This window comes from Brienomyrus brachyistius, chromosome 11, assembly GCF_023856365.1.
Source record: "Brienomyrus brachyistius isolate T26 chromosome 11, BBRACH_0.4, whole genome shotgun sequence".
NCBI lineage: Eukaryota > Metazoa > Chordata > Actinopteri > Osteoglossiformes > Mormyridae > Brienomyrus > Brienomyrus brachyistius.
Window position 1 is genome coordinate 27,985,001 of NC_064543.1, and position 576,716 is coordinate 28,561,716.

The following is a 576,716-nucleotide window of genomic DNA, read 5'->3' on the forward strand; positions in this document are numbered from 1 at the left end:
TTCATGATCTTTTAATACATCATACGGGAACATTTTGATACATCAATCAGCATATCGCTTGCAAATAAAAAAAAAGTTTAATTCCCATATTTAACATCTATCATCAGGTTACACAAACCTTTTTCACATTTTAACTGATCAGTGAAGGACATCTGAGTGAGCTGAAGCTCAATATAAATAATGAAAAGAAGGAATAAATCTTTGCTTCTAACAATCAGTGTCCTGATGCTGGATTTAAATAACAAATCAGGAATGTTAATGCCGTGGCAAGGGAAGTTCACTTATACATACCCTGTATACAAAACTAGCATCTCGCAGGGCAAGGTCAGAATGCATAGACACCACAGAGAGGCTGCTAGATATACCCTTAGAATTTTTTTATCCCTTCATGTGAGCGAGCAGCTTTGTTGCCTTCACAGTAAACTGTAGGTCACAAGGAAATGCATAAGGATCTGTGATCAGTATGACATTTGGTGGAAAAGGTTATATTTAAGGGCAGAGGAAACTGACAAATACTGAGTAGGCTTGTAGCCAGAAATTAATTTCAAGGGGAGTTCAAATCCATAATTTTACTATGTGCCTGATACTGAAATGAGAACAATACATGTTACTGTGATGTGATAACGCTGAATGTCACCTGGATCTACAATTATGACATTATGATAATGATGATGATGATGATAATGATGATAGTGATGATACTCTTGCAATACTTACAGGATCTATAAAAAGAAGAATCCAACAATGCGATATGATCAGGACTTCCCCCCGGTCTTGGACCCTATGCTAGCTGGCATAGGCTCCAGGCCCCTCACAACCAAGACAGGTGGTTAGACGAAGGATGGATGAAGGGATGGATGGAATGGATGATGGATGTGTGACTAGACATGTAGCTAAACTTTAACATTAAATTGTATGTTACCTTCAGCCAGATCCTTGGATGGCCTGCCCAGAAGTTTCCCTGCTAATCAACATCTTTAAATCATGCTGAGGCTTAATAGCCTTGGACGAGACCACCTTACGCTTCCACCAAGCAACATAGGCTGGGGCAGAGCTAGAGATGCATGGCCTCCTGGCAAAATGTCACCTTGGGCCTGTGGCTTGGCACTTGCAAATGGAAGAAATACATATATCCTGATGGTATATTTTTGGGCCTGTATAAAGTGCTGGGCATCCTTACCAGGGCATCCTTGCTGCTTCAGTAAGTGGCTCAAAGGGCTAAGTCTTCATGACACTGGCCAGAAGATTGCTGGTTTGAGCTGTGGCCTTGGTAGAACAGTTACACGTCTGTGGGCATTTGAGCAAGGCCCTTAACCCCCAGCATTGGGGGTGCTGCACTTTGACTGACCCTGTGCTGTGACCCCAAAGTTATGGAGAGCAAGATGGGGGTGAAGAGGAGCATTCCAATGTACCTGTACTGGTGCAAATGACAAAAAAACATGTTTGTTGCCTTTAAGCAAAGGGCAGTAGGCAGGGGAACAGCCAGTCCATCACAGGGCATATAAACCCTCACACCATTACACATTATGGGCAATTGAGAGATACCAATTACCCTAATATGTTTTTGGACTATTGGATGAAATGTGTGTGAGACAGTGTGACACAAGAAGAAGGCACAGACCACACACACACACACAAAATCGGAGTCCAGACTCTGGCCCCTGACAGTGGAGGGGTGAAGCCAAAATGAACCCACTAAGCCACCTTTAAAAAATATTTTTTATAAAGGGAATCAGCCTAAAATACACAGTAAGTTTTGACTTACTGTAATGGAATTACACTTAAAGACATATTATGATCAATTGGTCATAAACATAATCTGACTTTTCATTAATCATTTATATATTTCAGGCTCTTAATATGTCAGACTGACATGACAAAATGTTCGATACACAAAAAATTAATTTCCTTTTCCTTTTTTCCCCTCTCTCTCCCTCTCCTTGTCTTGAGGAAATAACTAAAAATAAATAACTGAATAGAAATAAAGCAGTCCTCCGCCGAGGGGGGGTGGTGAGGGAATATTATTTAAAAAAATAATTATAAGGTCTCAGTATATTTTCTAGAATTTAGATTCAGGATTTTGGTTAATCTGTATTTTATATTTTTTCAAAGATTCTCCTTATCTTAAATCCAGTCCTCATTTAGTGGGAAGATTTCACTGTCATAATTATTATTATTAGGTTCCAATATTTTACTAGCGGGCTGGTATTATGATGAAGAAAAAAACTTCAATCCAAGAATTTTCAGTTCTGCACAAGTAGGCCCACAGTGTCAGAATACAGATATATCCATTTGTGATGATATTTGAACATTTAGGCCAATTCCAATGCCAAATCTAGCCAATACAACGCTTGGAAGTAACTGAAAGACATTTTTGTAGTATTATTATATTTTATTAGTATTTGATACCAAGGTCTGGTGTTGTGTCCGAGATCCTAGGAGTTCCCCAGTGGGCATTCCGATCATGCCGTAAAAATATCAACCTGCGGGTGGGGGTTGGGGTGGTAAAAGTTTTAAATGGGGGGTGGAGGTGGTGGTGGTAAAAGTCATCAAACTGAATGTTGTATTATAGCACTTTTAAGAGTGGCTCACCAAGTGCATATTTCTTCTCATAAAGGGAGTTAAATTCGGACTATACTGCATCCACCGTACTTGCAGTCGATCGGTATATATTATCGATGTTATTCCCTCTGCGAGAAATAGGGGCGCTATTTCATAGGAAAAGAATAAGAGCTCTCTTAATTCCTTCGATATTAACGTGTTAATTCTGTTATCTTTTTCGTCCAAGTTTACGACTCTGTGCCTCCGTTATAATTAATTTATCCAGTTGTCTCTCGTTGTGTGTCTATTTGTGTCTATTTTATTTCTCGTATAGGCAAAAATTATCCCAGGAAGCGGTTCAGGATAGATTTGGGCGTGCTATTCAACCCTAAAGAATAAACATAAGAACGACATGCAATCAAAAATATATAAAAAGTGAATAGATGGATGAATGAATGAATGAATGAATGAATGAATTAAGTGCCTTTAGGCCTATAATGCCCACAAACTCTTAGTCTTAAAATACACAGCATAAGTTTTATATACGGCTAAAGCAGAACTATTAGACATAATTAAGTGTAATTATAATTACTTGCGTAATGTAACTGAACAAGATTCATTGAAGCGCTTATAATAAAATATCAAAATAATAGGCTGAATGGCTGACGGGCCGCGTCAGTATATTTTCCATGTTTCTTTGCATTATTATTTTTAACTACATTAAACCAATTTGTTTTCGCATTTTGCTTAGTGTGGGATGTTCTTACTGATTAAACTTCTAAATTAGTTTTCTCGGAAAAAAATATATAACCAGGTTGTACAATGACAAACTTAATTATTTGTGTAATCGAAGCTCCTCATTCCACGTTGAGCTCGTAAGGGTACCTAAAAGCCAGATTTATTTCAAGACAAAGAGATGTTTGGGAAAAGTAAATCTGAAATCAGGTATGACACAGAAACAACCAGAACCACATGTCTATGTCGCCGGCGCTCTATGAATGTATTTCTAAGCAATATAGCATGCAGCTTTCACGCTATTCAGAAGGGCTGAAAGAGCGTGCGCAAGGGACAAAGAGGAGGGGAAGGTAAGGGGCGGGTTTTGCTATATAATACTCCACACGGAGAACTGTAGCCTGTCGTCTGATCTTGGGACCGTTTCACGTAACATCTTTATTGCCGCAACATCTGGGGAAGTAATTAATTTGCAACTTCAATACCAAATACAGTAACATATACGGCGCAATCCAGGCATGGAAAACCTGCTGCGACAGCGCTACTGTTTTCTCTGTCACACCTGCTTAAGAACTGAAAAAAGGACGAAGGTAATCTTTAAAATCATATATTCTCCACAGCCCTGCATACAGTGATTGTCTACCTGTGCAGAAAAAGGGGTGGAATAGTTTTTAACAACGTTAAAATGGCAAGTGCTATTGTATTATAAATGCCATTGTCAGTTTTGTAGATTAGTGCAAGACGAATGCATTTTAGACTTTTGGGAAATAAGAACGAATTCTTTGTCATTTACTTAATCAGTTATTAGTGATAATGGTTCAGCTTCACAACAGTGCAACGTAAAACATTTTATTCAAGTCTCGGAGCGTTCTGGTTTGAATTTTGGATGAACTTCTTCGTAGGACATCTTTAAATATCACAAGGGGGCGATATCACTGCGATTAATCATACAGAAATAGGGAACTCTGTAGAGGAAAATTAAATTGGAAGGGGCAAGTGGGATTAACACAATTAACACACAATTAAAACTTTCTCAGAAAGTCCGACTTAAACACACGCAATAATCTGTATGTATTTACGTTAATAAAAGGAATGGAAGGAATTGATTTAGTGGGATTCACTTTTGGGGACCTGTCACCGGTGGTTTGTAAATATGTGCCCTTTATGCTTTGTGTCAGTTTTTGCATTTGCATCACTTAAGTACCGTTTTCCCTCCTCAGATCGGAAAGATGCACCCGTTGAAGGTACTTCAGATGATTACCATTGCATTCTCCTTGTTCGTCCAGTCGGTTTCGTCCGAGACGCTGTGCGGCGGGGAGCTGGTGGACGCGCTGCAGTTCGTGTGTGGCAGCCGGGGGTTTTATTTTAGTAAGTATTTAAAAAACTTTACGTTATTAGAAGCTCAGTTTAAACTATGTTTTACCTCTGTTTTCTACGAAAATCGGTCTGTTGTCCTACATTACGTCTGACTCTTTAGTCGTAGTAGTTTTTAGTTTTTGTTTTTTTTTTTTTTTTTTTTTTTGGGGGGGGGGGGGGGCGGGGGTCACAGCCGGATTACGACTGGTAAAGGAAAGAGGTACTCAAGAATATATTTGCTAATCACCTGCTACGTATGTTGTACGGTCGTCCAAATGTGTGTGGGAGAATTGAGGAATTGGCTACAAAATTACAGTTTAAACCGAGTTTGAAGGTATATTTGGCAAGGTAGAGTAATACTACCCAGTTGGGATTTTGTTTAAAAAATCTTATGTAAAAACTGATTAAAACAAACCTCAATGACAATAATAATGTATGCTGGTGAATAATTGTATTTATATGTGTGACTTCCATGGTAAGCAACATTATAATTGAATAACATAATAAATATGCAGTTAGAAGCAGTGGTCCATGTCATGACGTTGAGGTTATACCTACTTCAGTTCATCTGGTTTAAAATAAGAGCCTGCATTGAGCTCGGCAGCCTGCATGGCCTATTTCCTGCACTTTCACTGCACAGAATGGGCCAAAATGTGTCACATTGGGCCAATTTTTTTCTCCGCATGTTGATTTTTAAGTGTCAGATTTGCTAGTTTTGTTCCCTTCTGTTGAATTTACGTGTCATATGGGACCAGTTTTATTTCCTCGTGCTGAATGTAAGTGTCAGATGTGCCAGTTTCGTCCCCTTCTGTGACAGCGGCAGGCCGTCGTCCCACGTCTGAGACATTTAATTCTCCTGCTGAAGTATCTTCTGCTTGCTGCTTAAAGTTGGTTACATTAATGAACGCTGATAGGGCGGCAATGAGGGCTCTTCAGAGTGTTTGTCGAAGGCGTCCAGCTCTTTACCTGTCCCTCCGCCCTTCCCCCCTCCTTTATTTTTGGTTTCTCCCATCACTGTAAGAAGCCTGCGCAACTCCCCCATTAGCGTCATTATCTCTCTTATCTTTGCTGAGTTTACAATGGGCAAGGTCAAAGCACAGCCTCTGTGTTATTTACTTGCCCTCAGTCACCAGACAGTCCTGTCTTGTGGCCACCTTGCACATGGCTTTAGTCTAATCTCACAAAACCAGGTGATATTTTGCAGCCCCATTACCATAATGTATGGAGGTAAAATAAAATAGATATCCATCCATCCATCCATCCATCCATCCATCCATCCATCCATCCGTCCATCATGCAGCTGCATATTAAATGCAGGACAGTGGTGACCCTGGTGACTATCCTGCTAATCAGGGCACCAGGTTCACCATGCAAGTTCATCAGCAGATGTGCTTCTGATATCGTCCCACGAAATGACACTTCTCTCCTCAGGTAGACCGACCAGCCGGTTCAACAGCCGGCGGACGCAGAACGGCATTGTGGAGGAGTGCTGCTTTAAAAGCTGCAGCCTGCGTCTGCTGGAGCAGTACTGCGCAAAGCCGTCCAAGTCCGAGCGGGATGTGTCCGCCACTGCACTCCCTGCTGTGACAGCCCTGCCAGTGATAAACAAGGTACAGTGTGTGACGACGCCAAGTCGATCACCGTGAGAAACGGCACCCGGGACCACCCCTATCTTCACAGCCATCAGCATCACTCTCGCCTCTGTTTACGCTGAGCCCAGGCAATGCAGGAGTCACGCGGTTTAAAAAAAAAAAGATTTTTATCTAGCTGAATTACTAGTGGTAAGCAAATACTGTTTTTTTTTCCCTCAAGCTGCTGACCAAAACGGAAAATAACATGTTATGTTATGTTATGTTATGTTATGTTATGTTATGTTATGTTATGTTATGTTATGTTATGTTATGTTATGTTATGTTATGTTATGTTATGGAGGGGTCAACTGCAGGTGTCTCTAGGTGAGGAATCATGAGAATGATATAAAGTATTGATTTCTGAAGGCCTGGAGACTGATTTTAATTTATTCAATTGGAAGTAAACTACAATTTGAAATGCTCCTTTTCTGTTATTGAGTTTGTTTACAATTTTCCAAAAGAATTTTGAGCAAATGTGACATTTTCAAATCCTTATTTGCAGTCAGGAAAAAAAGTATTGTATTTAAGCATGAAATATTTTTCATTTGACACATAAAGGCCCATAACTGCGTTATTTAAACACAAAATTTGTGCAGCATTCTATGAAGTAGGACTAACATGCTCTTGGCATGGGGACGTTAAGCACTGGCAACACACCACGGACAAACTGTCCAAGTCTTCTATCGCAAAAACAATTAAACAAAGAGATCAACACAGTAATTGATCTCCACTTGAGAAACAGCACATTCAGGAGCAGTTACAAAGTGGCAGAAGGAAAATGAGCATTCATGCAACAACCCCTGGCTCCTTTTCTTCTGTGAGAGACAAAGTCTGAGCCTGCTATTTGCAGAGTTTGTTTGCCAGGAATAGTGGATTGAACTGGAATGTGTTTACTGTGTGTCGATGGAGAGATGCAGGGAGAGAGACAAGTCAGAGAACAATGGCTGGTCTCACCCATGTGCATTGAGAAGGGCTTGGGAATTCAGTCTGTGTGCTTCTTTCATATCCTCATAAGTTTGGACAAAGCATGTAGCAACACAAAGAGAGTGTTCGGAACCATGGATATACTCAGTACTCTTGCACATTGTATACAGGACAAACAAGACCATATCTGCCGTATTATCTATTAAGATAAGCTATCAGTTTAGCCAGAATGGTTATTCCACTGTACGTCATCAGAAGCACACAAGCAGTGCCACTTTAAGTTTAATGTGTTAATTTGTTTTTTTTTTTTTCTTTTCATGTGCCGCAGGATGTCCCAAGAAAATCCTTGACCGTGAAGTATTCCAAATATATAATTTGGCAGCGAAAGGCAGCCCAGAGGCTGCGAAGGGGGATCCCTTCAATCCTTCGAGCCAAATGCAGGCGGCAGGCAGGGAAAATGAAGGCCCAGGAGCAGGTGACCCTCCACAGGCCTCTTATCATCCTCCACAGCAATCTGCATTCAGTCATGCCGCCCACAGAAAACTATGTCATCAACAAATGAATTCAGGATTGTTTGTACAGACAAGAGTTCAACAAAAAAGACCAGGGGATTATAGCTTTCTATGACATCACAACTATGCCAGTCTTCTGAAGTCTTAATCCTCGCCATCTCTTACCCTCATATATACACATTCTCCTGTTTTTAGCTGTCTTTCTCTCCCACACACATATATATGCTCAAATAAAAAATAGGTAAATACGAAAAACAAAAAAAAAGTGAAGAAAAGAAGATGAAAGAGGTTTACGGCTTGGCAAGCAACAAGAGGACACATAGCAGAATGGTTTTATTGGGGAGGAAAACAAAATGTGAAAAGCAAGTATAAAAGACTTCCATTACAAGCCAGCTTTCAGAGAAAAGGGCACCTTTTTGTTCCATATTAGATTGCACCTGTTACTATAAAGAAGTATATCCACACTGTAAGGAATTATTTTATTCAATTAGATTCCTGTTCCCGCACCTTTTAATGAGAAACAAAAATGCAGAAAAGAGCCTGCGATTGCACATTGCTATGGATTTTGTTTTAAAGTAAATACAAATTGCACTTTTTTTCTTTCCTTTTTTCAAATAATGAACATGTAGCTCAAAAATGTCCTGGTGCTACCTTTGGGAAAGGACTCGAAGTTTTAAAAGTTTAAAAAAGATGCAGATTTTTTTTTCTTTGAAAAATGATTAAACTTTCTGTTTTAGGAAAAAAGTGTGACTTTGGGAAAAAAAATTGCTTGCATTTGGAAAACCTGGATTTTGTTGGATACAGAGTGGTATCCCACAATGCACCGGTGTCATGGAAGGTGGATACATTAGGGCATCTGTACTGTTTGAAGTCATGCTGTAGTGCTCACAAGGGGGAAGCGGTGTGGGGATGAGCAGAGAGCCAGAGAGGTAATGTTATACCTCTGCGAAACCAACAAAATGCCCCTTTGCTGTAAAAATGAAATATTATTTTGTTCTGACTGAACTTCAGTCAGTTGCAGAAAGTGTGACATGTTTCTGTTTTTCTTTCCATTCTTTGCTGAAAGCAAAAAGCAAAAAAAAAAGATTAAAAAAAGGTCTTATTCTTGTATCATGACATTCCACATCACAAATAGAAATGTTCATTTTTAAGATATTTTACTGTTGTGTCATCAATATTTTACATTCCTAAAAAAGGCACAGAGAAAAACATTAGTAGTAGGAACTAACATTTTGTTTTATATTGTTTATCAGTAGTATTTACATGCTTTTGCTTGACAACAAATACTTGAATGTGTGATTAGTTTCCAGGGACACCATGTCTCAATGTCTTTGAGTCTTGAGCTGTGTTTTGGAAAAATGAGTTGCCAAGCCTTTTTAACACAGACAATGATGGCACTGTATAAATACATTATTTATTTTGTGAAAATAAGTACAATATTCATATAGAATTCATTTATGATTCATTCATATATGTCAAGTATATGAAAATTGTTCTCAAATACACTTAGCACTGAAGCACATCTGACAGGCTTGTTTTTTTTTTTTTACTTTTTTTTAATCCGTGATGCATTTTGTAGATGCTTTGTACCAAAAAAAAAACTCTTTATTCTCCTTATGCCAAGTTGTATTGATATTTTTTGTCATTTGTATGTTTGATTTGCCTAGAATGCCAGTTAATGCCTAGCATGGCCATTTCACCACAATAATGATACCATAGGAAAAACAGCAGTATTCAAGAATGTCTTGAAATGTATGTCAAAATACTATGTCAGTTATTTCCAGTGCATTATTATCTTATCAACTTTATTATACATTTTTTTGTAGAATTTGTGTATTATTTGCACTTGGCCTTTTGTTGTATTGTGGGTTTATGTTCTTGGTCAGGTGACTGATTTGTAGTCACAACTGTTCCTTGAACTTGATGATATCGAGTTGGGTGAGTTAGAGAGTGTGAAAACAAGCTGGGAGAGTTAGAGCGTGTGATATAGAGCTGGGTGAGTTAGAGAGTGTGATATCAAGCTGGATGAGATAGAGAGTGTGATATCAAGCTGGGAGAGTTAGAGAGTGTGATATAGAGCTGGGTGAGTTAGAGAGTGTGATATAGAGCTGGGTGAGTTAGAGTGTATGATTACAAGCTGGGAGAGTTAGAGAGTGTGATATAGAGCTGGGTGAGTTAGAGAGTGTGATGTAGAGCTGGGTGTGTTAGAGAGTGTGATATAGAGCTGGGTGAGATAGAGAGTGTGATATCAAGCTGGGTGAGATAGAGAGTGTGATATCAAGCTGGGTGAGTTAGAGAGTGTGATATCAAGCTGGGTGAGTTAGAGAGTGTGATATAGTGCTGGATTAGATAGAGAGTGTGATATACAGCTGTTCTTTTTTGTTGTTTTGTTCTCCTGATATTTTGAATGATTGGTTCCTTCCTACAGGTCAGGTGAATACAGTGCTCTGTATATGTGCAGAACAAGAGGATGTGAAGGTCACACATCACACCAGGTCACATTAACAGTCTCAGCCATCCCTCCAAATGCAATGCCAGCAGTAGTCAATACTACTAGTGTTCCATCCACCCTCATCATACATCAGTAAAAAAGTTCCTATGTTGAACATAATTAACAAGTGTAAAAACTCAGGAAATCATGCACACATGAAAACACACATTTAGAGAGATTTATATCGAGGATGGTGTACAGACTACTTTAAAAAGGACCGCAATAGTGGAAAAACTACCTGATAAGTCTAACAGAATGTATTTTTGCTTGCTCTGTGAAATTGACTTTGACCAGTCCCACTGGCAAAGGTAAGGCAGAGGTAAAGAAGAAACATTCTTGCTACTTCCTCTCCAGCTTTGGCTGGGCAGAGGCGAAGCTCTGTCGGTGTGGATCAGTGACCTGACCCTGTCGAGCAAAGTGTATGTCCAAGGGATTCTGCTTAGTCACGGGGTGTAGGTGTTCTTTCTGAACACTTAATGGTCTTGCTATATATATATAGCAATATATATATATATACATATATATATATATATATATATATATATATATATACATATATATATATATATATATATATATATATATATATATATATATATATATATATATATATATGTTGGTTTGAGTCATGTTACAACCCAGTGCAATTATGGTTGATATTCTTTTATTTTGAGTTTCTAGACTTGTTTCCCCAATGACTTTACATTATGGTTTGCTGAATAGTGTTTGTTTCCTCCTAAGACTACAATCATATACGCTACTTGTCTTTTGAAAGACATAGTTGAAGAGAACCACTTTTTGGAAACTAAGGATGTGACTTTTATTTGCCAATGAGAATGTTTTAGGAGCTCCCATGTGTATTTCACCTCTGCACGTTAGAAAATGCACTATCCATCTACTCTGGTTTAATAAAACAATTTATCATCTGCCACCAGCTCTGGTGTCTTTTTTGGTTTTGGTCTGAATTTCCAGATATGTACCTGAGTAGGGATATCTGCTGCACCAAGGGAAGAGAGAGAGACACCCTCACTGCCCTAGATGGGTGGATGAATGGATGATGTATCATGGCCTAAGCCACCAAATTGAAGAAATAAAGAAAGGAATGCACATTTTCTTGGTCTTACAAATGAAATGAATGCATTGAAAGGAAGGTAGAACCTCTTTATATAAACATCATAATGATTAACATAGTGTAAATAGAATGAGATAATGTAGTTCATCTTCCAAATCTGTTTGTATTCCAAGATTTTCCCTGTTTTCCAACTTACTGGTGTGGAACAGCTGACACTAAAGGGTTCTCCCACAGTGCCAAACTGAAAGAAGATGACACTGCACCTGCATGAGAAGCCACAAGTCACTCAGCAGAGGCATCTTGCAATAGATCATTTATCGAAGTCAAACTGCAGACACTTTACTGCTTTATTTATACATTACACAGAAATTCAGTTGGAGTTGTCAGAAGACATATCGACAAGGGAAAAAAAATCATCATTTGCAATGAGAGTGACATGTGACAACACTGGACGCCTTCAGTTCATGCGTAAGCCAAAACTTAATATTAACACAATGCCGAAAAGAGAGCCTGCCAAACGCTATCTTACTTATTTAAGTAACTGCAGTATTTTGACTATAATCGAATTCTGAATATTAAATTACCAGTAAAAATATTAAAGCTTAGCAACAGATTTCCAAGTTACATTACATTGCTCAAATAAATATTTATAAGACTGAAATTTAATCTTTAACACTGCGTTATTAGGAGATCATTAGCTACTTCTTAACTATAAAATATTCAATAGAATACTGCCCTATATCTGCAAAATATTATTTTACATAATATGTAAAACTGCACAAAGTACTTTAAAAATGTTATCAGGATTGATGTATGACTCATAATATCAACAAGTCACATATTTGTTTAACCTGGAACAGGTTGAGTTGGTCTGAGAGAGCTGGCAAAAAGAAAAGAAAGGATTGATAGTCATTATGGAAGATAAGGTAGAATATGTAATCCCCTTGAAAGTAAAGTCATTTTAATGTGTTTACTGTTCATTGTTTAAAAATACAAAACAATTAAAACAACTGATAGCTTATTATAAAATGTAAGCTTTATTTTCTGTATAAAAAAACATATTCCTAAAGTGTGTTATTTATATTTAAAGAGCTTCCCAATACTCTGAGCCAGAGACAGAAATTCTCTCTAAGAAATAAATAGTATTAAACTGAAAAATATCAGCTATGGTCCACAAAGCAGGATGTGACATTTAAGCGTTTTTTTGGCATAAATTTCCACATATGCAAGATTCAAATGAAAGTGCAGGAGTCTGCGAAATTCCCCTTTAAATTTGTTGACTAAAAGGAAAAATTGCTACAAAAATATGACTTCGATTAATGAATGGGAGGGAGAAAACATTTTTTCTACTCTCACATTCTTTTCATCAAAGTCAAATTTTTATCACAATCAACTTTTTTTTTAAAGAGGATAGCAACATCCAGACTGGACTGCATGCTGAAGCCTGCACCAGTGTTTCAATTTTCCATCCATCCATCCATTTTCCAAACCGCTTATCCTACTGGGTCGCGGGGGGTCCGGAGCCTATCCCGGAAGCAATGGGCACGAGGCAGGGAACAACCCAGGATGGGGGGCCAGCCCATCGCAGGGCACACTCACACACCAGTCACTCACACATGCGTGTGTGTGAATGTAGCAATGTAGCAAATCCAATTAGCCTCAGCATGTCTTTGGACTGTGGGGGGAAACCGAAGTACCTGGAGGAAACCCCATGACGACATGGGGAGAACATGCAAACTCCGCACACATGTGACCCAGGACGAGACTCGAACCCGGGTCCCAGCGGTGTGAGACAACAGTGCCAATATTATATAATCTAATTTTTAAAAACATTACAAATCCTGTTGCAAAGAAATAGCATGAACCAGACAATGCAAAGAACAATCATTAGACGTAGATAAGTATATTCAGATTCTTTTGAAGACATTGCAACTGTGCCACATGGCTGTTCCAGACTGCTGTGGTCTGGGAATCAGCCAAGCTGTTGAGTCCACCTTTAGTTCCTGACTAAAGGCTGCCAATTTTATGTTAATGCTTTAGTAAGGCATGCAGGAGAGCCACTTCGGCCAGGAGCCAGCAATGGTGTCGAAACCTAGTGGTTAATGATGTGAGCCACAATTCAGCTTGCTCTCTAAAAACTGTGTTATAAATGCGTCTAAAACTGCAGTAAGCTTCAGCAGGTTATGAAGAGTGTTCCCATCCAATCATAGTGTTTTACAACTTCCAAATACAACCAATTACCAGTCATTAGAACCATTTAAGTGTTTTTGGTTACATCCCAAACAGTTTGTGCAACGGTGATCTCAACCAGTGTCCTTCCAAACTGCACTGCCAAATCATTTTAGTACACAGAAAGGAAGGAATATCTGATAGATGATAAATGTATAAGTTTATCCACTTCACATATTGCTAATGGTTATTCTATGTTTTTAGAATCATGTGAATGTGTATTTCAGCTGTGTCCTTTGTCCACTTGTATGTCACAGACATCTGTTTCCTTCCAATGGGCGATAAAAAGCAGTGATGGAATGCGGATGGTGTGGGTGACAATGGTATGTGTGAGAGGATAAAGGATATTATTCTGCGGCACATCTATCTTTCTGCTACAGCAAAGTCTTTGAGAATCAACAATAACATTTCATATCAACTTTCCAAAATTTCTAAATATTTCTGATAATTGCAAAAAAGTACAAATCTTTTGCAGTTTTGCATATATAAACAACATAATGCATATATATACGTGTGTGTGTGTGTGTGTGTGTGTGTGTTTATGGAAGCGGTGCTCATCCAACAAGATATGAGTAAGCTTTAGAAAACAGAATGAATTCTTGTGTTATTGCTCATTTGTGTATATTCTGATGTAAAATTGTATTTTTATGTGAACACATAGACAATGACTTATTGGTTAACACTGTCATGACATGCTGCCAGAGTTGGGAATCTGAATCCTACTGTCTCTACTGTGTGTGTGTGTTTGTGTGTGAGTGTGCATATGTGGGTCAGATATACATTACATTGTGGGAACCAAATGGCCCCGCAATGTGACAAAAACCTGTTATTTTGCCATAGTGGGGACCATTTCTTCTGTTCCCACAAGGGAAAATCAAATTTTATAAAAATCTGTGACTGTCATCAAAAAAACTAAAAATGTCAAAAGACTTGTATTTTGCTTGGTTACTTATGCTTAAGGTTAGGTCTGGTAGGGGTTAAGGTTATCAGTGTTGGGATTAGGGATTTGCCCTCAGAAAGGAATGGATGGCCCCAACAAACATATGAATTCAGGTCTGTGTATGTGTCTCTGTGTGTGCGGATTAGGTTTATATTACATCATGGAGGCCAAATGTCCCTCACAATGTGATAAAAACCAGACATTTTGACGTTGTGGGGACCATTTTAAGGTCCTCACAGGGATCTGTGAATGCAACCAAAAAAACTAGAAATTCCAAGTTTCATATCTTGTTTTCCAATGTTTTTCCAGTGTTTCTCTGTACAATTTTGGTGATTTCATGATTTTGTAACCAATATAGCATCAGTTTCCTGCTGTTTTGTGTGCCCGTGTGTGGGGTTGGTGCAAAGTCACTTTCTTCCTCATTCTGGTGTTTGATGTGAACATTAGTTAAAGCTCCTGACCCATATCTGCATTATTTTATGCATTGTATCACTGACATATAATTGGTTAATTAGATATTTGCTTCAACAAGCAGTTGGATAGGTGTACCTAAGAAAGTGGCCTCTGTGTCTGTGTGTGTATTTGTGTGTGTGGATTAGGGTTATATTACATTGTGGGTACCAAATGTCCCCCACAATGTGATAAAACCTGATATTTTGACGTAATTATGACCATTTTAAGGTCCTCACAAAGATATGTAAATGCACTCAAAACACTAAAAGTGCTAAATGTTTCATATTTTGTTTGTTTACTTATGGTTAAAGGTTAGGGCTGGGTAGGGGTTAAGGGCATCATGTTAGGATTTGAGTTTTCCCCACAGAAATGAATGGAGAGTCCCCACAAAGATATAATTTATATATATAACCTGTGTGTGTATGTGTGTGTGTGTGTGTGGAGTTTGCATGTTCTCATTTCCCATAATGCATGAGTGTCAAGTGTCAACTGATGGACTGGCATCCCATCCAGGGTGTCTCCCATTTTCTGCCCTACATCTCAGGGGAAGGGCCTCAGCCCTGCTTTGAATAAGATAATGGCTGAAGAATAGACTTTTTAAGTTATCCATCCATCCATCCATCCATCCATCCTTCCTTCCTTCCTTCCTGGATTGTGGGGTGAAAGTATATCATTTGCAAAATAGCATACTTACACTTACATGTAGTATGTATGTTCTAAAGTGGAAATCTTTGAGAAAGAAAAATAATCTTTATTTTTAATTTCAAATTACATATTGAGGGTGGCTCGGTGATGCAGTAGTTAGCACTGCTGAGAGTTGCCTTAACCCTCTGGGACCAGGGTTTGAGTGTCTGTCATGACTCTGCGTATGGAGTTTGCATGTTCTCTCCATGTAATTGTGGGGTTTCCTCTGGGTACTCTGGTCTTCCCCCACCATCCAAAAACATGGTAACGTTAATGGGAATTACCACATGTTTGTATATGGTGTCTATGTACCCTGTGATGGAGGGGCACCCTGCCCTGGTTTCTTCCCTGCCTTGCACCTGTAGGGTCCAGATCCCTGGCAACCCTGAATAAGACAAGTGGGTACAGAAGATGGGTAGGTAATGTATTGATTGATGTGATTGGGGGGGAGAGTGTCCAAGCCACCCTTTTCCATGAATAGCATCAGGATTGTGGGTGTTCTGCAGGAGAGGTGCCAAACTCTATCAAAAGTTTTGAATTTAACATTGTTGAGAAAACTTTATGGCTCCCATTGTCCCAGACATGTTCAACAGAAAAAGAATGACATTTCATCTGCGGGGTCTGTAGACACAATTTTTTTGCTAGCTTGATGATAGCTCTGAGAAATGGAGGACTTGATTCCAACTCTTGATTAGAAGCTCTACCCAAACATCTGCTTTCAATAAACTCAGATAATTCAAACCACAAACAGCACATTATACCAAAGCATATTTCAAATGGTACCCTGCTGACAGTAATTTCGTGTGCAGGTCTTAATAGTTGAATATTATTCTTTTGATATGTTTTTGATTGTTTTCTATTTCTTTGATATTGGGACATTCGGATTAATTATGCCTTTTAATGATTGCGACATAATATACAATTGAAAAGTGGCTTAGAGCATTTGCTTTTCCTTTTCTGTGTCAGGGTCAGCGCCTGCCTGACCCGCCCTCTGTCCTTTTCCTGCTTGGCCAGCAGTCATTGCTAGCCATTCTGCCTTTTCCCTCCTCTCTGCCTCTTGCTTTTCAAACCTAGTGTGTTTTCCTTATGCCTTAGACTGCTGTGTAGCTTAATGGGTTGAGTGTGTGATTTGGAGCCCAAGAGCCTCCTGGTCATGGGTTCTAGGGCAGCATTACCTGTTCTGTTTGTTTTCTGTTTTTTCCCTAGTGTTTGTTAGTAGTTAATATTGCTTCCCTGCTTTGAGTTAGCGTGCGTGTGCTCTGTTTTATTATGTTCTGCATCTACTTGTTTAATCCTTTTCCTGGTCTTACTGTTTGTTAAAGTTCCCTTGTCCAGTGCTCATTTATTGTAGTTCATTCCACCTGTTGCCTGTTGTCCAGCCTTGTTTGATTGGTTGTTTTTGATTAGTCACACCTGTTAGTCCTCAGTATCAGTGTATTTAAGTGCCTGCCTGTTTTCTGAGTTCTTTTCTCCATATTGCCTGTTTCCCATTGTAGGTCATTTGTGGTTCTGTTAGTTATTTTCCCCTGTTTAGTTGTGACCCCTCTGGGTCTGTTTATTTTGCATTTTACCCCAGTGTGTACCCCAGACTGTTTTCATTAATAACCCCCCTTTTGTCTCGGAGCTGCTAGTGGATCATCGCTTCATTTTGCCTGCACCATAACATTTTTGTTTTAGTTTGTTTTTCAGAATCATATCCCCTACTGGCCAGCTACTAAGGGAGACTGCGATTTATTGAAAGCAAGCTGACTCTTTCAGCCTAGCTTCACGGGCGTGTACAAAAGTGACATCAAAAATGTACAGCTCACTGGTCAAATTTACTTTTACTCTAGTCCGTATTTGGTTCCTTTTACAGCCCTGCCATCATGCTGCGTTTTGAGAAGTGCCATTCGTATAGGGGGCCATACTTTTAGTACGTACGCACATTTTACCGATTTTTTTGGACCCCCTCCCCTCCCTGTACGCACACATACGCTGTGTAATTAACCCCCCCCCGCGTACGTACGCACGCACACACGCACACATGGGCGATCGTTGGTCGACTTATGCACTGCTTTTTCGAGCTACAAACATTCCTGTTAACTTTAGGGATAACAAAAGAATGATGTCATGAGATTTACTGTAATAAAATCACTTTCAAATAAAACGAAATGCAACAAATAAGATTTCTTTAATTCTTATACATGTAGTATTTCAGTCGGCATTTGGAGGAATAAGCTATAAGGACTAGCCTATTCCTAAAAAGTCGGCATAAGCATGGCAGACACACTTGTCGAGAATTCTGAAAAAAAACTTGGTTCGCTGGACAGTTAACGTGCAATAATGGCGCTTGAAAATTACATGAAAACATCGAATATGTATGTCAGGCGAACAGTTGTTACATACATTAATAATAATGGTTAGTGCTGCATGTTTATAATTCTGCTTGTGTGTTGATTTGATGTTGATGAACTATCCGCCGGCCGGCCTGCTGATGATTGGGAGAAGAACTAAAGACGTTTTGAGTTATATGCACGTATGGAATGCAATCGAGCAGGTCAGGTATCGTGAACAAAACACTTAATTTTGAAATTTGTCAAGTTGACTCACACCCCCCCCCCCCAGCATACGCACACGTACAGAAAATTCGGTCAAATTTTTAGACTCCCCTCCCCCCTTCCGTGCATACGTACTAAAAGTATGGCCCCTAGCTTAAGAGCAAACTGTACAAAACCATGTTGCGTAACAGGAAATAATGAGAAATACACATTAGTATAGAAATGCACAGATGTTAGTTAAGTCCCAAATAGGAAAGCCTTGCTGTGCACTTCAGAGGCACAGAATCTGAAGCAGACGTAGTAAATCTGCAGTATTTTTGCTGGCAGGCTTTGAATATCTATCACCCCTAAAGTATGTTTCCTGTCATTTGTTTTTTAGCCAGCACAAAAACATGCAGCTGAACACAGGATGAAAACAATGTCCAAACCGAAGAGAGCAGGCTGGTTTCTAGGGTCTCTCTGTCTCCGTTTTATTTGGGCTACACTTTTTATGTCATGTTTTTAAGGGTTTTATTTATAAAGAGTTAACTGCCCACTTCCCCTGCATGACCGAGAAACACTCATAAAACATTCCATGTCAGTCTTTTAAAGCCCAGGATAAGTGCATTTGTTCAGTTTCTAAAATCAAAGTATGCCTGGTAAGTGGCCAGTTTTGAATTCTTGAAGTCAAATGCAACCTGTCAGGGTTAAGACTGAAACCACTGTTAAAACAGCATGTGGCCACAGTACTACGGCAGCTGTGGGAAATGACTAAGGGGGTTTAACTGATAACTTACATATTAGTAGAGACATGTGCAGGATTATTTTTTTACTTTGAGTTCTGGATAAAAGGTTTATTCAAAGCATGTGTCTCAAAAACTCCCATATGTTACAAGGTTAACACTGAGTGAATAAACAAATAAGATTAATTAAATCAAATTAGATGCTGCGAGTTGAGAAATAGATCAAGGTGGTTCCAGCAGACCTTGAGACGTAGATCCAGAAAATGAAGAATCAGCAGCCAGACAAATGTTTACCAGTCGCCTGCTCATGAGGAATGTGATCCCAGAATGTGGGGCTTCCACCAGGAAGAGCAAGTGCTCTTCATTTGCCGCATTCGTCCTTGTTGTGGCTGCTTGTGGGTTTAAACTGGGACGCCGCTCACTCGAATGCTCCGCAGTATGTTTTCATTGCTCAAGAGAGCAGAATGTTTGTGATGTTTTGCCCAGTTCATTCCCGTCTGTCTCTCCAAGGGATATGCATGAACAATGTGGGTTTCAGCACTCCTCCAGTTGAAGAAGCAGGCTGAGTGCCTCTGTTTCCTTGATAATATCGATGGTATGTCCAGTTCAGAGTGGACCGCTTGCCTTGGGTCGTGTCTGAAAATATGCAAAACGTTATAAAACCAGATGGTTTTAGTGTATTTCATGATTATTTGAGGTGTCATAATTGCCACAGAAACTTCCTATTCAACATTTTTTAGTAGAATATAAACATACTCCTTCGTTAAGCCGGAGTAATGTGCATAATCACACAAATGTCGACAGAGAATTGCCTGTAACTGACTCTGAACATGCTAACTTCTGTGTCTGCTGGAAGGTTTTCTGTGGGCCAGGAAGAGCGATACTGATTAGCAGGCAATGCCAACAGAGTTAATTGTATATAGTGCTGTTTCTCTGGCTTAGCAGATGCAGGCTCATTTAACAAGCAGAGATTCTCAGCCCCCAGGTTTATCCCTTGGTGGGTCAACTAAGACCAGATATGAAAGATGCTATCGACCATCGATGGAGTGCATTGCAAGTCACTGTTTTTGGAGACATCCTGTACATTAGCAGTAAACTGAATTTGAAATTTCAAAAATTTAAAACAAATTGGAAAGCATGACCGAAGTAGAACAGAGTGCTTGTCACGCGTGTTTGTTTACGTATGACATATTCTCAGATGTATGTTAAGCATGAACATGTTAAATGTAGTTGTGTAGCTACACAGTGTGTAGATGCAAATAGAAAATTGCAGTAACCTGAAAGGATTACATGTATGGAATAAATTTCTTTCTTGGAATCTGGTCAGTTCTGCATAATATTAAATTAGTCGCACCCCATTTAGCACAATGCAGATTTTAAAAAAATCACAATTTCATAAAATTTCACCAGCAGTAACTCCCTTAATGTCTGTAAGTCTTGTAATCCTATTAGCTTTAGAACCTGTGGCTCACTCATATGGTTGCATATAGATCTACATGGCAACCTTTAAATGAAGGTAATCCAGTTGCCACGGTCCCCCTCCCTATTCACAAAAAGACAACAGACATTTCTTTCAGCAGTTGCCCATTGCTTTTGTGCTGTCCATGGTCCTGAATAATGTTTGTATGCTGCATAGCATTCCTGCCACAAAATAATCCCTTCTGTTTTACAACTATTGGACACCCATTCTTAATTTGATACTGCAATATACATAACAGTCCATCTATATTCCACATGAGCTATACTCTCCATATCGCTGGATGGCTTCACATTCTAATGAAAAATAGAATAAGCATAAAGCCTAGACAATAACAATGAGTTTGGCCCTGAAGAAGACATAATTGTAAAACCACGCCTTCCCCATCTTATTTGGAAATTATCTTATTTCCCATTACCTCATGAGGAAGTTTGTGACTGGAAAGGAAAGAATATGGAAGCAAAGGCTATTTCCAAGGACAATTTAAAACAACAGACTATATCACCAGTGATGGAATTTGTGTTTTGCCATCGTTTTGGAGAAAGTGATATGTATGCAATATGATATATATAGGAATGGTTTGGTTTATGAAACAATAATTAGGTAAACATGCAAGAAAATCTTAGGCATTCCTCCAACAAGCTGCATTTATAGAAGCATTTATGCATTTGTAACGCTAAATGGGTATCGTGTAATTGTGTATCGTATAATGGAGTTTTTGTGAAATTCAAGCTACAAAAATCTAAGTCAATTTCTAGAGCCTAGGCACAGAAAATAAAAACTAGTTTTAGGTCTTTTGCACCTAGCAGTTGTGCAGTGAAATTGAATTCACTTTAAGTCACTTATTTTGCCAGACAGGTAGTGAAATGTGCTATACTATATCTAACCTATAATAGCAAGTCTAGCTGACTCTGCAGGTCAGGTGGCAGATATAATGGGAGGAATATGCAAATTTAAAAAGATTTGGGTACTTCATTATAGAGAACCATGCAAAAAGGAACCAGCGAAATTTACCCGCAGCAGACTTCACTGAGTAGGAGATGCAGTTTTTATAAAATAACATGACTGCCTTCTTGAAATGATCGCATTTCCAAGTTCAACGCAAATATTAAATCTAATTTTAAGAACAATTTCATTGTTCAAAATTTTATCAAAAATTAATTTTTTATCCTTCGTTGTTATAGAAGCATCAGTAAAATAACATTTTCAAATATACTGATTGTTTTCTCCCAGTTATTAGATAGGAATGCAAGACACCATTCTGTCATTTATCTGTCGCTTCCATATTTCATTCACATGTGAATTTGCCTTTGCTGTCTCAGCTAGACACCTAGCTGCACTGCTGCTCATGAACTGAATGTTACGACACTCTCTCTCTGTCTCACACAGATGGCCAGACACTTCCTCAAACGCTCCAGCTAAATGGTAACTGCTCTAACCTCATTCCCAGACCCAGGACACAGATAAGGACCAAACTGTCTGGGCAGCAGTCAATGTTCAATGTAATAACGAAGAAATCATTTAGCCATTTGTTGTAACCTTAGTTAACCTACTATGCTAATATGATAATTATCAATAATAAATATTTTTATAGTGTCCTCTGTACATCTTTCAAAAGTATAGGGGTCGTACCTCATTGTCCTGGCAAAAATTTTCCACTGTGCTTTTTCAAACCTGGTCATCTAACCATCCCCCATATCTAACTGGTGAATTCTCTACTGCCCCTTCACCACCTTAGCTACTGTTTGGTGAGCATACTGGTGCAGAATGGCTGCTGTCATATCATTCAGGTGGGGGCTATATAGTGGGGGTCATGCTTGAAGTTGGTCCCCATTGCTCCCCATTGGTTGCTCCCCAAAAATGCTGTATAAATGTAATATTCATGCATTCATTAATTAATTCATCCATTCATTCATTCAATTATTCAGTCAGTCAGTCATTCACAAGTTACAAGGAATCCATTAAATTTTGTCATCTGGTGACATGGACTTCTTTGGAAATATCTAATGGGACACATCTTTTCAAAAATATAAAATAAAAGCGTGAATACATAGTAGTATGAGAAGAGCCACTTGGATTTTTTTTTTTTGTGTTATGGTATTAAAATACAGCCATCTGCAGCTGCAGGAGTTGAAGAATGTGCATACGTGTGCCTGTGGGTGCTTGTCTCAGTGAGTGTCCCTAGCGGCCCAGCAAACTATGGGCAAGCAACCAAACCTTCATCAAGGATTTTGGTGTTTTGCTTTGTAGTATTTCCCCTAAAATGCAACATCTGGTCAAAATATGCTTTTTAATGAAGAAAGTCTTGTTCCTGATAAAAACATTTCCCGTCGAATGATGAAAAAAATATTTAGAAGCCTTCTTATTTCTGCCCAAAATAATATATTATATTTATGAGGTCTGCAGGAACATGCAGCAGTGTTATATACATCCATGCAGTTCTCATTCTTTATTTGATTCATTTTATTGGTATTATTGATTTTTATCTTTTCAGCAGCAATATCACTTTACCATTTCCCTTAAATAACAACACAGGATAGTTATATTTCATCATCATTCATGTTAATGGATGTTACCTTGCCGATACGAATACATGGAGGCTGTTAAATTATTTGTTGTCTCAAAGTAAAATGTTATAATAAAAATACTTATTACATAGTTTTTCTTGATTCCAAAAATTTTATTGAAACATAATTGTCACACCCATGCAGGCGGAACCCACCAGGTGCGCAACGTCACAAGCGATTAACAAGCAGTCAAAAGGAACTGAAAAGCCCGAACCCAGTGCGAAGTATTGAGCCAAGTGTATTTGAGCCATACTGAGCGATTCTCTGTCTTGCGTCTCCCCGCTTTCCCTTACCAGGTCTGTCTGCCCAGTGTGTGTTCCTTACCTGCTCCCTTTCCTCTCCCTAGACCCCCTCCCGAACCTGACCAGCCTTCCCTGCCAAGACCAGCACGTCCTGTTCCCTCTTCCCCTCGTGTCCCCTCGTCCTGTGCTTACCTGTAGGACGGACCCTCTGGCTACTGACCCCTGCTTACGTCTACCGACCATGATCATCGCTAATCCTTGTCTGTACCTTTGCCCTGATCTGCCCGTTACCTGCATATCTGGATCCGTGCTTTCCTTATCCGGCCAGCACCACAATAATCATATTTGAATAGTATATTCACATATGTGTGCTATTTTCACAATCCAGAATTAAATGTCCAATATCAAATAATCTGAAATTCTCTATAAATTTAGTTTGAGCAATGACCAGTTGACAAAGAATGTGTGGTCCTGTGATGCTGCATTATAGAAGTCACTGATGCCTGTTGCAGAATGACATATGACTGTGCAGCCAAAACACTGAGTTCAGGCATAGTACAGACAGATTTTGCTATGCAACCACATTTGGCCAACGTAACATAAATGAAGCCAAACTATAAACAAGCATCAATGTTTTCCATTCTGAAAAGTGAAAAGTGATGTTATTTTTCTAAAGCTCATTGAAATTGAAGACAGATGGCTTGAGGTCTGATCTTAGGGAGACGACATCGCTAAAAGGCGAAAGCCTACAAAGCCTAAAAAAACATGAGAATTGTTTATTAGATGGTTTGCGCATTTTCACCGGTTTGTCATACAGAAACATATTAAGAAGCGCATGTAGGTTCTCTTGCTTTGTTGTGAAAAAATTAAATTATGTTGAAATTTATGACTTCTTGCTTTTACAATTTACTGGAACTACTATTGGCAACTTGTCAAAAAATGACGCTAAAAAACTGTAAATTTCAGAACAGGAACTGAAATATGACTATTGTTATTTTTTTTTCAGAAATTACCACTGATATTTATTTTCTTTTGACAAGGCACAGTATCTGGTATATGCCAGCTGTAAGCATTAAACAGCACAAAGCTGATAGAGATGTGCTTGTTGTTGGGACAGGAAAATGCACTATAACAATGATCCTCGAAACAAGACATCAAAACACAACTTTAATGAATAAAATCAACATTATGATTTATCTGGATGGGTGCTGTGCACATAGTAACTGCAGCATTTGCAAAACATCCAGAAACATGGCTTCTTCATTACATATTGCTGCAAAGACTTTCATAAGATTATATATCACATCATATGACACAAAATGTAGCGACTGGGCTGAAGTTTTATTTTTGCTATGGTTTTGTCATGGTAGATACATTAATTGTAAAGCACACATTTTGATATGACTCCACAAAGACAATGACTTGTGGATGTTTTTTTCCATGAAAGAACATTTGTCATCAGACAAAAGTGAGTCACTGAACAATGCACCCATGATATACAACCACAGCCAGACCACAGACGTTTGTCCTCTGATGTGTGACTCTAGCTCTCAAGTCTAGGGAGCCTAATTAATGGAAGAAAAATAACATTTACATTGTTTTCAAATAGCAGCTGGTAGCATAATTACTAAAGACATGTTGTTTTGCAACGAAGTTTACTGCTTCAGCCCTGGGAGGGTCTGTGAAACAGTATCTTTGAGCAGAGTACTTAACGAGAATTCGTCTAGTTAAATATTCAGGTATATAAATGGATAAAAAAATGAGTTATTTGCTTCAAATAAAAACTTCAGCTGAGCAAATGCAAATGTAATTTCAGAAATAGAAACACAACCTTTTTACTATTGTTAGTTATTAGGATAAATTAGCAACATTGATACCAGATCACTTTATTAAAACCATAATTTACATTTAGACCTCAAGTATAAATGTATGAGTTTTATTTGAATCACTAGCAATAACGTTATTTTAAAAAGTAGGATACAGAAATAGATTACAAACCAGTTCAACAAGTGAAATGAAAAAGAATTAGGACTCATGTATCACTAATGAATGAAAGGGGAGAAATCAACCTCTGAAAAACACACTCATGTGTGTCATTCACATGTAAAAAATTATTTAGCAAATATCCATCCAAAGCAACCTAATTTTAAACTTTTCAAAAGAAAAAAATATAGGTGACATTTTGGCACATTGCACTTATCTCAAATGCTAAATTGCGAATTATCAATCACAGTTGTTAGTAAGAAGGTAAAGGGCAGATAATCTCTGTTAAAATAAACCAAACTGAGTACACAGATGGGAAGATGATTATTAAAGAATAAACATGGAGGGAAGTAGTTGGATCCCTTAGCATGCTTTGCACACAACGCAGGCCACCAGAAAACCACAGTGAAAGAAGGACTGCAGGTCTAGGGGAGGAAATTTCAGGGCTGTGTAATTTCAGACATTTCAGGGCTTCTAATTGAAAACACACTCTCAGTCAGAGGATTTAAGGTACCACAGGAGAGAAAAATACACCAAGAATTGATGTTCGCATTGTCAAAGAATCAAAACTAGACTTTGTGTGTCATTTGACTATACGCTTTTATTGTTTTTCATCCTAAAAACAAGTTATCGTGTAACAGAAGGGAAATCGAGTGGAGTAACATCTACAGAATAATGACTCTGATCTTTGACTCTCTTCAACAGATTCTACCCAGAGACCTTCTAGCTGCATGTTTCTGTTCATCAAAGTGTAGGTCAAATGTCATTTAAACCTTTTAGCATCTATGTCCAATACTAAAAACAATTTGTAAATTTATGAACCACAGTAAATAAAGTCAAGTCAAGTCAGTGTTCCTCCAAGACCATGGTGCTACATATAATATGACATCGACACAGGACTACATAAAGTGCGAGTGTGCAAAAACAGTACGACGTGAGACATGGTAGTAGGTAAGACAGACCAAGTGTAAAGCGCAAACCACTTATATAGCAAGATGAGCAACAGCTTAAAAATTAAAACTCAATTTTAAAACTCAATTCAAATATTTCAACTTGAAAATATTACATCACTGACATTGGTGACCTGCCAGTATGTGGGGGTCAACGGGTCTCCCTTGGGGGTTCAAGCCGGGGGGCAACCAGGCCAGTGGCATGGGGAACTGCTTTTGGGGACGGGGAGCATCAAAATGTCAAAAATTAAAGCTAGTTTTAGAAGAACTGAAATCAGTGAGACTCCTTTAAAATTATTTAAATAAAGCATTTAAACATAAAACATACATTTTGGAAAGACTGTCATAATGGCATTAGTTTTTTAATTTTATTTTTTGAAAATGCATTCATATTTAATATTTTTTTCTAACAATCTGATTAGCTGGCTCCCATTAATACATTTGCATAATGTTATTTAACAATGAACTGACACTGTTATTAAAGGCTGATGTGTTAATATTGGGGCAGTTCATGAGCCCGCTACTGACACTGAACATGAGAGGGCGGAGCTTCTCTTCACTGGATGCCAGCACTGGGGATTTCTTGTTGACTGGCACCCTGGTATTTCTCTGGCAAACGCTGCCGCATTTTCACTATGCATTCGTTTGCAATGCGTCAGGTTTTAGGACCTAGATAGCTCATCACCCCCTCCTAAATGGAGCAGCATTGTATGGGTGGGCAAATTGTCTTGGTATACGCTCAAGCTTTGGTATGAAAGAAATGGACAAAAGTTCACTAGGGGTCAGTCTGGCCTGGTTTGTTGAAAGGAGTTTCCATTTTAATGAGGATTTACCAAATTGGCCATTGACTGATAACTATAGACGTTGGCAGTGTCTTCATTGTTCTAATGTAAACCATTCGTCTCACCCTGACAAATCTCAGCACAAAAGAATTTAATGTTAACTGTACATACTTTTGAACTGTATATACCGATGAATCCCTGAACTCAGTACTCTATGATTTTGGGTCACAAAACAGTCTTTTTTTGTTTCTGCATGGAAACCACACAAAGCCTGCATAGTACATATTTTACTGAGGGTGCATTGATTTACATGGTTGCATGTTTTATTCGGCTTCCAGGGTGGATTTATTCAAACATAACCTCTGTCTCAGAGTAGATCTCAGACATCCAACCCACCTGAGCTGGACAAGAATAGAAAAAGCATTTTTAAAAATGAGCTAACGATACAGACCTATTTCTAGGCGTTTGCAGAGAATAATGCTTTATGGAGCATTCATCTATCTATTTATCCTAACTGCTTCTTCACTGCAGGATTACAGCAAGTTTGGAAGCCAGCCGAGAACATGAATCTGGGTGCGACTTGGACAGGATGCTGTCCAATCACGGGCACTCGGACCCACACAGTGAGGACAATTTAAGGAGCAATTCAACTAAACCGCAACTGTAGGGGAGATACCCACATGAGGACAAGCCAGTTGTGCAGAATATGTACATACAGAGAATCAAGGAAAGGACTCCTTAACTCTGGAGGTGTGAAGCCACAGTGTAGGATAATGATCTAACCATTGTCAAGCCCACTATTGATCACATATTACCAAACGCATAACTAACTAAGTTCTGTAACAGTTCAGTCATTCTTGAATAGTGAGTAGCAACAAATGTCAACCTTTTTACTTAAAGTAAACTTTTAAGAGAGGAAGATTAGAATGGTTGAGATGATACAGAAAAAAGATGAGATGTGCCTTTCATTCAGAATCAGTGCTGCATTGAGTGCCTAATAAAGGCAATTCCAGGTTAGTTAGAAATGAAAGGAGGTTTTATCAAGGGAGCCTTTGCAGCAAAATCTGGGGCCCATGTGTTTGTCCCAGATGCCTGTTGCAGTTTAAAATAGTTAATTTTCATGACATAAAGTAAATTTGTACTTGAGTGCCGGGTAGGGCCATGGCCTACAGCTACAAAAGGAAACTGAAATCAGGCATGTATGCTTCCAGATTGCTCAGTCTGCTGGAAAGGCAACACTCTGGACTACATATTAACTTTCATTAACAGGATAATTAAATTGAATGATCATTTACAAGATGTTTTTAAGAGAACAAAGCATTTTTTTCCTATGTTACATGAACATTCAAGCACCAAGAATGCCTGTTTTAAGGAGAACTATATCAGTGTGACTATTACTGACCTGTTTGATACCATTCCTACTTTAATATTCCATGGTAAAGGGTCTAACCAGGGTATACTTAGGTTAGTTGTTAATAATATAACCTTCCAAATCAAGTAATAATTCATATCAATTAAAGCATACATAAAAGCAAAAAAAAAGTACATGTTTGAATCTCTATGTACCTCACTGACGTTTGCAAGGGAATTTCCCACTGAGACCTAAATATCTTACCTTTCTATTGCTCTAAAACAATTTAAATTAAACCAATCATTCCCAACCCAGGGACAAGTTTCTTCTCCACTTTTCCTGTCACAGTCATTTGAGAAACACCAACATTTATATAAGAACAATATGTGTCATAACATTAGTTCTTCTCAGAAATTGAAATGTACACTATGTACCAATCAACACAGTAAAATCTAATGTAATTTAACAGTGATATAGTACACATATCAATTTTCTTAAGATAAAGACATTTAGAATAACACTAAAATTAACTAATAAATTTCTTATATAGGACTTCAGTTCAGGAATACAGTTAGTGAACATATTCAGTCTGAACTGTTAAAAATCATGAAAATAGTTATTGGCTTCAAATATCCAGTTTTCCGTTATAAGAACATAAAAGCACAAGAAATTTACAAACGAGAGGAGACCATTCGGTCCATCAAGCTCGTTTGGGGAGAACTTAACTAATAGCTCAGAGTTGTTAAAATCTTATCTAGCTCTGATTTAAAGGAACCCAGGATTTTAGCTTGCGCTACACTAATAGGAAGACTATTCCATACTCTAACTACACGCTGTGTAAAGAAGTGTTTTCTCAAATTCATTTTTAAATGTTCTCTTGCTAATTTCCACCTATGGCCACAAGTTCTAGCCCTTTCATGCATGGTGGTCACTACAGTGTACAGCTATTCAACAGTCATTTTATTGGAAATGCAATGGTCTCAATGGTATAACTGCATATCAGCCACTACAGTGGACGCTGTTGCATCACTCTATAGGCTTCCACCCACTGGCAAGTACTTGTAACTACATCTAAAATTTCTTTCAACCAAGATGGCCGACCGACAGGCAGAAAAGTTGAACACAGCAGGAATATCTTGCCAATCCTTCTATTCTAGAAAAATATGACAACATAAAGTAACGTCTGAAAAACAGTATTATTTTTTTATTTTTCAGGTTTTGATTTCGTATAAGGAGTAAATTGTGATTAACCATGTGTCCACTAAATTGGACATCATGCATAGCCAGCTATATTTCAGCTACAAGTCATACTATTGCTGTAACTTTGTTGTTTTTAAATTATTTTGTTTCTAGTAAGTTTGTAGTGAAAATCAAATGTATCTTGAGGTATTAACTGAAAAAACAAAATTTGTGCATATTAGTTCTGTTATTTGAGTGACATTTACCATCTTTGTCATTGTATTTTGTAGAGAAGGAGTGCAGTACAGAATAGGTAAGCTTATAGGATAGTGGAGGAAATTCCTTCAGAATCCAGTGATGATTTGAGTGCCAGTGATGATGAATGGCTGCCAGAGAAACATGGTTTAGCAAATGCTAGTGGCCCGGGTTCGAGTCTCCGCCTGGGTCACATGTGTTTGCATATTCTCCCCATGTCGTCGTGGGTACTCCGGGTACTCCGGTTTCCCCCCACAGTCCAAAAACATGCTGAGGCTAATTGGAGTTGCTAAATTGCCCGTAGGTGTGCATGTGCGAGTGAATGGTGTATGAGTGTGCCCTGCGATGGGCTGGCCCCCCATCCTGGGTTGTTCCCTGCCTCGTGCCCATTGCTTCCGGGATAGTCTCCAGAGCCCCCGCGACCCAGTAGGATAAGTGGTTTGGAAAATGGATGGATGGATGGATAGTGATAGTGACAGTGGAGCTGAGGGAGATAAGGACGTTGAAGGAGCTGAGGATCATGAAGGAGCTCAGGTTGCTGAAGATGCTGAGGAAGCTGCACAGTGGAGAGTGAAAGTATGGGTGAGAGGAGGGACCTCAGGAAACATGTACAGTTTTAAGTGCACGAGGGTTCAACTGGGCGTGGTCGGGACAGTGGATTGGGAATGGCTGCAGAGGTAGTCATGCGCCTCTGTGATGACATAAAGCAGAAGAATCATAAGGTGTTTTTGACCATTCCACTCATTCAGTCACTGCACCAACAAGTCATTTTTAGCACTGGCACATGCAGAGTTAACAGGCTCCAAGGAGCACAGGTGAAACTGAAGAGCGAGAAGAAACTCAAAGAAAAGGGAAGAGGGGCTTGCTCTGTTGTCACCAGTGCTGAAAACATCACCGTCACACGTTGGTTAGACAGTTCAGTGATTCACATGGCATCTTCCTGCGCTGGCCAATCCCCATCAGATGTGGCCAAGAGATGGAGCAAGAAAGAAAGGAATATTTGGAGAGACATAGACAATCTACTTTTCTTGTTGTTAGAAATGAATTATGAGAGTTTAGGCTACATAGTTCCTCATTGCTGGTTTTTCCAAAGGCCAGAACAGTATATATCTTAAAATATATACAAATATCTGTTCAACAGAATTAAAACCAGATACATTTTCATACTTTTCACGTAATCAGATCTATTCATTAGTTTTTGATGACATATTGCCAAATGCATGCAGTTCACTAAAGTGGGCATGTAAATAACTTTTAGAAGAAATGTATGTTGAAAAAAAAAGTTAACAGGTGTTTTTTGCATCCCTTCAGAGAAATAAAACCACATAGGAAAAAAATCCTGACTCAGATATTCATAATTCATGCATGAAAGGGCTAGTATTTAATTTAATACTGAAGTAGCCATTTGGCTGAACAGCATCCAGACCTGTTATAATCTTATATACTTGGATCATGTCCCTCCTTAATCTTTTTTGTGCGAGGCTGAACAGATTCAGGTCAGCTAACCTCTCCTCATAAGATATTCCTCTAAGACCAGGAATCCATAGGCTCTGGACTCCCCACGACCCAGAAGTATATGCGGTTTGGAAAATTGATGGATGGATGGATGGACCAGGAATCATTCTTGTAGTCCTATGTTGAACCCTTTCCAAGGCAGCATTGTCCTTTTTAAGGTATGGTGACCAAACTTGCACACAATATTCTAGGTGGGATCTTACCAAGGGATGATATAATCGTAGCATCACCTCCCTTGACTTAAACTCCACACACCTAGAGATGTAATCTAACATCTTATTGGCCTTTTAAATTGCTTGCCAACACTGGCAAGAGTGGGACATGGGAGCATCAACATACACACTGAAGTCCTTCTCATAATCAGCTACCTTTATTTCAGTGGAGCCCATAAAAAATCTGTAATTTATATTCCTGCTTCCTGCATGGATTACCTTACATTTATCTACTTTAAATTTCATCTGCCCGGTATCAGCTCAGTCGCTAATTAAATCAAGATCCTGTTGTAGCCTCTGTGCTGCTAGTTTAGTATCTGCTACACCACCCACCTTGGTGTCATCTGCAAATCTAACCAGTTTACTGTATGTATTGGTGCCAGTATCATTAATGTAAATTAGGAACATTAATGGTCCTAAAATTGAACCCTGCGGTACCCCACTATTAACGCAGGACCACCGTGACATTGTGCCTCTAATAACTACTCGCTGTTTACTGTCAGTTAACCAGTTTTCGATCCAAGCTGCCACAGTTCTTAAAATCCCTGCAGCCTTGAGCTTAAGTAAGAGCCGTTTGTGGGGGACAACATCAAAGACCTTATGGAAATCTAAGTAGATTACTACTTATTACTTCGATCCCCTTTTTTGAATATGGGTGTTATATTATCATGCTTCCAATCAGAAGGTACCACACCAGCAGATAACGATTTCTGGAATAGTAAAGTTTAAGGTTGACTAATAATATCCCTCATCTCTTTTAAAGCTATAGGTAAGATGCCATCAGGCCCCTGCGTTTTATTTATTTTGAGCTTAGCTAGGCTTAGTAGCACATCAGTCTCAGTTATACATATATTGGTCATAGATGACTAAATGGTGGCAAGTTACTTATCTCCTCTACTATTAACACCCAATGTAAAATAATCATTAAAGTCACTTACTATATCAATATCATTTTCAATTATAAGACCCTTACTGTCCTGCAGATTAGTGATTTCAGCTTTTAAAGTTCTTTTGGAGTTAAAGTATTGGAAGAAACTTTTAATGTCATCCTTAGCCTGCAATGCAATCTTCCTTTCTGCATTCCTCTTAATGAGTCTAATGTTATTTTTTAACTCAACCTGTAGACTTAGACACTCCTGCTTTATTTTGAAATCGTTTGTTAATTTCCATTTGTGGAAGTGAGCCCTTTTCCTCCTGACTTTATTCTTAATTTCCTTAGTAAACCACCTTGGCTGCAGTTTCCTAGATTTCGTTTTGCTGGAAACAGGTATGACGTCCTCCTGCACTTGCGACAATGTGCTTTTAAAAAATTCCCAACCCTCTTCAACAGTTTTGGTGTTTAACTTCCAGTTTACAGTTTCTAGTTTCAGTCCCATACCATTAAAGTTAGCCTTCCTAACATTGTATACTTTTGTTTTGGACTTTGCTCTGTGGACGCTAAAATTAACCTCAAATTTAATCATGCTGTGATCACTACCGCCGAGTGGCTCTAAAACCTCTAATTTTCCGATCTTATCCTGGTTGTTAGAAGAAATCTTTTAAATTTCCCATTATAAAATATATACAAAAATATCTTTTAGAATCCTTTTTACATATCCATTTTAATTGATATAATAGGCAATTTAAGATTCAGGATATGGACATATTTATAATATTGGGACAACCAATTTTTGGTTACATTTTGTAAACCAATTTTTTACATTGTTTGTTTTTAATTACCCAATTTAGCTATGTGACATTGTTGACCATAGGTATGCATACTGCGTATCTGGCTAACAGTTCCTTTTGTGACTTTAACCAGTTTCTGTCTGTTTGTATGAATGACTCTTATGCTGCTTGCATTATCACGAGTTAGTAACAATGTGTCTTGTAATATGTTAGCCTCATAATACCTTATGAGGTGAAAACAATCAAAGGCATCACCATCTCATTACATGAATTATTAAAGAGCAATAGAATGAAAGGTATATGGGATTTTGATGTGAACAAGATGGGTTAAAAAGCAATTAGTTAAAGCATTTTCTTGTTTAGCACTAATGAATGCTACGGATAATGGGTCAACAATGGCTTTCCACAGCTTAAAACAAAAACAGCATTATTTACACCCCAGTGCCCCTCTGACCTTATAAAGAGGAGCAACAGCTGAATCATAATTTACTCCATAACACTCTCTGGTGATCTGTGTACCACCAAAACACTGCAAGTTATGACAACCAATACCTTTTAGGGTATTACATTTGAATGTTTTCTCTTTTTCTTTTTGGTCTGTATATTTATTTTAACACTCGTTTGTCTTGTAATTTGAAATGCAGTCGCTTTGCCGTGCCTCTACACAGTGCCTGTCAGCTGGCCCCCTTCACCAGGCCGGCTTCACACTAAACACACACCCTGCTCTGTCCCCCTGTTTATAACTGACACATGGCCAGAATGTGTTCAGAAAGCTTACCCAGGCTCAGTTGTTTTGATGCCCCAACAGCATCAATGAAAGACTCTGGTGGTTGAAAGTAATATGTTTTTGTTCACTGTGTTCCTCTGTTCCGCTGTCGCCTGTGTCAGTAGTAGGAGGGAATGCTGGCAGACAGCCAGCTTGTAATAATCATGGTGACTAAGCTCCAGCTATTTGCATGAGAGAGGGCTTTTTTTTTAAATCCTGTTTATTTAATGGCTGGATATGGGAAGAAAAGATGGCAGATCTCATGTGTTTCCACCTGCTGTGATAATAGAAGTTAATACAGCTGTTTTGTCCAAAACATATCAGTGACATTTGAACACACAACCATGTCATGCACATTATTACTATGCTGATCTATCAAATCCAGAAGAGAAAAGGTTATGGTAAAATAATAGAATATAGAATGGAATAGACTAGAATAGAATAGAATAGAATAGAATATCTTTATTGCTATTCCAAAAGTACAACTGTCACTACAGAAGTACAGAGATTCAGTTTACAGCTTCCATACTTAATTCTATTAAAGACAATAAATTAAAGAAAAATCAAACAAAAATAAGACAAAATACCTGAAAAGTAAGTCGTGAAAAAAGAATCAGAATCAGCAGAGGACAGAAAAATAGCAATTAAATGAAATAGTTTAATCCGTATGCACCATAGAAACAGTATATGACAGCATAAAGAGCATTAAGTGTCCGGTGGTAGATATGAATGTGATGCAGTTCTGAGTTACGCTGCTCTGTATTTACCAGACAGGCTGCTGTACATTAGTGAAGATAAAACACTGGGACATTACTGTGAATCCATCATTCAACCTGATGAGGTTCTACACTGATGAAGAAAACAAAACTCCTGACTCTGTAAGACTCCCCTGAGGAGCAGAAAGAAAAATACCAAAAAATAACAAGCTACCAATAACCCTTATTATTACATTCACAGTCAGTGTTCTTTCAGACATCATGGACTGTACTATGGCAGGTCTTTTTTAATTTTCACTAGCAGGAACTTTCCAGTACAGATAAGTTTCCTCCTGAACATTCCCAGTCCTTCGAATCTGTTAATGTTTCTCTTGCTCAGATTTCCTTTTTCCTCCTTTTTATTTCCTGACGTCAGGTTTGGAGGTAAAGCACGTTGACAGTCTTCCAGAGACATCCACCGCACCAGATAAGCTAACCCTGCTAAATCCACTAAGTGACTAACTTTGGCACTAGAAAAGATTATTATTTTTCTTTGGAGACAAAGTTCCTGGCTACTTTTGAAATGTCATTTCCAGATTTTTTTCATAAGAGGTAAAAACATGTGAGAATGGAACTTTACTGATTTATCGCAGAGTTTAATGAACCCATAAATCTTGAAACAAGTAACCCAGTATCACCTCAGCCTGATCTGGCTTCCCACAAACAGAATGAAGAAAAATGAATGACGTACTTACTGTAAGTGCCCTAACTGCTATTTACTGCAAGGTTCTCACGCAGTTATGACACATTCTAAAATGTCAAAAACAAGAATACTACACATAATTACAGAAACAGATCGCAGCATTTTATATTTTTCATTTTTTTCTCCATTTCTAAGTTCAACATAAATATGAGCTGCCATTATAGATTGCATATATAATGAATTTTCATTGGTTGTAATGTCTTAATAAAAAATAAACGAATATCTGTTTACATTAATAACTCACGGAAGTACAAACTGACAGTTAGAGGTATGGCCATGGGTATAAATTATAGAAGAGTGGGGGGGGGGGGGGGGGTTGTAACACCCTCAATAATAAAATCAGACCAATACAACCCTCAACTCAAATAATCACAAAATGGGTGGAGACCTTGGGTATAACCAATCAGACAAGACCCCATCCTAGATACATGACAAGGCAGTGCATCTGTCCTTATATAGATTAATAGTGTATTGCATTAAAAGCATACAGTACCATACAGGGCCAAGGGGATGCCCATGTAACAGCTGGCTGCAGCAGATAGATGGCTATTTCCGGAGGATGGGACTGGACCACGTGTTGGTCTGGGGGTCGCCAACTGGGATGCCGAGGTGTTTTGTCATGTGGTGGGTGTGGGCATGCACTGCTTCAGCGCATGCTCCTCAACCTGATCTGACCTGATCTACTGTGACAGCAGGGTTCATAGTAAAGAATGTATAACAGAAAAGACTTTCATAGATACAAATATCATTCATAAACACAAGAGTCCATTAAGTAAAACAGAGTCCAGATTTTGCTGGTGTTTTGGAACAAGCACTGCTACATGTTCAAGTGTTCATTCCAAAGCCACATAATTGGGTGGGCATTTGACCCATTGAAGCTGCTGGTGAGGCACAGCAAATCATCCCTTGACATGTATAAATAGATACATATACATATACATATACATATACATATACATATATATTTCACCATAAGATTGCCTGCAGATAATAAACATTATTTAGACAATAATATAGCTGGTCAGGCTCAGTAATCTTCATTTAGTCACAGTTTTCCAGATTTAAGTTCTGCTGGCGGCAACTCAGGATAAAAAACAAATACAGGAAATGTGTGGAGTGTAACTGATTCTTTCAGTTGGGGAAACTTCACCACGATTATGGTTAATTTGAGCGAGAACTGCAAAGAAGCTCATAAAATGAAATGTGGTATCCTCGAGAGAAGTTTTATCATGAGTACTGTTACGGGCTGCTAGATTTCTCACAAACTAAATCAGAAATAGCAAAAATGCGTCATGATAGTCTATCTATCATAACTCATTAACGTTAGCCTAATATAAAGCATTGAATGTATGACCTTTCCAACTAGAAATCATCAATTCTGAGAGAAAAAAAAATAAATATGAAAGAGATGAACTTCATAAAATAAGCACTGACTACAGAGCTTATGAATGTTTTTCCACTTCATCATACATGCCCTTCATTGATAGAATGTATGTGTGGCATGTTCAAGCATACAGTATGGAAGGAAAATAATGTCAAAAGCTAGGAAACCCCTTTGGAAGTGAAATGAGTGCAAGAATGATTTTCAAGGGCTTTTATTCTTAACCCGTGTTTTGCTTTCGGTCTCTATGTTTTTTTTTTGTTTTTTTGGGGGGGGGGGGTTTGTAAGAAAGGAACCACCTTTGGGTTGCCAAGACCCTAATCAAAACCAGCATCTTGCACTTAACTGGAGCAAGCTGGACCTCCATGCAGTATGAAATTCACTTTAAGTCATGAGTTAACCCCTTATTCCATGAACTCTGTACAGTCAGTAAAAAGTATTAATTTTATTCTCTCACAATCCACCATTGATTTATATTTATTTAATGTCTGAAGTAAATAGGCTCGATTCATAGGTCACAAGTACAACACATACATACACAAATCTGTCTTCATTGCTATGATTCAGTGTTGCTATAATACTGTGCCTGGTATTTGGATGTTTTGTTGTAAAAATGTGTAACAGTTTTTTCTGGAAGTCATTTTTGGCAGTTGTACTTGAAGAATAAAAAATACAAAGACTTTTGGAGGGGAACGTGAAATGTCTCACACAGCTTCATAACAGTAACTGCTCAGTTTATTAGGTACCCTTACGTAGTTCTAGGTAGGACCTGCTTTCCTCTCCCAAAACACTTTAGCGGTTGACACATTTGGGGATGTTTTGTGCACAGCACTCTGGTATGGAACTGAATTTTTATCCTTTGTGGCTTTTACAAGCCTGTACATTCTCTTCTGACCTCTTAAAAAGTTGGTTTCTTCCAGCCATAGAACTGCTGCTGACTAAATTGTTTTGTATACTGCAATATTTTCTATAAGCTCTAGATCCTGTAGTACGTGAAAATCCCAGGAGTGCGGCTGTTTCTGAGATGCTTGATGATCCACATCTGGCACCAACAGTTACATCATGTTTAATTACCCAATTACTTTGATCAGGCATTTTAGCTTTTCTTACCATACAGGAAGTAAAACTCTGAACCCCGTCTGTGCTGCTTGGAGAAGCATACTGCGTTAACCAGGAAGTGTACCTAATATACTGGCCATTGAGAATATACACTATGTATTTAGTGGATATTTTTATACTTTCCTATAATACACAAATACAGGAAACATATGTAACAACTTACTTTCATCCTGTTGTTTTAAGTAATTTTATAATCATTTTAACCTTTACCAGCATTTGTATTCAAAGATGACATATTGTGGACGTATGAGTCAAACTCACAAAGGGACCAACACATTTTAGCTAAAGATTTGCTGTCAAATTATTGGATGCAGGTCAGAGGATTTTTTGTTGTCTGTCTCCCGCCTCCCACCCTCCACTGCTCTGTTTTCTGTAGTTTGAGTCACCTTGTGACTCTGCCCCCGCTTCTGAGAAGTCAATACATTACAGAGCCAATGTAGGCCTTTTAATGAGAAAGATCAACAGTCTGCTTTTATTTGAAATTATTACTAATCACAGACAGCATGTAGCTTTGAACTTTCCCCCAAAAAGAGAGATGTGTCCCGATAAGAGCTGTCACCCAGCCACAGTTTTCCTCTGCACTCTTGAACTCCTGTGGAATTAAGTAGAGGCAGCATGCCACCTAGAGTTGAACACATGTCATGCAGAATGTTAACCACAATCCCAAGTGCCTTCTTGAGGGACACCAGGATGCAGACCAAAGCAATGTTAATTGAAGGATTTGGCCATGACTGTGCCTGTAAATTTGAGAGTTGGGAACTACAAAAAAACAAGCTGTGTTATTCCATTGTGTCAATGTCGGTGTACATTTTATATATAATATGAATAACGTGGGGGGTGGGGACAGGAAATATAGAGTTTGTCTCAGCAAAAACACTTCCATGCTTCTGTGCAGCTTGAATTTTTGTCCTGTTTACCAAAATGGATCTGATCACATCATATTTTAAAGTAAAGATTAAAATTGCCAGATTCTGATACCTCAGTTAGGCTGCCTGTTTACTGTGTAAAAGACGGGAATATTCTAGATCTGATGTAATTTGAAAATATGATTATTGCGCCCAGTGATGAATAAAATGTTTTTCTTACACTTCTCTGTTGACTTTGGGAGATTTTTGGTGAAATGGGCAGTCTATCAATGTTTCCTTTTGGTCCCAGATGGTTACTATGTTGAACAGAGCCCAAAATGTGTCCAAAAGATCTATTTTGTTAGCCACCCTAATGAACAATAAAAAGTGATTAATTTTTGCAACAGGTCAGACTCAAACCCAAGTAAACCATTTAAGCACAGTAAATACTGTTCTGCTGGGGGCAGGTTATGTTTCATAATGACTTCATAAATAGCTTTTTGGATTGAAAATATACTGAATTAAAAAAAAGGAATTTAAAATAAAACAAAACCTTCCTCTAAATGTCACAGTGTGTATTTTATAACAAAATACTGTGGGATAGCCAGTGAGGAAATCTTTCCCTTATCCCTACCCTGTGATGAATATATCATTATTTCATTTCATCTTGTGGTCTACATAATGATTGGGAAAAAAATTTAATAGACTGGTATAGTCATATCACTATATATGAATAATTTATGTTTTATGAGGATTTTTGTCCTGTAATATCTGCTGTCCTGTTTAGGATTAGGAAAGAATCTTCAGTAAAGAGATATGTGTTGTTTTTTAAAAGGGCTAAATCATACACCCCAAAGCCAGTACTGGGCCAAATCTGGCATCCTGGTGTTTTTCTCGCCCAAGCGGATGCAGGTGGATCAAATGTGGGCCTTTGCTAGGCAGGTTGAGAGATTTCTATTAATAGGAAATCCTTTTTAACGCATGTAGGAAATCAAAAATGCTTGGGTTAGAGTCAAACCAGGACAGGATAGCACACCAGTGAAAACACCACAATCAGCCTCTTCCACATGCCTGCCGTCATTCATTTCATGAGACCATGTTATATAATGTTAGACAAGCAGCATCAGAGTGAGCTGCATTACAGACCAGTTAGGGATCAACTTCTTAGCACCTATTATACGCTTATTTCTGTATTTGTCTGTATTCAGGGAACTTTTAGCTAAACTGGTCTGTTTTCAATAATCCCTCAGTGTTGATTTGAGTGGGCCAGGGAAGCGCTGGATATTCATTACATCGAAAACCACAACATTCTCAGACGTTTAGAGACTTCTAAAGGTAATCTCACTTCATTTTAATGGATTGTATTCCCACCTGGGCCCTGTTTCACCTGGCCCCTATCTGCCTTTACAGTACAGAAAAGCTAACCTTTACATTTCATCATGGCCTGGGGCCTACATAGGAAGTTTTCAACCAGGTAATGTTAGCAGACAATGCTATGTCTGTATAATACAAAATGCTATACTCCATATAGGTAAATGTTCCATTTAAGACATATTCCCCCAGTCAAAGTGCATGTGATGCGAAGGTCAAGTGGGTATAGAAAACTGATGGATGGATGGATGGATGGATGGATGGATGGATGGACGGATGGATGGATTGATGGATGTTGCGGTACGGGGTCTGTATCGTCCTACCCTGCTTTTTCTGTCTCCTTCCTGTTTGGCCAGCAGGTGTTGCTGGCCATCCTGTTCACCACCCTGTCTCTTGTCCTTCAAGTCCATATAGTTTGCTTGCCTCAGCTCGCAGGATTGCCACAAAGATCTCTGAGCTGACTGTGTGGCTGTAAACCCTCTGCTCATGAGTTTGAGGCCCGTCTCCTTAGTTATATGTATTTATTGATTTTCTGTTCTGTGTTTATTAGTTATATTTGCTTCCCTGTTTAATTTTGCCCTGCTTGTGTCCTGTTTGATTGTGGTTTTGCTTGTACTTCTTTCTAGTCTTTTTCTAGTGTTTTTAAGCCTTAGTGTTGTGATCCGTGTTGGGTGAGCAAGCAGGAATCAGGGTCAGGTCGACGGTATTCCAGAACAAAGGGGCTTATTCTAGGCAAACGGGGAACCACACGGGACACACGTCAATGACCGATCTACCAAGACAGACTGAATGCAGACTTAAATACAGGACATGACATCAGACTGAACACCTGGACAGAATTCCCATGAGGGTAACGAGGTGGGCATGACACATGAGAGGGTTGGACGGAGGGACGTGACAGTTAGGTTCCCTGTTTCCTGGTCTTGTTAATTGTAAGTTATTTCACCTGTGTCTTCTTGTTTCATGCCCTTGTTGATTGGTTATTTTTGATGATTCCCACCTGTGGGTGGAGTGGTGGCTCTGAAACTAGGAATCTGTACCAACAATTGGAATGTCCGGAGTGATTCTACTCCATTGGGCACTTGAGCAAGGCTCTTAATCAGCAATCGCTTCCTGGGTATAATGTTAATCTACATCCAGCCCTGTAAGCAGGTCCTCCAACTTACTGGGAAAAATTTGGGGGTTGGTGGCAGGATTGGCACTATAGCCATCAGAAAAAAAAAAAAAAAACTCGTACTGGTCCATTTGGATTAGTCTGGTGCTGAGGTATCACCTGCCTCATGGCTGCGCTCAGGTCCTCACCCCATGAGGTGGTTTGTTGTGTGGTGAGTGTGGCGATGTGCTGTAATCAGCATATGCTCCTTACCTCACCTGCCCTTTGTTAGGCCTTGTTATCAGTGTATTAAGTGGCTGCCTCTGTTCCATTCCCCAGTTGTTCATTGTGAGATGCTATGCTGTGTGTTTAAGTTACTGTGTTTTGCTGCTCTGTTTGGATTTTCTATTTCTGCTGCTTCTATTGCTCTTTTCCCTAGTTGTTACCTTTTGATATTTCTGTAGTTAGTTCTTGTTTCTCCCATTTGCTTTTGACACTACATGGTCCTTTTATTTTGTGGTTTACCCCTCGGTGTTCTGTTTCATTTAATAAACCCCTTTGTCTTGGATCCGTAAGTGGATCATAACCCTTATTTCTGCCTGCACCATACCCTCTCACTGTAACAGTTGCAAATAGTGCTTAAATATTTGTCATTTGACAACTGAAGCTTCTTTCTGGGAAGAACAATGGTTACACACATTAAATCGGAAAATATTGTTTGTGTTTTGTGTTCTTAGCAAACAACCTAGAAATGTCAGCATGCCATAAGCCTACCAGGTGCTTGTCTATAATTGTATGTGGCTCTGACCTTTTTCTGAATCTGTGTTATGACCAGATACTAGCACACTTAATATTTGTACAGTGTACAATAGAGATGAATGAGTTTCATGAATGTTTTTACACTGGAGAATGAGCGTGAGCATAGTGGTGTGTGAGCAGGCCATATCCAGCACCAGCGATCTGTAACCAGGATCCTCCGCTTCCCGTCATCCCTGAATGAAAAGGGCAGTCACTTTCACTGGCTGTCGGAACATTGTGTTAACAAACAAGGAAATCAGTGCCAGCTGTTTGGCCAGAACTGAGAGAAATGCTTTGTGCTTTAAAGCTTGTTACCAAGAACTAACTGAGGGCAAGGAAACTGTTGTTCAAAAACACCATGCAAGATTTCCCAACTTCTACTGACTTGGTTTGTTGACTTCGATGGATACAAAGAGACAAAACATATACATAATACTTCTGGTGCCTACTTAAAAATCATCCTTTTTGGTTCTTTATTTAAAGACATGTTAATTTTACATCTACCTATATTCAAACTAGTCTGTATTTCTCTGGCAGGAATTAAGCATCAAAATCCACATTTTGTGTGGCAATCAGTGGGACAAAAAAATTATACTGTGGGTATTTAAAGTAATATTTGGAGTATGTGATAAATTCATCTAAAATGTTTTGCATTCTAATATGAAATTTCATTGTCTCGATCCTACTGCTTATTCAAAATTATTTTCTGCATTTCTGCCTAAATTGCATGCTTATTAATAACCTTCAGATTCTAATGTGTGAATTGCTCCTACAAGTAAGGGAGTGAGATCCTCCACACAATCTGCTCCAAATCCACACATTCCTCACATTCTTCAGGTCAAACGGCAAGGGGAGCACGGATAGCAGCAGTGGAATATCTCTCACAGTTGGCAACAGGCAAGCCTTACACATCTGCAGGAGGCATTTAAGCAGGTAACTTAAAACCACTGACTTCAGACTTTGGGCACAGGGCTCAGCTCCTGAGAATAGTCCACACTGGTTGAATTATTGTAGAGCCTGATTCAGAATTTCAAAACTTCAAAAGCTCAGAAATTACAATGACCATCTCATTGATTTACATATATTTAGCAGATGCTTTCATCTAAATAATAATTGATCATTGAAAAAGCAGTGCCTGATGGCCCCTTGGAGCAACTGGGCTTGAGGGTTTTGCTTGGAGACGCAACAGTTAAATCTCTTCCATCCACGAGATATGAACCAGCAACTTTTGCACTACAGGCACAGTACCAACCCATTAAGCCACAGGCTACCATTATAATCAGCTGGCACTTAAACACCTTTGTTGAGTAAAACATCCATTTTTCCTAAAACAGAGCAAGACCCAAGTAAAAGGCCTCAGCATTCCAGCTGTTACTCTTCCTACAGTGGTCACTAGTGAACATGAGGTCATAAAGTGCTGTAGGTTCTTTATGCCAGAATCATTCATCTATCCACTTTTGCAGGAAGTATTGCTGCTATTCCACTGACATACAGGACCCGATCCGTATCCAAACCCTACTGTGAAGACGAACTAGTTACAATGCTGGTCCCACTCGCTTCGGTTTTCCACTGCAGCAGGGTTGGTTCTGTAAAGTCGTTGTAGGGTTTGGAGAACAGTGACTAAAACCGAAGTGACTTATTTACTGTTCACACGGTGTACATCATAATTTACTATGTACATTTCTGTTAATCTGTGTGCCAATTTGCTCTAGCACATCTGTGAGAATCTTTTGTTAGTATCAACCTCTAGCAGAATTAGCATTTGCTGGCATAAATTTGCATTATGAATCTCTCCCATTCAGCTATTGTTTAGTATTTTTCTAAATAGGAGATTGGACATTTTTAAGTTCAGAGTTGTCGGGAATGCATCAAAAAATTCCAATATGCGATACTACCAATAATTAATGATATATATAACATGCCTTTTTTTCCTTCAGATAGTCAACGCATATTGATGCAGATCACTGGTAGCTTTGTGCATTTCAACAAATCAGATGGTGGTGATGCAATCAGTTCAGTTTGGTAAAGCTTAGTCAATTCAAGTAAGCAGAGCCATGTCAGTGCAGATATGGTTCTTGGTGGCTGTGGAAAAGCACCATATATTTTCGTATATATTTTTTTGCAGTCAAGTCATCTATACATTGGCAATAACAAGCTCAGTGATACATTTTCAAGTACTTGCTTGAAAATGTATTGATTTTAGGTCAATGATAGTCCTATACTGGGATGTGTTGAATCATGAACGCTTCCAGTTTGGCTGCAGATTGTTGAAAATATGAGAAGAAACATTGTTTTGTGAATCACAAGATATTCTTAGAAGGGCATACTCTCTGAAACACTATTAGAAGATCAAATAAAACCGCAGTCCAACACATTTGATAATTTTTTTCCAAATGTACCTGCACCACCTACATTAATGCTCAGGGTTACTCTTGGCAAAGACATCACAGAATTAAATGGAATTCACTCTGAACCTTTTAACTAGGTAGGAAGGCAATTTATTGTCTTTTTGGCAACAGAGCCCAGACAACATCTGAACTATCCACCATATTATGTAAAAACCATCCTAGGCATGTCCAGGAATTTTTGTATCACTGCTGCTGCACAAACTGGTCTTTGCCAAGAGAGGATCGCGGCCTTTATTTTCAGTGGATGGTGACATCTCCAGCTTTGAGCAATGCTGTGCTTCTCATGAAGCGCAGTAGCAACCACAAAAAGTATTAAAACAGGTCTTAATCATGAGGTCAAATTCAAAGCCATACAATAATACATCCCAGTGGAAATTCCAGGGCCCAGAAAAACAAAATGTCAACCTAATCTAGTTTATACCTGTAACACCTTAATCTTCTTCACATAGTAATTGTGCAAGAGGTTGAACTCCCAAAGTAAACAGAACAGTTGATAAATATAGTAGATAAATGGTTAGTGAAAATGAACCAATTCACAAAAAGAAGACTGAAATCATCAACATCTCCTGCTGTTTTTGGCAAAGACCTGAGCCCTAACATTCACATTAATAGTATGCTTTGAAAAACCCATCCAGGATAGCTGGGCAATTTGCTAGACTCCACAAATTAATGTTGTACTTAGAGTCATTTACAATCCAAACTGTTTTTAATGAAATGGTATATTATTTAATATATTAATAGAAAAACAAAAGATGTTTTAGTAAGCATGGAAAGCATGAATGAATAATTGCATAAAACATTTTGTGCCAATAAATACAGAATTGGCAGAGGAAACGTTTAGCTGAATGCATGAAGTTCTTTTGACTCGACATATTTCTAAAAAGATCTTTTCCGTTTTGTTATTTCTGTGCACCGTAAAAAATAAACACGGGCACTGTGTAAATATCACAGGTTCCCATTATGTTCTTTGTGTATCTTCATAATCTATGTCAGTTTATTCATTCAATGGTTATCGTGCACACTTATGCTGTTTTTTATCACTAGTAGCAAACGACTAAATAATTTAGAAAGCAGTTGTTGAAAAATATGAAGGTATTTGGTTCAGGGATGAGCTTCTCCCCTGAGATAACTGTGACAAACAGCGCCTCTGCAAAAACAATTGCAGCCATGTACAGAATAAGTTCACCATTATTAAATGATGAATGAGATAAATGTTTTTTGGACAAATGTCTATCTAGTCAGAGAGGAATGTGTGTGCTGCTCAAAAATTCCTGCTTTACAAAAAAATGCAGTAAATGCCATTAAAATGATAAAAATTGAACATGGCTATTTATACAAAGAAAGCGGTTTCCCTGGAATGGACTGAATTAATTCCATCTTATAACATCATGTTGGGCCTAGATATAGAGTACAGATTTTTCCATCTGGTCATGTGCTTCCTGGAAATATGAAGACAGGTTGGAAGATGGTTGAATGTATCTAAATAATGGCTTTCTTCTTTGCTATATTCTGTTTCCTAGACCTGAAATTTACTTCAGATCTATACTTGATTAATACTGTTTTTTAACTTACCTTCCACTTCATTTTAGCTTAATTCAGAAGCACTGATAAATACATTTACAATTACTACCTCCTATATATCCATATTAAGCAGTAGCAAACAAGAACAAAACACTTATAATAATTAAACATGATTTTGTGTTTGCTAAGCGGAGCTCATTGTAACTTCAGTTACAGTTTTATCCAGGATGCTGTCACCATTAGCTCAGCTAGCACACCTGCTAAATATAGATTTGCTTCTAGATTTCATCAAACTTACTGCCAGCAGATTTTTTTACAGTCCCCATGCCTATGGTGTGTCCCAGCTGGGCTTAGCTGGGACAAAGAGATGGGCCTTCTGGTCAGCTAAGTGAAAATGGAACTTCTGGTTCTAGCTGTTAGCTTAAATCACACATGGAATGAGATAAGACGACTAACTGACAACTCCCACATGTCCTGGCCAAACCATTGTAAGATGGAAACTTGTTCCATAAAAAAAAATTTAAAAATCCCCAGCAGGAGAGCTTCCCTAGTGAGTTCAAAGCCTTTCTTCCATTGTATGAGCCCATTTTTACCTTCCCTTCAAGCTTCTCACCAATGCACTTGGGGAGTATATCTTTCAAAATAATAGACATATTGGATAAACTGGGGATATAGAATGACTTTGGCATGTCTAGATGGACTGTATGGAAGGATAAGTTTCTTCCATGAATGTAAAAATGATAGGTGTATTTTTTAGCTCACAGTTAATTCAATGAGCCAAGCTTCTTCTCAGTAAAGCCAGGAGACTTTCATACCTGGATATTAAAGATAAATGCATGAAAAGATATGATAGATATGCCATTGAAATATATATATCTGGATGTCAGAATTTAGGCAGATGCATATTTATATATGAAAACCCCTCATCATGATGAGTCTCCTTGAAATAAACGCTCCAGTTTTCAGTGTCCTGACTAATTACCACTAAAAGTCCTTATAGCTCTGAGTACAAAATAAAATTTCAACTGAATATGTCCCAGCAAGGAGAATTAGTCTAGTAAGTCAGAAGAAATCCCCCTTTATTCTAAGCGAATAATTAAATCAGCTTGTGTGATGCTGCTAATTATTAAGATGTTCATTATCAAACCCAGGGATGGAAACGTGCCTCTACAGACCTCCTTTCAACAGACTATATGGGTGGTCTTTGGGGTCAACAAAATAAACAAAAGCTGCAGTAATTCAGATAATGTTAAATACTTTGTATCTCTGTGACTTAGCACAGATCATGTCAAGAAATTAGACCCAATCAAGAGGAGAAAAATAAGCCATTTATGTGGCTCTAATTTTAAGTTGAGGAATAATGATTCTGCTGGGCTATTATTGATTTATTACACTAGGCTAAAATTAAGTGAAGCAAATTTGAAACTGAAACGATGTTCACCAATAAAATTGAAGGTCAGAAAGGCACTAGAGGAGGAAAACACACATTAGAATCATCATACAAACCTTATTTTTCAGGAGAACCAATCCAGACCACAGCATTTTATGCAGTTAACTCTTCATTCTTTGATTTAATGATATTTGGTTTTGGACCTGTTCCACAGTAACATGATAAAAACTAAAAAGAATTTCTTCTGCTCCAAGAAGTTACTGATATCTTGCTGGGTGGCTAGAAGAACATCGCTTCAGTTCCCAAACCTCTCCTCAGGGGCACCACAGCCATTACATGTTTCACCTCCAGCTTAATTAATTAGTTAGTTAGTTTTAAAAGTCAATGTGGTATTGATTACTGAAATAATACAAAGGTGTCCTGGATGGTTGCTGCACACACTGGAGTACATTAAGGACACATTTCGAAATGGTTAAGCTAACACAATTTGACAGATATTATATCATAGTGTTACAACATAACGATCATTTACACATCATTTTTTTGACTGCATAATACTGTATGAAATTTCTCACATTCCAAAGATGTGCAATTAGGCTAATCGGCATCTTTAAGTTGCGCGTAGTGTGTTGTGTGTCACTGTGTTTGTGTGAGTGTGTGTTGTGTGATGGACCGGCACCCTATCCAGGGCATTCTCCTGCTTTGTGCCCCCTCCCCATTGTGACCTAGTTCTGGGTAGGCAGTTGGAAGATGGATAGACTATGGATTCCAGAGGTCAAAGTTATTGTTACTAATAACAAATATTTTAGAGGAATACAGAGCTAATGAAGATTAGCGAGGATTGAAGTTACATATAAGCAAAGTTTTGGCTTATGTGACCTGCATGCCGAACCTGAGCATATGATAAGTAAATCATGTGATTTGAGTGGCATTGTGGCTCAGTAGGTGACACTGCAGTCTTGCGGCTTCAGGGCTGGGCATCCAGGCTGCACTCTTTGCATAGTTGTGTTGTGATACATTACAACATCATTAGAGGGATTTTTACAAAATACAGAAAAGGAAGGAAAGAAATTAAATACAGAAAGCCAGATGACAATGGAGGAGAAGAACCAAAAACTCCCAAGAAAGGAGAAAAAAAACCTCTCAGGGTGGACTTGCTTGTTAAAAGCTGGATGTAAGCTGTGATTAAGGATCAAGACAAAGTCCATCAATTAGTCCGTTATCCACGTTGACCAGTATAGGGTGGCCAAAGTCCATCAATTAGTCCATTATCCATGCTGGCCTCTGTAGGGATGATACAGTTCGTAGGTCCCATTCACAATGTTACCCTTCGTGGCACTGAACCAGGACTCCAGTTCAAACAGTGACCACCCTGGGCATGTACAGCAGCACCAGCAGTCATAGTCATGGTATGTTATGTGTTAGGCTGCTGTTAGGTAAGCTAAACTGAAGTGACAGGTCATCAGTCAAGATTTAAAGACTGAGACCAAAAATACATCCCAGACATAGTGTGGTAAACCATTCCACAATATAGGGGCCCTGTAGCAGAATGCTTTACAGCCAGCTTTACACTGTTACTTTATTTATATGTGGAATGCCTAGGAAACCTACATTCTGTGATCTGAATGGCTTGTAATGTGGCTTGTAAACTTGAAGTAATTCTGTCAGGTAGGCATGTGCTAGACTTTGAAGTGCCTTACATGTAAGTAGCAGAACTTTGAAGTCAGTCCTACATCTAACAGGAAGCCAAGGCATGGAACTAGGAGCAGGGGTTTTGGGGTCAAACCTCCTCTTCCTGGTGACAATTGGAATTGATGCAATTTGAATATGATGAAGGGTGTTTAATGTGCAGTGTGTGTTCCCAGAGCATTACAGTAGTCTAACCTACTGTATACAAAGGCATGTATTAATTTCTCTGTGTCTTGAATAGTAAGAAATCATCGCAGTTTGGTGACGTTGCGTAGCTGTAGGAAGCATACCGCCGATACTGCATCCACTTGTGATTTGAATGAGAGGCTTGTGTCTAAGATGACACCTAGGTTATCAGCTGCTGAGGGAAAAGTTCAGCCTATTAGAGTGGAGTGTGGAGATTATGAAATTCCTTTCCGCAGACTTGCCTCCAAACAACAGAATCTCTGTTTTCTGAGCATTTACTGATAAAAAAATAAAAAATTCAGCCATCCAGGGCTTGACTTCGTTAAAGCAATTAGGTGAAGTGACAATAGATGTGGTGTCATTAGTCATAACCAATGTCTATTCAGGTGTCATCAGCATAAGAGTGATAGTTCATATTATGTTTCTCCTAATGGCAGCATGTAGAGAGAAAACAATAAAGGACCAAGTACTGACCCCTGTGGCACTCCATATTTAACCGGTGACGAAGGAGTACAATTATCTGACATTTGAACATGTTGATAATGATTAGTCAAATATGATTTAAATCACTTCTGAGATACTCCTCATGTTATGCAGATTGCCTGTGTAATGCCAATTCTTCCTGCAGTCGAGAAAAATATGGTGTTAGGTGGACTGGTGTTGCTAAATTACCCATAGCACATGTCAACTAATGGACTGACCTCCCATCCAGGGTGCTTCTCTGCCTTAGGCTCTGTGCTTTCTGTGAGGCTCCCTGTGACTGACTGCACACTTTACTGTACGGAGGATGGGTGGGCACCAGCAATCTGCATTCTTCACGATGCACACATCCTTCACGGAATAAATCTTTTCAGTATTGAAAAGGTCTTATTGTAGATTTACAACAAATGTGTTATTGGGAATGAATGAGCATAAATAAATAATTTGAGACGTTACAAATGTGGGCCTGGACATCATCTCATTTTCTTCTGGCATTCTTTTGAACCCATGGGGCCTTCCAGGGGGTCCAAGATCCAGGGTTTGTTCAAGGCAAACAGGATTCCAATGACATGTTCTTATTATTGCCTACCAGTTGAGAAACTTAAGAATAACAGCAAGTTGTCATAAATGAACCTGTACATTAACCACATGCTGCATAGCTTCCTCTGTTTATTGCATTAAATCTGTTATTCTCTTGCCTTTTAGTTCAAGCTTGAGAAATAGTGAGATTAGATACTTTGCACCACAGTATAACTCAAAGCCCAAAAAAGTGTTCTGACCACTGGAGGAGGGATGGAAAAAAATTCACTAAACTTTGCGTGACAAGTTATAGGCAAGGAGAGAAAAGCTATTATGATCCAAATAACAAATGAATTCCATCCAGATAAGCAGGATTTAACTTTTGTAGAATCCACTGATTCAGCAGCAGTTGTTCCAGAATGTAAGGTACACACCTTTGGCATAGAGTGGGGAGGGGGCGAGTCCTTCCTGCTTTGGACAGGACAGGGACAATGAAATATAATGGACCCTAATTTTGGTCGGGATCTGTTATTCAGGCCACACAAAAAGAAAGAGGAAAAAAAACAGGGGGATCTGGTTTCCAGTTTTCAGACTTAAGCTACTGCTGCATAACGTCGCCATCTAGTGTTGGTAAGCTTGATAAGGGGAGACAAGCTTTTACCTGCAGTCACAGCTTCTGTGTATTGTCACAAGGAAATGAAATGTGAAGATTTGAAACCCTTGACAGTTCGATATGTTTCACCTTCTTACATTACCATGATTGAGGTGTCACAGGAACATCAGATGACATCTAGTGGCAGCTTGCAGATATTAGCAAGAGACAAGCCCGGAGTGCTGGCAGTACCTCAAAGGAGTAATCAGCGCTGCTTGTTTTGAAAAAGACACTTAGACCAGAAGGAGAGTGAGGCGTTTTTGAAGGTAACGTCAAAACTGTCAATGGGAAGGATCTGATCCTCTTTGCTCTGGCATCACAATAAGTTTAAATTCCATTCAATGTTTCTTTCTACATGACCCCCTCCCTAAAGCTTATGAGACAGATGATTACAAGCATATTTGACACTTTGAAAATGAGAACAGTCTCACACAGCTGTAAGGGCAGTAAATGCTTTATAGTTTTAAAACATCTGCACAGAAGTCATGGAAAACTGTAAGCTAACTATTCATGGTTCTCACAGACCAATGTACAGGCTTGGCCCAGATTTACTCACAGACAGTTGCTGGAACTGCTGTCATTTATTGGGACCTTTTTCATTTGAGCTGCATGCCAGTTTTGCGTAATTAAATGCTGTATGAAGTACCTGAGCCATGTTACAGCCTCAAGTGCTTATGTGGATGGAACATGCAGTTTACATAGCCAGATATGCCCTATTATATTATTTAAATCATGCTTGCGTCTGGGAAAAAAACCCCAAAAGGACCAAACAAAAAAATGTTGCATTTGCGAGTTATTGAGTTATCGCGAGACTCATGCACATGCGGGTGGGACTTGGCATTTAGAATTAAGGTTGTGGGATAAATGTAGCTTAAGTTAATGTATATGTCTGTGGATAATTATCTGATTCAACATTTGCATATTTAATATGCTTGGGTGGTGAGTGGCTCAGAAGACTAAGTGCCTGTGATTGGAAGGTTGTTGGTTCAAGCCCCAGCCTTGGCAGAACAGTCACATATGTGTGGGCCCTTGAGCAATGCCTTTAACCCCCAATTCCAGGGGTGCTGCATGATAACTGACCCTGTAATGTGATGGACAAGCTATAGAGAGCAAAATGGGGTTCACAAAGAGAAATGTTCCAATGTATTTGTGCAAATGAAGAATGTTTTTTTGTGGTTTGTGTAAAACACTTGTGGAATGTTTTATTAAAGAGATGTACCTATATATTGTGTCAACATATTTTGTGACCTCTTTCTTTCATCTACAGAAAACAAACATGATATCGCATGGGGATCATGATGATCTGAGATCAAAGTGTGGTCAATGTGTGATTTCTAATTGATCTCACAGTGGTATTACAAAACTCTTTGAGATGTTACAAATGTGAGATAACCTATCAGATCAGTACGAGACCATTGCGAGATCATATTCTTGACTGGGATATGAGCATATTCTACACCTTTACACATTATATGGTGCTAGCAAATAACAGACAGGCACCATGTACGGTTTTGAGCATTGAGCACATCAAGTCTGAATGCCACTGGTCTGTCTGGAGGGGCCACAGGTAGCTTTTTTTCTTCTTATTCTTCATGTGCACAATGTACATGTAACTTTTTGAAGTTTAACTAATGCTTTTACCCAAAAAGGCTTACAGCAGGAGAGTCAGGTACAATTTGTGCATGTTTTACCCATACAGTGTGTCTGCAAAGTTTGGAAGAGATCATTTTTTAATTATCCTGTTGACAAGATCAAGGTCCTAAGCTGGTCTTCCCTTGCTCTCACTATATGGTGCTGTTTCAAATTTGGAGCAATTTGTCTCAAAATTTCATTTGGTACAGAATTTCAACCATGCAATGTGTCTGCACAGGTTGAAAAAAATCAGTTAAATACGTTTTGAGTTACCAGATTACATTAATGGCATGAAATGTCTGAAACTATCCATTTTTTGCTATCACTATGCAGCGCTGCATCAGTTTTGCTGAAATCTGTCTCAAAATTAGATTCCAATTCCAATTCATCGCCCATACAATGTGCCTGCAAAAAGATACATAAATACTTTTACAGTTACAGTATTCACAAGATCAAGTGTCTTCTACAACTGTCATTTCCTTCCTTTGCAGCCATACAGTGTTACTGCTTCATTTTGGGGGCAATTTGTCTGAAAATGAAACCAGGTGCAGACAGGCCCGGCACGGCGTGGGAGGGCGTAAGGGGGCATTGCCCCTTCAAATGGACTACCCTGCCCCCTTAGTGAAGATTAATACCTAAATTCCAGCATAATTCACTATAATTAAATTTACGTTCTAGTGTATCTTTTCAAATTCTCACGAATCCACTTGATTGGCTGTTTGGATGAATGCAAGTTAACTAATGTAGCCTAAGATTTGTTGGGTTGCATTGTTTGTGGTGGACTCTGAAATGGTAACTTTTCCAGGTATTTCAAGAAGCTTTTGTAGCTTTTATGTAGCTTTTAACAAACAAAATGGGCACCCAAAAATGGATATTAGTTGCATGTGGTTATTAGCAGAGGTTTCTCCAAAGTATTCTATGGGTGACTTGACCTGGTGGTTATTGCTTAAAATGTTTACTTGCTTTATGCTGGTAAACATAACTGTATCTATTGAAATCAAGTTCAGAGTATCCTGGATGGTGTTTCCTGGGGTTTGCTGATCTGTTAGGGTGTGTGTGTGTGTGTGTGCGCGCGTGTCCACGCATGTACATGTGGTGCAATGATGCACTTATTAAACAACAATAAAGCTGTATGCAACTTTATTTTGGTTAAGAAACCACCCCCTCTCTGCAATTCAATTGCCCCCTGGCTCTGGATGTATATCCTCATCCATAAAATCTTTGGTAATGCTTTACATTAACTGCACCTTCATAATGCTGTATATTGCATTCATAAAACATTCAGTGCACCTTCATAATATATTCATTAAGTATTCATAAATCATTCATAAACATCATGTATGTATACCTTAACATCCTAACATTCCTTAACAGCTGTAATATACATTAATAATGAACATTATATAATAACAAACATTATAATTGTATAATCATGTAATGTTTGTTATTAATGTATATTAAAGCTGTTAAGGGACGTTAGGATATTAAAGTGTACTTGCATGCTGCTTATGTATGTTCTATGAATGCATTATGAAGGTGCACTGAATGTTCTATAAATGCATAATGAATTCATTATGATGGTACACTTAATGTAAAGCGTTACCAAACGTTTTTTTATTAAGGAGTAGAAAGATCCATCAAATACCTTTTGGTTTATCATGTTCACAAGGTCAAATGTCGTCTGCTTTCACCCTTCCCTTTGCAGCATCACTTCAATATTGGGGCGTACTGTCTCAAAATTGAATCAGTTCCACTTCAACACCCATACAATGCCAGTGAAAAGTTTGCAAAAGGCCCATCAAAACACATCAAGTTATTGTCTTAAAGGGAACAAGTGTCAAAACTGACCTTTTTTGTTATTATGTGGCACTGTTTCAATTTTGGGGAGATCTGTCACAAAATGAAATCATTTTAATTCCTCACCATACTATGCCAGCATTCAGTGCCAGTGTAAAGCTTGAAAAAGATTTGTGACACAGTATTTGAGTTATTAATTTACATACCAATGTGTCTGCAGCAGTAGGCGGCAGGGTGGCAGCAGCTACCAGTGCTAAAACCATATGTATTCCACAATGGCCAGGGAATACAATGACTCGTCTTCTAAGCCAGGGCCACGGGGTAATGGCTGTCCAATTACTGCTGGAACCCACTGACTTCTGTGCTTTCAACTGTCTTGTATTAGCTTTGGGGGTTTGACCTTCTTCTCCCATAAAAATTTAATATGTTGAGATTTTTAAATCAGCATTCCTGTACTGTTACATATATTGCAGAGGTGAGAGTCCTCACCTTAGCCCTTTCTAATGGATTTTCACTATTTTCCATTAACTATTGGTTCTCTGAACAGGCAGTCCAGAACACTATGAAAGACTCACTGAGAACAGCCAAAAAATTGTACCAGTACTGGAAATACTGGAAAAAAATTATAAAATGAAATTGTGACTTTCTTTGGAGACAAGTTTTAATGCGGTTAGATATTTTATGCTTTTGTACACCGTATTTGTAGATTTCAATTGTCTGCCCCCCACATAATTAAAAACATCAAGTCCAAGCGATATGATTTTCTGAAAATTGGATCATCAGCTGCGACTAGCCATGTGATATTATAACAGAAAACTGTCACTCAGCCGAGGCTCACAGTTAAGGTAAGTGGAGGATAGTCACTGTCTTTTGTTGCAGGCAAACAGCTACTTCCAACCTTTCTGGAGGAAAGGTTTTCCCAGCCTCACCAGAGGAAATCCACTGTTATTCTAGTGGTTCCCAGTCACAGTCGGTGAGTCACTTAGTAAGACTTCAGAAGGTATGTCACCATGGACACTACAGCTTAGAATATAAGAGAAAAATAGTATAGGACTTGATAAAATCATCAATTCAAGGTAATTCTATTTGAACGAAGAACTTTAAAAAAAAAAAATACTGGCCTTATTATTATAGATATGTAGACATAACATTTTTTCTCTTAAGAACGATTTTTATTTTGATGCAGGCATTATGATGACATTGTTTCAGTTTTTTGTAGTTCCAGTATATCCTTCAGACTGGCAGGCTAAACACCAGAAAAGCAGACGATATTGTTATAGAGCGGCCGAAAAAAGCTATCAGACAGAAGGTCAAAGTGATAGAAAGGAAATGTTTTGTACAGCACCCAGCATCAACAATGGACAATAGTTATACATCTCCAGCAATATTTTCAGTCAGAATGGTTACATCAGCTACTGTATTTGTGGTTTAACTTTGATGCCATAAAAGGGGGAAATTACGACATAACTGAATCATAACAATGTAATAATAATTAATTAACATCACAGAGCCATCAAATTACAGTTCCACATATCTCCATGGGACCCTCAGTATGCCTTCACTAGGTAAGAGCTACCATGTGTGCTGCATTCACTGAAAGACCCCAGGTCTCTAGCCAGTAAAAGTGTTGGCTTCACTGGGACTCATTACTGGGAATGTGACACAGATGGGAGCTCCTAGCCTGGGGATAATTGCATGTTTATGATTTAGGGCTAAAACAAGTTTTTTTTCCCCCAAAATCTTAGTTATATGTCTGCTGTTTTTCTTCTTCTTCCCACAACAATATTATAAACCATTTCAGTCTGCCTTGTAAAGAGTTGCAATATTACAGGCTGTGTGATGCAAGTGCACAAATGGGACATTTTGTGTCATAATTGTTGCATTGCATTGTCACTTTTTATATAGCATTGTGATCTATAAAAATTCTTTGTTCCACTGTGCATCTTTGTAGCAGAGTGGTTGGCACTGTTACCTCACACCTGTAGGAGCTTGACTGTGTGTGTGGAGCTTGCATGTTCTCCCCATGTCATTGAGGGATTTCCTCTGGGTACTCTGGTTTCCCGACACAGTCCAAAAACATGTTTAGGTTGCCAAATTTTGTGTGATTGTTGTGTGTGTCCTGTATTATTCCCTGCCTTATACCCAAAGCTTCCAGGATAGGCTACAGATCCCCGCAACAATAAATAGGACAAGCGGGTATAGAAAGTGGATGGAAGAATCCATCTGAATTGAAAATCTAGAACTGCAAGCAAGATAATTTCTAGTTTCAAGGTTTTTAATTTTATTTGATCTGGGATACGGGGAATGTGAGTCTGTGTATGTGTCAAACCCAACAGAGGGATTGTTCACAGAGCCTTTATTTAACTGGGCAGATAGAACAGAGACTGGGAGGGGGCAGAGATGTGGTCGTGCAGGCAGGGTCGAAAACCAGGGGATCGAGAACAAGCAGCAGGCCAAGGTCAGGATCCGGATCTGTAGTCAGGGTCGCAGACAAAGTGGTCGATCACTGAGGGGTCTGTCCGAAGAGACAGACAAGGCACACGGGGAACTCACAAGGAGGAAGAGCAAGGGGAGGAAGGGCAGGAGGGAGGTTGAGAGGGGTTGCAGGGTGAGTCAGGCAGGACAAGCAGGGTGGAAGAGAGCTAAACGGGAGACAGGGAAATAAACACTTAGTATCTCTCTTTGTATCAATAATACTTTGCACTGGGCTCTGGTGTTGTTCGGCTTTTATCTAACGTGGAGTCCCGGTATTGGTCGGGGGCAGCCGCCTCCCATTGCCGGTCCACCGGCAGGGCGTGACAGTACGGCGTTCATTTACGTGTGTCTCCATGTTGGGCGAATGTCTGAATATTTGTTTATGTGTGCATGAGGGTGGGAATGTATGCTTGTGTATTTATGGATTTTGATGGCTGGATGCTCGAGTGGGTACTGGCTCTTGGCGGTTGCTTGCCGGGGCCTGACCCTCCTGGATCTGTCGGGGCCCTGCTGGAGGTGGGGAGACCAGTCTGCCCTGGTGTGGCCGGCCGCCAGCGGGGCCTGCGGGCTCGCCGCCACGGCCCCCTGGGGCTCCTGCACTGTGGCTGCTGGATGACCCCCCCTCCAGAGCTCTCCCCTGCATGCCCTTTTCTAAGTGGGGGCTGCAATTGTCCCTGCAGCGGTCCTCATGGGACTCCCGTGCCCTGGCGGGCCTCTGGATGTCTGGGGCCTGGGTCTCCTCCATGTCTGCTTCATGTATTGGGGGGTGGGGCTGTGGTTCCCCACTCACACTACTAGACATTTACATGGAGAAACCTTATGAACACCAGCGCGTCACACACACAGGTGTGCACACAGGTGTACAAACAGGTACTCACAGACACACACTGTCTCTATCGGCTGTTGCTTCCAAACATATATTGTAATATTAGTTCTGTGTGCTGTTCAACAACATTTAACATTTAATGTTTACTGTGATTCGTACAGATGTTGGTTGTTGCTGTAGTTTCTCAGATGTTGCTTCTTTTTTTTCAGCAGGTATTGAAGCAGATTGTCTGTGTTTTCTCTCTCTCTCTCTCTATCCTCCTTCTTCCCCTTTTTTCTCTCTCCTTCTCCTTCTGAAAGAAGGAGAACATTTAAAATAAAAAAAATAAATAATAATAATAAAGCAGTCCTCTGCAGAGGGGGGATGGTGGAGGGAATATATACATATATAAAAATTGATCTTAGTATGATGAAATTCTTTTTTAATTATGTGCTGCTGACTGTAGTGCCAAACAAATAAAGTAAAAATTAAATAAATGACACACACTTACTTGTGGACTAAGATTTGTTAGGTTGTGTTGTGTGTGGTGCACCCCGAGAGGTGGACAGTTCAAATCCAGAAAGTAAAAAGATTTTGTTTCAACCAGCCAGTTTAAAAAGTCAAAGTCACAGAGTACACAACTGCGGTGAATCATTTGTCCTGAGTCCTTACACTCTGCCTGGTAGAAGAGAGGGCTGTACAGTCCTTCATTTGTTGTCTGCCTGTCTACAGTGGTGCATGGCATGTGCCGCAGTGGTCGCTGTGATCAGAAGATCAATGGTTTGAATCCTGTGGACTACAAATTGATGTCACTGTAGGACCCTTGAATAAGTATCTCACGGAAAGCAAGATGGGGAGGAATAAAGCATCACTTTACAGTTATCTCCCAGCAGTTAGCACTGTTTTGCCTGCCACTGGACTCTGAATCTTGAAAGAGATGCTATCACATCTTCTAAACAGTCTGCAGATGGCGCTAAATCCCCTTAGTACATCCAATCTCACCACCAAAAAGGCTCATGTCAGATCGCGGCCAGATTAGTGTTATGGATGCCGGGTATGGAGGTGTTCAACCCCAAAGGACAGAAAGAAAACTGGATCAGCCATACAAGAAAAATAAATATAGAAAAATACAGGGGTATCACACAAATTCTGTTCCTGAAAAAGGATCTTGTTAGACAAATGGGGCTTGATTCTATTTATTGCTATACTTATTGTAATACATTGTAGTCTTTGTTATATTACTTATACAAATTTAACAAAATCAGTTATAGAAAAATGGGAAAAGTTGCTTTGGTGGTCGGTGCAAATTCCCTATTAGTATATGCAGTAAAATAGGCACATATTGCTGACTGAATGTCAGTACAGTATAGGGCGATTAGCAAACAGCAGTGCTCTAAAACCTGTAAAGTAACTCGCTAGCCTCCTAAAACTAGTGGCATTCTAAATTAAGTTAATTTCAACAGACATGCTCAGGCAGGGGGCGGCATGGTGGTGAAGTATTTAACACGTCTGGGACCCGGGTTCAAGTCTCTGCCTGGGTGACATGCGTGTGGAGTTAGCCTGTTCTCCCCATGTCATCGTGGGGGTACTCCAGTTTCCCCCCACAGTCCAAAAACATGCTGAGGCTAATTTGAGTTGCTAAATTGCCCATAGGTGTGCATGTGTGAGTGAATGGTGTGTGAGTGTGCCCTGTAATGGGCTGTAATGGGAGGTTCCCTGCCTCATGCCCATTGCTTCCGGGATAGGCTCCGGACCCCCCGCGACCCAGTAGGATTAGCAGTTTGGAAAATGGATGGATGGATGCTCAGGCAGTGGCATCTTGTGGTTTGTCATATAAGGAAAACTTCATTAACGATAAATCAGACTAGCTAGTTTTATTCCTAAGGACAAAGTTAATTTCTATCATCTAAACATGGGAGTTTTTATAGCCACCGAGCTCGTGTAAATGGGAGAACCAACTGGTAGAACGTGACGTTGCATATCATCAGGAAACATTTGATGTGTTTCCTTTAGTACATAGTCCCGTTTGTATTTTTGCAAGTGCGCCTGCATTTCCACTTTATGGTTAACTGTATGGTAGATTACTGATACGAAGAAATGCCTCAGTCCCATTCGCCTGACCAAAATACAGCTTTTTGTAGTCCTGAACATTTGCTATACATTTACTTTATATGAAACTTTCTTTAACATTGAAAAGAAATATAGAACTTTATGCATCTGTATGACGGACGTCTCCAAAACCGCCTGTGGGCAGTAGTGGCTTAATAGTTAGGGAAGCGCACTTGTAATTGAAAGATTGCAGGTTCAAATCCCTGACCAGCAAAGCACCACTGTGGTACTCTGAGCAAGGTACCACCCTCAGCCACTGCTCCCTAGGTGCTGAACTAGCTGCCCCCAGCTATGTCACATATGGGTTAAATGCAGAGGACACACGTACAAGTGTGTACAATACTGTTTTACACAAATTTTTATACAAGTTCTTATCATTTAACAATATCTCGTCACTTGAGCTTCATCATTCCTTCAACCATTCACAATCATTGTTTTTTCCCTTAATCCAGACCTCTAGGTGATGATGTCCATCATTTCTTTTACCGTTTGATCCCTCAGCTGAACATAATGGTGGCGCGACCATCTCCACTTGGTTTTTTAAAAATGCTCAGCCATGAACTTTTAGGTGAACTTGGGTGAATCCCTTCCTTCAGTAGTAAACCCTGACAGCTTCAGCCTGTTGCACATTGTCTAATTAGAGGGTCGATATTATATTTGTCCTTCAACATAAGGCATAACACTAATAAAAATGGATATTCATACATTCAAGGCTAACATAAAGTAACTAACAGAAACTCTTAGGCTAACACAAGGTGCAAATACATACTCAATTGATTACATTGTGTTAATTACATTATAATGATTACATTGTAATGATTACATCATGGGTATTTGGCATGCTTTTTAATAATACCATAACGATTATATTCTACATTGCATAGTGCTAAATAATATTCCATACTTACACATTTAAATTGTCGGACACTTTTCGCCAGCCATCTTTTCTGGTTTGGGCCGGTTTTGATGTGTTTCCTCCATCCATCCATCCATCCATCCATCCATCCATCCATCCATCCATCCATCCATCCATCCATCATCTTCCGCTTAATCCGGGGTCGGGTCGCGGGGGCAGCAGTCTCAGCAGGGAGGCCCAGACTTCCCTCTCCCCAGCCACTTCATCCAGCTCTTCTGGGGGTATCCCGAGACGTTCCCAGGCCAGCCAAGAGACATAGTCTCTTCAGCGTGTCCTGGGTCTTCCCCGGGGTCTCCTCCCAGTGGGACATGCCCAGAACACCTCCCCAGGGAGGCGTCCCGGAGGCATCCTGATCAGATGCCCGAGCCACCTCATCTGGCTCCTCTCGATGCGGAGGAGCAGCGGCTCTACTCTGAGTCCCTCCTGAATGACTGAGCTCCTCACCCTATCTCTAAGGGAGAGCCCAGCCACCCTCCGGAGGAAACTCATTTCGGCCGCTTGCACCCGCGATCTCGTTCTTTTGGTCACTACCCATAGCTCATGACCATAGGTGAGGGTAGGAACGTAGATCAACTGGTAAATCGAGAGCTTTGCCTTTTGGCTCAGCTCTCTCTTCACCATGACAGACCAATGTAGCGCCCGCATGACTGCTGACGCCGCACCGATCCACCTGTCAATCTCCCGTTCCATCGTTCCCCCACTCGTGAACAAGATCCCGAGATACTTAAACTCCTCCACTTGGAGGAGGACCCCATTCCCAACCCGGAGAGAGCATTCTACCCTTTTCCGGCTGAGAACCATGGTCTCGAATTTGGAGGTGCTGATTCTCATCCCAGCCACTTCACACTCGGCTGCGAACTGCTCCAGTGAGAGCTGAAGGTCACGGTCCGATGAGGATAACAGAATCGCATCATCTGCAAAAAGCAGAGACCCAATCCTGAGGTCACCGAACCGCACACCCTCAACGCCCTAGCTGCGCCTAGAAATTCTTTCCATAAAAGCTATGAACAGAATCGGTGACAAAGGGCAGCCTTGACGGAGTCCAACCCTCACCGGAAACGAGTCCGAATTGTTGCCGCCCATGCGGACCAAACTCTGGCACCTGTCATACAGGGACCGAACCGCCCTTAAAAGGAAGCCCGGTACCCCATACTCCCGGAGCACTCCCCATAGGACTCCCCGAGGGACAGGGTCGAATGCCTTCTCCAAGTCCACAAAACACATGTTGACTGGTCGGGCAAACTCCCATGAACCCTCCAAAACCTTGCTGAGAGTATAGAGCTGGTCCACTGTTCCACGGCCAGGGCGAAAACCACACTGCTTCTCCTGAATCCGAGGTTTGACAATCCGGCGGACCCTCCTCTCCAGGACTCCTGAATAGACCTTGCCAGGGAGGCTGAGGAGTGTGATCCCTCTGTAGTTGGAGCACACCCTCCGGTCCCCCTTCTTAAAGAGGGGGACCACCACCCCGGTCTGCCAGTCCAGAGGCACTGCCCCCGATGTCCACGCGATGCCACAGATGCGTGTCAACCAGAACAGCCCCACAGCATCCAGAGCCTTAAGGAACTCCGGGCGAATCTCATCCACCCCCGGCCACCGAGGAGCTTTTTGACCACCTCAGCGACCTCCACCCCAGAGATAGGTGAGTCCACCCCCAAGTCCCCACACTCTGCTTCCATATCGGAAGGCGTGTCGGTGGGATTGAGGAGGTCTTCGAAGTATTCCCTCCACCGACCCAAAATGTCCCGAGTTGAGGTCAGCAGCTCACCATCCCCACCATAAATAGTACTGATGATGCACCGCTTTTCCGCCCTGAGCCGCTGGATGGTGGACCAGAATCTCCTCGAAGCCGTTCCCCATAGCTGCATCCCGCTTGGCCTGCCGGTAGTTGTCAGCTGCGTCTGGAGTCCCACAGGCTAAAAAGGCTCGATAGGACTCCTTCTTCAGCTTGACGGCATCCCTTACCACCGGTGTCCACCAGCGGGTTCGGGGATTGCCGCCGCGACAGGGGGGGTCGTTCCTCCCAATCACGCCCCTCCAGGTCTCACTGTCATTGCCCACGTGAGCATTGAAGTCCCCCAGCAGAACAAGAGAGTCCCCAGGAGGAGTGCTCTCCAACACCCCTTCCAAGGACTCCAAAAAGGGTGGGTATTCTGAACTGAAGCGCAAACAACAGTCAGGACCTATCCCCCCACCTGAAGGCGAAGGGAGGCTACCCTCTCGTCCACTGCGGTAAACCCTAATGTACAGGCACCCAGCCTGGGGGCAATAAGTATGCCCACGGCTACTCAGCGCCTCTCCCCGTGGACAACTCCAGAGTGGAAAAGGGTCCAACCCCCCTCAAGGAGACCGGTTCTAGAGCCCAAACCGTGCGTCGAGGTGAGTCCGACTATATCTAGCCGGAACTTCATGACCTCGCGCACCAGCTCAGGCTCCTTCCCCATCAGAGAGGTGACATTCCATGTCCCTAGAGCTAGCTTCTGCAGCCGAGGATCGGACTGCCAAGGTCCCTGCCTTTGGCTGCCGCCCAGATCACATCGCACCTGAGCCCTATGGCCCTTTAGTGTTTCCTTTAGTACATATTAAATCTTTGAATTCATCATATCCCTCTAATAAAAGGTCCTAGTCAGATTGCGTAAAGAATTGTTTTTGACGTTTTGTGGAAGATAATGAGAGACTTGCTGATCAAGTTTTCTAGACTCGATATATATGGGCTTTTCAAGCAGCGCAGGGGCGCACAATCATCTCGGATAAATGGATCCAGCTAAACTAATCTACTACACAGCTGCGTTTGAAAAATCGACTTTCATCGGCATTAACTCATCCAAGATGAAGCATCTGATCTCGGATGATTTAAGCGACCTACGGAAACCCACCATCCCCCCCCCCCCATGGCTGAGAGAGCCCGGTCGGATGAAAACAGCTTCAAGTCAAGTAGGTCAAGTAGGTTTTTTATTGTCATTTCAACCATACACACAGTACATAGTGAAATGAGATAAAGTTCCTCCAGGACCATGGTGCAACACAGAGCAGAACAAAAAAGAGCAATATCATAAGTGCAGACAGGACACAAGTGCAACAATACAATACAATACAATACAAGACAATACAATACAATTTGACAAGACAAGACAACATACAGTACAGTGAAAATTAACAGTGGTAACAGTCTGAATACAGTATTTGAGTTACTGTATGGTAGCAGTGAAAAGTAAAGAGTTGAAAGGCAATAAATAACAATAAATACTATAGACATATATGGCAGCAATCGCAAAGGAAAAATGTGCAGTGATATTAGAAATCTAAGTAGCTGTGTGTGTGGGGGTGGGGGTGGGGAGGGGGGATTGTGTTCAGTTCCGGTTGAGGTGTCTGATGGCCTGAGGGAAGAAACTGTTTCCCATTCTGGCAGTGGGGGCCCGTATGCTACGGAACCTTTTGCCAGACGGGAGGAGGGAGAAGAGTGTGTGTGAGGGGTGTGTGGGGTCATCCACAATGCTGATGGCTTTGTGGATGCTGCGTGTGGTGTAGATGTCTGTAACAGAGGGGAGGGAGACCCCAATGATCTTCTCGACTGTCCTCACAATCCTCTGTAGGGTCTTGCGTTCCGAAACGTTGCAATTCCCGTACCAGGCTGTGATGCAGCCACAGAGAATGCTCTCTATGGTCCCTCTGTAAAACATGGTGAGGATTGGGGGTGGAAGGTGTGCTCTCCTCAGTCTCCGCAGGAAGTAGAGACGCTGCTGGGCCTTCTTGGCAATGGAGCTGGTGTTGAGGGTCCATGTGAGGTTCTCTGTGATGTGGAAACCAAGGAACTTGGTGCTATGGATGATCTCCACCGAGGAGCTGCCGATGCTCAGCGGGGAGTGATCTTGTTGTGTCCTTCTGAAGTTGACATCCACCTCCTTTGTTTTGTCCACGTTCAGGGAAGGGTTGTTGGCTCTGCACCAGTCCGTCAGCTGTCGCACCTCCTCTCTGTATGCTGCCTCATCTTTCCTTATGATCAAACCCACCACAGTTGTGTCATCGGCTAACTTTATGTGGTTTGAGCTGTGCATTGCTGCACAGTCGTGGGTCAGCATCGTGAAAAGTAGTGGGCTGAGCACACAGACCTGGGGGGCTCCTGTGTTCAGCGTGATGGTGCTGGAGATGTTGCTCCTGATCCTGACTGATTGAGGTCTCCCAGTCAGGAAGTCCAGGACCCAGTTATAGAGAGAGATGTTATAGTCCAGCAGTCTCAGCTTCCCTATCAGATGCTGAGGAACGATGGTGAGAATGCTGAACTGAAGTCTATGAACAGCATTCTCACATAAGTGTCCTTTTTATCCAGATGGGTGAGGGCCAGATGGAGGGTGGTGGTGATGGCATCATCCGTAGAGCGGTTGGGACGGTATGCAAACTGCAGGGGGTCCAGTGAGGGTGGCAGTTGGGATTTGATGTGCCTCATGACGAGCCACTCAAAGCACTTCATGATGATGGGCGTGATAGTCATTGAGGCGGGACACTGAAGACTTCTTTGGCACGGGGATGATGGCGGTGGTTTTGAAGTATGTTGGGATGACTGTGGTGCTCAGAGAGATGTTGAAGATGTTTGTGAGAACATCCGACAGCCGTTCTGCACATCCTCTGAGCACAGAACCAGGGATGTTATCTGGTCCAGCAGCTTTCCGCAGATTGACTCTAAGCAGAGTTTTCCTCACATCAGCCACGGCTAGACAGAGCACCTGGTCATTGAGAGGTGGGATGGACTTCTTCACTGCCATGATGTTTTGGGCTTCAAACCGTGCATAGAAGCTATTCAGCACGTCTGTAAGGGAGGCCTCACCCGCACAGGCAGGTGGAGATGCCCTGTAGTTGGTGATGGCCTGGATGCCCTTGTAGTTTCTGGGCGTGAGCATGCTTTGCTGCTCTGATGGCCCTGGACAGGTTGGCCCTTGCTGTTCTCAGGGCAGCCTGGTCACCTGATTTGAAGGCGGTGTCACGGGTTCTCAGCAGCGTGCGCACCTCCGTAGTCATCCAGGGTTTCCGGTTGGAGCGTGTGGTGATGTTCTTGGAGACAGTGACGTCATCGATGCACTTACTGATGTAGCCAGTGACCGATGTTGTGTACTCCTCCAGGTTGGTAGAGTCACCGTAGGTTGCAGCCTCCCTGAACATATCCCAGTCAGTGTGCTCAAAACAGTCCTGAAGAGCAGAGATGGCTCCTGGGGGGCAGCTCTTTGTCTGCTTTTGGACGGGTTTGGCACGTCTGACGAGCGGTCTGTAGGCTGGGATGAGCATGATGGAAACATGATCAGAGAATCCGAGGTGAGGGCGGGGCTCAGCGCAGAATGCACCAGGGATGTTTATATGAACACAGTGCAGAGTGTTCTACCCCTCGTCAGAAAGTCCACATGCTGGTAGAATTTGGGGAGAACTGTCTCAAGATTTGCATGATTAAAGTCCCCAGCAACAATCAGCTTAATTAGCTTAATTATCAATTAGCTTAATTATAGTAACTTGCCGTATTTTATTGTCAGTAACGGTAACGGCGTTACGATGGAAACAGTATTTTGTTAGATTACCCATTATTGTAAAAAATAACAGCGTTTATTTTAGCGCCGTTATTCCCATCAGTGATTATAGGCCTAGTTGGGGAAAACATGGTTTTATAAGCATCTACTTCTCCCAGTCACAGACATCTGCTATTAAAGTGTATTAACACATAACGATTGAAAACATTTTTGTATTTAATGGTTTTTAAGATACTGCTCTTGGGGTACCCTCTGACTGGATTACAATCAAACCTTTATTTTGGTGCCCAGTGTAAGCTTCTATGAAAAAATTGAGGGCTAAATTCAGAAATATATTTGGTCGACTTGTTGAAATCTTGACTTAATTTTAGTGCATTTTTTCAAAGAATCAATAAGACATAGGATGGTAAGAAGAGGAAGAAATTAACTTAGTTTTCATAAATAAAAAAAAATCACAGTTCTGGACAGAAATTACAAGTTGCATCTGAACTGTTTTGGGCCACTTTCTTCATATTCCTTCAGTCAATGTGCTTACCTGCTAGTTATTTACTGTTACCTACTGAAACCAAATCGCAGGTCTTATAGTAACGGAAGATAAAAAACAGCAACAAATCAGCATAGATCAGACCAAAAGTGTTAAGTGCTGGCAAAATCCTTTTCATTTAAAAATGGATATTTTTTTCCCAGGAACATCATTACGATTACATTTGGGTGACTGTATCCACGACCATTTGCGAAGTTTACAACTTGTGGAGTTTACTGTATTTACTGATTTAGATCAGGTTAGTACTCCTGATCTAAACGTAATTAAACGTCTAGTAAACGTCATGTTTTTTCAGGTACTAGATCCTTCTAGTGTATTTAAGCAATATAATCTCTCATGACAGTTTTGTTCTCTGGAGTTAAACAAGAGTGAACAATAGTGATTCAGGGTTCAGCTGTTTGCAATAAAACTGCAATACAAATAGGCCTAGGTCTGCTTTTCCCGGTGATGCCTTTTGCTTTTTCGTTTTCTTTGTGCTCCACCTAGCGGCGAATAAAAGTATGCTTTATATATATGGGAACCCATCCTGGATTGTTCCCTACAATAATTGCGTCCATTACCTCTGGGATAGACTCTGGACCCCCGCGACCCTTAATAGGATAAGCGGTTACAGAAAATAGATGGATTGGAAACATATCACACCATTCTTCATATTTCAAAACAATGATCAGAATATTGCTTTTCAATATTTTATGTCCAACGATTTGTAACATTCATCCCTATAATGATATGTGCAAAGATTCTTTCACGAGACAAAAGATTAGTTTAATAAAACAATTAGCATAACAATGTGATCATAGTATTTTTATAATGGCTGTCAATACACTTTACTATTTTAGTTAATATCTATTCTGTCACTCTATACCAGTGGTTCTCAAAGTCTACATTCTGCTGATTGACTGAACACACCTGATCCAGGTAATCAGAATCTGAAAGACAGCTGGGACTTGTGTGTGGGGCTGGGATAGCAGGAAAACAAGCAAGGCAGTGGGGCCTGAGGACCGACTTTGAGAACTAATACTCTGTACAAAGAACAAATGTGAATTTTATCACAGTTTTTCTCAATTGCTTTGGAACATTTCTTGAAACATACTTAACATTCTCAAGACTATAAGCAAGATTATAAGACTGTGGAGCAATGAGAAATGACATCCTGCTGTGCAGATGTAACATTATGGTGTGGGGATTATATTTGTTTTTTGCAAATGTTAATTGTCATTTGAGGAATGCTCCAAAGCAAAAGAAAAAAAACTGTAAATAATTGTTAAAAACAATTGACAGGAAAAAACTGGGAAGATGAGAAATTTTTGCTTCTTCGACCATAAATGTCTACCTGGCCACCCCACTGTACTTTGCAGTTTTTCTTGATTGCTTTGGCACATGTCATGAAACATACTTTTAACCCTGTCCTCTAACAGGATGGCATCCTTAACTGCAGAACATAATTTCTCATTGCTTCACACAAATTTCCATATGCCTTAGGCCATATATGCAAATTGTTTTGTGCAATTATCATAATTTGGCACAGTTTTCAGTTGCTTTATTCTTATTGGTCAAAATAGATTATGTAGTTGCCCATTGTGATGATTTTACACCCAAACCTATATATGTGTGATCATGGTGTCATGTGGTGTTACCCACCACATACAAAACCATTGACCAAGATTTTAAAATGATTAAAAAATATATTCCATAAATTGCAGTGATACTGCATTGATGGTTCCCACAGTACATGATTTTGTTACCCATTTGTTTTTTTTAGTGTTACACTGTGCTGTGTAACTTTTTTTGTTTGCTATTGTTCTGTGTCTAGAGATCTGAAGAAGTTACATGTGCATGAGAATAATTTCTCTTTCCATTGAGCTTTACTTACTGTAATGTAGAGCCTTGCAATGTTGAAACTCTTACCTTTCACATGACAATGAGAAAGTAGGAACCAAGTATCATTCAGAATTGTGGAGCTCAGTAGTGTACAGTGACATTTTGAGAATATATTTAAGCTTTTTGACTCTCATGCTTAAAACAATGCTTGTACTTTTCATTTCAGTGGCACTGACTAATTCATTAGTGGAATTATTTGCTTTTGAGACATGAGTTAATTGTTTTGGGTAAGTTACATGGCTTTGCAGCTAAACCATAATGTTGCGCTAAATGCATGAACTGTTTTGAGAAATGCTCTTGTAGTCTTAATAATGTTAAGTATGTTTCATGAAACGGGCCAAAGCAGTCAAGCAAAAGTGTAAAATAAAGCACGCAATTAGGCAACGTTTTAGACACTCCTATCCTCATTGTAATGGTCTGATCTCATTTTCCTATCACTGACCTGGAAATGGATCCATGGAACAACGGGGGACGGGGAACGGGGGTGACTATATTTGTGATTGTAGGGAAGATGTTCTTTCAAAGACCAACAGATATATAATCTAGGATTCTCGCACCCAGTTCGGCTCAGCTTGTATGAAACGGTTTGCTCCACATAAAAACTTACTAAGAGGCCATAACTAAGAGTCAATGAAACCAACAAATCCATTTACATGCTTCGACCCCACTTTAAACCGCTATGTCGACAGCCCATAGCAACAAAGACCTATTTTCCAGTTCCATCTAAATGTTTAGCTATAATAAAAGCACAAACATAGCATCGGTTTTGAGTAAAAAATGCATGTAAAATAGCAAATATGATATATCCCAATCCCCAATACCACACAAGAAGAGCAAGGACACTGACTAAAAAACTAACTCATGAAATCGGGACTTGTTCCCATTTGTATTTTTAAAAAATAAGTTATACATGCATATTTAATAGATGACGAACCACATTTCTAAAAAGAAAACAAAAGGTATTTACAGGAAGTATGCATAATGGCTGTTAGTAAATAGTAGTTGTTGCCATGATATATCTCGGTGGCTTTTTAAACATTTGATCTTTCATACAGCGGTCGAGGGCGGAGCGCACAGACTGTCCTAGCAGAGCGATCCGACAACGCTGCGCCGCCTGCTCAGTTTTCTGAAAGTATAATCATTACTGTCTCTACTTAAAGTAGTTCTAAAAATATAATTTTTGCCTTTGATCACTTTCTTCAGCTAAAAACAACGGTTATATTCCTCTGTCTTTCAGCGATAAAGGATGAAAAGAGCGGATCGTTTGCATCGCACAGCCAGCGCGGTAAAGGACCATAACAAACGGTATTTTTATTATCATCAAAAATAAGCATGCCTGTGCTTTTGTTCACTTTGTTACTGTAACGCTGACGTTTTTACTGGGCGTGCAAACGCCATGGTCAGTCTTGAACCAGTGATACGAATATTATAATTTTTACATTAGACGGATATGGATGACTAATATACAAATAGCCATATTAGCCACATTAATGCTCTGGCGCGTTTACGCGGAGGCGGATTACTGGCTGGGTAACTGATAGTAAAGTTCCTCTGGTTGCCCAGTTGTCGAATTATCATTGCAAGCTAACAGCTTAACTTCGGACACAGCAGTATTTTCCAGTATGTTCACGTTTACTGTTTAACGGACGATGGTTTAACAATGTGGCCCCTGGAGACCTCGCATATGGCATAAGCGTGCTCCAAGTAATTGTACAGATATATTCTCGACTTATGTGATCTAAAACATTGAAGTTGGACATCGCTCGTTTAATTTTGCGATCGTAATGTGAGTTGGAATTATTTTTTTCTTCTAGGGGATACTGTTATAATAGTAGCAATACATGCGAAATTGTGCTTTACACGTTGTGTCGATGGCTGTCGATTGTATTGTGAAACTAATGGTCATGTGTCTGGTGAATCTCACTACTCACGTGTCAGTAACACAAGAAGAGCATTTTTAGATATATCTAATATGCCATTGGACTTTGAATTATTATTATTACATTTCGTATAGTGTTATCGAACTACAGAATTGGTAGCCTACGTACCATTTCACGAGTTTCAAGGAAATCAAAATCGTAGTTAGAGGAGATTAACTCGAATTGGGCTTGATTTGTGTTTATAACTAACTTCATACACTAACTACATGTATAGTAAGTTTCAGCGCTTCACAACGGTTAAATTGGCGTGATCGTCCTAGGGCAGTGTTTCTTCAGCGTCTTTCGGGGTCAGCACGAACTATCCTGCCTTTCATTACAAATAAATCATTACTGTTGCCTTTTGATTCAGCTGGTATGGGATGTTTTAGATGGGTTAACTGCTAAGTTTCATGATGCAGCTCCTTTGTGCAGTGTGATATCGATGTGACTGTGTGAATCGTTTAGGACCCGGTAGTTGATTGTTTTTGAAAAGTGATTCCGTATTTCTACATCGGTCATGAATTGTAACCTGCGATAACCGGTGCGGGACAACATAATAATAATAATAAGAAAACTGCTGTACAGTGGTGTCATTTGGCCTCTTTGGCTGACCACACATCTCAATTACACCAGGATGGGTAGGTGGGGGCTACGGATGGAGAATTTGCAGGTCTTTTACAGATTTTTGTATGTGACAGAACTGTATGAAAAATATCCGCTTTAAGTTTGGGGAAATCATGCATATGGCCTTGATACTGCATATCGGCTCTGAGTGCGATAGTCAAGCTACGCAGAGCAGAGGGGCAGACCTCCGAAGCACGACCAAGGCCAGGAAGTATTAGGGCTTTGCTGGTGGTTACTGCTTCCTGTCACATGTGGCCCAGAAGTGTTTGCGATATCGGCCTGACATTCTGCAGCTATTACTCTTATTTTTTGCATTAAGAAACATTGATACCAAAACGCCTAAAGGCAGGTTTCTTCTTCCGGCCTCATGTTTGTTTCCTGTGGCTCATATGACCTTCCTGCGAGCGCCCATATTTTTCTATGCCAAAAACATTGTGTCCCACTGTTTTTTTCATTGGAACGTGGGTTAATTATATTTTAAGTGGGTTTTCCCCTTTAATTACTACTCTTCTATACTATACTATTCTTTCTGTTATGTGGAGAAAGTTAAGCTTTTAGGTAAGACAATAGTTATTTTTTTCTCATGGAGGAACTTGCTCTTAGTATGAATCTTTTTTATTATCTCATTGTCTAACTAAATAGCTAGACCATCGAGCCCAGACAGAATCTCTAAAAGGTGTGTGTGTGTGTGTGTGTGTGTGTGTGTGTGTGTGTGTGTGTATATATATATATATATATATATATATATATATATATATATATATACACACACACACATACACGTGCATTTTCAATTATATATATATAATTGAAAATGCACGTATTTTTATGGTACGAGATGCATTTTAGTAAATGTGGGAGAAGTGTATCCACTCTGTACTTCACCCAGTCTAGTATCTGGGGCCATTTCTGGAAGTCTTTTTTTTTTACCGACACTTTTGGTTCTTATTGTGGCAGAGGTGATGATGAGGTCATAAGCTTTAAAATTGCTACACTAGTCCTTTAACCACAAATACTGACATTTGCTTCAGTGCTGTTCAATTTGCATTTTTGAAATAGTTTTACTGTAACTCCGTAAGCAGGAAGTCTGAAAGAATGGCATGTGATGTTTGATGTTACATGTGCTGGTATGTAATTGGTCTGTTTTGGATGTTGCCCTCTCAATGTCTCTCCTTTTATTTAGTCCTTAATAGTGTTAGCTGTGTGGCCAACATACAAACATTGGGGCTACTTTTATAGTCGCCACACTTGACAACTGCTTTTGTTGTAACTGGATGATGGCCATACACAGGAGACCACATCCTGGCTACACTTTGCATATATTGCTGCAGTGCAGTTTTTATCTTCTTTCATTTTACGTGCACTTGCCCCCCTATCCCAGGCACGCTGCAGTCTTACAGCTGACATCAGGGTTGCCAGTTCTCATGTGTCTGGCGTGAAACTCTCAGATTGTCACACTCATTCAAGAAATCTTACAGCAAATCTATATTATTTTATTATAAACCTAAAATTAACTACATCAAAAACACTGGGGTAGTTTGCAAACCCTGGAGATTATTTTCAAGGTAATATAACTGCTACATACATGTAAATGTAATGTGTATGCAGGCTAGTCTCAAATTGAAAATCTCACGCCAGCCAGCTGTCCAAAGCTGGCAACCCTGCGATATGTATGCTAAGCAGCAAGCCGACACCCCATCACATTGTCACTTATGTGTTCCGTGTGTTAACGTCCGAGCTGGTGGTACGGCAGTCCAACCAAAGAGCTCCGTTGTGTTTTGTAATTCATGTATTCTCACACATCACATAATTTCATGTTACTTCCATTTCTGTATTGTCAATGTACTTCATACATGGTCTGTAATAACTGGGTCAATGATTTTGTATGATTTTTGTTTGTCTTTTAAAGGCAGGGTTATGTTTTTGAGGAGTAATTAAGCCAAAAATGACTTGGATACCATAGATTCTGGTGCTTGAGAGACATGAAACCACAGATGACAATGTGGCCATCTCTGTAAGGTTTGTTTTCCTTTCATTCTCCTCCACCCCAAAAGCATCTCTGCTTCCATGGGAACACAATACCCCCCCCCCCCCGATACATCATGGCTATTCTCAGCAAAGTCACCCATTTTAAAAGACTTTGCCTGGCCTATAGTCAGTCCCGCATACCTTACAATTATTTGCCCAATGCATGTCCTAAATACACTGAAGAAACAAAAAAGCCATGCAGTTACAGTGGTCAGACCCCTGACATTGGGCTATTTTTGCTCTGTTTTCATGGCATAGAGACACTTTAAATGTGTAGTTCATTACCAGTTTCAGCAGTTCAGAGTCAGACCAGCTTAAATTTGGGTATGTAGTGGTGTGAGTCTCACAATGGGCGCCTTTGTACTGTCATGGATAACACAGTGTAACGTAATACCAAGAACATGACCGATGAGGGAACAGACGCTAAGAAAGAACAACATCATATTAAAGCTCAGATTTGTATACATTGTAATGGTGTCATGCAGTATTGAAGCAAACTGCATTAGCATACTCTGTTAGCAAGAGGTGCCTCTGTACCATCATTTCTGGTTCCCGCAAATGGAAGTAATGCAACTGATAAGCATTTAAAAAAAAAATGTTGTGAAGCAACACATTGAAGTAACAAGCAGTCCTTTCAAGACTTGTGTTTGATAGCAGATGCTAAAGTTTGTGCTTGACTTAAAAATTCCCATATTCATGTTGTTTCCTTTTAGTACACTGGATTTTAGTAGTTGTATGTTATTTAGAACTTAATTATGCCCTGTGGTATTTTCATAAACTTCTCGCGTGCCACGAAATTTCCAAATATATATACACAATGGTTGATATGTAAATTGTGGCATTCATAGATGCCTCCAGAGCAGGTTCGAGCTGTCACATACCAGTACTGTCTCTTTAGCTGGTACCTATTTAAAACGAGGCCTTTGAAAAGTCCCTTTACTTATAAGATAGATTTAGCGTAGTGTCCACAAACCAAAAGCCTAACCCTACCTGGCGGCTACTCCCCGCCCCTTCTCGTAAAACCAAAGACTTCTGCAGTCCCACAGTTTTGAGAAGCAGGCTTGAAAAGTTCTAGCATTTGCTTAGCTAAATGTCTCATTTCACAGAAGGATAACAAGAGTAGGAAGAAGTGTGTTTTACATGTTTATAGAAATGAGAAAGTCTTGAAATATAAACTGCAGTTTCTCATGCATAATAGGTAAGTGATCATCCTGTTACTGTCTTCAGTACTGCCATCTGAGGCACCGCTGGCTAGACTGTTGCCACACAGCTAAAAAGAGAAAACGTTTCTGTATCTCAGTTTTTGAAATGCCGGTTGAACACTTACAGTGTGACCATTGTAAGTAAAATCATTTTTAAAAACCATCATTCTGAAATATGATTCCGTAGCTCACCACCCCCCCACCATTCATGTAGTGTATGTGACATAAAACTCGGCGACATCATCCAGAGGTTCCCTTAACGACTGGGGCTCCACAAAACTATTATTTTTTGTATTAGTCGACTAATCTTATTGACTAATTTCTGCCTCTTCTAATTTCCAACAAAAAATTGATTACGCCATTAAAAAAATCTAATACCACAAAATAAACATTAAGCATGCTTAATAAAGTGCAACAAGGTATGCAAACTAAAAATCTTTCCAAATAAATTAAAATAGTCGAGTCCAATCAATTCAGGAATTACTGCAATTTAACAAAAGTAATGCAGGTCAAGCAGCGCTGGAGATATGGCAAGATTGGCTATATAAACACATTCTCATTTGTGATCATGTTTAAATATTATTGGTAATCTAGATATTTTTTGTGGCAATAATCAATAATGCAAATTCAGATATAGGGGGTGTGGGTGTGTTTGGCCGTATTCTGTTCACTGATCCACAATGTTAGCTGGCATATTAGTAGCCTATGTTTAATTCTTTATAAAACACTACACTGTATTGAGACATGCATTAATTAAAATAAAAGGACACATAAAATCTTTTTGTTCAGTGTCCCTCAGTGGTGGTGTAATATTCCATTATTATAGGTGTACAGGACATACACACATAAGAATTACTATAATATGTACTGATGACAGTAAAAAAGACCTTGGATCTTGAACTTCTACTGTTAAAAAAATGAGTCCCCAGGGAGTGGCTGTTTGCTGTGAATCTGGCCCCCTTCCTCTCTTCTTTAGTAATGGCAGCCTGGTGCATTTATATGGTTCGTTTCCACCGAAGTGCAGACCTCAGCAGCGGCTATCAGATATAGCTTTGTGTCATTAACCAAGCTGGCGGTGGCAGATGGGGGAGTCTGACACCATGCTGGAAACTGTTTAGGCGTAACGCGGTCGGACATTCCGTAAACTACCTCAGGCTGCCATGACATGTTTTTCTGATTCCCCTGAACTGAGCAAATGGCAAATAAGGTTTTTAAGGGTAAGTTCCATGTTTTCTGCAATAATGTGTAGTGTTTCCTCTGGGGGGAGGGGGGACACCGACAGGATTCATGGTGTTCATGTGTTTCTTTTAATGACAGCAGTCAATATAACAACTGAACTTAACATCAGAACATTTCTTTTATGACAATTATCCAGAAAGTGTGCAGATATTTTTGTCTGCTTTTCAGGTGGTTTACGCGATATATTTTCTGACGTGTGCTCTCTGTCCGCTGGTGGGAGTGTGCTCACCTGTGTGTGCGCGCATGTGTGTGTGAGTGTGCATCGGGGCGGAGCTCTGCCATGCGCGATACAGAGAGCAGAGGAGAAATGTAAACGAGCGACCATGTAGGGACAAAAATGACAAGCTGTTGTGTAAATAAGATAAATAACATAAGGCTATTTAGTTTGTTTAATAAACGGACAATGTATAGACCTGTTAGGAAACGTAGCCTTAAATGACTTCTGTCATGATCTGGCGCTAATCAGAAAATAAAATTAAATAAAATTAATTTGACCTTCAAGGGGGGGCGAGAAGGTGCTGTTGGGGGAGCAGGGCGCCCCACTAATATAATGGTAGGGGAAACACTGATGTGCTTTTGTACTTTTCAGAGAGGTACACATTTAATGCACTGGTGTCTGAATTGCTGTGTGTGTGTGTGTGTGTGTGTGTGTGTGTGTGTGTGTGTATGTGTGTGTGTGTGTGTATGTATGTGTGCATGCGCCCTGTGATGGACCTTCTGCGACATCCCCTGCTTTGTGCCCTGTGCTGCCTGAGACAAGTTTCGTACCTGTGACCCTGTTTTTGGATATGCAGTAGGAAGTTGGCTGTATAAGAAGACTTTACTGCCATAACATGCAGCTCCTCCCATCAGTGCTGTTTCCCATTAGAGTGCTCCAAAAATGGAGCCTGATAGGAAGTAAGCACTTGATTCTGTTGAGAAACCCTTCCGATTTTACAAAGGAAGCATCTGTTAGCAGCTGGACCTTAAGTACAGTGTGTTGGTGCAGTAGAGGTCTGCATAAATAGCAGTGTGAGCATAGCACTGTAGTGCATGTGAAGGCCCTGTGCAAAAGTTTGTAAATACAGTGCAGCAAGCAAACATTACAGTAATGTAAATACTTTTGTGCTCTACAAAAACAATAGTTTCTTGTACAGTGTGTTGTAGATATACTGTCTAGTGTCTATGGCACAGTTTTGTGAATTAAAAAATGCCACACCCAGGTATGATTCCAAGACAAGAACATGATTATAGATGGGGGATATGCAAGGAGGGCTGTAACTTTACTGTGGTGATTCCATTCAGTATTTTCACTTGATAAAATGCATTTCTCCTTTTCCTACATTACATAAAACAGAAAACTTCTGTGTCCGTTCTTTTTTCTGTATCGTAACACTTTAACAAATTTATCTCTAATTCTATAATCATATCGCTTAAGCTGGGAAGTTTGTGTGTAAAATATCTGAGGGAAACAAAATAATATACCTTATATACACACCTACAATACCACCAAAAAGTATTCGCACACCTTCACCTTTTCCACATCTCTAAAATAGATTTCAGTATAGTTTTCTTTAGCAAAATCTACAGAAAATGGTCCATAATGGCAAAGTGAAAACATGTTTTCAGACATTATATTAAATTTATTAAAAATGTAAACATTTAAACACAATAGGTACATAAGTATTCATACCCTTTGCTGTGACACTCAAAATTGAGCTCAGGTGCATCTGATTTTCACTGATCAACAACTTGATTGGAGTCCATCTGTGGTAAATTCCATTGAACATGCTTTGGAATGGCACAAACCTGTCTATGCAAGGTCTCACAGTTGAGAGTGCATATCAGAGCAGAAACCAAGCTATGAAATCCAGGGAATTGTCTGTAGACCTCCGAGACCGGATTGTGGCAAGGCACAAATCTGGGGAAGGATACAAAAAAATTTCGTCAGCATTGAAGGTCCTCAAGACAGCTGTGGTCTCCATTATTTGGAAATGGAAGAAGTTTAGAGCCACTAGGACCCTAGATCTGGCTGCCCCACCAAATTGAGTAACTTGGGGAAGAATAGCCTTGGTCAACAGCGAGGTGACCAAAAACCAATGTGTTCCCTTGTGGAGATAGGAGAGCCATCCAGAAGGTCAACCATAGCTAACGCACTCCACCAATCAGGCTTTTATGGTAGAGTGGCCAGATGGAACAGTCTCCTCACTAAAAGGCACATGGCAGCCCGCTTGGAGTTTGCCAAAAAGTACATTAAGGATTCTGAGACTGTAAGAAGCAAAATCTAGGGACTTGGAAATTTTTCACCAAATTGTCTTGATTAACTTCACACCTATTTTAATGGAAAGAAATTAAAAAACCATAAAAAATGATACCTCATTTGTCAATATATCTTTAATAGAACCAGAGATATTGAAGATTTAATATGCCTGAAATGGGATTTTTGTTCTAATGTAATTACAATTAGAGCTGCAGAAAAAACTGTGACTACTTAGAACAACTTCGCTCTGCATAGGCGGAGGGCAGCCTGCGCCTCATTCAATAAATGTAAGAAATTGTAAATAGGGTATGGTGCACTTAAACAACTATAACTTTGCCAATATCTAACCAATCTTAGTGATTTTTGTTGTTTAATGTTGAAATGAAAATTTACTTGGGGGTATCTACATTAACTGGCATGATGTCCAACCAATCAGGAGCCAGATCGGTGGTCACGTGATATTGATCCATCCTCCGTACAGCACATAAAATCCTTTCAATCTTCAATCATCCAGAAGTGGGCACACGATTGTATAGTGTGGGCATGCATCAATCGTCATCATAGTTGGCAATTTTCACATTTAGGGTGCAATAAATATGCCTGTGCACAAATAATCGATGCCCCACGATTCTTTCGATTTTTATTTAGTGCGTGAAAGTTACCTTGTTTTCAAATTGTTGTTGCTCCGCGAATACTGAACCGATTTTGATCCGGTAAAAAATAAGAAAATCAAGGATAAATAAATTATTCAAAACGGCGGATATCTCATAAGTTGAATGCAGAGCTAGCCGCGAAAACCGCATATTCGCACCCACCCCGTAGCCACCGCTGAAAAAATGATGACGTCATCACACGGAATATTAGAGTGAGCGACCAAAGCAGGATTTCCAGGAATCCTCTGGTCTGATGAAACCAAAATAGAACTTTTTGGCCTGAACTCAAAGCGTCATGTCTGCAGAAAAACAGGCACTGCTCATCACCTGAATAACACTTTTCTGCGTCGGGAACTGGGCGACTGGTCCTCATAGGGGCTAAGATGATAGCAGCCAAATATAGAGAGATTCTTCAGGAAAACCTGCTCCAGAGTGCGTTGGAACTCAGACTAGGGTGACGATTCATCTTCCAACAAGACAATGACCTGAAGCACAAAGCCAAGATAACACAGTCTGTGAATGTCCTTGAGTGGTCCAGCCAGAGCCCGGACTTATATCCAATTGAACATCTCTGGAAAGACCTAAAAACGGCTGTCTACTGGCGCTGCCCATCCAACATAATTGGGCTTAATAGGATCTGCAGGGAACAATGGGAGAAAATCCCCAAAACAGGTGCAGCAGTATACCCAAGAAGACTTGAGGCTGTGATTGCAGTCAAAATATTAAGCCATTGGTGCAAATACTTATGAAACATTGGATTAAGAAGCTTTTGGCAATAAAAAAAAATTGCACACCTATCTAGCAAGTTGTTTTTGCCTTGTCATTATGGGGTACTGTGTGTAGATCTTTGAGGAACAATTATACTCAAATCTATTTCAGAACAAGTCTGAAACAACAAAATGTGGAAAAAGTGAAGGGGTGTGAATACTTTCTGGTGGCACTGTATAATACTCAGTATTAGTTCTGGAACCTTCTGCTTGAATGTCAATACTTTGAATTTGTTTTAGTAAAGGGGGAAACACATTTTTACAGTGGAATTTTATGTACCTCCATGAATTGGGTAGTTTTCAGGTTTGCTGTCCATGAAGAAGCAAATTCTGTTTCAAAATAAAAATATCAGTTCTTTTCTAATGTAGGTAGTTAGAAAACATCTCTGTATAAAGTTAACTAGTAGTGGGAGGGAAAAGTATCTACATCAGAGCCTGCAGAAAAAAACAGATGTCAGATTGGGGGTTGCACTGATGTCCCATATCCCACCCCAGTTGGTGTCAGCATCTGTGTCTGGCTTGGAGGCACCTCCCTGACTGCAGACACGGTGCCATGCACCACCCCTTCCACTCCCCACATGTCCAGATGTCATACTTTCACAGCTGATTAGCTCCGTGGTGTTTCCTCTTCTCTTTATAAAAAGTTACTATTTATATTCAATGTGTTTCTGGCCTTTATTTGCAGTTGCAGGTTATCTGGTGCGAAGCTCCCCTAACGGGAGTCTTCCTCGCCGTGCCGCTCCCCTCACGGGGGTCTTCCTCGCCGCGCGGCTCCCCTCACGGGAGTCTTCCTCGCCGCGCCGCTCCCCTCACGGGCGTCTTCCTCGCCGCGCGGCTCCCCTCACGGGAGACTTCCTCACCGCTCCCCTCATTGGCGTCTTCCTCGCCGCGCGGCTCCCCTCACGGGGGTCTTCCTCGCCGCGCGGCTCCCCTCACGGGGGTCTTCCTCACCGTGCCGCTCCCCTCACGGGCGTCTTCCTCACCGTGCCGCTCCCCTCACGGGCGTCTTCCTCGCCGCGCGGCTCCCCTCACGGGAGACTTCCTCACCGCTCCCCTCATTGGCGTCTTCCTCGCCGCGCGGCTCCCCTCACGGGGGTCTTCCTCGCCGCGCGGCTCCCCTCACGGGGGTCTTCCTCGCCGTGCCGCTCCCCTCACGGGCGTCTTCCTCACCGTGCCGCTCCCCTCACGGGGGTCTTCCTCGCCGCGCCGCTCCCCTCACGGGGGTCTTCCTCGCCGCGCCGCTCCCCTCACGGGGGTCTTCCTCGCCGCGCCGCTCCCCTCACGGGGGTCTTCCTCGCCGCGCCGCTCCCCTCACGGGGGTCTTCCTCGCCGCGCGGCTCCCCTCACGGGAGTCTTCCTCGCCGCGCGGCTCCCCTCACGGGGGTCTTCCTCGCCGCGCGGCTCCCCTCACGGGGGTCTTCCTCGCCGCGCGGCTCCCCTCACGGGAGTCTTCCTCGCCGCGCGGCTCCCCTCACGGGGGTCTTCCTCGCCGCGCCGCTCCCCTCACGGGGGTCTTCCTCGCCGCGCCGCTCCCCTCACGGGGGTCTTCCTCGCCGCGCGGCTCCCCTCACGGGAGTCTTCCTCGCCGCGCCGCTCCCCTCACGGGGGTCTTCCTCGCCGCGCGGCTCCCCTCACGGGGGTCTTCCTCGCCGCGCGGCTCCCCTCACGGGAGTCTTCCTCGCCGCGCCGCTCCCCTCACGGGGGTCTTCCTCGCCGCGCGGCTCCCCTCACGGGAGTCTTCCTCGCCGCGCGGCTCCCCTCACGGGGGTCTTCCTCGCCGCGCGGCTCCCCTCACGGGGGTCTTCCTCGCCGCGCGGCTCCCCTCACGGGGGTCTTCCTCGCCGCGCGGCTCCCCTCACGGGGGTCTTCCTCGCCGCGCGGCTCCCCTCACGGGGGTCTTCCTCGCCGCGCGGCTCCCCTCACGGGGGTCTTCCTCACCGTGCCGCTCCCCTCACGGGGGTCTTCCTCACCGTGCCGCTCCCCTCATGGGAGTCCTCTGGATTGGGATATTTCTCACTGCGGGGCTCTTCTAACAGGGGTGTTCCTTGGTGTACTGTGTAACAGGATCTGCAGGCTGTGGCATCTGACTCTCCATGCCTAGTCCAGACCTCTACTCCCAGAGCACATGTTAATTTCCGCAAAGCAGCTAGTTCACAGGCCCCGGCACCAAACACGTCCCACACTGCGAGCCAGTTCTCTCTTTGCAACTGCAAATGCCACAAATACCAATGTCTGTACAAATAGTACTGCACTGGATCACTTTCAATCTTTCTGGTTGTCATGCAGCATTAACCCCAATAGTTAAATACCTTGATAAACAACTAAATAAAATTTATATTAAAAAGGAATCACAACAACAGCAACAAACATAATAATAATTTTGATGAATGCTCTTGCTTTACAACATATGTTTTGCAGGTGTTGGCATGGTAGCACATCACCGAGAGCCTGGTGTCCTGGTGCTTGTTGATACAAAAATGTAGGGAAACAAAACATCCATCCATCCATCCATCCATCCATCCATCCATTTTCCAAACCGCTTATCCTACTGGGTCGCGGGGGAAACAAAACAGATAAAAAATAAATCAATATACACATGCCGGTGCAGTCCAGGCAGCTTGAGCAATGGACTGCTTTGTTCTGCATAGGTGTTGCATTATCATAATACAGTAATGGTGAAAGATAGACTTGTTGTGAATAAACACAATATGCCCTCTATCAGGCTTAATCATGTGCATTAACTGTGACCTCCGTGGCTTACATTTGCACAAAATCCTCATTTCTAACTCAAGCGGACAGGCTCTTGGGCCACATATAACTGAGTTTTACCTTTGTCCTGCAACCTCTCAGGAAGACTCCAGACTGTATTGCAGTTTATTTAAGAGAGAAATTGACTTGCTGCCCAAGTAATGACTTTTTAAAAAAATCTCTGACATTTCCTTGCAGGAATTGACATGAAGAAGGACATTGACACATTAATAGCAGAGGAACGTGCTGACATCATCTCGAGATATGAAAAGGTCAGTAACCAGTAACACAAATATAAACTGATTAGAAATAGTGAAAAACAGAAATGTGTCAGAAAAACACTAAGCAAACGAAACTGCATCTCATATAACAGACATTTGTTACCCAAAAACTGCATCCACACTTTTCCATATTAAGAATTAATCTGTAAAACTAGGAGATACTCTCAAAGCATTTAAGTAATCTAGACAAAAGTAATTCTGGTGTATTGTGGTGTGCAATTGAAACTACGATTTGGCGTGTCTATTTTTTGTGTGTTTTAGCAGGAGGGACCTAGTTCCGTTTTTTAATGTGCAACTCAAAAGAGCTTGTGTTTGCGGCGAACTGTAGGCAGACTCTGCATCTGGCTGTATTTTGTACTACAAAGGGTTACCTGCAGGATGATTGAGCATGAAAGGAACAGCCTGAAATGGGAAGCAGGGGTTGTGTATGGTTGTGTGATGTAGATGTTTCGAGGTCTCTGTTAAGTTGCAGCCCATTATTTCTGCATGTGGTGGTTAGTTGTAGTTGTCACCAGCGGATTCGCTGTGGCTGGGCACTGTGGTACTCAGAGGAAGCCTCACTGGGCCCGAATGGGCTCCCAGAGGCTAGTGCATGAGCTCGTTAAGCAAACAAAAGCCCCACCAGCTCCCCCTCCCAAATAAATGTTTTTCAGCAAATCATCGATGAGTCTTCCGGTGCCACATGATCAACAAAGGCCCATTTCAAAAATTCTTTTTGCTTTTGTTAAGAGGAACTAGTTCAGCCTGCGTGCCTGAGTGGACTTGTCGGGGTTGCCTTAAGGAAATGTGTAATTTAGCCGCTGATTAACATGGTTCGTCGTCTCTGAGCCACGGACACTAAGCTGCTCTTGGTTAAAAAGAAAAGGTCTTGCGTTTTCCTTTTTTTATTGCTACAAGACCAGCCCTTTGTTATGCTGTCTGACTGCTTTCCTTCCATGAATTATAGAATAAGACGGACCCAAGAAGGGAAGTTTCCTGTTAGGTACAGCCAGTGTCTGAAATTAATTGGAGCAAAGGGCAGAAAAGCCCCAATAAATCTCAGAATATCCCTAAAAACGGTGATCCAGGGGCAGAAAGTTTTTTTGTGGAAATAAACAGATGCAGATACATTAAGCTGTTTCCAAAAACAATTCTACGATCTCTCTGCATTGGCATATCGTCAACACATAGATCATTTTCATGATCTCATATCGCCATATCGCCCACGCCTACTAAATGATATTTTTGTTTTCCACCTTTTTTCATGAAAGTGAAAGTCTTCTTTGGATATCTTTTGGTTAGCGAAAACAGGTGCTAATGTAGGTCTTTTGTAAAAACTAAGTGGCTAAGAGAATATTTGTAAGGCAGGGGATACCAGAAAATAACTTGTGATCTTGAGAGGAAAACTTTAGCTTTCTTGAGATCATGAGGAAATTAAGTGGTGATCTCGACATAAAACAGAAAAAGATACAGTTGGATGTCTTCTACAAACGTCCATATGATGCAGAAGTTCAGTGATAAGATACAGATAAACCAGTTGTGTGTTTATCTGTACACAGCTTGTTCAAAGTTCTTCAAGTTCTTTGCCCCCCTCTCTTTTATTTTTGCTGGTCCAAAAAACGATACGATTTGTGACTCAAAATCTGTGATACGATTAGAACTGTGAGTGCTGTGATCTATTGCACCTCTATTTCACACCTGTCCCTGTCACACTAAACTCCGTATGTCATCCTGACATGTGTAGCTGCGTGGGACAATCCAGCGGCAGCCTCATTGTGCTCTTTATTTGCCTTTTTTATCAGCTACCTGATCAAATGAGATAAATACTAGCTGCAGTGAAATCTCGTTAGAGGCTGTGGTTGTGAATATGCAGATTGTGGCATTTCTTCATGATGAGCAGTTGTGTTGTTCAGTTATTCTTACAATTAAAATGCTTTAAGATAAGTGACGTTATTTGTCAAATGGGCCTCTTTCGCTTTAAGTCTCACACACTGTTCCTGTGTTGGCATGTAACTGAAGCTACGATTTCTGTGTAGTAAATCCCAGTATTGCAGCAAGTCTCATACTGTTCTAGTGTATGAGGAAACAGACACGTCACATGGTGATTTAAGAAAACTTTGACTTCCACATCTTCAAGGATAAATTCAGAACATAGTCAAGATAAATTCTGTGTTAGGTATAGGTATTTCTCATTTTTCAAAAAAATTGTTGTAGAATATGTGTACAGTTCTGGAAAAAATTGAGACTACTTTATATATTTTTGTTAACTCTGCAATTTTAAATCCTGGTACTGCTGGCAAAAGACTACACTGGGCAGCAGGCTGCTTCCAGGCTCAAAGTTTCTAAGACCACAGTACACAAGTAAAAGGTGAAGCAGGAGACACTGAGCAAAAATGAGCTAGGTATAGGGCACAAGTAACTTTCTAATGCCAGAGATGACTGTCGACTTATTTAGCAGTGCATGCACAGGAGTGTACTGCTAGGACAATTCATATCAGGCTCCTAGAAGCAGGACTGAAGACCCATAAAGCAAGGAAGGAGCCCTTCAGTAATGAGAAACAGGGGAGATCCAGGCTGGAGTGAAACTGAAAACTTTGTTTTGGTCTTTTGATGTTTACCAGAGCTGTATGTTCATCCATCATTCAACTGCCCATCCAGTCTGCCAAGGACCCTGGGACCTATCCCAAGCAACTTAGGACACAAGGCAGGCCATCCTTGGATGGGCCAGCGCAGCACAGGGCATACATACTTTCACTCGCAGACTCTAAGGAGATGCCAGTTCCCATACCTGCACGTCTTTGGGCAGCATGGGGAGAAGATGCAAACCTCTCTCTCCTACATACTGGGTCATTCTGTTGCTTTTATATATGTGTACAGTATATATAGGTTTGTGTGCGTGTGTAAAATTCAAACTTCTGATCAACTCCGTGACTGTTTGGTTTCAGGGCAGACAGCAGGGGCTGCAGATTGACGAGTGGGAAGATGCGGACAGCGGCGTATACAAGATCATGGATCGCTTCGGCTTCTTGCAGTGAGTCACTCGGGTCCCACGCTTCCATATCTGCTGGAGTCACCGTCTCACTCACTGTAGAGGAATGTTATTGTAGCAGATGTTAGGAAGGTGTTGGAAGGGAAAGCGAATTCCCAGACATTTCTTTAGCAGTGGGGAGAGTCATGTGATTGGTTAAAATGGTTTTGGAATGCCGGTCAGGAATAACAGTTATGCTTGAATATCTCTCACAGCAAAGAGGAGCTTCCCAGCCCCAGTGCACTTGAGGAGAAGGTAAGGAGCGATATATGCAGTGTTTTATGTTTTGCATTTAGCTTCTCGGCCTACGCTACTGAAAAACAATTTGTCAAGGGACAACTTGTGAGATTATCGAAGTAGATAATTTATTGACAAGCTTAGGATACAGAACAGCGAGGAGCCAGTGGGCTCCGCATCTGCCCTCTAACCTTGGGCTTCTTAGCTGATTTCCCTGATAGATTGGCCTGGGTCCCCTGTCAGTTTCATGCTAGATGTGGACCAGGAACATTGTAATATCCTTCATAACAAAGGCAGAACCTCTAATTGGTGCAGGAAATGACAATCTGCTTCCTCTCGTTCTCTGTATATATGTCTGTTTTCATTATATCAGGCTTTGTTTTACTGTTTAGCTTTTCCCCTCTTTTTAAATAGAAATATTCATATTTTTCCCTCATCTATTTTTGATTTAGCTTTTGCCACAAAATTCAACATTTTCTTCCCTCCTCTTCAGCAAAAACAACAAGAGATTGAAAGGGTGGGAAAATGGCTGAAAATGGTGGCCAGCTGGGATAAGTACCAAAGCAGCGACAAGGCAAGTGGCGTCTGCCATTTCACATTTTGCAGCCACACAAGGAGACTTTGGCCAGACTTCGCTAGGGCTTGTTTTCGTTTGTTCACTGTTCCTTGTCGTCCTGCCCCCCCCCCACCCCAGATGTCACGCCGGGTATATAAGGGGATTCCCCTGAAATGTCGGGGGAAGGTGTGGTGCCTCCTCTTGGAAGTCGACAAGGTCAAGAATGCCCATATAGGAAAGTACAAGGTGGGTAGAAGCCTGTAACTTGTCTTTTCCTGGTAAGCTGTTTGGGCCAAAGATGCCCTTTAATGAGAATTTTAATGAGAAGTTCCCTGTAATGGTGGCTGGTGGTCGTCATAGACACTGTGTATAGCACTGGTTAAAAGGAGTAAATTCCTTATATTTTACTTTAAATGACTAATGCTAGTTGTGATCATGAATGTGTGTTTTGGGTTTTTCTTTAAACTCACAATTTTGCTGTTTGCAGAACATGAAGGAACAAGCCAGGCATTACTCGACAGAGATCAAACAGATCGATCTGGACATCAATAGGACATTCCGAAACCACATCATGTTCAGGGACCGATTCGGAGTGATGTGAGTCGTGTTTATATGCAGATGCTAACAGCGGGGGCAACGTGAATTTGCAAAGGGTGACAGAATTAGCAAAGGGGTAACAATTCAGACAGCATGCTTGTTGATTTGAAAGTCCTTTTTATAGCAGTGAAAAAAACACCTTAACTTTTTAGGGCAGCAGCCTTGCCTTGTAAGCAGCCTTGCTTTGTGAGCATGCTCTGCAGCCTCTGCACACCCTGGATGCTATTGTCTGGCTCTGCTGTGTGGAGGAAACAGGCGCCACCTGGCAGCACGAGGGGAATCGTGTTAATGAAGCATAAACAGCTGTGTTAATACCGTGACCCTTTCACTTGTCACGCCCAATGAAGATCAGGGCTTGTTTGAGGCAACTTACACACACTGCTGTCTTTTCACCTTGCAGTAAAATTTATGAGGATAAATGTTGCATAGCCGGCATTTAACATTTACATAATTTTTGGTCATTCCCCCCGCCTCCCCCCCCGCACAAGAGGCATATCGCCTGCCCGCCTTTGTGTGTGTCGACACCCTCTAGCTCTGTAAGCCACCAACTGGAGTCACTTCCTCCCTGCATTTTGTGCTGCTTTTCCTGTTAGTGCCTGAGCTGACAGGAAACGGCACCACTGCTCTGTGAGCCTGCGCGTCACTCACAATGGCTCCATACAGTACAATGGCTCCGTACAGTGCAATGGCTCCGTACAGTGTAATGGTTCCGTACAGTAAATAGCTCTCTACAGTTCTCGTTTGAAGCTTAGGAAATAATTTTGCCCTTCCTAATAGCCATCCTAGTCCTTTATTGTGTGTGCAGGCGCCAATACTTCACTTCATTGTGTAGAAAGAAATTGACTTGAGAAATTCCCACTGAGAACATACTAGGGTTTTGTGCATTTATTCTTTCTCTCAAAAACTATTAAAACTTAAAAAAATCTTTAATATTAATGCTTCATGGTTTCTCTTCTAACTAAACATGAATGATATTTGTGTGTAAATCTCAACTTTGCTTAATATGGCGTTACATCCTGTTTATACTGCAAGAAAATTGTAAATCTTATTTAAAACAGAAACAAAAGAAGTGCAGTCGTGATGATCTTTACTGCATCTGAGTGTGAAGGTTCCTATGCTGCCAGCTCTGTGCCTGGGCAGTTCTCCTGTTCTTCCTGTGTTACGTGGTTTTCCTTCTGCAGTCCAAAGAGATGCGGTCCAAGGATGGATCGATGTATGTATGTATGGATGGATGGATGGATGTAGAGTGTCATGGTGGCTCAGTGATTAGCACCGTAGCCTCAGAGCTTCAGGAGGAAGGTCAGAGTTCCACCCCAGCCTCTGTGTGTGAAGTTCTCATATTCTTCCTGGGTTTCTCCCACAGTCCAAAAACATGAAGTTTAGATGAATTTGCGTCTTTAATCATAGTGTGGTTGTGGGTTTGTACTAACCACAGTGTGGGGACCAAATGTCCCCACAATCTGGTAAAACCTTTTATTTTGTAGCTTGTGGGGACATTTTTTCATGTCCCCACAATATAAACCTTTATTTATTTAATAAACTAAAATAAACTAAACTAAAATAGATTAAAGTCTTGTATTTTGTTTGGTTACTTATGGTTAAGGTTAGGGCTCGGTAGGGGTTAAGGTTGTTATTGCCGTGATTAGGGTTTTTCCCCATAGAAACGAATGGAGAGTCCCCACAAAGATACAGATGCCTAATTTCTCTCTCTCCCTCTGTGTGTGTGACTGTGTGTGCTTGACATTGACTGGCATTCTGGCCACAGTGTCCCCTGCCTCATACTCTGTGCTTCAGACTCTAGCTTCACCACAGTTCTCTCCCAATAAGCTGTTAGATGATGGAAAATGGACGGATGAGTGTTCTGTGGCTTGTGGTCATTGATTTTTGTCAGTGGTTCTCTATATTGATTTCATTCTGACACTGAATAGCATGGTAGTTGTGTAGGAGATATTGTGAAAGCAAGGGTGACGATGAATGGAGTGTTACTCGTGAGATGGGCACAGATGGTAACGCTTCTGTCTTTTGCTGCAGGCAGCAGTCTCTGTTCTGGGTGCTGGCGGCCTACTCTGTGTACAACCCGGTGAGTATGCGCCCGGCCGTGCAGACGCTCCTCCACAAGGCCCATGCTCACTCTGCTTGCTGTTCTTTCATTGGGCCTTTGTTTCGCCTTCTTATCAGAAGATTGCGTTTTGCGTTTCTTCAGAGCCTGCCTGGAAATTTGGTCAGTATAGCAGCTGTTTCTGAGATATGTGCATGCTACTTTTTTGCATTTCTGTGACTGGAGGGGAGGCTCCAGAATGAGAGCAGTGAGGGGAATGTTCCAGAAGGGAGACAGATCTGCCGCTTGACACATTGACTCAGTGCCGATGAAATGGCAAAGCATAGTTACATTGCTTCTGCACCCAAGAAGCCAGTTTATCGTGGTGGTTTATCAGCTCTGCTCTTTTGGCACGTTTCCGGTTCACTATAACATAAAATGATCCCAGGGGGAAAGTCTTCTGCATACAGCAGCAAGATAGGTAAAGTGCAGAAAATAAACATATAGTTCAAAATAAGACAATGTGCAGTGACAATTGTCTGCACTTTACCTACCTTGTTGCAAAAGGCGTGATGGCTTTTGTTTTAATTTGGTGACATAGGTCTGCAGTTTATAGAGACCTCATATGGGTTTTGGTGGGTTCAGAAAGCCAGATTCCAGCAGTTGTGACTTGTGAAATGTATCATTGGTTATCTGCCTTAATGTCAGAACATATAGGACAGATGCTCAGTTCAAATGTTGTGGAAAAAGTCAGTTCTGCCAAAGGTGAAGGTGTATGCCTCTTGGCAGGTAGCTGATGTATGTAATGTACACTGCTCAAAAAAATTAAAGGAACACTTTGAAAACACATGATTTGAAAAAAGGATGCCTCATCGTTTGATGGAAATTAAATTATCAACCCACAGAGGGCTGAATTCAGACACCCCGAAAATCAAAGTGAAAAATGATGCGGCAGGCAAGTCCAGTTTGCCAAAATTTCATTACAGTAACTCAGAATCATACTCAGTAGTTTGTATGGTCCCCACATGGTTGTGTGCATGCCTGCCAATTGTCCTAATGAGACCACGGATGGTGTCCTGGGGGATCTCCTCTCATATCTGGACCACGGTATCACTGAGCTTCTGGACAGTCTGAGGTGCAACCTGGTGGCATCGGATGGACCAAAACATAATGTCCCAGAGGTGTTCTATTGGATTTAGGTCAGGCGAGCGTGGGGGGCAGTCAATGGCATCAATTCATTCATCCTCCAGGAACTGCCTACATGCTCTTGCCACATGTGGCCAGGCATTGTCATGCACCAGGATGAACCCAGGACCCACTTCACCAGTGTAGGGTCTGACAGTGGGTTAAATGATTTCATCCTGATACCTAATGGCAGTCAAGGTGCCGTTGTCTAGCCTGTACAGGTCTGTGCATCCCTACATGGATATGCTTCCCCAGACCATCACTGATCCACCACCAAACCGATCATGCTGAACAATGCTGCAGGCAGCATATCGTTCTCCACGGCTTCTCCAGACCCTTTCACGTCTGTCACATGTGCTCAGGGTGAACCTGCTCTCATCTGTGAAAAGCACAGGGTGTCAGTGGCAGACCTACAAAGCACATAATGGTATTCTATGGCAAATGCCAATCGAGTTCCATGGTGCTGGGCAGTGAGCACAGGTCCCACTAGAGGATGTTGGGCCCTCAAGCCATCCTCATGAAGTCTGTCTCTGACCAAACAATCAGAAACATTCACACCAATGGCCTTCATCCTGTTCCTCCTTGCACAAAGGAGCAGATACTGGTCCTTCTAAGACCCTGTCCAGCTCTCCTTGAGTATCTGCCTGTCTCCTGGAATCTCCTCCATGCCCTTGAGACTGTGCTGGGAGACACAGCAAACCTTCTGGCAATGGCACGTACTGATGCGCCATCCTGGAGGAGTTGGACTACCTGTGCAACCTCTGTAGGGTCCAGGTATTGCCTCATGCTACCAGTAGTGACACTGACTGTCGCCAAATGCAAAACTAGTGAAAAAAACATCTGAAAAGATGAGGAGGGAAAAATGCCAGTGGCCTCCACCTGTTAAACCATTTCTGTTTTGGGGGTCGTCTCATTGTTGCCCCTCTAGTTCACCTGTTAATTTCATTAACACCAAAGCAGCTGAAACTGATTAACAACCCCCTCCGCTACTTAACTGACCAGATCAGTATCCCAGAAGTTTAATAGACTTGATGCTATACTCTGATTAAAAAGTGTTCCTTAAATTTTTTTGAGCAGTGTATTTCAGGGTTTCATAGAGCAGTGCAATAGTGTAATAGTCAAATAGCTCTACATGAGTACCTTTGCCTGTTTTTCAGAGAGTGGCCTAATCATGCATGAATCTATGTTTCCTAGTATTGCAGTAGCACTAGTTTCATTCCTGATGACTGTGTAAACAATGGTGCATTACCAGGAGGTGACGTACTGCCAAGGGATGAGCCAGATCGCCGCCATCTTGCTGATGTACATGAATGAGGAGGATGCCTTTTGGGCACTCGCACAGCTGCTTAACAACCAGAAGCATGCCATGCACGGTGAGTCAGGCTTCAAAGCTCAGAGACGACTAAATAGGAAGCGGAGGTCTCCAAGGATTCCCCTTGTGAACCCCGGGGTTACAGACCAGCTAGAGCCAGGAGCCTCTGCATATCAGCTATAGCTAAGCACGTTGCTGATGCTGCTGTAGGCCTTCACTTGCTATCTCCTTTAATTTCTAGGATTCTTCATTCCTGGATTTCCCAAACTTCAGCGCTTTCAGGCACATCACGACCAGATATTTTCCAAACTGATCCCAAAGTTAAAGAAACATTTGGTAAGATCTTCCTTTGTTTTCTTCTTTGTAATCTCCGTTTGGGCTGAAATGGTGAGCCGGAATGAATTCAGTAGGACCACCAGTTGCATCCCCCAGCCTGTCAATGCAGCTGGGATTGTTTTCCATCGTAAATCACTTTCTCCATTCCAGGACAAGGAGCAGATGTCCTCCGGGATATACACCACCAAATGGTTTCTGCAATGTTTCATCGATAGGGTGAGTCTCTTTCACTTATCAGCAATATTATGTATACTGGTAAAAGCTGAAATAGAATCGTTATATGTTCATGAGTCACGTAATTCACTGACTGCAAATGTCTTATTTACAGTAATAGCAAAAAAAAGTATATACTGCACATGTATAATCAGCAGCATGGAATTATCCCGTAGTCGTGTGGTTTGGCTTGGAACCTTGATGAAGCATTTCCCCTGCAGCATGTAGAGAATGTGAATCCTTTAATCGCACAGAGAGGCGCCTCGAGTCGGGGTCTGGGCCCGAGTTTGTGTGTGATTTTGGGCGGCTGTGATTTATCCCGTGTTTGCCATTCATACACACAATTCAGTGGCTTTTGTGGTGTGGAGAGAAGCGAGCTGCTGTCAGCACATTCAATCCATGCAAAGCCAGGACTTGGAGCTTGTCAAGGCTTCCAGTCCTAGAACTTAAGAGAAGCTTTTCCCCACAGCATTACTGTACTGTTTAGCTTTTTTCTGTAGGGATAATTGTGTGTTTTTGTTTAATATTAATATTTTTGTTTTGTTGTTATATAGACCCCATTCACTCTGACCCTGCGTTTATGGGACATCTATATTCTGGAAGGGGAGAAGGTTTTAACTGCCATGGCTTACACCATCTTAAAACTATACAAAAGTAAGGGCCTAGCTTATCTTTGGTCACTGAATCTGCTTCATCCTTTGAATCTGCTAAATGGAACAGGTCATGAGAACAGGGTGTATGATGATTCCATCTCACTGCTCCTTACCCTATAGAGATTTTGCTGAAGATGTCTCTGGAGGAGCTACGGGAGTTTCTGCAGGAGGACATTGTGGAGTCCTTCAGCCTGGGGGACGATGTCGTCATTGAGCATCTTCAAGCCTCAATGGCCGAACTACGCAAAATGAAGCTGGACCTTCCTCCTCCAGGTGCTGCCAGGAAAAACAGCCAGCTGAAGTTTTTTTCAGAGTAATTTGTACATGAATGTAGCTAAATGTTATAGCTATAGCCTGATGTTTCTATTTGAGCAAATATGGTTGAGCATGTGGCTTACTAATACTACAGAAGGTCTCCTCCTGGGACTGAGGTACCAAGTGCTCTTATCCTATAGGCCTGTTAGTATTATTGCTACGTTTGGATATTTCTGTCACATCAGTCCTAAAGAAGGTACTAGCTATTTGAAATGAAACTTGGATATATAACTTTTTTTTTTTCAGCGAGACACGATGAGTTTCCGAAGAATGCCCTTGGCCTCGAGTTACCCATAGTGCTGATGCCAGTCAAGCTGCCCCAGGTACCCAACAGCAAATGCCCGCCCCCAGTGCTACAGCAGCCAATGGGAGGGCCAGTCCTGACACAATGGCAGGAGAGGACCCGTAAACCTCCGAGTGACATTTTGGACTTCAGGACTGCCAATGGGCAGGGCCCACTGTCAACATTCTCCATACATCCACGAACCCCAGAAAAGCCAGAGCATGGGTTGGAAGTTCAAGAAGCAGTGGAGCGTGCAAGTGGGGACTGGCCCCCCCCTTATGAGCCCCCTGAGAATGACATCATGGCTATGCAGGCTGAGGAGGAGCCAATGGACCTACCTAATTTGCCACCACCCCCACCTCTGTGCATGCAGGAGTCTGTTCGCACAGAACCGGAATCACAGCCTTTACTGCCCCCCCACCAACCTATGTCCCTGTGCCCAGCCGAGCCTTTGGACCTCCACCTGCAGGGGTCGAACTTTTCTTCCAGGTCCAGTCAGCTGCCTGTCAGGTTCCCAGTGACTCTATCGGTGCCCCAGCCCCCCAGCCACAGACGGCCCTCCAACATCTCGCAGTATGACAATCTCTCTGAAGGAGAGCGGGAGGTGGACCACTCTCCTGATCAGCTGCTGGAGGAGACTGCTTTGCTACTCCAAAGTCTGTCTGCGGACCTCCAACCTAAGGAGATGTCAGGGCCTTCCACAGCAGTGTCACCTTAATTTTTCCCTCCTCCTCCCCCACCTGTGACCTTAAATCCAGCAGCCCTGCTCGTTCCTCCATCTGTCCTTTGCTGTCACCATGTTCCATGTAATGCAGTATAATGGTGTATGCAAGTGACCCTGCCTGGCTGAACCCTGTCTGCTCTGCCAATCCTTGAGGTTTTGGACTGAAAGTAGAGCCTTTGGGATGTAGCTGGTGCCAATTAAGAGCTCTTGGAATACCACAAGGAAATGAGGTCCCTGCACTCTTCCAAGCAGACAGGCAGTGGTAGCTGCTTGGCATTTTTGAGCCAGTTGCTGCATCCATTGACCTGTTCAGCTGTGACCTTAGGACAAATGCTGAGGGCTTCTGTTCCTCCAAGCCAGGAATCTACCCCGACTCACCCAACTGGTGATTCCAGACTGGTGATATAGCACAGCTGGTATCCATGAAACATAAGCGGCTCTATCCCAAGTGTTTATATCAGAATGTAGCAGTTTGATAAATGCACCACTTTTTCATTTCATCTATATGAAATAACCTTGTTCTTCTATAGTCCTGCCTTTGATTATATAGTACTTTTATTGTTTATGCAATCTGTATGGCAGAAACACCAGAGAGCTGATATCAATGCCACCAGCAATACAAGGATGGCTGAGCTGTTTAATTTGTAAATAAGGATTTAACAATCATTCTGAAGTGACTAGTTTTGTTAGATTTTGCCAAGCAGCTCTGAATCTTTCCTGGGTTTTAATTCCTTTGCCTGTACCCCATTTTCTGACATTCAAGCCTGTCAATTTGGTTCTATTTATCAGTTAAAGGCTTCTACCTACTGATATTCATGATGGTCTTAAAATAGGATTCAGTTGCATTTTATTTATTTATTTTTTAATCTTCTTGTGATATTTGGTGTTTTGTAGAATTTATTGTGATTTGTATACCTTTGAAACATTTACATGTTCTGTATTATGTGCAGGGGCGGCATGGTGGTGCAGTGGTTAGCACTGTTGCCTCACACCTCTGGGACCCAGGTTCGAGTCTCTGCCTGGGTCATATGTGTGCGGAGTTTGCATGTTCTCCCCATGTCGTCGTGGGGTTTTCCATCCATCATCCAACCGCCCATCCTGAACAGGATCATGTGTTAATACAGTATTTATGTTAACTTTGAATATCTTCTAGAGAGTTGTACAGTGAACTGAGTTTTGTGGTGGGATACAGGTGGGGAGTGCTTACTCCATAAGGAGAGGAAAGCAAACAGTGTTTCAAGTTAGCAGGGAAGCAGGTAGGATGGTCTCAATGGATGTAGGAGACTTCAGAAGATGCACATAATATAATATAATATAATGTAATGTGGGAGCGGTATGGTGGTGCAGTGGTTAGCACTTCTCACACCTCTGGGACCCGGGTTCGAATCTCCGCCTGGGTTACATGTGTGCGGAGTTTGCATGTTCTCCCCATGTCCTTGTGGGGTTTCCTCCGGGTACTCCGGTTTTCCCCCACAGTCCAAAAACATGCTGAGGCTAATTGGAGTTGCTAAATTGCCCGTAGGTGTGAATGGTGTGTGAGTGTGCCCTGCGATGGGCTGGCCCCCTATCTAGGGTTGTTCCCTGCTTCGTGCCCATTGCTTCCAGGATAGGCTCCGGACCCCCCGCGACCCAGTAGGATAAGTGGTTTGGAAAATGAATGGATGTATTATGTGCTGTTTTGTGATTTTTAATATTTGTACAAAAATCTTTGCAAGTAGAATTGTGTACATTTGTTGGAAATGTTAAAAATGCAGTATGTAAATGAAAACATTGAACAGTAATAATCAGCCAGTCAAAATGTATGAATTACGAACTCCTGGGCATACCACTAATTATGCATTCTTGCTTCCTTTAACAATTCCTTCTGGCATATTTAACGGTAATAAGACGTTTTTTACATGGCTTATGGTTCGTTATCTCCCCCTAGTGCACAGTTAGGGAATAGCACATAATTTAATATACTGTAAAACCTCGGATTCCGAGCATAATTCGTTCCGGAAACGTGGTAATCCAAAGCACTCGTATATCAAAGCGAATTTTCCCATTAGAAATAACAAAAACTCAGATGATTCGTTCCACAACCCAAAAATATTCATATAAAAATGATTAATACTAAATATAATAAAAATACATAAAACAAATTAACCTACACTTTATCTTTGAAAAGAATCGTGGATGGTGTGAAGGAGAAGAGAGTGAGGAGAAGAGGAGGGTTATTTTGTTGGACGACTTTCACTATAACTAACGTAATCACTGCTATCTGTTGGCTCATTGGAATCTTTTTCTTTTTGTGCGACTATAACAAGGACCCTATCCAATGACAGCCGCAATTGCCTCCTTTTTGATTTTGTGGAAATGTGGACATTACATTGTCGTTAAACAGATTCATCACTCGCACTGCTACGCTCTTATTCCTGTGGTGCTTTTCTGCTAAGCTTTGACTATACGAGTGAGGCACGCCGACTGAGACCGAGCCTGGGAGATGATTACCCACAATCCTACAGCGAGAGAGAGAGAGTGATCATGTGACGCTCGGCAGACAAAGTATATAAATAATACTCGTATTGCAAGACCTCGCTTATTTATCAAGTTAAAATTTATTAAAACATTTTGCTCGTCTTGCAAAACACTCGCAAACCAAGTTACTCGCAATCCGAAGTTTGACTGTATTTACCTGTTTACCATCTCAGTATGGATTTTGTGTGGCTGTTAATACTCTCCCTTTTGTATGAAGATGAATTTCTGTGCTTCAGTAATTATTTTTCTTTCTCAAATGTGCCTTAAATTATAAGCTGTTATAAACTGGAACGTAGTAGTGTATTGACGTCACCCATCTGAAACATTATAATTGTCTGTTTTGCATGTAAGAGCGTATATAATGAGGAGTTGTGGGTGTACCAGGCAATGATGATACATAAAGGCTCAGGAAACATACTCTGGGTTAGTTAGTAGCAGGGATAGCGTAGAGCTTTAAGGTGCTACAAAGAGATCAGATACATTAAAGCCTTACAGTGTTTGCACTATTTTGTACTTTTGTAATATTCTCAGTATTCGCAAAGGTTTAGTCTCGCATGGTTTGTATTTTACTTTGATGCACTGCGCCTTGTTAAATAGTTGGAAATCCCACTGTAGATTCAAGTAAAATGAGTTTTGAGTTGAAATTGGAGAAAATGTGTCAGAATCAAATGTGTGAGCTTTTTTTTCTTTATTTTTACCAATTTCATAAGTAACATTATTACAGGGTGAACCATTGCACTACACAGTTAATTAAAAATGCTTTGCACTTTCACAAGGCCTCTGTATGTAACCACAAAAGCTGATTAACAGCTTTTCATAAGAAGAGTTACACTATTAATACAAGTGCATGGTCTAGTGCTTAACAGGTACAACCAAAAAGCTAGGCTCACGCTTCAGCACGCTGCTTAAACTGAGTATTATGTTTCACCCCTGTCCACATCACACACACATTTTATGAACAGAGAAAGCATCGGGCTTTGCATACCACTTCTGACAATCGCATCAATGAGTTTAACCTGCACTATAGAGGGTACTTATTGTGTAACAGAGACAATAATTAATGTAATGTTAATGGGCAGTGTGATGTTTATTTGTTTCTTTTTAAAAGCCTTACCATGAATCAGGAAACCAGTTGATTTCTGTAGTCCCCCCCAACTCCTAAATCACCAGGATAACATTATGGTCTGCCAGAAAGACACAGGTAAGATATTTTTTTGTAGTGTTCTGTTTTTTATGTTAATTGAATCTTGAGAAAAATTAAACATATTTAAAACATTTTAATCGCAAACCTAGATATTCATATGATTTTAACGTTGTTCTCTTGTACTCATGTTTCTTGGATGAAGATGCTTTAAATGACCTATTGTTAACTCCAGTCGATGGATTTCACAATTACCCTTCATGCCCACAATGAAGGTGTATTTCTGTAATTATTAGTAAATATAACAGAGTACCTACTTTTGAAAGTAGGGCAGACCAGGTGTACAGACAGGTTTTCTCAAACATATAAGAATAAAGATTTATTACTGTCTGCATTTACAGGCTTGAATTCTTTAATCCATGTACTGTGCCAAAATTGCTTCCATTAATAATTTTTAAATCGGTTCTTATGTTAAATCATGGACACTTTTATCCAAACATGCCATTAATGGATTTAAGAGTGACTTTTTGGTACATGAGATTGTTCACTGTCTACTTTCATTAAGTAGAAACGGAGCTGTTTTATAGGTCTGCCTTGGTTAATGGGATTTGAGCAGTTTGCCCTATCTTGTCCGTTCTCAGTCCACCCCTGAAAGGTTTAGATTGTCTTGTCAAAGAATTAATCTTATATTGAATGGATCCTTAATGCCATTTAGTGCTGTGTCATCATCCCATTACTATATAAAAATCTGTAGCCAATTAAATTAAATTTTTAGATTATCATGAAAGGAAAAAAAAACATTTTAATTATTGCAACGATTCATTGCATATTAATAATACTTCACATAATAAAATGAATGTAGTTAATAAATAATTCACGCTTTTTAATTATACTTGTTGCTTGGGGCTGGTCAGTCTGCCTGCCCCAAACAGACGCACACCATCCGAGAAACTGATATGAAAGTGAAGTTGATTTGAAGGTGAAGTTGATTTGCTTGCACCCTCTGCGGTGCTGATACAGCACAGCTGCATAAAGTGGGGCGGCGACTTTCCAGCCAGTTTCACTTTGTCTCTGACCGGGATGCTGTGTTTTTGCAATGTGGTGGGAAGGGAATGGTGTCAGGAACGCTGTTGGGTAAGCATGATATAACAAAACAAAAAAAAAAACATCGCAATTAACAGTGGTTGTTCTAGCTTGTACGGCATGCTAAGCAAACCCCCTCCCCCCAACAAAAACTGCACCCATCTGCTGCCGCCCACCATGAGTAATGGTAAATTTGAAACAGTTCATCCATCCATCTATTCATTTTCTAAAACTGCTTGGTCAATTAGGGGTCGCCAGGGTCTGGAGCCTAACAAGGAGGCTATGGGCACAAAGCAGGGTGGAGCGCCAACCCATAGCAGAGCACACTCACATGCCATTCACTCACACATGCACACCTGTTGTATAAATATAAAACAATATACAAAATAAGATTAATAAATACATATAGAAACAAATTATAGTAAATTGTAGTAAATGCAAAAAAATGTAAGTGATTATTACACTATTACCTGATTGACTAACAAACATATTAGTGTTATACTTGTGTATTTCATTACATGCATCATAAAATGTTCATAAAGAGGTGAAATAGCCGCCTACTTTTATCTTTTGTGCATTTCTCCTCCTCTTTGTTTCTAAACTGGGTACCTGATGGCATTGACCTTTTCTTATCCATTTCTGTTGGTGCATCAGTTTACCCATGTTAGCCATCACCCAACACTGCCACCCAGGAGTCAAAACTGAACCAATTCAAGTTGGTGGCATGCAGACTGACTTTATAAACTTCTCAAAAAAAATTAAAGGAACACTTTGAAAACACATCAGATCTCAAAGGGGAAAAAAAATCATACTGGATATCCATACTGATATGGACTGGGTAATGTGAAGAATGAAAGGATGCTACATCGTTTGATGGAAATGAAAATTATCAAACTAGAGAGAGCAGAATTCAAAAACACCCCGAAAATCAAAGTGAAAAAATTATGCGGCAGGCTAGTCCATTTTGCTGAAATTTCATTGCAGCAACTCATAATCGTACTCAGTAGTTTGTATGGCCCCCATGTGCTTGTATGCATGCCTGACAACGTGGGGGCTGCTCCTAATGAGACGATGGATGGTGTCATGGGAATCTCCTCCCAGTTCTGGACCAGGGCATCACTGAGCTCCTGGACAGTCTGAGGTGCAACCAGGTGGTGTCGGATAGATCAAAGCATAATGTCAAAAAGGTGTTCTATTTAACTTAGGTCAGGCGAGTGTTACCAATTCCTTCATCCTCCAGGAACTGCCTGCATACTCTCACCACATGAGGTCGGGCATTGTTATGCACCAAAGGGAACCCAGGACCCACTGCACCAGCATAGGGTCTGGCAATGGGTCCAAGGATATCATCCTGATACCTAATGGCAGTCAAGGTGCCATTGTCTAGCCTGTAGAGGTCTGTGCGTCTCTCCATGGAAATGCCTCCCCAGACCATCACTAACCCACCACCAAACCGGTCATGTTAAACAATGCTGCAGGCAGCATATCGTTCTCCACGGCTTCTCCAGACCCTTTCACGTCTGTCACATGTGCTCAGGGTGAACCTGCTCTCATCTGTGAAAAGCACAGGGTGCCAGTGGTAGACCTGCCAAGTCTGGTATTCTATGGCAAATGCCAATCCAGCTACACAAGGTATACTTTTTGCTTTTAGGAATAAAGTTTTTTCGGCTTGCATTAAATTATGTGTAGGTAATTTTTTGTGATCGTTCGTCACTATATTAAAAATTCCCCAAAAGTTGCTTGGATTCTGCTATCCATGGAAGAGACTTGTTTCAAAATGAGATTTTAATAGTGCTATTAAATGATTTTTTAAAATCGTGATTGATTGCATACACAGGCAAGGGGGGGCACCGGCAGAGGTGCTTACTTAGGGCACCACGTGGTCTCGGATGGGCTCTGAACTAGTAAAAAGAGGTAAAATAAGTAAATGGGCCTGCAAAATTTATTGTGGGAACCACCCCCCCCCCCCCATAGGCAAAATTTATTGCTCTCCTAAAGTTAATACCTCCTCCCACCGAATTATAATCTCAGTCCAGCTCTTACATTGCTACTATGCGCCTATAACTTGTCCTTAGAAGGTTGGAAAGGCAGCCTATCAATTTTGCCACTGAAAAAAAGTATTTTCATGGAAACTGAAAAGTTGACAAATGCGACAGTTGACACCTAGTTAACATAACATCCATCCATCCATCCATTTTCCAAACCGCTTATCCTACTGGGTCACGGGGGGTCCGGAGCCTATCCCGGAAGCAATGGGCACGAGGCAGGGAACAACCCAGGATGGGGGGCCAGCCCATCGCAGGGCACACTCACACACCATTCACTCACACATGCACACCTACGGGCAATTTAGCAACTCCAATTAGCCTCTGCATGTTTTTGGACTGTGGGGGGAAACCGGAGTACCCGGAGGAAACCCCACAACGACATGGGGAGAACATGCAAACTCCACACACATGTGACCCAGGCGGAGATTCGAACCCGGGTCCCAGAGGTGTGAGGCAACAGTGCTAACCACTGCACCACCATGCCGCCCCTTAACATAACATATATAGGTCTAAATATATTCATCAGCTTGTTGTCCGCGGGTTGGGTATTGAAAGGTCCCAGGAATGTTATTTGTTTGCATTTTGAAATTCTCCTTCTGATAGTCCTGTGCTTTTTACCTTTTTAATATCTGTTTGCATGTGTCTTATTTATATAAAATGTACTGCTGTTTTCTACTCTAGTTATTGTCCTTTTGAAATGAATTCGTAAAAAAAACTTCTCATGGCACATTTTGGCAGTGCTTATTGGCACCGAATTTCTGACAGTGAGTGTTATAATATGATCCCCAGTCTTTTGGGTCATTACACAGACAAACTCATTCCTGTGTCCTGAAGTTTCCTGAAGCTATAATCAGTGTCATCACAGTCCCACCTGTAACATTTTTCTGAGCATTTCAGGAGTAAGATACGATGCCAGCCAGTCACAGTAAATGATTCATTTCTGTCTTTTTCTACACATTAGTGTGCTGCTGCAGACCAGACTGTCAAAGTCAATCATTCCTCTTATTTATTTCTTGCCTTGCTCATTTAACAGAATTCCATATAGCTTGTCTTACAGCAGCCTTCTTTGTAAAACTATACCAAGGACATTTGTTTCCACTAAGAATACCACCTCCACGATGTCTGTGTGTGCGATTTGCATATTGTCACTTATCGCACGCATTTTCTCCCGCAGATCCAAGAACTAAATTACCCATAGTATATGACTATGCCAGTGTGTGCCCTGCCATGAGCTGAAATACATCAACTTTTATCATACGCTCCATGAAATAGGTTGCAGCCCCCTAAGCGGCCTTCCAGGACTGCAGTTTGACACTCCTGATGAGGGCTATTAAAAGCCCGATATCCACGCTAACTATAAACTGTACGCAATTAGCGTGCTTTAAAATGAATCGATAAGAAATGCAATGCTCCAGGCATCGGCCTCTTTTAAATACTCAGCTCTTTAGAAGGCTATTTATTACGTCCGGGTGCATGATCCTCTTTTCATATCAATACACCTAATCCAAAATAGAAAAAAAATATTGAATTACAAATAATGTCGTTTGCCAGTAAGAGACTCGGCATACAAAAATACTGCACTCATATTAAGGAAATGCAAAGCATGCCTAATATATGTTGCTACGCGTCGGCGAAGTGCTCATTTCCTTAGCTACAGATCGAATGAGGAGTGAGATATTCACCGCTTGCAAGCACAGGTTTGACCTGACATCCACGCCTATCGTCACCATGCCTCTCCCAATAGATGATCGCGGCGTCTGGTCGCAGGCTCCGCTTACGGTTGGATGCTTAGCCTGCCCGTTAAAGCTTCTCCTAGTTCGGTTGCCCGTCAGCGTGATGATGCTGCTGATGGGAGAGAAGGTGGAAGCCAGGGAAAGATAGATGCTACGATCGGATCGAGGATACCGATGGTGGCACATTATTCGATTTTTTTTCCCACTGAAGACATCCTTTCTAAAGGATACTTTTACCTAAAAAAACCATAAGGAACAAAACGAGGATATGGACGGACGTTAGTGCAATCAATGACATTTCAATGGATTTGTGAAATATCCAGCACATTGTCGCCACATAACGTTGTGCACCAGTTTTTTGATTTTTGCTCTTGTGAGTAAATCAAGGGTTGTGTTTTATATATGCTGGGAAAAGCACGGCACGCACGGTTTCTTAAATGGAAATTTAAACACAAAATTACTGGAATTAACTGTATTTCGCTAGCGAAATCACGGCACTAATGCGCCTCCCAAGCGTCAAAGCGCACTCCACCTGGGAGTTCTCCGACGGAGATTTCTATCCTGTTGGCACTTTTAGGTGTTACTTTTCTGTCGAGGTTTAATAAGAAAGCTGCATAAAAGTGACAAAATGGTTGTGTTTCGGCCGAATTTTTTGTTCTAAATTTACCGAGTAATCAAAATAAATAAAACCCAACTCGTCGCGTGTATGTGATTTTACTGAATCGGTTATTATCGTTAGTTATTGGAATGGAAATGTACTTAATGTGATATATGGATCACACGTTAAGAGTATTTTTAATTAAGTCAGGCTAGTAAAAAATGAAAGTTTTGTATCAGCCCTAACGTTAAGGCTGCCATGAGAATCGATGACTGATCCGTTGGGACTAATAAGCAAAATGTCGGACATTGATTATTTAAAAAGAAGCACGCAGAATAAAATCTGATGGAAAAGTTAACTTGACCACAAAAGTATCAAAAAGGACACATGCAACAGGGCTATAATAAGATCAATAGCTGACAGCTTCTTTTTCCTTTGTAAAAAAACCCAGCTCCTCTTTCTGCGTCGTGTTTTCACTTTTTTCTGTAACGTCATCAACGGGAAAAATACGAAAACTATCTGAATCGTAAAATTTTACAGATTATATGCTTTTATCTGATGACGCTATTAAAACATAGGTAAAGTAGATAGCAGTGGAGCAAAGAATAAGTGAGAAGTTAACGATGCATTTTCTAAGCAGTTGTCTTACAGGAAGATAAACTACTACTTAACATGGAGATGATTTGCGCATTTAGTTTAAATGTAATATTTCTCTGAATCAAATACACAACCCTGACTCTTCGCATATGCACCGGGCGTTCAAGGTGAACTGTAGCTTGGTTCGTGAAGGCATTGTGTTTCTTGACGGGTGCCCGTTTTTCAGTGCAGTTTCCATCCCTGTTATTCGTCTGATACTCACCTGTATATGTTTTGAACCGGCTAAGCGGGTTATGGTTCTGCGAAGATGCTGCGCTTCCCTGTAAAGAAAATCCGGAAGCAGTTCAGACTGCTTCTCTTGTTAGTCCTGCTCACCTTTGCAGTCTGGTTTACGTACCTACACATCAACCAAGGCAAAGCTATCAAAGTCCATCTAAACTACGGAAAAGGTAAGAAAACAAACGCTGCACCTACAACTTTTTGGTAAAAAAAAAAAAATGGTTGACGAACATATTAAGTGTAATAAACATGCAAACATGTCCAATACAATTTTCAAGGTATTGCTACATTGGCCTATATGTGAGTCAAACATATTACAAATCTTGCGCCAATATACAGTAGGCAGGAAACTGACCAGAGAGCAGAAACTAGATACACAAATAATAACCTCATAATGAAGTCAATGATAGTAGTTAAAGATGGACATTAAGATGAGAGCTCCAAGTATTGGAAGAATGGAAATTAGTAGATTGTAGGCCCATATACACACAAGGAGTGTCTAATATTCATAGGCAGTGGTGTAAAGAGTTACTAAGACTGAAGTAACAAATTTCCAGAGAACATTTAATCTGCTAGGTCAGGATTTCCTTTTATTAGCTTTAATTAACCTAATTAAACTGATTTATTTGCCACGGTGCTGGGGCTTTTGTTCTGGTTAAATCCAAGCAACACATAAGCAGTAATTTCTGGAGCTAGACTGTGCCAGTTTGTTGGCATCCTGTGTGTAGCAGTGGGAGCCATCAGCAGCATGACTGATAAACTCCCCACAAAACGGGATGTTCAGTGACACTTACAAGGGGTACAAGAGAAAGCAGCCTATTAAAAAGCAAGCATAGCATCAGGTGCTTTGTATTACAGTTGGGAAATTACAGATCAATTCTCTTTTCACTATACACTTTGGAAGATGATCATATGGTAAATAACTTCAAAACCACTATAGCTGTTTTCTCTCTCCTTTGTTATTTACTTTTTATCCATCCATCCATCCATCCATCCATCCATCCATCATCTAACCGCCCATCCTGAACAGGATCATGTGTTAATACAGTATTTATGTTAACTTTGAATATCTTCTAGAGAGTTGTACTGTGAACTGAGTTTTGTGGTGGGATACAGGTGGGGAGTGCTTACTCCATAAGGAGAGGAAAGCAAACAGTGTTTCAAGTTAGCAGGGAAGCAGGTAGGATGGTCTCAATGGATGTAGGAGACTTCAGAAGATGCACATAATATAATACAATATAATATAATATAATATAATATAATATAATGTGAGGGCGGTATGGTGGTGCAGTGGTTAGCACTGTTGCCTCACACTTCTGGGACCCGGGTTCGAGTCTCCGCCTGGGTTACATGTGTGCGGAGTTTGCATGTTCTCCCCATGTCGTCGTGGGGTTTCCTCCGGGTACTCCGGTTTCCCCCCACAATCCAAAAACATGCTGAGGCCCGTAGGTGTGCCTGTGTGAGTGATTGGTGTGTGAATGTGCCCTGCAATGGGCGGGCCCCCCATCCTGGGTTGTTCCCTGCCTCATGCCCATTGCTTCCGGAATAGGCTCCGGACCCCCTCCGACCCAGTAGGATAAGCAGTTTGGAAAATGGATGGATGGATAATATAATGTACATGTCTATATTAGGCAGGAAATACCAGCATCGACTTTGACTGGTGCCCTGAGTGCACAGATGTACATGGCATCTTACCAAGTGTTTCTCCTTATATCAAAGGAAATGGTTTCCATTGCCAGTGTGTCACTTGAAGATCATCCCCCCATGGGTCTCCTCTTTTTGTGGTAAAATGAAGCACCGATTTAACCGATTTAACCCCATCAAGCCGCTGAAACTGGTGGTTTATCGCTCTCCCACTCTCACACCAATAAGTAGCTCTGTAGCCTCACACATCCACGGATGGACGTCTGATTCCTGCCTCCTTTGTGCATGTGGATGTTGTATGTTATCAGCATGTATGTGTAAGTTTACTCGGGGTACTATGGTGAGCTGGTGTCCAATATAGTGTGGCTGGCTGGGTCAGGAGATGGATCACTGGATGGGTTATCATCATTGTAGTCTTCCACTCTGTGTGTAAAGAGTTCTGCTTAGAGAGCTGCACGGGCATTATAGTTAATCCCATCCTCATTTGTCTCTGTGAACATCTAAACTGTCCCCACCCCATCCCTATGATCACCAACACAACAACAGTACATAGTAAAATAAAACATCTATATATTTGCCTTTAAATATATTAATTATTAACGGTTCCATAAAATGAAAATCTGACTTTACCTCGGTATAGTTGAAAAAGGAGAATTTGATATATGCAAATAACATACCGTGAATCTCAAACACTGTTGTTCCCTCTTTCAAATATAATTCTTGAATATGTAAAAGAAGGAAGTAAAGCAGATTGTTTGGAAATTCCTGGACTGTTATGGAACAGCCTTAACCACGTCCCCAAATGTAACATATGTCAGCCCACTTTCAAGCTCAATGGACCTGCGCATTCAGACTTCAACAGTTCTGTAGCTATTGTGAAGAATGAAGCGGAGAACAACAATGAAAATGGGAGGCTGTATGCACAAGTGTGCCATTCGAGGCTATGATGGGGATGTCTGTACTTTACATACCCTACCCAAGGAGCTGAACTGTCAACAGGCATGGCTGATGTTCATCTTTAACAGTCAAGGGTATGTTTCCCAGAAGCTCCTGTTAGCAACTTAAATAACTAGTTGGATCTGTTTAGTTGCATGATCCTAACTATGTAAGTTGGTAATGTTGCTGTGTAGCAGGGTTAGTAGTAAACAACCTTCTGAAGTCTGTGATACTAACATTGAAAAGTACTTCATTAATTTTTATTAGTTTACACATATCTAATTGATACTGCAGTAACAAAAGAAAACATGATAGAACTCCAACTTCATTATAAATAACACATTTACAAGCTGCTCAGGTTACTGTTTGGAATTCTCAATAAAACATGCATGACAAAGCTAGCATTGCAAAATCATTTGCTGCGTGAGATGAAAAATAATTTTAATGTTCTTGTTACACTGCTGAAAACAAAGTTATGATTATGCCAACGTTCTGCCTAGGCTGAAGTGGGACTGTTACAGTTATGTGCAGAAAATTGTTCCAGGAAACATTCAATGAGAAAACTTAGCACTCATAAGCGACATTTGCAACGTCCAAGCAACCGGCTGGTCCTCAACATCTTATTCCTCCTCTTATACAGGCTTAAACATATATGGTTGGATGCATAAACACTCCATATTTCACCTCACCTGTACTGATCTATGTTGGTTCTGTGTGAGCCATTGCAGTGCCTCACCGTACACCAGCCAATCAGAGCAGAGCTCATGACCATGTTATTGAGTCCACCATTTAAGGGAAAACAGCCTGTTTCATTCTAGGACCAAATTATAGGGTTCTCCATTGGCCTGTAAATCCAATTCTAGAAATTTTTCAACCGAACCAAGTTCATGCACCTTCTATGTAGGTAGACACCAGAGAATAGTGTGAAGGAAAAAATGTATTCTGTGGCACCTTAAAATTACTCATTTGACACTGCCAACAGGTGGTGGTGGGGTGAGAACGAATAATTTAACAGAACAAAATAACCTATAACTAATATAGCAGATATAAGAATATTCATAGACTGCGGTGTTACCAGACAGTTGTTACTGCAGATTTGTTACACATCCACGTTATTACTGCATTCCCCATTCCAATGCATCCTTCTTTTTATCACCAGTTTACATGGGTGAATGAGTGTGAGTACCTCGCAACTGACTGGCATCCTGTAGACATGTCGTTTGCTTTGTGCCCTACGGTAATTATTACAGGCTTCAACCCTACTCTTCCCTTGTGTTAGCTAAACAATTATAGAATATCTATGGATGATTCATTTTTATCATGAACATTAAATATTGATAATCTAACAGCTGTTCAGCTCTTCTGAACACATCATAGATGGCAGCAACTCATGTTTAACCTGCAGTTCTCTATCTGTTCCTATGAGTTTGGCCAGACTATGCTGTGCTTGCTCTGCTTCCGCAGAAATCCAGTGAGTTAACCGAAAGCTCATTAAACTCAGCCAGCTATTTGCTGCTGTTCTGCTGCCATATATGGTGTTTATTTAGAGCCTATGAGTCATGAGGCTGTTACCTGAAAGTTGCAGGCAGGGGAAATCACAGGTGACTCCTTTGATTAGTTAGATCTCAAGGCATCATACTGGATTTTCTTCATTTGACCCCTGTGTCGAGCATAAGAATTTATAATAACTGAAATATGTTTGTAGCTATATATACAGAGTTTGGTAGAGCACTTTTAGTATAATATATACAGTATGGGGTAACAGGCACCATTTGTATATTGAATGATCTAAGTTTATATTAGTGTATAGTATATTGTCAGTTGCTAGTTTTTGTGTTTACTTTTTTTTTGATGGCACCTTCTGCTGCATATTTTCTTCTTTTCATGTGTGTTGTCTTTGGTCTTTTAAATCCAACACTAGCATCTTTATCTACATTTGCTGTGGTCTAATGAACGCCTGAACTACAGGCCAGAGAGCAGGCCATCTGTGTGAGGATGAGGGGAACGTTAGAGACCTATGACAGCCAGAAGAAGTGACAGTACATCACAGCATTCTGTACAAGAAGTTTTACTTTAATATTTTGGAGATGAATCAGGGACATCATAATCCCAAATTTGGTCAAAACCCTGTAAGTGACTGCATTTTCCCTAGGGGGCATTCTGTAAAAACTGGAGTAATAATTATTATTCTATTAAGTGGTGAACTTTCAATAACCTTTTCTTATTTGGTTTAGTGCAATAATTCTATTCCATTGCAGGGCAATGAAATGAAATGTATGATTATGGATCATTTTATATTTGGATTATTTTTTTATTAATGGAAAGTGTATAGGAGACATTACACTTAACCTGTGAGAAAGAAATGCAGTATTTTTTAAAACCACCCAATCCATAAGCATTAGTGCAGTAAAGCAAAATATTGCAGTAAAGCATCGTTTAAACATATTTGCTGAATTGTATTTTGACTTATAATTAGCGTCCATTCAGGCAAAACAATTGAAATACGCAATATATAGGCTAATAATAATAAAAAATTTGTGCTCTGGTTTTCCTGGAGCCCAGACCATAATGACAGAGTTAACAGCGGAGAGGGAGTATATTGGCCTGCTATTGCAGAAATTCTGCAGATGTTGTTTGATGCTGTACAGTAGCACAGCTTGGCAGTCTGGTCATGAAACATGGTCCAATGAGGCAACAAAGGAAGTCACAGCAGCAATGGAAATGGCACCGAGTTAACAAATATTCAGCTGTTATGATGCAAATTGCAGAGCACATACACACACAAACACGCATTCACTGGCCACTTTATTAGGTACACCGTGTTAGACATTTTGTCTTGATAGCATCACTCAGTGGCTGTGGGTTTGTCGGCTGCACCTTCATAATGTGAGTCTCCCATTCCACCACATCCCATAGGAACTTTATCCGATTGAGATCTGGTGACTGTGGAGACTATTTGAGTACAGTGAGCTCATTGTCATGTTCAGGTAACCAGTCTGAGATGATTTGAGTTTTCTGACATGGTTCGTTATCCTGCTGGAAGTAGCCATTAGGACCTGGGTACATTCTGGTTATAAAGGAATGGACATCGTCAGCAACAGCACTCAGGTAGTTTGTGGCATTTAAACAATGCTCAATTGGCACTATGGGGCCCAAACTGAGCCAAGAAAATATCCTATACGTGCTATTACACCACCAGCAGCCTAAATTGCTTGCACAAGGCAGGATGGATCCATGCTTTTGTTGTTTACGCTAAATTCTGACTCTACTCTCTGAATGTCTCAGTAGAAATCGACATGACTGGACGATGCTTTTCCACACTTCCACTGTTCAGTTTTGGTGATTTCATGAGTTTGTGCCCAATCAGTTTCCTGTTCCTGTTGTATGTCCCTGTTGTGGGGTTTGGTGCAAAGTCACTTAAATCACCTTTTTACCCCATTCTGGTGTTTGATTTGAACATTATCTAAAGCTCCTGACCCATATCTACATTATTTTATATATTGTGCTTCTGATGTATAACTGGCTGATTAGATATTTGCTTCAACAAGCAATTGAACAGGTATACCTAAGAAAGTGGCCTCTGTGTGTGTGTGTGTGTGTGTGTGTGTGTGTGTGTGTGTATTAGGTTTATATTACATTGTGATAGACCGAATGTCTCCCAGCATGTAATAAAAATCTGTTTTTGACATTGTGGGGACCGGTTTTTAAATGTCCCCATAAAGATCTGTGAATGCAATCAAAAAATTAAAAATGTCAAATGTCTTGTATGTTTGCTTACTTATTGTTAAGGTTAGGGCTGGGTAGGGGTTAAGGTTGCCACGCTGAGATTAGAGTTTTCCCCATACAAATGAATGGATTGTCCCTACAAAGATATAGTCACAAACGTGTGTGTGTGTAAAAATACGTTAATCCATCCAACCCTGTTACTCATCTATTATGATATTGAAGTATGCACCAATGAGCTAAAGCATCACAATCACCCCCATGTGAAGTGAATCATTTTGGATCTTTTAATTCTGATCTCATAAAAACAGTGTGTGTTACAGTCTGGGATACTAGACAGTAAGCTAACATTCGGTGCAGGTACTCAAAGTTTTGAGTGCAGAATACCTCTCTTCCGGGGATCTCCCGGTCAGCCGTTGTGAGAGTGGTCCAAGGATCCACAATGGGGTGTTGAGCAGCCAAGACTCAAAATGCGGGAAGTGAATGAAAGGTATCTGGTACAAACCAGCAGAAAGGCTACTGTGGCAGTAATTGCAGATCATTCTAAGGATGGTCACAAGAGTGATGTGTCATGACACATTACGCACTAATGGGTTTACCTTTGCCTATGTGAGAGATTTCTTGAGGGTTGCACTCCACTGCGTTTGTAACATCACAGGAAGGCGTCTGTGTTGCACAGCGAGGGACCATCTGTGTTTTCTTCCTCTCCTCTATCTTGTTGCGCAGACGTGTACCTGCAGCAGAAGGCCCCTTACTTCCAGGTTGCCGCTTATAGCTTCCACCTCCCCGTGGGATTTGCACCAGCAGTAGCGTGAATTGCCCTCCGCATGCTCCTTATTTGGTGCTTGTCCAGAGCGACCAGCCTTCTGTCACTCTGACTCATTAGCTGTGGGGTTTGTGGTCGTGCCGCAAACGTCAGGGAGCCCGCAGCGCTGTGGCTTCCACTCCGCAGACCCATTTCAGGCAAAGCCCACCATTTTTGGGCAACACTTACACAGAGGCTCCGTAGCGGCTAAACCGAATCTTTGCGGTTTTAATTCAAAGGGAAAATAGTGATATGCATCTCTGTATTCTGTAATATAATATGCATTTATAATATACATTTAAATTAAGAGACATTTTACAGAACACAGTTGCTGATGCAGGCCAACATACTTGCATAAAACTGAGCCGGTTCTTGGGTTGTGTGATACGGAAATGTAAGAGCCTAGTCTGTGCAGAATCTGCACCACACTGCACCATGAACAAAAAAAGTTGTGTCCCCAGTGTGGAACTGAAATACATTTATTCTTTTTGCCTTTTTGAGCATATGTCCTAGGTTTTTGTCAGGAAGTACATCAAGTGCAGTTAAATATAGCATTTTGTAACGATGTTTGTGCTTTGGCCCTTAATCCGTAAGTCTTTGAGAGGTATTTATTTGGTATGCCATTGATAGAAACCCAAAGCGAGGCTCGACTCGTCATTTGGAACTGCTTTAACCCTCAGAGCTCACAGCAGACATTCAGAGGAAAACACGGAAGCCTTTTCAAACGCTATGTGGCTCATCAGGATGCACACACAGCCTGCCAAGATGCTAATGAACTGAATGCTTAAAGTAAACATGATTTATGTAATTTGGACTGATTTTTTTTTTTGCTTTATATGGACGTTAGATATATGCCACAAGGTGGGTTTTATGGTTGGACGTGTGTGTGTGTGTGTGTGTGTGTGTGTGTTTCTGGGTGTGTACTTACAACTTTGATATGTACAAGCATACACGCATGTACATACATGCATAACTGTTGACTCTTGCATTTTTTTATGAAAGTAAATGACTGTACATGATGTAACCAACCTTGTAGTAAGACTGTGGCAGCTGCTGTTGCGCCTCATTACTAATAACAATAGCTAACAAAGGGTTTGCCGACATGGCAGGTCAGTTGGGTCATAGATGCCAGAATGCTTACTCTAGTGAAGGTGTGAGTTACAGGGGAAACATGCAGGCCATGCAATTATCATCATAGAGATGGCATGGTGAAACAAGAGCATCCATCCATATCCCTGATAATCTGCATGTTAGTCTTGGAAGGTCATGGGATATTTTGCAGATAACAGGAAGCAATAAGTGGGCACATTATGGCAGCTAAATGGGCAGCACTGCCAACTCATGGCGTGTGGAGTCCCTTCGGTAGGTCAAACTTTCCATATGGAGCTTCCCCTGGTTTTTTCCCACAGCCCAGAAACATGCAGTTAGAGAAGCTGCTGTTTTCAGTTTGTCAGTTGTGTACAACTGTGTATGTGTGTGTGTCTTGTGCTGGACTAGCTTGTGCCCTGTGATTCTTGGATATGCCCCAGGCTCACTACTGTGCTGTGCTGGATAAGTGAGAGAAAGATGGATAGGGAAAAGTGCAGGATCAAATCCCTCATTTTGACCATAAGGAAGAACAGGGCGGTAATAATGACCTCCTAATTTTACATCCACAATTGAAAACACTGTCAGGAAGGCTAAGGCTGATGTACACTGTGCTGCACTGAAATAATGGGCAGCTGCAGCCTGCTGTCATGTAGCCTGCTGAGCTTGACCTGCGTGTGATTGGTACGTCTCTGGAGGGGCTGAAGTGAGCCAGTGAATTAAAGCAGTGTTTCCCAATCAGATCCTTGGGGACCCACAGATGGTCCATGTTTTCACTCTCTCCCAGCAAAAATGTGGACTGTCTGGCAGGGGGCTTGGAGGGAGCAAAATTGTGGACTGGCTGTGGGTCCCCGAGGACTGTAGTAGGAAACACTGAATTAAAGCACGGTTTATATCATGGGCTGTTGTTGTAACAGAAACTCATTCGCTGTTTATCTGTCATGCTAGCTGTGAATCAGTGGTGAGGCCATCAGTGTGAATTGCCTTGCAGTGTTTGGGGGGAGAGTCCGCATTGCATTTCATTTACATTGTAATAAGGAAAGCAATGGTTTTGTAGTACCTTTCTAAATCCAAGATGGATTATCGCTATATATGGACTGTAGTGGTTCCCTTATCATTATTCCTGCTTGTTTGAAGGTGCAGTGTTCTGTAAGTAATACAGCGAGTCAGATAATGTCAGCTCTGCCTCTTGTCACAGCTTTACTGAATGGACAAATAGCCTGGAAGCCCCAGGGTCTCCACTCGGTGTAATGAGTTTGATGATAAGGCACAGAATGAGAGTAAGATCAGAGAAACAGCTGAAAGATGTGGCTTTGGTGCCAAGGAAAGGACTGAGCTTATTGGGTTGAGTGTTTTTAAGCACTTTGTTCCCTTTTTAGTACCTGTAGTGAATTAGAATTTGGTGATCAGTGGGCATTGTTTATACACCACAGCACAACAACGAAATGTCCTCTGCATTTAACCCGTATGTGACATAGCAGGGGACAGCTAATTCAGCACCCGGGGAGCAGTGCTTGGGGACAGTACCTTGCTTAGCGTACCTCAGTGGTGGCTTGTTGGTCAGGGATTCGAACCTGTAATCTTCCAATTCCAAGTGCGTTTCCGTAACCATTTAGCCACTACTGGCCACGATGGGCTAGTGCAAGGTGGCCATTTCCTGATTCATTACTTATCATACTTCACCTTTATTTTCACAAGGACGACATAGGCTAAATTGAATTTTTTTCCTTCCTTTAACTATGCCAGCCAAATATCTCAGACACCTTACGCACTGTAGTTAGTGTTAGGGTTATTAACACAAATATTGAGCTTGTTGTTCATGTAAACATATTTAAAAAATGTATTTAGGCACTCTGCACTCCGCATGCCCTTTGGCTTCCTTAGTTCTCCAGCTCGTCTCACTCCAACCGTATCTTCCCTCTGCGCTTCCCCTCCCTCTCCCTCTCTCTCTCTCTCTCTCTCTCTCTCTTCTCTCTCTCTCTCTGCCTCCTGCCTTCACTCCTCTCTATCTGCCTCTCATTGTGTGCCGAGATATTCTATGGATCAGACTGAGATTTCAGAAACCATCACCAGTGCAGTAATGATTCTCGGCAGAGAGACGAAAGAAAAAGGAAAAGGCTTCTTAGACATTTGTATTAATAATTGGGGCATTATTTTATTTCAGAAAATGTAATTTTCTATCTGTAATAGGTCTCAAACTCAAAACCACAAAAAACTGGGTCTGTAAAATGGGTTCAGGCCATATGTAACCAGAACTGCATTGTGATCACCCACTGAACGTGTTTAAATCATATTAGCGGAAATAGCAAATTAGCAGGAAATGAGCCAGGTCTGAGGTGTGTTCATTTTCTACAAAAGTGGTAGTATAGTAGAAGATTTCACTATACTTGTACTTTTCTTCATATACCTCTCACTCTTTCTGCAGCTTTCTTACTCAATACCCAGCAAATTTATTGTTATGTTTCTGTGCAGTTTGTTATAAATGGTTTCACATTGGTGTCAGTGCCAAATATAGTCTAGGATAGTGAATTTACAGTTGCTACTGTATAATGTTCTTCACAGACTGCATGGTCCCAGAAATATTAAACCTCTTTTATTCTTGCATGCGAGGAGCACTCATTACAGTACATATTATAGCAGTCAAATTGAGAATCAGACTTAGAAATTGTGCTTTTAAAATGTAGTGTACTGTGTTGGGTTACACATCGAATCTTCTTATTGGATCCGGTGACAGACAGACTGCCTCAGGCAGGAGCCACATGCATGGATCTGTCTGGATAAAGGCTTAATGGTGTGCAGCTGATGCACTTTACCTGAGTGAGCTGAGAGACCTGCCACAGATAAGGGGGCAGTGGGCTTCACCACCACTCCCTCAATGAGCCCCATCAGTGAAATTACTAATTTTACTAAATCATGCAATTTATTTGTTGAACTTTTTGTATGAGGTGAGATTCATCCATTAGCTCCAGAACCCATTATCCACCGCAGAGTCACACTGAGCCAAGGGTTTATCCCAGAAGCATGGAGCATAAGCCTGGGGACACACACTGTCCTATACCCGTTATCCAGTGCAGAGTCATACTGAGCCAAGGGTCTATCCCAAACACACGAAGCTCAAGCCTGGGGACACACAATGTCCTATACCCGTTATCCAGTGCAGAGTCACACTGAGCCAAGGGTCTATCCCAAAAGCATGGAGCATAAGCCTGGGGACACACAATGTCCTATACCCATTATCCAGTGCAGAGTCACACTGAGCCAAGGGTCTATCCCAAAAGCATGGAGCATAAGCCTGGGGACACACACTGTCCTATACCCATTATCCAGTGCAGAGTCACACTGAGCCAAGGGTCTATCCCAAACACACGAAGCTCAAGCCTGGGGACATACACTGTCCTATACCCGTTATACAGTGCAGAGTCACACTGAGCCAAGGGACTATCCCAAACACATGAAGCTCAAGCCTGGGGACACGCACTGTCCTATACCCGTTATCCAGCGCAGAGTCACACTGAGCCAAGGGTCTATCCCAAACACATGTAGTTCAAGCCTGAGGACACACACTGTCCTATACCCGTTATCCAATGCAGAGTCACACTGAGCCAGGGGTCTATCCCAAAAGCACGGAGCATAAGCCTGGGGACACACACCGTCCTATACCCGTTATCCAATGCAGAGTCACACTGAGCCAAGGGTCTATCCCAAACCCACAAAACATAAGAAGGGAACCCACACACACACAGACACACACACAGACACACATACACGTTTATATTCATATCTTTGTGGGGGTTGTCCTATAACCATCCCAAGGGAGATGGGGCAATGTTACATTTTGCACTTTTCAATATAATTTAAGAATATCTAGGGAGAAGCAGCAAAGCTGCTCTTCAGACCTTATTCTTTATGTCTTTAATGCTCTCTGCTGTCTGATGATAATAAATATGAAAATGTATAACCCCGACCCAACAATAATTTAATAAACGTAATTCAGTGTCACAGTATGGTAAGGCAACTTTTTATATAGTTAATGTGAAATTGGGTAATTGTTTTTTAAATGTGCTGTGTGAATTTTTCATGAAATGCCCCATGAGTATTGAAGTTTAGTAATAATATATTTGAGCTAACTATTAAATTCTTATTGTGTTAAATTAAGGAAACAGGATATGTTTAAGTTCACTATGACAAAATTGTCCTGCCTCCATCACTGATGTTCATTGAAAAACTGCTGTATGGTTTGTTTTTTTAGACTTAAATGTGAGTTTTCCATAACCAGCACTAGATTTCTTCTTTCGTTGTTGTACAATAAACATTCAGATAAAGGGTTCGCTGACTGGAAACAGAAAGTGTTGGATGTGTCAGCGATGTCTCCAAATGCTTTCTTCATAAATTTGTTAATTGTCATCTTAGAGTTCCCATTCAGATTAGTCTGGTGCTGAGGTATCACCTGCCGCATGGCGGCACTCAGGTTCTCATCCCTGAGGTGGTTTATCGTGTGGTGAGTGCGGCAACGCACTGTAATCAGCACATGCTCCTTACCTCTCTCTCTTAGAGCCTGTGAATGCTACAGCTTTGTATATGTTTTAATATGATGTAAAAATGAAAAACAGACTTGGGTACTGTATATCAAAAGTGTAATTATTAACTTTAAATTATTAACAAAGTGTAACTTTGTATTTTTAATCCAGTAATAATGAGATTTATTCTATTCTGGGTAATATTGTCTTTTATTCTATTTTATATATAAGCTCCATATATATTACGGTCCATACGTGAAGAATCCGTTTTCATCCAGCATTCCACACACAGGCAATGAGGTGTCTCAGAAATGCCCATAATGTGTGCATGGTCTGCAACTGGCTGGAATCTCGCCGAGGATGTCCTTGCTTTGTACACAGTGCTTTCTGGGAGCTTCTGCCTCACCATGACCCTGTACTGGATTGGTGTTTATGGAGGATAAAAGGGTGGATGGGTGGATATTTTCGTTATACATTTGCAGACCTCATTATATTATGGCTGTATTATATGGCATTTCTGACATACAGTAAGGATTTAAGTAGAGTTTCACCCATACTCTTTCGCAGTAAGTTCTGGCCTCTCTGGAAGCTGCTGCCACGCTCGTATATCATTTTGGACAAACGTTTCTGCCAAAAAAATGTAAACACATTACTGATATGATTAAAAGTACACTTAAATGTGGAAAGACTCATCAGTCACCCTACAGCTTAAGGGCTTCACTATGCATTAGTCCAGTTGGTTCCATGGAAGTTTTGGGCATCTGAAGTTCACCCTAATATACTTTTCTGATATTTTAAATGATATTTTTAGGCAGATTTTTTTTAATGCATTGAGTGTAAGTATATGAGGTGCATTACCATTGTCGGTGTTGCTCCTGAGCCCCTGGCAGGTTCTTTGAAGGTGCTTCTGCCCTTGGGTACTGTCTCACAACGTCGGCTTTCTATGAGTGTTTTGGCAAGAGCAGTCTCAGCTGCCCCAGTACCTGGATGGAACTGCTTGCTGGGCAGGGATGCTGTGGCATATGGCTGAGTGATTCCTAGGAACAGACAGAGAACAGGCATTATGTCCTGGGCAGGGAACAGACCATTATGGGTAGTTATGTGTGAGAGCAGTTAGTTGCTCACAAGCACACTGCTGCAGGCCTTGGTCACAAAGGCTGAAATAATCACAGGTCGTCAGCTGCACCTGACGCAGAATAATGAGCATAGTGTGGATAGTAGGCCTTAGTCTACAGCTAAATGACCATGCAATTGCAGGATTCCTTGGCACAATTTCTCGATTGCTAAATCCAGGTCACTAAATCCAGCCCCCCCCCCAGACTTGGATTGGAGCCGCTGGGGGCTGAGACACAGATGCTTTTTACTCTCCGGCGGGCGTGCCAGCAGCCACGGGGGAGGGGGGCTCCCAGAGTGGCTCCTTAAGGCCTCCTGGGGGCCACTCGGCCTCCCCCTTGGCTCGAGTCCAGACGGAGAGAATGGAGCACAGTCTTTGCTGCCTCTGCACTGTGGAAGGAGCCTCTATTTCCCTCTCTTCCCTCTATTTCAGTGAGGGTGGGGGGGACTGTTTAGTAAAGGCTCCCTTTCAGTCCATTTAAAACTCACTTACTTTGATGGACAGAGAACTCAACCATTCTCCCACTATAAATAAATGTAATAGAACTGCTAGTACAGCTCATGTTAATAGCATTATAATTCAGCATAAATAATTGCTCACCAGGCAGTAACATACATCTATTTTTCCCACACTTCCAGTCTCCTGTAAATATGAGGGAAGGTCTGCAACAAGGTCTTGTCATACAGGCTCTTCTGAATGTGAGCTCAGTCTTGGTTGGCAGATGTGTGGGTAGGAAAGTGGACTGAAAGAAAACTGGATCTTATACAGAAAACAGGGTTTTAAATTACAGGTTACGAGGGGTACTGACTGACAGGAGCCTTTGAAATGTGGACCATTCAAGCTCACACACATTGAAGTGCATGAGCATTAGAGCGACAGCTTTAAGATCCCTCAGCAAATGCTTAGAAAATGACGATGGATCTATCCCAGCTTTCATTAACCAAGGGAACTGAGAAAGGATAAACCTTGGGGTGTGTGCTGCCACTGTTTCTGCTTTTAAAAATGACCCTGTTTCAATTAACAGGTGATCTCCAAAACTGTGTGTTAATAAAACCACAAAACTGTGAATATAACCAGTGTTGGTTTTATTCCTGCAGATTTCTTTTTAATTCATCTATAGAGGGAGTTGCTTTATGCACATTATGAGCACAGAACAGTTTTTGTTCTCTGAAGGATGCATAGCTCTCTGCAAATATGCACAGTGGGCCACTCTTTTCAAGCATGACTTACGCAGTGTGCAAATTATCATTCCTCTGATCTGGGATCTGTTTTATAAAGGTATTTCTGATTCTGGTGATATGTATATGTTTAAGCTACTGTTTTTTATTATTATATTTACTTCAAAGCCACCAGATAAAAGTTTATTTCTTCTGTAGTTTCACAAAGAGATACTATGATATGAATTTTAATGTGCCAGTTTAGTCAGATTGCTACAGTAATGTTGGATAGCATCTGTCTTGCAATGGGTGAGATCATATTCATGCCAATGCATTTCTTCATTTTTAAGGACGGTATATATTAAATGTTAATGGTGTTGTTTTATGGAACAGACAGTGCCAGCTGTAAAAACAAAGAGAATAATACATCAGCTGTGCTGTGCTGTGCTGTGTGATAATCTTACTGATTTTGCTCATGAAGAAGCCATTCGCCTCCACGTTCTGGGCTTGTTTAAGCCACGCTGGACTGGCCTGGGCTGGTCAGTTTTATTCCTGAGCTCTTACCTTGGATCATATATCAAGTCCTCATATTCTGCTTTGTTTCTGGTCCTTAAAATCTCTGTTAGAATTTGCCTCTGGATGTCTATCCTAATGAATAATGATTTCTGCTGTATGCCTTGTATACATGTCATGCCTGGAGTGCAGGCGGCAGAAAAGTAACCAAAGCCACCGCTTACAGTAAATGTTGCCTGTAGCCCTTGTTTTCATTGTTGATTCCTGGTGATAAAATGTTTTATTACGCTTCAGCTTTATTGTCGGTGTCTAAAACCCATTAGCCAACATAACGCAGCTGCATCACTCTGTTAACATGATGTCATAATTCTAGACATGACAGCCTTATTTTGGTGGCCATTTTGTAGCCGTTCTCTGCTGATCTTTTTAATCTTTTATAAATTTCACATTTACTAGCTTGTTTTGTTTTCAAAGAACCTCATGAGGCCTTCAGCTCACGAAGGACATGAGCAAAGCAGGTGAAATGAGCCCCAATGCAAATTCGGATGTTGATACAATTGGTCAAATGGGTTTCATAGATGGCAGCTACACATATAAACCCTCATCACATTTTGCAAATTAAATCAAGGGTGAACTATGCCTCTGTTGCATCCCCAGTCTGGAGATAGCCCTCTGTTATCATTACTGACCCCTTAACCTGATGACAGTATCTTGAATATTTTATTAAGGTTATTTTGCATGCATGTGATGGTGCAGTGCGGAGAGCCCTCATGTTGGAGAATTTGCAGATTCCTTCTAACCACCTATTTGTGCTACCCAACTGCATTATTCGTTTTTCATTTAAAGTCAACATATTTAACCTGTCTGGGCCTGCCCATATCTCTGCTGTTTTTGTGTAACACAAAGCTCTCCAATGCTCTTTTCATAGGTATCACTGTTGCCGTCTCCTAGAAACCCCCTGTATTAGACCCATGCAGCTCTGTTAAATGTACAAGTAAATAAGATCATTTCCATTGTTGTATGGCTGCAGCAAGGCTGGTGAAGCTGCATCATTTTCCATTTCATTCTTCCTTCATTTTTATATGCCACAGATTGATCATCAGCCACGCGCCTCCAACATTCAGAGCGCGTGTAATTTTCAGGGCCCTTGTAATGTGCAAAATGACGTATGAGGGATCAACAAATTTGCTTTTCTCTGGGTGGTGTTTGAGGATGGATTTTTGGATTGGGTTTTCCTGCAGGAATATTTATGCTCAAGCCATGATAACCTGTGAAGTGTTATTCAACCTGCTGTTGGCATTTTATAACCAAACATTCAGCTTTAGTGGATATTTGGAGTATCTTTTAAAAAATGAAGCTGACTCAACTCATATCTGTCTTATCCATCTTAGTTTATTTATTTATTTTTTGTTCTTTTTCACAGCTCTTCCATCTGTCAAGCTCTGAGCAACCTATCTGCCGGGGATCTCTAATGCAATATCCTGCTAAACTAGAAACACAAATATCCTTTCAAAAATGTGAGGCATTTGTAAAACAAAGTGTCCTCTAATCCATCTGCAAGCCTGTCAGGACCAGATGCATTCATCTGGACCCTCATCCCTTCCTGGATAATGGCCCCTTTCGCTATCTCTCTTATGAGTATCACTAGTGGTTGAAGGTTCCTCAGCACTCCTCTACCCGTATCTATGTTGCCTCCTCCAAACAGCTTTGTTTTTCTGGAAGAAGGGGTTGGTGTGGTGCTCCATGATTCATCCAAGGCCGTGGTCAAATTCAGGCTCCATGACGTTAATTGGTATGAATTAATTATAAATCTATGTCTATGAATTGTAGGAATAAAAAATTGCAATCTGCATAATACAGGGCATTGTCATGGAGTTTAAAAAGCTGTGAATGGATAAAATATATAATATAAAGTATATAGCTATCAAGCACAACAGTAACTTTTTCAGAACTATTGATATACAATTGAAGATTTAGCAAACATGGCTGGCAGAAATTGTGCTAGTATTCTAAAAACTTTCATAATTTTCCCTTTTGCCTAAACCCTATTCCCTGCGTGCGGTGGCTCCCACCTGCAGGGGTGTGGCTCTGGGTTTCAGCCCTAGCCCTGTATGAGTTTGCAGACTCTCCCTGTGTTACTTCAGTTTCCCACTGCAGTTCAGACACATGCAGTTAGTAGAACTGGTGCCTCTGTATTATGATTGTGTGTGCCTATAGTGTGCGCTTATGTATGCCCATAGTGTGCGATTGTGTATGCCCATAGTGTGCGATTGTGTATGCCCATAGTGTGCGATTGTGTATGCCTATAGTCTGCGCTTGTGTATGCCCACAGTGTGCGATTGTGTATGCCTATAGTCTGCGCTTGTGTATGCCCATAGTGTGCGATTGTGTATGTCCATAGTGTGCGCTTGTGTATGCCCATAGTGTGCGATTGTGTATGCCCACAGTGTGTGACTGTGTGTGCCTATAGTGTGCGTTTGTGTATGCCCACAGTGTGCGATTGTGTATGCCCACAGTGTGCGATTGTGTATGCCCACAGTGTACGATTGTGTATGCCCATAGTGTGTGATTGTGTATGTCCATAGTGTGTGATTGTGTATGCCCATAGTGAGCGATTGTGTATGCCTACAGTGTGCGATTGTGTATGCCTATAGTCTGCGCTTGTGTATGCCCACAGTGTGCGATTGTGTATGCCTATAGTCTGCGCTTGTGTATGCCCATAGTGTGCGATTGTGTATGTCCACAGTGTGCGCTTGTGTATGCCCATAGTGTGCGCTTGTGTATGCCCATAGTGTGCGATTGTGTATGCCCACAGTGTGTGACTGTGTGTGCCTATAGTGTGCGCTTGTGTATGGCCACAGTGTGCGATTGTGTATGCCCACAGTGTGCGATTGTGTATGCCTATAGTGTACGATTGTGTATGCCCATAGTGTGTGATTGTGTATGTCCATAGTGTGTGATTGTGTATGCCCATAGTGAGCGATTGTGTATGCCCACAGTGTGCGATTGTGTATGCCTATAGTCTGCGCTTGTGTATGCCCATAGTGTGCGATTGTGTATGTCCACAGTGTGCGCTTGTGTATGCCCATAGTGTGCGCTTGTGTATGCCCATAGTGTGCGATTGTGTATGCCCACAGTGTGTGACTGTGTGTGCCTATAGTGTGCGATTGTGTATGCCCACAGTGTGCGATTGTGTATGCCTATAGTGTACGATTGTGTATGCCCATAGTGTGTGATTGTGTATGTCCATAGTGTGTGATTGTGTATGCCCATAGTGAGCGATTGTGTATACCTACAGTGTGCGATTGTGTATGCCTATAGTGTGTGCTTGTGTGTGCCCATAGTGTGCGATTGTGTATGCCCACAGTGTGCGATTGTGTATGCCCACAGTGTGCGATTGTGTGTGCCCACAGTGTACGATTGTGTGTGCCCATAGTGTGTGATTGTGTATGTCCATAGTGTGTGATTTTGTATGCCCATAGTGAGCGATTGTGTATGCCTACAGTGTGCGATTGTGTGTGCCTATAGTGTGTGCTTGTGTGTGCCCATAGTGTGCGATTGTGTATGCCCACAGTGTGCGATTGTGTATGCCCACAGTGTGTGATTGTGTGTGCCTATAGTGTGCACTTGTGTGTGCCCATAGTGTGCAATTGTGTATGCCCACAGTGTACGATTGTGTATGCCCACAGTGTGCGATTGTGTATGCCTACAGTGTGCGATTGTGTGTGCCCACAGTGTACGATTGTGTATGCCCATAGTGTGTGATTGTGTATGTCCATAGTGTGTGATTGTGTATGCCCATAGTGAGCGATTGTGTATGCCTACAGTGTGCGATTGTGTGTGCCTATAGTGTGTGCTTGTGTGTGCCCATAGTGTGCGATTGTGTATGCCCACAGTGTGCGATTGTGTATGCCCACAGTGTGTGATTGTGTGTGCCTATAGTGTGCACTTGTGTGTGCCCATAGTGTGCAATTGTGTATGCCCACAGTGTACGATTGTGTATGCCCACAGTGTGCGATTGTGTATGCCCACAGTGTGCGATTGTGTATGCCCATAGTGTGCGATTGTGTATGCCCACAGTGTGCGATTGTGTATGCCCACAGTGTGCGATTGTGTATGCCTATAGTCTGCGCTTGTGTATGCCCACAGTGTGCGATTGTGTATGTCCACAGTGTGCGCTTGTGTATGCCCATAGTGTGCGATTGTGTATGCCCATAGTGTGCGATTGTGTATGCCCACAGTGTGTGACTGTGTGTGCCTATAGTGTGCGCTTGTGTATGCCCACAGTGTGCGATTGTGTATGCCCACAGTGTGCGATTGTGTATGCCTATAGTGTACGATTGTGTATGCCCATAGTGTGTGATTGTGTATGTCCATAGTGTGTGATTGTGTATGCCCATAGTGAGCGATTGTGTATGCCTACAGTGTGCGATTGTGTGTGCCTATAGTGTGTGCTTGTGTGTGCCCATAGTGTGCGATTGTGTATGCCCACAGTGTGCGATTGTGTATGCCCACAGTGTGCGATTGTGTGTGCCCACAGTGTACGATTGTGTATGCCCATAGTGTGTGATTGTGTATGTCCATAGTGTGTGATTGTGTATGCCCATAGTGAGCGATTGTGTGTGCCTATAGTGTGCACTTGTGTGTGCCCATAGTGTGCAATTGTGTATGCCCACAGTGTACGATTGTGTATGCCCACAGTGTGCGATTGTGTATGCCCACAGTGTGCGATTGTGTATGCCCACAGTGTGTGATTGTGTGTGCCTATAGTGTGCACTTGTGTGTGCCCATAGTGTGCAATTGTGTATGCCCACAGTGTACGATTGTGTATGCCCACAGTGTGCGATTGTGTATGCCCACAGTGTGCGATTGTGTATGCCCATAGTGTGCGATTGTGTATGCCCACAGTGTGCGATTGTGTATGCCCACAGTGTGCGATTGTGTATGCCTATAGTCTGCGCTTGTGTATGCCCACAGTGTGCGATTGTGTATGTCCACAGTGTGCGCTTGTGTATGCCCATAGTGTGCGATTGTGTATGCCCATAGTGTGCGATTGTGTATGCCCACAGTGTGTGACTGTGTGTGCCTATAGTGTGCGCTTGTGTATGCCCACAGTGTGCGATTGTGTATGCCCACAGTGTGCGATTGTGTATGCCTATAGTGTACGATTGTGTATGCCCATAGTGTGTGATTGTGTATGTCCATAGTGTGTGATTGTGTATGCCCATAGTGAGCGATTGTGTATGCCTACAGTGTGCGATTGTGTGTGCCTATAGTGTGTGCTTGTGTGTGCCCATAGTGTGCGATTGTGTATGCCCACAGTGTGCGACTGTGTATGCCCACAGTGTGCGATTGTGTGTGCCCACAGTGTACGATTGTGTATGCCCATAGTGTGTGATTGTGTATGTCCATAGTGTGTGATTGTGTATGCCCATAGTGAGCGATTGTGTGTGCCTATAGTGTGCACTTGTGTGTGCCCATAGTGTGCAATTGTGTATGCCCACAGTGTACGATTGTGTATGCCCACAGTGTGCGATTGTGTATGCCCATAGTGTGCGATTGTGTATGCCCACAGTGTGCGATTGTTTATGCGCACAGTGTGCTATTGTGTGTGCCCGTAGTGTGCGATTGTGTATGCCCATAGTGTGCAATTGTGTATGCCCATAGTGTGCGATTGTGTATGCCTATTGTGTGCGATTGTGTGTGCCCATAGAGTGCTATTGTGTGTGCCTGTAGTGTGCGATTGTGTATGCCCACAGTGTGCGATTGTGTATGCCCATAGTGCGTGCTTGTGTATGCCCATAGTGTGTGATTGTGTATGCCCATAGTGAGCAATTGTGTTTGCCCACAGTGTGCGATTGTGTATGCCTATAGTGTTCGATTGTGTATGCCCATAGTATACGATTGTGTATGCCCATAGTGTGCGATTGTGTTTGCCCACAGTGTGCGATTGTGTATGCCTATAGTGTTCGATTGTGTATGCCCATAGTATACGATTGTGTATGCCCATAGTGTGCGATTGTGGATGCCCACAGTGTGCGATTGTTTATGCCCATAGTGTGCGATTGTGTATGCCTATAGTGTGCGATTGTGTATGCATGTGCATGCCTGTGCCAGTCCTCAGATGGGCTGGCATCGTGTCCCCGGTGTTCTCCTTTACTATGTAAGCGGCTGGAAGATGAATGGATCATTCTAAATGACTAATGGAGCAGGCCAACAGTAAACAACAATAGTAACAGTAAACCAGACCAATAGCCAAATAATCTTTATGATTGTCTTCCTGTGCTTACTGTCTCGTTCTCATGGTGATTCATAATTTTCTTATTTTTTTGCCTGGGAAACTGTAGGGAAAATGAAGCAGGCTTGTCCGTGTGTGTCTGATGTACCCGTCATCCCTCAGATGCGGAGAAGCAGGCAGGAGGGACTGACACCAGCCACCGGAAGAGCTCGCGCTTGGCTGCCGGTCACCATAAGAGCGATGATGCCAGTGACAGCCGTGAGGTTGAGCCCGCGGTGAGTATCACAAAGAAACCCCACAGCCTCAGACCACGGCGTTGCAGCAAGAACGTTCTCTCCCCAACATTTTCTTGCTGTGTTGGGATTTGGATTGCAGAAAACTCAAACAGAAATGAATAATTAGTGGTTTTGTTGTCATAAACATGTGCTTGTTTAATGTTCTCACTGGAATAACTTGTACTGTAATTCCTACTGAAGTGTATTTCTTAATCTGCTAAATTAAAACAGCTGATTAATAATAAGGAAGTTAAACAGAAGAGCCAAGTAGCAATCACTTTATTAGTATGTATTTATTTACTGGATAATTGACAGGAAAATGGATGGAGGGATGGTTAGATGGATGGTTGGATGGATGGATGGATGGATGGATGGATGGTGATACTTGTCAGATGGCTCTCCCCTAATCTTCATCTCTGCCAAAGGGTACATTGTCCACTGAAGTAATTTATGCATGTACAATTTTTGTTTCTTATTAATCTGAAGATTTCCCTTTTCTCTGGATTGGTGGAGTCCTGACCAAATAATTTCTGTTTAATACTGAAGTGATACACTTTACAAGGGAAGTCATGTGACCAAAGTGGATCAAAAGAAAAGAACAGTTCATTAAAAGAATGGAAAACACCCATTTAATTTTAAAATGGAGTAATCAATTAGTTGTATAATACCACCAGTCTCCAAATGCTGGGGGGCAGGTTCGGGTGGCTGTGTCCCAAACTTCACTGTGTTTAACCAGCAGCGCTTTGGCAAATTAAATACCACTCTGCAGGATTTAAAAACATGAATCACGGTAGATTTTGTTTCTTTTATTTATAGCTGAAAGATAATGGGCTTTAAGTTTCCGCATGTACCACAGAGGATGTGCAGGGCCGGGGTTAGCACTGGTCGGGCAGGGACCCATGCAGCATGTGACATGAATAAGAATGTATCAGCGGCCGTGGCCTCCAGCTGAGAGCGATGAGTCCCACTGACTTCCTCTGCCTTCGCAAAACGCAGAACAGCCTCAGAGGGTTAAGTCTCTGTACTTGTGATCGGAAGGTCACTGATTTGGATCCCGTGCTTGGCAGCATAGTCACATCACGGTTGGGCCTATGTGCAAGGTCCTTAACCTCCAGAAAAATGCTCTGAGGGGGCCAGATAAATAGCTGACCCTGTGCTCAGACCCCAAGTTGCACTCTCACCTGCATATTTATATGTGTGTGTCTCAACAAAGGAGAGCAAGGTGAGGTGTGTTTACTTGTACTCGTTCTTGTATAAATGGTAAATAAAGCCTAATTTATCTTTTCTGACCTTGTGCTTTATGCCGAGGAGCCCTGCTTCCCTGCCGTCCCCATTTGTTTGTCTAAAGCACTTTCACCTTTGGTGGGAGGTTTGAGGACATTGCTTAATTAAAGGACTTTGGGACAGGTTTTCACCCAACCCACCCCCGCCACCAATCCATGTCTATGTTCAAATGCTCACCCGCCGGGCGCAACTGGCACTGAGAGGCAAGTTGAGTCAGTGGGCTGGCAGATGAAGGCTGGCTCTTGCATCGTGCTGGCGTCTCCGTGAGCCTCAGAGTTTGCGCTGTCTCCCGCTGCTGAACAGATCTGCGATGGATGCTTGCCATTTCAGAGGAACCACCTTAAAGTCCTTTAATTCACCTTTTCTCCACTCTCTCATGCATCCCTCATTTTCAGGGCTGTTTTTATACTGCCATGTTACTGGAATTTGTTTTTGGCAGCCAAGCCATAAAGGAAATGCCTTGTTGTCCAGAAACATTGCCATGCATCCTGATCAGATGATTCAGATGATTTTTGACAAATGTAAGGTAATACATTCAGAGAGCAGAAATATAAAGTACAGATATTATATGGGTTCCACTGAAATAAAGGTAGCTGATTGCGAGAAAGATCTCAGTGTGTATGTTGATGCTTCCATGTCCTACTCTCGCCAGTGTGAGGAAGCAATAAAAAAGGCAAATAGAATGTTGGGTTACATCTCTAGCTGTGTGGAGTTTAAGTCAAGGGAGGTGATGCTACGATTATGCAATTCCTTGGTAAGATCCCACCTAGAATACTGTGTGCAGGTTTGGTCACCATACCTTAAGAAGAACATTGCTGTCTTAGAACGTGTTCAACATAGGGCTACAAGAATGATTCCTGGTCTTAGAAGAATGCTTATGAGGTTAGATTAGCTTAGCTGAATCTGTTCAGCCTCAATCAAAGGAGATTAAGGAGGGAGATGATCCAGGTACTGTATATACTGTAAGATTCTACCAGGTCTGGATACTATTCAGCCAAATAGTTACTTCAATATTAGTTTAAATACTATAATTCGTGGCCATAGGTGGAAATTAGCAGGAGAACATTTTGGCGGTTGGAGCCCCACCTCTGCTATATGTTTTATCCTGCAATTAGGCTGATCAATTACATTGTGTGTGACTGTGTGTGTATGTACCCTGGGATAGACTGGCATTCCTTCCAGGCTGTACCCCTGTATAGTGCCTTGTGTTGTCTGTGATAGACTCCAGCCCCCCCTCCCCCCTTTGTCTAGGGAAAGCAGAAGGAAGATGATGGATGAACAGATAGATCCATCCATCTGCCTGTCTACTTCTATAATAGCATACCCCATATAGGGTTGTGGTAAGTCTGAAGTATATCTCAGGCAGCACAGGACACAGGGCTGGAAACACCCTAAATAGGGTACCAGTCCATCACATCACAAATCTCCACGCAGTACATTAGAACATAAGAACATAAGAAATTTACAAGCCACTCGGCCCATCAAGCTCGTTTTGGAAGAACTTAACTAATAGCTCTGAGTTGTTAAAATCTTACTGTATCTAGCTCTGATTTAAAGGAACCCACTGTTTTAGCTTGCACTACACTAGCAGGAAGACAATTCCATACTCTAACTACATGCTGTGTAAAGAAGTGTTTTCTCAAATTCAGTTTCAGAGGTGGAAATTTCAGGTACAGAAAGTACAAATCTGGACCATGATTTATCTTCAGCCGATCAGTTGAGCATAAAGAGTCATAGTTACAGAGTACTCCAAAGGTTGGTTGAAACAAAATCCTGGTCTGGATTTGTACTTTCTGGACCTGAAATTTCCACCTCTGTTCAGTTTAAAATTTTCTCCCGCTAATTTCCACCTATGGCCACGAGTTCTAGTATTTAAACTAATACTGAAGTAGCCATTTGGCTGAACAGCATCCAGACCTGTTAGAATCTTTTATACCTGGATCTCCACAGATTTTCACCATTCCAGACCCATTCCTTGTGGACTGTGCTGGCGAGTGTGGGACATGGAAGCATCAACATACATACCGAGGTCTTTCTCATAATCAGCTACCTTTATTTCAGTGGAACCCATAAAATATCTGTACTTTATATTTCTGCTCTCTGCATGGATTACCTTACATTTATATATGTTAAATTTAATCTGCCAGGTATGAGCCCAGTCCCTAATTAGATCAAGATCCCATTGTAGCCTCTTGTGCTGCTAATTTAGTATCTGCTACACCACCCACCTTGGTGTCGTCTGAAGATTTAGCCAGTTTACTGTATGTATTGGTGTCAATATCATTAATGTAAATTAGGAACAGTAGTGGTCCTAAAATTGAACCCTGCGGTACCCCACTATGAACGTAGGCCCACTGTGACATTGTGCCTCTAATAACTACCCGCTGCTTCCTGTCTGTTAACCAGTTTTCGTTCCAAGTAACACTCTGTTGACAGTTTTTCCTTATACTGACCTCTATAATGCATTATGAAGATATCTATGGGGCATTATAGATGAGAGCTTTACAGAGCATTCATAATGCATGATAAACATGGATATAATGTGTTATGCCTTTTTATTAATAGTATTATTAATTAATAGCCATGTTTAACTTTATGAATGCATTATTATGCATTATGAAGGTATCTATATGCATTTTGGTGATTGCTTGAAGTAAAGTGACAACAATCAGATTTAAATTATTCAGTCCTACAGATAAAGGCAACTCAAATCCTAATATAAGGGACACTATTTACTGATAATACACAGCAAAGATGGTCTAAATAAAACACACAAGAGCAGGCATTCAGCTGGAATGAGAGCTTTGTTTTTTAATGGCAGCGTTGAACCTGAGATCACAATTTAAATCGTCAGACAAAGGATTGTGAAGAGCCTTCAGCTGCTATTGAGCCATTTGCATATTTTGCTGCAGTGCACGTTTTAGCTCCTGCCTTTTGTCACAGTTGAATCCCCACTGAGTTTCCTTATATCTGATTCATTTTACAAGCGTTTCACACAACTGAATGAAGACAGGAATGTTGAACCCTTCATTCACTACAAACTAAAATTATTTTGTTGTCATACGAGGCAGCAGAATTGAACTTGAGATATGTCCGGTTGTGCTGGTCCACTCACCTTTCAAGCCTCCTATTCAGTCTCTTGTGAGTATGTTTGCATGATTGATATCAGTAAAACAACACAAGCAGAATTGATGTGTTTATGGAAAACAGAATTTTAGCTTCTGATTTGGATATGCACACAATTTCAGCCTCAGATTTGGCCTGTGTTTGACAGAAGAATCACACAGACAGTAATATAGCTCTTGACAACCCACCCAGTGCAATAGGATTGCTTTTTAGATTGTACACTGAAAATAACAGCTTGCCAATAGCAAGGTGATGGCAGCCTGCCAGGCACATTGTTAAGGAGACAGTGATGGATTCCTGTCTGTCATCTTCATTACATATGTGTTGAGTCTCTGGTTATAAACAAGACAGTCTCGGTTCAGCACACTTTTCACTGCCAGTGACGTAGCAGCCAAGGTTTTGGTCAAGGACGCAAGGTCAGCGGAATTCAACAAAGACCGGGCCAGCATGGTAGTCCTTGGGGATTCAAAGGTAAAGTCCAATTAGTGTCTGTTACTATCTCAGCAGAAGTGTTGTGTGAGTGGAATGACTATCCATTAAAAAAAAAAAACTGGTGGTAGAATATTAGCAGAAATCACCGACCCTGGGGCAGTAACAGTCTGTCTGATAAAGGCTTGGCGAAACTATCGAAGGCTTTGGATGGCTGTGACACCTTCTGCCCTCTCTCTTCGCCCTTATTAAAGCCCTTGCTGATTTTTGCTTTCTGCAGCTTCCAGAAAGATTCTGTGTTTTCTGCCTGTGTAACAGCCTGCTTCTGTTTTCTGAATTTGGCTGTAAAAAATCAGGTTCCCCCATTCAACCCTCATGGTTGGCCAGTAGACCCTGAATGTCAAATAGCAAATTCATTTATTTGCCATTAATTGTAGGATGTTTAACTTGGGCATCACATCATTTTCCTCCACAAATTTGACTTTTTCAAGGAATTCATTATTGAATTATTTTAATCTAATAAATCATTTAAAACTGATCCCATCTTTTGAAAATGCTTCTAAATGTTCACACGTATAAGTATGATTATGTTCTTCCCAGTTTCTGCAGCTAGCCAGAATCTTTGATTCTTGATTAGACAGTAGCAAAATCTATAGTTAAAGTTATTATTTTTTGTGATTGAAATTGCAGTCAACTAGGATGATTATTATTTAATAAATAATACAATCCTTTCAGTGCATTTGTTATGCACCGTCGGCCGAGCAGGGAATCAGGGTCGGGGAGACGGGGATCCAGGAACGAGGAGTTCATTTGGCAGAACAGAAAGCAAACAGTGAAACGAGGAACAAACGGCAAAAGACTTCAATGACGGAACTGGGGTACATACTTGCCATGCCCGGCTCGTCCGATCCTCGTGTGTGCCACGCCCCCTGATTATCCACGTGTGCTTCCCAGATTTTGCCCAGCTGTTTGATTATTTTCGCCCAGTTTTGTCTATTTCAGTCCATGTCTTGCCTTGGTTTTGGTCCGTCATTGATGATAGTCGATGTCAGATGTTTTCCAGTCGCTATTACCCTGATTCCTTTAATAAATCCCCAGTTTCCCCCGACTTTCGCCTCTCTGCCAGCTTGCCTGCCCGTTCGCCTGCCGGCTGAACCCGCAATCCTGACAATACTCTGACGTGGACTTAAATACACATGACTTAATGAAACAACAAGAAACAGCTGGTAACATCGGGATTTCACATGAGGTTAACGAGGTGGCATGGTACACGGAAGGATCGGACGACTGGGTGTGACAGCATTCATCTTCCATTCATTTAGGATCTCAGATTTCTTATACCGAGCTAAGGAAGTACCATTTAGCCACAATGTATTCTGATAGCTTTATAGTGTCTCTGCAAAATGTCCTGTGGAACGCTTTAATGAAACTATGACAGTTCCAGTGTCCATCTTCCATCATTTGCAGACTGATTTATCTCTGTTCTGGAATTTACTGTATATTTAAAACAAAAGCATGTTTCCCAAGTGAGCTTTTTCTCAGCTGGGCATGCATAATGCCACAGTGCTTATCAATACCCAAGGTGTGCACAAGAGGTTCTGTTGTGCGATGAGGCTCTTCGTCCATTTGTCATTCATTTATTCATATATTCATTTATTTTGGGCACTTTCAAAACCTAAAAAGTTTACGTATGCACTGCAAAAGCAGAAAGGATGACTGGAGTTATGCATATGATGGAATAATGTCTACTCCTGAATCATACTTGAAGTAAATTTTTCATCCTCTTATGTAATTGTATTATGTCAAGATCACAATAAGTTGAAAATAGGAAAATAAGGTGATCTCGAAATAACGGAAAGAAAAAAGACAATAATGAATATGCTCTCTGGATTTCTGTAAGAAACATCATCTCTAGAATTATTTTTGTTCCTCCTGACAGCCAGAGTAAGACAGACTGAATTAGACACCTATTAATTCCTTCAGGAGCCTTCAAAGCATATAATTTAGAAATGGTAATTGTGTATGTGTTACAGACATTTGGCATTTATCTTTGAGTGATGATCTTTATAGTTGCTGATTTGACAGCTGTGTGTCTCACTGGAGCAGCTGAAGCTTCTCAGTTGAGGCTGTAACTTCAGTGCTCCTTCCTGAACAGACATTGTCCATGTACTTTACCACTTCACTACCCAGTAGGCAGCTATTTTGAAGAGTGCTGCCCAACTTTATTCTCTATATTCATTCAGGGAAGAATGGTGGACATCAAAAGATTTTCATTGGATGTGGTTGGGATTTAAAAATTCAATTCATTTCAATTCAGTTTATTTTTATATAGCACATTTTCACAACATTGTCCATCAGCATCAAATAGTAAATATAGTTGTCGGCAATTGTGCAATGTATAAACAAAGCATCAGTTTGCTTATAGAGAGAAATCAGATTTTCACCATTCCAGACCCATTCCTCGTGGACTGTGCTGGCCATGGGAGGCACTTACCAAGATGTGCTGCTTTGCTGCAAAACATCATTTCATTAAGCCCCTCGGAGCTTCTGCTGTCCCAGGCCCTGACGCCCAAAGCTAACTGATTTGTAGCATGATGGAAGAGCCTTTGGTTTTGCCTGCAAATAGCTGCCTTGCTGGGGGCTGTTCCAGAGCTCACTGTGTAGTCACCCACTGTGGCTGGCTGGTTTCTCTCAAAATAAAGAAGGCTTAATGTGTCCCGCTGCTTCATCATGCAAAATTTTACAGATCCCCCCCACTGCCTGTCATGGTCTGGGCCCAAGTCTGCTCCTTTCCCATTGTATGTTTTCTTTTATATTTGTGTTTGTTCTCCGCTTTTTGCTCTCATAGCATCCAGGAGAATCCATGTCTTCATTGCAAAAGACAACTACAGTGTTCTCAAATGACCTTTCCTGGTTTAGAAAAGGTCAAGTTTATAATTAGTTGCTCTGAGCTGGAATGGGTATTTAACACTTGTATTAGAAGAATAATCTTGGTCTAGAAATAGGTGATAAGTGACAGTCCAGATATAGGTAAGTCAGTACTCGCTAAGGGCACAAAACATAAATTTTCAAGGAATGATAATGATATGAGATAAAAGATTAGCTCCTCATCATTAATGCTTTTAATCTGAATTCACTGAGGACATCTCTGAAATACATCAGAATTTTGTGAATTGACCAAAAATGATGGCCGCACTACTGCTGCAGGAGAAGCTGTTTCCAAGCCTGGTAGGAGCTCTTGTGGAACTCAAAAAATGGGGTATACTGAGTATGTAGGAGGAAGTAAGAACAGATAGATTTCAGTAGCTATATTAAACACTGTCACAGTTGTGATTTATTGTTTTGGAACCAAAATTTCCTCTTAAAATGTAGCTTTTGGGAGTTTCTGTCAATGCAGCTGAACAAAGGAAGAAGCAACACTGAGGAAACAGAATAAAATCATTTTTATGCACTCTCTAGATATTTACTTAATAGAGACCCCAATGTATATCACATAATGAATAATTGATGTGAAAATCTTGGGATTTTTTCCCTCTGGGGGCTTGCTTGTTGGGAATTTCTATATTTGTTTGTTTCCCAAGGGATAGTTGCTGTCATTTTCATGATATGACATTTTTGTGTTAGGACTCAATTACCATTTCTAAATTACAGGGTGCATGTGTATGCTTTGAAGACTCCTGAAGGAATTAATAGGTGTCTAATTTAGTCTGTCTAACCCGGGCTGTCAGGAGGAGCAAAGATAAATCTAGAGGTGATGTTTCGTACGGAAATCCAGAGAGCATACTCATTACTGTCTTTTTTCTTTCCGTTATGTCAAGATGACGACTTTCATTTTTTTTTTCCTGATGTGGTGACATGCAGTTCTAGGCACCATTATTGGCACCAATGAAATTTAAGTGCAACATGTAGAATATCTTCTAGAAAGCAAAAGAATAGTGAAGCAACTGTGGTCTACAGACATTTATGTTTGGTACAGAACAGAAAATGATGCACAACAATAATTTTAAAAAACAATACAAGGAAAGAACTAGAAGAACAGAAAGATTGCAATGACACTGGCCTTGAAAAGAACACCCTACCTACAGCTAAGCATAATGGAAGATCCATAATATTGTTTGGCTGCTTTGCCGCCTCTGGCACTGGAGGCCTTCACCATATTACAGGAATCATGAAATCAGACGATTACTATGGGATTTTAGAGCAAAATGTGCTACACTGTAGGAAAACTAGGTTTAAGTCTAGCTTTTGGGTTCTCCAGCAAAACAAAGATCCAATGCACAGATCCAAAAGCACACAAGAATGTTTGAAAAGCAAAAAGTGGAGCGTTTTAAAGTGGTCAGCAATGAGTCCTGATCTCAATCACGTTGACATTCTTTAAAGAGAGCTGAAATCTGCCAATGGGAAATGGAATCCTGCAAAAATTCAAGAACTTTGAAAAGGAAAAGTGGGAAAAAATTTCAGCTGATGGGCAAGAAGCTTATAGACAAAAGTTTGGAGGTAGTAATCACTGCCAAAGGATGTACAATTTACTGTTTCTTTATTGAAATTACTACATGTAAATTGAAAAATAATATTTTTTTGGTTAAAGAAAGTACTCTGGACACCCAGAGGGTGGGGTGATGGTGGTGCAGGAGGTAGTGCTATCTATCGTTCAGCAACTGGAGAGTTGCAGGTTTGTGTCCCGGTTCTTTCTGACTCCATTGAAGTGTACTTCAACAAGACACTGAACCCCAAATTGCTCCTGGTGAGCAGGTTGGCACCTTGCATGGCAGCCTCCACCTCTGGTGTGTGAATGTGAGGCATGAATTATAAAGCACTTTGAGTGCTTGTATTGTGTGAGTAGAAAAGTGCTATATCAATGCAATCCATTTATCATTTACCCAATGAAAATATTCTGATTAAAAAAAATTACATTTTCATTTATTTTGATTATATTCTGCTGGTTATGTAAAGAATAAAAGGGTGCCAATAATGGTGACCAGGACTATAGGTGACTGACATGACTGCCTGCTTCACTGTGTATTTAATCTGTAATTGAGAGAACATAATCATAGACCTCTAGTTAGCCTAATGATTTCTACTCATTAGATCTCTACTAGATAATGAACAGAAGTAATGGACAGAAACAATTTGAGTAAGACTGATTATTAACCTTCATTATAGGGTTCAAATAGGGAGTTTATCTCAATACAACTTAATGTTGTGATTTTAAGTTAGCAAAAGTTGTTCTCAAGATCACAAGAAAGTTATCTCATGATTACAAGAAGAATAACAGGAAGAAAAAATAATTAGAATTCATGTTCTCTCTGAACTTCCATATTTTCTTCTATCTGTCCAATGTAATGGACATGCTGATGAATCATGGTCCCTAATTGGCAGCTTAGCTTAGAAGTGCTTGTCATGTTTGTTCATTGATAGCCGTATGCTACCTATCTTGTATGTCACTTTGGAAAAAAGGATCTGCTACGTAAATATAAATAATGAAGAGAAATCTTATTGTAAGGTATAATAATTCATAATAATACAACATTCCTAAGAAATATTAATAGTAATTATTATGTTTACCTAGAATTCTCAGGGATATCAGTGATGAAGCTGTTCCTACAATGTTGGGGTTGTAGACACGGCTGTACCTAGGAATGAGTAGGGGTGAGCAATGTCCACCCAAATTTCTGTTCTACTCACCCAATTGGTCAGCCTTAGCCTGTGCCATTGGAATCTGTCAATCATTTATTTAATTTGTCCTATCAGACATTCTTCTGCGGAGCATTTTTAGTCATCAGTGATAGTGGAGAATGAATGTTACCTTTTTATTCAAGACTCTTCTTGTTAAAATGTATCTTTTGTTGCTGTTGTTTGTTGTAATATCGTGTTGAATAATGGTCTTTGCTATTAGCATAGTTAGCCATCCAGCTAACATTACTGTCGGTTAGGAAGCTCACTAGAACTGTACAATGGAACCCCTGTATCGGCTGATTTGGTAACATTTGTAATTGTAACATTTGGTAAATATCTGAAAATAAAACTTTATCATAGGTATGTAAGTTCAAGAAAAACAAGTAATTTATAGTGTTCGCTACTATCCACGGTTTTGGATCTCCGCGGTAGGTCGTGGAATGTATCCATCCCATAGATACAAATGCACACACATTTACATGTATGTAACAGTTTTATTACCTTAATAAGTAACAATACTAGTCTGTAGGGTTTGCAAATTATCCCAAAGCTTTTGATGTAGCTAATTTTAGGCTTATAATCGAATAATATAGATTTGTCGTAAGACTTCTTACATGAGAACCTGGCAGCGTGAATGTCACAGAAGGCAGTCCCATCAGCGCTCAGCATAAAGAAATTTGCCTCGATAGATTACATGCTATAATTCATTTAAATTAGTCATGCACAGCCATAAACAACATGCAACAATTTTTGGTTTCCAAATCAAAGCTTTCTACCAGCATTTCAGTTACCAAGCTTCGGGACCGGTGCCTTGGAATCAAGTGGGCTGCTACTGCGGGCAGTGTAGATAGTAATGCAGTGTACGTCGCTTCTGCCTTTGTAAAGTCAGTTTGTTTATCGTTTGGTAATTATCTTCTAATGTTTCTTCTCTTTAAGGAGCATCCTTCCACCATTTTACTCTTCATGTTACCTGTTTTGCTCTTATATTCTTTTATATCGAGTTTATGAGGTTGAGTTCCAAATTTTCCTTTAATATGACAGTAGATAAGATAACATTACTGATAATGTGTCCCAGGGCATCTGTATGATGTATCTTGCACTCATTAATCTGGCTCAGCCAGTGACACCCAGGAATAGACTGGTTGGCAACCAAGGACAGGTTGGTGACTACTGGAAAGACAGTCGACAGCTCAGAAAGACGGCACCTGGAGCAGGAAGGGCTAGCCCCCCAACCTGCATCTTCTGTGAGGGAGAATGCCAAACCAGCTACGAAGAAGCCTTCTGAGATATACCCCCAGGGGAGCTTGAGAGGAGGGGAGAATGAGAACCCCAACAGGATGGACCCAACAATATTGACCCATGCAAATGGAGACACGACAAAGAATAAACAATGCGTCTGTGGGAAAGTGTGTAAGAACTCACATGGCCTTAGAATACATCAGGCCAGGATAAAATGCAGGGAGCAGGAAAATGTACTATAGTGCTCATGACACAATCCTGGTGAGACGCAGGAGGAGCCCGGCCATGACTCACCCCACAGGGCCCAGTCCCTCCAAGCAGTAGAGCCCCCCCAATCCCTGCAGAGTAGTCCCACAGAAGTGGATCAATTGGCCCCCAGCTAACAACCAGACCATGTGGTAGCAGTTTGACGCGGATGTCAGTAAAATTATTGAAAACTACAACCAAGGGGGTAGTGGATTGCCGGCTTAATTCTATGACAGTTAGCTATGAAGCAGAGAGGTTTGGCCAGGGTGAGAGGAAGAACATCAATCTCACCTATACTATGAACCGCAGAGCCAGCAAGATATACCAGCTGCGGCAAGAACTTCGAAGCCTTAGACATCAATTCAAGGCAGTTAGCAAAGAAGAAAAACAACTGCTTTCTGAGTTTCGTAACATCTTGAGAAAGAGGCTCATGATACCGCATAGGGCACAGTGGCACCAAAGGCGGGGGAAGGAAAGGGAAAGTAACCGAGCTGCTTTAATCTCCAACCCCTTCAACTTCACTAAGAAGTTGCTGGGAAACAAGCAAAGTGGAAGTCTCAAGTGCTCAACTGAGGGCATGAACTCATTCTTACATAATACCTTGAGCGACCCAGAGAGGGACCCGGAGCTTGAACCACACATGGCCCTCATAAACCCAAAACCTCCACCTGTGGAGTTTGCTATGAGGGAGCCCAGCTGGTCAGAGGTTCAGGATGTGGTGAAAAGGACCTCAGCCCCAGGCCCTAGTGGAGTTCCATACACTCTATACAAGCGCTCTCCACAACTCTTACAACACCTTTGGAAGATCCTGAAGGTGCTATGGCGTAGGGGAAGAATTGCCAACCAGTAGTGGTATGCTGAAGATGTTTGGATCCCCAAGGAAGAGAACTCGCAAAACATTAGTTTTTACAAGGAAAATAACAGGAAGAAAAAAATTATTAAAATTCATGTCCTCTCTGAACTTCTGTATTTTCTTCTGTCTGTCCAATGTAACGGACATGCCGATGAATCATGGTCCCTTATTGGCAGCTTAGCTAAGTAAAAACTATCTCGCTGCTTAGCATCGAAGGAAAGATATATTTCAGTATCCTTTCAAGATGACTAACCGAGTTCTTACTGAAGAACAGCTACATTGACACTGCTGTTCAGAAAGGTGGGATCCTTGGAGTACATTGCTCTTTGGAACACACCAGACTCGTTACACAACTCATCAGGGAGGTGCATGAGGGAAAAGGAGACCTGATGGTGCTATGGCTGGACCTTGCAAATGAGTATGGATCCATACCACACAAACTCATTGAGTTAGCCCTTAAGCGACATCATGTACCCATTAAAATCATGTAGCTCATCCTGGATTACTACAACAATTTAAGGCTAAGAATCACCGCAGATTCGGGCACATCAGACCAGGGACGGATTACGGACCGGGCCAGCGAGGCCGCTGCCCAGGGGCCCTTGGGGTGCAGGGGGCCCGTGGGGCCCCTAGCCCAAAACAATTTGCAACGCTTATCAACAATGTATTTTCGTTTGTCTATTTTAGAGGGCCTACATTCTTTGATCCTCTGCCTACAAGGGCCCCTGACCCTATAGGGAGGGCGTTTGGCTGCCAAGGACCCTTGAATTGTGGTGGTTGTGGTGGTGGTGCTGGTGGTGGTGGTGGGGGGGGGGGGGCCACACAACCATAATCCGTCCCTGCATCAGACTGGCATCAACTTGAGGAGGGCATAGTAACAGGCTGTACCATCTCAGTTATCATCTTTGCCCTTGCCATGAATATGGTTGTAAAATCAGCAGAAGTAGAGTGCAGGGACCCCTTGATGAAGTCTTGAGTGTGACAGCCCCCAATAAGAGCTTTTATGGACGACCTGACTGTCACCACCACATCTGTCCCAGGCAGCAGGTGGATCCTCCAAGGCCTAGAGAAACTCATAACCTGGGCAAGGATGGGCTTTAAACCAGCAAAATTAAGGTCACTAGTGCTAAAGTAGGCGAGAGTAGTGGACAGGTTCTGCTTCTCATTGGCTGGAATTACCAGTCCATCCATTACAGAGAAGCCAGTTAAAAGCCTCGGCAAGCTTTATGACTGCAGCCTGAAGGACTCTGCCTCCATAAAGAAGACCAGCAAAGAGCTTGAACCCTGGCTTTGTAAGGTCGATAAATCAGGCTTTCCAGGGAGGTTCAAGACTTGGATATATCAACATTCCATCTTGCCTCGGATCCTGTGGCCCTTGCTGGTGTACTCAGTGCCCATAACAATAGCGGAGACCCTAGAGATAAAGATCAGCAGCTACTTGCGAAGATGGCTGGGCCTGCCTTGCAGCCTGAGCAGCGCTGCTCTGTATGGCACCAGTAACATCCTGCAACTCCCAGTCAGTGGTTTGGCTGAGAAAGTTATGGTGTCAAGGACACGGGAGGTCTTGCAGTACAGAGAATCCAGATATCCAAAAGTGGCATCAGCTGGCATTCAGGTGCACACTGGCAGGAAGTGGAGTGCAGCTAAATCCCCGGAGGTGGGTGAGTCCCGACTGAGGCGGAAGTCACTGGTGGGCACAATAGCATCAGGTATTGGTTACTTCCTTGTAACTAGAGCTAAAAAGGTGCTAGGCAAAGAGCGTTAGCACCTTGTCCAGGACAAAGTGCGGGTATGTGTGGATGAAGTACAAGCCAGCAGGATGGTGGGAATAGGACAGCAAGGAGCTTGGACTAGAAGCAAGATCACCTGCTCCGATATTTGGAAGACTTCCATCGAATCAGGTTCCTAGTCCAATATGTCTATGATATCTTACCAAGTCCGGCAAAGATCCACACCTGGGGCAAGAGTGATACACCTACCTGCCCCCACTGTTTATGAAGAGTATCCCTGGGACATCTGTTAGCAGTTGCCCAGAAGCCCTTAGGGATGGACGTTATCGTTAGCGCCATGATCAGGTGCTAAAGGCAGTTGCAGAAAGTATATCCACAGCCATCAAATCCTCCACGGGACACCACAGTAATAAGACCATCGCGTTTCACAGAGCTGGAGAAAAGCCCTATGCACCACCAAGAGCACATACTGGTCTTCTCGCTACTGCTACTGATTGGAAGCTAGAAGTGGACCTTGGCAAGCAGCTGAAGTTCCCAACCAAAACAACAACCACACTGCTCCGTCCAGACATGATCATTCTGTCAGATTCCACCAAGCAGCTGATCATGCTAGAACTCGCAGTTCCCTATGAAGAACGTGTGGAGGAGGCCAATGAGAGGAAGCAGAGTAAATACCAGGAGCTGGTGGAAGAGTGCAGGAGGCAGGGTTGGTGAACTCGTTGTGAACCTCTAGAGGTGGGCTGTAGAGGTTTTGGTGGTCGATCTCTCTGCAAAGTGTTCACTCTGCTAGATATCAATGGGCAGGAGAAAAGGAAGGCAATCAGGTCCGCAACTGAAGCCGCAGAGAAAGCCACTACAGTAGGTAGCTTTGGATAAAGAGGGCAGAACTGTGAATAAAGGCTGCTGGGACACAGGTTGGGGCCTTACCAACGCTGGCCAGGTCACCTGAGCGAGGATGTATGATGTTGAAAGACTCGAAACACCCTATGAACCCAGGTAACATCACTGATGGTGTGTCCCAGGGCATCTGTATGATGTATCTTGCACTATGTGTTTATGTGAAGTTAATGTTTGGCTAACAGACACTTCTATCCAAAGCATCTTACAGAAATCACATAATAATAATAATAATAATAATAATAATAATAATTATGGGGCGGCATGGTGGTGCAGTGGTTAGCACTGTCGCCTCACACCTCTGGGACCCGGGTTCGAGTCTCCGCCTGGGTCACATGTGTGCGGAGTTTGCATGTTCTCCCCGTGTCGTCGTGGGGTTTCCTCCGGGTACTCCGGTTTCCCCCCACAGTCCAAAAACATGCTGAGGCTAATTGGAGTTGCTGAATTGCCCGTAGGTGTGCATGTGTGAGTGAATAGTGTGTGAGTGTGCCCTGCGATGGGCTGGCCCCCCATCCTGGGTTGTTCCCTGCCTCGTGCCCATTGATTCCGGGATAGGCTCCGGACCCCCCGCAACCCGATAGGATAAGCGGTTTGGAAAATGGATGGATGGATGGATTATTATTATTATTATTATTATGTGCAGGTTGTTCCCTGCCTCGTGCCCATTGATTCCGGGATAGGCTCCGGACCCCCCGCGACCCAGTAGGATAAGCGGTTTGGAAAATGGATGGATTATTATTATTATTATTATTAAGAAATAATAATTTCCCTTCCCTGATTAGAGAGATGACCATAAATAGTTCAAACATACAATATAAGAATGTCCTTGTGCCCCACCTGTTCCTCTGGTGCTACTGCACTGTAGTCCATTGTGTGAAATGCTGCCCACCCAAAATTTATAATTGCCCCCCCCAACCTAAGCAGTCTAGATCCGGGCCTTGTTATACAGTAGAACACTGATTCTGATGTGAAAATTGTTCAGGATGCCTGCTAATGTACATATGGCTAATACCAAAATTATATGGGTGTGTTGGAAATGCTTTTTTACTTCTTTTGTAATTTTTAGCTTAGTATAACCACATTTGCATGATATCTAACCTTCGGTAACACCAGTTAAAATGTGTGCAAAGTTTTTAGCACTATTCTTCCATCTTCTCAGTAATTTTCACTTTATATATTATGTTTCACTTTTTGTTATAGTAATTACATTGCTTGAAAGAAGGAAACAAATAGTTTTCATTTACTTTAATCATAGATTTACTTGTGTGTGGGTGGTGGTTAAGAGCGGGAGCATGAGGAGTGATAGTCTAAGGGATTTAACTCTGAGGGAGCAAACCTAGCAGTTAGGCATATGGAATACGCAGAACATCCACGCAGAGGTTTAAGATGCTGGAAATAGGCATTTCACCTGAAAAGCTGAGCCACCGTAGACAGTGGAATATGCAGGGAGTTTTTCACAACACTCTCCTCAAAGTATCAAGGACAGAAACGTGGATCAGCACATGGCAGGGCACTAGCTTGAAGTTTGAAAGTTTTTCAAGTGTTTCGGTGTAGCACAAAGCAGCAGAGACTGAGGCCCCTGTCTCTGTTCTGGCCAGGTGTCTGCCTGTAATTTATAATACACATTTGAAAAATGGCCGCTGGCACACCTTTCATATTGATTTATACCAGCATCTTGGATCCATGATGGATCACTCTGCAGAACATAGTCTCACTCTCTCAAAATGCTAAAGGCTTCTTTTCCCAGCTGTGTCGCAGGCCCCATATACAGCCCTTCACCTTTGCTGAGCTGTTTTTTTTTCCATTTGTCCTCACTTCAGGTCGACTCCCCCCCATCCATTTTTCCAGTTAAATGAGAACTTTAAAGTACAGGCTAGAAATATATTGGTAGGGGAATAAAATACACATGATACTATTTAAAACAAACCCCAAAGAGCAAAGGAAAGGAACTGTCTGAAATGGGGGGGGGGGGGGGCAGAGGTTAGCACTGTTGCTATGCAGCTCTGGGACCTGGGTTCAACTCTCTGCCAGGGTTCCATGTGTGTGTCACACAGTCTTAAGAACATGCTGTGCTAATTGGAGTTGCCAAATTACTCATACGGGTGTGAGTGAGAGTGAATGGTGTACCCTGCAATGGGTTGGCACCCTCTTCTGGGCTGTTCCCGACCTTCTGCTGATTGGCTCCAGACCCCTGCAACTCTGAATGGGACAAGTGGATTCAGAAATTTGGTAGGAAGAGTTCACCATTGTAATTTCTCACTTTTATGAAAATATTCCCATTGTGTCACTAAATATGTAGTAATGAAATACAATTACTCTTTGTAATGATGGAGAATAGAGCTTCTTCCTAATCATTGTTGACTACAGACGATAAATTCCCATGCAGCGCAGTAAGTAATGTAGCGGTATGTGACGTGAAAGCATCAGACAAGAGCAACGTTTTAATGAACTGGCTTAGCAACGCTTCACTTGGGGGGGAGCTGTTTTGTAGTGATGCAGTGGAGGCTCGGCAGTGTGTGTGTGAGGCTAGGCAGCAAAGGTCCAGCTGGATGTGGGGAGGGGGCCGTAGAGAGAAACTAGTAAGCTGTCGAGTCCCATGAAGTGGGCAGAGCTTGCGGTTCACCTGCTAATTTGATATTTAGGATGTTGAGGGCTTATCCTGCCTCCCCACTCTGAAAATAAACATCCATCCATCCATCCATCCATCCATCCATCCATCCATCCATCCATCCATCTTCCAAACCGCTTATCCTACTGGGTCGCTGGGAGTCCGGAGCCTATCCTGGAAGCAATGGGCACGAGGCAGGGAACAGCCGAGGATGGGGGGCCAGCCCATCGCAGGGCACACTCACACACCATTCACTCTCACATGCACACCTACGGGCAATTTAGCAAGTCCAATTAGCCCAAGCATGCTTTTGGACTGTGGGGGGAAACCGGAGTACCCAGAGGAAACCCCACGATGACATGGGGAGAACATGCAAACTCCACACACATGTGACCCAGGGGGAAACTCGAACCTGGGTCCCAGAGGTGTGAGGCAACAGTGCTAACCACTGCACCACCATGCCGCCCCCTGAAAAGAAACAGAAATTCTAAATTACCCTTAACATTAGTAATTGTTTTTTTTATTTGTTCAGCTGTCTATTGCACACAAGTAAATCAGATTTCACCAGTCTGATCCAGTTTCACGTCTTATAAGAACGAGTTGAGTTTCAGGGCTTATTATATACATTATGCTGATAACCTGATGCACTCTGCTGGTTTTGATTGATTTTTTGTATACATGAACAGAAACTCACCAATGCCGCGAAAGTTTACGGAATGGCCCACCTGTGACAGGATTAATAGTTAAATTTCTGCACCACCCCAAAATTCCCAAAGGCATTTCCTTAAAACACTATGACATTTCATTCTTCTTTTTTTACCATTTACATGGACATTTTAGCACGTCAGCAGTGCGGTACAGAATGTTCCATCTGCAGGGGGTCTCTGGTTACCTGGAACTGTCATATTCCCAAGGCACATATGAGCTCTTATGCGTTTCCTTGTTAAAATTTTCCTGCATAGCAGACTGAAGGGCCTGATACATAGTATCAGCTATGTCATGGATTTAAAATAATAATAATAAGATGAATCTTATTAAAAAATCAGTTTGCTTAGAATCTGTTCTTCTTGTAAGCGATCATGAAAAGACCTACTGCAGCCTAGAGTAGCTGCAGAATGCATTGTTTTTTTTATTTGGTAGCCTACGCAGTTGCTGATGGCGGAAATGCTCTGATTCCTTATTGTATTTTTGGCATCTTCCTATTTGATGGCTATGAGACACACAAGTTATGTAAGTGTTGTCATTGTGACCAAAATGGTGAAAATTCCAGAATCTTGGAGGCAGGACGGCTAATTGTAACACAGAAATAAGCACACTTGACACGTCTTGCATGCAAATTTGTGGGCTGCTGTCAATGGCAGTCATGTCACGTATAAAAATTTTGCCAAGCCTTGTAAGCTTCAGAGCAGTATCTGGAGTCAGAGTCTTACACTTTCGGGCGATTTAGCGTCTTTAAGATCCGTGCTGTGTTTCTCACTTTTGTAAATAGCCACTTTAGCGTCACGCTTGTCATGCCCCGTGGTGAAATTCACAGATAGGAACAGTTGTACTGAAGGCAATTTTCAAACTAATTGGTGTGACTTTAAAGAAAAAAAAACAGATACTTATCTTAAATATAATAAACCAGCGAAGCTTTTTCTTCTGTGTCATCCATATCCTCCTTTGTAGATCACATGTGCTGATCTTCACCTCAAATATGTGAGGGGTCATTGCTGCTTGCAAACTAAGATGTACTTATTGGCAGTCAGTGACTTCACCAGCCTTGAATCTCTGCTTCAGGGCACAACTGACTGAAGGACAGATTTTGCAATTGAGCAGCTCATCTATGTGGACTGAGGCTCCAGTTCTAGGTGAAGAATACTTTCCTCAGTCATTGCTGCCTCACAGTTACCCCCTGTGAGGTGAAATCTACTACTCTCAGACTAATTGCCTGTAATACTATTTCAGACTTCACTTATGAATTAAGGTTAATAACTATTGGTTTCGGCATGATCCAGTGTGGGTCACAGGTCTGCCGTGGTAGTGGCATGATTCTAAGCAGATCACTGACATGCTCAGGATATTTAGAACCATACAGTATCTCACCTTTCTATGCATCTCACAGATGCTAAATATCCATCCATCCATCCATTTTCCAAACCGCTTATCCTACTGGGTCGTGGGGGGTCCGGAGCCTATCCCAGAAGCAATGGGCACGAGGCAGGGAACAACCCAGGATGGGGGGCCAGCCCATCGCAGGGCACACTCACACACCATTCACTCACACATGCACTCCTACAGGCAATTTAGCAAGTCCAATTAGCCCAAGCATGTTTTTGGACTGTGGGGGGAAACCGGAATACCCCCACGACGACATGGGGAGAACATGCAAACTCCGCACACATGTAACCCAGGCGGAGACTCGAACTCGGGTCCCAGAGGTGTGAGGCAACAGTGCTAACCACTGCACCACCATGCTAAATATCATGTTTTCATAATCTGTCAGGTGACATCACTAACAGTGTGTTTACAAGCACCAATTCTTCCTCATTGTCCTTCCACCCTCCTTTTGTTTATCCCCGTCAGGGTTGCCTAGAACAGTGTTTCTCAACCTTTTTGCAACACAACCCAATTTTTACCATGCCAGCTCAGTCGCTATCCTATATCAAGTATAGATCTAAATTATCACAGTGATCAAGCCTGCAGTGCATTCTGCAATTTATGCCAATCAATGCCTATTGTGCAAATCTGATTGTATGTTCCAGTGATTTTTAAATGAAGCATCTGTGGTTTGACTTCTTGGATTGGTTGAGTGTTCACAAGTTTTGTACTAAGCAGTTGCACACTCAAGACATGTTTTTGTAGGTTAATTCTGTGATTGGGACTGAGAAATTTGATCATGGATCAGCATAGGAGCTTGGTGGTTTTAAAATGCTTACATTTCCAACACTGCCTCACGACACTTTCAGAATTTGCTGCATAACCCAAAAGCCAGTCCTTCATACAGTCACACAATTGTGTACCATAGGCAATTTAGAAACACCAATTGAGAAACTTAAAGATTTGAACCCCCAACCCTGAAGGTGTGCAGTAACAAACAATACCTACTGTGTCACCTCCCTGAGCTAAGTGATTAGTGAATGTTGAAACAATTCTGCATTCCCTTGTGACTCGGTAATGGATAACAAGCTCTTTTATCCCTGCCCAGATTTCTCTATATGCCTCACCTTGTGACATAATCTCTGATATGGGGCTCTGCTTAAAGAACGTCACCTGACAGGTGGGCAGGTTGTTTCTGCGTGACCCAGACTGTCAGCAGGCAACACTGTGACTGCACATTACCACTGTTGTGGATTTGATTCCTGCCCCTGGTTTTGTGTTTGGGTAGCTTTTCTCCCACAATATAAAAAAGAAGAATCAGTGAATTTGTGTCTGTTATTTTCTCTAGTGCGCCCTTGTGTGTAAGAGTGTCCCCTGCAATGAATTCACACATAATCCCGGGTATTCCCTGCCTTTGGCCTTGTTCTTCCCAGGACCGGCTCCCTGCTCATGGTGGCCATGTACTGCATAAGCGATTACGGATATGAATAGATGCGTGGGCTGTTTCTCCATCTGGTGTGTGATGTGTTCCAAGGTCACTGCCCTCAAAATGGTTATGAGCACTGAACCTTTAAATGTAATTCCAATATATTGAATGTACTCAGCATAAAAGATAAACTTTAAGTAGTTTTTGAGTGAAGTAAATGCAACATTTACTTATATTATCACGTGGCATTTTTCTGGTGTTTTCCTTGGTTTTTAATGCAGTTTAATTCCTCAAGTTGTATTGCTGGTTAAGTAGAGCTGCTGTATGTGTGTTTTGACACGCTGATTCTGAAGTGTGAATGTGCGCTTCCTAATTAATAAACTGTAGCCACGCAGTTTGTAGACTCTGCATGGAGTATTTGAAATAAGCTTTTGACTGAAATACTTCATATAGGTGCCTTCTCTTTACAACCCTTAGATTTCTTTAGAGTACTTTTGCTTTGGTTGGTATTGAAGATTTTTTTTGCTGTAATTTTAAAATATTTAGATGAATGGTAAAAAATAACCGCTGCTATTCACCCATAGCTTGCAGGATAGACCGCAACCCTGAACAGGACAAGTGGGTACAGAAAATGGATGGATGGATGGATGGATGGATGGATGGATGGATGGATGGATGGATGGATGGATGAATAAAAACACACAAAAACAAATAACCCATAAATACAAAGGGTGTAAAATCAAACTTGCTGAGTATCATGTGAATTGAATTCTTCAAACTGCCTCCCTTGTTCAGGGCTGTGGTGGCATTATGACCAGGCTTCCTACCCATGGCCACTGATTCTGCCTCATCCCACAGAATTCCCAAGCCACCTGGGAATATCTCTAGTGTGTCCTGGCTCTTCTATGGGGCCTTTGTAACTTGAGCAGATGACATTCTTATAAGATGCCCAAAGGAGCTCAGCCGGCTTCTCTTGATCTGAAGAAACAGCACCTGAATAGAACGTCCACTATTTCCCAAGAGAGGTCCATGGCCTTGTAGAGGCATGCACACACACACACACACACACACACACAAACACACACATACACACACACACACACACACACACGAATATATATACACATATATTAATGACGCAGTGACTTTGAGTTTCCATGTTTTCACCATGTTTTGTGTGTTTCCTCCTGCAGTCCAAAGATATACTAATTGGTGTCTGTTATCTGCTCTTAATTAGTGTGTGTGTGGCATCCCATCCAGGGTGTAGCCCAGGCCTGTGCTCTGTGATGGACTGGTACCTCATCCAGGGTGTAGCCCAGGCCTGTGCTCTGTGATGGACTGGTACCTCATCCAGGGTGTAGCCCAGCCCTGTGCCCTGTGATGGACTGGCATCCCATCCAGGGTGTAGTCCAGCCCTGTGCCCTGTGATGGACTGGCATCCCATCCAGGGTGTAGCCCAGCCCTGTGCCCTGTGATGGACTGGCATCCCATCCAGGGTGTAGCCCAGCCCTGTGCCCTGTGATGGACTGGCATTCTCTCCAGGCTGTACCCCAGCCTTGTGCCCTGTGATGGACTGGCATCCCATTCAGGGTGTACCCCAGCCCTGTGCCCTGTGATGGACTGGCATTCTCTCCAGGCTGTACCCCAGCCTTGTGCCCTGTGATGGACTGGCATCCCATCCAGGGTGTAGCCCAGCCCTGTGCTCTGTGATGGATTGGCATCCCATCCAGGGTGTAGCCCAGCCCTGTGCCCTGTGATGGACTTGCATGTGCCCAGCCCTGTGCCCTGTGATGGACTGGCATCCCGTCCAGGGTGTAGCCCAGTCCTGTGCCCTGTGATGGACTGGCATCCCATCCAGGGTGTACCCCAGCCCTGTGCTCTGTGATGGACTGGCACCTCATCCAGGGTGTACCCGAGCTTTGTGACCTGTGATGGACTGGCATCCCATCTAGGGTGTAGCCCAACCATGTGCTTTGTGATGGACTGGTATCCCATCCAGGGTGTAGCCCAGCCCTGTGCCCTGTGATGGATGGACCTTGTGCTCTCTCCCTTTAGAGACAGGCCCCATGACCTGGACCAGAACACACACTGTGCTTTCCCCACAGAAAAGGAGGCTGGTCTTGTATTTGAAACATATGTGTAACTCAGCCTACATAGCAGGAAGACAATGATCAAGATTTTTTAGTGTATTTCTTTCTCTAAATATATATAATTTGACTGAATGTCAATGGGTTACACAACTTCTCTGTGCTTTGATTCATCGTTTTTTTCTTCTGCTTTATTTGCATCATCTTGTCTCAAGGTAATGAGGTGATTTGTTTTCAACTAGCTTGGAAATGTTGTGCTTGTGAGACATGCAGATCTCTTTATATGTTAGCAGTACAAATTACAGTACATTGTATCAAATGACATGCGTGCTCACAGAATTTCTTGGGATGCTTGCTTAGTTCATTAAAAATATTTAAAATTCATTGGTTTTATAACAAAAATCATTACTTTATTCTTTTGTTTACAAAAATATATATTACATTAGAAATTACCAGTAGTTTTAAATAAGTAATAAACTGAAATCCAAATTATAAAAGTGCTGTTCCAAGCTTAATTAACAAGCAGTCACATTGAGTGCTTTTCAATTAGTAACACCTTTACATAAAACACCAAACATTTGTGCTTAGTATCCTTGGGAGCCAGTGACTACAATTGCAATTAATAGCAAAATGACAAGAACAGAATTGAATGAGTCTGTCAAAAATGTCTATGCAGAAGATATCTGCAGATATGTTAATGGCTTTTGTTATTAAATTGATACATTTTCAACATTGTTACAGAATTAAATAGAAGGTATCAAGTACTTATCAGACTGACTATTGAAAGTAATGTCATAATGTCAGTGTGTCACAGAAAGTGACAGAAAACACTGACAGAATATGCTAATTATTTGCCATTGTTTTAAAAATTTTAAGCTGTCATGAACTGTTGTAGTCTGTTATGTGAAAGAGTAACTCTGAAAATAAAAAATACATTATTATTATTTGATTCTGTCCAGTTGATGTAAACTCCTGGCAACCATGCAAACATCTTTTTTGCAGATAGTTCTGTCCTTTGTCTGGATTTTCATTAATTCACTGTTACATGCCGTAAGGTTAGGGGAGGGATTGTCCTGCAGATCCTGCTTGTTGCCCAGCTCCCTTCGACTCCGCCTCCCGGATCTGGCCACGCCCCAACCTTCGACGCTGCTTCCGCACTTAGTGTTGAAAAAGCCATGGCGGGAAACTAGCAGGAGCTCTGCTCACAGTTGGTTTTGTGTTATTGGATTGCTTGTGTGTGGATTAATCGTGTATGACAGTTTTGGTTTTCCGGTTTTCGTCTCTTGCTTTGCCCTTCTGTACCTTTGCCTTCGGTTTTGACTACTTTCTGGTTGTGATCTCTTGTCTTCTTACTGACTCCTCTCTTGCCTCGCCCCTCGGATACTGAGTTTCGGCTTTGGTGTTCTGTATGTTCGTGTCTGTTAAATGTGTAAGGAGTGATTGCCCATTTGTTTATGCGTGTGGTTTACTGTACTGTTTGGTGAGGGAGTCAGAGGTAGGTTTGTCATTTTGTTTTCCCGTTTTCTTTTAGTTTAGAATTAGCTTAGTTTGGGACGTGTTCAGTAGTGCTGTTTTATTTATTGTTTTGGCTGTGTCACTCCCGAAGTCTGTTGCCCTATTGTTTGTGAAAGTCTTTGTAAATAAATATAAAAAAATACAAAAAAAGATCCCTGTGTTTCCCGTGTTCCCTTTTCCCATATCCTGGTTGTCTCGTTTTCCTCTCTCCTTTCCCTTTACCTTTGTGACGGGCCCCTACCCTAGACTGAGGATCGTAACATCACATATAAATAATTATACATTGAGATGGACAGGTCTGCTCCATACTCCAGGAGTGTGAATTTGATTCTGGTCCTGAGTCTGTGTGTATGAATTTATTCTTTTTTTATTGTGTTTCATTTTGGCCCCGACTCACTGTATATGAATTTAGTGTGTTTCCATTGTGTTTGATCTTGGCCCCGACTCTGTGTGTATGAATTTAGTCTGTATGTCTTGTGTTTGATTCTGGCCATGACTCTGTGTGTATGAATTTATTCTGTTTCCATTGTGTTTGATTTTGGCCCCGACTCTGTGTGTATGAATTTAGTTTGTTTCCCTTGTGATTGATTCTAGCCCCGACTCTGTGTGTATGAATTTAGTCTGTTTGCCTTGTGTTTTATTCTGGCCCTGACTCTGTGTGTATAAATTTAGTGTGTTTCCCTTGTGTTTTATTCTGGCTCCGACTCTGTTTGTATGAATTTACTCTGTGTTCATTGTGTTTTATTCTGGCCCTGATTCTGTGTGTATGAATTTAGATTGTTTCCATTGTGTTTGATTTTGGCCCGACTCTGTGTGTACAAATTTAGTTTTTTTCCATTGTATTTTATTCTGGCCCTGAGTCTGTGTGTATGAATTTATTCTGTCTACATTGTGTTTCATTTTGGCCCCGACTCTGTGTGTATGAATTTATTCTGTTTCCCTTGTGTTTGATTCTAGCCCCGACTCTGTGTGTATGAACTTAGTCTGTTTCCATTTTCTTTTATTCTGGCCCCGACTCTATGTGTATGAATTTAGTCTGTTTCCCTTGTGTTTGATTCTAGCCCTGACTCTGTGTGTATGAATTTAGCTTGTTTCCATTGTGTTTTATTCTGGCCCCGACTCTATGTGTATGAATTTAGTCTGTTTCCCTTGTGTTTGGTCCTAGCCCTGACTCTGTGTGTATGAATTTAGCTTGTTTCCATTGTGTTTTATTCTGGCTCCGACTCTGTGTGTATGAATTTAGTCTGTATCCCTTGTGTTTTATTCTGGCCCTCACTCTGTGTGTATGAATTTAGCTTGTTTCCATTGTGTTTGATTTTGGCCCGACTCTGTGTGTACAAATTTAGTTTTTTTCCATTGTATTTTATTCTGGCCCTGAGTCTGTGTGTATGAATTTATTCTGTCTACATTGTGTTTCATTTTGACCCCGACTCTGTGTGTATGAATTTATTCTGTTTCCCTTGTTTTTGTTTCTGGTCCTGACTCTGTGTATGAATTTAGTCTGTTTACATTGTGTTTCATTTTGCCCCCGATTCTGTGTGTGTGAATTTAGTTTGTTTCCCTTGTGTTTGATTCTAGCCCCGACTCTGTGTGTATGAACTTAGTCTGTTTCCATTTTCTTTTATTCTGGCCCCGACTCTATGTGTATGAATTTAGTCTGTTTCCCTTGTGTTTGATTCTAGCCCTGACTCTGTGTGTATGAATTTAGCATGTTTCTATTGTGTTTGATTTTGGCTTGACTCTGTGTTTACGAATTTAGTCTGTTTCCATTGTATTTTATTCTAGCCCTGACTATATGTATGAATTTAGCCTGTTCTTCTTGTGTTTGATTCTGGCCCCAAATCTGTGTCTATGAATTTAGTTTGTTTCCCTTGTGTTTGATTCTGGCCCCAACTCTGTGTTTATGAATTTAGTCTGTTTCCATTTTCTTTTATTCTCGCCCCGACTCTGTGTGTATGAATTTAGTCTGTTTCCCCTGTGTTTGATTTTGGCCCTGACTCTATGTGTATGAATTTAGCTTGTTTCCATTGTATTTTATTCTGGCCCTGACACTGCATGTATGAATTTAGCCTGTTCCTCTTGTGTTTGATTCTGGGCTGTGGTTTATGTTATTCAGTTTCGCTAAATGGCCTTTGGAGTCCATCCGCCCTGCAACACAGTATTGGATACATAGTAATTGACAGATGTAATAAACTAATAAATATGATTTATAAAGCACTTTATTGTACTAAATCAACATTTTTAGTCAGATTACTACATTTGCCTAATTTAGAGAAATAGTTTCTCATGTATTTCACAGGAGCATTAAAATTCACTATGGAAATAGATTATTTTTCTAAGTCATAAAATGCAGCTGTTGTCCAGAAAGATTCCTGTTAAAATTTAGACATGTATTTCAAACTATTGCATATTCATGCATTTAAATGCAGAAGTTTGTTAACAGCTTCAAAGTCCCAAAGGAAAAAGACAGATTTAATTTCTTTTACTGTTAATGTGCTCATCTGCCTTAAATGGGATTGACCTGTAATGTTATATAGAAGAGTGTTATACTGTAATAACATGTCACAAGTTAGATTATATGTCAAAGAATTAAACTGCAATCGTTATGTAATAGTTATTTTTGTGTTTGGGTTTGGTTTGCGCCTGGGGCAGGCTGAAAAATACAGACAAACAGCTTTATTGCATCAGTGAGATGATTCCCCCCCATCTGTGAACTTGTTTGGTACCCTGGATGCTGAGTTCCTCCCTCCCGCTCTAGGAGGACGAGCCAAATGTGTTTGGGGAGGAGGGCAGAGATGCAGCTGAGATCCAGAAGTTCCTGAGCCAGAAGGAGAACAAGTTACCATGGAAACCAGAGGTAAGATGTCTGGAAAAAATTATGCACAATGTGAGTTTAACTTGCTTTTATGCACTTAGGTGATTTTCGACACCAGTGTTACGTGGTCTGTTCTCAGAAACATTTGTGCCCGTCACAGTAGAGCAGATCATTTTATTCCATAATCACAGGCCTTTTAGATATTTTAGAAAGAGCATGTTTTAGGGTTGTTAAGATCGATTGATGTTTAAAGACCTGGGTAGTTTGTCATTAGAGTTAAAAATCAGAATGTTGAGCAGAGGCAGTGTTTCCCCTACCATTTTATACGGGGAGCGCCCAGCCTCCACAACGGCACCTCCCGCCTCCCCTTGAAGGTCAAGTTAATTCTATTTCATTTCATTTTATATATAGCACCATTTAAGGTTACCTTTCCTATAGAACAGGTCTATACATTGTCCTTTTATTAAACAAACCAAATAACCTTATGTTATTTATCTTATTTACACAACAGCTTGTCATTTTTGTCCCTACAGTACATGGTTGCGCATTTACAATTCCCTTCTGCTCTCTGTATCGCGCATGGTGGAGCTCCGCCCCGATGCATGCACACACACACATACGCACACACACACACACATGCGCGCACACACAGGTGAGCACACTCCCACCAGCGGACAGAGAGCGTGCGTCAGAAAATAAAAGCAGACAAAAATATCTGTGTTTTTTTTTACTGTTGTCATTAAAAGACACACATGAACACCATGAATCCTATCGACGTCCGTCTGCCCCCCCCCCCCCCCAAAAAAAAAAAAAAAAAAAAAAAAAAAAAAAGCTGTAAACCTTGGGGAAACACTGAGATAGCAGCTGTTTGCTCCCCTCAGTTTGATAAACCCACCCTGGAGAGTGTGTGCTCATCATTGCAATTGTCTCCTTGCGGTGGCTTTTCCATCACCTGCATGCTGCAGCTATTTCACAGGAGATGCATCCTCCTACTATAACAGCAAAAAAAATCATGATCCAATACAGAGTGTAATTGTGCAATACACAGTGCAATTTGTTTTTTACACTGGATATTCAGTCAATGGTCAAAATCTAAACAGGACAAACAGGACAACCCTCACTCATGACCATGATCAGCTGTCTTTTTAGGGATTTTTGACAGACACGCTGTGGGCACTGCTTCTGTCTCCAGACGAATAGCCCAAGGCCCTGATATTTCCTCTCTCACACCTTAGTCGCCTCATGCCAGCCATTGCACCTGGGGGCTTAAAGAGAGCATAAAGGGTGTACGTGTCCTTCCCCTCCACCCGGCATTCTCCATCCAGTCATATCAACAGATACGGTGTGACATCTGAAATGCTAGACGGTTTAAGTCACTGTGGATAAAAGAACCAAATACTCTAATTAACCCTAATAACAGAATCTGGCCATCAATCCGATTCACACCCTGCGGGAAGCTGTGCCCTGGGGTAGGATGGATGAGCTCCCGCGGGGTGCTGGGCCAGATGGCCTGTGTTATTTATGGGAGTGCTTGGCAAGGTGTAGTGAAGCATCGGGCTGGGCAAGCGGCGGCCATGTGGGGAGATGGGGGTGCCGCCGTATCCGGCATGAGTTATGAAGGCCTTCGCCTGTTTCTCACGACCGGTACGGATGACCTGGCGCTGGCGGAGCCGCGATATTCATCACACAGGTATTTCTAGAGGTCTCTGGGCTTGGGTCTCTGAGAAAGCGAGACAACAGTTGTTCATCTCATTTATAGTCCGGTTTTATGGTGCTGAATGCGACACATTGACCACAAAAGAAGGCTGTTTTTCATGCCGCACACAGCTGTGAAACAGCTTCTTGGGCAGGTTATGTGGGATGTTCTTCAGGATCCAACTACCAGGACAAATTACTAAGGGGAATTATTTATTTTCAATGTAAATGTAAATTTGTCACAATGATATATGTTGAAGTAAACAGACCTGCTGAAAATATGTAATGGGTGAATGAGGGCTTTTTCTCTATAAATACCACTGCACGTGTGTTTTTGAGTTATGTGATGACTTTCCTTTAATCTTCTCACAGAGGAATGAGCCCTGGGGTAAGCCTGAGTGGTCCTTCTATGTAGGCAAGGAAGTGAAGGTAAAAAACAGTATAGGCCAGGCAGCTGGGAAATAGGCTGCTAAGAACTGCTGTCAGCAGATCGGTAGTGTGAACACAGTTAAACCCAGCATAAGTGTCTGATTTCACTGGTCCTAAGAGGCTGGCTTTTAGATGGCAGATATCATGCTGCTTCCTGTCGTCATTAGCATAGCCAGCTGTGCTCCAATCAGAGATGGGGCCACTTCATATATACAAGCAGACCATCAAGGGAAAAGTGGTCAGTCTCCTTGGTTACACAAAAGTCTATCAGAAAGGTTTATAGATTGTATCCATAGTAGCCATTAAGAAGCTCGGAAGGCATTACTGGGGAACATTGAAAGGATTTTGTTTCTCTATGATAAGACTGAGAGCCAGAGCAAACCTGAGAATTTGCACAGGTCACTACAGTATATGAGCCTTTTAAAAACGGTCAAGATTTTTTTGTGATACCAGAGTGTCTGACATATGTTAGTCTATATTTGCAAATACCCAACTGCTGTGCCACGTAAGTCTACTTGATCAGAAATATATTGCATTTTATTGCCCATTGTGTGATGTGACAAAGAGTGTTTCTGTGGAAAGTGTCCTGATAGAAAACTACCTTCACTGGAGACACACAGGCAGAATCCCGTGCGCGATCTCCTGCAGAGGGCCTTGCTGGTGGAGACATACCAGGAATGGAACACCAGGGTTCATCCTGGATGTCATCTTTAATCTCCCAGGAGAGACACTGAGCAGCGAGGCTATATACCGGTGTACGTGGGCTCATGGCACATCACTGTGGAAATGAGTGGCAGAACTCAGAGAAAAGCAGGATTACCAGGGCTGTTGTGTGATTACCCTGGTTTTTCGTAGGAAGTACATCAATTAATGTGAGATCTTTCATGGTAAAAACTTTGAGTCATATCCTAACATAGTGTAAAATTTTTGCTGTGTTGCTGAAAGAATGTTTAGCTTTAGGGATTCAAAACATCTAAAAAAAGAATCTTAGCGATAACAAGGCATAACTTTTACAATAAAATGTGCGTTGCACACTGTTTCAGTCTTCAAACACATTTTTACAAGAAATTTATTGTTAAAGACAATACATAATTCTTATAGGGAATATTTCTCTAAATAAACATCAATAGTCATACATCACAAGCAATGTAAGTGCAATATTTGTGAAGTTGCGAAGTTATTTTTTAAACCTGAAAAATAATACATACAAGTTTTTTTTGTGTTGTATTTCAATTTACTGTGAAGCGTCATATTATGCACTCAGATTATTATGATTCAGGAGACAGCAATTTCAGTGAGTAAGATGTGAACGTAACACTGGGAGGGCTTTAAACTTTAAAGTAATTTGGCATCATTTATTTATATGAGTGCTTCTCCAGGATATTGATTCTCTGTGTTAATTTGTGCTGCTTTAAGGGCTGCAAGCAGAAGGATAATGATTCAAAGTAACATACCATGGAACTGTCACTGCTGTCAATGCAGCGGATGCTCTTGTATCTTTTGTATGTCTCCCTTCCTTTCTAAATCCGCCATGTTTCTCCTATGTTCATCCCACAGTACAAAGGCCAGGCTAACCTTCATGTGTTTGAAGACTGGTGTGGCTCCTCAGTCACCCAACTCAGGAAGAATCTCCACTTCCCTCTGTACCCTCATGTAAGTCAGCAGCTTTTCTGGATAAGCAAATGCTCTCCCAAGTGATCAGCATGCTTGAACCAACTGCTAACTGGCCTTTGTCTCTAAGAATAGCACTACAAAGATTTCTTAGTCAAAAAAAAATATTTCAAATTAAATTTAGTTGCTAGAAAAAAGCACAATAAAAGTAAGACCTTACAATTACATTCACATTCAGAACACTGATGCTTTGCATGTATTTTTTCCTGAATTAATTTATGAAGTTCATGATTACAGCTGAGAACCACAGTGAAGAAACTGGCAGTTGCTCCACGATGGAAGAATTATGGCCTTCGGATATTTGGTTTCATTCACCCATATAAAGATGGTGAGCGAACACTAATATTTTTTGTGAATTATAATTTTATTCAGTTTCATGGTAGAAATTGTCTCATATATACACTGTACAAAAGTAGAGTTCCAGTGAAATAGGAGCGAAGAAACAATTACCATAAAGAGTTACCAAAGAATAACCTACCAAGTCATACCTAATAACACACAAAATCTAAAATACCACCTTAAATATATGATATGATATGATATGATATATGATATGATATGATATGATATGATATGATATATGATATGATATGATATGATATGATATGATATGATATGATATGATATGATATGATAAATGCACATATAATTCTGCTGTTGTGAGAATGGCAAAATAATGCTAGTATGCCTGGTGGGGTTGGGCAGCCAGTCGACCTTGGACCCCCCCAAAGGTTTTTTTCTCCCTACTTCAGAGTTTTTGGTTCCTCTCCTCCTGTTGTAGTCTGGCATTCATTTATTTCTTTCTCTCTTTTTGTATTTTTCTCTCTTTATGATGTTGCACTTACCACAAAATAGTGATGCTCCGATTGATCGGCCACCGATCATGATCGGCTGATATTGGCTAAAAATAGCTTGATCGGCGAACCCCAAAAGCGGCAATCAAAAAAGCCGATCACTTGACGTAAATTACTTGCGCGACTTTTTCACACGTGCGTGCACGGCGCACAGGTAAACAACAGCAGAGCGGAGCTTACCAGCGGCAACATGAGTTCTCCCGTCTGGAAGTTTTTCAAAGTGTCCGATAAAGACGTAAAGTTAGCCGTTTGCAATGTATGTCGTGATGAAATCCCTCGAGGTGGAAGCAAACAACGGTATTTTAACACCACTAACATCATTAGGCATCTTAGAACATGCCATACAACTGAATATGCCGAGTATGAGAAACTAAACCAGCCGAAGCCAACAACATCCCTATCCCTCAACCAGCCGACTGTCAGTGATGCATTTAAACGACGTAAACCATACAGCAGGGATAGTACGAGGTGGAAAGACATCACGTTCAGAATTATGGAATTCATTTGCCTCGACGAACAACCTCTATCCATTGTGGAGGATAAAGGGTTCCGTCGCCTGCTAAGCTGCCTTGATCCACGAATAATTTTAAGTTACTCTGCCTTATTTGAGAAAGATGGCCTACAGTAGCCTTAAGTTCTCATTTTCTAAAATAAACACTTGGTGGTTCTTCAAGATCTTGACTGTAGCCTATTTCTACAGTTTTTTTTCAATATAGTTCATTTAGAGTTAGTTTCATTTCTACAAATGGTGCAAACTCTGCTAGATTATAGATAAAAGATTCCCATTCCCCTGCCATTCTGTGATCGGCAGTGATCGGCAATCGGCAGATCATGATCTTGGTGATCGGTAATCGGTGATCGGCCCCAAAAATGCTGATCGGAGCATCTCTACCACAAAACATCCATGTAAAGCGCCTTGAGGCGACTCTGTTGTGAAAAGCACTATATAAAAACAAATAGATTTGAATGGAATTGAACATCATAAAGTGTACTTACACAAACGTAGATGGTACAGACTTACTCACCTGGAGTATATTGGTATCGCCTAAATACCGACAAGTGCAGTATAGTAAATACATAAACCAGTAACACCGTTGTTCATTATCATTATTGCATAATATGTACCATACGTACTAAGTATGTACTATACTTTTATATGACTGGCAGTGCAGTAGGTTTGTTTACACCAGCCTCAGCACAAACATGTGAGTATCCTGTTGCACTACAACCTTATGAAGGGTACGCCATCACTAGGCAAAGAGAATTTACACCGCTGTCGTTGACAGAAACATTGTTATATGGCGCCTGACTGTATATCTATAATTGCGTCACAGACAAAAGAACGCTAAACACTATTTTCACTTTCACAAGTGCTAATGTAGGCCTTTCGTAAAACCAAAGTAGCATGAAGTGAATGTTTGTAAAGCGGGGGATACCTGTATTGTAGGTAAAACACTGTGTGTTGATATTTTGGCAGCGCATTAACAATTATTTATATAAAACTGAAGTCATATTTCTTGAACTTGATGAAGATGGTATGACCCAAATGTAGCTGTAATGTATATCCTTACAATGACCTTCTGGCAGGAGCTAGACATCTCCAACCCCATTTATGAAAAATAATAAGAGTCTTGCGCCCATGGCCTAACATATTGAAGTGGTAACTGTAGGCATGTGATCTCTTATACACTCTTTTAAGAAATGTATTCACCCAGTTGTCTTGCATAACTTTGTTTATGAGAAGAGATTATGTATGATGCAATACTGGAATGTGTGGGCAGTTTGCAGAAGTACAGCATATCATGTGAGATTTGTGTGTTTTTTTCCCACCTGTAGGGGATTTCCAGTTTTCTGTGTCGTCTGACGACAACTCTGAGTTTTGGCTGAGCCCCGACGAGAGCCCCCATAACGCCAGGTTACTGGCATACGTGGGCCGAGTGAGTATCAGCGATGACGAAACTCGCGGGAAAAAATGGGCTGTCTGAACTAGTCAGTGTGTTATGTACTGTAAAGGTGCATCTTCAGCTTGGTGCTTGCAGGCTGGAAATCAGGCAGTTAATAAACGACAGCTAACATTTGGTAATGTTACACATAATCCTTAGATTAAGAGAGCTGTCACATATAAACAGTTAAAACAAGAAATACTCAAGTGTTCCATAATTGCATGTCGGTGTGTATAGATACTTACAAGAATGTACATAAATCTTGCTACAAATTGTCCAACACTGCTTAAACCAAACAGCACGAAAAAGAAATATCTGCCAAGTGAATTAAATAATATGATGCTCATATTATAGCATACAAGAGCGTTACAAAATATAGTTCAGCAATCAAGTCGCACTCTATCTTTGTCTGAAGTTGAATTTGCCTCAAAAGTAATTTCCTGATACAAGCAGAGGACATATGCTAAAAAGAAACAGCGAATCATTGGAAACATCCACACATTCTGGGAGCTTCCAAAGCTAAATATGGACATTTTACTCAGATGGTTTATGTGTTTGTGTTTATGCACTGTGATAGCAGCGAGGGAGCTTGAATTTGGAAGACATTTTGGCATCGTGGGAAAAAATGTTTAAAAAGCTCCATAATTAATAGGTGATGGATGACCATTTATCTCACCTGTGAGGCAGGAGCTGGGAATTAAGCATTCCTGGACAAAATGAATGTGGTTCTGAATATTGTGTAACTTTGGTTATTAAATTAAAATGCCTCATACTGACAGAGATGGATTTTTCCAGTGGATTTCAATGCAGCTGACAGCAAAGACACTCGGGTTAAAAAGTTCCTCCTGCATGAGGTGCTGGGTGTCATTTTGAGGAGTACACTGGAACAGATCGGGAAATATTACATCCTGGCTCAGTACTAGATTTATATCTCATAAGCCTTATCTCCTGACAATCACCGTCATCTCAGTAAACCCTGGAAGATGCAAAGATGCAAGATGGACAGATACAGTGCAGCCAATCACAGTGGGGAGAAGAAGCCCAGACACGTCTTCTTCATGCATAAAATTCTATGTAAAAATAACACTTTCTTGTCTCTAAGTAATTCTGTTAGTACTTGCCTTAAACCTGTTCTACTATCATTCATCAGAATTATGTACTTTGGATATTTAAATTCATTTACGATATAGAGATGACTGTATGTGTCAGGTCACTGGTTATGTGGGTAAGGTGCACGGGCAGGCAGGCGGGCAGGAAGCAGGCAAGGAGGCAAAAGTCAGGGTAAACGGGGATTTAATAAAGGGAAGAAGGCTAGAGGGAGAACGGGACATCGACTGACAATACCTAACATCAAATAACATCAATGACGGACGAAAACCAAGGCAAGACATGGACTGAAATAGACAGGACTGGGTGAAAATAATCGGGCACAGCTGGGCAAGATCAGGGAAGCACACATGGATAATCAGGGGGCGTGGCACACATGAGGATCGGACGAGCCGGGCATGAGAGTATGAGTGAGCATTTGTATTTCTTGTGAGTTGCTATTTCATTTAGTTTCAAGGTAGCAATAGTCTCTTGTATATTGCTAAACTGCTATGTGTTAATATTTTGTGAAACCACGAACAGTTATTATTTGTGTGGAATCTAAGTACTTTTTTTGACCATGATGAAAAAATGGCATGATGCAAATATCTAACAAGTCTTCTTCACCACTTGCTAAAAATGTAAAGTAGATGCCTCCTCCTGTAAGCTTGAAACTGCAGAGTTCTTGCTTTGAAGCTCAGAGCTGAAATGGACCAGGCATAGGTTAGATTAGCCTTTATACAGTGGCTCAGATGTCAGGGAGAGATGACAGGCTGTCAGGCTATGCTGAAGTCGTCACACCACCATGCACAGGGAACCCACCTCGCAGAAGTTCCCACATCTGACTCAGCGATCATGACAAGGCTGGTCGCACCAGAGAAATAGGTTGGCAGTGTGCCCATGTGGTGTGACAGCTTCCCATGCTCAGCTTCAGTGAATATCTGACAATCATGCAAGATTTCCTTCAAATCAGAGTGACATTTCCTATTTTACTTTGGCGACAAACGGATAGGAAATCTGTCTCAAGATTTCAGCTTCGACGCTTAATAGAGGTTAGAACTGAAATGTGACAATCACTGTAAGTCCCATATCACAAAAATTATATTCCATGTTTACACATTAGTCTCATTATTCTGCCCTGAAATGTTATTGTAAGACAACCTGACAGTGGCTAAGATACTCTGTTAGATAGGTAAAATAGATCTTTAGCTATTTTTAGCTATCCACATTCTGCTTAAATGTGCAGCAGAAAGCTAATAGTACTAAATTGCCTAAATTAATGAGCTCGCAAAATAAAAGAGACAGGAATTTATTCTGTGCCTGCACACATTCACTCAGCCTCTTACACCAAGATGAAGGGGAAAGGTAATTCACCTTGACCGGATAGATTTTCTGGGAGAGAAGGGGAGCGAATGAAGATCTGCGAGTGTCATTGAATCAGACTGACGTCATTACCACCCCCTGTACACTCCGTTGCCAGAGATACACCTTTGTGTATTAGTTTTTTGCATTAAGATATGGTTTTCATCATACTAGTCAGCTAAGGAACATGAATAAGGTGATCAACTAAAGGGTTTTACTGAAGTGCGGCACACATATTCACTAATTAGCAGTTAATGTCCTAACAGCATTTAAGAATATATCACATTTAACTTGGAATAAAGGTCCTAAAAAAGTAAGAGGAAGTACCGACTTTGCAGAATGTCATTACCTGCTGGGCCAAGGACTTACGACAATCTCCTCCATGGTGGAGGTTGTCAGATACACTGACAATATTGATTTGGTCTGGCTGGAGGTTGAAATATTTTCATTACGCACACAATCTGGGTCAGTAATCTGACTGCAGTGCTATGGAAAAGAATACCAGACAAAGAGTCTCTTTGAAGAGTTCAGGCTCAGAAGGTGGCTCAAATTTATTTTGTCTGCCTATATAATTTTGAGTTTCCAAGAAAATAGCACACAGCAAAGTGATAATGTCCATAAAATAAGTCAGGTTGATGATTGTTGGTGCTCGATGGCATTGCTAAACTCGTATTCATATTCCTGGATACTGATAGGTGAGTAATCATTGACATAGTCCAAAATTAATGGGGTTTAAATCATATTTGAATTGACTCATTGAGTTTTGTGATATCAATTGATGTCTTTATCGCAAATTCATTATTATTGTTATTATTATTATTATTCTTTCTAGTGTGGTCAGGTCAGCCTGCTTAAACTTTAAGGCAAACAAGTGTCCTTTCAAACAAAATGCCTACTCAGATGTAAACAGTTTTACTTTGGACCTCTGTGTGGATCCTTCCAAGCCAGGTCTGAATGCCTCATTGGTGCCAAGTGTGAGCGTGGGCTTAGTGATGCCAGAGATGGCATGCAGCATCAGCAGGACATTCTGTGGGAGCGAGCTGAATGCCTTCAGGCCTTTCTGAGTCGGCCTACGCAGACGGCAACATCCGCATGGCAGATGCCTGTTTGACAAGCTGCGAGGAGCAGCAAGCAGTTTACTGACACTATGCTCCACACGATTATGTGGCAAAAATAAGCACAAGCAATTATGAGGCACCGTGCTGCAGCTTCTGCCTTTTGTTTTCATACTGTGTAGCGTGGTTGCAGGGCAGCTAATTAGACCCTCTGACAACCTTGCTTGGTTAAGAAGCTGAGCTATAAGGGCACTTTGCCATGAAAGAATACCTCTCTCACATTCTCTCCATCTCGCACCAGTAGCCACAGAAAGCACCTGCCCATCACCAAAGCCCTCAACTCAGTTCCTCTTAGAAATTTCCTTTACTCCAACTTAAAAAAACAGTGTTTTTTGTTTAATATGTAAGTGCTTTTTCAAGGGTTTACATTGTGGATTCTTGTGTTATTTTGTAATTTTGTCATACAGTTCATGCGTATAGATAATAGACATGCTGTTTAGTAACTTCCACATTAATAAATACTATAAATGGTGCAATAACAACTAGAAAAGACGCTGTTGAAACATGGCCAATGTATTCCCCATCACGTCCTCTCCCCATCTAACCCTTACTCCTTCCACACTCCCCAAGCTCCACAATTTATAGAAGTACTTGATGGATCACCTGGAACTGTGACAGCCAATAAATGTATATTTACCAGAATGCTTTGAATCCTACTTGTAATGCATGACTCTGAATCTACACCTATTCATGTATTCCACTTTCATACCAATTTTATTCTTTCCTCACCAGTAAGGTGGTTAACGGTATTTGTCTTAATGTTTGTGTCTTAAAATGTCATTTATATTATTTACATTTCTTATATTTATATTCTATTTATTACTTTCTTAGTCGTGCTATGCCCAGTGTTTTCAGGGACATAACAGTGTGAACTGTAAGAGACACAACTCATGGTATAACTGAGTAACTACAGGTAATGTCAAACAGACACAGACATAGAGACACATACAAACCTCATTGAGATTTTCTTCTGAAATCAAATGCTACTGCTACCTAGATTGTTTTTGATTATACACACACAAGCTCCAGTTAGCTGGCAAAAGCTGCCGCACAGTCTGTGTGGTTTGCATAGAATCTGTATAATATCATATCATATCATATAATGTCATATCAATATAAAATCAGATCCCAAACTTCTAAAAAGTACTAGAAAACAAATGAATAGTTGTTATATTAGAATTTTAACTTAAGAAACACATGTATATTCATTATAATGCTGGAGTTACGATGACTATGCATAGAAATGCAAAGACGCTTATAAAAAATGAACAAGATATATTCCCTGGACAGTCCCCTGGACAGTCATTCCCCCTCCCTTATCAAATCACTACTCCTCACACACCCCTCAACCTTTATCTCTAGGCTCCTACAATAATAATAATTTTTATTATTTTATTACAATAATTTTTTATTTGTACTGTCTTACCTTTCACCAAACCTGCTCCTGCTCTTACACGTACTTAGTAGGACTAGGGCTTCAATTCCTCCATGGAAAATTTTATCCACAAAAATTTCACAGCACACTGAAAATATTTCTATAATACCACCCTAGCCTACTCTACACACAATCCCTACCTATCCAAAAACATTTATTAAAAACCCAACTGTAATTAGATTTCCGCACAAGAAATTTCCCCATAGTACATTTTCACTGACTTGCTACCAGACTGCTACTAATAAAATGAGCAGGGGGGCTGGAGACAAAAAAAATGTATATAAAAACCTTTTGAATATTCAGAAAATCATCTTGTGGCACACAGTTTGAGAACCACTCACATGTTCAGTGTTCAGTTTGGGGGCAGTGTTGGTTTATTTTTGGGAAAAGGTATTTTTTTCTACTTTTGCTATTACCAAAAATTCAATTGCAAGTTAGAGTCTGTTATTTAATTAATAATAATCTATCAAATGTGAAAACTTTATACTGGATCAGGATAGGAGATAATTCCAAAGTCTTTTTTTTGCCTGCTAATGAATGTGTAACAGTGTAATTTAGCTCTGCATTTGCTTGTCAGCATATGCCACCTGGACTGATTTGTGATTTTATGCAGTTCATTGTGAATCATTTTAGTTTTTCTGTCTTTCTTTCTTTCAGCAATTGTTATATCTAAGCAGCTCTCTGTACTGTGCTAGCCTTTAATATCTTTCAGTGAAATTAAATGGGCTTCTCTGTTTTTCATAGGTTCTAGTCCACATTTATTGCTCCCTAGATTGCCAGGCCTCATGTGTAATGTCTGTGAATTTCAGGCATATATTAAGGCTATGCTGTATTTTTGCCTTGATCAAAATCCACCACGTCCCTGATTAACTGAACTGACATTGTCGCTTCTCTGCTGTCCCCTCTAAGCATTTTGAATAATTTTCTGGGAAGCTGGTTGTTTATTTCTTCATGTATTCCTTTTGTATAGTGGTCTAAAAAGACCCATTGAGTGATAAAGTAGATCTGATTGCAGCTTGCTCTTCGGTGTATGACAGTCTCTTCTCCTGCAGCTGGGATCTGAGTGGACGGCTCCAGGGGAATTCAGCAAGTTTAGATCCCAGTCCTCCAAGTCTGTCCAGTAAGTATCTGTGGCAAGAGCCCCTGTCGTCTAACCTCAAATCATTATTCTTCCTTTTTTAGCAAAATTAACCAAAATCATTTTAATGACCAATGTTCATGTTCAACACATCAATAATTAAATATAGCGGCAAACCCAGCTAAATATATTACTCATAAGACTATATACTAGGGACTCATGACCAAGGCATTTTAGACTGATCGAGATCAGGATTAATGAGTAGATCATCTCCCGACCATTTTTTTGTCTCACCCATGATGAGGTACGCAGCGCATGCTCCGCAATACAGCTGCTTTTTAAAGTGGGACCATGACATGATGTCTGCAGTGTGGAGATATTTTACACTGAAAAACGAGAGCTGCGCAACTGCAACTTGTACTGTCTGTAAATTGAGCATTTCAAAAGGAGGTAGTAATGGATCTTCATTTAATACCAGAAATTTGATCAGACATATAAAGTTAAATCATGCGGCTGAGTACAGCAAATTCACGCGGGGAAAGGCCGTGTTGAAGCAACACACTCTTTTCATTTTCATTTGCGACTTGGAAGTTTAAGCTGTCACACCAGGTTGAACTGTTTCAGACATCCCTGTTCTACTTGTGAAACGTTACACTAAGTGTTATAAGATTTGTGTTGAAAGAATAACCTTTTTGTTTAAACCGCTCATATTGATATGAACTCTTCATATTGATTTCATTGAAATTGGTGCACTTTACGTTTTGGGTTTAAAACCTTTAATTTAAAATTTTTCTTTATTTTATTATTACAATGATTATTTTTTTTAATAAACCCATGCTTTGTGAAAGTTCCAAAAAATGTAATTTTTTTTTTACCATGTTCATAAAAACATCTGCATTAACAAAGGTTGTTTTCCTTGCTGCACTGCAGACCTACTGAGTTGTCAAGCATATACACGGTAGATTTAAATAATTTTAATGTTCTCATGGTCTATAGTTTGCACTGTGTGCTGTTGGAAAATACATGTATCGGTTTGAGACCCGGTATCAGCTGATACTTAATCTTACAGTGAATGACTCGGATCGGTATCGGGGACAAAAGATCGGGACATCCCTACCATATACACTTAAGTATTTTCACACGCACCAACAGATACAATTTATTTAAATCCGTGGATTCCTCACAGTTTTGTAGCTTGAGAGAGATCATTATCTGCGGCAACGTTGTCTGCCTGTTAGAACAGTGCAGAAGTCTCATCATGTCCTTACCCTGACACGCAGTGATGCAGGAGTATCAGGGAGCTGAATGTCCACTCATATCCGAGAGAGACATGCTAAGGAAAACAGAAGCACAAGCTCTCCCCTCTGTAATCGTAATGATCATGTCTACCCTCATGAAATATTTAGATTGCAGATTCAACTACTGCAGTTCCCTCAAGTCTTCGCTTAAAAAAGAAAAATATTTCTATTTTTCTTAGAAAGACGTGAGACAAAATAGTCAATTGGGTATGTGAGGACTTCAAAGTATTTTGTAGTGGTTCGTGAATAAGACGTGTCACCAGATGGCTGCATTTTCAAAATTTTAGAGACGTCCTTAACATGTGTCTCTACTTAACCTGTTTTCTTCAGTAAATATCCAGCAGAATGTAATGATCTGTGAATCTTATAAACCCATATTTAATTGAAAATAGAACAAAGACAACATATCAAATGGTGAAACAGAAAAATTTTATTGTTTTATGAGAAATATATGCTGAATTTGAATTTGATGCCAGTAACATGTTTCAAAAAAGTTGGGACAGCGACGACAGAAGACTGGAAAGTTGTTTAATGCTAAAACAAAACACCTGGTTGAATATCTCACAATATTGACAGTTTTGTTTAATTGACAACAGGTCAGTAAGAAAATGTTCCTCAATGTACAGTAATGTTACAAAGAATTTGGGAATTTCATCATCTACGGTACATAATATCATTAAAAGATTCTACAGTGGAAATCACTGCATTGGCTCAGGAACACTTCCGAAAACCATTGTGTGTAAACACAGACTGTCGCTGCATCCACAAATGCAAGATTGAAACTCTACCATGCAAAGAAGAAACCAAATCTAAACATGATCCAGAAACGCTGCCAACTTGTCTGGGCCCAAGGTTATTTAAGATAGACTGAGGCAAAATGGAGAACTCTCTCATGGTCTCACAAATCAAAATTCCAAATTCATTTTGGAAAACATGCACACCGTGTCCTCTGGGATAAAGAGGAGAGGGACCATCCAGCTTGTTATTAGCAGACAGTTCAAAAGCCAGCATCTGTGATGGTATGGGGGTGCATTAGTGCCTATGGCTTGGGTACCTTGTAGATCTGGGAAGGCACCATTAATGCTGAATGATAAATATGGGTTTTGGAGCAACACATACTGCCAACCAAACATCTTTTTCAGAAAAGTATATTTCAGCAAGACAATGTCAAACCACATGCTGCACATATTACAATGGCATAGCTCCAGGTGCTAGACTATTGAAAACATTTGGTGCATCATGAAACGAAAAATATGACAGACCCAGAACTGTTGAGCAGTTGAAATTCTATATCAGGCAAGAATGGGACAACATTTCACTTTCAAAACTCCCGCAACTGGTCTCCTCAGTTCCCAGATGTTTACAGAGTGTTGTTGCAGAGGAGATGCAGCTCAGTGGTAAACATCCCCCTGTCCCAACTTTTTTGAAACGTGTTGCTGACATAAAATTGAAATTTAGCATGTATTTCTCATAAAAACGATTCAACATTTGATATGCTATCTTTGTTGTCACGCCCGATCGTCCGATCCTCCTGTGTGCCACGCCCCCCTCGTTAACCTCATGTGAAATACCGATGTGTTCAGCTGTTTCTTGTTATTTCCAATTAGTCTTGTGTATTTCAGTCTGCGTTTCCCCAGTCCTGTCATTGACATCTCCACTGTATTGTTCTCCGTTTTCCCTTTTGCCAAATAAACCCCTTGTTCCTGGATTTCCGTTCCCCCGACCCTGATTCCCCACGCCCAGCTCGTCCCGACAGTCTGAAATTTGTTCTATTTTCAGTGAAAAATGGATTTATATAATTTGTAAATCATTGCATTCTGCTTTTGTTTACACTTTACACAGCGTCCCAACTTTTTCGGAAAAAGGGTTGTATACTGCATCAGAACTGGAGAATGTCAGTATTGTGGAGTGTCGGTTTAAAATTCCTGTCCATGTCTCCTCTTCATCTGCCGTTGATTAGCACTGAACAGCAAAATCAGGTCGAGTGGTGTGTTGCATTGAATAATTCAAAAATACTTCTAAGATTTTATAATAGTGTGTGTACACTAGAATAATTTTAGCACTTACAAACAAACAGAGCCTATGGTGACAAGTGTTTACAGGATGTTGAAAGAATGACTTTCATGACAAGGTGAGATTCTTTGTGTGTGTAGCTCTGATTTGTGAGAAAGTAAAAGGTACAGAAAGTTTTTCCATTAAAAGCTTTATGAAGAAGTGGAGTAGCAATGGAAACGTGACTGAATGTGACAACTGGATTGGTTATTCAAGTACAGCTTTTATATGTGTTTTTAGAAAGACACATTATTGTTGTATGTTAATTTTTTAAAAGCTATTACCCCATAATAACGATTCCCTCCCTGAATTATAATGCCACACTTTTTCAAAGTGGAAGCTGTAAGTCCTCAGCTTTTCGTACCTGTCTGCAAAACTGCAGAGACTACAGAGGAAGAATGCTCTCTGTCCCCAGGGTCATCTAAACACAGTTGACTTTTTTTCTTTTTTTTTCCTTTTTTTTCCTTTTGTACTATTTATATCAAGCCCCACTTGGTAGACGCTCAGCCCTCTAACTGTGGAGCGTGGATGTCGATGTGAGCATTGATGTGGCACAGTGGAGGTTAGTACTGTAGAGAGTCCTTTTAGCTGCCATTGAAGTATTTTTTTGCTCTTTCTGCTCAAAGTGCTGCTCGTCAAAGATTTTTCACTTCACGCGTCTTTCCTGTTTTTTGTTTTGGATCCACCATGGATGCAGGAAGCCTGAGCTTCTAGCCCTCAAGCTGAGAAATGTCCCGGGTTAAATTTACAAAGTGAGAGCTGCATCAGACCTTGTTCAGGAAAAGTCCCTGCAGCCGTCATTTTACACGTTCAGCTTCTAGTTGTCCATCTGCTGTTTTACCCTTGAACTACATATTTAATTTAATTATTTAAGCCTTGAATGATGCAAGTGTTCCCAAATACATATTTAACAGGTACTGTACATTATTTCCAATGGTATTTTGACTAAAGAGTTCTATAGACATATGTGCACATATCTCTCTATACAGACTTAGTGGTGTTTTGATTACTATGAGCTTGTGGGACACAGGATTGCCATGTGCTCCTCATCATTAGAATGGCCATAGCGATCCCACCCTGCTGCTCTAATGATTTCTCTCTGGGAGACACTGTCGGAACAGTGTGAAAGTGGCCTTTTCTTCACCCAGGCCAAGAAGTCAGGTCCAATTTCTGAGTATTAGACTGTGTGTCACTGAAAAGAGCAGAAGCTGTTGTGTGTTTGTCTGTTGCTTGCATCTGCTGACCGCTTGCACTTGTGGTCAGGCAGGGGAGGGCAGGGCAGGAACGCTTGTGCCTCGGCGCCTAAATCATCCACCGGCTCTCTAAATCTGCCCCAGTTGTCACAAGCTTTTTGGAATGGCTCCGACTGCGGGCATGAAATGATTAAAACACCATCTACATGCACACTGAGAAAGTCTCAGAACAAAGTATGGCAAGTGTTTGGAATAAGCCCTTGGGAACAGAGAATGCATCACTGGAATATGCCTCTCCATGTCAAACTGCTCGAGTTGGACCTGCACTGCATCACAAAACCTACTTTTATAACAAATATTTCCTGGCTCTTCAGCAGAATGCCTTGAATATGAATAGTACTGCTACTATTGTTATCGTTCCTGTTGCTCATATTATTATTATTATTATTATTATTATTATTATTGTTAGTAGTAGTAGTAGTAGTAATGATGATAACAATTTCCTTTTATTAAGGTTCCAAGTATATCTTCATGTTCTGCTATCCTGATCTTGCTTGTTTTTTGCTCTCTTGATTGGGTCATTTAGTAGGAAAATCAGCCAATTCATTATCCATGTCTCTGGTCTTATCAATGATGATGATTTGACTAAACATTGGAAATCTGCACTTAGCCATTGACCCACATTTTCACACAGGCAGTGGTATGTGACTTTGTCGTGGAAATACAACTATAAGCTGCAGTGTGTGACATTTTGTGAGACAGAGGGAACTATTAGTGTGATTTGCAGAATGATGGATGGAGCAATGACTTGTGGATAGAATTTGACACCAGTAAGAGTGTAGTTTAACATGTTGTGCAGTGATGCGGTTATAATGTGAGGAGCACGTGCAGGGATATGAAATCAAGCAGAAAGAAACTAAACTCATTCCCTGTGGTTGGACTGGGAAAGCTGGTGAATAATGACAATGACACAAGCTTGTAAAAGAAAAACAATAATAAATCCATTGACCTTTTCCCATATGGTGAGCAGTATCTGCTGATGGTTCTTTGCTTGAAATTCTCCACAGTGTTTCCACACATGTATGTTTTTGGTGAGTATATGTGTTTATTCCATTGTGTACATGGAGTACTTCAAACAGAACAGCATACTATGCAGTAAGGTAAAATTTCACCAGTGAGGAGAGAACTGAGATATGCGGCTGTACAAGATGCTATATATACATATCATAACGCTGCATATTGATGAGATAATGGAAATCTGAATTCCTTTGGAAATGTGAATACCTAATCTGACCTAGTACAAATTCACTAGACAATCTCCTTCCCTCAGTGAGTTTTGTCTCAGTGACCTTGAACGGTGATCATGCGTTTAGTTAAATGCACTGAAGGGTGGTAGTATGAAAGAAACAATAGCAGATTAATTAATTTAGGATTTAGTTGTATTGATGGGCTCTGTCCAGCCTGATGTGGATCTTAGCTTTGCAACTCGTACCTCCTTCAGATGGCCAGGGATCCATCTGCCAGCTCCTTGGCCCTGTGTGTGGTAATTAGCTCATTTAAATACATCTCCTGCTCTGTAGGCTTCAACTTTATGCATTTTGATGGCCCAGTTGTAACAGGAGAAGCTTTAAATTTTGACCAGCGGAGGGAACTGACAGATGTGCATCTTTCCTGAGCTGTTGACTTTCACATGCTGCACGTGAGTCATACAGAAGTGAGGCACACTTTGACACTGAGAGTGAGACACACAAAGGTCAGTATCACACTTTACAGGCGCACTTTGACACTGAGAGTGAGACACACAAAGGTCAGCCTCACACTTTACAGGCACACTTTGACACTGAGATTGAGACACACAAAGGTCAGCCTCACACTTTACAGGCACACTTTGACACTGAGATTGAGACACACAAAGGTCAGCCTCACACATTACAGGCACACTTTCACGCTCTCAGAGTGAGACACACAAAGGTCAGCCTCACACTTTATAGTACGCACATTGACACAGATTGAGACACACAAAGGTCAGCCTCACACTTTACAGGCACACTTTGACACTGAGAGTGAAACACACAAAGGTCAGCGTCACACTTTACAGGCACACTTTCACGCTCTCAGACTGAGACACACAGAGGTCAGCCTCACACTTTATAGTACGCACATTGACACTGAGAGTGAGACACACAAAGGTCAGCCTCACACTTTATAGTACGCACATTGACACTGAGAGTGAGACACACAAAGGTCAGCCTCACACTTTATAGTACGCACATTGACACAAATTGAGACACACAAAGGTCAGCCTCACACTTTACAGGCACACTTTGACACTGAGAGTGAAACACACAAAGGTCAGCGTCACACTTTACAGGCACACTTTCACGCTCTCAGAGTGAGACACACAAAGGTCAGCCTCACACTTTATAGTACGCATATTGACACTGAGAGTGAGACACACAAAGGTCAGCCTCACACTTTACAATAGGAGTGGTCAGATAACCGATTGACATTGGTGCACCAAAATAAAAGCTCACTGTGCAACTGCCCCGTGCACCGATAAAAATTTGGGATGAACTCGAGATGTATTGTTTCTAACATCTTTGCATTGGTAAAATCCGATTTATTAATGTAGAATAGTAAGTTTATTTGGTTCATTTAAAAGAATTTCATTAAATATAATATGTTTGGCCGTTTTCAAAATGATGTATATCGCACCAAGTCATGGTTTTAGCTATGGTAAAGTTAATTAGCAGTAAGTTCTTTTTGGGCAAATAAATATAACTAAGCCTATAACTGGTTAGATATTACTTGTTACAGTTTTGTTGTATTTGTCGCTTTTGTTTTATGGAGCCTACATTGAGTTTATTGTGACTATTGTAAGCCATTGTGCACAAGAGCAAGCTCTCTGCCTGTGAACGGAGAAGAATCACCAACTTGTTCTTATGTTCATAGGAAAGGGAGGAAGAATCTGCAGTGCAGTGCAGTTTGTTTTTTATTGTACTATTTTTTCTTTAAGTAAAAACAGTTTTTGTTTTAAGATTTAGGCCTACAAGCAAGTGTTTGGTTTTGTCTTGTTAAAAATATCATATTCGCCTCCATACTGTATTGACCATCACTACCCTCTCCAATCATATTGCACTCCCCCCCGGGTCAGAATACTGCGGTCACTGCTGCTGCGTCGCACCTGGGCTGACACCTCCCTTACCATGCCACATCACATCACCGATATTTGTGGGACCAAATTGTCCCCAAAGTGTAGTACTGTAAAACCTGAAATTTCCCAACTTTTGGGGGCATCTTTTGAGGTCCCCATTTGGATAACCTCAGTTTTATAAAAATCTGTGAATGCAATCAAAAAAGTAAAAATGCCAATACTCTTGTATTTGGGTTGGTTATTTATGGTTAAGGTTAGGGCTGGGTAGGGGTTAAGGGTGTTGTGATTGGGATTAGGGATTTTTCCCATAGAAATGAATGGTTGGTCCCCATTTAGATAGGGACACCAACACGTGTGTGTGTGTGTGTGTGTGTGTGTGTGTGTGTGTGTGTGTGTGTGTGTGTGTGTGTGTGTGTGTGTGTGTGTGAGCGGGTATACCTGTCCTTATGGGGACACAATGTCCGGTTTCCTGGTCCCCATAAGGGAAAACTCTATTTTGTAAAATTCATTGACTGCTATGAAAAAGTTACAAATGCAAAAACCCTTGTATTTTGCTTGGTTACTTGTTGTTATGGTTAGAGCTGGGTAGGGGTTAAGGTTGTCATAGTTAGCGTTAGCATTTTTCCCATAGAAGTGAATGAGCGGGCCCCATAAGGATAGGTATACCCTACATGTGTGTGTGTGTGTGTGTGTGTGCGTGTGTGTGTGTGTGTGTGTGTGTGTGTGTGTGTGTGTGTGTGTGTGAAACAAGGAGACAGAAGGATGGTACCTGACATTGCCCAGGGCAACGCACAGCTCTATTAACACGAACTGCTTATTATCTTGCCTTATGGCGTGTTCATTTATTGGCATTCCACCTGTGGAGATGGGCTGGGGGGCGGGGGGGGTGAAGGTCACAGAACTGACAGATGAGGCAACCTGTTATGAAATACTCATACTGTTCTTCTCACATTCCCTCATTTCTTACCAGTTCCATCCATCTATTTTCCAATCTCTTATACTGTAATGAGTCACTGGGGGGCTGAAACCTATCCCAGGCAGCATGGGGTACAAGACAGGGGTGTACACACACACACACACACACACACAAACACACACACATTTATATTCACATATTTGTTGGGACCGTCCCATTTGAGAAAATCCCTAATCCCAGCAATGACAACCTTAACCCCTACCCAGCCCTAGCCTTGACCCTTAGTAACCAAACACAATGCAAACCTTCTGCCATTTTTAGTTCTTTAATTACACACAGGTTTTTGTAAAATTGAGTTTCCCCACGGTGTAATATATAAATAACCCCTACCCCCCATACACACACACACACATACGCACACACACACAGTATGGGCATTTTATAGATACCACTTCACCTCATTGTATGAATTTGGGCTGCTGTGGGAAAAATGACTTTCCTGTAGAGGAACGTTTGGGAGAGTGTGCAGGGCAGGTTGCAATCTAAGCCGCCATTCCTCTAGGCATGAGGTGACAGAACTAAAGCTTCCCATTTTTACAATTCCTGAAGGAAAATGTCTTGATTGACAACCCCACAAAATCACAACATATACCTTTTTCTTTGTTGCCACTATGTCAGGAGAATCATCCCAATGTCTTTCCACAACAAATGATATTTATCAGAGTGTATCTCCATTAATCAGAGTTAATGGATTTGAAATCATACTTCACCTTGCTTGGCCAATAAAATTCAACAGACAGAGGATTGTTACGTATGACATCTTTGTCCCCTCCTGTAAGAATGGCCATAATAATAATGATTATGTATTTCACATTTGAAGTGTTTGACTTTGGCAGAAATAGTATGTTCTATTGCTTAGTATTTACATCATTCCCACTCCCACCTAACTCTCACCCACTTTTGTGTGCTGTTAAAAATTAAATCTGCTTTCTGTTCTGCACGTTACTGTAAAATCCATTGTCATCTGGAATCAAGTTCTGCAACTTGATTATTTGGTATTGAAGACCAAATCAGACCAGTTGATAAAACATTACAGTGATCAGATGAGCCTGCAGGGATTCACTTACACGGGAGCTCATAGTAGCTGTTTTTGCATGTTTATAAGTCTTTGAATTCTGCATGGGGCATTCTCTGATGCAAACTATGTGTTACTGTGTGTAAATTCACATTCAAGCACAACCGGCACAGCAAGTTACTTAGCATAAACCTAAATGGGGCCAAACTGAGCTTCCAACAAAAACAAAACTTCCTTAAAAAATGCAGTGATTTATTATGGGCACGTGAATACACATGATTACAGTACATTGTGCAACAATAGGTGTCATGATGTGAGGTATGCTTGTAAATACTGCATTTCATGCTGCTGAAATGATATTAGGAACTCAATGGCGGGTGTCTGCCTTAAAGAAATTGAATAAGGTGGAGGAGCCAGGCGTAGTTTGACGTGTAAGATGGAGCCTGATCCTTGACTCGTGGTGCTAATTTCATTAAACTGCAATCAGGTTTATAACCTGCCTTCCAGATTGGTGCTGACAGGCACCGTTCTCATTCACAGTAATGTTTCATGGACTGTATTCCACCATCTGAAGGAAACTAATGATCTGTGTGACTTATGTAGATATGTTAAATCAATGGTGTATGTTACAAAGACCAGCCTGTAGGCATCCAGAGAGGCCTTTGATTAGCAGTACTGCCTATTGCCGGCTCTGCTAAAGAAGCAGGTGTGGGTTTAACAGGGGGCTATTTGAATACTTAATGTCTCTCTGTAGACATATGGCTGTTGATAAAAGTAACAGGCTCTTTATGTGAAGTTTAGGTTTTGAGTAGCTTCATTAAACAGGTTAAATACATCAGTTCCCTTATTTAAAACCTGGATTCCATCAAACCTTCCAGTCAATAGTTATGCATCCTTTTCCATTAATAGAAGATTCAGTGCGTTACGCTGGGAATAAAAAAGGAAAACTGACTGATCTCTATAATCCCTTTCCAATTTTGATTAAAATCTGTCTTTCTCTCCCCTCTTCTCTGTAGCTTGATGTATTCCAGGCGGTACTACTTTGAGGTTTTGCACAAGCAAGATGATAAGGGGTCTGACCACGTGGAGGTTGGGGTAAGTTGATTGGCTGAAAAATGAATAGCATCTTGTTCTGGTCCTTCTACTGTAGGTCCTTCGAGGGCTTCAGAAATAGTGCTCCTCTGGATATATAAACATTACCTGAGCTTTTGACCTGAACAGAACTTACATGAATGGCAAGTGCAGTTCTGCAAAAATCACAGCATGCGCACATGGTGGCACTGAGCTCTTTGGTGGATGACCTTTCAGTCCCGACAGAATGGAATCAAACACCCGGTCTCGCTTTTAAGCTTGAGAACATTTCTTTTGAAAATACATGAATGGGCAAAGCCATATTTCTAAAAAACATGTTCTGGGCTGCTTTTAATGATGTACCAGGAGTATCAGCATGAAGCAGTGAACATTTGGGTAGATCCCACAGTTTTGGACTATGTTTCTCCCCATGCTTTGAAAAAGATTTCCTCTGATTTCTGTTTAAAAAAGGCCTGGTTTTGAGTGCTGTGTCTTGGGCGTGTCTCCCTCAGTCCCGGCCCATGTAATCACTCAGCAAAGACTCTTGTCCTGCTGAAGTGCGAGCAGAGTGAGAGACTGTTGTCTTCTCTTCTCTATGAGTTCCGTGATTATACATCCCCCCGCAATGATGAGATCAGTCCTAATAATAAAGGACATAAGACAGCTCCGCTCTCTGAGTGCATTGTGTTAAGAACAAGGAAGGCTGTATTTTCCTAGGATGGGGGTGATTTACTTTTGGAAAGGATTTCTATGTTTGCATTTGTTATGTATTAGAGCTACTGTATAGTAAAAATCCTGAAATGACATTTAGCTTCTTAATTATCTTTGCCTTCTTATTATAGATACAAGGCAAATACATTACAGAAACCCTTCTACCCCAGGTCCCTGCCCCCACAATTTTATGCAATGGACCATTCCATACATTATTACACTCTTATGTAAGAATCCATATAGGATGCCCTGATATTGTATCTGTGTATTGGGCTACTTCTCATAGATTTCATACATCTTTTCAACTGATCCTTCTTATTCTAAATCCTGTTGTTTGTAACTGTTTGAGACTGTTATTAAGCTACCTTTTATACTTCCCTTTTTGTCTTTTGCTCCTGAGGCAAAATATGAAATGATAGAGGAAGTCATTTCAGTTTGTTTATATGGAAATGCTGGTGATCTGCAGTGGGGGGTCACACATAAATCCTGAGCACAGTCTCCCTCACACACTGCTACACAACCTGCCTTTGATTTACCGTCAGGATATAGTTAAATCTTTTCAGATAAAACAGATTTACCACAGCTTATTCACAAATAAATTAGCGAGACGCCATAATAAATCGGAGCAGACATCCATTTATCAGGAAAAACAATTTTCCCACGCTGCCACATTAGCTCAGTGGCATCAAACTCCATACCTGGCCTTGTGTCTTATTACTCACATTTAAACTCATCAATCTAGTTCAGGCAGCCTGATTATTAGGTAGTTATCTGTTGTGGTTTATTGTGATTTGTGTCCCTCAAAATTTGAGGGTCAAATACAACACGTCCTAAGTATGTGGAATGTGCCCCATTCCTAAAGAAATACCCATGCTCTCAGATGAGAGAGAGACCTACACAGGCACAGCCTGCTGGGACGCCGGCTGTATTTAGACACGAAGGGCATCCCTCCCGTCCTCACTCTCATGGTGATTGAAGGCGTGGACCTCCCCTTGGTGAATGTCAGTATGGGGTTGTGCAACATGTCATGAAGTAAATTAGCAGGTGACAGAAAAAAAAAACAGGAAAAATGTGAAATTACACTCGCCATGTTACTAGCTAATGGGTAATGCTGTTTTTCTTCCTCTGCTCATCTAAAGGTCTTGTCTATAACATGAATCACCCGTTAGTAGTCTAGCTGTAATTATGCATGGATCACAGTTGCAGATCCCAGATTGTGTAGTATTGACCTGCATAGACGCTGTTCTCCAGGCTGAAGTTAGTAGCTAGTTGTGTGGTACCAGGGCACTGAATGCGGGGAAGGCATTGTGCAGCAGCTAGAGCCTGGGATTGCTGTGGGATGAGACTGAGGGGATCTCACATGCAGTGTGGTGTGAAGCTCAGCGGTGTCCATCTGAGTCCCCTTTGTTTGATAAGATCACATCTACAGTACCCTCCATAATGTTTGGGACAAAGACACATTTTTCCTTGATTTACCCCTCTGCTCCACAGTTTAAAATTTCAAATCAAACAATCCAGGAGTTATTGAAGTGTATTTTAAAGTGATTTGTATACATTTCAGTTTCACAATTTTTACAGTTTTTATATATAGTGCATTTCACATCATAGCACCATAATGTTTGGGACATGTGGCTTCACAGTTGGTTGTGATTACTCAGGTGTGCTTCATTGCTTTATTAATGCAGAGGTAAGATACCAAGGCTTTCTTCTACCATTTGGAGTCTATAGTTGCCATTGTTAAACATGAAAAGAAGAGCTATGCCAATGAAAGTCAAAGAAGCTATTCTGAAGTTAAAAAACAAGAAAAAGAATTTTACAGACATCAGTCAAGCCTTAGTATTACCAATATCAACTGTGTGGAATATCATTAAGAAGAAAGAATGCACTGGTGAGCTCAGTAATCACAGAGGGACTGATAGGCCCAGGGGGACCTCCACTGCTGATGGCAGAATAATCCTCACCATGGTCATGAACAAAAATACAGAGGCAGCACTGCAAGATGTAAATCACTACTTAGCCAATAAAACAGGACTGCTAGAGTATAATTTGTGAAATGGTACTTAAAAGAGCCTGCAGAACTCTGGACAAGGTTAAGCAGGTGAGACCAAGATTAACGTGTAGCAGAGTGATAGCTGGAGGAAAGTGTGGAGACAAAAAGGAACTGCCCAAGATCCAAAGCATACCAGCTCATCTGTTAACCATGGCGGAGAGGATGTTATGGCTGCGGCGTGTACGGCTGCCACAGGTGCTGGCAAGCAGCAGCTAAAGGTGGCTGCATTAGAGACCTGACAGAGCATCACCAGAGAAGATACTCAGCACTTGGTGATGTCTATGAATCACAGACTTCAAGCAGTTGTTAAGTGCAAGGGAAATGCAACAAAATACTAAATATGACTGCTTTAATATGCACACCATTGATATGTCCCAAACATTATGGTGCTCTGAAATAGGGGCACTATGTATAAAAAGTGCTGTAATTTCTACATGCTGAACCTGAAATGTATGCAAATAACTTTGTTAAAGTCTGGAATGTGCACTTGAGTTGACACTGTAAAGCATACAGTATAGCAGTTACTTAGCCTGAAAAATGACTTGTGATTAACACATTCTGTGGTTTTTGATATGTGCAGACATCCGGCATGGTTTGAAACATTCAGAAATAATAATTGCAATAGTAGTTATCCTAATGGCAGTATTTCCAATAATTCAAGCAACATACGTGGAAGCCATACCCTAAAGTAAGGAGTATGAAATTACTTTGACTTATCTTAAACAGTATCTCCAAGTGCATCACTTTACTCCTACAACTGCCGCTGTTCTCTTTTTATCAGAAGATGTAAGATACCTGATTTTTTAATTACACGCTAAATGCCGTGGACATAGGGACATATGCTGTACATAGGGACTTTGTCTTAAAGCCTGAGATCAGTTTTCTTTTCTTCTTTACAAAAATCCCTCTTTTCACAAGTCAGCCAGGTGTGTGTGCTTTTGTGCAAGGATTTCACTGGTGAGAACAGGCCGTGGTTTCCGTATAACTGCGGCAAAGGTAGAGAGCTGGACAGCACCGTGTTCCAAAAAAAAAAAGTTAATTATGAGCCAAGAAGGGCCATCTGCATGAAAGCCGAATGGAAGAAGGAACGGCAAAGCCATGAAATATGCCGCGAATGGTACGGACCTAAACGAAATGTAATAAGCCAGCACAGACACATGAGAAAAATGCTTTTTCACAGTAAGCAAATGATCCAAGCTGGAGTGGTGCCCCTCCCCCCACCAACCCACTCCTAATATCATCAGTAAATTAAACAAAAAAAGGCAATGTCCTCTAAAAAAGAGAATACTATGCAGCCATGTTTATATATAAACAATCATGACGGTTTATGTATTTCATGCAAGAACTGTATTAGTTCATGATTTCTTCTTGAGTAGTAACTGAATAGTAAGAAAGTTATTTGAGCCCCCTCAAGTAAAGTGTTACCACCAGCTGTGATAACTCCACAGTCCTTCTCACCCCTGAAAGCAGAGATTTCCCTAAATGTTTTACTACTTGCCCATTTTCGGTAAAGCAGAGCTTGTGAATAGATACTATTATCAGTAATGAATGAAGAGCAAAAGAAGACGTCTTTACCATCTGTAAAGCATCAACCGCCTGACTGTATTTGCTTGAACAGAGCAGATCTCTTCTGCCTCCAGCCATTATTGTGGAAAATGACTTGTCTTCTTTGACCCACATCCAGGATGATGGGAAGTGATACGGGCTATTGTATTCCCAGAATATTGTTGATAGAAATGTGGCCTGCATAATGCATTGCCCTACGTGTATAATTGAAACAGTTTCCTACAAATAATTGTCTTTTAGAAGCCAAGGAGAAAAATATGCCTGGAGATTCAAAAGACATGTTTTCTTATTGTGGCAGCAAGAAAGCATGGGAGATGAGGGTACAGCAATATACCCCTGCAGGGGTGTGATCTGTGTAAGGAATATGGGGAGATATGTAAAGGTTGTAGAGATGAGTGTGCAGTGGTCACTAGCTCACGGGCAAGTACCTCTCCCCCAAACAGGCTGGTAGAGGTTTTTCCTGACCTTTTTTAAGGTGGGCTTTAAACTCTGCCAGGGTAAACAGTCCCACCCCCTGTTTGGGGCAATTGGTATCTGCAAGCCTCGGCCTTCACATTCGTTAGGGGTGGTTTTGGGGCCGATGTGGTGCTGATGGGAGGCTGTTTGTGGGTGGTGGCTTCATGGTGGCTCGTCATGCTACTCGATGTGTGAGCCTCGCTTTGTTGATGCTGAAAATGTGAAGTTTAATGTTTTGATGTCAATACTTTAGCGGTATCAGTGCCAGTGTATGAGCTTCAGTAGTACACTTATCAGTATTAATGTTCAAGATGCGTGCTTTTCAGCTCAGGAGCTGCTCTATCCCCTGTTCTCTTCCCTCTTTTAGTGGCGTCCCTTTCTGCCCGGACTGAAGTATGAGGTTATTGACTCCGCCTATATCTCCCTTTACACAGGTAATCTTTTTGTATTTTTCTGCTATTTTGGTTTGTGACTTTACATGTCTGGGAAATTGCAAAAAAATAAACTAAAAATAATAATTTCTCCAGATTTTACAGTAAGCTGCGTGTTCTGCGGTAGTTTGATCATTCTGCTGCTCCAGGTCCCTTCAAATAAAACTGACTTACCAAGCAAAGTAAACATTTATGATACCTTCCAAGCTAGCAATATTCATTTTTATGTAATTCTCTGATGTGAACACACTGTGCTTTGAGGACTGACCACAATTCAGCGACTTAATAGAACGTCTGGCACACTGTAATAAAGGAGAGAGGTGAGTGATGTTTGATATTTGCTACCTTTAATGGCCTCTGCGCTCATAGAGTAATATACGCAGTTTCTGTCGCTGAGCCTCGACTTTTTGATAGCAAATCATGTCCCCCCACAATACACTGTGACTCTTTGCCTTCAAAATGAAATTTTATTACACAAAGACATATTACATATTTGATAAAACAGATGATGTATTTCCTAAGATGTTCTATTGCCTTTCTGCCTTCAGTCTGAGCTGAGCCAGTATAGATTTGTTTCTGAACAAGCTGGATATGGGATGTATTCTTGAAAAGGACTGGAATGCTTAAATAAAAGGGTTAATATTCCAAATTCTTTTAAACAACCACCAAATAACTTATTCTGTCTTTTTTTTAACACCAACGATACCAGGCTCTCCAACTCTGTCTGAGGCAGAGTGATTTAGTCTTTTTATTCATTGAGAAAAGCCCTGCTGTCGAATTCCCCCTAATGCCTTATAGATCACGCCTGAAAACCCAGGCTAGAGATGAGCAGGATTAAATGTACCGAGTTTTCTTCAGCGGCCCGGGTGCATCCATTCAAAGGATGAGTATGATCTTCATGATCCTTCTCAGCCCCCCCGAAATGACATGGTCCGCTTTATCTCACTGCTTTCAAGCTCAGGAAAGGACTCAGCGAAAGGTGTCAGCATTTCTCCTCCTTACCTACCATTTCACCCAGAGTCCCATTTTTCATGCGCTGTGTGTAAATGCAAATATTTGATGATGATTTTGTTGTAAATTTTCTTCCTGTCTCCACCTACTAGAGTATGTCTAATAACATTTTGGCAGCCATATTCTGAAGGAACTCTCTTTTTTAAATGTTTAAGTATAAAAAACTTTAAGAAGAAAGTTGTCCTCTAATTACTGTAGCTGCAGGGTGTGCTGGCATGAAATTGGCATAACAGCAAATGAAGGCGATATTAAGGCCTAAGTGGATATTATTATTATGCTATGTTCTGCCTGTCTTCCTGTCAGACGAGTCCAGCCTGAAGATGAACAACGTGGCTCACATCCCGCAGACCCTGGCCAGCCACAGCCGCATGCCGTGGGCATCCCGTGCAATTGGTCGCCATGGCGCTGACATGCTGAAACCTGACCCCAGGGATACCTTCTACAGCAGTGAGTAACTCCTTCTCGCTCCCGCAGCGCATCGCCTTCATCCGGAGTTGCCGTATGGAGACACGGTGGCTGCAGATTACATGTAAACGCCACTGTGACAGTGCTGACTTTAATCACATCGACAGTGAGTGGGTGTGAGGTGACAAAAACCTGTGGTGGACATAGATGTGGTAGCAAGTTAATCGCTGTATGGAGGCTTGTAGGGGGTGGGGGGGAGATTATGAATTATTGAAATCCTTGGGGCAGAAGTACTGCTAGCTGGACAATTTTCCTATAAGAATATTCCACTGTCGGGGCATGAAAGAAGAAAGAAATTGTCTCTGAAAGAACAGCAATGGGAGGTAAACACTGCTGGGCACTGAAGATATGCTGGGTGAAGCTACTAATGAGCATGTAGAGCTGGTTAATAACTAGTCAGCTTTATAACAGGACTTGGTAAATCCGGTTTCTGTGTAAAACACATCAGTACATACTCTTCAGCTAAATAGCATTAATAAAGTCCATGGTGCCTGAATTTAATTATTCATTTGGTATTGTGTTGCAGTGTTGCTCACTATAATCGACTGGTGTCTGATATGGTGGATAATATCTGTTTTTTGCTTACTGTGATACATTATGACTCTTCAGAGACATAAGATGAATTGCTAAGTGCTGTGTGAAGAGAGCCGTAACGTGCTAAAAGGCAGTGCAGTGCTTTTTTTGCACTCTTTGACCACATTGCTTGATCATGTCTTCATCCCGCACACGCTGTCACCCACAGCTCCCATGATCGAAGTGGCGCGTCTCAAGGACGTGCTGCCCACCTGCGCCTACTCCCCCTCCTATGTGCTGAAGGATTTCCCTATCGCACGCTACCAGGGCCTGCAGTTTGTGAGTCACGTCATGCGAACTGTCAGTGTGTGTGAGTGTGTGTGTGTGTGTGTGTGTGTGTGCATTGCACACTCTGTGAGGAAATATCTAACGGATGCTCCTACTAAGTCTAAAATCACAGTATTTAAATGGCTTTTTTGCCTCATGTATCTTACATAATTGTACACTGTCACAGAATACCTTAAAAAAATCATAATGCATCAGTATTGGCTCATGACATCTGCTGATAAGTTCCTTAACAAGAAGCTTCAAACAGTTTATAGTAATGATTCCCTCACTGGAAGCAAATCCTTCACCGTCAAGCTTGAAAACGCCCTGTTTATGGAGTTAATGCTGTCTAATTGCATTTATCACAGCGCTTGAGAAATGCTCATTAGCTTTAACAAAATACCAAGCCACACGTGAATTTAAAAAAAAAGATGAGAATCCCTGAAATTACTTTTTTTGTCCTTACAATTTCTCCATACTTCTGCTCGTGGCAATGTCTGAATTGGGGGGCTGCTGCCATCTATTGATCAGTCCCTGACAATGCACCAAAAAAAAAAAAAATAAATAAAAAATTAAAAATGCATTACCATCGCTTCATTAAGTTAAAGCAATAGGAGCCTACTGTATCTAATGGAATGGGACTATACCATAATGATTTGTTGTTTCTATAGGTGTACCTTTCATTCGTCTATCCCAATGACTTCACACGACTTACCCACATGGAGAAAGAGAACAAGTGCTTCTACAGAGAATCGCCCATATACCTGGAGAAGTAAGCAGCTTGCTATAAGGAAGTCATGTCGATATAAACCGCAATTAAGAAATGAACAATACTGTCATGTTTACTCTATGAAGTTGTATTGTTCATTGGTGATGCACACCAGCAGAACTTCTGAATCACAAACACATCCCCACTGCCATTATCCAAAGGACTTTTAGATTTATGTTGAATTGTCAGTGCCCAACTTCATGTTTTCTTTTCGTCCACACTAACAGGTTTGGCTTTTACAAATACATGAAGATGGATGAGGAAGAGGACGACAGGCCGTACTTCTTTGCTAACACAGATGGTGTGTATGCTTGGATCGGGGAGAGTAGGCGAGACAGGAAGGACCTGATTGCCGAAGTGCCAAAACCAAGGCACTATTATTACAGCTGTGCTCTCGCTCCATCTGCCTAAAACCATTTGTGCATGCTTTCTGGGATATTAGAGGACTAGGCAGTAATTAAAGAGAGTAACCGCCAGCTGCCTGCCACTTGTGTGCCTTTATTCTTCCTTTATTTTTCAGAGTTTCTGGAGGAGGAGCAAGGAGCTGCTTCGGAGGATGAGCCCACAGGAGGAGACACAAAGCCACTAAGGGCGGGGGAGCAGGGCGGCCCCTTGAACCCTAAGGCCTCCGTAGGAACTGTGCTCCCATCCGCAGCCAGCAGGCTGGGCAAAGCGAGACCTGTGCCCGACCAGCAGGGCCGGCATTCTTCGGAACATGAGCTGGATGGAAAAAGGAGAGGCAGCATAGCGCCTGCAGAGCCACAGGGCCCTGTGAGCGCAGAGCTGCCAGAGCATGGCCAGGAACTTGCGTTCAGCAAGACTGTGGCAGTACGAGGCCGCACCCTTTCCTGGGCCCGAACAGGGTCTGGGGAGCTGAGCCGAAAAGGTGCCACAGAACCTGTCTCCAGGCTTAGTAAGTCAGCTCGGCATTTCTACCACAGGAGTCCACTGCCAGCCTTGACTGGCAAGGCCAAGGAGACCCTCAGCTTATCTGCTAATGGAGGCCGGAGCATGTCCACTAGTCCAAGAGCAAACGGCACACACTTTGCTACAAAGAGTAAAGAGAACCATATTTACGTCACCCGGCCTCGGCCGTCCAATAGCAGAAGGGGCCTTGTCCACCAACACGCAAGGGAGATCTTCCCCGGACTCTTCCTGTATCAGAATGGCAAGACCACCAAGCTGGTCAATTTGAGAACCAGACCTAAAAGAGAAAGAGGTGCAGCCCGAGGTCCCAAGTTGTGGCCTAAATCCTCTCAAAGGAACAGCAAGACTTCTTTATTAGGTGGAAATTTTAGCCACACAGTCACCAAGATATCTAACAAGGTAACCTCAACAAGACACCACCAGAGGAGGATAGAGTATCTCCAGGCAGAAAAAGAGGAGGCTCCAGCCTCCACTATTAGCACTAGAAACACTACCTCCATCTTGCTTGATGGGGAAACTTCTACAATTACTCCAACAAGCCTCAAAACCCTTAGCCTCAATTCCTCTGTGGGCACCCTTCCCACAGCAGACAGCATTATTGTCTCAACAAAGACCTCAGAAATTGAGTCCCAGGAGCAGCTGGGTCCTGAGCCGGGGGAGGGCCCAGAAGAAGGGGGCCTGTCTGAGTACAGCTACGAAGAGCCTGAAGCCCGACCCAATTGGCCAGAGGAGGCCATCAACTGGCAGCGCACGTTTTCTGTCAACACCATGGACTTTGAGGTTCTACGCTCTGACTGGAACGACTTGCGCTGCAATGTGTCCGGCAACCTGCAGCTGGGAGAGAGCGAGGTGGTGGACGTGCTGGCCCAGTACATAGAGAAGCTCAATGAGCAGAATGGCAGGTGAGGCAGCTGGCTTATGGTGTTAACAAAGTGTTTAAAAATGGAGTTAACCAGACCAACGTCAAACTGTGGTTGAATGTGATGAGGTAAAAGCTACTTGCTAGTTTGCTTGTCATGAGTTCGTAAGAATATCTTGTCTCACAAACAGGATCTACACATTGCTCAGAATCATCAACGTAGAAAAGAGGCGCGACTCAGCCCGAGGGAATCGTTACCTGGTGGAGCTGGAGCTGATGGAGCGTGGTAAGAAGGTGGTGCGCCTCTCCGAGTACATCTACCTTCTGCAGCACCCCGGTCACCCTGAGGATGGCCAGGATAACAGCGAGGGCACCGGCACCTCAGCTCACGGCCTCTCGAATGTGACAAGACAGGAAGGGTCCCTTCCTAGTGTCCAGGGTGCCCCATCTCCCGTTACCCCTCTAGCAAGCACGGCCTACGTCAAGCCCCTGCTGTGCCAGCCGGACACGTTGAAGTGGAGGCATGATGTCATGATTCATTTTGTGGTGCCAGGTGTGTAGTTAATACCGTAACAAAACATCTTGGTAGATGCTGTGTTTACAAGTAACTTCACAACTTTCATTGGAACTTTATAAAGGTACTCCAACAGTTCCCTATGTGATATCTTTAATGAAACAGGTCAGGTACATTACCTGGAGCTGCCTGAATGTTTAATTGAGCACTTTTCTATTACTTCTTTGCTTGAGACTGTGTTTCTATGGCTATATAAGTTATGGTAGTCCTACAGTATAGTAGCATCCAGAGTTATTGTCTTCATTTGCCAGTGATTTATCAGATGCTTTAATTCAAAATGACATGCAGTTGAGAAAGCAGGGTCAGCAAGTTCCTGGGCTTTGCTCAGGGGCCCAACAGTGAAATCAATTTGCTGGCTATGGGATTTGAACGAGTAACCTACTTACCAGAGTCCTGACCTACAGCCCTTATCTCATCTTGTTTCTCTCTCTCTGTAGTAAAGAACCAGGCACGCTGGGTACAGCAGTTCATCTCTGACATGGAGTTTTTGTACCATGAGACCAAGGATGACAACTTCAGCATCATTATAGTTGACTTCCAAAGTGATGACATGGACGTGGAGCAGGCCCTCAAGGACAGCACGGTGCCCAGGTGAATCCTGCCAGACGTTAATTACTATAAGTGTGGCAAATGAGATAATGACTGAGGTATCAAATGAGATTTTTTTTCCTCTTTATCTGCATGAGTTTCTATGTAGATGCTATTATTTGTAGGCATCATTCATGTGATTAAAATGAATGAGCAAAGGGACTGTTTGTGTGCTTTTGGCAGATATGAATACCTGAGACGTGAGGGGAATTTCGAGCGGTCTGCAGGCTTGCAAGTTGGAGTGGATTCTGTCAAGGTGAGAGTCATCAAGGAAGCCAGACTTCCCAGGGGAAGGTTTTTACTGAGTAAAATGAGCACTAATTTATGATGCTTGCTGTTCCTAATCATTTTTTCCCTCTGTGTCTGGGGAACAGGGAAACTGTATCATTTATGGAAACAGGCCATGAAGCATCATATGTATTTCTAGTTTGGGTAACACTTTACATTAACTGCACCTTCATGATACCTTTATAATGCATTCGGAGAACATTCAATGCCCCTCCTTAATGCATTTATAATACATTCATAGACCATTCATAAGCAGCATGTAAGTATACCTTAACATCCTAACAGACACTATATAAACAAAAGTATTGGGACACACCCCTTAATCATTGAATTCAGGTGTTTCATCCAGACCCGTTGCCAGAGGTGTATAAAATCAAGCACCCAGTCTTGCAGTCAAGTGTACCAACATTTGTGAAAGAATGGATCGCTCTGAAGAGCTCCATGAATTTAAGTGTGGTGCTGTCATAGGATGCCTCCTATGCAATAAGTCAGTTTGTGAAATTTCTTCACTGCTACATATTTCATAGTCATCTATAAGTGGTATTATTGTGATGTGGAAGCATCTAGGAACAACAGAAACTCAGCCACAAAGTGACTGCCCATGTAAAGTAACAGAGCAGTTTTTGTGAAGGTCCTTTTCTGTTCTAGCAGTGCACAAAGCAAGATCTATAAAGACATGGTTGGGGGAGTTTGGTGTAGAAGAACTTGACTGTCCGCACAGAGCCCTGACCTCAACCCTATCAAACACCTTTGAGATGAACTAGAATAGGGACTGCAAGCCAAGCCTTCACGTACAACATCAGTGCTTGACCTCACAAAAGCTCTTCTGGATGAATGGGCAAAAATTCCCACAGACACACTCTTTCTGAGAAGTGTGGCAGCTGTTATGGCTGCGAAGGGGTGACCAACTCCATATTAATGCCTATGGATTTAGAATGGGATGCCATAAAAAGTTTGTGTAGGTGTAATGGTCAGGTGTCCCAGTATATTTGTCCATAGAGTGTATCTGACCAGCTTTAATATACATTAATAACAAACATTATACGTTTGCAATGTTCATTATCATTATTATTATATAGTTTTTTTGGTCCCTACAAGGATAACCTCAATTTTATAAAAATCTGTGATTGCAATTAGAAAACTAAAAATGCCAAAGTCTTGTATTTTGTTTGGTTACTCATGGTTAAGGTTAGGCCTGGGTAGGGGTTAAGGATGTGCGTGCGTGCGTGCGTGCGTGTGTGTGTGTGTGTGTGTGTGTGTGTGTGTACAGAAAATGCACAGTGCTCCAGTGGTTAGCATTGTCGTGTCACACCTCTAATGATGGGGTTCCAGTTCCATCCCTGGCTTTGGGGTGTGGAGTTCACATGTTTTAAAACTAGTAGGTAGGATGAATTAGTGGCCCATAGTGTGTGATTATGTCTATGCCTTATCATCCAGGGTGTTTCCCTGCTTTGCACCTACACTTCCTAGGACAAGCTTGAGGCTTCCAGTGACTCTTTAAGTAGTCATGGAAAATAGATTAATAGAAACTCCAAATTAAAATGTGATTCACTTTTTTGTTGATGTACTCTTTCCAACCTGACACATTCGATTGCAGCAAGTGAGATGAGCTGAAACTCCATAATCCATAATCACAGTCTATAGATACATTCACCTCAAACAGTACCTATAATAAAAACTTAAAAGGTATCCTTTGCAAATACTGAGTGCATACTCTGTGTTGTGTGCCTCTGTGCTTCTCAGGATAGTCACAGTATTGTCTTCTTGTGTGACCTGCACATCCACTTCCCCCTCATCATACTGGAGAGCATAAGGAAGCATTGCATCGAGGGCTTGCTGGCTTTTGCGCCCATCGTCATGAGACTGGCCTGTGGCAGCTCCCCCCAGGAGCCTGATGGTAATAAACTCAGAGACACACACTGCCTCCTAGTATGGCCTCACGTGACAGGAACTGGCAGGGCCCACAGTTGAGACTTAACAGAACAGCTCTTAAGGACACACACTCCCACACAGTTTCACAGGGATCCACGTTCTCACGGTCCTTCATGAAGCACCCTTTATGACTTGATTGTGATTCAGTAGCCATCCACTCTCACACTGCTCTTCCTGCCTGCCACTGGCAGTTAATTATTCCAAAGCCAATGGCTCCAGCATCTTTAAGAGCATTATCTCAAGTGAGAACATTATTGGGTCCAGTGACTTTTGACAGGAAATTAATTGCTTGTGTTTTGTTCTGTTTTGTTTTTTCCTTCTTTACTCAATGTGCCCCCTAGGGTACTGGGAAGTAAATGGCTTTGGCTTGTTCGGCATTTACAAGTCAGACTTTGACAAAATTGGGGGAATGAACACGGAAGAGTTTAAAGACAGGTGGGGAGGGGAGGACTGGGAGCTGCTTGACAGGTACGTCATCTTCAACAAACTAAAACCTGATTGAATTTGGGTCCATACACTGTATGTGCTTCCATTTACTGACATGTGTTTTGTCACATGAGATTTCTTACAGTATATTCTGCAGATGCACTGAAATTCTGTCTATTGCATATATATCAGTTACAAATTCACTGTATTAGACATCCATTCCAGACCAATGCAACAAGAGGGCTCAAACATCCAACAATTCCTATTGCTTAGCACTACCACCTGCTACTCCAGTGCACCACCTGCTCTGCCCAGAGATAATACATCCATTCATCTGTGCTCCAATGCCTCACAGGGTTCTGCAGAATGGCTTGGAAGTGGAACGTCTTAGACTGCGGAACTTCTTCCACTACTACCATTCCAAACGGGGGATGTGGAACACTGAGACACAGAAGAAGAGCCCTAAAGGCTAGCTTCCTGTGAAGCGACAAACAAAGGCTTCTCCATGAAAGAAGAAAATTCAGTTTTCTTTCTTGACACAGCCAATCTGAGAGGGCTTTTCTGGAGTCAGTAGGAGCTGGAAAAGCTGTGTCTCCCCTGTGGCCTGAGTTCTAGTCTCAGCCGCAGCACTTTCGCTGACGAACTCCAAGGAAACATGTTAGAGGCAAGAAGTTTCACAAAGAATCTTATTATTATTATGATTTTATTATTCTTCATGTTGCTCCAAAACTAATAGCCTAATCAGAGTAATTCATTTTAGATGAAGCAATTGGACAAATTTATTTGCAAAATTCTTACTTTATTCATGGAAACACAGACAAGGAAATATAAATGTTTTGGTTGGAGGTTATTGTGGGGGTGTACCAGATATCGAGAAGCTTTTCATTGTTGTAAAATTTGTATCTATGATAAGAGGGAAATGGTGAGGGAAAAATACACAGTGTAGCTATTGGAATATACTGGTGTGTGTTAGCTGGTATATGTGCTTGCCAGTGTTCTGTTTATGGGCTCCATGTGTCCATGTGTCTACCATGGCCTAATACCTAACTATATGTCCATGGGAACCTCCACAAATTAGTACTGTGCTGCAAGTTTGCCTTAAATTAGTAGGGACAGGAGGTCACTGATTTTAGAGTGTGTGGCACAGTTTGCAAGGTGAATGGGCTTCATTATGTCCTCCTTTGTCCATGTACTCTGAAGAGAAATACCAAACTGTCACAAAAACCAGTAAGGAAACTACTGGCAAGGATTTTTTTAAGGAAATCCAGACTTGAAACTGATTGAAAACTCAAATGAGTCAATTTTACGATCATATTTATGCTTCACTCTCATACGAGTACGTACAAATGCTTACTATAGGAATAGCAGTTGCTTTGTGATTTAATATTTATTTTCTGAATCGTTTATCCCAAATCCAAATTTTGCAGCTTCACCAAAACAGTGAAGCTGTCTGTTATCTTTTCAAGGAGAGATACATTATCTTTGCTCAGCAAACGTGAGAAGGCCAATTCATGCTTTTGTGCCTTTGTTGGGCTGAGTTTACCGGGTGACAAATGTGAAAAAAAAAATATCACAGCACAGAAATGTGTGCAATAGCCAATAGTAATGAATGGTTGTGAACCCTGAGGAGTTCAAAGAAGTTTGTGTAAAGGTACATTTTTTGAAGGGGAATTTATATGAGTTATACAGTATATATATGAGTGTAACATATGTAAGCATTGACTTGTGCTTACCTCAGCACTACCAAGGGATTCACTGACCAAAATATTGATAGAGTTAAACAATGAAAGGCTCGTTTGACCATATATCACCTAGAGTTGAAGGGCATGATCAAAAAGGGGAAATCCAATTTTCAAGAGCCATGATATCTGGACATTTTTAGTTACTTAAAGGTTAGGGGTTGATGGCTGAAGGAGATCCAGGAAAGCCTTGTTTCTTCAGGTAGAAATGCTGATATGAGTTATGGAGGAAAGGAGCACGTCATGTGGCTGTTAAGATGGAGTTTTCCCATAGTATCTGGATATCTGTTGAGAAGGTGAGGGATGCTATGTCTAATTGTATGTTTCACTTGAAAGTATAATTGTTTGATACATATTGTAAATGTTATTTACTGTGACTTGGACTTAGATACAAAAATGATCATGGTTTGGTATGAATATGTATATGGATTCGGTAGCTGTTTTACGTGCTTAGTGAGACCCGTTACATCTGTACAAGTATCTAAAAGTTAAATTACTGACTGAGATCTTCAAAACCATTGTCTTCCCCGAGTCAAAAAAATGAAACTTTTTAGCCTCTTTAAAACTAATTATAAAGGGAAAACAGGATTTGATGTACAGTACATTTCAAGGATAATTTCTGTGAAATTGTGTAGAACTTTATTAATGTACTGTATTTGGTTATTTTTTTTCAGTTCTCTCTTTTTAAAATAAAACTGAAGTTAAACCTCAGACCACATTTGTGTTTTTGAAAAGTCATAGCATACAGCTTCTAAAAACTTTCACTCCAAACTTAAAATCTGAAAAGTATTGATTTTATGTAGAATACAATGGTTTCATTCATACACATCTACAATCAGGGACGGATTATGGGTTTGTGGGCCCCTGGGCAAAACATTCGCGAGCCCCCCCCCCACAACCACCACCACCACCACCAACACAATTCAAGGGCCCTTGGCAGCCAAATGCCCTCCCTATAGGGTCAGGGCCCTTGTAGGCAGAGGATCAAAGAATGTAGGCCCTCTAAAATAGACAAACGAAAATACATTGTTGATAAGCGTTGCAAATTGTTTTGGGCTAGGGGCCCCACAGGCCCCCTGCACCCCAAGGGCCCCTGGACAGCGGCCCCGCTGGCCCAGTCCGTAATCTGTCCATGTCTACAATAAAATACGCTACAACTATAACAAAAAAAAAACTACAAATTTATAAATGTCCGTTTTTAATATATGTCTTCTATAGGATATAGTCTAAGAGTAGAATACAGTACTCTGCGTCATGTTTCGCTGTCGTCTTTTTACACGGCAAGTTCAAGTACAGATCATTTCTCATTCTCATTTTCAATCTCATTTCTACACAAACGCTGTCCTCATTTTGCAACTGCATATCATAAAAATGATCGACACGTCAAACTTTCAATACAGTATTAATGAAATGCACGACACCGAAGAAAATGAAAACAAGGAAACGCTTATTGCGCCGCCCTATAACTTGTCCTATTGGCTCCCTTTCAAAGGTTTCGTTTTCTGACTGGTTGTACAAAGTTTTGCGCAACCCTGCGAACCTTTCCACTCTGGGTGGGAGTTAAAAGGAGGTTGAACGCTCATTCTCATATAACGAAAGAATGTTGTAGAGATGTGATATTTCAAACGATACTGAACGCTTAATACTTGCTAAGGATTATTTTTGGATCCTGTCGGTTGAGAATTTCATTTCTAACGTATGGAAACTATTTAGTGGATGAAAACTGACGGAAGAGTGAGAGCTAGGCTCTTAAAAAATATTTACTGTATTTTTAAGTACGGTGCGAGTTCTTTTAAAGGAGGGGTAATAGTGATAAAATGTAATTGTCGTTCATATACAGTTTCTCTTGGATGATGTTCGCTGGTCACAACAATATATTATACCCGAAGGCGACGGCGTCCTGTCTAACAGGAGAAGGTTTATATTTGGACGCCTTTGGACACTTAACAAGAGAGCCGTAACTTGGGAGTCCGTCATGGCAGGGTGCAGTTTGAATATGAAGACACTGGAAGACCTGACCCTGGATTCCGGCTACGGGGCAGGGGACTCCTACAAGTCCCTGAGCCTCTCCTCCTCTTCCAAGTCCAACTCGCAGGCTTTGGCGAGCGCTCCGCAGCGAAGCAACTGGTGGTACAACTCGGGCTCCATGAACAGCAGGAACGGCAGCTGGGACACGGTCAACACCCCGTTGCCCGAAGACGCAGAAGACATTTTCTCCAAGTGTCCCCGCTTGCCGGACCTGGAGGAGTTCCCCTGGACGGACGAAGAAGTGGGCAGGATCCTGAAGAAGGTGGCCGGCAACTGCTCGGCGTTCTCCGCGGAGTCCGTGCGCAGGCTGTCCTCTCTCTTACGGAGGGCACTCATACGGATAGCGAGGGAAGCCCAGCGCTTCAGCGTTATACACTGTCGGTGCACACGTTTCGAAATGTACAGCGCAATCCGGCTGATACTGAGTTGGGAGTTGTCCAAAGCCTGCATCGCGGCCACCGTCAAAGCCATCTCCCTCTACAGCATGAGCGCCGACGACTGGCTGAGGAGGGGCAAGTCCGCCCGCTGCGGACTGCAATTCTCTGTGGGACGCTTCTATCGCTGGATGGTGGACACACGCATATCGGTGCGCATCCATGAGCACGGAGCCATATGCCTGGCTGCCTGCATGGAGAACCTGGTCGAAGAGGTGGCTGTGCGGGTGCTGATGGCCGAGCAGCAGAAGAGCACAGACTGCGGGCTGCCCAGCATCTCGGTGACAGCCAAGGCGCTGGAGGGCGTCGTGAGAAACGACCCTGAACTCTGGGGTGTCCTCCAAAACTACGAGCATCTCGTATGTGGGAAGAGCGCCAACGGTAAGTGATCACGTAACAACAGATGACATGCTGTAGGAATGCAAAACTTTATTCCTGGTGGGTTTGTTTTTGGCAGTACAATCAAAACATTCAGGTGCATTTCTCATTATACTCATTATAAGGAGGCGATCGCTTACTGAAAATCCCGTCAAGGCGCACTCCCCAGTTGTTAAAAACCGGGTTAACGGCTCTCTTTAATCCTAATGTTCCAAATTCGCCTCAGTGCTTGCTGAGAGGTAAGCTTATAGGGTTGCATGATAATTAACCTCCATCGAAACCCGCAACAGTACCTGAAATGAATACGGTACTCTAAATTGAGTGTCAAATTATGTTGGAGTCTAATTTGGTAGATGGTCATTGAAATGCACGCATGGGCACAAATTAGATGTTTGCTAACTCTGTTTTGTCACCTAAAAGCTTGTCCTCTCTTGCTTCTAGTTTGGTCTCTATTGCCTTAGGACTAAGCCACTACCAAACCTGTGTGTGTGCATTGTAATTAGGATATGTTTGGTGGTTTACCAACTTTTAATTCACATATAGCCCACAATGGCTCTTTGTTCTTCTCTGAAGCTGAGAATCTGCGATGTGAGGTGTTTTCAAAGAGAAATCTGAGAAAGTGAGTGGAAATTAAAACCTCCCATTATGTCTCGCCTCATTACCTGTGAGACGTCTTGTCACAGAATTGCGGTGTTACCCACAGATGACGGAAACTATACCAGTTAAAGATTAAAGGAGGAGTTTTCCTGTCTTGACCGTATATTCATAATTTAAATGGCATATCGGGTCCGTTTATTCAAAGGTCCCGGTACACCGAACCTCCCTCCTCATTTACGGCCTATATAGACTTTTTATTATAGAATTTCAGACTGTCCTGGTAATCCTATGGCCATAATTTATTTGTCACCGGGTTTTCGGATTTCGGAAAGTGAGTCATATGGTTCAGAACGCAGTTTCATAACCACAGTCACGTGGGATCAGGCTGGTTAATAACGTGCCAATAAGTCAGAGTGACTCTTGTGTCATCTCTAGGGATGTGCTGAACACCTCAGGGTTGCTCATGAGAGGAGGACGGGGGCAGTCAGGTGCTTTACGGTAGTTATAGCTGCCCATTGCCTCTACATAAAAGCGCTTCTTTCTCATACAGACCCCACACATCTGGAAGTCTTTAATGCAGAAATGACGTTCAGGTCTCCAGTAACACGCCTGCCACTCGCTTTCTTTTAAGGCTCAGCTTGACGGCTGGCGTTTGCTTGATGGATCGAGGTCCCTGTTTGGTCTTGGCCTATGTATTCATGCGAAGCTGCAAGAAATATTACAGAAGTTTAAATAACCTGAAAAAAAGTGCCGCGCCCCAAACCATCTTGAGATTTTCCTCCTTTAAAAGCCCCAGTGACGCGTCCGCCGAGAAGCTGCGGAACAGGCGAGAGCAGTTCACCAGTAAGCTGACTGTTATGTTGCTGGTGAAAATGTACTTATTTTGTGGCGAGGGGTTTAAAAGCTATCCCACTCTTTGCACCTCCTTGAAATGTAGGGCAGGTGTGAGCGTGGAACGATTTCCAGAGTTCAGTCTATTTATAAACATAACTGGCTTTCACAGCATTTGCAGTGGGAATGTGCGTGGGAAAGGGGATATCATATTTGGTGGCGTTGTGGTTACGCAGATGGAAAATCCAGATTCTGAAAATACACTTCTGGTTCCCCTAAACTGGCTCTCAGTCATTTTCATACCAGGGGTTTACCCTACACAATGATATAGGTTACATACTGAAATCACGGTACCACTCTCACTTGAATTGATATTATATTATATACAAGCAGGTGTACACATTCTTCAATGTATTTTTTTCTTGGCATGTAGCTACAGTACCAGTATCTTGTGATTAAAGTTTAGTTTTTTGTCTGAATTTCGTGTTTTCTTCACTTTATTTAAACTCCGCTAGGCAAGTTTTAAAAACGACATGGGTACTTACCCATTTTAAAAACCACAAAATAATTCCATACTTTGGAAGTATACTCAGCAGGAGCATTTTGCAAATGTTTTTCCCAGACTCCCTGGTTTACGCGAGTGTATCATTATTTATACCTACAATTAATCAAGTACGGCTAGTCCCGAAACAAAATATCATCCTAATAATGTTATTAATCCTCATTTTATTTTCGACGATTCAGTGAATAAAGTTAAAATAATGTCATATTCCATATCATTACATTGCTTTGACAGTATAAATTCGTCTTGAAGAGCTGCCATTTTTTAACAGTTGATGGCGTTTCGGAATCCATAAACCTAGTTAGCTCTGCAACAAATTAGCTCTGCAACAAATTAGCTCTGCAACATGAGTGCTTGCTATAATAATGGCTGTAGAAAAATAAAACGAGACTGGTAAAAAATTATATTTGTGGTACAAAAATATTAACATCGGGTCTCCAAATTGCGTTGAAGTCAGAACAAAGTAATAGAATTCAGAAATAGGTTCGAACTACTTTATAGTACTCACATTTTTATTTAAATAACGCTGGTCAAAAATTATTAATCAAAATGTAATGAGATTTAATGATTATTTTCATGTAGGTAAAAGTAGTAAACTTATAGTGTTCTTAAAAAAGAAATAGGTCTACTTAATATGTACAATGCGTAGACTTGCATATTGTTTACTTTCGGTTTGATACGTTACAAATTTGGGATAAGAACACGGAGGATTTTTAAAAACAAAATGTTTTGTGAAAATCCAGAATAATGAAAAGGTTGGGAACTCCCTATCCTACAGACCCTACTGTATGTGTAGTTTGTCTGAAGTTTAATATAGTCCAAGAATAGTATGAGGATTTATGTATTCGTCTGTTGTCTAATTTTTATGTATTGGTCTGTTGTATTTATTATCGCGATGTGGTTTAAAGAGGTGCTTACCTTTTCCTACTTGAATAGGCTTATCCAGTCAAAGGTGACAGACACTAAAACTCATCTTTAACTCCTACTGATGCGCATCTCTAACTCCTACTGTTTCTCTGGAAAAGTGGGAGGGGGAATTCAGATCAGAAGCTCTTCAGAAATACCCCTTCGCACCCCCTTTTTGCAGTGTTGCACATCATCTCTGTTTAATGGCATGATGGACTGTTTTGTGTCATTTACCCCATTCACAACTAGGCAAAGGTTTGGAGTATAATGTGTAATTCTGAAAAATAGAACCGTTGCAACTTTGAAAACATATGTAATCTTGTAGTATTGTATTCTCCTGAGGAGTATTTTAGCAACTGTTTAAGGTAGTGTAATACACCTCACAGCTCTGTGTTAAATGGAATCTGTGTAAAATGGCTGCATTTTTTTCAAAATACTCCAGAACGTAAGGTTTGCTTGACTTTTCACAAGATTTACTGACTTCCTTTGTTTTTCCTTAAAATTAATGGAAATTACACATGGTTTTATTGAAAAATAAAAGACAAGCAAATACCCCGCTCAGCGATTTTTCTGTTGGTAAGGGATGTTTCTTCGGGAATAGTATGTGAGAAAGTATTAGATATTTATTGTGGTAACGGTAACCCCAAAAGTTTTTCTCTGTCTGAATTAACACAGCCAAGTGTGAACCTGTGAGGTAGTTAGAATATAAAAGGTCTGTATTTAAAAGGTGCAAGTATCAAAGGGGTGTTTCTCATACCATCTACAGTATATACAATCCACAGTGTACAGTGGTTCGAAATAACGTTCCCCAGTATACATACATAATGTAGAGACTGTAGACAAGACAAGCACAGCACATGAAGGAAAGGGGGAAAGGAGAATAATAGCTAACAAATAAAAATAGAGAATATACATACACTGACACACAGGGGAGCTAGAGGTAACCTCACTATACCACATATGGTGGTTTCTGTAGAAACAATAGATACAATAGATGTAACAATGTGAGAGATATAGTACAGATGTAGAAAAAGGTGCAGTGCTGGGCATTGTCCAGTGGGTAAAGTGGGTAGTGCTGGTAGTAAGCCCGGATTATAACGGGGCAGGTAAAAAGTTCTAAGTTCTAACAGCTTTGGGGAAGAAGCTGTTGCAGAACCTAGCAGTGGAGCTTGGATGCTCCTGCATTTTCTGCCAGATGGGAGGAGGACAGAGAGAGTATGAAGGAAGGGAGGGGTCCTCCACAATGCTGTCACTCAACTCGGAGGCAAGACATTTCTGGATGTTTTTACTGGGCTACCTCTGGTTGGTCTGGCAGTCGGGGTCAGTACAGTCTTTAGCTTCTGACCCTGTGCCCAGCAAGGCCAATCAGTTTTCAGAAGTTCCCAGACTCAAGTTTTGAGTTGAACCAAAATAACGAAATAAGTTTCTCCCAGAAAGTTTGGAAAAATCTCATTAAAAGGCTGGATTTACAGCCACCTCCATTCCCAGTGTGGGAATATGCATGGAAGCGATGTTTGTGTGGGACATTTTAATGTATTATGTCCTGTACTGCATCTTACAATAAAGCTGTTCACAGAAGCTTTAAGATGCTGAAGTATCATTAAACATCCATGTGAGCGATGGCCCTAATTTTAAAGATTTCATTAAAAAAGTGGCAAAATACGCATTTTTCACTGATATGTGCTGTAAGAAAAGGTGAAGGTTGTCTAGTTCACTGACAGGTACAGTATCTGTGACTGCTGGTGGTAACATCTGACCCAAAAGTGGTTTCCTGGTCCCCATAAGGGAAAACTCTATTTTATAAAAATCAGTGACTGCTATGAAAAAGTTAAAAATGCAAAAACTCTTGCATTTTACTTGGTTACTTATGGTTATGGTTAGGGCAGGGTGGGGGTTAAGGTTGTCATAGTTAGCGTTAGCATTTTTCCCATAGAAGTGAATGAACGGGCCCCATAAGGATAGGTATACCCTATATGTGTGTGTGTGTGTCTGTGAGCGAGTATACCTATCCTTATGGGGACACCATGTCCCCATAACAAGATAAATGTCTGGTTTTTTTTCCCTTATGCGGACCGGTTTCCTGGGCCCCATAAGGGAAAACTCTATTTTATAAAAATCTGTGACTGCTATGAAAAAACTAAAAATGCAAAAACTCTTGTATTTTGCTCGGTTACTTATGGTCATGATTAGGGCAGGGTGGGGGTTAAGGTTGTCATAGTTAGCGTTAGCATTTTTCCAGTAGAAGTGAATGAGCGGGCCCCATAAGGACAGGTATACTCTACATGTGTGTGTGTGGGTTTGCCCCCCAATGTCCCCAAAGTGCAGTAAAACCTGACACTTCCTTACTTTTGGGGACACTTCTTCAGGTCCCCATTTCGATAACGTCAATTTTATAAAAATCTGTCAAAGTGCTAAAAGTCTTGTATTTTGGTTGGTTACTTGTGGTTGAGGTTAGGGCTGGGTGGGGGTGAAGGGTGTCGTGATTGGGATTAGGGTTTTTCCCATAGAAATGAATGGACGGTCCCCATTTAGACAGCGAAAGAGAGATACCATACATTTTCAAGAGCTTTCTATATGTTTATAGTAGCGAGTAAGAAAATATTTGGGTTTTTTTCTTTTTTAATGCATTTGGGTTGACAAGCTGCCTTTTTTGTAACCCATTTATTCAGATAGGTGTTTTACATAAGCAAGTCACATTAAGGACTTTGCTCAAGGAAACTACAACACCCCATTGCCCAACCCATATGCTGTCACTCAAATTGATTTCAACAGCACTGTACCGGGATTTTGTCAGCAGGAATCAGCAACCGCTCCCAGAAAATACTGCAAGATAATTAATTAAAAAAGAAAATATCATGCATGATTATAGATGGCATGTCAGACATGCGGCAAATGGCAGCAGTGGCATCCAGTTGGTTTTTCCTTGCCTGATGTGCTGTGTTTTGTGTGTGATGTGTTTTTAAACTGGCATTATGTGTCACCCAGATAAAAATACCATTTTCAAATGTGCTTACAGACAGTGGCCACTGCCCGCTCTGAATGAAATGAATGTCAGAAGGCATAGGCAAGCAGGGGCGGCTGGCAGGAGGCTAGCAAGCTCACCTCTGTTCTCAAATACATCTCTGTAAATGTTTGTCTTGCCTATGTAGCAGTGGAGCTGCTTTGAGCCTTCCTTTATATAGACTGGGAGAGGCCCTGTGTGCTCGACTGAACACTAGAGCGTTTGCTTACATGAACAGGCCTTTTCTGTGTACCTAACTATGCCTTAACTGATGGCCTCTGAGACCATCTGCGTTTCAGTGTCAGGAGGGGTTGAAGACGAGGTCATGGTCTGTTACGGCGTCTGTCATTGCCGTGGCTTCTGTGTCATTTAAGAAGGCTACAGTTCCACGAGTTGTGAGGTTGATTTGCAGAGGAGAGAGCAAGTGGGGATCGTTTACATGATAAGCACCTAGACGGAACTGAACTTGGCAGCTACATGTCGTAACTTGCACAAACTGCAGTGTGACTCAGGTTACTTCCGTATGTAACAGTAATAACTGAGTTTTGTTTTATAGGCCGTTTCACAGTCACAGCAAGGTGACGTGTGCGTGTTTGTGTGTGCGTGCGTGTGTGTGCATGCGTGTTTGTGTATGCGTGTGTGTGTGTGTGTGTGTGTGGATTATGTTTACATTACATTGTTGGGATCAAGTTACCTCCACAATGTGATAAAAACCTGATATTTTGACATTGTGGGGGCCATTTTTCAAGTCCCCACAGAGATCTGTGAATGCAGTCAAAAAAGTAAAAATGCCAGAAGTCTCGTTCTTTGGTTGCTTATGGTTAAGGTTAGGTCTGGGTACCCTTATAATTTTTGGATTTCAGTTAACTGGTAATTGCTGATGATAGTGTGACATTGTATTATATGACACATCTGGTGTTTTTGCATAAAAGATCCATAGTGTTCAGTAAAGTTGACAGATAATTACCAGCACAGCTACTGAGCACAGACTGGAAGCGAATTGTAATCATGGTCTCCCATCTGATCTGGTGTTAAACCGGCAGGGGATTAAATGACTCTAAATCTAATTTGCTGCTGAACTGCAAGGGAATTCCCAGTGGCAAAGCATTTTAACTCGTCTTTACCTTTTACCAACTAGGATATTGTTACCTGTCATATAGCTTTTAAGCTATTTTATACCATTATGATTGTCATTACTTTCATAAGAAGACCTTGGGGTGATTGCTGTGGTGTATCCATCCATCTGGCTGCCTATGCTGGTCAGAGGCACTGACCGTGAGCCTGGACCTTATTCCAGGAAACGCAGTGCACAAGGCAGGAATGCACCCTGGACGGGATGCCAATCCACCCCATGACGTACTCGCCCACAAATATTCATAAAGTACCTTCTATACACTTTATTGATTTATATGATTTTATAATGTTATATAAATTAATCCATGCAATCCTTAAACTCAGAGACCCTCCACGGGGACTGTGCACATAGCCAAAAGCTCCGTGGGTTTCTCCAATGGCCTCTGTTTACTTTTCAGATTTCAACCACATACTGCATTTCTCCATTAGCCTTTTAATCTTTGAAGCTGGAAGAGCAGGTATTTGTCTCTCTGTACATGTGTTTAGAAGTTTCTTAGTAAACTAATCCTCTAGCTCTATAGGGAGTTTGATGCTATGGCAACACTCAGTTGACATGAAAAATCACTGAAATTGCATGATAAGCACAAAAAATTTATTCCGAATTTATTCAGTATTCTGAATTTTCAGGTAGTTTGTGGCTTCAGCCTGGCCCTCATCGTTCTAGGACAAGTAGTGCTTAATAGATTTAGGGTATCGCTAATTTATTAAATTTAATACCTAGTAATATGTTACTGGGGTAATTCAAACTATCCTCGAAACTGCTAAAAGGTAGAATTAGGTAGAAAGGTAGAAGCCTTCATAATTCCTAGCACTATGCTATACCCGACAAAGGCTAATTGAGATATGCACGAGCAGTGGTATTCAGGGCAGTGTCAGTCCGTGTGATTTTAATATGTAAGTTTTTCCTCCCAGTATCACTGAAACCTGACATCATAAAGCAGGGTTGTCCCATCCACATGTAAATATTTCTAGGCGTGTTTTTAAAAAAACGAATTGTTAGCTAGGTCAGTTTCTGAATGTGAAACTGAAAATCCAGTTTTGGCTGATATGCAGTATTTTCTGTTTCCAGAGCAGCCTTGGGCTGATGCTCCTGGGTCAGGCATGGCAGGGATGTGTTCTGTTCTCAAACCGTCAGGTTGCAGTTCTGCTCGTTGGTGAAGGACCCCATGTGAGACAGATGCATCCATCTGCTTTCCTGCAGGATTCCATGCACCTCCACTGATACAAAAATCAGAACATCCAATGTTACTTTTGCATGTGTCAGCAAACATATATACAGACTTTGTTAATGTCTCTGGAGATGAGATTAGGTCTGCAGAGGTAATTATTCCTGATTCTATAAACACTACTGACTGCAATAAGGTTCAGATCCACCAGCATGAACCAGATGGCAAAACACACCCTTAAGCTGCTGATTAAGCCTGTAATTGTGTACCACTTGCCACCACCCCCCCATGACATGAAAGTAAGATATTGTAGGATTTTGCTTCTCAGCCTTAAAGTAAAGCTATAAAAAAACACAAGAACATAAGAAATTTACAAAAAAGCATAAGCACATCAGTCTACAGTGTTTCCCAATCCAGGCCATGGGGACCCCCAGGCAGTCAATGTTTTTGCTCCCTCCCAGCTCCAGGCAAAAACATGGATTGTCTGGGGGTCCCCGCTGCTTGGATTGGGAAACACTGCCATGGAACTAGATATCAGGGCACCCTGTACAGTTTGGACCCAAGGCTTGGAGATGCTTTAAAAGTGCTGGCAGAGAGCAAACAGCCAGTGGACATGGAGTGGACTTCGTGTTTATTTAGGAACTGGTGTAACAACCAGCTGCCAACAGTCAAACATCTGGTCTGCCATGCCATTTGGTCCAAGGACAAAGAGGCAGGGAAAAGCAGTTCATCATCAAAGGTCCTGCAGTTTGTCCCAGAGCCGTGTGTTGTAGGAATGTTTTCTCAAGATTGTTCTGCGGCATTGGCCGACCGTGTGGTGAAGTCAGAATGCTCTGTGTCTGCAAAATGGCTTGCACATATGACCTTTGGTTTCAGCTGCTTTAACGAAGGTCTATTTCAGTTAAATTACTCATCTTAGTATGTTCTCTCAGTGCACCTTGTATGGACATGGGTTCAGTAGTCTGTATGTACAGTATTTAATAAAGTTTTTATTTTTATACTTATACATTCCTTCCTGCAATATACATAATTCAGAATTTTTGTTTCCTAAGCTAGTATTTCCCATTAAAAGAACATGAGGAACTGTGGTGTCAATGAATCCAAATTTTGGCAAATTCCCAAGAAATTTTCAGTGTTGATTTACATGTACGATATTAATTTCTTTATTTTTAACCTAGATAAGTAAGGGCCTACAAAGAACTGTACTGAGAAACCTACTGTTGAATGGAAACTGACACGAACGTAGAGCTCTGCAAAAGGAGGTTTACACACACTCAGTCGAGGTAGCATGTATTTATTTAAGTGTCACGGCTGCCATTTGCTTCAGGGTGTGTAATATATACTCCTGTATTTGCACAAAGTCTAGTGCTGTCTGCCCCAGACACTGGCAAGACATCAAATAAATGATGATAAAATTTTTAAATGATCGCTTTTTCCCCCTTTTTTTCTACTTTTTTTAAATAAATGGAGGCTCTTTGAATGCAGTTTTTGTGGATGAAGCTATAATACAGTCATTAAGACATATAGAGGTCAAAGGAATATTTGTCGTTCTTGAACCAAGAATAGAAATGGAGAGATGATGCATCTGTGTCTTATCTGAATAATGTACAGTAGCAGACCTCGGTTAGTCTGCTGGCCTCAGTAACACAGGTCTGGGTTAGTGAGCTGCCAGTGCGGGCACAGCTGTGCCGGGGAATGCGAGAGAGATTCGGGATACGCGGCTGCTCCTCCAACAGAGGCGAGGTCGGGGGGTGGGGGGTTAGGGTGCAGGCAGTCAGACATTAATTTGGGTAAATGCTTCCCTTCTGCATCCCCCAGTGGTATCCCTTGTTACAGAGCGCTTGTGAATTAGGGAAGAAATAAGAACATAAGATATTTACAAATGAGAGGAGGCCATTCGGCCAATAAAGCTCGTTTGGGGAGAACATAACTAATAGCTCAGAGTTGTTAAAATCTTATCTAGCTCTGATTTAAAGGAAACCAGGGTTTTAGCTTGCGCTACACTAACAGGCAGACTATTTCATATTGTAACTATATACTGTATAAAGAAGTGCTTCCTCAAATCCAGTTTAAAATGTTCTCCTGCTAATTTCCACCTATGGCCAAGAGTTATAGTATTTAAACTAATATTGAAGTAACTATTTGGCTGAATAGTATGCAGACCTGGTAGAATCTTACAGTATGTACAGTACCTGGATCATCTCCTTCCTTAATCTCCTTTGCTTGAGGCTGAACAGATTCAGCTAAGCTAATCTAACCTCATAAGCATTCTTCTATGACCAGGAATCATTCTTGTAGCCCTATGTTGAACACTTTCTAAGGCAGCATTGTCCTTTTTAAGGTATGGTGACCAAATCTGCACACAATATTCTAGGTGGGGTCTTATCAAGGAATTGTATAATTGTAGCATCACCTCCCTTGACTTAAACTCCACACACCTAGAGATGTAACCCAACATCCTATTGGCTTTTTTAATTGCTTCCCAACACTGGTGAGAGTGGGATATGGAAGCATCAACATGCACACGAGGTCTTTCTCATAATCAGGTACCTTTATTTCCATGGAACCCATAAAATATACTTTAATGTATAAAATGTACTTTATATGTCTGCTTCCTGCATGGATTACCTTACATTTATCTACATTAAATTTCATTTGCCAGGTATCAGCCCAGTCGCTAATTAGATCAAGATCCTGTTGTAGCCTCTGTGCTGCTAATTTAGTATCCGCTACACCACCCACCTTGGTGTCGTCTGCAAATTTAACCAGTTTACTGCATGTATCTCAATGGAAATGTGTATGATTTCCAAAAGTACAAGTATAAATGACTCATAATCAACTTTAGATCGATGTTGTATAGAAAGGACTAGCAGCATTGGCATAAACTGCATCACAAGTATGAGTAAATGTCTTGTGAGTTTGCGTAGTAATGACCGTGCAAGAGACATGTCCTTTCATTTTCCCTGAACCTAGCTGCCAAATATAAGAGGGAATTTCATTCTTATAATTAGCCCATGAGCAGTTTAATTGCAAGCTTGACTGGTTCCGTTTCCTCAGATTTCTGATTGATGAACTTTGATTCCAGTGTTCTGCTCCATATTATTTCTGCAAGAGAAATGTCATCTTCACATTTAATTTATTCACAATATATACTTGTGTTAAGGACAGACGTAGGTTATGAGCCAGTCAGGAACACTGAAATGTAGATGTTTCATATTTCAAAGTGAATATTTCCTTCATTAACATTAGTTAACTCTCGCTTTCACAATTATACTGCATATAGTGATGCAACAAATTTGAAATTGTTTTTGATAGTGATTTAAAGGCAAGTAAATACAAGAGAGTGTTTCATTAGTTCTGAGGCTGTGACGGGGAAGTGGTTGTGTGCGTGTGTGTGTGTATAAACACCTGTTTTTTTTGATGTTGTGGGGACCCTATTTTAGGTCTCCATAAAGATCTGTGACTGCAGTCAAAAAGTAAAAATGCCAAAAAATGTCTTGTATTTATTTTGGTTACTTATTGTTAAGGTTAGGGCTGGGTAGGAGTTAAGGTCGTCATGTTGGAATTAGAGTTTTCCCCCATATAAATGAATGGAGAGTCCCTACAAAAATATAGTCACAAACCTGTGTGTGTGTATGTGTGTGTGCAACAGAAAATGAGGGCTCACTTGGCACTCATTGCTGAGAGCATAAAATTATGTAAATGCTTATAGGTGAGGTTTAACAAAGCCAGGTTTTTCCAGTTGAAGATTTTAGCAATCATCAATCTCATGTTATGAAGTAAAAATATATAGGAGTATAAAATCCTATGGCAGGGGCTGCTTATGTCACTGTGGGGGGGTTAGAGTGGGGTTTTCCATTACTGCCAGCATGAAACTCGGGAAGGCCGAAAGCCTCAAACCCCACGGAGAACAGCAACCCATGTGCTTTTAATCACTGCAGTATGTTTTCTACAGTGTCCCACAGCACAGTGCAGGGAGACGGTGAGGCGCTGCCACTATGTGTGGGGCGGCACTCTCCTTCAAAGGAGCATCCATCAATAAGACAGAAGCCAGTTTCTTTTTTTTGGTTTTGTATTTCCACCAAACATCTTTAAATTACTTTTCCTAAGTAACATGCATGTTTCATGTTAAGGCAATCAATAACTTAAGGAAAAATCTGCAGCACTCGTTTTTAGAGAAGATGTAGCTCAGGGAAGTCATAGACACACACGCACATGTGTACTTAGATACTTTATTTACAGTGGTCACCTCTGTGCTGCTTCTGACCACTCATGAAGTACACATGGTGACAGAAATACAGGGTGAACTCCTTGTTTACTATTCGTCATTCCTACGGAGCTAACATATCGATAAGCATGGCAGGATGCTGATGTTACAAAAGAACAGGGGTTGGAATTTACAGAATGAAACTGCTATGAATGAAACTTAAAAAGGGATAGAAGTAATTTGTCTAACTATAGGCCAATCAGTCTAACTTGTATAACTGGTAAAGTTTTGGAGGCTGTAATCAAAGAGAAAATGGTACATTACCTGGACTCCAATAACATTTTGCGGGATAGCCAGCATGGATTTAGGAGAGGTAGATCCTGTTTAACAAATCTGTTGGAGTTTTTTGAGGAAGCTACTCAGGAAGTTGATGATAAGAGGGATAATGATGTCATCTACTTAGATTTCCAAAAGGCTTTTGATGTTGTCCCCCACAAGAGGCTCCTACTTAAACTCAAAGCGACAGGTATTTTAGGTACCGTAGCGACCTGGATTGATAACTGGTTAACAGATAGGAAACAGCGAGTAGTTATAAGAGGCACAATGTCACAGTGGGCTTGCGTTCATAGTGGGGTACCGCAGGGTTCGATTTTAGGACCACTATTGTTCCTAATTTACATAAATGATATGGATACCAATATATACAGTAAACTGGTGAAATTTGCAGATGACACCAAGGTGGGTGGTGTAGCAGATACTGAATTAGCGGCTCAGCAGCTACAGCGGGATCTTGATTTAATTAGTGACTGGGCCGATACCTGGCAGATGAAATTTAACGTCGATAAATTTAAGGTACTCCATCTAGGGAGCAGAAATATAAAGTACAGGTATTTCATGGGTGTCACTGAAATAAAGGTAGCTGATCATGAGAAAGACCTTGGTGTGTATGTTGATGCTTCCATGTCCCATTCTCGCCAGTGTGGGGAAGCAATAAAAAAGGCCAATAGGATGTTGGGGTATATCTCCAGGTGTGTGGAGTTTAAGTCAAGGGAGGTAATGCTAAGATTATACAATTCCTTGGTGAGACCTCACCTAGAATATTGTGTGCAGGTTTGGTCACCATATCTTAAAAAGGACATTGTGGCCTTAGAAAAGGTGCAGCGTAGGGCCACAAAAATGATTCCTGGTCTTAGAGGAATGTCATACGAGGAACGGTTACTTGAGCTAAATCTGTTCAGTCCCAAGCAAAGGAGACAGGGGGGACATGATCCAGGTATATAAGATTCTAACAGGTTTGGATGCTGTTCAACCAAATAGTTACTTCAGCATTAGTTTAAATACACAAACTCGTGGCCATAGGTGTAAATTAGCGGGAGAACATTTCAAGCTAGATTTAAGGAAGCACTTCTTTACACAGCGTGTAGTCAGAGTATGGAATAGCCTTCCTGATAATGTAGTGCAAGCTGAATCCTTGGGTTCCTTTAAATCAGAGCTAGATAAGATTTTAACGACTCTGAGCTATTAGTTTAGTTCTCCCCAAGCGAGCTTGATGGGCTGAATGACCTTCTCTCGTTTGTATAGTTCTTATGTTCTTATGTTCTTATGCTCTCTGTGGGTTGATGAGGGAAGTGGGAGCCGTGACCTGAGCCTTTGGGCGTCCTCAGAGCTCCCTTGCGTGGCTCAGGATGGCTTCATTTACTTTGCATTTGTATGTTTACGTGAGTACTGAAACCTGATCTTTTTTATTTTTTTCGACGTCTTATTTAGCCTGTAAAACGTAAGATGCGTATGTTGATGCTTGAAACTTTAAACCTTCAAACTGAATATTGGTGTTGGATTTTGAAGTTCAGCTCCTTGCTCTACTTAACAAAATCATTAATGATAATCTTAGAGCGATTCAGAACCTACATTAAATATCTGAAGTGAAACTGAACAGTTTCCCGTAAACAGGGAAGCAATTTTCTGTAAGATGGAATCCCCCCTTAGAAGCAGTTGGTGTTTCTGGATTGAGCAGTTCTTTCATTTTAAGCTCATCTTAATGTGTCCCCTGGTTCATTCTGAAACCATATAGGATACTGTGGCCCTGCTTTTCCTTGGGGGGTCTTTAGGGTATTCCAGCTCCTGTAGCTCCTGGCCTTTCCCTAATTGTGAGAACGGGCGCTTGAGCTGTGGTACTGCTCACTTGCTGAATTCTGCAAATGCTTCCAAACTGCTTTTGGAATGAACCAGAGCAGATGCGAAGATAAATCAAGCTTGCATTTTTATGTAGAATTTTTTTAAAAATCCCACTCGATGAGCTGAAGCGTGTGCCAGATCTCTCAGACTTAGCCAGGGTATAATCAAGACCAGATGCTGCCTGGGTGTGTGTGTAAAGGGAGCGGCTGGGGAGGGGCTTGTGTCAATGCTGCTGTTATGCAGGCCTAATGAATTCCCCGGCACTGGGGTTCTGCTTGGCCATTTTTTAGGGGTTCAAGTCCCCTGCCTGGTAAAAAGCACAACAGAAAATTCATTGCTTGTATTGATTTAACATCCTAAAAGTAAACTTACATCTTCATGGTTGAATTGATGTCAAAATAATAAAAGTAACAATGTATCGGAATGCGACATAGTTGATGCTATTGTCTTACGTGGGTGGATCGGTTTGAGTCATAACTGTCCCAGTTTTCGCATTCCTATGAAGGCCTGCCTGACTGGTAATGAGATCATTAACGGTGACGGTTCCTCCCTATCTCCCTTTAGGTGTGCTGTCACTCCCTGCCCACTTCAGCCCGTACGCAGAGGCGCAACTCACTGGCCCTGAGGGCCAGGAGGATGCCCGCGCCCATCTGGAGGTGCACACCCTGGAACAGGCCCTGCTTGCCACATGTGTGGGCAGCATCTCTGAGCTCAGTGAGTTGACCCCTCCATGGTCTCCCATGGCCCTGATAACCCTTGTATCAGTCTTGCTGTTCTGAGACTGGATAGGTGGTCAGTATTTGCTAAAGGGGCCCCTAGATGTACTGTAGGCTCAGAGGCCTTCAGCCTGAAATAAGCCTCCCTTTGAGCAGTGTCTCCCCCAGCCCAACCCCACACTGAAATCTGCACTTAAATCTTTCTGGCCAGCAACTGAACATGTAGTAATTGCTTCTAACTAGAAGTTCATCGTCACACATCATATTCCGCTCCCTGCCAGGTCTTTTTAGCCTCTCTTTCCTGACAAAGGTTCATTTATGCCCTCTAATCAGTGTTATCTTGCATCCTGTCAAGGGCTGCTCTCATTCATAGGTTTGGTTTCTCTCTCTGACTTGATCCAATTTGTTATGGGTTGCTGAACTCTTCTGATTGCATCTGGCCTCCCTGTCTGATTAAAATCATATTAAAAACCTCAATCTTCAGCTAGATGTATTCCATGAAAATAAATGGTTTTGCTGATGATAAAATTTCACAAACATTATTATGGTTTAACCCCCAGTTCCACAGTATTCCTTGGTCAGTAATTAATGACCCAAACTCACAGTAGACTGGGGAGGTTGTTCACTGGTGAGGTTGGTGACTGTAAAAGTTGGTGGGTTTCTTATTTCCGCATGCACTCTGTGATCTGCTCTAAATTGTCTCATAACCATCTTTTCAATCGCAAGCCGTTAGCTGAGAGAAACTGGCCTATCTGATGATTGTTTACTATGATGCTATGATTGGCTAAAACCTGGAAAGAAGCAAATAGATCAAACTTTGCCATCGCATGCCATTGCTCTATAAAAATTTCTGTGGAAAAAATGGTGTTGTGCTGACCAAGTACAGGCCTTCCAGGCAATAGGACAGGTACAAAAAAATGATTTTTAGTTTAGATTTCTGTATTCCATCCCCATGGTAGGTAACACTTCCCGTCTAGTTGTGCCGCATTCTTCTTCTGTACCCCGTGACTGTAATGGATGAGCCCCGCGGGCCCTTTGGGCTGCTGTCCTGACCTGCTCTGCATGCACCGTGTTCCCCTCAGGTGACCTGGTGTCTCGAGCCATGCACCACATGCAGCGCCTGAGCCCTGGCGGCTCCAGCTTCGGTCCAGGCTGCCACACCCAGCAGCAGCCAGTCTCTTGGTCTCCAGATGCCCTGCACACCCTCTACTACTTTCTGCGCTGCCCACAGATGGAGTCCATGGAGAACCCCAACCTGGAGCCACCCCGAATGGTCCTGAACAGGGAGAGGTACCTACCGAGAGGCCCCTTGTTGCACTTGTGGCACCTCCATACGTTGGTTCCACAGCACCGTATACCACCCTAGAGTGCTAAATGTATAATTACTGATCTCCCGATCTTAGCAACCCATGGTATCATGTCCATTTTAGTCAGTTTTGTAATCAAGTGGCTTGATTACGCCTCATGATTGTTAGTTTCCATTATTAAAGGAAACGAGGAAGGTAGTTCCTCCAAATTTTAATAAGTATTATAATGTGTGGAATGTGATAGGGTTGAAGTACTAAGACACTCCCCCTGTAAGTTTCGAGTAGATATGTGTTTTCTTTGACTGCTGTGGTTCCCATCGTGGTACTTAACAGAAAACCCAAAATGGAAATATTTCTCTGTTGCTAAAGGACCCCCCCCCCACATCTCCTTGTATTCTTGGATTTATAAGTCTTCATATTTCTGATTTCATTGGGCTCCGTATAGGGGTAGTTTTCTGATAACGGAATTCCCAGAGTTGATCACCGCGGGTCTTGTGAGGTCACTGCATGTCATTGGGAGCAGCCAGTGAATGTTTGACTCATGACTGTAACCTCAGTGAAGTAAAGCAGGAACTGAAGCCTTTTGTTAGTGTTGGGTCATATTCTGGGCAGTGATGACTGACTGGATGGGAAAACCAAAAATGTGTAGGTGGGGCCGAATAGCAGTATTGTTTTGTAGATATATAGTTTCACTGCCACATTTAGTCATGTAATGGTTTAATTTTTTTAATTACAATTAAATATTGGACATGAAACTTGTAAGCAAATTTTAATTACTTTTTCAAATCCCACAGCATAATAGCAACTTATGGGTAACTCATTTTGTCCTGTGGGGAAAATACACATAATGAAAGTAACAGGTTATTTGTTCATAAATATATTTCATTTCTAAGCAACAGAAGGGTACAAATGCAACATGTGAACTATGGTGATCTGGAGGGAAAAAATGTTGGGGCAGGTGGTAGTTTTGTAAATGGCAGTAATTATAAATGCTAAACCCTCTTACATAATCATAATCCCAGTGTATACCTTCCACAACACCTCTAAAACTTTGTTGAAAGAATGCATGTCTATACACTGAAGTGTTGCCAAAGACTGACAATACAACTTGCATTCTCAGCCAACCTTATAATCCCCACCTTTGACACAATAGTTTAAAACCGTATAGATGAAGGTATCTGAGTGGCAGCACGTCCTTCCTAGCTGTTCTTTAGTTCAACACGGTGATGCCTCCAACTTTGCTCCGTTTTACGAGGCAGTACATGGAAATGGGACCTGATCCACCCTAGAGAGTGCTGGTTTGTCTGGGCCGTGAGAGGCCAGCCCAATGCAGCTGCCAAGCTGAACTTGTGTGGTCTGTAAAATGGGCTGCTTCTGTTTCCTCTGGGATAACAGATACATAATATCACTGCAGGGTGCTGTTTCAAGCTTGTTCCTCTTATACTTTTGTTTTGAATTGTGCCCTTCAATGTTTCCCCCCTGGTGGCTTGCAGCTATAACTGACATGGACAGGAGACATTCCATTGCTCAGTTCTCTCCCGCCGCCCCCAATCCCAGCCGGTGAACTAATATGAGCCCACGGCCTAATTCCCCACTTGCCTGCAGTCAAAGACACTTTATTAAGTTTAGAGTGATGTGGTGGGAGCTGGAGATGTCATCGTTATGGCCTGATGGGCAGCCTCGTAATGCTGCGTAGTGATATCAAAAGCATATCTCAAAAACATCTTAACACATGGGCCTCTTAACTTGCTTAAAGGAAACTCTTTTGTTTTGGTAAAAGTAGACTTGTAAATTTACAGTAATTAGGAAATTGTACTACCCCCCCCTCACCCACTATCCCCAACCCTGTCATTAGGCCCTTCTTGCTGCTTCCCCCCCTGATGGAGTGGATGCGAGTGGCCATCGTTCACACAGAACACCGCCGCAGCCAATTGGTGGACAGTGATGACGTGCGGCAGGCGGCCCGGCTACTCCTCCCAGGCTTGGATTGTGAGCCAAGACAGCTAAAGTAAGGAAATGTCCTTATAGGAGGAGCCTGATCCCCACAATGGCCAGCCCTGCCGGAAAGCTTTGGCTCTAAACACAGGACTCACTCCCTCGTAGGCCGGACTGCTGCATCACCTCCTTCAGGCGTCTGGACGCCAATGCTGCCACGGAGAAGTTCCAGCTTGATCTTGGCTTCCGCATGCTGGCCAGTGGCCGCACGGATCTCATTAGCCAGGCCATCAAGCTGCTGGGGCGCGAGGGGGTTGATGCCATGGATGACCAGGTATGACCTCTGCTTGGAGCAGAAGATGTATATTTCAAACCCTGAGAATGTGGATGTAGTCTTGCACTTGGCTGACTCAAAATTCTGCACTGACTATTCCTTGTTGGCCCACAGGGCATGACTCCCTTGATGTATGCCTGCTTAACGGGGGACGAGGCCTTGGTTCAAATGCTGATTGATGCAGGAGCAAACGTGGACTTGGCGGTAAATGATGATCTTCCATGTTTCCTCTGATGGGTGCCTTTTGGTATTGGCATGCCTTGGTTTTGGTTCTTTTGGCTGAAAGTTGTCTTCAGGAGATCCTGTTAGTTGACTTTCATCACAGTGAAGAACAAAGGAATAAAACTGAATCAGGTCTATTGACCACAGCTCTGTCTTTTTTAGGATGACTAATTTCTTAAAGTGCTTGATATGGCTGTTTGTTGCTGCCATGGCATCATTATCGTTAATTTTTCCATACTTAGGTTCCTGCTTGCTCTCCAAAGCACCCATCAGTACACCCTGACTGCCGGCACTGGACAGCTATAACGTTTGCAGTTCTGCACGGCCAAATCTCTGTAGCGCAGGTAAGATATATTAAGACACTAGAGTCATGATGTGTCCTGCTGATGAGGTACCATTGAGGATAATCGATAGTGAATTAATCAGACCCCGCCCCCATCAAGGTTATGCCAACCAGTGATTAATATTGCACAGTAATCCTACCTTTGTGGATTTTGAGGCCTTAGATCTCTCATCGCTAATCTTTGTTGCAGTGTCCTTCATAAAGTGCATGTCAGCACCCTTTGAGGGACCTGTTGAACTGTAGCAGTTTTAAGCCAGGATAATTCATTGACTGAGTCAGCCTTCTTTGTCCAGCTCCTGTTGGATGCTGGGGCTAACGTGGAGGGAACGCCATTCCGGAATGGGCCGGAGAGCTCAGCGGAGACTCCCCTGCAGCTTGCCTCCGCAGCAGGTGGGTCAGTCGCTCCCTTCCTCCTGGATGCTCCTTGGGGGGCCAGGCTTAGCAAGCTGACCCTACCTCTTCTTTAAGAAACAGTATGTTTTCAGTTTGTCAGGATGACAGTTGGTGATGGAAATTGGCATGTAAAGCCAGCAGCCTCAAGCTCACCATCCTGGGGGTGCATCTGGGATATGTGCTTTCGTTGGGGCTTTTCTTCAGTAATGACCAGCTGCCCCCAACACAACTCTGAATGCTGCACACTTACTTTTCCTCACTGGAACATCTGTGTGACCCTGCCCATATGTTCCTCTGCCTTCAGGGAACTATGAGATGGTGAGCCTGCTTCTGGCCCGTGGGGCTGACCCCCTGTTCCGGGCCCAGGGCAGACAGAGCCTGCTGTCTCCCTTTAATGAGAACATTAACTGCTTCAGTAATGCCGCGGCTCATGGACACCGGTATGTGGCCTGTCTGCAATTTTTCCGCCCACCATCATTGCACTTTGGCATGGAGTTTTTCTTATGTTGTTTCATTCACTTCTAATGTAGTTTGTTTTACGTTGGTTTGAAATACCCATTTGTATGACAGTTTTATAAATGTTAGAGTTTTAATATACATCCCTCACATAGATGTGACTGGCTGTAGACTGAGTCTGCTGTAGCTTCTTGGTTTGCCTTCAGGGATGTGTGTGAGCTTTGGCAATGTACAGTACAGTTCTTGCACATATGTTTGTATTTGAGTGATCTGAGCTGTAGCTCCATCACCTGACTGTGTTACCTGCGTGACGTTTCAGGAACGTGCTGAGGAAGCTGCTAACCAGGCCCCAGGAGGTAGAGGCTGACATCCTGTCCCTGGCGGAGATCCTGGCTGAGGGAGTGGAGGGGGAGAAGGATGCGGCTGCTGGCAAGAGGCCGCAGCGGCAGAAAGGACCCACTGTCGCGGACGCAGAGATTCCCAAACTGTGCAAGGCCCGCATGAAGGCTCTCCAGGAGGCGGCCTACTTCAGCGCTGAGCATGGCTACCTGGACGTCACCATGGAGCTGCGCTCACTAGGTACACACTTGTGAACTCTCTCTGGTTTAAGGGAGAGGCTTTCTTCACCAGTATTTTCAATACAATACTTCAGGAAACTGTTGTTGGTCTCTGTCTTAAAGAGAAACAGTGGAAAATAAGGCTGTACCACATCGCAATTGTATGCCGCATGCTGCATATATAATCACCAGGGCTTCACGTGTATAAATTCAGCGCATTCTTATGTTTAATAAATGTGCAATAAATGTGTGACTATAAACTGCGAAAAGTAGCAGCATGACACGTTTCTTTTTATACATTGTTTATCCACAATATTTCATCTTTCAAAAGACATTGTGACTGTTTCTGTGTTTCACTATTTGTGAAATATACGGATGTCTGTGTTTCTGGAAAGAAACACAGAGTACAGATTGAAATGGGTCAGTTAAGAAAATTTTTATGCTTTTTGACTTGGTGTCTGCAAGCCACCTCTCACCAGCATTTGTACAAAGGCCCGCATACAGTACCATGCCACTGGGGGAATGATCTACTAGTGAGCATGTGCAGATGAAAAGTGTGGCCCTCACAGTGTGGCTTTGAGAATGGAGGCATGGAATGGAGCTGTTCAGTCTTCTGCCATCTCTTATTTTTTTCTGTTCATTGACTTTACTGGTATCCAAAGTCAGTGTTTCTCAAACCAGTCCTTGGGGGCCCCCAGACAGTCCATGGAAAGCTGGGAGGGAGCAAAAATGTGTGGGGTTCCCCGAGGACCGTGTTGGGAAACACTATCCCAGGTAACGGGTTCCCTCTTCATTTAATTGTTCCATTCAGCTTCAAAGGGCAAATATCAGGGTAGTTCATGGCTGACATTTTATTTTTTAACCTGATAGGTGTCCCCTGGAAGGGCCACGTGTGGCTGGAGTCCCTACGCAGTGCCCAGCAGCAGTGCAGATCTGAGGTCATCCTCTCCCTGCTGAAGGACTTCACCAGCATGAAGGAGGAGGATTACTCCAAGGAGCTGCTCAGCCTCGGTGTCCCACTGATGTTTAGGATTCTCAGAACCAGCAAGGTGGGGAGACCCACATACCATAACTGTGAATAATGACCAGCAATAATCAAGATACAATCTGCTTAAGTGTTTCCTGTCATGATGTGAAAATCTACATCTGGTTTGACTTTATGCAGAATGAGGCTCTGAATCAGCAGCTGGGCTCTATCTTCAGTCATTGTTATGGTCCTGCTCCCCTGTCCAGCATCCCAGAGTTAAAGGCCAGTCTTTCATCACAGCTAGGTATTTATTACTTACACATATGTTCTAGTTGTATAGGCGATGCAGTTCCGTTTAAGAATGCAAGTTATAATTACAGATTTTATCGTGTTCAGTTATATTTGTAGATGAAACTCATTTATGCTGCTCTTCTACAACAGATTTGAGGTTTGCAGAAGTTGAGACTTGAACACATGCCTAACTGTCGGTTAGTGTTTCAGCATGAGGAATCTGTGTTCCTTTCTCTTCCCAGACTTTCATTTCTTGAACAACAAGGAGATGTCAGACGTGACCTTCATAGTGGAAGGGAAGCCATTTTTTGCCCATGGAGTCCTGTTGATCACTGCCTCCGAAAGGTGGGCAGATGCCAGAGCACTGGAGATGTTTCTGTTTATACCTTTTCATGTTGAAACACGTCCCTGTAAAATGACTGACTGTGCTTTGTTTTTCCACACCAGGTTTAAGTCCCTGCTGGGGTCTTCCAGGTTAGATTCTTCTGGTTGCAGGGACATTGAGATCAGTGATGTAAAGTATGACATCTTTTATGTAAGTATCAGATAACAGCTTATTGGATAACAACTCTGTTCCTCCATTATGTGAGGATTCCTTGTGATCAAAGCTCTCTAATCTTCTTGCAGATGATGATGAAATACCTGTACAGTGGTGGCCGGGAGTCAGTCATCAGCTCAAATGTGTCTGACTTGCTAGAGGCAAGAGAACTTCAATGACTTGCTGTTGTGCTTGCTGTGCTAGGATGGCAAAATGCCTTCACTGCTTATGTGCTGGGACTTGGGACTCGGGCGGTATTTCAGTTAAAGCATTAAAGGTTTAATGTGTGTGACTTTAGGATTGCTTCAAGTACCTAACAAAGAGTTTTCTGATCCCTATCTACTGCAGCTGCTGTCAGTGGCCAACTTATTTCAGCTGGAGACATTACAAAAACACTGTGAAATCATCTGTGCACGGAGAATTGACCTTGAACACGCTGTCAATATCTACAATAGGGCTAAGGTAAGAACAGGATATACGGACACACCAGACGTCAATGGTCAAAGCAGTTTAACTGTTAAGTTTAGGAATTTTTGGTTTTTTGGATGCAATGAAAATATTCAGGTTTGTGATACTGATGCTGGGTAAGGCGAATGGCTGTTATGTCATGTATGTGGCATATGAGGGAATGCTTATATTCATGCAACTAATATGAAGTAAATTTTTAACTTTATTCTTAATGCTCTTAGTTCAGTAATTTGCATGCTGTGAATTACATGTTGTCACACGTTAAATGGACATATCATGATCAGGTTCACGGGGCTAAGGAGCTCAGCGCATACTGCGAGTGCTACTTCCTACAGCACATGGCAGCCCTGCTGGAGAGGGACTCCTTCCGAAAGCTGCTCCTAGGGTCCGGTGGCCGGCGGGGGGTCGCCTCGGATTGCCTGCTGGCCAAGCTGGAGGCTGCCCTAGTGGACAGAATGCAGCAGCACTATGTAAAGTCCACGGTGTGAACTGGTACTTTGTTCTCCAATCACATGTGAAAACCCCATAACTCTCCTACAGCAAAGAAGCCAACTGCAGTGCAGTTGTTCCTGATGATTTAAAAACATGCAGCAGGACACATTAAGACATGTAAGCAGGAGAGCGCCAATGACACTCTGCTACCCTCTAGTGGTATGTTTTTGTCAAGGACACAGAACCATTAGGTGCCTACTTTTCACACAAAAAATAATATTTATTTATATGACCAAAGGTCTTTTCTTTGTGACTCGGTGTGTAAATACTTGTGTAAATAATCCAGAATGATGTGGCTCAGCTGAAATTTGCCAAACAGCTGAAAACCGCTTGATTTTATGTTTTTAAATTTTTGATTTATTACATTGCATTTTTCCAAGTAAGTTTTCTAGCAGGAGCTGGTCCTCAAATGTAATATTCAGCAACATTAATTTTCAGACTTCACAAGTTTGGCTGACAGTATGAGCTCACAGCAACCTATAAGTAGCTAAAAATCTACTTATAAAAATTGCATTCATTTTGAGGTGGCCGATGAACTGATTGACAGTTTTTGTATATCTCAATTTTATGTAAACAAATGTAATTTTGTTTATTTATATATTAACTATTGCAAACTGTTTTTAGGGTTCTCTTTGTAGAAAACTAGAATGTCGGCATGCTAATTCTAATAGCATTGTAAAGTGACTACTACAAGTACAGTTATCTAAAATACCTTTTATCCCTGTTGCAAGCCTTATGTAAATATCCTCCATTTAAAACAATTTGTATTCAAACACTGGGAAATGTATCATCAAATCAAACATCATGCTCTACAATCTATCATAGGTGGATTTGACTGTTTATATGTAGTTAGTCTTATCTTCCGGCACATTGCCAAACTGAACTTATAAAGCAGGAAAAATATATTCTCAGGAAATATTTTCTATTTTTAGAATCACTATATATAATTTGTTTAATGTCAGATATTTGATTATAATATTGTTTTTTTCTTGATTTCATTCACTTATGTACTGCAATGAAAGGCCTCTGCTGTTTTGTGTTTAACACTGTGCTTTATTTTGAAGCAGTGCATTTGTAAGCCTACATCTGAAGGTGCTGGTGAGGCTGGTTGGACTTGTGACTAGAACATAACCATTATGGTTGGCTCTTTGGAATATACTTACAATTAAAGTAATCTGTGCTTGCTGGATAAAAATAAATATTCTAGAAACAGGCATTGCCTTTCATTGCTGTTTTATGTCCTCTCTTAAAAAAGCAATGTTTCTGGGAGAAGCCATTAATAAAGTGTAAGCATATCCAAATAAAATTTCTTTACCTCAGTTTTGGAATGAGTCCTTCTCCAGTGAGCTCGAAAGACACCTCAGTTTGCATCAGTGATAGTTGTAGAAATTCATCAGGAAACAGCTGTCTGACTGTGTCACAGGTACTGGCATGAAGGAGCATGACATGACCCTCTGTTGTTTAAGAAAATACTGGCGCAATACATCAGACTAGCACACCAGAAAATATACATTAAAAAAAAATAATAAAAGACACTTCATAACTGCATGAATTTATTTGTACTGAAGTCGTTCACAGTTATGGTACAGGGTGTGGGTTCATTTGTAGTTGATTTCCTGCTCAGTGTCAACTATTAAGTTGTACTTATCCTGCATGTTTTTTTTTTCTTCCCAAGTACAAAATAGAAAAGATATCAATAGGTATTGCTTTATTTCTTGTAGTTTAAAATCCCTTTCCTGCATCAGCCACCTGGGTTAGTTCAGACGATAATCCCCAAGCCATTAAGAGGTACAGTGTAGAGGAAGCATTGTAAAATATGCTCAGAATAAAGGAGGGCAGGGAGAAACACGAAAGAAACAAAAATGAAAATAACGACAAAGGAGGAGAACAGTAAAAAGAATCAGGACGGTAAAAGAGGTTAAGGCAAAGAGAAACTCTATGGGACAATTACATCAGTGTCATGCAATGAAAACCAATGCTGAACATGCACACAGTAATACAAGATTAAAGCCGTGAGCAGGGTTTCCATGTGCCCATTGCTAGAATTGAAATATTTACAAGAAAAATTGAGAGCATTTTTCTTCATCTGTTGTACACACACAATGGTATGAAACTGACAAACATCAATAGAAGGTCTCCTCGCAATGAGGCTAGTCTACAGTTTAAATTTACCTGTAAATTATTTATTTTAACATACACTACACATCCGTTTTTTCATAAAATTTGGAAATAAATGCCTGTGGATGTTCCCTGGTTATACAAAAGTAACAGCATGTAAATAAATAATGTAAACAATTTTCATAGAATTCATAATAAATAAAGAGACAACATTGGAATAAAAATCATAAATAAGGGAAGGGGGAACAAAATCTCTGAGTTTAGTTGCAAATTGCCCAGTCACCATAAATAACACTGACAAAATAGTTTACAAAGAAAATGAAAATGATTTTCTTCACAATGAGATGCTGGATGCAGACATGGCAACGAAATTTTTCCTGGCTTTACACATAAACAATGGTACAGCTAGACGTTTTTACATAAGAAACAGATTCAATCTGTACAACAGAATAGATCATTTGTGTGTCCCTCCCCCCAAAAAAATCCCTCTCCTAGCACCATACATCAAAACCCTTAAAACGTCTGAAATAATGATTTCAGTCCATTTGCAGCAATCATATTTAGTCCAGCATGGTTTCAAACCCATTCACAGTCTATTAAAAGAAAAAATCAATGTAATTCAGCAAGCGTCCAAGTTCACCATCGACAAACTTCTGCAGTTCTCATTGTCTTATTTTATGCATGTTTTTCTTTGCGCTTTTAATCAGCTCATTCCTTGTTATTATACAGCATCCCAGAGTCTCTGGATGTGTCAGAGTTCGCTTGTGTGATGGAGACATTATGGAAATGAGGAGGAACGTGGCTGAGAGGCTCAGTTTAAAATTCATCCTTCACATGGGGTAAGCGGAGATGGGAGGGTGGGTCCCCAGACAGCATTGTCGGGGCCATATGCAGTTTGGAGTTTATGCATCAGAATGATAAGTGGTCCATTTCCTCAGGAACTCGACCACTTGCTGACAATAGCGCCTCCGCCAGCTAGCATCCATCTCACACCATACTTGGCGAGGAGCAGGAACTGAGCTTTAACAAGTTTTCTGGATAATTCCTGGTAGAAACAAATTCAGTTATCACAAATGTTAGCAGAAGAAGAGACAGACTCACAGGTCAAGTAGACAGAGTGCCTCGGGCGAAAAGGAGCTTTCTTACCGGGGGGGGAGGGGCAAGGGGTGGGAGGAATGCGGGGAGGTATAAGGTACGGAGTGAGAGCATCAACAGGTTATTCTCAAAATATTTGATTCATTTATGTATTTATGTACAGCAATTCAATAATACAAAAGTTTGTCTATAGACAATATCCAAAGAAGGCTGATATTTACAATTTGCTAGACTCGGACTATTTACGCACTTGCTACTGTATTTCTACGGATTTTATGGCCTAAATCTAGTTTCTGCTACATTGTTTTTTTTTTTTTTTGTTTTAAGGCTGCTCTGGTGTCCCAATAGATGTCACCATCTTTGCCTTGTCTTTGACTGCTGAGCACTTAGGGTCCCCTCTAGAGCCATAGTCATTAGCCTCGGGGTCATGTCTCGTGTTGTTTGAGGAGTGCTTGCTGGGCGTGCCAGGCGGGTGGGCCACCTGGCCGTTCTTCTCGTCTGAAAAAAGTTGTTTAATTACGTCAAAGAAGTTACTCAATGGGCTGCCTAGGTACAAAAACGGGAAGAAAAGAAAAGAAAAGAAAAAAAGAGAGAGAACAAACAAATGAATAATGGGATTCACGAAAGAGAGTACAGTGATGAGAGGGAGGGAGAGCAAACGGTAAAAGAGAGACTCAGAGCCATATTCCAGACCAAAGTGTACAGCTTCTGCTCTACGTGGATCTAATTTTACATAAGGACCAATTTCAGCCTTGATCAACTAATTAATTGGTTTACAAAACTGGTGAATGTCCATAAAAAAACCCTCCTGTGATTAGCGATCTATGTGAAAAGTAACACAAATCAAATTTAATAAGATGGCAACTGGAAATCTACCACAAATGTTTCTTATAGAACGTGAACTGCGGGGGGGGGGAGGGGGGGGGCTTCAGAGTCTCAGTTTTACCTGGCAGCACATGATGTCCATGCACAAAGCCGAGCTGTGGGTGAAATCTCAAGGTCCTAATACAGCCTTTCCCAGAGATTTCAGCACTGCCCTCCACGTCGCAAAAACTGAGGGACCTGAACTTCTTTGAGAAACACCAAAATGTAGTAGCTGTCTAAGACAGAGGCGACTTTATATCATACTGGCTACCAGCCCGTTATACCGATACCATTTTTCCATTTTGAACCATATGACTTACCTAAAAGGACCTCTGTCTGAAGTAGCAGTTACAATAATTCATTACACAGTTTTTGTTAGAGTACAGTAATGCGAAATAACTAACAGACATTCTGACTAAAAAATCTCTGGGACAAAATTTTATTGGACAGTTAAAGCATTACCACCCACCACCACTAGGGGGCTGATGATCAAACTTGGAGATCTGACTGATATCTTAAGTTTTTTTTATAACCTGGAGTTGATTTAGAAAGGGTGGAATTCACAGACCCTGTAGGCAGACCATCAAAACAGATCAAGGAGCTACTTAAGCAATGTATAACTATTAATATGGATGATAAATATTGTTATAATGTTATAGTAGTACAGTAGATAATCCTTCTTCCCCACTGCACTTGGATCGAATGTAACTCCAGGAGCTTCTGTACACTGTGCTTTTAAATATACCACATACATATACCACTGTCCAGTACAAATGATGTACAAACATGAACAGGTGACTCGTATAATTTATTGAATGCCTTTAGAATGTAATTCAGTTACTGCCACAGAATTACAAAATTATGATGGGAAAGCCTACAGTAAATGTGCTATACAGTTCTGAGGGTTTAAAAGTAACACAGCAAAAGCAGCAGAATCTGCACTGTAGGACAATGTGAGCTTTATGAATTAATCATGCACAGCTTGTAAAACCAGTCAGTCAGAATCCAGTTTCACACCCCACTGCTCCTCAGAAACAAGGTCGGGCAAATAAATACAAGCATGGATATTCATATGCTAATTGTTTTAAAATCTGCCTCAGTGTATTTCTCAATTCACTGAAACTCAGAACAGAAACACAAGGTTTTAAATGTGTGGATCTTAACAAACATGCATGTATATATTTTTGCAATTGCTATACTACAATGACCTGCTACATGAACAGAACAGAGAACAGAGATCTAAACATTTGAATATTTGTATTTAGATCTCTTAAAAACTGATAGCTGAATTGATGTATCAAGTGTACAAATTAAACTCTCTCATATACATTTTTTTAACAGTAACAGCATACTATACTGATAATACTGGATTATTCCTAGCCTCGACATGCCCGTTATGAAAGCATTCCCTTTAGGATTCTCAGTCTACCCCACAAACACTGAAAGGTTTGCCAGTGCTACCCAACAGAGCCAGTACATGTCTTTAATCGAAAATCTTAGTCAGCTGACGTGATACCAATCAATGATGTCTGAGTGCCTGTAAGCCTCAGCATTAACCAGCCTGCCTGCTTGTGTGTTTGCTAAATGAACTACACGTAACATTAGCTAAGTTTACAATTAATTTGCCTCCTCCTGTACCTTCTTATGTGGCTGATGGTAAGATGCTTTTCAGTGAAAAGTAATGACCAGGTTTCATGCTGTTCGGTACATCACCAATCCCTTCATTAGTTTTAACTCCTGTAGAAAAAAACTGATATTATAATATAATGTGAATGATGAGAAAAGTGTAAGATTTCGAACCATCGTCATCATCATCATCTTTATCCTTAAATCTGTTTCTGAATATTTTAATTGACTAGAAATATAATTAACTATCATTTCATGTGCTCACTTCTGTACATGTTGTATATTATAAGCTTACATTGAGATAAAAAATGTAACGCTGCTGAACACAAGTGGAAGTCCCGTGGCCCCCAGTGGCTGAATAGAGCAGAAAACTGCAGGCCTAGTAGAATTTCACAGCATTGCTGAGGCTGATGGATTGCACTGTGGGGAAAATTATTTCAAAGGCGGCAGAAACTCTACCACAGATAGCAATTTCTATGCCTGTGTTGGGGTCTGTTTGGATGTAAATTGAGGGGCAAAAACAAATATCACTGGCAGTACATGTTAGGCAAGTGCATTGAATTATAAGTAAATGGCTGCAGCATTAAACAACTCACAGTGAAAGAAGTGATTATGAGCCAGGAGCTAAAACAAAGGAAATCAGGACACAAATACTCAGTCCTCTAATATAATATAATAGAATAATGGGATAGCAACTGTTTTCTTTTTGCTATTCACACAGAAATGTGGGCAGGTCTTTCTTGTAACACAGAGCCGGTCAGGTTATCTAAGTCACAGCCGATCCCTGGACTGCCCCCATATAAATGCTTTGACTTTCTCCCTGATTTCCCGTGAAAGGACACGGTTCTGGGATACAGATATATGGAGAAAAAAAATGATCAGCACAGGAATACTTCCCGAAAATAATGTGTGTGGACAAAACAAATTTGTCTTTTTAAATACCCCAATATTTACAGATAGCTGTGAGTACAGACGTTCCTCTACTTACGAACTTTCAATTTACAAACCTTCAGACATACGAACGAAGAGGATTGTAGATCTCGTGAATTGCAGTACCTGACCAGCCTACCCTGATGCTGACAGCAATCCGTCACAGTATCTAACTGGGAATCCCAATCTAGGAATTGCTTACAGGCAAAGAAAGCTCACACCAGTGCTCAATTAAACCGCTGATGTTTGGCCTGTGCAGTGATTATACTGCAATCAGCACAGTACAGGAGTCTGTGTTCTTTTCATGCAGCTCGTCTCCTGCGGCGGGTGAATGATACTGTACCACTAATGATGCTACATGCCAATTGTTAGCCACTTCCTTTTCTTTCATCAGTAATTTAAATTTATCCCACTAGGTTTGTTCATACAAAAAAAGTATTATTGCTGCTTTGGTACAGTAATAATCTGTCACAGAAGTCTTTTGTCTTCTAGTTCAAGTTTCTATCCGCCTACAATTTGATCGCAGTTTCCTTTGATCAATAATCCCTTTGTCCACTGGATGGAGACATACCTTCAGGACCAAACCCTAACACTCACTCATAAAAATTCCTGCGGGACCTTTATCTATCAGAGCTGACCTCCCTTTGATCTCAGACTGAAACAGACCGATACTGATGGCTCATATTTTAAGTTTTTTGGTTTAAAAGCTTTGTGAGCAACAGTGCATGTAACTGAAACCATGTCAGTCCTCTTCACAGTGACCTTAGAGTCTGTACAGCTATATTACGCTCCTTATTATGTACTGTACATGGTTAGTGCCACATATGGAGAAAAACACACAAAAACTACACACTACGCATATTCTGTATGTACAGTACATCAAATATAAACCCTGTTTAGATCATTCATTTCTAGACCAAAACAAGAAAAAGGGGACAGATGTGTGGTCAGGTTCAGACAGGCAGTTTAATGTGACTTTAAGATCAGAGGGAGATGGCAGATAGACTGAGGGCTCCTGGCTGGGAAGGTCGGCCACCTGACAGGTCCAGAGTGTTCATGGTCTAGCACTATAGAGTAAATGTCAAGCCACTGAACTTGCTTGTTTTCAGGCTGTCTGAGAGCATCAGCCACCCTCATTTAGCAGGAAAGGCAATGCTGAAATGCTTTGGCTGCCTCTTTAAGCGCTGTTATCTGCACAGTGAATTGGCAGCTTTGAAAGGTGGCTCCAAAATGTTCTCATTCTACGGCTCGATGCTCAGTCCCAGAACGAAAAACATCCTCTTTTCACTTGTCACTTTGAGTTGGATGTTATCTCTGGCAGGTTGGCAGTGTTTTGGAGGTTAAATCTTCCTTGTCAAATACATTGCAGCACACAAGCGTCCATTACCATATGCCATGTGCCGTATGACAATAACCAAAGGAAATCTTACTAGGCCACACAGCACCATAATACTACAAAGAGCATAATACTCCTCTACTCTCACCTGCCAAAGTAAATCCCTGCAGTACTGATTTATAATGACATTTGTGTAACTTGTGTAACTAATGCTTCCATTGCCAAATGGATCTTTCTGAATGCTGAGTACGTGTCTTGATACACAGAGGTTGGCTTTTGAAGGACAGCATCGTTTATCTGCCTGATTCACAGAGTGCACAGCCATACAGTAGATACGTCTTTTAAACATCAGAACCACACAAAAAGATCTCAGGTGGACAGAGAGATGAATCCAATGACTGAAATCCAGCACAATACTAGCACAGTTCTACTAGGTCAATGGAACAGTGGGAATGACTCTGCATGTCCCCACAGATGAATTCTCTGTCATGTGCCCAAAGGTCAAAGGCGGGGGGTCAACATTAATATCCTCAAAAGTGAGGAACTTTTTAGCTCTAGGAGCTAACCAGGTTGATGAGTGACATGAGCAGATGAGTGAGGGGTCGCGGAACTTAGTGCTAAGTAACATGAGATGGCGTTGATGACAGTTGGGAGTTAGCACTGTCTGGCACCTGTTACTTCCTGATATCAGTATCCATCCACCTATGCCAAAAAAGCAGCTTAAATCTGCCGCTTGCTGCGCTATTGATGAGACGAAGAAGTCAGCTAAGTATGTTTAAAGAAGCTTGAAAACACCACCCACAATGTTTACGTATCAGCACCTTGAAATGTAAGATAGGTGTTTTAAACCACACTTAATGCCCGCTCGCTCGTACGTATGTTTCTGGCTGCACTTACATTTTAACTTTCACAGTGATCTTTGAACTGTGGTAATTTTTCATTTAACTGTCCAGCAGAGGGCGATGGCTTGTATCAGGAAATTTGCCAGAAACACAAGCACATACGTATATACTAGATCGGCAATGCTGACCCAACAATGGCATGACTAGAAACAAATGTTGTTTGCCTTTCTTTTCTTCTCTTTTTCCCTGTCAGCCCCGAATTTTTCAGGTAGCCCATTCTATACGTTCCTATTTACTACAACTGACCTAATACAACTTGAACACATTTAATGGGACACAAATAAAATAAAACTTAAAAAAAACTTATGATGTATCTTTAAGACGAAATAATCCCTACATTTATTCAGCAGTTATAAATACGTCCCTACACCAGCTACAGATAAATTTTTGCTTAAATATTCCTCTGTTATAAAGGATGCACAGATTATTATACCATAATGGTTTTTGTCTCATAAGAAAATCTAATTAGTTTGTACGTATAGATATGATTTCTTTTTTATTTTATTTTGGGATATTTACTGTAGCTTTTACATACACACACACACACATACACACATACACACATACACACACACACGTGCCCCTGTAGTGCAATACTAAAGGGCCTGCCCTCTAGTGGTGAGGCCGATGGCAGTGCAGGTTGGCTGCGGGCAGAAGAGGCTCATGATGTGTGCAGGAGAGCAGGAGACAGGGAAGCGTGGAGGTGCGGGTCGTCCCCTTCACCATGGCTAGGGGGTGGGGGGAGGTGGCAGTCTGTGGCGATGCCATAGCGTGCTGTGTGGGCATGCATGTGCAGAATGCCTCGCAAGAAAGTGGAGAGGCGTGGGGGAGGGGAGCGGGGACTGGGGTGGCCTATGTGACTCACCAGACAGTTGCTGAACCCCGGGCTGGTCATGTGTGCTTAATAACTGCGCCTGAATTGTCTCGACAACCCTCTTGAAACGCCGGCTGGGTCCTGCAGATGGAAAATGAGTGGGGAAGCATTCAGCGGATGCACACGTGGGCATTCGTGCATCTGGGAGAGGCATGATGGGTAAGGGTATGGCAATCCAGCCTGACGTTGTTAGTCCCATTACCATGAGCAAGGTATCCACCCTGAAATTACTCAAAAAACTGGAGCCAAAGACACAGTTAACAACATTCAGTATTTATTTATGTGCTTTTCATCCATGAGCTATTAAGTCATTAATAGTTCATAGTTAATAAGAAGTTATCCACCCCAAATTTTGCGTTCAGAAGAATAATCATTCTACCAGATTTTTTAACAAGGGGTTCCTTGATTTGGTAAACAGACAAAAAATAAATAAGGTGGTGGAAGTGGGTAATAATAGGCAGATGGTCCGTGCTACAGTGCTCGTTAGGGAGATTTAAAGAAACAGCAGGCTAGTGAATACTGAAGAATATTTCTTTCCCCAGAGCCTAGTTCAATGCCACCCCATGGAGCAGAGTGTTTACAGTAGGCAGCATATTAGGAAATGGCATCTCGCTGAAGACAATGGAATAAATAGTTTCTCTCTGTTGCTAGGAGCAGTGATGTCACAGGGGGGTTCTCTCAGTCCCCATGGTTACCTGAAAGCAGCGTGAAGGTGACTGAGTAGATGCCGTTCTCCTTCTGTGCAGCACTGCTCTCAGTGTAGGTGATGTCTACCTGGAACTTGACAGGCTTCTGGAACACTGCTGGCCCGGTCGTGGACTTGTACTCGGCCCGGAAACTCGTCTGTGAGATCACGCTGTGGCTAAGGCTGGGGATCTAAGAAAGCACGGGGGGGGGGGGGGGGGGGACAACATCACTTACACAACTGCACAAATGGTGACAGGCAACATGAGAACATCCTGACAAGATATATATACAGTCAATGAAGCTTGTTAGTGTGGCTTGGGATAATATTTTAAATTAACATACAACAGAAGATAACTGATTAATTTGTAGTTATACTGTCAAGTGCCAGAGTCACTTCCAGACCTGACATGAAAATACGGAAGGTGTGGAGGCAGCTGGAATGAACAACAAGCAATTAAAGCAAGAAATACTCTGCAGAGGTTCAGTATAACTGATGGCAGCGAATTCATGAAGCGACTTGTGAAAGCTTCTGCTTCTCTCAGTACCACCAAATACAGCTGCCCCTCCAAAAGCAGCACACAGCTGAAGACATCTTTAAAATGTGCCACAGTGCCAAACCCCCACAGCAAAATGGAAACCGTACAAACAAATGCATTATAGAATTGCAAAAAAAAAAAAAAAAATAGATTTCAACAACTGCGCAGTCCAACTGAATCGAATGCAGGCATTGAAGCTGCTGACCAAATAGAGAGAGATGAAAGGTTTATATAAAGACCAGCAGAGCATCAAGTTCAGATGAGTGCTGGAGGGTAAGGAGTGTGAGTGCTGAAGATACAGACGTAAAGCCTTACTGAAAGGAAGGCATGTACAATGTCAGCTTTGATGGAACTCAAGGGCTTGTCCTTGATGACCACAAAGATCTGCTCCTCCTTTTCCAAGTTGATAAAGTTCCCAAACCACGATCTTTTGGCAAGTCTGTATAGAATACAAAAAAAGAGTCTTACAATCATCCCCACTTACTGTAGGACACATCATTAATAACAGAAAGGGAGAAGCCCACACTTAGCCAGATAGAACACAGGTGTGGGTTACAGTACATAAATTAATGAGACCGTCTTACACAAATCAGGCCCTGACAACTACTGACCAAAACCAGTAAAAGTTCAATTGTCAAATATGGTTCTTTCCTATAGAAGTAGAACTGCTTTAAATCTATAATAAAAAATTATGGCTATGCATGGTGACTGAAGTTTGCTGCTTGCTACTCACAGAGAGAGAGTCGTAACGAAGATGAAAGGTTTCTTCTGTGCGGCCAAAAACATTCATCTGCCTGGATAAAATTCCGAAGCGCATAATAAATGGTTGCCTGAGCTGCAATTTCATGATTTAGAATGAGATTTATAGGCGGGGAGAGTGAAGGCAGAAGCCTTAGGAAGCAAAGCGGACGGATCTATGTTACACCAATGCAGGAGGAAGATGGAATATGACTAGGGACCATAAAATCAGTGAAACAAAGGGAGATGGTTTTTTTCTGTAACTGCCAGGAGGAACTAAGACATTGGCTGGGTAAGACACAGTTACTGGCATTTGTCTTCAGTGGAGTTAACGAATGGGGTTTGCACAGGGTTTCTTCACGGATTCGATCGAGTTACTAGTAGAAAATGATGAAAAGTGAAACTGCGCTCAAGGCAGAGGGGGCATGTGACAGCACTGTTGGCAGCCCCAGACCCCACTGAGGGTGACAGCATGCTTGATTTTATATTCGACTTTCAGGCCAGGACAGAAACGAAAGGAATAAACAATATAGACCTCGCTGCCCAAAGGCACAGAACTATGAATGCTAAGTGTGATGTCAGAATGAGTGTCGAAGTGAGACTTAAGCAACGCAGGTTTGGTCACCATATCTTAAAAAGGACATTGTGGCCTTAGAAAAGGTGCAGCGTAGGGCCACAAAAATGATTCCTGGTCTTAGAGGAATGTCATACGAGGAACGGTTACTTGAGCTAAATCTGTTCAGTCTCAAGCAAAGGAGATTGAGGGGGGACATGATCCAGGTATATAAGATTCTAACAGGTTTGGATGCTGTTCAACCAAATAGTTACTTCAGCATTAGTTTAAATACACGAACTCGTGGCCATAGGTGGAAATTAGCGGGAGAACATTTCAAGCTGGATTTAAGGAAACACTTCTTTACGCAGCGTGTAGTCAGAGTATGGAATAGCCTTCCTGATAATGTAGTGCAAGCTGAATCCTTGGGTTCCTTTAAATCAGAGCTAGATAAGATTTTAACGACTCTGAGCTATTAGTTTAGTTCTCCCCAAGCGAGCTTGATGGGCCGAATGGCCTCCTCTCGTTTGTATAGTTCTTATGTTCTTATGTTCTGACCCCTCTGCCATGAGCAAGAACTACCGTCATCATTCTATATTTACATTTATTTTATTTTACTTTATGTAACTGAGAAATTGGGGTTAGCCAGTCTCTGGAGTTAAGGGTCTTGCTCAAGTGCCCAATGGTGTCATCACTCAGCCTACCATGGAATTTGAAATGGAACCCTTTTGATCAGAGGAGAAGAACCCCACCCTGCAGATCCACACACTGCCCCCGGTCACAGTGAATGTATCATAGACTACTCTGTGAGCTCCCACCAACTCAGAAACATTTCTGGCTCCAATAAAGCACAAAATAACCAAAAACGAAGTAGCAAAACACACACAAATAGTCTACTGAATCTGGGAGGAGGGCTGTATGGGGGGGGGAGGGCGGTTATGGGGGAGATTGCCAACATGAGGGCTATACCTACAGTAGCAGTCAAAGGCTTAGACACACCTACCCCCAGAAAGCTTTATTAAAGGTTTATAAGGTACTGTTCTCTATAATTCAGAACAATTATAAGAAATGAGAAATAGCATATATGGAATTATGCACTGACCCAAAAAGTATTAAACAAAAAAATTATAAATTGTTGGGGAGGGGGCACCTGCAAAGGTTGGGCCCCAGAATTTGCTGGTTTAAATCCCATGGTTGGCAGAGTAATCTAACAATTACGCCCTAGAGCAAGGCCCTTAAGCTCAATTGCTCCAGGGACTGGCTGACCTTACTGTTTCCTCTATGCCAGTTTCATGTGTTGGCCTCCTGCGATGCTTTCCCAGCTGTCCTGAAGGAGGTCCCACATATGCAGAACACTTATTTCCCACATTTCCTTCACTGTCCGGTCAAACTCCTCCAAAACCATTTCTGCTGTGTTTAGGTCAGGTGGCCAGGTCATGTGATACAACACTCTATCTCCTTTGTAGGCAGCTTGGCGTGTCTAAACTTTTGGTACTCTAAGTATAAGATCTTTTTGGATCAGTTTACTCTGAACTGAAAACAAATCAATTCAAACTTTATGCTTGCACTTTTATTATATAAACATTATGAGGTAACTTACTCAGGGGAAGACTCTGGAGTAAGGCTGGACATCTCCTCTTGAGTAGGAACTGCAAAGAGTTCAAAATGAGTCAAATGCTCCAGCTGCGAGACCCCTTTCCGCTACTGAAAAGAAGTGTTCAGCATTTCACTAACACTAACAAATAGGAACCTGCTGGATTATATCTTCAGCGATGCATGATCATTTTAAAATTCATGGAATTTTAAGATAATTTACCAGAAATAAATAGAATTCATGTGAGTCTAGAACATATTAAGAATACTGATGTATACTTATACTCAATGTTCATGTTTTTTACAGATACTGCAATGACAAACTGCATCCATAAAAAAGTAGAATCTGAAAATGAGAACATTTATCTTCTATACAAATGATGTATTCTATCATTACTCAGCAGTTTTCATCTTTATAAGTTGAATTTGATTTGGATTTTTTCCTGACGTGTTTACTGATATCTTCGTTTATCATAGAGATGACCCAGCAGCTGCTGCTGAGAATCATGGCACGGTGGACCTGTCCAGGTGCTTCCAGTACCTTGGAGTTTTCTGCGGTGGAACCGTGGCGATCCCAGGAAGCTGTTCTTGATGGAGTTAAGGCGTGCCCTCCAGGGCATTCCCCCAATGGAGGGGCTGGGGGGCGGCGTGGGACTGGGGGTACCAGATGGGCTCTCCTTGGGGGTATGCACTGGTGTTCCTTTGGGGGTGGGGAGGGGGCTCCCCCTGGGGGAAGGGTGGGGGGTCACCTGCACGATGGGGATAGATTTGACGCTGTGGTCAGTGCTGACCATGGGGTGGAAGTGGTGGAGCCGGATTGGGGACATGGGCGGCACGGGTGTGTAGGGGACGGAGAGCTGGGAGGTGAGGGGGGGGCGGCGAACCTGGGGGCTATTGGGGACCACAGGGGAGAACTGCTGACATGGGGTAGAAGGCTCGGATTTGGGTGGGGGAGGGTCAGGCCCAGCATTGGGCAGCGGGTTGGACCGGGTTGACTGCAGGGGTTTCTCGGTCACTTTGGGCTTGGCTGGTAAAGTCTGGGTTTTGGGGTTGGCCAGAAGGGGGCCCATGATTGGCTGAAAGGAGCTGGGGGTATGTGCGCCTGCCCTTAGGGTGTGTGGGGAATGTGCAGGGCTGCAGTTGGCTGGCTGGGAGAGGTTGGGCGAGCGGGGCGGGATAAAAAATCTCCTAACAGGCTGCAAGCGGACATGCAACCAACGTGCGCCGGATGGTGAAAGCGAAGCACCGAAACGGCAAAAAATGAGCGGGAGGTGAGGCACAAATGAAATGCAGGCCAGGAATGATGGGGATGTGCAGAAGGAAAAAAGAAAGACAAAACATGCAGTTAGCCAATCAGCCTAAGTGAAGGAGGCAGCGAGAGCACAGCAAACAGACCGAGATGGTCATTAAAAGGAAATATGGAAAAAAACCACGACAACCACAGCAGCAGCAGCAGCAGCAGCAGCAATAGAGTTACTCTGCAGACTTTATCAAATTAAAGTGCTGGTGGAACCTAAACAAGCAAGACGAGCGCCAAAGAGCAAAACAGGGAGCCTATAACAGGAGATGGAGGCGGACTGCAGACACAGCATTTGTATCCCTTTTTATTGTCAAACTGCCCTTCTCACAATGAGGTAACGCGTTGATGCCTTGTAGTGTCTCATGTTTATTTCCAGAATGTTCTTCTTATCTATCTTTGGTTTCTAAAACACTCATCATAAACTGCAGTACATATCATACTCCCCGAGTGTATTACTTACTCGTACTGTATTATCTCATAACATTCAAGATTCAAGATATACACATATGCAACACAGTCCTGGCCCATAACAAACTTAAACTTTAACAACTGTTCTTTTATATGAAATATTGCATGAGTTAGTAAGTTTAGCAGAGTTACTTTCTGAGTAATAAGGATACAGTAATAGCTGTGCAAAGGGGTGCCATTAGTCTCTGACATAAGAAGGAATACCGGTTGAGAGCATGGGCCGTGCAGCCCAATGGATGCAGGGGCACACAGGCTGCTGGGCGGCTTACCCGGGGGCTGCTGAGGGGGCTGGTGGAGAGGCCGGAGGAAGCGCCGCTGATGGACCGCGACCTGCGGGAAAACATGGGCCATGCGCAGTGAGGGCATGGCCCGCGGCCAACAGTGAGAGGGGACCGCGAGATGCGGGGTGGGGGGAGCAGAGCTGCCAGGGTGTGGAAAACTTTCAGTTCTATGGAATTCCCTCAAGTGCCCCCTGTCCCCCGGTATGGGCTTCGCAACAGCAGCTTGTTCATTTTCACCATGTGGCTGAAAATTAGATTTGAGGTTTTTACTTGCTGGCGCATCTGCCCGCTGAAATGAGCCCAAAACAATGCGACAGGATTTATAAAACAAACAGCTGGTTGCTTGCCATCACACAGGCGGGGGAGGGGGGACATGCAGCTACTGGGCCGCTGACCATGCTTATTGCTATTGAAAAAAGGCTGGACTTCTGCCACATCAGGCACAGGACCTGCAGTTTTCCCCAAAGCACCAATCCAAAATGGACCTTTTTCCTGCACTTTTTCCTTTTTAGAACAAGATCATGGACAGGTAAAGAAGGGGTGTCGATGTCCACCCATCTGCTTTCCCTCCCATATCACTGGACTATACTGCAAGCTTCAGAGGTCATTGCAAATTACAAATATAAATAAGTTACAATAAAGTTGTACAATATAATTTCTATGTGGAGTAGAAAGACAAATATATTTTCACATTTGCTTGCGCTTTCCAAAGTGATTTTATATCTTTTATTCCTCCAACTATGTTCTGGATTAGAATAGATTTATTTATTCAATTATTCTTTAAGTTCTGCTTTTGAATAATTATGCTTACTTTGCACATTGAAATGTAAACGTATTGATTTAAAAAGAAGCCAGTAAATGTTTTGAGGAAATATATTATACACAAGGGGACATGTGGCATAAAGATCACTAGAGCTATTAATGGGATCCAGTTGCATGCAGACAGAAATTCATATCTAAAACAAACATGTGCACATAAAATAAAGACACAAACTAAGGCATTAAGAACCTTAGGAACCCAACTGAAATTAGTCCGCACATTGGAGTGCTTAAATTCTAGGGTGTGGGAAAGAAGGGTGGGAGATCACAAGAGGACTTCCAAAACTCCAAAGCCATTATCCATGACAATGCAATGCCTGTCAAGCAAACCAGTCCAGAAAAAGGAAGGGCAGGTGAAAAAGCGACAAAGTTACCAAAAATACACTGAAAGGAAAAAGCAGTAATAAGTATCTAAAAGAGAGACAAAAATCTTAGCAGGGGATGGATAAAAAAATAAATTAATCCTCCCCAATAGGCGACAGAATAAAGATACAGAGAATCTTTCCATTCAGAATTGGAAATATGACGGTGGATGTACCAATAGCCTCGTTCTCACACATAAGAACAGCTTATAGTTTGGTCATAAGAAAAATATGTAGTAAAGTGACCTATTCAGGTACAGCCGTCACCAACTTCATGATGTTTTGGCAGTTGGCCAAATGTACAAGTATTCCAAAGTTTTATTAAAGTATTTCAAAGTTCTGAGGTCCAAAAGTCTACATTTGTTTCACTTTCACGGAACACATTTAACTGTAATCCTTAGCACAGAAACCCTCTTCCTTCACACAAGATCAATCACAAAAAGATCTGAAAAGGAACCGAAGTAGCACAAGTGATAAGCTCACCCCAGATGTTTTCACACTAACAGAAAGCAAAAAAACAATACAGAGAGAATGGCACAAAAAAAGAAAGTGATGAAAACCAAGGAAATTAACCCAAAATCAGGTTCCACTGTGAGATAAAACGGTAACTGCAAAACTTATTAGATTAGTGTGGAGAGGTGAGATAGCATCTGTTTGATGTGCAAGGAAGCTGCAGACTGGAGAGGTAGGTATACCCGCCAGATGTGATGGAATTGAGAGAGAATTTACTTTTAATGTTTGTCTCAGCTCTTTCCTGTTTATTCAACAATCAAGAGCCAGAAAATAAGGATGGACATGAAAGCTCAGTGAAGTGGCTTCCCATCAGTAAACTAGAAAGTCCAGCAAGCAGAGCTGCCTGGCAGCCCCAGGGTCATTACAAGGAAACACCCAATCTCCACTTTAAAACCTCTCATGTCTGTTATTAGATCACAGCATAAAAGAAACACAAAATCTTTAATTAAAAAGAGTAAAACAGCAGTAATGCCCAGATTGGTGGGATTACTGGTAGAATCTCTCTGAAAAAGTACTACAGGAATAATGGAAACAGAGAGCACAGAAAACGAGGGCAGACCGTGTGTGAGGATATCTGTGGTGGTCAGAAAGTGTTAGGGAATTTAATGGCGCTTTTCCACTAGCATACAGGAACTGAGCCGCACCTGAGCCGTACTGTGAAGAGACAGTTACCGCATGGTTCAAGCTCTCTGTGACTTTCCACTGGTAAAGGATAGGCTCTGCAAAGGCATTGGTGGGTTTGGAGAGCAACAGTGACATAAAACCGAAGAGACACTTACTGTATTTACTGTTCTCACAGCGTATGTCATCAGTTACTATGTGCTAATTTCCACTAGCATGTCTGTGAGAATCGCCATGTTATGTTAGCATCAAACAAAATTAGCATTTGCTTGTGTAAATCTGCATTATGAATCCACTCTGTTCAGCTGTTCTGTAGTACGTTTTTAAGCAGGAGGTTGGAAATTTTCAAGTACTGAGTTAATGTGAATGCATCAATACATTGCAATGTGTGATACTACTAATAATGAATAACATATAGAATTTGCCCTTTTTCCTTCACATAATCCATGCATATCGACACAGATCACCGGTATCTCCATGCATTTCTACCAATCAGCTAGTGATGCAACCAGCTCAGTTTAGTCACACTTTCAGCCCTGCTATTAAGCAAGCCCATGGTTGTGTCCAGATTCAGGGCCTGCATCACTCTAAGGCTTTATTCGTAGACCAGATGTGTCACAGCAGCATGGCAAGGCTGTCCCATCTCAAAGGCTCCTTCAAACACAGTCTAAAAATGTGTTCTTCTTTTTCCGAGTTGTAAAAGATGCACCCGATGGATCTTTTGCAGCTCAACTTAACTTAAGATTCACTTTTCTTCAGAGGTAAAGTAGATGTGTCCCAGCTAGATGATAGGAGCAGCACTTCGTGACTAAAGGGTAAAGGCGGGGAACAGCTAATAACAGCCAGAATATCCAATTTGACAATGCTTTCTGTTCGACCTTCTAAGTACAAAGGCTCCCTTAGCATAAGAATGCGGTCCTTGAGTTGGGACAAAGCTCTTGTCAGAGTGAGTACAGGTTGGGTACAGGTCACATAATTTACAATAGTACAGTTTGAGTACAGCTCGGTTCTTGGTGCCAGTGAAAAAGCATTATAAATTGGCCAAGCCTAAGTGCTGCAGGTTTAACACATTTTAATTGGCACCTGACTGGCAGCACAAACAACAGCTTAGGTGAAGTATACATGTTAGAAACTTTTAAAATGATTTAAGTAGGTTATTTAATTTTCGTATATTAATGTTTAGAATGGAAATGTCTCAGTGCATCTTTATGCTGCAAGAAACATGGGGGGAAGGGGCAGAATCAAGGAATACCTTTCTTTGTTGATTTTTGCATTGGCATCAGAGATATCCAAGCTTTTACTGAACACAGCCTTACTACAGCAGGGGACAAAGTGAAGAGAGACAGTCAGTCACTCTCTGTGCTCTTCCACATGTCTAACTGCCCTACTAAAAAGTATTATATGGTTTACTATGAACAGGAGGCCATTAAATGGCCCCTGATGAATCACCTGCAATCTCAGTATAACTGAGCTACAGTAGAAAAAACGAGAAGAAGGTGGTTTTCATCTTAGAAACGGAGAGACATCCAGGCCACCTGAAAGAGGCAGTGAGATGCCACGATCGCTAATGAGACCTGCTGGCACATTCTGGCTTCCTCCCGATTTATATTAAATGGTCAGGCATGGTCCATTAATAACACGCTGCATCTTGCATTAAAGAACTACAGATTCAAAGGTCAGCAGTTTGTTATAATCAAGATGTCCCAGAAAGATCAGGAGAAATAAATAAAAATGCTTATTCTACAGGCCCTGAGAACATCTGAATGAAGATTCATGCGAATGCTCAGATTTTTCAAGTATGTAGTGTGAAATATGCAGATGTGTTGAGGAGGCTGTGTGCTGCAATGCTGACAGTGGCAATGTGTGAACGGTGCCTGTGATAGGTAATACTTGCACGGTGAGCTATACCTCTGGCCGTGCTGAGCCATGTCAATGGCCCGGCGCACTGGCACCGGGGAGCCCCCGTCTGTCACACTCAGCACCTCCATCGACTTCCGCTCTGGCCTCCTTTTGCCATGCCTGTTCAGCATGGGTGAGTCCACACGCTTCTTGGGGGGGTCTGAAAGTGTTGATGGAAGGGGCACATACCAATCAGGGAAAAAAATTTAATTAGAGACGGGAGCCGTGGTGCGGCTAAATCACTGATTAATGGAGCATGGTATTATTATGCATTCAGTGAAATTTTGAGTCCAAAATGAAACTGGAGTATTGATTTCAGGAAGTATTTACACAATTCTAAAATGCACGTTATTACTTAGAATAAAACAAATAAATAAAACATATAGCTCAGATGTCAAGATAAAAAAAAAACAATCCCAATCTTTATTGTAAAGTTATTAAAGGAGTTTGTCTTCATCTACAGGTTAGAGGTATTAAGAGTGAACGGGAAATGGGAAAACAATCTGTGGCACCTATATCACTGCGAGGTGGGAGGTTTTGGTCTTCATGGCTGGGATATCTTTCCTTGCGATCCAAGAGAAGGAAGTAAATCATCTTCTCCTGGTTGTCACTAGCGGGAGGATGATAAACATGCAGTACTGTACATTGGCAGATTCAAGTAGGAAAGGTTTTACAACTGCATAATTCACTTCGGGCAACCACCAAAGGTTGTTTGTAACCACGCTTTTGTTTATGCCTAAGTAATTGTAGTTGCACCAGCTTAATATATGTGTGTGATAATGCAGAAAAGCTAATCACTGCAGATTAATTCATAAACAAATGGCAACGCAAGGAAGACATTTCCCATGCCATTGCTGTAAGTGAAAAAAAATCACTTTGGATACCAGTAATGCAGCCATACTGAAAAAACAATGTACAGCTGTTTGGGTTAAATGGACACCTGGACAACTGTTTGGCTAAATGGATGTGGGGAAGAAAAGGCATGGCTGGCACAGGCAGATGGAACCATATCTCTGTGTTGTGATTAATGCTCTGTGAGAGTGGAGAGAAATAAGAGAAGCACAAAATTCACAGGCCATTCATCACAGGCAACAACAGGCATTTGCAGATAAAGTACACTGATAGTTACTATGCCACTAGACGGTGAGATGATAAATCTGCCGCCCCTGAAAGGCCTGTTCCCCTCTCCTTCCCAGTGTTACATAGGAGGCATACAAACATGACCACTAAAAGTACCCCCTAGCATGAATGAATTATTAACATCTAGGTTCTAAAAAAGGAAACATATCTGCAGAATCCTGAGGTTATTTCAAAGATATGGCACTTTCCAGGCATTTCTACACAAATATAATGGCTTCTGTGTCACTGAAATTATGTTTAAAGAAAATTCAATGTTTGAAGTTTTTAGAGTATCAGCTACAGCAGATGTGTGCTAAAGCTGACCCTTATGGGGGCCATATCCGGCCTGGCGATCACTAAAACAAAAAAAAAATCGATAAAGTTTTATGTTCAAGTCATGAATAATTGCAAGTAATACTACTTTCATAGCGATAAACAAAAAACAAGCCTCTCAGAAAAAACTGGTCATAAAATAGGACATGAAAATAATCATTAAAAATGGGCCTTGTTGATATGGCAAAGTTTGGATTTGGCCCTCTACAGAGAATTCCTGCCTAGGCCTGAGCTACAGGATGTGCAGAGACATGAGTGACCAGCCCTGTGACCCCATCCACCCTGAGATTAGCCACGCCCTTGGCACTCACTCCTCTGCCAGCAGGTCCTTCAGCAGTTTGTTCTTGTCACGGAAGCAGCCCAGCGAGTGCATGCTGTCCAGCACATCAGGGTCAATGTCTTCAGCAGAGGGTAGCGTGCGGATTGTCACCTTCCTCGGGACAGGCTGCTCTGGCTCAGGCTCATTCTTGCCCCCTCTAGATCCAAATCCATAAAACGGGGATTCTATACAAAATTCTTGAACTACGCCAGTCAGTAATACAGATGAGCTACCCAGTAGACCCTTGCAGATTAATGACACAAGCACATACTAGTGCAGAAAAGAGTAGTACACTAGGGGCCAAAATAATGGAAACACCTAGCATTTTTGGCATCACACTTTAAAAATTACTACACGAATATTGGCAATAATGTTTATAAACAATCAAAGAATGTACACTGGAAGATTAAATAAGTAATTGAAGTAACTAGAATAATGATCTGCAATCTCTAAAAACTGGAACTGTTTCCATAATTTTGGCCACTAGTATACATATATTAGATCAGTGTTTCCCAACCCAGTCCTCGGGGAACCCCGGCAGTCCACGTTTTTGCTTCCTCTTAGCTCCCAGCACAACTGTACCAGGTATTCGGTGTTCCTGATTGGATGAGACCTGGGAGGAAGTAAAAACGTGGATTGTCCGGGGTTCCCCCGGGGACTGGATTGGGAAACACTGCATTAGATGATGCAGAGAAGCATTGGACACAATTAGTCAACAGCCATTGGACACAGTTCCTCCTGCTGGCCTAGGTGAGCCTACACTGTTGCTGCGGGGGGAGCCTACAGTGTTTGTTGGAGGGGAGCCTGCACTGTTGGTGAGAGGAGAGACTACACGGATGTTGAGCTAGGGGAGCCTACACTGTTGTTAAGCTAAAGGAGCCTACGCTGTTGTTGGGTAAGGGGATCGTATAATGTTGGTGGGAGAGGAGCCTACACTGTTGTTAGGCTAAGGAAACCTACATTGTTGCTGGCCCTGGGGAGCCTACACTGTTGTTGGGCTATGAGAGCCTACACTGTTCTTAGGTTAGGGGAGCCTATACTGTTCTTAGGCTAGGGCACCCTATATTGTTGGTGGGGGAAGAGCCTACATCAGGGGTGGCCAATCTTATCCGCAAAAGGTCGGTATGTATGCGGGTTTTTACTGCAACTCCCTAATTAGGTGACTAATTAGAGGACTGATTGGCTGAAGAGTCGTCACACCTGGGTTTGAACAGCTGAACTAAAGGTTATCCCAAAAACCTGCATACACACCAGCCCTTTGCAGATAAGATTGGCCACCCCTGGCCTATACTGTTGTTAAGCTAGTGACCCTACACTGTTGTTGGGCTAGGGGACCTTACATTGTTCTTAGACTAGGGAAGCGTACATTGTTGTTGGCACAGGGGAGCCTACAGTACACTGTTGCCTACTCACGTTGCCCACAACTCCACCCCCAGAATAATCCCACTAAACTACATCAGCCAGAGTTGGTGAAGGAGAAATACTCACATGTACCATGTGTGCTTCTGTATTTGTTCCAACTGTGTGCATGGGAAGCATGAAAACAGGATGAGAAATATGGTTATCATATCTGCATGTGAGCAAGTGTCACACCAAAGAATTACGAAGTTAAATGAAGACAAATGATTATGGATTCTATTGGGCATCTCAGAATTCTCCATAATTACAAGAGTAATTATCTTAAATAGTAGGAAAGCACAGCTGATCATTTATGTAGCACCTTATAATTATCCATCCATCCATCCATCCATCCACTTATAAAGTCAAGTTCACAAGGTCAATATAACCAGCCAACATTAATAAAAAACATTTTGCAGTAAGAACCATTAAATAGTAACATGGAAAAGCAACTGATGAAAGGATTTTAAAATCTTATTACAGACCAAGAACATAAATGATTCTGATGGCTTTTTGCTCCTGTAAAGGAATTGCCCTCCTGCCTTCTAACCCACGTTATTTTTCCAAATTGAGATTCAGTTTCAATGCTATTGGCATTTTACAGCTATAATCCGGTTTCTGGTAGCCAGGAATGTGAAACAGGCGAGTCACAACTGAAAGAAAATAATTCCTGTAGTCCATCCAGAGGAATAACTTAATCAACAGCAAATCGATGTAAATCAAATTCCCACAAATCACCTGGTGCAACAAAATTCGACAGGAATGAAGAATATTTGTGACAGGGCTGCACTCTGATACTCTGATACTGCACTCACAGTATCAAACCAGCCTTAGGCTGCTCCTTAAACAAACACCCTGAGTATAGGAATCGTTGCCCCTCCCTGACGTTAAAGAAAACCACTCACATCTGTTACTGTCAGCATCAGGAAATAATATTACAAGAGGTGCCATGTTGGCGGAGAGGAAGTACCTATTAACTCAACTACTGCAGAGGCTTATTGAAACTGCTCTGACAGGCTCAGTAATTTTGAATGATCACTTCACATGTTACCTGCAGAGAAATCGGCTTGCAGCACATCGATCTCTTTGTTGGTACGCCTGTGAGCAGACGTGTATGTAGGAGAGACAGGCCCTTCAGAAGGGTACGTAGTGTGAACCATTCCACAAATAAAATTAATAAATGAATAGAAGGAGGATAAAATCATAAGCAGCAGAAGATAAATGTGTCAGCTGAGCAATCAAGAAATACTGATGATGTGTAATTATGCATAAACCCGAATCAACAATTTCTTCTATTAAACCAGGAGTAACCGATTACTGTTACTGAATCATATGTTCAATATTGTTCAATTACCTTAATAATCCAAACTTAAAGGAAAAATGTATTTTTAATTGCTCTGCAAATAAATTATCTCAGACACATTCATTATTAACAATCATGTCAAATGGAATAATATCTTACATAACCAATTTGAGTTATTTGTACAAAAACACAATAACTGGCATCATAAAACCAGATGCCAAATGCAATAAACCGTATACAGTGTTTATCTGTTTAATGCACTATAGCATTCTGTATAAGACCATCCAGAGGTCAAGTCTGGAGCAGGACACTCAGTGTTTTGCAGCAATAGTTGCAGTAAATTGTACTGCTTATTCACTATCTCTACAGTAGCCCTCATGCTTAGTGTGGCGTTCCACAGGGGAGATCAGTATGGCTGAAAAGGGAAATTGCAAAGACAAAGAAAGTGGGGTCATAAATAAAGCTAGCTCTTGTTTCCCAAGAGGCTGTGAAAACATAAGACTCAGCTGGATCCAAACATGAAGTCAGAACTTCATATCACAAGCCTGTTATTTCTAGCTTATGACTGCAGCTTCTTCTTTAAAAGAATTTCACAGATTTTCCCAGAAAAAAACACAAATAGTTTTCTGCAGCATATAGTATATAATCAAAAATCAAGGAAAAATACTTATACCCCACTGCTGGGACTATTTATACTCTATAAAGGCAGGAAAATACAATTCCAGAAGCCAGACTATTCTCTGATGTCAATTTCACAGCATGTGTTGTACTGGAATAAATACAGGAATCTCATATGAAGCGAGAGGCTGGATCCACAGAGGTCGAGCCTTTATACCTTCAATGTTGGAGACAAACCAATTACGTGAGTTCCTATGAACTGACCGTTAGCCGCTTGGTGGCGTCCACCTCGATCATGCCCCGAAGAAGGTTCTGGCAGTCTGGTGGGATGAAGTGTGGCATGTGGAATACACCCAGCTTCACCTTTTCAAGTAAGTTCCTCAAGTTATCATCATCGAACGGGAGGGCACCCTGGAAGACAGGAAGTTATCACTGGCAATCAAACATGACAAGGCAGACGATGTATAACCTGTTTCTAGTACAACTTAACAAAACAGGGATGTGGCAAGAGAACAGTGCGTGTTGTATGAAAATTAACTTCATCTGATAACTAAGCTATAAGCACCAATCTTTCATGACCACTTATCCAGAGCAGGACCCAGAAAAAGCCTTGAGCCTGGATAGGATCCAAGCAGAAGGGGATATGGGTGGGTCTACAACCCTGGAGATGCCAGGGCCCAAAGTTATCGTGATGAGGTATAAATAAGTAAAATTGGGTTCCCAGCATAGAGAATGACCACTCTTGGTAATTAGGAGTGCTTCCCCTATTCCCTATAATTAGCAGCACTTTCACTTGTTTGTCAGAATCCCAGACACAGCAAATGTCTGCCTTTGATGAATGACTGCCGCAGCACAAAGGAATGAGCAGGACTATAGCAGATGTTACTGTCAGCCTAACCAAAGCCTAACACCCACTAAAGGGACAGTGCCAGCTAAAGTGAAACAGAGTACCCAAAAAAAAACATTTTAAATAACAAGGCTGAACACACTAGAGCAGCTACTACCTGTAAAATTCCACCAACAATAGAAAACGCAAAGAAACCAGGCTTTATCAGAGCATCACACAAAGAAAAATAACTGTGGGTCATTGATGCCTTTAAACCTGTGTTCTTGTACATATGTCAATCCACAAACAAAATAATTAACATTCAATTTGAAAACAAAGACAATTAACTTTTTCAATGACTTGTAATTTTAGGGTCCAACCTAACAAACCCCATACGAATTATGAAATTAAAAGAAAATAGTAAATTAATCCTCGTTCAATTTGCTGTTGATGATGAGTGATTCTTTGCGGTGACCATGACAACATATTACATAAAACACAGAAGAAGAACACACATATGATGGAGATCTGGCTGTATTTATCAAGTGTGTATGGCTCTCTCCAGCAGAAGGCTTCATGTTGCTCCTGAATGAGTGGCATGATGGTTCAGTGGCTCACAGTGCAGTCTCACACCTTCAGGTTCACTGGTCTGGTTGCTGCCACCAGCTCTGTGCGTGTGGGGAGCTTGCCTGTTCACCCAGTGTTTACATAGCTTTCCTAAGCGTGTGAATTTGTTGAGGCTGTCCCCTCCTCTGCGCTTCCTGGGACAGGCTCCAGGTAAACCAGGAAGCTGTGACAGCTACTATGGAAGACAGATGGATAGAGGTTGCGGAAAGGCAGCCTGTGAGGGCTGATAGTCATCGGCAGATTCCCCGATGCTGTATGGGCTGCTTCTGCTGCTGCTCTTTCTGATCAACATGAAGTGACGACAAGCGTCACATGTTTATTTGGCAGAAAGAGATGAAGCTGGTGTCAATTTGCACAATATGGTAGCATAAGACAGCAACTACTGTACACAATGTGATGCCCGGCTTGTACGATCCTCGTGTGTGCCACGCCCCCTGATTATCCACATGTGCTTCCCTGATCGTACCCAGCTGTGTCTAGTTATTTTGATCAGTCCTATCTATTTAAGTCCAAGTCTTGCATGTATCCCTTGTCCGTCATTGAAGTCCGTTTGCGTGAGATGTTTCCTGCACCCCGTGTTCGTAATAAATCCCCGTATTTCCCCGTATCCTGCCTGCCTTGCCTGTTTCCTGCCCGTCCGCCGCTCCCGTTAAACGGCGATCGTGACACACAACACGTAGTCTTTAATTTTCATTTTTAATTATTTATAGTAATGAATTTGGTTTATATCTGCATATTTTGTTGAAAATACAAATATATCCATCCATCCATCCATCCATCCATCCATCCACCAACTTATTCTGGACAAGGTGGTGAGAAGGGCTGGAGCCAATCCCAGCCATGGGCACAAGCTTGGGGTTCACCCTGGATGGGATGCCAGTACCTCACAGTGCACATACACAAATATAAGCACTTTAAGTTATTTCCATTCACCCCCAAGAAAACAATTTCAAAGACAAAAAACATAACCTACTTGCAGATGTCTAACATCTGAAATCACTTTTACCGGTTTGTTGTTGTTTGGAAGATAGAGGGATAGATGGGTGAATGTTATTCCCCACAGGAGTTATATCCGTTAAAGTCAGAAGAGTGTGAACAAACAGCCATGTTAGACCTCTTCATGTCTAGAGCACCTGAAAAGTACTAGTAAATTCTAGACTCAGTGGTTTGTGTTACTTCATCATGACAGTGATGTCATCGCTGCTCACACACTTTGATATTTCTCATCCACTGCTGTGTCTCTACAGCCCAACAGCATGGTTTCTGTCCTCACATGCCTCTTTAATCAAATTATTAGGCATTCTGGAAGCATCTTAAATGGGCATCACCAGGCGAATAGGCGCATTCCATTGGAGAGGATGGTGGTCATTTCCATAACCCCATGAAACATAAGCATCCTAAAATTATACTCTTGGAGAGATATGAGGAACATTTCATTTCCATAAAGCAATTTCTAGGAAAATGCATATTTTAGAGCAACCTCTAGGCTCTGGAAGTTCAATGCAGAACAAGACATAATTTAATAGAGTCATGTAAATCCCATGTTGGGCAAATACATAACATTAATTTATCTAGTTTATGTCTTGTGGTGTGTATAAATTCTGAATGTCATTTCTATTGCAAAGAGAGGTTGTAGCAGTGAATAACTCTTCTATGATACAAGTCAATATACATAATTCTTTTAAGCAATATCATTCAAAAGAATTGCTTCTGAAAATACTGCAATGTTTTAATAAAATTACTGGATAGATTACAGTCAAGATGGTGCTTTTCTATCAGTGCCATCAATTCAATACCAAGCGATAGTGCTCCAAGCTCTTAAATACACAGTACAATTTACTGGACAGAGCGATTATACTCCAAGCTCCATTTATTTCAAATATATTCCATAATTCCTCTGCAATTTGTCTACTTTGATATTTTGTGAATGGCTTTTTTTTTTGTTTTGTGCTAATTCAGGTATGTGTTATTGACTGGATGTTACAAGTGAGAACTTGTGTATATATATATATATATATATATATATATATATATATATATATATATATATATATATGTATACTGATGTACAAAAGGGAAACAGAGAATCCCGAATCTTGAGCTGAGATTCCCATGCTGCTCGGGGAGGCCAAGTCTAGGCTGGGGGTGCAGTCAACCAGAAAAAGACACTCACCACTAAGAGGGCGAAGAGGATGACCCCGCAGCTCCACACATCGGCTTTCCGGCCATCATATTTTTCTCCCTGCCGCGGGACCACAGGAAGACAAAAACGGGGGTGCGGGGGGGGGGGGGGGCAGACACCGGACAGAGATTAGAGGCAGGAGCATTGTAAAGGTGGTGATATCCCAAAGGGAGTCTCTCGAGCGTGGCTGAAAGTGAGCTCACCCTGATGACCTCCGGGCAGGCGTAGTGAGGCGACCTGTCAGGACAGGAAGACAAGGCGTGTCACTCCTCTGTTTCATGCCAGGTGAACCCAGAGGTCCCAACAAAATGAGGTCTGTGGAATTTAAGCCTTTGGGTAGCTTGTGCACACATCTAGATTCACTTAAGAAACCAGAGCTCATTAATTAGTGCAGGGAGCCCTGTATCTCATCACTGCAAAGCAGCAATGAGCAGGGGGCCAAGCCCTAACAGTCACTGCAAAATTCCCAAGATCAGCCTTTGTGACTCCATAGTAACCAGCAGTCAGGAAGGACAACAAATCAATTTCTTTGGGAAATCCCTGTAGCACATGATTCTAAAAATACAAACTGTCCAAACCAAGTTGACCTGCTGGCTTTTGTATGGGTATGCATGTATGTATAATATGACATCATAGGATAGAAAAATTTACTAGAATATCAGCCACTGCAAAGCACTGAAAAGAGAGAATCCATTAGGCCACAAGGGCCCAATAGCAAAATCACTCTGCAGAGCATTTGAACCAGGAACCATCCAAATACAGGTACAGTGTCCTAACCCCACATTGGATATTTTTGCGTTTTCATTTTTCTCAATAGTCATTCATGCGTGGAATTATCCATTTTCTGATTATTCTTTGTGTGTCGCTGGGCTCTTGTCTCATGACACTAAGGAAACACCATAGGAAAATGTATAAGCAATGACAAAGTGCTACGTAAAATGTGAATAACATTTGACTTCTGCAGATGAAGAGCAAGCCCCTGTGCAGAGCTTAATCAAATGGAGTGGGGGCCCTCACTGACCCATAATGCAGTTGGCAGAGAAACTTATTCTCAGTCATGTACTCTGGCTGCCTGTCTTCCTGTCATACCATCTATCACCCAGTGGATATTCAAGCTTTGAAGTCAGAACAACAGAAGTGACATGGCAAGACAGAGACCCCTGCACAAACTGCCTCGGCAGCCCTTATTCTGCGTGACATGTGGAGGGCTTTTGGAAATAAGTCATTGGCACATAAATTATTGAAGAAAAATAAGCTTTGGTGATAAATCGCAATACATAACAATTTCTATTTCAACACTCACAGAGTTTTAGACTAAGTTAACTTCCCAGCAAGTTCATCAAAAAGAAACAGAATTATTTAAAAAGGAAAACTTTCACTTGCTTGGTAGAATAAACAGTGACCCCAAAGAAGGCTCATTTCAACAGAGAAGGATGCACGTTCTTCTTTTGGGTAACTTATACACATACAGACGTGAAATCGCTTTCCCAATCATGCGCTGATCTTCAGTTTCTCACTTGTGTAATACAGTAATACATGAAACTTTCAAAAGGTTGTATACCTTCAGGGTTTAGGCCATCGGTTCTTGTGGGGCAATTTAGCACAGCTCATCTGCTTCCTCATTTTAGCCGAAATCTCCATGTTGTGGTGCAGGGAGCAGTAAATTGATTGTAATGAGAAGCAGGGCATGATGGGACCTCTGTTACACGTTGAAAGCACTTCAGACATTATGCCGTGGTGTCTAACACAGGGTCCATAATGGAATAAAAGTACATTCATTTACAGGATAATAGTCATGGCCAAGGTGAACAGCATATAACAGATGCCATTTTGTGGGAAGAAAAAAAAAATCATGCTTCATGAGGTTCCTTATGCTTGGTCATCAGATATGGAGAGGAGCATTACAGCATATTATCAGGAGCTGAAGGGCACCTTGACAGTAACATACTTTTAAGCCTTTAAGTGGTAGGAAAAGGGCTGTCCCTAAACCACGGCTGCTGCGGGGACAGGGCTGAGGAATCATAGGACAAATCTATATGCTCAAGATTTCAGAATTTGGGCCAGACCATCTGTTTTGCAGAAGCTTTAGCCTGGATTTTATGAAACACCAAATTAGTTAAATGAACAGAACTGTACACTAACAGATGTATTGCTATATATTACTAAGTCACACTATCCTTACAACTCTTAAATCCAGCAGGAGCTTATTATCCGTAGAAAAAAGGGAATACATTTGTGTCAGAACAGTGGAAGGCAGGCAGGGTTAAGATGAATGTGTTTAATTAAAAACTGTCACATCTGCACTTAGAGACAGGCTGGCCGCAAGCATGGGGATAATCAATAATCACAGCAAGCGCTCTCCTTTGGAAATGCACAAATCCTCATGGCACCCAGGACCACAGTAGCTTCAGACATGTGGAAATGTAAGTTCTGTATTTACAGGCAGTCTCTACCCTCTGTCCACTCACACAAACAAGTAAGGAAATTATGGTTTTGGCAGTCACATTATCATGTGCTCAGCTCAGCAACAATAAGGCTGGACAAAAGAAGCAGGAGTCTTTCTCCAACACATCTGTTAATGTTTTCCTTGTAAAAATATTGTGCATTTTTATATCAATTATATGCTAAAAATGTTTTTGTTCTGATGCTACATAAAAGTTAGGAAGTAAATGATGAAACCGATCTGTCACTTGTTTCATAAATAGTTCGATATGTTTTAATTAAAATATTCCATATTTAATAGTCGTTTTCTTCGATAGTCTGTGACAGTTACCAGCGTTTGATATTAAATGATCCATCAAATGATTTTAATAGATCGAAAACAAAAAGGGACAAAGTAACCCTAAACAGACTCTTTATAAACATCATGCATCTCTGGGGGGATGGAATCAAGAAAATCCTTTAGCCTTTTTAAGTCCCACAGCAAAGCTATGAGATGTCAGTGAACAGTGTTAAGAACACGTAGCTACCAATTTTCTAACTAAATAGAGACTCGAAACTATGGGTGATAAAAACAGATTAATAGTGTCTACAGAAATCTACAGAGCAACCAGAAATGTTGATTTCATATGTGTCTTTTTATATGTATTTATTCATAACTGTACTGTGTCCATTCACCGTCAGTGACTGTAAACAAGACAGCTGGGCTACTGAAAGTGAATAACTTACTTCCTAACTGTATTCATAGGTTGTTTGAAATTAGAGAGAGCAATTATGAATCCACATTTGTGCACATTTCTAAGGCTTTTGAATATTTGTGGATCGCTTCCTGTCTATTAGTCAGTCACATTAAATTTGTGACTTCTCTCCAATTCATTTGTGGATTTTTGTCCAATTCATGATTGGACTGATTGGACATGATTGGACTTAAAAAGGCTAAAGGATTGGCTGATATAGCAAAAAAATCTATATGAGGTGCAGCTGTGATATATATCGTTATCGGGATATGAGATGATTTATATTGGGATATGAGGATTTTGATCACATCACACAGCCCTAACTGACTCCATTGCTGCCCAGTCTCCAGCGTAATGGTGAAGAGCGTGGATGATGTAATTTACAGATTTACTGTGGCACCGCACTGTCACCTGTGGAATCACCTATCGCCACTAGCTACGCAATGATAATGAGGTTCCTCTCTGCTACTTGTGCTGCCCCCAAGTGACAACCGGCTAAGCAAGTAAGAGCCATCTAAGCAAGTCAGACAGATGACGAACACAACAGGAAACATGAGCGCCACACTGTGTTTACTTTGGTCACTGCAAATCCCTGTTTTTCACAGCTCATTTGCTAGATTTAAGTGATTGCAAAACCTGACAAAAGACACAGAAAATACAAGCCTTGAGTCCACTGTTGAAACCACTATTGTGCACATCTGGCTTACTGTGAAAACAAAATCAGTAAAATAATGCATCTGACAAATTTACTAAAATAGAATATCATTTAGGCACAAAACACACTCATCTGCTCCGGAACCAAATCGACATCCTGAGGATAAGTTCATGAGGATTTTCATGAGGACACAAGCCACCCAAACTCTTTGATTCAGTCCTTTAAAAGACACTTTGATTAATTCTCTTCCAATTAAATTAGGTATCCTGTTAACATTTAATTAAACACAGTGATATTTCCATCTGACTGTCCTTTCAGATCTTGCATTTTTCTGACATGCCCTATTCAGTTAATAAACCGAACACTTTATAGTAAATTCCACAATTTTTATATTTTTAATTGAAAAATTTTTCTATGCAGATTTATATTTTATACTTCAGGAATTTTCCATTACTGTTTGGAGGTTTTGTTACTGTGGGCGACAGTGGATAGAAGGTGTGCAAAGCAAAGACACAGGGGTAGCTGGGGCACATGAAGCACATGAAGAAGACACGCCCACATTATGTTAATTAGTCGCTCATCTGCTCCATCCCTTCATTGGCTCAGGGGCCATAGAAAGAAATGGTAGCTCAGTTCTAAAGCTGTATGATGACAATTGAATGATACTTCTTACCTTAAGCTATTGTGTCCATTCATGGTGTGCATGATCCCATCATTGTTACTACCGTCATACTCCAAAGAAGGGCTCACTCACCCACAGCTGGTTTCCAAGAGACTGTCCCCGACCTGCAGGGAGGCCATGCCGAAGTCTGCTATACGGATGTTGTTCTTCTCGTCGAGAAGCAGGTTCTCTGGCTTCAGGTCCCTGTGGCTGTGAGGGAACAGTGTAAGGAGAGTGAGGAGAGTTTGGCGGGACTTCAAGACACATGCGAGGTTTAAGGTATGCAGACACTACAGAACATGACCTGCATAACCAACCTCGTTCAATCAGAGCCACAATGTCCATTATGGGTCCTCTACGGTTCAGCAGAATACCTAATCAAACTGGGATGTCCGCCTTACAAAAGCAACAGATATGTTCAAGGCAGCCATAACTACAGCCTATTTCTCCTATTTCTCAGAATGTCAAAGGCAATGGCCCTGGTGTTTTTACATTAACAAACCATAACAAGATCTGACAAGGCATTTAGAAAATAATTTATCCCACTCTCATTTTGTATTAAACGGTGTTATGTCGTGCGGAGACGGAGCAGGAACAGAATAGGAAAAGTCCAGGGAGTTGGGAAAATGCGGGCTTCATTGTCGGAGAGTAAATAAAACAAAACAGATGAGACGGGACTGGGAACATCCACGAGGAACCGAGAACACGAGAATACACACAGAACATGCACACCATGAAAGGAGACATCGGGTGAACACCAACTGGAGGAACAGAAGGACCGGGTGTGAACGAAGGAGAAACGAAGGGACGAGGAGCAGACACAGGAGGCAGGAAGGAGAAAGGCGGGGCAAAACAGGAAGCCCGAGGGAACCTGAGCAGGCAAGAAGCGGCCACTGCGTGGGCAGCAGGCGACCACGAAGACTGGAGCCGGAGGGAACCTCATAGTGGGCGAGGAGGCCGACAGAGGGACAGGCAGAGGAGACAAGGAGGAAGTCGAAGGGGGCACCAGGGGAGGCAAGGAGGGAGAAGAAGGGGAATCCGGTGAAGGAGAGGAGGGAGGCGAAGACATGACAAGTGACGGTGCACCCACAGTGCAGCAAATCAGCGAGCCAGAGTGGGGGGACCCGCAGGTGACCGAGGAGGCGTCAGAGAACGGACCGCAGGAGGGTGGCCGCAAGAGACGCAGGGACCTGAACAGGTGGATCCTTTGGAGCCTGGCACATCCAGCACAGGTAGGTAAGGAACATGAAGATGATTTTATTACGGAAAGCACGGTTCTTCTTTTTGTACCATGGAAGAAAGTGGTCAGTCAGAAACTCCACATACTTTTCATTTTCACACCTTCAGGAACCCTAAAGGGGCTGACCAGCTGTCTCTCTCACCATGATTCCGGCCCGAAACAAGACTCCGCCACCTTCTTGCTGATGTTGCAGCCTTGTTGGGACATGGTGGCCGTCCACCAACTATTCAGCACTCCATCCATCTGGACCATCCAGGGTTGCACGGCACTCATCAGTGAACAAGACTGTTTGAAAATTAGTCTTCATATAGTTCTGGGCCCAGTTCTGCAGCTATTTCTGCTTGGAAGCATTGGTTAGGGGTGGCCGAATATAAGGTTAATGTATAACTGCAAGCCTCTGGAGGATACTAAACGTTGACGTTCACGGGACTCCAGAGGCACCAGCAGCTCCAAATACCTGTTTGTTGCTTTGAAATGGAATTTTAGCAGTTGATGTATTTGTCTGGCAGAAACCTTCCTCATTGCGCCTTTATCTTCATGAACCCGTGTATGCTCTGACTAAGCCACAAATCTCTTAACAGTATGATGATCACGCTTAAATTTTCGTGAAATATCTAGGGTTTTCATATCTTGTCCAAAGCATTCAACTATTTCACGCTTTTCGGCAGCAGAGACATCCTTTTTCGTTCCCATATTGCTTGAAAATGGTGGTCTGCCTAATAATGTGGAACATCCTTCTTCAGTAGTTTTTCCTTTAATTGGGCTCACTTGGCAAACTAATTATCACAGGTGTCCGAGATTGATTTCAGTGATCGAAAGAACCCTGAGACACAATACCATCCATGAATTTAATTGAAAAACAAAATATTTAATCTTTATGACACTTATAGAAAATTTGCAAAATAATTTGGAACGTGGTGCAGCAGGGAAGAAGTTGCGGAGAGGGAGACAGCCACCAGGAAGATCGTTGATGCCTCTTCCTGTCTCTGTTCTCTGTTTTTTCTTCTTCCTCCGGGCAGCTGCTGTCGGTGGAGGTCCGGTCATGTCAGAGAGGTGTGGCAGCTGATCGGGGTACTCTCCGCTGTGGAATGTAGCCAGCTGGGCTCTTATCTTCATCAACCTCCACATCAACTGCCAGAGGTTGTCGCGCACCTCTTCCACCAGGTGCATGTTTCCGGGCGGGGACCTCCCCAATAGGATCATCCCGCTTCGGCTGGCTAGATCTCGTGCCACAAGGTTGCTCTGGACCTCGGTCTTATTTAGCCAGTATATAACCTCTTGTAGGAGACCGAGGTGTTGGTTCTCAGTCGGGGAGGCTTCTCTTCTTGGTGGTCTGTCATTCTGTTACGTCGTGCGGGGATGTAGCAGGAATAGAGCAGGAAAAGTCCAAGGAGTCGGGAAAATGACCGCTTTATTGTCGGAGAGTACATAAAAAAAGACGGACAACAAACCAGCACGACAGACCTAGGGAAACGAACTTAGACGTGGACTAAAATACACAGGACTAAGCAGAAATAACACGAAACAGCTCATAACAATCGGGGTTCACACTAGATGAATGAGTCAGCGTGGCACGCAGGAGGATCGGATGAGCAGGTCATGACAAACGGTGACTTTAATATATAGAAGATGAATCCCAAAAAAAGCTGGATTCATCTTCTATTAAAAATTGAATATTAATATAAGCTGAGGTTCTCTTTACTCTAATTTATCCTTACACTACAAGCTAAACATGTCCTGTAACTGATGGGGAGAGCTCCTTGCTCTTAGATGCTCCTGATTGCATATTCTGGTATTATCACGCTGTGGTTAAGACTTATATTGTGATAACAGCTGAATATTCCTGCTCTGATTTTGTGCAGCATAAAATATGAGAAAGATTTTAAACTTCCATTTAAACTACAGCACTGCCGCTTTGACTGATCCACCACATCTGCTCCTGCCTGTCCTGGATGCTGTCAAACTCACTGAGATCACAGACAGCAAATGACTGGCAGCGAGGTTCAATTAAAGTGGCTGGCTGCACATGCTAATGATGGCATTCATTCAGCCCCCTGGATTAATAAAAGTGATAGTCCATCTTATTGCTCTCTGCCTATTGTCCTTAAAACATTCGGTATCTCCTCAGTGCTTGGGAAGCTGAGAGCAGCCACAACAAACTGTGCCATGATGCTCCCACTGTGTTCGTGTTGTACTCAACGGCAAGGTGAGGTATTCCACAAGCAGAGTACAAGTTACTCATAATTAGCAAATGCATATAATTACAGAATCAGCCAACCACAACTGATTAGAAAAGCTTTCTTTTCTTTTTCTCATGTCATTTGTGTCAGTTCTTCAGTTTATATCAACAAATTAATACTATCTGCAATCTTCTGCCTGCCAAGACATTCATGAGTTATACAACAAATGTTTGCTATAGAAAAGGCTGACAAAAGCTGCTAAATTTGTGTATATTACAAAGATCTGTGTTTTGCTTTAACAAGTTCCAGTTCTTCATTTATGATGTTCACTTTTTAAACAAAAACATTTTTTTTTTGCCAGGAAATCTCAGTGACACCACAGTGAACAGGCGTTGGTCTGACAAAAGTGTCCCACTCAGCTGAATCTCTGTTTACTGGTGTTTGATAGGAGGCACGTGATGGAACTGTATATTTACATGTGCTGGTCAGAAGGGGATCTCACCTAGAATTCATCTTCAAGTCAGGTTTTTTTAATCAGCACAAACTCTTGAGGAGCTCAACTTCATATTTTTTAAATATATGTGTAACCTTTTCAAACACTGAACCAAATCGACGCCATTTGGAAACCTGAGTGGAACTTTAGTTCCACTTTTAGATGGTCTCACAGCTGGAGGCTCTTAGGAAAGATGTCGTTGGGGGAGGGTTTGGGTTAGGGCTTCTCACCATGTACCACACAGCCTTAGCACTCAGGGAGCTGCAGTCTTCAGGACATCAATTGGCTCAGAGAGTTAATGGGCTCAAGACTGAAAGGAATGCTCTGTACCTACAGACTATCAGCCATCAGCGAATGAAGTGGAAATGAATGCGTAGTATGATTTGTTCAGGTAAGATGGAGGTCCTAAATGTTTCCCGCTTCTTCACTTAATTAGCTATGCTGTATTAGAGTTGCAATTATTTAAAGCTTTCTGCTGGGATAAAATGCAATACATATGACCCAGGGGGAGACATAGACTTGATTTATGTTCTTTATGTTCTTGATTTAGATACTTTAACCTTTTTAACACACATACAACAATGACACAAGCAGTTTTAGGAGGGTAGAAAGCAATATCAGTTGTTGTTATATTTATAATTTTATATTTATTATAATATAATTTTAAAACAATTACATTCATGGTAATGGACAAATAGTTTGATCAAAATTCATTTACTTCAGTCTTTGTGGGATTATATAATTAACCCCAAATATGTGAGGAGTAACACAGTTCTCTTTAATTCCATGCCTCACGTTTCCAGGTCAAACAGATGATCCTTGCACCAGTATACCCTGAAGCTTAAGCAAAGTGAAATTGACCTGCAGCTCTCCCCTCAGCTCTCACATACCAGCTAATGAATGCTACGCTGCCATAAATAAAATACAGAACACTACAAGCCTATTACTTGCTAAAACATTTTATCTGGGTGTAAGTACCCATGAATTCTGTGACGGCCAGAAACTGTAATTAAAGTCCAACCCAACTCATGTACAATGCATTTAATTTCCTTAATATTTCCTGGGTTCTTTTACAGACCTATTACTTTTCAAATTAAAAAAGAATTCTGACAAACTTATTTCTGCTAATAAAACTGTCTGATGCAACAAACAAAAAAATAAACAGTGTAAATGCATACAAATGATCCTGAGGGTCATTCCTGCCTGCTATGTAGCCAATTCATTATTTGGCTATATGCTGTTTCCACAACCCTATCAAGGTTAAATGGTTAGAAGATGAATGAATAAGAGAATACCACTTACTGTGATATTATTATAACATTGATAGATCAATATACTCTACATCTCGTTGTAACAGTGTGAACCAATCAATGTGAGAAGTGTTAAGCACATACATTTCAATGCCCCCACATTCAGTAAAATACAGGAATTCTGAATTGTCTTCTCGTGTGTAGCAATGTTACAGCTTTACTACTTCATGTTACTGAACTTCTCAGATTTAAGCAGAAACAGATATAAAAGCAATAAGGAACAGACATGTATCTCAGAACATTAAATGTTTCTCATCACAGATGTTGTGAGTAACCTATAGTCATCCCAGTGGTGCTGCAGGACACAGAGTCTGGTGGGTGCTTACTCAGGTTGCGGTGGAGGCTCTGTACATAGTTCCTCACCATATGGAGTGACTGTGACAGAAGTCCAACGCCGACATGATCTGCCGAAAGAACTTCCTGGCTTCCTTGGGTGTTAACCTGCCCTTCTTTACCAGGTAGTCAAACAGCTCCCCCCCTGACACGTGCTCCAGGACCAAATACCTGGACAGAAATAAAACAATTAAGAAAGGCACCCAATTTCCCCACAGATGACGGTTTAATTTTCCCACGCTGTTACTGGTATCTCTGAGAACTTCTTCTTACCTTTCAGTTTTTCATGATCATTGTTAGATCTTTTGAATTGGCAAACTGAATGTCACTTTATTTGAACCCAACCATTACCCCACACAAGTGAGAAGCCTCTTCACTGTTTTTTATTAGACAGTCTTACACTAGGGATGGGCGATATGACCTCAAATCAATATTATGATTAACTGAACAATCACGACTATTTTGTTTTTCTTTTGTTTGTTTTTTTGCCCTCATATTTTGCATGGTCTGTACTGTAAATATGCTTAACTATTAAAGCTGGGATTTTTTTTTCTAATGAAAGACTTTGATAATAAACTTTGATGAGTCTATATTCGTAGTTGATAGAAAATTACTGTCTTTTCCCATCATGTTCCCTGTGCATTAGCCTCAGGTAGCTAGCCATAAGCAAACGGGTTACCGCAAGGCAAAGCAGGCAAGTAAGAAGAAGAATTACCGTAATTAATTTTTTTTCCATATGTTATGTATGAAAAAAAAACTATGATCACTATAAACAGTTTCCATTGAATTTTAAATATTGCTAGTGTTGAAATCGACAGTTTCAACTACCTTTGGTAGTTTACATTTTTGTTCGGTGTCATCTTCACTAAAGCCACAATGTGTTGAAACGATAGACACAGGATTTTTCTGCACGAGTTGGTCAGTTGACTCGGTGCTTGAGTTCGCCTCCATGCTGCTGCCATGTCACAGACTGGATGGGGCGGATTCATGTGACAGCACACGCTTTATTATTTTTAAGGGGATAGTAGGAATTGCTATAGGGTGTGCCATCTCTCCCATCCTGTTTGGGGCAGCCTTTGAGGTAATCCTCGTTGGTGCAAGACAGATAGTTCGAGGGATCAAGCAACCAGCCAGGCAGAGATTACCCCTACTGAGGACATGGACAACGTCACTCGCCTCCTTCAGACGGCAGCCTGCATGTCAAGACTGCTGAAAAGGATGGATGAGCTGATGTCGTGGGCCTGCCATCAAAATCATGGTGCCTGCCTCTCAGAAGAGAAGACAGAAACGACAGCACCATCTTCATCGTAGGGGGAGAGACAATACCACTCCTCTCTGAGCAACCCATTAAATGCCTGGGGAAGCAGTACATGGCAGAGCTTTCGGACAAACAGATGGGGAGAACCATAATGAAACAGCTCTCAGAAGGCCTGTCAAAGGTCAACCAAAGCCAACTCCCAGGGAAGTATAAGGTCTGCTGCTACCAATTTACACTATACAGGAGGGTGATGTGGCCGCTGAAAATGAGTGATATCCCCTCATCCACAAGTAAAATGGATGGAAAAGCCAACTCATTCATCAGAAAGTGGTTGGGGCTGCCATGGTACATCTCTGAAATGGGCCTCTTTGGAAGGAACATCCTCCAGCTGCCTGCTTCAATCCCTCAGTTTGGTCCACAAGCAGAACACCAGGCTCGTTCTAGAGTTGGGCGAGTCCACTGACCAGACTGTAAGGAATGTGAACACCATGATTCTGACAGGCCGTTAATCGTCTGCAACATCAAGAGATTGTCGGCAGAGTCCAGACAGGAAGATCAGGCTTAGGATGGGGAGAAGTGCCACGGTTCTGGTCCAAGGCCAACCGCAAAGAGAGGAAGGAGATGGTGGTGGCGGACATGACAAGGATGGAGGAAGAGCACTACAAGATCAAGGCTGTGTTGCAGGGCTGACAAGGAAGCTGGACAACTTGAGCGGGAGTCGTCAACTGAAACATCAGTTGGACAGACCTTTGGAAACTCAGCTTCCTCATTTGCGCAACATACGACACGCGTCCCTGTCCTCGGAACCTTCACTAGTGGTTCGGGAGTGAGGAATGCTGCACGCTCTGCACCCCTAATGTAAACCTCCAGCACGTCTTGTCAGGCTCTCCCAGGGATGTTATAGATGGAGCCATGACCAGGTCCTAAGGAAGAAAGCAGAGGTGCTGGAGAGCGATCGACAGGGTAGCAAAAGGGTACCACCAGAAGAGCACCACAGCCTCATCAGCTTTGTCATGAAAAGTGGGGGGAAAAGAAACATTAGGCTAAAGGAAACACCTAGACAGTTTTCCCCCGACCAGGAGTGGAACATGAGAGTTGACCTCAATAGGCAGTGCTGTTTCCCAACCGAGATCACTACTACACTATATCTCTCCGACCTGACATAGTGGCGTGGTACACCAAAGCAAAGTCCATGCTCCTCATCGAGCTCACTAGCAGAGGAGGGGATCGAGGCTGCCTACGAGCAAAAAAAAGGCCAAGTACTCAGAGCTGGCTGCTGAGTGACGGATGGCTGGCTGGAAGACTACCATCTATTCAGCGGAAGTTGGATACCAAGGCTTTGTAGGGCTGTCAACCACACGCCTTTTGAGGGATATACTGTAGGAGTGACTGGAGGGAACCTAAAGAAGGCAACCAAAGAGCTGGCAGAGGAGGCTGAAGGGGAGAGAAGGGGAGTTTTTGGCTTTGGCTGAGGAGGAAGGACAAGTGCTGGGGAAAGAACAACTAAGCCCACTAACAGCCACAGGGGAAACACCTATCAGCTGCAGAGGTGACAGGGAGATGTCCACCTGCCCCACCACCGGGAGACATTCCAGTATTAAAGGAGCAAAACGGTGTTCATCGGTGGTTCCTGGCTGATAACCCTGCAGCTAACCTGTGGGCACCAGAGGAGGTGCGACCGGCAGCAATGCCCAGCAGGAAATTCCATTTTCCTGTACATACTACTGAACACACACTCGGGAAAGCATTAATAGATTTTTTTTTGTATTAACGGAATTTTTTTTTTTTATTAAGTAACCGACATGGGCAAGATTCCTTTTATTAGAAGTTTTGAATGTTGGTTTTGATTAATCTTCGATTAATTGCCCAGCTATATCTTACAGAGAGCAAGACTAGTCAGTCAATTTTAATCCTAAAATTCTAGATTTTCAATTTTATAGGCATTTTTAGCTACCTATAGTAGTACTTACCATCTTTGTCTGCTACAGAACCTCTCTCACAATCATGGGTGATGTTATCAGCTTAGGTCAACATTAGCACATAATTGTTGATGGCATGATACGCTGAGACAGACAAGATCTCAAAGTGTAATCCCATCCTTGCTGAGGAAACAGTATGAGATAGAACCAATGATTCAGTGGCTATGCCACTTTTAATCCAGTAACAACTGAAAAGGATGCACACCAGCAATTACTGGCAGAGGAGTCATCTACACAGCAAATTCAGTATCAGTAAACTGTTGAATTAACTGCCAATTTTGGTGCATAAAGCATGAAAGTAGAACATTTCTCCCCCAGCCAAACATTTCACAGAAATGACAGAGCTATTTAACTATGCCAAGAGAATATAAAACATAAAAATATATAAATAACTGAATGAATCAGAGCAGCAGCATCTTTATCAATTATTAAAGGCCGCATTTAAGTAAAACCGCAGGAGCGCGCCTGGAAATTGAGCAGTAAAACGAGTCTGGTATATATGTAAATCGGCACATGCATATGCATGAAGTTATAAGAGAACAGTGTACTGTACAAATACAAAAAAGGAAAAAAAAGAATTATGCTAATATTTGAGATAATTTCTGGGTGGTCATTTATTACTAGCAATCTTGGTAATAGCTAGCATTTAAATATTGATGCAGAATGAGCAGGATGCCACTCAACTTAGTAAACAGTCTTTTTGTGACATGACAATGTTGGCAAAATAAAAAAAATATATATTTACTATTTGCTACCACAATATATTTTATAATTATATAATATTTGTTAGCTTCAGGTTTTTGTAGTTGTCCAACTTTGCTAAATATGGAAACGTAAAGTTCTTGCATATTTACACTATCATGGTAACAATACCTATGCCTCATTATTTCACAGGTGTAATTTGTTCGTAGAAATAGACACTAGAAATAGCACAGGCTGAAATATTTGGAAGCTTTTCCCATTATTTATTATAGGAAAAATTATAATTTGTTGCAGGTCCATCCAAGTAACCCAAATTAATCTCCCCAAAAATACCCATTCAAAAAACACTCAAAAAATGTATTTCAGCATGATACCGAATGCTTTAAACACTAATCACCTAATTAGCAAATGGTGAGCGAAGTAATAAATATGGATTTCTGTTTTTATATGCATACTTTTTTACAGTACCATACATTACGTGTAATAATAGCAGTAGACATTTCATTTATGTGTCGAAAAAATGATCTCATTATGTGTTTGAGTGATGCTCCAGTGTCCCTTGTAAGTGTTTGGCTAATTTGTAAACGAGATGGCCACATCATACAGTTTACATAATTTTTTATCAACCTACAATGAGAAATGCTGCGTATCGGTACTGAAGTGGTTCTGAACAAATTTGCATTTACTGCAATTTTCTTTACCCCATTAAAGTCAAGTTAAAAACAAAAATCCTTGTCCATAAAGAACACCATGTTCAGGCATAAGGGTGTCCATATGTGCACTTGGCACCAGGGCATCCTAGGCTGCAGTTCGATGATCGACTTTGTAGTCGTGTCATCGGATTTGCGGTTGCATGTCTTGGACACTCAAGTGAAGAGAGGGGCGGAGTTGTCACTACCTGGTGGTGGGTTGGCTCCGCTGGTGGGGGAGGAAGCCGGCCAGGCCCAAGCGTATAGTGAGGGCCAGCTGGGAACGTCTGACAGAATCCCCAGCCAGGAGGAGCTTCAACTTCTACCTCCGGCAGAATTTCTCCCACGTCCCGAGGGAGGCGGGGGATATGAGTTCGAATGGGCATATTCCGCTCCTCCATTGTGGAAGCAGCTGACCAGAGCTGTGGTCATAAGGTGGTCGGTGCCTGTTGCGGCGGCAATTCCCAAACCCACTGGTGAACACCGGTGGTGAGGGATGGCATCAAGCTGAAGAAGGAGTCCTATCGGGTCTTTTTGGCTGTGGAACAGTGGACCAGCTCTATACTCTTAGCAGGCTCCTGGAGGGTGTGTGGGAGTTTGCCCAACCAGTCTACATGTGCTTTGTGGATTTGGAGAAGGCATTCGACTGTGTCCCTCGGGGAGTCCTGTGGGCAGTGCTCCGGGAGTATGGGGTGCTGGGCTACTTTATAAGGGCTGTTTGGTCCCTGAACGACCGGTGTCAGAGCCTGGTCCGCATGGTCAGCAATAAGTCGTTTCCAGTGAGGGTTGGACTCCGTCAAGGCTGCTCTTTGTCACCGAGTCTGTTCATGTTTTTTATAGACAGGGCATTGAGGGTGTCTGGTTTGGTGACCTCAGGATTAGGTCTCTGCTTTTTGCAGATGATGTGATTCTGTTGGCTTCATTGGACTGTGACCTTCGACTCTCCCAGGGACAGTTCCCAGCGAAGTGTGAAGCGGCTGGGATGAGAATCAGCACTTCTAAATCCGAGACCATGGTCCTCAGCCGGAAAAGGGTGGAATGCTTTCTCTGGGTCGGGGAGGGGGTCCTCCCCCAAGTGGAGGAGTTTAAGTACCTCGGGGTCTTGTTCACGAGTGAGGGAAGGATGGAATGGTGAAGAAAGAGCTGAGCCAAAATGCAAAGTTCTCGATTTACCAGTTATCTACGTTCCTACCCTCACCCATGGTCGTGACCTATGGGTAGTGACAAAAGAATGAGATCGCAAGTACAAGCGGCTGAAATGAGTTTCCTCCGCTGGGTGGTTGGGCTCTCCCTTAAAGATAGGGTGAGGAGCTCGGTCATTTCAGTAGAGCCACTGCTCCTCCGCATTGAGAGGAGCCAGATGAGGTGGCTCGGGCATCTGTTTAGGATGCCTCTTGAACGCCTCCCTGGTGAGGTGTTCCGGGCATGTCCCACTGGGAGGAGGCCCCGGGGAAGACCCAGGACAAGCTGGAGGGACTATGTCTCTCGGCTGGCCTAGAGACGCCTCTGGATTCCCCCGGAGAAGCTGGATGAAGTAGCTAGGGAAATGGAAATCTGGGTTTCCCTGCTGAGACTGCTGCCCCTGCGACCTGACCTTGGATAAGCGGAAGATAATGGATGGATGGATGTACGATAGAACATTATAAATACCCCAGATGGGAAATGATTTATGGTCTAGCAGCATTAGGAAAATAAATAAATCCTAGCATAACAGCTCCCCCAAAATAAAACAATTCATCCATCCATCCATCCAGCCATCCATTCATCCATTCTCTGCCGTTTATCCAGGGTAGGGTCGCAGTGACAGCAGTCTAAGCAGGGATGCCAAGCCATCCAACTCCAACTGGGCTGCTGCTCCTCCGCATCGAAAGGTGCCAGTTGAAGTGGTTCAAACCTCTATCTAGGTTGCCTCCTGGACGGCTCCCCAAGGAGGTATTTCGGGCATTTCCACCTGGGAAGCTGCTGGAGAGGTTTACATCTCTCGGCTGGCCTGGGAACGCCTTGGTATTTCCCCGTGGAGTGGTCAATTAGTTAAACAAACTACCAAATAAGTAGCTAAAATGTACAGTACAGTGCAAGTGGTAGAAGTGAAACTGAAACATGCCTTTCAAACATGGAGGTGCAAGTAGATCAGTGTGGTGGTAAGTCAATGAAAGTTGAGTTAGTGTCGCTTGAGCTGGGTGGGGTTAGGGAAATGGAGACCAGAAACATTGAACAAACAAGAGGCAGTAGGTGCTCATTGTTCAGAATGGAGTTCATCTCTGTTTCCAAAGATAGAGCTTGCTTTCCTTAAAAGTTTGCTCAGCCTACCAACCTCCTTCACCTTGATATTATGGAACCTATGCTAAAATACTTTCTTATACAATGTTATGCAAAAGTTTGGGCACCCCTGATAATTTTCATGCTTTTTTTTATGAATCACTGGTTGTTTGGATCAGCAATTTCAGTTAAATATATCATATATCAGACGAACACAGTGATATTTGAGAAGTGAAATGAAGTTTATAGGATTTACAGAAAGTGTGCAATAACTATTTAAACAAAATTAGGCAGGTGCATAAATTTGGGCACCCTTGTCATTCCATTGATTTGAATACCCTTAGCACTAATTATTGGAACACAAAAATTGTTTGGTATGCTCATTGACCCTTGACCTACATACACAGGTGCATCTAATCATGAGAAAGGGTACTTAAGGTGGTCAACTGCAAGTTTTTCTCCTTTGCATCTTCTCTGAAGGGTGGCAACATGGGAGCCTCAAAACTCACGAATGATAAGAAAAAGATGAGAGAAATTACCTGGTACATTGGGCGGAGCTTAATTTTGCTCCGCTTCTGACGTCATAAGCTGGAGGGGGGCGTATCCTTTATTCTGATTGGACTGGGGGCTTATCTCTATATACCATACATGCTTATGCCACGTGTTGCCGATAGGGGGCCATGTGGTTTGGGAGATTGCCGTTAAACTTGAATAGAATAAAAATACATTACATGTATTTTATTAATGTGCTTTTTTATTACGTTTTAAGGAATAATAAAACATATAGCAGGATGAATGCGTCCAGCGGGGGGTCCGTCGGCCCCTTAGCCACGTGTTAGCACCACGGTGTGTTTTAAAAGAAGAAAGCACCAAAATGTTTTAAAGAAGAAAAATTTTAGTGTTATTTTAAAAGAAAAGCAGGGGGAATTTAAACAAACATGCCCGAAAGAAGCAGAAGAGCACATTTAAACACGCACAAGCGAAACCAATAGACATACAGCCCGTCGTTTTAAAAGAAGACAGCACTCATTACATTTAACCACCACGTTAAAAGAAAGACTTTAGTGATATTTACCAGGTTGGAGAAAGCATTTAAACAGCAAACTTTTAGAAGAAATAGGACGAAACGATCCCCGGAGCTCTGCCATACATGACTGCTCTGTTTGAACAACGCGGTCGAAATGAAAGACCCAAGCCGACGCCCATTTCAAAAAGGCGACAACGGCGGAGCGCCAGTTATTTCAAATAAACCCCTATAACCATAACGTTTTTTAAGTAATGAAGTTCTTTTCTGCCAATGTGAATAATAAAGTAAAGCGCTCTGAGAATTTTCAACAGCAATAATCAAGGAATAACGTGGTTAATTCTTGTTTAAATGAGCGCATGCGCACTCTCTCTGGCTCACTCTCATGCAGCGCATGCGCGTAGATCCACACAGCATTTCCTTCAAAGAGCCAGCTCGTTGCGGCAAGCAGCTGTCAAATGGCTACCAGCGGAAAATGTTGTCGTGATGCTAACCGTTGGCCCAGGACTGTGAGAAGCAGACAGCCAGCAGTCCCATCATGGCAGAATGCACACTAATTCTATATTTTATATGTTTATTTGTAAATAGTATAAAATAATCTATTTCTAATTTAAATAAAAGTCGATCTCTAACACAACACCCCCGGATTGTTTAGCTACATTTAGCGACGAGGTGAGCAGTGTAGGAACGGCCAAGAATTTAGGACACATTTAGCTCTTCTTGTTATAGCGCTATTTTTAATTAGTATGAGTGGGATATAAATCATTTAGACAATGAGAATTGAGGAAGAACCTAAACAACAGTGTATCAGCCTCAGTAATGGTTCGACAAACAGCGCAGTTCTGGTACGTACGACCGGCCCGTTTGAACAATGCGGCTGAAATGTTTGTCCGAGACGGCACCAATCTTGCGCATGCGCACTCACGCAGACACACATTTCAAAATGGCGACAACAACGGGGACACATGCTGCCTTTATTTCAAATAAGCCCCTTTAACCACATCGTTTTTTAAGCAATGAAACTCTTTTTCGGGTAATGTGTTATTTAATATAAAACATCTTAAGCATTTCGACAACAAGAATCAAGGAATAATGCTGGCGATCCTTGTTAAAATAACTCTCGCTCTCTCCATGTCACGCTTGTGCGTGCAGCCACGATACCCAAACACCACTGTCTTTTATTGAAAACAGCTGAGGCAAGTCGTTTTCTGAACTTTAAAGTGTGTATACAATAAGTAAACGTGTGTAAAATAAGTATAAAATGTGTTATAAAGCACCTAGCCAACAATAATTTACAAAGAATTTAAGCATAATAGCCCAGACGTACCATGGCCTATAGCTGGTAGAAATGGAGCTATCCTACGGCCTACAAGATAAAAGCATATGGCACCAAATTGGAATCAGTAGTCTTTAAAAGAATAAAATACATTATATGAATTTATTAATGCGATATTCTAAATACGTTTTAAGGCATAATAATTTTAACGGGGCCACCGGACGCGTTGAGCTTTTCTAGCTAGAGAGGAAAGAGAGTCGGGCAGTTTTGAATGGTAAAAGCAGTAGTTGTGTATTGTTAACGGTTTATTTTTAACAAAATATCCTATTTTATATCGGTAAAAACACAGCAATCCTGTTTTTAGGGGGGATTTATGTGTATCGCATGTCTAGACATGTCGGTCAGCTAATGTCCGTGGCAGTGGGAAACGGGGCGTCGGCGCAAGAGCTTTTGGAGCCGTGGGCGATAAGCCTATGAGAAGGAAGTGTCCAGTGTTGCCAACTTAGCGACTTTGTCGCTAGATTTAGCGACTTTTCAGACCCCCTTGACGACTTTTTTCAAAAAAGCGCCTATTCCTATTCCTATATAAGCGCCTATATAGATTAAGCGACAATTCCAGCGACTTTTGGACAAACCTTAGCAACTTTCCAAATGTCGCCAGTACTGTCCTGTAAGCGCGAGGTCTTGCTTTCCCGGTACAGTTACTCATCTCCCTGTGTCTGCTTTGATCAGTGAGCGCTAGCTCCGGCTGAAAGGAGCAGCAAATTCCCGTGACCGCAGGGCAGCTGACATAGATGTGAATGAGCTGCGCATGTGCAAACAAATAAGGAGAATAAGGAAAGCATTCTGTGGCATAAATTATATCTATTTTCATTTTACTTGTAAACATAACTGATAATATCACAACACATATGCTGTCTTTAACTTTTGTCCAACGCGATTAAATCCGGATTCCGGAATAATTTCATTGCAGAGGATGTAACTGCTGGTTAATAAGTTCCGTTTGTGTTGTCTGACAGAAAATATGTAACGTAATTGATAACAGTTTTATATTGGACACGTGAGGAAGGATTAGGGAAAACACGCAGAATGCAAATACGACGTAATTACGTCTACAATATGCAAATATACGCATGACGTCATCAAGCGACATTTGGTGACTTTTCGAGCAGACTTTAGCTACTTTCCATTGAAAATAGTTGGCAACACTGGAAGTGTCAATGAAACAAAATGGCCGCCGGTTGACAAATTGTTGCAGAGTGCCTGTAACATCTCATTTAAACGCTGGTCCTGAGTGTGAGAAGCAGACAGACAGCATTCCCACCCCCGGCAGAAAGCACATTACCTCTATTTGTTAATCTGTTTTATTCGTAAATAGTATAAAATAATATATTTATAATTGAAATAAAAGTCGATGTCTAAGCCCCGGACGCCCCGCTGCGGGCCTGTGGGGTTGGATAAAGTATCTGACTTCAATTGCTTAATCAACGGGATAAAGTGCCGTAACTTAAACGGGCGTATGACAGATTAGTATAAAGTTTTAAGCCAATAAGATTTAATTAATAAAATAATTTAGTTGTGTTTTGTTAGTTTTATTTTCAATAAAATGCACCCAGTGCATTATTAATTTAATAGATGCAGGAACTAGTGAGCGGTATTTAGCAACATACATCAAAAACATCTTAAAGATTCCAATATGGAAGGTAACTGACAAAGTTTTCAAGCAGAATTCATAAAACAAGGCACCGCAAGGAGTCCGTTCGATTCGGAGATGGCACCGTAGTCCCGGATAGGAACTATGGTGAGCGGTATTTAGCTATGTACTTCAAAAACATTTAAAAAACTTTGTTAGACTAATACCTTAGTTATTTTAATAAATACGTTTTTCAGTAAATGTTTATTCACGCGCATGCACACAAGCACACACACCCCGGAGGTCGGGGGGCTTTAGAGTTTAACTTTAGGTTGCTGATCGCAATGTGTGACCAAACCCCAAAGCACCCTAACTTAGTCGTTTACTAACTTATCGCGAAAAAACAGACAGAAATAGACATTTTAAAGAAAAGACATTAACTGTTTTTGTTTGTTAATGTTTAAAGGTATACAAACTTCAGATGTATCGGGCATGCACACAACATCGCACCCAAGGGAGACCCTTTAGAGTTCGTTCAATTAAAGTTCTGTTAAAGTTTTTAAAAATGTGTTTCTGATGCTTGTCACTAAATGCTGCTTTATAGTTCCTATCCGGGTCTGCTCCCCCAGAGACAGTCTAGTCCCTATAATACCAAACCATATAATTTCGCACCTAAAACATGATGACAGGGCTTTTGCCATTAGAACGAATTTACTTAAAATAACACATTGACAAACACGACTAATGTTTTTTATCTCTTAAATTATTAAAATAACTAAGGTATTAGTCTAACAAAGTTTTTAAAATGTTTTTGAAGTATGTAGCTAAATACCACTCACTATAGTTCCTATCCAGAACTATGGCACCATCTCCTAATCGAATGCTTTCCTTGCGATGTCATGTTATATGAAATCTGCTTGAAAACTTTGTCAGTCACCTTCCATATTGGAATATTGAAGATGTTTTTGATGCATGTTGCTACCGCTCACTAGGTCCTACAGCTATTAAATTAATAATAAACTGAGAGCATCTTATTTAAAATAAAACTAACAAAATACAACTAAATTGTTTTATTCATTAAACCTTAATGGTTTAAAAATTCATACTAATTTGTCATACAACCGTTTAAGTTACGGCACTTTATCGATTTTTATTGATTAAACAATTGTAGTTAGATACTTCATTCAACCCCCAGGCCCGCAGTGGGGCGTCCGGGCCTTTGCCAGAGCCCCAGAGCTGTGGTGTTAGAGATCGACTTTTATTTAAATTAAAAATATATTTTTTTATACTATTTACAAATAGGACAGATTAACAAATAGAGGTAATGTGCTTTTTGCCAGGATGGGGCTGCTGGCTGTCTGCTTCTCAGGACCAGCGGTTAAACGAGATGTTACAGTCACTCTGCAGGCATCCTGCAACAATTTGTCAACCGGCGGGCATTTTATTTCATTGACGCATCCTTCTCATGGGTTTATCGCTCATGACTCCAAAAGTTCTTGCACTGATGCCCAGTTACCCACTGCCATGGACATTAGCTGACCGACATGTTTAGACATGAAATACGCATAAGTCCCCCCTAAAAAAAGGATGGCTATGTTTTTACCGATATAAAATAGAGCATTTTGTTAAAAAAAACCAACTCTTTCCTCTCTAGCTAGAAAAGCTCAACGCCTCCGGTGACCCCGTTAAAATTATTGTTAAAAGTTTATTATGCCTTAAAGCATATTTTAAATATCACATTAATAAATTCATGTCATGTATTTTATTCTCTTAAAAACTATTGATTCCAATTTGGTGCCATATGCTTTTATCTTGTAGGCCGCAGGATAGTGCCATTTCTACCAACTATAGGCCGTGGTATGTGTGGGATATTATGCTTAAATTCTTTATGCATTATTTTCGGCTATATGCTTTACAACACATTTTATATTTATTTTATACACACTTTAAAATTCAGAAAACTACTTGCCTCAGCTGTTTTGAATAAAAGATAGTGTTGTGTGGGGATCGTGGCTTTTCTCAGCTGCTGTGCTATTCAACAGTGAGCTTCCATTTTCCCTGTCTTCTGACAGCATTATAATGCTTTCACTGCACGGATGATCTGGTGATGCCAGAAAATGAGGACACATTCACTGCTACTTCATTCTATGCCTGCTTCACATTGAAAGGCTTAGGTGGAAAAGTGGTGCTCCCGTAAATTATGTGCTTGCACATTTTCACTTCCGTTTCCTCAGACAAAAACCGATTTGGTTTGCCAAGTAAACACCCGTTAAAATAACAATCTGCCATAGGCGCTGCCTTTGAAAAGAGAGGTGATGTGCCATTCTGATTGGCTCATTGCATGTTACACCCAGAACACACCTCCAAATAATGAAGAGGGTCTGTTTTTTTCAGGTATCAAAATAATGAAATGGGTTTGGACACATGTTGTATTTTGCGCTTTACACTTTGCGTTAGATCATCAAAATAGAGGCCCTAATCCTCCCCATTGTGGGGCTTTGATATGAAACAAAGATTATCAACCAATCCAATTACACCGGGTATCAGACAATTGTGATAGAAAGCTTCCTTGGTTGCTCACCTCGTAGAAAGTATAGAAAAAAATACATATATTGTGGCCAAGTTCAAATAAATCATGAGAACATTTTACTAAATTATTCCCTCATTTTAATTAAATCGTGGCTACATTTTACTCTGGGAACTAATTAAGAAAATGTTATATTATACACTATATATATATATATATATATATATATATATATATATATATATATATATATATATATATATATATATATATATATATATATATATATAATTTTTATCATTATGTCATAAGCAGGGCTTCACAGGAAAATGCAGGTAGTGAGTAGCCAAATTATTAATCGCTGTTGCCACCTTGGTTAAATTGTGTCATTCATTAATTTATTCATTGATTCCTATGTTGGCCACTTCATTTGACAATCGAGAAATGAAAAAATTGAAGTGCATTTATCTACTGTACCTCAGCCAGGAGACCCCAGTGTCGCTGGGTTAGCCTCTCGGGTTGTACAGGTATCTGCAGGATCATAGTGTGGGCTAACCCGTATCTACTAACAAGTGTGTATCATCAAACTGTAACATATTGTTAGAGTCTGCCATAAGCCTGTGTATGAATAACTTCCACCTGTTGATATTTCTTTGGCCGTGTAAAAGCAATAAAAGAGCAGCCATACAGATTACCTTAGCAATAGGTAACGCTATGTGGTGGCTAGTGAAATTAAGAAATCTTAATGACTATTCTTAAGTTAGGAGATTTTATTTAAGATTTTGGGAAGTTAGAATGACTTAGGAACTGTCCATCTGTAATCTGATACCTAAATCATACCCTAACCCTACTTACCATAGTTACCAAACAGTTAAGATAAGAACTACAAGTTATGAAGATCCTGTAACATGGCCACAGGTATACAAGCGAAGGGCAGGGTAAACTTCATGAATCCTCCAGTCTTGCATAGAACATAGAAAGTCCAAGGTCCTATCATCCCTTGTCTTGTATTTTACATACTGTACTGTGTGATGTTGCTCAGTGTATTACAGAGACAGGTGTGATTAAAGTCAGCAGAGTTCACTATGAAAATGCTGGTGTGTTGTGTTAACGGGTAATACGCGACAGACGTGTATGAACTCATGTGCGGCATCCACATGGACTGATGGTAGCACGTCAAGAACAGCGGAAACTACTGCACGAGTTCCCTGCTCAAACCCAGCAACTCAAAATCCAGAGAGAAAATTGTCTCTTCCTCAGTCACATGCTCAGCATTACAGCACTTCAGCTTGTATCCAATCTCCTTTTGCCTTTGCCTTTTTTTACTCCTGTTGGCATGCATAAGCTGAAAGCGCTCCATTACAAGGGCAGAGTCCAGCGTGGTCCTTTCTGTGAAGCACATTACATTGTACTCCTGGTATCCCCTTTGGCTCCTTTCCAAGGCAGAGTGCTTGTCCATTTTATTCAGAAGCAATTTCATGTTCCCATAATCAGTGTAGGCAGGAAGGGATTGCCTTTGTTTTTCCTTTCGGTTTCTCTCACTCCCTGTACCCCCAAACCACCCCCCTCCTCCCCCCCATTTGGCTCCAGCTCCAGGTGGGATATCCCATACTGCACCTAGTGTGCACAGCACTATTTTTGTACATACATTGGCATAATTGAGATGGTTTGCATATTATTTTAAATGATCTAGACAGGAAATGACAAAGCAAAGTACACAGTACAGTACTGTTTGTTTAGAAATTGGTAACAGATGTTATTGTTCAGGCTAGCAGACTTATGAGCTGAGATTAGGGGTGCCCAAGTAGCCCAATATTTGTAATTTTTCACATTTGCAGGTGACTGTATAATGAAACAAAAACTGAAGAAGATAAAGAAGCTACAAATAGCAGAAATTATGGAGATCTGCTGGACAAGGAGACCAACTACAACACCTTCAGGTAAGAAATAGCAAAAAGGTACTGGAGGCACTGCTCGTCTACAATGTTTGTATCTCTTGAATCACCATAGTGCATTTTTGAGTATTTCGGGCTTAAAGTATTGCAACCAGGCCTTAGAATCCCACTATATGAACTTCTTGTTGGACTGTGCTTATTAATCAGCTGGACTGATTCCAGGCTGGACTTTATTCCTGGTGTATTTCCCTCTCACTTCCATTCCACCATCACAACAGCCACTATTCGTCACTATAGATCCTGCAAAATGTGCTCCAAAAATAACCTTATCTGAAAGTCACTGGCATCAGTGCTCTTACCTATGGCAACCAAATTAATGGGCAACTGGGCTTGAAAACTATTTTTATACATAAATCTAAAAATAATATTCGCTGCTTAATTAGTTTATAAACCAAGCCTGTGTAGAAGCATCTTTACTTGTTTTCCCTCATTTACTGAAGTATTTCCTTCATTTAAACAAGTTACCTGCACATATACTAGTAGGACAGGTGGCTTAAAAAACTGAGAAGATGAAAATAAATTTTTCAATATTACAATAGTGATTATTACAATAGATGAATATTGCACTCAATCATTTTGCTTGCACTGCCTCTAGTTTCCTCAACTCTGGCTAATACACTATTTTCTTACTTCCTCCCCCACCCCTTCTGGGGTGTGCTGCCTGGAGAACCATAACATTGAGGAATTTATGCTTCTGCTGCCTGCAAGACCACTACCTCCACTTCCGGCAACTACCCTGCAGCCTGCCTGCCCTTGGCTCACGGATGCCTCTCCTTCCTCCCCTGCTGCTGTGCCACTGTTGATCTTGCCATCATGCATTAAGCACCCTGCACCGGTCTGCCCCTGCATCGAGACTGAAATTTCAACCCCTGTATTAGCTTAAATTATATAATCTTGTTTTGTTTGACTCTTCTGCCGGCCCCTGGAGGATGGGCCCCCCCTTTGGGTCTGGTTCCTCCCAAGGTTTCTTTGCTCTTAGGGAGTTTTTCCTTGCCACCGTTGCCTTTGGCTTACTCACTGGGGGGTCTTTACGTGGCAGAAATGTAAAGCGCATTGAGACAATGTAATGTTGTGATAATGCGCTATATAAATAAAATTGCATTGCATTGCATTGATTATTTTACAAAGGAGTGAAAATTTGTATTTGAACGACAATTTTTTTTTTAGTAAAAAGCTATTTTAAAGTTACTTCACAAACTATTCTCTAAAATACAGGAGGTACTACGCCCTACACCTTGATGGACCAGCCACCTCTGACATAAATCTTTGGGATTCATTTTTAAAAACATATCATAGGTCATGTGGATCATTTTTATTCACAGCAGACATAAAAACAAAACATTTTGAGTCCTAAAAGCTCTGAAAATACATTTCTAGAAAATAGTTAAATATCCTGCTTGAATGACTTGAACTCCCTTTCTCAGAATTGTGGCATGTAGGAGCAGAGAGTGATACTTACAAATATTTCTTATTTTCATAGACATCATGCAGTTTTAACACATGTGGGTGTTCAATGAGCTTCAGAATAGCTATCTCACGCTCCACCTGCAAAGAGACAGTCAGAGACATGAAAGGGAGATGGGTTAGAATATGTTACTCAGAGTCAGCCTGAAGCATTTCCTTGATGAGAAAAGATCAAAATGTGAACAATTTGAAGCCTGGAGGCGTTCAGTGGGAACACTTACGATTTACTGACTGTGGTCCATGTCAATGACTTAGATATCATTCAGAAGAGCAAAGCGCTCAGTGCTTCACAACTCCGTAAACACGTGGCAATATGGAGCACAAAAGAGTGAAATATAGACTAAGGTGAAGCAGGTAAGCCTGTGAGATCAGCAGATCATAATTCTTGCCCTGCGGAGCCGGCACATGTCATGCATTGTGGGAGAGGGCAGTGCTAGCCTTGACTGGGCCACCTGTCCCAGCATGTCCCAATGACCACATAATTAGAATAATTAACCACACACAGAGTATGCCACCCACATTTATTACGGCGGATAGCTATGATCACAATGCAATTAATATGATAACACTTTTCATTAAGTGCACCTTCAAAATGCATTCATTATGCATTCATAGAACATTCAGTGCACCTGCATTCACAATGCATTCATAGAACATTCATAAGCAGCATGCAAGTACACCTTAATGTCCTAACATCCATTAACAGTTTTAATAAACATTAATAACAATCATTACATGAGTATACAATTATGATGTTTATGAATGTCTTATGAATACTTCATGAATACATGATGAAGGTGCACTGAACGTTTTATGAATGCAATATAAAAGCATTATTAAAGTGCAGTTAACGTAAAGTGTTACCATTAATACTAACTTGGAGAATTTCTGACAATTTAAATCATTGGGTTTTCGCTGCATTAAAATGTCATACTGTATAGTGAGTTCCTCCTGGGAACGATAATGATCCCCAGTTTTGCCAAAAATTTGAAAAGCTACAGATGGTATCTTGCATGCAAAACAATGCGCATTTCCCACCTTTTTTCTACCATACATATACTCAACCACCCGTATATTACAATATTATGCTGCAGTTACGGTACATCTCATTGCAGGATTTAACAGCAAGGTCAATTCAAATTGTGCACTTCAGTCTACAACAGTCTCCAAGGTAGGAGAAATGGACTTCTTCATGTTATGCATGCCACATACAAATCTCACTGCAGAAGAAAATTATCAGCTTTGGAATCATAATATTAATATAGCTTAGCTAATCTAGTAAGGGTTGTGTACTGAGTCACACCTTGCTCATTACCTATGCTTGAGAAACATTACCCAATATTATACTGGGTCAACAGAAGGACCCCCACAGCTGGTACCAGAAGACATGAGTTGCTGCAGGCAACATATACTTGCTGCAACATATAATTTATTAGTTGCTTTGTGCTAAATCTTTCATTTCGCTCCAAAGATATGCAAAATGTCGAAATGGTGGCATCTCCAGTGACTATTGTTCAGGTTAGCCTTGTCTCCAGCAGTTACTGAGCACCTACATTCAGCAAAACATCTCCAGAAACACAAAGAGCAGAGAAAAAAGAGCGGAACACTACATGCGTAAGGATATTTTCACAAGCAGAAAGAATTCCCCTTTATTTGTCACCCCATTGCAGTCTCACGGTAATGGTTCCCATTTCTCAGCTTTGAATAGCAACCACACTAGAGTTACGAGTATCTAAACCCTGATGTCCATAAATATGTGACTAAAATCATTTATCTGTGTATGAAATGAATCGTACAATGGAGAGATCATTATTACAAGTACCGAGCATCAAATGACTTCACGTTTTAATTTCTACTAATATGTCAAAAGAGATATGGCAATATTCAAATTTTTAAAAGATGTGATATCACAATTCAATGATATTCACAGGAGTCATCGATCTACAGAGTTTGTAATGGTTCCCTATTCAGTATAACAGCATTATATATGACATAATTATGATGTAGCATTACCAACACTATGCCAATAATGTATCATCACGGGGTCATAAACTGAATTCAGAGGTGCTCCCTTATGCACAGTTTCACGTTCCTCAGTTTCAGTTACCCATTGTCAATTAAAAGAAAATACAAAAAATGGACAATTCATAAGTTTGGGATGGGAATCATCCCTTTGTCATCTTCGCTACCTGCTCGTTAGTCACTTAGTAGCCATCTAGGTTATCAGATTAACTGTCACAGTATAATAGTGTTTGTGTTCAAGTAACCCTTTTAATATAACTTAACTAATAGCTCAGAGTTGTTAAAATCTTATCTAGCTCTGATTTAAAGGAACCCAGGGTTTTAGCTTCCGCTACACTAGCAGGAAAACTATTCCATACTCTAACTACAAGCTGTGCTTCCTCAAATTCATTTTAAAATGTTCTCCCGCTAATTTCCACTTATAGACACGGATGCTAGTATTTAAACTAATATTGAAATAGCCATTTGGCTGAACAGCATCCCGACCTGCTAGAAACTTGTATACCTGGATCATGTCCCCCCTTAGTCTCCTTTGCTCGAGGCTAAACAGATTCAGCTCAGCTAACCTTTCCTCATAAGACATTCCTCTAAGACCAGGAATCATTCTCGTCGCCCCATGTTGAACCCTTTCCAAGGTAGTAAGGTCCTTCATAAGGTACGGGGACCAAACCTGTACACAATATTCTAGGTGGGGTCTTACCAAGGAATTATATAATCGTAGCATCAATTGATTTAAACTCCACACACCTAGAGATGTAACCCAGCATCCTATTGGCCTTTATATTTGCTTCCCCACACTGGCGAGAGTGAGACATGGACGCATCAACATACACACTGAAGTCCTTCTCATAATCAGCTACCTATATTCTGTGGAACCCATAAAATAGCTGTACTTTATATTTCTGCTCCCTGCATGGATTACCTTACATTTATCTATGTTAAATTTCATCTGCCAGGTATCAGCCCAGTTAAATCCAGATCCCGTTGTAGCCTTGGTGTAGTCTGCAAATTTAACCAGTTTACTGTGTGCTCTGGATATTGTTCATTGTATCCTTACACACTGCTGTTTTGTTTTTTGTTTTCTTTTTACACTACTTGAGAGACAACATCTACCGGAATCAAATTCCTTGTATGTGCTTGCACATACTTGGCCAATAAACACAATTCTGATTCTGATTCTGATTCTGATTCTGTATTGGTGTCAATATCATTAATGTAAATTAGGAACAATAGTGGTCCTAAAATTGAACCCTGCAGTACCCCACTATGAACGCAGGCCCATTGTGACACTGTGCCTCTAATAACTACTTGCTGCTTCTGGTCTGCTAACCAGTTTTCGATACAAGCTGCTACAGTTACTAAAATCCCTGCAGCTTTGAGCTTAAGCAAGAGCTGTTTGTCGGGGACAACATCAAAGGTCTTCTGGAAATCTAAGTAGATCACATCATAGGCCTTTTTGTGATCAATTTCTCATGTAGCTTCCTCATAGAACTCAAGTAAATTCATTAACCAGGATCTACCTCTCCTAAATCCATGTTGACTGTCCCAGCAGATAACAATTTCTGGAACAATAAAGTTAAAGGTTGGCTAAGAATATCCCTCATCTCTTTTAAAACTATAGATAAGATGCCATCAGGATCTTGCAATTTATTTATTTTGAGCTTAGCTAGGCTTAGTAGCACTGCCTGCAAGTTTTCTTTTACGGATCCTGCAACACCACTTCTCTTCTTGCCTATCCGGTCTCTATGGAACAACGTATAACCATCCATATTATATTCTTCACCATCATTGTCACTCATCCATGTTTCAGTTATTCCTATAATGTCATAAGTGTCTGATGATATTAAAGCCTCTAAATAATGAATTTTGTTTCTAATACTCCTAGCGTTTAAATACACACAGCAAAGGGTAGGCCTTTCACAGTGCCCACTTTTAATATTAACCGGGGTTTTCCGTCTCTCCCCACCTATATTCTTATCTAACCTCCCTGCCCCCCCAGTCCCTAGTTTAAACATTCCTCAACTACTCTACACATACGCCTCCCCAACAGGTTCCCCTCTGGTTCAGATGCAACCCGTCCGGCTTGAACAGGTCCTATCTGTTCCAGAAAGTCATCCAGTGGCCCATAAACCTAAACCCCTCTTCCCTACACCACCATTTTAGCCACACATTTAATCTCCTTATCTCAGCTAACTTAGCCTGGCTTGCACATGGCATGGGAAGCTTATACGCGACTTCTATAAATTTATCCTGCAGAACAGCCCTCCTACCCTTGCCTATGTCATTGGTGTCAACAAGCACCATGACCACTAGATCTACCCCAGCTGGGGCCAAAAACCTATCCACACAATTCGGAAGGATCCCTACCTGGGCACCAGGCAGGCAAGACACCGTACTGGACCCTCTATTACGGGTACACAAATAACTATCTACACCTCTATTAAATGAATCCCCTACTATTACAACCTCCCTCTTCCTAGCTATGACCTATGTTCACCAAGCTCTCTCGACCTATCTGTTCTTCATTCTCCTCCCTAAAAGGCGTATTACCTCTCTCCTTTAACTCATTGTTGTGTTGGATAGAGCCAGTTGCTCCTCAAGGTCATGAACCTTAACCATGAGTGAGTCTACTAACTTTAATTGCTCCCAGATGAAGTCCGACTGGATGCAAACATCCAGAAGGGCAAACATCTAGCAAACACAACAGTGAGCTGGCCCCATAAGTGGAAATTAGCGGGAAAAATTTGAGAAAGCACTTCTTTACACAGCATGTAGTTAGAGTATGGAATAGTCCTCCTACTACAGTAGTGCAAGCTAAATCCCTGGGTTCATTTAAATCAGAGCTAGATAAGATTTTAACAACTCTGAGCTGTTAGTTAAGTTCTACCCAAATGAGCTTGATGGGCCGAATGGCCTCCTTTCGTTTGTAAATTTCTTATGTTCTTATAATTACCTAACTCACTATGAGCCTGTCCTTTACTCCCAGCCCAGTATATTAATATAGCGTATTTAAACTTTTAGTTGATCTAATTAATGTATAGTAAAAACAATAAAATGCCGAATAAAAAAACCCACTAAATTTACGCTTGCGTTAAAAGGGAACTTTTTCGATTATTTAACAGTGTCAGTGATAACAACCATTAAAATGAAGCTTTTGACCAAATTAACAATTACCAATCTGAGACTACCTTCCTGCTGAACCACATTTAACTAAATCAATTAATGGATTGATTAATTGATAAAAAAAAATCACAGCCACCAACGTAACCGTACTGGCACACAAACACTAAAATATACTTACAAATGATCCAGTCAACCGCTTCAACAGGCGTACAACACAAGTGCACACAGCGTCTACACCACTCCTGCACAGTGCAACAATCCCAGCAGCTTCTACAGCAATCCCAGCCAATGGCTATAGAGTCAATGTATTTAAATTGTATTGAATCAGTTTACATGTGTTGTGTGGTTTGAGGTTATTCTCAAACATCAAAATGAGAGAGTATATTCTAACCTTACTGCATCCAAATTATTTACCCATTCAGTGCAGATCTTCAGGGTCTGATAACTAACATTAAATGTAAGTAAATATGACATTTATAGAACGGAATAAGTAATTTATCAGTAGTTTACACTGATTTTTGACATGCACTAGGCTGAGTAAGACAGATGGAAATATTTATTTACTTGAGGTCTCATCCAAACTGAGTGGGAGAAAAATCTATTGCTATTACTGATATTTAGTCTGTATAGAGAGTATGCTTTTCACTGCTAGGTCCATGCTCAGACCTGCTGTCAGATGCAAGATGAACAACATTTAATAGTGTGCAATTAAACACACACGCAAACTAAATGATTTTTTCCATTTTTGCAATTTTTATGTTTGTCATTTCAGATGGAATCACATTATTGTGCAATTAAATTAAATTCTAGTAGCAGGCAGAGATGGGGATTGTAGAGTGGGCTATAGTAACTGAATGCTGCAGGCAGTGTAGCTATTTGAAGGCACACTATAGCAGACAGCTGGATGTCTGCGCTTCGTTTGAGTGTGCAGGAGCAAGGGGTGAGAGCTTTCCCACTCTATTTTTGCCAGGGATGTTTCCTTCCCCTGACAGTTTACTCTTCTCGTGTTTGTAACAATTTATTTTGATTCCAGACAAAATTTAATTTCAAGTTAATATGCCACACTTTTCCCCTCCAGCGATCCACAGTGTGTTTGATGTAACAAAATGCAGAACACAATGTCATCTCCAGCCCTAAAACTCTGTTTTTCCCTGCGTGGTTTTCATGTTGCTCGTTAGATGATGAGAGCCATGTGGGGGTCGACACTGCGGTGGGAAAGCAGCGTCTTTGTGACACCACTCCCATTATGTAATGTGATGCAGAGGAGCATGCCTGAAATCTGCCACGTGCTACCAAATAAGTACAACTATATTAAGTATAACAAGTGACATTAAGGAAGCGGTACCTCCTGTACTTTCATCATCCTTCTACTGCTCTGCATTCTACCTCACACTGATTCCTGTCTTAGCCCTTCCTTTCCCTTCCTCCATCCATACCGTTAGCCTGTCGTCATAGAACACAGATAACAAGGCTGCCATTGCAGGCCAACCATACAACAGATTAAAAAGCACACATGGGTGAGCGGCTTTCTGGGTGCAGCCGTTTAATGATGGTTGCCCTTAGCAGCCTACTAAGTTTGCATAGTCTATTAACACCGGAAATGTGGGACAACCCTTATAACATGACACCAAACTGATGACTGCACAGCAGGCACAGCTGTATGAACAGAAGAACAGCAATGGGGGCAAAGCAGGGTTAATAACGTGAGACTCCTGGGGCAGCTATGCATGGAAAGCGTACAGAAGCAGCCAATTCTCAAACTCTTATTATAACACTCAACCGATTCTCTGTAAGCATTTTGAGAAGTTTCTTGAAATACCTAATCTATGGAAGACAAATGTGAGGAGCAAATCACAAACTAACTTAACTGAAGAAAGACTGAATATATGATTAAGCAATAAAAAGGAAGTCAATTCAGCAAATCATTAGTCATAGTATTCAAGTTAACCTGAGAAGGAGCCTGAGCTGAGTGAGGCCTGCTTTCTCAGCAGAGTGATTGTGGGAGGACCTGTTAAGAAGGCTGCTGCCTCACTCAGGGACTTCCTTTTGTTTGGTTTGCTGATGTTCTTTCCACCTACACTCAACAAAAGTAGTAGCAGGGATAGAAGCCTAAAGTGACTCAGTTTCCCAGAGGTTAAATATTTATGGTATGGCTGAGTTATTTTTCTCAATATCATAAAAAAACTATTATGGGGCATATGATTAGCATGTTTGCCCTTTCAAATGGCAGGAGCCAAAATTGGTTTTGAAATTGAGTGCGACAGGCCTAGGGCGATACATTAAAATCCTTCAGAGGAGAAACATCCAATAGCTGCGACGCAGAAGATGTTATCCAGATGGGATTCCTGGAGACGGCGCTGGGGAAATTACCTCAGACCTTCACCCATTTTTACCAAGGGAAACATCCAACATTTCTATATGACCAGCCAGATTCAGAACCTTCAAATAAAGTCCAATGTACCATGAAGGAACATGATATTGTGGTTACTCTACCGCAGATAAGTAGAAATATATAAGGTTAAAGTTATTGGGAACTAAGACCAGTGACAGCATGGTGATATTGTAGTATTGCCCGAAGACAAAAGCGATATATCTACCTATACATTTTTAATGGGACATCTTTGAATCTTGATTTGCGTGGAAAGATTGACAGCAGAAGAAAATACACTTTGGATAAAGGAATAGCATTTTCTTTAATGTTTTTGTTCTTCTGTCACTGTCTATAAAAAATGATATCTGACTACTTTGTCTGCACGTTGGCTTAGGTTAGTTCATAACAACTTATGCATGTAAAACTTTATATACAGTATGCATGCATTTATGTATATATCAAGATCAGGCAGGCAGTCAATGCAGAATGTTTTTCATCATTTGATTAAATGATGACAGCTATTAACCACTCACAAAACCAAGACCAGACAAGTAACTGTCTGTGATCTCAGACATCTAACTTTATATTACAAAAAAAAAAAAAACATTTCAACAATGTCAAAAGAATAACTGGGTCATTTTTTCCACCCAGAATTCATACATAAAGCGCATTTAACTGTGAGGTCAGTGGACATTTTCACCAATAGATTGGTGATTAAGAATGATGTCTGTCTAAGGTTCACTCTTGTAACTGCATGGGTTTGTCACCCTTCTGCTTTTGGCACAAATAAGAATGACCCAAGGAAGCTCTGCTACAAACTACACCCCTGTACCTATGTAATTAAGCTAGAAGACTCTGCTGTGCACATGTCATGCAGCTCTACCTTCCCTTTAGAATTGTGTCCATTGACAATTGACATAAAATACACCTGATACACAATATACATACACACATGATATACATACGCACATGATTATAAACACAAACTTAAATGCAATCATCCAATTTTGCAATCTGAGATTTTATGCTAATCCAAGAGCACATCCCTTTCAACACTCAGCACACATGAGAGTTTATTGATGGTTGTAGAATCTCTTGATCAGACAAGAGAGACATGGAATCCAATACACAAGAGAAAGTAGTCAATACTTCAAAGGAGTCAATGCTGTATTTTTACAGTATGGGTACAGATTCAAAAGACTACCTCCATCATAGAGCACTGGGGTGTTGAAAAAAGCATAAATAATCAAGAATAGTTTTCTGCTCCAAGGACACATCTTGGCACTCCCCTCAAAATCTGCCCTCCACCACACCAACTATTCAGCCCATCATCCCAATGATCATGGTGACAAATAAATCATGCAGTCACCTAAACCAATCAGAGAGAGTACACAGAGTGACAACACAGACCTGCAGCGACAGACTTATTAAGCATAATGGCTTGGATAGTAGGGTTTGCAGATCAGGGGTCATTGTGCAAACTTACTTAAAGACAAGAATGTCACCACTATTTCCACATCCATTCCTCAAGGAAATCACTTTACAGACATGTGAGTTTCCAGGGTTCCCAAAATGCAGCCTCTCAATATATCATTCCATGACACAAAGGGCTGGACCATTCGCTACTCATTAGGTAGGTCTAAGGCTAGTTACAGTACAGCTTCAGAATCACTACCCAGATTGCATACTGGGTAACTTTACAATATGGTTCCTTCGTAACTTGCAACTGAGTAACTACTGAAGTACACATCATGAACAAATTAAATATGTTCAAAATTCAAAATTGTGTGGCGTTGGTGAACTGCCTTCTGCTATCAGAGGTCATTTGCATGTTTCCCAGTGTGCTGCGCTATCGCGTTATTTTTAAAACTTGTTTTGTTCCCGATTGTTGTGTGTGCCCTTGCCCTGTCATATGTGAACCTGGTCCGATCCTCGCATGTCTTTAGCCATTGCGTACATTACCTGCTGTGTGTGTGCCTTACAGTCCAGCATCAGACAGTATTTGTCTTGCATATCAGAATTGTGGTGTGCGTATATATTTGTCTGGTTAAGGGATGATGATAAAAAGTCTGGAATTGAAAGGCATTGCTTGGCTTCTTGGTCACAGAGTCTGGGTTTGCTGGGTGCCAGTTTTATATGTGTGTGTGTGTTTGTGTGTATATATATATATAATCCTGAGGTCACCGAACCGGACACCCTCAACGCCCTGGCTGCGCCTAGAAATTCTGTCCATAAAAGCTATGAACAGAATCAGTGACAAAGGGCAGCCCTGACGGAGTCCAACCCTCACCGGAAACGAGTCCGACTTATTGCCGCCCATGTGGACCAAACTCTGGCACCGGTCATACAGGGACCGAACCGCCCTTAAAAGGAAGCCTGGTACCCCATACTCCCGGAGCACTCCCCACAGGACTCCCCAAGGGACACGGTCGATATTGTATGTAGACTGGTCGGGCAAACTCCCATGAACCCTCCAAAACCCTGCTGAGAGTATAGAGCTGGTCCACTGTTCCACGGCCAGGGCGAAAACCACACTGCTCCTCCTGAATCCGAGGTTCGACAATCCGGCGGACCCTCCTCTCCAGGACCCCTGAATAGACCTTGCCAGGGAGGCTGAGGAGTGTGATCCCCCTGTAGTTGGAGCACACTCTCCGGTCCCCCTTCTTAAAGAGGGGACCACCACCCCGGTCTGCCAGTCCAGAGGCACTGCCCCCGATGTTCACGCGATGCCACAGATGTGTATCAACCAGGACAGCCCCGCAGCATCCAGAGCCTTGAGGAACTCCGGGCAAATCTAATCCACCCCCGGGGACCGGCCACCGAGGAGCTTTTTGACCACCTCAGCGACCTCCACCCCCGAGATAGGCGAGTCCACCCCCAAGTCCCCACACTCTGCTTCCATATCGGAAGGCGTGTCGGTGGGATTCAGGAGGTCTTCGAAGTATTCCTTCCACTGACCCAAAACGTCCCGAGTTGAAGTCAGCAGCGCACCATCCCCACCATAAATAGTGTTGATGCTGCACCGCTTTCCCGCCCTGAGCCGCCGGATAGTGGACCAGAATCTCCTCAAAGCCGTCCGGAAGTCGTTCTCCATGGCCTCACCAAACTCCTCCCACACCCAAGTTTTTGCCTCAGCAACCGCCAAAGCCGCATCCCGCTTAGCCTGCCGGTAGCTGTCAGCTGCGTCTGGAGTCCCACAGGCCAAAAAGACCCGATAGGACTTCTTCTTCAGCTTGACGGCATCCCTTACCACCGGTGTCCACCAGCGGGTTCGGGGATTGCCGCCGTGACAGGCACCGACCACCTTACGGCTGCAGCTCCGGTCAGCTGCCTCCACAATGGAGGCACGGAACATGGCCCATTCGGACTCAATGTCCCCCGCCTCCCCCAGGATATGGGAGAAGTTCTGCCGGAGGTAGGAGTTGAAACTCTCCCTGACAGGGGATTCCGCCAGACGTTCCCAGCAGACCCGCACTATACGCTTTGGCCTGTCAGGCCTGGCCGGCTTCCTTCCCCACCAGCGGAGCCAACCCACCACCAGGTAGTGATCGGTTGACAGCTCCGCCCCTCTCTTCACCCGAGTGTCCAAAACATGCGGTTAGTGAAACTAGTGAAAAAACCATCAGAAAAGATGAGGAGGGAAAAATGCCAGTGGCCTCCACCTGTTAAACCATTCCTGTTTTGGGTGTCGTCTCATTGTTGCCCCTCTAGTTCACCTATGTGATAACTTCAGTAATACCAAAGCAGCTGAAACTCCCTCCGCTACTTAACTGACCAGATCAATATCCCAGAAGTTTAACAGACTTGATGCTATACTCTGATTAAAAAGTATTCCTTAATTGTTTTTGAGCAGTGTATATACACACACATACACACACAAGGCCTATAAAAAGTGTTTGGTTTTGTCTTGTTAAAAATATCATATTTACCTCCATACTGTATTCATCATCACTACCCTCTCCAATCATACTGCACTCCCGCCCGGGTCAGAATACCTGAAGTATGGCTGTCACTGCGGTCACTGCTGCTTTGCCGCACCTCGGCTGGCACCTCCCTTACCGTGCCACATCACATCACCAATATACCTAAACACAATGCAGAGTGTCAGGACGGGAGGGTCTTGGGCCTGGCCTGCCCTGTCCAGAGTTATTGAATGGGAAGCAGCACATTGCCAGGGTTACATAAATATTTATTTAGTAGATAGGAGATGCCCTATGCCTTTATTATCTAGAAATTTGACTAATAATTTTATAATGTTTTCTCCTGTCTAAACTATTTCTCAAGCGCACTCTCTCATCTCCAGTTCTTGACTGCTGTCAGTGTCCTATTCTCTGCAAGTCTCTGGACCAAGTCTCACGCAAATTGGAGACATGTTTGGCAATGCATCGCATCGTATCGTGTCAAACTGTACTGCATTGCAATAGCGGTGAATCACATCACATTGCACCAGTACACTGTCAGAGAAAAGAGAACCAATTTGTACCTTTGAGGATCCAACCCCTTGTCACCGAAGCTGCACCCTCAAGGGTCTGCCAGTTGTTCCCTAGCTGTAGGTATTGTACCTTTTAAGACTATGAGGAACATTCTTGTACCATCAGGGGTACATTAATGTTGTTTGCACTTTGGAGATGTTCCTCAGAGTCCATTTCTGTACCTTAAATTCGACTAAAAATTACATTTACCTACAGTTAGGGTACAATTGGCAGACCTTTGAGAGTACTTTCTTTTTCACAGTCTATAACTGTGTACATTACTGTGCAAAAGTCTCATAAAATGATGTTTAAATGACCTTCATGTTGGTGTAAATCTATGACTTATGTCTGTCAAAGTGTGTCAGCTTAGACATTTCAAAACATCTCCTAAAATTACCACGGTATTTGCAGCAACTGTCCATATATACCCATGTATTTTTTGACTCAACCACTACCTCGTCTGGCTAATAAATATGAGTTATTTAATAAATAAATTAATTAATTAAGCTGGTGGAGAAATTTAACAAACACATAGAATGGCTAAGGTACTCTTAAGGAGATGTTTGGGAACCAACGCGGAGTTTACCTAGCCACCCAACAATATATCAATAACGTTTTGTAGAATAGATACATTTCTTGTTCATTTTTATTGTGATACCATTAATTATTTTTTTTCTGAGCAAATATATACGTACTACCAACATAAATAGCCATGAACGTTTTCTTTGACTGCCAAAGACTTTTGCTCAGTACTCTATCTTTAATGTATTGGATCAGATTGCCAATGCATCAAGATGTTGGCAATGCTTCTCCATGATGGAGATGCACATTCCTAATAACTAGTATATGATCACCAATTTGCTTTTAATTAAAACTTAGTTTGTGGTTAATTGATACATTAAGTAAGAGTTGGTTCAGAGTTAGCCTCCTCCTGGGGTATTCCCTGCCTTATATAGCCTCTGGGATATGTTCTGGACCCCCGTGGCCCTGAATAGGATAGCGGTTACAGAAGATGGATGGATGGATGGACGGATGAATCAGGATTAATTAAGAGCAAAATAGTATAGTATTTGTGCCCCCTCAAGTAAAGTGTTACTACACACTGTCTAATTTAGAATGCAGCTGATTTAGTGAAAAGGAGTCCTTTCTTGCTATAGGGTTAATTTTCAAACTTTACTCGTTATATTAGCCCATTGGCCAAATACAACAAGATAAGTAGTAGAAAAAGTAGTGCTCCATTTAGGAACCCAAGTGAGCTATTTAAGTTCTCTTCTACAAGCATGCGGTACACTGCATTATTCTGAACAACAGACCAAACTTGCATAAAGATACAGATGTAATGATGCCTGATTACAGCCAGCCTGGTGTTTGAGAAAGAGAGGAATGGACTGTTCCCAACTGCACGCTCAGGCTTTGTTCTACACTGAAATATATTGACTGATCAATGTCATTTTATATACATGCTTCCCACTCAACTGCTCCTAATAGAAATTCAATTACTTTTTAAATGATCTGAATTGATTTGTGCTGTGCAGGGAGCTAAAAAAGCCTATTTAATTGAAACTCAATGCTAGGTCAAAGAGTAGTAGAGGGTAATTACTTGAAATCTCGGCCTCTATATCATTGCGACACATGTAGCTGGGGCATCATACTCCCTTCGAAGGAAGATGGTACTTAACTGCTTTTATATCAGCTTAATTTGAGTAGATTCCAACTGTTTAAATGGAACAGCAGCCTGTCACACATTCAGCACCCTATGAATCAGTTGATTCTCTTGATTAAACCTGTTTTTAAAATATTGTGAACAATAAGTGGAGAGTAATAAATGCTGAAAAACAATTTTATGTAATATTGCCTTTTTATCTTGCTTTGCTTGGGGACTTTGTAGCCAGTTATAAAAGGCTTTTAATTTAGATTCAGGCTTTTAAATCTGACCTATGAAATTACTGTGAAAATGGCCAAATCTATGATTAGACCCCGTCATTGTGCTAAAAGCAGTGAGGCATCTGGGCTTCATGGTAATGCGATCTGGTGTGAATCGAATAGTGAAAATATCATCAGCCACATTTTTTTTTCTTTTCAGAAATGCCTAGAGGCCCAAGTATGCGCAAATGCTTATCGTTGTAGATCATATGACACAGCATTCATGCAGTAAGCATACTCGCTAAATTTTAGTCATTTCACCTGTGACTGAAAATAACATCACATCATTTGTTACAATGCAAAAGAGGCAAACTGCAAGATGCCCAAAAAATTCAGATAAATACACTTGTTTCTCTTTTTCAGCCAACCTGCGGTTATGTAAGGTATAATAACATTCAATAGCACAATCAGTCCTGATGATAAAAGCCCTGGAGGACGGCCTAGTCCTGGCATAATGAGATGTGCACATGAGACAGAGGATGGCGTGTGTGGAGGCAAAGCATGTGGCTAGATACTGAGGAAAGCCCTCACACTGTAAGTTCTTCCGCTGTGGACTGACTCCCCCAGAGATTCCCATCACTAAATAAAGACAATACCATACAGCTGCATCTGTACTAATACAACGTTCACGACCACCGCTGCAGTAAAATCGATAACCCTTGCGCAGCCTTTGGACAGCAAGTTAGAAATGCATTATTAATCGTGTCCCTGACTGAGTCTTTCACAACAAGCTGCATGAATTGAGCCCAGTGGTTCATCTGGAGCTTCATAGAGCAGCACCTGTCTAATACATGTATTTGAAAGGCAGAACTGGCCTGTTAGCCGGCATCCTGCCCCCCAGCCCTTCTCCTCATCACCTCTCACTCCCCCCTCTCCTTATTCACCAATGCACTAAATCTGAGTGCAGACAGGAGGCACAGGTGTGCAGTGCTGCTTCGGGAGACAAACGGTGGCAGAGGGTGACAGGCGATGACTCACTGAGGACAGCCATTATAAGTGTGACAGGCAGAGTGAAGTGGATGAGAGGAGGAGAGAGGGAAAGGATAGTGGCACTCAGGGTGAGACGGTGGAGAGACAGGCGGGCTGAGGCAGTAGGAGAGAAAGGACGGCTGAGACAGTGGGTGAGATAGCGGGAGAGACAGGCAGGCCATGACAGGGGGAGCGACAGGTGGGCTGAGGCAGCAAGAGAGATAAGATAGCCGAGACAGAAGGTGAGATAACGGGAGAGATAGGCAGGCTGAGAGAGGGGGAGAGACAAGGGAGATACTGTACAGGCAAGGTGAGAAGGTAGGAGAGACAGGTGGGCTAAGATGGCAGGAGAAACAGGGGAGAGACAGGCTGAATGAGACAGTAAGAAAGACAGGCTGAAGAGAAATGCCAACATTCACATGCTTATAGGCAACTTTATTCCCCTAAAAATGCATAAAATGTGAATTTTCAGGAAAATAGCCAATACGAAACAAAACCGGCAAAACCAACATGACATCAAATAGAAAGAGCTAAAATCAAGAACCGTTATCTACAGCGGGTTTGCCAAAAAAGCTTGTGCAGTTTCATGTGGGTCAGCACTGGAAACGCCGTGATTAAGAGCATCTTCTGGGCACAAAGAGAGGTTCAGGGCGTCCACCACGTACATGAGAATGCTCAGACAGACAAGAAAAAGAATGGCTGTCACTAGCTCTGCCTGATCCTCTTGGCAATGCTTCCCCACTGCTCTCTTAAGATTGCAGTGTGAGGCTGGGCTCTCAAGGGTCACCCTGTGGCCCTTACATTTATGGATATTTGCTACCTTGGTTTTCCAAAATATAACATGTTCATTTTAATGCTTTACTGCTATTCTTGCATTCGTTTGAAAATGGCAGCAGCAGAGAGGCTCCATTATTTCTATTTCTTCAAGCTGCTTTAGATGTCAGCACTAAGCAGCGGCTCCTTATCTTAGCCAAAGCTTTATATTACTGATGGCCAGGCAGCAGTGGAGAGAACATATGAAAGTCATTCATTTTATTTTGTTTCTCCCTCTCTAAACTTTGCAGATAAAAGCTTACCGCAGCATGCTAGACCACAAAAGAAAAGATTCAAGATCTATAGTCATTTTGTTGGGTGGGGGGATGGACAAAGGAAACATTGAGACAGAAAATTATAGAACTGCCATCCCAGTGTCAAGATAACAAGATTAGGGTCAGCTGTGACTCATCCAATGCATAGACACAATTGCAGCCTCATTTGTCATTTGACAGAGCTTATGAGAACGAAATAATATCATATTGCAAATGTATACAGGACAATACAACTGTATAGTTGTATGGATTCATTCTCAGCACACCCAGAAGGTAAGAGAACAACATCATATGATCACATGCTGGACAGTCATGGTGCAATGGTGTACTGCAGAATGACCGGTTGTGATTATTTCTGAGTCCCTAAAGACATCAGACGACAGCACACACGCAAATTTACCAGAGAGTTGAGAAGACACCAAAAAATGCGAAGACATCAAAAATGGGATCAGTGACATCCTGAATTGCAGTCCTTCTCCCTCTTGACCTCTGTCTGTCTTTGGCTACATGCATGATGAGGTAACTGGGACAACTGGTAGGACAATGATGTTCAAACTGGTCTTACAGTGAAAAGGCTGCTGTTTTAAGTCTCAGAAGAGGTCCAGCTTTTGTTCCATGGAATGAGCTGCCTAACTTCCGTTCCTTTGGTAAAATACCCAGCTGTATACACTGGCAAAATTGTTAGCTATTTGGTTTGCTGAGTTATTTGATAAGCGACTACATTATACATTACAAATCTAACCTTGTTTTAATCACAAAGAGCTGCTTCACTTCCAGGGACCTCAGAAACCGGCTGTTAAGGTACATTTGCCTGGATCCTCACCCCTCCATCCCCTTCATGCCATTCTGCTTTGAAGTGTCCATAAATGTGAAAAATGTGAAGGACTTCCAGATATTCAAACCTGGGGCAAGGCAGCGAGTCCAGTAGGAGCAGAATTAAGGAAATAACTTGTTATTTGTTATAACTAAATGGTTACAAGTGGGGAAAATCCCAGTGGGGGCTCAGATTTTGTACCTTTGAGGTGACACTGGATTTCTCCAGGGGATCATAAAAACATACAGATGGGTAAAAAAATGAAGGCAAGTAGGTCACTTTTGATAATCGCCTTAGTTAAAGTAAAGTTAAGGGGTGGGGGGGGGGGGGGGCACAAGAAATGTCTAGCGGATCAGTTAATATGCAAAACCCGCAGACAAAGGCATAAATAATCAATCAGGCTGACTGAATGAAATCCAACTGAATGAAACCGGATAAAAACTGATGAAATCTATGAGAAAACAATGGACCACCATGAGCAGATTACTTCTGGTTAACTGGGTCTAGAATTATCTTACTATTCTGCTCCAAACGCTGGATTCTGAACCAGTGGGAGGGATTGAGGGGAAGGCAGTGGGGGCGGGCTTCTGATTCTTGAAACAATTTAGCTTTTGAGCATAATTAAAATCATTGCCTAACTCATGGTGCAAGGATAATCCATGGGCTGTTGTCAACTTAAGCACACCGGCAGCTCCAGCAGTCATTATTATTGGCAGAAACCCACAGGATCAGATTGAGAATTGCTGATGAGATACGTGGTGCTGTCCAGGAGAACAATGCAATGTCGCGACAAACACTGAGCTTAAAGGTCTACAAGTAACAAGCTGTGCAAACTGGCTCGTGTTGGGTTGCCGTCGCCTCTGATCGTGCAATCGCTCAGATCTCCTGTGATCAGCACAATGGCAACAAGATGATGCAGGCAGTTAAAAGAAAGTAGGACACTGCTCTTCCAGTACATGTGGTTTTTATAAAGGAGAACTGAATTCTTTACTATAGGCACGCAGAACAAAGCTAATCAAATGCCCACAGGATGATGGTGTAAACCCCAGGATGTGGAATTCACAGGCCCATCTGAAAGGTCATGTTTTATAAGAAAAGAAACAGATAGCATGTTATAATCTTAATATTCTTAAGAGGACCCATTTCAACTTCACTACTGGATTTCACTCTTTCACTGTCACCTTCAATCCAATGGCACAGCGTTGTTTGTACAGGCATCCTGACACCTTATAATAGAGATTCCCACCCTGTGGCAGAAGACACTTCATCACGTGTCATTTCATAATATTATGAAAGCAGATTGACAGCAGTCCATCCATCCTCATCAACATAGGATATGAAATTATTGCTCCTATATCCATAGATTTTCAGTATGGCTTATCCAGTGCAAGATCATGGTGAGACTGTCGCCTACCCCAGGCAGCGTCTTGAGGCTGGAGACACCCTCTAAGGACATGCAGACACACACACTGACATACACACTGATACGCTATGGGGCATTTGGAATTGCTGATTCACCTAACTGCATCCTTTTGGATTACAGGAGGAGTCCAGAATGCTGGGAGAAAACCCACCTGAAGACAAGAGAAACATGGAGGCTCCACACACAGAACCGGGCTGAAAAACAAGCCCACAACCCTGTGATTGTGAGGCCACAGTGCTAACCATTTTAGCACCATTAACATGCTACATATAAAGAGCAAATTCATAGCTGCCAGTTAGCACTCCAAGCCATACATTACCACTAAAAATGGTCTGAGCAGAAAAAAGTTAAAAAGTCTGTGAACTACGGGAATACCATTAAGTATGTTATCAATGGGTTTATGGCATCTGGCACCTTGCTTAAAATAATATGAGCTGGTAAGTTCACATAAAAGAAAACCAGCAAAATTTTATGAATCCCCTGTCATGCAGTAATACTGTGTAATGCTTTTAGCCTAAGGTTATAAAGATGGTGCATGTGAATCTGTGTCACCTATGAACAGCACAGTGCACTGATGGATATTGGGATGTGTGCTTTGATTCATATGAAGATCAGTGAGAGCAGTAAGGGAGCAGCATGCATCAGGATGAGGGGTGCAGGTATTGGGGGTTTCATAGGAGAAAGGACACAGGCAGGCATACATACATACACAAACACACACACACACACACACACACACACACACACACACACACACACAAAAGTTTGTAATTATATCTTTTTGGGGACTCTCCCTTCATTTCTATAGGGAAGATTCTAATCCCAACGTGACAGCCTTCACCCCTACCCAGCCCTAACCCTAACCATAAGTAATCAAACAAAATACAAGACTTTTGGCATTTTTAGTTTTTTTTTTTGATGCATTCACAGATTTGTATAAAACTGAGGTTTATATTGTGGGGGATCTGAGCAATGTCCCAGGGCTGCCAAGTGTCCTTTCATGGGAGTCTCATGCATTTGGAATGATTATTCTGCACTCGTAAGCCCTTTGATTCATCACGAATCATCACGAGTTAAAGTTAAAAAATAAAAATAAATTAAATTTTGTCGTTTTAACGCAATTGTCTATCGTGGCTACATGGCACAGGTAATCATCTACCACTTAAACTTTAAAACATTTATTCTGCCTAATTCTGACATGTAATTAAACGAAAATCAATTTACAGTATGTATTATGTATTTATGTATTATTTATGTTTTGTCTTCAATCAACGAAAGAAAAACCTTCAAAAATTGGAAATATTTGGAAATTTCAGAAACTGCAGCAAGGCGACCCCCCAAAAAGCCAATTCTCCAAAAAAATGTAGTTACTCCTCCAGCAAACCGGCACAAAATCCTTGGCAGGTCTGATGTCTCCACAAGCTAAAAAGTAACACGTTTACCACACTGTAGGGACATTTGGTTCCAACAATGTGGTAACTACAAACCTGTACATTGCAAGCATGCACGCACACACAATCACACATGCGCCCACACACTCAGAGACAGACAAAGATGCACACACACAGACACACACAGACCTGTACTCTTGTCTTTGAAGGGACAGCCCATTAATCTCTTTAGGCAAAATCCTAATCCCAGCAATGACAACTTTAACCCCTACCCAGCCATAACCTTAAACATAAGTAACCAAACAAAATACATGTCATTTGGCATTTTTAATTTTATTATTGCAGCCGCAGATTTTAATAAAATTGAATTTGCTCATAATGAGACCAAAGAAATGGTCCCCAAAACTTCAAAATAACAGGTTTATATCACATTGTGCGGACATCTGGTTCCAACAATGTAATGTATATCTGACCCACACTTGCACACACACACACACAGATGAGCCTGCTCCTGCTCGGCTGATTGCCCACATCGGGTATGGAGGGGGTCTCCGTCAGCACACTAGAATGCCATTCCCGAAATGTTACCCAATTCCCAAGGCATACTGTTGTTCCTGCCATTCCCCAAACACAGCAGTCCTGTTCTGTGATAATCACTCCGAGGCCTTTTCTTCTTTTGTCTGTGAATTATACTCGTTTTTATCTCCATTTTCCCAAACTGTTTCAGCCATCAAGGACACAGAGTGATCACATGGCTACTGTTTAATTTCAGTCTATTAATAGATTGTATGTACCAGACAGCCACCTGGGGCGGCATGGTGGTGCAGTGGTTAGCACTGTTGTCTCACACCTCTGGGACCCCGGTTCGAGTCCCCGCCTGGGTTGCATGTGTGTGAATTTTGCATGTTCTTCCTCCGGGTACTCCGGTTTCCCCCCACAGTCCAAAAACATGTTGAGGCTAATTGGAGTTACTAAAATTGCCCGTAGGTGTGCGTGTGTGAGTGTGCCCTGCGATGGGCTGGCCCCCCATCCTGGGTTGTTTCCTGCCTCGTGCCCATTGGGCGCCGCTACGGGTTGCAGCCCTTCGCAGACAACTTAGTCTATGAAAAAGGAGCAAGTTGTGGGAGGTGTAAAGACAATTTCCCTACAGGGATCAATAAAGTATCAATTATTATTATTATTATTATTATTATTATTATTATTATTATTATTATTGCTTCCAGGATAGGCTCCGGATCCCCCGCAACCCAGTAGGAAAAAGCGGTTTGGAAAATGAATGGATGGATGGATAGACAGCCACCTCTTAAGATCCTACTATGTGTTACGCGTAAACATGCTGCTGTTTCATTCAGTCTTTGTACGATAGCAGGTATTGATGCACCTTCTCTAACATTGCTCATTTGCAAAGAAAATTGATGCAATAAAAGTAGAAAGCATGTCAGGCATGTCAGTAGTGGCATAATCCAATTTAATGAAATTGATGTATTTACAATAATCCCTGTTTGATTGTACCCTCCTTTTAGTGCCATCTTTACATCTGTATTAAGTGATATATAAAGGTAACTATGTGGGTTATATTATTCATACATTTATCTATACAGTGAAATAAGGGATTTCTGTGGAGCATTTATTCATATTATCAACAATTAACCAACTAGATCAATTATCGGAAACATTAGACGTGTAGATTTCCACCTGCATAACATCAGCCAAATTCTAGATCTTTATTTTTAAAAGACTCCATCGTCACAAATTTTTTTTTTGCAGCATAGGAGCGAGCCATTCATTAATAATTCATGAGTCATAGCCTACTGTTATGTCTGCTGCATACTAAATGATTCAAAACCATTTAAGCTTTCCTGGCCAAGTTGAAAAATTAGATGAGCTGAATTGTTTAAGTGATAAATTCGCAGTAAACAAATCTTATCTTTAAATGCACCACAGACAGCTTAAAAAGCAGCAATGTAACCTATTATTCTGTAATAATACAAAGTTATTTTACCTAGCTAAACCTGAAAATGATTTCAGGTTTATTCACCTGACTTATATAGCTTGACCTTTAACAATCAAGCAATATCTTTCAACTGAGCAAGCTAAACAGAAAATACTATTTGTAGACATTGCTGTGTACAAACAGTAACATGCTCAGAACAGATAAATGTAGTCTGGCAACATACATGAGAATAGCATTATATTTATGATTTATATCTCAATTCAAATACAAAGTATCTAAGCCTGTTTATTGATGTCTACAAAAACATCAAAGGACTATATTATTATCACATTATCTATTGCATAATTTACATAATGTATATTGTAGATTTTTCTCCACTAAGTCCTGGCCAAGTACAGCCAGCTATGTAAAACATGCATTGTGAGAACAGAGCTCACAATTGTGTCATTACAATTACAATTTCCTCTGTAGAGAAAGTTACCATGTTTCTGAGCTGCAGGCGACGGCTTCATTAGCTTGGGCAGTGTGAGGCCACAACCCTACGTGAGACATGACTGGAAGTGCCAGGGCTGTGATCTGCACATGGCATCTCAGCTCACCTCTCCCAGCTCCTGTGATACCATGCAGCAGGATTGTGGCTGCAAAATGGAAAGATTGTTTGTTTGCTAATGATGGCAGAGAAGAGCCACAGGGGAGGGAAAAAAACTGAAAACTAAAGGTAGAGAGTGGCAGGCAGACAGAAAAGTTCTCTGTGGCTTTTCAAGAGCAAGTTCTGAGTAGGGACTGGAGACAGAGAATTCAGGATGTGTCGCATGAACAGAGAGAAGCACGCTGCCCAAACTCAAAGGCTGGAGAGACAAAATCAGCACAACATGGAGGTGGAATAAGACAGGTGAGCTGGATTAAAGGGAAAAAATAATCAGAGACAGACGTATAAAAAGGTAGGATGAACTTTGGTTCCTGTCACACCTGGCGGCTGGATTTAGAACAGCACTGTTTGCGTGGCACAGCAGGAGTCCATTGGACCCTAAGAAGAAGCATTTATGTCATATATGCCTGTCAAAATCTTTCCCACTTTGCCCAGACACACCTAAAAAATCACAGTCCATACCTCCTCCCCTTTTTTCTCAAGCATATAATTTACTTTTTCTGTTAGCCCTAATCATGTTTGGTTCCCATGACAACCAACCTTCAGAACATCTGAAATAACAGCAGGAAACAATGAGACAGCATGTAGAAAGACCTCAAGGGAAAGAGAGAAGTCTATTAGCAGTCACTGAAGATCCTTTGTCACAACACACCAGACATTACTTTGCAGCTGCTATCAGGGGATAAAGCAGCACCAACTTAATAAGTGCATGTGTGTAGTTTTTAGAATAGAACTACTGATAAAAGTGCTGGAAACCTTAGGAGAATGCGATATTATACTGGGCAACCTCGTATCACCATGGGGATACTGCAATGCATAAACTGCAGGAAGTCTGAAATGTGCTATTCTCTTGGCTAACTCCGCCTATGAGATATACAAACATATTAAAACAGCCACACACACAAACAAATAATTAAATTAACATGCAAATCCATGAAAGATTCTGCCACAGCAAAAATAAATTATAAGGGCAACCCAATGCTACAATTTGGCATTAAGTTTACAAAAAAAACATTAAGGATGCAGTCTCATTGACGAAGGCGACAATGTAATTAAGTTTCATTTTTACTACTTTACATTTCTGTTTCCTGTGACACCAAGGAAATGCTCCTTGCTTCCCCTTCTTGTACAACAAATATATTATTGGGGACAAGATGACAGGTTCAGGTTGGAGGTAGGAGATACCTGGTTGTGGAACATACAGTATGAGAAAGTTGCTTACTAAAGCTGAATTACTTCAGTACAGCTGTATAAATAGATTGAGTGTTAAAAAAGTTAAGCTATGTAGGTCATTTTGAATAAAAGAGTTTGGTAAGCAACAGCAAAGTTATGAATAATAACTATATCAAACACCAAGCCAATAGCTCCAGGTATCTCCAAAGCAATCTTTACACCTTCGTTAGCACAAATGGCAGATTCTCTCTTCTAGATAGCCTATGGCACCCCGGCCCAAATCCTCTATATTACATGTGCATTTCATCAGTTTATTAATGATATTTCTCATAAAGGGAAAGCACTCTGTAAGCCTCCCACCCTCAGGAGAGTGCCAAGTTGAGTCGCGTAGAATTCCTGCGAGGTGTGTTCATCTTTTGCGCTTGTTTGCAATATCACTGTCAGCTGTCAGAAGCACTGAGTGAAACATGCATGGAAAATGAAAGGTGTGAGAGGGCGAGGGATACACAGCTCCAGGGGCGAGGGGGAACACCATTAACCCACAGCGTCTAACCAGTGTGACCCTCACACATTTACCCATATTTCTTCCATCGGCTTCTCATCAATTATTTTATTCAAATGGCCTGTATAGACAGAAAGGATATCACCCTATTGTCACGCCCTGCCCGCACTGCATGTCTGATCCTCCCGTCTCTTCTCGGGTGTGGCTCTAAACTGGCCATGCCTTGTTGGTCCTACCTCTCGTCTCTGCCTCTCAGCATAATAAAGTCCCAGCTAGGGGTTTTGGTAGCATTACAGCCTGCTTCTGGGTCATGCTTATCTTTATTAGCATGACTGGACTGCGCAAACGACCCAGCAGCTGTTCCAGGGCAACCTCCATGACGAACGCACTTCTGTGCCCCAAATGAATGCTCCCTTGAGCGACCCATGCCTGTATTGGACTGACCCCAGCGATGGACAGCCGACACTGGCATCTCATCAGCTCCGTTAACTGGAAGACCCCTCTGCTACGTGCCACCCCTGTTCACCACTCTGTACTCCACACTCCTTAACCTCCTCTGAGACCTTTGCGAGGATCCACTCCTGCAGACGTCTCCAGCCATCATTGCCACCAGATAGAACAGGATTCCCAGACTATAGGGATCTTTGATGGAGACCATGAGAGAGATACCTTTCTGGAGGTGGAGTGCAGCCCAGCTGTCCGGCACACAGCTAATTCACTTTCTGCCCCTTCATCTCCCCATTTGTCTCATCGCCAGCCCAGTTTAGGAAGCAGTTCAACCCAACAGAACCTAGTCAATAGAACGTAATTGTTAGCCCTTCGCCGAGTTGTTTGTCGAATTAACATTTGCTGTGACAAAACTCTTGCCACACAGTCGCCAGCAGTTATGCCTGCTCCTGCCACGCAGCCACCTGTTGTCATGCCAGCTTCTGCCTGCCTCTCTGTGGCCACATCATCGGCTCCTGCCTGCTTGCCTGCAGGCATTGCCTGTGCAACCTCTGTCTGCTCACCTGCGGCTGTCACCCGGACAGCTCCTGCTCCCTTGCCTGCCCTTGCCTCTCCAGCAGCCTCTGCCTCATCTCTAGCCTACTTGTCAGCCCCTGTCCTACGTTCTTTTTCCAAGTCAGTGTCTCTACTCTGTGATCCCCAATCATTATCCCAGGAGGTCCCATGGAGTTGGCCATTGGGGAAGGGGTGTGGCAGGTTCATTTCTGGGAGTCCCATCAGCATTCACGGCGCTGCCACCTCCGATGACTCAGGAGCCCCCTGGAAAATGCCAGATTCTGCGGAACAGATGGATCCAGGGAAGTCGCGAGATCCTTGAGTAGGACCCACTTCATCTGACATTGTCCTCCCTGCAGTCTGGCCAATCTACTCTGAAGTCCAGACATCGCAGAAAGGGAGAGTCTCTGTCTCAAAAAGGGATAAATTGGGGCATGCTCATCCCGTCTGCTGCAAGAACCTTGGGCACTCCATGGGCATCCATCGGACCTCTGCCTTGCTTACAGTCTGGAGAGGCCCATCCATGTCGCACTCTAGGTTTGATACCCATACCCATGCTTGCACCCGGTGGCGTTAAACCTATACCCTGAACACCTCTGGAGATCCCCTGCATGGAATGTACTTCGCCACCTACCAAACCTCCCTCTCCCTTGGCATTGTCAAGGTATGCTGACCTCGCTAGTCCTACCTCGCTTAGGACTGACCCCCAGAGGACATACCTTCCATATCTACCCCCCAACCCTCCGGGGCTGCGAGGACGCCCAGGACCCTACTTAGTTTTCCCCATAAACTACCTGTCCATATGCCAATGATTTTGCCTCTTGCTCTGTGGCCTCCTTGGTTCTCTCTTATTCACCAGCTTCATCTGGTTCGGTGTTTTTTTCCACCTGGTCTGTCAATACATCCAGTCTGGTGTCTTGCACTTCTGTTCTGATGTATGTCCAGGTCATTGTGTCCAGGTCATGGTTCTCCATCAGTGTTCCACATCTTGACTAGATGTCTGTCTTGTCTGCCATAGTGATGTCAGGTATGGTGTTCTATAGTCCGGCTTCTCTGGTATTGGGAGTCCGAGTCCCGTACAATCTCATCCCTTCCTATTTAGTGTCCCTGTTTTGTTGTCCATAGTCCATAGTCCTGTCACTCTTTTCAGTCCTGCTTTTATTTTACCTGGTCCCAATCTTGTCCTGTGTCGTGGCCCTGTGTATCTGCCCCTCGTGCCATTTTCAGAATCCCCTCCCCACCCTGTCCTTTGTACCCAGAGGGCATGTTATTGTGGGGGGGGGGAGTTTACTGTCAAGCCCTGCTCGCTCCACATGTGTGGTCCTCCCCTCTCTTCTCGGGTGTGGCTCTAAACTGGCCACGGCCATACTTGTTGGCCTTACCTCTAGTCACTGCCCTTGCTAACTGCACTCAGCTGCCCTGTGTTCAGTGTATTTAAGCTCTTCCAAGCAACCTGTTCCCACAGTCTGGTTATTGCTTCCTGTCAAAGCCTGCTGTCTGTGCTCTCAACATAATAAAGTCCCCACTAGGGGTTTTGCTGGCATTAAAGCCTCCTTCATGCTTACCTTACCTATTAGTGTGACATCTATACCTCTATTTACAAACAGTAGACAATGATGCACTTATTTTCAGTGGTGCGTTATGATAATATGGGTTCCGATAATAAAACATACTTTCACTAGATATTGCTAAACCTCAGTGCATGACTTTGTTTTTTATTTCACTAAAACATGTCATGCTTTATTATGAGTAACATGATAGCAAAAAAAATAATATCGCACAAGCATCTGCTTAAACAAATGAATCTAACAGATTGTTTTGATTCAAGACCAATATACCCAACACAAAAAGTTATTTTGTGAACCACGTAAGATGTTCAAAGTATGCTGACGAAGTCAATTTACATTCACAGAAATGTTTGTACTGTCAAACATTTGGAAGCAACTGTGCAGGATAGGGAACCTTACAAAAATAAACTGAATGGAACTGACTTCAGGGATGGCACGGTGACTCAGATTTCACCGATGCCTCAGCTTCAGGGCTGGAGAACTGATTTCTACCTCATCTGTATGTGGAGTGTAATAATAATAATAATAATATGTTTTATCTATATTATGTCTTCCTCACACTCAAGGACGCCTTACAATGCAAACAATGATACAGAAAACAATACACACGCAGCAGCAACAATAACAACAGAACAACAACAGGAATGCTATATAGTAGAAGTTACATTATAGCATTAAATGAGTCTTCAACTGAAGCTTGAAAATGTTAAGAGACTGTATCTCTTGCAGACTGTGAAGAAGTGTGTTCCATAGTGTAGGTGCTGTCACACAGAACGCCCTGCCATCCATAGAAGATAATCTGAATTTAGGAACAGGAAGAAGGTTGGAGCCCGATGATCTTACGAGCAGGGGTGTATGGAAGAAGAAGGTCAGACAGATAGTGAGGGACAAGTCCATGGAGAGCTTTGTAGGTGATTAGTAAAATTTTATATTTGATTCTGTAAGTGACAGGTAACCAATCATGAAGAATAAAATGAATGATGTGGGCAGATTTTCTTGTATGTGTTAGCATATGCATGAATGTTTCCTCCAGGTACTCATGTCCAAAGACATACAGTTAATTGGCATCTTTAAGTAGCTCATAGTGTATGTTGTCATCCTGGGGGTACCCCAATCTTGTGCTCTCTTGTGCTACCTGGAATAGGCTCCAGGTCCCACCCCATGACACTGACCTAGTTAAAGCAAAATGACTGGATGAAATTGAATTCAGCCAAGTTAATTCATTACCAAACAGGTTTCAAGAGGTCTTTGAGAAACATATTATTTAAACAGGAATCTAAAGAGGTATTCAGGATGGATACTGAAGTGCAAAAGAGATTAACGATTTTATTTATTTGTCATTATCCTTACCTTCATTAGAACAGACTCACTGAGCTTCTCCCGGTTGACAATCTTCACTGCAACTTTCTGACATGTGACACAGTGGACTCCTAGCTTCACCAGACCTGGAACAAAAACACGGGAGAGAAGAGCGTGTGAGTAAGAGGGATGACTGTTACACACATAATGCAAACCAAAACAGAGGAGAAAGAAGGAAAAACATGTATTGTCACATGCTTCGAGAAACAGGTGACTTGCTGTAAATTGCTGGATTGTTTCTTACTCATTATGTACAGTAGAAAAAACTCCATCAGGAGCCACAGTTCAAGATCTGTTCAAATACACTCCTGTATTGATCAAATACGTATGTTAGCACACAAGTAGGTATCAGAGCTTTATTGTTAATTTCCTTGGTAAATGTACTCAGGAGACCTGTAGGCTGTGCAGGACTGGGGTAAATCTTATCATTTTAAATGCCTGTCAGATGCGTGTTTCTATTATATGTACAGTTAGACTTAAAATGCGATCATCGCTGACATTTATTCTATCTTGTTTATGTGGGATTAACAGTAAAATCACAACCCAGATTCCATCGGCCATGGTTTCCTAGGTTTTCGAAACACAGTGTTTACTCTTTCAGTCAATATTTCATCTGAACACAACTGCCTCAAAAATAAGTGTAGCAGCAAATAACAAAAAAGCAAACTACGACTTGTGCACTGTCTATCTCAAACAGAGGACTGAAGCTTGATATGAAAGAAAAGCCTCCTGTGTAAATAAAAGACAAACTAAACGGGTCCTGTCTTAGAATTTGAACACTGACTTGAACGTAGAGGAATCAGGGGTCGTCATTTAAAGTGAGGAGCATCAGAGTCAGTGTACGGCAAAGCTAATTACACTAACGAACAATAACAGTGTAATGAAGCGCTTAAAAGGACACAGAAGGGTAGCTTGGAAAATTATAGGGACATTTAAAAATAGATAATGAATGCAAAAAAGTGAATAAAAAACATCAGCAACTGAGGGGAAGTGGGGTTTCTTGTTGATGGCCCCCAGTGAACCTTCATTTCAAGCCTGATTTGCAGCATGAAAGAAATTCATGCCGATACTTTAAAGAAGGAACTTCTAATGTTGAATGCGATTAGGAGACCTGTGATAATTTGTAGACTTTCCACAGCATTGTGCACGCCCAAGTGGGAGCGACTCCGAACTCTAAGTCACAGTACACTCATTTCCGTTAAAAAAATCCAACCTTATTTAGAACAGAATTGAAATGCTTATTCATCCCTGTGGTGAAACTGGGCAGTTTTGTATATCCCATCTTCTAATTTATCAGTTTATGCATTTTGCTTTTTATCTATTTAAACATGTCACACTCATACATACACTCATACATTTATTCCTATACATACTAAGTCCTGCATGGAGAACTGGCTCCCAAATGGACTTTGACACTGACCACGGTTTACAACTCACATTCATAAAAGCATGATAATTTACTTTGTGTTTCATGCTAGCATGTCTGAGGCGGATTTTTTTCTCCATACTATGTTCTTGGTTCCTCTCCTCCATTGTCTTCAGGCATTTTTCCCTTTTCCCTTTATCATGAACCATTTAGTTTTGATGTACTTATAATGTGCATAAAACCTAATGATGCCGCACACTCTTGTTGAGTGCCTAGGAGCAATTGTGTTGTGAAAGGTGTTATATAAAGATAAACTGAATACTGAATATATCTGAATTAATTCATTGTGAGAATTATTATTTTGAATTAAAATATAACATGGAGAGAACTATTAAAGCAGCACTTTATTGTCTCTTAAAATGTGTGATGGGTGATGTAGTTAATGATGTTATAAGGCACCGTATGTATATGTTTGCATTTCTACTGCCAGCTGAAGAGGAAGAAAGAGAGAGAGAGAGAGAGACAGAGAGACACACACACAAACTCGACCTTGTAACTGGAAGAAACACTAATTACTAATCACATGCGATATGGTCAGAGGTGACTCTTGTTTTCACACGTGAGGGAGGCTACAATATCAGACCTAAGCTTGTAATTATGATGAGTTAATGGAATCAGGTCCAATTTAATCTAGCTGAAGGCACAGCCATGCTGAAAAATGCCTCTCTATGCAGCCAGAGGACAGTGCAGCACAGACACAAGTGATCCAGATGTAAGCGGTTTACATGTTTGATGTCTGACAACTGGGGGGGGAACTATTCATTAAAAGATGCATGTTGACATCGCCTGCTTGTATTCCCCATAATATTAAAACTTGGCCTTTCCAACAGAATAGGAAATGAGGTCAAGTGTAAAATCCTTGAAATTTGCTGATATTTACCATCAGGAATGCAGACCTAAAGCTGCGGCACAAATCAGCATCTGGCCCCATCCCTTTCATCAGTAGTATAAAAACATTCAGACCACTAAAGGAGCTGTTTGACTGGTGAGAATGGGGATTCTCAAGCCACAGATAATGAGCAACCGAATTGGAAGTTGGTCTCCAGGCCCCTGCCTCTGGCGTTCTTTTCTGCTTTCATTTGCAAGATCTCAATGGTAGTAGACCACCAAGGACATATTAAACGCATAGTTTTTCATTAACATATATTTTCTCTGACAGCAAGATGATGGGATTAACAGAGAAGATTTAAATTGATTCTCCAACCATCTCTACAAACAGAATGGACCAGCAGTAGGCTACCAGATGTTCATTGTCCTCTTAACCTCTTTTGTCTTCCCTAAAGTAGGGCTTCTAACCATTGAAAAAAATCGATTTTTCACACTACTACAATATTACTGCATTTGTCCATTTATTTATGTTAGGAGAAAGCGCCGTAGCTTTCACTCCTACAATCTCCTGTGTGAGGAAGCGCCGCAGCTTACTACTCACACACTTCCACTTCTAGGACCCAGGAATAATCGAGACAGCACACGTCTTTCTGTTTTACTTGCGCAAGGGTGCCCACTTCAGGTGCAACAGACAGTATCTGCGCCTCTGTTGAGTGTCACACCGGACAGTCCCTTGGCTTCTTTATTTATAGGGTAGGGGAGGGGTTACATGGGTCTTGTCTTTAACTAGTCAATGCTGTGTGAGGCCTCCGTGAAACAGGGTTAATACAAAGCATTACATATCTCAAGGTGGGCCCCCTGCTATGTTGACAGAATCTGTTTCCTTTCTCAAGGTCTCTTATTCCTGCGTCACAATCTGGTAGGCCCCTGTGAGGACATCTTGTCTGCAACCCTTTCTGGGCCATGGGTTAGTTGTTAAGGGTTGCACGTACACATATAGGAGGATAATAATATGATAAAATACACAGATACACTCTAACAGGTTACCACCAAATCTTACCTGCTAAATTATACACAGATACAACTATTTGTTAATCCTCTGCGGTCTAAGGGTAGGGAACACACTTTCACTGACTGGGGCATGGTGACACATTTCATTCAATATCATAAACTTAATTCATGGCAAATAAATTATTTCTTATATATTTGTTTTGGCATTACACTATTACACTCATATTTATTTTAAGGTACTTTGTAAATATGTCAGATTTATGTGAAGTTTGTAATTTGACATCAAAGTATAGACATTTCAAAATGCAGTCTGGAACACTTGCAGAAACATTATAAAAGTACATAGTAAGCAATGGTGGAAGTTTGTTTTGATCCCAGATATCTGATCACCAAAGTCTTGGCAACATGAAGATGATTAAATGGCCACCCTCCAAAAAAAATGTACAGAAAACGTGCAACAAATATCCTACCCAGAGCCCCTCTCGGAAAAGTCTGCAGACAATAACAAATGCTGACTGCAGGAAGGACGGACACTGGCAAGAATTATGGATCAACTCAATTCCATGCCAGTTTCATTCAAGACTGAACCGAAGGAGCAAAGGAACACAGTTAATCTGGAGATCTTGAATAAGTCCATAAACTGGCAAGGTATTTTTACCGAAGGCTACGAGGATCGTTAGCATGTTAAAAGCTAATTTGTATCCCGATTTTTAGTCTAATTTATTAATTTACAATTCTAATTCTATATCAGGGGAGGCCAATCTTAATGTGCACTTCCTGGCAGGGAGATTGTTTCCTTTCCTGTGATGGGGCACACGGCACCATGCAGGAAGGCTAACAGTGATTAGAGGAATAGCGCCTCTATTCCTGCTGGATGCTGGACCTGACATTCCTGCAGGAGATGCTTAAGCTGCAGAGCCCCAACAGACACCTTAGCCAAATTCTCCCTGATGCAACTGCAGCTCTGCTTTGCAGGAATCTTTCACCACCCCAGTCACCATTCTCAATAGTGCCATTTCACCTTGTAATAAACTACCACAACGGCCAAAAAAAACGAGGATGGTCAGGGAGATGCTGCCGGACCTTCTGAGATGAGGCGTAGATCTAATCAGAGTAGAGCTGTCGCTGCATGCTTCTATGAGAAAATTTCTGCCTTCAGGGGCAGAAATGGCTAAAGAAAGGTTACAGAGTTCTTCTCCTTAGCATGTCCTAAAAAGTATATTGTGACACATTCACATCTTCATCACTTAATATAACAATGCACCATTCTCAAATAAAATAAGTGCCCTTCACAAATTACTAATGCAAGTTTGTTGGTAAAATGCAAATACTTAAAACCACAGTATTTAGTGGCAACATCAGTTGTACATCAAACACGGTGAGAGGCGGCCGGTGGGGAGAGACAGACAGGAACAGAAAGGTGTACCTTTCACAAGGAACCTGCAGAAATCCAGCTTGTATCCATCTCCTGTGATCCCATCCACCACATTAGAGCTTTATAAAAGAGCGGAGCTACCACTGCCTCTGATTTCTAAAGCTGTAAGCTTCAGAATTCAAATAATTTTCAAGAAATTGTAATTTTACATTTTTCTTACTTATGAGAATGCCCTGCCTTTTTTGTTGCCAAGGTTGAGAGTGACACAACGACTTCTTTGTGTTGTCGAAAATGTCACATCCAGTCACCCCAGATTTTATAGAATCCTCCCCCCCCCCCCCCCAGCTCATTTGGAAGGCTTGACAGAAAGAGCACATGTCAACCAAAGCTGAAACCGATATCACCTGAAGGAGCCCATTCTCCTCCACCTTAGCTAATCAGTTGCTTAAAAAAGTGGTTAGAAACAAAGGAAGTTTATATTCTATAGAAGCAAGGCAGCAGTCTGCAAAAGAACCCCATAAGCATTCTGCTGCTGATGCATGGTTATGGATTTGCTGCATTTCTTCTCACTGATGGCACACCCATCATTATAATGAACAACACAGACACCTCAGATGCTGGGCTTGATCAGTGCCACTGAGAATTGTCTGACTCCTTGTTTAATTTATCATCAGGCGAAATGGGCACAGACTTCATGAGAGGAAGTGGTACCCCCCATGGCCCACAATACCCCCCACCCAGCCAGGCCCGCCTTCTCACTCTCTGTGGGCTCCTACTGCGTGTTTAATGGTGGTAGAATGGCAGTCAAAACAAAGCAATCAGAGCCCTACTGGGCCCTCTCCGTTTCACTAAGATCTATTTTTAATATGTCTAGTCAGCATCAGCAAAATGAATGCATAATTATGACTTAATTATTGACTCAAATGAGGGTTATGTTAATACTCTGGTGCAATAATTAGTACCAAAAAGGAAAATATACAGACCGGCGCTTTAGTTAATTCCAATCTTCCTTGTTTCTTTGTTTGAGCCAAAGTGACACATAAGAAAACCACACTACCACGTTTTTAAAATCTTAATCGAAATCCTTTTGAACAAAGGGATTGTTCTAATCAACATTTGACTGACTGATACTTTTTTAAGTATGTAGGTAAAAGCTTATCACAATAAAGTGATTATGATAACATCACAGTGCTGCATTTGTTACATTAGCAGTACATGTGTCTACCTCAGGGGGTAAAGCAATCTCCTATTTGTCTGTTTTCATTTCCTAAAATAGTGCACATCAGTATCTGAAGCACCTTATCATTGCCAGAGAACAGTCACTATTAATGCATGTGAGAAAAATATGACATTCTCAACGGAGTACTAATGGAATACTAAGTAACATCACAGTGTCAGAGTTCGCGGGTAGAGACGGGCAGGCTGGCGGGTAGGAGGCAGGGAAGGACGAAGCAGGCAAACAGAATATGGGGAAAACTGGGGATTTATTAGAGGGGAAACGGCTAGGAGCAGGACAGAACATTACTGACATTGACTAACATCACATAACATCAATGGCAGCAACAAACAACAAAAGGCAGGGCAAGACATGAACTTATATAGACAAAAGACAGGGCGAAATAACAAGACACAGCTGTGTATGATTGGGGAAGCACACGTGGATAATCAGGAGGCGTGGTACACACGAGGATCGTACGAGCCGGGCATGACACACAGGTCTGCATCTTAGAATTTTACCATCCTAATAATCACCCTTGCAAAGATATATCATTGTGCATCAAGCCTTTAATCAGTAATCAGTAATAATTGGTATTAAAGAAAAATATATGATATCATTCCTACTATAATAAGAAAATATACAAGACCATCACATGCCACTGTGTTCGCCATCTTCCACAATGAATGATTCATTTTATTTTAAAATACATGGTGTTTTCCACTGCATTGCCTTCTAAGCTTTCAACACTTTCCACATCTACAATAAATATTCACACCAAATCTTGAAGGAACTTTGATCTTGAGCTATGCTGTTTAAAGTAGCAGGAAATCATATGCATTTATCTCAAGTATATTGCTGTTTTTCTTAACCTCTGGAAGCATGCAAAGGAGTAGGTTTTAGTCCTAGGTGGACCCAGCCATTTGAACTGAGTTCTGAGTCTGGTCCCCAATTCACATTAACTCTTGTGGCCTCTGCCCTGTGCATTTCGTATCTGAGCAGGAACAGCTGGGTTAAGGAGTGAGAGACCTGATTCAGAATATGATCTGTGGTCCGTGAGGTACAGCAAATAAAGGGTCTCCTTCAATTTCACTCGTCACAATGTCGCCATTTCTCTCCTTCATTAGTTCTCCATCATTTTGGCAATAAATTCTTATTAAATTCACGCGCAGGAGGGCATCTTCAGAATAATTTTTAAAACCATCTATTGAACATCAGTACAAAAAAGTGCAGTGATGCACCGATAAGGGAATTTCTAGCCGATTACTATTAAAACACAAATACCGACTGATTGGGACGTTCTGCTTTAATAAGTTTAAAGAGACACTATATGAAAAAAAAAAATTAAATTACATTCCAAAAATATGAAAAAGTATTTATTTTTTGGTAAGAAAACACCAACTCTGGCATACAACAACAGTCTCAGAACACTGTTCTTAGTTGAAACAAACAGTTTAACTATACATCTTATATGTATATAACAGCAAAGGGCTGATCATAAAGTGTGATAAAATCTCTTTTGATTTTGCAGTGCATGCACTGAATTTTCTTTTGCAATCAAATGCTTGCATTACTGATGGACTAGCATTACCTGGGAGTACTGCAGCCTTCATTATTGGAATGAATTGTGCCCTTGAGAGGTAAAGTGGGCCATCCCACATTTTTGACCCCTACCCCCTTTTTATTAAATATTTTCAATTGGATAAGTTGTTATTATCTAAGTCATACCTCTGTGCTACCTATGATATATATGAATTGTAGGTATAGGCACACTGATTTTTTTTTTTTAAATTCAACTTTGGAGCTCATTTTCTCAAAGCTTTGTTTTTGTGGGATAGCCCACTTTACCTCTCAAGGGCACAATTTGCTTTTCAGAAACTCTTCATATTCTTCACTGTCTCACCTTAAGATGAACTATTAAACTTCTTGTGCTGGAAAGTCTATTAGTACAGTCAGTCCTGCTAGAACTTCATCTCACGTCATATCATCATATCACACGACCAAATTGTTTTAACAAAACTTTTATGTTAGGACCAAAGTCCATTACAATGTGGAATTGCATTTGTCTTTGCGCAATTTTCAGTCAGAGAACTACGCAAACTACAACTTCAAATGGTCATAGCAAGAAACACTACTTGCATGCAAAAACACCTGTCCGTGAACAATAGTGATGTCCGATTCATAAATAAATCGTTCTTTTGAACCCGATATTTTCAGGGAAATGGTCAGACAAATTGAAACAAATTCACTTGCAATCTAAAAGAATCAAATGTTTTGTACATTCAAGCATTGCAAAGGACAATGTCTTTTGTCAAAATCTAAAACTGCTTGAGAAATCATCATATTGTATAAAAACACATCTTCTTTTCTTAATTCATACATATGCATTTTGTAGACTGTCTGTAGCCATGTTGTCTTCATTGCCCCTTCACATACCGTAATTTGTTGTGTGTTGTGCACATGCTGGATTGCATGGTGGCAGTGGCTCACTACTCTAATCAAGGCTGACTAATCAAGGCCAAAACAACACTTCATTAACCATTTGCTGTATTGTTTGATCAACACTAGATGCTCTCTGTTCAAAACAGAGCTCAAACCATGCGGCACAGTAAACCCCTAATGGGGTCAGAAAATACAGTTAATGGTTAATGATTGTCATTTTGGTAATCGACAAGTTAGCGAGTTAGGGACTCATAAGACCCATAAAAGATGTTTATGATATTTATTAATGTATTATTATTATTTCTTTTTTAAATGCATATAATAACATTGCTGGCCACTGGTATCACTGTACATATCCTTTAATTCATTTTGTTTGGCTTAAGTTACTAAGTTTTGGATTCCCATAACTCTATTTTTCTGGAAAGCATTGGTTATGTTGTAGCAGGACTGACTAGATCCTCTTCCTGAAATTTTAGTAGAGTCTGGTACAGAGCACAAAGCTAACTATGCTTATTCTGCTCTTCAGAGTCTTGTTTTACAAGAAGTTGTGCCAATAGCCTATTACTGTATATCTGGCTCTGTCTCGAGACTATGAGATTTCCAGCTGGAGATTCCTGGTAAGTGGGGCCCTAACTAACAGCCTGTGCACTAATTAGCTCACCTCAGAAGCCTATGAATGATCAGGAGGGAAAGCCCATCCAGGTCAGGCTTATCGGCATGTTGCTTGCGTATGAGTTTTCAATTAGCTCTCAGAAACCCAAACAAAAACATGCATAATGACCAGACTAATGCACCAAATCTGTGCCTGCCCTTCAAATGTGGATACTTTTAATTTAGATTAATTAGTCACTGCATGGAAAAAAACAGGGTTTTTGGAAAAGTAAAGGAGACAGCATTAGTTTATGTGCTCCACTGCTCCAAAATTGCATTGTTTATGCTTAAATCAATTTAGTATTACATAACAATCTATATACCCTGTGTGTTTAATTGACCCTTTGTCTAAATTAAATTTCTAATGAGAATTACATTACAATAAACTGCGTAAAGTGATTCAGTGTAATGAGCTTTCATCAGCATCTTTTATGTGTGAAGCAGATTACTTCCCTGTAATAAGTGGCAGCATGAGAGAGCCAGAATCCCCCCCCCCCTTCCCCTTCGCAGCCCAGCAAGGTTGTCTCTGCATGATGAAAGATTGGACCACTAAGTAAATATGCAATTGTCTTATTTACTTTCAAGGCATAATAAAAAAGGACTCAACTTTAATTAAGGAGCATGTGACTTTCAACAAGCCAGGAACCAGGGATTTTTGTTTCTTTGAATCTCTGAATGCTGCTTTTGCATCCCCACTTAGCCTTCACCTGGCCTTCATACAGAAAATGCTGAAAACTCACAGGACAATTATATTACCTCCATGCGTATGTAATTGATACTTATTTATACACAATTGGTTTTTACTTTGATACTTCAAAATATTGTTGGTGGTGATGCACTGCTGAACACACTATGAAATTTGTCAAATCTAATGACAACTGTGTGGATTATTATTACAAAATGATTTGGGCTGAGAACCAATAGCTAAACAGTCCTTGCTAAATTGGATTTGGGAAGAAAAAGAATTTGCAAGGGTTTTGCTGGGGAGAGCATGAAATTCACAGACTGAGGGTATCCTGAGAGATTTTCATACAGTGTTTACTTCTTTTTTATTTATACACTCCATGAAGGTATACATCTGAGTCTTCCCAGAATACAGTTAAAAGCATCAATATTCCAGTCTGTTTTCCCCAGTGAAGATCAAAGTGAGGATAACCTGTGATATAGAAGGTACGCTGACAAGTGCACAAACAAAAAAGCTGTCATTTACTAACAGGACATGTGCATCATGCTGCATTTCAGTTACGTTTATTTTACACTTTTGTAGTTTAACTGGAAGGCTCCAGCAGAACCTGTGCATGACACAGGTGGGATCGTCTTGTTTTACTATGTTTCTGCATTGTGTCTGACTCCTGATTGTGTTTAAATAATAATGATTAAATAAACATTTACACCCCTTATACTCACATCACAACAGTAACGAAAGTGTATCAAAGGTCCAGATGAATTCTACTAATGCATGTCATCAGAGATCTATTTCTCTCTCTAGATCTTACACGATTTCTTATGTGAGGTTTCCATTTAATAACTGAAAAAATACGGTATCTAATCTGGTTTATTTCTGTAATAATTTAGCTGTCAGTAAGACATAAAAGACACAAAACACAAAAATAGATTGTATTGCTTGCTCTTAGCTATTAGCTAGTATAGTTAGTATATAGTATAATTAGACATGCATGTAGCATTACTGTAAAAAATCTCTCCCTTTGGGAGCAGAGCTGAGCGCTGGAATGGTTGGGGTGGGGGTGGGGTGGGGGTGTTTTATAACATTATCATTAACTGAGAGCAAACCACCTAAAACCTCGACTATTATCAGTACTGGGTCCCAGTCGTGGTGTGTCATAGTGAACACATCCGTGTGCCACAGGTCAGAACTGCCATACTAACCTACTAATAACCTAAGAACATGCATAAATGTGAAGTACTGACTGTAATAAGTCTTTTAGATGCACAGGAATATTTTTTTATATTGAGCTACAGGTATCTGTTGACATGCATCCACATCTTTGACCAGGACTCCTGGATGCAAGTCAGTTTGGGCCTTGATAGTTATATGGAAGAGACAAAACATTAAGTACAGCACTGTATTATACACACAGTACTCTACAGCAAATAACAAAGTGAATGTAAAATCACTGCACTTTATAATAAAAAGTGATATACCCACTAATGCCCTACTACGTCCACTTTCAAGCATCTCTTAATCAGCTTATATTAATTAGTATGGACCTCGGACATAAGCATAATTGGATGTTACTCAGTAGGATGTACATCGACAGATACCTTTATAGACAAACTGAACACTGGAATGGACATAAGAATAGGAGAGGGATGAATAATTCTCTTTCTAGCTAAAAGGCTCATGCAGTGTTTATTAAAAGGCAACAATATGTAGTCAAGTAGTCACATTATCCTATTCTGATGGCGAAAGCTTATACTTATGCAAAGCTTATGCAAAATATACAGAAACAATGGACACCTGAACACTGAAATGGAAGCCTGACCTTTCTCACCAAGGGGGGTCACAATCGCCACAGATATACAGGTGATTAGCATGAATACCACAATATGGAGAAAAGATGGGGTTGGGGGGGGGCAATGGAAATGCAGGGGTGGGCAGAGAGACGGCCATGCAGGCACCTGATGGGGCGTAGCGGGGGGAGGACCACGGGGGCGCTAGCAGCAGCGTCCATCATCAGGGCCCTTGACATCTTTTTCAAATAGCAGTTAATTTGTACAGCTCCTGAGTGAATGGGCATGGTGGAACCGGCGAGTTCATTACGCCGACACCTGCTGCATATTCATGGGCCAACCCGGAGAGCTCCCATTAGCTGCTTGATTCCTTTTCGGCTCAACGCCCACGGTCCCCACCCCCGCGCCCCAAACAAAGAGATCCTGGTAGCGGCCTTGTCAGGCATGGGCCGAGGGGGCAGGTGGGTGGATGGGACAGGCACCAGAAGATGGACAGGATCCCAGACAAAAGACTAAACGACTTCCAAAAAAAATACTGAGATAAATTCTGAGTAGTACCCCCTCCCCCACCACCATTCCCATTCAAGTACACAGAAGCCCCTTGATGTCTAATACACTTGCTGGTGGTGAATACCAATGTCCCAGCAGTGACTGCAGATCTAAGGGTCTCTGGAGGGTTGCCAAGGTTCTAACTGGTTCAGTTCAAGAAGGAGGCGGGCCTCTGCCATGTCCAGGAAGTTATCTCTTACACGTGGCAGACAGAACTCCTTGGGGGTACAGTCAGACTATGTGTGTCTCTCTCATTCCAACATATACACAGAAACAGGTAATGTGAGAGATCCTGGGTCTTGAATCAAAGGAAGAGTTTCTCTACGACACTTTTTATCGTGACGCTGTATGGACAAAGGCCCGAGGAGCAGCCTGATTGCATGGATAACTGCAGGGATGGGTCCTCCCACCAGCTGTACTGTTATGCCCTGCTCTCAGTATAATATAGGGGATAATATAATGTAGGTCATGTTTATGAAACCTCAAAACTGCTGTATAGGTACTTATGAAACAGCAAGGTTTTCATAAGTAGGCTAAGATTCCTATAATGAACATGTTTTTATTAGAGGGTTAGTCATCCATTTTCCTTAACTGCTTAAGCACTACAGCGTCACTGCAAGCCTGCGGCCATGAGGCAGCCCTGTGAGTCTGCGGATACACTGCCACTCAATGCCCCACCGAGCCGTGGGCCAATCTGCAATTCAAAATCGATCAGTATTCTGTAGGGGCTACAAGCTCCGGCATTTTTGACCATCAGTTGAGCAGCACAGTCATGGGGTGCCAGGTCACAGACCAAGTAACCACACGCCCCTCCCCCCTCCCCCACATAACCATCCTCCTGTGAACAGCCTACCCATGGCTGTCTAAGGGGGGAACACATCATCTCCATGGGTGACCTTACATGTTTCTACACATTTTGGGCCACCGTCATGCTACATTGAACATCTAGTGATTTCAGCATTAAACGTCGGCTCTCCTTCACTTTCCCAGAAGATCAGAAGCACTGACCATTATCAACAGATTATCACATACTGGGAGAAATGTCCATTACTGGGAGTAGGGCCTGATGTCTTAGACTTTTGGTAACATGGTGATTTAAATAAAATCACTAAAACAGCTTTGGTTTGGGATTAAATGTTTGAGTGGGCAAGAATGGGATCAGGGCGAATAGGGGTGAGGGGGGTTGGCACTCCATGCCTACCAAGCCGTACAATAATTCCTGTCAACACTGCAGCATAATGTATAAATAAATAAATAATGCCAGGGGCACAGTGCACAAGTGAGTGGCAAGACAAACTGCGAAAAACGGCACAAGCAAATTGATTTGAAACCGTAGCGGACTTTGAAATACCAGCAAAAGTAAGGAGATGTCGATCTTGCTGTTGCGGACAAATCTCTATTAAAGTCAGCTCAAGACACAAAGCAGACAATCCAGTAACGCTGCAATTCAACATAATGCTACCGCGCAACAGAATATATTTTCTACACTTCCTGACATGGACATATTTATTTGAAATATCGAGAATTTCAGAGCATGGAATCAGAAACCTTTCATATAGTGTTTCCTGATAAGCAGTGTAAGGACATAAAACTTATAGGTCCTGCAGGCCCCAACTCTGATCAGCCTGCATCAGTCCATCTCAGAGCTCCAAGAAAAGGATCCACTGGCCCAGGCAAGATTGGACTCCACGCATCAAACCATCCCTTTTAAGGAAGGCAAAGCCCTGCCGGCTCCTGAGAATAACTGGAGCAATACAGAAAAAGCAAGACCTTTCACCCCCTGGAGTGGCCGGAGTTCCACAGTCAAACCACAGCAACAACAGCTGTCAGTCCCCAGACACAGACACCTTTTCCACTAGAAATAGGATAACTCACCACACATAGATGTTAGGGACAAATACACGCATGTTTGGTCTCGTTTGAATAGGCATGAGACGGCGAGTGTTATACACTCAGATTTAAGGCAGTATAGTTTTCCCTAAGAGAACTATAGAAACTTCGGCTAAACCCACCAAACTGAGAGAGCCTCTCACATGGCAGAACAAGGGAATTACGACCACCCCCTAAAGTGATCTGATTGGCTGAGGACTTGAGAACCAAGGCCAACAATGCCCCTAAAATTAACCGTTGACCGAAATTGGTCAGTCTTCAGAGACATGCCATCACCTGGTTTGGATACTTAAGGAAGGGCCTCAGAAGGATTCGGGGAGTTACTCTGTAATCAGAGCTCCCACAGAGAACTGCGTGAAAGTCCATCTGTAGTCAGATACTTTCCGCAGAACTTTGTGCACTCTCAGCTGAGGAATGTGATTGTTTAATATTGTATTTGTCCAAATGTATTTACAAGTATGTGGCCACATGTCAATAATTATATATTGTAATATGTTTAATAAATGTTGTCTTGATTACTTCATGACTGTCTGATTTGCTAACTTCTTTATAAACTTTCCAGATTGGGCTTCTATCCTGATTAGGACTAAAGTGGTAAATACTATCTTGCAGCCTCTGGGTTAAATCCCCTTTATCCGGGTCCCAAACTCGACTGCCCAAGTTAAGTTAGGTGGATACCAAAACCGCACCTCTGGAGTTCGCACACGCTCAGTTACGGGCCGACTTAACCTCTGAGGTCAACACATGCTGATGAAAGGTACCGGTCTACCCTCTGAGGGGCGTACACACTATGTTCCTAGGCACCGGGCATAGTCCCTGAGACGCTCACATGGTAAGACAATGGGCGGCATCGGCGGAGTCCCTGAGACGAGCCCAAAGTAAACCTCGTACAAACTACCGCAACAAAAGGTGCGCCGTCACAGCCGCTGAGGTTGACACATGTTATGATATGGGCTGCCCCCGGCTGAGCCTCTGAGGTGAACGTACGTGTGGTTCGGGTAAACATTGGCTTAATCTCCGAGGCACCCACATGCTCAGTAATTGGCAGACACTGAGCCTTTGGGGAATTATATAGGTCGAGGGACCCGAATAATCAGAGGCTGACATTGTCTTAAATGGTGGCGGTTTCCGTACCTCTAAGACAAACCCTGTGGAACGAGCCCACGGATCGCCCTGTCGGCCGAGGCGAATCTGGCGGACTCCTTCGTCAGGGGTAAACTAGAGTTGGTAATCTAAAGGAGAGTCCCGAAGTAATCCAAACAACATAAACGTCATGACTACAATATACTGAAATAAGGTCACTAATAAAATGGAGTCAGATATATGTATAAAAGAATATCTTGTATATTAAAAAGGGTAAGTAATTCCCAGGAGCGCTTGGAAGGACCAACACGCATTCACAGCCTTCGGCTGCGCCATTGGATTCCGCCATTGGGCCAGTGGGCAGCTCCCTACAGCAGCAATGCTTTACATCTGGATTTAATAGAAGGACTGCAGCCCATCGCTCCTGCTCCTCAACAAGCAGATCTCCTTACCTTTAAGAGTTTCCCTTTATTCTGAAATCAGCACATCCTCCAAAATTTAATAGCTCTGTAAGGTAAAATATAAAATGTATTTGCGCAGCAGCAGCTTGCACAAGGACTAGGTTTTCGTCATCAACACTCAAAACGGTAACTCGAGAGAGAGAAACAAAGTAACGTCCCCTACCTGAGGGGTTCAAAGCACAGAAGGGTATCGCTTACAACGTCCAAGTGAAGCAAAGGAGACAGCAGGCAAGAAAAGAAACTGATGGTTAGTTGGTCATTTCCGGGGTTTAATCACCCTAATAGTGTATAAAAACATCATTGACAAAGGACATTTATACACTTCGGACACACATTGCAACATTTCATGGTTAAAAGAGGCCCTTGGATCCATCTATGTGAACAATCCCAACAAAATCCACTACTGCCAGGTTTACATGTTAATCTCCATGTTACAAAGTCAGTAAAAATTAGAATTACTGAAAAATGTTACCATAAGTTATTGTAAGAATTTATGCACCAACACCAATCTGTTGCCCCTGAATAAAGTCAATTTACTAAAATCAGCATAGAAAGCGGAGGAAATATAAAAATGTCAAATTATATTGTCCAGCCACGATCATAAAATTGGACTGGGGGGGCTCCCCTCCAAAAAAAACATTTTTTTTCTGTTGATGCAAACAAATCACACATGGGAATGAACATGCAGTCATATATCACAGCTGCACTTGCAAACAAGTTTGCACAATCACACATATATATAGAGGACGATCATGCAAATCTTCCACCTCTTGGGGGCACAAGTATTTCTCTCTGATAATGTCCTGTTCCAGTCCATTCCCCTGGTACCCTTACCCTAGTTGTAACACCCTCCAGGGAGAGCCATGAGTAAGGAATTGCTTATTATTATTCAGATAATTGGACTCTCTCCTTATTTTTGCACTGAAATAATGAAAGGAGAGGTAAATAGTGAAAACGCATAGAGACAAAGCTCTCAATGCTCCCTTGCCAACACAGCAGACCTTGTCTGTGCGAGCCAGCCCACGTGCCTGCCCCAACATGCACAATAATCCTACTCAGGTAATAGCAGACTGTCCATATATACATTTTAAACTGAAGCCAAACACATCTAAAAAGCAAAAGCAATGCTGAAAACCATTCAGACCTGACTACATTGATCAAAACGGACACGCCCAAACAAGAACAAAGAAGCTAGTACTGGATTTGAGGAATCCTTAGCAAAACATCCTTCCAAGTGCTTCAAACTTAATGCCCACAGGGTGCTCCAAGGCCAACACAAAGGGAGGCGTCTAGGCAGACTTAATAGGTGCTAGCACTCTGCCTGGTGCAGTGAATTCCATAATTGGGCTAATTTGAGTGGATGAGCCAAAAAATAAAATGGAACCAAGACAGAAATGCGGGGTTTAGATGCAGGAGAGGGCTAGCCAACATTCATTTCCATGGTGATTTCTACCACAGAACGGTCAATGAACTTGACTAGGATTTAATAATAAAACACACTGATGGAGAATACAGCAATTCTGTTGAAATGCAGATTTTGTTTGGAGAACTTCCAGACTCATGTTTTAAAATATGTGTTGCGCATACAGAGAAACGTTCATGAGCAAGACAATTTACTTTCCTTTGATATTGTTTCCCCTCCTCTTGGATGCGAATTTGTGCCGGCACAGGGCTCATCTACATCTATAAAAAACTGAGCAAGGAACAAAGAATTCTAATAATTCCTTTTATAGATTTTGGGGATACTAATTGAAAATATAATAATATAGGGTATATTGGAGAAAAGGGCTAGAAACAACAGAAGGGCTAGAAACAATCTTCACCCAATTTTGACTTTACAATCCATCTAATTAAGCAAGACCCAGAGCTTCTTATCCAAGGCAAAATACATTAAGTCAAATGGAATGGGTCACTAATCTTTACTTACTCCCACCTAATAGCAAATTAAATGGCAGCCATTCTTAGGGAATTCCACAATTAGTTCAAACTCAAACTGAAGTTTCAGTAAACAGTACAGTACATGTCACCCATCCTCCATTAACCTCCTCCAGTGTATTGGGAAACTCAAGACTCCAAACTTAAACAAAAGATTATTATTTTTGGTAAAAGATGAAAATGACATCCTCTCAGCAGAGTTAAATGTGCACATGTGTAGCGAACTGCATTAAGAGAGGATGTGTTTTACTTAAGATCAATTAATTGAACATTATGAGGCAGCCAGGTATATGCAGAAGCTCCTCTGCTTATGAACGAGATATGTTCCGAACGGCCGTTTGTAACTTGAAATGTCCATAAGTCATTATTCAACATCATTTTAAGGGTATACACAAGTACAAAGAACAAGGATGCTTTAAGTATGCATGGTACACTGTGCAGCGGAAGAAATCATACTAGGTAGAACTGGTACGCAGAAAAAAAAAATTATGTTGCGGACAGGAAATGGGAGCCCAATGAACACAATTTGGACTTACAGTCCTCTTCCTTTGTATGTCTGAAAGTTCGTAAGTTGAAAGTTCGTAAGTAGAGGAGCGTCTGTAACAGGAGACATACAGGTATTGATCGATGTAAAGTGAGCTCCCAAGTTCCAGCAGGTGTCCTGGAGTAATGTGTACACAGCACACAGGATGTCTGCTCCCCTGGGAAACAGCCTTTCTGCTAAGGTTATGAAAGCCATGGCTGAAGACCCAATCCCAGTAAAGAGAGAATACCCTAATTATTGCCATGATTAAACTTCCACTAGTTCCAAAAAATCAACAGCCACATACATGACTAACAACCACTAGCTAATGCACATAACCATAAGGATTTTATGTAGAGGGGTATTTAATTTATATGGCAAAAACCTTTGAGCTTCCCAGATCAAAAGTCAGCATGGCAAATCATACCAAATAACACATAAAGCCTAAAATAAAAGTAACATATGGTAAAAGCAGGAATGATATGAAAAACACGTAAACGGCCTCAATAAAGTAAAAATTGTGAATGTACAGTGAAGTTTTACTTAAATCTGAAGAGGATTTCGAGGTAAAGCACAGACGCTCACAGGCACAGTTCAAAGTTATTGCTGCTGAGATGCTGAATGTTCCCAGGGAAAGAGCATTCTGGCAGCCCTCTCGCTGCTCGGGGTGCATGCTGCCTCTATACAGTTCCAAGTTTAGAGCTGTTTTTGAAACCATATACTGCGTACTGTAACCAGCACATACTGTGTACTGCCTACTGGTAGTCAGTGTAGTATCCAGTATGCCACCTTCTTTGTAAGACTTTTGTAGCATGCTAAATTTATACCTGACCTCCCCACGAGCCTTTTATTTCCCATAGTGAAAGAATTGTGTAAAACAGTGTTTTGAAAGCGGTGTGCTGTAATAATTCTTCAGGTGTGTTGTGGAAAATGATCAAACTCTATGAAAGTATTATTACAAATAAAACAATTTCAAATGATAACTAAACGGTTAGCTTACCTAAAGCATCACACCTGATAAGCCCCATGTGTACTGAATTGACAGGCACATAGAGATGTGTAGTCATTTACATGAATGAACAGAAATACAAAGGCAATTAGAGCAAACAACTATACATTCACAAATTGCAAATGAATGTAACACTTTAATAAATTTATTATAAATCATATGTAGGCTATACATTAACTTATATTTAGACCTCGATAAATTAACCAAAATAACAGTAACATTTAGTTCACTCTCTTGCAGGCTGTGATTAGACAGCAGTATTTGAAGTTAAATCCCAACACCCATGGATGACTGAAAACAAAACAACCTGCACTTTACCCAAAGGAAATGTAACTGGGAAATGGTGATGGCAGAAGTTAGCTCACTGATCCACGTAGAACTGCTAACTTGTTTGTTCCAGTTAGTATGATGCTGGTTTGTTGTACAAAATACAAATATCAGCAATAAAAAAAGAAAAACTGAATAAAAGTTTTAACAAATTATTTTTATTCTGAGCTTTCCCTGGTGGTGTCAGGTCCACCGTTTTTCTTCCCCAAGTTAAAAGGTGCTTGTGTTCTTGTCTACGGCTCCGTGCTACGTCATCTTCCATTGCCAGACCTGCTCCAGTACTAAGAACACAAGTTCAGAGGACGGTAAAAATCCCCAGATGTTGGTCTTGTTTCACCCCTAATATCAAGAACGCATTGGGTGCATCCTCTCCGAATGAGATCAATCCCATGATTCATTGCACCTGAACTTCGTTCTTGGAAGGCAAGTTCTCAGGATAGGTCTTGTCAAGCATGGTTTTTGCATTCTTGGTATTGAGACTCACCCCAGAGAACAGTAAAAATCCGGGGATGCTGGTCTTGCTCCACCCCAAATACAACAGTTGTATTTGTTATTCTGCTAGAGATGATCAAAGCATGAATGCAGCAGGGGACATATTATTCTTATCATAGTGACAGTACTGAGATGAACAACTGAGTCTGCTGGAAGACTAAGATTAAGGCTCTAATGGATCCAGCACATAGTACTATAAGCTAATGAATTCAAATTTTGCATCATTACGCACTTAAAAATTACCTTAAATTGTAAGGTACCCAGGGGCATCAGAAGCATTTTGAATGTGGGGGGGACACATTAACTAATATTTTATGTTAAATATGGGGGGGGGGGGTCCAAAAGAATAATTATGAAATGTGAGAGGGACACGGCCCTTCAGATTTACTGTAATGGTGGCTACACTTATGAATGTACCTCAAACATTTGTCCATCCATCCATCCATCCATTTTCCACACCACTTATCCGACTGGGTTGCGGGGGCTATCCCAGAAGCAATGGGCATGAGGCAGGGAACAACCCAGGATGGGGGGCCAACCCATCGCAGGGCACACTCACACACCATCCACTCACACATGCACATCACACCTACGCGCAATTTAGCAACTCCAATTAGCCTCAACATGTCTTTGGACTGTGGGGGGAATCCAGAGTACCCGGAGGAAACCCCACAGTGACATGGGGAGAACATGCAAACTCCACACACATGTGACCCAGCCGGAGACTCGAACCCGGATCCCAGAGGTGTGAGCCAACAGTGCTAACCACTGCACCACCATGCTGCCCCCTCAAACATTTGTATTTATTATAAATATTTTGCCATATGTTGAACATATGTTGAAAAACACATATTATTTAATTGTAACTGACAAAAAAAAATTCACAAGGTAGCTGCCCGCCTGAGTCAAAGATAAAGCCCAATACTGCAGTGCCAGTGTCAGGCACCCGAAAGGTAGCTTCTTCTAGGAATGTTTTCATTACTGCATTGTCCTCAAGTGTTGTCCCGCCTTCCTTTGTGCTGTTTGCTGGCCAATGGCTGAAGCACGGACTACTTCAGCAAGCAACATGCACCGCCCTGCCACACTTTCTACACTGGAGGTTCTTTTGGTCACGTTTTAATTACTCATTCTCAGGTGCCAGGTGGGCAAGGCACTGCCCATTTCCAGTAAATGGACAACTCTTTTTTTAACCATCCTGACAAATTTGCATAAATGTCGGACACGGGAAAGAAAAACCATCACCGGTGGAAGCCTGGAAAATGACACCCCCTCATCTAAATGCTGCTGATCCCCATTTGTGCCAGGAAGACAGAGGTCCAGCAGACCCCGCCTCTGTGTAAACCCCGTCAAAGCATCTCGCTGTGGCACAAATTCACTTGTGCATTATATAACAGTCAAGCCTGCTTGCAGAGAATCAGCTAAATCAGACAGGACACTGGCAGAGTTTTGAAAGCACGAGTTGTGCTATATAGACCTTCATAGGAGTCATTTGGCGAAAAAATTGGGAGTTACGGCTCACATCTGCACTGAACCCTAGGTGAGTATCACCATCAGCGCCCCTGGTCCAAGGCTAATTGAAATTGGCAAGCAAGTCGGCGCCCCCCTTCAAAGTCTATGCTGCCCACTGGAATGACCAGACCTGACACCGGGCGATGCACTGGGGACAGTCGCTGCAGCTCCAGGAACCATGATTTTTTGTTGTTTGTTGGAGTCTTCATACATGAGAAATACACATGATTAATAAATTAAAAGTTTTATGGAAAAGTGTTCATTATTTATTCCTCAGCTCAATAAAAATATACAAGGTGCCAGTGAAACTATGAACTGCTGGCCTGGATGACAGTGGGGGAATGTTATGTTGGACAGTGGACAATGTCAATAATCATCACAATATTATTTCTTTATTTTAAGGTTCGATTTGCAGATTCAGCAGATTCAATGACCACAAATTGAATGGACTGCAAACTGAAATACAATTTTAATAAATAAATCACAAAAAATAAACCTTTGGTCACAGGGCATAACACTGGAAAATGCTGACTGCACGGTTTGTTGCTGAGTTTGTCATTTTCCTCTGACTGTTGCTGCTCGTTCCAGGAGCTGGTTTTGCCGTTTACGCTCTTTATGACTCTCATGACTTGCATTCTGTATGTTCTACTAGATGGCAATACTTCAGGCTCGATTTAAAGAGCAAGATTGCCACCACACCACTGATGTCTTCTTTCATTACATTTCTTTTATTAAATACTCATTCTCAAAATCCCACAATGTACTACAACTTCATATAAACAATGCAATTTGGAATCTTTTATGACAAAAAAGTAGTGAACTGAAAACCAGGCGCACATGCGACTTTTGATAGCCAATTGAAAAAATATTCAAAATAAGATGCTTATTACTTTGCCACTAATAAAAAAAAATACAAACAGGATGTAGAGGGAAAAATATTAATTAAAATATATATATTTTTTATGTATTTCTGCAAGGACATATCGCAATATTAGATGACTTTCATCCACTAGAAACTACCCATATACAGCAAGACCTCCCAGCCACACACCTAGCTTGGGTAGCTGGAACCTGCGGCATTGAACACTTTCATACAGAACTTTGAATGGTTAAGGCAATTCCACCTGCTCCTCAGCATACGGCACACTAGCCTGTGACAAAGGAGAAGCACTGCATTGCACATGTTTTCAGGCTGCCCCTTATTGATCTGTTCTTATAAAGACAAAAAAAGCCATTCAAGTTTGATTGTCTCATTCTGTTGCATTTTCTACATGGCTTTATCAACAAAAGAAATAATATGGTCTTTGTCCAAATAGACAATGCCATGTGGGCAGTGTTATAAAACAAGATTTGAGTATGTTCTTTGTGTTCAATTTCTTGAGGAAAAAACAAACTCCTTCTGCTTGTAAAAAGGCAATTCGCTGCTTCGCAGGACATGGCCACTCTGAAGAAGGAGTGCTGGGGATCAGGGTGAATATCTTGTAGTAATTACTCTGTCTGGCCCAATGGCACAACTGGCTATGCCGTGTTAATGTATTGTGAATCCCTGCTTGTGGTGTTATAAAACACCCCTTTGGGGGATACTGCACTGCGAAAGGCCCTCATCTCCATCCCTCTCTAGAGATGAACCTTAGATTCCTGTTCTCTGGGATACAAGTGTGTATTTTAAAAAGGGGTCCATTTCAAAAAGACTTCAAGAAGGAGGTTTATATGCTGAAAAGGTTTGTTTACATGCAGTAGCAGAAATGCAATTTCAGTGAAAGAAAAGATTTTAAGATTTAAGATACAACAGAATAAAACCGGTTTTAATGTTTGAAGGAATAGGAGCCGGTTAGTCAATTGAAGTTTGAGGGTAAGGAAGCAAGTAGCGGTTTATGATTTTTTTTCATTGAGAGACCTGTTATGATGTGCACAGCTGTAGACACATTCAACATAAATAAAAAAAATCCCTTCACTGCAGTTGCATCACTGCAATGTCCACAATGCAAATATGTCTACTGGGGCAAATGAATTTCACTGATTTCTCTTTTTCACTCTCCCAGAGAAGAGCAGTGAAAGATTTATGAACCGGAGTATGTGCCGCCTTTTGTGGACATATTCAAATATCACATATGCAGTTCATAGTTGCAAAAAAGCAAAGATTATGGAAACCCCCTGGCTCAGACTTGTGCCCTCATCCAGCCACATCTCTAAAGATGATCATTCTTTTAGGTTAATAATGGGCCTCAGGGTTAAGGCAAGAATCACAGATTCTTCAATCATTTTTCTAATTGGATTTTGAGCCAATGTAATATAAAAGATGAAAAATGGAATGTACCTGAAAAGTCACTGGGCCAGTGTCAAATGCTACTTTCCTATGTATGATAAATAATAAGCTCCTAGCCATAATGCTATTTTTCAATGGGAATTAAGCTTATCAGAGAACATCCATTATGACAATCCCTATTCACTATATGCATGGTGTGCATGGTGTTGAAGTGTCCATTCCTTCAAACCATAGAGAAGGCTGAATATGTCTTAATTGGCCAAATAAAAGAACGTCAAAGAGTGCTGCGCTGTAACGACAGCCATCATAAAGAGGACTCAAGGGCAGTGATGTAGAACACAGAATCCACAAGGTTTTGCACAGAAATTGCAGGACTGTCTCACAGCTCATCGGGTCAAGTTTCCCAACAATCAATTTTTAGGGTTTCTTTTGTTAGTTCCTCTTTACTCAATGGCAATTGGCAGACTTCTGGACACCTTAAAGCTGGACCTGTTTTATTAAACTATGCCTAAAGAGACTCTAAATGACAATGAATACAGCAATCCCAGGAGGTAGCACAGATCAAACCATGGCTTACACAAAGGAGAACAAGCCTATTTATACAACAGTTCCAACAAAGAAATCTAATTGGACAAGAGGTGTTCTATGGCGGCAGTTATTGGAGTATAACTACACTTTGACATTTCACAAAAGCTGTATCACAGGTGTATCTATAAACTGTTATATATGCCTCATTTCTACCAACATGGAAATCGGTGCTGGGCTGATTCTCGCTTGGTGCCTTTTGAGAACCTGCCCACGTTTCCACTGGTTTCAAAAATGAATGTCAATGGAAGTGAAGTTTTGGATATATTTTGATCTGTTTAGGATTTTAAGTTCTTATAAGCTGCCGAACCGAAAAAAAAAATTCAAAGTATGTCTTTATTTCCTGTATCTACTATTTCCATAAAGGCTCCTCTGTCTGTCTGTGAGTTTATTCATTCATTGTTTTATCGCTGTCCTTTTAAGATTCGCGCAATACGAGTCTGCTAACAACTGAACTTTACTGTCCACCTCATGATCTCTTCGCCACTCAAGTGCCACAATATTCTATTAATTAGACCTGTGGCATGGTTTAATTTACAATGCAAAGTTATTCCACTAAGAAGCTGGATAGTTGTTTCACTCCTGGCACCTGTGATATTAGGTGACACTATTTTGGTTATGGACTGAATTTTCCAGGTATGCAGAAAGCTTGGATGAGATAGCCCATTCCACTTTCGCTGATGAACACTGACGAAAGACCAAATCACAGCCATCACATATTGTACAACCACACTCCTTCTTGTATGTTATTACTTAAATATATTTTGAAGAGGGATTGTGTATGTTTGCAGTGGAGCAAAGTGGATTTTGGTGCTGCTGGAACCACAGTGAATTGAAGCAGATACTATAAGCTAAGGGGGCGGCATGGTGGTGCAGTGGTTAGCACTGCTGCCTCACACCTCTGGGACCCGGGTTCGAGTCTCTGCCTGGGTCACATGTGTGTGGAGTTTGCATGTTCTCAGGTTTCTTCCAGGTACTCCGGTTTCCCCCCCCCCCAGTCCAAAAACATGCTGAGCTAAATTGCCCGTAGGTGTGCATGTGTGAGTCATGGTTGAGTGAGTGTGCCCTGTGATGGGATGGCCCCCCATCCTGGGTTGTTCCCTGCCTCGTACCCATTGCTTCCGGCATAGGCTCCAGACCCCCCGTGACTCAGTAGGCTAGGCGGTTTGGAAAATGGATGGATGGATGGATGGATAAACCTACTGAGAATTTCAGTTACAATACTGTATTAAATATTCAGAAAACAACATAAGATACTACTACTAATCATAACAGAAAAAAATAACGGAAGAGTAGAATTACAGTGAGAACTATATACCAGATTTACTACAATTCTTAAAATATCAAAACACTTGAATAATTTTTTTGAGGAGCATCCTATTTTGTTGACATCCCTACAGCTGGTTGATTGTTTATATTTATTTTTTTCTGAAGCTTCTGTTCCTTTTGATTATAATAAAATAAATATTATAATAATAAAATAAGTATTTTGGTAAAAGGGGCTGGGGACTTCCATGCCAGGCTGTGTTTACGGTGTATTGAGGCACAACACTCAAGGTATGTATGGCTGAGATAAAGGTTAAGGGAAAATGTCAATGGCAGGACATGAAAAGGAAACAGCTTCCCTTTAGTAAAACCGGCTCAGGTAGCTGCAGAGAGGCACCTCTCCTTTTAAAATTCACTACAGCACACAGCTAGCAGTCCTGATCCAAAACACTCACAAGGCTGGATTTAATTCAAAGGTAAGGGCTGAGATTATAAGTATGAGATTAACCTGCTTATCTATACACGATCCGGCAGCATGCTGCTAAACTTTATAAGGCCTTTGTGGTTTTCTTTTGAGTTTAAGTCACATTCAATAAGTTGCCAATGAGTGACGCATGGAAGATGCTTCAGTACAGTGACATGCAGCTCAGTAAAAGAGGAAGGCCTAGTACCTTCAGTCCCCCGAGGAGTTCCAAGATGTAGCTGACCTGATGAGTGTCTGTGTGTATGAGGCCTGTGAGTGGCATCAAATCCAGGCCGTCCCCTACTGTAAGCTTCCTGGCATAGACTGGACTCTCACCATGACCCTGTGCCATGTGTCTCAAAGCCCCTCAGATAGGTGGTGCAGCTACACTGCATTGGGAGGCCACACGGACCACAGGCCCGCACACACATGCTGAGGGCCACAGCGATTAGCTCTGTTAGCGTTAGCATTGCTCCTATGGCTGCTGCCAGACACTCACTATATCATCATGGCTGCCAGGAGACCGTTTGGGGAACATCATGTTAAGCACTCCCTCTGGGCTTGGGTGATCCAAGTAGGGGAACACAGACGATGATACTCATATTGAGTTTACAACAATCGCGCTACTCTTATTCTGCAACAAAAAGTTATTTATCAAGCACAAAACTGTAAATGTTTAAATTCCATATCATCCCCTATTCTCTGCCTAAGGCCTGGTATGATCATGAAAATAAGACCTCAATGAGGCCTTCTGGTGTTTCGTTGTCTCCACTTTTTTTAAACGGTACTTTCTATAATATCCACCATAGGCGATCTATACCTGTCATATTAACCATAAAAAGTCAATGACAGTTAAACTGCTCCCTGGAAATCTTTTTTATTCTTTTATTGATGATTGGCCAAACCCTGGAGTGGAAAATGTGGTTTGATTGGCCAGCATGATGCAGCACTTCAAAGACTACAAAACAAGGTAAAGATTTTTGAAGTATGCCTTTATACCTCCAGACAGTTTCTTTGGAGAGTACTGCACAATGCATCTGCCAACAGGGCAATCCATCGGTGACCCACATACTGCACAGACCGCCTTTGATTGGCTGGGGCAACACAGGGACGATACTCGCCAAGTAAATAATGAATGAACCCACCCAGGCTACAGGTTCGCCACTCCCCTTTATTGTTTGTGCGTATTTTTAGGGTCATAGGAACGATGCTGTCTACAAAGTCTATATTAAATAAAATTCTAATGGAAAAAGAATACATTAGAATAAATCTGATGATAAATGTTTTTCCTGCTATTAGATGCAGAATATGGAAATAATGGCAGGACATCTCTTGTTCCCGGTAAATGCACAAAGTCTGTGCTCCTCACAAATTCTATATATGGGATTTAAAATACAAAATTAGCTTCAATTTGCCTTTAAATTTTACATTCCCAAATGTTAAATGAAGTATGAAAATAATTTAAGGAAAAGAAAACTAAAACAGCATTTTCATACAATGAAACCAAGACTTTTACTTCACTGCTAAAATACGTAAGAATTATATATGTTTGGCGTGTACGGAGATCAGACGTGTTCCAGTACCTAAGAGAGAAGCCCCATGGTGCCCGGGGGGGGTGTAGCCTGCAATCTTATTAACACTCTCCCCAGACAGGCTGAGTGTCACTATCTCACCTCTCCTCACACACCTCCCACCCCCCCCATCTCCTACACCCATTCAAGATATCCCCTAACCCGCCCCCCTTAATGCAGTCCCAAACGGCCATCTCACAAAACAGGACCACTGGCTTCCACCGCAGAGGTGTGTCATCAGTGAGACAAGGAGTAGGACAGGCGGCCACACAGGTGACAGAGGGGTGACAACGGATCTATGCATCTCAGATCTGAAACGGGTTGAAGGCTAATCCTCAACAGAGTTCAGAAATTCCCTGCTCACAGAATCCAGCGTGGATCACCATAAACATCAAGCCCTCTTCACATCTGCTGCTTGCCGGAATCCACCTCACAAAGCCGGGGATTCCCTCGGAAAACAGATGTTGTTAATTCCAGCCCTGCGGAAATCCTCACAAGCTGCCATTTATTGCCTGATGCGCACTCAGAGCCGGACACAAGCGTGTGCCGTGGTGGCATTGCTAGGGGTGAGTGGGAGTTTAAGGCCCAAACATACAAGGCATGAACCCCCCCCCCCAAATAGAAACTGTGCTGCACTGAGCAGATGCTAAAGAGCTGCTCCTCAGCTCTGGATATGTCTCAGCTCGGCACAGGCCAGACCCATCACAGCACCTTGTTAGTGACGACGTGAGGGCCAGCTCACACACTCCTACCTGAGGTAGCTTAGCCTACAATCCCAAACATTACCCTATTTATAACAGGTCATAGTTATTGGAGCTATTTCAGTTCCACAGCAAGCTTACAGCTCCGGCATTGGGGCCTAGAAAACTGCCTCAAACACCATGCATCCAACTGCCCTACATAAACACAATGCGGATTTCCACAAATAAAAGAAGGGGCCAAGTGACTCACGCAGGCAGCACTTTATAAATCATTAATGTCATTACTGTTGCTAATGTTTAATGCCATAAGGCAAGGCCATAAAATCACCATTTCAGTAATCAAAGCGCAAGTATATGTACAATACAGATGCTTACGAATAAGTTACGTTCTGAACGGCCGTTCGTAACTTGAAATGCCCGTAAGTCGTTATTTAACATCATTTTAAGGGTATACGCAAGTACAAAGAACCAGGATGCTGGAAGTACGCACGCTACGCTGCTGCACGGAGGGAGTAGCAGCCAGAAGTCGTACAACTCGGAGTTGGCATGCAGAAAAAAAAAAATTATGTTGCGGACAGGAAAAGGGAGCCTGACGAACAAGATTTGGACTTACAGTCCTCTTTGTTCGTATGTCTGAATGTTGAAAGTTCGTAAGTAGAGGAGCGTCTGTATATATGTCTGACTGTGCAAGTTGGCATGTCTGCCGAGAAGAGCACAGATCCCAGTAGTGTTCCTGACACTTGGAGTGAGAGACCTCTCTGCACCACAGTGCACCATCTGATAATACAGTCCAGCAAAGATGGGAGGGGTCCTGATTGATGCAGCCTGCAGGAAGGCTGTGACCACGAGCTCTCATTTAAGGAGAATCCGATTACAAACTCAGCCATCCATACTGGATGACAACCCCCTCTCCCACCTCCGAACCACCTGTGCTGTCCAAGCCAGGTAAACGGTACACAGGGCAGGACCTAGAACCTGCAATACTGCCTTAAAAATGCAACGAAAAGGAAACGAGGAAGAACCAAGTGAAAGAATTAAACTGGGCTGAAATTGTTTTTACATCGACGGGACTGAGCAGCATCAATAAGCAGAATTCACAACTCAGTTTTGGTGCCTTTTATTCCCAGTCAGGGAAGGCCGTGAGCAACCAAAAAGGAGCAGCTTTTGATTTCTGGAAAGTGCTGTTTGTCAGTCTGCGATTTTCATATAATTCTAGGTTTACTGAGTGGAATTATTGGTGAAACAATGCTGCGTGCCATTTACCTTGGAGGTCAGAATGACATGACACATGAGTTAACAGCGTTCCAGTACAGCAAATCTGAAAGCCGTTTAACAACACCAGGAACCTGTTTCACGTGTTGGATTTAATTTACCCCAGTTTAAATTACCTTTATCTTCGTTCACTTACATTTAGCCCAGACTAACTAAAATCCAATAAGTTGTCCACTTAAGAAATCCTACTTACTGAAACTGGACCCAGTTCTAGTCCACTTAATTGTTAGGCATTGTTAGCAATATCAATGGATAACAACACATTACATGGTATTTTGCGCATAAAAACACCATAGCAACATGTCCACAGATAGCATTTGGACACAGCATGTGTATAGACCGATTTAATGAGCCACAAATAAGACGTAAGTGCTAATAAACAGTATAAAACTACAGCTTTAGCTTCTATTGATAAAAGGGGCAGCCATCTTGGATTCTGAGCTTGGGGTTGGGTCAATTCCTCCGAGTTCACAAATCAGAATTCTGACTTTCTGGGGCGTTCCAGTTGAAATTTCTGATTAGGAACTCGAATTATCCAAGTTATGAGTTGAATGCAGCAGAAGTATATGCATGCTAAATATGTTGCAGCCTCCCTCACTAACAAGCCCCCCACCCCACATGGGTAGCTGGTGAGGGTGCCAGTCCTGTTCAAACATACCGCTTAGAACCTTCATCCTCACCTCCCTCCATGTTCAAATAGTCATCCAGTGAGGTGCTGGGCTGCCCCCAAAGAGATAACGTGGCCCCAAGGGAACAGCACCCACACACTTATTCAGACAAACACACGCGTACACATAGTGACACACACATACACAGCCACACATGAGCACCCAATAAGACGCGCACATTCCCACACATGCACACAGTGACAGATACGCACATCAACACAACGCACACACACACAGTGCCACACACATACATACATGCAAATTCATTCACATGAAAAAAAAATCACAATCTCTGACTGCTGCCTCAGAAAAACATCCCACTTCCTAATCTGAGATAAGCAGTACAAGACGGCAGGATAATGTGAAGGAGACACACTGCTATTTTTAGTGATCGATTTCACACTCCCTCCCTCCCTCTGTCCTCCCTCCATCCTACCTCCCTCCCTCTTTTTCTCTATTCCCTTACCACAATCCAGAGAGTTCCATCTGCAGCATGGGAACCAGAACACCCCCATCAGCAGGACAGGGGTGTCCTGTTTTTCCCATGATGCATGGCGCAGTCACATCAGCCACATGGACCCGTAGACCAGCGCGTCAGGAACTGGATATGACGGCGCCACCTCCTGAGAGGTCCAGAACCACCCGCCATGGATGGCCCGTTCCTGTAGCATGCATGTGCATGCGATAGGCGGTGGACCATGTGCATCTCCTTCACAGTGTCACTCCGGGTATGCCCCTGTCATGAACCCAAAGCAACAAATCGCATGTTTTATTTATTCCTTCCCACCACTGAGACAGAGCAGAGAGAGACTGGAGGGTGACACCTGTCAGCGCCCCAAAACTACAAGCTCTCAGGTGTCCCCAAGTCCGTTGCATCATGTCCGTCCTCAAACACGTTGCTCCTCCATCGCTGCAGTGCCCCGTTCGCTCATTAGCGGCCAGAAAATTCAACTGGGATGAAGATGAAGGTGGGAAGTGCCCTCACATATGCCGACGGGGTGAAAGTAAAGCAGTTTATACATGCTGTCAGGCAGGCATCTTGGAGATCACTGACGCCACCTGCCGTGCCTCTATACCTCACAGTACTGCCACCTTGCTTTCTTTGCTTTGTCCACCAGTGGTATCTTATCCAGCCAGTGCTGACTCTTTAGTTGGCTGGGACATGGACTGCTCACTCCCAGCAGCAAAGTCTGTATACATGGACATTTCGATGTCATCAATCAATGCAAAATGATGATTCACCAAGATACTTAACAAAAATTCAAAGCCAGATTGAGAGGGCTTAGCTGACATATTTACCTTTTCAATTATGCAGACACAAGGCTCTAGATGTTACCCCCCTTCACGTATGGTAAAATATGGCCCATTCACAAACTTCTGTAAAACTCGTTTTGCTAAGAGGTGAATTACCTGTGATCCTACCAAGATAATTAAATGGCTTTTTCTAAGGAACAAAGCAACTCACTCTCTCTCTCAACATCATCAAGCGATCCACTTGTTCTAGGTTAGAGTCACAGGGGTAGCAACTTCAGGAGGGATAACAAGACCTCCCTCTCCCCAGCCATCTATACCAGCTCTTCAAGGGGGATGCCGAGGCATTCCCAGGCCAGCTGAAAGATATAATCCCTCCAGTGCGTCTTGGGTCTGCCCCGGGGTCACCTCCCTGTAGGACATGCCCGGAAAACCTCAACAACTATCCGCCCAGGAGGCATCCGCGCCAGGTGTCCAAACCACCTAAACTGGCTCCTTTCAACATGGAGAAGCAGCCGTTCTACTCTGAGACGCTCCCAGATATCCAAACTTCTCACCCTATCTCTAAGGGAGAGCCCAGACACCCTGCGGAGAAACCTCATTTCGGCCGTCTGTATTCATGATCTCATTCTTTCGGTCATTATCCATTGCTCATAACCATAGGTGAGGGTAGGAACACAGATGAGAGATTTGCTTTCAGACTCAGTTCTTTTTTTGGCCACCTGCTAAGCACCTGCAAAACTGCAGTCACCAGTCTGATTTGTCTGTCCAGCTCTTGCTCTCTTCTATCCCAACTTATGAACGAGACCCCGAGATACTTGAACTCCTCCACTCCACAGGCCACCAAACTGGACACCCTCAAGACCCTGGCTGTGCCTAGAAATACTGGCCATTAATATTATAAACAGGACCGGAGACAATGGGCAGCTCTGGTGGAGCCCAACCTGCATTGGGAACACGTCCGACTTATTACCAGCAACGCAGACCAAGCTTCTGCTTGATATATGGACCGAATCGCATGCAGTAGCGGACCACAAATCCCATACTCCCGAAGTACCCCCCACAGAGATCCCCAGGGAACCTGATCGTAAGCCTTCACCAAGTCCATAAAACACATGTAGACTGGATAGGCAAACTCCCTGGCTCCCTCCAATACCCTCGCAAGAGTATACAGCTGGTCCAGTGTCCCACAGCCAGGATGAAAACCGCATTGTTCCTCCTGAATTCTGATTCTACCATCGATCTCACCCTCCTCTCCCATACCCGGAATAGACTTCCCCAGGAAGGCTGAGAGATGTGATCCCCCTTTAGTTGGAACACACCCTCCGGTCCCCTTTCTTGAATAAGGGGACCACCACCCCGGTCTGCCAATCCAGCGGCACTGTCCCTGACCTCCACACACTGTTGAGTCGTGCCATCGCGTGTCAGCCATGACAGTTCCACAACATCCATCCATTCCCTGTCCATTCATTTCTATGGGGAAAACCCTTATCCCAACAATGACAAACATAGCCCTTACACAGCCCTAACTTTAACCATAAGCAACCAGACAAAATAAAAGCCTTTTTCATGCATCTTTAAAAGCACAAGACAGCTTCATTCATTACAGCACAAACCTGTTAGGAAAGTCCCAAAAGTAAAAATGTGCATTTGGGAGACAAAAGAATAAATCAATCACCAAAAACGTGAGGGAAAGAGCTGAATTGCAAGCATGAGCGATGCATTTTGAGTGGAGTTTCCCTCCTGATGACACCAACCATGCAACATTCAGCTCCTGAACTACAGGGGGGAAAACGCAGATAAATGCTAGAACCGAAGAAATGTAACTGCTCCTGGTTGACATGTTAGGTGTCATGGCCAGTATTTGGCTTAATAACGCCACTGGCTGAAAAATAACTAGGAAAAAAATTCAGAAAATTAGCAGCATTTAGAATCTACTGTACCCTGGATTCTTTGAAATGTTTCTCTTTGTTTCTGTCAAATATATGGCTTATAAGGCAAGTTAAAGCACAAGACAAAAAATCTATGAATGTTGTATGAATGTATTTATTTTTACTTGTTCCTATTCTGTAAAATACCCATTGCAAAAATAAAAAAAACAGACCCACAGTTTACTCCTAATTATAGAATTAAGAAGCTAGCATCCTTGTTTATAATATGTATATGTCAGACACAAATTTCAAAAGCTATCAGCATTATTCATTGTGCGACCGCAGAAAGCAGGCAGGCTACAACAGCACACTGAAAAGTTTCTGCTCCTCTTCACTGCTCTGTCAGCCTTGGCGCGTGTAGCCTCATGGAAGGAGGATTTGGCAAAAAGGATCACCAGACGTGTCTACTGATTAATTTGTCGACTATTTTACGGATTGCTCAATTAATCTAAACGATTGATTTTCCTCCAGAAAATCAAATTGACCATTTAATTTAAGTTAATTTTATTTTGACAACAACAAACTGTATGTCTTCACAGGACTTTAGATAATGGACAACAGCTTTCCTGCACTATATGGACATTATTTTTGCCCTCCTTTCAATAAGCAGATTACTAGTATGCCTAAAATATTAATGAGATGCATATTGTGATGCCCCAAAGTTAGTAATCTGTATAAATTCAACATATCTTTATGCTTATTAAATTTCTTTAGCGGACCACGCCACATGCTACTGTTTTACTAGATCATGGAAGCGATAAGCACTGAAGTGGCCGTAACAACTTTTAAAAGAGGGGATACTGTGGTTAAACAAGGTAAAAGACGTTGGTGGTGTGGTGATACTTTTTGCAGATTAAAGACTGACATGTTTTTGTTGGGTAAATATAGTTTTCATTTTTATTTCAGTTCGCAAATTATTTTCATTTATTTAGTGTTTGCTTTTGTTTCAGTTTTAGCTCAAGGTAACACTGGCCTCAAGAAGCCCAACACATACCGTTAATCAACGTAGAATAAGCCCAGATTTTAGTCTACATATTTTCATAAACACTTATTCAATGAAGATTCTAAGGTAGCAGGAAGACCACTTTATGGCTTTAATAATGAGTGCATTTAGCAGCTACAAGGAGAAAGGATATTTAAAGAAAACATTTGTTATAATGAAGTATTTAGAAATCATAAAGGTAATTTCATTACAATTAACAAAAAAAAAAAAGATACGCTGATTTAAAATATTGATGTTGATGCATTCTCAGCATCTAGACCCCAATCAGCACCAGTCAGGCCCAAAATAAGGCCCCAGTCAGCACCAGCCAAGCCCAAAGTCAGACCCTAGTGAGCACTAGTCAGGCCCAAAGTTAGACCCCAGTCAGCACCGGTTAGGCCCAAAATCAGGCCTCAGTCAGCCTTATTGCTCAACAAAGAGTTTAATTACATTAGCTAACATTCACTACCGAAAATAGCTTTCATCTTTGATGATCAAGTGAAAATTGGCGGAGAGTAAAAAATGCATTACTATATCATATAGTACAGTGAGGAAAATCATAATAGAGGTCAAAAAGGATTCCAAGGATCACTTAGTGAATTACAAGATAAAGTAAAATCCTGGGGTTACCATGTCTACAGAACCACCATCGGATGCCACCTTCATGCTAACAGATTATTTGGAAGGTATGCCAGAAGGTATGTCTGTCAGTTAACCACAAACATGAGGACCTGGACTTTGTGAAACGCTACTACAGCTTTGATTGGAACTATGTTCTATGGTCTGATGAAACAAAGATGGAGCTTTTTGGCAAAGAACATTCAAGGTGGGTTTAGTGTAAAAAGAAGGACGGCTATTATGAAATATATATAAATTCATATATATAAAATATGATGGAGGTTCTGTGATGTTGTGGGGCTGTTTTTCCCTCCTAAGGTCCTGGAAACCTTGTTAGAGTACATGGCATTATGGGCTACATGAAATACCAGGACATTTTAAATTAAAATTTAAACTAAAACTGGGCCGTCAATGGATCTTCCAGCAGGACAGTGACCCTAAGTATTAGTCCAAACCAACATAAAAATGGTTAGCTGACCACAGAATCAAGTTTTTACCACGGCCATCTCAGTCCCCTGATTTCACCCCCATTGAAAACCTGTGTACTGGGCTGAAAAGAATGCATAAGAGAGGGCTAAGGACCCTAGCTGATCTGGAGAAGTTCTGTAAAACAGAATTGTCTCAGATGCCCTGCTCTGTATTCTGTATGCTGTGGGAGAAGACTCAGTGCTGTTATACTGGCAAAAGGAAGTTGTACAAATTATGATAAATGTGGCACACGTGTTTCTGTTGAAAATAATTATTTCTTGATGAAGAATTTTCTTTGATTAAATTAATTTCAAAAAAAGGTTGGATTTTTCCTACTTTTTCAGTTTGAAATGAGGCTACTTCACCAAACGGTACATTTTTTTTATAACCCTTTTTACACATCTTCACAAGCGATGCCAATAATTGTAGAGGGCACTGTGTGGGGGGTCATGTGTATATTACATAGTGGCGACAAAATGGCCTGAATGTCCCCATAATGTGATAAAAATCTTTAACTGCAATTAAACAGCTGAAAATGCCAAACGTCTTTTATTTTAGTTAACGTAAGGGCTGGGTAGGGGTTACGGTTGTTATATTTGGGATGAGGATTTTTCCCATAGAAATGACTGAACAGTCCCCAGAATGAAATGGATATAAATGTGTGTGTGTTCGAGTGTTTGTGTGTGTATGAGCGTGCACATGGGGAAGTTTATCAGAGATTTATCATGCTTATCAGAGACGCTTGAGAATTTGAGTCTGTGACCAGGCAGGCGGCCTAGTTGATGACTGCTTCACTCAGCATACAGCTGCACCAGCTGAACACGCGTTTCTGCTGTGATATGCAGCCATGGCCTCATAACAATCCACCATGCCTTCTTTCTCCAAGCACACTGCTGAAATGTATTTCATTCTGTTGGTTTGGGGGGCACTGTTCTCTGCATGAGGAGTTTATTGCAGTCAGGGCACAGGAGGAGCTCCAGAGTTAATTAAAGACTGTAAATCAATCATCCTGCCAATTCCCCAATTATGCAGATTGCAGCTAGAGCCCTCTGCAAACATTAAATGGGACGACCTTTCCCTGTAGGAACATCACAAACATGTCCAAGCCAACAGACTTTGCTTCTTTCGCAAGAGCTAATTAGTTCAGCCTTCAGATTTGTCTCAGTCTGCTTTGCAGTTTGTGTTTGGACCATGTTTCCTTAAGTGACTCAAAAAGCACTTCTCGTATCTAGGAACATCTCAGAAAATGCAAAGGTATAACCTCGGCAGAAACATCAGAGGGTCGGGGTGATCATCACCACTGGATTTATTACTAGCCCAGCTATGCTGGTTGTTAAACTAGATTTGTTGGTTATTAGACTAGATTTGTGACCTGAATGCTGCAGGAGGAACATAAATACATATTCAGCAATATCACTGGAACAATATAAATCATGGACCGAACAAAGAAGCACATCTGCATATTTTTATCCATGACTCACATAGCACAGTAATATAAACCCATGTCTAAATCAGCATGCTCTGCTGAAGACCTAGTTAACCCTAACCAAGACCCTGCCTAAGTATAATCCTGCATAACCCTAACCCTGCTTAATCCAAACTCTGCACCAAGTCTGTGTGCGTATGATAGGAAGGTTGCTGGTTCAAATCCCATGGTCAGCAGAATATTTGCACATTTGCAAGGCCCTTAAAACAGGGGAAGTGTTTCAGGAGTGCATGTCTGAGGTACGTCTCTGACTGAATCATCTACTCTCTGAACCAGTGGTGCACCCATGTTCTCAGTCTTCTATGTGGGATGGCTGCAGTATGAAACCATGTCTGCTAAGAGATGGCCACATTTGCGCCATGGCACTGTTCACAGTGCTGATGCAAAACAGATGCTGTGCACTGAATATGGGCACTGTTAGGCTCCATATTGAGGACAAGCAAAGAAAAAGCCTTTTAGTTAAGTTGGTACTATTACTTCTTCTATTTTTCTCCCTCTCTGTCAGTTCTTCTCCATCTCTCTCTCCCTGCCACTTTCAATCTTTACTTCTGGTTTCCCACATTCGCCCACATTGCCTCTTGTGAGTCAGAAAACACTCCAATACTTTTCATTCTCTCTCGTCATCTGTCTGCCCGTCTTGCACTCATTCTCCCTCTAAGGGGATGTGGCTCTTTGGCTTTTATTCTTGCCAAGTTAAAAACAAACCCTGTTAGAAATTAACTTCAGTGTCCCTCTCTCCTGGGGCCACTTGAGGCTGGAGGCATTTAGCAGAAGGGGGAATCCTGCAGAGGCTGAGACAGGAGCAGAATGATACTAGAATGTTAAATTAAATTCGACTGACCTGCTTCATATCCAAAATACATATAAAAACAGGGGAGGATGTGTACGAGCTCTCAAATCGAGTTGTGACAGAAAACAAACAAAGCCAGCCCATTCTCTGCGATCTCACAGACAGAGGGGGCGGGCTTCTGCTCATTATGACATGAGCAGGTTCGCTGGGGAGCAAAAGGCACACACTAACTTCTCCCTACATCACCAACTGCGGTGTTTGGGCCTGGAAGGACGTAGCCTACTGCATTTTTGGTGACCACACATATATGCACACACATACACATGCATACAGCTTCGCGCAATAGACTGTGAAACCTACACAGATTTTTTTTATGATTATGTTATATATAAGTATATGTACAGGCCATGGCATTACTGAAAATAAAAAGTTACAAGGTAAACTTGCTTAAAGGATCTGAAGCCCCATGAAAATGTGAATGGAAAGTGAAGTTACTCATCCATCCATTTTCTGAAATCACTTAATCTCAACTGGGGTCGTGGGGGGGACTGGAGCCTATCCCAGGAACAATGGGTGCAGGCAAGAACCAACCCTGGGCATTCACCAACACACTGCAGGGCACACACATTCACAGGGCCAATTTATACTCAAAAATCAACCTATCCTGCATGCTTTTGGACCATGGAAAGAAACTGGAGCCCCTGGCGAAAACCCATGCAAACACGGGGAGAGCGTGGGAACCTAGGACCTTCTTGCTATTAGGCAGCAACGCTAACTACTGCACCACCATGCCACCCGTGTAGATGGTGAGTAAAAAATAACCCAAAAGAAGTGATGCTCCAGAACCACAATGAGGTGGATTATTACCACCTGTCAGTTACTGACTGGTTTAACTCATTTCCCATTTGGGTTAAACCTGAGCACAGTAAACACACTTGCGCACGCAGACACAAACACACACACACACACACACACACACACACACAGTGACCATCTCCTCCAACGCTGAGTAGGCAGAAAGACAGTGCATGGAAATAACAGACTAGGCTTAGTTTACTGCATTGGACAGGACCTACAGATTACAAACTGCATCTGACACAGGGAACATGTAAGCACTGTCCTTTAGTATAGTGACTCTCCAGATATTAGTAACAAGATCTCCAACGCTCACTGCAATTAGATAATGAGTCAACCAAAAACAGAAGGAAAAAACATAAATCCACTGCAACAAAATGGAGGGTGATAATTATTATTTATCTTCTTTTTCTCCAGAGGCAGAGATGGTCTACATTCAAAAGTGCCTTTAGGACACTGCAATCTCCAACAAGCCCCACATCGTTATGGGCAGAGGCAGCCGACAGCAGGCAACTCTTAATGCCCGGTAGAAAAATCTGTCTGCTGTGGCTGAAGAAGTGGTTTTGGGGAGCAAATCCCTCAGCCCTTTTTTTTACTTTTACAGCGACTGCCACAGTGTTTTCAGCACGGACAGGGTTTCTGAATGGGCTCAGATTTATCCACACATCACTCATGCTCACTTCTTAACTCACCATCAGTCAACGTAGGGGTGCATGTTCTGCTGTGGACCAGCAGAGTCATTCATATTTGGCACAGGAAGCCGGGTTGGAGCCCGGGAGAGATTCAGTTCAGGTGGCTCTTCCACGCTCAGGGTAGGGTGACCTAAGGAGCTAAGGTGACCACGTAATCTATGTCAGGGGGGACACTATGAGGTAGGACAGGGTTTGCAAACTACCATTTCAGTTAAAAAGACCTGTATTTCACTTTAGCTCTGAGTTCTTGTTGTGTGCTGATTGTCTCATGTAATCATGCATGTGTCACTAATGTTAATGCTGGATGAGTGTTTCAATGAAGGAAATAAACCAGTTAAAACAGAAGAAGAACTGAATAAATGAATCAAACACAGGACCCCTTAAAGTAGCTTGTAAAACCTGAAGTAGCTCATAGTCCGTCCCCCCCCACCCCACATGGATTCGGTGGTCACCTTAGCGAAGGATCAGGCCAGATGAAGCTGCCGCAATGGGGAGGATGTATTCATATGATTATGAATTAGACAGGGTGACGCCATCACAGGAACAGGCAAATTGCATCAGTGCGCGACCATGTGCGACCAGAGAACCATGCAAATACAAATGAACTTAAATGGATACACCATGAATAAACTCATTAAAACACTCATTAAATATGGACTTCCTTTCATAAATCTTCCATCACTTTGATGAGCCTACAGCCTATCACAGGATACACTGTGCACCAGGCATGGATGCCCAGGGAACAGACAGACTAACAGAAGCACTCGCTGAGACAAAAAATGAGGCTGAAGGTTACAGGTAAGGTTGCACAATCACTTAATGAGGTCAGAAAAAAGAAGAAATAGTCACCTTCTATCCAGAAAAAAAATCAAAGCATCACAACTGTAATCGGCATAGAACTGCTACTGCATTAAATAAACTGCAGATTCAGCCTGGTAATATCTTGCTGATAATGCATTATATACAATCTCAGAAGAGAGACTAAAACGCCAATTTCACATATGAAATACTATTTGGCGACAGACTGCCCTTACAGAGAAACATTCTCAGAATCATATTGTGTGTGTGTGTGTGTGTGTGTGTGTGTGTGTGTGTGTGTGAGCGGGTATACCTATCCTTATGGGACACAATGTCCCCATAACGTGATAAATATCCATTTTTTTTCCCTTATGGGGACCGGTTTCCTGGTCCCCATAAAGGAAAACTCTATTTAATAAAAATCACTCACTGCTATGAAAAAACTAAAAAAGCAAAAACTCTTGTATTTTGCTTGGTTACTTATGGTTATGGTTAGGGCAGGGTGGGGGTTAAGTGTGTCATAGTTAGCGTTAGCATTAACTTTTCCCATAGAAGTGAATGAGGTATACCCTATATGTGTGTGTTTGTGTGTGTGTGTCAGATATACATTACATTGTGGGCACTGAATGTCCCCATGATGCGATAAAAACCTGTTATTTTGATGTTGTGAGGACAATTTTCCAGTCCAGGGGAAATTACAGTTTTATCCAATCATTATCACACGTCTCAATACCATGTCCACCTTTTCACAACATTTCACACAGTGGGCAGTACAAATACACACCTGAGCACATCATTTAACCTTTGGTGCAAAATGCCCTACAATTCACAATTTCAAAATTCACCCAAAAGTGACTCATGCTGCCATAACAATGACTGAAATGCTGTCACCCAACAACACTACTGGGGCACTCAATGTTCAATGGGCTCAAAAACACTAACAACTTTCAGCATTGCAAATTGCATATATAAAGTGTGGCTGAATTCTCCAGTTTGGCACGAATTACTGTCATGTTGCATTGTAAAAATAAAATAAACAAGAACAACTTTTGGGCAGCATGGTGGTGCAGTGGTTAGCACTGTTGCCTCACACCTCTAGGACCCGGATTCGAGTCTCCGCCTGGGTCACATGTGTGTGGTGTTTGCATGTTCTCCCCATGTCGTCATGGGGTTTCCTCTGGGTACTCTGGTTTCCCCCCACAGTCCAAAAACATGCTGAGGCTAATAAGAGTTGCTAAATTGCCCGTAGGTGTGCATGTGCGAGTGAATGGTGTGTGAGTGTGCCCTGCGATGGGCTGGCCCCCCATCCTGGGTTGTTCCCTGCCTCGTGCCCATTGCTTCCGGGATAGGCTCCGGACCCCCCACGACCCAGTAGGATAAACGGTTTGGAAAATGGATGGATGAAGAACTACTTTTCCATGCAAAAATTGCAATACCAACCAATTGGGAGATGCTGCAATATATTTAATTAGAAATCATGTAGGTGATGCTGTTTCTTTTTTTGCAATATGTAAGTATTTCATACCTAGCAGACGGAAAAAGTTTGTTACAGTTTAGTATAGCAAATCTACAGTAAAACTATACTGAGTGTTTTACTGTAATATACGTGTTGCCCTACCTACTGTTTTTGCACAGATTACATTGTGTTGCCTTGCAAAAAGTACAGGGAAACTCCACGGCCTCATTAGTATAAATGGTGTAGATGGTAACGAAGCAGCAAACAAAATTATGAAATTTCTGCTAAAAGCATAATTATTTGTGTTAGTGCAAGTGCTTAGTGTCCTTTGTCTGTCAAAATGTAGCATGTTTCAATTTACAGTGCTCTAAATTTCATTAGGTTTTGACCTGAAAGTTAACTGCTTTGAACAGATTATCTAAACAGCTGAAAATTTGGCTGTAGTTGTACAAATTTTTGCTGGTGGTGAACACTGACTGAGAGAAGTATTCATGAAATTTGGGGGAAGTGGTGACTGAATGCACATTGTGTCAAAGCATTGCAAACGGTACATTTTATAAAACTCTGTGACTACAAGATTAGACAACTAAAAATGACCATGTAAAATGACTTGTGCTTTGTTTGGTTACTTACGGTTAAGGTGCGTGTTTGTGTGCATGTGTGTGGATATTATATTTATATTACATTGTGGGGACCAAATGCAAATGCAATCAAAAAAGCACAAATGCTAGAAGTCCCCCCCACACACACACACATTAAATAGAACACAGAGTCCCTGATAAGCTACAATAAGCAATTGAAAAAAACAGATACCCAAAGCAAAGTAGATGAAAATATGACATGAAAAATAAGCTAGATGTTAACACCTGTGCATTCACAGACAATGCAGAATGTCATTTTAGTCTAATTTCTGTGGGATTCTGTTACACAGGCCAGCTGGACACAGAAGAGATCTCACAATACGGTCCACTTTGGGGAATTTTAAAAAATGATAAAATACTGACTTTCTCCTGGGCCATGGATAATTTGTTTGTCTGCTGGATAATTGTTTTTTAGCTGAACTTATCATTCCCACTTGCAAAGCTGCATCACTCTAAGGCCAACTGAGGGCTAAACACTCCATGAAAGAAGAAGGAAAAAAGGACAAATAGGCTTAATTATTGCCCTGTAAGCAGGTTATATAATTCATGTTGTTTAGTGAAACCAGGATTTACCTAATAAAGTTAACAGCACACAGAGACCAAAAAGCCACTCAAGACCTAAAAGCATCCCTTCAAATTAAAGCAAGATTTCTTGCGTTAATTACCCTCCAAATGACCTCAGCTCATAAATGGATTTAGGGAGTGTTTTTGTACCTGTTAGGATTCCCCAGGAAGCGGCAGGGTCACAGAGAGATGATAAAGCTTTACTGAGCTGTGACTGAAACAGCTAAGTCACACCCACCCTGTCCTGCGAGCCATCCCCCATCCCAGGCCCCACCTCCTCTCTATCCGGGGCCCTACCTCCCATCCTGGGCCTCACCTCCCCCCTGTCCAGGGCCCAGCCCCCCGTCCTGTACCCCATCCTGGGCCCCACCTCCTCCTTGTCCGGGGCCCTGCACCCCATTCTGTGCCCCACCCTAGGCCCCGGTTCCTCCTTATCCCAGGAGCTCAGTGCAGGAACCCCCGCAGCATAAGGACCCATCGCTGGAGCTGCATACAGCCAGGATACCCTGCCCCCATATCCTCAGGAAAAGAGTAACGCTTTACTCCAAGTATGCCCCTTTTCCACTTGCTTACGTTGCAAAATGCACGGCTCTCTCCCGCACACATACTCTCTCTCATTTCTCTCTGCACTGTCGGATTAGTGACTGTAGTGCAACCAGTTAGAGCTGGTGGACTTTGCTCTTACCCTACTGTCCCGAAAATAGCCAGCATAACCTGTGTGATGTCCCACACAAACACAGGCAAATTGGAGCCTTGAGGCAAGAACACACCTATTCATGTCAGGCCATGTGCATGGTATCACATGTGTAGATGCTTTTGTGCCCATGCATGTGATACCATGTGTGTTGATGCATGTGAATCCATGCACATGGCTGTGCTTCTAAAACCAAGCATGCAGACTGTTTAATTGTATTTGCAGACCCATAACAGTATGATAGCTGTCACACAGCAATAATTACGTGCATGTGTTCACACAGCACTTGTCATATAGGCCTTAATAGAAATATTTCACATCAAACTACTATCATCCCTTCATAACCATCCGAATCATACCCAATCACACAGACACAGGTTGAACAACCTGGACACAGGAAAGTGGGGAAGGACCTCTGTGGAATGTGCTTTGCTCAGCATTTCCCATGTTCTGTACCAAAGAGGGCATCCACTCACAATCCTGATTAATAAGTCCAGCTCTGACTCACCTATGGAGAAAAGCCCTTCCGCACCCCATAAACCATATACCACTGTGTCAGTCTTGACTCAATAAGATCATGCTAATGCTACTTTTACTCATATGGCAAAGCCTGGCTGGGAGGAGTCAAACACAATGAAAAAAATCCAGAGATAAGTCACTGAGTGTAACTTTTTAAGTATCATTTTCACGCCCTTCACGACACCCGGTTCATTTTCTCTTCCTCTGATGCCTCCCAGGAAAACAGTGCAAATATTCACTCGTGTCACTTCAGAACCAAGTCTAGCGGACTCATTTGTTTTACTTTTATGTCGCTATTTGCATAAATCAGCATTCTAATACGTGTCACAGAAGTGGTTTCAAATGTCTTTTGAAGAAATTCTCTGCAAAATCAATAAAGCCAGACGATTTCCAGGTCATTAAAACTGGTGAGTAATGAAGTCTGGCTAGCTAACAATGTTACCGGAGATACAGACACGCCCCTTAATGAAGAATAACAAGGCCGAGTCGATGTCAGCAGATAACAAAGGGGCGTTCCCACCTGCAGGTCCAATGCAGAGTCAGGTGTAACCCTGTGATCCAGAGGGGGTGATTAATGTGCAGGAACCGGTCCAAGAGGAAGAATTACAGGAGATGGAGAAGTGATAATACTGCAAATGCCAGGGCCCAGGGGGAGGAGCAAAGCCTGGCTGGGAGGAGTCAAACACAATCCAGGGAGCCGAGAACGTTCATCATCTGTCCACGGAAGTGACACTGTAACACTTGTTCCCTGTCCTTAACTGCGAGATTACTGCATGGGATGATTTACCATCATGCACATTCCCCACATTACTGGACTATATATCAGGGATTTATCACTCTGGCTCTAATGCCCAATGAAAACAAAGCAGCGGGATTTTTTTTAGCTCCACTGGGAGGAATGACAAAAAGCACAGAGAAGCCAATCCACAGGTATGGGCAAGCATGCGACTAGTATAGCTGTTGCAACATAAATGTCTGTATTCCTGCTGACTGACCCCAGGAAAGCTTAGGTCCGTTATGATTAGAGCTACCATTAGATGTATGCAAATACAAGGCCCAAGCCTCGAGCAGTGAAGCAGGCAGATGTGGCCCTTCACAACCTAGGAGAGTGCCCCAACGCTCATTGTGCTGCATCAAAAGAAAACACTAATGTTTACTTAGAAGGTGAAATTCAGACCTTCGATCATTCGGGCACTTTGACACATGTGACTAACTGACAATGAGAGGAAATTAATTCAGCATTTTTTTTTACTCTTATTAGCCGTCACCCAAAAAAGTAAATAAGGAAAATTATTTTTCAGTTACTGCTCAAATGTAACATGGTACTGGTTTCTAGACATGGCATTTATAAGTTTATACTGAACTATAAAGTGAAGTAAATTTCAGTTTTACAAAAGAAACCTGACTTGAGGAAAGTTTTGTTTATGGGGAAATTGGTAAAAAAAAATGTTACTTTCTTATAAGAACCATTCGGCAACAAGAAGTGAATTTTGGTGTGTAAGCTGTGACAGCTTCTGTCCAAGACCTTCTCAGCAGTTTCTTCGGAACACTGAAAACTGAATATAAAGCTAATTTTACCGTGGTGTTAAGGATTAAACCCAGACCCACCTTCAGGTATGCCCTCTGGTATTCTTGTTTGATGATGTATGTGGAGATATGCAGATCTATGCTGACATATTCCAGGAAGCGGGTTCAAGTTTAAACCTTAACTTAAATGCCATAGTAAAGTTAGCTTCATATGCAGTTTTCCAACTGTAATATCTTTCAATGTTTGTGATATATTTCAGTGTGTGTATGTCTGCACTTCACATTCAATAGTTCAGTTTGCTTCAAGCCACCGGCGGTGAAAGGACACAGTGCAATTATTAATAAATAAATGTGTATAAAAACATAATATTAAAATCACATGGCATACTGTGATGCCTGACCCGTCCGCTCCTCATGTGTGCCACGCCCCCTGACTACCCACGTGTGCTTCCCCGATTGTTTCCAGCTCCGTCTGATTATGTTGCCCTGCTTTAACGTATGTAAGTCCTGGTCTCCCCTGTTTCCGTGCCTGTCATTGATGTTAGTCGGTGTGTGATGTTCTCCTGTCCTGGTTCCCTTATTAAATCCCTAGTTTTGCCCCGAATTTGCTTGTTTGCCTGCTGCCTGCTCGCCGCACCTGCACTCTCCCCGCGCCTGGTCGTGACACATACATTGTCCCCCATAGTTTAATGCTTAAAGCACACGTTACAGGTTTGTATTATTTAGGTTTATTCCTGCGGTCATGCTGCAGCAAATAGCAAGTGGGCAAGTGTAGTAGATAGAAAAACTATTGCGTGAAAACAAAGAAATATTTTCCCACCCAGACCTCTCAGTGGTTCCGTAGTGGTACAAACTAGACAAAAATCCTCAAATCTACAGAGATCATGGAACATGCTTGTGGACGGTCTTTTGTGGGTTACAAATAAAGTCCAATAAAAACTTCCATACCAGTTCCACATCCCATGCGGTCACATGTAACATTGCAGACTGTCATCCAAATGATAACAAAATGTTGCATTAAACAGTGTATTTGGCAACACCACAAAATAAAAAACATAATATGAAATGATACCCGCTTTTATATTGTTATCTGAAATATATCATCATCTCACAAAGCTCTAATTCTGGATGAGTTAGACAACAATTCATCCAAAGCAGACAAAGTCAGGAGAGTGAAAGCATCTGAAAAGTGTATGTGCTGCACCTCCCTCACTCACTGACATGCCAAGAGAAGGCAGCCAAGTTACCAAGAAATTGACCTGCCAGGACGCGGGGATGAGAAGAAACAGACAGCAAGTCAAAGCTAAAATGGAAGAAAAATGCTGTAATTAAGGGCATCCCAGCCTGCATGACAAGACACTGCCACACAAATCCAGCCATGAGAATAAAGGAGCCACGAAAACCAAAACAGAATGAGGATATGATGCTTGTAATCCTGTTAACCTTCAACAGTATCAGAAATAAACTTTGTAAGTTCTAAACACCATTCTTTACTAACATTGTTTAATCAAAAATGACGAATACATAAATACATTATAAATACACACAAAGACACACAGACACACATGCACACATGCACACACACATATATATCCATCTGTCAATTGCAGGGGACACACTCTCATGCCTAATCACACTATTGCCGATTATCCCAAATGCATCATTCACAGAATCCATACTTCAAGAGCTCCAGAAAGCTGTATAAATAGAACAAGAATGACTGAGGTGATGGCTCAGCTCTTCAGGCCACTATGACTCTGCAGGAGGCTGCATGGGAATCTGAATGGTAGGTGGCATGGGAGGCAACGTGGAAGGTGGCATAGGAGGAGGGATGGAAAGCTGCTTGAGATGTTTCATGGTATGCTGCATGATAGGCTGCATGGAGGGCTGCATGGTACACTGCATGGGAGACTAGGTCATGCGTGCTTATGAACACAGAACACGCAGACACACCAGCACACTATTGCTCCTGCACCTTGACACTCCAGCACACCCAAAAAAATTCAGGCAGGTTTAAGGGGAGGAGATGAAAGGAGAAGCAAAACCGGGGGGCCGCTGGAAGCATCTGGCATTTTCTGTGAGCTCGGGGTGGGGAAGTTAAGCCCTCAAAGCATCACACAGTTAAGATAAAGGGGGTGGAAGGGGGAGACCTTCATTCACCCTGACCTTCTACACACACACACACACACAAATTACTATCATTCCCCACACCCATAATTCAGCAAACCATTCCACCCTCCCCCCCGACATTCAATACATTTAAAAAAAAAAAAAAAGATATCCAAGCTCTTTATAATATTGACATAATTTATACATATATGAATATGACAGAAAATTTTTTTTGTTTTTTTTTCAACTAATCACATTCTTATTCACCCGCCCTATTCTGTGGGGGGTGAAGTAACTGTAAACTGAGTTCAGTAGGTTACCAGGGATATAAAGTATACAGACAACCACACTTCGGTAATATCACCCCTGCTATTTAAATTAAGAACTATACACATATATGCATCGCAATTGGGCAGTAACTAGTGAGGGAGCTTCTCCGAAAGTCAAGCAACAAAACACATGCAATTCAGCACTGCAGTTATGCAGCTCTGCGACTGCACAAGTGTATGCACCTGGCTAATTAATAATAATAAGTTATAAATATGCCAATATATATTTTTTGTTTATATAGCATCTTTCAAAAGTGCTTAAGAAAGGTCAACAATGGAAGTATAGGTCCAGTGAAAACAGCCTAGCTAATGTAGATTAATAAAAGTGAAAATGGGATAAAAAGTCATAAAATAGACCCCTGAGGTAGTCATAAGAAGAAAAGCTAACACCTATGGAGGATTAAGCCAAATCATGTCCTATGTCCCCTAGGCACAGTAAGCTTATACAAGTCCTTCATATTGTGTTGAGTTGTTAGGATAATAAAAAGCCAAGTATTCAAACCCTGAGCTGACTTATCAACACAAACATGATCACATCACTATTATTAGTAGAAAGGGCCCAAATATCTGCACATAGAAACTAAGGGGGCTGTTTTATAAAACCTTTATAAAACCTCCTGTAGTTGAATCCAAATTCCTGTAAGTTAAATTCAATCGAACACATGGGCTTTCAGGGCGCTGTGGTGCTCCCCAACATTGCAATGTTAAATTTGCATGGAGATCAAAGGTTTTGGTAAACAGAGCACAGCACAAGGGTGAGGAAATCCATCTGTGCTTGCAGAAGAAGGTTCTCCCTTCAGGATAAATGTAAAAAGCTCAAGACCAGCAGTTCATCTGATCAGAGCATGTTCCTTTATCTGAAGTAGCAGAGACTGTTATTTAGATTAGTTCCTGGGAGTGTGACTGGTGTGTTCCCAGACAATGACCATAGAAGCTGTTCTGGACAGAAGTGTTTGAAAAAAATTAGATTTGTTCAATGGGGAGAGAACAATTAAAAGCCAGGAAACAGCCTATAGCGATGGTCCTTAATGACTGAAAATCCTACTTATAAATTATGCCACGTCAGAGTGTTATCTGCATCACTACAGCTAAACGAGGCAGATTACCACAGCACAGCATCATGTGTACAATGAATAATGCCCATTCATAACTTAGGTCAGATTTGTACAGTATCTCGCCAATGAAAAACAAAAATCAAGTAATTCTACCAAAGGTCTGTGACAAGGAAACATTATAGATCCCATAAACAGCTGAACGGTTTAGCTAAAAACCCGTGCTGTGGGTGTGTGTTGGGGGAGGGGGGGTCAGCAGGGGGCTCTTTTGCACTGTTGTTGCAGGCAGTACGAGCATATAAAATGCAGAGGTGGGCGGGAGCTGCTGACAGATCCAGCCTTTGGTGACGAACCCCCCCCCCACCCCAGTCACAGAATCCCCAAACCACTCGATAAATCACGCCTAATCAACTGTGGGCACTAACAAAAGCCCAAGTGAGACAAAGCATGGAGGGGGGGAAGGATGGGGTGTTAGTGGAGGGGAGGAGTTACCCTGTCAGGCCTGTAAATGTTCTGTATTTGTGGAAATCAATTGCCAATCCCTTCAGTACTGTATGCATCCACAATGCACGGTGACCCTGTTCAACATTTAATCCTCCAAACCTGTGTGTTACCTATTTGAATATGGGCTCAAAATTAGATGGTCAAGGGCCAAGGAGTTCACATTATTCAATGCAAGGTTAGAGTGAAGACTCAGACAGCAAATGGTAATCAAAGAGCAGCTTCAGTCAGGTCCCATTTCCAATGAATGCTGCCCAAGCATCTTTGAGGGAAAACCTTTCTTTTGTTCAAGACCTTGCTATCAATTATATCAATAATCAAGTTATCTACCAATGAATCAGATGATTCATCAAGTAATTGTTCATATGTAATATAATATAATTAATATAATAAATACATGGCAATTGGCATGAGGCAGAAACCAAAGAAATATTTCAGAGCGCACACTCAGTCACACATACGCTCGATTTTGGCACTCCAGTTGATTTAAATTGCATGTCACTGAACAGTGTAAGGAAACCCAAGAATCCGCCAAAAAAACACGTTCACAAAAGGTGAACATGCAAACTCCACAAACACAAAGTGGTGGTGTGCAGCAACAGCACTACACACTAGGCTTGCACAATATGCTACGTTAATACTGACATGACACTTCATGCACATATAACTGTTACATTGCAAGGAAGACAATAGTCTGCTGTGTTCACTTCAAACCATAAATAAGTTGTGCTGAAACATTTTTGGTCAGTCATAGGAAACAAAATTTATAAAGGTTTGCAATTTTAATGATGGTTCCACTTTTAAACATTATTTAGTATATGTAATAAATACATAAATAAACAAATCAATAAATTGGTGTGAAGTTTACCGCATTTGTATAGGTTCTCTATGCACTCATAATCATTGTCGTTCTTGCTGTTTGATTCACTCAGAGACAGTGGAGTACGTTCATGAGAAATTAAACAAAAAGCAAACTAGAACAGATGACATGGAAGAAAACTGCATTAATTGAGACAATATTGAGTTAAAGCAAGTGATTTGTGGGCACCTGCTTTCTGTCCTTTGGTACAACTAATGGCAATGCCACCAATTTATTTGATAGATTTTGTTGGTAGTTAGTGACCTGCGATGGGCTGGCCCCCCATCCTGGGTTGTTCCCTGCCTTGTGCCCATAGCTTCCAGGATAGGCTCCGGACCCCCCCCCCCCCCCCCCCCCGTGACCCAGAAGGATAAGCAGTTTGGAAAATGGATGGATGTTGGTAGTTAAGTTCTGATTGACTCTAAAGTCAATTTTAAACTCTTAAATATCATAAACCTTTAAACATCACAATGGGAACCTATTCCAAGTTTGTTCAGCCCTACTCAGAAACACACAATATGGTCACAAAAACAATTATATTAAAATTCTTAAGCACCATATTTCTCACGCCCAGCTCGTACGATCCTCGTGTATGCCACGCCCCTCTGATTATCCACGTGTGCTTCCCTGATCGTACCCAGCTGTGTCTAGTTATTTTGCTCCGTCCTGTCTATTTCAGTCCGTGTCTTACCTCAGTTCCTCATCTGTCATTGATGCTAGGTGTGAGTCTACGTCCGATGTTTCCTGGTTCCCGTTACCCTTCATTAAATCCCCGTTTTGTCCCATATTCCGCCTTCCTGCCTGATCCTTCCTGCCCGCCTGCCAGTTCACCTTAACCGTTCACCGGCGAACTCTGACAATATTATTTAAGATGATGCGACTAAGCCACAGGACTAATCTTTGTTTTATCACAGATCATTTTGATATTGATAAAATCATAGAAAGTATATTTAGCAAAAGGATTTAAAGTCAAAGTGATGATGAAGACAGAGCACCCTACCCTGAGAGGCTACATGGCACATTGATATAGCAAATCTCTCATTATTGGGTGAGTCCGACAAACCTGAATGTTTTCATTTGAGATGTATTTGCAATGCAGTTATGCTGTTGCGCTATTTAAGTCAACCCCGGATGGGGCGCCAACATTGCAGGGAACCACAACCAACGCTCCAAGTCAGCAACTGAGCTGCTGAAACATCTAACAGTGACAGGAAAAAGTTAAGTATGATTTGATTAAATAATACAATATTACTTAGTTATTAATTGTTATAATGTCAATGCTTCATAAAAATACTGTGGCTGGTTGAAAAAGACTAATGACTAAGATTAATGTCTATGAAGCGCAATGCAACCTTTGTAAAAAAGTCATCAAACTGGCAACCATGGACTCTAAAGTCATCGACTCACATATCAGGGGAGAGAAGCACAAGCGCTTTGTCAAAAGTCAGACAACAACTGTCCCCATTCAGTTGTTTGCCAGTCCTGCAAGTACAACCTCTAGAGAGAGGCGTACACCCATTTTGGTAGTGTCTCCAGATCCCACGACCTTCAATGCCTTCAGTACATTCTCCTCAACTGACACACTGAAAGCAGAAGTGCTATGGGCTTTGCAAACGGTTAGCCGACTTCACTCCTATATGTCCAATGATGACATTAACACTGTGGTGGGCAATTTGCTGGGACACAGTTATTAACTGTAAGAAGTTGTGGCCTACATACCCTTCACAACTCATTCAAGATTGCTTTTGAAGTGTGGATGGTGGAGAAAGTGCTAAGAGCTCTACATTTTCTTTTCCACTCTGCACCAGCCAGAAGAGAGGACTTCACAGCTGCAACATCATCCTCAAGATTCCTTCTACCTTTCTGTGGACAACGGTAGCTCGAAAATCTGCCAACTGTCGAACGAGCATTGGAAGTCTGGCCCTCTATTGTGAAATATGTCGACTTGGTGAAGTCAAAATAGGTGAAAATCCCAGGGACATCATCTTTTGACTGCATTTGTGAAGTCCGAATGGATCCACTTCTTCTGGCCAAACTACATTTTTTCATGGCCCTATCATGAGCATTTCAACCATTTCTGGCTAAATACCAGACAGGTGTTCCCATGATGCCCTTCCATTGGAAGAACTTGGCAGATTTGATTTTGGTAAATATTCACCACCACAGCAACAACAGCAATAAATGACCATGAAACCAGGCACATGTGAACTTAACTCTAATTTTATTTTCGGAATCTCCTTCAACACTTCATCATTCATTTCATTACCTAAGCCACTGTTAAAGAGTCAAAAGACAGACCAAAAGCTATTGCATTTGTTATCACACACAAATCGCATTGGGGGAATGCACTTTTTTAATGGATGTCCATTATCTCAAAAACTAGAACCAATTCAACAAAAGTAATGTGATTTCAGCACCTTCTAAATACCCTAAATCTTGGCAACTGCAAATTTCTTTTTTTGTAGACCTGTGTAATCTAACAAGACATGATAGTTACTGTCAAGTATATTTTTTATTAATAAACACACCTTTAAAAAACATTACTGAATGTATTTTATATAAGCAACAACAAATAAAACATCTATCTTTGGAGTGAAATGCACCCGTCTGTCAAAGCCTTTCATGTTTCTTCCCATTTAGCCAGCAGATGTCGCTGTCCATCCTGTCCTCCCCGTTTCCAAAGTCCTTACTGCTCCCTAGAATGCCACATGGCTCAATGAGCTGAGTGTGCGGCCACTAACCCCTCTGTTGTTCAAGTCCAACCACTCCTGTTTTGGTATTTTGTAGATTTTATTCCCTAGTGTATCAGTTTGTATCTAGTTCCTGTGATTTTGTGGCTTGCATTCCGTTTTGGTTTTTTGCTTTGTCCCCTTGGTTGTGTTTTACCTATATTTTTTATTTCCATAGTGTTTGGATTGTGTTCCCTAGGTTCTGAGCTCCTTGATTTAATTATTTGTGCCAGCTGTTGCCCATTTTGCCATCCCCTGTAATTGTTCTCACCTGTCCTGCGTTATTCTTGTTAACCTCTGATCCTCTTTTCCCTGTGTAGATTATTTTGTTCTGTTAGTTACTTTGTACCCCTTTTTAGGTTTGACCCCTTGTGGTCTGTTTGTTTTGTAGTTTCCTAGTGTTCTCATTTTCTATAATAAACCCCTATGTTCCTATGGAGCCATGTGACACACCCCCTACAGGAGCAGAGATTTTTTTGTGGTATTTTCCAGGTGAATTGGTCGATATTCAAAATGTTTCACAGGTCAGATCAGAACTTTAATCGGGCCATATATTTGACACCCCTGCCATACCAGCATGAGTATTCAGTTAAAGGAGAGGTATAGTGGAGTAGCATCTCAGTACTGGCATGAATACGCAGTTAAAGAAGAGGCACAGTAGGGTAGCGTCTCCACATCTGTATAAAGTTCCTTAAAATGTGAAGAAGAAATACAACAACAAGCCCAATCAGGATCACAGTAGATATGGGAATTAATTATGGAAATGCTGATAGGGGATTAATTAATTCACGGTTTTATATTAAATTTAAAACATTCTATGCATAACTATATTGATTGAACAGGGTAATTTCTAGGCCATTAACAGCAAACTCTCTTCAGCTTTCTGACTGAATGCTAAGCGTTTTAAATGCATGTATGCCGACCATTTAAAAACCTCTTTCACAATCACATCTGTTGAACAGCTTTCACAAGATACTATGTACAGGCTTATAGTGCACTTATTACAAGACATAGTGAATGAAAGTGTAGAGGGTATGATATAATGTATGCCACTGGAACTCAACACCTGAGTTAGTGTAATAAATGCAGCTCTATGGTCGCATTCATAAGTCTACTGTGAGTGTGACAAATACAATATTTCACCCTTTATCAGCAGGACACAGGACAACCATGTGTTCCATGTGTATTCCAAACAAAAGATTATACATATTAAGTCTGCGCACTTTAACAAAATCACCATGTCAATGTGCACTGAAAGTGTGAAATTAACCCCAACTTCTCATCAGTTCTAACACTAGCCGAGATATAACTAGTATCAGGGGAGTGCTGCTCCCAGGAATTAAACTGGTTCAGCGATATTGTAGGAAGAAAGAGTACTTGTTGTTCACAATGCAATTTACTGTACAGTGGAGTATGCAGTGAATTTTATATATATTAAGATGAAGTGGAAAATTCCAGCAATCCTGCGCTGAATTTGAAGCGCTGCTTTAAGTACACACACATCTGATTCCGATTACCACCTTGAACGTGCAATAGTAAAATAGGATGCATTGCTACAGGGGCATTGCTAAAGATTTTGGGCCCCATGAAAGCATACCATATGAGGTATGGCGTCATATCAAAGTCAAAACTCACACACGTAAATATGCCATTCGCGATCACAGGACAAAGAGCTGCGTGCGCGTTCATCATAATATCCTTCTCTACTGTATTTTTCTGCTCCCAACATTATGGTTGCGCTTGCACGCAAAGTGCATTTCCTTCTGCCGCTCTCTGTATTCGAGAGAAATTTCTGTGCTCGTATTCTGCCGGGGGGAGATTTTGACAGTTTGGGGGTGGAGTCATGCCATTTCTGACAGTGAGCGATATTGGCGGATGAAGTACGGTTTATTTATGTTATAAGTATAATTTCACCGATTCTCACTGCCCCTTTGCCTGTTTCCCCATCAATATAAAACAGATAGGCCTACAGTTACAGAATGCAGCGACACGCGTTATTGGGATGGGAGGCAGGCATTAGGTTCAGCATCTCCATACGGTAAAGTAACGTTATCATGTGTTATGAGTTTCCATAGACCATACATAATTTTTACACCTTGTCATGCAACCACTTACGATGATAGTAGGTATTATAAACTAGTTCCAGATAATTATGAATATGGTTTGCCTCGAGCTGTGTTCACAGCTTGTATAAGTATATAAATTTCAACGACTTGTCGAGTGCAGAGAGCAGCCGAAGGAAATGCGCTTTGTGCGCGAGCGCAACCATGATGTTGGGAGGAGAAAAATACATTAGAGAAGGTGATATTATAATGAACGCACACGCAACTCTTCGTCCTGTGCTCGCGAGTGGCATATTTATGCGTGTGACTTTTGACTTTAATGTGACGTCATAATCAGGCCCCCAAGTCCAGACCAATCCAGTTACTTTTCAGTGCATACACGCACGTAGTTCTATTTTAGTCCTTCCAGACCGCCAGAGGGCAGTCGGAAGACTAGTGGGACTTCCCATGCACTTGTGCATTGGTCAAAACAGTGTGTAAACTTCCGATATCATGTGACCATGACAGCTGCCAGGTACTGTATATTACCCAGCGTGCGTGTCATATTGGTCTCTTTCTCATTCTCCCCTTGATGGAAATTAGTCTTGAGACTGTGCAACCATTTAGAGCAGCAGGTTTCCTGTCCTCCCGGGCTCTTTTCTTCCCTCCAAATTATTTACCATATTTGTGCCGTAGACATCAGGTAAGTAGCTCTCCCTGGGCAGTGGTGTTTTAATGGTTAGGGAAGCACACTTGTAATTGAAAGATTGCTGGTTCGAATCCCCAAACAACAAGGCACCACTGAGGTACTCTGAACAAGACACTGCCCCCAAGCACTGCTCCCTGGGTGCTAAATTAGCTGCCCCCTGCTATGTCACGATATCACATTTGGGTTAAATGCAGGACACAGTTTGTTGTTCTGCACTATGTGCTGTGGTGTTTCAACAATGACCACTGATCAAGAAATTCTAATTCAAAAATTCTAAATTCTGGTAGTGACAGCTAAAAAGAAACCTTCCTCTGGAGGTCTAGCCCACAAGATCTGCATCGGCATCAGTTCCTGCAGCAGCTCCCATTCAGAGCATGCTTAGAACAGCTTTAACTTGCCTTCAGCTGGATGTCCCACAGACTGCACAGGGGCCACGTACTCATCTGCAGCGCCCAGCATTGCCAGATTTCACTGGGGTGTTTACGGAGGCATATCACTCAGCGATGTCTTCTGGAATAGACTGTGCCCCTCACATACTGACGGTGATGGTAGACCCCGACACAGTCATACTTGGATGTAGAGTGCTGCTGCACTGATGACCTCCGAGGCAGAACCTATAGTCCTGCAGCATTTTTGGGCAGAATAGACAATACCCTAGCACACCTGATGCTGGCTATGCATCCCGCTTTCCCCCCTGCCGTGGATTCGGCAATGGGTGAATTAATGGACATCTCCCTCCAGTTATTGGGTGCCATTGCTGGCAAATTTGGACAAGTCTTGGGCTTGCTCGTACAGGTCAGGAGGCAGGTGTGGCTGGCCCAGTTCCCACTATCTGAGCCCTGCCAGAACACTTTGAGGGCCTTGCCCTTGGTTCCGGGCCAGATTTTTGACCCAGCAGTACAAGAGGCTGCCGTCTCATTGGCCTACAGCCAACATTAAAGCATCCTGCTGGGGCCTCTCTTTCCAGGTGCCAGGACTACACAACCCGGCTTGATACTGCCACCCATCATGGCCCAACCCCCTGTCCTGCTAAGCCTCAGCCCCTGACCAGCTGGAGTCACACCCCGGCTCAGCTGCAGCAATCTGTCCACCAAGTACCCCACCTCTTTACACGTGGCAAGCCCCTCTCCACCAGCACTCCCAAAGCACAGTAAAACTGCTGATCAAAGCAATTGACTCCTTGGGGTCAACAGAGGGCCAGTTTACCCCTTCCCAGCTCAACCACTGGAAAAAGATCACCTTGAATCGTTGGCTTTAACGCATGCTTTCGGAGGGATATCACCTCCAGTTCCACCATCGACCTCCTCTACATGATGCGGTGCATCCCACAGTGATCCGCAACCCAGGTCAGATACGGGTCCTTCAGTTGGAACTTTAGCAGCTCTTACAAAAGGGCGCAACAGAATGTGTGGGCCAACAGGCTCAGTCAACCGGTTTTTGCTCCATCTACTTCCTTTTCAGGAAGAAGGATGCCAAGTTCAGGCACATCCTCTATCTGATGGAACTGAACCAGTATCTCAAGCACCTGTCATTCTAGATGCTCTGCATCAGGGATGTCATACCGGCTGTCAGGCTGGATGCATAGTTCATCTTAATTGATTTCAAGGATGCATCTTTTCTCCCATTTGGTCTCTCCCTAGCCCTGCATGTGTTCACACATTGTACGAAGATATCCCTAGAACCCCTACAGCGCCAGGGCATGTTGGTCTTGCCATAACTCAACAAATGACTCCAGGTTGCGCCTTCTGCACAGCAGGTGGCCTTGGAGACCCAGCAGTTGTTGCAGCAGGTGACAGCCCTAGGGTTTACCATTAACTGGGAGAAGAGCTCTATTGTTCCCTCCCAGATGGTGGAGTTTATAGGCATGGGCCTGGACTCCAGGCAGAAGCTGGCCTCTCTGACTCCAGCCAGACAGCTTGTGCTCAGGACAACCCTGGCATAATTCTGCTGGGGTCATCATTTACCTTACATCATTTACCTTACCTGCAGGGCTTATGGCTGCTGCAATATCACTTGTGAGGCTCAGACTCCTCCTGCTGCATCCCTTTCCATGCTGACTGGGGTCCATGCCATTGTCTCCAGTTCAACACAAGCACACTCCTATCCAAATTTCTTACAGCTACAATAGGGCACTGCTGCCGTGGCGTCACCAAGGTCTCCTGCGGCGGGGACGTGTTGAGACACTGGCATCCACACAGAAGGGCGCCTGCTGTCCTTGAGGGCTGCCCATGTTCTGGGAGTTACAAACACTGCAACGTATGCACTCTCTTAGGGAGCTGTTCATGCAGGAGACTGGTGCCTCAACAGGGAGGTGACCCAGACAATGTGGCAGATGTACAGCAGGGCGAAGGTGGATCTCTTTGCCAGCAAGCAGACGTCTCTGTGCCTGCTTTGGTTTGCAGAACTGGACCAGCTGGGCTCCCTGGGTCACAATGTCCTGGCACATGAGTGGCACTTACTGTCTCCCTCATCTGGATGACCCTCAATTGCATCCAGCAGATGAATTGTCATGTCTTGCTGGTTGCTCCTCACTGGCTGTCCAGGCCGTGGTTACCTCTGTTGCTGTCCTTGGTGACAGCTTGTCCTTGCCCTCTTCTGCGCCGGTGGGATTTGCTGTTTCAGGTACAAGGGTTCCTCTGGCATCTCTGCCCAGAGAGCCTGAACCTCTAGGTGTGGCCACTGGGTCAGGCCGGCAGCTCCTGGGCTGTTCACAGAGGGGTCAGAACACTGTTTTGAATGCTTGTGCCCCATCTACATGCTCGATGTATGACAAGAAGTGGTTTTCTGTGTGGTATTTGGATCCGTCTTTGGATCCAAAGTCTTGCCCTATTCCTTTGGTACATGTGTTTCTTCAGAGGGTCAGTTTCCAGCCATACTTAAGGTTTATATGGCAGTTATTTCGGCCAGTTATGAACTGCAGGGTGGCGCACCCTTGAGTTCTCACAGGCTAGTTACGGCCTTTCTCAGAGGCAACTTTTGCTTGGTCCACCAGCCCCTTCAAGTGGTCCTCAATGGGATCTGCCAGTGGTATTGGAGAGGCTGTGTAAGGCTCCATTCAAACCCATGGAGTCCTCTGATATCAAGTGGCTTTCTTGTAAAACCGGCTTTTTATTGGCCTTAATGTCTGCTAAATGGGTTTGTGAACTCCATGCTCTGTTTGTCAGTCTTCAGTACCTGCACTGGGACCCTGAGGACAGTTTTGTTACTCTGTGCCTTAACCCTACCTTTCTGCCTAAGGTCCTGACCACCTACTTTATTAATAGACCCTTTTCCTTAGTGTCCTTTGCTGCTGGAGCTGGTCCCACATGGGCCTTGTGTCCTGTGTGGGCAATACAGCACTAAGTTGGCATACCTCGGACTAGTTGTTTGTCTGCTTCCATGGACAGAACACAGGGCATCCTCTCCCTAAGAAGTGCCTTTCTCATTGGATCACAAACTTTACCTCTGTGATATACGAACTGTGTGGGCGTGCAGCCCCCACTTTAATTAAGGGCCACTTGACCCAGGCCATGGAATCTTCTTGGGTGACACTTCACGATGCTCCTCTGTCTGAGATCTGCTCTGCAGCGACATGGTATTCACCCAGCGCCTTCACCAGGTTTCATAGCCTAAACGTAGTGTTGCTTCCATCGGTACCCGTGGGCATGTTTCCTGCTGTCCTGTCTGTGTCTGGGTATCCTTTCTCATGACATGCATTGGTATATGTATTCAACTAGTCTTTTGACTGCCCTCTGGTAGTCTGGAGGATTGAAATAGAATGCTGGTTACACATGTAACCATGGTTGTAATAACTATTGAGGTCATTATAACACAGGGTAATGTAATATGGCGCTGGGTAATATACCTGTTGGCTATCATGGTCACGTGATGAAGGAAGTTAATATACATTCTTGACCAATGCGCGAGCACATGGGAAGTTCCACTAGTCTTTCGAATGTCCTCTGGAGGTCTTCCACTTCTTCATAGAACCATGGTTACATGCGTCACCAAAATTTTTATGTGTGCGAGGTTTGAGACTAATTAAATGCCATAGTCCGATTTCAAAGAGCCATACCTCATAGGTTTGTCAGCTTTGACCAGGAATAAAACCTTGGTAAACTGCTTGGAAGGCTGCTATTCTTAGTACTCTACCACCAATACTAGGAGTGGGTTTGAGTTTGGAAGACGATCATGTGACTCTCCAGCATACAGCATCCAAAAACAAGGGCCAGCAGGCAGAAGCCTGCGGAGGAAAGTAGGCTGTGTGAGAGGCAAAGCAGCCGGTAAGAAAACTCTCCTCAGCTGCTACACATTACAGGTATTCCCAGACATTCATCTGTTCTAGGTAATTATAAGGAAGTTAGACCGCATTTACCTTTGATTAACTGTCTTCACAGGCATCCCACAAATTCTAAACTACTGAGACAACAGGAGATACCAAAAAATAAAAAATATAAAAATCATCCATGATAAAGATAAATAAACTGCAAGCACACCTTGGATTAGTTCCAGGAGCCAGACCAGTGCCAAGTACAGGACAGATGCGACCTCTTCAGATCTAAGTGTCAGTAACATCATTGCAGCTCCGGAGGTGGACACTCACAGAAATCCTGTACAGCTGGGAATTCTAAAGAGCTTCCATTTCGGTGCTGCTGCTGATGTCTCCACCACCAGCTGGATGCCACGATAGCAAATAGAGATACAGTTCTGTCCAGTGACTGGGTTTGCATATTTTGTCCCTAAGCCAAAAATAGATGTGGTGCGTAATATTTTCTTTTCTGGTGAGGAAATAAAAAAAAAACAGATGCTAGTTCGTCATAGCTATGAATGACATATTGAAGGAAGGGGCATGGTTTACAAGTGTGTCTGGCGAGGGGGGTGGTGGGGTCCAGAATTCGTGGTATTATTGCGTTTCTCCTGTCCCATCTGTTCTGCATCAATGCCGAATGAATTGGCGTGGCCCCAGTAAACCTGCTTGATTAATCTGAAATCTGTAGTTGTGCACTTTGAGGTCCTTGACCCTCAACAACTTCACCAGTGTTTTATTTCTGTTCTGCTTGCACATGCCCTAAAAGTACCTTCTTTCCCAATAACACTCATTCCCGTTTTCAACAGAAAATGCCTAAGCATATCCATCCCAGCCCAAAAGGGGCATGGCTAGGAATGACTGGTCTCCTAACAAAATGTCACCTTGCCCCCCCCACATAAATGTATGCTTCACAGGCCCCTGTAAAGTTGCCCCCCCCCCCCCCCTTTGATCAACCAGGGAATCCATCCCCCTACCTTGCCCCTTGTTCCAATCCCCTGTCAAGGGGTTCTTGTCACTGATGAGACTCATAGAAAATCATAAATGATGCAAAAATAAGGTGTATGTTAATGGTAATGACCATATGCGGGGTAAGTTAATGATGGGCAATGGATTTCTGATGTAAATTTAGATCTGGGTTTAATTACTTAATTATACTAATAATACCCTGTTTAGTCTTTTGTTTGCATTTCTTTCACAAAGAATCAACCAATCAACCAAAACAGCACTCCCTACTCACATGAAACCCACAGTGCAGCACCGGCCTGCAATCGTGCCTACGCACTGGACCCCATTGATGTGGCACTGCACCGACACCGCACTGGAGAACAGGGTCACAACACGCTGCTGGCGAGAGCAGGAACTCCAACTGCGTGCAGACAGCCAAAAGCCATCTCAAATGTTGCCAGACCTGTTTCCAGGAATATCGTGGGTGTCCAGGAATACTGGACTTCAGAAGGGTTCATCCAGCGCCCCCAGTACAGCTTGGAGAATAAAGTCACATAAGCACTAATTTTGTTTAGCCTCAGGCTCTCATTTCCTCCACTGGCCTTGGACCGACAAGAACGGAGCCTATGTCAGCCACTGCACTCCCTAACTGGGGATAGCTGAACCGATGCTTTGCGGGGATCAATATTTATCCACCAACATGACACCCAGAAGGTAAGGCTTCAGTGTTTCCCTCCAGCTGCTTAGCACTATTGAAAAAAAAACTCACCCACATTTTCCTTCAGAGTAGTCAAGCCCGAAGGCATTTTTAAAAAGTTCAAGCTAGGGGCTTTGGGAATGATTTTATTTGGCCAGCTGGAAGTCCTTTCAGACGCACTAGATGAATGTACATATAAACAGGAGCCCTCTCTTTCATTCCCACCCCCACTGTTGGTCCAGGGAACCCCTTGATTGTTTTCTCTGCTGTATAGAAAACAGAGAATCAAGATGCATCGCCAAACTGTGTCTAAACTTGGGAACAAGGGGGATATGGGCTCTCTGGACCATCATAAGCACATTGCACATAGAGAAACTCCAGCAAGACATTGTGGCTACAAGCTCCCACCTGCCCTGTCCAGCACCAGCAGCAGCCCAGTATGCGCAGGGCCACTGAGGAAGAGTGCCGGAACAGTAAATAATAAAATCAAGGCTGAGAGATACCTGTAGCCGCTAAAAATAGAGGCAGCTTGGGAAATGAGTGAGCAAACCCTGCCCTCACCCCCAAGCTCTAATAATTTACCAATCGTTCTAGCTTTGTTTCAGTGCTAAATAGGCAGATCTTCTTTTGCGCTTTACTTTCCAAGAAAGTTAATTGTGGTTTTTTTCCCCGTCATTAAAATGCCCCCACCCACCATCACTCTCTCTGTGTAGTATTTCTACAAAGAAGCTTGCGTGTAATGATACCAATCTGTGCAGTGTCTGTGACAGGAATAATGTGTTGGGGGCAGCGTGTGGCTCAGTGGGCTAAGCCTGTGTGCCTGTAATCAGAAGGTCGCAGATTCAAACCCAGCCTCAGCCTGTGGGTCCTTGAGCAAGGCCCTTAACCCCCAGCTCCCTGGGCGCCGCTACAGGTGGCAGCCCTTTGCAGACAACTTCCTCTATGAAAAAAGAGCAAATTGTGGGAGGCGTAAAAGACAATTTCCCTACGGGGATCAATAAAAAGTGTCTATTATTAATGTACTACCTTTATCCGGCTTTTCACAAATGAGCTCCAACCCAGTTTATAAGAGAGAGCAGGGAAGGTCTCCACATGAAACTGCACCCTTTCGTTCTCAAGTTCCCCTCATGTAGGCCTGGGACGATTATTCAACGTAATCGACGATTTCGATTTTAAATATGCGTCGACGTGGAATTTTGGTGTCGACGTGTTGTGTAAAACTACATAAATGTTTTGTGACTTCAATGTACTAACTGATAAGCTAAACATATTGTAAGGGAGCCTCTGGAGAAACACACGGCAAAAAGGCTCACCCATGGTCTTCCAGTTTGGAAATACTTCAGTCATGACACCTTTTCTGCGCCTCTACTGTACGCTGACGTTAATGACGCTGTTTCAGCCATTTTATATTTTCTGTTTACTTATTCTGTCATGTAAGAGTGAGACAAATTATCGTTTATGACTACTCTTACACACTGTAGCCTAAGTAGTTCCTTGCTCACTGAAGTAAGCTTAACTATAAGCTACTTTTGCTAGTGTTTGTTAAAAACATGCTTCTCTAGTTATGAAATCATTCCATGTTTTAGCATCTATTTCAACATTAAAGTCAAATTGGTGTACTGAAATAATTAAGTAAAAACTATTACAGTAATTATTAACTTCATTCTAACATAAAAATCCTATTGAATCTCTTAATGTTTAAGAAATGTTTTATAAAATTTTAATGTTAATTAGAATTTCAGATTTGTGTGTGTGGGGGAGAGGGTGAATTGTATAAATGACACTTGAAAATAATTGCTCATCAATAAATTTATCATCAGATCTAACAAAATTTGTTAGATTATTTTTTCGATTATTTGACTAATCGTTAGATTAATCGTTTAAAGAATAATCATTTGGGACAGCACTACTCTCATGTATTCTACCCTTTTTCTTGCCAGCAAGTGCGTAAAATGCCATTGTCTGTCCACTTTGAGGCTGCCAATGGAGAAATAGTCATTTTATTGTTGTATAATTATGGTAAATCCACTTCATTTATATAAACCATCTGCTCTCAAAACATAAAAACAGAAAATACATTATGGGTGTTACAGCCATGACCGCAAGGTTTGACAAAGCATTCTCCTCATGAAATGTCCTTAGCAACAAAATAGGAGCCCTCAAAGGTGTGGAAATGACTTGAGTTTTCTTTGTTTTTTTCCTCACTGGCATGGTGATAAAGCTAAATGCCAATAACGTGTGTTATTAATATCCTAAGTTAAAGTGTTGGAAGTTGTGACCTTCATATTTTTGGATGTTAACATGTACCGTACATATGAGGGGTGGTGATCTTTCATTGCTATGGTGTGCAGCATTATTTCCAGGATTGAGCAAGGAGCGAGTGTAAAAAAATTCAAGCACACCCATCAATGGAGGATATGACCAAAGAGACGATGATAAACTACTCTGGTCAACAAGAAGGTGGAAGAAAGTAGACTACAAACAATCAACATCCCAACTCACTCTTTTGTCATCAGAAATTTTGACTTTAATTGTGACTGGTGCATTTTTCTGTTTATTCTACAAGGACTTTACATGGAATTCAGTAATGTAAGTAAAAAAGCTGTTGAGTCTATGTGCAGTGTGATGTATTGTATGGTACTGCACTGTATTTTACTGCACTATACTGTTAGGGCTATACAGAAAGGGCTTCACAGTGCTGGTGACCCAAAAGGGCTATGTCTGATAATGCCACAGATTCTGCCAGACTTAATCTGGATTAATCCATCAACAGGGGAGAAGACACTGCTGGCAAGCAGCGCAAATTAAAGAGGACAATAGAGTAAAAGGACGGTGCGCAGGGTGGTAGATCGAGTGAGACTGGTGAACTGTGACCTTGCAGAATGTGAAGATGTGATTCACATGGGGGTGGGGTGTGTGTCGGTCGGAAATGAGGAATAGAGGCACCTGCTAATATTGCTCCTTTTCTTACTTACACACTAACTTAATCTTAAAACCCTGCCATCAGCCCCATTGGGCTGGCCCTACCCAACATCTGAAGTGTGAACTAAAGTGCACGATAAGTGCAGATAGACCCATAGGGCCTGGTGTGTGTGTGTTCTCCACCTGGTGGTACCTGAATGTGAGATATGGGAGGGGGACAGGGGAGCAGAGGTGAGGAACACCATGAGAACATACAGCTGTTGCCTTAGCTGCCCAACGCAAGCAAGGACACATAACTTCGCCTTAGGCTCATTTAAAGGCTACCCGGGGGCTTCACCATGGCCAGAAGCAGAATGGCATTACCCAATTGATCCTCCTGCTTCCATAACCATACCTCAGTAAAGCCACCGTCTCAGCTCATCTCCAAGCCCAAAGTATCCAGCATGGCCTGGGAGACAGCAATCCCTACCAAATGCTCAAATGAAGTCACGTGACTGATTCACAGATGCTCACATACCACCCCTAACTTGCCTTTGTAAAGCCCTGCAGGACTTCTGCTCTTTGGGCGATGACAGGAGCCACGTGATCCTCCACTACTGCGGCAGCACCAGGCCTGAGAGCTTCACTGAGCAGTACACAGCACAATGATTAGAGATGACTTTCCCAAACCACAGTCGCTATGAACCAACTGTGGATCCTGGACACGTAATTAAACATGATTAATTATAATTAAGCCATAAACATGAACACGTTTGTCTCACTTTAATTTATCAGACTGGTTTAAACATGATTTTTAAGATTAATTATAAATTTTTGTTTGCCCCTTAAAAATAATACCATAGAATTCATTATTAATTCATTTTCAGTTAATCAATGATTACTTATTTATAACTCTTGACAAAATTATTAAAGCATACATTAATCTAAATATAATAAGTAAATATATTCAGTTTGTTCATTTTTTTTCCAGTAATCAAAAAAAAGTTGGTCTTCGGCTAACATATTACTTCAGTCACAAGACCAATTAGGTTAATATCTCAACTAATTAACTAATTAGCTGGCTTGCGGACCAGCACATGCAGGAATGGAGCAGGAAAACATAAACACAAGGGTTTATTACCTATTGGTTCTGTACCAAGAAAACACATTTCTATCCAAATGGGCAAGAACTGTTGGATACCAAGAAACGAAATGGTAATGTAAACCACAGAAATGCTTTGAGCTTGCCTCTGCTCTGGGCCAATAGGATCACAACATTAGTAGAGCAATCAGTCCAGAGGTACCTTCCAGCAAACACACACACACTAACATACACCCTTCACAACCAGGGCCTGAACTAAGAAGAGCAACCCACTTTATTCCAATCCCCCAGTCCCGTAATCCCATTTTCCCCATCTTTGTGAAACGGAGCTGAGGTACTGTAATTTCTTAAAGTATTGATTTATGCCACATGGGTACAATGGAGCTGTATTTGCACTGACAAAGAGCCCGATGACACGGAGCCCATGACATTAATGTAAACAACATCATTAGTGTCTCACAGGTGTGAGGCAGATAATGAAGCAAACAAAGGCGCGTCCGGGGCCCCTAGTATGGGAACTTCACAATATGGGACCAGGATGGAGAAATCCGAAGCAAAGAACCGGACAAGCAGAGCCTGACCCAAATATTTAATCTGGAGGGAAAGCTGCCTGTGTCAGGAAAATTCACCACACATAAACCCCATCCCTTCACCTCTCTGTCTGCGGGAGATCCAATAGACCACTGCTGGAGAGTGGAGAGGAAGGGGAAAAGAAAAAAAAGGAATCACAGCAATCCTTGGGAAACTGGAATGGAGCAAAAAAAAAACGACCCGCTTTAATGGAGCCCATTCTGAGCAAAGTTGGGTCTGCAGAAGAGCTCTAAACTGGGTTCATATGGTGTAAAACTGAGGTCAACTTAGACATGCAAAACAAGCGGCTAAAAGGCATCTACAGATCTAAATAAACCTAAATAAGCCTAAATAAACTTCACAGTAATTTACAAGTACATGTAAGCCGAGTAAGCAGCAAAGTGGAGAGGAGACGCCAAGTATCGGCTCAGCAACAATTGTTAGCGGCATTGTGTTTCACAGCTTGTTCTGCGGTGAAGTGGGATAGATTCATCTCCCATTCCAGAAAAAGGTGTTCTAACAGCATAGAAATAGGCTCAGACACAGTGACCCCTACACTTTCCTTTCTTTGTTCTGTAAAAAACAAAGTGAATGCTATCATTGTACATATATATATATTTGAGCATACACACACACATACACACACAAAAGTATAAGTAATTAAACTATGATGCCAAAACAATTTTGGCATAATTTATTTCTGCTTACATGTTATTCAGTTACTATAAATTTTTACGGCTGCTGTGATTAGTCGATGTAGTCGATGATGTCGATGTTGAAAATTCATCGACATCAATATTTTAGACGCACTGTGTTTCTTATTTTATTGAAATGACCTTTTCTAAAACGCTCCAATTCATTATAACAAATGCTTTTCTTTAATATTACTACATAATTATGGTAGTAGTTCAAATTACACTGTACAAAGGTTTGATGCTGTACCACGGCAGCACTAGCGCTATGCACGAGCACATGACGGAAAACACGCAGGCGCTATTCTGGATGATGGACTTCCAGAATAAGCAAAACCCCACCATAAGTGGTGTCTTTTTATGTTTATAAAATTACTCTAAAAGGAGGCTCCCTTACTCTATATGTCTTCGATTGCTGGCAAATATGAAAATAAATGAAGGCCAAAGGATAGTCTTTGTACACGCTTTGGAGGTGCTTCCATGATCCTCTTTTACACCACTGAAGTGTGCAAAATTTATAGGACTTCCACTAACGACTATTTTTCTATGGATTAATCTATAAACTATTTTACTGATTGGTCAATTAATCTAGAAGATTAATTTTCCTCCAGAAAATCAAATTTACCATTTAAGTTATTTTAATTTATTTTGGCAGCAACAAACTGTATGTCATTGAAGAGCTTGAGATAATGGACACTGGCTTTTTGGCATTATACAGACAATATTTTTGCCCACAATTTGATAAGTAAATTAGTATTATGTCTAAAATATTAATGAGATGCGTATTGTGATCCCCAAAAGTTAGTGATCTGTATAAATTCGGCATATCTTTATGCTTATTAATTTCAGTTAGTGTAGCACACCACATGCTACTGTTTTGGTAAATAATGGAAGCAGTAAGTACTGAAGTGGAGGTGAATAAAGGGAAAGATTTTTTTCCATTTTCCATTTTTCTTTCAGCTTTATTTTATGACAATTACATTGATCCCTACAAACCCAACATGCACGAATACACACTGGCACCATCAATCAACGTAGCTCAGATTCTAGCCGAAATATTTTCTCTAACACTTATTCAGTGGTGATTCGAAGGTAGCAGGCTTTAATTCATGGCTTTAATAATCAGTATATTTAACAACAGCAAGGACAAAAGATATGAAGAAGGTCCGTACTAATGGTAATATAATAAACATGAACAGACATGAATAGTGGTTTTGCCTACTCTGGCGGTCCATCGTCCAGAATAGCACTTGCACGTTTCCTCTTCAGGTGCTCCGCTAGTGCTGCTGTACTATGCCATAAAAATTTTGCACAGTGTAGAACCACCTTTTTTGTGATAACCTGAACTACTCCCATAATTACGTAGTGATATTAAAGGAAAACAATTGTTATAATGAATTGAAGCATTTGAGAAATCATAAAGGTAATTTTGTTAAAATAATTTTTTAAAAAGATGCGTTGATTTAAAATATTGACTATATAAAATAATGACATTATTGTTGCTCGCTGTTCTGGCATTGATTCTTGGTGCTCATTCCGTATGTTGCTTCCAGAAGGAAATAAATGCTTCAACTATTAGTGATCGACTGAATTAGCATGGTGCGGTAGGGGGAGTCAGCTCTTGTGGTCAACTCTTTGGGGGGTGTTGGGTGGGGAACTGCATGCAGTCGAGAGACACAAAGAGGAGACCCAGAGGGATGATGCTCCTGGGGTGATGTAAAGGGAGCAGGGCCAGACGGGGGCAGGGAGATACCCAGCTCACAGTCTCAGACAGCCATCTGCTCCATTCTCGCCTGGAGGGCAGCAGCAGGACATGTCCCAACATGCACGCTGCACAGGGACACCCCTCAAAGCCCAGAGCGCCCAGCACACTAATCCCCAAAGACCACATGACAATTTTAATACTTGCATTTAAACACATAAAAATGTGTCTCAAAAGCCATGTATAACTAAGCAATTAACACCGTCACTGGGTCATTTGTAAAGATACTAGAACACAAGGAGCTTAAGAAATCGTTAACAGCCAAAGTCACTTTACCTATCGATGGTACAAATATCCCATTTCTCATATTAATTATATATATATTATTGCTAATGGTGGGGATGACAAGCTGAACAGAAAACAACCACTTACCTGGGCAAGAAATGTTTCAGTTATTTTCTTCCTTTTTCAGGTCAACAGAACAAGGATAGATATGGGCATTAATACAATAAAAGTGAAAAATATAATGGAGAAAATCCATAGAAATAAAGATTCAGCATGATGAACAAAAACAATCACACGAAAGGAACAGGAAACAAGACTTTTGTGGACAAAACAGGAAAAAAAATGGGTACAGCCCAAAACACTGAAGATGAGTGACAGGCAGAGCGAATTGACGCAAAATATCTCCATCGGCTGATTCTGCCTCCTGAGATGGGACAGTCCCCATAAGAGAGGAGTTGCTTTCAGGAGACTGCAGATTCACCTCCTAAGTGGACTGCTATTAATCTAAGATGTCCTACAGGTGCCCAGCTGCATCATATTAATATTTAGTGGCATGGAATATGTCAAACATTTTAACTTATTAAATATTTTGAATGTAAGCACTGGTAAACCAACCAAATTAAAATGAATAAATATATATTGCAATATATACCAGAGTTTTACAACCAGTATTGTGGTCTCAGTGAAAAGGAAAACATATTATTTATCTGTTAGCAGCTTATTTGGGACCAGACAAAGTGTGTATTTGACCAGTGACAGTGACCAGTGATTTTATCACAGTGGCTCACTATACACAGTTCACTTTGCATGCTAACATAACTGTAAGCAGAGTACAACCCCCTCCGTACCCCACTTAAATAAAACAATGTTCGAGTGACCTGTCTGAGTAGCACCTCCCATGAGACAAGAGTAGCTACTCTATCCATTAGGCTATGCTACATGGGGATATGCACTGCATGCCTTCCTCAGGATAACCATTTTCCTCTTCAGTGTGGCCCACTTTTGAAGAACAGCAGAAATCAATCAAGGGTTAGACTGCAAACAAACCGTACAAACAAGCAGAAATTGCAATAACAGCAGAAACTGGAAATAATTCTGAGAAGACCACATCTCAGAGTTTTATTGGCAACCTAGTTTCTCACCAGTCATAAATCTTACATGAGAGGAGGTTTACTATGGGATCTGACAAAGGAATCGCTTGGTAATTCCCTGGTGACTGTGACATGCTCTCACCCGCCATTCTGTACCACACATGCACACTTGGAGTGGTAACCGTGGTAACTATGGTAACGAGGCAATGCAGAAATGCCCACAAAAAAATGCAATCAAGTCTCCCACCCCATAAAGCCTGACAAACAATAGGGCATGGTGCATTTCTGCTGTGAGAAGTGCAAAGCAGGGAAACCCGTAGGTCGCAATCCATAACGTTAAATGGTACGTAGAAAGTATAAGAGAACAAATCTAAGGTCATTAGTATTGGTGGTTAAAAATAATGAAAACAACATAGCTAAGAGGTCCAAGACCATGTAAATACTGACAGAAATAATCCAATTTATCTCCAATAAGTGATGACTGGGTACAGGGTCACAGTGACCTTTAAGCACAGGGTACGAAGGGACACTCTGACTCGGATGCCAGTCATGTTAGACATCCATGCAAACAAGGGGCAGACATACCTACTGCACACACAGGTATCAGGTCATGTGCTATCACTTAGCCAATGAGCTGTCCATTATAGAGACAATTAAGCGGGATGGCTATTGTATCCCACCAGGGTTTTAATGTTAATCTTTGGTTGAAATCACAAGTAAATTGCCAGTATCTCTCTGCATAGTGATAGCGGCACACGTTACCTTCAAAAATCCTCTACGTCACAACACCCTGACCTTACCTCCAGGTGTAAAGGATACCCCACCCCTGTATTCATATCAACAGGGGATGGACATAATCACTGCCGGTACTCCAAGCCATAGTTCCAAATGACAATGACTTTTGCTCTTGTTTGCACGCCCCAAAGGGGAGCGAGACAATGCGTATCTTCTGAGGTGTTGTAGATGCATATGCAGGATCTTCATGGGAACAAGTTGCTTTCAGAAGACATCCCCACAAATTTTGTAAATTCCGGAAAATATCATCATGTGTCTGAACAACAGGGATATGTTCTGAGAAATGCTTCATTAAGCGATTTTGCCTTCGTGAGAAGTGTATTTACACCTATTACACACCTAAGCTATATGGTATAGCCTAAACTACAATAAAAAGCAAGTATAGTTGACATGTAACTGGTTTATGTTAATATTATATTACTAGCACTGTAGTTTACAGCAGCATCACCACAAACATGATTAATGCGTTGCGCTATGACATTATGATCCTGGTTGGACAGTAACAAAGTACACTGACATAAGTACTATACTTAAGCACATTTTGTATCTGTCCTTTGCATGAGTATCAATTTTGTTGGAAGATTATGAGCTTTAATCATTTCAAAGACAAATATTGTCCTTTGACTCCACTACATTTCTATAAAGGTTCTTATTACTCATTCCTGAAGCATAACTTTGAAGTCAGCAGACAAATTTTCTTTTCTAAAACATGACTGAAAATATTGTTTTTGTCACAAGAATAAAAACCAATCAGTACACTATTCTTACACTGGATGTAAGGCTTATGTTGGGCAGTTATAAAGCTAGTGGCGTGTTGGTTGTTTCATTTATTTTTTAATTCCTGAGAAAGTTGCATCTACAGCAATTCCACTGTCTGATGGATGCATGTGCATAAACATAAACACACACACACATTCAGTATCTATATCTTTGTAGGGACTCTCCATTCATTCGTATGGGCATAACCCTAATATCAACTATGAGAACCATAACCCCTACCCAGCCCTAAGCTTAACCATATGTATCCAAAGAAAATACAAGACTTCTGATTGCATTCACTGATTTTTCTACATTTTTATAAAAAAAGAGTTTTCCCTTGTGGAGACCAGAAAAATGAAAACTGCAATGGCTGTCCTTCTGTCGATTCAGTTGTATTTATACAGGCATTGCACAATATTCTACAAGCTTTGTATTCTACAGGTCCTACAAAGGGGTAGCACAGTGGTGAAGTGGATCGCACAGTTGCCTCACACCTCTGGGATCAGGGTTCTAGTCCCTCCAATGGCTCCATGTGTGTGGCATGTTCTCATTTCATTGTGGGGTTTCCTCTGGTTTCCCTCACACAGTCCAAAAACATGCTGAGCTACGAATGGTGTGTGAGTGTGCCTTGTGATATGTTGATGTCTCATCCTGGTTGCTCCCTGCCTTGTGTCCATAGGCTCTAGACCCCCAATTACCCTGAATAGGATAAGCAGTTACAGAAAATGGATGGAGGTGCTACGAGCAAGTCAATGCATCCAGTAGAATGTTTCACAGTCATTAGGTTTCAAAAATGCATTGTGGCAAAGATACATTGAAGTTAAAAAAGAAAATGTACTTTTGAACACTTAACTACTTTTAAAATCAAGAACTCCAGTAAAAAATCTGACTGAACAACTTTCACTCATATTGGAGTGATATTTGACCAGGAGTATCTATATTTTGACTCAAGTAATGGAGTTGTGTAATTTGTCCACTTCTGGTTATGATGGTTACAATGTTAGATAGGAATATTTCAGCTCCATTATATCCTTATTGTCCTATATGCAGACCGTCATTGAAATGTTGTTATGCGATGCACAAATGTAGACTTTGTATTGAAATCACTGAAAACATTTCAGCTTTTAATAAATTAAAAGTACCAAAATGTTCTATTTGTAATGAAATCTCATTCTTTTCTGAGTGTCAGAAGGTCGGCACTAGGAATCATTAAGTTATACTCAGTGATGTTTTTGCACATACGACAGTACTACACGGAGAGTTTTTCTTTATGAATGGAATGCCACATACAGCAAGGTAGACACTGTTCCCATGGCGACACTGCCATGGGTTGCCTCTCAGGCCGACCTCTTCTGCTCCATTAGCCTCCGCATGCTGCGTAATACCCTGCCATGCGACCTCAACCCTGTTGACCCAGTCCACACACCTGTGGAATGGCACCCACCTCCACCAAATAAACTAGGAATAATACTGTGGTTACAGCTCATTCCCAGCCCCGTTAATCTGATTATACCACACAATTTGATGTTTGTGCCCAGTCAGAATGGCTGGAGGAAGCTCAGCAAAAGGTTGCTACTTATGTACCATCTGTGCAGATTCGCCTGGGCACAAGATTTTCCAACGCAGTGAAAAGCCAATACACCCTGCTGAAGCTGCCCTGGGTGGCAGCTCTGTGGGTTGGGGCGTATATCAGACTGACACTGATTACCGACATATTTTACATTTACTTAACCCATCAGCATTGGCCAGTGCTAAAAAAAACAAAAACAAATATTTAAAGATTAATTCATCACTTAGTACACAGCTGTGCATATATAAACTACTCATAAATGTGGTACAAGGATTGCTTTAAATGGTCTTATGATCCAACATTTATCCTTAGATAATCCTTCTGGATGATAACATACTTGGAGGCATTTTGTATCTTTGAAGCATCCCGACACAAAGTATGCAATAGGAATGGTGTGCAACACAGAAGGAACTGCAGGGAGGAAATCCTTAGAACTCAATTATAAGAGCACTGGTGGCATAATGGACCTACAGGCTGACTGCCTGGGTCGTGTAGCAGAGAAAGCCCTTAAGTAAGCAGTTAAATGTGAAGGCATTAGTTAGCTAAGGAAACATGTATATAAACTGCACAGCATCAATACTGAGCCACTCTGAATCATTATAAACAGACATTAGCAGGCTGATAACCCTTCCTCTCCAGTGTTACCCCAGCACAGCTCCTGACATCTGAAGGTGGACCTGCCACTCTGCCAGAGTGCCACATCCTTGCAACTGCGGTTCTGGGCGCTTCTACAGAACACGATTGTGTGAAAAAAACCCACCCAGCTTGGATGGGTTTGTATGGCTTTGGAGCATAAAGCAAGCAGAACCACTCAACGCTGTTGAGATTAAGTGCTTTCACACTGAAGGATCTTTTTTCTGAAAACAGAACATTTGTCCAGAACCAAAAACTGTTGTCCTGTTCACAATGCAGTAACTCGGCCCAGATATAATTTTTCGGAAGCAGTCCCAGAATCCTGTTTTAGTACCTACTCCAGACTAGGTATTTTTTCAATCAAACTGGGGAGGTGATTACAGTGATAAATTTGCTGATTGGTTGATCGCAAGCGTCGGTGCAAACTTGAAAGTTACGTGGAAATGCAGGTAAAAGAGATGTAGCGGAGTACAAATTGAGCAGATGGAATTATTTTTGTACCCAAGTACATTTAATGCATCGATTAATAAATTTTTTGCTTGTGTCTCCATATTTATGGCTCAGAAAATTTTAACTCAAATCTACTTTTGTGTGATAATACTGGTGCATAAGTGAAACTTCCCAACATTTACAGTATTAGCAAGATCTCATTACATTGTTTTTTATTCTGTGGAAAATGAAAGATTGATCTGCTGGCTAGATTTAACAAGAATCGTAAACATATCACAGATCCATCCATCCATCCATTTTCCAAACCGCTTATCCTAGTGGGTCGTGGGGGGTCCGGAGCCTATCCCGGAAGCGATGATCACGAAGCAGGGAACAACCCAAGATGGGGGGCCAGCCCATCGCAGGGCACACCATTCACTCTCATATGCACACTTACGGGCAATTTAGCAAGTTCAATTAGCCTCAGCATGTTTTTGGACTGTGGGGGGAAACTGGAGTACCCGGAGGAAACCCCATGACAACATGGAGATAACATGCAAACTCCGCACACATGTGACCCAGGCAGAGACTCGAACCCGGGTCCCAGAGGTGTGAGGCAACAGTGCTAACCACTGCACCACCCATATCACAGATCATGTATGTAAAATATAAATAAAAGGCTGTGCCCTATTTTTATCATGATTGATCCCCAATAACAGCAAATAATTAACAAACCGACCTGTTTATCCTCCATTATTTTGGCCTGGCAGTGTAGTTTCATATGAAATTATATGTGACGTTTAACCTACAAACGTTTTGCATTACCCATGCTTATTAAGCATAAAGGTCCCAGGTCCTGTTGTGCAGTGTGAAAGCGACACACAGAAGTGGCCAGGAGTTGACACAGCCCAGGTTCTTGTAAACCGGAACCAAGTTCCAGAACTTCCGGAAGCACCTTCTTCATTAAAGTTCCTTTAGTCAAAGTGGAAACTACTTATTCCAAACTCATTAACCCCATTTCCTTATCTTCACATACCCTTCACATCCATACTAATCATGAATCATAAAACTCCTCTCCTCAACCTCTCAATTCATATGGGGAAAAATAAGCATCATCAAGGATAATTGCTTACTAAACAAGTATTTGCTGTTCACAAAAATGATATGAGATCTTCCTTTAAGGTCCACACCATTAGTAAACCAAAGACTAATAAATTCTACCATATAGAGCAAATCTGACATAAATCAATGTGCTCCTGAATTGAAAAGGTTCTATGGAAATGTGATAAAGAATACCATAAAAAGTACAGAGCTCATTAACACAAGACGAAGTCAGACACAGGGCGGACCATGAGGAAGATGCACTGCAGGCACAAGTCTTCCATAAAGGCTAATTAAATAGCATCAAGGAGCTACAGGCTATTGATGATATCATTAACTGTGTCATAGTCAATAAAATTAGCCCTCAGATCTATGCTACATACATCTCCATGTACACATATACAATGTCAACTTAAGTTTAATGAAGCAAGTGTTCTATTCTGCTTGAAACTATTAATGTTAGGGATGTACCGATCCCACTTTTTCTATCCTGACAGTGAGGTTTGGGTATCAGCTGATACCAAGTACCGATCCGATTCCAGTGATTAAGTAATAAGCTGCATGCATTGCCTCACTATGTAGAAGAGTCTGTGATCATTCTCTTGTGTGTAAGGGAACATCAGGCTTAACCTCAACAAAGCTTATATATAATAATTCAGTACATTTAGTCTATATATACAGTGCAAGCCACTTTTACTGATCATGTCTATCTGTTTTTTTTTTCTCGACAGATTACCACCTAGTTAATATTTGTATATTTATTACATGACTATAAGGTAATAATACGGACAGCATCACTATTTACAGAATTTTTCTGACTCTTTCAAAATACAGTACAGTTGTTTCAAATTACAATACTATACAAATAAAATTACTGAAATGTGTATAATTCAAATATGCTATATACAGTCGCCTACTGTACATGAAATATAGCTTACTGTAGTTTGGCTGTTGCATCTCGTTTGCTCGTTTTTGGCATTTGTCATAATCTTTGATTCGTCATTGACAGAAAATTAATTTATTTTTCCCATCAGGTTTTCTGTGCATGCAGCATTAGCCTTGGGTAGCTAGCCAGGAGCAGATGGGGTAATTACCGCAAGGCCAAGCAGGGACGATCAAAGCAAAGTAAAAAAATATTAAAAAACTTTCAATTTTCCCAATACATTGTGATGTCTAAAAAGACCCAAAATGAACATTGTAAGTGGACCACATGATGACTATAAGCAAATTATTTAAAGAGTATTTGTACAGGAATTATTCAGTCCCAAGCTTTTTGATCCGTTGTTGTTCACTATAACCGTTTCCACTGTATGTATTTATTTACCTTACTTGAAACCTGAGTTGGGGCGGCTTGGTTAGTGGTTAGTACTGTTGCCTCACACCTCTGGGACCCAGTTTCAAGTCTCCACCTGGGTTACATGTGTGTGGAGTTTGCATGTTTTCCCCATGTCGTCATGGGGTTTCTTCTGGGTACTCCGGTTTCTCCCCACAGTCCAAAGACATGCTGAGGCTGACTGGAGTTACTACACTGCCCATAGGTGTGAATGCGTGAGTGACTGGTGTGTGAGTGTGCCCTGCGATGGGCTGGCCCCCCGTCCTAGGTTGTTTCCTGCCTCGTGTCCATAGCTTCCGGGATAGGCTCCGGACCCCCCACGACCCAGAAGGATAAGCGGGTTGGAAAATGGATGGATGGAAACCTGAGTTTTCAGCTCAATCATTTATATCAGGATTCTCAATTCTCAGCTTGAAAGCTCTTTACAGATAAAAAAATCCATGATTGTAAAGGCGGATTTATACTTCTGAGTTGAATCCACACTGTAAGTACGGCATAGCCGTGGACCCTACGCCATAGCCTGACATGTACCTCCCCATAAATCTGACTACATGTTGCGGCGACACAGACCACGAGAACTGTGACTGGTCCGCTTGTTAGCATTCATTTTTATAGAAGCAAAGAAAGCATATACCCAGGTGTACTTATATTGGTGATTAAACCTGAAGCGTTATATCTAACATTAAATAACACTTCAGTTGGTCCCGCTTCTCCATAATTTGTGCTAAAGTTTGGTGTTGCAGTCTTTTCTAGCATTAGCAAACTCTGTGTACTTTGCACTATGGTGCGTCTTTTGATCAAATTGCTTGTGTTAAGTGGAATGCTATCTCTTCCTCCTCTCGACACTTTAGAACAGACCTTTCAGTCTGACAAAATACTGCGTCTTTGAGTTTTAACATAATTTTGCAGTTAAGTGGTATCCGTTCTTGGTATCTGACCATTTTTACGAGTACGAGTATAAATATATGAGCGCAGATACCGATGCCGGTATCCGTATCAGTGCATCCCTTATTCATCTGCTTATTTTTAAGGTATTCTCTATGACATGACGTGCATGCCTTGGGAATCTCCTCTGTGGCCATTCTCTACAAGGTCGGGCATTTCTTCTTCTTAATGAACTTTCAAAGAAGTTCATTAAGGGAACATTGTTAAAGAAGGCTAACAATTAAAAGTCCATTTCTGAGGCAAGATGCAGAAAAAGCCTAGGAAGATTTGATCACACAATTAGCAATAGGCCTATATAACACGCCTCAGCTACAGACTGTGTAATTAGAAAATCGTATGTTATTCCACTGTGATAGGTTTTTAGGCGAACGAACGGAGATATTTGTCTATTACAAAAGACAGGAGAGAATTTAAAATAGATTCTGCAGCATGAATTACAGTGCACGCTGTTGTCTTTTTGTCATTATCCAGGTGAATAAAACCATTCCTTTCATCAACACGTTGCACAAGCATGACAAATATCAATTAGATTTCCAGTTGTTGTCTCCCAATGCGTATTAATAACATTTTAATTTGTCACAGATAAATGTATGCATGTACTTGTGTATTGTATATTCTTGCTTTAAAATTGTAGTAATCTGTACATTTAGTATATTTGTTCATTAATATGTAGACCAGAGTTTATACAGCTGATAAACCTTGAAGAACACAGTGTTTTAGTGTTTCATCCATCAGGTAGAAATCTGACTTGCGTACATTGACTAATTATTGCTTACACATGCAAGCAAACATTTTGTGTATAACAGTCATACAGGAGAAGCCCATGTGTTAATATAATAGCAGCTCAGCTAAATTCAGGTCTTGGTTTTGGTAGGACAAGAGACCTGTTGGTAATGTTTGCATGGGGCACAAAGTTCTTTCCTCTACTGCTATCCTAAAATGTATCTGGGCCGTCCTGTGCCAGACAACAATAACACAGAGAGGGCCTAGTCTCATGCTAGCAACTCCAGCAGCTAGTCCTCTGTTCTCCCCAGACTGCTGGCCCGTTTGATATAGAGCTCTCTTAATAAATCCTTGCACTTAATCATTTTCCCAAGCCTTGATCACCATCCCCTCCCCACCACATGCCTTGCTTTGCATCCTGTGCCTACTCTCCTGGTAGCTATTCCCCCATGTCTTCAAGGTTATCCCTACTTCTGTTAGACTATAGTATAAAATGGTACTCAGCTGGACTCTTCCAATCAGAAAAGACGTCTCCCATCTTTTACTAACTCCCTCAAACATTGGAAGCAATGCCATATCTCTAAGGGTACGCCAGCCAGAAAGTGCTGGATGAGATAAAAGAAAACGGAAAAACGACTGAATCAGATATTTTAAAAAAATGTTCCCGTTCCACTGCCTTGACAGCTTACATTAACAGAAAGAGAAATATAAAAACCACAAATAAATTGAATGCCTTACAACAAGCAAGTCCTGTTTAAGAAGATTCCTACAATGAATCCTTGAGCGGGACCTAAGCAGGAGAGGAAGTGAGATCTTTATCTTTGGATCAATACCGCACAACACCCCTGGGAAGCTCTGGGCCTATATACACATGCTACAGATGTAGCTCCAACACTGTAGCCTCTGCCAGGCACCATGGAAGCCCTTAACTCTGTTCGCAATATGACTATTATTTCTGATGTCCTTACACATGCTGGATATTACAGCGATATGTCCATCGCATCTTACAGAGTGTCACATAAAGGCTCCATAATGACTTTCCTTAGGCAACTGAAGTACACGACAGGGGTACAAGAACACGGTCCTTGGTTTGCATTTAAATCTTCTGATAGGTACATTGTGCTTGAGGGGGACTGGGTCAAACCTATGTTTTGTATATTAAAATGGTAGCAGAAACAACAACTTTAGGATGTGTTACATTTTCTTTACAAATTCTGTCAATTTTTTCCATTCTCTTCCTGAAAGCCACACTCGTCTGACACATATCTAGAGATGCCACACACCAGCACTTACCTGAAAAAAAAATCAGCTTTTGGGGATGAACAAAATCCAGTCATCTGGGGTCCCCCCCCATAACATTCTTACCATCCCACAATCTATGTCTCCCCTGAGGGTATGGATACTTCAGCACTGACAAAAAAAGCAGAATAAATAAATGCTCAACCAGACAAGATCCCCTCAAAGGACTGGAACTGTAATGTTCACGGGCACCTCAGATGGTACAGTTACAATGAGCTCTGCACCCTGTCCTCCCGTTGGATTGGAATGCGGCTCTTGACACAGGCACAGACGCATTGATCTGATCAAAACCAGATTCCCAGTTGGGGGGGATTAAATTAATACTCTGGTCTTTTCAGAAATAAAACAAGTACTCAATCAACTGACCCTGATCAATAAACCAAGATACATTAACCAAAATTAAGGTAAGGCTTGCATTGAATTATTATGTTATTTTTGTTATAGTGTGTTAAACAATACTGAATATCACCAACGTTTCCGTACTATGGCATATCCAGAAAGTACTCTGATAGCCAAAGCCCAGATATAACACAATTTGCAGGTTTGTGTCAAGGATATACAGTATTGGTGTTAAATATACTTACTGTTTATTAACCTGTTTATTATTAATGGGAAAGGCTTACTAACCAAATCCAGTCAGATGAACTTATAAACCAAATGATGGCAATGAAGTCCACTAATGAACCCAAGGAAAATGGAAAGGCGTACAAGTCTTCCTGCTTTAGGGATGCCTTGATATATTATTACTGTTGCTATTTCAACAATTTGTTAGTCCTAAGTATACCTGAGTGCCTTGCGGATAATTCAGTTCCTTTATTATATAATTAAGTAATTAAATCTCTATATCAGTTGATTTCCCTCCTTCCTAAGCATCTCTGGATCATTTGCTGACCTATATAATGCAAGGCTGGAGTGTGAAGGGAGTCCATTTAAGAGCATTCAAAAGCTACCCTTGGAAAATTAAACCAAAAAACTGTGGGCTCAGGCTAGCAAAATCTAATGCTAACCCAGGCTAATAAGTTACCCAACAGGTAAAGGGACCAAACATAACTGATATTATGATGACATAACTTTTTGACATCAGACATTGGTCCCATCTTCCAAACTGCTTAACCAGCATAGGGTTGATCAGCAGCTCCTATGTTTTAATTTTACTTAAAGTTTGCCACTTTACAGCAGTGGCGAATTTGTTGTATATTGCATGTTAAGGAAGCATACATGGAATTCATACTCTGGAGCAGAATGGATTTGACCGGTTCTGAATGACATACCTGCCAAAAGAACAATTCACCCCCGCTATCGGCAAACAGCCCTTTGTAAACAACTCTCCCACAAATCTCAATGACAAGCATCACAGATAAGCATCTGTCCGACAAATCAGTTACAGCAAACAGCATGCAATTATATTACTATCCGTGCATTACAAAAATCAAATTGCGGAGCTAAAATGAAATTGGCGAAGACAAACAGCAAATACAAATACAAGTAAAACAAAACCATGAATCTACATCAGCAGGTGCTTTACAAAGAGAGAAAAAATGTCCCTCCCCCCGTTTTATCATTCTAAGGTCTCCTGGTAAAACCAGTGCACTGTGCAGAGTGGCTGGCTGCCTTTTGTTTGGCTCAACAATCACACTGTGCTTCCTGATGAAGGTTTTAGCAAGGATGTACTGATGATATCCTGTGATCTCTGATGAAAAGCTTTTAAGATCATACAAACCTTGGCAATGGCCTGCCTGCAGGAAGATTTGCAAGTTCTAAAAGAAGATTTGGGTCGTAATGAAAAAGGCCATGAGAATAATTAGGAATGTCATAAATACTTAAGTGAAATAAAAATGAAAACTAGCTTGTTGTTGTCAAAATAAAATTAACTTTTCTGGAGGAAAATGAATCATTTAGCTTAATCAACCAATCAGGGAAATAGTCTATAAATAGTTCTTAGTTCATATCCTACAATTGTTTCTATTAATTCGTAAAACCCATATGCCACAAATATTATGAGTTTATTCATGTGTTTTTGATGTGCTTCATTACAGCCCAAACAGAGAACGCTGAAACCCCACTAACAAGTGCCCAGAACACACTCCTGAAGTCTCATAGACAGTAGATTTTTGTAGACAAAGAGCTAAAAAAAGAAAAAGTAATATATCTGTGGATTTTCTTTAAAGTATGACTTAAAATGGCACTCTCTCAATGCAAAGAGCGAAAGTCTCACGTTATGTAATAAATCATTAACCAATATATGGCACCCTACAAATGAGATGGAATATGGAAATATTTTTGGGATCTTTTTCAGTCATTGTTCTCTGAAAATAGCTTGTGATATTTATTTCCCAAATTAGACAATTTCTGTGGCGTAAGAGGTACTGTCTCAGGCTTTCATTAGTAAAGTCAGTAATGCTTAACCCCAGTGAAATGTGTCATGAGTTCGGGTTCCTCAAGATGTTTTGAACAACCAACCGTAAAATAAAATTTTATTTGACGGCACAAAACAAGGGCTGTGTTGCCTGTCGGCCGTGACTGGGCACGCTCTGGACACTTAGCACTTCCTCTGAATCCCCAGATTGTGCCGAGCCTTTAATCCACAGGGCAACACCGGGTCTGCCCAAACGAGACAGTGTGCCGTAATGTTGATTTTTGAGTCGCCCCCACCGTCCCACAGACCATGCTACCATGCCTCTCTGCATGGCTGCGACGTGGCTCTCACCACATGCTAAAGCAACCGCCCCTTCCACCCCACACCACATGCTGCCCTCATGCCATTTAGGGGACCAGGTGCTTTGTCGGCTCACTGGAAAGCTACCTCTAGGATGTGCAGACTGGTTAGGGCTGGTTCGGGAGGCAGGGGCGATGGCGGGTGGGGGGGGATTGGGGGGGTGATTTCTACATGAGGGACAGCATCAACTCCAGGGCAGGTGGCTGAGGTTCCTCAAGAACAATAAGGGAGGATGGCAGCATGGCAGATTTAGCTTCAGACTTCAGAACCATCAAGCCCGTCCAACCACACGTGTTAAACAATGGAAGACTGTACCAGGGGTTAAGATCATTAAGTCAATCAGATGACTAAGCCATAATCTCCTCATGAGAGTTGGATATTTGAGGGACGTAGCATTAAATAAGCATCTGTGACAAAATATCTACTTCAGGCCAGCTTTGGATAGTAGTATTTTGTACACAAATAATGGCAATAAAAGCAGTTTTGTAAATAATGATCTTTCGCAGCCTCTGTGATGACAGAGTTTCTCCAAAGTCCTTTTGACATAATTATGGTCGGCAGCATTAATATGCAAGCAAAAAATTCACATGAATTTTTAATGGCTTGCAGTCATGTTATCAGCAAGGGGTATGGGGGAATTTATCATAAAAATTCGTTCTACATCAGCTTATACATTATGAAAATTATTAATAGCAAGAATTTCTTAAACTATATTGGCCTAACTTACATGTAACTTTAAACAACATATGCTTAAGTCCCATGAGACCAATAAGAAGGAATATTTGTCATAAAGTGACTATTGCCCTCTGAATAAGTAAAAGCATGTTTTTAGCTACCATCAGGCATAAACACTGTCAGTGAGCATAATGAAAGTGATGGCGATGTGTTATGGCGCAATATGAATGGGAAGAAGGAGCCGAGGCATCCGTGTGAATGGAGAGGGAGACACAGTAAGCCTCTTTTGTATCTGAGGGGAGGGCTGTTCCTTCCAGAGCTTAACGGCAGGGGCCTCGCTCATGCCCCAATGGTGATGCTTAACAGCAGCTCTCACCCAGCCCCCACCAGCACCCGTTACCCAGCCCCCCTGCCCCCCCACCCTTCTCCATAATGAGCTTTCATACAGCACATATGGACCATTGCTGACAGCAACAGCGTGGCAGTTCATTCATCGCAAAGCTCCCATGGAAACCCCTCCGACAGCAAACTCATAGCACCCAGCAGTGCTCTCCCCCCCACCCCCCACTACTATTTCCCACGCACAGAGGTAGTGCCTTGACATCAGCCGCATCGGTGCCACGATGACCTCCTGCCGGGCAGCACATGAGACCCGGGCACAGCCAGACAAGCAGCACAGGAGCAGAGTAGATGCTAGCTTTCTTTGGCAACCAGAAGCCCAGATCCCTGGCTGAACCCCCCCCCCCCCCCCCACCCCGACGTCTGGATTGAATAAGTACGAGAGAGACCGCACTGGAAAAAGAGTGCTGCAATGACCTCGGGGTGCTACAGTAAGCGACAACCAGGCTGTATAAGGCTCCCGACTTTACCAGGCGAGGACGAACCTTTGGGAAGACTGAACTCTCATTATCACAGAATTCTGAAACAGAAAGTGAGCAGATCAAGAAAACAGTCCAATCCTCCATTCACCAGCAAAACAGCTTCCACTGAAAACAAACTAAAAATTATAGAAAATTAACAATCTTCATAATTATTACTTAACTCCTCCAGTAAATCATCAGTTATTGATGTTATGTTTATGCTTTTCCTGGACTCCGTATTCTGAAGTATTTTAAACAGATTACAAATATGAGTACAGTATTTGTTAAAAACCATACGAAACTTTCAAGAACATTGTGATAAATACAACCCAGAAAAGTTCAACATTCTACATGATAAGATCCTGAAAAGGGAATGAAAACCACATCACAGCACAACACTGAGCAGTACAGGAAAAGGTGACAAATATTAACATATGATAATCACCTCAGAGATAGTATGTTTTATATAAACATGACAATATTGTGGCAAAACAAACTATTACGGGCCCTGCCTTACTGAAACTGCCTATTGGACCATGCTTGCTTACAAAAATGGAAAAAAAAATGTATAACCCTTCCAAAAGCTAATTGATATTCCTAATAACTTAAAGATCCATTAACCATTATTTGTCAGCTGTATTCTGTCAGATATGTGTTAGAACAAGCTGGAGGGGTGAGTAAGAATCCAAGATGTTCCAGTAGCCTAAGCAATAAAACTGCCTCTTAGTTTGAGTTTCTTCCTGAACTACAAGCTTGGTAACAGGATATTGCCTGAGATATGAATCCCTGGCTCCGATTCACACGTGCATTATAACCTAAAGCAGAGCAGCGCTGCTATGATGATCAAAGCCAATTATTACACAGACTTTTAAAATGCCCAAATTTAAAGGTCTTAATTCTAAGCATTTCATTGTCCATTAATAATCACCAGTCTGGCTTTCTGGAAATCCAGCGGCACATCAAATAACCCAGAACATCTGCTGAAACTCTACACCAACGCAATCTTTGTGAAGAATAAAGCCTTCAAGTCTTTTGAGCTGCACAAAATTTCTCTTCAAAGGAACACATTAACTAAACGAGTGTATGACTGCTCGATCATATCATGATCTATATGCATCCCCGAATGTTCCAGAATTACTACAGCTGTCAATGCTCTAGAGTCACTTCACAGGGTCTACATCTATGAGAGAGTCAGTATAATCAATCAGAGAGATAATTTTATAATTCAAATTTATAATTCAAATACGCTTGATGAGGAACACATCTGGGTCATTAACAGTTCAAACACACATTGATTAAGTGACAGACAATGGCAAGAAGAGTCCAGTCTGCAGAAACAATTCTGGGAACAGTCAAAAAATGTGGTGTTACAAGACAAACGCTACAAGTCATTTTATAATACGTTCATGGTTAAACATCTGTTATTGACTAAGCACTGTTGAATAAGAAATTATTTAAAAGTAATGATTACATTGCTTTATATCCTGTTACTTTGAATTAGTTAAGAAGTGTTTGTTCATGACATAAAAAATGCTGAATTAATGAGTTAGTCAATATCGCTACATCTAAAAATATATTCTGAAAAAAGGCAATTTAACACTGTCGCGCTAATACCACCATCATGCGACGATTTGCCTGTACAGTAACAATGACCATCTGCAGGAATGGAGCCGTCATGTAAATCGTCATGAAGCCCATGCCCGGCTGTACCACACAACGGACAGCGGTCGATTCACTGTATGGGTGGGGAGGCGGTGAAGTACGATCTGCTCGGGCGATACCTCTTTATGGGATCCGCCGAAATGAAACTGCGGACTGCAAGATGTGCGATCACACATCGCGGCGGCTCAGGAGAGCCAGCAGGGATAACGTCCATTGCAGGCGCTTTAAGACGGCAGATGGGCAGAAAATTGCACAGTGTGAAAAGGGACTGTCGCTTCTGCAGGCGCACAATGAGCGTTGCATCACCTTTTCATCTCAGTGCTTTGCATGCTCACCGCTCCCAACCAGCCTCATATTACCAGTACCACAGCTATGTTAATTCCTATTTAGCGAGCATTTTTATTAATATTAAAGGAGTTTATTATACAAACGAATGTAAGGAACCAAGAAAACTATAATGAACTATTTTAACTTTGAACCGATATTTCAATAGTTAAACCCAAATTTTCAGTATCATTAATATTTTTTTTCTTCCCACAAGGCTCCGGCACATCTGTTTTGGCACAATATTTAACAAAAGCATCTCAGAAGATGAACTACTTCGCTAAGGCAACCTACAACGCACGTTAAGTTACCGGCACTTTTTCCAAGGGTTACATTTGTCACCTACAATCCTTAACCCGACTCTTAAGTGAGTAATTCGCTTACCCTGGAACAATTGGTACAACATTTAAAAAAAGCAGAATGCAAAGAAACCCCATCTATGATTCAAATATTCCGAAATACTTGGCAAACGGGGTTCGGTTGTATTATGCATAAATCACAGGCAAACATGATTACAAGGGGCAAAATTGTCAATTTAGATTATACTCGAATGTTTATTTACTTAAACAATACTGTGGATAACCAAGCCAGCCGACAGCAGTTATCGAAGAACATCACGCATACCTAGTTGTCCCACTGAGAGCTCCTGTATAGTCATATTCAGCTTACTGCAGGTGCAGTCCAACAGCTCGTCCCCCCCCCCACCAACCCCCAAAAAAAATTAAAAAAATCCCGATTACCCCGCAAACAAAACTAGCCCAACCAAAACCGGCTGAATTTACTCTCCACAGCTAGTTCCGTCAAGGCGTCACAGACAATGCGAATATTTCATAAAATATGTAAATAAATAAATACCGACCTGTCTGTCCCTTGCCGAGTGTCTTTTCTAAGCGGTACGGTCCCACGTAATTGGCGTGTTGAGCTCCACTGTTATCTTTACCCAAAGATGACATTTTGCTTCGAGGTCTCTTTTACGATGCAATGTGCTATTATTCAGTGAACAAGGTAATCCCGTATTGTTTACAGGTCCAGCGATGTGCTTCGCTGCCCAGCCCTCGTCTCTTGGTCTGTGGCTGAGTACAGGATGCTCGCTCTCACCCTGCTCCGTTTCTTTTTTCCTATGCTTCGCTGCAGATGAACAGGGGCGCTCTAAGACTCCAGCAGCATTGTGCTCCTTCGGCAGATCTGCACGCCTTCGCCGCGCCTGTTGTTGGTGCTGTGGAGCACTGAAAGCCCTCAAACTCTCACAAAAAGAGCAAAGTTGACCAGCAGGAAAAGTGCAAGGCAGCGATCGCTGACTGATGCTCGATCTGACCAAACAGCGCGTCCTAAATCTGTTTTTCCAGCGTCCTGTGGGTTAAAGCACCTGTTCTTACGAGATGTGCTATCGGGCCTTTCTGCGCATGTGCAGTTCCGCAGTTTTGGGATTAGTGTTAAGGTTTTAGGGGTTTTGGGGGCTATCTACTACGGTACAAAGTAGCTAAACTCCTCAGAACACCTGCTTAAAAAATGGACTGCTCCTGACCAAAGATGAAACTCAAAAGGTCCGAAAACACATTGTGATATGTAATGTACCGCAATAAAAACTAAAACAACGGATCCTGTAAATGAATTTGAAAAACATAAGCCTAGTACTGTAACGCCGGCGTTCTGAGGAGTTTTGTGGCCTTGTCGAAACATGCTACCGTAGCTCTAACCGACAGCTACGTCTATCTATCATTGCGACCATAAGGCTGTGCTCTTTCGCTCTGAACGAGGATAGAGACAAATATACAGGGAATATATTACATTAAAAATATACGACTGCATATAATAATAATAATACGCTTCTTAACCGTAAGAACATTTCGAGAAGTACAACAGTTTCCAGGTGCGTATTCCTTGTTAAATTAACATAACATAAAAGACAAGTTGTCGTAGGGGGTCTATTTTTATATATAGTCAGTATAGTGTTTTAGAAAATATTTATATTTTCTGTATATTTTAGAAAACATGGAAATATATATTCCCATTTTAAGGGAAAAAAAATCTCGAACCGTCTGCTATAGTCCTAAGAGAAGCGCACAACACTTCTGATTTAACGGATACTTTACTTGGAACATCTGCTTAAACCGCGTTATATTTGTTTTGGCAACTATAATGTAAATTAAGCTCCCGCGATACTCCAATAAGTCCACCGTAGATAATCTACAACAGCAACTCAAAACCCACCATGGAAATGTCTTTTAAACTGAGCCTCGAGTGAGGAGGGATTGTTTTTATTATTATTATTTCAGCTGAGCACAGGCTTCTTAACCTTTGTCTAAATTGTAGATTCAATTTATAATGATAAAGAAATGAAACATTCCATTGTTGCTGACCATTATCAAAGGTAAACTCATTGTTTTCTTGTACACAAGCAGTGTTGCCTAGAAATGCAGCTGAACAAAGTGCTGAGATGTCACTTAATATGCTCCCCTCTGGCGATGTTCTTATTCGGTTATTTATTATTATTAAAAGTCATGCATATTTACATTCGAACAAATAAAATTTGAATAGTCAACTTCACCAAGTCTTTAAGCAACTGCCCAACATTTAAATTATATTATATGAATTACATTATTCAGCACACACCTAAAGGAAGCATAATTTGGTTGACGTGTGCCTTATTAAAACATGCTACCAGTACATGCAAATTTACATAATCTCCTCTGACTACTGTACATTTACAATGTAATGCAGGCTCCACTATTCCATAATATTTTATTCTTTACTGAAGTTTGTGCCCCACAATTTTAAGGAATCATAATTCGATTGACAAGTGTGCCTTATCAAAACATGCTCCCAGTAAATGCATACTTCAGATTGAGCTACTTCCAACTCCATTTGCAATGTAATACTACTGTAAAAAATGTATTTCTCACAAATGTCCTTAAAAGAGCCAGATTAACAAAACATGGTCTTATAAAAGGAGCAAACTTTAAAAAAGTCTTCTTCATGAGCGGTAGAACTGCAGCCCAGCTTTAGAAACTAGAGCAGAAATGACAACAGCCTTTAATGAACCTGTCACAACAGTAGCAAAACGTTTTGCTTTTTGTACACTTTTTAGAATTTGAACAGTCATCTTTTCCTTGCTGTACTGGGCACAGTGAAAATGTCCATCTGCTGCAGAATTCACAGCACAGCTACAAAGATGATTAAAAACAACATTTACATGACAGTACAACATGGTAAAATATTAGGGAATAGGCATTTTCATTGTACTTTTTTTCAACTGATAGAAAACACATTAACAGTACACTTTGCCATTTCAACCATGCTATTGTCAGCATCGTTTTCCAGCAAGGTGATGGTATCTGCATGGATTTTGAGTAAGAATACATTTTTGAAGGCACAGCTTTCATGCCGTGTGTGATTCCACTGACTTTTACACTGAAGTAGTGCACAAGCTATTTCAAATCGTGCATTGGTAATATGGAATATTATTTAGTACTATATAACATACAAAAAAAGTATTATGATATTATTAAAAAGTATGCCAAATGTCCATGATGTAATCATTACAATGTAAACATTATAATGTAATTAACACAATGTAATCAACTGAGTATGTATTTGTACCTTGTTTTAGCCTAAGAGTTTTTGTTAGCTACTTTATGTTAGTCTTGAATCTATGAATATCCACTTTTATTAGTGTTATACCTTATCACTATGTTATACTACGGGACCGTTGAATGCTTGAATCTAATTGGCTGACGAACGTTCTGAGTTGTGCAATTATTTTCAGGGACACGGCGAACGTAGTTCCAGGCAGCTCTCTTGACCGCATTACAGTTCCATATCACTTTGCATAGTTAACTGTAATAACGGAAATTAGTTTATAAATTTATTATACAGTACCTATACAGCACACAGGACTAACAAAAACAACAACATGACAGACGATTTTCCGAAAGTAAATTTTAATATTTACGGTGAATATGAAACTTTCAACAACTGGGCTGCAGCAGTATTAGTTAGCCTAGTGTACCAACTTAAAGGCTACACATGACATTTCTCACTAGCGAGGTAATAACAGCGCTGCATCTTAAAGCAGACTTACAGTTTAGAGACGGTGCTTCAGAACACTGTTGAGGGACACACAGAGGTAGCCTAATTCATACAAGCTCTCTCTCTTTCTCTGTGTCTCTGTCTCTCTCGCTCTCTTTCTAATAACTTCATTATTAACTGCATTAGTCTGATATCAACGGCTCAAGCCTCCATTGCCAGCTTTAAAATGACGTTTTGGAACTAGCAAAAGAGTCGTTGGATGAGATGCGGAAGAAATAATCCTACGCACAATAGCGATTAGCCGGCGCTAATGCTAGCGGCGCTACCGGCTGCAGACAGGAAGACACTGCCAGCACCGGAAACGCGCTCATCATCACCGAGCACGACGTGAGGAGAGCCTTCAAGAAAGTGGACACCAGGAAGGCAGCAGGACCAGACGGCATCTCAGGCCGTATTCTCAGAGCCTGCGCAGACCAGCTAGCACCTGTGTTCACTGAGGTATTCAACATCTCTTTATCTCAGTCGGTGATCCCCACGTGCTTCAAAGAGTCCATCATTGTTCCTGTTCCAAAGAAACCACATCCTGCTTCCCTCAACGACTACCGCCCTGTAGCCCTCACCTCAGTAGTGATGAAGTGCTTTGAACGCCTGGTCAGAGACTTCATCATTTCTTCATTACCCGACACACTGGACCCACTACAGTTTGCATACCGTCCAAACCGTTCCACAGACGACGCAATCTCAAATCTCCTCCACACATCCCTCACTCACCTGGACACTAGGAAAGGGAATTATGTGAAAATGCTCTTCATCGACTACAGCTCTGCATTTAACACCATAATTCCCTCCACACTCACCACCAAGCTGGAGCACTTGGGACTCAGCTCATCCATGTGTCAGTGGATCTCCAACTTTCTAACTGGCAGACCACAGGCAGTAAGGATGGGCGGTCATGTCTCAGCCCCCCTCACTCTCAGCACTGGAGCCCCCCAGGGTCTGTGTTCTGAGCCTGCTCTGAGTAAAAAAATGCAAATGTGCCAGGCCTCACAGGTAATGGGCGTGTTTGCACAACAAAAGCAGGAGGACAATGGCCCAAGAAACTCTCAGCAGGGATGCTAGTAGGTGTTAGGCCCAGGGAATTTACGCAAATTCGCGTAGATTTGGCAGTTCTAGTGTTAACTTCGTCCACTTCTACGTCTTGAAGCAAACCAAGTGTGCAAATGCAAATATTAACACAATTAAAAGTTCAAACGTCGAAATGAACATTTCAAATTTTCATGTTATTATGACCTTTACTCACCGTTTGTCAGAGTTTGCGGGTAGCAACGGGCAGACATGTGGGCAGGAAGCAGTCAAGGATGAGGCAGGCAGGCAAAAGTTGGGGAAAACGGGGATTTATTACGGGGAAGATGGCTACGTGCAGGGCAGGACAGAGTAACAGCACTGACATCGACTAACATCAATGACGGACAAATGGCAGGGCAAGATGTGGGCTGATATAGATGAAAAACAGGGCGAAATAACAAGACACAGCTGAGCATGATTGGAGAAGCACACGTGGATAATCAGGAAGTGTAGCACACACGAGGATCGGACGAGCCGGGCATGACACCGTCTGCCAATATTTACATATTCTTTTAAGGTTGCATTGATCGATGGGTACGGCGACATATGAGGCAAGATGTTTCGGTTGCATGGATCGATGAGTACCATGGCCTATGAGATGAAACAAATACTGTGCATGTGGAAATACTCACCGTCAGGCAACGTTTTCTTCTAAGGTAGCATGGATCAATGGGCATGGTGGCATATGATGCAAAATGTTTACTGTACATCTGCAGAACAGCTTCGGAGCATATTTTGATAGGTTGCGTGGTTTGACAGAACACCGGGCGGAATGAGGCCTCGTGAGAGCAGCAAAAGACGAGGAGACTTGCTTGTCAGGAAGAACACACTCTTTAACTGCAGTGATTAACAGGAATATAATAAGCACCCAAAGGGCACCAGACCCCATATAACAGCGGAAACACAAGGTGGTCAGACACCGAACTGTAAGGTACACATGCAGTGTGAGATTTATACAAGCAAGGACAAACAAGGATCGGACAGGGTTCACATAAGACACAGGCAAACACACATGCCATAATCAGGAACAGAAGTATTAACCATAAGTACTACAACAACAATACTAGGGCTATTTACACTGACATACATGGGACTATATACATGTGCTCGTGAGGCATGCCGGGGTACACAGATCTCACCAGCACTACAATATTAACATTAACAATATTAACTTAGAGCACCTGCTGTATAACACACATATGACATTCCAGTCCAGGGCCAGCACAGCTCAGTTAAGATTAAGGCCTAATTTTAATTATGTTTTATTTGTTTTCATGTTAAAATACTAATACACAATTAAGTGTAGCACAATTCGCTAAAACCAAAGCCACATTCTACCCTACATTTTAAAATCCTCTTGATTGATTTCTGGTTGAGCGCAAGCTAACTCCATAGCTTCATCAAATAAATCTTAGTCAAAAGCTTAGTCAAATCAGTGCCATACGTACAGTTAGCCTCCCCAGAAATGTAAATACACGTTGTGGCAATGCAAGAACTGTGAATGGTCCACTTGGCAGTGTTATACCTCTAAACAGACATGACTCTTGCTATTTGGCAAATTTATTCTCCCCAGTTCTGCGCTGAAATTATCTTTCGTTGCCAGACAGATGTGCTGTTACAGTTAAAAAAAAAAAAAACTTGACGAGACTCCACACCTGTCGTGTGGATAGATGACATCATCTGATGCACAGCTCTAACTGTCACGCCCGGGAAGTGTCGATGGGCGATCGGGTGGTCGGACGGTGGGAGAGCGAGCGGAAAGCAGGCAAAACAGGCAGGAAAACGGGGGTTTAATAGGGGGACACGGAACATTCGACACCGACTAACATCAATGACAGACAAGGGGTAGAGGCAAGACTTAGACTTAAATACACCAGACGAAGCAAAATAACAAGACACAGCTGGGTACGATCAGGGAACCACACGTGGATAATTAGGGGGGCGAGGCACACACGAGGATCGTACAAGCCGGGCATCACAGAACCCCCCCCTAAAGGCGCGCTACACCGGGCACGCCCAGGAGGAAGCGACGGACGAGACGAGGGAAACGGGACCTGGAACAGAACAACAAAAAACCGTTAACGTGACAACGGAAACAGAACCGAGACGCAGAACAGGGACAGAGAGAGGAAGTACGACAACACGTGACAGAGGACAGGGAAGGCAGACAGGCAGACCAAGACCGGGGACACAGCGGGAACAGGCGGGACAAAAGTACCGGGAGTGAAAAAAGGGGACATTGGGGAACGAGGAGCTGAAACAGGAGGAACGAAGGGACGAGGGACAGAGAAAGGAGCAAAGGGACCAGGGATGGGAACAGGAGGGACAGGATGAGGAGCAAAGGAAGGAGGAAAAGAGGCAGGGGAGTAAGGAGAGAAGGCGGGGGAATAAAGGGGAGCCCGAGGGAGCCTCAGCGGGCGACGGGAAGCAGCCGGAGGGGCCGCAGGCGGCCGGGAGGCCGGAGCCGGAGGGGACCCTGGAGGGGCTGAGGAGACAGGGCGAGGGACTGACGAAGGGGCCGAGGAGGGAGCTGGAGGGGGCACCAGGGAAGGAGACGAGGGAGCTGGAGGGGACCTGGGCGAGGGCAAGGAGAGGGGGGGAGCCGCCGCAGGCGGCGACGTCCTCCGACGAGCAGGAGGTGGGGGACCCGCAGACGACCGAGGAGCCGCCGTTGGGGAACCTGCAGGCGATCGACTGGACACCGGAGTGGGGAGAGAGGCAGGGTGACGAGGCCGCGGAGGAGGACCCACAGGCGACAGTCGACCTGGAGGACCAGGGCCCGCAGGCGCCGACCGAGTCCCAGCACGGGCGAGGGAGGACGAGCCAGGGGGCAGGGCGGGAGGGACCCCAGTCCGACATCTGTCTCCCCCTCCCTTGCGGGACACAGACAAAACGACCCTCGATCGGGGTCGAGGACGCCGGGGCGAGGACAAGGGCAGGCAGTGGAAGGGATGCCTGCTCGGGAGCTGCAGGCTGCTGCAGGAGGGGCACCTGCCTGGGGGCTGCAGGCTGCTGCAGGGGGGGCGCCTGCTCCGGGAGCTGCAGGGGGGGCGCCTGCTCCGGCGCTGCCGGCTGTGGGAGCTGCGCAGGCGGCGACTCGGGCTTCGGAGCCGCAGGCAGAGAAGGCGGCGGGACTGGCAAGTCCTGCGCGGGCAAGACGAGCGAGGCCCCTTTATGTCGTCGGGGCACACGCGGGATGGCATCCCGCACCGCGCTGGCCCCCTGATTGGCCAGCCGTTCGGGCCGGAAGAAATACCGCTCTTGGGGCGGTGGTAAGTCCGTGGCGGCTGGCCGTTCTCTCCGGATGGGGGAAGCTACCTGTGCAAGCAGCTTAGCAGTGCCGGTGATGGTAAGGTCGGCCGGGGAATCCTCCAGTTCCCCGGCTGCGAGGGAAGCGGGGACAAGCGCGCACGCTCCCAGGATTATCGTCGGGGCGTCCGCTGGTGACTTCTTCCGCTTCTTCCGCTGGGTTTTGGTGGTGGCGGGAGGCTGCGCTGTCTCCGTAGGTACGGACGACGGAGACACAGCTTCCGTGCCGGGCGGTACAGCGAGCCCAAGTCTCCGTTTCATGAGCCGTTGGGATAGCTGCTGGAGCCAGGTACGCACCTCCTCCAATAGGTGCACGCTCTCCGGTGGAGGCCTCTCCATCAGGAGATCAGCACTACGGTTGGCGAACTCCAAAGCCAGAGGATCCTCTTGGACCTCTGGTTGGTTCAGCCAATAGTAGGTTTCTTGCAGCAGACCGAGATGCTGCTCCTCGGTCTGCTGCCGCGCCTCCTTGTTTCCTGGGTCTGTCATTCTGTCACGCTCCGGTGATGGCGTGTAGTCGCACGGACAGGCAGACAAGCGGAAAGCAGGCAAAACAGGCAGGAAAACGGGTAAACGGGGGTTTAATAGGGGGACACGGAACATTCGACACCGACTAACATCAATGACAGACAAGGGGTAGAGGCAAGACTTAGACTTAAATACACCAGACGAAGCAAAATAACAAGACACAGCTGGGTACGATTAGGGAACCACACGTGGATAATTAGGGGGGCGTGGCACACACGAGGATCGTACAAGCCGGGAATCACACTAACCTCTTAGCAGTAAAATAAGTCGGGATAATATACAGAATATAAGTCCTTCCCTAGGTGTGTTTACATCCCTGATTGAAACTGAAGTGCAATTTATACCCACAGTAGGCATCGTGACAACGGGTCTACAAAACATTCAAGATGACAGCGCCAGTTTCACTAACCTGCATTAAGTTTATCCGTACCTTACAAAACCAAAAAAGTAAAAAATAGTATAGACACTAGCTTTAGAAGATAGATTAAAGGTGACTTTGTAGCAGCTTGTCATGATTTCAAATTTGTCTGCTGGAAGTTTGGAGCAGTGAAAACATCGGATTATATAGATATATATCGTTATATAGATACTGTAGCCCTTAGCAGAACAAAGCATCGTAGCAATGGAGAAGAGACGAGGCAAGGCAGTTTCACATGAAGTTACTTGTAGTCCTTTAAAGAACCGCACAATAAGCAACAATCAAACATTGACCTCATACAGCATGTAATATAGCTGACCTGACAGGCGCTGGCACTGAGGTCCCCTTACTGTACGTAACTTAGAGGGGACCTGATGCCCACAAAGTTGCTCTTTACTTGTAGTCCTCAAAAGGACCACACAATAAGCAACGGTCAAACTCCAACCCACGAGGCATGGAAATACAGGGAAGTCCCATAATGGAAGGGAAGGCTCACACAAATTAGGTCATTACACCATGGCTAGCGACACATGGGGATAAGGTGAGGACTGAGTAGAAACACAGGTAAGGGTGCACATATCAATCAAGTACACAGAAAAACAAGTGTTTATACTCACAAATACAAACAGGGTCTGTTTACAAGACATACACGGCTATAAACACAGCTCGCGAACATGCCGGGATATTCTTTGAAAAATCTATGAAGAAACTTCATAAAATGTTTGTTTTTTTCTGTTTCAATTGCATGATTCAACAATTGAGTATATCGCAAAGTGGGAAGACAATAAATGCAACATCAAAAACTATATATCACGTAGCATTTTACCAGTGTAATTGCGGAGCATCGCAAACACACCGACGCACAAGAATAAATACTGGCATTGGTGTAGGCCACTTATGTAGGTCACAGGATAGGCTCAACACATAATGACATATAAACCATGAACGGAATTAAGTAAAAAATCATTTAATCTACAATCAAACAGTGGCAAAGAACTTACAGGAAGTACAAGGGACAACAAATTTCATTTGCAGTTTTTAAGACTGTATTCTTCTCAAGAGCTTTCAAAATAATGTGTTTGACTGTGGACAGAAGTTGTCCAACGTGCTTATATTGCTAAGGGAAACCCACATTAGTATGTTTACAGTTTGAGTTTGGTTATCCTTTTAAGGAAACTTAGAAATTAGTTTGTGTTTGGTTAGCATCTCTTAATCAGAATCAGAATCTTTTTTATTCGCCAAGTACAGAGAAGGACAAGGAGTTTCTTTTGGTGCAGGTGGTGTCATAACATAAGCAAATAGGTAGTGTTGTAGTCAAGACCGCCTAAACCGAGACCAAGACATTGCCGAGACCAGAGGGTATCTAGACCAAGACATTGACGAGACCGGAGGGTACCAAGATCAAGACTAAGACACACTAAGGCAAGACCAAGACCAAGGCTGGTCGAGACCAAGTCCAAGACTGAAAACAGACTAGGGCTAGAATCGACATCACATCAATCAGGTCAACTGTAGAGAAAAAAGGCATCGCTTTGTGTCTTTACTCGTTAAATCAAATTCATGATTTCTTTTCGATTATATTGTCCATGTGTCTCATTTAAAATCTTCCAGATTTGTCAGTTACGAGGCCTGATGGAAATTAATATTCTCAGTAATCCTCTCCTATAACCATTGTATCAGACCTCGTCAAAGGAAAGAGATGGGATGTACCAGAAATATGTTCATATTAAGTCTCTTATACCCGGGACAGAGGCCTCGGGTAAGCTATGAACATGGCTATGTAATGATCCCTTGAATTGAAGAGAATGAGCCTCCAGATTGACTTGCACCTCCAAGACCGTGGTTTCTAATGAATGTCCATCCATCCATCCATTTTCCAAACAGTTTATCCTACTGGGTCGCGGGGGGTCCGGAGCCTATCCCAGAAGCAATGGGCACGAGGCAGGGAACAATCCAGGATGGGGGGCCAGCCCATCGCAGGGCACACTCACACACCATTCACTCTCACAGGCACACCTACGGGTAATTTAATAAGTCCAATTAGCCTCAGCATGTTTTTGGACTGTGGGGGGAAATCGGAGTACCCAGAGGAAACCCCACGACAACATGGGGAGAACATGCAAACTCCACACACATGTCACTCAGGCGGAGACTCGAACCCGGGTCCCAGAGGTGTGAGGCAACAGTGCTAACCACTACACCACCATGCCGCCCTCTAATGAATAAGTATACTATAGACTATGTTGTATCCATTAATAAACTGGAATTGTCCCACTGTAATCTTTACACTGTAATATCAGCATCACTAAAATTACTTACCATATAGCATAGACGAATGCTTGCTCAACACAATGCCCATAGACAGATGTCATATAAAATCAATGATGATTTATTATGTCAAATAACACCACTGTAATAGTTAAACAATATACCCACACAGCAGTCTCCATCAAGGTGGTTTGACAAAATCAGCATACAGCAGAATGTTTCTTTTTCTGGGACGTTTTGCAAGTATACTCTTTGTGTTCTGTAAAGCCAAAAGTTAATTACTACTGACTTCGCGGACATTTTCAAACATTTCTTTGCCGACTTCACTATGATGCGATGTGTATGATGTGTGTGGACTGTGAAGCACTGGCAGTGTCCGTTGAGAAAATTTATACAATGTAACATTTTTTAAATAGATACATCTGACTGGTTGCATTTGAATTGAGGCGCGTAATAAATGATGATACTGTTCTGTGAGCATGTGCTGTTTTTTCTTTCTTTTTCCCCATCCCATCGAGACCGCTATGTCCAAGACTAAGACAAGACCGAGACCAAATAGAGTCGAGACCAAAAAAAATTGGTCTTGAGACCAAGACCGGTCTCGAGAACTGCAGCACTACAAATTGGGGGAAGAAGCTTTTAAGGTGACAGTTGGCTTTTACTGTCTGCTTTTGCCAAGGTGGAAGACACTGGAAAAGGAAGTGGCTAAGATGCAGTGGGTAAGACATTGTTTTCTTGGCCCTGTTTCTCATCCTAGATGAGTACAGGGCTTCAACCGGGGGAGCTGGCAGCGAATGATTTTCCAAGCACATCGAACAATACGCTGTAGTTTTCTCTTAGAGAGTGATGTTGCAGAGCCAAACCAGACACAAATAGAGGATAATTGATTCTACTGTGGCTGTGTAGACTTGGCCATGAACTTCTGTGACAGCTTAAATTTCTTTAGTTGACTCATGAATTATAGGTGCTGTTGAGTAATGCAAGTGATGTTTGTGTCCCATTTCCTGTGTCCTGGGTCCGTTGAGCTATTGCCCGAACCACGGGATCGTCCCGGACTTCGGGTTGCTCGAGCCAGTATATCACCTCATCTGTTGCGCTGAGGGATTTCTCTTCTAGGAGGCGAAGTGTCTGGCCATCCTGTCACGTCCGACGCGGTGCGGAGTGGGGAAACAGGCATGGGGAACAGGACCAGGGTAAATAAAAGGGCTTAATTAATAAATGAAGCACGAAAGACATACAGACTTTAGCAACATCAATGACCAGACAGAGGAAACAGACTTGAACTCGGACTAAATACATTAGACTAATGACAACGATCAGAAACAGCTGGTAAACACGGGGAATCCACATGGGGTTAATGAGGGGGCGTGGCACACGGTAGGAGCAGACGATCGGGGCATGACACCTGCCTTAATCACATATTAAGTAGCAATTATTAAAATACTCATGTCATCACTTAATGTCTCCTCACTTCTTAATGTGACCTTTATGTATCATACTTATTCTGTTAGTACACCTGATTAGTGCTTATAATTAATAATTATGGAACAACTCAATCAAAACATATAAAACAGTATTACAAATATGTCCCAGTATTACAGGCAGACCCGGAAAAAAAAACAAGAACGAACCTCCCAACTACCGGAAAACAGCAGACAGACACAGGAAAAAAGTGAGGAAAGGATGAGCTTCCAATTTCTGTTATGATCTCCAGTCTAGTGGGTGGAGACCAACAGAAAGGTAAGGGAGAGGGAAAGGGGAGGACAGGACAAAGAGGTAATGAGAAAAGGGAACACGAGAAACAAGAGTGTCTTTTGTCGTTTTTTTAAATAGTTATTCGCAGACACTTCACGTACACTTTACAACAGTAGGTGCAACAGACTTCGGGAGTGACAGAGGCCAAAATAACAAACAAAAAACACATCTACCGAGCACAACCTAGGCTAAACCTAAGTGGAGCAGAAAAAAGTCAAAACAAACCGACATGACCTAAACCTGAATCCCTAGCCAAACAAACAGTAATCACCACGTTGTGCATGAACAAAAGGGCAGTCACTCCGTACACACCAAACCAAACACACACACAGGAAACACATGGTCCAAAATACTGTAAGTACAAAATACAAAGTACAGGAAGTCCGGAGAACCTGCAGGGACATCCCCCCCCCCAAATCGCTTACGGCACATAACAAGTGATTATATTTATTGTTTTTAACAAATTTATTGTATTTGATTCTGATTACTTGGGTCAATGGAAAAAAGTTAGTGGACAAGATGTTGTTAATCTTTCTCAAGTAAAGAGTCTCATTCTTATTTTCTTTACACTGTCCTCTTTAATCCTGGATTTATAAGTGGTTTTTAATTGGGTTACTTTAAACCATCTCTGCAGAATATGTGTAAGCTTGAAGGTTCATTTCACAGTCTGCTGCATAGGGACCCTTGTCCAGGGACAAATACAGTGAAAGCATCACCCAATATCATGCTTCCCGCTGTCTGACAACACAGGTCCAGAAAACTACCACACTCTGAAATCTGAGAAGTTACATATGAGTCTAAACATGGGGTAGAAACCCTTATGTATTACACCATTCATCTGATGCTGAGAAACCCTGATTTATTCCACTACATGAGGATGTAGGACTGATTGGCAACATATGACAGTTTCTGCAACTGTGTTTTCAGAACTTTTGTGTAAAAAAATGTCTTGTTACTGGAGCTTAGTTTTTTTGGATTGAGCAAGTTCAGCAGTCCAGTAGAAGTTGATCTATGTTTTCTGCCATTTCCTGAATGACATGTACAGTATGTCCAGATGATTATGGGATCTCCCTTTTGCGCCAGTATACAAATATATGTTGGACTGTGTGTATGCTATGGGAGATGTGGCCAACATATGTCTCAGATTCCAGTGTTTGGTAATGTGAACTTTTAAAATATAGATATCAGCAAGGAAAAAGCTCCACAAGTTAAATAATCTTCTGCTAATAAATTTCCAAACTCCAAAGGACTAACAACCTTCGCTAGTCACTGACGACCTCTTACAACTGCTTGGAATCAAAAGGGTAAGTGGTCACCATGTCTTCTGTGTGCATTCTATAACTCCTGTGGCATGTACAGAACAGACTGTCCTTCCGACACTCCTGATAGTATAGTATGCTAGAAGTGTTTAGTTACTGTAGAGTTGGAGGACAAGACTCACGCATTGGAGGAGTGCATTAGCACTTTAGTGGAGGTTAAGCAGATCGAGGGAATTTTAGATACGGCCCATCTATATTCTTGTATTATACAGAACACAGGGACCATACACTTATGAACTTATTACTGTCATGCCCAGCTCATCCGATCCTCGTGTGTGCCACGCCCCCTGATCATCCACGTATGCTTCCCCGATCGTGCCCAGCTGTTTCCTGTTATTTTCAGCTTGTCTTTTGTATGTAGTCCACGTCTGAGTCCGTCTTTCCCAGACTTGTCATTAATGTTAGTTTGTCGCCGTCTACCCTGTCTCTCCCTTTCCCAAATAAACCCTAATTTCTCACAATCCTGCCTACCTCCCTCATCTTTGCCCGCTTCCTGCTTGCCCGTCCACCCGCCTCCTGACAATTACTGACTTAGTTGTTAACTTAGGGAATATTATAATACTTGGAGATTTCAAAATATATGTGGACAAGGAGATTGATGCCTTCAGCAAGTTTCCTGTCTCTTCTGGACTCTGTTGAATATTACCAACACGGAACAGGACCAACACATATTCACAATCATACACTAAATTATCATTCATGGAGTTTATGTTCATCATCTATCTGTCATGTGTCAGTCCATCTCTGACCATTTTCTAATCACCTTCGTGATTGTTACGAAATCACCTAAATGATAGAAACTCCCTATGATTTATTAATGCAGTAAGTAATGTGAACTTCATGTCCATTACAGATGTCAACAAAGTCACCCATAACTTCAGTACAGTGGTTAGTCAGATTTTAGATGAAACAGTGCCTTTGAAAAATACAGTGGTAAAAACCACCTGACACTCCCCATGGTTTAATGATCACACACACTTTTACAAACAGGGCTGCTGCAGATTGAAACGCAAATGGAAATCCACGTGTTTAGAAGTGTATAAGGCTGAACCTCTGCTACTGAGTAATTTTGGTAGTGAACATTTTTATGAACTTCTTTGATGATAAAATTACAAACATTAGGTTTCAAACTAATTAAAATAGCTCAAAATTAACTCCAACGCAAATGGAATGTGAACGGGCCCGTAATAACAACTGATACTTTATTGATCCCCGTGGAGAAATTGTCTTTAAACCTCCCACAACTTGCTCTTTGCAGTGTAACCTGACTGCAAAGGGCAGTTGCCCATAGCAGTACCCAGGGAGCTGGGGGTTAAGGGCATTGTTCAAGGACCCACAGATGTGCTGAGGCTAAGTTTGAAGCAGTGACCTTCTGATTACAGGCACACAGACTTAGCCCACTGAGCCACACATTGGTCATAATAACAAACAAGAAATAAAAACTATTATAACTAAGATCAAACCAACCACTTGTCCATTGGACTCAATCCCCACAAAGCTTCTTAAGGAATCCCTGGGAGTTTTGGCAAGACTTATACAGTAATAGCCATAAGAGCTGCTAGATTCCCTCAACCTACAACAACATGTTGATGTCCCCACACATTCCAGGGGTCACACACTTGACTTGGTCATTTCAAACTTCGCCCCCATCAGTAATCTACAGGTATATGATCTTGGTATCTTGGTCCATAAAGTAGTGTCAATAGAGCTGCCCTTTCTCTCCCCCCATATCAAACCAAAACGTCAGATCCATTTCAGAAATCTGAAGAACATCAATGCAGATGCCCTGGCCCTGGACCTTAAATTTCTCTCCTCTGAACCTACCAGCTCCCTCTCTGTTGCTGACCTCGTAGATTTCTACAACCAGTCCCTGAGCAGTCTCCTGGACTTCCACGCCCCCTTAACATCCAGATCTGTCTCATTCTCGTGCTCAGCACCTTGGTACACCTGCGAGCTACGAAAAATGAAGGCGGCTGGGCGTGTCCTTCAGTGGCGGCTCAAGATCTCTGGGTTGACTGTCCACAAACAGGCTTACAGGGAACACAAGAGGGCATATGCAGAAGCTCTGAAGGCTGCACGGACCAGGTTCTATTCCACCATCATCAGCAACAGCTCCAGAAACTCCAAAATACTTTTTTCAACTATAAATCACCTTCTCAAACCTCCTTCACCTGCCCACTCTGAGGCCACCGAGGAGAGGTGCAACATGCACATCAATTTCTTCAGACAAAAAGTTGATAACATCCGCTCATACCTCTCCATCATGAATATCTTGCCTCCTCCAACTGTCGGCCTACTACCTGAGACGGTCCAGCCACCTTCTCTGCTACCACACGGGAAGAGGTGGAGAATGTCACCAGGAAAATGAAACCATCTACCAGTTCCCTGGACCCTTTCCTTTCAGCTCTGCTAAAGGTCAACATCTCTGCCGTCTCTCCACTCATCACCAGGATCATAACCCAATCCCTTCTGACTGGCCATATTCCTTCTACTTTAAAAACTGCTGTCATCAGACCTCTATTGAAAAAACCCACCATGGACTCTGAAGTTCTCTCTAACTATAGGCCCATCTCCAATCTTCCATTTATCTCTAAAGTTCTGGAAAAAAAAGTTGCAGCACAACTTCATGATCACCTCAAACTGAATAACCTGTTTGAAAAATTTCAGTCCGGTTTCCGCCCTGGCCATAGCACCGAAACAGCCCTGGTCAGGGTCACCAATGATCTTCTGATGACAGCAGATACTGGTTCCCCTTCTCTACTCATCCTCCTTGACCTGACAGCTGCTTTTGACACAATAGACCATAACATCCTCACCGCCTGCAATGCACCATTGGACTCTCAGGAACTGTTCATAACTGGTTCACGTCATACCTAACTGGCAGAATCGAACATGTCGCCCTTGGCAGCGCAAAATCTCACATCCACAACGTCACCTGTGGTGTCCCACAGGGCTCTGTGCTAGGCCCCATCCTTTTTACCATCTACATGCTCCCCCTTGGAAATGTCATTAGCAGGCATGGTTTATCTTTCTACTGCTATGTCGATGACACTCAGCTTTATCTCAGGACTACCCCCACCTCCTCTACTGCTTCTCTGCCAACTTCCACACTAACTACCTGCCTGGAGGAGATAGAGGCGTGGATGAGGCTCAACTTCCTTCAGCTGAACAAATCCAAAACAGAAGCCATCTTAGTAGGCATACCACACCATCTCCGCTCTTCTACCATCATCAGTATCACTTTCTCGGGCCAAAACATCCACCTTTCTACAGCTGTCACCAATTTGGGTGTTAAAATGGATTCTCAACTCACCTTTGACACCCACATCAAACACCTCTGTAAGTCATCATTTTACCACCTCAAGAACATCACTAAACTCCGCCCAACACTTTCCCTGGCAGATGCAGAGAAGCTCGTCTATGCTTTTGTCTCCTCCAGGTTGGATTACTGTAATGCACTCCTCATTGGGATTCCTGGCAAGAATATTCAGAGACCGGAGGCCGGAGCAGGAGGGGACCCCGAAAGGGCCGAAGAGACTGGCCGAGGGACAGGCAAAGGGGATGAGGAGAGAATCGGAGAGTGCACCAGGTACCTTGCTGGTCAAGGATTTAAAGGAGCTAAAGCGGGGGAACCTGCAGGCGACCAACAAGGCATCAGAGGCAGGACCGAGGAGGGTCAATGAGGCGTCGGAGGGAGACCCGCAGGCGACCGCTGAACCGGAGCCATAGGACCCGCAGGTGCCTCCCGAGCAAGGGAAAGCCAGGGGGAAGGGTGGGCGAGACCCTGGCCCTGCGCCTGTGTCTTCTCCCCTTTCGGGACACAGGAAGGCGGGGTTCTGGCAGGGGGTCAACCTCGCCGGGGCGAGGGCAGAGGAGTCATTAGGGAGGTCCCCAAGGGGTCCCACTCAAGCTCCTCCTCTCCCTCCATCAAGGGAGGAGGAGCAATGATCTGACAGTCCGAGACCTCCTTGGGGACTGGAGCTGGAACCGGGGGGACTGGAGCTAGAACCGAAGCCCCTTTGAGTGAAGTTGGCCCATTAGGTGTAGGCGGAGCCAGGGCTGGAGTCGCAGGTGTGGGCGGAGGCAGAGGGGCCTCGGGCGTAGCAGCTGGAGCCGCGGTCGGAGGCAGAGGGGCCTCGGGTATAGCAACCGGGACTTCGGACAGTGCAGGTGCCTCAGGGACGGGTGGTGCAGGGACTGGAATGGGCGGAGCAAGGACGGGCAGAGCAGGAGCCTGGGGTGAAGCAGGAGGACTGCGCCCCGGACAGTGCAGCAGGCGGAGGTGGTGCCTCGGACGCAGCAGGAGGCGGGGCCATAGCAAGCGCCTCAGGCGAGGTACAGGGAGGCAATTTCTAATGCAAAGGCTGGATATTATACATCACTTATTCAGATTAATAGTAGCAATTCCTGTACCTTGTTCTCTACACTCAATCACATTTGGCAGCCACCAGAAATCTTTTCTTCTTACTGTATATGTACTGTACCTCCTTTTTGTAACAGATTTTTTTACATCTTTTACATTTTTTACATTTGCGGGTTCCCCAACGGCGGCTCCTCGGTCGCCTGCGGGTCCCCCACCTCTTGCTTGTCGGAGGACGTCGCCACCTGCGGCGGCTCCCCCCCTCTCCTTGCCCTCGCCTAGGTCCCCTCCAGCTCCCTTGTCCCCTTCCCTGGTGCCCCCTCCAGCTCCAGGGAATTGGATGACGGGGGATGGGGAAATGTACCCAAAGGTCCATGGAAACCCCTGTCGGAACAAATAAGGCTGATGAAAGTAACTGTGTCCAAGTCGACACCAGAGAAGGGCAGAGAAAAGGCGCTGGCAGAGGCAGAGGAAAGAATGCAAACAGTGATAAGGTGTGCAGGATACAAAATAGAACAGAGGCGATCTCTAGTAGAATTATTGTGGCGAAAAGAAAAGGAACATGTGAGCCAGAGAGACGAGGCGAACAATAAGAAAAAGCAGTCAGGACTTATAAAAAAGGGAAAATGGGAGAAGGAGGAAAAGAGACAAGAACAGGAACGTATGGCATGGTGGCAATTGGCCTTAATCTGGCAGGGAATTGACCACTTATGTAAGGGTCCCAAGGACCGTGAAAAGTCATCCGAAGTGCAGGACAATGTGTGTTTGGATCGGCCCCCGACGTATTGCCAAATGGAGACACTGCCATCTGCTCCCTCCGGGCCGGCCGCGTATATGTGTCCCGTGTTTACCGTGACATCAGGGACCTTCCATATTCAGAATAGTCCGCAGACACCGAGTCGTGAAGTAGACAATGATGACCCTTCCATGTTGAAATGTAGAGGCCAGGAATGTGAGTCAGAATATGGGTCGACAAGTTCTAAGGTTTCAGTCAAGGGAGCGGTTGAAGATCAGGACATAGAGGAAGAGGCAGATCAGGGATTGAGGAGTACGACCTCCGGAGGGAGGGGCGTTCGAAGATAGGGTGTACAGGGCAAAATGTGAGGAACTGGGAAGGTGGTCCAGGGAGAAAAACCAGCCAATTTTCACCGAGAAACGAGGGATAGATGAAGGGAAGTTGAGGACAAAAAGTATTAAAATATCAGGGACAGTATCTGGGGCGTGGGAAGAGGACCCACCCGAGGATACTTCGGAGAATAACATGACATGATTGAGGGAGAAATTGAACCGGATAAGACAGGACTTGGGAGATGAAACTAATGACTTAATAGACTTCCGCGCAGTTTAAAATGAGACAACATCGTATGACTACTAGGTCGCAAAGTAAAGGCAGAATGTTTCCTCAGATACGGGACGCAGGACAGAGAAGGGATAAATACAAGCCATTCCCTATAGGGGATGTACAAGCGCTGGATGACAAATTGCCTCCCCCCGCCGAGGGAGGGGGCCAGTGGATGGAAAAATTAGATCAACTTACCCAAGGCCATCGTCTGGCACTCGGGGACTTCCGGGCGTTGGCCGCCCGGTGCATGACTAGACATGACTTACTGGACGTAGAGGGGCGTGCAGGCACCCTTTCCCGTTCAGATGAGGTAGAACTGACCCCCATAGTGACGAAACTGAATGACGCCATGCGGGAGATGTTCCCCGCCCCAAGTGGGGCAGCGGTCCCAAAATTTACATGAGACCCTAAATTGCATCCGAGAGAATTTTTGGACAAATGCAAGGAGGATTGGACCCGTTGAACGGGGTGCCATCCAGGACAGGAGGGGGTACAGCGAGAATGGTTTAGGCGGGCAGTGTTGGAGGAAGTGCCGGAGACAGTGAGGACTGCGATACTAAATAGCCCCGACTTGCCAGGTGCGGAGTCTCATGTATGGGATAGACACGTAGTACATCACCTACAGAGAGCTACAGAAGAAGTGAAGAAGGAGGACAGTGAACTCAAACAATTGCAAACACAATTATTGAAACTGCAGGTGGGTGAGGCAAGGAAAAAGGCGAATGATGAGAAAAAGAAAGGGCAGGGGAAACAGATGGTGGCTGGAGTGCCTCCAGAGGGACCTTCATTTCAACTGCCCAGTCCATGGGATGGGGCCCCCACCTACCAACAGGGCGGGTGGAGCCAACAATGGGGACCAGGGCGGGGGGCCTGGGGTAGGGGAGGTCGAGGCCGAGGATGGGGAAGGGGACTGCCCCAAGGGGGACCGTCGTCAGGTGTCTGTTTCAGGTGTGGAGCAGGGAACATTGGGCGAAAAGCTGTCCATACGCGGGACCGCCCAGAGGCCGAGGCAGAGGAGGACCCTGTGAGGGACCGAGATGGCAGGCATGAGGCACACAGCTAAATTAGAAAAAAATCCTTTTTAATTTACAAAAAGAAAACAATTTAACAAAAGAAATAAACCTGGGCCCACAAAGAAAATCAACTTATCACACCACAGCTAACAATACAACTAAACCAACAAGCTGACTTCTCAAACAAGACACCATAAGGACTATATATACTGGTTGGCCAACCCACAAGATACAAAACAAAAAAGTAACAATAACAAATACCACAAATAAATCAAAACAGAACAATCAACTAATGCTTCAATCAAAATAAACAAAATCAAATTAACACCAAAAACATACCTAAACAATAAAATAAAACTAAATACCAAACTATTCCACCCCCAACAAACAACCAGTTGGAGTTGTCCAATTTCCTGTCTTTTAGCCCAGCTTCCATATTGGCCACCTCTTTGCCTGGAACAGCCGGGAATCCCTTCAGTACTCCGCACGGTAAATCAAAAAGAACACACAATTAAACTCAAAACACATTATTCCACAGTTAACTAAATGTGCGCGCTTCATCCAGCAAACTGGGTAAATGTGTTAAATAAGGAAACAAAATAATTAAATATTTAAATCAATTAAATCAATTAATTAAATATTAATTAAATCAAATATTAATTATCAATATGCTACAACTTAAACTAAACAAACATAAAAGCCATGAAATGATACCTCCCTTCAACTTAACTGTGTGGCTGTAGAGGCAGCCATCACAGACCCCCTAGGGCTCAAGCACTGGCCCCCGTCCAACAGGGGGTGGCGGCTCATCCCCTGGCTTTCCCCGTGCCAGGACAGTACCCCGCCAGGGCGTGGATCGGGTGGGACGGGGACAGAGTTCAGGACTGACGGTGCCTGCGAGAGGCCCGGGGGGCAGGGGAGGCAGACCCCATGCTCTCCCTCCTGGTCATGGATCGAGAACTGCCGTTTCTGGTAGACACGGGGGCTACGTACTCCACCCTTAACGCGGCTCCCAGTCAACATCTTTTGTCTACCTCCACAGTGACCGTGGTGGGCTTCTCGGGGGAGGAACAGAGACTGCCAGTGACAAAGCCAGTGAAGGTGACGGTGGGGAGACAGACTCTTTTGCACCCGTTCCTCGTGAACCTCTTGGGACGGGACATGTTGGTGAGACTGGGGGCATCCATCCTTTGCAGTGCAGATGGACTGGTGGTCACCCTGCCTGAAGGCATGCGTCTCCAGTGTGACGCTCGGACTGCAGGGGCGGGACAGTGGCTCGTGGGTCCGACCCATGGTCAGAGCATGGCAGACATTTACTGGGGACTCCTAGAGCCCAGTCTGGAGGGCATTCTGATGGCCTACTCCGCGTGGCGTCCCTGGATCTCGCTCTTGGAGCCTTATATCTCCCCTCCAGACCCTCCCCATGTCACCCTTTTCTACGATAGGGATAGTACTGAATGGTATGAAGAACTCTTTGCCGAACAGCTGGAAGGCCATAAAGGGCAAATTGCTTCTGAGAACATATACGTTGGGCCCGAAGGGGTAGCCTCCACCACCATGTTGACCCCTGAGCAACTGTCCTGGTACATGATGGAACAAGAAGCGGTTCCACACATTTCTCTGGTCCTCCACCCGAAATACCAGGCCAAAGACTTAGGCCCAATGGTTAAGCGGGCCAGAGACGCCAGGGACTGGGTTCAAACTCAGATCCCACAAGTTTCCTTCTCAGCCTCCTGCAGCACCTACTGCATACAACTCACCGCACAGGATACCGTAGTCTTGCAACATGATCAAATAGCTAGGTCCCACGGGCGAGAAAAGATGGACCACCCAGATGCGACAGCCCTGTTGGCAACCTTGCCGGACTCTCTGTGGTCCACCAGCCCCACGGATGTGGGCCTCATCTCCTGTTCGCCCGTGCAATTTCAACTGCGGCCAGGAGAGGGTCCCCTGTGGCTACCACAATACCCACACAAACAGGCAGCTGAGGAGGGGATAGCCGAGACCATTGAGGGCCTAATACAAGCAGGGGTCTTAGAGCCATCCACAGCTCAGTGGAATACTCCCATCCTCCCGGTAGCAAAAGCAAGTACAGGAAAGTACCGAATGGCACATGATTTGAGCGCTATTAACAACCTCTTACTGACCCCCATGGTTCCTGTCCCGAACCCTTATGTGGCCCTCACTAACCTTACTCCGCAACAGAAATGGTTCACTTGCATTGATTTGGCTAACGCATTCTTCTGTCTCCCCCTAGCAGAGCAGTGCAGGGATATCTTCTCCTTCACTTACAGAGGCTGTCAATTGCGGTACACTTGCCTGCCCCAAGGTTTTGCCTTTTCTCCAGGCATCTTTAACCAGGTCAAGCAGGCGTTGGAGGGGTGTCCTCTCCCGGACGGTGTCACTCTGGTTCAATACGTAGACGACCTACTAATCGCGGCTCCCACAGCAGAGACTGGCGACTCGGTCAGTGTTGCACCGGCTGTCGGAAAAAGGGTTCAAGGTCAGTAAGGGCAAACTACAGGTGGCCCGGACGGTTGTTTCCTTTTTAGGTCGGGTGTTATCAAGTGCAGGGACGGGTCTCTCCCCATCTCATCGCTCATCCATCCTACATAACCCAAAACCCACCACAGTAAAGGACATGTTGTCCTTCCTAGGGCTCATAGGATATAGTCGCACGTACATCCCTGATTACACGGGGCTCACACAGCCCCTGAGGGCCTTAGTCCGGGAGCACGGCCTACGCCGGCTCAGTGCGCCCCTTAACTGGGACCAAGCCTCTGAGGCGGCCTTTATCACCTTAAAACAACGACTCACCCAAGCTGCGGAATTGGCCCTCCCAGATTACTCCCTTCCTTTCCACCTGGATGTTTCTGAAACAGGCGACGTTGTTAACGCCATCCTGTTTCAGAAAAAGGGGGGTGAGAGAAGAGTGTTGATGTACGTCAGCATTAAACTCGATACCACAGAAAAAAGACACCCAGAGTGCACCAGACACGTGGCAGGAGTAGCCAAGATCATCCAGAAAACAGCACACATAGTGATGGGACACACCCTACACATTCTGACCTCACACAGTGAGGTGGCCTATGTGAACTCACAGATGTTCACCATGACCTCGCTCAGACAGCAGAGGCTCAGTAAAATACTAGAGGCCCCTAATTTGAATTTTTCCCACGAAGGAATCAACATGGCTGACAGGATGGGTGGGGGAGAACCACACATGTGCGAGCACAGAGTTCAGAAAGAAGAAAAGGTGCGCTTCGACTAAGAAGCAGAAAAGATAGAAGGGACAGAGGACTGGTTTACGGACGGGTGTTGTTTCAGGACAGACACAGGAAGCCTACAAGCAGGGTACGCAGTAGTTGCTAGGCAGGGACAGCAATATGTAACTTTGAAAGCGGAAAGATTAGAGGGGGCGCAGTCCGCCCAGAGAGCGGAAGTGAGAGCTGTAATCGAGGCCCTGAAAGTAGCAGAAGAGAGAGAGATAACAATCTATTCAGACTCAGCATATGCCGTAGGGGCGGTGCATGTGGAGCTGAGTCAGTGGTTGAGAGCAGGATTTCTAACAGCAGGAAACAAACCGATTAAGCATGAGGCGGAGATGAGAGAGCTAGCAGGCGCTGTAATGCTTCCCAGAAAGGTGGCCATAGTAAAGTGTAAGGAACATGAGGGAACTGAGACAGCAATCGCAAGAGGCAATCACGCCGCAGATGAGGAAGCCAAAAGAGACGCTGGGTATGTTGTAGCCAAACAATTAGTTACGGTGGAGGAGGAGGTCCAACAAGATCTCCGGTTAACATTAGAAAAGATCAAAGTAGAGCAGGAAAAAGCGTCACCGGAGGAGAAGTCAATGTGGGGTAGTAAAGGGGGATGGAAAGAAGAGGGTCTGTGGCAGAACAAGAAAGGAAAACCAGCTCTCCCAGCAGGCCATAGCCAAGTGGTGTTAGAAGAAGCCCATGGGGTGGGGCATGCAGGAATAAGGCAGATGATGAAGAACCTAGCAGGTTGGTGGCATCCATTCCTGAGAAAGATGGCGCAGGAGTATGTAGAGAATTGCTTCTCTTGCACCTTGTACAATTCACGTCCTACGATTAAACCAGAGCACGGACAGTTCCCCAGGTGTACCGGGGCAGGGGAGGAAATTGTCATAGACTAAACAGACATGGTGACTTCAGTGAGAGGGTTCAGATATGTGTTGATGTGTGTGGATGCGTTCTCAGGATGGCCGGAAGCCTGGCCCACTAGAAAGGAAGATGGGTCGTCGGTGATCAAATTCCTAATTAATCAGTACATACCACGGCATGGGTTTCCGTACAAAATTCGGTCAGACAACGGATCTCATTTCAAAAATGAGGACCTTCGTAGGGTGGAAAAGGCGCTGGGATTGCGACATGCGTTTGTGACAGTGTACCATCCTCAGTCCCAAGGGAAAGTAGAGAGGATGAACCAGACGATCAAACAAAAATTGGCTAAAATCTGTGCACAGACCAAAATGAATTGGGTCGACGCGTTACCGCTGGCATTGATGTCCGTGAGGTGTTCGATAAACCGGGGAACTGGGTTCACCCCATTCGAGCTACAGACGGGAAGGCAGTTTCCCGGCCCACCGAAAGAGTTAGCCTGGACTCCTGAGGAAAAAAGGGGGCAAACCCACAGAGCGTATTATGATGGCTTGCAAGTTCTCGTTTCAGGTTTCTCCCAGCAGGTCCAGGACGCGGCTGCAGGGACCGCCCCAGTCAAGCCTCACACGGCAGAGTGGGTCCTGTTGAAGATCATCAAAAGGAAGTGGTCGAAGCCCAGGTGGACCGGCCCCTTCCGAGTCGTGCAGAGAACGTCTCACGCGGTGCGACTGAAGGGGAAAGGAGACACGTGGTACCATTGGAGCCAGTGTGCAGTAGCAGCGGAGCCCAGCAGACATCTCGTCGACATCCAGGAAGGCCTCACCAGCAGTGCAGGGCCACCAGGTTTGGCTGAACCAGCACCAGCTCTGGTCCCAACAGAGGGGCAGAATAATCCCCAACCTGAGGAACCGGCAGGGTAGTCTACCCCTGGCCGGTTGAAGACGACAGACGTCTCATCCCACCAGTAGAGACCACGCCAGGATGAAGGGTGAACAGAAAAAAAGGGGGACTTTGGGGGGAACTGTGTATTTCATATATCATGTACTGCTTATAGTTGCATTGTTTTCCACTGATCAGGCAGAAGGAGGTCCCAGTCTAACCCTGATTTACATAAGAGGATCCACCACCACATTTTATTCGACTTATGCGATGTAATTCGCATAATCCAGTCTGGAGCTTCGTAAGATGCTCTCACTTAATGATGCAGAAAAACTAATACATGCCTTCGTAAGTTCCAGACTGGATTACTGTAATGCCCTCCTATCGGGTTGCCCGTCTGGATCCTTGCATAAACTTCAGATGGTACAGAATGCTGCAGCCAGAGTTTTAACAAACACTAAAAAATTTGATCATATTACACCGGTCTTATCCTCTCTTCATTGGCTGCCAGTTAAGTCTCAAATTGACTATAAAATACTGCTATTAACTTATAAAGCACTAAATGGCCTTGCACCAAAATACCTTAATGATCTGCTGACCACATACAACCCTCCACGCTTGCTTTGCTCTCAAGCCATGGGATATCTGTTAGTGCCTAGGGTAGAAAGAGCTACGGCAGGCTGCAGAGCTTTCTCCTACAGAGCTCCTCAGCTGTGGAATGGTCTTCCACCGGATGTGCGGGTTTCAGGTTCACTCTCAATATTCAAGTCCAGACTAAAAACACACCTGTTTAGTTTAGCGTATAGGGACACTAGTTCTAGCCCTAGCTAACTCTTCACTCCCAGTCAGACCTGTAGTGTGAGGTGTAGAGCTGGGTGGGGATCGGTGCCATTTGCTTTGGATGAACTGGATTGTCAGTGCTGTCACTCTAGCTTCGCAATCTCTTGTGGAACTGGAGTGCTGACATTTCAGGGACTCCCCATGCCTGCATTCCCACTTGCCTCTCCCTCCTACTGATGCTGCCATAGCCATATCTGCCGGAGCTTCCACATCGCACTTCATATTGCACTCACCTAGCTTTTAGCACTGCCAATAGCCTCCTCTACTTTGCCTAATTGTACATTTTATTTCCCCTACTCCTCCTGGGGGGTGATGCCTGGAGACCTCAATCTATCAAGATATCCAGCACACCAGGCCACATGTGACGTCGCCACCACCAGTGACGTCCCTGCATCCAGCTCGCCGTTCTGATCTTCCATGTATGACCCGCTGCCTTACCTCTGGTTGCCTGGCAATTGGAAGAAGACTTGGCATCGGCATTGGCTTGTCATCTTCCTTGCTCTCCAGTTATTTCCCAAATCTTATGATTGGGACAATGTGACTTGGCCCATCTCTGGCACTTAACCATCTCTCTATTTGACTATCCCTGCCGGCCCCTGGAGGATGGGCTCCCCCTTTGAGTCTGGTCCCTCCCAAGGTTTTTCCTTGCCACTGTCGCCTATGGCTTACTCACTGTGGGCTTTGGGTGAGGATGCTGTAAAGCGCTTTGAGACAATGTAATGTTGTGATAATGCGCTATATAAAAATAAATTTGTTTGTTGTTGTTGTTGTTGTAATTAACTGCCAAGGGCAGAATGTAACTTACCGGGGCTATGATGTATGGTTATGCTTCGACCAATTGGTTAAATTACGTCCATTACAATGTCCTTCACCTAGCCAATTTAACTAGAGACGCGGTAGAGGGACTAGCAGAACAGCTAGGTCCGACATCTCTGATGGCGGTCCAGAACCGCCTCGCCTTAGACATGCTACTAGCCGAAAAAGGCGGCGTGCGCGCCATGTTTGGGGATGTCTGCTGCACATTTATCCCCAACAACACTGCCCCGGATGGATCAGTGACTAAAGCGTTTGAGGTTCTGAGAACCCTGTCCAAAACCATGCATGAACATTCAGGGATAGACAACCTGTGGGACGACTGGATGACCTCCGTGTTCGGTCAGTGGAAAGACTTGATTACTTCGCTGTTGATTTCGATAGGTATTTTTGCAGGTATTTTGGTAACTTGTGGATGTTGTTGTATTCTATGCTTATGTGCCTTGTCAGTGCGCCTTATCACCACAGCCATAGAAAAGCGTGACCTCTCTGGTCCGCACAGGATACTACTCCTCGCCTCCCCGGAGGTCGGAGAGGGCACCAGTCAGGAGGAGACCTTGGATTTCCAAAAGTGATCTCCTTGCGGAGATCAAAAGGGGGATACCCAAAAAACCCGACAGCGTTAGAAACCCTTCCAAAGGGGGAATTGTGGAATATAGGGCCTGACAAGGTGCAGCAAACAGCAAATAGAGAACTGCTTGAGCAAGCATTATATTAATAGAAGGCTGACATTTCAAGAAGCATTTCAAGTAAAACAAAAGTAACGCAGAGAAACCGCTTAAGCAAGCATTGTATCAATTATAGATTATTTACAAGAAGACTAGCCGACATAGCCTACAGAGAAAAGCAGACATAGCATTAACCACAAAGCTTTCCGCTTTTCCCGTAAAGAAGCTTGGCTGGGCTCTCCCTTAGAGATAGGGTGAGGAGCTCAGTCATTCGGGAGGGACTCAGAGTAGAGCCCCTGCTCCTCCGCATCGAGAGGAGCCAGATGAGGTGGCTCGGTGCATGTCCCACTGGGAGGTGACCCCGGGGAAGACCCAGGACATGCTGGAGAGACTATGTCTCTCGGCTGGACTGTGAACGGCTCGGGGTCCCCCCAGAGGAGCTGGACGAAGTGGCCGGGGAGAGGGAAGTCTGGGTCTCCCTGCTGAGGCTGCTGCCCCCGCGACCCGACTCCGGATTAAGCAGGAGATGATGGATGGATGGATGGATGGAAGCTTGGTTTTAATTACTTAGAAACATGTTGCAAAAATAGCTGCTGGACCAGTAGAAAAGTACTAGCTCAAGATGCAACACAAAAAAGAGGAAGTGTTTCGGGGGCAAGGTACAAAAGGCTGATACAGACACAGCCACTTTGAACAGACAGAACAGACTCCAGACACAGCCGTTTTGAACAGACTTGGGCAAACTGCGCATCAACTGTTAAACGCTGTGTGTACTGTCTGTTCCTGAATCGATTCGCAACAACAACAGGTGAATAAACAGCTTTATTGTAACAACCTCAAGTCTCCATGGTCATCTCTTCTCATCCGGACCCTGGTGGAGCGGCGACTCCGACACCATCCAGATTGAATATGATGTCTGATATGATGATGTGGCTTTAGTGCCAGTAAGAAGAACCTCATCTGGTCTTGGTTTAACTGGAGGAAGTTGTCTGACATCCACTTCTTGATGTGAATTAAACATTCTTCCATTCTCTGAAGTTGCTGTCTATCTTCTGGTTTGGCCGATATATATATATATATATATATATATATATATATATATATATATATATATATATATATATATGTAATTGTGTATCATCTGCAAAGCAATGAAAGCTAACCCCATGCTTACAAATAACTGGGCCTAAAGGGAACATGTATAGTGAAAATAGTAGGGGAGCTAAAACTGAACCTTGTGGCGCTCTGTGTCTGACCTTGACATGTTCTGAGGAATCACTATTTAAATTCACATACTGATAGTGGTCTGACAGGAAGATTTAAACCAAGAGAGTGCCACTCCCCTTATGCCTACAGTATGTTCAAGCCTATGTAGGAGAATGGCATGGTCTATAGTTTCAAAAACAGCACTAAGTTCAAGCAGTACTAGAAGCGAGGCACAGCCTTGGTCAGCAGATAGGAGAAGATCATTTACTACCTTCAGTAGAGCAGTCTCTGTGCTATGATGAGCTCTAAACCCAGACTGAAATCTCTCATAAATCTGATTCTCCTGTAGAAATAAGGGTAGTTGTCTAGCTATAACTCTGTCTATTGTTTTGGAGATAAATGGTAGATTAGAGATTGGTCTATAGTTTATCATTTCCAAGGGATACAATTTTGGCTTCTTCAATAGAGGTTTAATTACTGCTAGTTTAAGAGATTTTGGTAGATGGCCAATGCTGATTGAGGAGTTAACTATTGCTAGTAGCGGTTCAATCACTGCTGGGATCATCCATCCATCCATCCATCCATTTTCCAAACCGCTTATCCTATTGGGTCGCGGGGGGTCCGGAGCCTATCCCGGAAGCAATGGGCACGAGGCAGGGAACAACCCTGGATGGGGGGCCAGCCCATCGCAGGGCACACTCACACACCATTCACTCATGCATGCACACCTATGGGCAATTTAGCAACTCCAATTAGCCTCAGCATGTTTTTGGACTGTGGGGGGAAACCGGAGTACCCGGAGGAAACCCCACGACGACATGGGGAGAACATGCAAACTCCACACACATGTAACCCAGGCGGAGACTCGAACCTGGGTCCCAGAGGTGTGAGGCGACAGTGCTAACCACTGCACCACCATGCCGTCCCCCTGCTGGGATCATGTCTTTGAATAATTTTGTTGGAACAGGGTCTAGCATACAAGTAGATAAAATTAAGGATATCAGTTCTGACTGGTTAACCATGGTAAATACTTCAAATAGAGTGGTTGCAGCATTAGCACATTCCATGTCAAGGCCAGAAAATGTAGTTATTGGAATATTTAAATATGAATATTGGAATATTCAAAATGTTATGTCTAATTTATTAGTTACGTCTAATAAAATTTAATTAGTTATGTCTAATGTTATGTCTGTGGAGGTGCAACCCAAAGCACCTAAACCATATACTGATGTGAGTCAGTAACATACATGATATAAGTGATTGTTAATTAATTAATAGAGATGGTATGAGGTGTGAACTGCTAGGCTGGTATGGCATGTTTGGTATCAAACTGATGGAAAATCACTCCTGATTCCAAATCTGGTCAGTGGTTACCATGAAAGTAAATGTACCAAAAGCTACACCAGCCTAACGAAAATCATCAATACAAGGGAAATCAGTGTGGTCATAAATCCCAAAAGGACTGATACAGACCCCCTTCCGAAAGCCTGCCAAATGGATGGTCAGCCATTGGTTCAGGTTTCGAATTCCTGGTCATTCCTATTCATGAACTTTAGGCTATTAAACCTGGCACCTCATAACAAAGCCAGGCGAGAGTAGCAGAAAAACATCAGCCCAAAGAGAGGCAGAGAACATCAGCCCAGGAGAAGAGAAGCCCAAAAGAAGCCCTCCTGAAGCCTGCCAGTGAAGGCCCAGCTGGACAGAGAACTGCAACCAAGACAAAGCTTTGCAAGGAGAGAGAATCAAAGGGGCTCCAGTCCAACAACTTCTGCAAACACTGCGCCTCCCTGAGTGCCATCACCCGTCAGGTTATCAGCCTCTGTAACCAACTGTTTCTAACACTCCTAGCGTTTAAATACACACAGCAAAGGGTAAGCCTTTCACAGTGCCAACTTTTAATATTAACTGGGGTTTTCTGTCTCTCCCCACCTATATTCTTATCTAACTTCCCTGCACCCCCAGTCCACAACAACAACAACAAATTTATTTTTATATAGCGCATTATCACAACATTGCATTGTCTCAAAGCGCTTTACAGTATCCTCACCCAAAGCCCCCAGTGAGTAAGCCATAGGCGACAGTGGCAAGGAAAAACTCCCTAGAAGGAAGAAACCTTGAGAGGGACCAGACTCAAAGGGGAAGCCCATCCTCCAGGGGCCGGCAGGGATAGTCAAATAGAGAGAGGAGAGCAAGGAAGATAAGCCAATGCCGAAGCCGAAGTCCCTAGTTTAAACATTCCTCAACTACTCTACACATACGTCTCCCCAACACACAGGTTCCCCTCTGGTTCAGATGCAACCCATCCGGCTTGAACAGGTCCCATCTATTCCACAAGGTCTTCCAGTGGCCCATAAACCTAAACCCCTCTTCCCTGCACCACCATTTTAGCTACACATTTAATCTCCTTATCTCAGCTAACTTAGCCTGGTGTGCACGTGGCACAGGACGTATTTCAGAGGATACCACCGTGGATGTTCTGCTTCTAAGCTTATCCGTGACTTATATAATTTTTTTCCTGCAGAACAGCCCTCCTACCCTTGCTTATGTCATTGGTGCCAACATGCAGCACGACCACTGGATCCACCCTGGCTGGGGCCAAAAGCCTGTCCACACGATTTGGAAGGTCCCCTACCTGGGCACCAGGCAGGCAAGACACCATATGGGACCCTCAATCACGGGTACACACATAACTATCTACACTACTAATAATTGAATCCCCTACTACCACAACCTCCTTCCTCCTGGGGGTAGACTGCTCCTTGGTGCCCAAGGGCCCACCTGCCTCCCCAACCTGGAAGCACTTGACACCGTCACCATCACTTCAGGTGATGCTGCACACCCTGTTCTGCATCTACGACCTATGTTCACCCAGCTCTCTTGACCTACCTGTTCATCATTCTCTACCCTCCCCCCTTGTGACATACACACAGCTCTCACCTTTAAATCATTGTTGTGTTGGATGAGAGCCAGTTGCTCCTCGAGGTCTCGAACCTTCACCATGAGTGAGTCCACTAACTTACATCACTCGCAGATGAAGTCTGACTGACACAAGCATCAAGAAGAGCAAACATCTTGCAAACACTACACTGAGCTGGCCCCATAATTAACTACCAACGATGCACACCAATTATTTTTGCACTTCAAACCATTTCGTGATTTGTGCAAAATCATGTCAATAGCTAATATAATAGCTCCTTTCAGCTGTAATGACATGGTGGTTTAGCATTTTGGGCTCATGGTGACTGTTGCACACCCCTTGGATTTTCAGAATAACTTTCTCTCTAACAGTTATTAATTAATACATTGTATGCATATTACATGCCATTGGGGCAATGCACTAAAGGCTTAATGGCTGTGAAACAAAATGGGGCAGCCATGTCCTATGAAGTGTGCTTTCATCATTCTACTCTGGGGAACAATGCACACCCCTTGGATTTTCAAGATAACTTTCTCTCTAACAGTTATTAATTATTACATTGTATCCATATTACATGCCATTGAGCCATTACATACATATTGATAGTTAATTTATAATACAAATTAATGCATAAATAAGCTGTAAAGTATGATTTAGGCAGTGCACCATGGGTTAAACAAGTAAACAGAACGCCATATCTTTGGATCGTCCTCTTTTTACTTGGAATTATACAACGTAGTCAACACCCACGTATGATGGCTTGTCTGGGGTCAGTCTCTCCGCAAACAAATCTAGCATCTTTTGTTCACCAGTCATTGTGTGCAATTTGCGATAGATGTAGCAATCTGATAACATCTTTCTTATGGCTGAATTTGCTTGTGGTATCCAATACCTTTGCCGAAGCTGCGCCAGAACATGATTCCATCCACAGTGTCCAACTTGTTGATGAGTATGTTGAAGGATAAGAGCGGAAATCTTGAGGTCTTAGTGCAGTATATTTGCATGCTTAGTCTGTCCTGGCATCACTGCCCTACATAACCTTCCTTCAACTCTCAATACTCCGTTATCAAGGTGAGGATCCAGTTTGTAAATATGGCTGCCCTTTTTAACATGGTTCTTTCCCTGTAACAACATCTTAATCTCTTATCCATATTTCTGCTGTTGATTGTAGCGAATTAGATCAGGTTCTGCATTGTTCAAATCTTGCATGCTAATTGAAGTGCCTTTAAAGACTTTCCTGACTGTCATCCTTTTATGATTCATGACACTTTGCTGTCCATCATGTTTGTTATTTGACATGCTAAGGGTCCTTCTTAGTTCTGATCTTTTATGACTCAAGTACACTAGCATCCTTTTAAGATGAGTGAGCCATGCTACTGCCTTTTTCAGACGATGCCAATCAGAATAATATGCAATGAACTTTCCCAGACCACCTTCATCTTCTTGAGTCTTGATGACACCAGACACATCATTTCTTTTCATCTCCAAATCATCCTCTGACACTGAACTTTGATTCATTCTAACTGTCCACTCCTTACATGATTTCAGGTAGGAATTTAGGTCCTTTAATCCAATTTTCACATTTCATAAGGTTTTCTGCCATCAAACCTCTTGAAGCATGATCTGCTGGGGTTTCTGTTGAATTCAAAAACCTCCACTGTGATGGCTTAGAGGCCTCCCTTATGAATGACACTCAATTGGCTATGAATGTCTTGTATCGAGTGTTTTCAATGTATTTCAAGACAGACTGGCTGTCTGTCCAAAACAATGATTCCTCCAGTTGCATATCCAGTTCCTGCCCCAACATTCTGTCCATCTTGACTGCCACAGCTGCTGCTGTCAGTTCCAATCTTGGTACAGTTATTTGTTTGAGTGGTGCCACTCTGACCTTGAACATCACAAACGAGCAAGATTTCTGATTATGTTCACTGGTTAACACAAAGTAAGTCACTGTCCCATAGCCGTCCTCAATGGCATCTGAAAAACTATGCAACTGTGCAGTTTTGATAGGTCCAAAACTTGCAGGCTTAAAACATCTTAGCACCTTAAAGGTGGAAAGCTTCTGCAGATCAACTGTTCATTTTGTCCACCATTTCATATGCTTCTCTGTGGTCTCCTCATCCCAACCTGTCCTGTTTCTGCAGAGGTCTTTCAGGAGCATTTTCGTTAACAGTACAAAGGGTGCTAGAAATCGAAAGGGATCTTATACAGAGCCACCTACTGACAAGATACCTGTTCTTGTAGGAGGTTTGTTTTACATGTTAATCTTAAAGGTGAGTGTGTCGTTTTCAGTACACCAAGCCACCCCTAAAGCTCGTTCAGTAAGTAACTTATTGTCTAAATCTAGATTCTTCACTTCTGTGGCTTGTTCTTCCTCAGGAATAGATTACAGAAAGGCTCTCGAATTGCCCATCCACTTCATCAAATGAAATCCACCCTTGGTACCAAGAACTTTCAGTTCCCTGGCCAGTATGACTGCTTCTTGTTCTGTCTCCACTGAAATTAAACCTAATTGCACATAAAAACTATTTAGGAGTACTGTATCTAAGCTGCCTTATCTGTTGTCTTATCCTGTCAATCCTCCACTATTGTTTGAATATAGCATAGCATGAGCAGCTTGGAGAGGAGGTAGCACGAAATATGGGGACACACATCCGGTAATCAACTGCCTTCTTTTCCAGACTGCCTTCAGGCCACCACAAAAACCTAAGAAGTTCTATATCCTTCTCTTGAACGCAGATCTGGTAGAACATTGATTAAATGTTAGCCATGATGGCAATTGGTTGTCTGCGAAATTTGTTCAACACTCCAAGCAGAGTATTTGTAAGGTTGGACCCTTGAAGTAACTGACCATTCAGTGAAAATCCTTGGTAAAACAAATTGCAGTGAAACACCACTCGTATCCTATTCTTCTTAGGCTGATAAACGCAATGGTGTGGGATATACCACACCCTTCTGTCTTCATGCAACTCCTTTTCTGGTATTCTTTCACCATATCCCTTGACAAGCATACTGTCCATTCATTCTGAGTAATCATGGTGAAACTGACGATTAACTGTGAGCTTTCTTTTCAGGCTTGATAGCCTTTGCATTGCTATCTATTATTTGGTACTTGAATACCTTCAGCTTTCAAAGGCAACCCTATTTGGTAATGTCCGTCCTTGAACTGTATTGATTTTGCTACTAATTGCATGAATTGATCTTCCTGAGTCGTTTCTGTCTTCTCCTCATATTTCCATCCATCCATCCATTATCCTCCGCTTATCTGAGGTCAGGTCGCGGGGGCAGCAGTCTCAGCAGGAAAGCCCAGACTTCCCACTCCCCAGCCACTTCATCTAGCTCCTCTGGGGGGATCCCGAGGCGTTCCCAGGCCAGCCGGGAGACATAGTCTCTCCAGCGTGTCCTGGGTCTTCCCCGGGGTCTCCTCCCAGTGGGACATGCCCGGAAAACCTCCCCAGGGAGGAGTCCCGGAGGCATCCGAATCAGATGCACGAGCCACCTCATCTGGCTCCTCTCGATGCGGAGGAGCAGCGGCTCTACTCTTAGTCCCTCCCGAATGACTGAGCTCCTCACCCTATCTCTAAGGGAGAGTCCAGCCACCCTGTAGAGGAAACTAATTTCGGCCGCTTGCACCCACGATCTCGTTCTTTCGGTCACTACCCATAGCTCATGACCATAGGTGAGGGTAGGAACGTAGATCGACTGGTAAATCGAGAGCTTTGCCATTTGGCTCAGCTCTCTCTTCACCATGACAGACCGATGCAGCGCCAGCATGACTGCTGACGCCGCACCGATCCGCCTGTCGACCTCCCGCTCCATCGTTCCCCCACTTGTGAACAAGATCTCGAGATACTTAAATTCCTCCACTTGGGGGAGGACCCCATCCCCAACCCGGAGAGAGCATTCTACCCTTTTCCGGCTGAGAACCATGGTCTCGGATTTAGAGGTGCTGATTCTCATCCCAACCGCTTCACACTCGGCTGCAAACTGCCCCAGTGAGAGCTGAAGGTCACGGTCCGATGAGGCCAACAGAACCACATCATCCGCAAAAAGCAGAGACCTAATCCTGAGGTCACCGAACCGGACACCCTCAACGCCCTGGCTGTGCCTAGAAATTCTGTCCATTAAAGCTATGAACAGAATCGGTGACAAAGGGCAGCCCTGCCGGAGTCCAACCCTCACCGGAAACAAGTCCGACTTATTGCCGCCCATGCGGACCAGGCTCTGGCACCGGTCATACAGGGACCGAACCGCCCTTAAAAGGGGGCCCGGAACCCCATACTCCCGGAGCACTCCCCACAGGACTCCCTGAGGGATACGGTCGAATGCCCTCTCCAAGTCCACAAAACACATGTAGACTGGTTGGGCAAACTCCCATGAACCCTCCAAAACCCTGCTGAGAGTATAGAGCTGGTCCACTGTTCCACGGCCAGGGCGAAAACCACACTGCTCCTCCTGAATCCAAGGCTCGACAATCCTCGGACCCTCCTCTCCACGACCCCCGAATAGACCTTACCAGGGAGGCTGAGGAGTGTGATCCCCCTATAGTTGGAGCACACCCTCCAGTCCCCCTTCTTAAAGAGGGGGACCACCACCCCGGTCTGCCAGTCCTGAGGCACTGCCCCCGATGTCCACGCGATGCCGCAGATGCGTGTCAGCAAGGACAGCCCCACAGCATCCAGAGCCTTAAGGAACTCCGGGCGAATCTCATCCACCCCCGGGGCCCGGCCACCGAGGAGCTTTTTGACCACCTCAGTGACCTCCGCCCCAGAAATAGGCGAGTCCACCCCCAAGTCTCCACACTCTGCTTCAATATCGGAAGGCGTGTCGGTGGGATTGAGGAGGTCTTCGAAGTATTCCTTCCACCGACCCAAGACGTCCCGAGTTGAGGTCAGCAGCGCACCATCCCCACCATAAATAGTGTTGATGCTGCACCGCTTTCCCGCCCGGAGCCGCCGGATGGTGGACCAGAATCTCCTCGAAGCCATCCGGAAGTCGTTTTCCATGGCCTCGCCAAACTCCTCCCACGCCCAAGTTTTTGCCTCAGCAACCGCCAAAGCCGCATCCCGCTTGGCCTGCCAGTAGCTGTCAGCTGCATCTGGACTCCCACAGGCTAAAAAGGCCCGACAGGACTCCTTCTTCAGCTTGACGGCATCCCTTACCGCCGCTGTCCACCAGCGGGTTCAGGGATTGCCGCCGTGACAGGCACCGACCACGGCCGCAGCTCCGGTCAGCCGCCTCCACAATGGAGGCACGGAACATGGCCCATTCAGACTCAATGTCCCCCCCCTCCCCCGGGATATGGGAGAAGTTCTGCCGGAGGTAGGAATTGAAACTCTCCCTGACAGGGGGTTCTGCCAGACGTTCCCAGCAAACCCTCACTATACGCTTGGGCCTGCCAGTCCTGGCCGGCTTCCTCCCCCACCAGCGGAGCCAACCCACCACCAGGTAGTGATCAGTTGACAGCTCCACCCCTCTCTTCACCCGAGTGTCCTAGACATGCGGCCGCAAGTCCGATGACACGACTACAAAGTCGATCATCGAACTGCGGCCTAGGGTGTCCTGGTGCCAAGTGCACATATGGACACCCTTATTTCTGAACATGGTGTTCATTATGGACAATCCGTGCCTCTCCTGGAGCCCACAGCTTATCATGGTGGAGAGGTTTGCGTGTTCCCGTGATCTCAGGAGCTATGTTGTCTGGGGCTTTATGCCCCTGGTAGGGTCACCCAAGGCAAACAGGTCCTGGGTGAGGAACCAGATGAAGTGCGGCTCAAAAAACCCCTATGAAGAAGCAGATCATGGACACATGATTTCCCTTGCCCGGACGCGGGTCACCGGGGCCCCCCCCTGGAGCCAGGCCTGGGGGTGAGGCTCGATGGCGAGCGCCTGGTGGCCAGGCCCACACCTATGGGGCCTGGTCGGGCATAGCCCAAACAAGGCAAGTGGGTCCCCCTTCCAATGGGCTCACCACCCATGGGAGGGGCCATAGGGGTCGGGTGCAATGGGATCTGGGCGGCGGCCAAAGGCGGTCCGTTCCGGCTACAGAAGCTAGCTCTAGGGACATGGAATATCACCTCTCTGATGGGGAAGGAGCCTGAACTGGTGCGCAAGGTTGTGAAATTCCGACTAGATATAGTCGGACTCACCTCGACGCACGGCTTGGGCTCTGGAACCAGTCTCCTCGAGGGGGGTTGGACCCTTTTCCACTCTGGAGTTGCCCGCGGGGAGAGGCACCGAGCGGGCGTGGGCATACTTATTGCCCCCAGGCTGGGTGCCTGTACATTGGGGTTTATCACAGTAGACGAGAGGGTAGCCTCCCTTCGCCTTCGGGTGGGGGGACGGGTTCTGACTGTTGTTTGCGCTTATGCGCCAAACGGCAGTTCAGAATACCCACCCTTTTTGGAGTCCTTGGAAGGGGTGTTGGAGAGCGCTCCTCCTGGGGACTCTCTTGTTCTGCTGGGGGACTTCAATGCTCACGTAGGCAACGACAGTGAGACCTGGAGGGGCGTGATTGGGAGGAACGGCCCCCCCGATCTGAACCCAAGCGGTGTTTTGTTGTTGGACTTCTGTCCTCGTCACGGATTGTCCTCATATTTCTGTTTGGGAAAACAGTGTTAAACTACTGAACTATCAAGTCTTCAATAGTCTCTACCACTATACGATCCCATTCTACTAAGTATCTGTGCAAAACATCAGGACTCATACTTGTGCTTTCTTGGTTTGGCCTATTCACAATCCAGCCTAGTACTATCTGCACAGCATATGGTCCATTACCCTTACTGTTCACCACTTTCCATGATTCCATTGCTTTATAAGCATTCATGCCTATCAACAGTCCAACATCTGCTTCAGTGTCAGGTAAATGCACTTCATACAGATAAGCCCACTTACTTAGATCATGTTGTTTAAGGATGTTGCCTTTATTCACAGGAATCTGTTGCTATGTCAGCATCTTTGGAAGATCAATGTATGTGGTTCCTTCTAATGCACACACTTATAAATCTGTTAATATATGTCTTTGAGTCTTCTTCTGTTGTCACATTGTGCACACTAAGAAGTCTGTTTTCTTGCCACAGACATTGAGACTGTGTATCAAGTCTTTGGTGCAGAAAGTGGCAGTACTTCCTAGAGCTAAAAAGGCACATGTTTCTATAGTCATGTCACTTTTCCTTGATTTCACTTTCACAGGCACTATTAACAGAATGGACTCACTGTCACCGACCCCAGTAGATCCACAAGTCTGCAGATCCAGTGAAAGTGGAGCGTTTGACACTATAGGACTGTTGTTAGTATTCCCATCCGAATAACTACTTTCTTTCGTGATATGAAGTATTGTTGGATGCTTCATAGCACAATCTGCACATGTTAGTCTTTGCTTAAGTGTCCTTTAGTTATACATCCAAAGCAAAGTCCTTTGACCTTCAGGAACTGTATTCTTTCTTGATGTTCTTGTTCCTTAATCTTTCTGCACATACTGAGAGTGCACCTTCTCACAGTACAAACAAATCTTTTCAGAGGTGTCAGCGGGTTTAACTGTATTCTGATTGTGTTGTTTAGGAAGGTTTGTACTTTCTCTAACAACCGGGGAGACACCTGTAACAAAGCTGGCTCCCCTACCATCATTCCTCTTGGTGCTCTTCCCCACCGACTTGGACCTGCTCTTTGTATCAATGGTCACTTCCTGTATGTCACCAAAGAGTGGATCATTTACAACTTGTGCATACCAGTCGATGAAGTCCACCAGGTCTTCAAACCTAGCTTGTCTTCCTTTACATGCTTGAAGGTCAAATGCAGTGTTCCTCCACCCCTCTCTGACTTTTGAGATCACCATTCTCATATTACTCGATTGCCCATTTCATCCAAAAACTGGACATCAATCATGGTGTTCCTGCATCCAATGAGAAATAACACATACATCTTCACGCCCTTTGCATCCTCTGCTTTGATCTGTGGCCACTTGAGTGCTTTGTCCAAGTATGCTGTAGCTATCTTCAGCTCATTGCCATAATGATACTGGAGCACTCCTTTAGCTTCTTTGAAACCTTTACCTGGCCTCATGTGTTCACAACTGCAGACCAGATCTCTTGGTTCACCATCTGTGTACTGTTCTAAGTAGAACAACTTATCCTGTTCACTGTTTGTCTTTTTTTCAATTGCCCTTTCGAATGCCCTCATGAAAGATCTATAGGAAAGGGGATCTCCAGAGAATATTGGGATTTCTCTCTGCGATAGGCCTTGTTGCATTACTAGTAGCTCTGTTACTTCGTTCTGGCATTGCATTATCCTATGAAGGTCTTTCTCAGGGCAACTTAACTACTTGGGGGGTACAGTACATATAGTCAGCGTTTGCTTCACTGTGACTACTCAGTGCCTGTGATGATGGCTTTGAAGGAGGAGGTTAAGAAATTCCTTCTTCTTTCAAAGGAGGATCAGAGAAATCTTTTTTGCTCTCCTCACTCTTGTTTCTGTGTGACTGATAATAATTGTTCATGTCATCATGAACATCTTCATGTTCACTGACTACCTTTAGCCTGGCAGTAGAAGCTGCAATATTCATCAAAACATGCTCTCGTTTAGCCTTTAACTTCAGTGCTTCAGCATCTAATTCTTGCTTTTCTTTAAAGCTGCTGCCCGTGCAAGCAAAGCTGCATGTTCTGCTTCAGCATTCACACGCACAGAGCTGGTTGTGGATTGTGCCACAAATCCATGTGCACTTCTAGCACCTGATGTAAAGACTGCTGAAATAAGAACATAAGAACATAAGAACATAAGAACTATACAAACGAGAGGAGGCCATTCGGCCCATCAAGCTCGCTTGGGGAGAACTAAACTAATAGCTCAGAGTCGTTAAAATCTTATCTAGCTCTGATTTAAAGGAACCCAAGGATTCAGCTTGCACTACATTATCAGGAAGGCTATTCCATACTCTGACTACACGCTGCGTAAAGAAGTGCTTCCTTAAATCCAGCTTGAAATGTTCTCCCGCTAATTTCCACCTATGGCCACGAGTTCGTGTATTTAAACTAATGCTGAAGTAACTATTTGGTTGAACAGCATCCAAACCTGTTAGAATCTTATATACCTGGATCATGTCCCCCCTCAGTCTCCTTTGCTTGAGACTGAACAGATTTAGCTCAAGTAACCGTTCCTCGTATGACAAATACTATCCTTTGGCATAATGTCATCATTGTCTTCTTCTTCACTAAGGATTTGTATGTGTTTCTGAAACCCATTTTCCAGTATATAAAATAAACCTTTCAAAGGCGTCATATTTAGGTTTGTACCAATTAGACTGGTCATCTTTTTTCTCTTCTTCAAGTAAATACTGAAGTACTTCTTCATTTGCCATTTAAACTCACAAGATAGGCGAAGAAAGTCATGTTATAACATCTTCCACTATTTCTACATTGTCTTTTACTTCTTTCATTTGCTCAATATCATGCATCTCGCGAGTGAGCAGTGCCAATTTTCATTACCTCCTATAGCGAAGTCTATTCAGCTTCTCTTCTATAGCAATATCTGTGGGTTTTGGTGCCCTCTTCCATCTAGCAGAATCCATGATTTCACTTGCCAACTCATCAGCCATTTACAGTGTTTATGCAGATCTTACTTACGTGAGCTTCAGCTAGCATTTTGAAATATCGAACGTTTCTCTGTGCTAAATCAGTATATGAACAATCTTCTGTACTGTACCTTCTTTCTAGAATTCAGCAGGGTCTGTGAAAACTTTGTTTTCCTCTTGCAGCAACCATGTTCCACCATGAAGCATCCACATGCCAGTCTTTGACTGTTGTTAGTGCTGTTCTTAATATTCCGTGTTCTTCTTGGTGGGAGAATAAAGTGATCGATGTGCGAGTCTTTAGTATGTAAATATAGCACAATACTAAAAAACTTTAAAGTTCATTCAATATCGAGGCAATATGTTTGTAATCACGGTCAAAGACTATTGTGCATTCAGTAACATACAGCACTACTGTCATTTACGGCACTTAACACGTGATGTCATATCCAGCAAACAATATTAAACTGAAATGCAACATTACAAATAAACAGTCATTCCTTTAAACATTTCTATAATATCATAAATCACAAAAGAAACTGTCATGCCCAGCTCGTCCGCTCCTCGTGTGTGCCACACCCCCTGATTATCCACATGTGCTTCCCTGATCTTGCCCAGCTGTGTCCATTTATTTTCGCCCAGTCCCGTCTATTTCAGTCCATGTCTTGCCTTAGTTTGTGGTCCGTCATTGATGTTAGTGATGTTTGATAGCGTCAGTAGATGCTCCCTGCTCTCTGTTTCCCATTCTTTAATAAATCCTCTGTTTACCCCGTATTCTGCCTGCCTGCCTGCTTTCTGCCCGCATCGCCTGCCCTTGCGATCATCCACTTTCACACAGCAATCGCAACCACGGATCATAACAGAATGACGGACCCAAAGATAAAAGCAACTTCCGTGACTGAGGAGTACGTCAGTCTCGTCGACCAGGTGCTCTTTTGGATTTCCCAGCCCGGCATCCAGCGTGGGATCTCGTAAGCCGGAGCTGGGATGTCCTGGACCGGCTGTCCTTGGAGGAGGACACGCATCTCGCGGAGGAAGTGCACGGGAACTTCCAGCGGCTGGCCGAACTCCGGATGGAGCGGTGGGTCGCGCTGCGCAAGCCTGGGACTGTTCTCCCACTGTCCGCTCTGCCGGACTTGGCACAGGCTCCCGCGGCAACTTTGACTCGTTGGCGGAGGAGGAAGAAGAAGCGAACAACCCCCCCGATGATCGTTCTGCGGGCGTGCACGCTCGTCCCTGCTTCGCTTCTTGCTGGTAAGCTGGAGGACTCCCTGGTAGACCCGGAGATCACCAGCGCCGCAAGGTTACCTAAGTGGGCAATTTCCCCATTCCGGGGAAGGCGCCCAGCCGCCACGGAGCTGCCACCGTCCCTCGAGCGGTATTTCTTCTGGCCCGAGCGGCTGGCCAACAAGGGGACCAGCGCGGTGGGGGACACTATCCTGCGTGTGCCCCGGACGCTTAAAGGGGCCACGCCCATCTCGCCTACACGGGACCTGCCCGTCCCGCCGCCAGCGGCAGCTACGCCTGAGGCGCTCCCTTCGCCTCTGCCTACTGCAGCCACCCGGCACGAGGCGCTCCCTCCACCTCTGCCTGCAGCTCCCGTGCCCACGCCCGAGGTGTTCCCTCCGCCTCTACCACTAACTGTATCCCCTGTGACTTCTGTCCCCCCAGCTCCAGTCCCTTCTGCCCCAGTCCCCAAGGAGGTCCTGGACAATCTGACCACCGCTCCTCCCTCCATGGAGGTAGAGGAGCTGGAATGGGACCCCTCGGGGACCCTCCTGGTAACTCCTCCGCCCTTGGCCCAGCGAGCTCGACCCCGGCCAAGGGTCTGCATGTCTGTGTCCCGTAAGGGGAGAGGACACAGGCGCAGGGCTGGGGTCCCGCCCACCCTGCCCCCTGGCTCGCCCTCGTTTGCCTGTGCTGGGGCTCGGACGGTTGGGGAGGGGGGTAAAATTACAAGAAAAGTCAGAAATTCTGAGATTGTCATATATTGTTATATATAGATTATCAAGAGACATTGTAAAGTTTTAAATGGATGCTGCACATTGGTAGTCGTGAGGAGGTCCCCCTAATGCCTATGAAAAGACATTATAAATATTACTATAAATATTATAAATAATGCTATTTTTATCATCATTAGAGACAATAGAAGAAAACACACACACACACACACACACATATATATATATATATATATATATATATATATATATATATGATTATATGATTATATATTATAGTACAATTTGCATTTGTCACGTGTCTCCATCCAGCCCACTTGTGGACCACGCCTACCTCGTTAATCCCATGTTGAATCCTTCCGTTTTTCCAGCTGTTCTACGTTTCCTGCCATTTAGTCTTGTGTATTTCTGTCCACGTTCAAGTCTGTTTCCCCAGGTCTGTCATTGATGTATGTCCGGTGTGTTTCCCCGTTTGCCCCAAATAAACCTGTGTGATGGAGCACTGTCTACCTGACTCTGATTCCCCAATCCCTGCCTGCTCGCCTAACACGGATCACAACAGAATGACAGACCTCTACGAAGACTCACCTCCGCGAGCCGAGCGGCAACGCCTCAGTTTGCTTTAGGAGTTGGTGTACTGGCTTAACTAGCTCAAGGACCGGGAGGACCCCGTGGCTTGGGAGCTAGCCAGCCAGAGCGGTACCCTCCTGAGTAGGCGCCACTGCCCGGGAACATGTACCCCTTCCTTGAGGTACACAAATCTCCTACAGCTGACGGACAGGATCATGGGGAGGTGGATCCAATTGGAGATGCAACTAAGCAAGGAGAGTGCTGAGGTGACGTCCGCCACACCCAAAGCACTCCCAGCTTCGCCGCTCTAAGCATACAGGAGAAGGAAAAAGATAAAGCAAAGGGAGAAGAGACCAGAGGATGCACTGATGATCTTCCTGGGAGCCACCTCTCTTTCTCCTACTTCTTTCCCTGCCAGTGATCAGGGGTTTTTTAAAGGGACAAAGCCTGCTTTTTTAGTGCTTACTGATGTGCCAATCCCGATGCGCCCGATGATCTGCTTGTCCCTGTGGTGCCTGACCTGCCTGTGCTCCCATGGTGCCTGACCTGCCGGTCCCAAAGATCCTTAAAGGGGCCATGCCTGCTGCTGAGGCACAGACCCCTGCAGCACCCCCTGACGTCCCGGCGCCTGCTCTGACCGTCCCTGAGGCTCCTCTTCCACCTGTCCTTGCTCCGCATGTTCTTTAGGTCCCTGCCCCACCCATTCCTGAGGTCCCGGCACCGCCCGCTGCTTCGCCCGAGGCCCATGCTATGGCGCCGCCTCCATCCGCTGCTCTGCCCATGCCTCCTACACGGCTCCTCTGCCTCTGCCCGTGGCTCCTGCTGCTATGGCCGAGGTCCTGCTGCCGCCGCCACCTGCTGCTCTGGCTCTGGCTGCGCCTGACGCTCCCGTCTGAGCTCCGGTTCCTCTCCTTCCAGTCAAGGTTCCTCCCCCCCGCCTGCTACACCGCCCAAGGCTTCTGCTGTGGTCCCACCTCCTGCTTCGCCTGAGGCTCCTGCTGCACCTCATGTCCTGACTCCGGCCTGTGTTTGCTCCTCCCGTCTCTGTTCCACCCATCTCTTTTCCGTCTGTCCTTGCTCTGCCCGTCTCTGTTCCACCCGAGGCCCTGGCCACACCTTCGACTCCACCCGCGCCTGAGGTCCCGATTCCACCTGTCACTGAAGCTCCAGACCTTCTGGCAACTGGTCCAGCTACCACTACCCCAGTTCCGGTCCCCAAGGAGCTCCCAGACTACTTTATCGTTGAGCTTCCATCCTTGACGAAGGGAGAGAAGGAACTCGAATGGGACCCCTCAAGGACATCCCTAATGGCCCAAAAGACTCCTTCAGGAGAAGAACACCTCCACCTTCGTCCCGTAAAGAGAGAGGACATAGGCGCATGGGTGGGGTCCCGCCCGCCTGTAGCCCCCCAGGCTCCTGCTCGGCTGTCACCTGCGGGTTCCCCGCTGTCGCCTCGGGTTCCTCCTCGCCCCCTGCATTGGTCCCTCCGACTTCCTCTTTGACCTCATCCTGGTCCCCTCTGGCTCCTGCTTTGCGGCCACCTGGAGTCCCTCCATCTTCGGCCTTTCGTTCGCCTGCGGCCCCTCCGGCTGCTGCCTATCGTCCGCTGTGGCGCCCTCTGGCCCACCTGTCTCTGCTCCTCATCCCTCTATGCCTCCCGTATTCACTCCTGGTCCTTTTGTTCCTCCATTCCCTCCCGTCCCACCTGTACGTTGGTGTTTCCCCTGTGTTTCCCTTCCTGGTCTACTTGTCAGCGTTTCCCATCTTGTGTCAGGTGTTGTCTTGGCTTTTGCCTTTGTGCTTGTTTTGTGTTTTGGTTCTGTTCCTTGTGCCACAGTGATGCTTTTGTCTTGTTTTCACATCTTGTCCTGTTCATCGCTCCCGTTGAGGTGTGTCCAGAGTGCCCGCCTTTATTTGAAAAAAGCTGGTTTTAACCACCGAGCTGATCTGTGCATCAAATTTCAGTTCACTGTCCAGTCTGACAACCTTTTTTGCTGAATGTGTCAAGTATTCACTTAACAAGCCCAAGTTAATGTTAACTCATGCCACCACTTGTTCCAAATGACATAACCACAGTCTTGTTTTCATTAAAATGCTTTAATTTCTGCAATACACTCCAGTAACTGACTAACAGAGTATTAATTTCCTTGATTTAGTTTCGTATAGATTTGACTGTCATTGGCATAAAATGGAACGCAATACCACATTTATGAAAAATTGAACACAGAGGAAGTAAGTACAAAGAGAAGAGAAGTGGCCCAAGAATAGAATCTTGAGGCACTTCACATGTAGGAGGTGCTGGAGAAGACTCAGTGGCACCAATACAGACACAAAAATTCTCAGTTAAATATGCCCTAAACCACTCTAAAACACCACCCTGAATGCCCACCCAATTGCGCAAGCGAGACAAGAGAATCTGATGGTCCACTGTGTCGAAGCCACCTGTTAGATCCAACAGTTGCTCCCTGGTTGTGACTCAAATGTAATGACTTAGACAGTGTGACTTGGCACTTAGCCAACTCTCCAATTTGACTTTCCCTGCCGGCCCCTGGAGGTTTGGGCTTCCCCTTTGAGTCTGGTGCCTCCTTTGAGTCTGGTTTTTCCTTGCCACTGTCGCCTATGGCTTACTCACAGGAGGCTTTGGATGAGGATGTTGTAAAGCATTTTAAGACAATGTAATGTTGTGATAACACGCTATACCAAAAAAAAATTGACTGATTGATGACAAAACACCTCTGCTGGAGCCGACACCTTATCGTGGTGGAGGGTTTTGCGTGTTCTAGTGATCAGGAACTATGTTCTCTGGGGATTTATGCCCCTGGTAGGGTCACCCAAGGCAAACAGGTCCTGGGTGAGGAACCAGGCGAAGTGCGGCTCAGAAGACTCCAATGAAGAAGAAGATTTTGGACACACGATTTCCCTTGCCCGGACACTGGTAACCGGGCCCCCCCCCGGGAGCCAGGCTTGGGGGTGGGGCTCGAGGGCGAGCGCCTGGTGGCCAGGCCAACAATCATGGGGCCTGGTTGGGCACAGCCCGAACAAGGCACGTGGGTCCCCCCTCCAATGGGCTCACCACCCATGGTGGCCATAGGAGTCGGGTGCGATGCACGCTGGGCGGCGGCCAAAGGCGAGGACCTTGGAGATCCGATTCTCGGCTGCAGAAGCTAGCTCTAGGGACATGGAATGTCACCTCTCTGATGGGAAAGGAGCCTGAGCTGGTGTGCGACATTGTGAAGTTCCGGCTAGATATTGTCGGGCTAACCTTGACGCATGGCTTGGGCTCTGGAACCAGTCTCCTTGAGGGGGGTTGGACCCTTTTCTACTCTGGAGTTGCCCGCAGGGAGAGGTGCCGAGCAGGGCTGGGCATAATTATTGCCTTCTGGCTGGGTGCCTGTACGTTGGGGTTTACCGCAGTGGATGAGAGGCTAGCCTCCCTTCGCCTTCGGGTGGGGGGACGGGTCCTGACTGTTGTTTGCGCTTATACGCCAAACGGAATACCCACCCTTTTTGGAGTCCTTGGAAGGGGTGTTGGAGAGCACTCCTCCTGGGGACTCTCTTGTTCTGCTGGGGGACTTCAATGCTCACGTGGGCAATGACAGTGAGACCTGGAGGGGCGTGATTGGGAGGAACGGTCCCCCCGATCTGAACCAGAGCGGTGCTTTGTTATTGGACTTCTGTGCTCATCATGGATTGTCCATAATGAACACCATGTTCAAACATAAGGGTATCCATATGTGCACTTGGCACCAGGACACCCTAGGCCACAGTTCGATGATCTACTTTGTAGTCGTGTCGTCGGACTTGCGGCCACATGTCTTGGACACTCGGGTGAAGAGAGAGAGTGTCAACTGATCACTACCTGGTGGTGGGTTAGCTCCGCTGGTGGGGGAGGAAGCTGGCCAGGCCTGGCAGGCCCAAGCATATAGTGAGGGTCTGCTGGGAACGTCTGGCGGAATCCCCTGTTAGGAGGAGTTTCAACTCCTACCTCCGGCAGAACTTCTCCCATATCCCGGGGGAGGCGGGGGACATTCAGTCTGAATAGGCCATGTTCCGGGTCTCCATTGTGGAGGCGGCTGACCGGAGCTGCGGCTGTAAGGTGGTCGGTGCCTGTCGCGGCGGCAATCCCCGAACCCACTGGTAGACACTGGTGGTGAGGGATGCCGTCAAGCTGAAGAAGGAGTCCTATAGGGCCTTTTTGGCCTGTGCGACTCCAGACGCAGCTGACGGCTACCGGCAGGCCAAGCAGGATGCGGCTTTGGCGGTTGCTGAGGCAAAAACTCGTGTGTGGGAGGAGTTTGGCGAGACCATGGAAAACGACTTCCAGACGGCTTTGAGGAGGTTCTGGTCCACCATCTGGCGGCTCAGGGCGGGAAAGTGGTGCAACATCAACACTGTTTATGGTGGGGATGGTGCGCTGCTGACCTCAACTCGTGACGTTCTGGGTCGGTGGAGGGAATACTTCAAAGACCTCCTGAATCCCACCGACACGCCTTCCGATATGGAAGCAGAGTGTGGGGACTTGGGGGTGGACTCGCCCATCTCTGGGGCAGAGGTTGCTGAGGTGGTTAAAAAGCTCCTCGGTGGCCGGGCCCCGGGGGTGGATGAGATTCGCCCGGAGTTCCTCAAGGCTCTGGATGTTGCGGGGCTGTCCTGGTTGACACGCATCTGCGGCATCGCGTAGACAACGGGGGCAGTGCCTCTGGACTGGCAGACCGGGCTGGTGGACCCCCTCTTTAAGAAGGGGGACCGGAGAGTGTGCTCCAACTATATGGGCTCTATACTCTCAGCAGGGTTTTGGAGGGTTCATGGGAGTTTGCCAGACCAGTCTACATGCGTTTTGTGGACTTAGAGAAGGCATTTGACTGTGTCCCTCGGGGAGTCCTGTGGGGGGTGCTCCAGGAGTATGGGGTACCGGGCTTCCTTTTAAGGGCGGTTTGGTCCCTGTATGACCGGTGCCAGAGCCTGGTCTGCATAGGTGCCAATAATTCAGACTCGTTTCCGATGAGGGTTGGACTCCGCCAGGGCTGCCCTTTGTCACCGATTCTGTTCATAGTTTTTCATAGACAGAATTTCTAGGCACAGCCAGGGCGTTGAGGGTGTCCGGTTCGGTGACCTCAGGATTAGGTCTCTGCTTTTTGCGGATGATGTGGTTCTGTTGGCCTCATCGGACCGTGACCTTCGACTTCACTGGGACAGTTTGCAGCCGAGTGTGAAGCGGCTGGGATGAAAATCAGCACCTCCAAATCCGAGACCATGGTTCTCAGCCAGAAAAGGGTAGAATGCTCTCTTCAGGTAGGGGATGGGGTCCTCCCCCAACTGGAGGAGTTCTCGGGTATCTGGTATCTCGGGATCTTGTTCACGACGGGGGGAATGATGGAGCGGGAGATCGACAGGCAGATTGGTGCGGCGTCAGCAGTGATGCGGGCGCTGCATCGGTCTGTGATGGTGAAGAGAGAGCTGAGCCAAAAGGCGAAGTCAATCTACGTTCCTACCCTCACCTATGGTCATGAGCTATGGGTAGTGACCGAAAGAACGAGATCGCGGGTGCAAGCGGCCGAAATGAGTTTCCTCCGCAGGGTGGCTGGGCTCTCCCTTAGAGATAGGGTGAGGAGCTCAGTCATTCGGGAGGGACTCAGAGTAGAGCCGCTGCTCCTCCGCATCGAGAGGAGCCAGATGAGGTGGCTCGGGCATCTGATTAGGATGCCTCCTGGATGCCTCCCTGGGGAGGTGTTCCGGGCATGTCCCACTGGGAGGAGGCCCCGGGGAAGACCCAGGACACCCTGGAGAGACTATGTCTATCGGCTGGCCTGGGAATGCCTCGGGATCCCCCCAGAGGAAATGGATGAAGTGGCCGGGGAGAGGGAAGTCTGGGCCTCCCTGCTGAGACTGCTGCCCCCGTGACCCGACCCCGGATTAAGTGGAAGATGATGGATGGATGGATGAAAAAACAATATTGTGACCATAATCGGTGGCTACAAAAATGTTATTTAAAACTTTTATTAGTGCCGATTCAGTACTATGACAGCTTTTAAAACCAGACTGAAACACTTCAAGAATATTGTACTCAGCTAAAAATTATTTATACTGGTAAAGTATTTTCTCCGAGACTTTAGGGAGGAAAGGGCTTAGAGATTGGCCTGAAATTTTAAAGTACAGAGGAATCAAGGCCAGGCTTTTTAATCAGAGGTGTAACCACAGCGTACTTAAAACTCGCAGATATAATCCCATTGGTTAAGCTGCCATTTATAATACTGAGCAGATAAGGTGCAAAAGTTGAAAAAAACCTCCTTAGAAAGATGTGGTTTAAACTGGTCAAAGACAGCTGGGCATGTGACATAGATAGAGGGGTCATAGGAAGAAGGATACATGAGAGCCCTGATGCTTGACACCTTATCAACAAAGAAATTCTCACACATTTCAGTCGAATTGCCCATGTAAACTGATTGTGGGACATTAAGAACAGAATTTACAGTTTTAAACAGTACATGGGAATTGTGGCAGATAGAGACAATAATATCAGAAAAATGCTTGGTTTTAGCAGCTTTCGCAATTCTCTGATAGCAGCGCCAGCTGTCTCTCAATATCTGAAAAGATACCTGCAGCTTGTCCTTCTTCCACTTTCGCTCAGCTCTCCTACATTCGCGCCTGGCAACCCGCATAGCTTCATTGAACCAGGGCTCACATCTAGAATTGGAGAGCCTTAACTTCAGTGGAGCCACAGAATCCAATATATTTAGACAGACTGAAGCAAAGCAAGAGTACATTGCCTCCACATCTAAGTTAGAACACAGAAATTCAGTGTGATCAATCGCTGAGTTAAAAGCTGCAGAGAACTGAGCAGCAGTGGAAGAATTAATAATACGCCTGCATTGTGCAGGAGCGCGAGATTTAACTGTATGAAGAGGCAGGTGAAATATAACAGGCATATGGTCTGAGAACACAGCATCACAAACATCAAGATTACAAACCGTAAAACCATTAGTTAAAACAAGATCAAGAGTATGCCCACATTCATGAGTAGGGCTAGACACTAATAGACTAAATGTCATTTTAATCCTGGATTTATTGAGGTGGCTTTCTCATGCATGGATTAAAAAAGTATCAGACTTGCACTAGTCATGATTTAAAACAATCGGATTTATAGAAGTACTGTAGGATTAGATCTAATCCAGATGTAAATGAAGTCTTAAATTAAACCTGGTCAGAGGCAGGTTTAACCTCAGATCAAAAGCTGCTTGCCTTAAAGCTCACATCCACAGCAGCAGAAAATGGATTACCTCGACTATTTCAACGGTGATTAGAGACCACCACCAAGACCAGAAAGAAGATTGCTTAAAGACAGGAGCAACCCACTGAATGATTTTGATAATTTACATTTTCTTGACTGTTTCCGTATGTTGAAGGAAAATGCATAATTGTTTTCCTGCAGCCCAAGCTTTCAGGTGACTTAGTCCTTCCTTACAAATATTAATTACTTTAAGATTTTTGGCATGTGGAACCTTCCATCGTGAAACTGGGGATTTGTGTGGTGTAGGTGAATCAACAGTGTGCAAAATAGTACACAAAATCTGCAGTGCTATATGTGAACTGAAAAGGGATTTCATCAAGTTCCCAAATGCTGCCTAACAGGTCACTTACAAGGTAGACTTTTATGAATATGGGAACTTCCCTGGAGTCATTGGTTGTATCGATGGCTGCCACATTCCCACCAAGTGTCCCTCTACAGCAGATGCTGAGGACTTCAGAAATCGTAAAAACGGGTTTTCAATAAATGTACAAGGAGTGTGCACTCCCACTATGCAGTTCTCCAATATTGTTGCACTTCGGAAAGGTTCAACTCATGTCTCAAGTATTTTCCATGATTCTTCTTTGTACGCTCAGTTAGAAGCAAGACAACACTCTGGAATCCTACTTGGTGACAGTGGGTATGGACAGACAAACTTCCTATTCATCCCTTATCTTCATCCAGTCAGACCAGAGCAACAGTACAGTAACTGAGCAACAGCGCTATAACCAAGCTCACATGCTCACCAGATGGCTAATAGAGCGCATGTTTGCTGTATGGAAGAATACCATATTTCCAGTGTCTCCGAAATACACTATGGTTTGAACCTAGGAGATGCTGCATTGTTATTATTGTAACAGCATTGCTTCATAATTTTCTTAAACAGCGTGGCTGCCCAGACCCTGATATTGAAGATGAAGATGATCGACATGTCCCCATCGCTGAGCTAGCCAATGACAGAAATTGACTTGCTTACAGAGATGCTTTGTGTCGCTTCATGTCTTTTTCTTTCATAGACAACTCAAGATGAAGAATTTTCATTTTGACTTCATGTTCTTCTTTTAAATATTGTAATTTACATTCATGGAACTCTATGGCAAGTTTCTCATGAATGGTCATCCTTCACAAAAAAGCACTGGACTCACCAGCAGTCATTCAGGGTTCCATTATACATAAAAAACCCAAGCCATTGGACAAAAAAAAATTCTTCGGAATGAAAGTCTTATTGCCTAGTGATCTGGCATTTACAAGAGACATCCTGGCGTGATCCCCAGGTGGACTCATCACCTGCAAGGGGAATATCAGGGGTTCGGTGCATTGTGGATCGGGTGATGGCCAAGGCCCTGGTGGTCCGATCCTCAGCTGACAAAGCTGGCTTTCGGGATATGGAATGTCACCTCTCTGGTGGGGAAGGAGCCTGAGCTTGTGCGTGAGGTTAAGAGATACTGAATAGATACAGTTGGGCTCACCTCAACGCATAGCGTGGGTTCTGGAACCAATCTCCTGGAGAGGGTCTGGATGCTCTTTTCTTCTGGAGTTGCGGCGGGTGAGCGGTGTCGGGCGGGGGTGGGGCTATTGGTGGCCCCTCAGCTCAGTGCATTAACAATGGAGTTTACTCCAGTGAACAAGAGAGCTGTGTCCCTGCGCCTTCAGGTCAGGGATAGGTCTCTGACTGTCATCTGTGCTTATGCACCGAATGACAGTTTGGAGTACCCGGCCTGGTGGTGTGCTGGTTCGCGCGCCATGAGGGGATTCCATCGTCTTGCTGGGGAACTTCAACGCTGACAGTGTGGCCTGGAGGGGGGTGATTGGGAGGAACGGCCTCCCTGATCTGAACGAGAGTAGTGTTCTGTTATTGGACTGCTGTGCAATGCATGGTTTGTCCATAACGAACACCATGTTCGAGCATAAGGGTGTCCGTAAGTGAACATGGTACGAACATGCCCGGGGGTACAGGTCGATGATTGATTTCATAATCGTATCATCTGATCTGCGGCCTTCTGTCTTGGACACTCAGGTGAAGAGAGGTGCAGAGCTGTCAACTGATCACCACCTGCTCGTGGGTTGGCTCAGGTGGTAGGAGGGGAAGCCGGAAAGCTCAAGTGCATAGTGAGGGTCTGCTGGGAACGTCTGGCAGAGGCTCCTGTTCACCAGAGCTTTAACTCGCACCTCTGGCAGAATTCCAACTGCATACCGGGGGAGGTTGGGGTCATTGAGTCTGAATGGACACTGTTCCGGACCTCCATTGTAGAAGTGGCTATACGGAGCTGTGGCTGTAGGGTGGTCGGTGCCAGTCGTAGCAGTAACACTCGTACCCAATGGTGGACACCAGAGGTGAGGGAGGCTGTCAAGCTGAAGAAGGAGGCCTACTGGGAATTATTAGCCCGGGGGTCTCCGGAAGCAGCTGACGGGTTTTACCCCCTTCCCCAACTCCGTTTTATTGTATTTTATATACGATGACCCTAATACACCAATGTACATATGAGCCCCCTCATTTGCACACTGCAGCCTGGTTCTGGCTGGTTCGGTGCCTACACATTACGCCATAGCACTCTGCCTTCGTTTGTGCATTTCCAAGACCTGTCATCATATTGAAGTGTGTCTGAAAGCCGCAAGGCCTCAGTAGGAATGGTTCATTATGCCCACATGAAGCGAGTCAGCAGCGATGAAGGGTCACGCAACTCTACTACCACTTCAATATCCCACAATGCTTTGCACACAGAAAACAGAACAGCACAAACTATATTGAGGATGATGTATTGCCTCTATTGGTCCATATTCGTCCCTACCCTCACCGATGGTTATGAGCTATGGGTAATGACTAAAAGAATAAGACGTGAACTGATATAGTAAAGACAGGGCAAAATAACAGGGCACAGCTGGGCATGATTGGGGAAGCACACGTGGATAATCAGGGGGCATGGCACACACGAGGGTTGGACTAGTCGGGCAAGACAGAACTCCCCCCCAAAGGTGCGAACTCTGGGCACACCTCAGGGGAGGCGACGGACGAGACGAGACTGGGGATACGGGACCTTGAAGACAAGAACAAGACCATTAACGAGGAACTGGGAACAGAACGGACAGACAAAATAAGCACATGGGCAGAAGCCAGGACAGGACCTGACACAGGATGGGAAACACTGACAGACAGATAAGGAAAGGGGACACAGGTGGAACGAAAGGGCCAGGAGTGAACGTGGGAGCCACAAAGGGACAAGGAATAAACTTAGGAGGGACAGTGAAGGGAGACCTAGGAGGAAAGGATGGAGGACTAAGGGGAGCCTGAGGGAGCCACGGCAGGCGACGGGCAGCAGCCGGAGGGGCCGCAGGCGACCGGGAGGTCGAAGCAGTAGGGGACCTCGGAGGGGCCGAGGAGGCAGAGTGAGGGACAGTCGAAGGGGACGAGGAGGGAGTTGGAGGGGGCACCAGGACAAGCGATGAGGGAGCTGAAGGGGACATCGGTGAAGGCAAGGAGGGAGGGGGAGCCGCAGCAGTTGACAGCAAGGCCAGAGCCGGCCAAGGCGCTGCATGCAGGTTGCGGTGGCAGCGATGTCTTGGGCGAGCCCTGCCAGCTTTTGGATCAGGATTGGATCGATATCCAGCAGGGAAAGGAGCAGAGAAGAGAGAGCAGGCTCCCAGGACGACCTTCGGAGCTTTCGCCGGTTTTCCCCTCCGCTTTCTCTTGGATACTAACATCACATCAATGATGGACATTGGACAGAGCAAGACGTGGACTGATATAGTAAAGACAGGGCAAAATAACAGGGCACAGCTGGGCATGATAGTAAACACTCAACCAATCCAAGAAGCTAAACCACAGATGTTTCATATAAAATTCACTGGCACATCCAGTCAGATTTCTATGATGGGCATTGATTGGCATAAATTGCAGAGTGCACTGCATACTTGATCACAGCTTTAATTTAGACCTGTACTTCATATAGGGTCGTGACTGACCTGGCATGACAAAAATTGGGTCATGGTGTAAAAATGGTTGAGAACCACTGCTTTAGATCAATGTATTGTTTCACCGGATCTGTCAATGTCAAAAGTGAAAGGAAAGTAAGGAAAAAAACTTCAGTGAAGTGGAGATTGAGGTACATTAAACAGAAGTTAATGAAAGAAAATAAGTATTATTTACTACTGTGAGTAGTGGTGTCACTGGGTCAGGGAAAGGAATTGCTTGGAAAGAGGTGATGAAGGCAGTTAATTGAGTGTCTGCCGTAGAGTGTATTGTTCAAGAAGTAAACCAGAAATGGTTTGGTTTGAAATTAGATGCAGAGGGGGTACCGGCTCTTCATAACTCTGATTCAGATGAGCACATTGCATCCATTTCTGGTGGGGCATCCTTTGTGGGTAATGTTCTTGAAGGAGAAAGTGACATGCCTCCAACTATGGAGCAGTCATGAAATGTGAATTGTATATAAATTCTGTAATAATGAGCTAAAACATTAATTTAATCATTATTTTATTTATTAAGATGAACAGGAAGATTCTGCTTGCCATGCGGAGATTTAATGCAAGACGCACAACACTCCACAATCATTTTGTCCTTACAAAAACATTGATAAATACCAGATTTTCCCCCTATGAACACTATGAACAAATTCATTCTGCTTATGTTTCATAAATGAAACCTAATATATTCAACAAATCTTAGTGGACACATTCCTTCCTAGAGTTTCCCGTTCTTACATGACAAAAAAAAAACATTATGCTAAATGATTTAGCTTGGAGGATATAATCTTGATAATGGTTTTTGAACAGTATTAAAAAGATATTAAGAAATACAAATTGTTATAATGATGGATGAAGTATGAAAAATAGGGTTATTATCTACATTGCTATGTACAGAAACACTTTGTGATATTTGCATAAAAGTGTACTTCTTACTTTTTGATTTCCATTTTAAGTAGGCCAGATATGTGATGTGCAAATCAAAAGATGCTCAGAAATTGCTTCATTGAGGAACTAGACAGGAAAGATATAATATATGAACACATTGGTGGTCCACATAAATGGTTCTTATTTTCTAAATCATAATAATTTTTTTCTGATTTAGCATTCAGCTTTAAATATTATAGTTCAAATAAAGTGTTCTTTTGAACATACACCTTCCAGCAGTTGTGTTGTATCTCCTAATACTTATATATTCTGCCACGCACTATGTGATTGCACTTACAGAAGGATGAGTTAATGTTTTCCATGTGTGTGGATGGAGACATAGGTTAATATGAGGGATCAGTAGTGATAAACAGCAGGGCTGCATGTGACAGAAAATGACTGATGGCTTTGACAGGTGTGTTCGTTTAAGGGCAGCACTGTGCCTCAGGTCTCAGCAGAGCTCCTGTGGGGCCATTTCCCAGGCTTTATGCCGCCGGCTGATTAACATGCAGATCACACGTGCGATGCCTGTTGGGTGGAAGAGCTAACTCAAACAGGATCCTGAGGACAGTGCAGCCCTCATCCCATCTCAAAATAAATAATATAAAATCTCAACAATGTCAATGCAGGTGGAGAAAACATAGGCCTGAGAAAAGACCACACCAGCACACTCAAGCACAGCGGAGTTGCAGGGGCATGGATACCATGGTATGGCATTCACGATACCCCTGTCAGAGTCAGCGCCCGTCCAACCCTGTCTTTTGTGTCTCTTCACTGTTTGGCCAACAGGGGTTGCTGGTCGTTGCTTATAGGTTCAAGGCTGGATAGGGGACAGTCTCACCGATTATTAGACATTTGTGGTTTTTGTTTCCTAGTGTCTATGGTTACCCTGTATTAGGTTTACCCAGCTTCTGTCATGTTTTATCATTCCTGTTTTTATGGTCGTAGTCCTTCCTGGTGTTACCCTAGTGTTTGCTACATATTCTTAGCCTTCAGTGTTGCTATGTCTCTTAGTTCTCTCTTCATTTAGTGTTACTGTTTCCAACTTTTTTTCTTTGTTCCTGTGTCTGCCTTGATTGGTTAATTGATTATGTTTTACCCCTGTTCCTTGTTTTCCCCGGCGTTCTATGTGTATATAAGTAGCTGCCCTCACTTTCATAGTCAGTCATTGTATTATGTGCCTGTGCTTATGTCACTGTGTGTTTGTTTCTCTGCCCAGTTTCGTAATTCTTTTCAATGTATGGCTGTTACTAACGACTATTTTTATATGGATTAATCTATAAACTATTTAATATAAGTGTAACTAACTGCTGTTTAAGTTAAGTTAATTTTATTTTGACAACATCAAACTGTATGTCATCGTAGAGCTTTAGATAATGAGTGCTGGCTGTTCAGCACTATACAGACATTATTTTCACCTACAATTCGATGAGCAGATTAGTACTATGTGTCACGGGATGGCTCGCGATCGCCTGCTGAGCGGGCAGAGAGACGAGCGAGCGGAAGCAGGCACACAGGCAAGGTTCGGGAGAACAGGGTTTACTTGGAACAGGCACGGAAAAACACTGGGTAACATCAATGACAGACACTGGATTAGTACACAACAGGAACTTAAATACAAGAAACAAGGCAGCAGGAAACAAGACATGACTGGGCACAATCAGGGAATCACACGTGGGTAATTAGAGGGCGTGTCACACACGAGGAACAGACGGAGCGGGCGTCACAGTATGTATGTATTAATGATATATGTATTGTGATGCCGAAAAGTTAGTAATCATTATAAATTTGATATATCTTTATGAATATTAAATTCGGTTAGTGGAGCATGCCACATTCTACTGTTTTGGTAAATCATGGAAGCAATAAGCACTGAAGTGATGGTGAAGAAAGGGCCAGCTCCACAGCCGCAATATTTTTATGTCATCAAAACTTTGCAAAGTGAAAAACCACCCTTTTATTTAGTGATAATTTGAACTACTCCCATAATTACATAGAAATATTAAAGGAAAGCACAGAATGGAAATTAACTAATGATTTCAAAATAAAGCAGGAGTATCTAAGTCTATAGGTTGAGTTAAAAAATAACATTAGACTCGTTCAAAGGAATATAGAAAGGAACATTGCATTGGAGCCTAAGGATGGCATTAAAAGTTTCTTCCAATATTTTAACTTCTAAGAGCTCTAATAGCTGAAATCACTAATCTGCAGGATAGTATACAAGTAACTTGCCACCATTTAGTACAAATATAGCATTGTCTATGACCAATATATACAGTATATGACTGAGGCTGATGTGGTACAAAGCCTAGCTAAGCTCAAAATAAATAAATCGCAGGGCCCTCATGGCATTTTACCTTCAATTTTAAAAGAGATACAAACAACAAACAAATTTAGGGACTGGGGGTGCAGGGAGGTTAGTTAAGTATGTAAGTGGGGGGAAACGGAAAGCCCCAAATAATCATATTATAAGTGGGCACCATAATAGGTCTACCCTTTGTTGTCTGTATTTAAACGCTAGGAGTATTAGGAATAAAATTCATGATTTAGAGGCTTTTATCTCATCGGACTCTTATGATATTATAGGAATAACTGAAACGTGGTTGAGTGAAAAGGATGGACAAGAATATAATATGGATGGTTACATGTTGTTCCGTAAAGATCGTATAGGTAAAAAGGGAGGTGGTGTTGCAGTATATGTAAAGGAAAACTTGCAGGCAAGGGAACTTACTGATATAAATAAAACTACGGAAGCAATATGGGTAAAATTAGATGCTAAAAACTCAAATAGCCTAATTGTCGGTGTTTGTTACAGAACACCTAATGTAGCTGCTGAGGAAAGCAGATTCTTATACAGTGATATTAGGATTATGAGCAATAAAAATGATGTGGTAGTTATGGGAGATTTTAATCTACCAGGGATGCAGTGGGACATTGTCACTGGCTCTTCAGAAAATGAACTGGAGATGGTGGAATTAGTACAGGATTGTTTTTTTACTCAGTTTGTTAACACCCCTACCAGGGGAGATGCCATTCTGGATCTTGTTCTCTCTAATAACCAGGACAGGATTGGTAAATTAGACGTTTTAGAACCACTTGACAGTAGCGATCATAACATGGTCAAATTTGAGGTTAAGTTTAGTGTTCGAAGAGCTAAGTCCAAATCAAAAATATATAATGTTAGGAAGACTGACTTTAAGTGTATGAGACTAAAACTAGAAACTGTGAACTGGATGGAGTTAAATAACAAAACTGTTGACGAGGCCTGGGAATTTTTTAAAAGCACATTATTGCAAGTGCAAGAGGACTTCATACCTGTTTCCAGCAAGAATAAATCTAGGAAATTGCAACCTAGGTGGTTTACTAGGGAAATAAAGTATAAAGTAAGGAGGAAAAGGGCTTTGTTCCAACAATGGAAAATAACTGATGATGACAGAATAAAGCAGGAATATCTAAAGTCTACAGGCTTAAATGTTAAAAAATGATATTAGACGAGCTAAAAGAAATGTCAAAAAGATGATTGCATTGGAAGCTAAGGATGATGTTAAAAGTTTCTTCCAGTATTTTAACTCTAAAAGAGCTATAAAACCTGAAATTACTAATCTGCAGGATAGTAAGGGTCTTATAATAGTAAACTACATTGATATAGTAAATGACTTCAATGATAGTTTTGCACGGGTATTCACTGTTGAGGACATTAGTAACTTACCAGTTCTTATTACTGATCCAGCATCGTCTATAACTAATATATATATATATAACTGAAGCTGATGTTTTGCAAAGCCTAGCTAAGCTCAAAATAAACAAATCACAGGGCCCTGATGGCATCTTACCTATAGTGTTAAAAGAGATGAGGGATATTATTTGCCGGCCGTTAACTTTACTGTTTCAAAAATCCTTATCTGAAGGTGTGGTACCTTCTGATTGGAAGCATGCCAACATAACGCCCATTTTCAAAACAGGGGATAGAAGTAATTTCTCAAACTATAGGCCAATCAGTCTAACTTGTATAACTGGTAAAGTTATGGAGGCTATAATCAAAGAAAAAATGGTAGATTACCTGGACTCCAATAACATTTTGCGGGATAGCCAGCATGGATTTAGGAGAGGTAGATCCTGTTTAACGAATCTGTTGAGTTTTTTGAGGAAGCTACTCAGGAAGTTGATGATAAGAAGGCCTATGATGTCATCTACTTAGATTTCCAAAAGGCTTTTGATGTTGTCCCCCACAAAGCAACAGGTATTTTAGGTACCGTAGCGACCTGGATTGATAACTGGTTAACAGATAGGAAACAGCGAGTAGTTATAAGAGGCACAATGTCACAGTGGGCCTGCGTCCATAGTGGGGTACCGCAGGGTTCGATTTTAGGACCACTATTGCTTCTAATTTACATAAATGATATAGATACCACAACAACAACAACAAATTTATTTTTATATAGCGCATTATCACAACATTACATTGTCTAAAAGTGCTTTACAGCATACCCCCAGTGAGTAAGCCATAGGAGACAGTGGCAAGGAAAAACTCCCTAGAAGGAAGAATCCTTGGGAGGGACCAGACTCAAAGGGGGAGCCCATCCTCCAGGGGCCGGCAGGGATAGTCAAATAGAGAGATGGTTAAGTGCCAGAGATGGGGAAGCGCTAAGTCACATTGTCCCAATCATAAGATTTGGGAAATAACTGGAGAGTAAGGAAGATGACAAGCCAATGCCGATGCCGAGTTTTCTTCCAATCGCCAGGCAACCAGGGGTAAGGCAGCGGGTCATACATGGAAGATCAGAACGGCGAGCTGGATGCAGGGACGTCACTGGTGGTGGCGACGTCACATGTGGCTGGGTGTGCTGGATATCTTGATAGATTGAGGTCTCCAGGCATCACCCCCCAGGAGGAGTAGGGGAAATAAAATGTACAATTAGGCAAAGTAGAGGAGGCTATTGGCAGTGCTAAAAGCTAGGTGAGTGCAATATGAAGTGCAATGTGCAAGCTCTGGCAGATATGGCTATAGCAGCATCAGTAGGAGGGAGAGGCAAGTGGGAATGCAGGCATGGGGAGTCCCTGAAATGTCAGCACTCCAGTTCCACAAGAGATTGCGAAGCTAGAGCGACAGCACTGACAGTCCAGTTAATCCAAAGCAAATGGCACCGATCCCCACCCAGCTCTACACCTCACACTACAGGTCTGACTGGGAGTGAAGAGTTAGCTAGGGCTAGAACTAGTGTCCCTATACGCTAAACTAAACAGGTGTGTTTTTAGTCTGGACTTGAATATTGAGAGTGAACCTGAAACCCGCACATCCGGTGGAAGACCATTCCACAGCTGAGGAGCTCTGTAGGAGAAAGCTCTGCAGCCTGCCGTAGCTCTTTCTACCCTAGGCACTAACAGATAACCCATGGCTTGAGAGCGAAGCAAGCGTGGAGGGTTGTATGTGGTCAGCAGATCACTAAGGTATTCTGGTGCAAGGCCATTTAGTGCTTTATAAGTTAATAGCAGTATTTTATAGTCAATTCGAGACTTAACTGGCAGCCAATGAAGAGAGGATAAGACCGGTGTAATATGATCAAATTTTTTAGTGTTTGTTAAAACTCTGGCTGCAGCATTCTGTACCATCTGAAGTTTATGCAAGGATCCAGACGGGCAACCCGATAGGAGGGCATTACAGTAATCCAGTCTGGAACTTACGAAGGCATGTATTAGTTTTTCTGCATCAAGTGAGAGCATCTTACGAAGCTTGGCTATGTTCCGTAGATGATAAAACGCAGTTCTAGTAATATTTCTTATGTGAGCATCAAAGCATAGATCTGAATCGACAAGAACGCCAAGATTTCTAACCACCATGTTAGGTTGTGTAGGAAAGCTACCAACGTTGAGGTGGTGAAACTTATTTCTAGCAGCCTTGGGACCAATTACCAGAACTTATGTTTTTTCTGGCTTTAACATAAGGAAATTTTTTGCCATCCAGCACCGGATATCTAATAGACAGTCTTCTAACCGAGATAGCAGTGATATATCATCAGGGTTAACAGATATGTACAACTGTGTATCATCTGCAGAACAATGAAACCCAATACCATGATTTCTAATAATGTTACCAAGAGGTAGCATGTATAGGGTAAACAGTAGCGGGCCCAGGACTGATCCCTGTGGGACACCATATTCAACTTTTGTGGCCTTGGATGATTCATTGTTCACATGGGCATACTGATAGCGATCAGTTAAATATGAGCGAAACCAAGAAAGTGCTGTCCCTGTAATGCCAACTACACCTTCTAACTGGTCCAAGAGGATATTATAGTCCACAGTATCGAATGCTGCAGTTAAATCTAGCAATATCAACAGAGATACACAACCACGGTCAGAAGCCACAAGTAAATCATTCATTACCTTGACTAGAGCAGATTCTGTGCTATGGTTTGGTCTAAAGCCAGACTGATATAATTCATTGGCATTATTTTTTTGTAGGAAAGAGGACAACTGACGAACTACAACCTTTTCTATGATCTTTGAAATGAAAGGAAGATTTGAGATAGGTCTATAGTTTCCTAAAACACTGGGTTCAAGATTTGGTTTCTTTAGGATGGGTCTGATAACAGCCATTTTAAAAGGTTTTGGAACATACCCAAGCCGAAGAGAAGAGTTTAACACATTTAACACGGTAGTGCCAATCTGTGGTGCAATTTCCTTGAAGAATTTTGTAGGAATTGGGTCTACAAGGCTAGTAGAGGATTTACAGGAGAAAATTAAGCTCAAAAGTTCTGAGTGTATAATAGGAATGAATGATTCAAAGGTCTCATTATTGGTAGGCATAAGACTAGCAGGAGGCAGGCAGCCGTAAGTAGGTAAAGGTGTGCACTGGATAGTCTGTCTAATTGTAGTTATCTTACCATTAAATAATGTAAGAAAGTCATCACTCTTAAGAGCTTGCGGGATTTGCAAGTTTAATGAGGAATTCTGTGTTATCCTAGCCACGGATTCAAATAGGAATTTAGGATTGGTTTTGTTCATGTCTATTAATCTGGAGAGATACACAGACCGAGCAGTCACAAGTGCTTGTCTGTATTTAGAGAGGTTCTCTTTCCAGGCAGATTTGAAAACTTCCAGTTTAGTTGAGCGCCATTTTCACTCTAGCTTGCGTGATGCCTGTTTGAGTTCACATTTATAATCAGAGTACCAGGGGGCAGGTTTGTTATTGCTGTGCCTTATCCTCCTAAGTGGAGCCACAAGATCTAGAGTGCTGCGAAGGGATTTTTCCATGTTTGAAGTTGCCTGTTCAAGTTATGTACCAATATATACAGTAAACTGGTGAAATTTGCTGATGACACCAAGGTGGGTGGTGTAGCAGATACTGAATTAGCGGCTCAGCAGCTACAGCGGGATCTTGATTTAATTAGTGACTGGGCCGATACCTGGCAGATGAAATTTAACGTAGACAAATGTAAGGTACTCCATGTAGGGAGCAGAAATATAAAGTACAGGTATTTTATGGGTCCCACTGAAATAAAGGTAGCTGATCATGAAAAAGACCTTGGTGTATATGTTGATGCTTCCATGTCCCATTCTCGCCAGTGTGGGGAATAAAAAAGGCCAATTGGATGTTGGGGTATATCTCCAGGTGTGTGGAGTATAAGTCAAGGGAGGTAATGCTAAGATTATACAATTCCTTGGTGAGACCTCACCTAGAATATTGTGTGCAGGTTTGATCACCATATCTTAAAAAGGACATTGTGGCCTTAGAAAAGGTGCAGCGTAGGGCCACAAAAATGACTCCTGGTTTTAGAGGAATGTCATACGAGGAAAGGTTACTTGAGCTAAATCTGTTCAGTCTCAAGCAAAGGAGACTGAGGGGGGACATGATCCAGGTATATAAGATTCTAACAGGTTTGGATGCTGTTCAACCAAATAGTTACTTCAGCATTAGTTCAAATACACAAACTCGTGGCCATAGGTGGAAATTAGCGGGAGAAAATTTCAAACTGGATTTAAGGAAGCACTTCTTTACACAACGTGTAGTCAGAGTATGGAATAGTCTTCCTGATAACGCAGTGCAAGCTGAATCCTTGGGTTCCTTTAAATCAGAGCTAGATAAGAGTTTAACAACTCTGAGCTATTAGTTAAGTTCTCCCCAAGCGAGCTTGATGGGCCGAATGGCCTCCTCTCGTTTGTATAGTTCTTATGTTCTAACACAAATTTATTTTTGTATAGCCCATTATCACAATATTACATCGTAATGTCTTAGGGATATTATTAGCCAGCCTTTAACATTACTGTTTCAGAAATCCTTATCTACTGGTGTGATACCTTCTGATTGGAAGCATCAAAAAAGGGAATAGAAGTAATCCAGCAAACTACAGTTTAACTCGCACAACTGGAAAGGTAATGGATTCAAATCACATTCTGAGGGACAGCCAACATGGGGCGGCATGGTGGTGCAGTGATTAGCACTGTTGCATCACACCTCTGAGACCCGGGTTCGAGTCTCCGCCTGAGTCACATGTGTGTAGAGTTTGCATGTTCTCCCCATGTCATCGTGGGGTTTCCCCCCACGGTCCAAAAACATGCTGAGGCTAATTGGAGTTGCTAAATTGCCCCTAGGTGTGCATGTGTGAGTGAATGGTGTGTGTCTGCCCTGTGATGGGCTGGCCCCCCATCCTGGGTTGTTCCCTCCCTTGTGCCCATTGCTTCCGGGATAGGCTCCGGACTCCCCGCGACCCAGTAGGAAAAAGTGGTTTGGAATAATAATAAAATAATAATACATTTTATTTATAAGCGCCTTTCAAAACACTCGAGGTCGCTGTACAATGCAAAAAATACATAGAATCAATAAAACAAGATAAAACCTAACGATTAAAAGAAACATGTGTGATTAAGAAAGATAAGACAATCTAAACAGGTAGGTTTAGAGTCTCGATTTAAACAGCGGAAGAGAATCTAAATTACGGAGATCAGGCGGGAGAGAATTCCAAAGTTGGGGGGCAGAGTAACTGAATGCCCTGTTCCCCATTGTCTTTAAATGAACAGAGGGTACAGTGAGAAGGAAAGAGGAAGAGGAGCGAAGAGTGCGGGCAGGAGCAGCAGAGTGGATGAGGTCAGATATGTATGGAGGAGCGAGGTTATGTAGTGCTTTAAAAGTGGTAATCAATATTTTGAAATGAATTCCATGTTTTATGGGAAGCCAGTGGAGTTGTTGTAAGACAGGAGTGATATGGTGAAAAATAGGAGTCCGTGTTATGACCCGGGCTGCAGAGTTCTGAAGGATCTGCAATTTCTGGAGGGATTTATTAGGGAGACCAAAAAGAAGAGAATTACAGTAATCGATACAGGAGATTACAAGGCTGTGAACTAAAATAGCCGTGGTGTGGGGAGTGAGAGAGGGGCGAAGACGAGAAATATTACATAAGTGGAAGTATGCGGACCGAGTAACATTATTGATGTGTGAGTGAAAGGAAAGTGTACTGTCGAGGACGACACCCAAACTCTTAACCTGAGAGGATGGATGGACAATTGAATTGTTGATATTAATTGAGAAGCTACTAGGTTTGGAGATTGCAGATGGGGTGCCTACTAAGAGGACTTCTGTTTTGGAACTGTTAAGCATGAGAAAGTTGACGGAAAACCATACATTGAGTTCCTGTAGACAGAGAGTAAGTGAGGATGGAGGAAGTGATGATGAGGGGCTAGAGGAAAGGTAGAGCTGGGTGTCATCCGCGTAACAATGAAAATGAATGTTGTGCTTACGAAAGATAAAACCAAGAGGGAGGATGTAGATAATGAAAAGGAGGGGCCCCAGGACAGAGCCCTGGGGAACCCCAGAGGACAGAGGGAAGGTGTTAGATGTGTGTGATTTTAAGTGTATGTACTGTGTACGGTTGGTGAGGTATGAGGTGAACCAAGTAAGTGGAATGTCCGTGATACCGATAGAAGATAGTCTATGGAGGAGAAGGCTGTGGGAAATAGTGTCAAAGGCAGCGGTTAGATCGAGAAAAATGAGAATGGAAAGCAAACCGGTATCAGCAGCTATAAGAAGATCATTAGTGATTTTTATAAGTGCTGTTTCTGTACTGTGAATGGGACGGAAGCCTTATTGAAACTGATCATAAAGATTATTATTATTAAGGTGGGCATGTAATTGAGAAGCAACGATTTTTTCAAGAATTTTGGAGATGAATGGCAGATTAGAAATAGGACGGAAATTGTTGAAATCATTAGGATCTAAACCAGGTTTTTTAAGAATCGGAGTCACAGTAACAGTTTTGAGTAGTAAGGGAACCGTTCCAGAAGTGAGAGATGAGTGAATAATGTTGGTGATGAGGGGAGCTAGTACTGGAAGGCAAGTTTTTACAAGGACAGTAGGTAGCGGGTCAAGGGGACATGTGGAGGGTTTAGATTTTTTAACCAGTTCAATAATGTCCGTAATAGAGGGGAGGAAAAGTGGTACCTAGGTACCTAGGTTCCTAAAGCTGGAAAAAGTGGTACCTAGGTACGAAGGAGACGCACAGATATCCACTCCAAGAACTGCAGCGCCGGAAGATGAGAGGTGTTGGTGAATGTTGCTGATCTTAGATGCAAAAAATGACATGAGTGAATTAGCGAAGTCGGTGGATTGGAGGTGGTAAAAGAGTGAACCAGGGGGTTTGGTGATGCTATTATGAAGAGAAAAGAGAGTCCTAGAGTTATGTTGGTTTGACAAGATTAAACCAGAGTAATAATTAGATTTAGCATGGCAAAGAGTGTCCTTGTACAATTTAATGTGATTATTGTACATTTCTTTATGAACAGTGAGTCCAGTTTTATTGTATAATCGTTCTAACTGCCGTCCTGTTGCTTTAAGTTGTCTGTGTGTGGAAGTGAACCAGGGTGCAGAGCGGGAAAAGGAAACAGATCTGGATTTCAGGGGAGCATGGGTGTTCAGGAGGGTATGAAGATTATTATTGTAGTGGGAAACTAAGTCTTCTGCAGACGTAATAGTGGTTGTATTGGGGAAATTGTTAATGTCAGATGAAAAAGTGTCAATATTAATGTCCTTGATGTTGCGGAATGTAATGTTGCGGGGAAAAGTGAGTTTGGAAAGTGAAAGATTAATATTGAAGGTGATTAACATATGATCAGTGAATGGCATTGCATATGAAGTACAGTCCAAAGGGGTGACACCAGAGCAACAAACCAAGTCCAAAATATGTCCTTTACTGTGGGTTGGAAAATGAATATATTGCTGTAAACCCAAGCTTTCAAGGCAGGATGAAAAGTCTTTGGTAAGTGCATTGTTGCTATTGTCCATATGAATATTGAAATCCAGAAGGGAAAATGGATGGATGGATGGGATAGCCAACATGGATTTAGGAGAGGTAGATCCTGTTTAACTACTCTACTTGAGTTCTTTGAGGAAGCTAAAAGAGAAATTGAACACAAAAAGGCCTACGACGTGATGTACTTAGATTTCCAGAAGGCCTTTGATGTTGTCCCCCACAAATGGCTCTTCTTTAAGTTCAAAGCAGCAGGAAAAAATATTATGTGGTACAATGGGCGGAGCTTAATGTTCCCCCTTCTGACAACACAAGCAGAAGGGGCGTATCCTTTATTCTGATTGGTCGAGGGGTTATATCCATATATGGTATCATATATGCTTATGCCACGTGTGGCCGATAGGGGGGCATATGCTTTGGGAGATAGCCGTTAAACTTTAATAGAATAAGAATACATTACATGTATTTATTAGAGTGCTTTTTTTAATTACGTTTTTAAGGAATAATAAAACATATAGCAGGATGATGGCAAGCTACCGCATACACGGTCAGCGGGGGGGTCCATCCAGCCCGTAGCCGCGTGTTGTTAGTAAGCGCCACGGCGTATTTTAAAAGAAAGCACCAAAATGTTTTAAAGAAGGAAAACTCGATCTATCGATCGTCCATTCCGCCCCGCGTTGTTCAAACGGTGTAGTTGCATGTGGCGGAGTTTCGGGATCGCTTCGTTCTATTTCTTCTAAAAGTTTGCCCTTTACATGCTTTCTCCAACCTGGTAAATATCACTAAAGTCATTCGTGGTGGGTAAATGTAATGAGTGCTCTCTTCTTTTAAAACGACGGGCTATATGTTTATTGGTTTCCCTTGCGCTTGTTTAAATTTGTTCTTCTGCTTCTTTCGGGCATGTTTGTTTAAATTCACCCTTGCATTTCTTTTAAAATAACACTAAAGTTTTCCTTCTTTAAAACATTTTGGTGCTTTCTTTTAAAATACGCCGTGGCGCTTACTAACAACACGCGGCTACGGGCTGGACGGCTCCGCCCATTGTACCACATATTTTTTAGCAGGGATTTTAGGAACTGCAGCAACTTGGATTGAAAACTAGTTAACTGACAGTAAACTGCGGGTAGTTATTAGAGGCACAATGTCACAGTGGGCCTGCGTTCATAGTGGGGTACCAAAGGGTTCAATTTTAGTACCACTATTGTTCTCATTGGGAAAATACTAAAAGAATGGCGCCATAGATGGTCGCCTCGGTATTGAGTTCTCTAGTACTTTAATTGTTTTTCTTTGTTTTCTACGTGTTTGGTAACCCAAACCCGGTTACTTTTTCTAAAGAAGAACTACAGACAGTTTCCCATCAATTTAAAAAAACCCGGAAGCTTTTCTGGAGATCTTAGTCGGAGGAGCGGTGGCGGTCTGCGGGACATGGAGGAGACACTGATGGGGGAGACGCACTAATGGAGCTGCGACAGCGGGGATTAAGAACCGCACTCCCGTCAATTCCCCTGCCGAATCTTCGCTCTATGCCCAAAAAGAGGGACAAGCTGCATCTCCTAAACGGAACAAATAAGGCCTTTGTGCGCTTTGCTGCCCTTTGTTTCACTGAAACTATCCCCGACAACAAATTGTGTCAAAAAGCACTCAGACTCCCTCTTCATCATCCTTGGGGACTTCAACAGACCTAAATTTAACCATGAACTACCAAAATACAGACAGCATATTAACTTTCCCACCAGGGACAATAAAACATTGGACCACTGCTACACAGTCCTTAAAGATGCATATCGGTGTGTTCCCCGAGCAGCTCTGGGGCACTCTGATCACTGTCTGGTCCATCTCATCCCTATGTACAACTGTTACATGCCGTAAGGTTCAGGGGAGGGGTTGCTCTGCAGATCCTGATCGTCGCATGTTGCTCCCTTCGAGTCCGCCTCCCAGACCTGGCCACGCCCCGACCTTCGACGCTGCTTCCGGATCTAGGATTGAAAAAGCTGTGGCGGGAGATTAGTGGCAGGTTTGCTCATTGTTGGTCGTGTGGTTTGCTTGCATTCTTTTGGATTGTTTGGTGTATGACATTTTTTGGTTTCCTGGTTTTTGACTTTTGCTTTGCCCTTCTGTACTTTTGCCTTTTGTTGATTGCCTTCTGGTTTTGATCTCTTGCCTTCTTACTGACTCCTCTCTTTGCCTCGCCCCTCGGATACTGTGTTTCGGCTTTGGTGTTTCCTGTATGTTCGTGTCTGTTAAGTGTGTAAGGAGTGACTGCCCATTTGTTTATGCGTGTGGTTTGCTGTATTTTTTGGTGAGGGAGTCAGGTTTAGTTGTGTCATTTTGTTTTCCTGTTTTCTTTTTGTTTAGAATTAGCTTAGTTGAGACATGTGTTCCCTTTACCTTTCTGACGGTCCTCAACCCTAGACTGAGGATCGTAACAACAACCATAAACTGAAATTGGTTAAGCCTGTGGTCAAGACTGTAAAACAATGGACTAATGTGACGAAGCAGGAACTACAGGACTGCTTTGATTGCACTGACTGGAGCATTTGCAACCAACAACCTGGACGAATGGTTTGACACTGTAATGCCATATATAAGTTTCTGTGAAGACACATGTATCCCATAATAGACCTTCCGCACATTCAACAATAAAAAGCATGCATAGTTAAAGTCTGTGTCAACTTCGTCACCATACCATAAAAAGGACATTGCTGCCTTAGGAAATATTTAACATAAGGCTACGAGAATGATTCCTGGTCTTAGAGGAATATCTTATGAGGAGAGGTTAGCTGATTTGAATCTATACAGCCTCGCGCAAAGGAGATTAAGGGTACAGGTGTGGAACCCTTGTTTGTTTCCCATATGCTAATATGGTGTTCGATGTTATTTTTGCACTGTTATTTGCACTGTTTATCTCTTTGTAATAGTGTTATGTTTCAGATAGGATTGTAATGTATTGCGTGGCTGATGGGTTTAAGGCAGGGACAACTGCGGTGTGATTCTGGCAGGTAGGGTAACAGGAGTGGAGGGCACACAGGCACTTTGAGCAGCTCGCAGTGGGGTTCCACTGAGTGGAGTGCAAAGAGCGCAAGCGTCATACAGAGAACTCCACACAGATCACCGCATACAGTCCCGTTTACAAGTGTTTTATGTGCTTGTGTTTCAGGTGAGCAAAACTGTTCACACGTAACTGTTTTTAGGACAAATGTAAGGCGATAAGAGCAGTTACGAATGAGTACTACAGAAATATTAACGAATATCAGTAAGGGAAAACCTGTAGCCACTCAGCCCATACAGTTGTACGAGCCCACCCGAACATTATCAGTGTGTGTACTGAGGGAAGATGATTGTTTAATGTACATGTAGAAGAACAAATGGGTTTATCTGTGTGTTATGCACTTGTTGTTTCAAAGCAAATGTAAATCAACACAAATGTTTAAAAGTATTTATATGTGTAAAATTGGAATGAGCGCAAGTCGAATGCAAAGAGCGCATGCCATATATACAGAGAACTCCATATGCCGCATGCAGTACCGTTTAAGAAGTGTTTTATGTGCTTGTGTTTCAGTGTTATCAATGACGTAAAAAAATCATCACGTTATTGGAAAAGAACCCTATGCATGCCTGGAATTTATTCATCTTGTCCAAGTGTGTAACACAGGTATATAAGATTCTAACAGGTCTCGATGCTGTTCAGTCAAATGACGACTTTAATATTAGTTTAAATACTAGAACTTGTGACCATAGTGCAAGCTAAAAAAACTTGGTTCCTTTAAATCAGAGCTAGATATGATTTTAACAACTCTGAGCTGTTAGTTAAGTTCTCCCCAAACGAGCTTGATGGGCCGAATGACCTCCTCTCGTTTGAAAATTTCTTATGTTCTTATAAACCCAATCAAAACATAACTGGAACACGTCAAAGGAAAAACAAACTGTTCTTTGTGCAAACATAAGAAACTTCATTTGCAAATCATGGCCAGAAGAGCAAGAAATATGTGATAATATTAAAACCCCGAGATGTCGGGTAATGTTAGATTCACTTTCATATACTAATCAATAAGCCTTAAAACATCATAAAGGCCAACGAAGAACCTTGTTTTCTGAGGCTAGTAATCACTTTACCTGGAAAAAAAGACCATGTGATACACAATTGACACTAAGAGGATGGACAGGAGGGTCAGGTGCCATTGGTGTGTCCTACTCAGATTCCTCCTGCTGTGAATAATAGAAAGTCTCCTCTTACATGTCTCCTTCTTCTGCATGAAGGTCACTGTGCCCCTTGGACAACAAAATATTTTTGCATCAAATGTATACAAACAGCAAATCTGAGCTAGATTTAAAACCCAGATGATGAAGTAATTCCTCTCAACACCAGCCTTGAAGAAGGGCAAGTGTTCAAGTTGGAAAAGCAATTAATGAATGCAATGTATGCATGTCTGGATTTTTTTTGGTTTTTGACAGATGCTCGATGAAATCGAGGTTATGAACTACAATAATGGCATTGGAAAGTAATGGATTTGCAGACATTGAGTATAGTATAAAGTATGTAAAGCATGTCTCACCACAGTTAGAATTGGCTATTAAAATGTATTATCAAAAAGGCAAGGAAAAAATATTTTCTTTTTCTTCTAGCTGAAGGACTTTTTTTGCTAAGGTAAAATAATAATGTTATAAAACATGTATGTAGAGCATTTCTTTCCTTGTGTCACGCCCCGGACGACGGGGTCCGTCGACAGCTCCGCCTAATCCCCACCCGTGGGCGGGTCTAACCGGGTGTTTCACATGAGAACAATGACAGAACAGTTTTAAGCACGGAACACCCGAGAAACCACGCGAAGTATTGAGCCATTCCCATGTGCCTTACTGAGCGATTGCCTGTCCTCCGTGTTCCCTTTGCTTCCGCCCTCTCTTGTCTACCTTGTGTACTTACCGCTTCCTATTCCTTTCCTCTCCCCAGACCCGATCCCGCACCTGAACTGCCTTCCCCGCCGAGTCCGGCTCCTCTCGTGCCCCAGTCCCTTTGTGCTCGTGTTGTGTGCCTCGTTGGACAGACCTCCCGGCTTCAGACCCTTGCTCTCCGTTACTGACCTTCCTATTTGCCTAGTCCTGCTTGTACCTTTGTTCCCGGACACCCATTAAAGATTTGGGCTGCACGCACGTCTGGATCCTTGCTCCCTATCCGTGACCGGCGTAACAGAATACTTCGCCTTACAACTATGGATCCAGCGTGCACCCAGATCTTGGAGAACCGGTTGGCAGCGGTTGAACAGCTCCTAGCCAACCAAGCGGCACAGGTCCCCTTGCCAGCATCTCCACCCCGAGCTAGCCCTTCCGTGCCCATTGCTCTGCCCGAGCGGTACGACGGTAATCCCGACACCTGCAGAGGGTTTTTAATGCAGTGCGGGATTTATGTCGAGGAGCACCCGGAGATGTTCCGCTCACAGACAGCCGAGGTGCGATTTGTCATCTCTCTCCTCTGTGGCAGAGCTAGAGAGTGGGCAACGGCACTATGGGCCACCCAGAGTCCCCTGGTGGATTCGGCTCGTGATTTCCATCAGGCTTTACTCGAGGTCTTCGATCATCCCGCCGTAGGAAGACGACCCGGGGATCGTCTCTTGGACTACAGGCAGGGGAATCGCTCGGCGGCGGACTACTCGCTTGAGTTCCGCACGATCGCCGCTGGACTCCAGTGGCCTGACGATGCCCTGATGACGATATTCCGTCGGGGTCTGACTCAGGATTTGCAGGATGAGCTTGCCTCCCGAGGAGACGCGATGTCATTTGAGGAGTTCGTCCGGCTTGCGGTGAGACTCGACAACACGGTACGAGACCGGAGGCGCCGACGAGTGCTAACGGAGGCGCACCGAACCTCACCCGGTCCCGTTCAAGAGGACCCAGAAACCATGCAACTGGGACGGGCTCCTCTCACCGCGGCCGAACGACGGAGGCGAACCCTGGGAGGATTATGCCTCTATTGCGGAGAGGCTGGACACTTCCGACAGAGTTGTCCCCGTAGACCACGCCGAGAGGAGGATTCGCCTCCGGTAGGTACCCCGTCGGTGATTATGCCAAATAGACGTCAACTCACTCTTCCCGTAGTCTTAGGGGCGAACGGAGAGGCAGAGAGGACGCAGGCCCTGGTGGATAGTGGAGCAGCAGGAAATTTCATTGACCAGAGACTGGCACGACGCTTGGGCTTACCCTGTCAAAAACTCGCCTGCCCCCTCACGGTTCTGGGCGTCACGGGGAAGAGATTCCAAGAAGGAACGATACGGTACATAACGCTACCGTTTAATCTGAGGGTCGGTGTTCTCCATAGAGAACGTATCGAGATGTACATCCTCCCTCATGCTAAGGATCCTATCATCCTGGGTCTCCCCTGGTTACAACTACATAATCCACGGATTGACTGGAGAACCAGTGAGCTGTCCGCCTGGTCCTCCAAGTGTCTCTCTGCCTGTCTCTCTGTTTCTTGTCGTGCCTCCAGCATAGAAAGTCCCGAGTGTGAGGATCAGGATCGGCTCCCCAGTGAATATCAGGACTACCGCGACGTGTTCAGCCGATCACGAGCGTTTACTCTTCCACCACACAGGAATTGTGACTGCGCCATTAACCTCCTAGAGGGGGCGACCATGCCCAAGGGAAGACTATATCCAGTGTCTATCAACGAGGAGGAGGCGCTCGAGAAATACATACGTGAGAGTTTACAACAGGGGATTATTCGACCTTCAACCTTACCCATTACAGCTGGATTCTTCTTCGTCAAGAAGAAGGACGGGGGTCTACGTCCCTGTATAGACTATCGCGCACTCAACGTGGTTTCCGTTAAAAGGAGAGAACCCTTACCCCTAATTCCTTCCGCCCTGGAGCAATTAAGAGAGGCTAGATTTTTTACGAAGTTAAACTTGCGGAGCGCTTACAATCTGATCCGTATTAGGGAAGGGGACGAATGGAAGACCTCATTCGTCACCACTAGGGGGCAGTATGAGTTCTTAGTTATGCCCTACGGTTTGGCCAACAGCCCTTCGATTTTCCAGTCGTTCATGAATCACGTCTTTCAGGACCTTCTCCACAAATACGTTATCGTGTATATTGACGATATTCTCATTTATTCCCCAGACCGACACTCCCACGTACGGCATGTGCGACAGGTACTCCAACTATTACGTGAACATCGACTCTACGCGAAACTTAGCAAGTGTGAGTTTCACCAGACCCAAGTACAATTCCTCGGCTATGTGCTCCGATACGGGAAGGTGGCTATGGATGAGGGGAAAGTGAAAGCCATTCAGACCTGGGTCCGACCCCGGACCCTGAAGGAGTTGCAGAGATTTCTAGGTTTCGCCAATTTCTACCGCCGATTCATTAGGAATTTCAGCCAGGTAGCTGCTCCCCTTACTTCGCTGACTCGCGGCACATCGTCCCATCTGGCCTGGACGGTGGAGGCTACCAGGGCCTTTGAACGTCTTAAACGCGCCTTTTGTACCGCCCCGGTGTTAACGCAACCTAACCCAGATCTCCCATTTGAGGTCGAGGTCGACGCATCCGACGCCGGAGTGGGAGCTGTTCTAATACAACGCAACCCACACACCAGGCGGAGACATCCTTGCGCGTATTTCTCCCGAAAGCTTTCACCCGCCGAGCATAACTATTCGGTTGGAGATCGGGAATTGCTGGCAATTAAACTGGCCTTAGAAGAGTGGCGTCACTGGTTGGAAGGGGCTCGCCATCCTTTCCTGGTTCTGACAGATCACCGGAACCTAGAGTACCTGCAGTCAGCTAAACGGCTTTCCGCGCGACAGGTGCGATGGGCACAGTGGTTCTCGCGCTTTGAATTTAAGGTCCAATACCTGCCCGGTAATAGAAACGCTAAGGCGGATGCTCTCTCTCGTCAACATGACGCCCCTGCGTGTTCAGAGGAAATCACTCCTATTCTTAATCCCAGTTGTTTCATCTCCACCATCTCCTGGACCCTGGATCATACCATCCGACAGGAGAACGAGAGGCGATTACCCCCACCTGGATGTCCTCCTGGAGTTCAGTACGTGGCCAGAGGACATCGCGAGGCTCTACTGAGGTGGGTGCACTCGCATCAAAGTAATGGACATCCGGGGGTGAGCACGACACAGCGGTTAGTGTCTCGTCGTTACTGGTGGCCAAATTGGAGGAAAGAGACGAAGGACTATGTGGATTCATGTCCAGAGTGCGCCCAAGTGAAGGCCTCCCATCAGGCACCAGCTGGATGTTTACAACCACTGCCAATTCCATCTCGACCATGGTCGCACATCGCTATGGACTTCATCACGGACCTGCCATGATCGCGAGGTAAAACCATCATTCTAACCATCGTCGATAGATTTTCTAAGATGTGTCGCCTGGTTGCTCTGTCCAAACTTCCTTGTGCAAGCAGTCTAGCTGAGATACTCATTGAGAACCTGTTTCGCTACTACGGACTTCCAGAGGAAATCGTTTCCGATCGCGGACCTCAGTTCAGTGCATGGGTGTTTAAAGAGTTGTGCCTTAAGCTCCGCATAAACCTTAACCTGTCCTCTGCCTATCATCCCCAAACCAACGGGCTCGCTGAGCGTACCAACCAAGAGGTGGCCAAGGCACTCCGAACACTATGCCACAGAGAACCCTCTGGGTGGGCGTCGCATCTAATCTGGGCCGAATATGCCATCAACGCGCGGGTGAGCTCCACCACAAATGTGTCTCCTTTCCAGTGCATACTAGGTTACCAGCCTCCCCTCTTCCCATGGGACTCACCGGAGGGAACCTAACCGCGAGTGGAAGAGTGGTATCAGCGTAGCCGAGCGGCTTGGAAACAGGTACAGCTTTCTCTCCAGGGTCAGGGGGAGAGACAGAGGAGACAAGCGGACCGTCATCGATGGGCAGGACCCACATACAGAGCGGGTCAGATGGTCTGGTTGTCGACCAAGAATCTACGCATTCCAGGATGCCGTAAGCTCACCGCCCGCTATATTGGTCCCTTCCGCGTCTTACGCCGGGTGGGTCCTGTGGCCGTAAGACTTCAATTGCCCCGGATTTATTGGATATGCCCAACCTTCCACGTTTCCCTTCTGAAGCCGGTCAAACGATGTCCCCTCCGACCCGACTCGGGGACCAGCCCGGTGGTAACGGCTGTGGACTCTGGCGAGTCGTCCGCTTGTCGGGTGCGTGCTATCCTGGACTCCCGTCGCCTCCGCGGACAACTGCAATACCGGGTGGACTGGACAGGGGGCGTTCCCGGGGACCGCCGTTGGATCGTCGCCAGCGCTCCGATAGACCCGTCTATCAGAGCCGCATTCCATGCCCGGTTCCCTTCCAAGCCTGCTCCTCGGCCCCGGGGCCGGCCTCGCAAGCGTCCCCGGCCTCCCGGAGGCGGCCATCAGGGGGGGGGCACTGTCACGCCCCGGACGACGGGGTCCGTCGACAGCTCCGCCTAATCCCCGCCCGTGGGTGGGTCTAACCGGGTGTTTCACATGAGAACAATGACAGAACAGTTTTAAGCACGGAACACCCGAGAAACCACGCGAAGTATTGAGCCATTCCCATGTGCCTTACTGAGCGATTGCCTGTCCTCCGTGTTCCCTTTGCTTCCGCCTTCTCTTGTCTACCTTGTGTAATTACCGCTTCCTATTCCTTTCCTCTCCCCAGACCCGATCCCGCACCTGAACTGCCTTCCCCGCCGAGTCCGGCTCCTCTCGTGCCCCAGTCCCTTTGTGCTCGTGTTGTGTGCCTCGTTGGACAGACCTCCCGGCTTTAGACCCTTGCTCTCCGTTACCGACCTTCCTATTTGCCTAGCCCTGCTTGTACCTTTGTTCCCGGACACCCATTAAAGATTTGGGCTGCACGCACGTCTGGATCCTTGTTCCATGTCCGTGACCGGCGTAACACCTTGTCTACTAAAAGCAATACATTGACCTAGGTGTAACGGTACACCAAAATCAAACGTTCAGTACGTACCTCAGTTTTGAAGTCACGCTTTGATACGTTTTCGGTACAGCGTAGGTAAAAGAAAATGTAAATTGTTTCTTTTTTCTTTATTAAACAGTGACTGAAAAAGTATTAAATAAAAAGTCTCTGTCAACACTGCTGCAACCTACTAACAAAAAACTAACATTTACTTAAAAGTTAATCAAAATAAATAAACATCCATTAAGGTGCACATTTAGAAAAAATAACTGTACCTGATCTGAACTGTATTCACATTTGCAGCTTTCAGCTTCAACTGTGTAGCACAAATATTTTCTCAAAAAATACATCCATCCATTTTCCAAACCGCTTATCCTACTGGGTCGTGGGGGTCCGAAGCCTTTCCCGGAAGCAATGGGCACGAGGCAGGGAACAGCCGAGGATGGGGGGCCAGCACACCTACGGGCAATTTAGCAACTCCAATTAGCCTCAGCATGTTTTTGGACCGTGGGCGGAAATCAGAGTACCTGGAGGTAACCCCACGACGACATGGGGAGAAAATGCAAACTCCGCACACATGTGACCCAAGCGGAGACTCGAACCTGGGTCCCAGAGGTGGGAGGCAACAATGCTAACCACTGCACCACCAGGCCGCCCCTCAACAAATACAAAACATAACAAAATAAATATCCATTATGGTGCAGCATTTTAAAAAAATACCCGTGTTGTAATTGTATTCACATTAACAACTTCCAGCTTCACATTAGGACACATGTGTAGAGGCGAGGCTGAAAAAAATGTTTTCCAATACGATACAGTATTGGATCGTACAAGGGCATTGTTCTAAACTGCCATTTGACATTACCCTGCCATTTGACATTTTCAAACAAAAAGCACACAAAATATAAATTGTTAAGGTTAATAAAATTTAAGGTTAAAAAGGATTTTTGCTGAAAACTTTATTTTACAAATTGATATGTTAAAGAAAACTACTCTGTTTAGTGCCCCAATAAGATTTTGACGATGGCTTCATAAGCAAAACATCTGTAAATTATGACATCAACTGCACATTAAAAGGGAAAATGTTTTACGAAGGTGTCTACTTAAGTGCTTTCATAAATAATGCATGATAGTGCATTGTTATGGTGGTATGATGCCGGTATAATTTCTTCTTGCCATCAGAAATGTAACAGTGATTAACATCAGAAAAGTCAATATATCATTTATGGGTAGTATAATGAAACAGTGGAATCATTACCTCTATAATTTTATATGTTGTTCCTTCCCTTTACTAATGAGCAAATCCATGTCAAACTTTTTTTTTTTTTTTTTGCAAAAACAAACGCGTAAATTATATTGGATTTTGAAATTAAATGAAACATAAATTAACAGAAGGCTCTCTAGTCTGTGTGAAAAATGAAGGGCAGATACATTGTACTAGCTACAGATATAATTTGTAGGTAAATTTTTTATAAAGTTCAATTTTCTCCCAATAAAATCATACATTTGAATATTTTCATTTCTTTTTTACATTACATTGAAAAAAATGCACATTTGTAGAATTATAACAGTCCAACAAAAGCTGGTCGTGGTGGCATTTTATTCAGATCCTTGAAGGGAAAGTAAGGGAGTAAGTAGGCTTACAAGGCTGAAATTACCAGTCAAGATTACACATATTAAACTGAAATATCATCTTTGTAACCTGGGCAAAACGTTATAACACATCACACATTTACACTGGCAAGAAACCGTAAAAAGAAAGTCTGAAATTCAAAAGGTCAGCATATAAAAGAAATCAACAGGACCTTTAGCTCACCCCAATACTCTCCATTTCAAACCCTTGACCTGTAAAATTAGTAGACTCTTCCAGCCAGGCCTCAGGAAACTTGAAGAAGACTGATGGGTGGCAGGTGTCATTGCCGATTTGAACCATTCACCCAACCAGTGATGAGGGGCAGCTGGGAAGCGTCTTCAGTCCCTGAAGTCATATTCTCAGGTTTATTAGGTGTTGTCCGAAATACACTCTAAGGCTAAAGTCAATATTGGTAGTGGTAAGTTAACCTATCAAGTTCGGAACATGCAGGTCTTTCAAGAGGTGGGTCAGGGCTGTTTCAGCCCTGTTCTGTCAATCTTGCCAATGAGTGTCACTCATCTTGTGAAAGAGCCAACCCACGCTGCCAAAAACATATACGCTTGCACTCAGCTCTGCCTGTTAAAATTGAACAACTCCAAGACATTTCAAAGCCCCTCACATACATTTGAGAGAAAAATGTTAGAATTGCCAAGTCACTTGCCCTGGGCCACAGAGGATTTGACTCATTATACTGAACCACAGGCCCCTAATAGTATAATTTTATGTATGAATGTTTTTGTATTGAACTGAAGTGATAATTGCTAATTCTCTACATTAATGAACGTGAATTAATTATAATTGTGTCACTTTGCTCAACCACAATAAAGGCTACATTGACAATTGACGTTTTCTTGGGCCGTTATTTTGTCATGTAACTTCCATTAGAAACACTAGCCATTTCAAATGTTCCATAACTCAATTTTTTTGGAAGGGAGTGACTCTGGAAATAATGTTTAAATAATTATTATATTTTATTAATTTGCAAACTCTGAGGTGCCGGAGCTCATAAAGAGCATAGAGACCAGCTGCTACCATCATTTAATGAGGAGGCGGAGCATACCGACTTTACTGTTGTATGTGTGACATCACTCAATGTGCTATTAATTATTTAAACACGTAATAATGCAATATTTTCTATGAACACCAGTTAGCTATTTCAAACTGAAAGACAGACCTATCCTATTTGATGAGGTTAATGGGCTAGAAAGTGAACTTGGGGTGGTTTATCCATTTCAAATCAAATGTCAGATAAGCGAAACACACTAATTTCAGTAGATGTATGTAAAAAGATATCATACAACAAACATATATTCTCAGGCTGCGGGCTGGTTGCGATCGCTGGGTAAAGTAATTGATCGCACGGGCATACAGGCGAGCGAGCAGAAACAGGCAAGCAGGCGAAGTACCCGGAAAAAACTGGGATTTATTAAAGACCGGGGACCAGGAAACATTTGACACTGACAACATCAATGACAGACAATGAACTAAGGCAAAACAGGGACTGAAATAGACAAGACAGAGCAAAACAACAAGGTACAGCTGGGTACGATCGGGGAAGCACACGTGGATAATCAGGGGGGCGTGGCACACATGAGGATCGTACGAGCTGGGCGTGATATATATATTGCTTTAGTTAAATTTGTATTTATTCCAAAGTTTAACTCCATTCTAAGCATAGTTATATTGGGTGTAGTGTTTGAGGTGGCAGAGCGCAGACTGTGGACTGTGGTGCAAGCCAGACGTCCTGGAGCTGAGCTCCAGCAATAATTAATGACTGATATATATATTATATAGATAACGCAGAATTCCTACTTTTGGGTGTGCATATGTTAGCCTTCTAACAGCAACTCACAGCACCTTTATATATACTGAACAAAAATATAAACGCAACACTCTTGTTTCTGCTCCCATTTTTCATGAGATGGATTTAAAGATCTACAATTCATTCCAGATACACAATATTACCATTTCTCTCAAACATTTCTCACAAATCAGTCTAAATGTGTGATAGTGAGCACTTCTGCTTTGCTGAGATAATCCATCCCACCTCACAGGTGTGCCACATCAAGATGCTGATCTGACATCATGGGTAGTGCACAGGTGTACCTTATACTGCCCACAATAAAAGGCCATCCTGGAATGTGCAGTTTTTTGCTTTATTGGGGGTCTGGGGACTCAGAACCGGTCAGTATCTGGTGTGACCACCATTTGCCTCATGCAATGCAACACATCTTCTTCGCATAGAGTTTATCAGATTGTCAATTGTGGCCTGTGGAATGTTGGTCCACTCCTCTTCAATGGCTGTGCGAAGTTGTTGGATATTAGTGGGAACTGGTACACGCTGTCGTATACGCCGGTCAAGCACATCCCAAACATGCTCAACGGGTGACATGTCCGGTGAGTATGCTGGCCATGCAAGAACTGGGACATTTTCAGCTTCCAAGAACTGTGTACAGATCCTTGCAACATGGGGCCGTGCATTATCTGTCTGAGTGGCTGGTCTCAGACGATCTTGGAGGTGGGCCTGCTGGATGTGGAGGTCCTGGGCTGGTGTGGTTACACGTGGTCTGCGGTTGTGAGGCCGGTTGGATGTACTGCCATATTCTCTGAAACGCCTTTGGAGACGGCTTATGGTTGAGAAATGAACATTCAATGCACGAGCAACAGATCTGGTTGACATTCCTGCTGTCCGCATGCCAATTGCACGCTCCCTCAATGCTTGTGGCATCTGTGGCATTTTGCTGTGAGACAAAACTGCACATTCCAGGGTGGCCTTTTATTGTGGGCAGTATAAGGTACACCTGTGCACTACCCATGATGTCAGATCAGCATCTTGATGTGGCACACCTGTGAGGTGGGATGGATTATCTCAGCAAAGCAGAAGTGCTCACTATCACACATTTAGACTGATTTGTGAGAAATGTTTGAGAGAAATGGTAATATTGTGTATCTGGAATGAATTGTAGATCTTTAAGTCCATCTCATGAAAAATGGGAGCAAAAACAAAAGTGTTGCGTTTATATTTTTGTTCAGTGTATATCCATACTTTCAGTACTCTACAATAATACTATACAGGAAAAGCATGACGTGCCAGTTGTAATTATCTTTATCAAATGAGATGGCTGCAGTGGCCAGTGCATTCCATGTCCCCTTTATTTTATTTACTATAATCAGTCGTAAAATGGGATGTTAACGTCTCTGTTCATACACATAGACCAGGGGTGGCCAATCTTATTCGCAAAGGGCCGGTGTGTATGCGGGTTTTCGCTGCAACTCCCTAATTAGGTTACTAATTAGAGGACCGATTAGCTGAAGAGTACTTATACCTGAGTTTGACCAGCTGACCTACACGTTATTCCAAAAACCTGCACACACAGCGGCCCTTTGCGGATAAGATTGGCCACCCCTGACTTAGACTGACCTTGTAGAATTCCATTTAATGATATACACATATAATCTGCTAAGGTGAAAATGACTTATAAATACAACCATGATAGGGAGAGTATTTTTTGGTTTTAGTTGAAACCATCCACCCATCTAAATATATGTTTACAATAACAAAGTATGTTTTGGAAAACACATGACATAAACAGGGTACATCTCAGGAAGAAGCCATTGTGGAGATGCTTGCATGGTATTGTATTGTCAAAATAACAAATGTGCTACTGAAATATGCACCCATTATTTGCTAGGCCAGAATGAAAAATGATGATGAACTCTAGAGAATTTGTAATCAAATACATATCCAACAATTCTCTAACTCTATCTCTATATCATTGTTGAATGAATACAACTTAAATTGTATATCTAAAGTGTGTGTTTCCCCCCCATACTATTATAGAGGTTTTGCGTGTATTTCCAGTGCCCTCATCACAGTCCATGTTTAAATCATTTAGTGTCCTAACGGAGAACAAAATTCTCAAAGTTAACGAGAGAGTGAACCACTGAACCACTACTCTCCAATTTCCAAGACAAAGCAGAAGATAGGAGCAGGCAAGCTATGTGAAGACTCTGAAGGAGAGCAGGAGAAGATGGATGGAGGCGAGCGCCGTGGGGTGCCTGGGCTGTCGAGAAACAGCCGCGGCAGCAGACGCATTAATGTCATTGCCTTTGTCCGCACTGACACCAACTTGCTTCCGCCGCCGAGATTAATTGAAACCAGCAGTTCAGAGGGCCTCTTGCTGAGCCGAGAAATAATGCCTCTGTTCAAGTGTGGCTACTGCCACTGGAGAGGATGTCATCTTGACTTGGATGGGAGGTTGCTGCAGTTTTGTAGGAGATGGGGAGCATCTCATTTTGTCCTGTGTGCAATAAAAACAGTTGGTCATGCCTCCCCTCCTTGACAGTTGCGCGATTATCAGCAGAAGCTGTCATCTGTGAAATGAAATTTGGACAGGGGGACTGAAAGGGGCCATGTGGAGGGAGGAAATTGTGGGTGGGGTATGGGGAGGTTGCTAGGCAGATAGAGAGGGACAATTTTGACTTTAAATGAATCATTTCAAATCACATTTTTATGTAGCATTCCTGTAGAGTACAGGGATGGGAGTAAAGATATACTGTACTTGTTTATTCATCCATTCCTGTTGACAACAGACCTTCACCCAAGCATTGTAGCATTCATTCTTGCAATCACTGTTAATGGTCATGAGAGTTATTGGTACAGGCCCTGTAGGAGTGCATTTTTATGTGTTACCTATTAAATCAACAGTCTATGTCTCAGGAAGGCTTCCCAAACCTGACACCGACAACAAAAAAAAACACTGTCTGTACATATTGTACTAATATGCCTTAAGAAAAGTGGTCAAAGAGTAATATTGACAGAATTTCATATGTGAGTAAACACTGTAAGGCAAAAACATGACAATACACACAAAAGCCTGATCTTCACCTCATTGTTCAAATTCAGTTTAATGTGAAAAGAAAATACATTGTGTATCCTGAATACCATATTAAACGACTTTTGATACTTTTACACTTGGCTTCCAAGTCAAACAACAAATCAAAAAAGAAATACATTTTGGTATCGAATTTACCTGAAGACCCATATAATATACCCATACCGCACTGTTTCATCTCACAATAACATATAAGAATCTAAAGTGATGAAACCCAAAACCATTTGGCAAGAGGTGATAGTGCCTGGGCAACATCAGTCACTCTCTTCAGAGGTATTTCCCCAGTAAAATGTCAAATTATTCAGTGTAAACAGCTTTACACTTTGCTGGAGTTACATCACACTGGAGGAATGTTACAAGAAAATCCCTAAAGCAGACATTAAACGTAACTTCACTAATCAGACTGGTTAATATTTCATCAAATGCCATATGTGGCCTCATTAGAGACAAGGCCTTATTTTATGCCACTTTGTGCTGTTTGATCTCCACACCAGAGCAACAGATGGGGAAGCAAACCTTTGACAGACTCCACTGGAGTCATCCTGCTGGCTGTAAACAATTTATCAGCATTGTGCTTCCCGGCTTTTCAGATTAATGCTAGAAAGATGATATGCTCCGCAGGCAGAGAGCTGACATACACACATGCACACAGGACACTGCAGTTAAGCTTGCAGCAACTTGTGTCAAAGTTTGAGAATGGTTTTATAATTGTCTAATTTTCTTACACCTAGTTCATTTTTCAGCGCTTGGGGTGAGACACAAACTTTACTTCATATTGCATGGCTCATTAATCCACAACTAGATGACAAAATACTCATTTTTGTGTTGTCTGCTGGCAGTGAGGGAGGGTTAAACGTGGCACTGGATAACAGACTGAACGCTGACACAAGCAAACACAGATGTGAAAAACCAGCATCTGCGAAAAACAGCACTGAAGAATGAAGCTTGTGTATCCAGTCAGTAGGACAATGGCATTAAGGTAAACCAGTTACAGGATCTAGGAGAATTTCCATTGTTTGCAGGCAAAAGATATGCTTGTGTTTTTGTTTCTCTTAGATAATAGGCAGGCATCACATTTTTAAATGGGGGAAATAGAAATATTAAAATAGAAAAGCGAAGTCCCCAGCCTGGTTTTCCATGCTCCCTGTGATAAGCTCCAGGCTTCATGTGACACAGGACTGGGTTACCATTTAGGAAGATAGACAGAGAGATGCATGGAGACTTTGATGGACAAGGAGCAGAAATATGTTGAACAACAATTAACAAAATATGTTTATTATAGGTAAACTCTACAAAGATACTGCAGTATTCCACATATTCACTATCAAATACTTTAACCATTTGGATATCTATCCATTTTCCGTACCTGCTTGTTCTGTTCAGGGTTGCAGGGGGTCTGGAGCCTGCTGCAAGGCAGGGAAGAACTCAAGATGGGGCACTAACCAATCACCCACTGTGACCTATGGACAATTTGGTAACTCCAATCAACCACATCATATTTTTGGACTGTGTGGGGAAACACGGGGAAACCCCCCCTAATGTCACAGAGAGAAAATGCAAATGCCGCAAAAATAAGCAGCAACTCTCAATCTCATCCCAGATTTGTGAGGCACCAGTGCAAACTGCTGCGCCACGACGCCACCCCTAGTTTGTATAGGTAGCAGTGGTGGATAGTGCACAGCCGCAAACATGAGGAACAAACCACTAGAATAACTAACTACGCCACCCTGGGACTTTCTGCCAGGGACATTTGTGCTGTGACTCTCCTCCTAGCCTAATGCTACTGGTATGCTCATGCTCAGTCCACCAACAAGCAGGAGCAAAGATGTGCTTCCAGTACAAAAATATATGTATTTTTACAAAGCATTACAAAAACAGAATCAACAAAATCCAACCATCTGTGTACACACACACACACACACAAACACACACACAAACAAACACACGTGCAAAACAGCACCACAATCTTAACCACACACAGTGTGAAATCCCACCACCAGGACACCAGCCTCCCCACCGTTCGTCCCCCCGTAGCTGGTAAAAGACAAAACCGCAGGTCAATTAAAGAAGGTTATAATACACAAACAACGAAAACACAACCAGACATGACATATTGCTGTACCACAGATGATATGGGATAATGGAGGCGCAGAACATGGCCCATTCGGAGTCAACGGGACATGGGCAAAGTTCTGCCGGAGGTAGGAGTTGAAGCTCCTTCTGACAGGGGATTCCACCAGACATTCCCAGCAGACCCACACTAAATGCTTGGGTCTGCCTGGTCTGACCGGCTTCCTCCCCCACCAGTGGAGCCAACTCACCACCAGGTGGTGATCGGTTGACAGCACCATTGACAGCTCCACCTCTCTCCAGTGGCAATCTCAACCACATATTAAGATGATGAGACAACCTGAAATGGTGACAGCACAGTGAATATTGCTGCTTGCAGTTTAACGTTTGATTGACTTGGTATGAGCCTATTCCTGAAACAGAAAGTTTCAAACAGCCATGTCCAAAAAAAATTATTTGCTGGTGTGGTACCTTCTGTTAGGAAGAGTGCTAATATAATGCCAATATTGAAAAACGGGGATAGAAGGAATCCAGCAAACTATAGGCCAATCAGTTTAACTAGCATTACTGGAAAAATAATGGAAGCTGTAATCCAAGTGAAAATGGTAGATTACCTGGATTCAAATAACATTCTAAGGGATAGCCAACATGGCTTTAGGAGAAGTAGATCCTGTTTAATGAATTTACTTGAGTTCTTTGAGGAAGCTACAAGAGAAATTGATCACAAAAAGGCCTACGATGTGATTTACTTAGATTTCCAGAAGGCCTTTGATGTTGTCCCCCACAAACGGCTCTTGCTTAAGTACAAGGCAGCAGGAAATTTAGAGATGTAGCAGCTTGGATCGAAAACTGGTTAAGAGACAGGAAGCAGCAAGTAGTTATTAGAGGCACAATGTCACAGTGGGCCTGCATTCATAGTGGGGTACCGCAGGGTTGAATTTTAGGATCACTATTGTTCCTAATTTACATTAATGAAATTTATGCCAGGGGCGGCATGGTGGTGCAGTGGTTAGCACTGTTGCCTCACACCTCTGGGACCCGGGTTCAAGTCTCCGCCTGGGTTACATGTGTGTGGAGTTTGCATGTTCTCCCCATGTCGTCGTGGGGTTTCCTCCGGGTACTCCGGTTTCCCCCCACAGTCCAAAAACATGCTGAGGCTAATTGGAGTTGCTAAATTGCCCGTAGGTGTGTGAGTGAATGGTGTGTGAATGTGCCCTGCGATGGGCTGGCCCCTCATTCTGGGTTGTTCCCTGCCTCGTGCCCATTGCTTCCGGGATAGGCTCCGGACCCCTCGCGACCCAGTCGGATAAGCGGTTTGGAAAATGGATGGATGGATGGATATTGACGGCAATACATATAGTAAACTGGTCAAATCTGCAGACAACACCAAGGTGGGTGGTGTAGCGGCTGATCTAGCAGCAGAGAGGCTACAACGGGATCTAGACATAATTAGCGACTGGGCTGATACCTGGCAGATGAAAATCAACATAGATAAATGTAAGGTAATCCATGCAGGGAGCAGAACTATAAAGTATAGATATTTTATGGGTTCCACTGAAATAAAGGTAGCTGATTACGAGAAAGATCTCGGTGTGTATGTTGATGCTTGAGCAAAGGAGGGGGGACATGATCCAGGTGTATAAGATTTTAACAGGTCTCGATGCTGTTCAGCCAAATATTTTAATATTACTTTAAATACTAGAACTCGTGCCCATAGGTGGAAATTAGTGGGAGAACATTTTAAACTGAATTTGAGAAAACACTTCTTTACACAGCGTGTAGTTAGAGTATGGAATAGTCTTCCTGCTAGTGTAGTGCAAGCTAAAAAAACTTGGTTCCTTTAAATCAGAGCTAGATAAGATTTGAACAACTCTGAGCTGTTAGTTAAGTTCTCCCCAAACGAGCTTGATGGGCCTAATGGCCTCCTCTCGTTTGTAAATTTCTTATGTTCTGATGTCTCTTATATGTAAATTGGTGCCTCACGTTTAAAGTTAATAGACAGGGCTCCATTCTCAGTAAGGGTATTTTCACTGGTCTAATAAAGACCAGTGAAAATACCCTGGGGGAAGATTGAGTGGTTTTCATATTTGTATCCATGCACAGACAAAAACATAAATACTCTTCTGTAACAAGTGCTCTTTCCACATTTAGCCTTGAAGAAATCGTTTTTAAAAATGACCTTTCTTGGGCGAAATGATTTTAGGTTCTTGTAAACTTTACAGTAGAAAATCACTTCGTAGTAACTATTTAAGATAAATGTCATGGCAGAATGACTGAAGCGTGCTATACCCGAATTCGTACATTTTATGTATTTATTTTATACAGTACACAACGTTTTCTGACGCACTGCATTCGCGAAAGTTAACTGTTAAAACGCAACTGTGATTTCTGAATACTGATTACCACTAGATGGCAAACTATTGCCGGAGCACATAAGGACAATTTTTTGAATTTACGTAAGATGGCAAACAGGCAGCCTAATTGTACTTGGTTTAACTGCTGCATCATAATAAATAATAATCGCGATAGTTATGCTAAAAATACGCGTAATTTAGATGTTTAAAAATGTTGCCTCAATATAATTATCTTCAATTGCTTCAATATGAAATGTTTGGCTTTTGTTAAAAAAAACTACATAATATAGCATAATACATTACTTTTTTCTGACAGTTAAGTAAATCAGAGACTTCTCAAATGTATTTCTAATATGGTTCGTACACTACCAAGCGTGGTACTGACGATATTATAATTTAATATTCATGCACATTAATCAGTCTATCGTTTAACGGATATTCATAGAGAGAAATTATACCTATAGATATAGGTGTAGCAATAGTTTGCATTGCGCCGCAGATAAAATGTCACGTGCATTAATGTGTGCCTGTTTTATTAAATGCAGCAAACGTGACATCGTGCAGAACCCCATAAAGCTGTACACATTACCAGTGCAGCGGTGGACAAGAAAAAGAAAAAATACTAGTTAGGTAATTGACAGAGCTAGTAGAAAAAAAATAAATAAACGCAGTCAGTTGATAGAGTCATTAACAGTGAAATTACAGTACTTCTATACTACTATACTTATATACTTATATTCTATGATCAGTTAGAATAACGCGAAAGACTGATTACTTCAAAGAGTATAAGGAAAATAGAGATTAAAACACAGAATTATATTTGATTAATGGGAAGGTACTCAACCGATACGCTCCTTCCCTTTCAATTCAAACTCCGGGTCTATGGGTGACAATGGCGGCAATGCGGTGACATACGTTATAGTTGTATCATATTAGCTGTCAGACTTTAAATATCACACAGGTTCTCCGCCCTTTACTGTTCAGTTCAGTTGCAGCTGAGGGAGCGAAGGGTTCGGGAGACATTCCAACTGTGCAGCAGTATTCACCAAAGGTATGAACGAATATATATATTCGCTTTATATTACTTTAAAGATAACATGATTATATATTGATAGGAGTGTGTAATGTATTGTCACTGTAGGAAGTAATACGATCTTCAACTTTTACGTGATGTCTTCAGCAATATGACTTTTACGTGATGTCTTCAATAACATAACACTAAGTGTCTATTGTATATATATATAAAAAAACCTGTTCATACTTGGGTTTCCTTATTGCATTGGAGATAGTTATTCTTGAGTTATTTAACTTGCATGGAGCACCTAAGACCTCATGGCTATTTTAAGCATTCAGGTTAACTTCAATAGGCTATGTCTCATTGTCAAGTTTTAGGTGTACATCGTTAATACCTTAATACTAATGGTTTAACAGCTTTGCCGTTGTTTGTTAATACAATGTACTGTCTATTAACCACCCAGTATTATTCAGACTATTCAGGGGCATAACAAGAAATTCTAGGCCCCCCCGCAGGGCTGTATTGGGATTACAAATTGGCAATGGACTTTTGGCCATGCAGACCCCAAGACAGCAACTCCACTTCATTTATGGCTTGCAACACACACGTACACATACGACACCTTCTAGCACATAGTTATTGTGAAGGATGGCACACTGGCTAGCATTTTGCCTCAAGCCTCCATGGGGTTGGGATGAATGTTTGGAGTTTGCTTGCTATTAGGAATCTGTGTTTGTCCTGTATCATCTCACCCTCACTCTTTCTCTGTGTGACTACATGTAGACTGTGGAGATGGCCACCACAAAGGAGAAACTCATTGAACATGTGATGAAAGGGGAGGTGGTCGGCTCAAGGAACAAAGTGACTGTAGTGGGTGTGGGAATGGTGGGCATGGCCTCTGCCATCAGCATTCTTCTGAAGGTGAGCAAGGGGAGCAAGTGTAGAGCGGTAGGGTCAACTATATGAGCAGGATTACAATGTCCCTATCTGAATATTTACTGCAGATATCCCCAGGCCTATTAAGAAAAGATGGCTTTCCTGATCTATAAACAACTAACAACCCCAGTAACTGAGGAGAACATTGATTTAATAATATACCAACCAGCCTTCCAATATTTGGACTTTGATCATCTGTTTCAACAAACAGTGATAATTGGGCCCCATAACAGAATTGCAAAATGAAGCAAACCTCAAAAGATAATGACATTTCCTTTTGGTGAGCAGGAGCTGGCAGATGAGATTGCCTTGGTTGATGTGATGGAAGACAGGCTGAAGGGCGAGGCACTGGATCTGCAGCATGGAGGGCTCTTTTTGCGCACACCCAAGATTGTAGCTGACAAAGGTCAGAGAGTACTAGAATGTAGAGTATTCCAGAATGCTAGCTGAAAGAGTGCATGGAAATATGAGAACAGACATAAATAGGGAATGATCTGTTATATTACGTGGCATGGCCTTATAGACTTAAGTGCAGGGGAAAAGTCACATCACACTAAAATAAGTGTAACTGCTTTGAATGAAAAGATTGAATTAAGTTGCAAAACATCTGAATCAAAGAAGAGACTGGTTATAACCACATGAGTAAACCTTTAATCTGATGTGAATCATGCCTCCTTATCCTTCTATGGGTCAGGTAACGGGTTAGAAATGATCAATTAAACTTATTGTTCAGGATTTAATCACTAAGCTTAGCTCCATTAAGACAGATAATTGACAGTGAAGAGATACAGATAGCACTGTGATGCAGGCTGACCTTACTTTGTTTCACATTGGTCTGTTTTTGCAGAAGTACTGTTTTAGAATCCAGACATGCAGGCATCATGTGATAGGCGCTTGCTGGTTTTTTCTGTCACCATGATAATAGCGTTAAGGAGTGTTGTATTGTGATTCTTACAATAACTCTAAAACGCTTATCATGGATACAGTTGCAACTGTTCATGATAAATGATCATCATATTGCCCACCATTATTTCAGACTACTCTGTGACAGCCAATTCCATGGTGGTGGTGGTGACAGCTGGTGCCCGGCAACAGGAGGGGGAGAGCCGACTCAACCTGGTCCAGCGCAATGTCAACATCTTCAAATTCATCATCCCCAACATTGTCAAATATAGTCCAAACTGCATCATCCTTGTAGTTTCCAATCCGGGTAGGTAAATGTTTCTTTACTTCCAAAGAATAAAATATAAAGAGAAACACTATCATACTTATTCTCTATATTTGGGAGGATATCATTATGTAATGTAAAAAATCCAATGTTTAAAAGTAAGAGTTACCATTGGATCACACTTGCTGAGCATCACTTTAGAATTAATTTTTCAAATTTCTAGAGACCACAAAACAAAAGCAATACTCAGATGTGGGCAGTGGTGTCTTAATGGTTAGGGAAGCACACTTGTAATTGAAAGATTGCTGTTTCGAATCTCTGACCAGTAAAACACCACTGAGGTACCCTGAGCAAGGTACTGCCCCCTGCTATGTCACATATGGGTTAAATGCAGAGAACACATTTTGTTGTTGTGTGCTGTGGTGTGTCAACAATGACCACTGATCACCAAATTCTAATTCTTCAAATTAACCATTTGTAAATTATTCTATATCTCATCATAACATACTGATGTCTACAATACTGTACAATGCCTTTTCTTACTCCACTCAGTGGATATTCTGACCTATGTGGCCTGGAAGCTAAGTGGCTTCCCCAGACATCGTGTGATTGGCAGTGGTACCAACCTGGACTCTGCTCGCTTCCGCTTCCTGATGAGTGAGAAGCTAAACCTTCACCCATCCAGCTGCCATGGTTGGATCATTGGAGAGCATGGAGATTCCAGCGGTAAGTCCACTAATCCCATTCAGCCTTGCAAATTCCACTTAATTCTTGTTGATTCTATCACATTCTTCATTGATCGCACACCTAACAACCCTTTAAATTGATGCAAAATAAAAGAACTTGTATAAGAAGAAACATATTTGAAACAGAAGATCGTAAAATGCAGAATGGTTCAGTACATATTGGCAAATGAATGGTTCTGTTCACAGTGGCTGTATGGAGTGGGGTGAATGTAGCTGGTGTCAGTCTCCAAAAACTCAATCCAGATATGGGAACAGAAAAGGATAAGGAAGACTGGAAGACAGTCCATAAGATGGTTGTTGATGGGTGAGTCTATCTCCCAATACCCATTCAAGTAATTACTGTTTTGCATAAAAAATTACAGCTAAAATGTCTGAAAAAGTTTTTTTATTTTTTTTATTTTGTGAGTTATTATAGGTTGATATGCCTTCTTTGGACTCTTTACACTTGAGTAATTATTGATTTGTTTTCCCTATTAGTGCCTATGAAGTTATTAAACTGAAGGGTTACACTTCCTGGGCTATTGGTATGTCTGTGGCTGACCTAGTGGAGACCATTCTGAAGAACTTGCGCAAGGTACACCCTGTTTCCACACTGGTCCAGGTGAGCTTTCATCCACAATTGTTTAATACATTTGTTTTATAAAAGCTGAGGTCCAGTTATCCTCATTGAAGGATTGATGCAATGCCTGTAGAAGCAAATTGAAACTCTAAGAATTTGATGTCACACATTATCAGCTAAACAATCAACTTTACAATTACAATTACTTGGATCCACTACCTATCCTTTAATCTTGGATAAACAGAGTTTAAGCTCCTTCACCACAGATGGAGTCACTGACAGGCTTCTTCCTCCCTCAGGGCATGTACGGAGTGAAGGACGAGGTTTTCCTCAGCGTGCCCTGTGTGCTGGGCAACAGCGGCTTGACAGACATGGTACACATGACCCTGCAGCCTGAGGAGGAGAAGCAGCTGGTGAAGAGCTCAGAGACCCTGTGGAGTGTGCAGAAGGAGCTGACCCTATGAGGCTCTTGCAAAACCAATGAACCGCAGCCCCTGGATCCTCAGTTATTTCTGCCTGCTCCCATTTCCTTGTCAAAATGTCAACCTCTTCCCTCCTGCCTGCTGTCCCAGAGGACAACTAAACAATGACCATAGCAATGTTCTCTAAGCACGGCAAACACTCCACATTTTGAGGCACCCATTTCAGGTCTCTTCAGTTATAATGTCATTAACATATGAAATAATATCTAGCAGAGTTGCTTTGTGCATCCATACATTATTCTTAAGAACTTGAATGTATACTAAATCTATGTCTGTGTACACAATATGAACTGCATGAATGCATATTTTACAAAACACAATTTGACATCTGAATAAATATTTTTTATAATTTAAGTTTTTAATCAAAATTATATTATGTCCATAAACATCATATGTGTACACAAGATAATGGACACATGGGGCAGGACATCTGTGTAAATTGTTGGAATAGGAATCTTTTCCTTTTCATTTGGTGGCAAATTTCTTGTACTTCAAATGTTTTATATATAATTTTTGTGATCAAAACTAACGTTACAGAAATTAGAATAGCTGCCTTGTATATGCCTGAGCATAAAATAAACAACACAGAAAATCAGATTTCTTGGTATCCTTCTATATTTTGCCTGCCAGTTCTTCCAAGTTAAGCAGCCGCCATTAAAATGCTTACTGAGAACACCCAGCCTTCTCCTTTATTATTTTAAAAATAAAGCCAACTTAAACTCCTGGAAACCCATCAAGATGCCCACAAAGGGATTCTGGGAAACAAATAAAGAAGGCAAAGGGAATTTAACTGCCTTTATTTTAGACGTTTCTCGGAATCTATAAATGTCTCTTATTAAAGAATATGAATACATATTATGTTTTTATATGCTTATATTGAGACTTGCCTTGAGCATGACAAAAGAATAACATTACTTTTTAAGCCTATAACTTTCGGGTTTCAAAAAAAGAATGCATGATATAAAATATGACAACACATCTTTTACAAGAATATTCCACTTCAAAAACATTCATATGCAACGATCTTGCATGTCAAGTAAAAGCAAATATTTTAAGTTAATGTGCGAGAAAAAAAAACACACCCTATAAGAAATAAAATCTAACTTTTCCACATTAGATAATCCTTGCCCACCATTCTAGAACCATTCACTTGTTAACCTGGCTTAACAGTTCTCTCACTGTTATTTGAAACCCTACAGAATTCCCTTATCTAGAAAGTAAGAACCCAAAGCATTAAAAATACATTTTGGTAAATGGTCGCACCACACATTGTTTCGTCATACACACATCAAATTTTATGTAAGTTTATTTATTTTTATGAAACATGAGATAAAATGCTCTCTTAAAACACTGTATTGTGTAATCTTTACATAACCCTTTTTCCAGTTTTTTTAAGCTTCAGTACTTCTATCCAGAAATGGCACTGAGAAGTAACCATTTAAGTTATAATAAACATTCAATCTGAGGCACACATACATGCTTACACAGGACATTTAAGTGCTATTAAATAATAAAAATCATCACTGTAATGAGACCAATCAGATGACTTGGCACTCATCAAATCACCTCAGTTCTCTTTCCAGGCAGAGAATCCTGGTCCTTTCTAGTCCTTGACACTCTTTTAATGTTGCATTAAATGATGTGCAAATCTGTTATACTGCATAGGGTTTTTATGGTGTAACATGCCAAACATCTTGCAATTATAGTTTAATTATGACAGTGAAGTTAAATAAATCCTGACCCTCTTATCTGTCCTGAGAGTTTCAGTAACTTCATCTTTAATTCTTTCTTCTCTAATTGGTCATCTCCATCTCCTTTAGGATTTCCTTTATGAGCTCAGTTCCTTCAAAGTATCTGCTTTACACCATTGATTAAAGGTTGGCACCATGTCACATAATACAGTGACGTGCAGCTGCAGGGCAGAAACAAGAGAACAGATGACAGCTAATCAGACAAATGTCCAGGGAAGGGGGGGGGGGATTCAGAAGAGGTTGCTGAAATCAGCGGTCTTCCTGACTTTCTGCATCAGTGCCCACAGTTGGAACTGTTTACAGGATAGGAGAGTAAACCAGAAAATTGGGCGTGCAGACAAAGACACCAAATTAACCTACACACACACACCAACCATATCTATGAACTCTTCTAAATCAAACATTAAGTTCATAACATGAAAAGAGGTCAGAACAAGAAACAGTGACTCCCTACAAACCAGTTGCTGGCTAGTGGATAGTTACACCACAAAACAGGGGGTCAAGCTGTACTAGAAATGGAAATTATCACTCAGAAGAAGCAAAAATACTTATCTCCAGTTCTCAAGGGACAGAGTGTGCTGGTTTTCAAAACTCTGGCTTATAATTGCTTTATTGTAATTATTTTTCTAAAAAGCCATCTCACCTAGTGTTTCAGGTGTAAATCATGTGCTACTGAATAGGTAAATAAAAACCAGCAAAACCTTCAGGATTTAAAATGTGCACTGCCAGGTTACTCTTAGAAGACAGGAAGAAGAGCAGGAGAGAGTTAAGGACACAAAATGGTGAAAGCAGGAACTGGGAGACATAAGAACGAGGACAAAAATAGGCAGGAGCTTACCTTGAGAAAGACTTCCAAGTCAAAGACCCCACGCCTCAGAGCCTTCCCCAGGTAGAAGATGGTGTCCTCGATAGCGTTCTCTTCAGCATACAAGCTTGGGATCAGCTTGTAGAGAGGTGTGGCGGCCACGACAATGTTGCTGATGCCACTGCACTCTGATTGGCTCTGCATAATCTCAAGGGCATTGGTCAATCCCTCATCCTTCTGCTTCAGAAGGTCAATATTCTTTTCCACCTCCGTATACCTCAGAATGAGTGCACATGCACACATGCACAGACACACACACATACACACAGGAAGAATCAACGATCCATTACAAGTACTGCATGGTTAGATTTGCTCCACAGTTTTTCGAATACCCTGTGAAAAGTCCCTTAATTATTTATAGCCTCACATCCATCATCCACAAACATAACCAGAACACAGCATAAAACACATATGAATATATGTATGTGAATCTAACACTGATAAAAAGACCATTAAGAGGTTAGAAAGACTTTAAATAATACACTAATAATAATAAGTCATTATCAGACAGTTTAACGGAGACTAAAAAAGTCTACACTACGACCAAGCCATAAAATAAAAAGCATTCCCAGCAAATGCAGTTAAACATCAGACTAATCAAGGCAGAGGACAACAGTAGACATGAACCTCACGATGTCTTGGTCAAGGCGGAACACTATTTCCTCCAGCTTCTGATGGCCTTTGTTCAAGTCCTCTTCAGCCTAGGCCCGATCCACCTCCTCTTATATTCCCCTGCATAGTTTCTTGCTCACGCCCAAAACCAGGGAAGCACGGACGGTGTCTTCACTAATAGTGGCAGCACAACTTGGACCTAGAATGAATGTTTTGGCTTTTCATTCAGAGCAAATGAAGTCATTTTTGAAGACTGTACGACTGAGATATCTATTTATGTATTAACCAACTTGATTAATGTACCACACATCCACCCATTTTCACTAACTGATAATTAGTGGGGGGGGGGGGGGGGGCAGCTTATCAGTGTAGATCTCCATTATTTGAGTAGTTATGTCTTTAGTGTTGGTTCTGCTAACTCTGAATATTGATAAAGTTTAAATATTGGCCCGCAAAAAATAACTGATAAATAAGTTATTTAATGTTAAATATAACTAAAGCTTCAGGTTCAATCAACAATATAAGTACACCTGGGTGTAAGCTTCCTTTGGTCCTATAAAAAAAAAACAACAATGCTACACACACACACACACGTAGGGTCTACCTATCCTTATGGGGCCCGCTCATTCACTTCTATGAGAAAAATGGTAACGCTAACTATGACAACCTTAACCCCCACCCTGCCCTAACCATAACTATAAGTAACCAAGCAAAATACAAGAGTTTTTGCAATTTTTGTTTTTTCATAGCAGTCACTGATTTTTATAAAATAGAGTTTTCCCTTATGGGGACCAGGAAACCGGTCCACATAAGGGAAAAAAAACAGATATTTATCACGTTATGGGGACAATGTGTCCTCATAAGGATAGGTATGCACACACACACACACACACACACACACACACACAAACTGTGATTGGTCCACTTGGTAGCATTGGATTGTTTTTATAGGAGCAAAGGAAACTTACACCCAGGTGTACTGTGATTGAACCTGAATCTTTATTTATATATATATATATATATATATATATATATATATATATATATATATATATATATATATATATATATATATATATATATATATATATATATATATATATATATATATATATATATATATATATATATATATATATATACACATATATACACAAGATCAACAGGACTCTAAGAGCCTTCATCAGGAATTCAATGGGGCTGTGGAAAACAACTCTAGAGGCCAACTTCAAGCCAATAGCACAGGTTACCATTAAGTGCGGGATTTACCAAGGAGATGCCCTGTCCCCGCTGCTGTTCTGCATAGGCCTTAACCCTCTCAGCCAGATCATCAACAAGACTGGCTACGGATACCGACTACGGAATGGGGCGAACATCAGCCACCTCCTCTACATGGATGACATCAAGCTGTATGCCAAGAGTGAACGAGACATCGATTCACTGATCCACACCACCAGGATCTACAGCAATGACATCGGAATGTCATTCGGGCTGGATAAGTGTAGTCGAATGGTAACAAAGAGGGGGAAAGTAGTCAGAACCGAGGGGATCGTACTGCCAGAGGACAACATAGCAGACATTGAGGATAGCTACAAGTACCTTGGAATCCCGCAGGCAAACGGGAACCATGAAGAGGCCACAAGGAAAGCAGCAACAACCAAATACCTGCAACGAGTAAGGCAAGTCCTGAGAAGTCAGCTGAATGGGAGGAACAAGATCCGGGCAATCAATACCTACGCCCTACCAGTCATCAGATACCCCGCTGGCGTTATAAGCTGGCCAAAGGAGGAGATGGAAGCCACTGACATCAAGACAAGGAAGCTCCTCACAATGCATGGCGGGTTTCACCCCAAATCCAGCACACTGAGACTATACACTAAGCGGAAAGAAGGAGGCAGAGGACTAGTGAGCGTCAAAGCCACTATCCAGGATGAAACATCGAAGATCCATGATTACATCAGGAAGATGGCCCCGACTGATGACGTGCTCAGTGAATACCTCAGGCAACAGAAACCCAAGAAGGAAGAGGAGCAAGAACAGGAACCATCATGGAAAGATAAACCCCTGCACGGCATGTACCACCGGCAGATAGAGGAAGTGGCTGACATTGAAAAATCCTACCAGTGGCTGGACAAAGCTGGACTGAAAGACAGCACAGAGGCATTAATCATGGCAGCACAGGAACAAGCTCTAAGTACAAGATCAATAGAGGCTGGGGTCTAACCACACCAGGCAGGACCCCAGGTGCAGGCTGTGCAAAGATGCCCCCGAGACGATCCAGCACATAACAGCAGGGTGCAAGATGCTAGCAGGCAAGGCGTACATGGAACGCCATAACCAAGTGGCTGGCATAGTGTACAGGAACATCTGCGGGGAGTATGGGCTGGAAGTCCCAGGGTCAAGATGGGAGACACCTCCAAAGGTGGCTGAGAATGATAAGGCTAAGATCCTGTGGGACTTCCAGATACAGACTGACAAACTGGTAATGGCTAACCAACCGGACATAGTAGTGGTGGACAAGCAGAGGAAGAAGGCCGTAGTGATAGACGTAGCAATCCCAAGCGATGGTAACATCAGGAAGAAGGAACATGAGAAGCTCGAGAAATACCAAGGACTGAGAGAAGAGCTAGAAAAGATGTGGAAGGTGAAGGTAACAGTGGTCCCAGTGGTAATTGGAACACTCGGGGCAGTAACGCCCAAACTGGGAGAGTGGCTCCAACAGATTCCAGGAATGACATCTGAGATCTCTGTCCAGAAGAGCGCAATCCTAGGAACAGCTAAGATACTGCGCAGGACCCTCAAGCTCCCAGGCCTCTGGTAGAGGACCCGAGCTTGAAGGACAAAAGACCGCCCACAGGAGGGCGAGTGGGGAAATTTTATATATATATATATATATATATATATATATATATATATATATATATATATATATATATATATATATATATATATATATATATATATATATAGTTGAAACCAAAAGTTTACATACACTATATAAAAAGACATATAACTTTTTTTTTCTTACTGTCTGATATTAAATTATACAAAACCCTTTCAGTTTTAGGCCCGTTCGGATTCCCAAAATAATTTATATTTGCTAAATGTCAAGATAATGTGTGAGAGAATTTTTTTGAGATTTTTTTAGTACTTTCTTCAAAGTCAAAAGTTTACATACACTAAGGTTACTATGCCTTTAAACTAATTGGGAAAGCCCAGATGATGATGTCATGGCTTTGGAAGCGTCTGATAGGTTAACTGACACCACTTGAGTTGATTGGAGGCACACCTGTGGATGTATTTAAAGGCACACCTCAACACACTGCTTCCTTTTGTGACACCATGGGAAAGTCTAAAGAAATCAGCCAAGACATCAGGAAGAGAATTGTGGACCTCCACAAGACTGACATACCGCTCAGGAAGGAGACGGCTCCTGAGTCCAAGAGATTAACGTGTTTTGGTTTTATTCTGGGATTGATACGCACATTCCGCACCAAAACACGTTCATCTCTTGGACTCAGGAGCCGTCTCCTTCCTGAGCGGTATGATGGCTGGTATGATGGCTGGACATTCCCATGTTGTTTATACTTGCATATAATTGTTTGAACAGATGAACGTGGCACCTTCAGGTATCTGGAAATTGCTCCCAAGGTTGAACCAGTCTTGTGGAGGTCCACAATTCTCTTCCTGATGTCTTGGCTGATTTCTTTAGACTTTCCCATGGTGTCACAAAAGGAAGCAGTGTGTTGAGGTGTACCTTTAAATACATTCACAGGTGTGCCTCCAATCAACTCAAGTGGTGTCAGTTAACCTATCAGACGCTTCCAAAGCCATGACATCATCATCTGGGCTTTCCCAATTAGTTTAAAGGCATAGTAACCTTAGTGTATGTAAACTTTTGACTTTGAAGAAAGTACTAAAAAAATCTCTGAAAAATTCTCTCACACATTATCTTGACATTTAGCAAATATAAATTATTTTGGGAATCCGAACGGGCCTCACACTGAAAGGGTTTTGTATGATTTCATATCAGACAGTAAGAAAAAAAAGTTATATGTCTTTTTATACAGTGTATGTAAACTTTTGGTTTCAACTGTATATAAATATCTATATAAATTATTAATATATACTAAAGCTTCAGGTTCAATCAACAATATAAGTACACCTGTACTTAAATAATCATGATCTCAATATTGACCAAAATTACCTACAGGTTACTAAGAGACATCAATTAACCTATTGCATGTCTTTGGAATACTGGATGAATTCTGTGTGATACAGGGAGAACAGGCAAACTCCACACACATTGAGGGAGAAATCAAACACCCAACCTTGGATGTGTAAGGCAGGGACTGCTAGCCATTGAACCACCATGGCACCCTTTGGGAGAAGCATTACTTTAAAAATATGACTTTTAACTATTAACATCTAACAGCTTAAAGCTTAACATGCAGAACTGATTTTGCTACAGCTGAAATCAGATATTTGCTGGTATAAAGCAGCAGCATAGCTGTGGAAAGTTTTTTTCCTTTCAGAATAACCAAGGCAATAGCTAGAAGGAGAGTAGATGGTTTGCCCATTTGAGAGCGAACTGGCCTTTAGAGTCCAAAGTCAGCAGTATGAATGTCAGGGTTGATCTCAGAGGCATACAGCAAGCTCTGTGAAGAACCTTATACTCCAACTCTAAATATAGAGCCAGGGGAGCTGAAGGCTCACTCCAGGTCCTTTCAAACTGAAGCCGAGTGACCTTTACTACTTAGCTCTGGTTACAGCTATGACCCCTACAGTTGGATTAAGGAGTCCAGTATAGCCACAATGGGGCAATTCCAGTCTGAAGACCAGGGTTCATAGACAGGAAAAGACCTAAGGTACTGGGTACTTTAATACTGCTCCTGCTACTACTACCACTGTCTGGGAAGTGTAATGTGCTGCTATGGAATCCAGAAAAAAATCTGTCATAAAAGTATTACAATTGCAGTATACAGAAAATGTATTCTGACATTCAGTTCCCTCAACTGAAAGTGCTTATATCCAATTTCCACATGTCAGTAGTGACAATATGCAAAGCAATAAGACTGACCCCAGACTTTCTTTAGATTCAGCAGACTACTTACACACTGATGTGTCAGGAATGGGAGCAGTATAGGAAGTATCATCAGCTGTGGCTGGGTATGAGTTCACACTAGGATAAGTAGTCACACTATGAGTCCACACTAGGTATACTGGACACCCACTGGGGAAAAATAAAACATATTAAAATAAATTGTAAAAAAATTAAAGACTTTCATTTTTATAAGCATTCCAAGTCATTCAAGATGCACTTGCATATATTTATTTCCCAGTGATCTTCTAGTATCGGGAGAGTGACTTGGCTCATAGGAGGACACAGCTGCCGTACCTGGCTTGTAGGAAGCTGGAGGTGAAAGAGCTGAGTTAAACAGAACTCTAACAGCCCCCTTACTCCGGAGAAACTATGATCAGGGGCCATCTAGTGCTCATTCAAAATACTACACGTTATGTCTCCGTTAATATATTCAGCCACTCCCCAACATACGGCTGGGTTCCATTCCAACAGACCTCTTGTATGTCAAAATGGATGTATGTCAGAATAGGATACTCACACTGACATTTGGCTGAGACAATGAGACTGGGAGAAGCATGTGACGCTGAGATGGTCGTATTGTCATACTGTAAAACATGGAAAAATATGGAAAATTTGAGGTTTTAGAACCACTGGATGGTAGTGATCAGAACATTCTTAAATTGGAGGTTAATTTTAGTGTCCAAAAGGCAAAGTCCAAAACAAAAATATACAATGTTATGAAGGCTAGCTTTAATGGAATGAGACTGAAACTAGAAATTGTAAACTGGAGTTAAACAGCAAAACTGTTGAAGAGGCATGGAAATTTTTTAATAGCATGTTGTTGCAAGTGCAAGAGGGCTTCATACCTGTTTCCAGCAAAACTAAATCTAGGAAACTGCAGCCAAGGTGATTTACTAAGGAAATTAAGAATAAAGTCAGGAGGAAAAGGGCTCACTTCCACAAATGGAAATTAACAAACGATTTCAAAATAAAGCAGGAGTATCTAAGTCTATAGGTTGAGTTAAAAAATAACAGACTCGCTAAGAGGAATGTAGAAAGGAAGATCTGGCATTGGCATTAAAAGTTTCTTCCAATATTTTAACTCCAAAAGAGCTCTAAAAGCTGAAATCACTAATCTGCAGGATAGTAAGGGACTTATAATTGAAAATGAAATTGATATAGTAAATGAGAATACAAGTAACTTGCCAGCATTTAGTACAAATACAACATTGTCCATGACCAATATATGTATAACTGAGGCTGATGTGGTACCATTCTGAGGGATAGCCAACATGGATTTAGGAGAGGTAGGTCCTGTTTAACTAATCTACTTCAGTTCTTTGAGGAAGCTACAAGAGAAACTGAACACAAAAAGGCCTACGATGTGATGTACTTAGATTTTCAGAAGGTATTTGATGTTGTCCACCACAAACAACTCTTGCTTAAACATTAATGATATTGACACCAATACATACAGTAAATTGGTTAAATTTACAGATGACACTAAGGTGGGTGGTGTAGCAGATACTAAATTAGATACTAAATTAGCAGCACAGAGGCTACAGTGGGATCTTGATTTAATTAGCGACTGGGCTGATACCTGGCAGATGAAATTTAACATAGATAAATTTAAGGTAATCCATGCAGGAAGCAGAAATATAAAGTATAGATATTTTATGGGTTCCACTGAAATGAATGTAGCTGATTATGAGAAAGACCTCGGTGTGTATGTTAATGCTTCCATGTCCCACTCTTGCCAATGTGAGAAAGCAATAAAAAATGCCAATAGGATGTTGGGTTACATCTCTTGGTGTGTGGAGTTTAAATCAATTGATGCTACGATTAAATAATTCCTTGGTAAGACCCCACCTAGAATATTGTGTGCAGGTTTGGTTACCATACCTTAAGAAGGACATTACTGCTTTGGAAAGGGTGCAACGTAGGGCTACAAGAATGATTCCTGGTCTTAGAGGAATGTTTTATGAGGAGAGGTTAGTTGAGCTGAATCTGTTTAGCCTCAAGCAAAGGAGATTAAGGGGGCACATGATCCAGATGTTTAAGATTCTAACAGGTCTGGATGCTGTTCAGCTACTTCAATATTAGTTTAAATGCTAGAACGCATGGTCATAGGTGGAAATTAGCGGGAGAACATCCATTTTCCAAACCACTTATCCTTCTGGGTCGCAGGGGGTCCAGAGCCTATCCCAGAAACTATGGGCACAACCCAGGATGGGGGGCCAGCCCATCACAGGGCACACTCACACGGGCAATTTAGTAACCCCAATTAGCCTCAGCACATCTTTGGACTGTGGGGGGAATCTGGAGCACCCGGATAAAACCCCATGACGACATGGGGAGAACATGCAAACTCTGCACATATGTAACCCAGAACATTTTTAAACGAATTTCACGAAGCACTTCTTTACACAGCGTGTAGTTAGAATATGGAATAGTCTTCTTGCTAGTGTAGCACAGGCTAAAAAGCTGGGTTCCTTTAAATCAGAGCTAGATAAGATTTTAACAACTATGAGCTATTAGTTTAGTTCTCCCCAAGTGACCTTGATCCTCTTGTTTGTAAATTTCTTATGTTCTTATGTACTTCACTGAAATGAAATTCAGAGTCGCAGAGACTCATAGGCTTCCACTCATGCAGACAAGAAAGATAGATCTTGCTACTGGGATCAATATGCTTTCCAGTCCTGATCATAATTGTACTAGTGGGTTTCACAAAACCAACTGGAGGGTAGTAGGGATAGATTTCCAGAAGCCAAAGACAAAGAGGGATGTTGTACTCATTTGCTAAGGAGAAAAGAAGAACATTTTAATATACAGAAAATCCTCTACATACAAAACTTCAAGAAGCAAACTTTCAAAGATGCAATTCTGCATATTTGTGCATATTTCCATTGTGATATTCTTGAAACAGTAGCATAGGCTCGCTTGCTTCCGGTAAGCAAGATCATCTGACTCAAAACAATGAAAAAAAGAGCTCTCTATTGTTGGTTGTTAAAATGCACCTAAAATCAATAATAAAAATAAACAAATATAAACTTTTAAAAACATTTCCTTACGTAAATGTTTTCGATAGGACATGAGGAGAGACAGGCTAGGCGGGCATATGTAGTGTAGGCTAGCTCGATAATGGTACATGCTGTTCAAACAGCTGATGAAAAAGGAATGGAAATAAAAAAAAATAATTCTCAGTTGTTTCTTGTTAAAATGCACCACAAATCTATAACAAAAAAATACAAATATTAACTTTTACAAGCATGTACAAATAGCTGTACATGTACATGTTTTCGGTAGGAGTTGATGTTAGGGGTTGAGCGTCATCAGCTGGATGCCTATGCTAACTTTGTTGGACCCGCTCTCAGAATGGAACTGGTTCATACCTTGGGGACTTACTGTACTGTGATATATCTACAGTTGGCATTTAAATACAGGGATACACTGGGAAAACTGTGAAGTACAATCCAATATGCATAAAAGACCTTTGGTTAATTTCTAAGAGGTCTTAAATTACAATTACTGATCAATGTTGGTGATTACAAAGGGGTTACATCTTAATATATTCTTTTCGGTAAAAAGCTTTTATGTAAAATATAACATTCATTTAGCTGCTATGCATCTTTTTGCCATGCAGAAATGTCTTCTTTTCTGGACAACATGGATCAGCAAAGCCATTGGGAGTTTCTTTACCTCCGTAGTTAACTGGCACTGTTCCAGTTAGGTTCATCAGCTCTCTAGATCTCTAGAAGTACCATAACTGGAAAGTAGTACAAAAAACTAGACAGAATGATTAATGAAAAGTAAAATGAAAACAATTCATAGTCAAAACAAAAGCAAAACATTTAACCTAAGTTTATATAATGCAAAAAAAACTTTTATGATTGTTTAAGTCAGAACAAGGTCCACATTAAAATGGCAATAAAACTACATACCAGTCATATTCAATAAAACTTTACTCATAAGATGTGGTCTCCTTGCAATAATTTGGCATTTTGATAAACAAGGACAGTAGATGAAAACACACGCCATCGCCAGCCACATACGCTTCCACTACGGGTTTCAGGTCCTTGTACTGTGAGATTATGTACGTGATTTCACGCACTGTCAAATCCTTATATTTTTACTGCTAAACAACAAGAAGATAGGGGTGGTTTTATTTAATACAAAAACCACAGTCCACATAATAATTATTAAGACAGTCGTGTACTTTCGTACGAAAGAAACAACCACAATGCGCATCTTTTTCATACACATATAACCTAGATGTTCTTCTCGCCTTTGACAGCATTTTTTGAGTGCGTCTTCGTTGACAACCGCCATAATCGCACAAAAAGTAATATATTAATAAAAAGAAATACAATATGGATTTCACAAACCGTCAATTAACCGCCATTAATTTCTCTTTTCTGCTCTAAACTCTTAGTTATCGTTAGTTTTCGGGTATACAGTTACAATGGCGAAAACCCTTGTTCAGCACTTTACTTTTTATTACTTGTTTTCTATTTATATCATTCTATTTATGCCTCAGAATCTATTTAATTGTAAATATACTGTGCATTTGCTGGCGTGTTCCAAACTAAATCTCATTGTACGTACAATAATCTAATCTATCTATCTATCTATCTATCTATCTATCTATCTATCTATCTATCTATCTATCTATCTATCTATCTATCTATCCATCCATCCGTCCGTCCGTCCGTCCATCCATCCATCTATCGATACATATCTGACACTCCGGCCCGGTAGGAGGAGTTTATTGTTTAGGAAGCAGTTTTGCTAAACAGGAAGCAGTGTCACGCTCCCAGAGCACTTCCTGTCTTCCGGTCAGGTGGGCGTCATCACGCGGTCTCCATGACACAGCTGGGGGAGCGCAAGAAAAACATGGTGTTTTAATTTACTACTTCAGTATTTAAACTGCGGGAAATTACTGCCAGGCTCTAGTATATTTCTTATACACAAATGTTAAATATAGTAATGATACTGGTAGGCATTCATTGGAATAGTTTTTTTATGTGTAACTACAATATACGTATCCCTTTATCAGTTAATATAAAACGTCAACCTCAGTCTATTATTTCTGTGAAGTCATTATTTAAATGTTTAGTAATATGTGCTGCAGTAAGAAAAGCTGAACAAACCGTCGAAATACAAATATGAACGTAATTACGTTTATAAGCAGTAATAGTTTAATGATCAGTAGATGGTGCTCCGTTTTATTATACGTCTTATCCTTACTCTTTGACCAAGGAATAACTAACGGGACATGCGGTGCACGCAGAATTGCCCAAGTAGACTATTTTGAAAATACAGCTGCGGGTAAATATTAGCAGGTTGCGGGTCTTTGGGCTGCTTTCATAATATTACGCGGCAACGGGCTGTAAAGGAAAAGAGACATTAATTATTAATGCAAGTTGCTCCTTTGCTGAGTAATACTGAATCGCTAGCCACCGAAAGTTAAAGACAAACGCGCACGAAAAGCAGGGTTGCCCAATCTCCAATTCTGGCATGCCACTTACTCCTTCAGTCTCACGCGAGCAATCGTACGGCAAATATATAGGCCTATTATTCCATTGTAAACCTAAAATTAGCTACATCAGAAGCGTTGGGTAGTTTGCAAATTCAAAACTATTCACAAGATAATAAAACTTTCATGAATCTAGATGCTTGTGTGCAGACTTATTCCGAATTGAAAATCTCTCTCCATGCAGCTGACTAATGTTGAGAAAGGAGAGTGCGTCCGTCTGTGTGACGTCATTGTGCGCTGTAGTTTTAAAATGTTGAACATTTGAATGTGATCAGCATGCAAAATTCCGGTTTATTTCTTTGGTATAGTATATACAGATCAGCTGCGGTATACGTATAACGGAGCCCCTAAGAGGTCAAGGTGGGAATAAAATATTTTGTGAAACAGTTTCGAGTTCCCTCGCAATAATTTCCATTGCTAATAATTGTCGTGCCCGTTTAAAGTCGCAACACTATTCCGTTACTTATAATAACTGTGTCAATTTGAAGTACAAAAAAAAAAATAGAATTAATGGACTAATAAGTATAAACCTAAACAATACAGACATGTCCAGTTAAATTTGCTTTAAGCATTAAACTATGGGGGACAATGCACACCATGTATCTTTCATATGTATTTTATACGTATTTATTAATAATTGCACAGTGTTCATTCACCACCAGTTACTGTACACAAGACAGCTAGGCTATTGAACGTGAAGTACACCCACAAACACTGCGATGTTAATTAAAACTCGTGCAAAACACGTTTCACGTATACAAATCGCTCCGTATTTTTGTCGATATGATTTTACACAACACAAATTTAAAAATACATATTTGTGGATTGTTTTCTGTGGGTTAATAATAAAGTTCAATGAAACTCACAAAAAAGTGCTACATCCCATGTGGTGGTGTGTAACATTGCAAAGAGTCATCCAAATGAAACGATGTATTCACATGATGGAGCATGATATGTAAAAATTGATGTTTTATTCGACATAAATCATCATATCACACAGCCCTACTTTATTTTCTTAACGTTGGAGTTATAATGTTAAGGGTTGCAATGTTTAAAATTGGGAAATGTGCTGTATCTGACCTTGAAATGGGGTGACTGGCAAAGGATGTGTTATATTATTTCAGCTTCTCTTTGAATCAATAACTAGCTTTTTATATTTCCCTTACCCTATAGGCCTAATCCTAGCAAATGAGGAAATGATGTCCCTGAACCAATATGTCCAATACCCTATAGTCTAAATCAGTAATTTCTTGCATCGTGGTTAGAACTTTGCTTTATTTTCTAACACAATGTAACACGTAGTTTCATATACCTAGTTGTCTTGAAGATTTGCACCTATAATTCATTTTGCCCACAAGTAAGATTTCACTCCTGCTGTGGTCATTTTAATGTTTGCTAAACATGAATGTACCTACAGTTAGCATATGTGAAGTGGGCAACCTTTGCTTTAGTGCTTTCATCACCACCACTCCCCCTCCCCCCCCCAATAAAAACACCATAAGTAGTGCATTTAAAAGACATCAAATGTTTGTCAATGACACCAAGTTGGCAGTTACACTGTGCAGCTAGGATGCCATGCATAAAATGTGATAGAGTCAAGAACATTTTGGTATTTGACACTACAGAAATCTGGCATTAGCCTTCAGTGATAAAATCTTCAGTTTTGTGACACTGATTCAAATAACAGGTGGTGTTTTAGAAATGCCATAAAAGTAGATTGTAAGTTGTGAAAGCTTTGGAGAATGGCTAATTTCACTACCATGCTTCTCTAACCACCTGCTCATAACATATGCCTTGTGCACTCTATACCCCTCCCAGCAAGAAAAAGCTGTTGCATCTTGGGATACAGATGATTTTACACTGTCATATTAATACAGAGAGTGGCATGGTGGTACAGTCAGGGATGGATTACGGACTGGGCCAGCGGGGCCGCTGCCCAGGGGCCCTTGGGGTGCAGGGGGCCCGTGGGGCCCCTAGCCCAAAACAATTTGCAACGCTTATCAACAATGTATTTTCGTTTGTCTATTTTAGAGGGCCTACATTCTTTGATCCTCTGCCTACAATGGCCCCTGACCTTATAGGGAGGGCGTTTGGCTGCCAAGGGCCCTTGAATTGTGGTGGTGGTGGGGGGCCCTCGCGAACGTTTTGCCCAGGGGCCCACACAACATATAATCCGTCCCTGGGTGCAGTGGTGAGCACTGTCGCCTCACACCTCTGGGACCCAGGTTCGAGTCTTCGCCTGGGTCACAGGCGGTCCAGTTTGCATGTTCTCACCATGTCGTCATAGGGTTTCCTCCAGGTACTCCGATTTCCCCCCAAAGTCCAAAGCCATGTTGAGGCTGATTGGACTTGCTAAATTGCCCGTAGGAGTGTGAGTGAATGGTGTGTGAGTGTGCCCTGTGATGGGTTGGCCCCCCATCCTGGGTTGTTCCCTGCCTCGTGCCCATTGCTTCTGGGATGGGCTCCAGACCCCCTGCGACCCAGTAGGATAAGCGGTTTGGAAAATGGATGGATGGATATTAATAAAGTCTTCAGATAGAATGTGTGAGTCAAGGCAATGCCAGGAAAATAGACTATTAAAGTGAGATTTTATAAAGGGATATAGCGAGTTAGTGATTAGACATATCATTTCACTAAAGACTTGGCTAGGCTGAGCAAAACACTCCAGCAGTACTTTGAAGTTCATCAGCTATGATGTTTTACCTGACTGGCCCTGCAAGTGTCCTTGCTGACTCATTGAAGTAACTATATTTATTTTCTGCACGTTCCCTCTGTACTTGGTTTTGTTGATGTTCATACAACAAAATCCAGGTTAAGGTTCACTCCCTTCACCAATCATGACCACAGAAAAAAAGAAAGGAAAACCAAGAGATTTCTTAAGGCAATGTATTCTCCCAAAAATCAATTATTTTCCATATTATATTGTTTTGTTGCTCTACATTTAGTAAATGCAAATTGAATATTGCAGTAGCAGGTTTTACATGGAACATTTCTCTGTAATATAAAGACAAGTTCTAGAAATATACATTAGTACAATCAGTTCTCTACTGGCTCAGAATCCACACAAAATAAAAACTGATCACTAACCAATTAAACATAAACACGACAAAATGAGATGAGATTGTTCTACAATTTCTCATTTCATAGTATATATCCCATTTTGCCACTTGTTTTCAGTCTCAGAGCTTGGACAAGGTCTTCTAATCCTGATCTGGGAGACGCACTAGATTTTTGTTCTAGCCATGCTACTTGTCAATGAAGTACTTCTAAAATTCTGATTGTGATGGTATATTGTCTAAGTTCCTATTATCTCAGAGAAAATTTAGATCCATTTGCAAGGATAAAAATGTTAACTTAAGGAGTAATGTACATGTGTCCCATAATGTAAAAGTACATGGTAAATCTAATCAATAAATTACTTCTTTGGGGGGAAACATGTGCTGATATTAAGATAATGCCAAAATTTATGCTTTGTGCTAGAAAATAAAGGTAAAAATCTAACTTTTGGGCTAGATAAAGATAGATGGATATAATAGATGCCTATATGTGTTTTAAGCACTTTGTTACATTTAGTCTTCAATGAATGAGTCTCCTCTCAATTTTAGATCAATGTCTTCGTCAACAAAGTTTAGAACAAAAAGGCAGTATAGACATTGGGTCCTCAGCAAACCAGAATTAGGAAACCCCGATCCATAGCAGTTTCACCTGCATTTCTGAGATCAGCTTCTCCAGAACTTAGAGCGGTTCAAAAAAAGGCATTGTATCTCTGGTTAGCAACATTTAAAAGACAATGAGGTCCAGTGTTGGATATTGAGGTAAACAGATTGGAGAGCTAGACACAAGGATCCATGCACAGATTATCCATTATTTCATTTATGCACTTTTGAAATATAGCAGCTATATGGATGTAGCAGAACAGAAAGCCTCAGGAGGTGTAGTAACACCATGTCAAGATTGACTTTCCTGTCCGGGGGGGGGGGGGGGGCAAAGGTCTCCAGGAGGTTAGCCCCCTCCATATATATTAGCAGCAGGATATTCCAAAAAAGGGCATTATTTAAAAAATCTTAGCAAAAAGTCTAATTAAATGATGCTGAATACAACATCTGGAGAAATAAGAGCTAGGAGGTAAATTTATGATGGGAAAATGTCGATTTGAGAAGCTCTTTCCAGAAAGCAAACTGAAACTAAGGAAAATGCTTTGATTAGACACTTTGATTACATGCAACTTTGCACTGCAAATCATTGAGCATATGGAAGTTTCTATTTGGAATAAAGCCGAATTAACTTAGGAAAGACCACCATGTCTAACTTGACTTCAGCAGTCAACATTGTAGTGCACTATGACTTTAAAAGTTCTCTTTAAAAATTATTTGTTTTTAAAAATGGTTATTTTAATTATGTTTATCTGTAACCCATGGATCAAACCAAATATGGAAAAAGCAACTTGCTTATAAGAAAACTGTCTAGATGTTCAACTCCGCATTTACAAGGCAAAGGTAGCTTACAAGTAAGGCAGCTTCTGCAGTATGAGACTGCACCCATTCAGTTCACAGCAAGACCACAGCAGTAGAAAGAGTGTGATTTAGGCAACACATTTCAGCACCTCACATGACCTTGTTCAGGATAAGCAGTTGAAAGCTGCATATATTTTTACATATACGTATAATATTACGGGGGTGGCATGGTGGTGTAGTGGTTAGCACTGTTGCCTCACACCTCTGGGACCTGGGTTTGAGTCTCCGCCTGGGTCACATGTGTGTGGTGTTTGCATGTTGTCACCATGGGGTTTCCTCCAGTTACTCCGGTTTCCCCCCACAGTCCAAAAACATGCTGAGGCTAATTGGAGTTGCTAAATTGCCCATAGGTGTGCGTGTGAGAGTGAATGGTGTGTGAGTGTGCCCTGCGATGGGCTGGCCGCCCATCCTGGGTTGTTCCCTGCCTCGTGCCCATTGCTTCCGGGATAGGCTCCGGACCCCCCGCAACCCAGTAGGATAAGCGGTTTGGAAAATGGATGGATATAATATTATATTCACATATAATATTTTCAGTTTACATTGATTTTTATTTACAATTTGCTTGAGATTTTTTAATATTTCACCTTGCTGAAAGTGATATGGGTACATTATCCTGACAGGTGATTTGATTGTATGGGGTACCCATCAGACTGCTAAATTGAATTCGTAATTTCAGCTGGGTTTATACAAACTGAACATATAGTGAGACCGCAATTTCCTGAGCCACAATAAAACACAGTGATGGCCAGTATCAGAGTCTCCTCCAAATTCTGCAGTATCACCTGTCCAACTATACTGCACACCATATACTAAACTCATAGGAGAGGAGGAATGGTCAACACACCTACAACCCGTAACAGAAAAAACTAAGCAAAACGTACATTTCTTTCTTCTGTCTCCATGTTATTCCAGCCAGTGAGAACATGCAAGGGGAAGAAAACCCAGGAAAACATTAATTCTAGAGTCATAGTTAACAAGAAATTCACCACTCCACAAATATCGCCAAACTGTAAACTGAAGGACATTACCTATTAGTACCTGTCATCCAGATAGGATTTGCCCCAGTGTAAAACATCACTCATACACAATAAGAACTAGGTCTGTAGCATTTACATAACAATTTACATTGTGCAAATAAATAGAAAGTATAGAAGTTTGTTCTCATTACATTACCTACACATTAGGCAGTATGCATTCTTTTTTTTCCCTGAAGCTACAGCGCAACAGCCGTTCCTTTGTCTTCCAAAGGCCATGTCATGAACAGGGGATCCATCAGTTCATGAAAATCACTACCATGCCACATTCCAGATTTCCTTCCTCAAAGAAGCTGGACTATGTAATTGTTTTCCACAAAAACAAAGGGAAAATGGAAAATTGAGTATTATGGACATTTGAAAATTAATAAAATGTTAATATAGTATGCAAGGATAAATATAACCAATTGTTGCCAATTTCAATAAAGTTTCAGGATTAAACCCCTATTCTTTAATGGGATTGTCCGATGTTCAGTGTAGGGTAGAGTGTTTGATGGAAATGTCAGGGTGAGGAGCCAGCTGACTGGTGCTTGCTAATAGGGGGGAGCAGGTAGAGTGGACTAGACAAAGCGGGGTGTGAAGGGTGACATAGTCAGTGTTGGGACTGATGTGGAACCTGTGGGACAATAACTTAAGTGATTAATTTCAACCAGTGTTCAATTTCTAGAAAGAAGTCAGTGGTAGTATGAACCTGGCAAAAAAAAAATGGAGATCCCAAAAAAGGCAAGATTCTCTTCCCTCTTCCCCTAGCACTAATGGTTTAGCCTCATCTAATGATTTTCTTGCAAGTTGTTGGTGTTTTTCTTTTTAGCAGTTGCTCATTACTTAAAAGTCCATTAGCTGCACACAACTCTGAACAACTCTTTCTTGTGCTGCAACACAAAGAACAGAAGATTCATTACCAGAAAGAATTTATCAGGGTCTATTTCAGTAAGCTAGATAGAGATGGGGAACTGTGAAAAGCCAGTGGGCAGCTAGTTAACAGGTGCTGTGTCAGATAATCACACCACAAGGGCAGTCTTGTCATAGTTCACTGTACCAATGTATTTACAAAGAATGTGCAACAACTTTACAGGATGAGCAAACATGTAGTACTGTAGTATTGCTATAAACTGTAGTATAGCCCATATACAGTATGCTTGAGGATATAATAGAGAGATAAATGTAGATGAATACAAACCTATATAGCATTTCTAATAAGTTCACAGTCTGACAAAAATTAATAGGTAAAGGATCCTTTAGTCCACATATTGCAAATATAACAATAACTTGGTAGCATCCAAGGCTTTTTATACTGATCAAAGAAACCCTTACTCCTCATGAGATGACTGTGTAATTATATCCCCACTAAAATTGTAAATGCTAGTCAACAAGGGTGGTGGTCAGTGGTGGTAAATGCATTCCTGCATGAATGTTGGAAATACAGTGAGATCTACAAACACTACAAACCTGGTCAACCGACCACACAGCGGCAGCTCATGCAATCCTGCCCACCATCATCCGGAGGGTTGAGCTTGCGCAGCTTGTGCTGCCTGATCTCACGAACTAGGGTGTAGAAGGCATCCTCCACTCCCTGCAGGGCAACAGAAGTAACTGTTACTGTTAACAGAAAACCTGCCAGTGAACAAGAAAAATTAAACGTCCCAGTGATGTTGTGATGCAGTAAAACATCTGCATAACCTTCAGTTGGATTTGACTGTTCGAAAATAGATGAATGGAGTACAACACACTTGAAAAGAGCATGACAACATCTGGATTGATCTGATAAGCACAGACACACCAGCAGTATGAATGTGTGGAGCACTTGGTGTGATATAACAGTGGCTATGGAAAGACACCATAACTGGCGCTTAGCAGACTCTGCCCACTGACAGGAAATGACAACATGGTGTGGGAAGTTAGAAAAGATGAGCTCAATATCACAGCAGGCTTGGTCCTGAACATTTGGTGAAATTGCTGGTGGTCTTTCGTAATCTCTTAGCGTGTTATCACAACATAGCAGCAATGCCTGACAAGTGGAATGAGGGAAATTAGAAACATTAGGTTAATTAGGAAAATTAGGGTACTGTCCATATTGAAGGTTTGTGAACTTGGACCGCTTTTCCACAGCACCAGGTACTGTACTTCAGGAAAGTACCAAAAGTACAGTACTTCAAGGTGTTGGTTTTCCACTGGTGTAAAAACTGGTACCAGCACCGAATGACATCACAACTTGAGGGGGGTATTTTGTTCTGAAATCGAAAATTGGCTATAGTATATTATAATACTGGATGACGTGCGATATTAATACCGACATCGCATGTAATGCATATCCAATTCTTACATTGCTAATCAGATCAGGCTGATGCCGCACGTATCGCTTTTGAAGGTGAATGCGTACTTGCGGAACAGATATTTCAATCTCTGTACATAACCAATCGACAAAAGAAAGCGTTTCAAGTCTCACCCCAAAGTACCGAAGTACCAAAGGAGTACTCCAGCTGGTTTTGCACTTTCAGTACTGGAACTTTTGGTACTGGTACTTGACCGGAAGTCAATGAAAAAGCAAAAGTACCGAAAGTACTGTACCAAAAGTACCATATTTGTTGCGGTGGAAAAGCGCCCTTAGAGCAAACAGTACAGTAATGAGGAATTCATACTGATAAGAACAAACAAGAAGAATGGCATTGATGAATGGTTTGAAGATAATATCCACAAGGCAATAAAAACATTAAGTAAATTTTTGAGGGTGGTGCGTATCATGCTAGCAACCGCACCCAATGGTGGCTGGTCAATAGAGCGTACTAGGGCATCATCCTCCCTGGTTTAAGTGATTTTTTTTTTTTTTTCTAAAATATATAGTTTTAAATAACAATTACTTATTTTAAGTGAGTATGTGTTGGAAATGCATAATAATGTGCAATATATATAAAAATCCTTACTGTATGTTTGGAGAAAAATCAGTCTCATGGTCCTTCTGCTCTCACTCTGACATATTCAAATATTTCTTCTTTTTGTGCAGCAGTGTAGCCAAATACTGATATAAGAAATCCACTTAGCATGATTAAAAATAACCAATCAGCATCCTGGAAATTGATGCCTAAAGAGTGATATATTTATCGGCCCAATCAGTCCTGGGCATTTGCTGGGGGCAAGAGACCACTAGCGGTGCACTAGGAGGGCTGCAGTAGTTGTGCAATAGTGCAGTCACCTTATTTACTACACTGCATACAGTGACACAAAATAACTTTATAAAAGCAAAATAATTAAAAATGAAATAAAAGCCAGTTATATAATAATAATTAACACTTTATTGATCCGTGGGGAAAATATATTTACACCTCCCCCAGCTTGCTCTTTGTAGAGTAGGCTGTCCGCAAAGGACAGCCACCTGTTGGGGCACCCAGGGAGCTGGGTTATGGGCCTTGTTTAAGGGCCCGCAGGTGTGCTGAGGTTGAGTTTGAACCTGTGCCTTTCTGATTACAGGCACACAGGCTTAGCCCACTGAGCCACACCCTGCCCCAGTGTTTAACATATCCCATATTTTAAATATAAGAATGGAGGTTACTGGCACATACATTGAAAGCAAAATGGTTGTGAGCTCCCCACTGTCCGTCCATCCATCCATCCATCCATCCATCCATTTTCCAAACCGCTTATCCTACTGGGTCGCGGGGGGTCCGGAGCCTATCCCAGAAGCAATGGGCACGAGGCAGGGAACAACCCAGGACAGGGGGCCAGCCCATCGCAGGGCACACTCACACACCATGCACTCACTCACACATACACACCTATGGGCAATTTAGCAACTCAAATTAGCCTCAGTATGTTTTTGGACTGTGGGGGGAAACCGGAGTACCCGGAGGAAACCCCACGACGACATGGGGAGAACATGCAAACTCCACACACATGTGACCCAGGCGGAAACTCGAACCCGGGTCCCAGAGGTGTGAGACAACAGTGCTAACCACTGCACCACCATGCCGCCCCCCACTGTCCATTATGAGGATATTGTTAATTATATGGTTTTTCAAACGTCTTGGGTAACACTGAAGCAAATAAAAGCAACTAAAGATAATTTGCTGATCAAATTATTTTATCCCTGGAAGTACAGCTTTCATTTAGCTGAAGAGACTGTGTTTTTTTATTTATTTTTTTTTTGCTTTCTGCTTTTGATGTCTGTGATGCTGAGTTGACAGACTGCTGCATCTCAAGTTTGCTGCTTGTGCCCAATTAATGTTGCCTGTCATATAAAGTGGCTGTTTTACCTAATTTGAAAGGATAAGAATGTCCTTTTGGATATGTTTCCAAAATTATTAAAGTATATTATTATTATATTAGTGAAATTATTAAAGATTCAGAAAATTTGCGAATCCCGTAATGATGTTTTTCATTATTTACTAATCTGCTGATTTTTTTATGCTAATGAAAAAATTACTATTTCTCAGAACACTGGTGTCCTGCAATTTGTGTTAAATTGGATTGTTACTGAAACTGACTCACCTAGAATATTTTTCACCAGTCACCACTGATCACGACCCACCAACAACAGCTCCCTACCTGCCGTGTCTTGGCAGAGGTCTCAATGTAGGGGATGCCGTAGCTTCGGGCCAGCTCCTGGGCTTGCCGTGTGTCCACTGTGCGGGCCGGAAGGTCACACTTGTTCCCTACCAGCACCATGGGCACATCATCTGAGTCCTTCACCCGCTTGATCTGTTCCCTGTAGCAATCAAAACTCAATCAAAATTATTCCACTAAACACAAAGAGGGACAAAGCTATAGACCAAAGACGTTACATATACGTAACTTTTCAAAAAATATTGTTTTGGTTAAAGGTGGACCGATCCACATTTTTTCAGTTCCAAAGCGATTCCGATACATAACTGCCGATACGATACAGATTCTGACACAAGAGCTCTCAAGAGCACGAGGGCCCCACCACCCATCATGACCACATTCTACAGAGGAACCATTGAGAGCATCACCTCCTGTTGTATCACTGTGTGGGGCGGAAGCTGCACTGACTATAACAGAAAGGCCCTACAGCGCATAGTGAACACAGAGGAGAAGGTCATTGGCACATCACTCCTCTCCCTGAAAGACATATACACCATTCGCCTGCTCCGGAAAGCAACCACAATTGCAAGTGATGCCAGTCACCCTGCACACAGACTGTTCAACCTCCTGCCCTCTGGAAGGAGGTACAGGAGTCTCCGCTCCCATACCACCAGACTCACTAACAGCTTTGTCCACCAAGCCGTCAGGATGTTGAACTCCTCTTCTTTCCAGCCCCAGAGTAAACAAATCGGACCCTGTATCCTCTGACTCACAAAAATAGCAAGACTATCCTCATATATGTAAATTGCACAACCTGCTGCTATCTTTTATTATTTATTTTATTTATTTTTTATCTAGCAATGCTGCTATTGACTTTGCATTGACAACTCATTGCTGCCAGACCCTGACTTTAAGTCTCCTCAAGTTCAATTCACATGCACTTCACATGTTGTTCCCTGATTACATACTGCAAAAAAAAAAATTGTTATACACACGGGTTACATTGTTGTTATGTTGTTGTTCTGTGCACTTTATGGTTTGTCCCGTCCTGTATTGTTTGTCTGTCGTACGCAAGGGATAGTGAGAAATGTAATCTCGATACCTTTATATGGCTAGTACATGTAAAGGAATTGACAATAAAACACTCTGACTCTTTTTACTTAAATTTCAAAATATTATCAATATATATAATACATAAATATTTATAGTTTATATAAATATTTTTCGAACTAGCAAATACAAATGGAATAAAATATATCACAAAAATATTTAGACTAAGACCTCGAATACAATACAGAACATTACAACTTTCAAAGGAAAAGAGGGGCAGGGTCCTACCATCTCTGAAATACTACCATGCTTAAGCACAGATCAGAGCAATACTATGTTGGTGTAATCCATCCTATGAGGCACAAAGGAAGAACATAGAATGTAAATTTCTACCTGACGTACCTATACAGGCAGTACTCCCAGGCAAAAATTTGCAAAGATACACAGAAACAATGGAAAACCCCTGGATGAAATCGGTTGTGGGAATTTGGAAAAGAATAATAAAAGGACACAATTTGGAAGAAGATATCAAAATTCTGAGTTGGCTGGCATATGATTCAGAATTTACACAAAACTAGAAAGATGATAGATTTAAGCTTTGGATCAAGAAAGGTATAACATCCATATGCAATATTATAAAAGAAGGCGAACTTATGAGTTTCCACGAACTTAGCAATCAATTTTCATTAGAGGAGGAAGATTTTTATCTATGCCTTCAAGTGAGGAATTTTTAGAAAGACAATATGAAAAAGAAAAAACACCAGGGATGTCACTAAGTCATTTATCCAATGATTCACAAAAGCATATAAATCAGAATATAATAAAGGTGTAGAAGTGTTTAAACAATTTGAATGTTCATTCTACAACCTATATAAAGAGCAAATGGGAGAAAGGAGGAGATTTGTTAATCACAGACAAAGAATGGAATAACATTTGTAAATCACCTTGGAGATGTACAAAATGCCATTCTTGGAAGCAATTCTGCTGGAAAAATGTCACTAGATTTTTTTATTACACCTAGTATGAAAACATATTTCGGTAGTAACAACCCACATTGTTGGAGAAAGTGTGGATGTCAAATAGCAAACCATTTCCATGTTTTTTGGAACTGCTCAGCCATACAGAATTTTTGGCAGGACATACATACAGACTATTTTTGACACCCAAGTTCCCTTTGATTTTATGACTATTTATTTAGGATACTTCCCCCAAGAAATTACAGATATTGATAGATACTTATGGGGAACACTGTTGACAGCAAGGAAAAAAGCTTCGACTAACAAAGTAGATGACACGCATTCCACCAACTGTAGGTGATTGGATAGATATATCAATGGACATTTATAAAATGGAAAAAGTTACCTTTTCCCTACAATTAAAAATTGACATTTTTGAAAGACATTGGGATAAATGGATTCATTACCTTTCTCCTCTGAGACCTGATTTTGTTAAATAGCAAGTCGAAGGATTTTGCTTAGTCAGTCTTTCTTATATGTGTGTATATGTGCATACAGTATGTATGTATATGTACATGCATAGATATGTATATGTATACTATACGGTATTGACTCTAACATGGCATAAACAAATTGTATTTTTCTCTCGGGATGTACAAAGTTTCTTTACTATTTGTTAATAAAAATTTAAATAAAAAAAATCTTTAGGCTACTAGAAATGTACTTTTCCACCTCATCTTGCTTTAAGCATTTTGAGGCATTTGCAGTTCAATTTGAATATCTTCCAGGAGAGTATACACAGGTGGTGAAAGCTTACAATGCCCCACAATTTTTCTCTCATTGGCAACATGGATAGTAGCCCCTAGTGTATCACAAGCTGTAATGAGTGCACAAAACCGCCCAAGCTAGTAACTCCCAAAGCATTTTCATTTTACTCACGTTGTTTGGCACAATTGTGTGTGTGCTTTGTTTAGAGGGATTTTCCCCCATTAAACACTACTTTCACCTCTCAAAACTTTTTTTTTTTACAAAGATCGCAAAATGCTGTGCTACTAGCTGTTGTTAAAAGCGTAAAATACTTCCAGGCCATCACCGTCTGATGTTCTATCTAATGCACGTGACATCACAGCAGGTGGAAGTCATTACACTCACACCAACTGAATGGCAAAAAAGACAATGAGTGGCAGCATTAGTGTTCAGCTTTAATGCTGCAAAAAAACATGTAAAATGGGAAAGAGCTAACATGCGATTGATTGTACAAATCAATTTAACAGGAAATAGGAAAGCCGGTCAGGCCTGGCAGGCCCAAATGTATAGTGAGGGTCTGCTGGGAATATCTGGCGGAACACCCTGTCAGGAGCAGCTTCAACTCTCACCTCTGGCAGAGTTTCACCCATGTTCCGGGGTAGGCGGGGGACATTGAATACAAATGGGCCATGTTCTGCGCCTCCATTGCGGAGGCAGCTGACCGGAGCTGTGGCCGTAAGGTGGTCAGTGTCTGTCGCAGCAGCAATACCCGAACCCGCATGTGGATTCCAGTGGTAAGGGATGCCGTCAAGCTGAAGGAGTCCTATCAGGCCTTTTTGGCCTGTAAGACTCCAGAGGCAGCTGACGAGTACCAGAAGGCCAAGCGGAATGCGGCTTTGGCAGTCGCTGAAGCAAAAACTCAGGAGTTTGGCAAGGCCATGGCGAATGACTTCCGGACAACTTCGAAGTGATTCTGGTCCACCATCCGGCAGCTCAGGGCAGGAAAGCGGTGCATCATCAACACTGTTTATGGTGGGAATGGGGCACTGGTGATCTCAACTCGGGCCATTTTGGGTCGGTGGAGGGAACACTTCAAAGACCTCTTCAATCCCACCGACACGCCTTCCAACAAGGAAGCAGAATCTGGGGACTTGGAGGTGGACTCCCCTATCTCTGGGGCGGAGGTTGCTGAGGTGGTTAAAAAGCTCCTCGGTGTTCCTCAAGAAGACTCTGGAAGCTGAGGGGCTGTCCTGGTTGACACACATCTGCAGCATTGCGTGGATATCGGGGGCAGTGCCTCTGGACTGGCAGACTGGGGTGGTGGTCCCCCTCTTCAAGAGGTGGGACCGGAGGGTGTGCTCCAACTATTGGGGGATCACACTCCACAGCCTTTCATGGTAAGGTCTATTAGGGGGTCCTAGAGAGGAGGGTCCGTTGGATTGTCGAACCTCGGATTCAGGAGGAGCAGGGCGGATTTCACTCCAGTCATGGAACAGTGGACTAGCTCTATACTCTCAGCAGAGTCCTGGAGGGTGCGTGGGAGTTTTCCAATCCAGTGTATATGTGCTTTGTGGACTTGGAGAAGACATTCGACCGTGTCCCTCGGGGAGACCTGTGGGGAGTGCTCCGGAAGTATGGGGTACCGGGCTTCCTTATATGGGCTGTTCTGTCCCTGTACGACCAGTGTTAGAGCTTGGTCCGCATTGTTGGCAGTACAGTGGCTTGCAAAAGTATTCGGCCCCCTTGAACTTTTCCACATTTTGTCACATTACAGCCACAAACATGAATCAATTTTATTGGAATTCCACGGGAAAGACCAATACAAAGTGGTGTACACGTGAGAAGTGGAACAAAAATCATACATGATTCCAAACATTTTTTACAAATAAATAACTGAAAAGTGGGGTGTGCGTAATTATTCAGCCCCCTGAGTCAATACTTTGTAGAACCACCTTTTGCTGCAATTACAGCTGCCAGTCTTTTAGGGTATGTCTCTACCAGCTTTGCACATCTAGAGACTGAAATCCTTGCTCATTCTTCTTTGCAAAACAGCTCCAGCTCAGTCAGATTAGATGGACAGCGTTTGTGAACAGCAGTTTTCAGATCTTGCCACAGATTCTCGATTGGATTTAGATCTGGACTTTGACTGGGACATTCTAACACATGGATATGTTTTGTTTTAAACCATTCCATTGTTGCCCTGGCTTTATGTTTAGGGTCGTTGTCCTGCTGGAAGGTGAACCTCCGCCCCAGTCTCAAGTCTTTTGCAGACTCCAAGAGGTTTTCTTCCAAGACTGCCCTGTATTTGGCTCCATCCATCTTTCCATCAACTCTGACCAGCTTCCCTGTCCCTGCTGAAGAGAAGCACCCCCAGAGCATGATGCTGCCACCACCATATTTGACAGTGGGGATGGTGTGTTCAGAGTGATGTGCAGTGTTATTTTTCCACCACACATAGCGTTTTGCATTTTGGCCAAAAAGGTCCATTTTGGTCTCATCTGACCAGAGCACCTTCTTCCACATGTTTACTGTGTCCCCCACATGGCTTGTGGCAAACTGCAAACGGGACTTCTTATGGTTTTCTGTTAACAATGGCTTTCTTCTTGCCACTCTTCCATAAAGGCCAACTTTGTGCAGTGCACAACTAATAGTTGTCCTATGGACAGATTCCCTCACCTGAGCTGTAGATCTCTGCAGCTCGTCCAGAGTCACCATGGGCCTCTTGGCTGCATTTTTGATCAGCGCTCTCCTTGTTCGGCCTGTGAGTTTAGGTGGACGGCCTTGTCTTGGTAGGTTTACAGTTGTGCCATACTCCTTCCATTTCTGAATGATCGCTTGAACAGTGCTCCGTGGGATGTTCAAGGCTTTGGAAATCTTTTTGTAGCGTAAGCCTGCTTTAAATTTCTCAATAACTTTATCCCTGACCTGTCTGGTGTGTTCTTTGGACTTCATGGTGTTGTTGCTCCCAATATTCTCTTAGACAACCTCTGAGGCCGTCACAGAGCAGCTGTATTTGTACTGACATTAGATTACACACAGGTGCACTCTAAATAGAGTCATAGTCTAAATAGTCATTAGCACTCATCAGGCAATGTCTATGGGCAACTGACTGCACTCAGACCAAAGGGGGCTGAATCATTACGCACACCCTACTTTGCAGTTATTTATTTGTAAAAAAATGTTTGGAATCATGTATGATTTTCGTTCCACTTCTCAAGTGTACACCACTTTGTATTGGTCTTTCACGTGGAATTCCAATGAAATTGATTCATGTTTGTGGCTGTAATGTGACAAAATGTGGAAAAGTTCAAGGGGGATGAACCCGTTTCCGGTGACTGTTGGACTCCACCAGGGCTGCCCTTTGTCACCGAATCTGTTCATAACTTTTATGGACCGAATTTCTAGGTGCGTTGAGGGTGTCCAGGTTAGTGACCTCAGGATTGGGTCTCCGCTTTTTGCAGATGATATGGTTCTGTTGGCTTCATCAGACCGTGACCTTCGGCTCTCACTGGAGCAGTTTCACAGCCAAGTGTGAAGCAGCTAGGATGAGAATCAGCACCTCCAAATCCGGTTCTCAGCCGGAAAAGGGTGGAATGCTCTCTCTAGGTCGGGGAGGGGGTCCTTCCCCAAGTGGAGAAGTTTAAGTATATCTGGGTCTTGTTCACGAGTGAGAGAAGGATGAAACAGGAGATGGACAGGCGGATCGGTGCAGCATCAGCAGTGATGCAGGCACTTCATCGGTCTATCACAGTGAAGAAGTAGCTGAGCCAAAAGGCAAAACTCTCGATTTACCATTTTATCTACGTTCCTACCCTCACCTATGGTCATCAGCTGTGGGTAGTGACCCAAAGAACGACATCGCAAATACAAGCGGCCGAAATGAATTTCCTCAGAGTGGCTGGGCTCTCCTTCAGGGTGAGAAGCTTGGTCATCCGGGAGAGACTCAGAGTAGAGTCGCTGCTCCTCCGCATCGAGAGGAGCCAGATGAGGTGGCTTGGGTATCTGCTCAGGATGCCTCCTGGATGCCTCCCTGGTGAAGTGTTCTGGGCATGTCCCACCGGGAGGAGGCCCAAGGGAAAACCCAGGACACGCTGGAGAGACTATGTGTCTTGGCTGGCCTTGGAACGCCTCAGGATTCCCCTGGAGGAGCTGGATGAAGTGGCCAGGGAGAGGAAAGTCTGGGTTTCCCTGCTTAGACTGCTGCCCCTGTGACCTGACCCGGAAAAGCGGTAGAGGATGGATGGATGGATGGATAGATGGATGGATGGATGGAGATTCCACCTACAGTACATCACCCTACACAGTTGTACAAGTGATGCACTAGTTCAGGTTACATCTCCTGCTCAAAACTACAATAACATTTTTTCAGTTAGCCTGTAGCTTTTGTCTTGCTAAACACACCTGTACTGGTGAATGTCTTCAAAGGACTTGGTGTTGTTGATGGCGAAGACACAGAGGAAGCCCTCGCCTGTCCTCATGTACTGGTCCCGCATGGCGCTATACTCCTCCTGGCCTGCTGTATCCAGGATGTCCAGCAGACACGTCTCTCCATCAATAACAACCTGCTTTCGGTAGGAGTCCTGCAACAGGGAAATGATATAATGCATAGTTAAGGAGATCTCCTGACCTCCATTGGGGAATACCTTTAATTTCATATTCATACAATTCGTTTATCCATGTCCAAACCACAGTATAACATAGACGGGCCTGGAGCCTTTCCCAGACATATAGGGCACAAGGCTGGGGTACAACCTGGAAGGGATGCCAGTTCATTCCAAGGCACATACAGACACAGCACAGTGACAACAGGCAAACTTCACACCACCCACTGACTCACCATACCCACAAGGAAAGGAAAGATATATATATAAACCATATAATTAACAATATCCTCATAATGGACAGTGGGGGGTGGCATGGTGGTGCAGTGGTTAGCACTGTTGCCTCACACCTCTGGGACCTGGGTTCGAGTCTCCGCCTGGGTCACATGTGTTTGGAGTTTGCATGTTCTCCCCATGTCGTCGTGGGGTTTCCTCCGGGTACTCCGGTTTCCCCCCACAGTCCAAAATCATGCTGAGGCTGATTGGACTTGCTAAATTGCCCGTAGGAGTGTGAGTGAATGGTGTGTGAGTGTGCTCTGCAATGGGCTGCCCCCCATCCTGGGTTGTTCCCTGCCTCGTGCCCATTGCTTCCACAATAGGCTCTGAACCCCCCGCGACCCAGTAGGATAAGCGGTTTGGAAAATGGATGAATGGATATATATAGGCCTGTCACAATTATTACATAATCACCAGATCATGATGATTTTGCATAATCGCTAGAATTGTTTCCATTCATCCATATAAAAATATCTGGAAACAGAAATATCATATTTCTATCACTACTTTGATTAATGTCGCCATACCTCAATGGTGGGGTCATACTCATCCACGAAGTGGTTCTGGATCAGTTGGATGGTCAGGGCACTCTTGCCTACACCACCAGCTCCCACCACGACTAGCTTATACTCTGTCATTCTCGTCGATCTGCTGTGATTGTTGTGGGGGGGTAGGGGTGAGGTGGAGAGACAACAGAACAGTGGAATAAACCATTACATAGCCCATTTACAACTAGGTTAGGAAAACTTTGGGAATTTTCTATGTTGGAAACTTTCCATGGGAATTAACAGGAAATGAACGGGCTTTAATATGGAAGTAACAAAAGAAGCCTGTACATTGAAGAGGCATGGAGCATAGAGTGGTACTGTAGAGGTTGCATTGTTGGTGTACTCTAGCACCATACGGCAATTTCATCTGCCTTTGGATAACGCCATAGTCACAAGGAATAGCATGCATCTTGTTTTTTAAAATAAATAAATAAAAACAGCACTGTAAAGCTGCCAATTCAACTCTCAACTGAAGGGCACTTTTCCACTGCACCATAAAAACATAAGAACCAGGTACTGTACTTTTGGTACTCCAAGGTGTTGGTTTTCCACTGGAGTAAAAACTGGTGTGCTGAGCAACACAGTTACTTTCCTTTACATGTATTTTTAACATTAATGTAAAATCCAGAGTAATTCATTAATATTGATGAAAAAACATAGATAGTCAATGTCAGTTATTTCTGTTTTTTTTTCATATATATTGTGCATAATCAACGAAATCAGTTATCACTATATGCCAATTTTGAGGGTTAATAGCTCAATGGATAGCTTTATAGCCTCACAACTTCAGGGTTTCTGGTTTGATTCCTTTCCCCAGCTCTGTGTTCGCCATTTGCATGCCCTCCATTTGTATACATGGCTTTCCTGCAACATTCAGTGTTTCTCAGACCAGTCTTCTGGAACCCCCAAGGGAGTCTGTGAGGAGCTATATGGGAGCAAAAATGTGGACTGTCTCACAGGGAGCAGTTGGGGAGCAAAAACATCTGGTAGGGAGAGAAAAATGGGAACTGTCTGGCAGGGAACTGTTAGGGATCAAAAACTTGGACTATTCGGTAGGGAGCCAAAATGTGGGCTGTCAGGCAAGGATCAAAAATGTGGAATGCCAGGCAGGGATCGAAAATGTGGACTGTCAGGCAGGGAGCAAAAATGTTGACTGTCAGGCAGGGATCGAAAATGTGGACTGTCAGGCAGGGAGCAAAAATGTTGACTGTCAGGCAGGGACCAAAAATGTGGACTGTCAGGCAGAGAACTGGGAGGGAGCAAAAACTTGGACTGTCTAGGGGTCCCCAAGCACGGGGTTGAAAAACACTGCCATAGACAATCCTTCACCATTTTCACTGTCTCCTACCCCTTAATGCCCATAAAACTAAGAAGAGCAAGCCGTATAACATTGGTAATGTTTTCATAGTTTTCATAGCAACATTATAAAACAAGCTGAAGAGGCCCAATTTGGGAGGAATGCATGAAGCCTAATTATTAATGTCTATATTATTTCTTACTCTACGCCTACACGGAGTGTGATTCTCCCAGTTTATTTTGGGACCCAAAGTAAAGCATTTCACAGTTGCAGCGCTAGAGTCAATTAACACCCAATGAATGAAAGAATGAATGAATGAATCTTCTAGCAGTCCAACTGCTTATATTGGTCAGGATCACGAAGACTACAGTAAATTTATGAATGTGTTTGTACACAATTCTGCCATACAAAGACAAAACACCTTAACTGCATATTATATTAAAACTTATTGATAGTTATGATCAAAATCGAGCCTCTTAGAATGTCTTGTGACTTAGCTAAACTATGCTTGGTTTTGAAGAAAAAATCATTTACCTACTGTACCTCCTATACTTTGAAGCCCTTTTTCTCAGGTTCAGAGTTAGCATAGTTGCCGTATTTTGCCTTTGTATGGCTGGGCTATTTAGGTTGTTTTTTCTTCCTCAATCTAAAACCACTAAGGAACTGGGCTATTTCAGCTAAGCAACACAACCGCTATCTCACCAACATAAAGCATCTTGATCATGTTCAATTCTACTCATCTACCTATTTACATAGGATTACTTATCAAGCTCTTTTATCCAAAGCAACATATACGTGAGAATGGAGGGTCTGTTAGTCCCTGGGGCACCTGCGGTTTAGGGCCTCACTCAAGGGCCCAATGGTGACATCACCCTGCTGACCATGGGATTCGCAGTAGGGACCTAACCCACAGAGCCACACACCCTTCTCCCGTTTTTGGACTCTACGTTACAGATCCCATGTCAGCATGAACAGAAATGTCAAGTGCCCATTTCAGCTTTTCATACCATTGTCGGCAACGAGTTGCACAACTCATGCTGACTCACAAATGAAAGTACCAGGAAATCCCTAAACCTTACCTTATTGCTCACCATCTTTGAGGCTTCTGTCACTAAGATTATTACTGCCTTGTACCAAATAAGGAGGCAAGGACCAAGAAGAAGCCTGGGAATTTCTATCAGCTAGTACAATAAAAGCATGCCATTTTCACTCAAACACCTTTGTCTATTTAAACCAAAGACATCTGAAATAATTCAAATGTTAGCTACAAATAAGGCATTCGAAGCTTGATTAATAAATAAAAGACAAGAATGATTTTAATAAGCTGAAACAAAAGAGAGAAAAGCAGATGCAAATCTCAGAAAATAGTACTCCCCTCTCCCGCTGCTTGTCAGATGTTTTTCCACTGCTTATCATTAACATTATTATTGTTCTAACTAGATATAGGATAAAGGGAAAAGGTAGCCTAGAAAAGTGCTTAAGTTACCTTAAAACAATGCATCAGACAAAGTATTACATTCTGCAGCACACAAAATCCCATATTCCTGTATGGTTCATCTCAAATGATCACACTTTCGGACCTCATCGTCACAGATTTTAACTAAACTTGACATGCTCATTTGGTCACATGAATAACTCATGAAACTTAAATTGAGCATATCTTGGATCAATATTGAAGGAGATTTAAGCGAACAAAGTTTTTTGGGGGGGACTATGAATTTGACTGGCTGTATTTACCTTAATATGGTAACAGAAATGGTCCTCGTATTGTTTTAAAGCTATTGTCCAGCTCTATAGATTGGACAAATAATATGCCATCTCCATATGAATAATTACTATGAAATAACTGATTAAAATATTAAAAGTTCAATAACAAAAAAAAACCTATATTTCAAAATTGGTCGATTTTTTTTTACTAAAGATAGCTCATAACGTCATGACCATCTCCAGAAAATTTGGTCTTTGGTTTTTAAGTTGTTGCTGAGATATCTTGACTTAAAGGTAGCGTCACATGGTTTCATATCACTAATGGGCCTTTTTAATGGCAGCCAAACTGACATGAAATAGTATAACAAGTGTAAGTAATAACATTAAGGTTACAAATATGCTACATTGAAATTTAAGGAAAGCTTCATTAATGTCATTGCAGACACATGTACTTGCCTTACTATTGAAAAGGCCCACATGACTTGTAAATATGACTAATAAATGCCCTGCATTCATCAGAGATGAGTGAGGTGTGCAAATCAGTCCAGTGCAAGTCCACACTGAGAGAATCACTTGACTTTGCAAGCATCAAAGGTTATGTTGTGGCAGCATATGATGATAATTGGTGGCTAGGATGTGTTGAAGAAACTATGCCAAGCACTGGAGAGCTGAGACTGAGTTTTTAACATCCTCATGGACCATCTCCATCCTATTCATTCCCATGCCATCCTGATAGACTTGTTATGGATCATCAGAATGTGCTTTTAGTAGATGAACCTGTGACAGCAACAGGGTGGACATACACAGTTTCAAGCAAAGACACAATAGCTGCATCAAAGGCTGTGATGGACTATAAATTGAGAGTACAGTCAGCTCCTGTGCATTCATACTTCGTTATTCACAAATTCACAGATCCGTGAAAATTACATGTACATGTTCCCTTCACGTATTTTATTGAATTGTACCTTGGTTATGTATATGACTTCTGTCAATGAGTTTACAGTCCCATTCGTTTACTCATTTTACCTAACTGTGAATGCAAAAGAAAACAGCAGCCAATGCCATGTTCTATGAATTAATAGGGGTAACATTAGTAACTTTTAAATGCAGACTTCAAAATTTCCCTCTATACACAAAAATCAAATAGTAAAGTAATCACTGAGATGGGCTCAGCCTACAATGCTGACTCTGAGGAATATTCAACAGGTACCAACAGCATTAACGTACCATCAGTGGTACAGAAATGTTCCTCATAGTCCATTTCTGTACCTTAAAAGGTACACTTACCGAGAGCTAAGGGTACAATTGGCAGATCCTTTGGGGTACAGCTGCAGTGGCAATTTTTTACCCTTTTTTACCTAAATCTGAAGGTGAAAGAGAGAAATACCTGGAAGCAGAATGTATTATTCAACCTCTAGCTCATAATTATCAGAATTTTACCACTGCTATTTTTGTCCACTGAAGTCTACAGAGTCAATTCCCTTTTAACCTTGATGGCCTGAAGTTTCTTTTGATTCCAAATAAACGCCTAACACAGCATAAGTCAAAACAAACAATAAAAAACCCTGAAAGCTGAGTCAGGTAGTCTGATGAGGTGAGGAATTACTTGACTGAAATATGACCTCAATATTCAGATACTTACACAAACCAGAGAGAGGTTAACCGTTCAACCAAATAGATGCAAATGAATGCTTAATAAATAAGACAAAAAACAAAACCCCAGAAGCTCACTAATCAGTGCATGCACAAGTAGCAGGCTTACATATTACTAGTTAGTGCCTTTACCCAGAAGGACCTTAATTAGCTCTGCTTGGAATAGCTCAGGCACTTGAAAATAAAATGAAGCAAGGCTATGCTCAGATCCTAATATTAAAGTTTCATGCCTGTTCCCTTCAGGCACAGCCCCACATTCACGTATTGTTTTCTGGCTATCCATTCAGATTTATAGTACTGCAAACGAAACCAGGGAGACACCCACCTGCCAATCATAACTTACTGAAAAGCAAATGGTCCCATGGAAGACTAACTCCAAAATGGAGACATAAATTTATGTCAGCAGTGAAGTGAATAAGGAGTACGGAATGGCATTTTTGATTCTGGCAGTTGAATACAAGTGCCGCAGAGTAGCTGCTTAAAACTATGAAGCAACAGGTAGATCCTTGCATCATACATGAATCGATTTTCTGTATGGTTTGGCAGGCAATATGACAATAGGAACACTGCTTGAATTAGCCTCTCGCTGCAAAAACAGACAGAACATCAGAACATAAGGAATTTACAAATGAGAGGAGGCCATTCGGCCCATCAAACTCATTTAGGGAGAACTCAACTAATAGCCCAGAGTTGTTAAAATCTTATCTAGCTCTGATTTAAAGGAACCCAGGATTTTAACTTGAGCTACACTAGCAGGAAGACTATTCCATACTCCAACTACACGCTGTGTAAAGAAGTGCTTCCTCAAATTCGTTTTAAAATGTTCTCCCGCTAATTTCCACTTATGGCCACGAGTTCTAGTATTTAGACAGAAATTTGAAAGTGGAAAAAAAGCCAAAAATTCTTACATGTACACAAACACGTAGTCCATAACACTAAATTTCTCGTAGCTAGGAAGTTAGGCCATGTTATTTTTAAACTATTACTAGTTTGCTACAGCTTTGTTCGTCTGGGTTAATCTGTCCTGTGCACTGCTAGTTCCCAAACTATTTTTTTTCTTAATTATTTAAAAATAAATTATTTGCCTCAAATTCAGGGCTGCCTGCTCATATGATCATAGACTATCAATGATATCTATATACTGGCTTTACAACAAGATCCATGGAAAGGATCGGGGATGATCTGAGCCCTTTGTCTCATCTAATCGTCTGATTCGGTAATTTGCACTCATACCCCACCTCCATCCAGCGCCTCCTTTCATGAAACTAGACCACTCAACCTCAAACACAACTATCTGTAATCAACAGATTGACTTCTGCTGTGATCAGTATACGTTTGGACATTTTTGAGAAGGTTCATTCAATTACAAAGGAAATCAGGAAAGCTTTTCCGTGATCTCATTTTTTTTGCGTGTGTGTGTACGCGCGCAACAGTTATTTGGGGAAAAAAAACTGTCATATTATATAAACCAATATGAAAGAGCTATAAGATTTGTGAGAAATGTATCACTTTTTGCACTCTGTTGTCTGTGCTGAACCGAATAAAGAACATGAAAGGAAAGTATCTAATTCCAACAGCAAAGAACCTAAGAATTGTGTTAAAGGGTAGAGCCATTCTGGGTCTATCTGTCTAATTGTGTTAAAAGGTAGAGTGCAATTCTGAGTCTCCAGAGTCACAAATAGGTCTTCCAATAATCCTTACACAGCCTTAGCACCAAAGAGATGGCTCAGTTCAGTTTATAATTACTGAAAAAGCTCTTACATGCTTAGTGTTTTTACAAAAGGCCTCATAGAAATGAGGGTTGGACAGCTCACTATACTGAGTTAGCATGTCAAAATGGAGATTAATTCTGTTTTTCTAGTATTAAAAAAAGTCTTTGAAAAAAACATGGCCATTATACTTCAAGCTTCAAAAGTCCTGTGGTACCTGGAGCCTCCAACTCTCCAATGACCCTAATCAAGACAATCAGTTAGAACAGGGATAGGCGATCACAACTGCAAAGGGCCCATGTGTATGCAGATCTTTGGGATAGCTTTTAGGTCAGCTGTTCAAACCCAGGTATGATGACTCTTCAGCCAATTGGTCCTATAATATACTGAGTTAGCATGTCAAAATGGAGATTAATTCTGTTTTTCTAGTATTAAAAAAAGTCTTTGAAAAAAACATGGCCATTATACTTCAAGCTTCAAAAGTCCTGTGGTACCTGGAGCCTCCAACTCTCCAATGACCCTAATCAAGACAATCAGTTAGAACAGGGATAGGCGATCACAACTGCAAAGGGCCCATGTGTATGCAGATCTTTGGGATAGCTTTTAGGTCAGCTGTTCAAACCCAGGTATGATGACTCTTCAGCCAATTGGTCCTATAATTAGTAATCTAATTAAGGAGATTCAGCAAAAACCCACATACGCAAAGTCCCTTTCTGGATAAGACTGCCCACCCCTGAGTTAAAAGATGGATGGACAGATGAGCTTCAAAAGCAACCCGTCACAATTCACTCTACTCTGTGTGAAATGCAGCTTTAAGAAATCCTGTGATCAAAGGTCTGTTTTAATAACCTGAGAAGCATTCTTTCAGGCAACTCCTGACAAAGGTGACTTTTTTTGGCTGCTGGAAAATTCTCCTAAAAGCCTACCTATGCTCAGACTCCCTGAATGTACAAAATCTCTCCCAGTCTGTCCTTCAAATCAAAAAAGTAATATGAAATAAGTCAAATGTCATGACATTCTAGGGTCCATTCAAATAACATTTTTATCCAATAAAAACTTCTTAAGGACCTTTCAAATGTTGCTACTTGAGACAGCAATAAAATATACAGTCACTAGTTTGTTCATATACATTTCATGTTTATTTAGCAGGCACTTTTGTCCAAAGTGAAGTACAAGCAAAGTGAGATGGTACATCACACACATATAGATGTCAAGAAGCTAATTTGGTTATAAGTGCAGTTATAGTAGAGGTGTTTCTCAAGAGAGGCTTGAACTCTGCTAATGGGATGTGGATGGGAAGCCTGTTATTCCAGAGGAACCACAACTGACAAATGTCCAGTTAGACTTATGTTCACGTGGCAGTGGGATTACCAAGCACTGTTACCTTACATACCAAAGAGGGAGAGATAGAACATAAGTCTTGATGAGCAGACCTCAGCAGAGGTATGTCCCATTCGATTAATGGCTTTGAAAGCCAGCACCGAGGTCTTGATCTTGATGAGGACACCTTTACACTCTGTTCTGCACAAAGTAAGCATGTAAGCAGAAACCAACAGAGCTATAGATATGCACTGGAAAGTCAGATACTATTACTCTTAAATCTTTAGACATAACAGTTAATTTTGTAACTATATAACCTAGTGAATTACTTGGAATGGCCACTCCTCAATAAACTACAAACCCTTGCATCCAATGACCACCTCCAATTTTGGGGTGGCAATGACGATATTCCAGCGTATCAACCCCATACAAATCAAAGATTTACAAAAAACAGCAACAGAAAATGATGCCATTCGCAACGGGGTACGTGTCATATCACGCTTATTCTTTTGTTTCATTAATGCCTGTATAAATAATTTGCTTTGTAAACGGCAGTTAAGTATCATCCATATAAAAACGTATGTGCCACGTTGTTTTAAATTTCAACCTGAGTTTTAAATAATCGAGGCGGCCAGAAGCAACTTGATCGTGTGTCTAATAACGAGAGAGAGGGGCGGGATCAGAAAGAGAAAACATAAGCAGACCTTTAAAAACAGTAAGGGTACAGGTCTTAGAGGAAATTAACCGCCAGTACTGGAATGTGACTTCAGCAGTTCATGCTTTCAGTTTTACGGTGTCGGGGCGTCACCCCTGGCTACCCTGCATGCAACTGACAGTCAGACGCAAGAATAAAATGAAAAGTAAACTATCTGAAATGATCGATAAATAATTTCGCCAACATGGCACAATTGCAAATCAAATCAATATCTTAATTTTCCGCATGCAAGCAGCTTTTTGTAGCAGTAAAGATTCAGGTAATTTTCATGTAAGGACTGATTTAAGTGTTCAGATAATAAAAGCTACCAAATTCACTGTGCTCTTAACTTGCGGGAGGTGGGGCCATAGTCGATCTAACTCAATTTATATAAAACAGCGTCGATCACGATTTGGCAGATTACTGTGCGGAATATTAACTTCAAACCCAGAAATAAAAAGGCGTGCTGCATTTTCGACGCCGCGACCAACTGAGTTATGCTTTCAGACGTAGGCGATCTGTCATTTCCACTGAAAAAAAAACCTTTTCCAAAATACGGATACCATGCTCAACCAAACATTAAAATGCGCCCAGCTGTTCAGTTAACTGCAGCGTGGCGGAGAGACAGCAAAACGACGCTTACTTATATAAACAGCAACGGGTCCGCTAATTTGTAGAAACGGTCCGATCCTCTGAAGGCAGGCGGAGTACTCTATTCAGCAGGCAAACCCGGCGGAAGACAAACACATCCAGCCCTTCAGTCCTTTCTTCTTTTTTTGAGATTCCCATCGGTTGGAACAACTATAAATTCAGATGCTCTCCTTTGCATTCGTCTCCGGCCGATGCTTTCGCCAAAAATGCTCTAGTCACCGAATATTTACTCATAGCTCCCAGTGAGGTCAGAATGCAGCGAACAATGTGCACAGACAGAGAGCGAGAGAGAGAACGCTGCAGCCCCCGCCCAACCCCATACGAAAGACCCGCCCCGGCTTTACACCGTATCTCAATATCCATGTTTCATGTCTATCCGCCGTTGCCATGGGCATTATTGGTTATAGTTTCCTTTAAAAGCTTTGAGATGTAGCTATAAAGATACAGAGAATCAGAAATTGGACTTTCAGTGTGGAAAAGCATTGTTCGAAGTTCCATTATAAAACAAGCTGGTACAAGAAATATGTAATTATGCATTTGCATATGACACGAATTTACTTGAAAGGTATAGTACTGTACTCTCTTACCTCCAGACACTATGTAGAATTTATATTATGCGGTTAGTACTGTTTAAAAGCAGACATCCATCTGAATAAGTGGTTAGGTCTATTGTAATTTTTGGTACAAATACAACCCCAAATCAGAAAAAGTTGGGACAGGGTGGAAAATGTGAATAAAAAAATAAAGCAGTAATTCACAAATGTCCCTTAACTTTTATTTCATTGCAGACAGTATGAACACAAGATAATTCATGTATTTTTTGGTCAACATCATCTGATTTGTAAATAAACATCCATTCTTGCCATTCAGGCTTGCAACACATTCCAAAAAACGTTGGGACGGGGGCAATTCAGGGGTAGTAATGAGGCATAATAACTAAATAATGATGTGATTTGAAACTGGTGATGTTAACAGGTGATTGCAATCATGATTCGGTACAATAGCAGCATCAAGGAAAGGCCTACTCCTTCAGGAGCAAAGATGGGCAGAGGATCGCCAGTTTGCCATCAAGTGCGGGCAAAAATCTTTGAAATGATGAAGAAAAACATTTCTCAAAGAAAGATAGGAAGAGATTTGGGCATTCCTCCCTCTACAGTGCATAACATAGTGAAAAGAATCAGGGAATCTGGAGAAATCACCGTGCGCAAAGGCCAAGGGCGCAAGCCTAAACTGAATGGCCGTGATCTCCGAGCCCTCAGACGGCACTGCATTAAAAACCGTCATTCATCAATAAATGATATAACTGCGTGGGCTCAGGACTACTTCAGGAAGTCACTCTCAAGCACAACAGTACGTAGCTACATTAGGAAATGTCAGCTAAAACTGTACTGTGCCAAAAGGAAGCCCTACATAAATAGCATCCAGAAGCGCCGTCGACTTCTCTGGGTTCGAAGGCATCTGGGATGGTCCATTGTGCAGTGGAAACGTGTATTGTGGTCAGACGAATCGGTTTTTCACATCTTTTTTGGAAGAAATGGACGCCGTGTGCTGCGGACCAAAGAGGAAAAGGACCATCCAGACTTTTACCAGATACAAGTCCAAAAGCCAGGGTCTGTCATGGTATGGGGTTGTGTCAGTGCCTTCGGCAAAGGTAACTTGCACTTCTGCGATGGCACCATCAATGCTGAGAAGTATATCTCAGTTTTGGAGGAACAAATGCTGCCTTCAAGTCTTTTCCATGCTTATTTCAGCAAGACAATGCCAAACCACATACTGCGCGCATAATAAAGGCATGGCTGCGTAAGAAGAGGGTGCGGATGCTTGACTGGCCGGCCTGCAGCCCTGATTTGTCTCCTATAGAGAATGTTTGGCGCATTTTGAAACGAAAATTGCGTCAAAGAAGACCCCGTACTGTTGCGCACCTAAAACATTGTTTACAGGAAGAATGGGACAAACTAACACCTGCAACACTTAGTCACTTGATTTCTTCAATGCCTAAACGTCTTTTAAGTGTTGTTAAAAGACAGGGGAACTGTACAAAGTGGTAAATGCTGTACTGTCCCAACTTTTTTTGGAATGTGTTGCAAGCCTGAATGGCAAGAATGGATGTTTATTTACAAATCAGATGATGTTGACCAAAAAATACATGAATTATCTTGTGTTCATACTGTCTGCAATGAAATAAAAGTTAAGGGACATTTGTGAATTACTGCTTTATTTTTTTATTCACATTTTCCACCCTGTTCCAACTTTTTCTGATTTGGGGTTGTAACATTGAAGAAGTATAGTTTACCATTTCTTTAGTGTACAAATATATTCAGTAAGTAGTTGGCCATTTATCTGGGAAATGTCTATAAGGAAATGTATCTCTATTTAAATTATACAGTCAAAAATGCCCATAACTTAGAAATACATGAACAGTACAGTACAACATATATGTACATGTGTACACATACAAACTACATGATATTTATGAGGTGCAAGGCTTATAATAGGATGTTATTTCAGTCTCAGATAGCGAATCATCCCGTTTTATATGGCGTGCCGTTTGTAAAGGTAGTAAACATTTCTGTACTTGCCACTTTTTCAACATTTAGTGCAATTTTATGAAATTTAGCCTAAAGTCAATGGTGTGGATCATCAGGTTTTTCTGCTGTGTAGATTATGCTCAAAATTGTTTATCATATGTAAATATAAATGGTATGTCTATATATAAATATTAAATGCAAATGTTAAATGTAAATGTTTATATTTACATTTAAGTTTTATATCTAACATTTATATTTACATTTAAGTTTTAAGAGAAAGAAGACTGGAGAAGGAATCAGGTTTGTGTTGCTATCCATACTACACCCAGGCACTAAAAATTTTTAAACTAATAGTGACTATTTTTGTAACACACCACAGCACACAGTGCACAGTGAAATTTGAGTGTTGGAGCAGTGAGTGATACTCAAGAGTATCTCGGTGGCAACTAGGTGGGAAATTGAACTCACAACCCTCCAGTCATGAGTTCCATTCTTTGAAATGATAGACCACCAATGCCCCCCAGTGACATTTGGCATGCACAATTACACATGCATATGTATGCATTCTTGTCCCCACCTACCCACACACACACTTACTTACATACATCTATGAACATACACACACACTCAAACATGCAGACCCATAACCACACATGCTCACACATAATGCTCTTTGCTGCATACATGTGTGCATGCCTACACACATGCTCGCCCATAATACTGATTGTTACATACATGTGTGCATGCCTACACACATGCTTTTGCACACATATATTTCTTATAGCACACTTATTTCCTTTTGTCTTTTTCACATAAGCAGCTTGTATAATGATTTTAGCTCATCTCTGCCCGAAATATCACTACTTAAAGTTCATGACGTGTACCATGACCTTCCTGCTGATGAAGCTCCCATGATCACAACAATGGCTGTTTCCAGTGATGTACCTCTGGTTGACTGCATGTTTGGACAAGTGCAAGAGGGAAGTGTGCTGTCCTATCAGATGCCAACAAAGACTGTCCCAAGGACCCGTCCACACACAGACGCCCCTTCTCCCCCGCAGCTGCCACTCTCAGATTACAGGTTGGGACCCTCTACATGTGCATTTGTCTGCTCTGAACATCAGCACCATCACATGGCATCCCTTGAGACCTCTTAGGAGACAGCACACAAAATTGAACACAGCACACGGGAACAGAGTTCTTGTGCTGAGTGGCACCAACTAAGGAGGTGCCACATCACCTCTTCCAAATTCAAAGAGCTCTGTCACACCAAGGGGAAAAGCTCTGTTGAAAACCTCGCCAAAAGGCTTCTGAGACCTTGCCATCAGACTGCTAACATGGGGCGGGGGCTTGACATGGAGCCTATAGCAATAGAGGAATACTGCATGGTAGGGGAGGTGAACCACTATCCATGTGGTTTCTGATACACCCTGATGCACCATGGATGGGTTCATCACCCGATGGGATTGTGTACCATCCTATAGGGCAGCCAGTGTTTGGCCTGTTGGAGATCAAATGCCCAAATGTAAAAAGCTATGTGGACTGCCCTTCCATTCAGATCAGGCAGGGTACACAGACACTGAGGCAATCTCATCCTTATTACTGGCAGATCCAGAGCCAGATGTTAATTTCTTGGTGTGACTGGTGTTACTTTGTCATTTACACACAAGATGACATGTTTATTCAGAGGATTCCCCACATGGAAGTCATTGAAACCATTAAAGAAAAAATTGACCGTTTCTTTTTTTATTTTTACCTCAACGCCTTCTTGGATAATTAGTGAGTCCATGGCAATGTAAATGTATTTGAAGTTACTGTGTTTAATATAATAAATGTGAGTAAAATGTTGCTGCATTGTGTTTGTTTATGCAAAATGACTGTAACAGGTGACACTGTAACAGTGTATTGTATTGGTTAAGTAATTAAGGTGAAGGATTAGAACTAAAAAATTGGTGACAATAACAAAAGCAATTTTGTTTCATTAAGGCAGAATAAAAAACATTGTATTTTCATAATCTGCATATAAACATACGTACTATACATATATATATATATATATATATATATATATATAGTATAATGTGTAGTAATATACATATATACACACTTCATTATACTATATATTGCTATATACATAAATGTTAATGCTACATATAAACAAATGCAGATAATTACTATATACCAACAATTGTGGATAATTGCTATTTACAGAGATTGGAAGTCCTTTCTCTAGAAATGGGACTCTGTTGGACTAGTGTTAGTCTACTAACACTGTGTAGAGCTGGTTGATGCTTCCAAAAAGGCGTAGGGGAATTTCAGAGTCAAAGAATTTGTGCTCCTTGACCTGGCGAATAAGGCACTCCACATGCACCCTGAGACATGCTATGGCCTGGGTCTCCCTAGCTTCACATGCTGACATTTGAGACCTGCCAGAGAGGAATGCTGCCCTGTAAATCTTGCATGGAAAAGTAAGGAAAATATGACTACAAAATACTGCTTTTAACCTATAAAGCTGTAAATGGTCTTGCACCCCAGTATGTGAGTGACCTCATTTGCTTAGATCACAAGATGCAGGTCTTCTATCCATACCCAGAATAAAGAACGTTACTTTTGGGGGAAGAGCATTTGCTCATAAAGTACCACAGCTATGGAATACACTTCCTATTAGTGTTCGGAACTCAGATACAATCTCTGCTTTTAAGTCAAGGCTTAAGACGTACCTATTTAGCCAGTCTTTTGGATAGTTAAATCTGGAGATTCATAGTCATTTGAGATTAAAGGGGAAAGGGGGTATTGGTGCTGTCGTCCTACCACTCTCGCCGATCACTTAAGCTCTGGATGGCGGGATGGCTTCATGCGAAAAACCCCTGGAAACCCTCATGTCTGTGCTTCCTGTCATGCCCGGCTCGGGTGCCGGAGGCGGAGGCGGCTGCTCAGCCACCTCCGGCACCCGCGCCCGAGCAGCCGCCTCTGGCACCCACGCCCAAGCAGCTGACTCTACACTGTGTGAACCTGCACCTGGACTCCTGGAGAGAACAACATGAAACTAACTGGGACTTCATAACTATATGAACTCTAATGAATCTCAGTATAAATGCAGTTTCATGCTCCCCGGTCGCCCAGAGGAGGATGGGGTCCCCTTCCGAGTCTAGGTTCCTCTCAAGGTTTCTTCCTTCTAGAGGGAGCTTTTCCTTGCCACTGTCGCCTCAGGCTTGCTTGGTGGGGTTCTGGCCGGTTAAAAGTAAAGTGCTTTGGGCAATGACTGTTGTTAAAAGCGCTATATAAATAAAATTGAATTGAACTGAATTGGAACAACGTTATCTATAAGAAAACCTCGGTCTACCATGACAGCCATCCCAGGTTTTAGGAGGGTAAGGAGACCACATTCACGTGTGATTTGCTTGTGCGCTGATAGACCCGGCATACAGTGAAGAGAAGAATGTCACGGCCCCATGTGGCGCAATTCCAATGAGCCCTTTCACAGTGCAGTGGGAGGAAAACACCTCACTCTGCAGGACAGGGGAAGATGGGCATTGACACCTCAGCTCAGTGCAGTAAAGGATAACTGTAGTGTCAGGGAAGTCCTTGAAATCTGCTCCTGAGGTATCCAGATCCTCACTGAGCCAAATACTGTGTAGAGGAAGTTGCTCCATGATGTAATGATTCAACTGACCGTGGACTGATGGATACTGTACCGGTCAGCAAGGTCCTGCTGCATGGAGCCAAGGGTGAGGTAATTCAAGAAGAGGAACAACTCATTGATGGGCTGCAGGGAATGGGCTGTGGTTGATTCTGGGAGAGTTCCTCTCTGCGTTCGCCGCACACTGACCATGGATGGCAGAGACGGCTCAATCAAGGCCCAGAAACGTATAAGCAGGTTATATGATGCAAACCTAAGGAAATAGAATACAGATATTCAAATAACTGTTCATAATTAACTAAAAAGAAGAGGAAACAGAAATAACTTTAATTTGATGTATCTGCGTATAGTGTCAGTTATTTAATATCAATTGTTAAGAACTACTAATACTCAGAAGTAGTGAAGAATACTATGTTAGTAATGCATTTAGGCCATTGCACTGTACAAACACAGACTTATGCAAGACTATCTTAACTACCCAGACTTGACTTACCTTGTGAAGAACAGGATATGTTTGTCCGAGGCAGCAAAACGATGGATGCCGAACCTCGGCATCAGCATAAGGATCTCGATCTGTTGGCGCAGCAATCTAATTTCTTCTTGGCGAGATGCATTTTCTTCCAGCACCAAATCAACAACTGCAGGATCGGGACCCAAGGCGTAGTTGTGGTCCATGGGGACGTCTGCATTGTCAGGTACATTATCCTCCATGTCAACCTCTGGTGGCGGTCTTGGCGGTGGAAGGAAGAAAACTTGTTCAGGTCTGTTGTTATTGTACTTTATAAAGAAATAAGTAAGTCTGTAGGGTTGGGGTTATTCTTGGGACTTTGTGAATGTGTGACTTATAAGAATGAGGAGTTGTGAACATCAACCTGTTCTTTCTCAAAGGTTAAGAACCAGAAATATATAAAGGTTTTGTTAGAAAATTTTGAACCTCTATTTTGCATATGTAATGTTTTGATATTAAAATTCTTTTTTTTTCATAATTGTGGTGTTGAGGCATTTTTCATGTGGACCATGTGTGGCTTTGATCAGGCTTAGTCTAGGCTGGAATCTGGAACCTTATCTAAAACATGTCTGGTCCAACATAGGGCCAGAATTGGGCCACATAGTGGGTACCACAGGTGGCCCACACAGTGGGTACCAGAGTTGGCCCACTAATGGACCGTAATTCATTTCCATGTGTGGGCAAAGTGAAAGTGGAACTTGTGGCCCATAACTGGGCCAGACTAACTTTGCTATGTGGGGTGTTTTCTCTTTACATGGTTTTACTTGTTTTGCCTTTATGTAACGCTATTTCGCATCACTGTAAACTGTACTGAAAATGATTGGTCTGAGAATAAAGCCTTATACTTGACTTGAATTGTTTGAATTCACGTACTCGGAGTACTCCATTACCATGACTGACAACACACCAAGAGTTCGGTGCCAGGTGACTGTGCAATACTATAGCAGCCCTCGTATAGACAGAAAAAGTAGTGCCGACTATACAATAAGAAGGCAGATACAAGTAAAATCCAATGAAAATATTTTGAAAGTCACAGGAAAAAGTGCAGATTAACTAGATCTATCTTGGGGTTTTGGTAATTATATTGAATCTTCAAGAACCGCGATTAACCATAAAATCATTATTTTTTCCCAACCCTAGTTTTCAGTAAGATAGCTATTGTTTACACATAGTTTTATGCTGCCTGAAACTGCTACCTATACTTTCAAGTGGGCTAGTAGTTAGTTTTATATTTTAAAAATAAAGATATGTAATGCCAGGCTAAGAATATAATTTCAAAGAACTTTAGTTCCAGGTATTACTGGAATTAACGTAAATCTGTTATTTAAATTATAATAAATTTTGACTTGAATTAAAACAAAGACCATAACTTAAAGTAATCTCAACAAGGACAACAAATGCACTTGTCCAGTTTAATGGTAAAATACATTTCCATGTTCACTGAATTCAGAGTTAGAATACAAAACAATATATTAGCAATCACCTCGAACGTAAACACAGTAAACACAAAATATTGACAAAAGATAAATAACATTTCAGGTAAACTACGTTAACAAGCATGGGGAGGAAATTGTAGAACCATCAGAAATTGTAGACGTGTAACGTAATGTTGAATAGAAACTTAGAAAGGTGATGTACAGCCCTTTAGCATATGCCACCTATTTTGAAATATTACAAGTAATCCAGCTGTCAGGTAGCGGGTTGGACGGGCAAGCAGGAAGCGGAGAAGGATGAGGCAGGTAGGCAGGAGTATGGGAAAACGAGGGTTTAATAAGGGAAGGGGAGGACAGGGCAGACGGTAACCAACGGACATTACTAACATTAACTAACGTCAATGACAAGTCTGGGGAAGACGGACTCAGACGCGGACTAAATACAAAAGACAAGCCGAAAACAGCCAGAAACAGCTGGGGACAATCGAAGAAGCACACATGGATGATGAAGGGGCGTGGCACACACGAGGATCGGACGAGCCGGGCGTGACACCAGCCTTCCCAAAATAAAATGCGTAAAACACGCCGAGTTTAAATCCTGACAGTCATGAGATGCTAACCAAACACAAAAGATTTTTAAAAAATACAGCAAATGGTTCATTAAGCCATCCAACCGTGAACCCATGTCCATAAAATGTGCAAAACCAGTGTTACCCGTTGTTCTGCCATGCCTTTTATTTGTTTTGACATAATTATTCTGCGTTGTAGTAGTAGAAGTTGCAGTAGTGGTATAACTTTCTGGGAACATCAGGAAAAATAGAACATTTCCATATCTTAAGCATAACACTTGATAAATGATCCTAGAACAAAAATTGTTTGCTGGGAAAAGTCTCGGTCCATGCATTGATGTTTGGTGTCTCTAGATGACATCGAACACAGAACTGCTGGTATAGTAGGCAAATTCGAGTAAATCTAGTAATGAGGAAGTGCAGGATTTAAGATGGTCCTTCGTAACTTCCAGTGTTTGGGCAAAATGTCAGTAATCATTATGAAAACTTGGTTTGGAGGTTTTTTTGTGCTAGAATTATTGTGTGCTTTACAGACTGAATTTATGAAAACTGGTGTATACACTATGACCAGCAGGGAGGCACAGTGGCTAAACACAGGAGGACTTACATGGTCAGGACTATTGTCTTTCTTCCTCTTAATTTTTTGAAGGTGGTTCTCAGCTCTTTTTCTGTGAAAAGGTGAAGAGGCAAGATCCACAGAGATACTCTGTTAGGGTGCTGTAGATCATCCTTGGCTTTTACACACTATTATGGTTTCTGATATCTTACCTGGGGGCAGTGGTGCAGTGGTTAGCACTGTTGCCTTACACCTCTGGGACACGGGTTATAGTCTCCGCCTGGGTTGCATGTGTGCCGAGTTTGCATGTTCTCCTCATCTTGTCGTGGGGTTTCCTCCGGGTACTCCGGTTTCCCCCCATAGTCCAAAAACATGCCAAGGCTAATTGGACTTGCTAAATTGCCCATAGTAGTGCGTGTGTGAGTGCATGGTGTGTGAGTGTGCCCTGCGATGGGCTTCCTGGATAGGCTCCAGACCCCCTGCAACCCAGTAGGATAAGCGGTTTGGAAAATGAATGGATGGATAGATATCTTACCTTATGGCCATAATTATATTATGTTTTTCTTATTTCTCTGTATTATTTATATTTTTGCTGATTTTCTGATTGGAAAGGGGAGCTTAACAAATCATTAGAGGATTTCAACAAGTGGTCCATGGGCCAGATCTAAAGGTGATGTACATTCATTAGACCTTTGGTTGTTCCACAGATTAAAACACTGAATATAAAATAGACTATTTGTAGTTTTTTTTTTTGTAAATTTTACAATGAAATAATAATGGTAAACAGTATATATGTAAATATCTCCCATCTTCACAGAGTGACCTTCACATGTGCTCTTCCCAGCCTTTGAGTAGCTCCCTTCTGGGCGCCGAATCTGCTGCCCGGATTGTAGGACACAAAGGAGAAGAGCCACTTTTGTTCCAAGGGCTGTTCAGCTTGTGAACTTGAAGCTACTATCACCCTCTGCCTTTATGCAGCAAACTTTATAAAGTATATTCTCATTCCCCACTACTTATTGACCTCCCCAATCTTGCATCTGTGGTGCTGGCCAACAGAAAGGAGCAGGGATCCAGTCGTGCGTGCAACCTGAGGTTTTATTAGGAGCACGGTAGCGACAGTACAAGTAGGGATTAACGAGGAGAATGGTCGAGGTCGGAAAGCAGGGTTCAGAAGCCGGGAGGTCTGTCCTACAAAGAAACACAAGACACGAGAACACGGGGTGCGGGAAGCAAGAGGCGCCGGTCTCAGTGGGGAAGACGGTTCATGTACGGGGACGGGTCTGGGGAGAGGAAGAGGAATAGGAATGGTAAGTACACGGGGATAACAGAGCAGGAAGGAAGCAATGGGTAGACGAAGGACAATAGATTGCTCAGCAAGGCACATTAGCATGGCTCAATACTTCGCACCGTCTTACTGGTGCCCAGTGCTTAAATCTGTTTCCCTATCAGTCTGACACACCCCGCGAGTTCCGCCCCTGGGGCGTGGTCGGGGCGGAGCCCCCGGCTGAGTCCCCGGCAGAGTCCGTCGATGTGGGCGTGACAGTGCCCCCCCCTTGACGGCCGCCTCCCGGAGGCCGGAGGTGCTTGCGGGGTCTACCCCGGGGCCGCGGAGCAGGTTTAGCAGGAAACTGAGCATGAAAGGCGGCTCTGACAGCGGGGTCGATCGGGGAATTGGCGGCGACCCAACAGTTGACTGCAGGAGGAGTACCCGCCCACTCCACCAGATATTGCAGTTGCCCCCGCCGGCGACGGGAGTCCCGGATGGCCAATATCCGGCTGGGGACGTCAACGCCAGGTACCGTCACGGGGGGGTCCAAGCCGGGATCTGACTCAGATCGCAGCGGACAGCGCTTAACCGGCTTGAGAAGCGACACATGGAAAGTAGGGCAGATTCGATACACCCGGGGCAACTGGAGCCGCACTGCTACGGGGCCAACTCGGCGTAGAACCCGAAAGGGACCGATATAGCGGGCGGTAAGCTTGCGACAACCCGGGATGCGCAAGTTCTTGATCGACAGCCAGACCAGTTGCCCCACCCGATAGGTAGGTCCGGCTCGGCGATGGCGATCTGCTTGGAGCCACTGCCGTTCCACATGACCACGGAGGGAACGCTGTATCTTCTGCCAGGCTCCTCGGCTTTGGCGGAACCACTCCTCCACTTGGGGTTCCGTTCCCTCTGGAGAGTCCCAGGGGAAGAGGGGCGGCTGGTATCCTAGGACGCACTGGAAGGGAGAAACGTTCGTAGAGGATGTCACCCGGGCATTGATGGCATATTTGGCCCATACCAAATGCAAGGCCCACTCGGCGGGTTCCCTGTGGCACAAAGTCTGGAGAGCTTTGGCAACCTCCTGGTTGGTCCTCTCGGCGAGCCCGTTTGATTGAGGATGATAAGCAGAGGAGAGATTCAAGTTTATGCGAAGCTTCATGCAAAGCTCTTTAAACACCCGCGAGCTAAATTGGGGTCCCCGGTCGGAAACGATCTCCTCGGGGATTCCGTAATAGCGGAAAAGAGAATTGATTAGTATGTCAGCTAGGTCACTTGCCGAAGGCAGTTTGGGGAGAGCAATAAGACGACACATCTTGGAGAAACGATCAACGATGGTTAATACTATGGTCTTACCTCGTGACCAGGGTAGGTCTGTGATAAAGTCCATTGCTATGTGGGACCAGGGACGTGACGGGATCGGAAGTGGTTGTAGACGACCAGCGGGAGCTTGGTGAGATGCTTTCACTTGAGCGCATTCAGGACAGGAATCTACGTATTCTTGCGTCTCTCTCCTCCAGCTGGGCCACCAGTATCGTCGGGACATCATCCGTTGAGTGGTACTCACCCCCGGGTGTCCGCTGCTTTGATGAGCGTGAACCCACCTCAGCAAAGCCTCGCGATGTCCTCGGGGTACGTACTGGACGCCGGGAGGGCACCCCGGGGGTGGATATCGTCCTTCATTTGCCTGTCGGATGGTCTCATCTAGGGTCCAGGAAATGGTGGAAGCGAAACATCTGGGATTAAGGATTGGGGTCGCCTCCTCCACGTTCGAAGGGGAGTCATATTGTCGAGAGAGGGCATCTGCCTTAGCGTTCTTGTTTCCTGGTAGGTATTATACTTTAAACTCAAAGCGCGAGAACCATTGTGCCCAACGTACTTGTCGTGCGGAGAGCCTTTTGGCTGACTGGAGGTACTCCAGGTTCCGGTGGTCTGTTAATACCAGGAAGGGGTATCGAGCTCCTTCCAGCCAGTGCCGGCACTCCTCCAAAGCTAGGCATATAGCCAGTAACTCCCGATCTCCCACCGAATAATTATGCTCGGCGGGCGAAAGCTTTCGGGAGAAATATGCACATGGGTGTCTACGCCCCGATTGTGGGTTGCGTTGAATCAACACTGCCCCTACGCCTACGTTAGATGCGTCAACCTCGACCTCAAATGGAAGGTTAGGATTAGGTTGCGTTAAAACTGGGGCAGTACTAAATGCATGTTTTAGTCGCTCAAAAGCCCTGGTAGCCTCTTCCGTCCAGGAAAGGCGTGACGGGGCTCCTCGGGTTAACGACGTCAAAGGAGCTGCCACTTGACTAAAGTTCCTTATAAAGCGACGGTAAAAGTTGGCAAACCCTAGGAATCTCTGTAATTCCTTCAATGTCCGGGGTCGGGGCCAGCTCTGAATTGCTCTCACCTTTGCGTCGTCCATGGCCACCTTCCCGTGTTGGAGCATATAGCCGAGGAATTGGACCTGCGTTCGATGAAACTCACATTTGGCCAGTTTAGCATAGAGGTGATGTTCCCTTAACCGCTGGAGCACTTGTCGAACCTGCTGGACGTGGGAGTGCTTGTCTGGGGAGTATATCAGAATGTCATCAATGTAGACAATTACGCATTTATGGAGGAGGTCCTGAAAGATACAATTCATGAATGACTGGAAAATAGACGGGCTATTAGCCAAACCATAAGGCATAACTAAATATTCGTATTGCCCCCTACTGGTGACAAAAGACATCTTCCATTCATCCCCTTCCTTAATGCGGATCAGATTATAGGCGCTTCTCAAATCTAATTTCGTAAAAATGCGCGCCTCTCTCAGTTGCTCTAGAGCCGAAGGGATTAGGGGTAGAGGTTCTCTCCTCTTTACGGACACCGCGTTGAGCCCTCGGTAGTCAATACAGGGTCGGAGTCCCCCGTCCTTCTTCTTTACAAAGAAAAACCCAGCCGTGATGGGTGAGGTAGAGGGCCGGATGATCCCCTGTAGCAGACTCTCCCGAATGTAGTTCTCTAGGGCTGCCTCCTCTAAGATGGACACGGGATACAACCTCCCCTTGGGCATGGTCGCTCCCTCCAGAAGGTTTATAGCGCAGTCACAGTCACGGTGAGGTGGAAGAGAGAAGGCTCGTGACTTACTGAACACGTCACTGAAATCCCGGTATTCACTGGGAATCTGGGGCTGGTCTTCGATCTCGGGGCTCTCTATGCTGGAAGCGTTACAGGAGATAGAGATGCAGGTGGATAGACAGTTCGGTGACCACGAGGTTAGTTCACCCGTTCTCCTGTCTAACCGCGGATTATGTTGCTGTAGCCAAGGGAGGCCCAAGATAAGCGGATCTTTAGCGTGAGGGAGTACGTACATCATTATCTTTTCTTCGTGGAGCATCCCTACCCGCAGGGTGAACGGCTGCGTCTGGTATCGGATCGTGCCTTCCTGGATTCTCCTCCCGGTTACTCCTAGCACGGTACGGGGACGGGCCAGTCTATTGAAGGGTAAACCCAAACGTCGCGCTAGAGTCTGGTCAATGAAGTTGCCCGCTGCTCCACTGTCCACCAGGGCCAGGGTCCCCTCTGTTCTTCCGTTGGCTCCTATTACTACGGGAAGAGCGAGCTGGTTTTTATTAGGTATTACTACTGGTGGGGTACCTACCGGAGGGGAGTTCTCCTCACGACGTGGTCTCTGGGGGCAGGTCAGCCTAAGGTGTCCGGCTTCCCCACAATAGAGGCACAACCCTCCAAGGGTTCTCCTTCGACGTTCGGCAGCGGAGAGGGGAGCCCTTCCTAGCTGCATGGGCTCTGGGATGTCCGAGGATGGTCCGGGAGGGACTCGAGGGACCTCGGTCTGGAGTCGTCTGCGTCTCCGGTCTCGAACGGTGTTGACCAATCTGACCGCCAGTCTGACGAATTCCTCAAATGACAGTGCATCTCCTCGGGAGGCGAGTTCATCTTGTAACTCTTGGTTTAATCCGCGACGGAAGATGGTCATTAAGGCGTCGTCTGGCCACTGCAGTCCGGCGGCGATGGTACGGAACTCTAGCGAAAAATCAGCCGCCGAGCGGGTCCCCTGCTTGCAGTCCAAAAGGGGGTCCCCTGGTCTCCTTCCCACCGCCGGATGGTTGAACACCTCCAAGAACGCTTGATGGAATTCTCGGGTGGAATCCACGAGGGGGCTCTGAGACGCCCACAACGCCGTCGCCCACTCTCGAGCTCTGCCACTCAGGAGTGAAATGACAAATCGCACCTCAGCTGTCTGGGTGCGGAACATCTCTGGGTGCTCCTCAACATATATCCCGCACTGCATCAGGAAGCCCCTGCAGGTATCGGGATTCCCATCATAGCGCTCTGGTAAAGCGATGTGGACGGAGGGGACTGGGCGAGGTGGAGAGGCTGGCAAGGGAACCCGGGCCGCTTGGTTAGCCAGGAACTGTTCTACAGCTGCAACCCGGTTTTCCAAAGCTTGGCTGCGCGCTGGATCCTTGGTGTCTCGGCGAAGTATTCTGTGGTGCTGGCCAATAGAAAGGAGCAGGGATCCAGTCGTGCGTGCAACCTGAGGTTTTATTAGGAGCACGGTAGCGACAGTACAAGTAGGGATTAACGAGGAGAATGGTCGAGGTCGGAAAGCAGGGTTCAGAAGCTGGGAGGTCTGTCCTACAAAGAAACACAAGACACGAGAACACGGGGTGCGGGAAGCAAGAGGCGCCGGTCTCAGCGGGGAAGACGGTTCATGTACGGGAACGGGTCTGGGGAGAGGAAGAGGAATAGGAATGGTAAGTACACGGGGATAACAGAGCAGGAAGGAAGCAATGGGTAGACGAAGGACAATAGATTGCTCAGCAAGGCACATTAGCATGGCTCAATACTTCGCACCGTCTTACTGGTGTCCGGTGCTTAAATCTGTTTCCCTATCAGTCTGACACACCCCGCGAGTTCCGCCCCTGGGGCGTGGTCGGGGCGGAGCCCCCGGCTGAGTCCCCGGCAGAGTCCGTCGATGTGGGCGTGACAACATCTTTGTTAGTCTGTTAATTTATTTACTTGTAATTGCAATTTTGCACTTTATGTATATACTGAGAACCATTTATCATTTTATCTCTTTACTATTATTATTATTATTATTATTACTTTATTCTGATTTTTGACATTTTTTTTTCTATTTGTTCTATCTCTTTAATGGCTGGTTCTGTGTCTGTGCAACACTGCTGTACGTGCCTCAAATTGCCCCTTGGGGACAAATAATGTTTTTTGATTTGATTTGATTTGATAGTACACATTGCGAGTAAATATTGTTCTCTGAAGTGCTAGGAATATATAGTAAAAATAGATTACACATGACTATAACTGATATGAAAGGCTTAATGTCATTATGTAAGCAGTTTTCGTGCATTTTCTACTTACATGGTCAGATGGGTATGAATAAAACTCTCTAATGAGGTTTGCTAACATAGTTGTTGAGCTGACATTACAGATCTATAGAACATAATTAGCCAGGGAGATTTCAGGATTATATGTCACGTTGCACAAGGTCACCCTTCCACTCAAATGTAGATGAGACATTATTTGAGGTGATGTATAACTAGTCCACTTTTATACTTAATGTAATTCAATGTTTAATGGCAACATGTGGGTGAGCAAGAGATCCCGCCATAAATATTTGTTCAGGCACATGTTAGAATACAAAGAACAGTTCCAAGCATGGTACATCTATTCCTGCTATTCCGTGGTATTATTAAATATAATTTCCCGCTGAATTTTTGAAAAGGACTAGGTATGATGCAAAAAAAAAATGTTGCATATAAAGCACTTCTCATACATGAAATAAACAATACATCAGATAACAACAAGAACATTAACAACTGGCCAGGTCAGGTTTTGCAGCATGTACTGGTACAGCATGTTACAACTGGTATGACAAAACACCTTGGGATTCCAGTTCATGACCCACCAGGCCGTCTCGTGGTGTAGTCCCACCCTCCAGTAATGCCCATCTATCCACCGAAGCCAGGTGTAATGTAGACATCCACCTGGCCAGCCACACTAGCCATCAGCAATGAGGATCCCGTGAGCCAGATCACCTTCAGGGAAAGATGCCACATGGCCATATTACCGTAAGTAATGTTCCCTCACAATGCAGGTAATGTGTCTCATTCAGGATTCAAGGATTCTCTGAAGATAAATAGTACCAAAGGAGTCCTGTCTTTGTCACTTGTCACTAGATAGTGTCCATATCTTGCAGCCATACAGCAAAACAGGGTGCACTAGGACTAAAGACTTGGACCTTTGCCCTCAGGTAAATATCAGGAGTGCTACACACTTGACCCCCTATGCTCTCCCAATCCATCTACTGACTTCTTAGAAATAATCATCAGAGATAGTTGTTGTTGCTGCCAAGGTAAGCGCAAACCCAGACACCTCTCTCAGTCTCTCGAGAGCCCTGATCAGAGTCTCCATTGACTCTGTCAAGATCACAGCATTGTCAGAAAAGTCAAGATCAGTGAATCTTTCTTAAGCAACAGATGCCCCACAGCCGCTGGACTCCACGGCCCTGTCCAACACCCAGTCCATGCAAGCATTTAACAGAGTAGGTGCAAGAATGTACCCCTGATGTACCCCTGAATCAAGTGGGAAAAACATAGAGATTCTGCCTCTATCCTGCACAGCACTCACAGTATCAGTGTATAAGCCAACCATGATATCCCATGGGGTATCTTCATTAACTGAGTCAAAAGCTTTATGAAAATCAACAAAGGCTGCAAAGAAACTCTCTCAGTATTCAGTTTTCCACTCAATGAGAACCCTCAGTGCCAAGATGTGGTTGATCATTGACTTTTAAGTGAAAAACCTGTTGAGGATGACTCTAGCAAGGACCATACCTAACACTGGGAGTAGTGTTATCCCCCTGTAGTTGCCGCCATCTAGGTGATCACCCTTCCCTTTCCAGATAGGAACAACAACTCCTTTTTTGTCCCTTTTTGCACCCAGAAATGTTCAGCATCCTAGTTGGAAGATCAGCTTAAAACAGCTGCCCAAATTAACCAGCCCAGCGAGTCACAACTGCTGTGTCATCCGTCTCCACCTGCCCTGATTGGGACTCTACGAGTAACAGATTTGGATGTGCATAATGCTTTGATTTCTCTGCAAGCAGGATGTGGGTTGCTAGACCATAGATGGTGTGTCATCTGCTCACAGATTCCTCTTACAAATGTCTCCTTATCTGCCCTCAGATCCCTCGCAGCCATCCTTCTCAGTTCCTGGTACCTGGAGTTGCCATCAAGCCATGGCTAAACACAGCAGAGATGCAGCACCTCCTTTTGGAAATACCAGCAAAACTAACACAGCCCTCAGCAACTTTCAGGGTTTTATCTCGGAAGGTCTCCCACATAACTTTAAGATCAGCAGTCACACTCAAGTCTGCCTGTTCCTCACGTAATCAGTGTGCAAACTCATTATAAGCAGTCTGATCTTGGAGTCTGGCTAGGTTCAGCCTCATTTTCCTGCAGGTGGTAGCCTATTGGACCAAAGCCTAATCTTCAGAGTAGAAAAAAGTCTGGGGTCAGAATTCATTAAGTGGACGCATCTGCAGACCCTGTTGTTCTGTTGTAGCCTCCAGCATCTACCCACGAGGATGTGATCGATCTCCTTCACCGCACGAGCAGTATTGGAGTATATAATATGTTTGTTGAAAGGAGTGACATTGGACACCATCGCCACAGCTATACCCACTCCCTGAGTATGGCAGACATCAGAGCAACCAGACTAATAATAGGTATATCCATCTAGAGCAGGGGTCACCAACCTTTTTGAAACTGAGAGCTACTTCATGGGTACTGAGCCATACAAAGGGCTACCAGAACAGATTTTACCTAAACTTATCTAAACTTCATGTATAATAAACATGGTATAAATGCTTTCTTTAGATATTGTCATTTTCAAATCTATATAAATGCAAATGTGATTAAAGAAAAATAACAACAGGATAAAATAATATTTTAGACACTGCTCACTGATGAGCACCAGTATGCCTTGGGGGCATACTGGTGCAGCACCATGTTAGTGACCCCTGATCTAGAGAGATCTGGCCACTTCCCAGTCTGTGTACCTCAGAGAGTGCCAACACAGAAATGTAGAGTTTACAAAGGTCCTCCAACATCACAGGAAGAGGGTCATCATGCCGGAAAGATGACACACTTCACATACCTACTGGGATGGGCTACCTCAGATTAGATCTCGAGTGCTGCTGTGCAACAGACAATGACTCAGCACCATGCCAGTTCCAATTCCCAATGGTTTTGACTCTTCTGGGGTTGAAGGTCCCAAGGCCTTTCCCCCCATCCCCTTCATGATGCATGCAACCTTCCCATGGGTGGCTGCAGCAGAATACTCCCACAGAGAGCAGGAAAGTGCTGTTTGCCGTTTCGGAACTGCGTGAAGTGGCTGAAGTGCCAATCCCACCACTAATCCTCAAATTTTTCCCTGCAGGTTGGATGACCACTTTCAGGGCCAGATGCAGTTTAACATCATACCCAGGACGACGACGACAATAGCAATAATAATAATAATAATAGTAATCTTATTTTTTCAGCTGCTGCTAGGGGCCATCTTCTTCTTTCACACCAACCACACATGTCCTCTCACAACACATCAATAAACCTCCTAGTAGGCATTCCTGTTTTCCTTTTGCCTGGTAGTGCTATCCTAAGCATCCTTCTCCCGACATTCTTAGCATCTCTCCTCTGTACATATCCAGACCAATGCTCGCCTCTGTGGCTTTGTCTCCAAACTGTCCAATCTCCGCTGTCCCTCAATACTCATTCCTAATCCTATCCATCCTCTTCGCTCACCTTAAATGCATCTCTCACTCCCACTACAGACTTCACTGCTGTAAATCTGCCCTCATACAATCCTGTACCACTATTGCATATTTTTCTTCCACTTCCAACTTCCTCATACAATACCACAACCGGTCTCTGGGACCATGTCATATGCTTTCTCTAAGTCCACAAAGACACAATGCAACTCCTTCTGACCTTCTCTATACTTCCCCATCAACATCCGCAAAGCAAACATTGCACCTGCAGTGCTTCTTTCCAGGCAGGAAATCATACTGCTGCTCACTAATCATCACCTGTCTTATTTACCTAGCTTTCACTACTTTTTCCCTTAACTTCATGCTGTAGCTGATCCACTTTATTCCTTTGTAGTTACTACAGCTCTGCACATGATTCTCTTTCTTGAAAATCAGTGCTAGCACAATTCTTCTCCACTCCTCAGTTATTAGGGATGCAACGATACACTCAACTCACGATTCGATAAAATTCACGATATGATTTTCTCACAATTTTTTAACAGAATGAGCTGCAGAAAATTTTATTAAAAATATTCCTTTTTTATCTTTCTAAACGGTGCAAAACATGTCCTCTTTTAAACAGTGCAACTAAAATTGAATAAAATACTATTTAAAATTTTTTTTTAATCAAAATAAATTTTAAAAATTCTTCAAATAAACGTTAATGCTTCACCTTAACTGCATCTTCATAATTCTTTTATATTGCATGCATAAAACATTCAGTACACCTTCATAATGTATTCATTAAGCATTCAGAAATCATTCATAAACATCATGCATGTATACCTGTCATACCCACACAGGCGGGGCAGAGCACCTGCCGCCGATCACAGAGTGATCAATCGGCCATTTAACCACAACTCTCCCAGCAGACTATGCGAAGTATTGTTGCCATACCTGTGATGAGCCTTACTAAGCGTTTTCTCTGTTCTTTGTCCTCCCGGTTCGTATTGCCTGCTGTGTCCTCCCTGCTCATTCCCTGCTCCCTCGTCGGCCCTTCTGCATCCTCCCCGGATCCACGTCTCGTCTGTTCATGCCTGACTGACTTCCCCGGTTCCCGACTCTCGCCTGCCCCTCGACCACGCTTCAGCGTCTCCCTCTTGGCTTTTGTTATACTCGATCGGAGAAATAAAGCTCCCTACCTCTGCATTTCGGGGTCTGCCTCCTTCCAGCTCGGCCGGTACAACAGAATACTTTGCCTTGTAAACATGGACCCCGCGGAGAGTCAGCACCTTAGACAACAGGTAGATCAGCTTACCTCCCTGGTGTCACAGCTCCTTGAGCAGAAGGCGGGCCAATCTCGACTACCAGAATCAGCACCGCGAGCTGCTCTCTCGGTACCAGTTGCTTTGCCCGAGAAGTATGATGGCAATCCCGACCAGTGTAAGGCGTTCCTCATGCAATGCGGGCTCTACGTAGAGGAACATCCAGAGCGCTTTCAAGGAAAGACCGCTTGCATCAGGTTCGTGATCTCGCTGCTGACCGGGAGAGCCCACGACCGGGCAACGGCATTGTGGGCGGATGACAGCCCATTGTTGGAATCGGCACGCAATTTCCAAACAGCCTTCAAGGAGCTGTTTGATCATCCCGCTGTGGGGCGGAGCCTCGGAGACCGGCTTCTCGACCTCAAATAAGGTAACCGGACTCTAGCGGACTTCTCCGTGGAGTTTCGTACCCTCGCCGCGGGATTGCGCTGGCCCGAGGACTGTCTCCGGATCCTGTACCATCGCGCCCTCAACCCGGAAGTGCAGGACGAACTTCTTTCTCGTGGTGACAATTTATCTTTCGAGGATTTCATTCAACTGTCCGTCACACTAGATCTTGACGTCACTCCGTCCGAGAGTCCCGAACCCATGCAACTAGGAAGATCGGCACTTACTCCAGCAGAGCGGAGGCGGTGCACAGAGCAAGGTCTGTGTCTATATTGCGGAGGTTCCGGACATGTTCTCAGTTCCTGCCCGGTGCGGCCTTCTCGTCCGGACACCACAAAGGTAGGCACCGTCCCTTCTCCCCATGTCTCGCAGAATAAATTTATTCTGCATGTGAGTGTAAGGTTGAATGGGATAGTGCATGGTAGTTCAGCACTGATCGACTCCGGTGCGGCCGGAAATTTTATGGACTTGTTTCTAACCCAACAATTACATATCCCAATCTACCCTCTCGACCAACCCATAGTGGCTTTTGGGATTAGTGGAGAACCTGTTCCAAAAGGGAGAATCACTCACCGTACTGGTCCTATCTCCTTCAAGTATGGGGTTTTACATTCTGAGGTCCTTACCTTTCTGGTCCTCCCCTGCTCACAAGATCCTGTCGTTTTAGGCCTTCTCTGGCTCCGAGAGCACGACCCTCGGATAACCTGGGCCACCGGAGAACTAATCTCTTGGTCACCAAGGTGTCTTTCCAAGTGCTGCTCCATCCCTTGTAGGGCCTCACAGGTCGAGAGCCCTCAACCTGAAGACCTCTCCACCATCCCGGAGGTCTATCAAGACTATCGGGAGGTCTTCAGTAAAGCCCTGGCCTTCACACTCCCCCCTCATCGCGAATGTGACTGTTCGATCGACCTGATGGAGGGAGCCCTCATCCCAAAAGGGAGATTGTATCCTTTGTCTCAGGCTGAGGAGACTGCCATGGAGGAGTATATCCGGGACGCTCTCGCTCAAGGTATCATCCGCCCTTCGACCTCCCTGATGGCTGCCGGGTTCTTCTTTTTGAAGAAGAAGGACGGGGGGTGGCGTCCCTGTATAGACTATAGGTCCCTGAATGCCATAACCGTTAAACGTCGAGAGCCCCTTTCACTCATCCCATCCACCCTGGAACATCTGCGTAAGGCAAATATATTCACTAAGTTAGATCTTCGCAGTGCCTACAACCTCATCCGTATCCGTAACGGGGACGAGTGGAAGACTTCATTCATAACCCATACTGGTCAATTCGAGTATCTCGTGATGCCCTACGGATTGGCAAATAGCCCCTCTCTCTTTCAGGCCTTCATGTATTCGGTCTTCAGGGACATGATTAATAAGTTTGTAGTGGTGTATATCGATGATATCCTAATCTACTCGCCTACACTCTCCCAGCATGTTGACCATGTCCGGCAGGTGCTTCAATGTCTCTGAGAATATCAACTGTTCGTAAAAGGTGAAAAATGTGAGTTCCACAAAACTCAGGTCCAGTTTCTAGGGTATGTCCTTCGTCCAGGAGCGGTTTCCATGGACGAACAGAAGGTTGCTGCCATCCAGGAATGGTTACCCCCTCGAGCACTGAAGGAATTCCAACGATTTCTGGGGTTCGCTAACTTCTATAGAAGGTTTATCCGAGATTTTAGTAAGTTGGCCACCCCGCTAACATCTCTCACTCGTAATCGTGCCAGCCCCTTCAAATGGACTCCAGACGCGGATCTAGCCTTTCATAAATTGAAGAAGGCCTTCTGCTCCGCCCCAGTCCTGCGGCAACCCCGACCCGAGGATCCGTTCGAAGAAGAAGTGGATGCCTCGGAGACAGGAGTAGGAGGTGTCCTCATACAACGGGACCTGGTAACCGGTCGTCGACACCCCTGCGCCTATTATTCTAGGAAACTCTCTCCAGCTGAACGGAACTATGATGTTGGGGATCAAGAACTCCTAGCCATGAAGTTAGCATTTGAGGAGTGGCGTCACTGGCTGGAGGGCACTCGACACCCATTTCAAGTATTTACAGACCATCGTAACTTGCAATACCTCCAGACTGCTAAACGCCTGAACACAAGACAAGCCCGCTGGTCTATGTTCTTCTCTCGTTTTCATTTCACAGTAACTTACCTCCCGTGTTCCAAGAATGGCAAGGCCGATGCCCTCTCTCGCCAGCATGATCCTGTCTCCTCCGACGAAGAAAGCACACCCATTCTCCCTCCATCCTGTTTTGCCGCCACCCTCTCCTGGTCCCTCGACAACACCATTCAGGCTCTAAATGACAGGTCGCAACCTCCCACAGGCTGCCCTTCTGGCCGACTGTACGTACCCCTGGTGCACCGACCCGCGCTGCTCCAATGGATCCATACGTCACGCAGTGCAGGTCACCCGGGAGGCTCTGCGACCATGCGACTGGTGGCCCGCCGCTATTGGTAGCCGAATTGGCGGAAGGATGTTGAGACATATGTTGCATCTTGCCCCGAGTGTGCTCAGCTGAAAACGTCCCACCAGGCGCCTACGGGTTTGTTACATACACTCCCGATTCCGATCCGTCCGTGGTCTCACCTGGCCATGGACTTCATTACCGACCTGCCCAGTTCCAAAGGTAACACCGTCATCCTTACAATAGTAGATAGTTTTTCCAAGATGTGTCGACTCATTGCTCTTCCCAAGCTCCCAACAGCCATGGATCTGGCCGACCTTCTCCTTACCTGGGTCTTCAGATACTACGGTATTCCGGAGGACATCATGTCTGACCGGGGACCTCAGTTCGCCTCCCAGGTCTTCTGTGCCTTCTGTAACAAACTCAATATCGCTCTCAGCCTGACCTCCGCTTACCACCCGCAATCCAACGGACTGGCCGAAAGGACCAATAAAGAGGTCTCCAAGGCCCTCCGCCTCCTGTGCCGCGGGACTCCAGGGGACTGGGCTACTCACTTTCTCTGGGCAGAATACACCCTGAACACTCGGGTGAGTCCAGTGACTAATCTCTCTCCCTTTCAGTGTGTTATGGGATACCAGCCTCACCTCTTCCCCTGGGACTCCTCCTCTGGCAATGTTCCCCGCGTCGAGGGATGGTTTCGAGACGCCCAGAGGGTCTGGCATCTTGCTCGGCGAGCCCTGCTGGCACAGTCGTCCCGTGTCAAAGCTCGAGCAGACAGTCGTCGACGACCAGGTCCCTCTTACAGGGTAGGGCAAAGAGTCTGGCTCTCGACTCGGAACTTGCGACTACCTTCATGTAAACTCAAATACATTGGACCGTTCCGCGTCCTTCGCCGAGTGGGACCTTCCTCGTATCGCCTCCAGCTCCCTAGTGTATACAGTATGTGTCCGACCTTCCATGTTTCTCTCTTGAAGCCCGTCCGTTACAGCCCTTCGCATCCCTCATCGTCCATGGTACCTCCTCCTTCGACAACACTGTCTGATGGATCTCAGGCATACACTGTGCGAGCCCTCCTCGACTCTCGACGTCGGGCTAACCGCCTGCAATACCTCGTCGACTGGGAAGGATTCGGGCCTGAGGAACGGTCATGGGTACCTGCTACTGACATCCTTGACCCCTCTCTCATCTTTGATTTCCACACCGCTCACCCCTCGAAGCCAGCGCCGCGGCCGCGGGGCCGTCCTCATCATCTTCGGCCTCCAGGAGGCGGCCGTCAAGGGGGGGGGCACTGTCACGCCCACACAGGTGGGCAGAGCACCTGCCGCCGATCACAGAGTGATCAATCGGCCATTTAACCACAACTCTCCCAGCAGACTATGCGAAGTATTGTTGCCATACCTGTGATGAGCCTTACTAAGCGTTTTCTCTGTTCTTTGTCCTCCCGGTTCGTATTGCCTGCTGTGTCCTCCCTGCTCGTTCCCTGCTCCCTCGCCAGCCCTCCTGCATCCTCCCCGGATCCCCGTCTCATCTGTTCGTGCCTGACTGACTTCCCCGGTTCCCGACTCTCGCCTGCCCCTCGACCACGCTTCAGCGTCTCCCTCTTGGCTTTTGTTATACTCGATCGGAGAAATAAAGCTCCCTACCTCTGCATTTCGGGGTCTGCCTCCTTCCAGCTCGGCCGGTACAACAATACCTTTACATCCTAACATTCCTTAACATTATGTAATAATAACAAAAATTATAATTGTATAATCATGTAATGTTTGTTATTAATGTATATTAAAGCCGTTAAGGGACGTTAGGATGTTAAAGTGTACTTGCATGCTGCTTATGAATGTTCTATGAATCTATTATGAAGGAAACAGCGAGTAGTTATAAGAGGCACAATGTCACAGTGGGCTTGCGTTCATAGTGGGGTACCGCAGGGTTCGATTTTAGGACCACTATTGTTCCTAATTTACATAAATGATATGGATACCAATATATACAGTAAACTGGTGAAATTTGCAGATGACACCAAGGTGGGTGGTGTAGCAGATACTGAATTAGCGGCTCAGCAGCTACAGCGGGATCTTGATTTAATTAGTGACTGGACCGATACCTGGCAGATGAAATTTAACGTCGATAAATGTAAGGTACTCCATCTAGGGAGCAGAAATATAAAGTACAGGTATTTCATGGGTGTCACTGAAATAAAGATAGCTGATCATGAGAAAGACCTTGGTGTGTATGTTGATGCTTCCATGTCCCATTCTCGCCAGTGTGGGGAAGCAATAAAAAAGGCCAATAGGATGTTGGGGTATATCTCCAGGTGTGTGGAGTTTAAGTCAAGGGAGGTAATGCTAAGATTATACAATTCCTTGGTGAGACCTCACCTAGAATAGTGTGTGCAGGTTTGGTCACCATATCTTAAAAAGGACATTGTGGCCTTAGAAAAGGTGCAGCGTAGGGCCACAAAAATGATGCCTGGTCTTAGAGGAATGTCATACGAGGAACGGTTACTTGAGCTAAATCTGTTCAGTCTCAAGCAAAGGAGACTGAGGGGGGACATGATCCAGTTATATAAGATTCTAACAGGTTTGGATGCTGTTTAACCAAATAGTTACTTCAGCATTAGTTTAAATACACAAACTCGTGGCCATAGGTGGAAATTAGCGGGAGAACATTTCAAGCTGGATTTAAGGAAGCACTTCTTTACACAGCGCATAGTCAGAGTATGGAATAGCCTTCCTGATAATGTAGTGCAAGCTGAATCCTTGGGTTCCTTTAAATCAGAGCTAGATAAGATTTTAATGACTCTGAGCTATTAGTTTAGTTCTCCCCAAGCGAGCTTGATGGGCCGAATGGCCTCCTCTCGTTTGTATAGTTCTTATGTTCTTACTGAATCCCCCCCCAGTATAGCCCCCAAAGTGCAAAGAATTGTTGGGCCAAGGTCTTGGGCATAGGTGAAGCAACAGGCAGGCACGCCCTTCTGTCTGCAACCTTTCCACTTCTTTCATGGAGCAGATGCTGCAGGGGAAACAGGGAGTTTAGGCTGCCCGGATGGTTCAGGCAACCCATAGTCCAGATACACCTGCCGTATCATTGCGTCCGCGATCCTTCTTCTTAGTCACGCTAGATTCAGTTGCACTTCTACTGTGTAACAGGAGTCATCCGACGGGTAGATCTCCTCCAGAATCTCCCTTGAACGGAAAGCCAGAGCTCTGTAACGCAGACTAAATATATGGAACTAATGACCGCAACAAGAAACAGCTGATCACACGGGGATTCCACATGGCGTTAATGAGGGGGCATGGCACACGGAAGGAGCAGACGACATTCTTCCACCAAAAGCATTGATAGGGAAAGTATTTTGTCCTCTCAGGTGCACGTTAATGCTGTACTTTTAAGAATCGCGCATTGCGCATCTTCTAATAACTGAACTTTACTGTCCACCTGATGATGTCTTCGCCACTCGAGAGCTACAATATTTTATTTATTGGACCTGCGGCATGGTTTTCATTTACAGTGCAAAGTTGTTCTGCTAATAGGCCATAAGGTGAACCTAGAAAAAGTGTACTAGAAATCACTTTTCGTTCCCACGTCTGGGCACTACTTTTTTAATGAATTTCTGGATAGACAACATTCTTATGGCTTCTATGTTAAAAGTTGTCCCCAAAAAATACTGCAGTTTTTTGTAAGGATGCAAAAATGTGTATAATTAGGAATTTACAAAAAACGAAAATCTCATGCTGCTAGTTTGGCCTGTAACTTTATTAATACGCATTTAATCAAAGCAAAATATATGTCAAATCCACATTTATACATGTAGCTACATATATGAGACAAGTACTGGTGCATTAATCAACTCAATTTTGAAGGAAGACCATGAAATAATGCAATTTTTTTTTATAACCCACTTCAACTTCACCGATTGGCACCAAATAAAACTGAAGAACAAATTGAAACTTAAACATTTTTGTTATGTTTTATTCATCAAAATGTTCAGTAAGCACTTAGGAATCACACAAAATTAAAGATAAAAACAGTTTTTGGTCCAAGTTGGCTAAAATGACTTGAAATGCTGGACTGCTGCACTAATTTTTCAATAACGACAAATATTAAACATTTTACAGCAGCTTCATTACAGCTCAAATCCAAGTAACCTGTGACACAGATCACCTTTACTCATCACTACTATCCTTATCACTATCATCAGAACCATCTTCACATGTAGCTCTTTCCTCTGTTTCCTGGAAAACATTTGTGCAATTGAGACAGTGGCATAAATCTGTACAGGACAGATTTGCAGACATACAGGAACATCTTCCAGTCTCACATTTGCCTTGCTTGCAACTGCAGTGGACAACCTGCAACACACTATCAGGGGCTGGATTTCTAGTCATCCACGTCACTGTTAACTCCCCATCCTCGAGGTGCCATCCGTTGCCAACAGGTGAAGGGGCACACATTTTACCTTTCAGAGAATGTCTCATTATGGCTGCTTGGTAGTTTGCCCTTTTGCAGTGTTGGTACAAAGCATCACTTGTCGGAGGCATGGATCGTTTTGGCAAAGCTGATGATGCCATGCAGAATGCTTTGTATCGTGCATCGTTCAGACTTTTAGCACATGATTGGCCATATAGGTGACAGACATATTTGCAAAGCACTTCAAAGGTAGACTGGTCCAAATTAAAACTGCTACCCAGATTTCTAAATGCAGTCAGGTATTCCTCTTTCTCGCAAGCAACAGAAAATGACTTTTTTTCCCCTTGCCATAAAAGGCACTTGTAGAGTCACAGCCTGAGAAGGTATGGATCCCAATAAGTGCCAAACATACATTGTTGCCGAGAGCTGATGACACCTTACATAAGTCAATGATCCTCGTTTTGTTGCCAACCCCAGTGAAAAAATACAATCTGCATGGTAAATCTGGCTGCAGACTTAATGCAATCACTGCCACATCAGTATCAGGGCTCTTGATGACTACAGTTTGGTGTTCCTGTGCAGCATGTTTTGCATGAAAAAACAACCTGGTGTCACATTCCTCATGATCACATGTAAGATTTTCAACATCACTGACAGTTTGTAAATCCTCTGTTACAGCCATGCAGTGACACAGGTCTCCATGTGTTATGTATAAATGTAAGTCCTTACCTAAAATGGTAAGATCAGCGTCTCGCCACATTACATAGAGGAATTCTGCCAGTGCTTCTTTGTTTGTCCCATCCGACAGAAACTTCTTCGATTGTGTTGGTGTCTTTTGATCCCATCCATAAATTTTTACCTGTTGTGTGCCACCAACAGCTCTGCGTGATAGTTCTACATTTTTAATACTAATTTCTGGATACTTGTCTATCACAAAATCTATCCGTGTACAGTTGTGCTTGAGAGCAAGCTTGACTAAGTACTGTAGTATAGTGTCAGCAAGCTCCCCGAAGGTACTTGGTATGGACTGAATGGCTTGAATGACTGCCATGCCATCAAAAAGTATAGCTCCATTTACTGGTACTCTGTCAACTAAACAGAATATTATATGAATATTTAATATGATAATAATAATAATATGAATATTATTATTTATTACATTTTTCTGAGAAAAAAAGTTTGCGTAAATGTTTATTCCAAATCTGCAAAATAAACGTATGGTATTTAAATTACCTGTAGTTTGAAGCATCAAGATCTTCATGGCTTTTTACAAGATTTAAAAACATTCTTCTTAGCCGTGTCATTGTCATCACCTCTTGGTTTACAATTCTTCGATGGCGGATGATTCTCTCAGAGAAGATCTTGTAGCTGACATCATAGGTTGGCTCATTTCTATTAAAAGCATCAAATATTTTATGTTCTGTAACTATTACACTGGCTTCTATATTTGGAATGCATATATTGTGTGCATGTACAAACTAAAAGCAACTGACAAACCAATTGAGTTTTTTTTTATTCTTCAGAAAGAAAATACTTACAATAAATTATTTTAAATATTCTTTTGCCCTCACAAATGACTAGACATTTTATTATGCTGAATTATTGTAACAAGCGGTCCATGTAGATTAATTTCTTTTCAAATTAGCAATCATTCAAATCAATTATGAATTATTTTAAAATGCAATATAACAACTTACTGTTCTTCTGAGGTCTGTGTATTTGTTCCAGTAGACTTTGTCAAGAACCTGGTGTACTGTCTGTAACAGGACTTGTGATATCGTACTTCCAGAGACACACAGTCTTTGTCTTTAATATGCACAAGAATGCTAGTGTCTTCCTTCATCTCAGCTGCTTTGAGCAACTGGCCTGCAATAAATATGTATTTAAAAAAACATAACAGTTCTGACTGTTCATGCATATGTGTATGCAAAAACTGACTGCACTATAAACATTATAATGCACATGTAATGTAAATATTGATGTATTTGAAAGTTAGTTATGGCTCTCAGCATATGGCATATACACTGAACAAAAATATAAACGCAACACTTTTGTTTTTGCTCCCATTTTTCATGAGATGGACTTAAAGATCTACAATTCATTCCAGATACACAATATTACCATTTCTCTCAAACATTTCTCACAAATCAGTCTAAATGTGTGATAGTGAGCACTTCTGCTTTGCTGAGATAATCCATCCCACCTCACAGGTGTGCCACATCAAGATGCTGATCTGACATCATGGGTAGTGCACAGGTGTACCTTATACTGCCCACAATAAAAGGCCACCCTGGAATGTGCAGTTTTGTCTCACAGCAAAATGCCACAGATGCCACAAGCATTGAGGGAGCGTGCAATTGGCATGCTGACAGCAGGAATGTCAATCAGATCTGTTGCTCGTGCATTGAATGTTCATTTCTCAACCATAAGCCGTCTCCAAAGGCGTTTCAGAGAATATGGCAGTACATCCAACCGGCCTCACAACCGCAGACCACATGTAACCACACCAGCCCAGGACCTCCACATCCAGCAGGTTCACCTCCAAGATCGTCTGAGACCAGCCACTCAGACAGATAATGCACGGCCCCATGTTGCAAGGATCTGTACACAGTTCTTGGAAGCTGAAAATGTCCCAGTTCTTGCATGGCCAGCATACTCACCGGACATGTCACCCGTTGAGCATGTTTGGGATGTGCTTGACCGGCGTATACGACAGCGTGTACCAGTTCCCACTAATATCCAACAACTTCGCACAGCCATTGAAGAGGAGTGGACCAACATTCCACAGGCCACAATTGACAATCTGATAAACTCTATGCGAAGAAGATGTGTTGCATTGCATGAGGCAAATGGTGGTCACACCAGATACTGACCGGTTCTGAGTCCCCAGACCCCCAATAAAGCAAAAAACTGCACATTCCAGGGTGGCCTTTTATTGTGGGCAGTATAAGGTACACCTGTGCACTACCCATGATGTCAGATCAGCATCTTGATGTGGCACACCTGTGAGGTGGGATGGATTATCTCAGCAAAGCAGAAGTGCTCACTATCACACATTTAGACTGATTTGTGAGAAATGTTTGAGAGAAATGGTAATATTGTGTATCTGGAATGAATTGTAGGTCTTTAAGTCCATCTCATGAAAAATGGGAGCAGAAACAAGAGTGTTGCGTTTATATTTTTGTTCAGTATAAGTTCAAACGTGTGCTTGTGTGCTTTATACCTGCCGACAGCGTCTCCACTTGTGAAAGATTGTTCTTCTGGCGTTTGCCTGCCACAGTGATGTACTTGTCCGTTTTCTTGCAAATTATGCACAAAGCAGGAAGTACAGGACCCGAACAAGCTATCGGCAGTCCGGTACTGGACCTAAGTTTTTTTGTTGGGCAATACATTGATGAAATACTATTTCCCAATGACACAGACTGGTCTGTGTTATGATCATCACCAGCTTCAGGGCGCCGTGAAACTCGTTTCTCGGCCGCATCCAAGCGCTTTTTGTCAATAAAACGCCGGTAGCAAGTGGAGTGAAACCCTGCGTCTGCGGGCACACAGTCAAACTCGATTTCTAGACAATGTTTGTACGTTTCTGCTATTTTCTGACTCTCACCCTGCAAGTCAAGCCACCGCTTGATGCAGTTTCTAAATGTATCCCACCGTGTGCGTGTAAAATCCTTCGTTTCTTCTTTTTTTATCGACGTGAGATGCATATAGCATTGTTTATAAACCCTTTTACTGACTTTTGGTGGAGGTCTGACAATAATTTCATCCTCTTCGCTACTCGATAGTGACGACAAGGGTGCTGCCATCTTGGACCATGTTTACATGTCTTTCCGACGTTATGCCATCTCATTGGTCTAGCGGCAAGCACGTGACGCGAAGCCGCATCTCTCACCTTTAAAAAATGATTACGCGAGGATGGGACTATTGCCAACTTTATACACTTGTAAAAAAATACCTGCTGGTTTATACATGGAGAACTTTTATTTTTTCATTCTATACCAATTGATCTTTTTATTGGAATAAAAAGAGTGTAGTGCCCCATATATGGGAACGGAATGAAACGAAAAGCTGCTTCACCTTACGGCCTATAATAAGTTGGCTAATTGTTACACTGCTGGCACTGTTAAATCTATGTCAATTATAGACTCAATTCCAATATAGTTTTGTCTAATATTGCTGATGCCAGCAGTGCCACACTATTTTGTAAGACCAATATAGTTTTGTTTAATATCGTCAGTGTCAAGTGGGCTCTGGCAGGGACACATGGACCCAGAAATGCGGGATGAAACGATCTTTATTATATCCTCTGAGCTAAGGGCTTTCCAAGGGCGAGACAGGTAGAATGGTTGGGGACAGAAGGTTTGGTCAGAAGCCGGGGTGGTCAGTCTGACAGGCAGGCACAGGACATGGAGACGGAAGGAAGGGGAGACAAAAGGTCTGGGGTCTGGCAGGGAGGGCTGGACAGGAGATTCAGGGTTGAGGGCTGGTCTGGGGAAGGAAAGTCGACAAGGTAAGGAACACATGGAAGGTAGACAGGAGCGGGTAGGTTTGAGGGTAAGAAAATGGACAATAGAGCGCTTGGTATTGCAATAAAACATTGGCAAATATTTCACAACTAGGGTTGCGTCTGTTCTCCTTTTCTAGCCTCCCATATCAGAGTCTAATTGGTCACCTCCGCGGATCCACTCCCGGTTGGTGTGACAGTACCCCCCTCCTGACGACCGCCTCCTGGAGGCCGTAGACGCTTGCGAGGCTGGCCCCGATGTCGCGGTCCGGGCTTGGAGGGGAGAGCTCATGGAAACTTGGCCATGAGAGACGGGTCCTTAACCCCCCAGAATTCAGAAACGCTCCTCGGAGCGGCCCCCTTCTCAATGGACCAGGTACTGGAGGGCGCCGGCTCTGCGTCGGGAGTCCAGGATGGCATGAACTCGATTGGCAGGGCTGTCCTTGGGAACTCTTGGCGGCGGCAGCTAGAGGGGCTCCTCTCCGTGGCACAGCAGGCTGTAGTGAATGGGCTTTAACATATGAAAGGTGGGGTAGATTCGGTATACCTTTGGTAGCTGGAGCCGTACTGCCATGGTCCCGATCCTCCTCAAGACCTGGAATGGCCCAATGTATTTAGCCGTGAGCTTCTGGCAGCCTGGGAGCCTGAGGTTCCTTGTGGACAGCCAGACCTCCTGACCCACCCAATAAGGAGGAACATCCCGCCGCCATTTGTTGGCTTGGCTCTTCGTGCTCTGGGACTAAGCACGCAGAGCCTGTTGTACCTGACTCCAGGCCCGTTGGCTGTCTCAGTACCAGGTCTCCACATTGGGAACATTCCCCGCGGGTGAGTCCCAAAGCAATAGGGGTGGTTGAAATCCCAGCACACACTGGAAAGGGGAGACAGATGTACTGGGACTCACCCGAGATTTGAAGGCGTACTCCGCCCGTACGAGGTGGGATGCCCAGTCAGCAGGGTTCTCGCGACAGACGAGACGAAGGGTCTTGGTGACCTCCTGGTTCATCCATTCAGTTAAGCCGTTCGACTGGGGGTGATAAGCTGACGAAAAGCTGAGGGAGATGTTGAGTTTGAGACAGAAAGTTTTAAAGACCTGGGAGGCAAACTGAGGCCCGCGGTCCGAAACAATCTCTTCTGGGATACCATAGTACCGGAACAGCCAATGGACTAGTAGCTCTGTGAGCTCAGTAGCTGAAGGAAGCTTCATCAGGGCAATCAGATGACACGTCTTTGAAAATCTGTCCACGATGGTGAGCACAATAGTCTTACCCGATCGGGTGCCGACTTCAGTTGGGCACATTCTTGGCAGGACGTGACGTAGGTGATCACCCCCCTTCTCAACCTGGTCCACTAGTAATGTCTAGACACCAGATGTAGAGTTGCTGGGCATGCACCCACCGCAGCAAGCTAGCCCGAGGCTTCTTAGCCACGTATAAGCGGTCTCCAAGGCAACTCAATGGGATGAGGTGCGTCTCATTCTCCCGGCGAATTATCTCCTAGAGGAATCAGGTGATGTGGCGGTGAAGCACCGTTGAGGATGGGCAGAGTTCGGTCGCCTGCCTCCAGAGGGTCGTACTGACGGGACAGTGCGTCGGCCTTGACGTTTCAGGCTCCTGGAAGATAACTTACCCGAAACGTAAAGTGAGAGAACCGGGTTGCCCACCGAGCCTGGTGGGCAGAGAGACGCTTGGCGTTATGTAAATACTCTAAATTGTGATGATCTGTGAGTACCACAAAGGGATGGCGTGCTCCCTCAAGCCAGTGTCGCTACTCTTCTAACGCTAATTTTATGGCAAGGAGCTCTCTATCTCCCACATCGTAGTTCCTCTCGGCGGGCGATAACTTACGTGAGTAGAAGGCCCAGTGGTCAGGTTCTTCTGGATCAGAACCGCCCCTACTCCCACCTCGGAAGTGTCAACCTCCACCTCGAAAGGGAATTCGGGTTGAGGCTAGGCTAGGACGGGAGCCGAGCTGAAAGCCTTTTTCGAGCTTTCGAATGCGAACACAGCCTTGGGGTTCCAGTGTAGCTGGGATGGTCGGCCCCGGGTCATAATAGTTAGAGGTGCAGCCACCTGACTGAAGTTCCTAATGAACCGTTGGTAGAAGTTGGTGAACCCCAAGAAGCGCTGCAGCTCCTTGAGGTTCCGGGGGCGTGGCCACTCCTGGATGGCGGTGACCTTCTGGGCATCCATGGCCATGGCTCCTGGTCGAAGGACATAACCCAGGAACTTCACACTCATCTGATGGAACATTTCTCTCCCTTGGTGTAGAGATGATGTTCATGAAGTTCTTGCAATACCTGACCGACATTGTTAACATGCTCTCATCTGGTGCGAGAGTAGATGAGAATGTTATCAATATAAACAACAACGAATTTCCCAAGCATGTCCCGAAACACATGGTTCATAAAGCTCTGGAAGATGGACGGGCTATTCCTCTGAAGGAACATGCAGCAAAAAAGGCTCACACAGAGTCTGTGAGAGAGAGAGGCAATACAGTAAAACTTTGGATTGCGAGTAACTTGGTCTGCGAGTGTTTTGGAAGACAAGCAAAAATTTTTATTTATTCTTGAACGTAGTGTTTTAGGAAACTATAGACTTACCTCAAATCTTCCTTTCAGTTCAAAGATCATGGAAAAGGTTGTAGTTCGTCAGTTGTCGTCTTTCCTACAAAAAAACAATACTAATGAATTATATAAGTCTGGCTTTAGACCAAACCATAGCACAGAGACTACTCTAGTAAAAGTAATGAATGATTTACTTGTGGCTGTACCTGTATATCTCTGTTGGTATTATTAGATTTAACTGCAGCATTCGAAACTGTGGACCATAATATCCTCTTGTACCGGTTAGAAAGTGTAGTTGGCATTACGGGGACTTGGTTCTGCTCAATTTGGGATTGCTATCAGTATGCCCATGTGAACAATGAATCATCCAAGGCCACCAAAGTTTAATATGATGTCCCACAGGGATCAGTCCTGGGCCCGCTACAGTTTACCCTATACATGCTACCTCATAGTAACATTATTAGAAATCATGGTGTTTGGTTTCATTGTTATGCAGATGATACACAGTTGTATGTATCTGTTAACCTTGATGATACATCACTAATATCTCGGTTAGAAGACTGTCTATTAGATATCCGGTGCTGGATGGCAAAAAAATTTCCTTATATTAAACACATAAAAAACAGAAGTACTGGTAATTGGTCCCAAGGCTACAAGAAATAAGTTTCACCACCTGAACATTGGTGGCCTTCCTGCACAACCTAACACGGTGGTTAGAAATCTTGGCGTTCTTGTTGATTCAGATCAATGTTTTGATGCTCACATAAGAAGTATTACTAGAACTGCTTTTTGTTATCTATGGAACATAGCCAAGCTTCGTAAGATGCTCTCACTTCATGATGCAGAAAAAAAATAATACATGCCTTTAATTTCCAGACTAGACTACTGTAATGCCCTCCTTTCTGGTTGCCCGTCTGGATCCTTACATAAACTTCAGCTGGTACAGAATGCAGCAGCCAGAGTTCAATTCAATTCATTTTTATTTATATAGCGCTTTTAACAACAGTCATTGTCACAAAGCACTTTATATTTGACCGGCCAGACCCCCACCAAGCAAGCCTGAGGCGACAGTGGCAAGGAAAAACTCCCTCTAGCAGGAAGAAACCTTGAGAGGAACCTAGACTCGGAAGGGGACCCCATCCTCCTCTGGGCAACTGGGGAGCATGAAACTGCATTTATACTGAGGTTCATTAGAGTTCATATAGTTATGAAATCCCAGTTGGTTTCATGTTGTTCTCTCCAGGAGTCCAGGGGTGGGTTCACATGGTGTAGAGTCGGCTCGGTATCAGCTCGGAAAAGAGTAGATGGAGAAGCATTATTGCCCTACACCTAACCTAACCTCCGGCAGGACTAGAGTTACTATGACAGCCTGGCTAGAAGAGAGACCTGGAAGGAAGCACACACATGAAGGTTTCCAGGGGTTTTGGCGTTAACCCAACCCGCCGTTCACAGCTTAAGTGGTTGGCGATAGAGGCAGGATGACTGCACCAATCCCCCCTTTCACCTTTAATCTCAAATGAATATCAATCTCCAGATCTCCCCTTCACCTTAGAAAAGGGGATTTAACTATCCAAAAGACTGGCTAAAGAGGTACGTCTTAAGCCTTGACTTAAAAGCAGAGATTGTGTCTGAGTTCCGAACACTAATAGGAAGTTTATTCCATAGCTGTGGTGCTTTGTGAGCAAATGCTCTTCCCCCAAAAGTAATGTTCTTTATTCTGGGTATGGATAGAAAACCTGCATCTTGTGATCAAAGTATACAATTCGGAATGTAGCTGCAAATGAGGTCACTCACATACTGCGGTGCAAGACCCATTTACAACTTTATAGATTAATACCAGTATTTTGTAGTCAACACAACATCTAACTGGCAGCCAGTGCAGTGAAGATAAAACTGGGGTAATATGATCATATTTTTTAGTTTTGGTGAGGACTCTGGCTGCTGCATTCTGGACTAGCTGGAGTTTATTTAGTGACCTCTTTGGACAGCCGGAGAATAAGACATTACAGTAGTCAAGCCTGGAGGTAATAAACGCATGAACCAATTTCTCTGCATCTTGAAAGGAGAGCGTGTTTCTTAACTTGGCATTATTGTGCAGGTGAAAGGAGGCAGTATGGATAATGTTAATGTTAATTAAAGCATGTACATCAAACAAAAGATCAGAATCTAGAATAACACCAAGGTTTTTAACAACAATACATGGTGTAATAGGTAGTCCCTCCAGATTGACTGTGATGTCCGATAGTTTACTTCTGGTAGTGCCAGGTTCAGCTGGAGGAAGGTGTCTGACATACCCTTTTTGTTATACATTAAACATTCTTCAATTCTCTGAAGTTGCTGTCTATCTTCTGGTTTGGCCGAAATATATAATTGTGCATCATCTACAAAGCAACGAAAGGTAATTCCATGCTTACGAATAACTAAGCCTAGGTGTAACATGTATAGTGAAAATAGTAGGGGAGCTAGAACTGAACCTTGTGGTACTCCATATCTGACCTTGACATGTTCTGAGGAATCACTATTTAGATTCACATACTGATAGAGGTCTGACAGGTAAGATTTAAACCAAGAGAGTGCCACTCCCCTTATGCCTATAGTATGTTCAAGCCTATGTAAGAGAATGGCATGGTCTGTAGTATCAAAAGTAGCACTAAGGTCAAGCAGCACTAGGAGCGAGGCACAGCCTTGGTCAGCAGACAGGAGAAGGTCATTTACCACCTTCAGTAGTCTCTATGCTATGATGAGCTCTAAACCCAGACTGAAATCTCTCATAAATCTGATTCTCCTGTAGAAATGAGGGTAGTTGTCTAGCTACAACTCTCTCTATTATTTTAGAGATAAATGGTAGATTAGAGATTGGTCTATAGTTTATCATTTCCAAGGGATCCAAGTTTGGTTTCTTTAATAGAGGTTTAATTACTGCTAGTTTAAGAGATTTTGGTAGATGGCCGATGCTTATCAAGGAGTTAACTATTGCTAGTAGTGGTTCAATCAATCCCGGAAACATCTCTTTGAATAATTTTGTTGGAGCAGGGTCTAGCAAACAAGTAGATGAATTTGAAGATAAAATTAAGGACATCAATTCTGATTGGTTAACCCCAGTAAATGCTTCAAATAGGGTGGTTGCAGCATTAGCACATGCCGTGTCGAGGCCAGAGAAGTTATCTGTCACGCCAAGCTCGTACGATGTTGTCGATGTCAGTACCTGCCCGTTGCTCCTGTTTGTTCTGCCCCGAGAATAAACTCCTGTTTTCCCTGATTTTCGCCTGCTTGCCTGCTCCTTGCCTGCTTGCCTGCCTGTTCGCCTTACCGGCAGAACCCCGATCGTGACATTATCGGAGTATTCAAAATGTTTTGTCTAATTGCGCATATTTTTTGGTCAAAATATTTCATAAAGTCGCCACTGGAAAACACGGGCACACTTTGAGTAGTATTAGTCAGTATTGGTTATTAGTCAGCTTGGACACCATAGTAAATAGGAATCTAGGATTATTTTTGTTGCAAGCTAGCGCATACACGGTCAGCGGGGGCGTCCGTCCGGCCCGTAGCCGCGTGTTGTTAGTAAGCGCCACGGCGTATTTTAAAAGAAAGCACCAAAATGTTTTAAAGAAGAAAAACTTTAGTTTTATTTTAAAAGAAACACAAGGGTTAACCCTTGTGTTTCTTTTAAAATAACACTAAAGTTTTTTGCCATCATCCTGCTCTATGTTTTATTATTCCTTAAAAACGTAATTAAAAAAAGCACATTAATAAATACATGTAATGTATTTTTATTCTATTAAAGTTTAACGGCAATCTCCCAAACCATATACCCCACTATCGGCAACACGTGTCATAAGCATGTATGATACCATATATGGACACAACCCCTCGACCAATCAGAATAAAGGACACACCCCTTCCTCTTATGACGTCAGAGGGGGAGCATTAAGCTTCGCCCAAGGTACCAGGTAATATCTCTTAGGCCCAATTACATTTTGAGTGATACCCATAGAGCCTAGTATATTAGTAAAGGCTATTGTCAGGGGATTATGTTCGTTGTCTACATGAATATTAAAATCCCCCAAAATTATTGCTCTCTCTTTCAAGTAACTAGATCTGAAAGGAATTCTGCAAATTCAGCTAAGAATTCTGAATAAGGACCCGGTGGACGATAAATTATAATGAGGGGTAGAGACAGAGTTTTTTTTTTATTTTGAAGAGGTGCCTCGAGACTTTGAGGAACAATAATTCAAATAATTTAACTTTAAATCCCGACTTCTGCATTATTGGTAGTGTTTTTTCTTAAATTGCTGCAACGCCTCCCCCCGATATTTCCCCCCGCCTCCCCCAACGCCTACCATTGAGTCGGGGTCTGTGCTCATAACTATATCCTGTAGGTGTCACCTCATTTAAGGCTGTGTACTCATTAGGTTCTCTGTTAGACAGAGCAAGTTTAGGATGTGGTCAGAAATGATTTCATTTAGGATAAGTGTCATGCCCGGCTCATACGATCCTCGTGTGTGCCACGCCCCCTGATTATCCACGTGTGCTTCCCTGAGCGTACCCAGCTGTGTCTAGTTATTTTGATCAGTCCTGTCTATTTAAGTCCAAGTCTTGCATGTATCCCTTGTCCGTCATTGATGTTAGTCGATGTTCGTGCTTCTTCTGTTATGTTATGTTCTTGTGTTCTGTTCTGCCCTTAATAAATCCCCATTTTCCCCGTTCTTCGCCGTGCTTGTCTGCTTCTTGCCCGCTTGCCTGCTGTGCGATTGTGCGCTTACCCGTTTTCCCACACGGATCGTGACAGAATGACGGACCCCAAGGAGAAGAGTAAGCAGGAGGAAGAAGAGGATCCCAGAGAAGCCGATCCGTTTGGGAGCCTGCTCGCTCTCCAGGCTTTGGCTCCCTCCCGAGGACGAGAAGGTACCCGTCCTGACCCCAGCTCTGGGACCGATCCGTAGGGAAGCCTGCCCCGTGTCCATGTTCTGGCCTTTGAGCGAGGACGAGGAGGAAGAACCCTTCCTCTTCCCGGACCGGTCCTAGAGAAGCAGCGACCGCCCCTCGAGCGGTTCTCAATCCGACCCAAGTGGCCGGATAATTGGACAGGAGCAGGAGGAGTGAGAGACTCCATCCCACGTGTGCCCCACGTTCCAAAAAGGGCCACGTCGGCCTCACCCGCGCTGGACGTACCAGTCCCACCTCCTACAGCAGCCACCCCGGAGGGGTTTACCTCGCCTCTCCCAGGAAAAATGGCTGCCCTCACCAACCAGTTCTTCGCCCCCCAGGGACTATTCTGGAGGATGTTGGAGGGTTCGGCAGCTTCAGTAAGCCGGGAGGTGGAAGAACGCACCGCGCGTCTTAAGAGGGACTTCGACGCGTTTACTCCCTCCTCCGATCGAGAGGACCTTGAAAGGTTGGCAGAGGAAGTTAGGCAGCTCCTCCAGCTCCAGAGGGCTTCTGTCCCCAAGCCAGAGCCGCCACCTCTGCCAGCGGACCCTGCCCCGGTGCAGCCACCTCTGCCTATGACTCCGGCGCCCAAACAGCCGCCTCTGCCTGTATCCTGCCCGATCGCCGCAACCATTTATCAATGATCGTGACAGAATGACGGACCTAACCAAAGAAGCATGGCAGCAGACCGAGAGCAACCGTCTCGGTCTGCTGCAGGAGGCATACTATTGGCTCACCCAGCCCGACGTCCAGGAGTACCCCGTCGTGCTGGATTTGGCCACGCAGAGCTGCGATCTGCTGCTGGCGATGTCCCCTTCAGGGGCAGGTACAGCCTAGTGTCGCGGAAGAAGTTCCCCAGGCATCTGTGTTGGCAGACGTGGAACAGCCTACCGCGGCCGCAGTGAAGAAGAGGAGGAAGCACACGATTGCCCCGACGATCGTTCTGGGAGCGTGCACCCTTGTCCCCGCTTCTTTCCCAAACGGGGAACGGGAGGATCTCCCGGTCGACCTTGACGTCACCATCGCAGCTAAGCCACCTACGCAGGCAGCTTTCCCCATCCGGGGAGAGCGGCCAGCCAGCACGGAGCTGCCACGGCCCCTCGAGCGGTATTGCTTCCGGTCCGAGTAGCTAGCTAACAAAGGGGCCAGTACAGTGAGGGACGCTATCCCGCGTATGCCCCGGACACTTAAAGGGGCCACGCCCGTCTTGCCCGCACTGGACCTACCGGTCCCGCCCCCTGCGGCTCCACTGTCCAAGCAGTAGCCCTTGCCTGCGGCTCCAGCGCCCGAGCAGCCGCCTTCTCTGCCCGTGGCTCCAGCGCAGCCCGAGCCGCCGCCCTCTCTGCCCGCAGCTCCATCACCCGAGCAGCCGCCTGCGCAGCCGCCTACAGCTCCCGAGCAGACGCTCCCTCTGCCGCCTGCGCAGCCGCCTGCAGCTCCCATGCCCGAGGCACTCCCTCTGCCTGCAGCTCCCACGCCCATGCCCGAGGCACTCCCTCTGCCTGCAGCTCCTGTGCCCACGTCCAAGGCGCTCCCTCTGCCTGCAGCTCCCGCTCCCACGTCCGAGGCGCTCCCTCCGCCTCCTCTAGTAACTATGCCCCCTGTGACTCCTCTGCCCTTGCCGCGGCGAGCCCGACCCTGGCTAAGGGTCCTTATGTCCGTGTCCCATAAGGGGAGAGGACACAGAAACAGGGCTGGGGTCCCGCCCGCCCTGCCCCCTGGCTCGTCCTCCCTCGCCTGTGCTGGGGCTCGGTCGGCGCCTGGGGGTCCTGGCCCTCCGGGTCGGCTGTCGCCTGCGGGTCCCCCTCCACAGCCTCGTCGCCCTGCCTCACTCCCTCCTCCGCCTGCGGGCTCCCCGACAGCGGCTCCTCCGTCGCCTGCTAGACCCCCACCTCTGGCGCGTCGGAGGACGTCGCCGCCTCTCCTTGCCCTCGCCTAGGTCCCCTCCAGCTCCCTCGTCCCCTTCCCTGGGTCTCCCTCCACCTCCCTCCTCTGCCCCTCCGTCAGTCCCTCGCCCTGCCTCCTTAGCCGCTCCGAGGTCCCCTTCAGCTCCGGCCGCCTGCTGCCCCTCTGGCCGCTGCCCGTAGCTCGCTGGGGCTCCCTCGGGCACCCCTTTATTCCCCCTCCTTCTCTCCCTGCTCCCCTGCCTGTCTGCCTCCTTCATTTGCTCCTCCTCCTTTCTTTGTCCCTCGTCCCTTCATTCCTCCTGTATTCCCTCCGTTCAGTCCTTGCCCTTGTGTCCGGCCTGTTCCCTCTGTGTCCCCTTTCCTTCTCTGTCTGTCCGCATTCCCTGTCCTCTGTTTGGTCCTGTCCCATTTCCTGTCTTTGTGCCAGGTCTGTCTGTCCGTCCTGTTCCCTGTCTCTCGTTAATGGGTTTTTTCTTGTTTTTCAGGTCCTGGTTCCCCAGTCTCGTCTCGTCCATCGCCTCCCCTGAGGCACGCCTGGAGAGCACGCCTTTGGGGGGGGGGGGGGGGGTTCTGTCATGCCCGGCTCGTACGATCCTCGTGTGTGCCATGCCCCCTGATTATCCACGTGTGCTTGCCTGAGCGTACCCAGCTGTGTCTAGTTATTTTGATCAGTCCTGTCTATTTAAGTCCAAGTCTTGCATGTATCCCTTGTCCGTCATTGATGTTAGTCGATGTTCGTGCTTGTGTTCCATTCTGCCCTTAATAAATCCCCATTTTCCCCATTCTTCGCCGTGCTTGCCTGCTTCTTGCCCGCTTGCCTGCCGTGCGCCTGTGCGCTTACCCATTTTCCCGCACGGATTGTGACAATAAGTGCCTTAGTCTTTAGTGATCTAGTATTTAGTAATCCTATTTTTAGCTTATTGGTGCAGGTGGTCTGTATCAGCTGCTCTAACTTAATACAAATTTAATTTGAAAGGGATGCTTTTTGCAGTCTACGTGTACTATTTTTGGTTCGGGGCACAGATACAATGTCAATATGGTGGTACCTAGGTGACAACTCAAGACAACTCGCAGGTGGCTGGTTTAGGTTTTCTGCCAGCGGGCTGGCCTTAACTCCGGTTTGTCAAAGGCCGCCTAAACCTGTACCTGCATAAAGGCTAGCTCATAAGTTCATTGAAATACGGGCAGCACCCTCCCGCGAGGGGTGGATACCGTCCCGGCTCAAAAGACCAGGCTTCCCCTCAAAAGTGGGCCAGTTATCTACAAAACCTATGCTATTTTCCCGAGCACCACCTTGACAGCCAGCAGTTCAGCGACCAAAGCCTGCTGTTGGTCTCAGCGCCATGTCTAGCTGGGAGGGGGCCAGAGATGATTACTGCCTTTAACATTGTCTTGGCTAGCTCACACACCTCTTTAAAATTATTTTTCGTAACCTCAGACTGTCTGAGCCTGACATCATTGGCACCAACGTGGACAACTATCTACGTCTATTTCTGGTCAGCACCTTAAGATTGGCCCTAATGTCCGGCGCTCTGGCTCCCAGTAAACAATTTACCTCGACTGCTGGTGCCGCTAGCGGTCTAGCTATTTGGATAGTTAGACCACTAGTCTAGTCGTAGGATAGAATCACCTGTCACCAGTGCACTTTCAACAGGCATCTCAGTGGGTGTTTGACTGTGCGGGGAAAACCTGTTCAACATGCTGAGAGATGGTGGTGCTCGAGAGTAGCCTTCGCCGAAGCTTGGGCTCTCCGACTATGTCGCCGAGTTGTCACCCAATCGCCCTGCTGTATGGGCTCTGATGCCGGGGTTTGGGCCGAGTATGTAACTCTAATTCTGAAGCCCCCAGACTCCCATCTCACTTACGCTATTTCTTGTTGTGCAGTTTTGCTGAAGAGTTGATTCTTGCGGTATTGGGGAGATATGAGGATGAGCTGCTGTGAAGTCTACACGTCCGAGTTGAAGGAGCGTAATGAGCTTGATAAGTTAAAAAGTTTAAAGTCTAATTTTATTTCCCCTAACACTCCTGGGGTGTGCTGCCTGGAGACCTCAATCTATCAAGATATTCAGCACACCCTGCTACATGTGACGTCGCCTCTACCCATGACGTCCTTGCGTCCAACTCGCCGTTCTGCCTGTGTCATCTTCCATGTATGACCCGCTGCCTTATTTCTGGTTGCCTGGTGATTGGAGGGAGTCTCAGCACCGGTTTGTCATCTCCCACTGCTCCCTGGTTGTGTCTCAGATTTTATGATTTGGACAGTATGACTCGGTACTTAGCTATCTCTTCAATTTGCAGTGCTAGCGATGAATTTAGCAACTCCAATCAGCCTCAGCAGGTTTTTGGACTGTGGGGGGAAACCGGAGTACCCGGAGGAAACCCCACGACGACATGGGGAGAACATGCAAACTCTGCACACATGTGACCCAGGCGGAGACTCGAACCCGGGTCCCAGAGGTGTGAGGCAACAGTGCTAACCACTGCACCAACATGCCGCCCCCTATCGTCAATTGAAAAATTAGTTGTTACAATAGTGGAATAATGGAAAAAATAAATGATAGATTAATCATTTAAAGAATAATTGTTTGGGACAGCACTAATCTTAATGGGATCAAGTGTCAAGCTATCACTATGCAGCACTGTATCAATTCTGGGGAGATCTGTCTCAAAAAGGTACATCAAATGGCATTTTAGGTATTGTCTTAAAGCAAATTGTTTGCTGCAGCAGACCGATACAAAACCATACGCATTCTCCAGAGTCTGGGGAATACATCTAAGTTACTAACATGTAATGTCATACAGACACATGCTGTCAGGGTGCGCGGTGAGCGGGTAAGCGGACGGGCAGGCAAGCTGGCAGGAAGCAGGCAAGGAGGTGAAAATCGGGGAAAACTGGGGATTTATTACGGGGAAGGTTAGGGAAACAGCGAGGAAACATCAACTGATGCTAACTAACATCAATGATGGACGAAAGGCAAGGCAAGACGTGGACTGAAATAGACAAGACTGGGCAAAAATAATCGGACACAGCTGGGCAAGATCAGGGAAGCACACGTGGATAATCAGGGGGCGTGGCACACATGAGGATCGGACGAGCCGGGCATGACACATGCAGACCCCATTGTGATTTTCTTCTGATATCAAATGTTACTGCTCACTGTATACACACAAAAACTCAGTTAGCTTCCCCATAGGCACAGCTGGCTGTATATAAAATTTGCACAATGTATAAGATCCTAAACGTGTGAAAACTCTCGTTACAGCCCTTGTGTGGATTATCCCAGGTGCCTCTTGTCTGCTCCCTCGTTAATGATGTGTATAGTACCTCCCTGTCTGGACCTTCCCAGTCCATTGATAGATGTTGCTGCCTGCATGTGCCCCCCATTTTGCCCTGCTTTCTCTCCTGATTCTTCCTACCCCATTTTGACCCCTTGTGGTCCATTTCCTTTTGCTCTGTGTGTAATTTCATTTAAATAAAGCCCTTTTTGGTTCTTCTCACACTTGCCTTCATTTCCGTCCTTGCCTCTGATGTGACACTTGGGTGTTGTTTGATTTTTCATTCTTTTATACTGTCTATATGGGGAAGGGTGGGGCAGAGGTTCACCCATGAATATTTCGCAGCAGTAATTCCACCCAAACCTACCCTCCATACTCTCTCCACCTCTCCAAAAACCTTTATTAAAAGCCCAACTGAAATGAAATGGAAATTAAATTATCCTTTATTTACCTTTTGCACAAGTATGCTTGCACAAGTATGGTACCCTATAAATGGTGAAGTAGTCTCATTTGGTGCTTCTCCACTGTCACCAATAGCCCGAGCTATACCCGTGCTGAAAGTGTGACCAAACCTGTGGTTGTGTCATCACAATCTAATTGGTCGAAATCCATGGAGCTATTAGTACTTCAAAAAGGTACCAAAAGCACAGTGCTACACGGTGCTGGTTTTCCACTGCTTTAAAAACTGGTACTGGTGCCGAATGACATCAAAACACAAACCGGGTATTTTGTATTGAAAATGAAAAATGGCTGTGTATATGTATATATGGCTGGCCAAGGTGCAATATTAATAGCAGCATTACAGGTTATGCATATGAAATTCTTAAAGCTCTAGTCAGCTGTAGTATGGCACTTGCTCGCCAAACGGAGTGACCTCCGACAGGACAAAATCTAATCGGGCACCACACTGCTCCAGAAAGGGGTGACTAGTGGGTCCACACTGGAGTCCACCACAACAGAATCCACACTAATAGTATGACTACCCACCTGTACTGGCATGTCCACCTCTCCCAACACGGTCAAAGTCCCTGGAACAACATCGCACACATGCCAAACAACAGAGGGCTGTACCTAACGTCACACTTCAATGGGAATTGAGCTGAGATGTTGGGTGGGTAGCACGTTCCTTTCTGTCCCTGTATTGAATAAAGCGCGAAGTTCTAGTCCATTCACTCTTATGAATATACACATACTCACTTGCCTGGTTATTACTTCCCACAACCATGTTGCTTGCCTCTGATGAGAGATTTGACAGGGCTGGCGTGGAGTGACATTTTTATTTTCGAGGGGAAGGGCAATGTTTCTGCACATGTCCTCCAAACAGGAACGATTATGACACACCACTCTTTCCGGTTTGCAACTTGCGACGTTGGTTCTGTCAGAGTGGTGTTGAGAACTAAGTTGCATCCTGCTGACCACTGACTGAGGGGAACAAATAGTAGCACAATCTCCCTCTTCAATCATTGAAACAATCACTTTTCATGTACTGGGGCTACTTGGGGCCTCCACTCAAGCAGATTTCGAGAGGCTGCTTACATCAACTGGGTGACAGTTCTAGAGGTCGTCCTTCTTGCCTCATATCTGAAGGCAATATGGTATGCTCTAGCTAGCGTGCTTGGTTGCTTCTCAAGCAGTTTCTGTACCATATCGGCATTACCCAAAGCATTGGTGAAGATTTCGACCCCCATGGAATCCTGTTCTTCTTCAGAGTTATCCGCATACACTAAACTCCCTGCCTACTGGGTTTTGCTTCTCCTGCGGTATAATCAGTGGGTTGGTTAAGGCTGGAAGCAGTGGTGTGGGCGGCCGGGCCGTTAAGGGACAAGATGCGGGAGGGAGGTTTGTAACCCCATGTGCAGCTAAGCTTAGTTCCATACTACTGACAAAGGTGTTAGTGCTGCTAAAAATGGCATGTCCCCTATTCGCCTGCTCCCCGATGTCTGCATATGCTGCATAATCGCTCCGAATAGTCTTCGTACTTTACTGCTGTGTGACTTCCCAGGCACCGCGCTAGCCACTGCCATGATGCTACTTAGCTTAGTCTAAAGCGCTACCCTTACTCCTCTTTTTACACAAATGGATCCCGGACAAGCCCTCAGTGTTGCCTTCCCGACTTTGTTGCGCCTTCATATTGTGGTTTAGGAGACACAGGTCCACCTCTGGCTCGCTCTGCTCAGTAACAAGCAGGTCCAGTAAAGCAATTCGGTCAGGAACAAGAGTTTTCATTCTGCCTACTCTTATTCCAACAGCTGACAGAACCAAAAACTACACGCCAGTCAAACAGCACTGTCTTTTTTTCCTTCTTTCTCCCGCGCTAGCACCCGCATGCCCCCAGGCCCAGAATGCCATTTTATTTAATGCAACAGGATCATCCCATAACAAAGGTCACCAGATCTCAGATCTCATAAAAGCTTGTAAACACCTTTGATTCCTGAGATGCCTAGTATGCAAGTGTTGTTTTGGTGCACTAATCACTACATATTATCTATTTATTATTTGAATACTGTTAGTCTTTCTACTGAGTAATTCCAATCATTCTAATGTAGATGTCTCACATGGCTAATAAAACATCTCGAATGTTGAATCTATTTTGAATGACCATTTTTCCCATGACATGTCTTTTCCTGAACCTACAGCACTCATTTTAACCATGCAGGTTGGGGGATGAATTAGTCTTTCTCAACCGTGTCCTGTGGGACCCCTAGACAGTCTATGTTAATTGCTACCTAGCAGCTCCCTGACAGACAGTCCTATTGGGAACTAGGAGGGAGCAAAAACATGGACTGTCTGAGGGTCCCCAAGGATCAGTTTGAGAAACACTGGTGTGCAGATTACAAACTTCATTAAGCCATGCAAAAACTCTGAAACAGGGCACTGTTGGCTAACTTCTACCCACATGTCTCCATGTCAACAGTAGATGTCACTATTGTGTGATGAGAGGGAAGAGACCCAGCTGTCTAACCCACCTGACAGAATGTTTGTCAGATCTGTGGGCTGCACGCTTTCTCACCGCATATTATTAATGGGGACCAGCAGGGATCAAACACAAGATCCCTACTGAATTATATGCCTCTCTTTGAACTTTGTTTCAAGGAGGAGGCCCCTTCACAGTTGTGTCAAAAATGTAGTTTTGAAGTAATTGTTCTTCTGAATCCTGAAATACTGATTTTTTTTAAAAAGTTTTTTTTAGTACATTACATAACTGAATTAGAATTGTGTATTTAGCTGATGAGATGTTGTATCTGAGAGTGTTGCATGACTATATGAGTTATATTCATAATGGAATGTGTGCTTTATTAATCCCAGCCCAAGCATCTGCAAATATTTTGACAAAACTATTTTTAAACAGAACTGTATGGTGAATTAGAGAGTTAACTTTTATGATAATCATGAATCCAACAAGCCCAAAATCAAAGAATCCAGTCCTTGTATTATATCCAACAGAGCTTGCACATCCAGTAAATGTAGGTGAATGTCTGAGTCCTGATTATGCTGCAACATCTATAATGAAAATGCTAATGAATGTGCTTCTCAGTGGTGCTACAGTGGAAGTGGATCTAATCAAGCTTCTCGCTCTTAGGTATTCATTGCATAGGCAGAAGAACTGGCTCTTTGACACAAAACAAAGCATTTCCCATGTTTACACCTGAATTGTTTAATTTATTCGACAGCCAAAAACACGTATTAGATTGAAAATCTTGTTAGCTCTGACTGGGAGAAATGATGCGACATATTGATATGATATATTAACATTATTAGATTATAAATATTTTATTATTGGGGTACGACTGTCCATAAACATGGAAACAGGAAATATTGCTTCACACTTTGAAGGTTTTGAACTTTCATCCTCTAGGTTATAAAACCCTTGTCATTTATAGCTATTCCACTTATTCTCAGTTGATATTGATTTTCTCATTCCCTTAGCCTATTATGGTATATAATAACATTCACTGAGAAATGAATATAAAGGTAGAAAACAGTCATTAGTGATAATTTTAAATTGTCATTGCTATTGCCTCTGTTACAGAGAAGACTGGGGAAATTGTAAATAAGGGCAGCCTGTTGTCAGGTCAAGCATGTTTCTTTTTTCCATTGTAAATCAAGTGCAGTCATACTGTCACGTGACTTTCTCTGCAAGCATAAGTGTCAGTGTTTTTCATTGGCCAACTCCTTTGAAAAAGCATCAGTCTCCAAGGTGACAGAAAGAGAATGACTCCACTTATTTTCTCTTTCTTATTTCCTAATAATCCTGGCTCAGTCCTTGGCTGCATCAGCTCAGAGGAACAATCTGCTCTCTCTATTGCTCCTTCATTCACCTTAGACCCTGTTTAGATTCTGTTGTGTTTTTGCTTACACATGAAGTTTTATTGTTTACTTTTTTTGTATTAGCAATCTCGTACGTGTGTTGAGGGTTGGACTGTTCTGGAAGACAGCAATGAGTGATTGGAAACGGTAAGCCTTGTTTGTTATGGGTAGCTGTTTGCAGTTTCAGATAGAATGGCATGATATTATTCACCAGAAATTAGATCATCTGTGAGAGTTTAGTAATATTTATGAAAGTGTAATTGCTGAAATTGTGACAACCCTTGTCCTGTAAAATGATGCAGCACTGAGAGCAAATGTACTGTGCTCATTCTTAGGCCCTTGGTGTTCATTATTAATTTTTTTTATTTTCAAACCAGTTATTGAAATATCACTCCACATTCAACATAGAATAACCTTGGTCTCTATTGTCAAGACAGATATTTACACAGTCTGGACAGGGCCAGGGAGAGAGTTGCCACAAATTACTGATTCCAGTGTGAAGGCAAAAACAGTATGAGGACATGTTTTTGTGTCACATGAAGAGGCCTGCTGCTCTGTGTGTGATGCTTGCACACAGAAAATGTAAAATAAATAAATAAATATTAGCTTTGGAATGTTGAAGGAAATAGAGAGCACTATTGCGGAAATAAAAAAAATTAAAAAGCCTCTAGGGAATACAGAAACATGAGTAGACAAGATCCTTTGTTATAATACTAAGATGAAATTGAGTAGAACATACTTCTCAACAGAATGAGAAATAGATGAAAAAAACATTATGTTTGCACTTGAAAATTCCACGCTCAGAACAAAGCCCTCCTTTGTGTTGTAACTCATTTTGTGCTGTATATGGTGCTTGCTGAAAAAAACAGATACTTTTCCACTCCTGTTTGTTTTTTTGTGGTGATGGAGGCATGTGAAAGGTGAGTACACAATAGGAGGTCTAACAGTACCATCGCACTGAGGCCAGAACCATGGAATGAGTTGTTACTTTTTCTGTGAAAGAGGTCATAAACAGAGGGCTTTTTGACCACAGAGCACACGCGCTGCTGCTTTCAGACGTGTGGGACGAACCTTTGAAACCAGCCTGTTGAGCTGCCTGCTGGCATGACACAGGCCTGGGAACAAAAGCGCAGTGAGAGTCAAAGCTCCCATAATGGTAGGGGGAGTTTTAATTAACATAATCTTAAGATATTTCAAAGTTATACTGACCTGCATGGCTTTTTGAGTAAGATATCAGATAAACATCAAGTATGCATGTTCAGAAGTATGGGTTAAAGCATCCACAGCATACCTGTTTCCTAGACAACAAAAATAGCTGTTCAGCACATAAGCATAAGACTAGTAAAATAAACCCCTTCTAACAACATCTGATTTTGCATTTGATAAGGAAATTGTCAGAGTCAGAGAAATCGGCTGACAATGTAGCAGTCTTTTGTTCTCAGTTTCAGTCCTGAGCCTATTTAAAAGAAACAAAAGAGATCAGAATTTGTTAATGACAATGACATATTCTCCAGTAATTCAAAGTAAATTCTTTTACTATTATGTACAGTATTGCAGTACAAATATATTTAGGTATGTGCGTATTATATATTATTTGCATGGTTCATCCCAGCCATCCATTTTCTGAAACTGCTTGTCCTATTCAGGGTCACAGGGGGTTCAGAGCATATCCCAGAGGCCACGGTCCAAAGGTAGAGAACAACCCAGCATGGGGTGCCAGCATTTGCATGGTTGATTAATATTATTTATAAATGAATACCTATTGCAAATCGGAAAAGGTTCCTTGACAATTTACAGAGTACAATACAACTGGGTAAATTACACAGAACTGGTTAATGTAGGACAAGAGGAGGAAGGTGAAGCCCATTCAGCAACACATGCTGGAATTCTGAGTAAAATTATGCTTCATGATGGCAAAGCTAACAATTAATAATTGGGAAAGACCTTGTAAATCTTGACCCTGTGATATTTCTGCTTCCTTCAGATCAGTGGCATTTCCACAGAAATCTCTGTTCCCCTGTCACAATCATAGGGGGATGGTGTAAGAAGATCTCAGGGGTTCTTCCTCTTTCTGCCTGGCTTTTCTTAACCCTTTCAGTACACAAGCTCTGCTAATGTCCCAAGGCACCAGCCTGAGGTTTAGCTGAAAAGGACAGATGTTCCTCTTTGCAGTCTGGGATTGAACACATGTCCTAAAATGTTAACCACGCAAATCCATGTAGAAGATACACAAATAAATGTTTTACATTCCCACTACCATAAAGCTAAAACTTAAAAATGACTGGAGGAATGAAGGTTCATGGTAAATGGACAATGACACATATATTATTGGTTCTTGTTCCTCATTTGAAGGCTATCAGAGTATACTAAACAAAAGATTACAACTAATGATAACTGCCTGCCTTAAGATCACTGGGTGCTTCAGAATACTGCTGATTAAGAAAAGTCACTCCATTATTGTTTGCGCCCAAAACAGAATACTGTGGATGCTACAGGGATTTTTTGAGTATAGGTGCTTGTGACCACAGACAAGAGAGTGAGAGTAAGACGGGAAACCACCTCCTATCCCGAGAAGGGGAGGTCCAAGGCTACTCAGCAGAAGGGAGCAGTACAGAGCGTGTGAGAGAAAGTGAAGCAGCCGAGAGGTAGAGTAGCAGAACCATTCAAAGCCCAGCTAATCAGGTTCTCCTTGGTAAACCCGGTGAGATGCATTTCAGATGACCACCTCACTCCCCTTGTTATTCCTATTAGCAGACCAGTTTCTCAGTTTACCATCATTTCTACCCATCTGCTCTGATTTTTTTTGTCCTTGTTTTTTTCCCAAGAATACTTTTCTGGACCTCAACATTTGAGTGGAGAATGAGATAGTGGGAACACGGGTTTCAGCTACTGGGGGTAAGTAAGATGATTATTGAGACAGTCAAACTGAGCTGCATATACATTGAATTAAGGTGTTTCTGCTTAGTGTGCTGCATTTGGGATTTACACTGTCAGGAGTTCACTGTTTGGGGCTGAACACACCTTGCATCGTGCGCTTTCATTATGTCAGACCCTCAGGGTGACATAATGAAGAGATTTTTTATGTATACTGTTTTTGTTTTGTTAGGGCAATAGTCCAACATGACATGCTTAAATAAACCAATTGAAGTTCAATTTAAGTGATGAAGGATGAATTAACATGTGACCTCATTGTATTGGTATTCCATAGAATCAATTATGTGTAAAAGTACACAGAACTACCACTAACTTGCACTGTTTATATTCCCTAACGCCTTATCTACTGGGTTTTTATTTTTAGCACAATACTCAATATTTCATTCACATCTGTGTTGGTCATGTGGTTAGAGGACAGATACATATATGAGTGTGTATGACTTTCAGGTTTACTTATTCATTTTATTTCTACAGTATGATGTTTATTTATGTGTTTATGAGAATCCTTTGCTCTGGTACTGCTCAAACAAATGTCATAAACCTGCAGAATCATTTGGAAAACAGACCTGTTTTCCAGATGCACACTTGAAGTCAAAGGTGCCTGGACATTTATTAGACAACATAATGATTTGATTCTTTTAATAAAAACATGCTAAAATGCTTTTAATGTAAAGCATCACACCTCTTCCATGATTTTCAAGGAGCATTAAGAGTTAATAACAAGAAAAACAGCAACAATATCATTGTTAATAAGAGGAATTATGCAACACAAGTATCACTGGTAATGAATCTGTAAAAACCAAGTAGACATTTCTTTAAAAGTTTCTTTCATGACTTACAGTACTTATAAACAGTCATAGATATTGTGATGTATTCAACAATTCGGCCTCATCTCTTGATCTGTGGTCTTTCCATCCATCCATCCATCCATCCATTTTCCAAACCGCTTATCCTATTGGGTCGCGGGGGGTCCGGAGCCTATCCCGGAATCAATGGGCACGAGGCAGGGAACAACCCAGGATGGGGG

General features: G+C 42.7%; 8 protein-coding genes and 1 pseudogene across 20 annotated transcripts in view; 7 read left to right on the forward strand and 2 right to left on the reverse strand.

The window, feature by feature from the left end:
• The first annotated feature begins 3,657 nt into the window (after positions 1 to 3,657).
• Positions 3,658 to 11,121, forward strand: LOC125704312 (insulin-like growth factor II). Of its 2 annotated transcripts, XM_048969775.1 has the most exons (5): positions 3,658 to 3,863; positions 4,494 to 4,641; positions 6,061 to 6,239; positions 7,513 to 7,659; positions 8,434 to 11,121. In XM_048969775.1, exons 1-5 carry the CDS (start codon positions 3,792 to 3,794, stop codon positions 8,545 to 8,547), a joined length of 660 nt encoding a protein of 219 aa, XP_048825732.1. In that variant the 5' UTR covers positions 3,658 to 3,791; the 3' UTR covers positions 8,548 to 11,121. The 2 variants fall into 2 exon arrangements, with proteins under 2 accessions (XP_048825732.1, XP_048825733.1); XM_048969776.1 differs by having other exon boundaries at positions 3,659 to 3,863; positions 7,513 to 11,121.
• Positions 11,122 to 69,386: 58,265 nt separating this feature from the next.
• On the forward strand, positions 69,387 to 97,558 carry LOC125704298 (USP6 N-terminal-like protein). Of its 2 annotated transcripts, XM_048969747.1 has the most exons (15): positions 69,387 to 69,482; positions 69,588 to 69,655; positions 81,968 to 82,041; positions 84,975 to 85,060; positions 85,273 to 85,312; positions 85,788 to 85,868; positions 85,989 to 86,096; positions 86,338 to 86,447; positions 88,479 to 88,527; positions 90,923 to 91,043; positions 91,224 to 91,318; positions 91,469 to 91,534; positions 92,086 to 92,185; positions 92,305 to 92,457; positions 92,746 to 97,558. In XM_048969747.1, exons 3-15 carry the CDS (start codon positions 81,976 to 81,978, stop codon positions 93,498 to 93,500), a joined length of 1,830 nt encoding a protein of 609 aa, XP_048825704.1. In that variant the 5' UTR covers positions 69,387 to 69,482; positions 69,588 to 69,655; positions 81,968 to 81,975; the 3' UTR covers positions 93,501 to 97,558. The 2 variants fall into 2 exon arrangements, with proteins under 2 accessions (XP_048825704.1, XP_048825706.1); XM_048969749.1 differs by lacking the exons at positions 69,387 to 69,482; positions 69,588 to 69,655 and adding an exon at positions 69,692 to 70,136.
• A 4,398-nt stretch (positions 97,559 to 101,956) lies between these two features.
• LOC125704293 (N-acetyl-beta-glucosaminyl-glycoprotein 4-beta-N-acetylgalactosaminyltransferase 1-like) lies at positions 101,957 to 193,290 on the forward strand. Of its 3 annotated transcripts, none has more exons than XM_048969737.1 (20): positions 101,957 to 103,672; positions 125,398 to 125,510; positions 153,464 to 153,562; positions 157,202 to 157,297; positions 157,553 to 157,643; positions 160,006 to 160,106; positions 166,163 to 166,230; positions 176,893 to 176,971; positions 182,098 to 182,164; positions 183,476 to 183,619; positions 184,380 to 184,489; positions 185,149 to 185,249; positions 185,474 to 185,547; positions 185,767 to 187,075; positions 187,224 to 187,585; positions 188,044 to 188,197; positions 188,378 to 188,450; positions 190,226 to 190,379; positions 190,756 to 190,882; positions 191,196 to 193,290. In XM_048969737.1, exons 1-20 carry the CDS (start codon positions 103,531 to 103,533, stop codon positions 191,311 to 191,313), a joined length of 3,582 nt encoding a protein of 1,193 aa, XP_048825694.1. In that variant the 5' UTR covers positions 101,957 to 103,530; the 3' UTR covers positions 191,314 to 193,290. The 3 variants fall into 3 exon arrangements, with proteins under 3 accessions (XP_048825694.1, XP_048825695.1, XP_048825696.1); XM_048969738.1 differs by lacking the exon at positions 101,957 to 103,672 and adding an exon at positions 120,596 to 120,789; XM_048969739.1 differs by lacking the exons at positions 101,957 to 103,672; positions 125,398 to 125,510; positions 153,464 to 153,562; ... (1 more) ...; positions 157,553 to 157,643; positions 160,006 to 160,106 and adding an exon at positions 170,025 to 170,100 and having other exon boundaries at positions 166,172 to 166,230.
• Positions 193,291 to 194,138: 848 nt separating this feature from the next.
• LOC125704294 (ankyrin repeat and BTB/POZ domain-containing protein 2-like) lies at positions 194,139 to 220,336 on the forward strand. The gene is made up of 17 exons (XM_048969740.1): positions 194,139 to 195,422; positions 210,563 to 210,712; positions 211,797 to 212,004; positions 213,877 to 214,029; positions 214,125 to 214,290; positions 214,405 to 214,494; positions 214,755 to 214,856; positions 215,149 to 215,245; positions 215,553 to 215,688; positions 216,024 to 216,283; positions 217,132 to 217,310; positions 217,427 to 217,532; positions 217,762 to 217,864; positions 217,967 to 218,054; positions 218,147 to 218,218; positions 218,406 to 218,519; positions 218,810 to 220,336. Exons 1-17 carry the CDS (start codon positions 194,555 to 194,557, stop codon positions 219,011 to 219,013), a joined length of 3,096 nt encoding a protein of 1,031 aa, XP_048825697.1. The 5' UTR covers positions 194,139 to 194,554; the 3' UTR covers positions 219,014 to 220,336.
• Positions 220,337 to 220,455: 119 nt separating this feature from the next.
• On the reverse strand, positions 220,456 to 389,542 carry brsk2b (BR serine/threonine kinase 2b). Of its 5 annotated transcripts, none has more exons than XM_048969745.1 (19): positions 389,024 to 389,542; positions 302,466 to 302,560; positions 274,667 to 274,752; positions 257,936 to 258,076; positions 252,443 to 252,559; positions 248,061 to 248,094; positions 247,849 to 247,917; positions 244,487 to 244,633; positions 242,392 to 242,423; positions 240,896 to 241,060; positions 239,645 to 239,742; positions 239,142 to 239,292; positions 234,907 to 234,967; positions 233,411 to 233,618; positions 232,877 to 232,925; positions 230,301 to 230,424; positions 229,458 to 229,638; positions 228,754 to 228,843; positions 220,456 to 222,728 (listed from the first exon to the last, which is right to left on the reverse strand). In XM_048969745.1, exons 1-19 carry the CDS (start codon positions 389,115 to 389,117, stop codon positions 222,553 to 222,555), a joined length of 2,118 nt encoding a protein of 705 aa, XP_048825702.1. In that variant the 5' UTR covers positions 389,118 to 389,542; the 3' UTR covers positions 220,456 to 222,552. The 5 variants fall into 5 exon arrangements, with proteins under 5 accessions (XP_048825702.1, XP_048825701.1, XP_048825700.1 ...); XM_048969744.1 differs by having other exon boundaries at positions 220,456 to 222,776; XM_048969743.1 differs by having other exon boundaries at positions 220,456 to 222,180; positions 233,411 to 234,065.
• A 21,018-nt stretch (positions 389,543 to 410,560) lies between these two features.
• On the forward strand, positions 410,561 to 414,607 carry LOC125704137 (uncharacterized; annotated as a pseudogene).
• A 63,727-nt stretch (positions 414,608 to 478,334) lies between these two features.
• LOC125704308 (L-lactate dehydrogenase A chain) lies at positions 478,335 to 482,943 on the forward strand. Its single transcript, XM_048969769.1, has 8 exons — positions 478,335 to 478,491; positions 479,239 to 479,376; positions 479,680 to 479,797; positions 480,428 to 480,601; positions 481,112 to 481,285; positions 481,492 to 481,609; positions 481,783 to 481,906; positions 482,164 to 482,943. The coding sequence occupies exons 2-8, from the start codon at positions 479,248 to 479,250 to the stop codon at positions 482,326 to 482,328; spliced, it is 1,002 nt and encodes a 333-aa protein (XP_048825726.1). The 5' UTR covers positions 478,335 to 478,491; positions 479,239 to 479,247; the 3' UTR covers positions 482,329 to 482,943.
• A 19,226-nt stretch (positions 482,944 to 502,169) lies between these two features.
• Positions 502,170 to 523,768, reverse strand: LOC125704314 (GTPase HRas-like). Of its 2 annotated transcripts, none has more exons than XM_048969779.1 (6): positions 523,479 to 523,768; positions 514,435 to 514,555; positions 513,432 to 513,610; positions 506,281 to 506,440; positions 503,191 to 503,314; positions 502,170 to 502,613 (listed from the first exon to the last, which is right to left on the reverse strand). In XM_048969779.1, exons 2-5 carry the CDS (start codon positions 514,543 to 514,545, stop codon positions 503,195 to 503,197), a joined length of 570 nt encoding a protein of 189 aa, XP_048825736.1. In that variant the 5' UTR covers positions 514,546 to 514,555; positions 523,479 to 523,768; the 3' UTR covers positions 502,170 to 502,613; positions 503,191 to 503,194. The 2 variants fall into 2 exon arrangements, with proteins under 2 accessions (XP_048825736.1, XP_048825735.1); XM_048969778.1 differs by having other exon boundaries at positions 514,435 to 514,558.
• A 48,961-nt stretch (positions 523,769 to 572,729) lies between these two features.
• Positions 572,730 to 576,716, forward strand: part of LOC125704304 (ras association domain-containing protein 8-like) — a 16,686-nt gene continuing 12,699 nt past the window's right edge. For 2 of the 4 annotated variants that reach the window (XR_007381079.1, XM_048969763.1), the window contains exon 1: positions 575,673 to 576,716. This exon is cut by the window's right edge and continues 2,812 nt beyond it. The gene's annotated coding sequence lies outside the window, so the exon portion shown is untranslated. Of the gene's footprint in view, positions 572,903 to 575,376; positions 575,457 to 575,580; positions 575,651 to 575,672 lie in introns of those variants that run through there. The other 2 variants (XM_048969765.1, XM_048969764.1) reach the window with 2 other exon arrangements.

Bases quoted from the DNA above. Each gene is read 5' to 3' on its own strand.
- LOC125704308 (XM_048969769.1), top strand. From the start codon at position 479,248: ATGGCCACCACAAAGGAGAAACTCATTGAACATGTGATGAAAGGGGAG. The intron at 479,377-479,679 runs GTGAGCAAGGGG...TTTGGTGAGCAG, and splicing joins CCATCAGCATTCTTCTGAAG to GAGCTGGCAGATGAGATTGC. The intron at 480,602-481,111 runs GTAGGTAAATGT...TACTCCACTCAG, and splicing joins CCTTGTAGTTTCCAATCCGG to TGGATATTCTGACCTATGTG.
- LOC125704312 (XM_048969775.1), top strand. From the start codon at position 3,792: ATGGAAAACCTGCTGCGACAGCGCTACTGTTTTCTCTGTCACACCTGC. The intron at 6,240-7,512 runs GTACAGTGTGTG...CATGTGCCGCAG, and splicing joins CCCTGCCAGTGATAAACAAG to GATGTCCCAAGAAAATCCTT. The intron at 7,660-8,433 runs GTGACCCTCCAC...TTTCTGTTTTAG, and splicing joins AAATGAAGGCCCAGGAGCAG to GAAAAAAGTGTGACTTTGGG.
- brsk2b (XM_048969741.1), bottom strand. From the start codon at position 389,117: ATGTCATCTTTGGGTAAAGATAACAGTGGAGCTCAACACGCCAATTAC. The intron at 258,077-274,666 runs GTAAGTATCACT...ATTTCTGTCCAG, and splicing joins TATGAAAATAAGAAATATTT to GTATTTGGTCCTGGAGCACG. The intron at 228,844-229,457 runs GTAACCATGGGG...TTCCATCTGCAG, and splicing joins CACCTTCACGCTGCTTTCAG to GACCCAGCCGGCGTTTCAAG.
- LOC125704293 (XM_048969737.1), top strand. From the start codon at position 103,531: ATGCTGCGCTTCCCTGTAAAGAAAATCCGGAAGCAGTTCAGACTGCTT. The intron at 157,644-160,005 runs GTGAGCGAACAC...TCCCACCTGTAG, and splicing joins CATTCACCCATATAAAGATG to GGGATTTCCAGTTTTCTGTG. The intron at 160,107-166,162 runs GTGAGTATCAGC...CTTCTCCTGCAG, and splicing joins TACTGGCATACGTGGGCCGA to CTGGGATCTGAGTGGACGGC.
- LOC125704298 (XM_048969747.1), top strand. From the start codon at position 81,976: ATGAAGAAGGACATTGACACATTAATAGCAGAGGAACGTGCTGACATC. The intron at 82,042-84,974 runs GTCAGTAACCAG...GTTTGGTTTCAG, and splicing joins TCATCTCGAGATATGAAAAG to GGCAGACAGCAGGGGCTGCA. The intron at 91,044-91,223 runs GTGAGTCAGGCT...TTTAATTTCTAG, and splicing joins CCAGAAGCATGCCATGCACG to GATTCTTCATTCCTGGATTT.
- LOC125704294 (XM_048969740.1), top strand. From the start codon at position 194,555: ATGGCAGGGTGCAGTTTGAATATGAAGACACTGGAAGACCTGACCCTG. The intron at 212,005-213,876 runs GTACCTACCGAG...CCCTGTCATTAG, and splicing joins ATGGTCCTGAACAGGGAGAG to GCCCTTCTTGCTGCTTCCCC. The intron at 215,246-215,552 runs GTGGGTCAGTCG...CTCTGCCTTCAG, and splicing joins GCAGCTTGCCTCCGCAGCAG to GGAACTATGAGATGGTGAGC.
- LOC125704314 (XM_048969779.1), bottom strand. From the start codon at position 514,545: ATGACAGAGTATAAGCTAGTCGTGGTGGGAGCTGGTGGTGTAGGCAAG. The intron at 506,441-513,431 runs GTGTGTTTAGCA...TGATTGCTACAG, and splicing joins GAAGACATTCACCAGTACAG to GGAACAGATCAAGCGGGTGA. The intron at 503,315-506,280 runs GTAGGGAGCTGT...GTTGCCCTGCAG, and splicing joins CCTCTGCCAAGACACGGCAG to GGAGTGGAGGATGCCTTCTA.